This window comes from Anabrus simplex, chromosome 2, assembly GCF_040414725.1.
Source record: "Anabrus simplex isolate iqAnaSimp1 chromosome 2, ASM4041472v1, whole genome shotgun sequence".
Taxonomy (NCBI): domain Eukaryota; kingdom Metazoa; phylum Arthropoda; class Insecta; order Orthoptera; family Tettigoniidae; genus Anabrus; species Anabrus simplex.
Window position 1 is genome coordinate 700,246,439 of NC_090266.1, and position 498,824 is coordinate 700,745,262.

At 40.4% G+C, this 498,824-nt stretch overlaps 1 protein-coding gene across 2 annotated transcripts; it reads right to left on the reverse strand.

Annotated features, from left to right (window-relative positions):
• Nucleotides 1-1,032: 1,032 nt before the first annotated feature.
• On the reverse strand, nucleotides 1,033-364,690 carry LOC136863044 (rho GTPase-activating protein 45). 2 transcript variants are annotated; one of them, XM_067139364.2, is made up of 19 exons: nucleotides 364,520-364,690; nucleotides 319,262-319,310; nucleotides 235,294-235,457; nucleotides 203,060-203,203; nucleotides 201,097-201,178; nucleotides 199,803-199,860; nucleotides 172,984-173,241; nucleotides 170,422-170,532; nucleotides 167,102-167,278; nucleotides 118,560-118,754; nucleotides 117,742-117,943; nucleotides 103,585-103,728; nucleotides 91,058-91,203; nucleotides 81,140-81,328; nucleotides 78,629-78,813; nucleotides 67,228-67,700; nucleotides 57,433-57,563; nucleotides 52,836-53,421; nucleotides 1,033-1,423 (listed from the first exon to the last, which is right to left on the reverse strand). In XM_067139364.2, exons 3-19 carry the CDS (start codon nucleotides 235,427-235,429, stop codon nucleotides 1,299-1,301), a joined length of 3,342 nt encoding a protein of 1,113 aa, XP_066995465.1. In that variant the 5' UTR covers nucleotides 235,430-235,457; nucleotides 319,262-319,310; nucleotides 364,520-364,690; the 3' UTR covers nucleotides 1,033-1,298. The 2 variants fall into 2 exon arrangements, with proteins under 2 accessions (XP_066995465.1, XP_066995467.1); XM_067139366.2 differs by lacking the exon at nucleotides 103,585-103,728.
• Nucleotides 364,691-498,824: the final 134,134 nt, after the last annotated feature.

The window sequence follows — 498,824 nt, forward strand, 5'->3', positions numbered from 1 at the left end:
CAGCTCCGTACAATAACTAGGCCGTGAACACGAGGTCCACAGTGGAATGAAATAATTCACCAAAATTACAAGTGCCGATGAGAGACATAATTTAAATATATGTCGCATAGACAGTTAATTGTCAAAGTATATGGCACAACTAGCGTATTTGTTAAATAACGCTACAGGCGCAGCGCGTTGGCCTCTCACCGCTGGGTTCCGTGGTTCAAATCTCGGTCATTCCATGTGAGATTTGTGCTGGACAAAGCGGAGGCGGGACAGGTTTTTCTCCGGATACACCGGTTTTCCCTGTCTTCTTTCATTCCAGCAACACTCTCCAATATCATTTCATTTCATCTGTCAGTCATTAATCACATGAGTATATCAGGCCTCGGCAGCCGGCATAATTCCGATCCTCGCCGCAAGATGGGGTCTTCATTCATTTCATCCCTGACTCGGTCAATGACTAGAAAACATGTAGGTTTTCATTTCCATTACTTCCATTAATTGAGGACAAGAGGTCAGTCTGAGGTCAGATTTTCGGCTTTATGGTCTCAAGGCTCTTTATATATCACTATTCTTCCATACCAGTGTCAAGGGTCGCAACCACAAGCAGAAACAATAGTATACCTGAGTGAAAGTCAATAAAAGTCATTATTTAGAATTTATCAGCAAAATTATCCGCACTGCCGTACAGTTTGTATCCGCCAAGACAATAACTTCGCGGATATTCGCTGATAAATCCGCGGATATCCGCATCCGTGCACGGCTCTAGTTATAGGAAGGGAATATGTTACTTCACGTTGGCTGTCAGTGAAGCATATTAGTGGAAAGGGCTTGAAGGAAGGACCATAAATAAAATTATAACATTGATGATATTATTGGAATTGGCGAACGAGCGAGCAAGGATTAACTTCCCTGACAATACTCAACTTTGTACTCCCGTTCCGTCCTTGAAGCTCCACTGAACATGTACTGTACAAAACTAATGGTACTGATCAGGAAGGACTATATACATATCATTAATCTTAAATGTTTATTAGATTATGTTGCATAAAATATGAAAATAAGTTAATAATAAAAACACATTTCATTTTCTAAATAATTGCTTAATTATGCTTTATTATACACAGGTACTATCTTCCTAACTGTTATTTGATTCCTTGAACTCTCAGGACATACCACAAACATTTTTTTCTACTTTGATACAGCTATTTCATTTTCTTGTTGTAAACCTTCTGTAATTATGTTTCGGTTGAGTTTTTATATTATATATTTTGATTCTCGCAGTTAAATAATATATATACACATGTTTGCTCCTAGCTTGAAGAACTACTAGGCCTATTGCTTTCAAGACGATGTCCTGATGCACTTGAATCGGTTGGACGACATGGTTCATGAACATGTTCTGGTCTGGTAAAAGATGGAATGTTGTCTCCTTGATCTGGAAAGAGAAGAAACACTCAGGTTTGTAAACAAATGGTAGAATGTATACGAGCATAAACATATTAATGTACAAAATTGCCTATTTCATCGTATAATTATTACATATGCCATTTATGACAACAAGGCCTAATGATGGTGGCGGTAATTATTGTTTTAAGGGAAGTGGCTACTTTCATTTGAAAAGTGTTGAGTAACATGAGCTCACGATGAAGTACCCCGCCGCCTGTAGATTTTACATTGTAATATCGTCAAAATAATGGAATAATTTAAAAATGGTCAAATGGAGATATGTTCTAAACAATATTTAATGTTAAAAAAGAACCCCACTGCCACACTGAAGCAAAACGTTGCTAATTTCACGGTTGAAATAGTCTAAGAGCTTGAATACTTTAAAATATTCCTAATCGATGTCATTAAATTAGGTTTTCTTCTGGGAAATTAAGCCAAAGGCAGGAATTTATAGAAGTAGCGGTACATATCTCCCCCAGTGCTACGTTGCTGTAATGAAGTACAGAAGAGGTTTGCAATGGTGTCTCTAGCGTCTTTCATCGATCTCACAGCAATCGGACGTCTCCGAACTCCACAGAATCTCCTTCTATTTTTGATCGACCGGGTGGCTCCTCTACTCTACATCAAGCTCCCTGCCAAACTTAACTAACCAAGCGGCCGACACCACAATTGGAAGTCAGCCTCCCCAGTCTCCATTCCTCTTTCCATCATGACCACTACCACCACCACCACAACCATGACCTCCGCCCTCACCCCCTCCTACTATCCCATCACTACTCTCGCATACTCTAATACTTCACCGGTAATGTCTTCATCCCTCCTTATGCCACCCACCTATGAACGCCCCAGTCTTCTATATAACCGACCCGCTATTTTCAGCACCAGCAACCCAACGACGCATCTGTCCCCCCTACAGGAGCAGCCGCACTGCCAACATCGTCACCACCACCACCTCCGCCTCGCCACGAAATGTTCAGTTGAGTCATCCGCGGCGTTGACCCCATCATCACTGAACGAGAAGTCCTACATCCCAGCCCGACGGGCGTTCCGAATCATGAACTCCTCTGGTGCGACCTCATTAGTAGGCCTCCATCTATCGACAGAAGTAGCCGTAAATCACCTCATCACCTGCGGAGCGTACATCCATCGACTCCTTCTCAAAGTGGAACCTTGCTACTCCCCTCCCCAACCATCTCCTCGATATTTCCCCACCGCTACACGTCGTCGCACCCGGCCAGCCCCTGCTCTATATCACCCTCGTCACAACGTCCGTCTACCCCTTCGCCCAACTCGTTCCTTCTTCCAATCACCCCCGCATTCAGATCTCCTCCGACTTCTTACCACTTCTCTATGTCACACCGCAGCAGCCACCCAACTCCTCACCATTCACCTCAACCCTGGCACTCTCGTATAAACTACACTCCTTCTACACACCCTCCCTCCTTCACATCTGCCTAGCCAAGAGGCCCCGTCATTCCTCCTCCATAAATTACTTACGTCGTTTTTCCCTTCTTCCTCATCTATCGCCGCTCATTGATCTCTCCACTTCTCCCGGCCCAAGAGAGAGCGTTACTCTTCTGGGGGCCCCTGTAACGAGTCCTCAAATACTGCACATAGGAGCCGGTCATAAACAATCCTGAAATATCAACACCCATCAGTAGCCCTATGTCCGATGGATTCTTCCCCATATCAGAGATAATTTTTTCTCCCTAAGCTTTGGATACAGGCCTTAACTATCCATCCTAGGCACATAACCACAATTGTTCGCCTTATCCGGAACACTTATAGATCCTTGAAATTCACCATCCATTCTTCGGACAGTTACAGTGGCCACAGAAAGTATTCGTACACCTATGGAACATCATTATGGCATACGAGCTGAAGTCAAATTTATAAACGGCATAACGACATACATCATATACACGCTGAACATACAGATCGTTTGAAAATGTAACATGATCGACACGGTACTGTATACAAACTGCAGATCGTACCACCAACAAAGTATTCGTACAGTGCGGACGTACTGTATTTGTGATTGGTTAAATCAGTTGTTGCACAGGTTTACGCCGCTGTGCCTGCAGGAGGGGTTGTCATCGCTGTGCTGTCGTTGCCGCAAGGTTATTTAGTGTGGAGAGAAAGAAGACGGAACTTTCAGTGAGTCAACGAGAGAATATAGTGTTACTGTATAAACAAGGTAAAGGTTATCGTCAAATTGGAAAACTGCTCGACATTAGCTATACTTCGGTGAGTTCAATAGTTAATAAATATAAGCACAGCGGACAAAGAGAAATGAAACCCAGATATGGTCGTCGAAAAGTGCTGAGAGTACGGAAGCGACGTATTATTGTACATTCGGCACGAAAGGAACCGTTCCGAAGTGCTGAATCCATCGCAACAGAACTCGCTTCAAGGTTCAACAAAAAGGTGAGTGTGCAAACTATAATGAATGTATTCCATGGTGCGAACCTGCGTAGTAGATGTCCACGAAAGAAGCCACTTATAAGTGAAAGAAATAGGCAGAAGCGCCTACAGTTCGAGAAAAGGTATTGTGAAAAGACAATGGACTTTTGGAACACCGTTATTTTTATGATGAAGCGAAGTTTACACAGTTTGGAACTGGTAGGAGCAGCAAGGTATGGCGGAAGCCAAACACCGAACTTGAATCTCAACACGTAATCCCCACGATAAAACAAGGTGGAACGAGTGTGATGGTGTGCGGCTGCATGGAGTGGGAAACCTGGCATTTATTGATGGTATTATGGATGCGAGGAAGTACGTACATGCGCTGCGCCATAATTTAAGCAGCAGTGCACACAAGCTTCATCTGGAAGGAGTCTTCCACTTCAAACAGGACAATGATCCTAAGCATTGTGCCATGATAACCCATGAATGGTTGTTGTACAATACCCCAAGAAGACTTCTCACTCCACCGCAGAGTTCAGATATCAATCCCATAGAGAACCTGTGGGATCATCTAGGCAAAGAAGTGCAAAAACGCCATCCTACCAGTAAAGTACATCTTAAAGAGATACTCTCAGATGCATATCTGAAGAGTACACTAAACGTTTAGTTAGCTCAATGCCAAGACGTCTGAAACAAGTCATCAAAGCCAAAGGCATGCATACAAAATATTATGACTGTGTTTGAACAAAGACTTCGACAAGTTTTGAATTATCTGTTAATGTACGAATACGTTTTTGTGTTAAAAGATGAGTTTATTTGTTTATTATGTTGAGAACTGCAAATCTCATAGCAATTGTACAGCAAGGTGTTGTCTTTTCTTTACACATATGTCACACTGGATGTGCTTATATTAGTTCATGGTGCTTAATATACAAAGTATACGTTAAAATGTCTGTGTAGGAATACTTTCTGTGGCCACTGAATATCAGACATATTCTGCTGTGATTGATTGGTTTCATCTCCCACAAAGAGACTGGCATAACATCTCCTTCCCAGATGGCTTCATATCGAGCTGTCCCACAATATATTTGAAAGTACAGGACCTTTGTGCTCCACTGTCGAAAAGGGCACGTACTTCCTTAACTTTACCGTTGTGCACAATTTTAACCATCACTGTCTGTAAAATGGTGACACCAGGTTTCTGAGCTAAGAGTGCTTGAGGCTACTCTTTTCTTTAACAGGTTCAACACTTTGGGGTTTGGACTGCTTTGATATTACTGGGCACATGATAGTTAAATGCTGCGTAAGACAAATAAATCATTTAACATAATTCCTACATCACTTGGAACTGTGACCAGATTTTAAGTATATGAAACAGTTTTTGTTCTTAATTCAAACCTTTGTCTAATCATATAATATATCTCTAGCTTTAAAACAGTCTGCCGTAGCATGTGAAGTCTTGTCGCAACACAAAAATTTAACACCATGCAGCTTAGAATCACCAGAAAAATACATACTGCTACTAGGTACTTTTTATCTTTAACATTCTCAGTCCTAACACTGATACAGTCATTGCCAGAAGTACCACTGCGAGCTAACTGCAGGTGCCCTTCGCTCTCAGCTTCAAGCTCCAAGAACTGTACTAAGTTCGGTAAGCAATCACTAGATCACAAATTTCAGCTCTAGTGACAGTTCGTGCTTTTTCCCATGCTCTCAGAATGTCCTTGGGTAAGGCTGATTCTACCAACGGACATAGCATGGTAGCATATTTATCTCTTGTTACTCCTAATGTTTCTAAAGCTCTGAGTTGGGTCTCTAACCTGTCACATAAATGGCCTAAATTCATAGTTTCCTTATCTGCAGCTAGAATCATTACTAAACCAAGCAATTTGCATACATGTTTCTAATAACAGTTAATCACGGGCGAACCTTGCCTTTAGCTGTTCGATGGCCTTACTATAGTTAGGTCCTGAAGGAGGAAAACTTTCTATAAAATCTCTAGCACTTGATACTGAAGCCACTTCATCAGTGGTCCCGAGGGACCAATGATGCTTTTAGCCCTTCGACCAGTTGAAGGCCTTGAGTGCTATTTCTTAGTGGGATGGTAATTGACATAATGGTAGTGTGGAGTGTGGAGTTTTGTGGGGGATCGAGCTGACCAGAATATGGCCTGGGGGGGTGCCCTGATAGGGCGGGGGTTGGGGGGTGGCGTTGGTTCTCTAGTTAATAGAGGCCAACGAAAAGGGTGGAGCAGCATCGAGTGAGTGGTCACCCATCCAATAGTTGACCACGCTCAATGTTGCTGTCATAAAATAATATTGGGAATTAACCTAATTATAGGGAAGAAGGCTAGGGCAGTCTGAGTGGGTGATGGTGTAACATGGGGTGAGGAGTTAAACATCTGGGTGCTGGGTATTGCTTGAACAGGGGGGGGGGGGGGGATTAGTTGATGATTAGCTGGCGACTTGGCATGGTCTGGTTAAGGGACGTGAGTAGTTGGATGAGGAGAAGGTTGAGCAGGGTAGGGTTATCGAGACTTGGCGGGGCGGAGGTGTGGGTGGGTGCTGGGTTTGAGGTGTTAGTTGTACGGAGGAGAGGCTGGGGGACTCAGGAGGGGTGTATGCGTAGGTGTTGTGCATGTTTGTAGTGCGCCTTGATTGCCTGCTTTAAGTAGGGGCAGCCAGGATAGGAGGCTGCATGACTGCCTTCGCAGTTAGCGCACCTCGCCTGGGCTTTAGGTATTGTGCAAACAGTGTGGCGGTGATCGCCGCCACATCTGTTACACCTCGTAGCCTCTGTGCATGAAGCAGCAGAGTGGCCCAATAGCAGGCAATTGTAGCACTGTGTAATGAGTGTGGAGGGGGGGGTGACGTGTGGGTGTCCTGTGAGTGTTGGGTGTTGGTGGGGGTTTTAACCGGGAGGCAGGTTTGTTACGCCTGCTCCCAGTTTGAGTGTGTTTGTTAAGTGTAGCCTTGTCCGGTTGTGAGATTAATGGGGTCTCACTTCCGGATTCGGTAGATGGTGGGGAGTCGGTAACCTTGGCCGGTTGTGAGGCTAATGGGACCTCACTTCCGGGTTCGGTACCAGACTCAGAGGATGGTGAGGAGTCAGTGACCTTGACCGGTTGTGAGGCTAATGGGACCTCACTTCCGGGCTCGGTAGATGACGGAGTGTGTGTGAGTAGGGGTGTGTGTGAAGGTGGTAAAGTGTCGGGAGGGATCGTAATGTTGGACTGGGTGTATCTGGAAATTTTGGGAGGAAGCCTAGAAAGGAGTGTTTGGTTAGCTGTGTTGGAGACGGTAGGAGAGGCCTGGACCGCTGCATCGACAATCTCGGCCATTTCCCTGCAGACAAAGTAGTGAACATTTTCGTTCTCCAGGTAAACGGTGATATCAAAGTAGCTGTCAGGGTCAATGGCAAAGATGACGATGAAGCCGTTCAGGAGTTCTTGAAGGAGCTGGATTTGGTGTAGGATGGGTGCAAAGACTTTGTTCATACGGTGACGGTAGGTTAAAAGAGCAGGTTTGTCGTTGGGAGAGAGGGAGATAGGTGGGGGAATAATGATAGGAGAGTACATTTTCTCAAACTTCTTGGTACTATGGCGTAGGCGGGTGAGAGGTGTGGGTTGAGAAACGGAAGTCATGATGGTGTTGACGGGGTCCCAGCTACTCAATCCACCGGGATTGACCCGACAGGGGGGGGGGGTTAGGTTAGGGAGGGTGAGGAGGGAACAGCACGAAAAGGGGTCAAACTCCGAAGAGGACCAGTTTAAGGCGCACTCAGTGGGCACCAGTCGTGTCAGGTGTAGTTAACGGATCTCGCCGGGACAAGACACGAACAGGTGATTCACTGAGCACTGGACAAATTTGCTATGTGCTCAGGGCTTCCCTGGTCTTGGAGTGGGCTGGCAGGACCAGTTGCTGCACGAAGAGCCGGTGGAAAAATGGCAGACAGCGGAAAGACTGGACCCAGAGTATATCTGGGAAGTCGGACCGCGCTGAGAACTTGGCAGGCTCGACGTTGATTGGCTGCCCGTGAGTGCGGGCAAAGGCTCGTGGCGAAGGCGAGAGCGAGTGGGCTGGGCTGGGTCTTGACGGGCGACGACGGCGAGCTGGTGCTTTACCTAAAATTAAATACTGGAACTTATCCTCATCAACTGTGGAAGTATCACCATTTATCTTACGAAACTGTTCCCAGAATCCTAAACAATTTTGAATCTTGCCATCAAATGATTTTATCTCCAGTTTAGGTAGTCGTAAGCTTCTTATTGTAGAGCATGAGAAAACACTAGCTGCGCCATTTTTGGGTACGATATTTAATGATTCAATAAACACACTCTCACACCCGCTCTTTGCTGCTATCCGTTCCTCTTCTCACATACTACCTGCTCATCGATATCTTCAGCTGCAAATAATACATCTTGAATCTTTTCTTCTATTACGAGGAGACGCGATGCTTTATCATCGAGTACCTTAAATACTGTAGTAACATCGTCCTTTCGAGCGGATCTGCTTCCAAATTCTGTTTTAAATTGTTAAGTGACCGTGTGAATTAACGACATAATAATGTTCGCTCGCTCTTTAATTTCTCCATAATGTTATCGTAAGTGCTGTCGCGGTCGCCAGCTGGAGGAGATTCAAAAATTATAGAGCAAACAAACCGAAACTTTTCAACAAGTCACACAGTAGACAGCCATTTATTTTACACACACAGAAACAAACAACAGAACAGGCCATCTTGACAAAGAAACCAAAGAAATTAAACAAAGGGTAAATAGAATAGTATTTTCTGGTCCATACCAACGTTACCACATCTACAACAGATGCGGTGTACTGCGATCAGCTCATATATTACAATGCCGAACGAGCGTTTTGACTGTTTAAGTAAGTCAAGCTATAGGCCTGTTACTAGTAGAAAATTAAAACAGGTAATTACAACTTTCAACAAGAAATTACTGATGGATTACAGGTATTATGATTTCTAACATACAATATTTGTCTCTGTATATATTTATTCCATCGCAATTCTATAGTTGCCCGAGATACAGAGGTCTACTTTATTTCTAAATTAGAGTATGCAACCTACTTACGTTGGAGGCTACTGTATGTATGTATGTATGTATGTATGTATGTATGTATGTATGTATGTATGTATGTATGTATGTATGTATGTATGTATGTATGTATGTATGTATGTATGTATGTATGCATTGGGCCCTTATATAGAACTCATATTAATTAATATATTCATTTAATGGAGACATCATGAATATATTTTGTGGAAGCCTTTGTAATTTTATGCCACTCCGTGTGGACATGTCTAAATACGAGCTGAAACGTACTGCGCCAGGTGTCTGGAAGGCTAGAGCAAACAAAATTATTGTCTCTGAGAAAGAGAAAGGCACGATGTCCGTTGACCGATGATTAGCTGACCTCGGCAGAGTCGCATTTGGAGACAAGGAGAAACCCAGTAAAACAATGCCAGGACCAGTGGTTGTCATTTCGAAAGCCTGGTGCGAGGCTTCAAGCAGCGTCTATCAAAATGATTGGTCGAAATATCGGCGGTTAATATTTTGAAGAAGTTGAAAGGGACGCGTAGGTGTGAGTAAGGTGTGTGCCTCGCACGAGCTTAATGAAAGGAAGAACGGACGAAATAATAAGGTATACGAGAGAGCAGAGGAGAGCGTCATTCGTCTTGATGTATGTATGTATGTATGTATGTATGTATGTATGTATGTATGTATGTATGTATGTATGTATGTATGTATGCATGTATGTATGTATGTATGTATGTATGTATGTATGCATTGAGCCCTTATTCATAGCTCATATTAATTAATATATTCATTTAATGGAAACATCATGAATATATTTTTTGCGAGCCTTCATAATTTTATTCGTGTAAAAAGTTGTGAGAAGTAATTGGTCATCCATGGTCAGTCAGTCATAAGTTATTGCCTAGTAAGTAAAGTTGAACTTTATAATATTTCATAGGCGTGGGTCCTATACGAACAAGCTTTTGTACTTTTATTCGTGTAAAGAGCTGTGAGAAATAATTCGTAATCCATGGTCAGCCAGTCGTAAGTTATTGCCTAATGAGTAAAGTTGAACTTTGTAATATTTTATAGGCGTGGGTCCTATAAGGACACTAAATGCACTTAGAAATGGGACTGTTGCGTGAAAAATGTTTTAGGGGTGCTAGAAATTCTCAAATTAATGTAGTGAGAGACTGCTGAATTATATTTGACAAAAACATTAGTACGAGAGTCCGTGTTTAGACAGCGAAGTCCACTTTGTGTAGTAGGGTGCAGTAAGAGATAGACATTTCGCATTCTTGGGGCACAAGTGCAGTCAGAAATGCGAAGTAGTTTGAAATCTATGAATTGAACTTGTATGAATATTGGGAAATCGCGAGCAATTTAGGTAGAGAGAGAAGGCAGATACACATGAGGTTGAACTGGTAGAGAAAGAAGGTAGTCGGACAAGAGTTATATAAGCAGTGGCCGCGCTTGTGAGGCGATCGTAAACTGGTTTCTCTTGGTCTAGCGCGGCGGTACGCCACTGTTTGTATATCGCTAGTCGTAATACCAGTGTTAGCACTCACAGCGAATAAAACTTTGTGTTCTACTAGTGGTGAATGCTCAAGAGAGAAGACGTCGATTTTAAAATGTGGAATGCTGAGATGGTGACTTGCAGGGGTTTCCATTGCTAATTTCACTGTGATCATGGATGATTACTAAAGAAATGGGGCCAGCCTGGCTCAGGCGGATGCGATGAATCAACGAAAGATGAGTACAAGATTTGGATGAATTTCTAAAGTGTAAAATGTTGTCTAATTTAACTGATGGGCTAGGTCAATTTTGATATGTTAGTTTGTTAGGATAACATTTCACAGGACGAAGTACGATTTGAATGTCTTTGAGAGGCAGGATCGATTTCCTGGTAAATTGTAAATATTGTAAGTAAATGTTGACTAGTTCATGGAGTCATAGTTTTCCTTTTATTTCTTTTCTTAGCTGAGTGGTAGCGTAAGTCATAATTTATATCATTCTTTCATTGGTGTTACCTGCCACATTATGCTTTTTTAAATTGTATTGAGATGCATTGTACATCTCGGTATAAAGTGCAAATTTAAGGTAAGCAAGATTAAAATCATTAAATGGTCAATGTTAGTCAGATTAATGGGATTTGAAGTGCGAAAGACATGCGGCAGTACTTCCCTATGCATGTGTGTGCCGGCGTGAGTGATGGTGAATATTTGTGGAGTTGTGATCCACACCATTGATAGTGTCATCGCCTTATTTTCCAAGTGTAAATATGGATTGTGTTACATCGTGATCATATCGTCAGATTTTATAACGGGACTATTGTTTGTTAACTAGTAGATTTGCAGCTTCATGTTCGAGGATCGTATTGTGCTGGTAGTTCAGACATCTTTGGATTATTATTATTATTATTATTATTATTATTATTATTATTATTATTATTTTCTCATGGGGAATGTAATACGAGACAGTTCAGTAACTTACAGGATAATTAGTAAAATTTGAGCAAATTGTGGATTCATTTTAGTTTTCAACTAGTATTGAAGCAGTGTCGATCATTTGTTTAAATTTATTTAATTAACGTGTGTGCATGTGTGATTTTGAGATGGTTCGATGGAACTTGTATAGAGTATGGGATGATAATCATGTATTATATGTCAGTTTAAGCAGTCTTAGGGCCTGGGACTATTTTATTGTTGAATTTATGGGAATGTGCTCCTCAGTAAAGGCTAGCGTTATTGGATTTAGTTATGTAACTTGCCTTGAGTAGATATTATTAGCAGCGAGTGTTATGAGGTAGGAGCTCGAGGCCAGCGTATTATGTTTATTTGGGTGTTTGGTGACAATGTCACTCGGCTATCAAACTCCAACGAAATGAATTCAAACCTCTTTCTACTGCTACACTCCTGTGTAGAATTGATGAGAGAAAAATAACGGTAACAATTTGTAAGTTAAGTTGTGTGTTTCGGTTTGGAAATATGCGAGGAGAGATGATTAGTTTGTCATAGAGTGTTTTAGGTAACGACATAATGGGTCAGCCAAGAGGGATATTCCATATTATTGCCGTGTAGAGAATTTGTGATAGCGAAGATGGGAAGGAATGTGGATCAGGTTGTTGAAATCTTCTAACGTTGAAGATACATTATGCCGGGAATTTCATTGCAGGGAACCCGAGGATTCATTTTTGTGCAATTTAATGATATGGGAATAGGGTTCTCCATTGTTAGGATTCCACGTGAAACCGCAGGACCGTAATGGATAAGAATATCTCAAGAGTCAGCAGCCAATACGGGCTTGAAATAAACACCGCAAAGACAAAACTCATGGTTATAAGTAAGGAAAATATTTCCGGAATAAATTTGGTTATAAATCAAAAGAGTATAGAAAGGGTAAACCAATATTCATACCTTGGAACCATAATAAATGAAGACTGGGATTGCTCACAAGAAGTCAAGGTACGCATTGGAAAAGCAAGAAGTGTGTTCTAGAAAATGAGTAATGTGTTTAAAAGCCACAATCTAACTTTAGGGACTAAATCAGACTTCTGCACTGTTATGTATTTTCTGTTCTTTTATATGGTGTAGAGACATGGACCTTAAATAAAAACACAGAGAAGAAGCTGGAGGCATTTGAAACATGGCTTTATAGGCGGATCCTGAGAATATCTTGGACCCAGAGAATTACAAACGTGGAAGTAATGAGAAGGATGAACACAACACCTCAGTTGATCAAGATAGTGAAATGCCGAAAGCTGCAGTATCTGGGACATATAATGCGCAACACAGATAGATACAACCTACTCCAAAAAATACTCCAGGGGAAAATCAACAGCAAAAGAGGTCCTGGAAGAAGAAGAATATCTTGGCTTGACAATCTTAGAGGCTGGTGCAATATGTCATCAGTTGAACTGTTCCGCGCTGCCACAAACAAGACGAAAATAGCCATCATGATCGCCAACATCCGAAAAGGATAGGCACCGAAAGAAGAAGAAGACGTTTTAAATTAAATCTTTTTGCATATTCTGTGTTGGTCAAGAATTATATTTCATGCGAATTGCCAGCGAGGCGAAGTTTTCATTTGAAGCAGGTTAAGAAAACATGTGTTTTTTTAAGAGATAGTGAGGAAGGGTCGTGTTCCCGTTATTAAGCCAGCTGTTGAGCGCTCGAGCCAGCTTATTGTTGGAAAGAAACTGTAACTGAGATTTTTCATTTGTAGTAAATGTTTGGAATTAGATTTCATTATTTTAGAAGAGATTCGTTTTAGTGGAGACTTGAATTCATTATCGAAGCGACGGAAATGACACGATGGTACGTTATGTTGGAAATAACCATTTTCAGGGATGTTAAAATTTGAGAATCGTTAGTGATGTTTGGTGTTGTTGAGAGTTGTACAAAGTTTTGCGATTGTTTTATTTGAATGTCACGACAGCTGTCAATCCATAGAGTTCGTGATGGATGATTATATCGTGTTGTTGGTGGTTTCCAAAGCACAAATGTAGGTTCATATGATATGAGATCATGCTTGTGGAGTACATGGGTGCAGTAGTCCATACACCCTACATTTGGGTGAGATGCGTTACGGCACTTGAGTCTCATCGACCTGAAATCATATCGAAGGAGGTGCCGGGATAAATCCAAGGGATAACCGTAGGCGTTATAAGCGATTTGACATGGGTTGTTTTATTTTGCGTTGTATGTACCGTATATTTATGCAGATTATAGGGTGTAAGGTTAGGGCTAACCAAGCTAGTTTCTTAATGATTATTAGTGTTATAATGTAAACTTGTTGAGTGACGTCATGGAAGAAATAAATAGTACTGGTAATTATGACAATGTATTCCGCCTTTTAGCTGGGGTGAAGAAAACTTAGAGCATAAACAATATTAGATACATATTTTCGTCAAAGGGATGTTTCTGGTAAACAGGTCCGAATGATAACAATATGCCATTAAACAGTTAGGGAGTTTAAAGAAACCAGTCCGAGATAGATAAAATTTGTTGTTAATTAGGAGTATGAGTTTACTTCATTTATTAATTTATTGAATTCAGTGGAATCGTATTTTGAGAGCTTAAAACCAAGTGACTAACTTAAAAAATGTATTCTGGAAATCTTAGTTTTATTTGCTGGGAAATTTCAACTATTAACTTAGCGATTAAGTGGACATGTCCGATGGCAAGGGACTTTACTGCCACAAGGGTTGTGAGCGTTTGTTTCTGTTGTTCTTATTTTGATTTTTGATTTGTTGAGCATCAGATGTGCTGGGGATGTATTAATTTTGATACCTTGGTCATCAACTACTGTAACTTAATTGTGTTCAGCCTTCAGCTTAGAAGTTTGGATGGTCATGGGTCATCAACCTCAGTGACATATATAAGGGCCATCTGCCATTATAGCATCATTTTCCTTGCGATCATCACCCACAATTACTTTAACGTAAATCACAAAGTTAAATAGATGTCTGTCTATGGCATAGTCGCAGGTCACATCGATTCAATGAAGGGTTCATGCCGTACAACCACTGTGTGACACGTACCGATTGGACTGCCTTAATTATACCAATAGTCCAGAGCTCGTGTTACAGGGGCTGGACCATCACGAATCATTATGGTGGTACATGCATTCTCACATGGAAACTGATCTTAGGGATCTACAGTCTTTCTTTATTTCATTCTTAAAATAAGACGGTGGTTTATAGTAAGGATTCCCTCATGCAGTTGAATTAAATTCTCCAAAGCCAGCGTCTCATCATTGTTATTATTGTTATTATTGTTTTAACGGACAAGGCAGAGTTCGCTGTTTAGAGACGGTAAAATGTCACAAGTTTCTTTGACGTCATCGTCAATGGTCAATAAAACATCCATTTTTTGACTCCACTCCTCTCATTGTAGACATTAGTTTAAAATTACTGAAACCCGCCTCTTACTTAAGCAAGTGACGAAGAACCCGTCAACGACCCAACATAAAGATCTCATGCCGATGTGCTGATGGGAAAGGATGGTAGGTATCTGACGAAGGACCTAAAAGGGTTCAGTAACCACATGGGACTAGAATTATATTTTGATAATAATTAAAACTTTGATAAAATATTACATGCGAGGAACGTACAATATCATGCACTCATTCCTTCTTTCGCGACTATACCATTGTAGTTCCACAATGTCGAAAATCCTCAGGAAATATGTAATACAGTACTAATAATAATTTCATTTGTCCATTTCTAGCCCGGTGTTGCCCTTCTAAAGCAGATCCTTCGACGAGGGTGTGTGGCATCTGCCGTGTATGGGAAATGCGTGTTTTCGTGGCGGAGGATTGTGTTGTGTGTGGTGTGTGAGTTGCAGGGATGTTGGGGACAGTACACACACCTAGTCTCCGAGCCAACGGAATTAACTATTTAAGGCTAAAATCTCCGACCCAGCCTGGAATCGAACCCGGAGCCATCTGAACCGAAAAGCAATACTCTTACCAGTCATACAATGAGCTGGACATAGCAATAATGATGATAATAATAGTCAACATTATTATAACAGGTAAAATATTCTTCTTCCCTGGTTGGCAGGAATTCAAATCCCGACTCTGCCACGAATTTAGGACTGTTCTGAAGATCTTTTCAGTGAACAGAATTGAAATATAGAAGTGGATTTTTTCCTACGCATGGCTATTCTAGAAGTGTTTTCCAGTTGTCTTTGACACCAGGCAAATGTCGAAATCATACATGTCGTGTAGGCCACGCCCATTTTCTCCCCAACCCCCAGCCTCTATTAATAACGAATACACATATCAATACAAACACTACAGATGCACAAGTTATCTGAATGACTTTACGAGCATCAAGTTCACGGGGTATGTCCCAAGCACGATAAATGTTGCAAGAGCAATAATAATAATAATAATAATAATAATAATAATAATAATAATAATAATAATAATAATAATAATAATAATAATAATAATAATAATAATAATGATAATAATAATAATAATAATAATAATAATAATAATAATAATAATAATAATAATAATAATAATAATAATAATAATAATAATAATAATTGTACCGGAGGTACATCAACTCCGTACATTGAAAACGGGCGCCTTTTAGAAGGCCAACTCTAATACGAACTGTGAAACATCTAGTGGAAGGAATTTGAATGTTTATCGTCAGATGTCTCTACTGTCAACTTCTACGCTCATTCTGGTGAGAAGATGGATAATTAGCTTTCAAGAGAAATTTTGTAGTCACTAGTTGGTAAAACTGAATTGTTTGTTGATTGTTTTTAGGGTTCTAAGGCTATCAGCACTTCTATCTCTTCCCGCCGGCCATAAAAAATAACCAATAATGATTTTTTGAAATTTATTTAATCAACCAATCAAATTTATGGGTGTGCTCAGGGTTTCGGCTCAGATAATTCTGGAACCTTCCTCTCTGCTATAAAAGCTGGGACCTTTGGGCCATGTCGTCTTTTGATGGCTCCAGTCCAGTAGTAGAGTGTGTTCGTAGAGGAGGCAGGGGGAGCTTACCTCGTCCATCTCCAGAAGGTCCACCAGCTCAAAGTAATGGCAGACATCTTTTAATCATGTATTAGTCTCAGAAAGCTAACTCGAGGGGAAAGTTTCAAAATCCTATTTTAATGTAATCTTTACATGTAACCTTCCAACAAGTCTAAAGACTTAGGGAATAAAGAGTGGGAACCCAATTTTATTCCCCTTCAACTTGGTTTTGAGGTGACTACGATTTCGTAAATTTTAAAATTTATCTCTTTCTTTTGCGTAGTATAGGCTTAGCATCTGTAACGTCAGGCCATAAGCCCACACAGGGTTTTTAATTATGTTCCTGTGAATTTCGAAGGAGTGCAAGTGTCCGTGTCCTAACATTTTGATTTACGGCCAATAACTTCAACCTTTTCTTTTTACTAAGGCCATGTAGAATAGGCACTTATTACCTCTGTTGAAGTTAACCTCCCGTATTTAATTTCTGATGTAAATGTAACCCGGACTGTTGAGCGGATAAGGCAGTGACTAGTGTTATTTTTAAATGTAGATTGTGCGTGTAAGAGGCCTAGTCCTTGTAAATTTTGTAGAATAGTCTCCTAGAGAATAATTGTGTGGAGCAAAGATGCTCTTTCTAATGTTGTATGTTTTGGAGCCCCGCCTCCTTTCTTGTAATTAATTGGAATATTTGTGCTCATGGGAATGGTGCAACATTTGAGCTATCTATCCCAACTCTTGCTGTACCTGATTTCAAATACCGATTGTTTCTAGAGCTCTAGAGCTCCCTTTATGTATTTCCAACTATTACGTGTTATTGTTTAACAAAGTTTAAGATCTGAAAAGAAACAAATACCTAGGAATGGAATAACATTTCTGATGTTAGAATTTTAAATTAAAATTTGGTCTTTTCTCTATCCACCCATTCATGCCCGCACCTTCTTACACTTCTGCGTTCCACTGAATCCCCTGAACAAGTGTCAACAGAGCGTTGTTGAATGGGTCTGAATAAAGCTCCTTTTGACGGCTGCACATAGAATTTGAAACTGAACTCTTACAATTTCTCCGTTTCTGGAATTTTCTAAATTTTATCCGTTTCTCTTTCACTATGTCTGGTCTTAGGGAAGTAGATGCACCGTGGTATTTGCGCAAGGAGGAATTAATTTACGAACTTTTAGTTAGAAAGGTCCAGTCTGGTTGCACGGTTGCTACAGGCACTGCTAAACTTAAATAACCTTTAGAACTTCCCATCTGTATCCCGGTATATGAGGAGAAGGAAACTGATAAGGCTCTGTCCACCATCAGCAACAGTACTACTGACCTAGCCTCTGTTTTAAGTTCTTTCAAGTAGCTGAACCTTCTGGAAATCAGCCCAAGCGTGTTCAAGCTAGATTGTTCCATTTTTACAATAATGCTTGGAAACTATTGCTTCTGAAAGGACGAGCATGCCAGTGAAGCTAATACCCTAGTTGAACACCTTTCCGAGATGTCAAATAAGGTTAACCAATTGTCGTCAGGAGCCGCTAGCACTAAGAGTGACTATCTTCCAACTTAACAACGGAAGAAGACCCGAATAAATCTGCTGAGAGTAGGAAATCTGTTGTCCCCCAACATGCTTCTGCCCATTTGAACAAGTAGCTGATCATCATCAACAACTTCCAACTTTCATCATCAGTAATGCCGCTTTTGAAACCCTTCAGACTCCAATGCCGTCTCCGATTATTTCACCAGGTTTCGGTAGTTTGCCTCACTCCTTAGCCATGTTACTTACGGGCATTTCAAAATTTTCTATAAATTCGACTAACGATGTGATCACCTTCCTAAGGCTTCTGGTAGAATTTCAGAATCATGTTTTAGTGTTTTCTCTGTCTCATTCCCAAATTCTCCAAATCGTTTACCCATACTTTGTTGGCGTCCTGTCGGAGAAAATTGTAAAGAAAATAGCTGAGAGAAGTTCTATAGAAAATTTTCATGCACATCTTTTAGCGAATTTAATTCCTGCAAGAGCTATGTCCTCTTTGGTACACAAATACTATTTCCAAATCCAAAGGATGGACGAGAATTTAGCTCACTTCATTGAAGACATAACGTTTTAAGCAAGGGTATTGTTAAACAAGAAATTTCAAAATAACAAACTAAATAGTTTAAACAATATTATAATCAGAATTCTGGTTCTAACTGAAGATGTTGAGTCGAGAAACTGGCTGATGGTGCCCTAAATGACGGCAAAACATGTCCCAACAACTGAATCGATGTTAATGTGAAGATTCTATTTGTAAAGAAGAATAAATTGTATTGAAAAGGTGGACACCTTCAAAGACTGTTTTGAATAAATATTATGGTGAGTTTCTTCAGTAAGTTTATTCCCAACTTTGCAAATAGGGTGGCTCTCTTAAACCTATTCCGTAAGAAAGGTGTCAAGTTCGAATGGGGGCCATCGCAGCAAGCTGCGTTCGAAGATCTGAAGTTAGATCTCTGTAACGTCCCAGTCTTAGCTATTCCAGATTTCTCTAAGAAATTCATCGTTCAAACAGTTGCTGCTGTCCTTATTCAAGAAACTGAACTCGGAAGACGACCTATTGCCTATCCGTCTAGGACCTTATAGGCTCAAGAAGCCAAGTACTCCATTTATGAGTTAGAAGGACTTGCAGTCCTGTTTACCTTGGCGAAGTGGAACATATTAAGTTTGAGTTAGAAACCGACAATCAGATTCTAAGTTGAGTCTTGGCGAGGCCACGTCATACAGGGCGTATCGCCCGTTGGGCTATCCGTATTTCGTCTTTTCAATTTGACGTGCGACACATTCGGGGATCAGAGAATTTGGTCGCAGATTGGTTAAGCCCCATGTTTTCTGGTGACGTTGATGCCACTGAGCCGGAGGAAAGTTCTTCTCCTTCTATTTCCATACCTCCTTGTGTTGGTACTATTTTGACTGATGCCCCTATGTTATTCCGTGACATCGAAAAATATCAACGGGAAGATCCAGTGCTGGCTTCTTTATTCTGATGAACATGCTGTCCCTTATGTTTTGAGGAATGGGGTTCTGTGTTGCTCTTCGAGGCATGATCAAAAGATGAAACTTGTAGTTCCAGCTGTTCTTGTGCCCATGATCTTCAAGTATTATCATGAAACCCCATTAGGGGGGACATTTATTCATCTTCAAAAATAGAGAAAAAATTAGAGAGATGTTCATCTGGAAGAGTATGGACGGCGAAATCAGGGAAATGGTTAAAGCCTGTGAAACTTGCTTGCTTGGTAAGCCCACCTTGTCCAGTCAGGTAGGGTTATTATCAACTCACCAAGCATATCGCCCTATGGAGCAATTATATATAGATTACGTCAGACACTTCCCTCAATATAAGGGGAACGGGAACAAATTCTTTCTTGTATGTGTAGATGATTTTTCTAGGTTTTCACGGCTATTTCCGACTAAGCTGGCCACCGCTCAGTCTACCATTTCTTGTCTTAGTACTATTTTTGCTTCTTTTGGTCCTTGTTAATACATAGTCTCTGATAATGCCAAGGCATTCACATCCAATTTATTCTGCAAATTTTGTTTTGACTTACACATCTCACATGTAACCACATCGGCCTATTACCCCAACAATTTTTCTTGCCGAGCGCGTTAACCCTAATCTTCGATCAGCTGTCCGGCTCCATGGCTAAATGGTTAGCGTGCTGGCCTTTGGCCACAGGGGTCCCGGGTTCGATTCCCGGCAGGGTCGGGAATTTTAACCTTAATTGGTTAATTTCGCTGGTACGGGAGCTGGGTGTATGTGTCGTCTTCATCATCATTTCATCCTCATCACGACGCGCAGGTCGCCTACGAGTGTCAAATCAAAAAAGACCTGCATCTGGCGAGCCGAACTTGTCCTCGGACACTTCCGGCACTAAAAGCCATACGCCATTTCATTTCATTTCGATCGGCTTTGATCGCTTTTCATCATGAAGACTATTCTAGGTGGGATACTTCACTGCACTGGTTATCTTTCGCGTTCAACTCGGCACTCGGCTGTTCACGAGTCACACACATTTACACCTGCATTTCTCATGTTCAAGTTTGTTCTTAACACGCCGTTGTCTAACCTATGGTCAATGAATGAGATTTTGCCAGAGACAATACATCCCGATAATATCAGGGATCTGTGGAGGAAGGCTAAAAGTAACCTTAAAATTTCTCATGAGAAAGTTAAGGAGAGATATGATCGTGGACGGAGACCCACCAATTTAAAGGTTGGTGATCAAGTCATGATGGAAAATTTTGTTCCCACAGGCAAGCTTTGCCCCAGATTTCATGGACCGTGCCTTATTCCGCATTTCCTAACGCCGATCATCCTCTTGGTGAGCAATGCAGCCACAGAGATGATTTTTAGGGTTCATCTGTCCCAAGTAAACCCCGTATGATATCTCTGTTTTTCAGTATAAGCCACCAAGTCATGGCATTTAGAATGTAATTATATTTCTTTCCTTAACAGCTTAGAATCTTATGTTTTCGTATGCAAGCTTGATAGAGGAGGCGTTCTGCCCCTGTTAACTGTAAAGTTCAAAATGAAAACTGTTTTGTGCTACCTTTTGTGAAAACTTTCCCTTCAGTAAAATTTGCATTTTTTCCTATTCCCATTTGACATTACCTTGCCCCTGCCTCCAAGCCTGCACCTGGATTCCACACACTCATCCTCAATGCCGCCCGCCTTAACAGCACCACCAACCAAAACAGTTCTAACAAACTCTCTCCATAAACACGGTCACTGTCGCCCAGGAAATTATTGTTTCAGCGCCCTAATGTTATCCGAGTCCGTGTCACAACACCTGGCAAGAGGTGTCGGCGCGGCGTAAGGGCCCACCTCGCTCTGGTCCAGTCTCCTTCTATACGACAAACTTGAGCACCATCCCTAGTGGCTAGGACAGAGATGCGGTGCCACAACCGCCTACTTCATCATTGGGCAGAACTTCTATATTTGGTCCGTGGCGACCCTCACCATGGCTGCCACTCTCAAGGTAGCGGGAGAGACGTATCTGAGGGTACCTGGGGGTCTGGGGCACCCCGCCCTGGCATCGGCAGTGGCGGCCACTCTTGCCGTCAACCTTGGACATAACTGACCGTCTTTATATAAATTATCAACCTTTCAAGACTAATCTGCTGCAAGATAACTTATAAATGAACTCTCCATCAAGAATTTTTTCTGACTTTGTTATCTGGAGTTCAAAATTTTCTAACATGTAAAATTTCAAAACTGTGTCAACCATGGAAAGACTTTAGGGGGTAGAGGTCTCTACCGGAGATACACCAACTTCGTACATTTAAAACGAGCGCCTTTTAGAGGGCCATCTCTAATTCGAAATGTGAAACTTCTAGTGGAAGAAATTCCAATGTTTTTTCGTCAGATGTCTCTACTGGCAGCTTATGTGCTCCCTCTGGTGAGAGGATGGATAATTAGTTTTCAACATAAATTTTGTAGTCATTAGTTTGTAAAACTGAATTGTTTGTAGATTGTTTTTAGGGTTCTAAATTTATCAGCACTTCTATCTCTTCCCGCCGGCCTTAAAAATGAGCAACTAAGGAATGTTTGAAGTTTATTTAATCAACCAATCAAATTTGTGGGTGTGTTCAGGTCTTCGGCCCAGATAATTCTGGAACCTTACTCTCCGCTATAAAAGCTGGGGCCTTTTGGGCCATGTTGTCTCTTGATCGCTCCAGTCCAGCAGTAGAGTGTGTTCGTAGAGGAGGCAGGGGACGGCATCCCTCGTTCATCTTCGGAAGGTTCACCAGCTCAAGGTAATGGTAGACATCTTTTAATCGTGTATTAGTCTCAGAAAGCCAACTCAAGAGGAAGGTTTCAAAAATCCTATTTTAATGTAATCTTTACATGTAACCTTTCAACACGTCTAAAGACTTAGGGAATAAAGAGTGGGAACCCAATTTTATTCCCCTTCAACTTGGTTTTGAGGTGTCTATGATTTCGTAAACTTTAACATTTATCTCTTTTTTTGTTAATTTAAATGTTCTCTCCGTCTAGTCACCTCCGTAGTATAGGCTTAGCATCTGTAACGTCAGGCCATCAGCCCACATAGAGTTTTTGATTATGTTCCTGTGAATTTCGAAAGAGTGCAAGTGTCCGTGTCCTAACATTTTGATTTACGGCCAATAACTTCAACCTTTTCTTTTTACTAAGGCCATGTAGAATAGGCACTTATTACCTCTGTTGAAGTTAACCTCCCGTATTTAATTTCTGATGTAAATGTAACTCGGACTGTTGAGCGGATAAGGCAGTGACTAGTGTTTTTTAAAATGTAGATTGTGCGTGTAAGAGGCCTAGTCCTTGTAAATTTTGGAGAATAGTCTCCTAGAGAATAATTGTGTGGAGCAAAGACGCTCTCCCCGTTTTGATGTACTCAAGTTAATAACAGCGCCACCAGCGGCCTTCAAACTCGTCAGCAGAGATCCCGAACGACCTTCTGTAGTTGCTATTAGCACCCATTTTATATCTAGCTACGTATTCGATTTATGGCACCTGAATTTCACTTCGCGTTTCAAGTGGTTGCAGCTTAATTGTTTGATAAAAGAGGAAATCAGTTCTTGTGTTTGAAGCATATCGGCCATAGTTTTGATTTCTGCATCGCTAGTAGATTTACAATACATATTACTGACGGACTGTAAAAGTAATTGCAATTTTGTGATAGTTAAGTCACGACGAATAGAAATAGTGTGATGACTGGTGCTGGTTGATAGGTTCCTTCACTAGAGTAGCTGCTTAGGTATCAGCTCACTGCGATCATGTGTTTCTGAATAGGATATGAAATGACTATTCGGAATTTATCCTTTATATAAATGGTTAGAACAATGTATTATGGTGTTTCAGGAATGTGCATTTTGTTAACTGACCGGTGACTGTGTTTGTGTGTGATATGTGTTTAATGCAAAATAATATAGTGTTCCTTCTTTTGAAATAAATCTGTGAAGAATGCGTACGAAATAATTTATAGTTAGTAAAGACTTTACGACATTATATCAGAAATTGTTTCGTCTGTAACATAATCTCTTGATATCTCAAACGTTTATGTGCCTAGTTTAGCTAAATGATATTTCAGTAATTCCCCACGAAACTGACTGCATATCACTCTCAGTTGCAATTAGCAGTTATAACCTTAAAAAAGATGTCAACTGCTTTAGTGTGCATGATAGACAATATATCATAATAAACATATCAAACCTCAGCTGGCTGCCACATGACAGTTATAAATACGTACCGGTATGTCATACACACGCAATTCCTACATAACTACTTAATTGTATGTTAATATGCTCAACTTAATTATGAATCTCACCGGCAGTTAACTGGGCACCTTTGACATTTTCTGGGTATGTTTTGCGGTCATACAATATTCCGAAAGAGAATCGGCATTTTATGTAGTGGAAAATTAATTTTGGAATCAAGTCCTGATCGTGTTTACTACAGCAACCTAGTCAATGAGAAAGAGTAGTTATAAGCAAACTATCGGGGCCTTAATGAAATATTTTTCTCCATAATGATCCTAGTACATTAAAATTTCTCACAACTTCCTTTACATGAGAAAATACCACGAAAAACTTATTTGATGGGTAAATGAGGTACTTACATGATTTGCTATATTCTTGTAGACTTGTTAGTGTTAAAAACGGATTGCCCTTTGCCTCCTCTGAACTGTTTTGTAGAGAATCGATGTATGCTGCACAGTTGGACACTTTGCTTGCATGTTTAACAATATATCCACGGAAGTTATGAATTAAATTGTTTTTGAATTGCTGAAAGAAGCTATTGGTTCATCTTCCCGACTAGATAATAGTGGCTGATCAAAGGTAAGCTTGCTGCGAATTTCTTTTTGAACTGTACTTATGATTTTTACATTCACTTTAACAACAGCTTTTGGCATGGCTCTAATCGGATTGAAAAAATGGTTTGAGGGGTATTTCAACTTCAGACTGGCAATTATCTCCTTTAGGTAGAGCATTCATTAAGGGGACGTACATTGATTGTAACATGTGCAGAAGCAAAAACTCAATTTTAGAAGGGAGATCATCACACCTTATAGTTCGTAGAGTACAAAAGAGCCTTTCCAAAGGGCCCTAGTTTAATTTGTTTGTAAGAATATAAGACAACCCACTGCTCAACAAATACTGTGTAAGCTCTATTGTGTCACAGGCAAGAATTCAACAGTTCCATCAGAAGCAAATTTATTATTTAGTGCTTTTAAAATCTCACTCATTTCACACAAACGATGAGATAAGGTTTCTCACGTTCAGGAAAACATTCTTCGTTAGGTGTTTTGGCATTCAGTACTTCGGAAACTTCACTTAGCTCCCTCGTTAAAATGTATGTGACCGGGCGAGTTGGACGTGCATGTAGAGGCGCGCGGCTGTGAGCTTGCACCCCGGAGATAGTAGGTTCGAATCCCACTATCGGCAGCCCTGAAAATGGTTTTCCGTGGTTTCCCATTTTCACACCAGGCAAATGCTGGGGCTGTACCTTAATTAAGGCCACGGCCGCTTCCTTCCAACTCCTAGGCCTCTCCTATCCCATCGTCGCCATAAGACCTATCTGTGTCGGTGCGACGTAAAGCCCCTAGCAAAAAAAAATGTATGTGGCTTTCATAACTTCAAAAGCATTGCTATCTCTTAAAATATATCGCAATTGGCATAGCCCTGCTGAATAACTGGACCACCGAACGAGCATTCATTTTCTGAAAACTGTTAGGACTGGTGTGCGATAAGTTTTTTCGGACATACCCAAAAGCCTGCAGAATCCCGGAGGGTGTCATTTTCATAAACTAGCCTGTAGTAGTCGAAGCTGATACTGACACTTAATAGGTAGAATTTTCCTTTGCAATAAATAGTTTATAATGGGTTTAAGTGCATGAAGTGCATCTGAAAATGCCCAAACCTTTCGGGAGGAGCTCACAGGATTCGAAATGCTTACACTGACGTTATTGAGTTTGTCAGTAACATTGATATTTTATCAAGCTTTTCTGCTTGTCTGAATAATTAATATTAATGATTTACGTCCCACTAACTACTTTTGACGGTTTTCGAAGTGTTTGTCTGAATCCAGTTGCATACAAATCTAACAATACAAATCCTTGCATTTTCTAATTTAACAATAACCTCCCATTATTATTTTTGACAGTATGTCACCAGGTGTGGAATTACGACTCGCATATATTGCAACAGCTTGTACCCAGTGCTTTAAGAGTGGTACATACATAAACACCAGGGCATTATTTGCAATATTTGCTTGTTGATTTTCTGGTGTGAGGACAGCAAAGTCGACATATCCGTCCATTTTTAAATAAGTGCCATTAAACTATTTATTCCTCTAGTTTCACTTCACTAACAAATAATATTCCTAACCTGTTGTCATCATTATCATAAGTTTTAAAGACTTGAGGAAATACAATGACTGAATTATGATAGATACCGTGTGAACATTTCAGGCATTTGAACAGACTGATAAGATGTGTTGGTATATAGCAGTGGCAGAAGGTAATGTAGTCAACATCTACAATGTCTGTGACCTTTCGGAGACTTAATTTTCATTAGGAGTGCTTCCAGTAGAAGTTCATCGTAATGCATGTCTTTTAAACTGTTAACATTGTTATTCCTCAGTGTGATATCAGTTATTATCTTCTCTTTCCTATTTAGTCTTTCTAGTTCAGCATGCTCTTCTTCTTTTAATCTACTTCTAACAAAAGTAGCTTTCTTCTGGATATGTTTCTTTTTTAAAAGAAGAATTATCTGTGATTATCAGCTCAAACTGTTTATTGACAAGCACTAGAACTTACAGAACTAATACTAGGGAAAACTAGTATGAATTAATCATTACCAGAAGGTACATCTGATCTGGTAGATTGGTGTTAATATGGAGAGTTTCTTACTACAAGGGTAATCCCAAAAATAAGGTCTCCTATATTTCATAAATACATAACTCTGTTCGTGGGGCTGTTGGTCACAATATTGTGAAGAGTGCTTGCCGCGCTCGAATATAAATATGCGCATGCCACGCTGAGGCACTGACAAGGATGAGCTGACTGTCGTAGTGAAAGGACGTACGTGCCTCTCGCTGCGCTTTCTCTCTCCTTGCCAGGCGCTCTGTACTTTTCAAGTATCAGCCAGGCACTTGTACTTATTAGTACATTTTCGAAGGAGCATTGTCTGAGCTGTAGCACTTCTCAGTGCTCGCTCTTTCTTTCCTTCTGTTACAGGAGGACCAGGATGGAGGAACTAATCGGCAAAGTGTTACCGGACAACTTCAACTACAAAGGAGCTGTTGAGGCAACACAAGCAGCGCTCAGATCAGAGACAGCCCCCGACGTCAGACTTCCGGCGCTGGTGGTGTTCAACCGGTGGGGGAGCCCGCCTACCAGGAGACGGTTTACCTGACCCTTACCATCGAGCGCATCGCTTCGTCCATCGGAGAGGAGTTCTACGAGACCATCAGCGATGTAATACCTGGCTGGGCGGTCATCCTCCGCCCCAGGGATGCAGCCTGCTTCCGGATCTACGAGGAGCAGGCGTCCCCGCAGTTCCAGGTTGCCCGGCTACCAGGACTAATGGAGCACCTGGACATCTCGGGCTACCAGGAGGCAGCCACGCAGACGGAGCCAAGGACCGAGGACGACGGCGGCGCCCCCGAGCGCCGCGACGGCGCGACCCCAGTTGGAAAGCTGTACTCTACGAAGTACACGCAGACCAACAAGGCAGCCAACCAGGATCGTCGACCACCTACCAAGGCGAAGTGGTCGCAGACGCAGGCCTACCAGGAGGGGCCTGTAACCCGGGCGCAAACCAGGAGAGCGCTCGTGATGGTGGATGGCAGCATGGCAGTGGACAAGGACGCCCCTTGGCGTGCTGAAGCCGCCGTCCAGGCCCTGCCAGCCAACATGTCGTTCGAGATGCAGACCTCGATGTGCGCCCCACAGGACCGGGAACGCAGTCGAGTGTTAGCACTGACCGACGCCGCCGCCGCCGCCAGCCGGGAGGAAGAAGAAGCAGATGGCAACGCAGAGGAGCCACCAGCCACCCCGGGGTCACCAGGCCGGGAGGAGGGCCACCTGGACGAGGCCTCCTCCCCAGCCGAGAAGCATCCCCATGGAAGAAGAAGAAGACGACGCCGCACCAGGAAGCAGAAGGCGACGCTGGCCCATCAGGAGAGGGCCGCCCAGCCGCAACCCAAGACTGCTCACAGGACAGCAGTCAACCGAGGAGCCAATCAGGAGAGGACCTCAGCGGGTAGCGGCAGTCAGGTGAGAGTAAAACGTCCCCCTCAGCAGCTCTTGCAGTGTTTCCGCTGTCTGAGGTGGGGCCACCGTCAGGTCAGTTGTGGGCTCGAGGTGAGGTGCAACCGCTGTGGTGGTGATCACCACTACACGGCCTGCGCAACACTTAGGGAGGCGCCGGTGTGCGCCAACTGCTCGGGGGGCCACCCGGCCTCCCATCGCAGTTGCCCTATCTATCGGGCCATGGCGCGGGCAGGGAGGAAGGAGGCCCGGCGCCATGACCCACCCCCTTCCAGTAGGCCCTCGCCTCGGCGGGCTTGGCCTCATTCTCCGGGATCGGAGACTGGGTACGAGGTACCCCAAGGAGGTGGAGCCGTGCGACAGGCCCTAGTGGTACTCGACGCACGGCTCCGCAGGCGGCAAGGACCGCGCTAGTCACAGCAGTGCCCAGACGGACTGATCCCCAACCTCTGGTCTTTTTCCAGCGCACATTCTTGCATGTGCTATCAAAAGATGTCAGGTTTTACATGTAGGCTCTTTCTTCTTTCTGCCTATGTGGTTTTTCCCTGACCCTTCAATAGATCGCCTCTCCATCATCCGAGAAACGATCTACACCGTTTTTATTACGGCTAGGGGACTCCACAACTCTACTATCGTGCCCTAGCCGTCCCAATAAAACAGAATCAGGCCAGGCACCAAGCAGGAAGCCGGCCTCCCCTATCATGCCAAACATCATCTTATCAGGTGTAGATCTCTCCTTCAGCGATGCAGCTCTACTGGCCTACCTCAAGAACGAAGGAGTTCCAGCAATTAATCTTTCAAGAATCCAAATAGACTTCACCCCCACTGACAGAGTGCTAATCAAGCTAGCCACAGAACGGGCAGTACACGCAGCCATCAGATATGGCATATATATCCACGGCAAACCACACCTTGCAGAGCCATGCCCACCGTACATGGCAAACGATCTCGGACCGGACCCGGGAACCCAGCCACCCCAGTCACCTCGAACGCCAACAAAGATACCTCCACCACCCTACACCCCCCCACCATACCTCCCACCACACCAACCGTCAACCCATCCTTTCACCACCCCAGTAACTACCATCACCACCACCCTTGCTACTACCCCCGCCCGAACCGCTCCCCTTACTCCTGTAACTACTACAACCATGGCCCATTCCACTCCCATCATGATGTCTCCCACCACATCAACCCTCCCCAGCCCTACCCGGCCACCAACAACAGAAGAAGAAGTCCGCAACAGCGCAATGGAAACAGAACGACCGCCACCAGCTCCCGAGTCCGAGTCCGGGCCTCACCGAACTACCCAGTCACCATCACCATCAACACAAGAAAGCACCAGCAGCTGCGTCATCCGAGGCATCAACCCAGCCATCCCACCGGAGCTCATCCTACAGGAAATCAGAAACACAGGACTCCAACCAAAGAAAGCCACCAGAATCCAGAATGCAGCCGGGCCGACCTACATGGTGCGACTACATCTCCAGCTTCCCGAAGAGACAGAGCGCCTCATCCAACACGGAATTCAGCTCTTCGGGAAGCAACACCGAGTGGAACCATCTCGCTCCCCACCCAAAACCCAAAACCGCCCAAACCCACCTCGCAACCAACCCCGTCCCCAACACCATCTCCCGAATCCACACCATAATACAAACCTCCTCCACCTTCTACTCACGTCCCTAGCAAATATCACCGCATTTTACCAACAAATCCTTCCCATCCTACTCACTAGCAAGTAAGAAACTAATGTACAACCTTTGTATTCTATTGTAATCACATGTAACCATTGTAAGAAATTCTTAATAAAAAGCACAAGGGCACATGCTGCACACTTAGCCAAGAGGTCAAACTCCCCCACTTCACTAAAACCTAACGCTCCCCCTTTCTAACTTCAAACCATTCCAAATCCCCAAACCCCGCCAAATCTCCTGGCCAGAGAGAAGGCGTTACCTTCTAGGTGGCCCGCCCCTCCCCTAGAGGGGAATGAAAACATCCCCCTTGGTCCTTGGTCCCTTCAATACCATACATCAACACCACCTTACCTAATACAAACTCTTGCCGTGGTAGCGAGTCTAACTCGGAAACCGTCAGATACTCCTTGTATCACTTCCCACTCCTCCCTGCTATCTCTTTCTTCTTCTTAGAAATAATAGCATGCCGGAGGCCATGTAGATTGAGTCGATGGTCACGCGGGGGGAGCGGGCTTCGCCCCCCCCCCCCCACTGAAAAAAAGCTGAGGCACTCAGTCTTGGCTTGGCAGCCGTTGAGGATGGAGCTCCTATTGGATGTTACCACCAAGTGCGAAGTGCGCGCAGTCATTTGGTTTTTGAACGCAAAAGGTACTGAACCGATCGAAATCCATCGCCAATTGACGGAAGTGTGTGGTGAGTCGTGCATGGATGTCAAAAATATAAATATATTCATAAGTGTAGAGAGTTTGCAGCCGGTCGGACTGAAATTCACGACGAACGAACAAATGAGCGGGAGACCGTTAATTTCTGTCGAGACATTCGTGAAGGTTGAGCAAACCACGCGTGAAAATTGGTGGATCACCCTGAATGAACTCTGCACTTTGGTTCCTGAGGTTTCCTGAAGCGCCGCTCACAACTTCATGAACAGCATGGCGGCGAGCTGGTATGACATGGGCATACAAAAACTGTCACAGTGTCTATAAGAATGCATCGACCAAAATGGTGGTTATGTAGAAAAGTAGCTAAACGTTCGAGCTGTAAAATGATGTAACCCATTGTAGAAATAAACAGGTCTATGTATTTATAAAAGTAGGAGACCTTATTTTTGGGATTACCTTCGTAGGGTGTTTCGTGATAAACATTTAGTAAGCTTTGGAAAAATGCGTGCGACTGCTGTGGGATCCAGTTTACATCTTACACCATTAATAACGAACTGTCAAATTTTTGGAAAAGTTCGGCCGTAAAATGCTGATCACCGATACTATTCTTATCACTCAAAGGCAGATCGTATCGTGGAATAGCCTTCGATTACTTGAAGAACAGATTGGAATCCTAAACCAAACCAAACCAAACCCCATGGCACTACAGCCCTTGAAGGGCCTTGGCCTACCAAGCGACCGCTGCTCAGCCCGAAGGCCTGCAGATTGCGAGGAGTCGTGTGGTCAGCACGACGAATCCTCTCGGCCGTTATTCTTGGCTTTCGAGACCGGGGCCGCTATCTCACAGTCAGATAGCTTCTCAATTCTAATCACGTAGGCTGAGTGGACCTCGAACCAGCCCTCAGGTCTAGGTAAAACTCCCTGACCTGGCCGGGAATCGAACCCGGGGCCTCTGGGTAAGAGGCAGGCATGCTACCCCTACACCACGGGGCCGGCTTTGGAATCCTATGGGGGTGTAAATAAGTGTCGTTTTTCATTCGACTGTTTATCGCTGCCCGGTTTGCAAGCCGGGATATTGCAAGCTGTTAGTATATTCACATTCAGTAGAAATATGAAGCATATGCTGAAGTATACGTCCTACTCGTACTTCTCAAATACTTAATATCTTTTCACTTCACAGTTCACAAACAGTTAGCGCCATATGTTTCACTCATTTACAACTACCGAAGAATATCGAAAAATATTTACACACCGTCGCCTTAAGCCGGCAGAATGCGCACCTACTTGCCTTTGTATCGACAGCAGAACATTCGAGCCGCGCCTGCCTGTTAACATGTGATTCAGAGAGAGTAGTCAGGTTGTAACGTTCCAGACGTTACAGTGTAATTATGTTAATTTTATTATGTGTAATTAATTCAGGAATTTAACGTCATGATATTTATTTTGGTATGTAATTGTATTATAATTCATGTTTAATCATTTGCTCACTATCATTTCATTACTTTGTAACTACGACTTGTAAACGAGGGCTGAATATCCTAATATTCACTTAGATTCTTGCGACATTAGTTTAAAATTAACTTGCAGTAGATTTCCTCTATCTTGCCACATCACCGAGGAAGAAGGAAGGACAAATTTAGACACCAAGTTCTGGGAAAAGCGAGCACGTGTTCACGCGTCCTAACGTAAGCTACCGTATTTCGACCAGAATTATTCAAACTGATCACCGCCTATATTTTCAAAGGAGCGTCATGTTGCCATGGATACTGAGTGAAAGGACTAATAGAAGAACAGTTGATATCAGGGTTAAGACCCGTCAACTCTAATATCTGGAGTGGGGAGAGACGTGTCATCTGATTGGACCACGTGTAGCGACCTGTAATTAGCGCGAGAGAAGGTTATAAAAGGGCGTGTTGGAGCTCTTGGCTTCATCTTCTACGGATCTTCTACGAGTCTTCTACGGATCTTCTACGAGACTTCTACGTGATTCTGATCGATATTATTCTACATTATTCTACTTGATTCTCTACTTGATTCTTCGTCTCGATACTTAGAAATTCTGAATGAGGGGTGTATAGCCACTCTCATCAGGAAGTACGTACAGCTCGGCTACGAGACCGGTTTGAACCAGTCTAAGTCAATAGGTAGTATTAAACCAGATAGAAATGAAACTTCAGAGCACATTTTCAGTAAAGTTGGAAGGATTCTTAATTGAGTATCCTCTCCATATAACCCAAGGTGGTTCTTCTAACTATGACTTAGGGTTTATCTCCAATATATGGGATAAAGCATAATAGGGAGTGTTAGTTTTGAAGTCATCTTCCAATTAGTGGTGGGTGCAATTTGCAAGGCAGGAATGGTACTTAGCTGCAGATGAAGAGATCTCAAAGACGACCGGTGATGTTCCAGCTACAAGGATGGAAGCTTTCCAAGGACCAGCAGAACAAGACTACATGGTGAGCAAGCGAGTTAAAGATATTGCAAGTTTTCGCGAAGTAGAGTCATTCAATTTTTTATTAAACTCATTTTCTATTTTAAATTCAGTTCTCGTTAAACCGTCGTCATTTATATTAAATATAATAAATAGTATTTTTCTAGTTCACTTTAATCAATCTGCCTTAATTAGCCTTTTGATTTCTAATTCTCCTGCTTAATGATTAGTGTACTATCACCCCACCCCTGTGATAAGAGTCCGTCCAAGCTTGATTATAAATTTTTATCTTTAAGTCCTCAACTTAAAGATTGGCGCCCTTAGCTTGAATGGTTGCATTTCTCGTTCGATGATTGTTCTCCGAGAGGGGAAGACACATAAATGCCGCTCCAACGTGTGGCGAGAAAATCATTAAGTACGGAGCAGTGAATGACAGTAACGATATCAGAATTCGTATTATGGGCAAAATTTGGATATCCACGTTGCATTAGGAGTGTTTGATTGTGGGAAGGGTCATGGCTGATCAGAAGAAAGAGGAGAGGATGTTGCGCAGTGGACGGGCGATAAAAGGCAATAATGTATTGAGTTCAGAGGAAGAGTTGTGTAGTCTAGTAGAGGAAATTGAAGATAGAAGTGTAAGTAGTATGGAGAGTGAAGGCAAGCAGAAAGAAGTCAGTATGGAGTCAGATGATAGTAGGATGGGGGGCGAAGCGGAAGTAAACACTAACAATGAAAGTAATAATAATGATCAGTTAATGGGAATGATGCAGTTAATGTTAAGTAAGATAGAGGACAGTAAAACTGAAATAAAAAGTGAATTAGAACAAACTAAATCTGAACTGAAAGAACAGTTAGAACAAACTAAAGCTGAATTAAGCAGGGAGATGAGGGAAAATAAGGAGGAAGCGAATCGGAGAATGGACGAACACAGTAGGCAGTTACGCGATCTGGTGGTAAAAAATGAACATTTTAATAAGCTATTAGAGGACCAGAAAAAAGGGAATATGTACGGCAAGGGAAAGAGGTAGAAGAAAAGTTTGCGGAGCAGAGAAGTGAATTCCTGGAATTAATGGGGAAGGAAAACAACTCTACTAGGGAGGAAGTAATGTGGCAGGTCACTAGTATTGATAAGAGAGTTGAGACTCAAAGAGGGGAAATACGGATATTCAAAGACCACGTCCAACAAGAGATTGACACGGTAAAGCTTAGAATAGAAGATGAGACCCGGGCAAGTGAAGAAAGGTTTGCGATAGCTGAAGAGAATAAGATTGAAATTAGGACATTGAAAGAGAAGCAGGTTAATTTGGAGAGAGAAATTGATAGGAGAGACAAAGATGTAGAATGCCGGATGGAGAAAGCAGAAAATCAGTTAAAACAGGTGGCAAAGGATAAACAGGTTTTCACGGGAAGGCAATGTCTAGGAAATAGCTACATTAGGGAAATTGAACTACCTAAATTTAATGGGAAACAAACGAACCCGCTAGATTTCCTTAAGATGATTGAAAAACGATTTGAAAAGCGTCTAGAGGAAGGGTCTATGGACTGGGAAGACGTTATGGAAAATATTGACCATGCTTTTGTAGGAGAAACTCGGTCTTGGTTCATGGTATATAGGCAGACCATGACGAACCTGAAAGAATTCAGAAATAAGTTTAGAGAGAAATTCTGGAATGAAGCGATACAAGCTCGGGAGAGAGAAAGGGTGGTATTTGGGAGGTACAAACAGCATGAAGGAGTTACTATGACCGAGTACTTCCTGGCACATGTCATGATTTGTCAGAACTTAGATGGTATAACCGAGGGGTCTGATGTTGTAAGACTACTTTTGAGACATTTTCTGGACAGGGTGAGAGAAGCGGCCTGCATGCAAAAAGTTGGAACTATTCAGGAGATGGAGAACCTACTAGGCAGTTTTGATGCGTTAGGTAACCTTAGGAGTAGAACGGAGAATATTCAGAACTTTAGTCATCACAACGGAATGAGACATAACGGTAGAATACAGAATCACGAAGCTCGCAATCAGTTCAGACCTCAGCAGAACAGCAGGAGCGGAGCACCTGAATATAGGACAGGAAATTCCCAACGGAGGCCAGAGCAATGTACTAATGAGTCCAACGTCAATACACAAAGGGAACCTTTAAACTAACTAGAGGCTGTAATGTTAGGTCAGAATTCCAGCCTAGTACGAAGGTAGCGAAGTGTCTTGCCATGAAAGTGTTACCATATGACCTAGATGTTAGAGACGATTTGTTGTATGAACCCGAGCAGAATAATGGAGATTCAAGTAATAAAGTAGTCAATCCCGTTGTTAAATTGAAAGTCTGGGGGGCGTGGGTTAAAGTTTTGATTGATTCTGGTAGTCAGATATCATGTATTATTTCTCAGTGGTATGAGTCATTAGTGAAACAGGGTATTCAGTTGGAGGAAATGCCTGTTAAGTCTACTTTCATCATTACGGCTGTTGGAAAGAGGTCTAAGCAAATTTGTAAACAAGTAGTTGTTCCGATCTGTATTAATAATTTTATTAGCGTTCAGATATGTTTGGTAATTCCGCATTTGATATTTGATCTTATCTTGGGATCTGACTGGTTAACGTTAAAATTGGCTCAGTTAAATTACAATGATCTAGTGCTAAATTTGAGGTGGAATAATGAGGATATCAAGGTCAAGTTTGAGGAGGAAATTCAGAGGAAAACGGAAGTTAGTACAGTGTGGAGAATGAGAGAGGTTTCTAAAGTTAATGAAGAGGCTAGTGAGGGCCTGAAGTTGTGTCAGTTGTGGATTAATGAGGATAAAATATGTGGCTTGAAAGAAGCCGTAAGTAGAAATGAGTTAAATGAAATCCAGAATGACAAGTTATTTGAAGTGTTATGTGAACACGTGGAGATTTTCTCCGAGAAACCTGGTGTTACCCATCTGTATGAACATTCTTTTTCTGTGCTGGATAAGACTCCATTCAGCGGACCGCGGTATCCGATACCACACAAATATGCCAAAGCCGTAGAGGATCAAATTCAAGCTATGTTAGCAGACGATGTGATCGAATTATCAAACAGTCAATATGTTAATCCCTTAATTGTCGTGCCTAAGTCTGATGGATCAATACGTTTGTGTATTGATGGCAGGGAGATGAACAGACGTATTGGTGCTGATCAGTTGAGATCACAAACCATTGAAGAGTTGATACAGAATTTTCAGGGTAAGAGTTGGTTTTCTACGTTAGATCTTAGGAGTAGTTTTTGGCAGATACCTTTAAGATCAGAAGACAGGCCTCTTACTGCTTTCAGCTATAAGCATAGTTTGTACCAATTTAGGCGTGTTCCTTTAGGGCCCGTACGAGTTCGGCAGCTCTAATTCGCGCACTAAGTATTGCCTTGGGAGATGATACTGGAGATTATGCTACTATTTATATCGATGATTTGGTTATAGGATCTAGTACCTTTGAAGAGCACTTGGACCACTTGGAGAGGGTTTTTTCTAAATTAGAGTATGCTGGTTTTACTCTGAAACTTGACAAATGTGTTTTCAGTAGACGAGAGGTGACTTTTTTGGGGCACCGTGTATCGGCAATGGGAGTGACGCCTGAGAGCACAAGAATTGAAAAAATATTGAATACTACGACACCTAGAAATATTAAGGAGCTCAGATCGTATATTGGTGTATGTAATTTTTTCAGACGATTTGTAGTGAGAGTGTTAGGTTTGCCTGAGGAACCACCTCGTAATGCTGAATTTTACGTCCGACTGGCACGGGAGAACCTGATTAAATCTGGAGATAAACGTAAAAGGCAGCAGAAACGTAAGGTACTTGATAACTTTGAGGTAGGTGATATGGTTTTGGTGAGAGTTCCCATGTTGTCAAATAGTGAGGATAAGGTAACAAAGAAATTTTTTCTTTTATATCAAGGCCCTTATAAAGTACATAGAAAACTAGGACCCTGTGCTTACAAGTTAGCGGATGGCGAGAGCGTAATGAATGGTTCATATAACATTAGTAGTTTACGGAGATACCTGTCGTGTGAGGTGGCTGAACCGGATTGTGAGATATAGGTCAGTAACTCGGGGAAGTTGCTACCTGTTATGTCAGACTACGAGCGGAATGAGTTTACGTCTCAATTGTGGTGGTATTTCCTAGTTGTGTTTGTAAACAAGGGAGGTGTTTGTGTGGCGGTAGATTTACGCTTGTTCATTTACGATAGATCATCTGTTTTCCGTATGTGAGGCCATGAAATTTTATATATTTGTTTTCTGAGATGTTACAGAAGGCTAATTAAAGCTGACGACGGCAAATAATTAATTTTCCCGTATGTGCAATTCTAACTTGCAATAATTTTACCGTGAGCTTAAATCACGTGGGTATTCGTGTGAAGTGTATTGCATCCTGCTTCAAGATAAGGTTGAAACATTCAAAAGAGTGATAAAAGTGTAAATTGTTTGTATCATTTGTTTTCCATGGTTTTAATATAAAAGATTGGAAGAGAACGTGTTACTGCTATCTAGCAAAGAATGTCGGAAAGATGGGGAGTAAAAGGACAAATAGACACTCGGCAGAGTTTGTAATCTGAATTGTATATATATTATGTTATATTTTCTAGGATAACCTTGTTTTTTACAAAAGTGAAAAGTTGCTCATGTTGGGCATAATTTAGCATCTAAACCTCAAGATGAACTGAAATAACAGACATTCGCAATGGTAAGCAGTCTAAGAGAGATATGGAAAGAGTGAGATATAATTAATTGTATGAAAATACTGTCGCTCGTAATGGGCAGGTAATAGAGGTATTTCAAGTCAATGTGGGAGTAAGTGTGTGAGTTCTCAACTCATGTGATATATGTTAAGAACTCATGGGGGCGTATGTAACGTTCCAGACGTTACAGTGTAATTATGTTAATTTTATTATGTGTAATTAATTCAGGAATTTAACGTCATGATATTTATTTTGGTATGTAATTGTATTATAATTCATGTTTAATCATTTGCTCACTATCATTTCATTACTTTGTAACTACGACTTGTAAACGAGGGCTGAATATCCTAATATTCACTTAGATTCTTGCGACATTAGTTTAAAATTAACTTGCAGTAGATTTCCTCTATCTTGCCACATCACCGAGGAAGAAGGAAGGACAAATTTAGACACCAAGTTCTGGGAAAAGCAAGCACGTGTTCACGCGTCCTAACGTAAGCTACCGTATTTCGACCAGAATTATTCAAACTGATCACCGCCTATATTTTCAAAGGAGCGTCATGTTGCCATGGATACTGAGTGAAAGGACTAATAGAAGAACAGTTGATATCAGGGTTAAGACCCGTCAACTCTAATATCTGGAGTGGGGAGAGACGTGTCATCTGATTGGACCACGTGTAGCGACCTGTAATTAGCGCGAGAGAAGGTTATAAAAGGGCGTGTTGGAGCTCTTGGCTTCATCTTCTACGGATCTTCTACGAGTCTTCTACGGATCTTCTACGAGACTTCTACGTGATTCTGATCGATATTATTCTACATTATTCTACTTGATTCTCTACTTGATTCTTCGTCTCGATACTTAGAAATTCTGAATGAGGGGTGTATAGCCACTCTCATCAGGAAGTACGTACAGCTCGGCTACGAGACCAGTTTGAACCAGTCTAAGTCAATAGGTAGTATTAAACCAGATAGAAATGAAACTTCAGAGCACATTTTCAGTAAAGTTGGAAGGATTCTTAATTGAGTATCCTCTCCATATAACCCAAGGTGGTTCTTCTAACTATGACTTAGGGCTTATCTCCAATATATGGGATAAAGCATAATAGGGAGTGTTAGTTTTGAAGTCATCTTCCAATTAGTGGTGGGTGCAATTTGCAAGGCAGGAATGGTACTTAGCTGCAGATGAAGAGATCTCAAAGACGACCGGTGATGTTCCAGCTACAAGGATGGAAGCTTTCCAAGGACCAGCAGAACAAGACTACATGGTGAGCAAGCGAGTTAAAGATATTGCAAGTTTTCGCGAAGTAGAGTCATTCAATTTTTTATTAAACTCATTTTCTATTTTAAATTCAGTTCTCGTTAAACCGTCGTCATTTATATTAAATATAATAAATAGTATTTTTCTAGTTCACTTTAATCAATCTGCCTTAATTAGCCTTTTGATTTCTAATTCTCCTGCTTAATGATTAGTGTACTATCACCCCACCCCTGTGATAAGAGTCCGTCCAAGCTTGATTATAAATTTTTATCTTTAAGTCCTCAACTTAAAGATTGGCGCCCTTAGCTTGAATGGTTGCATTTCCCGTTCGATGATTGTTCTCCGAGAGGGGAAGTCACAAGGTTAACGCGTTGACAGGATATACGTTAGCATGAATGTACAGGAATATGTACGAGACACTGATATATGTCCAGGATAGTTCTCAAACTACACAGTGGGAGATTTCATCAATCTCTTACAATTGGCTTTAAGTCGCACCGACACAGACAGGTCTTACGGCGACGATGGAATACGAAAGGGTTAAGAGTGGAAAGGAAGCGGCCGTGGCCTTAATTAAGATACAGCCCCAGCATTTGCCTGGTGTGAAGGAAACCACGGGAAACCATATTCAGGGCTGCCGACAGTGGGGTTCGAACCTACTATCACCCGAATGCAAGCTCACAGCTGCGCGCCTCTATCCGCATGGCAAACTCGCTCGGTTTTCATCAATCCACGGTAACTTTATTCAGTTTTTCGACCATGGAATCTAGAAAAGAATACCTGAAATTTAGATAGCTGAATGTCCCATTTGAAAGGAATTGCCGGGAATTCGGACGAGGGTCGCGTGCAACTATAGCAAATAGGGACTGAAGTGAGGCAACGAGGTGTGCGCGTTCAGAGGCTGCGCCAAATAATCACCGTACTCTTAGTTCATTTGACCTGTGTGCTTACACGTAATGATCGGCACAGTGCTGCAATACTATTGCTGGTGTGTTAATATAAGATTTTGTACTTGAAGTTTGAATTTCATTGTAGAGTTTGTTCATAACATCACTTTGAAAAGTGTGTATGTTAACCTTTGCGAAAAATCTAGTTTGTGAATTAGAAAGAATGTTTTTAACTAGTTGTTCTGTGGTGTTTATGCTTCGAATTAATTTTACATTAAAGCTTATATAATATAATAGTGAAAACAATCGAGAAATCTTGTTGAACTTCGCGCAATAACGTTAAAATATTTTTATTTTTAAAATGGTTCCCGTGTTTACATTGTGTGCTGTATTCGATGTATGGACACAATATGCGTCAACAAAGTGATTGGAAGCTTTAACGAACTACATAATGGAACAAACCGGGGTCGCAGAATTGACCACAAGTTCGCGAGCAAGAATAAGAACATGTGTTTATAATATACAGATTAAATGAAACAAAGCCCATCGGCACCGGCAGAAATTTTTAGACGACAACGTAACGTGGCTGGATAAGGACATCGACATCAACATTGTGTGTAATCCCCCGATAAATAATTCTGTTGAGAAATCAAGCGGTAGACCGAAGAAAGCGTTTGAAGAATGTCCCTCAAAATTCCAGACCAGAAAAATTAAATCACTTGTCGAATCAACAAGCAACAAGGAACTGTCGAAGGCCACTGAATTAAAACTACGGAAGGCAGGAAAACGCAACTCGGCAGCGATCGCGGGGGACCTTTGTTCTTCTTCCACCAGAAGGGTCACGAATGTCAGTTCTGCTTGGACCAGCGTGCGTGCAAGTCAGGGCAGCTAGAGAGCTCGTGAACTGAGTGTACGGTCTAACGAGTCTGTTATTACTTGTGTGTGACTACCTGATAAACGCTTGACAGTGGTGACAGATGAGGTTGTTCAAGATATCTATGTGGTTATATAGCTAAAGATCATCATGATAGTGGAAAGGAAGAACACGATTGTGATCAATTTCACCGAAAGAGACACGCCCCGACCAGCCCCATGCGAAGTGCATGACTGGGTTTTTGACACCTTGAACCTAGAAGAAAGAGACATCGAGATGATCCAGCTTAATAGTATATCGCGGCAAGTGTACATAAAATGCAAGAAGCATGAAACAACTGAAAAACTGCTACAGGATTATGCAGGTGAGCACTCCTTCTTACACAGTAATGGGTTCCGTAGCAAAGTGACTATTGATTCTGCGGGTCTTGGTACAAAGTTGGTGCGAATTTTTAATCTTCCGATGGAGGTACCACACAGAATAATTATCGAACATATTAGTAAATATAGGACCATTTTTTCGATTCAGGATGAAACATGCAGCTCAGGTTTCCGGTGCATGGTTTATAATGGTGTACGAGCAATTCGATTAATGTTAAAGCTACATATACCGTCTTACTTAGATATTGGTGGGCATAAAGCCCTGAGCAGTTACGAAAATCAGCCTACACCGTGTTCGTCTTGTAATGAAGTGGGGCACTTACGGGGTCAATGCGCACGACGTAAACAACCTGTCCAGCTAACCGAACAGCCTGCTAGTCCCACCTGGGCGACCTTGGCAAGTGAGAAACTGCCGACACAGCGCAGTCCGCTGCCAGCTATGCAGTTGACTTCTGAAAGAAACTCACACAGTTCGTCCCCTAGTGACATACATGAAGCTACACAGGCAACTCCAAATGAACACCAGAACACTATGCCGGCCACTTCTGTGACGCCCAGGGAGACAGAGTTGTTAGGTCAACAGGTGGGGGATCAGATAACTGAGAACTACAATTCTGATATTAATAATCAACTACCGCAACCGGAAAGGCTACCTACGGCTGAGTCGGATGCATTACTGCCAACACAGGTACCCCAAGAAATAAATCATAATCCGTTACAGCCTTCACTAAACCAGGATGTGAAAACAGAGGGCGGAAGTGTATTGACACCACCAACATCCCTCAAAGACGGTAACATGCAAAGTAGGGAAGAGCATAATATATCACCGACAGTCGAAAACGAGAGTCCTCCGTCGGTAGAAGAATGGAAATTACGGAAACAAAACTACCTCAAGTTAGCCACAGGGATCCTAGGTTAAAGCGGCCGGGTGATGACAATGGAAAAGAGAAAGGCACTAAAATTATCAAACATGTTCCGAATAAATAACTTCAGCACTCGTCTCCATTTCCAAACTCATCATTATGATTGACGCTGTGTTATTTTCCTTTAACATTCTACTTCTTCATTCTGTAGCATCACTTAAAGTCGCAGCAAACAGGTTCTATTACAAGAATTTATTAGAGATTATGATATCGATATCCTTTTCCTGCAAGAAGTTAATGTCTTTACTTTGCCTTAACTTGGGAACAATTACCAATATATTACCAATCCTGGGGAAGACTCGAGAGGTACTGCAATTATATACAGATCTGGTTTAAACATTAAAATTTGTGAAACACACCCTAGTGGAAGGATTACGTCAATATTAACTGAAGATAATAACACACTGTACATAAACGTTTACCTGCAGTCTGGAACACATCGCCGCCACGAGCGAGAGGAATTTCTGAAAACACAATTACCGTTCTATTTACGACATAACTACAAAGACGTAATTTTTGGTGGGGATTTTAATTGTATTTTACACGCAAAAGACCAGAGAAGAGAATTCAACCCCTCTCCAGCTCTTGAAAGGCTATGTCAGGCCTTAGAGCTTCGCGATGGATGGGAAAGTAAACACGGCAACTTCGTACAATTTACATTTTTCCGAGGAGCATCTGCATCTAGAATTGATAGATTTTATGTAGAGATCTAGCACCCAATGTACATGACATCAGTGTTAAAATAATACCATTCAGTGATCACCACGCTGTCCTACTGAAGATTCGTACCACCAGGACAATTCCTGTTATCGGGAAGGGATATTGGAAACCAAATAATGCGTTGCTAGATGACGAACAAGTGAAAGAGAACTTTCAACAGATGTGGTCAGATATGCTCAGTCGTCTCACCAAACAGGGACCTTTAACTGTACACAAATGGCTGTATAAGGTTAAACCGGCGATTCAAACCTTCTTTAGGAAACATGGAATAGAAAAAGCAAGTAACAGACGGAAAACTCTACACTCTTACTACACTATACTAACTGACCTTCTGGTGCTTCAACAGGCAGGTTACAACGTAAACAGTCACATAGCCGCAGTTAAACGAAGAATAACAGTCATACTGGAAAACATCCTACAGGGTTCCTTCGTTCGTTCGTGTTCTCATTCACCCTTAGCAGAAGAAAAAGCACAGCTTTAACATGTAGCCAATGAATAAAGGAACGAGAAGAGAAAAATCATATCTACTCTTCTTACCGATAACAACAGACGAATTTTCTCTTATTAAATACTGTCTAAATGAAACTGAAAAATACTTTAGGGAAACGTTCCGGGACTGTGAGAATTCCCCACTAGATCAAACGACCATTCTGACTTTCGTCGAATAACAACTCAATGATCATGACAGGCAGCAGCTCCTCCATCCGATTGAAGAAAGTGAACTATTCGAGGCCCTACGAACGGCCAATAACAGATCAGCTCCAGGCCTTGATGGTTTGACTTACTTTTTTCTACAAAAAGTACTGGAACATCATGAAATTAACCCTTTTAACACTGATGCAAATATTGTTCGCTAATCTACAAGATTGCACAGGCGTTAATGAAGGAATTATAATCCTTATACCCAACGTCCCCACACCAAGAACTGTATCAGATTTCCGCCGGTTAACACTCCTCAACACCGATTACAAACTCTTCATGAAAATACTGACGAAAAGAATACGATCCTACCTTATTAACATCATCAAAGTAGAGCAAACATGTGCTATTCCAGAAAGGAAAATAACCCACATCCTGCAGGCCTACACTTTGAAGCAGAACCAACTGAAATGGGCGCGATTCTAAACCTGGACTTCCGAAAAGCTTTCGACAGAGTGCATCATGGGTACTTGTTAGCAGTGCTGAAACGCATGGGTCTCCCAACCGCAATATGCAATCTTATTCGAACCCTTTATAGTTTGGCGCATTCTCGAATACTTCTTAATGGACACTTTTACAAACCAATTCCAATTAAAACATCAGTTCGACAAGGATGTCCCCTATCAATGACCCTTTTTGCTTTAAGTATAGAGCCCTTTATTCGGGCAGTCCACTTTGTAACGTGCACGATTCCCAACCCCCATAGCCTGTTCACGGTTGCAGCCTATGCTGATGACGTCACCATCTTACTGCAGACACCAACCGTTGCACCATAGTTGAAGGGCATAATAACAACTTACGAGAAAGCCTCTAATGCCCAAGTCAGTTATAAAAAATCCGAGACATTACCGCTTGGTCACGTGAGTCGACAACAGCATCAGTACCTATTAATGATAGAATTAAGATTTTGGGAATAGTGTTCACCCCTAATATGGCCCAAACTATTGACATGAACTGGACAACCATAGTTTCAAGGGTACGCGCCACATTGTCAATCAGTTTGAGTCGAAACCTGAGCATCATTCAAAAGGTGTGGCATACAAACTTGCTAGCCTTATCTAAATTGTGGTATGTTGCACAAATTCTACCCATGCCGGTAAAAATAAGCCAGCGAGTTGAACTATGTATTAGTTATTATTTATGGCGAGGATATGTTTCGTGTAGCAAGATCATAAGTGAAGAAATCGGTCGAGAAAGGAGGACTGGGTCTCATAGCAGTCGGTGAAAAATGCCAAGTGCCTTTAATGCGAGAGTTAATGACAGCAGTAGGAGCTCCTCAACAGAATTATTTTTGGAATATAAGTCAGCAAAATTCAAAGTATTTAGTGCCGACACGATGTTTTAGAAGAGCGCTGCGTGAGATAGATACGATATGAGTGACAGGACACAACGTACCTCCTATAAGAGTAATATACAATCATCTAGTAGAGAAGAACAAAACACAACCCCAGACCACGGAGAAGTACCCAAATAGGAAATGGAAAGAAATCTGGAGAAATTTCAAAGATCCTCATATACCAACTGACTGGAAAGTTGCAGCATATAAAGATATAAACGAAATTATTCCAACAGAAGATAAAAATTTCCGTCATAACATCACCCAATCCCTACTCTGTAGAAAATATCTGGAGGTGGACACACAGAAGCATAAACTTACGACTTGTGGAAGTGTCAAAATTGTCTGGAAATGGTTTTGTTCTGTGCTAAGACAGATGACAGGATCAGCTAATCCTAATGCAGCTTACAGAGCAGCTTTAGAGCTAGAGTTCGGTACGCAGCACTTGCAATTTGCGCAAACTTGGCTGGTCATGGGGTATCTATATTATGTCCAGAAAAACGAACAGTGCTCCCTGAACACATTTATCCGCCTTCTAAAAGATGCCAAACAACATTGAAACGTGTGCCACCGACAGAGAATCATCACGTTAAGGAACTCGAGAGTGTTTCATTGTAGCAGTCGAATGGTCGTGCAGCGAATAGTGCAGTGGTTTTCACGTAATGTGTTTTGTGCCAATGTTTTTTTGAAATGACAATGTTCTAGAACAATAGGATACGAGAGAAAACGAAAATTTTTTGTTTGTTTTGTTTTTCAAGGACAGAAGGACATGTGACAGGTGGACATTATACTGTACTAAAAGATGGAGTGGTTTGCTTGTTGTGTTACTCTTGTATGTTAATACTGTATCTTGCCATTTGAGAGAAATAAAATGATAACTAAAGAAGAGTCAAGAAATATCGAGTATTTTCGCTTAAATTTCCTGCTAAATTATCAGCAGATGAAGCTTTAGCTTTAACAGCTGATGCGAATCTTTCAAAAAACCAGTATAATATCGTGCATGATCAGGCAAGAAAAGCCAGCTGTGATAATGTTAGATATAACAATCACAGAAACATCCGCTTTAATACCTGTGCAGTCCCATCTTGATTATATTATATCAAGGCTTGGTAAAGACCAAGGAGATATTTTTCGAATATTGTCCAATATTAGTACCAATGACATTGTTGTTAAGCGGGCCTGTGGCGGTGTTCAACAAAGTATGTATCGCCAAACGTTTTTAGATGAGCATTCAACTGATGAAAATTTGTTTAGCGTCTCTATGGTACCTATTCAAATTTATAATGCCAATAACAATAATAAATATCTAATTTGACAAAATCCAGCTCCTTCCGTCGCCCTATAAAGTTTGTTTTCGCAAAAGAAACGGTATGTATGTAAAACGATGCACAAAAAGAAGAAGAACATATCGCCAATCTCACCCCTACCATAATAACTGCAGGTGGAATGGAATTTATCGTCAGGCCTAAGATGGTTGGTGGAAAAGTTTTTTAATTCTGTATCCTCATGCGCGTCTACGCAAAACATGTTATTTATGTGGAGCAAAACGGAGGGAGATGAATAATCTTGGTTTTCTCTCTCAGACTTTTGGACTCTCAAGCTTCATACTTGGATATATTTTTTGGAATGTATTTTCCACATTTCTTACAAACTAGATATTAAAGCATGGCGGGTACGCGCCAAAGGAAAATGGATCAAAATAGAAGGAAAAAAGAAACATGTCCCAGTAAAATTTCGTAGTGAATTCGAGCTATAGGTAGATATGACTAAACAACACGCAGGAAGCACCAATGACAGCAATACAGCCCGCAAGTTTTAGAAATGCTTAAACATCGTCAAAAATTACTAGAGTAAATGTAGAATATAAAAGAGATTTGAAATAATATTGGAATGCCCAAATTGTTGTTTCCCGGTCGATATAGACAAATTTGGTGAGTACGCTCGTTGCACACTGGAATTGTACTTGAAAGTGTATTCTTGGTACTACATGCTCGTAAGTATGCACAACGTATTATTTCACGAGATGTTATAACCGGGAGTATTCTACCAATTGGGTTGCTTTCAGAAGAAGCAAAGGAGGCCTGAAATAATGACGTCAGTAAATACAGGGAACTCTTTACACTAAAATCATCAAAGGTTAATACACACACGGATTTAATTCTCAGATTGCAGGTCACCTCTGATCCGTATATTGCTAGCAAACGCACTCCTGCCAAGACCAAACGTTCAGAAATAATTCCCAAGACTGTACGATTTACAAAATGGCCATGTATGAATGACTGGTGTGACCATTCCAATTACAGCAATGATACAGAATAATTAACATCTTTTCTCTTTTTTGCGTAAGTTTTGCGTAATCTCTGACAATGTTTTTATTAGACGGACTAACCAGTGTTATGTTGTAATTGTCACTAAAGGCTTATTTACATATAACTGGCTGCCTTAAAATCCGTTAAGAGAAGTCAGATTTATTTTTAGTTTCATTAATTCACTGCAAGACTGATCAATACAAATATGTGTTTAGGTTTATGGAAAACCTCATAATTGTTTTGTAAATACGTAATACAAATAAAACATTATTTTGCAAATAAATTTCTTGCAATCGAATGTAATGTCAAAACCTTTCACAGGCAGATATAAATAAAGTAATGTATAAAGTTCCACTAGATTGGTGAAATATCCCACTGTGTGGTGCTTGGAGCTCCGTATGGTAATAATAATAATATTATTTGCGTTACGTCCCACCAACTACTTTTTCGGTCTTCGGAGACGCCAGAGCTCCGTATGGGAGGGGCACGTGGAAACTCAACGAAACTAATTTAGATAATGAAGACCTAAGGGAACAGTTTCATACGGATTGGATACAGTAGAAGAGCAAGAAGCAGATAGCACGCTTTTAAAACACAATCGGCTGGTGGCTGAAGTATGCGAAACCCAGAAGCGTACTGATCTTGAAAAGATCGTGGTATGCCGACGTCAAATTAATCACACAATGGAATTCTGCTACAAATGCTTGTGACAGTTGTACAAATGAGATAAAAAAGTCCTTACCGTATCAATCCATTAAGAAAGTAAGAGTTCAACTCTGAAGGTTGCACCGGAAGAAATTAGAAGGGTTTAAAATCCGCGCCATATATGAACACAAAGGATCTACCGAAGCACCTTCTCTATATCATCCAATACGAGAACAAAGACGAGGTCGTCAGAAGAGCATTCAGAAACTCGTATTACCATCAAGAGAGGAGAGTTCCAGCCATCAGGAAATTAAAGATAATACTGAAAACTAATTTCAGTCACACTTTGAGTGGACCTCGCAGAAGGATGTAAACAATCAATATAAATTATTTGATGTCATCCGAGGAAGAGTAACAAATCGCCAACAAGGAAGTTTCAGTTCCCACCTGAGCATGGAAGAATTTTACGAATTTTACGAACTTTACATACGCAACAAATCACCAGGCCCCGATGGTCTTGGTAGAGTATTCTTGTTCAGTTTCTAGCCAATTATACAAGAAGAACCCGTCCGTGCTCCAAATAATGCACTTGAATGATGGATGATTGTACTGATACCAAAGAAACCTAGTTCTCTGAAGAGAGAAGCTTTCAGACCTATCTTTTTACTAAACTTTGATTACAAAATACTTTCCAAATGAATAAAACAAAGGCTAAGTACCTTCATGGGAGGCGTATATCAACACTCATTATGTGCAATCCTGGGTAGATCAATCATTAACACAGTGTGCGCCATTCGAGACAAAGTATGTGAATCCTCGATCGACAGGGAAAGAAAACAATCACTATAGACTTCAACTATGCCTTTGATCGAATGAATCATGCCTATGTAATTGAAGCACTTAAAGCCCTAGAGTTTGTAGAGAAATTCATCACTGTCATAAGAAATGTCTTGAAAGGAGCATCTTCAAGAGTCTGCTTCAACGGTTATTTTCTTTTTTCATAAGTTTATCTTAACCGACCTATAAACATTAATAAATGAATAAGACAAGTATGCCCACTCTTGGTGCTCCTGTTTGTTTTGTCTCTTGAGCCACAACTCAGTGGTCTCACTGCTACAGGCAACGCTTATGCCCTGAAGGTTTATGCGTATGTAGATTACGTCACCATCATTGCTGACTGTAGCCAGGATTCTGAATGGTTATTTAACGCAATCAACGAGTATGGTTGATAGTTTGACATAAGACTGAACACTAAAACGTCATATATGCTAGTACTAGGTGAAAAAAGTAGGAAATTCGTCCCACCAAACTGGCTTAACCTTGAGGAAGAAGTGAAAGTTGTAGGGAAAATGATACAGAAAAGGATACAGTGGAAATGGACACAGAAACTAAACTCACTCAGAGGTGTATTGCAACGGGAAAATAATAGATCGTTATCACTCCGACAGAGAATACAATGTCTCAACATGTTCGTCGTGAGCAAGGTATGTTACTTGAGCCAAATTCTTCCTACTCCCCGCATGACAAATACCGCGGTTACATCAGCAATAGGTTGGTTTCTCTGACAAGGCTCACTTTTAAGAATGGCACACAACTCTCTCACCTTACCTAAGCCACTTGGTGGTCTTGGTCTCATTAACGCTGGCACTCAAGTGAAATCCCTTTTCCTAAGTTGAAACATAATGACATCGAAAAACCCCCGAGCTCTTAAAAATTTCTACAACAATGTTGCCACCTGCAAGAAAATTGCAACCATCTAGCATACTATGATGTACATCATCTAGCTCCCCACGAACGAGTTCTAAAACCCGAACTTAGCTACTTCTCTCCTGATACACTAACCACTACGAAACTTCCAGAGATATCTGTACCTTCGTACAGCGTAATAATTACGTTGTATATGCCGCCACGATCATGAAGACTGCACTTGTAGTTAACTGGAATCGAATTTGCAGGAACGTTAATAATAAAGTCCTTCCGAACATAGTACGTGAATTCTGGTATATGGCAGTGCTTGAATTGATAACAACCAACTAAAAATTACATCGCATCCGTATGATAGACAATCCAAGTTGCACAGTTTGCAGGAAAGAAGACACCATAATTCACCGTTTAGCACACTACTCACAATTTCAACCAATGTGACGGAGGGTGAGATCCTTAATAAGGCAGCTGATTGGCCAACATAGTTTCCGAATGTATTAGAGACAACTTCAGTCTCTGTCCAGTACAAGTCCAGACTGCGGTGATGTTACTTATTGGTGTATACGTATGTGCATCCCGTTCACATAATGTCAAGATTGTGCACTTCCAGCCAGACGTGTACAAGTTCAACTGTATAAGATGTTTTTAAATGTATATGGTGACAAACTGAACAAACTTGTAAATGACTAAAATAGCGAAATGAATCAAATAGGGCGCCATCATGTTTCAATTGTAAATGTATGCACCATTATCATTAGATCTCGTAGTCCGGCTCCATGGCTAAATGGTTAGCGTGCTGTCCTTTGGTCACACGGATCCCGGGTTCGATTCCCGCCAGGGTCGGAAATTTTCACCATAATTGGTTAATTCCCCTGTTTCGGGGGCTGGATGTATGTGTCGTCTTCATCATCATTTCATCCTCAACACGACGCGCAGGTCGCCTACGGGAGTCAAATCGAAAGACCTGCATCTGGCGAGCCGAACTTGTCCTCGGACACTCCCGGCACTAAAAGCCATACGCCATTTCATTTCATTAGATCTCGTTATTGTTAATATTATCGTTTCATTACTGTTATTCAAGAACACCAGTAATTTCTATTTAACTTGGTCAAACCACTTTAACGTTCTATTCTCCACACCACCATCACCTTGTATACATGAAGCATATCGTCGAGGCGCCGGCAAACGTCGTATCCCACAATGCCTTTCCGATCCATTATTCTCCTTAAGACTGGTCACGCTTCCCAGCCACGTATGGATATGCAGTCCATCAGAACAATTTTCGTTGTGCTCGTTTTCGTACGCCAATGTGTAAAGGAAATTGAACATTACTGCACCGCGCTGTAAGAATGTATGTTTGCATGACGTATTTATGCACTCCTACAGTGTAATGCATTTAAGGTTCATTTTCGTTTACCCGCCAGAAAAGGAAAACGAAGACAACGAACATTGTTCTGATGGACTGCATATCTATACGTGGCTGGGAGGCGTGATCAGTCTTACTGTAAGAAGAATAATGGATAGAAGGGGCATTGTGGGATACGAGGTTTTGTCGGTGCAGCGACGATATGATTTAATAACGCAGGAAATTGGAATTTGACACGTATATTTTTATATACCGATATACTAAGTTTCTTCATAATTGCCGACATGTTCCATAAGGCGTAAAGAATTATATTGCAAATCACACACAATAACAATTTGATGGATTTTTAATAACATAAATGTAACTAGAGATATTCGTACGATTCTTTGGTCATGCTGTTCTTCATGAAATTCTCTGCTGTAACGGCTCTTAGTACTGTACTTAAAATGCTTGCAAGGGGGTCATTTTGAAATTCTGTACTTATTGGAATTTATGTATCTTTTCTCTTAAGAGTGTAATATTTTAGCAAATTTAGTGATGATTTAGTCAATACTACGTTAACTTGTCATTGGTTTCTGGCCTGTGAAAATGGAAATGTCACTGGCGTCAGAACGTTACCGAGAAAAAACCCAGCATTATTAATGGTAGTGAAAGAAACAGCAACATGTTGTACGGATATTGATTTGGATTTGTTATCATACTCAATTGTGATGTGATGTGCTGTGCCTTACTAGAATACTGTCTTCAAGATGTCTTTCAACAGATCATCGCTTGAAAAGATGAGCCCGTTTTATTCCCTAAACGAAGGATTCTTTTCCGAAAAACACAATATTTTGCAGTTCGGTTTTTCACAGTTACACCTTTCAGTGAAGTTCTGCATCCTAAGTCTTGGAGTGATTGACCAAATGCTGCATTTGAAGAACGCGAGAGCACATTGAACGAAACGAGCACTCAGAAATTATTATTGCTGTAGAACGTTTAAGATGAATCACAGTGGTGAAACAATGACATCCGTACAAACTGACAGTTCTGTCTAGAATTTCCCAGTGTGGGAGATATAGAACATTCCCTCCGCGTGGTATGTCGTCCGCAAATCCTTCTATGCTACGAAAGCAACAACAACAACAACAACAACAACAATGTGCCTTACAGGGACGTATTACACTCATTCATACGAACAATGTGGCGTCTTGAAACTAGGTCAACTGCACGGCTGGTTTAGTCGCTAACGTGGCATCATAACGGATTCCATGAGTTTACTGGTTAACAGACACTAACAGTTTGACCTAAATTCGTACCATATTTATCTGAGCGTATGCTACTTTACATTATCTAACATTACATTTTTGCATAGGCCTAAACTCATAAAGCCTGAAACCAATGATGAGCATGTGCTAATAAGTTTTTAGTTCTGCATAATTAGCTTATATGAAAATCAGAAGCGTATCACAAGTGTTTCATAACTTTTAGATTTGTATCAACATTAGCATATTCTTTCGAAAAAAATCCGTACATTTGTGTGTCCAGTCGCTATGTATGGAGATGAGTGCTGGCCAGTTACGAGACGAGTACAGCACCAACTTCACGTTATGGAGATGCGTATGTTGTGTTGGTCGATAGGAATCTCTCGCCTCGACCACATTACAAACGACGCTATTCGGAAGAAGAATGGCATCGCCCCAATAAATAAGAAAATGCCTCAGAGACGCCTCCAATGGTATGGCCACATCATGCGCGCAGCACTTCATACTGTCGCCAATACTGCCTACCACGTTAAAGTCAGCGGAATTCGACCAATTAGAAGGCCAAAACAACGATGCAGGATGCCATTAACGCCGGCATAAGAGCACTCCACCTACAGCGTAATGATGTTTTCGATCGTGGAATATGGCGTTTTTGAATTTGGGCGAAAAGCCTGTATTGCTCATCTTCTTCAATAAATACACAAAATACATAAAATACATAAATGCAAATATGGCGTTTCTTGATCCATGAAGCGGATCCTACAACAGTAGGATAAACGCTTAGAAGAAGAAGAAGATATTCCTTCCTTGAACGATGAATTTTTGCTGGAAAGAAACAGTTAATTAAATTTGAACCAAGTGTTAACAGGACTGATAAAATAACTTTAAAAATGTTCTACTAATATTTCAGACTTTTATCGTTTTTATCGGATTTATTGAGAATGTGGTGGAATTTCGGAAGCACACTGCAAATAGTTTTCATGTAATTCCTACAGTACGAAACAAGAATTTTCACAATCGTAAAATTACAAACATACGGTGTAACCGAGCCGTAAGTAATTAACCTCTCCGTGACACGGAATGAAGGACAATGTTTGAGCGAAGGAACGTGCTGGGACCCTCTCTGATCTCAAGGAATTCTAGCGGTAGAACGCCGTCACATTATTAAATCAACACTTCTATATCACTTTAAATTTCTGGTCCAAAATAAGAAACGATAGCAGTACGGAATATCACAATACGATGGTGAATGGCTTTGCTGATTGGAGAGGATGTGATAGGATGCTTCTGCGTAGCGAAAAAGAAGCGAGGAGGAAGACGAGAGACGAGCAGAGTGAGGGTAGAAAACTGAGATGAATTTGTAGAGATCTGATACTCACCCAAATTTGTACTAGCGCTCTGCGTTGCATTTCCATGAAAGGTGTGGACTGTAACTACACTTCTCCTAACTGAAACGTCTTCTACATCACTTCCTTGACTGTCATCTAAGGAGCGACTCAAGAGCGACACACCAGCGTCTCTGGATAGTAGCTCATGTCTCCCGTCTTTACACAGTCCCATTCTGCCATACTTCTTTCTCCAGAGTGCTGAAGGCTCTAGAAATAATTCAGTAGTATCTTCGAGGTCCCTGGCACTGCAGCTTTCTAAGGAAGTGCTTGCCTGTGTTTCAAAGCTGTAATCGGAATCCGTCGAACTCTCAACCCTCTGAACGTAAGACTTTTGTTTGCTTATATCTTCCATTTTCGCGGAAGATCTCCACTCTTTCGTAGTGATGACACCAACATTCTCACTCTCAGAGACCTCTCGGGAGAATTCCGCACTCTGGTTCACAGGTAACGTTCCACAGTATACCACATTCGATACTTTACTTTCGTGCACACTAGAAGTCATCACAGAAAGACTTCCTTTCATTTTATGCTCTACGTTGGCATTTCCTTCAATTGATCCGACCCCAAGAACTGGAAGCTGAAATAACAAAGCAACAAAATAAGATAAGGAGATCAATTGCTTCCTGATAACAGTGCTGTAATGACTAAATAAATGCTACATGTACAGCAATGATGGTCTTGTTTATTTCCTATAGTGTGTGAGAGATTATTGGTGTATGCATTATCTTGAACAGTAGTTAAGGTGTTACTGACTCATTTTAAATATCAAGATTTTTACCAGTTATAACCAGCGTTATAAAAATAAATCATTTTAAAGAGCAAAGTAAATCTTTGGTCATCGCTTCAATGGAAATAAGTTTGATAACCTAAAAATGGCATGTTGCTGAAGACTTAGATTTGTTGCCAGAATGGTGATATAAAATAGATTCTTATATTTACTTGGAGTGAATGCAAATGGCCACGCATATTTTAGGACAATATAGTTATATACTGAACAAATCAAAGATACAGAGAAAAACATGGTGATGTTTGTTGCTTAAAGGGGCCTAACATCTAGGCCATCAGTCCCAGAGACAAAGAGAATTGCACATCAAACGAGAAACCTTTATCTACAAATGTAACCTGACGCTCATCTTGGCAAATACGAGGTAAATAAATAAATAAATAAATAAATAAATAAATAAATAAATAAATAAATAAATAAATAAATAAATAAATAAATAAATAAATAAATAAATAAATAAATAAATAAATAAATAAATAAATAAATAAATAAATAAATAAATACATGTATTGGTTCTACGTCTCACTAACCACTATTACGGTTTTCAGAGGCGCCAAGGTGCTGACATTTTGTCCCGCAGGAGTTCTTTTGCGTGCCAGTAAACATACGGACACGAGGCGTACGTATTTGAGCCCCTTCAAATACCATCGGACTGAGCCAGGATCGAACCTGCCAAGTTGAACTCAGACAGTGCCGACAGTGGGGTTCTAAGCTGACAGGTACGTTACCCAAACCGCGCAGCTTGGCTCAGTCCGATGGTATTTGAAGGGGCTCAAATACGTACGCCTCGTGTCCGTATGTTTACTGGCACGCAAAAGAACTGCGGGACAAAATATCGTCGTAAGACCTATAGTATATGTGTCGGTGCGACGTGAAGCCAATTGTAAAAATAAAAAATAAAAATCAAGCTCTGACTGGGGAGTTGTTTGTATCGGACTAGAAAAATTGCAATGAAACTTTGTGCGATGTTCAATTAAGTATATTCTAAATTTAATGGTAATAATCATTTTACAGCACATTCCACTTAAAACTGCGGCAAAATTGTTCAATAATTTAATTACGTAAATACTACTTTATGCCAGAATGAGTGTTAACATTGAGTTTATTATAACTTAATTGATCACCCTACCAAGTTTCATTGCAATCTATCTAGTTTAACCCAAAGAGTTCCCTTATGATATGAGTAACTCAAACGGTAGAGCGCTGGCCTTCTGAGTTCAACTTGGCAGGATCGAACCTGCTCCTGTGTGTGGACTTACAAAAGGCAGAAGTATTCAGTCAGTGGTATGTAAAGGTAGTTGGGTATAAGGATAATGTTCAGGTAGAGCAGGCGACCAACACTGGCAAATTACTGACATTTATTTGTGATAATAAAGACATTTACAAAGGACACAGCCGGGCTGAGTGGCTCAGACGTTTACTATCAGTGATAAAAGAGGAAAGTCTATAAGTAAATAGGAAAGACGGTTAAAAGTAAAACGTCCACACAGGAGGTGAATTATATTTTGATAATAATTTCAATTCTGATCAAATAAGCATGCAAGTACATGCAGTGTCATCCACTCATTCTTTCATTGAATGACTTTACATTCTGTGTGAAGATACACATCTTTTTTCTTTATAATTGGCTTTACGTCGCACCGACACAGATAGGTATAGCGACGATGGGGTAGGAAAGGGCTACGAGTGAGAAGGAAGCGGCCGTTGCCTTAATTAAGGTTCATCCCCAGCATTTGTCTGGTGTGAAAATAGGAAACCACAGAAAACAAGCTTCAGGGCTGCCGAAAGTGGGGTACGAACCTACTATCTCCCGAATGCAAGATCACAGGACAAAAATCGAAGATTTTGGTTATCTCTAAGGAAATTATTTCGGTTTCATTCACAAAAGTACTTCGTTACGCTTCAGAGAGAAGAAGTACACACTTGATCAACATGAAACCGTACAAAATTTTTGTAACGCAAGAGCTGCTAGTGGCTGATCCTAAACCCGAACTCAAATTTTGTCAATAAGTTTGGAAAGATGTATCTAAAGGGTAAATTGACTCGCATCTCATTATCTTGTAGAAGAAGGTTGGATCTGTGTGCATGACATGTGAATTTACAAAATATTTGTTATTAAAACTAAGAAAAAGAAGCGCTTATTATGAAGATACCAAAAATGTACGGTGCCCCGTGAGTGGCAAGATAATCGTTGTACCATATGTTTAAAAAATTATCTGAGAGAACCACAAGTTTCTCCATTTTCGACTGGATTCTGCCACAGTTTTCGAACGGGAAGAGTCTATAACGTGTTAGGGACTGAGGTTTTGTTAAGCATTAGCTATGCCCTCAGCCTCTTGATCACGCGCACTGAGATTCTTCCTCTGAAATAAATGAAAGGAAGGAGTATGCAAAACAAACTTACATCCTTTGGAAAGGCTGAAACTAAATATCCTAGTGGAACGGGTGTCAGTGGGAAAATGCAACAGTCAAAATATATACATTTTTTCTGAAGATTCATTTATGTAATCTTGTTTAATGTTTGTGTGCATTCAAAATCTTGGTTTGATAAAAACTTTTGGGACATCCTATGATACACGCGCTGTATTCTAGAAGAGTTGCAACCAGTTTCATCACATTGAATTTTCGAGATCATTTTAATTTACCAAACAAGAACAATAGGAAATGATAATTTCTTCAAGAGGAACGAAACCTGTGAGAACAAGTTACGCTGGCAGATTCTGAATTTCCTTCCATAACATAGGTAAGAGCATTTTCACTATTTTTGCACCATGACTTGTTACGGGAGCTGGTCATACTTGGTTGCATCGCTGCTTCTTCGCAATACTGCACAGGGCCACGAAGACAGTGCTAATGAGAACACAAATACTGCGTGGGCTCATAGTTCAATGACATGCCCCTTACATTATCAGGTTGCTAACGTGAAATAATAAAAGCCATTGCTTTCCATTTTAAGAACTCGGTGTTTATACAAGTAGGAAAGATCACAATATGAAGATAAAGTTGGAATTCAAGAGGACAAACTGGGGCAAATATTCATTTATAGGAAGGGGAGTTAGGGATTGGAATAACTTACTAAGGGAGATGTTTAATAAATTTCCAGTTTCTTTGAAATCATTTAGGAAAAGGCTAGGAAAACAACAGAAAGGGAATCTGCCACCTAGGCGACTGCCCTAAATGCAGATCAGTATTGATTGATTGATTGATTGATTGATTGATTGATTGAAGAAGTGGACTAGTATGGAATTAAGACCCATTGCACTGACATAGATACTAAAAGGTGTTAAATACGCAGCCGTACTTGCCTGAGATTATGTACACACCAAGAAGTTAGTTTGTAGAGAGTACTCTTAAGTGACTATGAAATTTTATTAATTGAGAGTACAGTCAGTTGTAAGAAGTTACTTCTTTGAAGAATAAATGTCCAACACAATTTGATTGAATAATCTGCCCTTTATAGTGCTGCTTAAATAAATAAAGCGTATGAACACCATCAGGCACATTACTACGATGTTAAATTAGTGCAAGTACAGTCACTAAAAAATGAGCGCATAATATCGATTAAGTTCCTCGTAGATGCGCCTTTCTCTGAAACCAGTGAACCTATAGATGTAACGTTTGTTGTGGATAGGGGCTTATATGTAGGCCTACATGGGAGAAGAATTATATTTTGATAATACTTAAAATTAAGTCTGATAAAATATTACATGCGAGGAAAATACAAAACCATGCGGTCATTCTTTTTTGAGCGATTATACACAGTAATTAATTAAAAATAATGTTATGTTATAGATATATACTTACTCCTTCTAATCCTTGATAGTCTTTCAGCGAACCTTTGAATATTTTTGGCGTGGCTTGAGTAAAATGTGACTTCCTTCCGTTAAAGTCATGTGCTGAGAGGAAGCACGTTAGTTCATCTTCTAGCAGATTACCTTAAATAAAAGTAGATGTTTTACAATTCTTTTTACAACAGATAGACAGTTGTAAGAGAAATCAAACAGATAATAATTGATAATTATAGGCCTACTTGTTCAGCAATATAACGTTAGAATGAGACAAGACAAGAGAGAAGGGCCAATAGCATTTGCACTTTCTGGAGCACAATAGGGTACAATAGCTTCCAGCAGTGGAAAAACATTAAACTGCTTGACGTGTCCTTGTAAAACATCAATAAATTGTGGCTGGAAGAAGGACTCTTTATTGGTAAAAAAATAACATCTGAAAATGAAAAAATGATGTAGTTTTCCGCTATTAAAATGAAAAAATTAATACCACCTTTTAATAATAAACTGATAGCTTACACCCCTCTGCAAATCGGTGTTTGAGTGTCGAACTCTGGACCCCAAGACTGCGAGTTCAAACCAGACAGAGGTAGACGGATTTTTGAAGGGCAAAAGAGTCCTCCATGTTGTACGATGTCGACATGAAAAAGGTCACTCGGGGCACATCTGGTGTATACGACAAAATTAATTAAAACTCAGCAATAGGTGTTACCCAAACAAAACAAAAATAGAGTTTATGTTCCTCTGTCATCTAGTGGTGAAAAACAGAACATCGAGCTTGACACGCAGCCAGACTAAATGGTGTCAAATGCCTATGCCTGAACAGTCTCCATTGGGAATTGTAGTTCTCTCAAGGAATGCCCGCTTTCTAGTTTCATTTCTTGACATAAAACCTTCTACCACCTTCTCCAGAATTTGCAGTAACCATTGTTTCAGTAAACGTGTCCCACCAACACCAATAGCATACCACAAGCACAAAGATTTTATTCGCAATACAATTTTCACTCTTACTTATATCTTTTTCGGGAACTGGAAGGCCTGAAGTTCCATGCTGTCGAGGACTTATTAAGTCCTTTGGAAAACATCCAACGACGTATTTGGAATAAACGCAAAATAATAACCATTTCTTTGAAAATCAGGTAAAATCACATGTTGTTCAGCAGCCGCAGTTCAATTTGAGTGAACCTGGACCAAGTAGCATTGATAAGATAAAAACTCATTGTTCTCTCAATTTTGAAGTGTAGTATTAATTTCAGTGCTATGCTAGTTGTCATAGTTTGCACGTTGACCACAACTCATCAAAAGCCGATGACTTAAATGTTAGGCCCCTTTAAAGAACAAGCAAGCACAACTCCTCAGAGCAATGAACACCCAGCATAAAAATTAAAATATTGAGTGAAGGATACATTATTAAAAATGTAAAATGAATGGTTTACATTCCAGGATTTCTACGTACCGTGAATGTGTGTCGTATGTGACGAGGGTAACGAGTACGAGAAGTCACTGTAAACACGAACTGGTGTTTACACAATGGTACAGTGAAGTGCAAAAATTATATGTAGTGGACTGCACAAAATCGACTCATTTAAGTGCACGACACGATCAACTTAATGGAATTTAATGCCTGTCGTGTTTTGTTATCCAAGCGCTTAATTCCTCCATTCCTTTCCGAAATTACAGTTATTGGCCTTGTTGCTTCTGAAGCTTAGGTTTCTTGACATAGGCCTCTGAATGAGGATGAACAAATGTTCTTCAGCAAGGTAATACACTAGTGTTCTAACATGGAGAGTGAAAACGTGCCTCTTTACGACCGCACCATAATAATGAAAGGAACACTTCTTATATTCACTTTTGTATGAACATACTGTGTATATACGTATGTATTTACGGGTTTATAAGAAAAACTGTAATAATATAATGTTATTGAATTTGTATTATATCACTAATAATTTAAATAAATCAAGTAAAATATTATTTTTCGGTTCAGTATTTAATCTGCCGCACGCTACTGTACCCATTCTAAAAGTGCACGTTGCGCTGAAAACGTTATTACGTTATAAAACTCTACCCCAGTTAAGGTGTTAGTAGTGTTTCCTCATTTCAAATGCCTGTGTTTGTGTTTATCATGCACCCCCCCCCCGCAATAATTACCGGAAGTCTGAGCGCCTGCAAAGTATAAATTAACATCTTCGATCAGAACACATTAACCGTTATCCACTGAGACGACTTAATAATGTAATGTGTCTAACGCCCCTTCAATTGCTACCAATTTTAACAAATACGAAGTGCTAAAATTTTTTACCTTTTTAAATGCCAGTAAGTATTCTAACCTGGGTCTCCAGCATTTAAACAATCTCAAATATTAAACAACTGTGCGTAAAATCGATTTTACAATTTTGAGCTTGAAGGCAAGCGCTTGATCAAATGCTCTATGCTGCTGGTCACATTACCATCATCTGGACAATTGAATTCGTCTGACTGCTACACGAGCCACTTGACCAGCATATCCGCTGTGGTGGCTGCACGGAATATTTGAACTTCTTACCTCAGTATTGCTTGTACCGTGGGTTTCTATGAAGTGGCTCATTCTTTATGGACACTAAATAAATTTGGAAGCATTCTTATCTGGCAAGGGTGAATCCGAGGGAACTCAAGCACTCTGTCCCATAACCAGTCACGGTCGTAAATAGGCACGTTTTCACTCTCCATGTTAGAACAGTAGTGTATTACCTTGCTGAAGAACATTTGTTTATCCTCATTCAGAGGCATATGTCAAGAAACCTAAGCTTCAGAAGCAACAAGGCCAATAACTGTAATTTCGGAAAGGAATAGAGGAATTAAGCGCTTGGATAACAAAACACGACAGGCATTAAATTCCATTAAGTTGATCGTGTCGTGCACTTAAATGAGTCGATTTTGTGCAGTCCACTACATATAATTTTTGCACTTCACTGTACCATTGTGTAAACACCAGTTCGTGTTTACAGTGACTTCTCGTACTCGTTACCCTCGTCACATACGACACACATTCACGGTACGTAGAAATCCTGGAATGTAAACCATTCATTTTACATTTTTAATAATGTACCGTTCACTCAATATTTTAATTTTTATGCTGGGTGTTCATTGCTTTGAGGAGTTGTGCTTGCTTGTTCTTTAAAGGGGCCTAACATTTAAGTCATCGGCTTTTGATGAGTTGTGGTCAACGTGCAAACTATGACAACTAGCATAGCACTGAAATTAATACTACACTTCAAAATTGAGAGAACAATGAGTTTTTATCTTATCAATGCTACTTGGTCCAGGTTCACTCAAATTGAACTGCGGCTGCTGAACAACATGTGATTTTACCTGATTTTCAAAGAAATGGTTATTATTTTGCGTTTATTCCAAATACGTCGTTGGATGTTTTCCAAAGGACTTAATAAGTCCTCGACAGCATGGAACTTTAGGCCTTCCAGTTCCCGAAAAAGATATAAGTAAGAGTGAAAATTGTATTGCGAATAAAATCTTTGTACTTGTGGTATGCTATTGGTGTTGGTGGGACACGTTTACTGAAACAATGGTTACTGCAAATTCTCCTTTACTGACCCTCATTTTACCATTAATGAAGTACGCCCTCCGGAAATGTTAACGTTATTCTGTGAACAATTTCTGCAAGTCTTGCACTGCTATCTTCTTTTAAACCTGAATTTGCCCAACTGATAACTACTAGCAAAACGCTTAACCAGTCTATTGTTACCAAAAAAATACGATCACTCTTGCTGGGGATCTGTTCTAAGCGTTCGATCACACCATTTAAAGAAAGGTAAGCGATTATGCGAATTTCATCCCAATTAATCAGTTTGTAATAATTTGACTACGACGAATTGAAATTGAGATTCCCTATCTGCAGTGTTGATTATGGTGACATGGGAGCGCGCGACTCACACCGTGCAAACATGTGTCTATAAAGGATTCCGTCGAGATACCAACTATAGATAACGCTTCAAGACATTTTGTTTAACCTATCGATCATAGTCGGCAAGTATTTATACCCTCGAATATGATCAGTGGTCCAGCGATATCTGAGTAAGCGTAACCGTATCATGCATACGATACTGAAACTGATGAGGTATTTTCTGATCATAATGAATGACATTCATGATTCTCGAGTCATCTTAGGATCTATAGGGTACTGTATGGCGGAGTTTATTGACCAGATAAATGCTGGAAGCATAACACTGAAATTAATATTACACTTCAAATTATATCTTATTGAAGCAATCTCTCAAGCGAGAACATAATGCTGATATGGTTTGGCATTTGTTTAAAGACGAGAAAGGAAGTAGTGAATGGGATGTAGAAACCAATAATATTAATTGCTATACACATACACTCTAACGGCCACCGCTGTTTTATCCATCAAACTTCACTGTGACAACGTTACGTGAGTCATATTGTTGCAAAATGTTCTTCAACCATTCTTGAGCAACTGTCAAAGCGTAGCTCTTTATGTGTCAGCTTGGGAGAACATATCTATAAGGGAAAGGACTGTAGTGTACTATTAACTTTTCTGTCACTTTTTCAGTAATTATTTAATCTATTATCTTCTGCCTCCTTTAAATACATATATAGATGTTACTGTACATAAATATAATAGTATGCCTACTCTCCTGTCACTGACTAAACCAGTCAATGTTACTGTTGTAACACGAAGGAGAATTCAATATTTTCAGTCTGTAAAACACGCATCCTGCTTTAAAAACATGATGCCCTGGAGAAGTTGCAATAAGCATTTAAATTTCAGAGAATTCATTCATCAAGAAATACTAAATGATATGCATTTTACTAACATGTGTGCAATATGCACAGAATAAAACAATAAGCTGTATGTACTGTGACCTTATCGGTCATGTACATATTTATTTATTAATTATTTGGCAGTGAAAAACCTTTGTAAAGCTCCCTCGTACTTGTTACAAAAAGTTGCATTAGGTTGCACATGCTTACACAACCTTTGTAACTTGCTAAACACCACTCCGTCTTAACTAAAAGGATACACAGATAGAGAGAGAGGGAAGAAAATCTCAAGCCAGAAAAATCGATAATGATACCGTCACCCGTTGAAAAAATGGCCGAACACGATGTTGCCAGCTCGCGAATCGCATTATTTTGATGAGATTTCGAGACATGCATAATATTTAATATGAGAAACCTCGGGATGTTATATGATTTAATTATAGACATCTGTCAAAATTCTAATTCTTTATAATATATTAACGTATGGAAGAATACGCAATCGTTGCATTATATAACGCGCTAAGCGTCCCTTGTACGCAGCACCCTCATGGAAGACATTGTTGGGGCATTATTTTGATAATTAATTTTGAATAAATGGCCGAACATTTCAGGTTCCGCACATAACCAGACTACTTAAGAATCTGAGTCACACGTTTGAGAGTATTACCGATGTCATACGACACGTGGAACTATTAATTAAAAGAAAGTAGTGGGGACTATCCATTGTCTCTTGCATGGAAGGGGGAAAGTTTATAAAAGGAACCGCGATGATGACAACCCATCCACTTTACGCGAAGGATCCAAAGCAGAACCACGGTTTGATGGTGTTCTGATCTATTCAGTGTTTCAGACTGTAAATGTACAGTTTATATCTTCGAGAATATTGTAATTGTCTACAAACAACAGTATTTAAAAACAGGTTGAAATAATGTGATCGCAAGAACGGTATAATTGTAATTTTTTAAGTGATGCAACAAGTATTAATTTCATTATAGTGCTATTAATTGTATTGTGTGTGTTAAAGTGACGCAACAAGTCTTAATCTCATAAAACTGTTATAAGTGTAGAAGATAACCATTGGATTATGAACGTGCTCAGCGGGAGTAGCAACGGACATGAACCCGTGACCAACGTCAACACCATGGAAGCTTAGAAGATGAAGATGAGGGTCTTACCCGGGACCCGAACCTTGGATTGTTACGACATGATGATAAGTACTAAAATGAAATAATTTTTTTTTATAAATGCGCGGTTATTCATTATGCAGATCACGTAAATTAGGTTAGACATGTAAATTGCATGTATTTCTTTTTAATTAGAAAGTGAACTTGTGAGTGGTCTTCATATTTATTTATGTTCATTTCATGGAATTTATAGTCTATTCCATGGGCTTAAATATATATATAATTAACGTAATGCATGTATTTGACGTGATGATAAAATATTAGTTAGTCAGAGTGCTTAGATTAGGTAAATGTAATAGATAGTGGATTTGTTTTTGGCACTGAGCCGAGCCGTAATTTTGTATAATTTATTTACGTGATATCCAACCTTATTATCATAATGCATGGTGATTATGCTTGTAAAAATGGATTATCGACTGTTAACATTAGGATAGCAAGGCACTCTTATTTTCATGTAATTCACATGATGACATATATTTGTAGATGGCTGTATTAATTATATGCGTAACTTGTGACATGCCTAGACATCGAACAGACGCCTACCTATTGAGATTAGCGTTTTCCTTTAATGTCGAATAATTTCCCTTTCTAAATATGAGAATATCCTTATGGATATGTTTAAAATCCATATTTGATTTTATTGATTTGATTTTAAAATGTAGGAAAAACCTAGGCTGTATTCTGTAATCGGATGGAATCGAAGCTGGTCATTCTGAGTTAAGGGATGTGAATATGAGACAATGAACAGTGGATTGATATTGTATTATATAATTGTGGCAGGACAGTGAATTTATAAGCCAGTGGAGCTTTGGAAATATGATATGAGAATATATAATGAAATAAGATTATTTAACAAATATGTGTTCCAAGGGAAACGATTTGCTTTCACCTTGAGATGTTGAAAGGATATTTCTGCCACACCGAGCCATTATTAGCCGCGCTTTGACGTCCAGAAATTTACGATGAGGGGAGAGTGAAAAGGGTTTGGCTCTTGAAGAGGGTTACCGTATGTTGTGTTGTTCGAGCTATTCCGCTTAGAATGAAAGCTGTATGACACCGATTATTGTTTAAAGGGTTCTTTGACTTTTTCATGTATGATCTTATAATAATATTTAACTAACTGGAACGCCAGTATTTTCATTTATTTGTTGACCATATGATTAATTAAGAAAGGCAGTTTTATTAGTCCCGTTTGTCGACGTCATCTTCGATATCATTGGTTCGAGTTCAGGGGCAACTATGGATTTTTGTTGTCACATTTTTTTTATATATACAGCCAATTGCATGTATATATTGTTATTGTTTATTTTCATATTGTGTACATATTTTCCTTTTTATACATTCTTTTAGTCGTGTTTCACTCTTTATGTGGATGACAAATCGAGTTTATTTTTCGTAATTTTTGTCATTGGATCCATTGGGATGTGGGTTCGATTTCTGGACCCAACATCAGTCATTTTATTTTGATTAGGATTATAACGACTAGCATTCATTTATTCTTTGTTTATTTTTGTAATATAATTAATTTAGCTAGGTGACCACTTCAAGTTATCTTCAATTTATTTTGTTGTATAAATAATTGCTTCTGATAGTGAAGAAAGTTCGTAATGATAACCGTCGCATTTATAAGGATATTTTTAATTTCTTTTTATTTTGAAAAGTATGTTATACAAATTATGATGTAATATTTATCATCATGTCGGGAAGAAGAAAGAGGTAAAGGAGAAATAAATTTTTTTTGACACTTTACAATTTGTATTTAGTCCATTGGACATTGCATATTCAACATTGATATACTATAAATATTCAGGATCAACCTTTAATTAATTTGATTTATCAAGGCTCAATAAATAGGTATTTAAATTTTTGCCTGCCTGTCATTTTGCCGAATAACATTGTATCCCAGGTTTCCTTCCGTTCATTTATGCCTTTAAGCTAGCTATGTGTTATTTTCTTTGATCTTCTGCCGCGAACGTACCATGGCCTTGGGAGGTCGGTGGTTTGATTCTTTGGAACGGAAGGGTGCAGTAGACCCTTGCACGGTCGGAAGAGCATTTGCTCACCCATCATTCTGAATTTTTTTGTTCCTTCCTGATGAGGTGGCATTTGACTCTAGACTAAAAAGGTCCCTTTCCATCAGGCGCTTTGGCGTATGGTGCTATATGGCAGTATCCCGATTTTTTTTTAGGGATTATCATGCTGTCATTAGGTTCTATGCGGCAAATGGTGTGGGGTGGAAAGGTAGCAGTACATTCCCTGTAAATACAACCTGCTGTTAGTAGTCAATGGACATCGAATCAAATAATATTTTAATGACGTCCTGAAAATTGCCTTCCACGCATCAGTCACTTTTGTTCAAAAATAAGCATTATCGAAAAACTATTGTAAGTTTCACACGCCTTTTCATCATGACACATGGCTACACTCGCCGCGATGTAATGTGGTCACATCGCCCTAAATAGGCGGCCAAACTACCGTTCTATGAATTTCACTGGCGGGAAAAAGTATAGAAAAATGCAGATCTTCATGTACTGTAAGAGTTGAACGCATTAAGTATGAGTCGAGGATGGTATGACGTCTTGAACTTCAAACGTTCGTTTATTGTTCACTTGAATCCTTTTATACATCGATATTCACCGCTCCTTTACTGGTATTAATTGAAAGAGAATCAATCGGATAATTACATATACCAGACAGAGTCTAATGAACAAATATAGTATGTACAGTATGTATGTATGTATGTATGTATGTATGTATGTATGTATGTATGTATGTATGTATGTATGTATGTATGCATGCATGCTGAGTTCTTAACCCGAAAGCTGGTTGGATCTTAAACAGATCGACCATCATCCCTCACAGGTAGCTTAGGTGTCATTGAAAAGGCACGAGTCAAATGAGGAGTAAGATGGTTTCCCGCTGATTTCCTCACCGAGTCAGAAGGCGTTGTTATATATCACTCTAACAAGACCTCTGATAAGCGTAGGCTACACTAATCGGCCCTATGAGTGACATTTTCACACCATTCGTAACAGCGACTGGCTGCATTACGAATGGCATTACTAGTATCGCTCATACATCAGTCACTTTCAAATCCAAGGATGAGACTGAGGCAGCTCAATGGAAGTAACGAACTTGATCTAATCCAAACCAGGAGACAGAGTAGAGTCTGCACACACTATCTCATCAGAAATGGATCTGCGCGGACAATACTGACTCTTAATTATGGACTATGCATTATGACCGACAAGTGTCCTACTTGCAAACATCTATTTGAAATATTGGTCAGCATACTGGTATTGAATTACAACAGAAGTCCACTGTATTTTACGTTTAAATGGAGCAGAGTGCGTTTGTTACACGTTTATGTATATATTTGAAAAATATGTCATTGCAGCGGACTGCAGCAGATCGCGTGATCCAGTAAAAACCACGAAGTACACCTTGTTGATCCTAATATCTTATTTCTTACACTTTCATAACAATTTCCCCTCTCAGACCCCAGGTCTAAAACACCCTAGACATTACTTCAGAGTTCTCATGAACTTAGGGAACTAAGGGTTCCATCAACGTATAGTTAAGGGACAGGAACACATAGTGCTTGGCCACCTAAACTGGTTGATACGGTCGGTGAGCGAAAAACTATTAGGGACCTTAGATTGGAAATTGTTAGAACAGATTACAGCATTGGATATATAGGCATAGACATAGGCTATGGAGTAAAATGTTATAAGTGTGCAAAGGCCTGAGCACAAAGATAGTTAAGACCTGAATTGTCTCTAGCAGGATATCAAAAAACCACTGTAAAATTACTTTTGAGAAGCAATGGATGGTAAATATGTTCTTACTTGTACAGTCCAAAATCTCTGTTTCCTCCAGCATGGGACTTCTACAAGGATCTTCCTCCTTAGGTAGTTTCCCTTTGTCTGTTCCTGAGCTTGCACCAGAGATAAGACTCCTTTCCAGCTGCTCCAACTTAACACTGTTTTCTTTAGCTGTAATGATATCCTGAACATTGAAGATTTCTTCTGAATGCTCAATCATCAGTTCAATAGCACGTGTCTGATGAACAGTATCCACTAGTGAATTAAGAGATGCACTTCCTTCTGCAGTTCTTAAAAGTGTGGGACCAAACACAATCCCCAAATTACTAGGAGGCATGTTGTTTGAATGAGCATCACTTGCTACTCGTTGTAGATGGAGCATCAAGCGCGCAAGAGTCAGAAAATGATGGTGTGGTAGTTTCATCACTAACTGCTTTAATTCTTCAACTGCAGTTGTAACTTCACCTGGTGTGTTCGAAGGACAATCTTTGGCGATTCTAAAAGAGAAACATAAACATTATTTAGATATAGGCAACATTATCACTCCAAGGCGCCTGTACGTATTTGCGCTACCAGATAGATGCTTGAACAAGGTCAAAGTTTATAATTTTTGACATAGCTTATGATCTTCTTGGCAGTCATAAATATATTTCTATAAAGTTGTTAAATTTACTTGTTATTGACCATGTGTTAAAGGAGCTTTGTAACGTCACCCCACCGTGCTGTTGAGCTCCGCAGTTTTCATAAAATAAAAGAAGCAGGATAGAGCAAATACAGACCTTGTAGAGATGGTAGGCCAGCTGGCCATACATATACACTATGGCCCCACTCACGTTACCGTAGAGAATTTGGCATTATAATCCTTGAACGTAAACGATGAACTCACATTAATTTTTAATTATATTGATGAACATATTAATTTAGTAAATTAAATTATTTAAACCTATATTTAACAGAAATGAAGCATGTGTAATTTACTGATATATGAAAAATAATACTTTACAGCACTGGCATTTATGTTCTAACTTAAAGTATTCAATGTAGAATATTATTTTATCCATGTAGGTTACATTGAAAAATAATCTCGTTATGCTTGAGAAGAACACCCAGGCAAAACCTAACGTATACAAAAAATCAAACATTTAGGTGAGCATTGGTTTTGATACAATAGTATCGTCTGAATCTGTTTCTCAACTGAAATCCGTCCAAAATCGGACAGATCCTCCTAATATTGAAAGTACAAACATCTAGGCCTGAGCTAAAGTAGTTAAGTCTTTGAGATGGTCCCGAGTTAATGAGAAGATATCCGAACCATCAGTCACAGCCTGAGTATTTGTCACGTGACTTCCCCCCACCCTACTTACCTTACCTGTTTATTTTGTTTGTTAGTGTAGTTTCAACGTGTACAAAACGTTCTCGCGAGTGTTTTTGCCCGTATGTCGTACCCATTTATCATTTTAATCAGTCACTATCAGTCACTACTGATCTGCATTTAGAGCAGTCCCCCAGGTGGCAGATTCCCTAGCCATTTTTTAAATGATTGCAAAGAAATTGGAAGTTTATTGAAAATTTTCCTTGCTAAGTTATTCCAATCCCTAACTCCCCTGCCTATGAACGAATATTTGCCCCAATTTGTCCTATATAATTCCAAACTTTAATGAAAATGGGGCCCTATTACTGTTAAAAATGAGGCAGCGGGGCAAGACAAAAGGAAGAAAGTGGAGATAGCGAAAAGGAAAATCTACTACGATCCAGCCGGATCTAAAGTATTTTTAGGTTATAAGAACAATAACAAACCTTTTCATACTACGAAATTCGCCCATTCGACGCTGGTTTCTTCCGTGGAAAGCTGTTTCCCAGTGGAAGTAAAGTGACGTTGGACAGTAAGATAGCCGGATGGATATAATTTAAAGTCGTGAAGCGTCAAAGCAAATACAGCGTTCGAACAAGAATTGGAAAACTGTGGATGTCTGTCGAATGATTTTCAAGGCATTGACTTACATAAAATTTGGCAGACTCAGTACAATTCTTAAACGTACCCAGTCAGGTGACAACATTATCTAAAACCATGGAGACGATCATTTTAGACATAAATCGATCCTGAAGAAAGCTCAGGTTTGCTACGTTGTCAATAAAGTTTAAAATAAATCTCATATTTATTAAATTATATTATATTATATTTATTATATTTCATTTCGCAGCGAATGACACAAAGCAAGATCAGGTCAATTTACAATTCCTGAGCTTCTAGTGACTTTCTTTTTATCAAAAATTGATGTTTAAGCTCCGTATACAGAATTTAATATTGGTTTTAAAGCACCAGCATCTGTTGTGGGCTTATATTTAAGCAGAATTACAATGCAGTTTAAAAATGAAAAGGATCCTGATAGATGAATGCACTTGATGTTGGAGAAAAATATTCACAAAGTGAGAGTTGAAGAATTCTATTCACTTCTTCGTCACCCTGATAATGATGAAAGATTGACCTTTTGTTCTCATCTACAACAACTGGAAACCTTGCCCATAATGCCCATACAGTAGGCGTACTGTTCTCGCCAGATCAGTTTGCAATATTTGCCTTGTCATCCAGAATTCAAAGGAGCTATTCTTTTATATCTGGGCATAAGACCACGTCGGTAGAGGATCAGTGGAAATTTCCTTTGCTCTGCTTGATTTTTTTAGAAAATCATAATATAAAATATGGGATTCTTCTTTTTCTCAAGACGGTTTTGGGGGGCAGGATAACGAGAATATCGTGCTTCATGCTTCAGGGTACGCCTTGGGTAAAAAATGGACCTGCTCCCTGAGAACCATCACTGCGTATTTCCCGGTTCTAGGGCATAGTTTCCTCCCGGAAGGAGAAGGCAGGCATGTGTATTCTAAAGAATAATACCTCAATGTATACAGACATTTTGGGACAACTAGAGAGCTTGGGATGGATTAAATTTTTTTAAAAAATTAAAGTGATTTTCGCCAGTTTTCAAAGACTTGAATGGCATAAACATCAAACAGATCACTGTCACCAAGTTTAGAGGACATGCAAAATTCCTTGGCCAGATGTTTTATCGATTTGAAGAAGAAAATACACCAGTTGCACTTCTGAAGAGAGGATTATGGAACATACATTGAAGAACTTCACAACGGAAGATCGCTGTTGGGGAAGAAAATTTTAGTTCCGAATTCCGTGAACTCCTCTGGCATTCTAAACTCAGTCGTTTTATAGAATATCAAATATTATTTTTACATATTGATAGATTTAGTGCTTCTATTAAATATCATTTTAAAAATTTGTGTTTATGAAGCACCTTTAAACAGTCTGAGAAGAGAGGAACTATTCCTGCTAACATCTTAGTAACAACAGTAAGAACAGGTCCTGTTATCGTCTGAGCAAAAAGCAAGTCACATGCGGTTTGGGCAAAACCAAATACGTCCATTTTTACAAATGGATTTATTAATTGTTGTTGATTTTGGTGTTTGTATTAATAAAAATGCTTTGAAATTTGCCCATTCAAAATTTGCTATCCAGTTGCTAATTTACGTTTTTATCTCCTCCTAAAAATATGGATCTAACGGACGAAAAAGTGAAGCTCTCACAATCAGTAATTTATTACCCTGAATATTACTGAAGTCCGCCTCTGTGGTGTAGTGGTTAGCGTGATTAGCTGCCACCCGCGGAGGCCCGGGTTCGATTCCCGGCTCTGCCACAAATTTGAAAAGTGGTATGAGGGCTGGAACGGGGTCCACTCAGCCTCGGGAGGTCAACTGAGTAGAGGTGGGTTCGATTCCCACCTCAGCCATCCTGGAAGTGGTTTTCCGTGGTTTTCCACTTCTCCTCCAGGCGAATGCCGGGATGGTACCTAACATAAGGCCACGGCCGCTTCCTTCCCTCTTCCTTGCCTATCCCTTCCAATCTTCCCATCCCTCCACAAGGCCCCTCTTCAGCATAGCAGGTGAGGCCGCCTGGGCGAGGTACTGGTCATACTCCCCAGTTGTATCCCCCGACCAAGTGTCTGAAGCTCCAGGACACTGCCCTTGAGGCGGTAGAGGTGGGATCCCTCGCTAAGTCCGAGGGAAAAACCGAACCTGGAGGGTAAACAGATGATGATGATGATGATGATGATGAATATTACTGAAGTGTTTCGCCTTCGATGTATTGAATTTTAGGGGTAAGTTTGTTACACGCTGAAAAATAAGTATAAGGTGATATAAACTATTTTAAGTTATGAATATCAGTTAGACAGGTAAAGTAGGCTACATGGGAAGTAAAGAATATAAAACCAAACCCCATGGCACTACAGCCCTTGAAGGGCCTTGGCCTACCAAGCGACCACTGCTCAGCCCGAAAGCCTGCAGATTACGAGGTGTCGCGTGGTCAGCACGACGAATCTTCTCGGCCGTTATTCTTGGCTTTCTAGACCGGGGCAGCTATCTCACCGTCACATAGCTCCTCAATTCTAACCACGTAGGCTGAGTGGACCTCGAACAAGCCCTCAGATCCAGGTAAAAATCTCTGATCTGGCCGGGAATCGAACCCAGCGCCTCCGGGTAAGAGGCAGGCACGCTACCCCTACATCATCAGACAAGATACTATATATCATACAAATGAGGTCCTTTATTTTACTCAGATATTACAGGTAGAGCATGGTACCAAAAGAACACTTCAAAAAAAAAAAACGGACGAGAACACCACAACAACAGCCCACTAGAATGGCGTATGGTCTTGCCGGACGTCCAACAATGCTGCACACCTGTATGACATGACTCAATGAGATTGTCAATGAGCTCTTTCGGTAAAAATAACCATTCTTTCACAAGGACAATCGTCCTCTTCAGCCATTATTGGATACTTTAACAATACGATATGTTGAATGGTCTAGCTGAAAGAGCTCATCCACACAAGAGAAGTTAATAATCATTTATGGATGTACGTGATCTCCAAGCAGTGGCCGCTGGTGCATAAAATCAGTTGTGTGCTGTAACCCATTTTCACTCCCCTCCACCCCCCCCCGACCAAAATAAAAATATTTAGAAACATATAGAAAAAGTCACTCAGTGACGATAAATGAAGTCCATACGTCGCTCCTTCTTGCTACAGAATTTGTCGATCACCCTGGCGTTGAACCCCACCATGCTGGAGATCATTTCCTTCTCAGTGGAGAGCATTGCGAGGGCACTTAGTCTTTCTTGTAACATGGTGTTCCGCAGGAAGGTCTTGATCCTCTTCAATGATGAGAAACATCTCTCAGGGTCTGAAGTAGTCATGGGTGTTGTTACTAATATCTTCAGAAGCTTAGTTTGCTACGTGCTTTACGTCGCACCGACTCAGATAGGTCTTATGGCGACGATGGGAGAGGAAAGGCCTAGGAATGGAAGGAAGCGGCCGTGGCCTTAATTAAGGTACAGCCCCAGCATTTGCCTGGTGTGAAAATGGGAAACCACGGAAAACCATCTTCAGGGCTGCCGACAGTGGGATTCGAACCCACGATCTCCCGGATGCAAGCTCACAGCCGCACGCCTCTACGCGCACGGCCAACTTGCCCGGTCAGAAGCTTAGTTATTTGGCAGAATGTACCTTGCAGATTACGAGAAATTATGAACTGCAGATGTGGAACTGCCCCACCAATATTCTTAAAATCTCGCCTGCACATTGCTACAGAATTGACCGCAAAACTTAATGCAGTCTGAGTCTTTTCTTTTCCACCATGCTATAAGCCTGGACAGTCACATCAAGTTCTTTATCCGGGAACGTTTTAGAAAACCGTTGAAAGTTGGTGGACTCTAACAATTTTGATGCTTCCAGGTGATTCAAGGTTTGGAAGCGATCACGGGCCTAACATGTTATTCTATCGCACACTTCCCTGGCATCAGTACGCCGACATGATAGTTTTCTGCGCTTGTTTTCTGAAGCACACGTTCCTTCAGAAGTACTGGCAATGTTTTCTACCGATTCCCTTATGTTGTTTATCACTTGAATGAAATGTGGCACAGCATATTTTATTTTTAAAGCATCAGCTGTTCTTGACTGCAACTGGTTGTACGTAGTATCCACATGTGGCATCAGTTTATGAAAAAATGATAGCCAAAAGATGAATTCCTCGTATTCTAAGCTGTGACGAAGCCTTTTCGCTTCAAGGCAAGTTTCATAGGATGGGGTTTTCTCCAACATTAATAAACACTCTTTTATGGAATCACTTTGTTCGTACACCACATTTACGGTGCGCGACCTGAAATTCCATCTAGTCACTGGTCCTGTTGGAATTCTTCGAGCTGCCACTGCTTCTAAAGCAGACATCCGTTGCGGCGGCCTTGAAAAGGAAACAGGGAACGCTGAAAGGTGAGCGAAGAACACCCTAGCCGACTGATTCTGCGAAGCAGCATGTTCCTTTGTCAGATTCAGCTGGTGTGCATAGCAGTGGATGTAATGTGCGTTGGGATAGTAGGCTTTTATCTTTGCTTGCACTCCACCTTTACCACCATTCATTACTGATGCCCCGTCGTATGTCTGCGCAATAACTTTGTGCGGTGTACTTTTAAACATGTTGTTCATTTCACTTAAAATGTATGATGCAAGAGCATCCGCATCCTGACCTTCTGGTTTAAAGTAGCCCCAAAATCGTTCGTGTGGAATACCATCTTTTTCATACCGAAATACCAACACTAACTGCGTCTGCTCTGAAATATCGGTAGTTTCATAGGCCATTACACTCACAAAATCTGCTTGTTGTATTTCTTCTGCTATCACTTCTCTGCAGGTCTCAAGCATGCAGTCCAGCAGCTCGTTGTGGATGGTTTTTGAGGTCCCTTTGAAAAATCTATTAGATTCAATGTGCTCCTTTACTGCACTGTCTATGCTAGAAATTAAATCTACTAGGCCCAAGAAAACACCAGGATTGTCGGAACTATCACTTTCGTCGTGTCCCCTTAAAGCTAATTCATACGCACCGCAAAAATTAATGCAGTCTGCAATTCTTGATAGCACATACCTGTTCTTTTCCACTTGTTGATTGTGCTTTTCTTTTTTCTTCGTGATAAGCACGGCTTAAAAATGTTGCAATATTTACCATTCCTAAAGCACTTAAGTTTAAAGAATTATTAACGTGTTTCTCACTGGCATTATGCTTCTTAATTAAAGCGTTTAGATGTCCAAGAACTTTAACACCCACTGTTCCCCAAGAATCACTATTGCCAAGACACAAACACGGATAACAGAAAAGGGCATTTCTAATCTCGCATCCGCACACCCAATCGTTTTTATATACTTTTCTATTAGATTTTCTAGTGCATGGAGTTTTATTAGAGATGCCTTTACCGAGCTCGATAGCTGCAGTCGCTTAAGTGCGGCCAGTATCCAGTAATCGGGAGATAGTAGGTTCGAACCCCACTGTCGGCAGCCCTGAAAATGGTTTTCCGTGGTTTCCCATTTTCACACCAGGCAAATGCTGGGGCTGTACCTTAATTAAGGCCACGGCCGCTTCCTTCCCATTCCTAGCCCTTCCCTGTCCCATCGTCGCCATAAGACCTATCTGTGTCGGTGCGACGTAAAGCAACTAGCAAAAAAAAAAAAAAGAAAAGAGATGCCTTTCTAAGCAATATCTAAATCCGGGGTAGGTACCTAACTTCTTTACCTTAATTTTTCCTTCCAGATTTCTGGTTGAAAAGCCTCTTTTCAGGAGGCTCTCCACTGAGTTTTCCATTCTAAACTAACACTCAAATATCCTCAACACATATACACATTCTTCATACAAAACTAATTAAGCACACAGTAACACCTGCAATGACAAAACATTCACGAACTCAGAAACACTTTGTGCGAGCTCGCAAAAACAGAACTTCTCAGTGTTACCAAAAGCATTGAAATAAAACCAGAAACGCAGTAATGCAAAATACATGTTATGTTGCTATAGTGACATTTATGAACTAGGCATTTTGTAATTAAAGAAAATCAAAATATCGTGTCCTTATTTTGACAACATAAAATGTACAATTTTTATCGTTCATTGATTTACAAATGTGGCTATGGAGTAGGCAGTTGGGAGTATTAAAAGATCCCGTTTGTTTTGAGCGATTCTCTCTTAATACAATAACTGAATCCAGAGGGTGCCACCTGCCACGCTCTCATTTCGGTCGAAATGCAAGTGTGATCACTGATCAGTGCTGCCTCTCTTTGGTCGAACGAAGAATCGCTAGCAAGTGATGTCTTGGCTGGTCTTTCCACAGCATATCGGAAGAGTTGGCACGCAAGCTCAATAGGCAGGGTTCCTGCTTTCTGGCAAAAATCTTAACGAATTCTCGCTGAGCTGTATACGCACAGCCTCCGGAATGGGACGCACGACAACTCATCTGATTGTGAGGGGAGTTGAATGATTTCCTGTTCTTTGACTGACGTCTTTTTCAATGCACTGTATTTGATTGTACTAGATAACAGTATTAAAGTAATTTATTTTGAAATATACAATGTGCTGTAGCACCTCAGCACACAAGGTACGGCCGCGCCTGTCTCCAAGAATGAATTCGTAGCCTAATCGCACGAGAGTGCCTCCGTATGGATGGGTGGTCCCAGAGAAAGCCACGGAAACATTTCCCGCCACTAGTTTTTGTTGTTCTGGCAATGGTTGCAGGATTTCGCCTGATAAGCTAAATGGATGGATGGATGGATGGATGGATGGATGGATGGATGGATGGATGGATGGATGGATGGATGGATGGATGGATGGATGGATGGATGGATGGATGGATGGATGGATGGTCTTTCCACAGCATATCGGAAGAGTTGGCACGCAAGCTCAATAGGCAGGGTTCCTGCTTTCTGGCAAAAATCTTAACGAATTCTCGCTGAGCTGTATACGCACAGCCTCCGGAATGGGACGCACGACAACTCACCTGATTGTGATGGATGGATGGATGGATGGATGGATGGATGGATGGATGGATGGATGGATGGATGGATGGATGGATGGATGGATGGACGAGAGTGCCTCCGTATGGATGGGTGGTCCCAGAGAAAGCCACGGAAACATTTCCCGCCACTAGTTTTTGTTGTTCTGGCAATGGTTGCAGGATTTCGCCTGATAAGCTAAATGGATGGATGGATGGATGGATGGATGGATGGATGGATGGATGGATGGATGGATGGATGGATGGATGGATGGATGGATGGATGGACGGACGGACGGACGGACGGATGGATGGATGGATGGATGGATGGATGGATGGATGGATGGATGGATGGATGGATGGATGGATGGTCTTTCCACAGCACGTCCATCCATCCATCCATCCATCCATCCATCCATCCATCCATCCATCCATCCATCCATCCATCCATCCATCCATCCATCCATCCATCCATCCATCCGCAGAAAACGGGGCTCATCTGGAAGACAACCCTTAAACAATTAACGGAGGCCTAATTCCGTTACTGCCGCGTAAATTTAAGCTCTTCCGTGTATGCACCTTCGTTAGCACAGGTATACGATATAGAAGGCTAAGATATAGGCCTATCCGTTTAGTTCTGAGACTCATGCTCAGCAGGGATCGCTGAACTCTGGTTTTTGACGTGAACTGCTCCACTGTAGCGTGTCGGTAGACGAACATGCACTTTCAGAGGCTCTGTTCACCTCTCACACTAAAGGCATGCAGTGCTGCAGTTTCCACATCGCACGAGACGTACTTCATGGACCACGAACATCAAGTAGAAACTGGACTCGGCTATGCATATTCCTAATTGATAGCCTACGTCTTCCATTGACTTGGGTATGGCCCTCTGGGAGGCCTAGTGCAGGATTTTCGAGTTAGCGCACGTAGGATACGTGTCCGTCTATGGGGATGAAGTCCTATCTAGGATGAAAGTTAATGTTGCAGACGCTACATACACCCATCCCCCGAACCAGAGAAAGTAACTAATGAAGATTAAAATCCCCAATCCAGCCGGGAGTTGAACCCGAGAACCCCTGGGCCAAAGGCGAGCATGCTAACCATTTAGCCGCAGAGTCAGGTAGGGTTGAGAATAAAAATAATATTTCTTTCCGTATTTCCGTGTTACATTATCTTTAATAAGGGTTTGTGTCTTTAGTGACATCGGAATGGTCGTGCTCCAACCCCTTCTGTAACACGTTGCATGTCGATGTTTTACCCTATCACCCTCCACAGTTCAATAGACTAGAATGTTCAACAGGTAGTCACTCAGGTTTATCTGTAAATGATGTTATAAATACTTCACGTAATAGAGTGGTCGTTAACAATAGGCACTTAGATAACTGTAGGCAATCCATTTTGTCTTTGAAACAATAGTCATCACTACTATATCACTACCTCCTTCTTCAAATAAGAGTCTAGGCTATTAGATACTCGAGTCAAACGAGAAGTTGTGCATGCACACAACAGACTGTCCCGGCCTTTTATTTTAAAATTCATGAACTTTGCAGTATTACGCAAAACATTCGGCAATATTTACCAGTTTGGTACATGCTAACAGACGTGTAATCAAAACATTCCTTATTTTCACACTGCTGTATATTTGAAATACTCAAGGATTATAGGGTACATAATGGCAGTTTATCATAATGTGTTGGTGCTGTACATGTGGAAAAGCCAAACAAATGAACATTGCAAGATTTTCTGCACATTTGAAGATTTACTTAAGATGGAAGTGAAATCATCTGTATCCTAATTGCGTGATTTATATTTTATTATATTGAAGCTGGATTGAAATTACACAGGAATGGAGGAGAAACATCCAAGATAATATGAATAGAATCAAACACACACGTGTACATATAGCCTATTATTTCTTAGTTTCAATAAAATCGGATTCATTTGTAGCATTCCACGTCAAGTACATAATTCAGAAAACTGGTATTTTTCATCGTTTTCATTTTCTCATTTGTTTGTCCTCTTCATTTTAATATTCACTATATTATTGCAACAGTTTTCACTGCAAGAATGCTACGAAGTAGTGTATATTTAAGAAAATTTTCTTTGCAACTTATGTTTTCTTCTTCTTGCTTTCACAGGAAAACTTACAATAAAAATAATTGACATATAATTTTATTGGATCTTTCCAGAATTAAAACCATTTCTCTAAGGACTTGTATTGCATCTGATCATATGGCATCAAAGTTTTAAAAAGTAAAATAAATAAGTAGTTTCTTATTCGTACATTTTTGTAAATATATTTTAAGCATCACTCCAGATAATTTAGAATGTAAAGGGTGGAACGAATCATTTCTCTCCTCTTCATATCGTTTAATTGGTTTTTCCTTCTAATGTGACTTTTTCTTCAACACTATAATAAATAATAATTATCCTAATAATAAAATAATAATAATAATAATAATCACCGATTTGCATTGCTGGACACGAACGTCCAAAATCTAAAGCATAGTGAATTTCAAGAACTGATAGTAGTGCATAGCATTAGGCCTACCTGATAAAATCCGGATAGAGCTGGAAAGTAAGAAGTGGTTCTGGTAGCTGCCTTAGATACAGTTTCAAAACGTTAGCGATGACATTCGGATGAATGTCTGCCAGATCAACCAGTTCTGCTCCATTTTCGAAAGCCTGACACAGCTTCTCCACTTTTGATTTTACACCAGAAACACGGTATATACCCTGTAGAAAGAACATCAGTTATAACTGTCTGTGGATAATAAAGCTCTTATTAACTCCAAACATCTCAAAGAGCACGCAATCCTTCGTTGCTATATCAATGTGACAAGATAGGGATGAGTAAAACGTTTCAAGAGGTGAGTTGAACATTCCTTAGGAAGTTAATTTTTGGCTCTTGTACTAAAGGAATTTGAAATATGGGTCGGGAGAAGTATGTTGAAGAATAGATAGGTTGAAAATGGAACAAATGAAAGTATCCTAAAGGAAACCCGACGAAAGGGAGAATTGAGACTGTGTGGGAAAGGACGTTAAATTCATTGAACATACCTTGCGCTCTATAATATCCTAAAGATTAAGTTAATCAAAGGGAAAATTTTGAGAGAGGGTTCATGTGGTGGTTCGGAAGCGGGCATGGAAGGCTGAGGATAAGGAATCCTAAAGATTTGACGCAAGAGTTTCGGTATGCTACCTGTCAAGGAATGAAACTTGAAGCAGAGGATGGAGGGCAATGGTTGCCTGTGCCAGGCGTTGCATTTACCAACTGACTGACTGTACATATTTTACAGATTTATATAATAAAAGTGCCTGGTTTGGAGAGAGACGTAATTCAAAGTTACCCTGCTGTCTTTATCAGCTCTACAGTGCTCTTAAAGTAAAATGAAAGAGTGATAACTGCTGGAATAACTGTGCAAACTTTCGCATGATAATCATTCATTTGATGAATCCCTGACACGTGAAGCAGCAGTGAAAGGTCGACGACCAGTCATATGTGCTACCACAGTAAATATCCGCTGTTTATTATCCGTAACCACCACCATTATTATTTAAAAATAATGTATTGTTAAAAATACTTAAGTAGCAAAATTAATTGGTGAAATTCTTACTAGCTCCTGGGGAAAGCATACTGGGGCTAGCACGTCAGTAGAAGAAGCACAGTCCTGAATGAAATAACTAATCGAGGACTTGAACTCATTGTCCAAGGGAGTGATGGATGGTACAGAAAGAAGTGTTTTGAACATAGATAGGTCTGCGGTGATTAAATTCGGCGCTTCGCGCGCTTAAAGACCTCAGTTCGGCTGCCAACCTCCTTAGTGTTCGAGCGTAAACGTGACATAGTGTTTCATTTGCTTTTCATCTTAGCTGCAGACAATGAAAATGGTCAAACGTACAGTTTCTCAGAGCAGATGTTCGAAATGTCTTCCTCGTGTTCGAGCGTAAACGTGACACAATGCTTCATTTGGTTTTCATTTTTAGCTGCAGACAATGAAAATGGTCAAAGGTACAGTTCCTCAGAGCAGATATTCGAAAAGTCTTCCTCCAACTTGGTGGCACAATTTACATCGACGCAACAAGGTCGCGTATTCCTGGGAAAATTCTCGACGCTTCTCAGACGGGAGTGGTGACAGACAGATGGAAGGCCTCAAGGAAGACAGAAGGCAGGTCACGTAGACAGCGGCTCAACAAAAACAGTGTGACTCGTTAACGCTCAAGCGTCTTGGTGGTGGGCTGCCGAAACCAATCACCAGGGCTAGGCTAAATATGTACACACATATGGGCTAACACATTCAAAATATGGGGTGAAATATAGACAATTTCTTATTTTAAAAGGTTAAAAATAATGTGAACTGCCTGAAAAAACTTGAAGCACTCAGAATGGGAGGAGGAAACGAAATTAAACCGAAACCGACTTTCAACCTATATTCATTGACTTGGCCCTCAACCGGTGACTTCAACGCACTCTTCATTGTGATGGCAGTAGTGTCAGACCTGTAGTTTAGATCCTTTCCAACAGAACAAGGATGACCTAGGCCACCACAGCTCAATTGGTAGAGGAACCGACGCGAAATCGGGAGGTTGTAGGTTCGGATTCCACTGGTGTCCCGATGGCCATTTTTCTTCTGTACTTAACATCTCTTCAAGACATTACTAAATGTACGTAACACGACCTAATAGGTTGAAATCCCAGCCCTACTAATCACGGTAGACCTATAGTTTCTATGTTCATAATAACTGTGTTTGAACCTACTAAAACTCTTTTAATTTACGAAAACAAAGTTTATCTGCACCCTGTATACTTCAATCTGATGATTAGTAGATGTATTCTAGATTTACACAGAAATTCCAGTCCTACTAATCACCGTAGACCTATAGTTTCTATGTTCACAATAACTGTATTTCAACCTACTAACACTCCTTTAATTTACGAAAACAAAATTTGTCTGCACCCTGCATGTTTCAATCCGATAATTAGTAGATGTCTTTTATGCTTGATGAATAATATTTTTTGTACAAATTATTGAGTCTTGTTCTCTAAACCAGAATCTCATACCTTTATTAATCTGCCACGGCCATCAATTTCATCGATGCACTTGCAGACAATGTGAGGTACGACAGTGGTAGTCTCTGCAAGATGCTGCCCAAGGTCCACGCCGAAAGTTGTCATCTTCCGTTGCAGTCGCTTGTGGCCGCACTGGATGGCTAATGTCTCCAAACATTTCCGATGGCATGCTAATCCACACTTAAAAACCAATGTTTTTCTGGAATTACTCGTAATTATTTTTAAGGGAAATCATTGAGAAAAACAATAATGACCTATGCTGGAAAAGTTCCGTGATGTAGCAATGAAAAAGGAAACGTTGTATTCACCGACTACGACTGGCTCATTTCTTCAAAGCAGTAACCTCCGCTCTCTACTCACCACTATCAGTGTTTCTGAAGTTCTTGAAGTGGTTGAAATTTTTCGTATTTCATAGAAATTACCAGCATTCAGATTTGAATTATTTATGCTAATAAAACACATTTTAAATTGTTTTCTGGGAAGAAAAACTCTGACACCATAACATATGGATGATGTTTAAAATTAAAGGTTAAATTATGTAAATATATGTGAATTTTGCTCAAGTGAGCCAGTCATAGTCGGTGAATTCAATGTTTCCTTTTTAAATGTTACATGGGTCACTTCCTTTTCGTTTGGTGAAATGGCACCAGATTGCGTTTCTTCAGTTGAAGAAATAGAATAGAAGTCCCACCAAGATCTTGGATAGTTATAGTCTTACACATTTCTTTGAACAAATTTCCTGGGATATAATACACCGGGGTGTCATTGATTCCATCGCAAATGTTTAAATATTTCAGTGGCTATTTCTCGATATTTATCATAAAACATGGTATTTATTCTCTGTTACATTTGCACGTCCATAGACAGTAGACTATAATCCGTCTCTGAGTCACATACCGCATTTCCAGAACAATATGGAACTCACTTTCAAGAATGGTCGAGTAAAATCATATACAGTCTTCGATAATACGAAACGGAATAACAACCGTAGTTACAAACTTATCAGAAGCACGGAACTTTTCAAACATAGGTTGTACATTAACATTTTTACAAATGTTGGTTCTTAAAATGTTAATAAAATTTCACGTTTAAAATAACTTTATACATGTTAGATAGTACAATAATCCATTAATATCAAATTACATATAAAAGTTCAAAAAACGCAGTGCACTAAAGTAAGACAACATTTGAATAAAAGAGATCAAAACAATTATAAATTACGTTATCAGCATTTTTCATTCAACGTGTTTGTTCATTTTCACTCCATAATTTGAAGTTATTTAGGTAATTAACGAAGCTGCTTAACTACTTGACATTAACCCCATCATAAACAGTCAAAAAAGTATTATATTTACGAGTTATTTTATAACTAATATTAGAATTAATTTTGCTGGATATCAGGATGAATTCTTGACCAGCATAACATGCCATCTCCTCCCTTTTTAACATAATATTGTAGTGAATATTCTCTAATATAGTTTTCCTCTTCCAAGCGTTAATCTTACCTCTGACATTAATTGTACTTCTCAAATGATCTGTAAGCTTCATTTTATTTTTTCCCCCAACTACTCATCGTCTTTACTGTTTCTTTATTTTACAGTATTTCCATATAACGGGTTCTCTTTACTATTCATCAACTTGAAAATCCACCCAAATTAATTTGGACCGAACTCGATAGCTGCAGTCGCTTAAGTGCAGTCAGTATCCAGTATTCTGGAGATAGTGGGTTCGAACCTCACTATCAGCAGCCCTGAAGATGGTTTCCCGTAGTTTCCCATTTTCACATCAGACAAATTCTGGGGCTGTGCCTTAATTAAAGCCCCGGACGCTTTCTTCCGACTACTAACCTTTCTCTGTCCCACAGTCGCCATCAGACCTATCTGTGTCGGTGAGACGTAAAACAACTGTAAACAAATATTTGGAACTTTATCACTTGTAGATAACTGTTATTCTTTTAACACATTGAGGGGAATACTGTAAAATATGGCTTATAAACGCACTCATATAAGTACAATTAATTACCTCTGAAGTTATCAATCAATCAATCAATCAATCAATCAATCAATCAATCAATCAATCAATCAATCAATCAATCAATCAATCAATCAATCAATCAATCAATCAACCAACCAATCAATCAATCAATCAATCAATCAATCAATCAATCAATCAATCAATCAATCAATCAATGCTGATCTGCATTTAGGGCAGTCACCCAGATGTCAGATTTCCTATCTCTTGTTTTCCTAGTCTTTTCTTAAATGATTGCAAAGAAATTGGAAATTTGTTGAACATCTACCTTGGTTAGTTATTCCAATCCCTAACTTCCCTTCCTGTAAACGAATATTTGCCCCAATTTGTCCTCTTGAATTTCAGCTTTATCTTCATATGTGATCTTTCCTACTTTTAAAGACACCACTCAAAATTATTCGTCTACTGATGTCCTCCCACGCCATTTCTCCACTGACAGCTCGGAACATACCACTTAGTCGAGAAGCTCGTTTCATTTCTCCCAAGTCTTCGCAGCCCAAACTTTGCAAAATTTTTGTAACGCTACTCTTTTGTCGGAAATCACCCAGAACAAATCGAGCTGCTTTTCTTTGTTTTTTTCCAGTTCTTGAATCAAATAATCTTGGTGAGGGTCCCATACACTGGAGTCATACTCTAGTTGGGGTCTTACCAGAGACTTATATGCCCTCTCCTTTACATACTTACTACAACCCCTAAATACCCTCATAACCATGTCCTAAGATCTGCACCCTCTATTTACAATCATATTTATGCGATTACCCCAATTAAGATCTTTCCTTACATTAACATCTAGGTACTTACAATGATCCCCGAAAGGAACTTTCACCTCATAGAGGACTTTTCCCAAAATATGTCGATGTTGATGTTCATAAGAAAATATGTATCCATGAGTGAGACGTGTTTGTAAAAAATGGTCTCAATGTATATTCCTCTGACGAATAAGCTTGAAACAGACCGTACGGTAACCAAAATACTAAAAATGCCAGCGCAGTTTGCTTTAAAATTAGTTTTTATATATCATCTTTGCGTCTGCCAAAGCTGCTATGTAAAACACTTTATATTAGCTTAGAACTTTGGCAGGTAAGGGTTCAATGTTGTGGGAGCTATTTTAAAGAAACCTCGAAAGATATACAGAGTGTTTCCGGGCTGATAATACAAACTTTCAGGGATGGTGGAGAAGGGCAGATGTATTAATTTGTGGTAAAGAACCCTGGTCCGGGATCGACTGAGTTCAAAGTAATAAGCGAAAGTCATTGTTTTGTATTTATCTGTTTAACTTTCACAAGATGCTGCACTCACAACAGTTGCTTAAGTTGGCGTCCCTCAGCTTCGATGCAGGCACACGACATCGTTGCACAAATTTCTGTCGTACTTGTTGGACCAACCCCGGTGTCGTTCGAACTAAGTAGCAGGTAGCGAGAATTCTTGCCAGGAGTTGCGGGCCTATTAGGTAACCACTGACTATGCCCGCCCACAAGTTCACAGCAAATCTGTGTTCATTGCGCGTCACAGCTGCTTGCGTGGGGATTCTCAGCGGCCCATACATGACTATTGCGACAATTCATCACTCCGTTTCTGGTGAAACAGACTTCATCTGAAAAACGTACATATGCAGAAAAGTTAGAATCGTCCATACAACGCTACAGTAACCATTGGCTGAACACGCTGCGAGGTACAAAGTCAGCAGAAACCAAAGCTTGCATTTTCTGTCGATGGTATACGCCTACATGAGAGTTGCTCAGCTGGCCGCCTGTTGAGCCCAGTGCTGCTGGGCTCGCTTGTGTGAAATACTGGCAGCTTACGTACCAAGCGTACGTCACAGTCAAGCGAGAGAGCGAACACACTCGGAGCAGCAACGTTCGATGGTGACTTCAGAAGCTTTCTTCGTACCATTCAACGAAATGTTGATTAGAGTACAGTATTTAAAAAAAAATATTTTGAAAATATTCGGGTTTGATTTACACTGTTCTCGATATTAATATACATGGTTTTATTTTACTACATTTATACATTGAAAGGAAGCTGACACGTTACAAGTTTCTTGTTAGAATGTACAAATACACGGGGTTGAAGCATGCAAGTTACGATTTACAATTTCTTGGGTGTGAATGACATAATTTCCTCTAAGAAAAGTAAAATTCCTAATATTTATTCAGTAAAACGTAATATATACATATTTCAATAAAGTTAATGCTTGATTTTGCACCGTGTTGTAATGCTATGTCACTTCCTGTTCACTGAGTTTCTGAAATAGCATTTACATCTCTCATCGTCAGCTATCCTCCAATTAGCGAGTGAGTTCATCATTAGTGAAGACACATATATTTAATATCCAAGCACAACAACAACAATGACACAACAACACCACGTAAATAATCCAACTTATGTTATTCCCAATTGGATTGTTCATGAGTTTATCAGATCATTTAAACCCAAGCAACAACAAGCCACAGCTTATCCACTTTACTCCTTATTATATTAGGGACGATTCTAAAGCATACCCCTCTTAAAATATGATAGTGAACATTGTAATTCAGTAAGTAGGGCACCAAAATATTTTGAGGTACCGATAAACTCTTCTTTACTGTATCCGGTCAATATACGTAAGCAGAACAACAGTAACTTATTTCTTACAACGTACAGTAAGTTATACTGAAGGTGGCCTAGATTTCTGTCCACTGAAAATTAAAGAATAGTTCTATTCTCTTAATACTCAAATGAATGTTCACATTTCATTGACCTTGACGGCCTGTGACGTAACTATAACGTTGCAATCGCAAAGCGGCCACCTGCGCATTTATATGCTGTGTGCCCGCGGGACAAAAGCCCATCTCCTATATGTCAGTCGAGTTAGCAAGTACATGTAAATAAATTAATTGATTACATCGTTCAAACAACGATTCGTAGGTTCTCGTACTCCACTGTCACTTGGTATCCCATAACAAATTTGGCTTGTAACCTTCGACTCAGTCGTTTGCGGACCAGAGCTTTTTTTCTTATCTCACGTTGATACATTTGTCCTTCTCCATCGTTTTTGTAAGTTTGTAGTATCAGCTCGGAAATACCAAGTAGGTGTCACAGACCATTTTTTCTCCGACAACAAAGTTACGTAGTGGTTTTTGCAAGCACAATGACGATATAATATTCAACAGATCACTATGAACATTATTTGTCAGTTACTGAGAACTTAATTGACATCACATTAAGAGAATGATCAATAACACGTGATGTACAGCAAACGAATTACATTTCCCCTTACGGTAAATTCACAATTAGAGTCATGGATCTTTTTTTTGCTAGTTGTTTTACGTCACACCGGCACAAATAGGTCTTACGGCGACGATGGGACAGGAAAGGGCTAGGAGTGGGAAGGAAGCGGCCGTGGCCTTAATTAAGGTACAGCCCCAGCATTTTCCTGGTGTAAAAATGGGAAACCACGGAAAACCATTTTTAGGGCTGCCGACAGTGGGGTTCGAACCTACTATCTCCCGAATACTGGATACTGGCCGCACTTAAGCGACTGCAGCTATCGAGCTCGGTGAGTCATGGATCAAGAAATATTGTAAGAAAATGGGTGAGAATATTCACAACCTACTCAAACGGTGGAAACGAATCCTTCCGCACGATACACCTCAGAATAAAATTAGCCATGTGTTTGGAAAATATGTACGTCTACGCTTTTGACGGGAAATTATATTCCATTGAATGTATACATTGTGAAATGTAAAAAACGCGGTTTTTGTCACATCATCAGCACAATGAATTATGGCGTATGTGAGCGAGGAAATTAATTGACTCACGAAGACTTTTGCACCATAGACAAAATAAAACGCTTTCTTGCAAGCAGTAGTGGCCTTTCCTGCTATTGTCTGGGGTCGACACTGCTGTGGATTAAGCCTTATTTTACGGCCAGATGTCCTTCCTGACGCCATGTGTGTTTCTGTGATGCCTTGTAGTGTGATGTGCTGTGTGTAGTTGTGGATGTGTATTAATACGACACTCAGCCCTCGAGCTAGAGAAATTAACAAAACGTGGTCAAATTCCCCGCACCGGCGGTCAATATAGTGGGTTTTCCACTATATTGACCATAAAGACAAGGAGCTGGACCTGTGCTCTAGTCACCATAGTTATCGATAATTTGCTCCCATTAGTTTCCAGTGGAAGTATTCCAATTCTCCAAAACGTTGCAGGTTTTATCGGATGTACCATTCAGTGATGATCCTATAGAGTTTCGGGGAAGTGAGACAAGTTTCATAAGCTACGATACTGCGAGGGAGAAATTTCGAAACAGTAGGGCATGAGGGGTAACTTAGTAGGCTGCTACAGAAATGTACAAGCCGGTGTTGTTTTCGGGGAGAAATCTTCAGACTTAAATCTAGCAAACCACTTTCGACATGCTTGATCAGGAACAGAATCTTACTATTAAATTTCTATATGTTTGTGACGTACCTTTGCCCTTACAACAGTAACGTAACAAAAGATGCCCAAAACGATTTTTTGAGTATTTTTGCTGAGCAGATGTATTCTACGTCATTCACAACCATGTAAAGTACTCGAAGTCGACTTGTTGTATTCCCCTTATTTACTGGCACACCTGCCTTTCGTAACAGTTCATTTGGGATAGCTGTTCGTGCCAGAATGAACTTAGTTTACAAGCCCGAATACGTCAAAAGAACCGGTAACTATATCTTAACAGATTCTTCGCTTTGAACGGAGCATTTCTGGATTTTAAGGAATGCTTTACAATACTTTGTTATGCAGCTTTGATATAAGAAGCGTAGTGGGAACTCTATACATGGATATTTACTGTAGACTTTGCGGATTGGAGGACCAAATAATGGTAACAGTAACAACCAGATCATTATAGGCTGTAATCCAGAGGGTTCGAAGTTCCTGACAACAGTGGTCCCAAACTCAAAGTTTTTTGGGATTATTTGCTTCAGAAGATATCGCCGAAGCATGTTTAGTTTTCAACAAGCCTCCGTACTATAGGAGTGCCGGAATTCCATTTCTATTTGACAGTACGGTGATCCTTCAGGAAAGAAAATTATAAAATTCGTTTGGCTAGTAAACATGCTGGAATTAGACGGTTAGATATCAACGATGTTCGAGTAGAGGGAATATAGGAAGAGGATGGAAGAGATTGAGCGAGATGTGTACGTGCTGGAGGGTGTGTAACTGTAATTTGCGTTCAGGAAATGAAGGCTCGAACCCCACCATCGACGGACCTGAATACGCTTTTCCGCGGTTTCTCATTTTCACTCCAGGCGCTGGGGCTGCATCATAATTAAGGACACCCAATATCTTTTCACTCCTAGCCTTATACATTACAGTGTCACCGCTTCCTTCCACTCCTAGCCCTTTCCTATCCTATCGTCGGCATAAGACCTCTCTGTGTTGGTGCGACGTAAAGCCACTAGCAAAAAAAGGGTACGGGATTATAAAGTTTTCTTATCAAATACCAAAAGAATTAGAGCAGAGCACTGAGAAGGATTGTTCACGAAGGCAGCAGTTATATGCAACATAATATATGATGGTTCGGGAATGAAAAAGATATGGTAGAATTTAGATGCTTTACAATTGGCTCTACGTCGCACAGATACAGATAGGCGACCCTGGTACAGGGAAGGGCTAGGTGTGGTAAAGATGCAGCCTTGGCCTTATTAAGGTACAGCCCAAGCATTTGCCCGGTGTGAAAACTGGAAACCATGGAAAACCATCTTCAGGGCCACCGACAGTGGGTTTTCGAACAAACTTCCTCCCGAACACAAGTTCACAGCTGCGCGCCCATAACCACGCGGCAACTCGTTCGGTAGAATTTGGATAAAGCGAGATTGTATATACGATTGTATATGCAAATATGCAGATTTATGACGCAATGAGCAGTGTGGGTGTAAGGTTCAACAGTAAGACAAGGATTGGAAATATAGTAGAAGGATATGAGAATGCAGTGGAAAATTATGGAATAGGTATGAAATATATGGGAGGTAATAGGAATGGAAAAACGCTTACTTTTGTGCTGGTACTGGATTAGTTGTGGCGAACTCAATTTCTAACATCACTACACTTAGAAGTGTAGGGATACCAGATGTATAACCAGGCCCTGATTTCAAGTAGTTAGCGCCCTGGGCAAACAATATTTAGCCACCCCCACCCCCTGCTCGTTTTCCTGTTCCTCTAAAAGATAATTGTTTACAAATTAAATATTACAGTTTTCAAGATTATGAGTTTTAAAACAGCACATTATGCAAATACAGTTAATTCTCATAATTGAACTTATCAAGCCAAACAAAGGTAACAGCCAAATAAGAATCAGGCTGTTTTTATTTTTATTTAAAAAGCCGTTGGTTTGTGTGTAAGTAAATAATTATAGAAATAAGACACATTTCCTTCATAAAATTTAAATATATAGATTAAATTCAGGTTTTAAAGTTAGAATAGTTTAAAGTGTTTTATATAGGCTAATAAAATAATTGGAATAATCTGTGGAATGTAAAAGTAATTTGAGTTTAATGAATTTAGGACGTAATTCACGCAGGCCATAATTACTCGATCGGCCATAATTACTCGATCGGCCAGCCGCCGCCCCTCAAAAACTGGCGCCCTGGGCAAGTGCCCAGTCCGCCCATTTGTAAATCGGGGCCTGTGTATAACAGTGAATCTGAATTCAAGAAATATGAAAGAAATGTGTGGATATTCAAGTGTTTCGTGAACATGAAGATTCAGAAATCAGGGTCTGTCTCCAGAAGGGCAACGGTTGAAAAGCTTCCAGCAAACTCATTTAAAGTACCTACCGATGTAACACAATGCGTTATAGTAATGATGGCTAACTCTTATTTTACCCTCGTCCTCAAGTATCTTGTGACAATTAAACTGTGTTCTCTGGAAACCATAGCTATTACGATTGTTAGAAAAATGGTTTGGTCATAGTCAAAGTAAGAGAGAATTCGCAGACTAGAGAGAAATCACAGATTAGTTTCAGAAGGAAAAGTGACTATTGTAGGCTAGTTTTATTTTCACTTGCGAGTAAGGTACATGTTAATTACTCAAAATTAATTCAGAAGTCAGCTTAGAATGAAAAAAGTGTTCGTTCTCATGCCAAAAGAATGGAAATATTATTATTTTAAAAATATGCTGAAGGTATGGGTTTCACTCGAAGAACAACTCTCTCAGAAACAATAAAATATGTAGTCTAGTATTTTAAATAATCTTATTTTTAACAATTTCCACTCGTATATCAGGTATTCATAGTTCATTAAAATGTCTGACAAGGTAGAAAACTATTTAGTTCTGCAACTCTAGGTACTGATTTAAGCAAAGTAACCTTGATAAAAGGGGCAAAAGATCTACATGGGTCGACGCCTCGAACAAATAGCATTTTTAAACTAAACAAAACCTTGATAAATCTCTGAAAGTAGAAGAAGGATCAATGTGCTAATTCGTAGCATTGTCTAGCCAGTGAATGACAATGTTTGATATTAACTGTAACACAATCAACCAGCATGGAAAGTTGTGAATATTGGAGATTGGAAATCTACAGATGCTTGACTTTTCCAGCAGTCTTGTCAAGACTTCTCCTATAATTAATGCTAATTTTCGTGCATTGTTTTCCCAGGGATAGATCATTTCACGACTACAGACACTCACTACTCTAAAACCAACTCAGAACTGAGTTCATGTTTTAACCACCTGAGAGTGTGCAAACGCTTCATACTCTATCTAGCCACTCTAGAACATACAACCAAAAGGAAGCACATTCCACAGGCAGGTACTTGACTGGATCGCAAGCGGCTGATGCCCGATAGTGAATTATAATATTGAAATTAGTTTAATTGACGATAAGTAAAGTTAGAAGAGTAACAAATCAGAAATACCAACCTCGCCGCATTCTGCACCGTGGAAGTAAACGTAAGAATCGCATTCTCTGCATCTTGATGGTGTCTTCAGCTTCCGAAATGAGTGGGTTTCAGCTGCTTTTGACATGGAATGTCTGTGGTTTGGATGGATATGGAAGTAACCAGCCACTGGAAGAATAGAACAAATTACTGTGTTAAACATGTAAATTTAAACAAACTGATTGAAAAAATCTAAGGGGCTGCCTAGACGAAACAGTATAGGTGTTCTTAGTGCAACCGAAAGGATGGATTTGATTCGTCAGGAGGTCGAGAAATTTAGAATCAAGGTTTCCACTTCTGGAAAGGCACAAGGTTGGGAGATTCATTCAGCACACCACAGAAATGAGCACTAGGTTTATATTCTGGGAGCAAAAGTGACCGAGTATGGAGCTAATCACTCTCACTTAGTGATCCGGTCAACTTCCTTTCATCCAAGGGCAGATTTTCTTCTTCAGAAGAAATTCAATGTGTTTTTTATGCCTTGATTATGAGGAGTGGAGAAGGCTTCATCACCCCGTTAAAATAGTGTTTGTGGTTCACGTAAAATTTGTACAGTCGCTCAAAGAAAGAATGAGCGCATTTTCCTCTCATTCAATATTTTATCAGACATAACTTTAATTATTGGTCCGCCCCTGTGGTGTAGTGGTTATTGTGATTAGCTGCCACACCCAGAGGCCTGGGTTCGATCCCCGGCTGTGCCACGAAATTTGAAAAGTGGTACGAGGGCTGGAACGGGGTCCACTCAGCCTCGGGAGGTCAACTGAGTAGAGGTGGGTTCGATTCCCACCTCAGCCACCTTGGAAGTGGTTTTCCGTGGTTTCCCACTTCTCCTCCAGGCAAATGCCGGGATGGTACCTAACTTAAGGGCACGGCCGCTTCCTTCTCTCTTCCTTGCCTGTCCCTTCCAATCGTCCCATCCCTCACCAAGGCCCCTGTTCAGCATAGCAGGTGAGGCGGCCTGGGCGAGGTACTGGTCATACTTCCCAATGTCTCACGCTCCAGGACAGTGCTCTTGAGGCGGTAGAGGTGGGATCCCTCGCTGAGTCTGAGGAAACAACTAATTCTGGAGGGTAAGCAGATTAAGAAGAAGAAGAAGAAGAAGAAGAAGAAGAAGAAGAAGAAGAAGAAGAAGAAGAACTTTAATTATTATCAAAATATAATTCACCTTCAATGTAGAAACAAAGCTGTGGATGCCCAAATGAAATATTAAATGTACAGTAAGGTTCAATTGTTTCTGAGAAAAGTATACCTGTGAGAAACTTGTACAATACAATGCGCTCATTCTTGTTTAGGTTGGATGTAAACTACCGTGCGTTGAAACGCTTGGGCTCAAACACTCTTGGTGTGACCAAACCTCTATGTTGTTATACAGCATAACATTTTAAGTATTCAATAATCACGCACAATGGTATAATAACAACTGTTTTAATAATGAATAATGAAAGTGAGGTGACATCTCGTTATACCTGATGTACTACAGTTCCCTTCACCGAGCGAGTTGGGCGTGCGGTTAGGGGCGCGCAGCTGTGAGCTTGCATTTGGAAGATATCGGGTTTGAACCCTACTGTCGACCCTGGAGATGGTTTTCCGTGGTTTCCCATTTTCACAACGGGCAAATGCTAGAGTTGTAGTTTAATTAAGGCCAGGGCTGCTTCCTTCCCACTTCTAGCACTTCCCTTTACCATCGTCGCCATAAGACCTATCTGCGCCGGTGCGGCGTAAATCAACTTGAAAATACCCAGCAGGAATGCTCTGTGTTTTCATTTTCTGTATCCACTAAGTTCGTGTGGTAAAAAATGAAATGGCTTATGGCGTTTAGTGCCGGGAGTGCCGAGGACAAGTTCGGCTCGCAGGTCTTTTGATTTGACGCCCGTACGCGACCTGCGCGACGTGATGAGGATGAAATGATGATGAAAACGACACATACGCCCAACCCCGTGTCAGCGAAATCAACCAATTATGGTTAAAATTCTCGACCCTGCCGGGAATCGAACCCGGGACCCCTGTCACCAAAGGCCAGCACGCCATCCATTTAGCCATGCAGCCGGACAGTTCGTATGATTATTGTATCTATTTATCTATTTATTTTTTCTTTCTTTTTTCATTTTTCTTTCTTAAACCGCTTACATTCCAGGGTTGGTTTTTCCCTCGAACTGAGTGAGGGGTCCCACGTTTGCTGCCTCAAGGGCAGTGTCCTGGAGCGTGAGACTTTGCGTCGGGGATACAACTGGAGAGGAGGACGAGTACCTCGCTCAGGCGGCCTCATCTGCTATGGGGAACGGGGGCCTTGTGGGGGAATGGGAAGATCGGAAGGGATAGACAAGGAAGAGGGAAGGAAGCGGTCGTGGCCTCAAGTTACGTACCATCCCGGCATTTGTCTGGAGGAGAAGTGGAAGACCACTTCGGGGATGGCTGAGGTGGGAATAGAACCCCATTCTACTCAGTTGACCCCCCGAGGCTGAGTGGACCCCGTACCAGTCCTCGTACCACTTTTCAAATTTCGTGGCAGAGCCTGGAATCGAACCAGGGCCTCCGGGGGTGGCAGCTAATCACGCTAACAACTACACTACAGAGGCGGTTATTTATCTATTTATTTATTTATTTATTTATATAATTAATTAGTTTGGTAGTATTAACGGCATCAGGCCATCTCTTCAACTCTACCAGAAAAGTAATATTACCGAAAAAGTAATTAAGATTATGGCTATGTTGCCTGGCACATGCTTGATCCGTGACTGGATGCATATGTGGGCCTGAAAAAGGCCGTTTAATGACCGGGGCTGAACGAGGATAGAATGATCACGCGATCCGAAATCGGGTAATGAGCACCAGATTGCTAGCGAGGGAAGTGTTGGCAGGTGGTCTGTTTCATTAATGCGTATCTGATCACGCCGTTGAAATGACTTTCGGGCTCACTGGAGCATGAAAGGTGTTACAGATCTGCAAGATCTTCGGTCTGCTGAGCATACACGACTTGTTTCATATGGCCCCACAAATTAAATTTCAGTGGCGGTTACATCGCACATTCCTATCTACGAAATGTCACTGCAAAATTTGTCACAAATGGAACATAATAATTGCTTTTACTTAAATGAAGTGAAAAATCTGCGGTAAATTAAGAAATACCGTCGTTATTAGAGAAATATGAGTACATACTTAAGGCCTGTGTACAGGACACCTTTATGTCGTATTTCGCTGCTGGTGCCGTCTTTTGTTACTTTCTTGAGGTCCAAGGCTAGCACCGAGAAATGGAAGGGCTATGTCTGTGGACTCTCATTATCATTGTCCATATGACTAGAGCGGCCAGTTGAAACAGCAAAATGGAGATCAATAGCTTTCACGATAAGAAAAATAGCATGATCCCTGGACCGATAAATATTGTTTTGTTCGAACGAAAATAGATGATCCCTGGACCAATAAATCACTAGTCCACAGAATTCTTCTTATGTACATGAGCCATAGCTTTTTGTCGCCTATTAAATCTTGCATATCGCGATACAATTCAGGAAATGATGTCATTGACACCTGAAGCAATAAAACGAAAGCAAAGAACTTTAGTGAACACAGACATCACCCACGAAATTGTTGAAAGTGTAAGACAAACAAAAGACATACGTGTGTTACTGTGACCGTAGAGCCAAAAGTACTTGTAAAGTAGTAAAGTAGGTATACATAATATTCACCAAAAATAAAATATTTCTTAATTTACCGCAGATTTTAGACTTCAACTATGTAAGAGCAATTATTATGTTCCATTTGTGACAAATTTTACAGTGACATTTCGTAGATAGGAATGCGCGACGTAACCTTCAGTGGCGTTAAATCGGACAATCTTGCGGGCCAGGTGACATGTCTTCCCCTTTTCTATCCATAGTCCGGGGTGTGAAGCATTCAGGTGGTTGCGAACTACTAGTGACATGTACGGTGGAGCCCCGTCGTGTTGATACCACATGGTTACACCCTTGTCAAAGGGCACACACTGTAGCACAGCCTGTTCCAGTTCTACTCGACTGACTACAAGTACGCGCGCATACTGTTCGGAGTGTGATACCTAATACGTCACTGGGCGAAGGTCAGAGCACAAAACCTTGTGTTTCCTTCCAGTTTTGAGCTTGTGTTGTCGTTTCTCATAACTAGGAGGTGGATGTTGTTGAAATGTCATCTTTGTTTTCCCTTTGCATTAGGACGTTGTTCAGTTGTATTAAAATTCATGCTGTGATATGACAAACGATAATAACAAGTTTTAATTTTGCATTTTTGAATTTTTTCCGGATATGAGATGACCAGTCATTATTTTAACTTTCAAGAGGGTTTTAGGTCAATATATAACATTATGAAGAAGGTTTAGATCATTTAAAAACTTTTATAAATGCATGCATGCATTCTTCATTGCCAGACAGGTGACAACATAACCATTTTTTTCTTATATATGGTTAAATTTGCTAAATATCTTCCATGAACAAGCAAATTGATCAGCAGTTGTTGGTGACTAAGAAAGGTAAGGAGAGGATTTATACCTGTGAGTAACGTATTCTGTCCTTGAATGTGTCTGTTTAATATCTAACATACTCCCGATTCCTCGGTCTCAGCAATCCCTTTCAAATGTTTCTCATAACTGGTCAGTGGTCTCCGCAAGTATCTACCGGGCCGTGACAGCCTGCCCCAATGACGAGCTGTATTGCATGGTGCGAGTTGTGAGTACTCCGTTGCTCGCTGGTGAGTACTCAAGCTGGAACTGCCTGCTCTAGCAACAGTGGTTGTTGATCGCGGAGAAACTGCAGGTAGTGGGCTCCTGTTAAATGGCTCTCGAAAGATTGTGGACCAAGTAGGTGGACATCCAATATATAACTCTCCATCGTTACTTACCCAATGGTGAATGTGAACACTCCGGTAGTGCATGTCTTGACGGTGCACAGTCAATCGTTACTTGTCCAAAAACAAGATTTTCGACACCAACCCGCCAGCATTTCACACTTGGTTCAGTATCAATGCACAGAAAACAACTCGAACTTCGGAATGTCGTCCGTGTGAATCCTAGTACAGGCATGTCGAGGTCACGAGCTGACTAACAGTTGTGCGTGCATGAGAAACAGCCGTTACGGTCGCTAACCTCGGATGTTATCAGATAGCGCAAGCCTAGAGGGATGTACATTACACGTTCATATCTACGGCAGTCCGTACTAGTGAAGGGCAACGCCCCCTGCTCGAGACTCTCGAGAGTGACGTCACAGATCTCGAGACTCTCGCGAGAATCTAGAGACCGATTCTCCTGTGCTGCGATATGTGCGACGTTCAAGTAACTACGAGTGTGAGCTCGATAATACATCATCAGCATTTCTCACATGGAAACGTGTGTGACGATACATTTTGTCAAAAGCCTAGGAAAGCACTTCATGTTGAACTATGAGCTCCTGAATACCATTAACGAAAGTGAAAACAGAATGTTGGTGTCTTAAACTGTTCACGAGTTATTTAAGGTGGACATCTTAGCTAAATAACCCTGTGTAATTTGTAAATAACTCTAGGTAGGATGAACACCTACCTGGATACCTCACAATTGTTGTGGACAGGGTAGCTTCTTGGGATGCAGACCGGACCGCGATGGACACCTACCTGCCGAAAGAATTGGAGCAAACTCACGCATTTTACATTACACGTTTCACTCATGTGTAACGATGATTGCACATGCAGCAAGGCGCATCTTGCCACGTCTCGAGTTCGAATTATGCACGCCTCTAAATTAGAGGCTCTAATATCCCGGTGGGTGTACCTACAGTAGCCGTCAGTTTCTGTACTTAGCCTACTCATTCGTCTACTTACCACTGCATACTATGCCAGAATGTGTATCCTTTAAAATTATGTTATACTGCGTCAAAATAGACCTCGGTAGAAATCAAAGAAATGAAAGCCCTAGTCGCTTATTGACTGGTATTTACGGAATGTAGAAGGGCCGTGGTTGGTTATCCGCATGCACAACACAAACAACAGTCAACTCCGTCTACCTGTAGGCCTACGACACGCTGCTCGCTACACAATGCGGGGACAATGCTCTCGAGATCTCTCGAAATTTCTCGCGAGAAATAATGCCTGCGCTAGTCTCGAGAAATATCGAGAAATCTAGAGACCTCGTCTCAGACGACCCACCTCTACTCCGTGCAATACAAGTATACAACACGGCGTTTGCAAAAAATGTGCGAAACAATATGCTGGAGCCTGTCATCGGTAGGCGTACACAGCCCTGAGCCAGTAACGTGGAGAAGTACAAGCAGACTGAGGGGAAGAGACTTGCGCTCACGGCGCTCACGTGCACAGGCATTTCCAGCCTATGGGGGGCAGGGTTCGATACCCACAGATGAGGAGCATGTTGACGTAGTCGTCTGTTGAATACATAGAGAAAGTGGCAGGTGATAGGTTTGAAAGTAAATGGCATGCAAAATCCGTACGAAAGACGACTGGCTGGTGTTGGCCTGTTGTGCTACTGCTCAGGCACTCGTATAAGGATCAGTCACAATCATCACCAATTATCTGCATTTAGGGCAATTACCATTAAAAACAAGTGCTTGAAGTTTTATTTTATAACATATGGGACGTAAAATTAACTGCCAGTTTAAGTGCTAATCTTGTGGTTCGTGAGTGCATGATATTTTGGGAGAAAGCAAGAATTCCAACCAGAGCTAATTGGCATTGTTTAGAAAAAGACTTATTAACTAGTATTCGGAGTGGATAAATTTGCAGAAAATCGCTAAAATAATGTGAAGATACTTTTAAACATTGTGAAGAGGAGTTTAAAAATAATTTGGACAATCTGTTTGATATTGCACATGCGAATGCTCTAGAAATGATGAAGTTCGAAGAAGACAGGATGTTTTACTTCGGAAGAGGGAGCCACACGATTCTCCTGTGCTGCGATATGTGCGACGTCCCAGTAACTACAAGTGTAAGCTTGAATAATTGCTGTTACATTTGGGGATAGTGAGCAGCTCAGCGGACTTCCAAAATTACAGAATTCTTCTTGTAAATAGCAAGCTGACGCTGTTTAGAATACATTCACATAATCATATATAGAAGACAATGTACACATTCACTGCTGTGACACAGCTGCATTAAACACTGGACGGTTTAATGGAGCATGTGTCTTACTTGAATATATATGAACTTACTCTACGATGTGATTTGAGTGTAAAGTACATGATGTAACAAGCAGTGCTGAAAAACCACTTTTTAAACATTTTAGGGAAAGCTGGGGAAGTTTTAATTGCAATAGTTTTCAAAGTGCCAAATATAATGTGGAAATGTTTTTAGTGAGTCGGAAATTAAAGATATGTTAGATTTTTATGAAAGTGAATTACATAAACCAACACCGAGAGGTGATTGTCGTGAACTCATGGAGCTCTCTCTAATGGTTTTGGGAGGATACTCTGGAAAACACCTAAGAATAGGCCCTCCTGGGACGATGCATCAATCTCGACGGATAGCAAGAACTATTTATTGTTTAAGAAATATTTCTGCTCAGATCACAACTTAAAGTATCCAGTGTAAAGGAGAACTCCTGAAGAGATGTCTCTCTGTTTATTGTTGTTTTTCTTTTTTTTTTTGCTAGTTGCTTTACGTCGCACCGACACAGATAGGTCTTATGGCGACGATGGGACAGGAAAGGTCTAGGAGTGGGAAGGAAGCGGCCGTGGCCTTAATTAAGGTACAGCCCCAGCATTTGCCTGGTGTAAAAATTGGAAACCACGGAAAACCATTTTCAGGGCTGCCGACAGTGGGGTTCGAACCTACTATCTCCCGAATACTGGATACGGGCCGCACTTGAGCGACTGCAGCTATCGAGCTCGGTTCTGTTTATTGTAGCTGTTTATGTCAAGCCGTGGCTTCAGTACAGTGCAGCTGTAAACGCTCGTTATCAAGATCTCTTATTAAAAGTTCTAGAATCATATGAAAGGATGGATTCCACAATTTCAAAAGCAGCCATGTATCCTGTCCTGATTTCGGCCTAGCTCAGGGGCAGAAGCGCATGCTGCGTCCGCATGTGGGCAACACAAATATCTCATTAATAAAATACACCAAAGTAAATGGACAGATAATAAGTACACATAAATCTAGTGAATGAGAACGCAGGTAATTGGGTAAAATGGATTTATTAAACGAAAAATATGATCTGAAATCATTAAATACAAAAATATAAATCTGATAAACAACCGACCACTGGTTGTATTTAAAAAATAAAAGTTACACGCAAATTTACATTATTAAACAAAATGTTTAAAAATAAAAACAGGCAACGAACCTGAGAAATTAAAATTACATTTTTGTTACATGGAATATGTCTGAATTACATTTTTAGTTATGTTGTCTGCCTCGTAAAGTCCCTGGTTCTTTGCCCGTGGGGTCGAATTCTAACAGTTCATGATATGCGATAGTAATACCCGATACACTAGTAATTGGCCTAAATTACATGTATATATATTTCGATCACTAGGACACAAATATATAAAACACATGTTAAGGATGCGTCTGAATTACCCTTCCAAAATAACCACATAGTCTAATTATGTGGTTCCGAAACCATAATCACGGATAAGGGCAGAACCTTTCTTTTCAAAATAGCCATCGGGCTGTGTCTCCCCGTTACCAAACAAAAGACAACATCACAAAAAATATACTGGGCACAACAATACAAATCACAAGATAAATAAATTAACCACACCTGCAAAATAAAGCACACATAATATACACACTGAAGTTGATAGAGGTGTCGAGTCAAGTACCCAACATATCCGGCCACTGGACATCGCATAACTCTCATATAAAAAGGCTAGGAAAACAACAGATAGGTAATCTGCCACCTGGGCAACTGCCCTAGATGCAAATCATGATTGATTGATTGATTGATTGATGGATTGCTTGCTTGCTTGCTTGTTTGATTGATTGATTGATTGATTGATTGATTGATTGATTGATTGATTGATTGATTGATTGATTGATTGATTGATTGATTGATTGATTGATTGATTGATTGATTGATTGATTGATTGATTGATTGACACAGCATAGCAGTAGTATCTAATATGACAGAGAAATCAGCTGGCTGGCAACGTAACATCAACTAACTGGGCTCTGTGGTCAGGCACTTCACAAGGATAACGGGATCATTTGTAACAACTTTCACTTCTTATCTCTGCACTCAGCCTACAGATGACTGAAAAGGGCTTCTAGCTGGGTAAGAACTATAACACGTCGGCCCTCGCCACATTCTCAGTGCTTCAGAATGTCACGCAATTCAGACCAGCAAAATACAGCTCACAGCCTCACATAATCTCTTATGATACAGGCTGGTTCATTGACTCATCTATAACATGGCTCCAACTATAACATCATGGCTTTCACAGCCTATCGCTTGTCATCTCAGCCCCGTACATATCCATAGGCGATTCTCTAGGCTTATATATAAATAATCCACGGTTTGACGACCAGTCCGTTCATGAATTTGCCTGCCACCGCACTTAAAGTCCCTCTTTTACTTTCAACGTTGAAAGATCTGCCGTTGCGTCTCCTGAAATTCATGTATCATGCATCTAAACATCCTAGCATAGTGTCTCTGGTCTAATCCTCTTTTACATTACGACGCTGATGGCGTACAGCCCATTAGGATTTTCTCAAAAATCTGCCCATACAACTCTATCTAAAATCCACACACACTGGAATAAAATACAAATAGCTATAACACACACCTATATTTAACATATTATTTCCCTTATTCCCATCTAATTATATACACCACATAACTCGGGGACTTGGAATGAAAGCAGCCCTGAACGTATTTAACTTTACCAAAATGAGCAAAACAAATGCTACTCTGGCTTACATTTAAAGTTTAATTTACTTGTTTAAATCGGCCCTACACTAGTGCATCTAGATATCACTTCACATGCTTATAGAGCAAAAGGACTGAACTTGGCAGCAATCTCTCCATCAGCGACGACTCACATAACTGCTATGTCATGCGTGCTTAGCCCATGACTACCGTACGGAGCACAGGGATGAGGGTCCTCTTGTCGACTCCTGGATACTTCATGGTTGCTGTCTCCTTGATGTCGGTCGTTAGAACCATGTACTTATCCCCTTAGCGTGCTCTAATACACGATCGTAACCCTAGTGCTGGTTATTATTTGACTATAACCTCCGCAGAGATATGAGTCCGATCCACGCGGCACTAAATTAAGGGAACTGGGCCCGGTTGCAGTCTATCCTTGTCAGCGGTTATATTTTAAATGACCCGCACGTGTTAATTACACAGTTCACGTAAGCGTTAGATATGATTTATAAATGCATACCGTCGCTAGCTCTTGTGAGCACAGCAACGATACTACTTCAAGTTTAACAAAACATCAGAAAGAAATTGTCTTGTCGGGTCACGAATCACGACACGTCACGCTTGGCGTTCAAAAGCAGAAGGACAGACCTTCCCTTCTCCCCGCAGATTTTATAGTCTCTCGAGGTCGCCAGCTCCAAGGGTAACCACCGGCAAACAGATCCTTTTTCTTTGTGAGAGCTCGCCAGATGTTAACGGCTGCTCCCGTTAATACGCATATATCTCAGTTTAGCACAAGTAAATAGTTTCATCAGCCCATGTTACTGTAAAATTATAACCTTAATTACGTGTGGTGTCAGATCTGTGGAATTTAGCTTAGTGGCGGATTAATTGATTAAAATCCAGTTGATTCCAGTCCTGGGAAAGGGAAGCTTGTCAACCTGTGACAACTGTTCGGTACATCCCCTCGTTTAAATCTCACCCCCTCCATAGTTTGCTGTGCGCTTGGGTACACAGCTATTGGGGTCTATATGACTGAAGTCACAGCTTAGGGCTCAGGTCCACCAGAGGAATTCGTTCCTACCAGAGCGCTACGGGATTCTCACAACCTATGGCACGGCCATCCAGGGTTCCTTCCTTCACTCCCCGCGAATACATTGAGCGCTTGAATAAAATTATGCCACTGTGTTGTGATAAATACATTGAAGCATATTATGATATGGTTCAATATGTAGTATTTATCAGAAGAATTGTCTGCCCTATCACATTTTGATGATGAAGTAGACGTCTTTGTTTCTTTCTTCCCTAATCGGTTAACCCTCCAGGGTTGGTTTCTCCCTCGGACAAGGCGGACATGAAGGAGACGTACACAATCAAAAATCAAAATGGTAACAAGTTTAGCCAGAGAGAATCTACACATGGAAAAAAGATGTATTCCTCTTTGTGCAGAATTGGATGGATATTTATATGCTAAGTTTAAATTTTATATTTTTAATTCGTTAATATTGCCTACAGCTCGTAATTGAATATTATCTTCATTTCAGTGAAAATAATAGACGACTTTGTCTCAACCAAAAGCAGAGATCTGTTCTCTTGCCTGAAGTCTGGTTTAATTCAAGAATGTCCTTCGACATGGACGAGCAACATTTCGTATTTTGAAACTCAGAGGATAGTTACGGAGCTGAACGCTGTGAATGAATTTGATGAAAGGGATGTTAAAATAATGCAAGATTTTCGTGGACTAGTGACTGTAGATGAGGAGCAAAAGCAATTCGTGTTGTGTTGTGTTCATGAGCATCGTACACTGTTCCCAGATTGCATGAAAGAAGCAGTGAAAATAAAATATCTACAAAAATACTAAAAGCAAATATACAGTTTAAAGAGTGATATTATATTAAACTGTAGTATAAAATTCCGTAGATATTAAACATGTATCAATGCTTTTTCGACTGACAAAAAGAAACTACAAAAAATATAATTCCTAACATTCAAATTTCGTGCTCAAGTCGGCACGGGTTAATATTGGTCTATTGAGATGAAATTTTATTTTTGAGTAAATTCCATTGGTTTTTCTTACATACATACATACATTATCATTATAGACTGTTATGCCTTTCAGCGTTCAGTCTGCAAGCCTCTGTGAATTTACTAAACGTCGCCACAATCCTCGAATCTTTCGGAAGTTAATTCTGCCTAATCACTGTCACTGGTCTTACTGGAATATCAATTTTTCTCTTACCCTATTTCTATTTAGAAGTTCCAAAATATTCTCTTTTTTGATAAAGTAAGAAGTTAAAGTAAGTAGAAAGAATATTACGGTTATAAAAGTAAGAGGAATATATTGTAAACTCAAGACACAGCGTTCTGTGAATTAACTACAATTGTATCAAGCGATTGGCATGGATCCCATTTCATGATATTTCCAGAAACGGTCTACAGATGTTTAGAGATCAAGTTAATTTGTAGGCAATAGCTTTACGAAAAATGAAAGGACTGAGTCTTTTATCATGTTGAACATACTGTCAGTCCTACTCGACGTACGTAGCACGTCGAACTGGCTTAAAAATTTGTATTTGTCTGTGACCGTCAGACAACCTACCTGTGTTCTTTAATGAGTTTAGCTGTAAGCGAGCGTTAGATTTGCTACTTGTAATGACATAAAGTAGCTAAGAATTGTACTGTAAATGTGAGTATACCTGCGTCACTGGCAGCATCTAGCTCAGAGATGAAGTGATCAGGAGGTGAAAACTGACTGGCTGTGATGAACATATCAGCTTCATGGCTGCTGGCTACACTGGCTACACTGTCCGTGTCGCTGCTGGGGATATTGTCTCTCAGACCTGAAACGGAGCGATATGTTAAGTTAGCATTCTTCTTGCCTCCAGGAAAGCAAGACGTCGGGCGCTTCTCAGAAATGTACCTACATTTACAAAACACAAATTTAGATGCACATGGAATTGTAAATAAAATGGGAAACTTGTATATACTAATATTTCCTGCACTCAGAGGTTGTTGACAGCCGTAGCAACTACGAGGGTCTGGAGCGTAGATGTGAGGTGGGAGAGGGGGCATTAGGATATCTGTATTCCTCAGACTCGAACGCGTTACAGCAACAGCAATATTATTAACAGAAATAATAGAAATATATATTTAAAACACTAGGCAGAAATTTTTGACCGCGAATTTCAGAGAACGGCTGAACCGATTGGCATCGTAAAGTATTCTAACGAAAACTCTTGGCCTGGAAATTTGCAGGGTCTTGAAAAGCACACAAATTTCTTGCCGTATATTTTTAAATTATTAACGATAATGTAGGATTATGATACGCCAAAGCGCGCACCAGTACTGCTCGTCCACTGCCGGCCATGGGCGTGACGGGAATTCTAAAGGGCGCACGCTCGTGCGCCGTCTGGTATGACCTTTCCTCTGTGTAGTCTACATAACTGAGCGCTCAGTCGTGGGCTCGTGGTTTGTCGAGAGTAGACTACACAAACATTCATCATCATCATTTTCCAGCTCCAGTTCCCCGGGTGTCGTGTACAAGCGTTTCTAATAATCCACATCTTTCAGTTTCACATTTTCGTCTTCGTTTTGGTCTTTTCTCTCTCCCCTCTCTGTCACAAACATTGTCCACCCAATTTGCTGTCATGGAAACCCGAAGGATTGTAGCTATACTAGGAGATGGAAATTGCTTATATGGAGTATTTCGTACTATTTATATCTAAACTAAGAACTTCATCGTGAGCTGCGATTGCACACTGTTGCAAAAATTATTGTTGACTGGGATAATCATAAGGACGTTGTTATTGGAGAACAGTCTTATCGTCTCTCCCTCAAAAACCAACGTGAGTTTGAAAGTCTCATATCTCTGGACGGTGAATATGCTGATTATTATTATTATTATTATTATTATTATTATTATTATTATTATTATTATTATTATTATTATTATTATTATTAAATACACACAACTCATCACACTACTAACCACCACAGGAGCACGCAAAATTGAATACATCCCTCCACTTGGAGTTAGAAAAATATGTCGAAATATTTTAGTAATGTGTTAGTAATAATTATTATCTATATATTAATAAAATGTTTACTAAAACAGCTTTGTCCAGTCCGTCCGGCCGTTATACTGGACCGGAATTCTCTCCAGAACTTCCCACCGGTGAATCATCACGCTTTGATAGGTCTCTAGTTTCAGTCAACTTTGAGTAATCCTAAAATTAATCACTAAATGACCACTCCAAAGATTGCTGGCGAAGGATTGCCCTAGCACGGAATACATTTAATACTTAGCGGGTTTAAGACATCGCCGAACCTAAACGATTAAAAATTACAGGCGTCTATAGGCAAACCTGAAATTTAAATCGAACTTGGTACACAGCATGACTTACTATCTGGAGAAAAATACACCCTAGCACCCCTACGGTTGGGGACTGGGAAGGAGAGACATGAAAATAATAATCAGAAATGACCGTAATAATGTCGACTCCATACTTTTCGGTATATCTGATATGAGCAGCGACATTCCGGATGCCGTTTAAGTCTCCATCAGCATTGGGTGAACAGGGGTGAAGAAGAAACTGTCCAAAATGACCGAGAATGTGGATGTTTGTGTGAATGTATTGCACCTAACCATGGTTCCAGTGAATTTTTTATTATTATTCCAGTTCGCAAATGCGATGGCTGAATGGACTATCTTAGATGAGACCTTCGGAAACAACCCCGGCATCGAAGTCCCATCTCCCCTACTTCATAGTATCCACGACTGAGCTCGAGAGCAAACGGGTCGATGGTCTGTTCGCAATAAATGGGCACTAAATTAAATATCTACAAAGTAGGGGAATCTAAATATGAGAGGAATACGACTTCACTATTAAATGAGAAGAATGGTGTTCCATACTTTTAAAACACAATCTTTAATAAACTGAGAAAAACACATATTCAACTCTATACGAGAAGATATGCCACAAATTTTGTATAGAGGAAATATATATTAGTTTTATGGTTGGTGACTTAAATGTCTTTCATTCTCTGTCTGATATGCATTTTGCACTTCAAACCCTTACAATGTCGAAGAGGCGTCCCCTTCTAATTAATTAACACTCGCTAACACTCATTATTATTATTACGCATGGATTAATGAACAAGTAAACATAATCAAAAGGCACGTCTCGTAACTATTCATTATTCCTGTATCATGGTTTCATATTTTAAAAATGTATAGTTCATGATGCCATGATATCATTGTGATTGAGGCGTTAAACAAATCAATAATAAGCACACTTCCAAGACACGTGAAAGTCATATCACAACATTAGCCTATTAAATCCTATATGAATATATTTACAAATTACTAAAACTGTCGCATACGCTTATTTCACCAGGATATTAATAAACACCATTTGACAAGACAAATTCCAAACAACGTTGTTTCCTTTGGGACAACATATTCGACAAACAATACTAGAACACAATACACAACATGAACAATAACAGTCGTCGGAAAATAAATACAAGGAATACTACATTAATATACAAAGGCATATGGACGGTATGATCCATCCATGATCAACAACAGTGACTGTGGTCAATACTGCCGTATGGGATTGAACCCACTCTCCTCAGACATCCGGGGTGCAATTTCTGAAATTCCGTATATCGATTTAATTCAATAGAGAAAATATTGGGAGGAATGCTTTTATCTCGTGAAATATAGATTTCTATAAAGACGATGGTAATCTATGATCTTGCATGTGGATATTACATCGTGGCAAGTCAGTAAGAACAGCTCGCATAATGTCCCAAGCATTGGTAAGGCAAAATTCCTCCAGTCTCTCTCTCTTTCAGACAAGAGGCCATAAATCCTTCAAGTTGGTGGCCACTCTCACTCTCATCTCCCGAACACAAAGCGGCGGTCTCCATTATTCTTTATTATTATTATTATTATTATTATTATTATTATTATTATTATTATTATTATTACTCTCACAGAAGAATATCTCTTTTCTTTAATCATCCGGCTTCTATCCGCCTCAATATCATAATCCGGCTTTTATTCAGCATCATTACCATTATACCTGGTGCGGTCTAATACCTCGCACTTAACATAAATTTATTTGGGAGACTCACATTTCTATCCACAATTTAGCCTTCCGGACATTGACCTGCAAGCTAGGTTCCCGCTCTTATCCCGATATCTCAAACACATGCATATTTATATAGAAGACTCTATCAATCGGGAATTTAAATTAACTGTAACACTCCCGTTCTAAATCACTCATGGTTCGCACCCCGCTGTCGTGTCTCCATCATCCTGATCAGCAGTCTTAAAACTATATACTGGGGGAATTTCCTACGTTACATTACGCGAGAATCTAACATATCTGAGCTAATTTGAAGATTACAACGTTTAACCATCTATTCACCATCAAATATTAACGATGATATTACAATTTGTAAGATTCATCTAACTTACTGCACTAAGAAATGAGACTTATCTTTTTCTGTCAGCTCTACCGGGATTGAATTAGGTCCTCCAGGACATCTGTGGTTCGGGCTCGGCAGTTACATCCTCTCGCTGGTCATCAGGATGCTCTGGGATAGGTAAGGTTTCTTTGCCATCACCTCAGCTCAGCCTCCTCCGGACATCTCGCCATCGTCTTTTTAGAACGTCATGAGAGCCATGTATTGCGCAAATATAGTAGAAATAAACATATATGAAGTTAGTTGCGTCATAGTACAGATTTCATAGCCTTCTAACATTCTAGCTTCAATGAGACTTCTGTCGTTTTAACTTTAGTCTTAATAGCGTTTGTAGACTACCAAAATGTCTACCCATGTCTCAGATATCTGTTCAAAGTTTTTATTTTATGAGTTAATGTAGCTATTTCTTCGTATCCTCAATATTTTCTTCCTTGTAATCGTGTCAATGGTTATCCTTTGCCGTCTTGATGACCCAATGTGTGCACTCCTTTCTTATTTTCTTCTTGTTTCGCAGATTTATTTACGGTTTCCGTAATTATGCGTTCTCCATTAAGTATATATATTCTGACGATCTTCTTCCTTAAATGAATTTCTTTTTAGGTCTTGAAATATTATATGCGTTAGGTATCTCCAGATCAACACGATCGTTTCTCAAGCTTGCTCTTTCAATTTTCCATTTTTCAATTGTAGTGTCCTTACAATTCTGATTTCTTTCTTTGTCTCCGTCACTGCCACCTTGATCTTTTCTACTTCGATCTCGTAATATATTGCATCTCATTGATATAGATGACTGAGTTTATGCATCGTATTTAACTTAGATCTTGGCAATTGCGTCCATTTTGGCTCCATTAAATGATCACTTTACGACAGTGAAATGGCACACTACCAAGTTTTTACCCTCTCCCTTTCTACTGTCATATAACGTGTCATTTATTTCATCTTATTATCTTCCCTGGTGAGATTGTCGTCAGGAAGGGCATCCGGTGGCTGTCCGTAAAACTAGCCCCTCAAAACGGCGTCGGGAGGGGCATCTGACCGTACAACTGGGCTCAAAATGGCGACTGTGTAGTTAGGTCCCTCCAAAATGGCGACGGTAAAGGTATCTAACCGTAAAACTGAGCCCAGGATGGCGACTGTGTAGTTAGGCCCTTCCAAAATATGGCGACGGGAGGGGCAACTCACCGTAAACCTGGGCCCTGTGTAGTTAAACATCTCCATAAATGGCGTGGGGAAGGGCATCTGACCGTAAAAGTAGGCCCGAGATAGCGACGCTGTAGTTAGGCCCCTCCAAAATGGAGACAGGAAGGGCATCTGTCCGTAAAACTGGTCGCAAGATGGCGGCGGTGTAGTTAGCCCCTCCAAGATGGCGTCAGGAAGAGCATCTGGCCATAACACTAGGTCCTTGATGTCGGGAAGTGCATCTGGTCGTAAAACTAGGCCGTGTAAGGTTAGGCCCCTCCAAGTTGGCGTCGGGAAGGGGATCTGGGAAAATGGTGTCGGGACGGGCATCTAGTCATAAAACTATGCCCTATAAGGTTAGGCCCCTCCAAGATGGCGTCAGGAAATGCATCTGGAAATATTGCGTCGGGAAGGGCATCTGGCCGTACAAATCGGCACAAGATAGCGACGGTGTAGTTAGGCATCTCGAAAACGATGACGGGAAGGATATCTAACCGTAAAACTGGGCCCAAGATGGTGACTGTGTAGTTAGGCCCCTCCAAAATAGCGCCTGTTACTAGGGGGGAGACATCTAAATATACAAACTGCGCAGAAGATGACGACGGTGTAGTTAGGCCCCTCCAAGATAGCGACTGTGAGTTTAGGCTTGCTCCCTTATTCAAAATCCACGCCTCACACGTGCTCGTGTTGGTAAAAAAATGTACGTGGTCGTGTTGGTGAACAACAGCACGTGGAGTGAGGTTACGCCCCTCCAAGATGACGTCTGTGAGGTCAGGGTTGCTCTCTTATTCAAAATCCACGCCTCACACGTGCTCGTGTTGGTAAATAAAAGCACGGATCGTGTTGGTAAACAACAGCACGTGGAGTAAGGTTACGCCCCTCCAAGATGGCGTCTGTGAGGTTAGGCTTGCTCTCTTATTCAAAATCCGCGCCTCACATGTGCTTATGTTGGTAAACAAGAGCACGTAGTCTTGTTTGTAAATAAGAGCACGTGCTACTAGGGGTCAATGACCTTTCCAGGGGACAATGACCTCGTTGGAAAATGCTGACGCAGCGCTGACTCAGCACCCATTGTTTTAGATCTACCCACTGTGACGCAGATATCAACGGCCTGACCTTCTAACTTTGATATTTCTAGTGCTCAATTTAGGGCAGGGAGTGAGAGTCGGGAGACCTATATTTTCACGTTGCCTTCCCCTCTATGTCAACTCACGTTTAAATGTCCATGATTCTTCTTCTTCTTCTGTGAATCTGTCTTGAGACAGGTATCAACTGGACAGCCTCCATAATTCTCTGTCTTGAGCATCTTGCTTCAGAGCTTCTCCCTTGTTTGACATCTGTTAACATTCCAAACTTCTTCTTCCTCTTCCTTTTCTTCCATCTATTTTTCTCTATTATCAATAGCAAAAGATTCATAAACTATTAATAGGCCACGGGAGCCAAGTGAAGTGACTTCTCTCCAAACAGGCCGCTTTCGGATCCCGGTAAACATATTGGGAGCATTTGAAATTAAAAAACACGGTGTTCAATGTCACAGAAAAATAACAGCTTGTCTATTTTATCGGCATGCTAAAGGTATTCAGAATGTAAGAAAAATCATGTATTTTGACATGTGAGGGGACAAAGCTGACTGTGGCAGCGGACGGACATACGTACCTTCCGCGCAATCTCTCTGTTCGCCAGGGCTATTTGTCTGCGTGTGCCAACTACGCGGCGGGGCCACCCGGCCTCTCATCGCAGTTGTCCAGTACATAGAGCCATGGCTCGGGCGGAGATAAAGGAGGCCCATCATCATGTGCCAGCCCCCTCCAATAAGTCCCCGCCTAGGCGGTTGTAGCCAAATTTTCCGCGATCGGAGGCCAGGTACCAGGGAATCCAAAGATACCAGATTGTTTCACAGGTCCTAGTACTTTTCGCGACAACGCGGCAAGGAATGTAAGCGGCTGAAAGAAGACCTCGACAAATTTGTGATATTGACAGCAGACAACGGTATGATGGCAAAAGGGTTGAAGAGTCAGGTTGTAAGTTTCATAAAGAAGAGAAGACCTCTCAGTTTTAATTACTTTGCTGATGGGATGACAGTAATTCATGTGGATCACTGTAAGTAACTAGGTGTTAAATATGAGGAAATATCTTCTCCGGGGCAAGCATCATAATTGATAATATGAGACACTTATTATCAAATTGTATTTCTAAGTTGTCAAAATACAACTGTCATGTTTCCCGTGATACAGAAGCCTCTTGCTATTTTCAGCAAATGTTACTGTGAGCTCAGGATGATCTTTCATAAAACAGTGAAACCATTCCAAATCTGATCTATTTTTCTTTATATCGCTTCTCCACAATTCCTTTTTTTAAATCCAAATACTGCTGAAAACGAATTCGAAAATTCAACTGTGAAGTGGGAATCCCACCTTGCACAGAGAAGAAATGCTTCTTTTTCCTCATTCTAATTCAGAATATGTTACCTTCCATATTTCAGATGTTTATCACCTCTTTACTCGTAAATGTACTATATTAATAATATTATCTTAATACCCAAAAATACATCACCAAGGACCATGTCAGACTTCCGACCCATAACACTATTCAATACGGACTATAAAATCTTGATGAAAACCATAGCCAATAGAATGCCACCAGTCATGATTACATTAATCAAACAAGGTCAGACTTGTAGCGTCCCTAATCGAAAGATCATACACAACCTACAAGCAGTAGGAAATGCAATTCTAACATTTGAAATGAATGATGTTCAGCAGGGAGCAATAATCAGCTTAGATTTCGAAAAGGCCTTTGACAAAGCCAACCACTCATCTTTATTTGCAGTTCTTGGCAATATTGGTACCCCGGCAAGCATACAAAATGTCCTACTGATCCTTTGCAATTCTTCCCACTTGAGTATTATGATAGTAAACTCGTGTCCTCATCCAGAGGTTGTGCAGCTCTTTTGAGGCCCACCCCCATTGGAGGTGAGCTGCATGTACCATTTTATCCACGTACCTGCCCTCCTGCCATTCTGCCATTCTTAAATTTCTGGCAGTACCGGGAATCGAACCCGGAGGAGGCGGACGAGTATTATGATTAATGGATGGTTATCAAAGCCAATCCCAATCTGTAGGACTGTTCGTCAAGGTTGCTCGCTATCAGTGATCCTCCTTTAGTCCGTGCCGTTCATACACTGCTGAGCAGCATCCCGAATCCCCACAAATTCTTCACTATACGTGCCTTCGCTGATGACATCACGTACCTTCTATCAAGTCGTGAAGCAGGAAATGATTTAGTCACAGAAATACAAGCGTATGAAAAGGCATCTAATGCAAAAATGAACTATCAGAAATCCAATCTCCTACCCTTCGAAAGCTGGCCCACATCATTTTCAGCAGCCAATATTCCGGTGCGAGAGACCATTTCAGTACTCGGCCTGAAATTTGCGAAAAGTGCTCAACAGATGACTGAAATAAACTGAACCGCGATAATCAACAAAGTGGGACACAATTTATCGTCTAATTTAACAACGAATTTAAATCTTTTTCAGGAGGTCTGACACATTAACCTGTTTGCACTCCCAAAGATATGGTACACCCCACAAATATTACCGCTATCCGAAAAATTAGCCAAATGAGTAGAGCTTGGCATCAGCTACTACTTATGGCGAGGATACTTCTTCGGAATAGCAAGACAGCAACTTTGGAAACAACAAAAACAACGAGGACTAGGTCTAATAGCAGCGTCCGAAAATGTAAAGCCCTTCTTATCAATTATGTTGGCCAAGAAAGGATTAGGTGACAAACAAGGCACATTATTCTGGAATAATCTTCGCTATGGAAGAGGTTATCGCATCATTCCACAAGGTTTTAAACAAATATTAGGCTTAACAGACAAACAGATCCAGATTTCAGACCAACAGTCTCATCAAGCTACGAAAATCATCTATAGGAGACTATTGGGAAACAAGCCAAGCATACCCCATATAATGGTAAAGTTTCCAAATAGAAACTGGAATAACATTTGGAAGCAATTTAAGACACCATACATAGCCACGGAATGGAATGTAAGTGCCTATAAAGCAGTGAACGAAATAATTGCGGCAGAACAAAAGAAATTTCTTCATGTATATTCACTCCTTTGCAGAATATGTGGAAGAGTGGATACGCAACACCATAGATATACCACCTGGACAAACGTACGTGAAATCTGGAAATGGATGTGCAGCTCTACGCAGCGTGTAAATTGTTACAACAACCCAAACGACATCCGCAGATGCACCCTCGCCCTGGACATAAATAACAAGAAAAATTATTTTGTACAGACATGGCTGTCAAATAGTTTTCTCCACTATGTTCAGACTGACGAGAAACACTGCTTGGTGAGTTTTCGAAAAATGTTAAAAGATGAACAACGCCACCTGGAATCCTTTTGTCCTCCACAAGTTCTACTGTATATGAAACAAGTGAAGTTCATCCTATCGTAGAGGTAAGTAATGTAGTGTTGACCGGCTGACCACTTGCTCATGGCTATGTATTTTAGGTAGCTTAGTTACGCAAATATGAACTACTCCCATGTTCTTTATCCTTTCTCTTTAATATACTAAAAACAATTAATTCAGCATATTCATGCAAGTTCAGTTTACACTTCCTGCAACTTAAATTGTGTGACAATTGGGTGTGAACATAAGAGTGTTTCCACTTACTGATAATGATGACTGTGAAGTCAAGGGCAAAATGAACTGATATGTACTGCTATGTGCAGTGCCTCAAGATGTTTATAGGTGTTTGAAACATGGAGTGTCTAACATATTGCGATTCTCTCTCTTTATTTGTACCAGGGTTAAAAAAACCCGTATCATTGTGACTCATAGTGCGTTGTCGGTGACATAGTTACCTCATGAACACTATTCTGGCAACATAGACATTTTGATTGATATGTAACAGGAGATAGCTTGTATTATTTTTCCTGCTAATGAGACCGCATTGATGCGCTGCATTTGCCACTTAAGTGGGTTTCTTCTTGTGCTTTCGCAATCCATCGTAATGATTGATGTCACCGAAGCGACAGTTTTGTGTGAGAACAAGTCTCAGTTAGACCCCAAGGCATCGGACTCCCCATAGCTTGTATTATCCGGTGCCTTGGGGTCTACCTGAGACTTGTTCTCACACAAAACTGTTGCTTCGGTGACATCAATCATAGCTTGTATTATTCAAGTATATTCAGTATGTTGTGTGGACAGATATATTCCCGAGTTACGTGATTTGTTCTTCTGGGGGGGGGAGGGACTTCCAAGATGTGTACATTCTCTTTTTAATGTATATTTTAAATTATGGACTTAGACAAGAATCATAACGTATATTTTGTATATTAGCAGGATTATAAGTACATTTTGTAGGTTGTACCTTCCTAGGGGGCAAAATATCAAAAAAAATTTTTTTGCTCATAAACATTCCTTGGAGTGTACTTTACTAGATAAATATGTTTTTGAATGGCATTCTAGCCATTAAAGGCTTTAAATATTAATTTCCTTTAAGAGCAGCACAACTTGCCACGCCCCCTTTCGCCATCTGTCAACTTCTTGAACTTCAGATATTTAATTTTAGCGGCATGTTGATTTATGTGAAGATATTTCGTTTTCAGGGTTGGCTCCTCTGTTCACGCGGAACGACTTTCACTTGTTTCTTGTGTTTCCGGCGCGTTTTCTGGACATGTTTACATCCGAAAGTTTGTTTTTGTGACAACATGCCTCGAATTGGAAGAGTGTATAAGAAATGTAAAGGAGGGCCTGGAAGAAAGCCGAAAGCAAGTGTAGTTAGTGGTAATAATAGTGCAAATAATACGGATTTTGTCCGTGGGAGTGGTGCAGGCTGTTCTAGGTTAGATTCAACATGTGCTTCAACTTCATCAGTGATTGTGAGTGATAATTCTGGCAGTGAAAATATTAGTGCCAGTGCTTCCAGAAGAAAGCTGAATACTGATTCAAGTATAGGATCTTTTGTAAGTACTCAATCTAATAATGAAGAACATACAAGTGGCAATGTTATCATAGATATTGAATTGTTGTCATCTGCCATATCTTCATTTGCAGTCTGTAAAGCATGCCATGTTAGTGACAGTTTATTTTGTTGTGAAGATACCACTGCAAGATATGGACTTGCTAGTAAACTATTTCTGAAATGCAGGAACTGTAAAGCTCAGTATTCATTTCGTACCAGTAGGAAGGTTGACAGTGGGTATGAAACTAACATTAGGTTTGTGTATGGATTGCGTACTATAGGTAAAGGTGAATTAGCTGGTAAGACACTATGTGCAGTCATGAATCTCCCAAGTGGCCCAACAAGATTCCAGAAGTATACAGGTACATTATGTGAAGCTGCTAAGCATTGTGCTATTGCCTCTATGAAGGCTGCTGTCAGTGATGCAATTGAAATTAATGATAATTCTACAGATATTGCTGTGGCTGTTGATGGAACGTGGCAGCGTAGAGGGCATACTAGTCTGAATGGAGTAGTAACTGTAACAAGCATGGATAATGGCAAAGTGCTAGATGTAGAGGTACTGAGTAAGTACTGTCATAAGTGTAGATTTATAAAAGATAATGAAAAACTTAAATTACATAAAGAAAGTTCTGAATGTAGTGTAAATTTTGAAGGGTCCAGTGGGAATATGGAAGCTGCAGGTGCAGTAAACATTTTTTCCAGGTCAGTTGATATGTTTGGGGTAAGGTATGTAAAATATTTAGGGGATGGAGACAGTAAGAGCTTCAAAAGTGTGGTAGAAGCAAAGCCATATGGAGATGTCAGGGTGGAAAAGCTGGAATGTATTGGACATGTCCAGAAAAGGATGGGAACCCGCCTTCGCAAGTTGAGGAAAGATATGAAAGGCATAAAATTACCAGATGGAAAACCACTATCTGGGAAAGGTAGACTCACAGACAAGGAGATAGACAGTTTGCAGAACTATTATGGTATGGCTATTAGAAGGAACTGTGACAGTGAGATGAAAATGAAGCAGGATATCTGGGCAATTTATTTTCATAAACTATCAACTGACACGGAGTCTTGTCATGCCTTGTGCCCAAAAGGACCAACCTCATGGTGCAATTACAACCGTGCTATAGCAGCTGGTGAACAGTATAGTCATAGGCACTCATTGCCTGTTGAAGTGTGCAATGTAATAAAGCCAGTTTTTAGAAGTTTGACTGATCAAAACCTGTTGCGTAAATGTTTGCATGGTAAAACACAGAACCCAAATGAATCATTTAATAGTGTAATATGGTCTAGAATTCCTAAAACAGTATTTGTAGTTAAGGATACATTGAATTTGGGTGTATATGATGCAGTTGTGTCATTTAATGATGGTAATGTTGGTAGAGTTAGGCTGCTTCAAAGGTTAGGCATAAAACCTGGGGAAAATATGGTGAAGGCATGTTCCGAGTTGGATGCTGTCCGTGTCAAGAAAGCAGATTATGAAGTTACTATGATGGCTAGGAAGGCAAGAATGCACTCAAGGAATGCTAAAAGGGCCAGGGAGGATAAAGAAAATGCAGATGACCCAGGATATGGTGCAGGGATGTTCTAAAGTGAGTAACAAACTATGTTCAACTTTGAAACCTGTTTTCTGAGATTTTATATTTTTAATCTTTAAGTACATTTTTCTCAGGAACTAAACATCACAGAACAGTATAACTTAAATACCACACAGGTACTGGGATTAACATTATTGATGCATTTGTTGAAGAGTTTAAGTTTAATATTTCAGAAATTATGAATTAATAAAAGTGAAATATTTGGATATTTTGGAAATTCTTTTAATAACTTGCAAAAAATTCTGTAAAAATTACATGTTAAAAGGTACTTGCCTACACAAATAGGTCAAAGAAGAGAAACCCTTCCTCTACCAGCTATTAAAATTTTATAACATTATCATGAACAGTTCAGGAGAAAAATGTACCTAAAAGTGACCAATTTAACATTGTGGGTATACAAGGTACAACCTCCCCTTAAAGTATGACAGCAGCCTATGCTAATATCACGGTGTCCCCTCATTTCATTTGACGGTGGCGCGGCGCATAGTTTGCGAACAACATTTCTACGTGTACGTAATATAACAATAAACTGCTTTCTTAGTAAGCTATTTTTTCTAATATTTCTCCAGCGAGAATACAGGCGTAGTTTGTTTGTTAAAATGCAAATTATCAACGTTATTGATTTTACGACCGGCGACTCGAGTAAAAATTACACACTAATGTTCGAGATATACCTTTTATGTTGAAATACCTTCCTTTGTTTTGAGTAATAGTGGGAATGAGCAATTTAACATTATATTAGTATTCCACTTGTTTGCTGGCGTAGGAAACAGTACCAACGGAGTGAAGGTAAGATCCAAAAAATGGTGGGCGAGCATACCTACTCTTTAGAGAGCCTTAGGGCGAGGAGCGTCGCAGCAGTTGTTCCAAGTGATTTCAGTCGGCAGTCAGTAAAGTTTTCTAGGCCGAACGCAACATGATGCTCGTTCTCTAATAAACTTGATAAACTGTAAGTGACAAACAGTAGCACCGATATTGTGCTGGGCCATACTTCTTTATCCTCCTTACCATCGCCTTGCCGGCGGTTTGCCAGAGGGGAGCTACTCACTCTGTAGGATATACACTCGACAGACCTAAAAAGCTGAAAGTCATTTGAAGGAATCAAGTCGTTTAAATTTCTACCATGCCCCATGGTTCTTCGAACCTATTTGTAATTTTTAATTTAGGTACGTCTTTTTAAGAAGTCAATGTTAAATAGATAAATTTCCCTTAGAATTTATACTTAAATAATACTGGGATTTCAGTTCCTACTTGAAATAATCACTGAAGGTCTTTTCAGGAAGTAATAAAAATAGGTTTTCTTTTGTTCAGAATGCACTGTTACAGTATCCTATTTAAACGAAATATTTGTGACAAAATGGTTTAGTATAAAGCCAAACGGCAGACATTTCGTAGAGTTTGAGTTCTATTGAATGATGAGTTCATATAATTCAGAATGATTCTATGCTCTATATTTCCTTAACTCTGAATAATGGTAAAAGAAATTTCATGGGCTAGTACGATGGACTACTCTGTTCGCATATTATACATTTAAATGAACGACATGGCCTCTAACTTGAGCGTAAGTTCAATTTCAAGTGGTGACTTAAAATAAACGTACCTTGTAAAATGAAATCTTCTCCCTCTATGGATTCCATCGATTTTCTGCTATACTCCAGTAATCTTCTTGATCCTTCACAATACTCTTCAAACGAGAATGGTGGTTGCGTTGTGGACGTTACGTTGGGTGGTAGCTGTTTGACGGCCTCTAAATATTGTGAACCAGGTTCATACAGTTTACTGCTTTCACATAATGTCTGAAACTAATTACATACACAATGGTAATTAATATTCATATACCAAGTATTGGAATTTGATTATCAACTCATCATAAAAATAGGATAGAATATTTTCTTGAAATACAGCCCAGAGACGTGGTTAGCACATTGGTTTAGCTGCTGGATCTCAGTCCAGAAGGTGGAGGTTCGAATCTGGTAACATTTTCTCTAACATAACTGGTACAAAACAATAAATACAATTTCCATCAACTGTAAAACATAAGATTACATGACATTTTGTACACCACATAAAACTCAGGTAACTGCAGTCCTGATTTCTGAACCAAGATCCTGTTTTCTAAATTCTTCATTTGTGCTTCACTATTAGTGAAACTCTACATCATATTTTTTCTTTGTAGGTCAGCACCACTTAAGTTATACATAAGTACCAAGTAGCACAGGGTTTACAGTTCATGATACAACAGGCGTTCAATTCAAAATTTGTACAAATTTTAAACTGCAATGTTCAAACTAAATGTATTGTATATATTACATGTAGTTTCTAGAGACTAGTTGCATATGATTTTGAGTTACAGGGATATAAAATTTAGTAATGTTAACACTAATGACCTAGGGTAGGTGAAATCTCCATTGTACGTACCTGGACAGGTACTTGAGCACTCAGTGTATGCTGGAGTTGAAAATATGCCATGGTCACATTCTGCAGCACAGTATCGCTGTCAATGAGTAGCTGCCGAACCTTCTTAAGGATGTCAGTTTTTATTTTATAAAGGCGAGCATGGTTTTCATTCGCCTCTGCTACGCTGGCCTTGTATGCAGCTTCAGATTCAAGAGCCTGTAAAAGTAATATCGAATATTTGCAGTCGACATTTGAAGAAACGTGTTCTCTCAAATTTGTGGACGATGTTATAAAAATAATAGTTCTTTTAATGTCTGAACACACTGACTAGCTACCAAAATTAGTTCCAGATAAAGAGATCAATAACAGCTGGCGTCGGTGAAATTTGAGGATGTTTATATGCCAAATAATTCCTGCAGGACAAGATTCCAACGTTCAGACATCTGGTAAGAGCTTTAGTAGTTAGAACGGACGTTAAATTATTATTATTATTATTATTATTACCGGGCGAGTTGGCCGTGCGGTTAGGAGCGCGCAGCTGTGAGCTCGCATCCGAGAGATAGTGGGTTCGAACCCCACTGTCGGCAGCCCTGAAGATAGTTTTCCGCTGTTTCCTATTTTCACACCAGGCAAATGCTGGGGCTGTACCTTAATTAAGGCCATGGCCGCTTCCTTCCAGTTCCTAGGCCATTCCTGTCCCATCGTTGCCATAAGACCTATCTGTGTCGGTGCGACGTAAAGCAACTAGCAAAAATTATTATTATTATTATTATTATTATTATTATTATTATTATTATTATTATTATTATTATTGAGTTTATACAGGGTTATTCACCTAACATGTTACACGCAAATAACTTCTAAACCGTTAAAGATATCAGCATTCTGTTTTCATATTCGTAAATGGTACGCAGGGTCTTGTAAAATAACGTGCTACTTAGTTTCATTGGGGTGATTAACAACCAAGATATTGATACTAACTCCATATTTTTAAATGGAACGGCACAAATTTATACAGCTGATTTAAAAGTTCATCCGCGTACAAATTCAAATATGTAAGTATTTTCAAAATCGGACATTTACTTTTTGAGATATAAATAAGAACAGCATGAGCGGTTTTGCATGCCGCATCAGACGGCGTGAAGTCGGGCAGGGACATATTGAGGCCCAAGCTGCTTCCTGGCCTTGATTCCAGCCACAGAACGGATACCAGGCATGTACTGTAAACATAATGTGATGTACCGTAACATACCCTGCGTGTGCAACGTTATTGTATGACTGGCGAACACACAACGGGGAAGAGATATTAAAGTTGTATTGTTTTGTTTTGATATGTAATAGGCTGCGCTCTGTTTAGCGTTTTTTCTGACGGATGGGAATGGGAAGGATTTGGAAAGAAAGTCGGCCGTGGCCTATCACAAAGGTACCTATCCGGTATTTGCCTGGTGTTGAACATGGGACACCATGAAAATCAATGTTAGGTTGGGCGAGGCAAGACTCGAACCTACGCTCTCCCGAATGCACGCTACTACAGTCGCGCTGGAGCTCTGCGGAGATTAATGCGTGTAAAATAAAACATAAATAATAGTGTTGCTGCCATCTCACCACGATCAGCTCTGAACATTTGCTTTTCTAGAAGGAGCTTTTCCGGTGTTTTGTGTTATGTTTATTTCTCAACTCATAGAGTAGTATGAACTGTACACTAAAACCAGTAACAATTATAGCTTTTGTTATGTTCCTTTCAAGGCAAAGTACTTATTTTATTCCTTTTAAACACATCAACCCTTTCTGTCCTGTCATGTGTTCGCCTGTCATACACACTTTGCAAACCCATCACATGTGTACGAGGTGCTTACATGCCTGGCACCCATTCTGTGGCTGAACTCACTCCCAGGAAACTGCTTGCGCCTCAATATGTCCTTGCCCGACTTCACGGCGTCTGATGCGGCATGCAAAACAGCGCATGCTGTTCTTATTTATATCTCAAGAAGTAATTGTCCGATTTTGAAAATACTTACATATTTGAACTTGTACGCAGATTAACTTTTAAATCAGCTGTATAAATTTGTGCCGTTCCATTTAAAAATATGGAGTTAGTATCAATATCTCGGTTGTTAATCACCTAATGAGACTAAGTAGCACGTTATTTTACAAGACCCTGCGTACCATTTACGAATATGAAAACAGAATGTTGATATATTTAATGTTTTTTTGCTAGGGGCTTTACGTCGCGCCGACACAGATAGGTCTTATGGCGACGATGGGATAGGAAAGGCCTAGGAGTTGGAAGGAAGCGGCCGTGGCCTTAATTAAGGTACAGCCCCAGCATCTGCCTGGTGTGAAAATGGGAAACCAGGGAAAACCATTTTCAGGGCTGCCGATAGTGGGATTCGAACCTACTATCTCCCGGATGCAAGCTCACAGCCGCGTGCCTCTACGCGCACGGCCAACTCGCCCGGTATATTTAATGTTTTAGAAGTTATTTGCGTGTAACATGTTAGGTGAATAACCCTGTATATAGTAGGGTAGGGGGTATTTGAATAATCGGGTTATTCGGATCAAAATAAGCATTTTGTCCACTGCGCACTCAGGAAGCGCATGTCAGGAGTCATTGCAAGCCGGAAGTGTGTGGGTTTGTGTCTGACTTCAAGCACGATTTAACTATACCAATACATCTATCACTATATTCCACCAATAGCTAGCTTCAATAAGTTGAGGTAGGAGACAGTTGTTGGTAATTAATCTTGATGTATTATTTAAGACATTGTGTCCACTGTATTGAGAATAAGTTAGTGTCTGGTTTGTAGGCGTGGGAAGGGGGAGTAGCACGCCACCCACCATGACAACTAGCATATTCTATTAGCAACATTATGAACTTTTTAACATTTTAGTAAAATATTTTAGATGGGGATATTTGATTCACCTTCGCGGGCTACTTCAATCAGTATTTTTCAACGGGCATGGAAATAACGGTTTCTTTTCCTTTAGTCTTTGATAGTACGAAACACTAACAAGACTATTTCCCGCATAAAATGTTCTTAAGTGAGCTTAAATTAATGCATCTGTAAGTGTTTATCTGGAAAAGTCTTGGAAAACAGTAATTATGCTTATTACCCACCACTTATGTTTAGATAATATTCTTTAACACCGCCTGTACAAAGAACAATATATTAATTATTAGTACCTCTTATTGTTTCTCACATGGTGAGTACACCGTGATTTCAATGAGCTATCTGAATCAATAGGAAATTCAGGACCGTCAACCTCCCCTACTGATGAAGTCAGTACATCTACAAACAAAAATGCTCGCGTTGCAGGCTTCTCTGATGCACCGCGCCCCTCACAACGAGAAAGGTGTTCAGATAGTATTAGGTGTAACCCATTATTAAAATGTAGCGTGTGGGTTCTGTATGACACTGTACTTGGAGTCAGAATCATTCTAGATAGGTGACTGGATATGTTGTGAGAAGTGTGAAACTTATTACCGCGAGGCTGGTGTTGGAGCAGGTGAACGAAAGCAGTTTACTTGCGGAAAATTTGTTTAGTGATCTGTGAATGACAGGAAAATGCTTGTGTGAAGAAACTTATTTTTCAGCGTGTTTATGTTACTAGTAGTACGCACATTAAGTGCTAGAAACTGGGTGATCCAAGTAGCCCCAGGTGTGATACTATTTACCCCACAATATTGTAAAAGTGAGGTTTCGCAATAGGTGTATTGCTTGTAAATAAATCGAATTTCACGTTAATTATTGCATTATTTGTTGCCCGAAACCACAGAGTACTAGACTGTATTTTTTCATCATAGAAAATTTGTTTCTACATGCACTTCCGTCACTAAAGTCTGAAATGATTCAAATAGCTCCACGCTACCCTGCGTACTATCAGCGTAAATGTTTAGATGAAGGGAAAAATTCGTCGTTGTGCCTCTAAATACCGTTATGTGACAATGCTGAGGGGAGAAATACTGACCCGCAGTACATGTATCACTTGAAATGAAAATTTGTTGATACAGTTCATGCAATACTGAACCTTAGATGACAGAACCTTTCCGGTCAGCAATCTAAGCTGAAGGATTATCACATAGCGGTTTTTCTCGGCGCAACGACGGTACGTACATTCATTCCCCCTTCATCCATTTCTATTTCATACTCTTTGGCTTTTCTTTTCTCTCCCACAAACAACATACGTTACATAATAATAATAATAATAATAATAATAATAATAATAATAATAATAATAAGGCTGAATAGCTCAGATGGGGAGAACGCTGGCCTTCTATTCTCAGGTTGGCGAGTTCATTCCTGGTTCAGTCTAGTGGTATTTGAAGGTGTTCAAATAAGTCGACCTCATGTCAGTAGATTCATTGCCGCGTAAAAGAACTCCTTTGGTACAAAATTCAGGTAATCTGGCGTCTTCGGAAACCGTAAAAGTAATTAGTGAACCGTAAAATCAGTAACTTTTATCACTGTTAGCTTTATGAGGTTCAATTTCATTGGAAGCATTGCTATTAGTAATAATTCTTGTATTTTAACCACATTATAAGAATAATGTAATCAGCAAAATTATCCATTGTAAGCCGACATTATAAATTTCATTGTCTCGTTATGCTTCATCGATTGTGGCAACCTACAACCCAGGGATGTTCGGTATATAAGTAAATAAATAAATAAATAAATAAATAAATGAATCAATAAATAAACGAATGATATTAAGAAGAAGATGTGTAAGGGGGCTGCCTAGCAGAGGTGGTAATTGTGAACTCGGTTCGTTTCCTTGTCAGGGAGCTAAGAAAATTAGAAAAGAGACTTCTTTTACCGAAGAGGCATAGGCTTACGGCACGGAGGTGCACATAGCCTACACCAGAAATGAGTGCCAGTTTAATTCTGAGGAAAAGGTAATCAGGCATAAAGTTAACCACACTACCCCACTTAGTGCCGAGTTTACTTTTCATTATTATTATTATTATTATCATTATTATTATTATTATTATTATTATTATTATTATTGTACCGGGCGGTACACCTCCACGCCGCTAATTCAAATATTGCGCCAGTTGAAACTCCTCTACAGGAGAAAGCCTGAACTTTAACAAACTGTATTAACTCAACGGTTTCTCGGAAGATGTCACCCCTGTAAATTTTGTAATTTTGAAGTGTTCTGAACTGTGTCTATTTCTAATTGTGTTTGTTTTGCCCTGTATCAAGAAGTGTGGTCATTCTCTTCTAGATGTCTCTACAGAGAAAAGACTACGATTGTGCACTCTGGTGCGAAGTGATGGAACTGTTTTTTGAAGAAACCTTGTATCCATAAGTTTGTTCTTTGTTAAATTTCTTTCTTTCAGTTTTTGGGTTGGCAATATTGATCTCTGTTTCCGCCAGTTTTGAATTCAGCCAATCCCGAATTTTCTAAATTAATTTTCCTCCAATCCTAGGTTTCTTGTTCATGTTGTGTGTAACTTTTGATGTTAGCCAATAAAGGGAAGGGGTGTGGCGCTTTTATTTCATGAAAGGTCTCGAAGCTTCCTTGTGGGTATAAAACTGCTGAGGTTCATGGCTCGTCGCGACTCCATCGAAATCTTGCTTAGTGTGTGAATATGTAGCGGGGGGCGGGAAGCGCCTCTTTCTTCGGGCAGTACTTCATCAACAAGGTAATGGCCGTTTAATAACTTTATTTCTTGCTAGCTCAGCAGTTTAACTCTCGGGGAGGGTTCGAAACCTTTAGTATGTAACCTACCTTTTTAAAATGTAAATTCTTTTCTGTCTATGTAAAATCTATAAATTACTGTAAAGCGGGGATAGAGAGTGCTTCACCCTCTCGAACTCCCCTTCACTTTTGAAAAGGAGGTGACTACGTTTTCATAACCGTTCTTCTCTTCTTTAATGTAGTAAAGTTTTCTCATACGTGTCACCTCCCTAGCTTGGGATTAGCCCCTGTATGATCGGCCTAGCACCACATAGGTTTTAGACAAAAAAACCTTGGTGTAGGAGTGCAAGTTATCGCCTCCATTCAATTTTGTATTTTCGGCCATTTACTTAACCCGTTTTGTCTTCCTTCCTGCGAAGGCCCAGTAGATTGGGTATTATATACCCCTGTTTCACTGTATATGTGCCTTGAGGGCAGTTAATGTAAGGTCCTGTTATGGCCTCTTAAATAGGCTTGAAGACTTTGAGAGCGCATCTGCTCTTTCTTGTGTGTGAAACGTGCCTCTAGGAGGCTTAACATGGTAATTGGGAGCAAGTGCTCCTTGGCATGATTGGAGTTTTCTGCCCCTTTGTGTGAACTGGGTACAGTGGTAAAGTTGGGCTCATAGCTCAAGGATTGTTATTGTGGGGCTAGAAGCCCAGATTTTGTATTATCCCCTAACTCTTATAATTTCTTTGTACCTGATTGTGGCTTGTTGTTGACTTTTAAGTTTTCAAATTCTATGTCACCACTGTTAAGTTTTGAAAATATAACCTTTGTTAAAGTTTTAAATTAACTTTAATTTGGTAGTTGAGACCTATTCCAGCCCGCACCTTCTTTCACCTCTGCTGTTCCACAGATACCTCGGAACAAGTGGTAGCAGAGCGTGGTTGAATGGGTCTCAATTTAGCCCCTTTTGATGGCTAAACATTGTTTTCGATTCGAACTCTAACAATTTTCTCAGTTGCTGGAATTTTTTTTATTTTTCTAAAAATTTTCTGTCACCATGTCCGGCCCTCGCGACGTTCTCCATCCCGGCTATTTGCGCAAGGAGGAATTGATCTATGAATTAACGATTAGGAATGTTCAATCTGGAGGCACGGTTGCAATAGACACCAATAAGCTAAAATATTCCCTTGATTTGCCTATCACCATCCCGACTTTGGGAGAAAAAGAGATTGATGACGCTCTCTCCACGATCACTGATAATGCTACTGAGCTAGCATCTGTAGTTAGTTTTTTGATGGGGGTGATCCATCACCTAATCAACTTAAACGTGTACAAGCTAGATTGTACCATTTTTCCAATAGGGTTAGTGATCTGTTGTCTCTTAAATTGAATGATACTCAAGGGAAGGAGGCTAGTGCCGTCCTCGAAAACCTTTCCGATTTATTCAGTAAGGTTAGCCTATTGTTAACTGGGGCAGTACCTCCCAAAACTGATCAACCCGCTACGGTAAACATAGTTAGCGAGGAAGAGTCTTCTAAAGGAGAAGCAAATAGGAAAGCTGTTGGAGCTCAACAAACCTCTGCCCCATTAGACAACGAATCTGAGCGTCGTACCTCGCTGAAAAATGCACCTTCTGAACCAGCTACTCCGCCAATTAGGCCTCTACCTTCTATGTCATCTGGCTTCAGCAGTTTGCCCCATCCGTTAGCAATGCTGCTCAAGGGCATTTCTAAGTTTTCTGTTAATTCCACCAGTGATGTTATTGCCTTTCTAAGATTTTTTGTTGAGTTTCAGGATCATGCTCTTGTGTTTTCCCTTTCTCCATGTCAAATTTTGCAGATTTTTTATCCCTATTCCGTTGGTGTTCTCTCAGACAAGACAGTTAGGGCAATTGCTGAACAATCATCCATAGAAGACTTCCATGCCCATCTGTTAGCAAATTTCATTCCGGCCCGAGCTAGATCTACACTAATTCAAAAGTACTACTACCGAGTACAGCGTCTGGATGAGAAATTTGCCGACTTCATCCAAGATATTAAGTTCTTCACTAGGGTATTTGCTCTACATTTCCCTGAAGATCAAATTGTACAGGCTATTGTGGAAGGTATTTCTCCATCATACCGATCATACTTGTGTTTTGCGTCGCGTCCGCAAACTTTTGCCGAGTTAGAGGCTATGGCTGTCTCAGCCAAAGGAGTTAGATATGCCGACACACTACGTGTGGCGAGGGAGCCCCCTCCTTCTTTTAGTAATCCTCGGCCTATACCTCGCCGACCAGTCACTGCCCGTAAATGTTACGCTTGCGGGTCGCCTGACCATCTTCGGAACAAGTGCCCCTTGATTAAACCCAATGGGACCAGGAATGGAGCAGGGTCATCCCAAGGTTGTTTTAAATGCGGCGCTTTTTCCCATATTGCCAAGAACTGCCCTAATGCTAACAGCACCCCCTCCTGATCAACTTCGGTTGCAACTTCCCCCAACAGCCATAAGTGACTAGTGGCTTTGGCTGAGTCGACTAACTCTTCTTTGCGAGGCTCAGCCCCAAGTAAATCTGCCGAAAGCTCAGGGAAATTTTGTTCCTCTAATTCGTCTTTTGAAGTTCCCAAAGAATGTTTTAGGATCGCGGCGGATACCCCCGCACCTGTTCCATTTCTCAAAATTGAATTGAATAAGGAGCCCGTAACTGCTCTTTTAGATTCAGGCAGTGTTTGTTCCATTATTTCGGCTGAATGGTATTCCAAATTAAAATCTATTTGTAAACTTCCTGATTTCTGTTCGACTTCGGTTCAATATGTTTCGGCAAATTCCTCTCCATTAGAAATTTTAGGTTTTCTGTATGCCAAAATTCGTATATCTAAATTTACTTGGAAATTTAAACTGTTTGTGGCCAAGCACTTGTCTTGCCCCATTATATTGGGAGCTGATTTCATGTCTCACACCGGTCTAGTGCTCGACCTTCAGAGCAAGTTGTGCACTTTCAAATTTGATAGTAATTCCAAAATCCCTTTGTTAAAATGTAGTTCTGTAACATGTTCATCTATTTCGCCTACCCAGGATGAGATGTTGTTAGATCGTAGACATCTACCTGAGGAGCAGGCTGATAGTATTCGTAAGTTGTGTCAATCGTTTCCAGAGGTGTTCTCTGATACTCTTGGTGTTACTGACCTTATTGAATACAAGATTGAGGTTACGGATTCGATTCCAGTCCGGTTTCCGCCTTATAGGCTGTCTCCTCCAAAAATGAAAGCTTTGAAGGAAATCATAGATCAGATGTTGAAGGATGGTATTATTCGGCCCTCTAAGTCCGCGTATTCTTCGCCTATTTTTCTAGTCCCGAAACTCCAAGGGGGCTTCAGGCCTGTGATTGATTATAGGGCTTTCAATCGGAAGGTGGTGTTACAATCTGTGCACCTTCCAGACCTTCACTCTTGTTTTTCATGGTTTCGAAACGCTAAATTCTTCACCATCTTAGACCTTAATCAGGCTTATAATCAGATACCGCTAGCAGAGGAATCTAAACACTTGACAGCTTATGCCACAGATTGGAACTTGTACGAATACAACCGCGTGCCTTTCGTGCTCCCCACGGGAGCAGCTGTGCTTACGAGACTGCTAGATAGGGTCTTCTCCGACATCAAGTTTGAGTATTTATACCATTATCTTGATGATGTCGTCGTATTTTCTGAGACCTTTGAAGAACATCTTGATCATCTGAAAGAGGTCCTAAGTCACCTTCGTAAGGCAGGGTTAACGGTGAAGTTGTCCAAGGTTGCATTCGCTAAGCCCTCTATGTCATTTCTAGGGCATATTGTGTCGCCCGATGGTGTCGCAGTCGATCATTCTAGAACACAGGCATCCGTGATTTCAAACCTCCCAAGGACATCAAAGGTATTGCCAGGTTCATTGGTATGATGAATTTCTTCAGGAAATGTATTCCAAATTTCGCCAATAGAGCGGCGCCCTTGAACTTACTTCGTAGGAAAGGCGTCAAATTTGAGTGGGGACCTTCGCAACAAGCCGCTTTTGAAGATCTCAAATTAGCTCTGTGTAATGCCCCTGTTCTTGCCATGCCTGATTTCTCTAAGAAATTCATCGTCCAAGCCGACGCGACGTCGTCGGCGGTAGCTGCAGTCCTGCTTCAAGAGACTGAACTAGGGAGGAAACCCATTGCCTATGCCTCTACGACATTATCGGCCCAAGAATCCAAGTATTCCATCTACGAACTTGAAGGTTTAGCAGTTTTGTTTGCTCTAGAAAAGTTCCGCCTTTATCTGGAACATGTCAAGTTCGGCTTGGAGACAGACAACCAATCCTGAAGTTGGGTCTTAGGTAGGCCGCGTCACACTGGTCGTATAGCCCGGTGGGCCATCCGAATTTCTGCCTTCCAATTTGACGTTAGGCATTTAGAGGTACTGAAAATGTTGTGGCAGACGGACTAAGCCGTATGTTTTCTAATGATGTAGAGACCCCTGAACAGGTTGATAGTTCTTCACCTCCCGAGTCCATACTACCTGAGGTTAATGCCATTCTAACAGATGCTCCCATGTTGTTTATGGATATTGAGAAATATCAACGTGAAGATCCGACGCTGTCTCCGATAATGGAAACCCTTTCTTCTGGGGAACACGTCGTCCCTTATGTACTGAGGAATGGTGTTTTATGTTGCCCTTCGAGGCATGATAAGACGATGAAAGTTGTAGTTCCAACTGTTCTTGTACCTATGATCTTCAAGTACTACCATGAGACCCCACTAGGGGGCATTTAGGTATCTTCAAAACCCGTGAAAAGATCCGTGAAATGTTTATCTGGAAGGGTATGGACGGAAAAATCCGTGAATTGGTAAAATCTTGTAAATCTTGTTGGCTTAGTAAACCGGCCATGTCCACTAACCAAGGGCTTTTGTCTTCTCATCAAGCGTCGCACCCCATGGAACGTCTTTACATCGACTACGTAGGACCCTTCCCCCAGTCAAAGGGGAATGCCAACAAGTTCATCCTTGTGTATGTAGATGGCTTTACAAGATTTTCTTGGCTATTTCCGACTAAGCTGGCTATCGCTCAGTCCACTATTTCTTGTTTAAATTCTATTTTTGCTTCTTTTGGTCCGTGTCAATATATTGTGTCTGATAATGCTAAAGCTTTCACATCCAATCTCTTTCGTAAATTCTGTTTTGATTTGTCCATCTCTCATGTGACTACTTCTGCTTATTATCCTCAACCATCTTTGGCTGAACGGGTCAATCGTAATCTCCGATCGGCGCTAATTGCCTATCATCACGACGATCCTTCTAGGTGGGACACATTCCTTCATTGGATAGCCTTCGCTTTGAATTCGGCGGTTCATGAATCTCATAACTTTACGCCAGCTTCTTTGATGTTCAAGTTCGTACCCAACACGCCGCTCGCTAACCTTTGGTCTCTTAGTGATATTCTACCAGAGGCAATAGATCCAGATAATATTAGAGATCTTTGGAAGAAGGCCAAGGCCAATCTGAAAAATTCTCATGAAAAGGTTAGGGAAAGATATGAGCGTGGACGGAGACCCACCAATCTGAAGGTAGGCGGCCAGGTTATGGTAAAGAATTTTGTTCCCGCGGGCAAGTTTGCCCTCAGATTTCATGGGCCGTGCATCATTTTAGATTTCCTTACCCTGGTGACGTTGTTACTAAGCAATCCAGCCACCGAGAGGATATTTAGGGTTCACCTGTCGCAGGTGAAACCTGTATAATTTCCATGCTAACTTTGTCCTTATAATTTTGTAAGAATCCTGAAGGTTATATTTTTAGTTTCATTTTAAGGCCTTCTGCCTCTTATATTTTTACATTTGGTTGAATCTGCTTTGCATAAATTTTGTAAAAACCCCTCCGAGGGTACTCTGCTGTCCTCTCCATTCGGCCATTACCACGCTCCCGTCTCCTGCTAAAACACACCTGTGGCAAAATTATATAAAAGTTTCCACGCCGCTGGCCCCTTAGCCTCAACTCCTAGACAGTACCCTAAAAACATTATATTTCAAACAAAATTCTGCCGCCGAGATCTTACTGTTTCAGTGCCCCCGCAGCCGTGCGGCGCCGTACCGCCACTGAGGTGGGGTACGGGCCCACTCCACTCCAGTGAGGACAGAGGACAACCTGTGTACGGCGCGCCGGAGCCCTCCTTCCGACCAAGGCTGATGTGCGGCGCACCACCCGCAAGCTATTTGTGGACTGTAAACAAACGTCGCATTTGCGGCGTGCAGCACGACTACCCCTCTCATAGTGCGTGAGAGCGGTATCTCAGGGTACTTAAGGGGTCCGAGCGGCCTCCTCTGGACACAGGCAGCGGCGGCAGGTCTTGCCGTCAAAAGTAATCGGCAACTATGTACTCCTTCTGCTACATGGACTCTCTATTCGGCAATTAAATACTCCTTCAAATCAACATTCGGTGGACTTAGAAAAATTTTTCCTTTCAAAAATTAAAGTTTTTGTCTTAATTCAACTACTACAAACATAGAGACCTTTCATCAAAATATACTACAAATGGTTTACAACTGCACTAAATCTAGTCGCACCCACCTATATCAAACAACTTCTGAGACCTCAAACTACTGAAAAGTTATATTTTTCTCTTCTGAAAATGAAAACCTACAACCTGTTTTCCAGTCATTGACCGGGTCAGGGATGTAATGAATGAATCATATATAGGCTGTTAGTACGATGGGGTCGCCACTCCCAAAGTGATATACAGTATTAATGAGTGATAAATGCCATGAAATGAGAATGGAGAGTGTTGCTGGAATGAAAGATGACAGGGAAAACCGGAGTACCCGGAGAAAAACCGGTCCCGCCCCCGCTTTGTCCAGCACAAATCTCACATGGAGTGACCGGGATTTGAACCACGGTATCCAGCGGTGAGAGGCCGAAGCGCTGCCGTCTGAGTCACGGAGGCTTTTTATTTTTCTCTTCTAAATTCTTCAATTCATCAGCAAAAAGAAAAAACTTGGACTTTGTTTTAAAACAAAATTTTGTTTTCTTCGGTGTCACCCCTTGGAAGGACTTTTGGGGGGGGGGATCTGTACCGGGCGGTACACCTCCACGCCGCTAATTCAAATATTGCGCCAGTTGAAACTCCTCTACAGGAGAAAGCCTGAACTTTAACAAACTGAATTAACTCAACGGTTTCTCGGAAGATGTCACCCCTGTAAATTTTGTAATTTTGAAGTGTTCTGAACTGTGTCTATTTCTAATTGTGTTTGTTTTGCCCCGTATCAAGAAGTGTGGACATTCTCTTCTAGATGTCTCTACAAAGAAAAGACTACGATTGTGCACTCTGGTGCGAAGTGATGGAACTGTTTTTTGAAGAAACCTTGTATCCATAAGTTTGTTCTTTGTTAAATTTCTTTCTTTCAGTTTTTGGGTTGGCAATATTGATCTCTGTTTCCGCCAGTTTTGAATTCAGCCAATCCCGAATTTTCTAAATTAATTTTCCTCCAATCCTAGGTTTCTTGTTCATGTTGTGTGTAACTTTTGATGTTAGCCAATAAAGGGAAGGGGTGTGGCGCTTTTATTTCATGAAAGGTCTCGAAGCTTCCTTGTGGGTATAAAACTGCTGAGGTTCATGGCTCGTCGCGACTCTATCGACATCTTGCTTAGTGTGTGAATATGTAGCGGGGGGGCGGGAAGCGCCTCTTTCTTCGGGCAGTACTTCATCAACAAGGTAATGGCCGTGTAATAACTTTATTTCTTGCTAGCTCAGCAGTTTAACTCTCGGGGAGGGTTCGAAACCTTTAGTATGTAACCTACCTTTTTAAAATGTAAATTCTTTTCTGTCTATGTAAAATCTATAAATTACTGTAAAGCGGGGATAGAGAGTGCTTCACCCTCTCGAACTCCCCTTCACTTTTGAAAAGGAGGTGACTACGTTTTCATAACCGTTCTTCTCTTCTTTAATGTAGTAAAGTTTTCTCATACGTGTCACCTCCCTAGCTTGGGATTAGCCCCTGTATGATCGGCCTAGCGCCACATAGGTTTTAGACAAAAAAACCTTGGTGTAGGAGTGCAAGTTATCGCCTCCATTCAATTTTGTATTTTCGGCCATTTACTTAACCCGTTTTGTTTTCCTTCCTGCGAAGGCCCAGTAGATTTGGTATTATATACCCCTGTTTCACTGTATGTGTGCCTTGAGGGCAGTTAATGTAAGGTCCTGTTATGGCCTCTTAAATAGGCTTGAAGACCTTGAGAGCGCATCTGCTCTTTCTTGTGTGTGAAACGTGCCTCTAGGAGGCTTAACATGGTAATTGGGAGCAAGTGCTCCTTGGCATGATTGGGGTTTTCTGCCCCTTTGTGTGAACTGGGTACAGTGGTAAAGTTGGGCTCATAGCTCAAGGATTGTTATTGTGGGGCTAGAAGCCCAGATTTTGTATTATCCCCTAACTCTTATAATTTCTTTGTACCTGATTGTGGCTTGTTGTTGACTTGTAAAATTTTCAAATTCTATGTCACCACTGTTAAGTTTTGAAAATATAACCTTTGTTAAAGTTTTAAATTAACTTTAATTTGGTAGTTGAGACCTATTCCAGCCCGCACCTTCTTTCACCTCTGCTGTTGCACAGATACCTCGGAACAACTATTATTATTATTATTATTATTATTATTATTATTATTATTATTATTATTATTATTATTATTATTATCATTATTATTTATATATAATGTTACGTAGGATATTGGAGACAAAGTATTATACAGTATTTACATTGCAAATGGTTCAACGTCGCACTAACACATGGAAGGCTTTTAGCGACACAAAGATGGGAAAGGGCTAAGATTGGGAAGGAAGTGGCCGTGGCCTTAATTAGGGTACAGTCTCCAGACTTTACCTGGTGTGAAAATGGGAAACCACGGAAAACCATCTTCAGGATTGCCGACGGTGGGATTCGAAAGCACCATCTACCTAATGCAAGTTAACAGCTACGCCCCCCAACCTCACGACCAACTCGCTCGGCAGTGCCGAGTTTACCGAAGGTAGAAGTCCTCCCACTCTTCCAAAGGCCTTCATGACCTTTCTTTGTTGAGAGTAAACATATACTGTATTTCCAAAGTTAGAAGATTGATAGCCAAGCAGTCAAGCTCGGAACTGCAGTGTGATATTGCTGTCCGACTCGTTGGCTGAACGGTCGGCGTACTGGCCATCAGTTCAGAGGGTCCTGGGTTCGATTCCGGCCGGGTCGGGGATTTTAACCTTAATTGGTTAATTCCAATTGCACGGGGGCTGGGTGTATGTGCTGTCTTCATCATCATTTCATCCTTATCACGACGCGCAGGTCGCCTACGGGAGTCAAATAGAAAGACCTGCACCTGTCGAGCCGAACCCATCCTGGGATATTCCGGCACTAAAAGCCATACGACATTTCATTTCATTGCAAATAGAAGTTATCACGTGGTTAAGTAAAGTCGGAACTTCACTAAAAATACATATTTCAAGATTTATGCACTACTTTCGTAACTCAGAGGAGATCAGTATTAAAGTAGAAACGAGATACTTAGTTGTACTAAAATATACAAATATGTTAATGAGGGGTTGTAAATAATACTTAAGGGTAATCAATGGGAAAGGTACCAACCGGGGTTATGATGGCCATCTTATTCATGATATATTTAAAAGCTCAGCATCCGGGCTGAGTGGATCAGGCGGTAGAGCGCTGGTCCTCTGGGCCCTACTTGGCAGGTTCGATCCACAGTGCTCACATACGTCAGTCTCGTGTCGGTAGATTTATTGGCTAACAAAATAATTCCTGCAGGACTAAATTTCGGCACCACAGGGCCTTCGAAAACGATAAAAATTTAGTTAGCGGGACGTAAAACAAATAGCATTATGAAAGCTGAGAACAAAGTAAGAAACATGCATGCCATCTGACGTCACATACTACCAGTACAAATCTATTTGCGTTGATCGCGCCATCATCTGGAGCTCAATCAGGGTTTCCGTAGTTAGCACCTTCGTACTAGGTCTAGTATTGTTTTACAGTACTTTTTATGATAATCTAGTACCTCAGTTTGATTAATGATAAAATAGTAAATGCGAGGAACAACCAGTACCGTGCGCTCATTATTTTCTTTGAACGGCTATACACAAATAATGTTACACAGAGGTGTAATGATGTGCATTTTATGAGCACGACCAAACATCGTTCCAGTCTAGTGTGGGTGTTTATAAAGGAGGCGGGAAACCTCGTCCATCGCAGAGTAATCCATCAGCTCAAGGTAATGGCAGTCCTATTGAAGTGATAATCTTTGAAAGCTAGCTCGAGGGGAAGGTTTGCAAACGTTACTGATGTAACTTTAGAAATAAACAAACGCTCAACTACTTCCGAGAATAAAATATCTAAGCCAAAAGTAATAGTACAGAAGTAAATATGTTATAATGAAGAAAAACTGAAAATAACAAAGAAAGCAAAACCTGAATTGTAGTTGACAAGCGTACATTGCGATTATCAAGGAAACGAATGGACGTAATTACGACATTGGGATGCAGTGTTTCTAATACTGACAATATGGTCGCTCTTACCATCGTAACAGACCTTCCGTGATATCAGTTGTATTATGACAGAGGCACCATTACTGATTTCTGTCTTTCGAAAGTAGCACTATTGTATTAATGATGTCCGGTTCCTTCGCCGAATGGTCAGCGTACTGGGCTTCGATTCAGAGGGTCCCGCATACCCGACGTACAAAACTATCCTCCACCACAATAACACACTGTTTCCTACACACGACAGGGTTTACCTCACAAGGGCTGCACGCCAGACTAGCGATAGCCACACGATATAATAATAATAATAATAATAATAATAATAATAATAATAATAATAATAATAATAATAATAATAATAATAATTGCGCTTAGGGGCGCGCGGCCGTGAGCTTGCATCCGGGAGATAGTGGGTTCGAATCGCACTGTCGGCAGCCCTGAAGATGTTTTTTCGTGGTTTCCCATTTTCTCACCAGGCAAATGCTGGGGGTGTACATTAATTAAGGCCACGGCCGCTTCCTTACGACTCCTAGGTCCTTCCTATCCCATCGTCGCCGTACGAAATAATAATAATAATAATAATAATAATAATAATAATAATAATAATAATAATAATAATAATTGCTCTAAACCGCAAAGCCCCATTGGAACCAAGGAACCCTTACTCAGGTACCCAGATTCCAGTCCACCCGACAGAGATGAAATCAAGCGCCACATTGCCCGTCTCAAAAATAACAAAGCGCCGGGGGAAGACTCAGTAGTAGCAGAACTATGGAAATATGCCCCAGAGGAATCACTTGATATCTTGCAAAAGCAAATAGAAGAAATTTGGAACAAGGAGACCCTACCCGAAGATTGGAAAATAGCTTTGATCCATCCATTACACAAAAAAGGCAGCATGAAGAGCATCAACAACTACAGAGGAATATCTTTGCTACCCGTGACTTACAAAATTCTATCACTTGCCATCCTGGAGCGTTTTTAAGCACAAGTCGAACATCAAATAGGTGAATACCAAGGAGGGTTCAGAAAAGGTCGCTCAACAGCCAAACAGATCCAAAATCTCAAAACGATCATCAGATATTGTACACTAAGGTCCAAGCAGTATGTGTCTGTCTTTGTGGACTTTAAGAAAGCGTACAACTCCATTGACCGGGAAGTCCTGCTAAACATCTTAAATGAATTTGGAGTTGATTTGAAACTGCTGGCATTAATTAGAGCCACCCTGACTGATACAAAATCCAAGGTGAAGTTGCATGGATGTCTCTCGCATTCCTTTGACATCAAAACAGGAGTTCGACAAGGTGATGGGCTATCCCCGATACTCTTCAACTGTGTTCTTGAAAAGATCATCAGAACCTGGCGGGTGAGATTACAGGAAACCAACTACAGTCCATTGAGAATAGGAACCAAATCTAAGGGGATCGCAATATACTGCTTAGCATTTGCCGACGATATTGCTGTTCTCTCAAACGACATAGAAACCGCTAGAGCTCAAGTTCAAATTTTAAAGGAAATTGCCGAACAAACTGGTTTGCAGATATCGTTTGAGAAAACAGAAGTAATGACTAACATCAAAGAGGCTCCACAAAAACTCCATATAAAATACGGGGACATCACCCGAGTAGACAAATTCAAATACCTGGGTGAGATCATCATGAAAAATGGACTGGACAAAGAAGCACTTCAGGAGCGAGTACGCAAACTGGAAATAGCCTACCAAACATCCCGCACAATCTACAACAAAAAATGCCTTTCCCAAAACACCAAGATACGTCACTATGAAACAGTTCTGAAGCCAGTAGTTCTATATGCAGCCGAAACCCTGTCTCTAAATGCCAACAAAGGACTCCTTGAAGAACTGGAGAAAAAAGAACGCAAAATTGTGAGAGGAATCTTGGGATCAAAGTACAGAAATGGAATCCATCAAAAGAGATCCAACGAGGAATTCTACAGTAAAATAGAGAAAATTACCGACACAATCAGAAAAAGACGGGCACGATTTTACGGTCATCTGAAAAGAATGGACGGAAGAAAGTTAACTAAAGAAATATTTCACTTTTTTGATTCAAACCCCAAGACCACAATTCCCTGGTTTAGAAATACCAAAGAAGACCTTCAAATGCTACATATCTCAGCTGAAGACTCCCTTAACAGAGATATTGACGAACGGGCTAAACCGAGGACAGAGGAGCGTAAGCAGGCCCACTCACAAAGAATGAGGGAAATTTGGGCTCTAAAGAAGGCCAAGTTCAGTGTCAAATGCAACAAGACTTAACGTGGTCCTTGATGGCCCCAGCGAATTATATATATATAATAATAATATAATATTAATTCATGGATTAGGTCATTCAGCCTGTTCTGGCATCGTATTTAGCCATCGTTTACGTCCAAAATCCTTTTCCTCTGGGTTGACATTGAAAAGCACATTTTGTATTCTCCATATGTTCAATTCTTTTCTGTTTCTTGTATTTTCTGGATCCTTGACATTTGTCTCATATCCTCACTTCGAATCCTGTCTAGGAATGAACAACCTATGGCAACTATGAAACTTCATTCCTGTTGTTTCAATTTTGCGTTCACCCCGCTTTGTTGTCATCCAGGTTTACTTCCATAAAGCGGGGTTGGTCTAGCTGTTACTTAAAATCTTATCTGGGTTTCTTTCCCAGCGTTCTTAAATTGTCTTATTAAACCACGCATTGCCTGGAATCTATTTATTTTATTTTCTAAATTCCGCATTTATTATTCTTTCATGGAGCGAGTTGGCCGTGCGTTTAGGGTCGCGTAGCTGTGAGCTTGCATTCGGGACATAGTGGGTTCGAATCCCACCATCGGCAGCTCTGAAGAAGGTTATACATGGTTTCACATTTTCACACCAGGCAAATGATTGGGCTGTACCTTTACGTTAATTAAGGCCACGGACGTTACATTCCCATCCTTGCGTGGTCGAAAACCTTCAATGTATTAGTGCGACGTTAAATCACTAGGAAAGAGAAAGAAATATTCTCAACCCAAGTACACGGGCCATATAGGTGTACTCTGCTCTGAATGCCATAACTTTTGTTGTGTGCATGGAATTTTTAGAATTATGATTTTACATAGCTGGTAAATGAAATGGCATATGGCTTTTAGTGCCGGGAGGTCCAAGGACATGTTCGGCTCGCCTGGTGCAGGTCTTTGGATATGATGCCCGTAGGCGACCAGTGCGTCGTGATGAGGATGAAATGCTGATGAAGACAACACACACAACCCAGCCCCCGTGCCAGCGAAATTAACCAATGATGGTTACAATTCCATACCCTGCCGGGAATCGAACTCGGGACCCGTGTGACAAAGGCCAGCACGCTAACCATTCAGCCACCCGACCCGGACTACGTAGCTGGTGAAATAAATACACAGACCGTTGAAGATTCTCTTCAGAGTCTTGTTTAATTATCTGATCATCTTCAAACAGAAGCATATTAACAATATTATCACTAAGGTCTATTTTGCAATACTATGTAAATTTCTACTTCTGATATATTATACTTTTACATTTTATTTAATGCTGCTCGCAATTTTACCCCCAAGAATGTATACCTGTATTCGCAATAGTATTTTTAGACGAACTTTCTGTTATTTCATGTTGAATTGTAATTTAGATTCACTTAAGTGAAGAAAACGTACTTACGTTTTTCCAATGTATGGTAGTTATAAATATTCTAAGCTAAATAGCGGCAACTACACCAAAAATAAACGTGTTCCATTAAAACTATAAAGTTTGATTAAAATTATGAAATTTAATTAAAAATCTAAAAAGTAGTAACTAAACCAAATGTAATCATGTTCCAATAAAACTACAAAGTCTTATTCAAATGATGAATGATAATAAAAACTGACTTATTACAGCATTAAGAAACAAACTACACTGAGTCATTTCCAGCACTTTGTCATTTTATATGATGCACAACCAGTTAAACGTACATTTGCAGAAACCTTGTTAATGTTCTGCTCATCTTCACGATCAATATCTTCGCCTGTCCCACTGGCCAAGTCTCTCCAGAATTCTACATTGTTTTTCCGGAAAAACAGCACTATCACTTCCAATAAGTTTTGAGATAATATCATCACGCCTTTTGACAGAATCAGTTCGTACTGTTTTACGTTTTACTCTAGGATGCTTATACAAGACAGAACAAAGTCTTTCTGCATATTATTGCTTAAATCCCAGAATTGTTTGTTAAGGTGTACCCTACTGTCTTCATCAATAACTTGACTACACTTTTTCTTACAATTTTTTACGCAGTCTGGTTTGATTGAATGACCATATTTTCGCTTCTTAAATTTCAATTCCTCCCTTTCCGCACGGCTGTACTTAAATTTTTGTCTCTTCCTTTTTCCACCTTTTCTTGGTTATGTCACACAAAACTTTTTTACATATTTCAGTTCAATATCTTCAGATTTATCTCTTGTATTGTCTGTGGAGCTAACTTCAACCTCGAGTAAATTTTCTTCTTTGGTGGTACTGGTTGCTGGTACTTCATTGACAAATTCCGTAATATTTTCTTCTTCTGCTTCAATATTGCTGTGATTATCTGTGTTAAATTTCTGGATTACGGATTAAATCACCCTATTCTTCATGTACTTCTGTCTGCAAGTTTTCATGAGGTGCGTTGTTAACTTGCGATTCCTCTTCATTAGAAGAGAGAAAGATCTAAAATCTTCTGTCCCTACTCATTCTGAAATAATCAGAATGAAACTGTGCTGTAAATAAAAACCCTGCGTTCCTCAATGCAATACCAGAAGCAATAAAGCTAAGGTTACTTGTTTAGTATTGCTTACATACTTGTAGAGATTCCCACGAATTGTAAAAAACGTCCTTCAAAATATTCACAAGAACCGACTTGTTTGTATAGTTAACACTCACTGTCGCTCATAAACTGATCAACAATATTAACTGAACTTGGCAGTAAATGTTGCATTATTAAGTCAGAAAAGCAGTAAATGTACAATCCTAATCCATTTTTACTGTATGTATTGCACATACCACCATGTTGGCTAAGGATTTAATGCTAAACCCCAGCATGCTTAGTTACGGATATCACATCCATAGATACCTCGGGATTTATATTACAAATTAAACCATTTGGAATCCTGATACGACTTCTATACGTTAGCATTAGATGAAAATTGATAGTAGGGATCACTAAGCGGCCCTATTCTTAAAAAATTGCATTTACCCCATTTGTGCTTAATAGTGCAGTATTACTCCGTTTCCAGTTCAAGCAAAGACGCAAAGCACTGTTTACACGTCGGCGCAGACCGAGAGACTGACATGTGCTGTAGTCGACTGTTATCCATAAAACGGCATACAAAATACGAAGATCTGTCGTCCCAACGAATGCTACATTGATCACATCTGGTCGAAAGTGATCAAAATAACATCCAGTCTGGGTGGGAGACACTGGCATAAGGATGCACGTACACTTTGCACCGGATGTCCAGTCGACTCAGTGGTAGCATGCTCACAACTGACACCCGAGGTCGAAGGTTTATACCTCGCCGTGACAGTGTTTATTGTTTATTATTCTCTTTCACGTAACATTTCACTTACAATGATTCTATTTCGCTATTACTGACATGAAATTCCTTACTCTTCTGGCGTGTATTTGGATACGAGTTACGATGATGATGTTGATTATGATCATAGGCTAATAGTAATAATTTGGCCTCAGCGACAGTGTATACTGTAGGCATTTCGATTTTATGCCATCTAGTATGTCTGCGCGTCAATTTCGACGTTCCATTTTACTCTAGGCCTACCAGATGGCAGAGCAGACCGAATCTCTCTTGGGCGGGAATTCAATTGTGTGGAAATATAGTGCACCCATAAGGCGAATAGGCTCACTGATAAATTATTCAATTAATCAGATTGGGATATGTGAATACTGCATACAGTGAATTTAGTTCGGGCGTCTCACTGGACGGCCGCAGAGAGAACTTCCATTGCCCAAGCATATCCCCTGCATTTGGTTAGAGTCACGTTTCGGTAAGACACTAAAACCATAAACGCCTCCAATAAAATTTAATGAGCCGACTGTGGACAACTCCAACTGAAATCTTGAAACGTGAAAGCGGAAGTCGGAACAAAGGAGCCACACCTAGAAGAAAGAAGAGGAAGGAATATATCAGAACAGGACAGAGAGACACCCTACACCTCTTGATAAAGTGGTTTGGTTCTAGGGCCATAGACATTATTCAACCAATCATAACATCGAAAATATTCTACCGCCCTACGGAAGTAATAAGCTCAGTTAGTTCGTTTTCGCTACTGAGAGGTGAATTAAGGACGAAATATAGTGCTCTTGTCATTATATAATTAGGAATATATTTTGTGATAAGTTAAGGGCTAAACTATAACATGGATAATTAATTATGTCCAACTACGTCGTAAAATTTGTGAAGTGGATGCGTCCAAGGGAAGGCGCCGGATGGCGGTAAGTCGTTACAAATCTACTAGGAGAAATAACACTAGCGACGCTTATCAGTTTATTTAAATGTGCACGAATTATTTTTATAAATTTTGGAGCAGTGCAATGGCACAAATTTTTGGAGTCATAGACAATATTTAGTTGATTAATTAAGCTACAAACATTAGAGATATCAACGTGAATTAACCGTATCATTCCGCCATCCCCTCTCCAAAAATTAGTTCCGGGGCGTGGTTTGAGAATTTTACAAAATAAGCCGACGACGCCATGAAACAACGAGTCTGCGTCAGTCAGTCAACCAGTCTACAGTCCACCAACCAGTCTAAGTCAGTCTACGACTAGTCAGTTGTAAGTTGTACACCCGTTCTTACGTATTGCAGGCAGTGTGTTTACAGTCTTGCAGTTAGTAAACAGTGTGATTCATTCATTCCAACGTCTTATAGTCAGTTAGCATTCAGCTATGATTTTTTTCTATCAGCGGGATTTGCCTCTTATTTTGTATCAGTCGCTTCGCAGCGATATTAACTTCGTGTAGGAAGAGAGTTGGAAATATGCCAAGATTTCTGCAGAGCAGTGCCTTTCGATGGGTCCGACTCGACGAACAATTGTTAATGGTAATTTAATCATACTTGGATTTTTGGAAAAGTAATGCGGGATGAAGTCATATAATTAAATTAACAAACTCAAAAAAACTGAACAATGAAGGTAGCTTGTTGTCAAAGACACGGCCACAACAATCTATCGATTGATAAAATTAAATAAAGAAGGAAGCAGCTGAAAGACAGTACGTGTAAACTCATTAATGTAACAGTTTGTACAAGATAAGAATAGCCGGTAGCCAACTATTCACATAGCGCTAAGCGAAGACGGTCAAGGACACATTCCAAACTAGAGTCCAGTTCGAGAGAAATGGGTAATGACCACTAACTTCTATTTACAAACAAATAACATAAGCCGGAATCTGTAGAAGGTTGAAGAAGTATCAACAGGTGATCGGTAAAGGATAATTTCGGTTAGGTGAATCGTTTTATTCCAGATACAAACTTGGGTTTCAATATGATTGTATAAATTTGCATTTGTGTAAGTAAGTGTATACCATAGAATAAGTGTCAAGAATAGCGTGTAAAAAGATCATTGCGTGTGATGAGTGAATTAAAAGAATGCATCCCATCGGTGTATTATACTGGGCATATGCCATGATAACGACCGTCGTCATGGAATAACTTCGCCATGGAACGAGGACCGACAGAATGCAGTAGCAACCAATGATCCAGTAATAAGGTAAAGAAAATGTTGAAATTACCATTTTTGTAATTAATATGATGGTGACCAAAGCGTTGTCCATGTAAGTTAGAATGCTATTAGAATCCCCACGGGGAGGATTACGTGATTAGTTATAGATGTAAAAGTTGAATTTATGTACCTAAATATAATAAAATTCATAATAATATGATTATAGTCGATTTGAGAGATTGGAGCAGTCAGGTTTTACGATCGGGATTTGAATGTTTTAATCTCGCATCGTGGATGAGAAAATTTTTAGTATATCGGTGCCCATTTTTATGTTTGTGCTCATAATCTGAGATATCCGACATCTGTCAGAATCAATATAACAGTCATTTGTTCGAAAGAGAGTTACCACAACAATAATAGTAATAATAATAAGGAGAAGAAAATGTCAGTCCAAGTGTGTCAAAATATACGAAATCTTTGTAGTTAGCATGTACTTTGTAATAATTAGTTACTGTGATAATTTGTCCATTATAAATGAATAACCGACTAGGTGTGCGAAATAAAAAAATAAGCAAAATTTTTGAACGTATAATGAATTCAGCTGAGGTAGCGTATGATCGTCAAGTAGTAAAGTATATAACTGTGTATTTGAGTATAATGATATATAATAATAATAATAAACCTATATCTGAATTTAAAAGGATAGATTTGTAATTTATCCGCGAGTTTGAGTTGTATAACCAAAAATCTATTCTGTAGGCAATCATATTTTGAGTAGAGAAATAGTAATGCCGTATTGTTAAATATGAACTCCATTGCTAACTTGCAGAATATGATAATAATTGATGTGTATACGATTAAGAGGTCCAAGTGAGACATGGAAAATACGATCACGAGCAAAAGATAATATCCCTAGTGTAATTAATAGGTGAAATGAGAAAACAGAGGCTGGAACGGCCACGTCGTGAAGAAAATAAGTGATAATCGTCTTTAAGGGACACTGGGACTGAGTTTTAGGCATATTTTGTCAAATAATTCGATTTTTCGATTTACGTGTATTATTGAACCCCTGACCATTGCGGATCAAGTAGTGGTATGATTTTTCCATGTTCCGCCATTTTTAAAGGCACAGCGAGAGATTTAAATGCCTGTTGCACAGCCATTTAAACGCCCCTTTCTCTTGGTTCCTTACAGAGCATTATACTGCACAGGAATTTACGCATTTTTCATCGGATAATTTTGAATCTTGCACTTGAAATGCCCGCTGTGCTAATGACTCTGCATTGTGCTTCTATCTGGCGTTGAATATCGACACTATTACTACGTAAACTATACAAATACTTCAAGTGTTTGAAAATAAATAAATACTGCCCAATGTGTGTCATGACCTCTGCTGAGCTTGATTCAGGGTCTCCAGAATTTAATGTGTGGCATGTGAATAACAAGAAGAGTGGGGAATGTCAGAAAATTTATGAGGGTAGTTCTGTAGCAATAGAAATGTTTGCTGCCGGAATTTTATGGGATCGTTCCTTTACAGACTGTCAGACGTGCTACACAGCTATCCTCTCTGATGGTGACTCTAAAACTTTCAGCCATTTGGTCAGCAAAAATGTGTATGGCACCAAAAAAGTACTGAAGAAGGAGGAATGTGTGAACCACATTTCTAAAAGAATGGGATCAGGTTTGTGACAGATGGTACAGACTTGGAAAATAATGAGTGTGCAGTTAGGTGGTAGTTCAGGTGGGCTTACTAATGCTAATATTACCAAGCCTACCAGCTATTATAGGAATGCTATTGTACAAAACACACCTAATGTTGCCAATATGAAAAATGCTATCTATGCTACTCTCTGCCACTACATGTCAACTAAGAAATGCCCGTAAGGCTTAGATTCTTGGTGCTTCTACAACAAAAGCATAGCGGAAGGTAAGTGCCTCAGAGTCATGACAAAATGGCTGTCAAGCTTTCTGAGCCATTAGTGTGCAAAATTATGCCTGTATATCAGAGGCTGGCCTCTGATGAAGTACAATACCAATGAGTCCGTGGCGCCATGCAGAATCAGAATGAATGTCTGCATTCTAGCATCTGGAAAAAGTGTCCAAAAGAAACTTTTGTATCAAGAAAGAGACTTGGAATTTGTGTATGTAGGCTAATGCTGTGGCAGAGTTCAATATGGGATGCAGTGCAACAATAGACCTGAAACTGGACATCAAAAAAACCTCAGTTGCTCATGTGACAGAACAGGCAGTCCTTAGTATTGATGCTCGCAGGAAGTATGAAAGTCAGCGATCGTCCTCTGAGAAGAAAAAAAGCAATTCGACGGAAGATGAAGGTCACAAAGATGAACAAGGCGACTGCAAAACGGAAGAAGGATGGTGTGACTTATGCTGCAGGACAGTTTTAATGAGTAAGTTGAAGTGGAAATATTAAAAAATGCCCATGTTTTTAGAAAAATGCAATTTTCTCAGTTTCACATTTTCAGATGTGTAAAATCTACTACACATTACAGATCTGATGCTATTATCTTGTAAATTCTCATACTTGTTCCTTAGTACTTTGTCCACAAACGTGTGCATTACTTTTACGATTGCAGCTCAGGTTTGCCTGTAAAAAAAAATCAAACCTTAAAATTTCAAGAATTTTACAAAAAAATTAAGGTCGAAGTGGGAAAAAATTATATCTTGATAGTGAACAATACAACATCAAAAACGATGCACAGTTTCATTTGTATAATAATAAGGCAGTAGATAATTATAAAAAATGTGGAATCTGGCTCGGTTTGTTATGCTTGACATTTAGAAAATTTCAATAATTTGCGTATAAATATTAGAAAATAATTAATATCTATGAAACTAGTAAAGCTATATTCATAAAATTTGGTACAGATATTTATACTATGACATACTTTGAGCACATAAAATATTAAGATGCTAACTTCATATTTACAGGAATTAGAAATTTCAGTCCCAGTGTCCCGTAGTAATAATAATAAAGAGAAGAACATGTCAGTCCAAGTGTGTCAAAATATACGAACTTTGTAGTAACTTTGTAATAATTAGTTACTGTGATAATTTGTCCATTATAAATGAATAACCGACTAGGTGTGCGAAATAAAAAAATAGCAAAATTTTTGAACGTATAATGAATTCAGCTGAGGTAGCGTATGATCGTCAAGTAGTAAAGTATATAACTGTGTATTTGAGTATAATGATATATAATAATAATAAACCTATATCTGAATTTAAAAGGATAGATTTGTAATTTATCCGCGAGTTTGAGTTGTATAACCAAAAATCTATTCTGTAGGCAATCATATTTTGAGTAGAGAAATAGTAATGCCGTATTGTTAAATATGAACTCCATTGCTAACTTGCAGGATATGATAATAATTGATGTGTATACGATTAAGAGGTCCAAGTGAGAGATGGAAAATAGATCACGAGCAAAAGATAATATCCCTAGTGTAATTAATAGGTGAAATGAGAAAACAGAGGCTGGAACGGCGACGTCGAGAAGAAAATAAGTGATAATCGTCTTTGAGGGACACTGGGACTGAGTTTTAGGCATATTTTGTCAAATAATTCGATTTTTCGATTTACGTGTAATATTGAACCCCTGACCATTGCGGATCAAGTAGTGGTATGATTTTCCATGTTCCGCCATTTTTAAAGGCACAGCGAGAGATTTAAATGCCTGTTGCACAGCCATTTAAACGCCCCTTTCTCTTGGTTCCTTACAGAGCATTATACTGCACAGGAATTTACGCATTTTTCATCGGATAATTTTGAATCTTGCACTTGAAATGCCCGCTGTGCTAATGACTCTGCATTGTGCTTCTATCTGGCGTTGAATATCGACACTATTACTACGTAAACTATACAAATACTTCAAGTGTTTGAAAATAAATAAATACTGCCCAATGTGTGTCATGACCTCTGCTGAGCTTGATTCAGGGTCTCCAGAATTTAATGTGTGGCATGTGAATAACAAGAAGAGTGGGGAATGTCAGAAAAATTATGAGGGTAGTTCTGTAGCAATAGAAATGTTTGCTGCCGGAATTTTATGGGATCGTTCCTTTACAGACTGTCAGACGTGCTACACAGCTATCCTCTCTGATGGTGACTCTAAAACTTTCAGCCATTTGGTCAGCAAAAATGTGTATGGCACCAAAAAAGTACTGAAGAAGGAGGAATGTGTGAACCACATTTCTAAAAGAATGGGATCAGGTTTGTGACAGATGGTACAGACTTGGAAAATAATGAGTGTGCAGTTAGGTGGTAGTTCAGGTGGGCTTACTAATGCTAATATTACCAAGCCTACCAGCTATTATAGGAATGCTATTGTACAAAACACACCTAATGTTGCCAATATGAAAAATGCTATCTATGCTACTCTCTGCCACTACATGTCAACTAAGAAATGCCCGTAAGGCTTAGATTCTTGGTGCTTCTACAACAAAAGCATAGCGGAAGGTAAGTGCCTCAGAGTCATGACAAAATGGCTGTCAAGCTTTCTGAGCCATTAGTGTGCAAAATTATGCCTGTATATCAGAGGCTGGCCTCTGATGAAGTACAATACCAATGAGTCCGTGGCGCCATGCAGAATCAGAATGAATGTCTGCATTCTAGCATCTGGAAAAAGTGTCCAAAAGAAACTTTTGTATCAAGAAAGAGACTTGGAATTTGTGTATGTAGGCTAATGCTGTGGCAGAGTTCAATATGGGATGCAGTGCAACAATAGACCTGAAACTGGACATCAAAAAAACCTCAGTTGCTCATGTGACAGAACAGGCAGTCCTTAGTATTGATGCTCGCAGGAAGTATGAAAGTCAGCGATCGTCCTCTGAGAAGAAAAAAAGCAATTCGACGGAAGATGAAGGTCACAAAGATGAACAAGGCGACTGCAAAACGGAAGAAGGATGGTGTGACTTATGCTGCAGGACAGTTTTAATGAGTAAGTTGAAGTGGAAATATTAAAAAATGCCCATGTTTTTAGAAAAATGCAATTTTCTCAGTTTCACATTTTCAGATGTGTAAAATCTACTACACATTACAGATCTGATGCTATTATCTTGTAAATTCTCATACTTGTTCCTTAGTACTTTGTCCACAAACGTGTGCATTACTTTTACGATTGCAGCTCAGGTTTGCCTGTAAAAAAAAATCAAACCTTAAAATTTCAAGAATTTTACAAAAAAATTAAGGTCGAAGTGGGAAAAAATTATATCTTGATAGTGAACAATACAACATCAAAAACGATGCACAGTTTCATTTGTATAATAATAAGGCAGTAGATAATTATAAAAAATGTGGAATCTGGCTCGGTTTGTTATGCTTGACATTTAGAAAATTTCAATAATTTGCGTATAAATATTAGAAAATAATTAATATCTATGAAACTAGTAAAGCTATATTCATAAAATTTGGTACAGATATTTATACTATGACATACTTTGAGCACATAAAATATTAAGATGCTAACTTCATATTTACAGGAATTAGAAATTTCAGTCCCAGTGTCCCGTAGTAATAATAATAAAGAGAAGAACATGTCAGTCCAAGTGTGTCAAAATATACGAACTTTGTAGTAACTTTGTAATAATTAGTTACTGTGATAATTTGTCCATTATAAATGAATAACCGACTAGGTGTGCGAAATAAAAAAATAGCAAAATTTTTGAACGTATAATGAATTCAGCTGAGGTAGCGTATGATCGTCAAGTAGTAAAGTATATAACTGTGTATTTGAGTATAATGATATATAATAATAATAAACCTATATCTGAATTTAAAAGGATAGATTTGTAATTTATCCGCGAGTTTGAGTTGTATAACCAAAAATCTATTCTGTAGGCAATCATATTTTGAGTAGAGAAATAGTAATGCCGTATTGTTAAATATGAACTCCATTGCTAACTTGCAGGATATGATAATAATTGATGTGTATACGATTAAGAGGTCCAAGTGAGAGATGGAAAATAGATCACGAGCAAAAGATAATATCCCTAGTGTAATTAATAGGTGAAATGAGAAAACAGAGGCTGGAACGGCGACGTCGAGAAGAAAATAAGTGATAATCGTCTTTGAGGGACACTGGGACTGAGTTTTAGGCATATTTTGTCAAATAATTCGATTTTTCGATTTACGTGTAATATTGAACCCCTGACCATTGCGGATCAAGTAGTGGTATGATTTTCCATGTTCCGCCATTTTTAAAGGCACAGCGAGAGATTTAAATGCCTGTTGCACAGCCATTTAAACGCCCCTTTCTCTTGGTTCCTTACAGAGCATTATACTGCACAGGAATTTACGCATTTTTCATCGGATAATTTTGAATCTTGCACTTGAAATGCCCGCTGTGCTAATGACTCTGCATTGTGCTTCTATCTGGCGTTGAATATCGACACTATTACTACGTAAACTATACAAATACTTCAAGTGTTTGAAAATAAATAAATACTGCCCAATGTGTGTCATGACCTCTGCTGAGCTTGATTCAGGGTCTCCAGAATTTAATGTGTGGCATGTGAATAACAAGAAGAGTGGGGAATGTCAGAAAAATTATGAGGGTAGTTCTGTAGCAATAGAAATGTTTGCTGCCGGAATTTTATGGGATCGTTCCTTTACAGACTGTCAGACGTGCTACACAGCTATCCTCTCTGATGGTGACTCTAAAACTTTCAGCCATTTGGTCAGCAAAAATGTGTATGGCACCAAAAAAGTACTGAAGAAGGAGGAATGTGTGAACCACATTTCTAAAAGAATGGGATCAGGTTTGTGACAGATGGTACAGACTTGGAAAATAATGAGTGTGCAGTTAGGTGGTAGTTCAGGTGGGCTTACTAATGCTAATATTACCAAGCCTACCAGCTATTATAGGAATGCTATTGTACAAAACACACCTAATGTTGCCAATATGAAAAATGCTATCTATGCTACTCTCTGCCACTACATGTCAACTAAGAAATGCCCGTAAGGCTTAGATTCTTGGTGCTTCTACAACAAAAGCATAGCGGAAGGTAAGTGCCTCAGAGTCATGACAAAATGGCTGTCAAGCTTTCTGAGCCATTAGTGTGCAAAATTATGCCTGTATATCAGAGGCTGGCCTCTGATGAAGTACAATACCAATGAGTCCGTGGCGCCATGCAGAATCAGAATGAATGTCTGCATTCTAGCATCTGGAAAAAGTGTCCAAAAGAAACTTTTGTATCAAGAAAGAGACTTGGAATTTGTGTATGTAGGCTAATGCTGTGGCAGAGTTCAATATGGGATGCAGTGCAACAATAGACCTGAAACTGGACATCAAAAAAACCTCAGTTGCTCATGTGACAGAACAGGCAGTCCTTAGTATTGATGCTCGCAGGAAGTATGAAAGTCAGCGATCGTCCTCTGAGAAGAAAAAAAGCAATTCGACGGAAGATGAAGGTCACAAAGATGAACAAGGCGACTGCAAAACGGAAGAAGGATGGTGTGACTTATGCTGCAGGACAGTTTTAATGAGTAAGTTGAAGTGGAAATATTAAAAAATGCCCATGTTTTTAGAAAAATGCAATTTTCTCAGTTTCACATTTTCAGATGTGTAAAATCTACTACACATTACAGATCTGATGCTATTATCTTGTAAATTCTCATACTTGTTCCTTAGTACTTTGTCCACAAACGTGTGCATTACTTTTACGATTGCAGCTCAGGTTTGCCTGTAAAAAAAAATCAAACCTTAAAATTTCAAGAATTTTACAAAAAAATTAAGGTCGAAGTGGGAAAAAATTATATCTTGATAGTGAACAATACAACATCAAAAACGATGCACAGTTTCATTTGTATAATAATAAGGCAGTAGATAATTATAAAAAATGTGGAATCTGGCTCGGTTTGTTATGCTTGACATTTAGAAAATTTCAATAATTTGCGTATAAATATTAGAAAATAATTAATATCTATGAAACTAGTAAAGCTATATTCATAAAATTTGGTACAGATATTTATACTATGACATACTTTGAGCACATAAAATATTAAGATGCTAACTTCATATTTACAGGAATTAGAAATTTCAGTCCCAGTGTCCCGTAGTAATAATAATAAAGAGAAGAACATGTCAGTCCAAGTGTGTCAAAATATACGAACTTTGTAGTAACTTTGTAATAATTAGTTACTGTGATAATTTGTCCATTATAAATGAATAACCGACTAGGTGTGCGAAATAAAAAAATAGCAAAATTTTTGAACGTATAATGAATTCAGCTGAGGTAGCGTATGATCGTCAAGTAGTAAAGTATATAACTGTGTATTTGAGTATAATGATATATAATAATAATAAACCTATATCTGAATTTAAAAGGATAGATTTGTAATTTATCCGCGAGTTTGAGTTGTATAACCAAAAATCTATTCTGTAGGCAATCATATTTTGAGTAGAGAAATAGTAATGCCGTATTGTTAAATATGAACTCCATTGCTAACTTGCAGGATATGATAATAATTGATGTGTATACGATTAAGAGGTCCAAGTGAGAGATGGAAAATAGATCACGAGCAAAAGATAATATCCCTAGTGTAATTAATAGGTGAAATGAGAAAACAGAGGCTGGAACGGCGACGTCGAGAAGAAAATAAGTGATAATCGTCTTTGAGGGACACTGGGACTGAGTTTTAGGCATATTTTGTCAAATAATTCGATTTTTCGATTTACGTGTAATATTGAACCCCTGACCATTGCGGATCAAGTAGTGGTATGATTTTCCATGTTCCGCCATTTTTAAAGGCACAGCGAGAGATTTAAATGCCTGTTGCACAGCCATTTAAACGCCCCTTTCTCTTGGTTCCTTACAGAGCATTATACTGCACAGGAATTTACGCATTTTTCATCGGATAATTTTGAATCTTGCACTTGAAATGCCCGCTGTGCTAATGACTCTGCATTGTGCTTCTATCTGGCGTTGAATATCGACACTATTACTACGTAAACTATACAAATACTTCAAGTGTTTGAAAATAAATAAATACTGCCCAATGTGTGTCATGACCTCTGCTGAGCTTGATTCAGGGTCTCCAGAATTTAATGTGTGGCATGTGAATAACAAGAAGAGTGGGGAATGTCAGAAAAATTATGAGGGTAGTTCTGTAGCAATAGAAATGTTTGCTGCCGGAATTTTATGGGATCGTTCCTTTACAGACTGTCAGACGTGCTACACAGCTATCCTCTCTGATGGTGACTCTAAAACTTTCAGCCATTTGGTCAGCAAAAATGTGTATGGCACCAAAAAAGTACTGAAGAAGGAGGAATGTGTGAACCACATTTCTAAAAGAATGGGATCAGGTTTGTGACAGATGGTACAGACTTGGAAAATAATGAGTGTGCAGTTAGGTGGTAGTTCAGGTGGGCTTACTAATGCTAATATTACCAAGCCTACCAGCTATTATAGGAATGCTATTGTACAAAACACACCTAATGTTGCCAATATGAAAAATGCTATCTATGCTACTCTCTGCCACTACATGTCAACTAAGAAATGCCCGTAAGGCTTAGATTCTTGGTGCTTCTACAACAAAAGCATAGCGGAAGGTAAGTGCCTCAGAGTCATGACAAAATGGCTGTCAAGCTTTCTGAGCCATTAGTGTGCAAAATTATGCCTGTATATCAGAGGCTGGCCTCTGATGAAGTACAATACCAATGAGTCCGTGGCGCCATGCAGAATCAGAATGAATGTCTGCATTCTAGCATCTGGAAAAAGTGTCCAAAAGGAACTTTTGTATCAAGAAAGAGACTTGGAATTTGTGTATGTAGGCTAATGCTGTGGCAGAGTTCAATATGGGATGCAGTGCAACAATAGACCTGAAACTGGACATCAAAAAAACTTCAGTTGCTCATGTGACAGAACAGGCAGTCCTTAGTATTGATGCTCGCAGGAAGTATGAAAGTCAGCGATCGTCCTCTGAGAAGAAAAAAAGCAATTCGACGGAAGATGAAGGTCACAAAGATGAACAAGGCGACTGCAAAACGGAAGAAGGATGGTGTGACTTATGCTGCAGGACAGTTTTAATGAGTAAGTTGAAGTGGAAATATTAAAAAATGCCCATGTTTTTAGAAAAATGCAATTTTCTCAGTTTCACATTTTCAGATGTGTAAAATCTACTACACATTACAGATCTGATGCTATTATCTTGTAAATTCTCATACTTGTTCCTTAGTACTTTGTCCACAAACGTGTGCATTACTTTTACGATTGCAGCTCAGGTTTGCCTGTAAAAAAATCAAACCTTAAAATTTCAAGAATTTTACAAAAATTTAAGGTCGAAGTGGGAAAAAATTATATCTTGATAGTGAACAATACAATATCAAAAACGATGCACAGTTTCATTTGTATAATAATAAGGCAGTAGATAATTATAAAAAATGTGGAATCTGGCTCGGTTTGTTATGCTTGACATTTAGAAAATTTCAATAATTTGCGTATAAATATTAGAAAATAATTAATATCTATGAAACTAGTAAAGCTATATTCATAAAATTTGGTACAGATATTTATACTATGACATACTTTGAGCACATAAAATATTAAGATGCTAACTTCATATTTACAGGAATTAGAAATTTCAGTCCCAGTGTCCCGTAGTAATAATAATAAAGAGAAGAACATGTCAGTCCAAGTGTGTCAAAATATACGAACTTTGTAGTAACTTTGTAATAATTAGTTACTGTGATAATTTGTCCATTATAAATGAACAACCGACTAGGTGTGCGAAATAAAAAAATAGCAAAATTTTTGAACGTATAATGAATTCAGCTGAGGTAGCGTATGATCGTCAAGTAGTAAAGTATATAACTGTGTATTTGAGTATAATGATATATAATAATAATAAACGTATATCTGAATTTAAAAGGATAGATTTGTAATTTATCCGCGAGTTTGAGTTGTATAACCAAAAATCTATTCTGTAGGCAATCATATTTTGAGTAGAGAAATAGTAATGCCGTATTGTTAAATATGAACTCCATTGCTAACTTGCAGGATATGATAATAATTGATGTGTATACGATTAAGAGGTCCAAGTGAGAGATGGAAAATAGATCACGAGCAAAAGATAATATCCCTAGTGTAATTAATAGGTGAAATGAGAAAACAGAGGCTGGAACGGCGACGTCGAGAAGAAAATAAGTGATAATCGTCTTTGAGGGACACTGGGACTGAGTTTTAGGCATATTTTGTCAAATAATTCGATTTTTCGATTTACGTGTAATATTGAACCCCTGACCATTGCGGATCAAGTAGTGGTATGATTTTCCATGTTCCGCCATTTTTAAAGGCACAGCGAGAGATTTAAATGCCTGTTGCACAGCCATTTAAACGCCCCTTTCTCTTGGTTCCTTACAGAGCATTATACTGCACAGGAATTTACGCATTTTTCATCGGATAATTTTGAATCTTGCACTTGAAATGCCCGCTGTGCTAATGACTCTGCATTGTGCTTCTATCTGGCGTTGAATATCGACACTATTACTACGTAAACTATACAAATACTTCAAGTGTTTGAAAATAAATAAATACTGCCCAATGTGTGTCATGACCTCTGCTGAGCTTGATTCAGGGTCTCCAGAATTTAATGTGTGGCATGTGAATAACAAGAAGAGTGGGGAATGTCAGAAAAATTATGAGGGTAGTTCTGTAGCAATAGAAATGTTTGCTGCCGGAATTTTATGGGATCGTTCCTTTACAGACTGTCAGACGTGCTACACAGCTATCCTCTCTGATGGTGACTCTAAAACTTTCAGCCATTTGGTCAGCAAAAATGTGTATGGCACCAAAAAAGTACTGAAGAAGGAGGAATGTGTGAACCACATTTCTAAAAGAATGGGATCAGGTTTGTGACAGATGGTACAGACTTGGAAAATAATGAGTGTGCAGTTAGGTGGTAGTTCAGGTGGGCTTACTAATGCTAATATTACCAAGCCTACCAGCTATTATAGGAATGCTATTGTACAAAACACACCTAATGTTGCCAATATGAAAAATGCTATCTATGCTACTCTCTGCCACTACATGTCAACTAAGAAATGCCCGTAAGGCTTAGATTCTTGGTGCTTCTACAACAAAAGCATAGCGGAAGGTAAGTGCCTCAGAGTCATGACAAAATGGCTGTCAAGCTTTCTGAGCCATTAGTGTGCAAAATTATGCCTGTATATCAGAGGCTGGCCTCTGATGAAGTACAATACCAATGAGTCCGTGGCGCCATGCAGAATCAGAATGAATGTCTGCATTCTAGCATCTGGAAAAAGTGTCCAAAAGAAACTTTTGTATCAAGAAAGAGACTTGGAATTTGTGTATGTAGGCTAATGCTGTGGCAGAGTTCAATATGGGATGCAGTGCAACAATAGACCTGAAACTGGACATCAAAAAAACCTCAGTTGCTCATGTGACAGAACAGGCAGTCCTTAGTATTGATGCTCGCAGGAAGTATGAAAGTCAGCGATCGTCCTCTGAGAAGAAAAAAAGCAATTCGACGGAAGATGAAGGTCACAAAGATGAACAAGGCGACTGCAAAACGGAAGAAGGATGGTGTGACTTATGCTGCAGGACAGTTTTAATGAGTAAGTTGAAGTGGAAATATTAAAAAATGCCCATGTTTTTAGAAAAATGCAATTTTCTCAGTTTCACATTTTCAGATGTGTAAAATCTACTACACATTACAGATCTGATGCTATTATCTTGTAAATTCTCATACTTGTTCCTTAGTACTTTGTCCACAAACGTGTGCATTACTTTTACGATTGCAGCTCAGGTTTGCCTGTAAAAAAAAATCAAACCTTAAAATTTCAAGAATTTTACAAAAAAATTAAGGTCGAAGTGGGAAAAAATTATATCTTGATAGTGAACAATACAACATCAAAAACGATGCACAGTTTCATTTGTATAATAATAAGGCAGTAGATAATTATAAAAAATGTGGAATCTGGCTCGGTTTGTTATGCTTGACATTTAGAAAATTTCAATAATTTGCGTATAAATATTAGAAAATAATTAATATCTATGAAACTAGTAAAGCTATATTCATAAAATTTGGTACAGATATTTATACTATGACATACTTTGAGCACATAAAATATTAAGATGCTAACTTCATATTTACAGGAATTAGAAATTTCAGTCCCAGTGTCCCGTAGTAATAATAATAAAGAGAAGAACATGTCAGTCCAAGTGTGTCAAAATATACGAACTTTGTAGTAACTTTGTAATAATTAGTTACTGTGATAATTTGTCCATTATAAATGAATAACCGACTAGGTGTGCGAAATAAAAAAATAGCAAAATTTTTGAACGTATAATGAATTCAGCTGAGGTAGCGTATGATCGTCAAGTAGTAAAGTATATAACTGTGTATTTGAGTATAATGATATATAATAATAATAAACCTATATCTGAATTTAAAAGGATAGATTTGTAATTTATCCGCGAGTTTGAGTTGTATAACCAAAAATCTATTCTGTAGGCAATCATATTTTGAGTAGAGAAATAGTAATGCCGTATTGTTAAATATGAACTCCATTGCTAACTTGCAGGATATGATAATAATTGATGTGTATACGATTAAGAGGTCCAAGTGAGAGATGGAAAATAGATCACGAGCAAAAGATAATATCCCTAGTGTAATTAATAGGTGAAATGAGAAAACAGAGGCTGGAACGGCGACGTCGAGAAGAAAATAAGTGATAATCGTCTTTGAGGGACACTGGGACTGAGTTTTAGGCATATTTTGTCAAATAATTCGATTTTTCGATTTACGTGTAATATTGAACCCCTGACCATTGCGGATCAAGTAGTGGTATGATTTTCCATGTTCCGCCATTTTTAAAGGCACAGCGAGAGATTTAAATGCCTGTTGCACAGCCATTTAAACGCCCCTTTCTCTTGGTTCCTTACAGAGCATTATACTGCACAGGAATTTACGCATTTTTCATCGGATAATTTTGAATCTTGCACTTGAAATGCCCGCTGTGCTAATGACTCTGCATTGTGCTTCTATCTGGCGTTGAATATCGACACTATTACTACGTAAACTATACAAATACTTCAAGTGTTTGAAAATAAATAAATACTGCCCAATGTGTGTCATGACCTCTGCTGAGCTTGATTCAGGGTCTCCAGAATTTAATGTGTGGCATGTGAATAACAAGAAGAGTGGGGAATGTCAGAAAAATTATGAGGGTAGTTCTGTAGCAATAGAAATGTTTGCTGCCGGAATTTTATGGGATCGTTCCTTTACAGACTGTCAGACGTGCTACACAGCTATCCTCTCTGATGGTGACTCTAAAACTTTCAGCCATTTGGTCAGCAAAAATGTGTATGGCACCAAAAAAGTACTGAAGAAGGAGGAATGTGTGAACCACATTTCTAAAAGAATGGGATCAGGTTTGTGACAGATGGTACAGACTTGGAAAATAATGAGTGTGCAGTTAGGTGGTAGTTCAGGTGGGCTTACTAATGCTAATATTACCAAGCCTACCAGCTATTATAGGAATGCTATTGTACAAAACACACCTAATGTTGCCAATATGAAAAATGCTATCTATGCTACTCTCTGCCACTACATGTCAACTAAGAAATGCCCGTAAGGCTTAGATTCTTGGTGCTTCTACAACAAAAGCATAGCGGAAGGTAAGTGCCTCAGAGTCATGACAAAATGGCTGTCAAGCTTTCTGAGCCATTAGTGTGCAAAATTATGCCTGTATATCAGAGGCTGGCCTCTGATGAAGTACAATACCAATGAGTCCGTGGCGCCATGCAGAATCAGAATGAATGTCTGCATTCTAGCATCTGGAAAAAGTGTCCAAAAGAAACTTTTGTATCAAGAAAGAGACTTGGAATTTGTGTATGTAGGCTAATGCTGTGGCAGAGTTCAATATGGGATGCAGTGCAACAATAGACCTGAAACTGGACATCAAAAAAACCTCAGTTGCTCATGTGACAGAACAGGCAGTCCTTAGTATTGATGCTCGCAGGAAGTATGAAAGTCAGCGATCGTCCTCTGAGAAGAAAAAAAGCAATTCGACGGAAGATGAAGGTCACAAAGATGAACAAGGCGACTGCAAAACGGAAGAAGGATGGTGTGACTTATGCTGCAGGACAGTTTTAATGAGTAAGTTGAAGTGGAAATATTAAAAAATGCCCATGTTTTTAGAAAAATGCAATTTTCTCAGTTTCACATTTTCAGATGTGTAAAATCTACTACACATTACAGATCTGATGCTATTATCTTGTAAATTCTCATACTTGTTCCTTAGTACTTTGTCCACAAACGTGTGCATTACTTTTACGATTGCAGCTCAGGTTTGCCTGTAAAAAAAAATCAAACCTTAAAATTTCAAGAATTTTACAAAAAAATTAAGGTCGAAGTGGGAAAAAATTATATCTTGATAGTGAACAATACAACATCAAAAACGATGCACAGTTTCATTTGTATAATAATAAGGCAGTAGATAATTATAAAAAATGTGGAATCTGGCTCGGTTTGTTATGCTTGACATTTAGAAAATTTCAATAATTTGCGTATAAATATTAGAAAATAATTAATATCTATGAAACTAGTAAAGCTATATTCATAAAATTTGGTACAGATATTTATACTATGACATACTTTGAGCACATAAAATATTAAGATGCTAACTTCATATTTACAGGAATTAGAAATTTCAGTCCCAGTGTCCCGTAGTAATAATAATAAAGAGAAGAACATGTCAGTCCAAGTGTGTCAAAATATACGAACTTTGTAGTAACTTTGTAATAATTAGTTACTGTGATAATTTGTCCATTATAAATGAATAACCGACTAGGTGTGCGAAATAAAAAAATAGCAAAATTTTTGAACGTATAATGAATTCAGCTGAGGTAGCGTATGATCGTCAAGTAGTAAAGTATATAACTGTGTATTTGAGTATAATGATATATAATAATAATAAACCTATATCTGAATTTAAAAGGATAGATTTGTAATTTATCCGCGAGTTTGAGTTGTATAACCAAAAATCTATTCTGTAGGCAATCATATTTTGAGTAGAGAAATAGTAATGCCGTATTGTTAAATATGAACTCCATTGCTAACTTGCAGGATATGATAATAATTGATGTGTATACGATTAAGAGGTCCAAGTGAGAGATGGAAAATAGATCACGAGCAAAAGATAATATCCCTAGTGTAATTAATAGGTGAAATGAGAAAACAGAGGCTGGAACGGCGACGTCGAAAAGAAAATAAGTGATAATCGTCTTTGAGGGACACTGGGACTGAGTTTTAGGCATATTTTGTCAAATAATTCGATTTTTCGATTTACGTGTAATATTGAACCCCTGACCATTGCGGATCAAGTAGTGGTATGATTTTCCATGTTCCGCCATTTTTAAAGGCACAGCGAGAGATTTAAATGCCTGTTGCACAGCCATTTAAACGCCCCTTTCTCTTGGTTCCTTACAGAGCATTATACTGCACAGGAATTTACGCATTTTTCATCGGATAATTTTGAATCTTGCACTTGAAATGCCCGCTGTGCTAATGACTCTGCATTGTGCTTCTATCTGGCGTTGAATATCGACACTATTACTACGTAAACTATACAAATACTTCAAGTGTTTGAAAATAAATAAATACTGCCCAATGTGTGTCATGACCTCTGCTGAGCTTGATTCAGGGTCTCCAGAATTTAATGTGTGGCATGTGAATAACAAGAAGAGTGGGGAATGTCAGAAAAATTATGAGGGTAGTTCTGTAGCAATAGAAATGTTTGCTGCCGGAATTTTATGGGATCGTTCCTTTACAGACTGTCAGACGTGCTACACAGCTATCCTCTCTGATGGTGACTCTAAAACTTTCAGCCATTTGGTCAGCAAAAATGTGTATGGCACCAAAAAAGTACTGAAGAAGGAGGAATGTGTGAACCACATTTCTAAAAGAATGGGATCAGGTTTGTGACAGATGGTACAGACTTGGAAAATAATGAGTGTGCAGTTAGGTGGTAGTTCAGGTGGGCTTACTAATGCTAATATTACCAAGCCTACCAGCTATTATAGGAATGCTATTGTACAAAACACACCTAATGTTGCCAATATGAAAAATGCTATCTATGCTACTCTCTGCCACTACATGTCAACTAAGAAATGCCCGTAAGGCTTAGATTCTTGGTGCTTCTACAACAAAAGCATAGCGGAAGGTAAGTGCCTCAGAGTCATGACAAAATGGCTGTCAAGCTTTCTGAGCCATTAGTGTGCAAAATTATGCCTGTATATCAGAGGCTGGCCTCTGATGAAGTACAATACCAATGAGTCCGTGGCGCCATGCAGAATCAGAATGAATGTCTGCATTCTAGCATCTGGAAAAAGTGTCCAAAAGAAACTTTTGTATCAAGAAAGAGACTTGGAATTTGTGTATGTAGGCTAATGCTGTGGCAGAGTTCAATATGGGATGCAGTGCAACAATAGACCTGAAACTGGACATCAAAAAAACCTCAGTTGCTCATGTGACAGAACAGGCAGTCCTTAGTATTGATGCTCGCAGGAAGTATGAAAGTCAGCGATCGTCCTCTGAGAAGAAAAAAAGCAATTCGACGGAAGATGAAGGTCACAAAGATGAACAAGGCGACTGCAAAACGGAAGAAGGATGGTGTGACTTATGCTGCAGGACAGTTTTAATGAGTAAGTTGAAGTGGAAATATTAAAAAATGCCCATGTTTTTAGAAAAATGCAATTTTCTCAGTTTCACATTTTCAGATGTGTAAAATCTACTACACATTACAGATCTGATGCTATTATCTTGTAAATTCTCATACTTGTTCCTTAGTACTTTGTCCACAAACGTGTGCATTACTTTTACGATTGCAGCTCAGGTTTGCCTGTAAAAAAAAATCAAACCTTAAAATTTCAAGAATTTTACAAAAAAATTAAGGTCGAAGTGGGAAAAAATTATATCTTGATAGTGAACAATACAACATCAAAAACGATGCACAGTTTCATTTGTATAATAATAAGGCAGTAGATAATTATAAAAAATGTGGAATCTGGCTCGGTTTGTTATGCTTGACATTTAGAAAATTTCAATAATTTGCGTATAAATATTAGAAAATAATATCTATGAAACTAGTAAAGCTATATTCATAAAATTTGGTACAGATATTTATACTATGACATACTTTGAGCACATAAAATATTAAGATGCTAACTTCATATTTACAGGAATTAGAAATTTCAGTCCCAGTGTCCCGTAGTAATAATAATAAAGAGAAGAACATGTCAGTCCAAGTGTGTCAAAATATACGAACTTTGTAGTAACTTTGTAATAATTAGTTACTGTGATAATTTGTCCATTATAAATGAATAACCGACTAGGTGTGCGAAATAAAAAAATAGCAAAATTTTTGAACGTATAATGAATTCAGCTGAGGTAGCGTATGATCGTCAAGTAGTAAAGTATATAACTGTGTATTTGAGTATAATGATATATAATAATAATAAACCTATATCTGAATTTAAAAGGATAGATTTGTAATTTATCCGCGAGTTTGAGTTGTATAACCAAAAATCTATTCTGTAGGCAATCATATTTTGAGTAGAGAAATAGTAATGCCGTATTGTTAAATATGAACTCCATTGCTAACTTGCAGGATATGATAATAATTGATGTGTATACGATTAAGAGGTCCAAGTGAGAGATGGAAAATAGATCACGAGCAAAAGATAATATCCCTAGTGTAATTAATAGGTGAAATGAGAAAACAGAGGCTGGAACGGCGACGTCGAGAAGAAAATAAGTGATAATCGTCTTTGAGGGACACTGGGACTGAGTTTTAGGCATATTTTGTCAAATAATTCGATTTTTCGATTTACGTGTAATATTGAACCCCTGACCATTGCGGATCAAGTAGTGGTATGATTTTCCATGTTCCGCCATTTTTAAAGGCACAGCGAGAGATTTAAATGCCTGTTGCACAGCCATTTAAACGCCCCTTTCTCTTGGTTCCTTACAGAGCATTATACTGCACAGGAATTTACGCATTTTTCATCGGATAATTTTGAATCTTGCACTTGAAATGCCCGCTGTGCTAATGACTCTGCATTGTGCTTCTATCTGGCGTTGAATATCGACACTATTACTACGTAAACTATACAAATACTTCAAGTGTTTGAAAATAAATAAATACTGCCCAATGTGTGTCATGACCTCTGCTGAGCTTGATTCAGGGTCTCCAGAATTTAATGTGTGGCATGTGAATAACAAGAAGAGTGGGGAATGTCAGAAAAATTATGAGGGTAGTTCTGTAGCAATAGAAATGTTTGCTGCCGGAATTTTATGGGATCGTTCCTTTACAGACTGTCAGACGTGCTACACAGCTATCCTCTCTGATGGTGACTCTAAAACTTTCAGCCATTTGGTCAGCAAAAATGTGTATGGCACCAAAAAAGTACTGAAGAAGGAGGAATGTGTGAACCACATTTCTAAAAGAATGGGATCAGGTTTGTGACAGATGGTACAGACTTGGAAAATAATGAGTGTGCAGTTAGGTGGTAGTTCAGGTGGGCTTACTAATGCTAATATTACCAAGCCTACCAGCTATTATAGGAATGCTATTGTACAAAACACACCTAATGTTGCCAATATGAAAAATGCTATCTATGCTACTCTCTGCCACTACATGTCAACTAAGAAATGCCCGTAAGGCTTAGATTCTTGGTGCTTCTACAACAAAAGCATAGCGGAAGGTAAGTGCCTCAGAGTCATGACAAAATGGCTGTCAAGCTTTCTGAGCCATTAGTGTGCAAAATTATGCCTGTATATCAGAGGCTGGCCTCTGATGAAGTACAATACCAATGAGTCCGTGGCGCCATGCAGAATCAGAATGAATGTCTGCATTCTAGCATCTGGAAAAAGTGTCCAAAAGAAACTTTTGTATCAAGAAAGAGACTTGGAATTTGTGTATGTAGGCTAATGCTGTGGCAGAGTTCAATATGGGATGCAGTGCAACAATAGACCTGAAACTGGACATCAAAAAAACCTCAGTTGCTCATGTGACAGAACAGGCAGTCCTTAGTATTGATGCTCGCAGGAAGTATGAAAGTCAGCGATCGTCCTCTGAGAAGAAAAAAAGCAATTCGACGGAAGATGAAGGTCACAAAGATGAACAAGGCGACTGCAAAACGGAAGAAGGATGGTGTGACTTATGCTGCAGGACAGTTTTAATGAGTAAGTTGAAGTGGAAATATTAAAAAATGCCCATGTTTTTAGAAAAATGCAATTTTCTCAGTTTCACATTTTCAGATGTGTAAAATCTACTACACATTACAGATCTGATGCTATTATCTTGTAAATTCTCATACTTGTTCCTTAGTACTTTGTCCACAAACGTGTGCATTACTTTTACGATTGCAGCTCAGGTTTGCCTGTAAAAAAATCAAACCTTAAAATTTCAAGAATTTTACAAAAATTTAAGGTCGAAGTGGGAAAAAATTATATCTTGATAGTGAACAATACAATATCAAAAACGATGCACAGTTTCATTTGTATAATAATAAGGCAGTAGATAATTATAAAAAATGTGGAATCTGGCTCGGTTTGTTATGCTTGACATTTAGAAAATTTCAATAATTTGCGTATAAATATTAGAAAATAATTAATATCTATGAAACTAGTAAAGCTATATTCATAAAATTTGGTACAGATATTTATACTATGACATACTTTGAGCACATAAAATATTAAGATGCTAACTTCATATTTACAGGAATTAGAAATTTCAGTCCCAGTGTCCCGTAGTAATAATAATAAAGAGAAGAACATGTCAGTCCAAGTGTGTCAAAATATACGAACTTTGTAGTAACTTTGTAATAATTAGTTACTGTGATAATTTGTCCATTATAAATGAACAACCGACTAGGTGTGCGAAATAAAAAAATAGCAAAATTTTTGAACGTATAATGAATTCAGCTGAGGTAGCGTATGATCGTCAAGTAGTAAAGTATATAACTGTGTATTTGAGTATAATGATATATAATAATAATAAACCTATATCTGAATTTAAAAGGATAGATTTGTAATTTATCCGCGAGTTTGAGTTGTATAACCAAAAATCTATTCTGTAGGCAATCATATTTTGAGTAGAGAAATAGTAATGCCGTATTGTTAAATATGAACTCCATTGCTAACTTGCAGGATATGATAATAATTGATGTGTATACGATTAAGAGGTCCAAGTGAGAGATGGAAAATAGATCACGAGCAAAAGATAATATCCCTAGTGTAATTAATAGGTGAAATGAGAAAACAGAGGCTGGAACGGCGACGTCGAGAAGAAAATAAGTGATAATCGTCTTTAAGGTATAGAAGACGAAATGTTAATATAATATAATTAGCTCGATGAATTGGAGCTCAAATCTACGTGGATAAATATGAAATGAAAATAATAAGAGGTGTTGAATACGCCAGTAATTAGCAGGGATAACAAGGTATTAGATGAAAGAATGAAAGATTAAGTCATTATTTCGGAAACGAATGTGCTCGTATATATTATAATGCAAACAAAAATGGACAATGAAGATACGAGATCAATAAGTAAGTAGTAATGAGATGGGAATTATGTGATGTTGATTAACTGATTAAATTATGAGATGAATATAGTAAAATGGTAGGAGTATAATAATTCGTGGATTGATTGCCGACCGTAGAACCTCAGCGTCTATAAATATGTAATAGTAATGTTGTAACAGTGTGAGAGATCTATTATTAACAGTGATCTAATTTGTGTTGTATTCTACGTGGTAACTTGTGCAATATATAATTTTCCCATAAAGTAAAGATTTAAGTAAGCTACCTGGATTAACATACTCATATGTAGAAAGGTGCGAGTATGTCAAATTATGTTATAATAATTTAATTGTAGTTCGTAGTTCGGGATTATGCTATATTTTTAATGAACACTATGTTGACAGTGTTGTGTATATTTCTATATCAAATGTCAAGGGCGTTTTGATGCCTCAAATTTTAGTAATGTCAGGGAAGAACAGCCCGGTGGTCATCGTCAATAAATTGCAACATGAATATAACAAAAGGATTCATGCCATATCATTAAACCGACCTTAATAAGTTAACTCAGTGTAAAAATAAATGCAGCAAAGTGTTGATTCAGCGTGCAGAAACCTACCTCCACTGTAGATAATGTAATATGTTGTATATTAGTAGGATTGCTAAAAGTGGTCAGCGGAATAATTTCCATATGTGTAGAAAGGTGAGTTCAATTGATCAATGGCAGAACAAAATGTATTTCATAACGTCAAAGTGTCCAATGACTGTCACAGTGAGTGATTTTATAATGTTTCATGGCTGACAAATGGTTTTTACTTTCCATTGTATTAAATTTAAATTTAAAGGCAAAAACCAGCCATTTGTTTATAATAGCAACAAAATAAATTATGTTTTAAAGATAAGAGTGTGTGTTCATGGGCGAATTGATTTCACACGTTTAACTGTTTGCAACGCTAGGTTACATAACTGTTTCGTATTATTGGTTTATCACTGTAATGATCTCATTTTATTGATCATGTTGGTCTTGCGTCAATTCTCTTAACAGTTGAATTATTCTTATTAGCATTTTCTTTGAATGTGATTAATTATTTAATTTAATATGATGTTGAGTCATTTTTGAGTACAGTTAAGTGAACTTTTTGTTGTTGTTGTTGTTGTTGTTGTTGTTGTTTGAGTTTGAGCTAGATTTCGGTATAATGTCATTATTCTGTTGCATTTGCGCTCTTTTGGGTGGCAGAAAATTCATTCAAATTTCCTAATTTAAGTTAACTTTAAAATTTTGTTTGATTTCATATTTTTATTTTTAATAAATGTTATTATTTGGTTTTAAATCAGTCTGGGCTACGTTATTGTTGATTAGCTTGACCCATTGCAGTTGTTTGTATCCCCATCGGGCTCAAGTTAGAGGAAATATGGACGGTCCAGACATGAGATAAGTTTCTGCGTGTGCGGTGAGTATTTTTCTTTTCAGCAGTCGAGGGAAATAGTAACAAGAGTATCGCCGCCACACATGCCATCACAAGGGCAAAGTAGTAAGCTGCTTGGTGTATACAAGCGAGGTGGTCTTAATAGATGAGTGTGCTGAAAGCCTGCCCTCTTATATTTTGGAACCTGAAGAGGGATGATAGGAATATTAGCATTTCCGAGACGAGGGTGATGCCATTAGGGAAGAAAACTGAGAGGACTGAGTGTCAGGTAGAGAATGCAAAACTGGACCAGGCGGAACATTTCAAGTACTTAGGATGTTTATCCTAGCAGGATTGTAGTATACTAGGTATAATTGTATCCAGGTAGAGCGAAGCTAATTCAGTGATTTCGCGGTTGTGATCAAAGGTATTCTGTAAGAAAAAAGTGGGTTCTCAGACGAAGCTATCTTTACGTCGGCGTGTTTTCAGATTGACTTTACTGTACGGGAGTGAAATCTGGTGGGCATATGATATCTCATTCCTGATATTGAAGTAGGCCTGACTGATATGAGAGCTGCGAGAATAATTGCTGGTACAAATAGATGGGAACGATGACAGGATAGTACTTGGAATGTAGAGATTAAGGCTAAGATATGAATGAACTCGATGGATGAAGCTGTACGTTTAAACCGACTTCGGTGTTGGGGTCGTGTGAGGCAAATGGAGGAAGATAACCTACGAGAATAATGGACTCGGTCATAGAACACAGAGAAGTAGGGGAGACCAAGTTGACGACGTTTAGAATCAGTTTGTAATGATTTAATAATGAGAGATGTGGAACCAAACGAAGCCATATAGTTAGCTGTAAACAGAGAATTTTAGTTATTTCACATAGGCTTGCAGACCGAACGCTGAAAAGTATAACAGTCCATAACGAAAACAGATATATGTATAAAATATTGTCCTCTTATACCTTTGAAGATAAAGATGAAACTTTGACAGGCGTGAAACGAAAGCACCCATGCTCAATCCAACCTGCTACTCATTGAATCTTTGTTACTACTGACGACTTTTCCCTTTACAAAGAATATACTCTGAATCTAAGACAGAAGCTGGTATAAAATTATTTCTTCACATGAAGGATTTAAGTACCTATGGCCAAAATTTGTATGTATCGTATAATGTCACTACAATGACAATTGATATCTTAAAAATGCGTAGACTACTGTACTACATAACATTTCTTCTTCAGACGATCAGCTATTTTCCAAAATAAGAATAAGTACAGTAATGCTGATATTGCGAATAAAATAAAATTACGACTTGCCTAATGAGGACTAAACTTCTGTCGACCTTAAGAGCCGCTGGAGGATCAGAATTTTGTCTTGAACAGGAGCTCCCTTCCGTATTAGAAAGCCTAATAGCATGCAGCTCTTGTATTGGTGAACTTCTAAATAGGCTAGTTGTCAAAAGTATTGTGAAAAGTATTGAACACTTTGAACTTTTTGGTACTTCTCATATAGTACTGTTTTCGATTCATTAAGTGTGCAGGAAGTAAATAGCTGTTAAAAAATTCAACATGTTCCTTAAATCTGGGTGTTCTTAAACTCGAAAACCGATATCTAATGTGTATAAATTCCTGCAGAAGTAACTGTATTATTGATTTATTTTAGTTTCTTGATTTTGTTATCAATATTTTAAACATCGAATGTTCACTAGGTAGAAACATAATTAAAACTTTTACATACTTACAGTACCTTGTTCATGGAATCTTCGTCCGATTTGTGATTCCTCTCCTGCCATCGCTGCATGTAGACAGAACGAGAGTGGCGCATTCGAAGTATTGAATCGTGCATGCTTGTAATTTCCTGAAACCACTGTTCTTTCAGTTGTCGCCTGATCCTCTCGTGTTCAGCTCGTCGAATGCTGAGTGGCTAGAAAGAAGACAGTATTAGTATAAATATAATTATGCATATAAATGCGAAATACCATTCACACACTCATCACGACATCCCAAGAACACTAAAATGATGAGAGTGATATTTGGCACAGAGGTTTCTGACTGTGAGATCAAAATGTAGCTTTGCTCCACCTGGATTAAATTATACCTAGTAGGCCTATACTACCATGCAGCTAGAAAACACATCCTCAGTACCTGAAATGATCTACCTGGTCCAATTTTGCATTGTCGACCTGACATTCAGTCCTCTTAGCTTTCTTACCTAATGGCATCACTTTGGTCTTCGAAATGCTCATTTTCATATCATACTCACTGCATCCCCGTTTTTCTTGAACAATTCAACCGCCATGGGCCAAACATAACGGGGTAAAAGCACCAAAAAAGGGCGATGTTTTAGAACGATAGATCGCAGGATGCTACTACAGTTAATTTTATAACGCTTGCGTTGACAGTTCGCGAGCTTGTATAATAGGTAATTTCTATGCCACTGAGGAACCTCACGATTCCCTATAATATATATTGTGAATTTCCTCGCGCCAGCGGTTAGCACCACTGGAGGGAGCTATTACTCTTATATCAACATTTCTCTCAATATCGTGAGCAGCCTCGTGATTAATGGCAAACGCCGAATACCTGGTAACCTCCAGACTCCGAAACGCAGTGATCACCACGCGGGGGGCACAAGATTCCGGGCCACACCGGGCGGTGGTCGCTGAGTAGCGGGCCTAGTTTACTAATTTAAACATTTTTGTTTATTTTAACTGTATACTGGTTTGGTTCTTATAACGTAGCCGCCACTGTAATTGGGACAGTAAGTCCTGTAGTGTGCAATAAATAAATAAATAATTTATATGGCACTTGATGGCAAATGAAGTAAAAGAAAACTCCAAAAGAGAAGGAAATCATGAAAGAGAAACAAAATTACTAACATAAATTCCCCGTGAGAATAACGGGTGATTTCACTTGTATAATACAATATAAAGCATTAAAATAAAATAGTACTGAAATTACAAACATGTTCTGAAGGTCAAGATACGTTATTATAGCACGCAAGGTGATTACAGCAACACGTATCTAACTACGTCGGTTTAGTATGTGTTCAAAATGTGCACCCTCACGCCTCACGCACTGTTCACAACGGTCCTGTAGACTGACCAACATATTGTTGAGCCACAAGGACACAGAAAATTATTGTATTTTTGTCGTAATTCGTGAGCAATCCTAGGTGGTCATCTGACCGGAAAACGGATTAGGCCTATTTCAGCATGACCTATATGCAGCCAGATCCGGGGAGTGGGAAATGTAAGGGATCTCTAAGGTGGTGTTGGAGAAGGGCAAGTGACTTCCTCGTGGTGTGCGCTGTAGCTCCAACTTGCTGCGTCCACTGTCGTTGCAGTAGCAGGCTTTTGCGACATTCAGTACTGTTTGATGTTCAGACAGTAGTGTAGCCGATGGTGGGATTATAGTTACAAAATCATGATAGAAAATAGTGAAGGAGCTTGTGCGTGTGTGGTGCGCGCAGCATGAGTGTCACTGACGGAAGTGAATTATGTTGATGTTCAGATTGCAGTACACTACAAAATCTTACATTAAAATACAGAACAAGAACAATATGAACAAGGTCAACAGTTTTACAGTGAATGGTATTTCAGATTACAATCTAGAATCCAAATTTCGAGACTTCTTAGAAAATACAATCAAGAGATCTGTTGGTTTTACAATATTATGTTTCTGTGAATGTTCAAAACTGCCACCCTATTGAGTCGACTTTCACTTGTTTATTGCCAGTTTCTGTTTATTTTACTTTGGAAGAATTTCAATATTTGGGGGGCGGTCCTAACCTCCAGTAACCCCCCTTGGCTACGTTCCTGTAGTTCAGAGCATATTTGTAGTTTCAGTACTACTATTTTTGAACTCTATTAGGAACTTAATTTGGACTATAAACTGTCTCAGTGCCTCCTGTTATTACGCACGTATATTCTTGTGAAGCATGTTCAGATCTCAAGAGAGATTATATTACTTTATGATAGCTGTGCACTGACTAAGGCATGGTACTACTGCAAAGGCAACTATAAGAAGACCACCGACGTTAGCGAAAAAAAGAGGTGAACTTCAGTATGGCAGGTCTGAGGACAAGAGGTAGCCCGTTTGTATGGAAAAAGAAAAAATGAAATCAAGGGAAAGTAAATCTGCTCATTGCAGAAGAGATTTAATATGAGTACATACTGCAGAGCCCTACGTAAATACTATACTTAAGCCGGAGATTCTTAAATACTAAATACATGCACAATAAAACTTTATCAAGATAACACAATAATACACAAGACGGAATTATAGCAGCGGAGTTTTAAAAATATGACATTTATGTGTGATATTGACAATTGAGTTGTTCGTCACGGATGAGCTCAAAATATGTTTTAAATCTCCTTAACTTAATACGGTATTGGTATCAATAGAATACCCTGCTTGGTCTGTCTACTAGGTCACCAGCCTGAGGGCTGGTTGTATCCTCGAATAGCAGCGCAGAACGTTATGCTGTTGTAGGGAAATCGCAAAAACCTATGGCGGCACCGAAATGAGGCCTATAAGGCAAGATGGGATGGGAAGTGAGGTAATTTGACATTGCTTTTGGCCAGAAAGTACTATAGCATAACGACTGATCGTATGAGTATTTCATAATACTGAGATGCACTAGTAGTGCTCCAAGCGTCACTATTCAGCACCACACATATCTGGGCAGTTTACATACTGCCACAGCCATAAATGAGACTGGAACTTCAGTGAAAGCTGCATTCTTATCTGACCTTTATAGGAAGATAGATGAGAAAGTATTGCATCCATCAAGAAATTGCAACAGACGGACCCAGCTTGATAGGAAGTTACTATTCCAGTTCCACAATAGTAATTTCAATCACATGATTTATCGTAATAGCAACATTTCACTCCATGAAATAAGTTATGATGATTAAAATTCACCTTGAAATTATCTTCCAGAATTATGTTTACAGTCCTGCATCTAAGGCTAAGTGACTATTCCTTGAAGCTGAGCAGTCGTTCCATTCAGCATATTACATTTCTACTCTAAACTGAATCATGAGGAACAGAAATATTTCTTACCTCAAGAAACTTACTCCCTAACAGAAGTCGACATGTCACTTGGCTAGAATTGCTATTGTCCATATCTTGATCAAGAGCTGTGCAGTAAATGGACTGGAATGGCAAATTGCTCTGGAAAGATAAATATTAACTTTGAACATATGTTATCACAAAAGAACTGTAAACTCAGAAATGAAGACTTATTTTACAAAACAAGGAAAATATTATATCTGTAATTTCAATACGTTTCATAAGTAGAACTACATAGAACACTTATTTATCGCAGGCCCGCTGTCATTAAATGTACTCTTTCAATAATAACACGTAGGAATAGGTTTCTCTTCTCAAATTGAGCTCTTTAGGATGACTACAGATTCTCTGAAGTAATACACCTATAGCAGAAACAAAGCAAAATTATCTCCGTACAGACCTTGGATGAATGGAATGTAAAGGCTTCCTTTCGCGAACTCGGCACTAAGAGCGGCGAACAGGTTGCTCTATGCTCTCATCAAACCAAATCCCATGGCGCAACAGCACCGAAGGCCTTTGGCCTACCAAGCGACCGCTGCTCACCCCGAAGGCCAGCAGATCACGAGGTGTCGTGTGGTCGGTACGATGAATCCTCTTGGCCGTTACCCTTGGCTTTGTAGACCGGGACCGCAATCTCAAAGTCATATAGCTCCTCAATTTTAATCACGTGGGCTGAGTGGATCTGGAACCAGCCCTCAGATTCGGGTAAAAAAAAACCCTCACCTGACCGGGAATCGTACCCGGGGCCTCCTGGTAAGAGGCAAGTACGCTGCGCCTGCACCGTGGGTCCGGCTGCTCTCTGTTCTTGCGACGAGACATTAACCTGGTACTCATTTCTGGTATACAGTAAAATGAACCTCAGAACCTCCTTCCTGTCTCTCCAGAAATTAAAGTCTCGTTCCTAAATTTATCAACTTCCTCTCAGGAAATCGAATTCACATCCTTCAAAATGAACCTAGTTCATAGGTCACTAGTTATGATGATTTCGTAGAACTAAGAAACCTCCAGGATGCCAGGAAAATCCAATATTCAATTTGGACCCACCATAGCAGCCGAGTGGATTAAATTACTCTTCTTGATAGGTCTGTGAAGATCCGAAATTAAAATCCTGGGGCTGAAAGTGGCTATTGTACGCGAGGTTTTACTATTCCCATCCACAAAAGTACCAGGTTAGTACGTGCGTCTCAATTAAACATTTTTAGTCTTCAGTGCAAAGATTGACATAAATCCTTTCATCAATCAAATTGCAGTTTTATTCTTTTAGAGAAGAATGATTAATATGAAATCGGTTCATTGGAGTTCGTACTTGAAGATGCCTTGTTTCACCGTATGCATCCTCTGAACTCTACTTTACGCCGAAAGTGGATGCTGATGCAATCTTTAGAGTATGCATTCTTATCAGAGCTTAAAGTGATTAAATCATATTCCCAAGGAGGCATTCTTCACCTTTACGTCTCCGTGACACAGATAGGTCTTATGGCGACGATGGGATGGGAAACGGCTAGGAGTGGGAAGGAAGCGGCCGGGCCTTAATTAAGGTACAGCCCGATTTGCCTGGTGTGAAAATGGCAAATCACGAAAAATATCTTCAGGACTGCCGACAGTGGCTATGAGCTGTAAGTGTCCATATTTAACTATGGATTTAACTCGTGTAGGCCTAACTTGATGCATATCCACGAAGGAGGGTACTAAGAGTAAAAAAGGAATTCGCAGACCATCTAGCTCATTACAGGCTCTGAGTTCACTAACAAAATATTGCTGCCCATCAATAAGACCTGCAGATATTGGAGTGCTCGTAATCAGCATGACGAATTCCTCAGCCGTATTACGATATTTTTATGACCGGATTCCTTTCCTTTCATATCAGAAAACTCCTCAGTTGGCCTCACGAGGCTGAGTAAACACCAAATCCAGCTCTCAGGTGAAGATTAACAAACCTTGGATAAGACTAGAATCAAGTTATTATCAGCTAATAATCAGTATATTGACATATGGAGGAGTAGAAGAAGCTTGCGCTGAAGGTCACTGGGTAGAAGTTGGATGACTAGGCATAGCTGTACATCTTTGATTTCTTCAGGATACCGTACATGATGTTCGAAGACCTAAATGATCCCTTTCGTCACACTGAAAGCAGAGGAACGTACTCCTAACAGTAAGATTTACTGAACTGTAACAATAGAACTGCAGTAGTCAAGGGACCAGAGGGAATGGTAGGTTAATGCTAATACTAAGAGTTCTCGATTCAAACTAATCTATCCTCTATACAGCTATCACTATCAATTAATGCAGAACAGAAGAATGATATTTGCAAGCTGTGATCGAATTGTTATAAATACTTGACCTTTGTGCTTGTGTGTAAATTTGTTCAGTTTGAATACAAAATAATAATAATAATAGTAATAATAATAATAATAATAATAATAATTGTTTGACATCCCAATAACTACATTTTTATGGTTTTGGGAGACTTCATTACAAAACGTACATCTTATCTCCTACTAAGATATTTGTGATATGAACAGTAATGGGCTGTGGATGACTTAAGCCACTTACCTCCTCATTTATTAATGGCCGGATAGTCAGGGCCAGTTTGTTTAAACTTCTCATGTACTCCATTTCCAAGTGTATACGCTTCTCCACATACATCATTATATCCTTGGCATACTTGCTCCATGCTTTTGCTCTGTTCAGTGCAAACTCCACCCCTTGCTCAAGATGAAGTAACACCATATCGAGATGCAGCAGAGAAGAAGTCGGCTCTTCTTTCGCCAAATCCAAGCTCTCTTCATCTGGATCGAGGTTTTCACAGGACTGTAAATGAGAGATTTTACGTGAACAAAAACTCTGACTCTGGCTTCTGAGAACACACTAGTGTTGTATCAATTATCAGACCGCCAATCATTAAGTTTTAAGAAGGGAACCAGAATATAATTTCACCGATTGCGAATAGTACATCGTCAAGAATTGGAAATATTCAAGTTCTTTAGACTTTTTTCAATGGTGAAATTAGCAGCGCTTCGCCCCAGTGTGGCAGCGGGCTCATCGGTTGGAATTACACACGTCTCCAAGACGCTAGTGGATAGTGCACGCTTCGGCAAGACTCCGATGAATCATGTGCAGTGACAGAGCATTGGGGGAGATTTCTATCTCCACATGCTATCAATGCCTACCTTTGGCTTTCACTGCTTGATGATAGAATCAATATACTGTGCAATACCATATCTGTACGAAAGAGGCTAAGTGGGAGTTTTTAACTGATAAATGCAAAATGAGAATATTGCTAGTTGCTTTACGTCGCACCGACACAGATAGGTCTTATGGCGACGATGGGACAAGGAAGGGCTAGGAGAGGGAAGGAAGCGGCCGTGGCCTTGATTAAAGTACAGCCCCAGCATTTGCCTGGTGTGAAAATGGGAAACCACGGAAAACCGTTTTCAGGGCTGCCGACAGTGGGGTTCGAACCTACTATCTCCCAAATACTGGATACTGGCCGCACTTAAGCGACTGCAGCTATCGAGCTCGGTGCAAAATGAGAATAAACGGGCAAATTGCGTATATGGTTAAAAAATCACCTGTTAAGTACGGAAAAGATAAGGCAAGAATTACAAGTACACAAGATTAGTTATATAGGCCTAATTGTATGTAAAGAAATATATGAGTATATACCGGTACTCGTGTAACAAATACTTCAAAAGTAATTTCCTTGAAGTAAATCATGTCTTCGCACGCCAATCACAGACAACTATAGGGTAGAAATACACTGAGTGGCCAAAAGTTACGGGAAGGGGTGTTCCATTAGAAAATGTGCATTGTATAACCACTGAGCGTTGTGGCTAGCAGCGGTGTGGCTGAGCAGTCTGTCACAGACACCAGAGTCGTGAAGATGGCAACGCGCCGCGAGCTAAACGACTTTGAACGTGGGATGATCATCGGCGCACGGCGCATGGGTCATAGCATTGCGGAGGTTACACGCAAATTCGGATTTCCGAGGTCAACAGTGTCGAGGGTGGATCTTCAATATCGCAGAGAGAATGTTACCACCACTCTGTGGTGGCAGGCAGGTGGTTGGAGGACCACTCCAGTGAAGTTACGACCAGAGATTGGCCCCCCAGATCCCCCGATCTTAATCCAGTCGAGCATTTACGGGATGCAGTCGATGATGGTGTACGCTCCATGAACCCCGCACCAACTGTGGGTAGCAGTGCAAGAAGCGTTGGTCCAGATCCCTCCAGAACGATTTCAACACCTTGTAGTGTCAATGCCTCGCCGTATTGTTGCCATTTTGAGGGCTCGCGGAGGAGCAACTCGTTATTAACATCGCATTCAGTGACTTCCCATGACTTTTAGCCACTCAGTGTAGTACTACAAAACAATATTATAATTTACTTCTTCTTCTTCTTCTTCTTCTTCTTCTTTATCTGTTTACCCTCCAGCGTCAGCTTTTCCCTCGGACTCAGCGGGGGATCCCACCTCTACCTTCTCAAGGGCAGTGTCCTGGAGCTTCAGACTCTGGGTCGGGGGTTACAACTGGGGAGGATGACCAGTACCTCGTCCAGGCAGCCTCACCTGCTATGCTGAACAGGGGCCTTGGTGGCGGATGGGAAGATTGGAAGGGATAAACAAGGAGGAGGGAAAGAATCGGCCGTGGCATTAAGTTAGGTACCATATCGGCATTTGCCTGGAGGAGAAGTGGGAAACCACGCAAAACCACTTCCAGGATGGCTGAGGTGGGAATCGAACCCACCTCTACTCAGTTAAACTCCCGGGGCTGAGTGGACCCCTTTCCAGCCCTCTTACCACTTTTAAAATTTCGTGGCAGAGCTGGGAATCGAACCCGGGCCTCCGCGGGTGGCAGCTAATCTCGCTAACCACTATTCCAGAGAGGTGGACAGTTTCATCACACATCAATATTGATTTGTTTTAAAACGTGATTCTTTTCAAATTATTGTATGAAAGATGGCACATAAATGGTATACACCAGACGGGATAGCACGTTTCATAAATTACTACTTTTTGGGGCGTTCAGTAAAAGTTCTTCTCATCGGGAATGGTTACCACTATCTGGGCTTAAGAAGGGCATGATTCAACTAACTGTTGGCTTTCACTGCTTGATGATAGAATCAATATACTGTGAAATAACATATCTGTACGAAAGAGGCTAAGTGGGGGTTTTTAACGGATAAATGCAAAATGAGAATAAACGGGCAAATAGCGTATATGGTGAAAAAACCCTGTAAAGTACGGAAAAGATAAGGCAAGAATTACAAATACTTGTTCTAATGGAACACCCCTCCCGTAACTTTTGGCCACTCAGTGTATTTCTCCCCTATAGTTGTCTGTGATTGGCGTGCAAAGACATGATTTACTTCAAGGAAATTACTTTTAAAGTATTTGTTACACGAGTACCGGTATATACTCATATATTTCTTTACATACAATTAGGCCTATATAACCTGTCTACACATTCCAGTCATCGCGCCATAGTTCTCGTAAGTTATTCAGGTGATCAGTACGTGAAAATGAGAAGCACGACGCTCGTACCAAAAACGATTTCATGGACGAAGATTCCAGCATCATTTGTGTGGCTCATGGTACAAGTACAGTAGATATAAGGAAACCTATAAACATCATGAACTTCCTGAAGGAGCAATGGTTCTTAAAAGTCAGTCATCTTACCCACCCTGATTTGCTGGAAACGTGCTTGCATGGGAAAACTTAAAATGTTAATGGAACTCTGATTAGTGCTATTTGGAACCATGTGCCTATGGTGTTCTTGTGGGGTATAAAACTCTAAAATTGGGATACCATGATACTCTCATAACATTTAGTATGAAAAATCACTTGAGCACCTATGGATCCGACCAGGGCGCAATTCAGTCGGTGCTGGATATATTTAATAGGAAAATAAAAAGTGTTTACGGAAGAAGCTAATGCAAAAAAAGATAAGCAAAACAGCTAAAATAAGTCTAGAGGACAGGGGGACGAGTAATAACTTATGCAACAGGGGGATTTTTAAGTTTTTTTCAGGTAAGACTTACATCAAGGAAAAATTAAAATTATTTTCTCAGCTTTTGAATTAATTTAGCTTTTAGGTGTGCTCAGTTAAAATAATATCAAGGTAAAAAGTTGACTTAATTACATCTAGTACCGAGCAAGTGGCTGCGCGGTATGGGTCACGTAACTATCAGCTTGCATTTGGCAGATAGTGGGTTCAAACCCCACTCCTGGCAGCCCTGGAAATAGTTTTCCATGGTTTCCCGTTTCCACACAAGGCAAATGCTGAGGATGTACCTTAATTAATGCCACGGTCAGTTACTTCCCGCTCTTAGCCATTTCCTATCCCATTGTCGCCATAAGACCTATGTGTGTCGGTGCGACATAAAGCAAACTGAAAAAGAAATGTAGTTCTCCTAAACATGCTGTATCTTGAGCTTCCCAGTTTGTTTCATTATATCAAAATATGCCATCAGGAAAAAGATATGCGTAAACTGCATGCTTACATGTTTACAACTGTAAACAAAATTCATTATTATTACTTCGAAGAATCTCAAAATCAAATGCAGCAGGTAATTAATAGCGAAATGTTTATTCCTCAATGTAGCAAAGTTTCAAATCTGTAGGTTCAAGTGCTTCGAATCTGAGCGTATCTAAGAATGAGGAAATTAACATGTCAGAATAGACAGTACCTGATCCACTCAAAGGCTATCTAACACAGCAGAGTGATTTGAATGTGATATGTAGTCGTAATGACTATTGGACTTCATTACTGCAGCTCAGATGGGATAGAAATACTGTAAATACATAAAAATATTTTGCCAGCATGATGCTTGAACCGCAGTACATTCTTAAGCACCGCGGCTGCAGAAAAAGTATTTTAGGTATGCTTATATCGTAACATTCTAGTATCAACCCAGTATCTGATCAACACAGAGCGATCCTTTTATACCCATAGCATATTTCTCCACGTTCATTCGTTATTGCCATCTTATTGCTGGTTTGGCAGCAAAGCTTTCCTTCCTTCCTTCCTTCCTTCCTTCCTTCCTTCCTTCCTTCCTTCCTTCCTTCCTACCTTCCTTCCTTTCTTTCTTTCTTTCTTTCTTTCTAATCTGTTTACCCTCCAGGGTTGGTTTGTCCCTCGGACTCTAACGCCTCGAGGGAAGTGTCCTGGTGCGTGAGACTTTGGGTCGGAGGGGTACAATTTGGGAGAAGGACTAGTACATCGCCCAGGCGGCCTCACCTGCTATGCTGAACAGGGGCCTTGTGCGAGGATGGGAAGATTGGAAGGGATAGATAAGGAAGAGAGAAGGAAGCGGCCGTGGAATTCAGTTAGGTAACATCCCGGCATTTGCCTGGAGGAGAAGTGCGAAACCACGGTAAACCATTTCCGGGATGGCTATGGAGGGTATTGAACCTCCGTCTATTTAGTTGACCTTTCGAGGCTGAGTGGACCCGGTTCCAGCCCTCGTACAACTTTTCAAATTTCGTGACAGAGCCGGGAACCGAACCCGGACCTCCGGAGGTGGCAGCAAATCATGTTAACCACTATACCACAGAGGCGGGTGTAAACAAATAATACTAGTATTTCAAGCCATTTACCTACACAAGGACCTATCGTATGACTACAGGGGAGATGATTTCTTGTTAGCTGCGGGTTGCATAAATACGACGACTCATCCGGCATATTTTCAGAAAGTAGTCGGGCAAGGCATGTTCTTAAAACAATGGGTGCCGTATCAGCATTTTCCCACGAGGTCATTGACCCTTAGTGGCGGGAAATTTGAATTTTTGCTGAGTGAGCATTTTTGGTGCGGTCAGTGACGTCAGGCCAATGACGTCATTGTGATGTCAATATGTGAACAGGCCTAACACCACGTAGGTAACGTTATGAAGTCACAAAGACGTCTTAACCTAACCTGCAACCTCGGACGCTAACTTAACCCCATTGGGTTAGGTTAGGGACCGAGGTTTTGGTTTTGGGAGGATGGAGAGGGTCCTCTCCTCCCTCCCTGGGGGCTACCTCCCAGGCCCCTACCAAAACAGAGGAAAGGTGAGTGAGAGATTGCTCCCTCCCTCTCTCTCTCTCTTTCTCAAAGAGGACCGCATCCTTGGTCCTCGAACAAAAATATTGCCTGCTTCTAAGCCAGGCATGGCTGTCTTCCCTCGCAGGAAGACTGGCAGCCCGATCGCTCTCTGCAGTGCCTTTTTTCCATGGTCGTGAGGGTGGGGATGTGGGTGGAGCATGGGCGAATGGTAATGTGGCTGTGCACAAGGTCTGTCTAGGGAGGTCTGGTCACGCTAACACAATCCTTTGCGGTGGCGGCCATATTGGGTCTCAAATATCGTTGTTATGTGGGCGTTCACGATGTAATGATGTGAGTTATTACTTGTATTTTGAAAGAAAATGGGATACTGTGCCGCTCCAAAATTGTCAAAATAAAACAACTGACGGAGTTAGAGTGTTTCGCTTCCCGAAAGTTAAGCAAAGGAGAGCTCAGTGGATACAAAACTGCAGGCATGACAAATGGTAATATACAGATAATTCCGTCTTGTGCGCGGTTTTGTGAACTTATACACTCGTATTATTCCTGAATAATACAGTAATATGTTTGTATGAACGATGTTTTATATTTATAGGTCTTATTATGCATTTTCTTCTAGCGTAATTTTGAAGAATCGCTATTTGAACGAAAGGGGGCAGATGGATGGAAACTACTCAAGTGGAATTCCATCCCAACAATTTTCAACGTCCCTAATCCACCCAAGTCTTTGACATATGATAGGAAACCTCCCAAAAAAAGGGAACTGTCTTTCAAAACAAGCAAGGAAAGTAACAGGAAATGTGTAATAGTAGTATTGTTGTTTATGAAAATTTCCTTTTCATGCGTCCGGCTCCATGGCTAAATGATTAGCGTGCTTGCCTTTTGGTCACAGCGGCCCCGGGTTCGATTCCCGACAAGGTCAGGAATTTTAACCGTAATTGGTTAATTTCGCTGGCCTATCTCTTCAAACTAACAATTTGTGTCCGGCTTGTCATCATTACAACAATAATTGTTAATAGCAGTCTTTTACGGTACTGTAGTTATAATTTACAGCTATATTTCATTCACCTTAAATGCTCTATGGAGTACATTATCTGGCTGGACAAATACTTAAAGATCACAACACTCGCACTAACCAACTACTGTAATTTAACGTACCGTAGCCTAACATAATATTCTAATGTAATCCCTAAAATAGCTTAACCTAGGTTAACTCAACTTAATAGTGACTGAATTTCTATTTCTTAAGGAATCGTGTCTACCAATGGCTGTAATTTTCTTAACCACTATTATTATTTTATTATTATGATATGCATGAACGTTAGGACTCAGTTGAGAGCCCCGTGGTCGCCAACCCACGCCCTAGTTAGGAGCTCCTGACGCCCCTTTCAGTCACCTCTTATGACGGGCAGGGGATACCGTGGGTGTTATTCTATTGCCCCCGCCCACAGGGGGAAATCAATCTGGGTTGTGACTACGAGGCCCTTAGCTGAGTCTTGAAATTGCTTTCACTTGTGTTTGGCTCTCACCTATTCTATCCCATCCGACTTCCCCTGGTCAACACTTGTTCTTTTCCGACCGCGACGGCATTAGCGCATTCGAGGCCTAGGAAGTTTTTCATTTCCACGCACTTTGTGGCCTTCATCTTTCTTTTGCCGATACCTTCATTTATCGAAGTGTTGGACCCCTTCCATTTGTTTTCTTATGTTTAGTGTTTATAGACGATGGTTGTCCAGTTGTACTTCCTCTTAAAACAACAATCACCACCACCACTTGGTACTATATAAGCTGCATGGGTTATCAATAAACTAGTTAAGAGTAGCTAAGAACGTCACTCTTGTTGCACATGTGCAGATTATTTTTGCCTTAGAACCCAAAGAAATACCACATGAATGGATAACAACAGTTACCATACATCATTTAATGCACTCAACTCAAAAGGCATTCGGTGTTCGTCAATATACTGGGGTAACCCCTTAGAAACGCAGTATCGGTAATTACTTTCTTTATAAAGAAAACGCTGAAGGTAATTTATTACAACTGTCTCTTAGTACTTTAAGTATAGTACTTCAAGTTCAGTATTTCATGTACCGTTAATAAAAATAATAATGACACAGGTACTGTACAGATTTCAATGTTTCTGTCAATAAGATTACGTATTTGACAAATAATATTAATAGGAAACACAGTAAGACCAAGTTGTAAGGAAGTAAAAGAGTAGGACATGAGCTTTCCTGTTGATTCTTGTTTCTAAAAAAAAATTCAGGCTCTGCTAATTATCTTCCTATTCAAATAGCTGTGAATGTATTAATATCATTTAAGTGTTATACAGTTATATATACATGAACAGTACATGCCCAGTTAAATTATTTACGAAAAATAGTTGTTGTTCTGTTTTTATTTCAATGTACGGCACCGAAATCCTCTAAATTCAAATGCACTTGCCTTTGGTTACGCTCGCTTAAAGACCCAATATGGCGGCTCCATAAGAAGCATTCGTGACTTGACCTCCCTAGACAGACCTTGGCTGTGCACTAACACCTCTCCTCTCTCTCGCGGCGACTTGGTGAGTTACTGTGTGGAGGGAAGGGGATACATATAAGTGCGCACCCATGCGGCTAAGAAAAAAGCAGGGTTTACGCTGCTTAGCAGCTAGTTCCGCACTAGCAGATAGTTCATTGTTTTTCCGCTTGTTAGTGCATGCACACAAGATGACTGGCACACGCTTTTTGTAAGTGATTTAATCCCATGCATTCCCTGATCTTATGTTAACTTGTTCATAGGAGAAGAGAGGTGTGCGTGGAGGGGGAACAGACAGCATGCATCCTATACCAAGTAGCGGAAGCGAACAAGGTGGCGTCACGCCTACCAATTTTAAATGGATACAACCTATATTTTATGATTAGAACATACATTGTCGGTTGTTATCTTACCATGCTAATACATTTCAAATCTACATGTATTTTGTAATGAACAGTAAAGATTTGAATAGTCAGCATACATTCTCTTGTGCTCTGAACAGAAAAGAACATCTACTTGTTTACTTTCGGTGAATGAAAGAACCTTACCAGTTTGATACTTCACCTTCATTATAGAACTAAGACTAAAAGGGAAAGGAGGAGAAGAAGACTGCCATTCGCAACTAGGTTTATCAGATCTCACTGGAGACATAACAAGGGAATAGCTTGTGTGCATGTGCGAGAGGGTGAATACATCAGCTTGCAAAGAAAGACGTGTTGAAGTACACTATGACAGCAAGTTTGTGAATTACTGTAAAAACAAATGGCAAAATAAGAACGGATGACACAGTTTATCCTTTCTACATGTGATGTCCCGTCTACAACGGTAGGTGCAATTAGCTCGTCGTTGTAACTCATATGCGTCTTTACTTTGAAGGGCTATTAAGCAATAAAACTCCTACGACGTAATTCTTCCTCTATTTCTCGAATCTCTCATTCATACTCTGTGTAACCAGCATCTTGATAAGCTCTTAAGAGTTATAAACGATCAACGACTAAGTTGAGGTCATTCTTACATCTGCATAGGGTAACAGAATATTGCTGTTGACATTGAGAATACGTGTAGACAGTTGATGCGTAGGAAATGGAAGAACATGTTCTGATGTAGTACAGGGTATGTGCTTCTGCAATGTCACATGTAGTTAAAAACTTAACACGGTTTGATAATGAAGATGCGCTGAAATCTTCTTAATTTTCTTTATGCTTCTCTTCTTGTGATGTTTGCATAGCGAGAGAACGTGTAGTCGGGTTAGAAAATAAAGTAGAGTGAATAAGTTCCGATGGTAAAGAAACTTTGAGTTCTTCTTCCTCTTCCACCTTATGCATCTCCTCTTCTTGCTTCTCTTCATCTGGTGGTGTGAGGTAAGTAACAGAACTTGCTGTAGGCTGAGACGATGTCGTATCGTTCGGATCACGCTTCTTTATATTACCCTGTCGACATTTAGTCAAAGTTTCTAAGCGTTCTCCTGGTAGATTACTTAAACAAATGTGTATAGAATTCACATGTCGTGTGAGATTATCACGCTTGTTGAATGTAGCAGTACATTGTTTGCATGCAATATTCCGAAGTTAAGATTTACAGCTTTATGTCGTTGATAATTGTCTCGTCTTGAAAAATCACACTACAAAGATCACGCATAACCACAATAGATGTTTTAATATTAACGTGCACACCTAGGTAGATATGATGCATAGGTTTACACTGCAACCGACAATAACAACAACTGTCCATCTGTTATAAGTAGAACTGATTGTTCTGTGAATATAAGTAATAACACATTTCCTTTTCTTATAGAACTACAAATTCTTTAACTGGAGGAGTGAACAGCGTTGTGGTCTTCGGTTTAGAGGGTCCCTGGTTGGAATCCAAGCCGTGTCGAGAGCTATAACCGTCAGAGCGACTCACCCTAGTTATTATTATTTTCTACGGTGAAATGGTCAGCGTTGTGGCTTTAGAGGATCTAGGGGTTCGACAAAAGTTGCAACCGTTAGAGCTGCAACCGACAATAACAACAACTGACGGTCTGTTCTGTTATAAGTAGAACTGATTGTCATGTGAATATGAGTGTTAACGCAAATCCTTTGAAATCTATCTTTCTTATGCAAGGTATACCATGTTACAGGTAACCTTTGTACTTACTGCTCTTTATACTATTTTCTTGTACATTCTTATCTTATCTATCTAAATATCCGCCTCCTAACAGAAAGTTCTATCCTCAATATAGAACTAGTAGCTTATAATTACTTCCTCATCCTCCACATAGACTCAGACTTCCCCCTCCTTGCTCATTATAGAACTACAAAGTCTATAAGGGGAAGAGAAGGAGATTGGGGAGGTAGCCTATAAGAAGGAATAGGTTCTCAAACGCTACTAGGCTTATTAGGAGGAGGCGGCGGAGGTAACAGATCCCCGCTTGTGACATACCAGTCTACTGAGGAGGGGAGGAGGATAAGGAGGAGGAAGTCTAAAGTCTATTAGGAGGGTGAAGAGGTTGATATTACCTATTAGTTCAATAAGGAGGATAGACTTAGACTTCCTCTTTATCTTCCTCTTCCTCATTCTAATTAACCTAGTAGTGTATGATAACCTATTCCTTCTTATAGACTTTCAACTCATCCTCCTTCCCTTCTCCTTATGGACATAGTAGTTCCATAAGGAAGAGGGAGGAGAAAGTTTAAGTCTATGTGGAGGAAGACGAGGTAGTTATAAGCTACTACTTCTTTAAGGACGATAAAACTCTAGATAGCGAGATGAAAAGTTAGAAACATTGTTATTATTATTATTATTATTATTATTATTATTATTATTATTATTATTATTATTATTATTATTACTATTATTATTATCATCATCATGGTAGAAGACAGTAGCGTTCGACTGTCACCAACGCAATATAGATTAAGGGCCGTTAATAATAATAATAATAATAATAATAATAATAATAATAATAATAATAATAATAATAATAATAATAATAATAATAATACTCTATATATTAAAATAGTTTTCGAAAAACAGCTTTGGTAAATGCGTCAGTCCGTTCTACTGGACCGATTTGCTTCATTTTGGTTTTATTCTCTTCGGAATTACCTGCCGGTGAAACATGAAACATTATTAGGTCTCTAAGTTCAGCCAAGTTTGAGTAATCATAAATCAAATTATTAAATGATCACAATAATTGCAGGCGCAGTCATTGCATACAGCCATGTTTCATTATTACCTGTCATACACTTCCTCTGATCACGGAAGAATACTACGGTATTCCCTGCCAAATACTCTTTGATTGTCTATCCTCGGCTTCCTGATACATTCAACAGATGGCAGTGCGTTCCTAATAGTTTACATACTGCTAAAGGTAAAACGTCTACGTACAAACAGAACAAACAGACCCCATCCTGACATCATCTAGGAACACACATCGAAGGATAACGGAATAACCTAGCTATACTAAAAAGAGTGAAGGCCATGTATCTTAATAAAGTTCTCTTCTCGACAAAAAGAAATGCTCCTTCGAGACTAACCTATGAGCTTACAAGACAACCGTTCTATATAGAAGAATGCGATTAAATATGCCATTGCCATCCACGACACAATACCAACCATAATATCAAGAGCTGCAGGATAAACAAGCGAACAAATACTTAGCAGTTTACCAAACAGACGGTATGATGACTTCAGAATGGATAATAATAATAACAATAATAATAATAATAATAATAATGTAGTGGTTAGCGTGATTAGCTGCCACCCCCGGAGGTCCGGGTTCGATTCCCGGCTCTGCCACGAAATTTGAAAAGTGGTACGAGGGCTGGAACGGGGTCCACTCAGCCTCAGGAGGTCAACTGAGTAGAGGTGGGTTCGATTCCCACCTCAGCCATCCTGGAAGTGGTTTTCCGTGGTTTCCCACTTATCCTCCAGGCGAATGCCGGGATGGTACCTAACTTAAGGCCACGGCCGCTTCCTTCCCTCTTCCTTGCCTATCCCTTCCAGTCTTCCCATCCCTCCACAATGCCCCTGTTCAGCATAGCAGGTGAGGTCGCCTGGGCGAGGTACTGGTCATACTCCCCAGTTGTATCCCCCGACCAAGAGTCTGAAGCTCCAGAACACTGCCCTTGAGGCGGTAGAGGTGGGATCCCTCGCTATGTCCGAGGGAAAAACCGAACCTGGAGGGTAAACAGATGATGATGATGATGATAATAATAATAATAATAATAATAATGCTATTTGCTTTACGTCCCACTAGCTACTTTTACGGTTTTCAGAGACGCCGATGTGCCATAATTTTGTTCCGCAGGAGTCAGTAAATCTACCGACACGAGTCTGTCGTATTTGAGGACCTTCAAATACCATCGGACTGAGTCAGGATCGAACCTGCCATGTTGGGATCAGAAGGCCAGCTCCTCAACCGTCTCCTCAACCACTCAGCCCGGCGCCAGAATAGATGAATTCTGACTATGAACTGCGGCATACCATAACGCGCTTCTTATTAAATGTTCATAAAACCATTGAAAAGGGCAGGTAAAACAATATGACTACGCCAGCCATATCAAGACGAGTTATCTGACCTGTTTATGACGAATGCTGCAGAGATGCACGGGTCCTCTAGCAATAATGATACGGATTTCCTACACTTGTGGTGTCCCGGGTGCGATCTAATATATACATATGATTTGCGCCTGTTTTGAGCCGGATGATCTTCCTGATAAAATCTCCACTTTGTTCACCACAAATCTCACATAGAGTGACCGGGATTTGAACCGCGGAACTCAGGGAAAGAGACCGATGCGCTGATCGCCTGAGCCACGGAGGAGAGAAAGGGCATCCGCCCATAAAACTGAGTCAAATCCACACGTGCTACACGTAACACTCATGTATGGAAAAGGTAGTAAAATTATTATTATTATTATTATTATTATTATTATTATTATTATTATTATTATTATTATTATTATTATTATTATTATTATTATTGCCCGCCTCTGTGGTGTAGTGGTTGTTGTGATTAGCTGCCACACCCGGACGCCCGGGTTCGATTCCAGACACGAGGCCAGATCAGCCGCTACGAGAGGAGCTTTTCTGTTTACTTTCAGATCACCCGACTACCAGGATGGAGAAGCTGCCCTGCCGGCATCGGCAGCCATGAGGCAGCCACCCAGACATCACAGGGGACGTCTACAGTCGGAACGCAGACAGCCAGGAAGCAGAGGCGCAAGCAGATGGGAACGGACCCACGCTTCCTGGATCCTCTGGAGCCTAGGACCGAGGACGACGGCGGCGCTCCTGAGCGCCGCGATGGTGCGACCCAAGTTGATTTGCTGTATTTCACGAAGTACCCTCAGACAGACAAGGCTGCCAACCAGGAACGACCACCATCTGCCCGGGCCACCCAAGGAAGTTCCACCAACCGGGCGCAGACCAGAAAGGTGACCCGGACGGCGGAGTGCGGCATGGACACGGACGGCCCCGGGCGTTCAGAGGCTGCTACCCAGGACCGGCCTGCTAGCACCTCGTTCACGATGCAGACATCCATGTGCGCTCTACAGGACAGAGAATTCACAGAGATGCCAGCAACGAGCGACGCAGCCGCCACTGCCAGCCAGGAGGGAGAAGATGGCACTGCAGAGGGACCACCCGCCACACCACGGTCACCAGGCTGGGAGGAGGGCTACCAGGACGCGGCCTCTTCCCCTGCCGAGAAGAGACCGCCTCCCCTGCCGAGAAGAGACCGCCCCCGGACCAGAAGGGAGAAGTAGAAGAAGAAGAAGACAACGACGTCGGTCCACCAGGCGAGGGCCACCCAGCCACAACACAGGACTGCTCCCAATAAGGCAGTCGAACGAGGAGCCAATCAGTAGAGGAGCAATAGGGTTCCCACTCCATAGCGTCAGCATTTTTCTGCTGAGTCAGCACCCGATGTCATTGACCACAGCGATTGACCCCGCTCACGTAACCGTGACGTCACGGCCACGTGCTTGGCCACGTGTTTTTCTGACAGCTGTTAAGCTCACATCTGCCATCTTTAACCACGTGGGTGCGGAAATGTAAACAACAGAGCATCGCTAACCTCAGTGCTGCTATCTTGACGGGGCTAAACCTCACTGTTGCCACCTTATGCATGTGGTGGCACAGAATTTGAAATCCACGTGCTTTTTTGACATATGTCAAGATGACAGCTGCCATCTTTAACCACGTGGATTTGAACATGTTAACGTGGGCTAACTTCAGTGCTGCCATCTTGACATCACCGTTGCTACCTTATGCACGTGGTGGAGGGCAATTTAAAAACCACATGCTTTTTGACATCTGTTAAGATAACTTAACTACGTGGGCGCGGGATTTTAAACAAGAAAACATGGCTTACTTCAGTGCTGCTATCTTGAGGGAGCTAAACCTTATTGCTGTCACCTTATGCACGTGGTGGCGTGGAATTTAAATAGATCTTGACGGGACTTAGCCACGCTGCGGAATTTGAGGACATAGCCAGGGGGTCTAATTACATGCAAGCTGCCCTTCTTGACGTACAACCATCTTATGGCAAGCTGTCCTTCTCGACATACTTATTATCTTATAGCAAGCTGCACTTGTCGACATACTACCATCTTAAGGGAACCAGGGACACATTTTTTTATTTTCCACAATTTTTTAGCAATCACAATGGAATTGTTATGTCATACATAGGGCTATCATGGAAAGAACATATCTTAATTTTAGCTTAATGTCCTTATTAGTTTATGAGATATGATGTAGTTTGTGTTCATGACACTCGCGAAACAGGCAACTTTCAAAAAGTTCCCTGCAGGATAGACTTTAACCTGAGAGTTTGAAAACTTGTGAAATGATTCTTTCTTATAACATAAAAAACTCAAGAATGGAATTTTTGATTCACCCTATGTTGCTCAATTAACTCCTGTTTTAATTTTTTAATTTTATTTCATGTAATTTTCCACTAATTTTCTGTATATTTTGCTTCATAAAATGAGTATATTGAAGAAGAATGCAAAATCCATTGTATAGTTTCTTTGTTAGGTCACATAGAAGCTACATACCAACTTTGGTAAATTGGTAAATATAGGTTTAGATTTGATCCGCATGGAACCCTTCATGTTTCCAAATAGGGTGTTTTGAGTTAAATCAATTTTAGTTCTAAAACCACTAAAAATTTTCATTATGGCCTTTCCAAATCTCTTAAAATTCACCAGCACTATAACTCCTACCCTCCTGCTTCTTGTTGGCTTCCTCCCTGTGTACCTTGAGAATTTTCAGTTTTTTCCTGGCTGTTTTCTTTTGTTGGGTGACTGACTGCTGACTGTCAAATTTTCTTCTTTCATCTCTTTGTGTGGGAAGTTTGGTGGATACTGGTGAAAGTTTATAATTCCTTATAGCCATTTTCATTCCTTGTGTTGCACTACATCCCATGTTGTATTCTGCAACTGCATTAGAAACAGCTATTCCAAGTCTTTCTGAGGACATAAAGATCTCTCTTGGGCACTCTTTCCATATACATGCATGAAGACTTTCATTGGCATTTTGAGTTGGCCCTCTACATTATATAGACAGAAATTCTGTTGATGCCAGCCTTTGGTATACAGGCACAATTTTCAGCAGCATTGCAGTTGTGAACTGAACTGACATTTTTTGTGGGTTTGAGGGGTTTGTCCAGTTGCGATACTCTTGTAGTAGAAGCACCATGATTCAGGTCCTTGGGGACATTTTTTATGTTTAGGATCTTCATCTGTGGAGGAGTAATGGTATAGTGTGGCATATATTGCAGATTTCATATTATCTACTGAGGGAATATTTGCACATATTGCCTGCCTATAATAATTTGTGAGCTTCACAATAGTTGCTCTTTCAAACTTCCAGGCCCCCTTCCACCAAGTGTCATTCCTGTTACTTTCCACTCTTCACTTCACACACACTTAACTTTATTCTTATTCATTCCTTGTTTCGGTTTCCTCCAACTCCTGCAAATTCTATCCATTTTGATATAATATTCACTAACAATTTCTCACAACTTTGCTTGCAATTCACGAAACTGACCAAAACAAACCCAATAGTAAACAAGGAAGTGTATAGGCCGATGTCAGGCTGTCCACTAACGTATTAAATACATGCATTTCATTACAACTGTCAAGCATATTAAAATACTACTTCTAAAAACATATAGAATTTTTTCAAGTCATACATGTTCATTAGACTGGATATAAACATGTTCTAAAATATAAAGTTTTATGTTGACTAAATTGTAGGTTCAAGTAGTTCATAACATAGCCAACAGATGGCAGTATACATTGCAATATTTAAAAATAGTGTCATCTCAATGCTACTGTAAAGAGGGAATTAATGGTAACAGAAGGGACAAGGATAGCCGAGCATACAGAGGAAAGGGGGCGGGGTGGAGAATTAAATGACCGTACAGAGCCATTTAAAATCGGCCGTAACTACGTCAAAAATAGTCACAGAGACACAAAATCACTTTTGTTACGTAGAGGAAGGTTAATATAATTCATTTATGCCAGAATTCAAATTTCGACAATTTCATCCATTTACCGAAAAAATGTGTCCCAGGTCCCCTTAAAGCAAGCTGAACTTCTCGACATACTTACCGTCTTATAGCACCTTAAAGAATATAGTTTTAAAGCAAGCTGCCCTTCTCAACACTCTCAGACCCTAACGTTACTGCTGTTATCTTAACTACGTTTTTCATAGAATTTGAAAGTGTGACAGCCTCCTCCTCCTCTTCCTGGGAGAGGGGCAAAAGGGCTCCTCTTCCTAGCAAAAGGGCTCCTCTTCCTAGCAAAAGGGCAAAAAGGCACCTCTTCCTGGCAAAAGGGCTTCTCCCCTCCTAGCAAAAGGACTAAAGTGTCCTCCTTACAGTTACTGAGGTTAGCTCAATCCTTCCTCCTACGGACTGATGCCTTCCTGCGCAAATAGAATTGAACTTCACATCACAAAAAATATACTTACGTTATGTAATGTTGTCCTCGTCGCATAAGTTTTTCGACTGAGGAGGGAGCGGTAGGAGGAGGAGGCGGTAAGGAGAAGATAATACTTTTTCTATTACAATTAGCATGCAAAATAGTGTAGGATAAGCAAATGCTGTATCGGACAAGATAAAACAGGTTCAATCTAGTTACAGAATGCAATTAGCAAAAATATACAATTGACATGCTAATGCTGTATGTCTTCATCCGACAGGACAAAACATGTTGACTATTAAACAGAAAGACTTTTAACGCTACTGTGCTGTATGTCTCTATTCGACAAGACAAGTTACAATTAGCACATTCTAGAATTGATTGTATAACAAGACAAAACATGTTGGCTATTAGTATTCAGAACAGAAAAACTTATAACGCAAAACATTATGAGATGAATCTCTTTCTGATTATACAAACGCACTTCTATGCAATCAGCGCGCACACACATAGAATTGCAAATGTTGTATACCTCTATCCGACGTACTTCTTAATCACTGCAGATAAAATGATTACTGCTTAGCAGGGGTATCTTTGTCCTAAGGAGATGGATTTTGCGGGATTCGAAAACATGCAGCATCTGTATACAGTAGTGATTTAGTTACCAAAACAGAATAAAAAATCATACTACTGTGCAGATAAAATAATTTTACTACTTAGCAGGGGATACCTTTGTCCTACATCATATTGTGATAAGGAAAAAAATTATGGATTCAAACCGCGTCCTAACAATAAAAATCACGGGATTCAAACATTGTTTAAAAAGGAGGGGAATAGATGTGTACTTCCTCTTAAATCAATAATTACTAGTGTTATGCTGATAAAATATTCTGTGAGAGGGATCGGAAAGGTATATTGTTAACATACCTTGATTTTAGGGACGGGTACTTACGCGACACTCTTTTTTAGTCGGCAGGTGTTTTAAACTGATGTAACCTCGAAGGATTTACTTCTACGAATCGAACCCTCAGCCTCATAAACTAGGACTGAATGCCGACACTTACAAGAGGTGTTTTGTGTTTGGAACACTGAATGTCTGATTGAAACATTTTGTGAGTATAGATTTAAAAAGTAGAGTGATTTTATTACCTGCTGTAATGTTTACATGACTAGAATTGAACAAGAGATAACCACATGCCCGGACCGCTCAGACAATTCTTTCGGTGTTGCAATAGCAACGCTACTTTACAAAATATTATGGGGCTAATATACATCTTCCATCATTTGCCTGGCGCGAAAATAAGAAACTACGGAAACACATATTGCCCTAGCCGCGCAGCCAATTCGCTCAGTGATGCAGTTACATTACAAAATATCATTACAACTAAGATACAACTTCCATCACTTGCCTGGTGTGAAAATAAGAAACCGCGGAAACACATGCCCAAACCGCTCAGCCCATACGCTCGGTGATGCAGCTACATTACAAAATATTATTACAGCTAAGATACAACTTGTATTATTTGCCTGGTGCGAAAATCAGAAACTACGTAAACACATATTGCCCTAACCGCGCAACTAATTCGCTCGGTGATCGCTACTTTACAAAAATGAATATATCTAAGATACAACTTCTATTATTTGCCTGGTGCGAAAATCAGAAACCACGGAAGGATATTCTGCCTTATCCGCGCAGCTAATTCGCTCGGTGATCGCTACTTTACAATATATGAATATAGCTGAGATACGACTTATATTATTTGCCTGGTGGGAAAATCAGAAACCACGGACACACATATTGCCCTAGCCGCGCAGCTAATTCGCTCGGTGATCGCTACTTTACAAAAATGAATATATCTAAGATACAACTTCTATTATTTGCCTGGTGCGAAAATCAGAAACCACGGAAGGATATTCTGCCTTATCCGCGCAGCTAATTCGCTCGGTAATCGCTACTTTACAATATATGAATATAGCTGAGATACGACTTATATTATTTGCCTGGTGGGAAAATCAGAAACCACGGACACACATATTGCCCTAGCCGCGCAGCTAATTCGCTCGGTGATCGCTACTTTACAAAATATGAATATAGCTAAGATACAACTTCTATTATTTGCCTGCTGTAAAAATAAGAAACCGCGGAAACACATGCCCAAACCGCACAGCCCATACGCTCGGTGATGCAGCTACATTACAAAATATTATTACAGCTAAGATACAACTTCTATTATTTGCCTGGTGCGAAAATCAGAAACTACGTAAACACATATTGCCTTAACCGCGCAGCTAATTCGCTCGGTGTTCGCTACTTTACAAAAAAATGTATATAGATAAGATACAACTTCTATTATTTGCCTGGTGCGAAAATCAGAAACTATGCTGATGCATAGAAGGGCGTTTTGTATCAACAGAAAGAGATTAATCTCATAATGTTTTGCGATATAATTTTTTCTGAACACTAATAGCCAACATGTTTTGTCTTGTTCTACAATGAATTCTAGTGTGTGCTAATTGTAACTTGTCTTGTCGAATAGAGACATACAGCACAGTAGCGTTGAAAGTCTTTCTGTTTAATAGTCAAAATGTCCTGTTTTGTCGGATGAAGACATACAGCATTACCTAGTAACAGGATTGAACTTGTCTTGTCGAATCGAAACATACGGCACAGTAGCGTTAAAAGTTTTTCAGTTTAATAGTCAACATATTTTGTCCTGTCGGATGAAGACATACAGCATTAGCATGTCAATTGTATATTTTTGCCTATTGCATTCTGTAAGTAGATTGAACCTGTTTTGTCTTGTCGGATACAGCATTTGCTTATCCTACAATATTTGTGCATGCTAATTGCAATCGAAAAAGTATTACGTTCTCCTTACCGCCTCCGCCTCTTACGGCTCCCTCCTCAGTCGAAAAACTTATGCGACGAGGACAACATTACATAACGTAAGTATATTTTTTGTGATGTGAAGTTCAATTCTATTTGCGCAGGAAGGCATCTATCAGTAGGAGGAGGGATTGAGCTAACCTCAGTAACTGTAAGGAGGAGCCCTTTTGCCCTTTTGCAAGGAGGGGGAGGAGCCCTTTTGCCAGGAAGACATGTCCTTTTACCCCTTTGCTAGGAGAAGGAGGAGGAGGAGTCCTTTTTCTCTTTTGCCAGGAAGAGGTGCCCTTTTGCCCTTTTGCTAGGAAGAGGAGCCCCCTTTTACCCTTTTGCCAGCAGGAGGAGGAGGCTGTTATATTTTCAAATTCCATGGATAACGTAGTTAAGATAACACCAGTAAGATTAGAGTCTGAGAGTGTTGAGGAGGGCAGCTTGCTTTAAAACTATGTTCTCTAAGATAGTGGTACGTCGAGAAGGGTAGCTTGCAATAAGATGGTAAGTATGTTGAGAAGGGCAGATTGCTATAAGGTGCTAAGTATGTCGAGAAGGGCAGCTTGCTTTAAGATGGTAGAATGTCGAGAAGGGCAGCTTGTTATAAGATGATAAGTATGCCGAGAAGGGCAGCTTGCCATATGATGTTCGTATGTTGAGGAGGGCAGCTTGCCATATGATGTTCGTATGTTGAGGAGGGCAGCTTGCCTTAAGATAGTAAGTATGTCGAGAAGTGCAGCTTGTCATAAGATGGTTGTATGTCGAGAAGGGCAGCTTGCCTGTAGTTAGACCCCTGGCTATGTCCTCAAATTCCGCGGCGTGGCTAAATCCCGTCAAGATCATTTTAAATTCCGCGCCACTACGTGCATAAGGTGACAGCAATAAGGTTTAGCTCCCTCAAGATAGCAGCACTGAAGTAAGCCATGTTTGCTTGTTTAAAATCCCGCGCCCACGTAGTTAAAGATAGCGGCTGTTATCTTAACAGATGTCAAAAAAGCATGTAGTTTTTAAATTGCCCGCCACCACGTGCTTAAGGTAGCAACAGTGAGGTCAAGATGGCAGCACTGAGGTTAGCCCACGTTCACATGTTTAAAATCCACGTGGTTAAAGATGGCAGCTGTCATCTTGACAGATGTCAAAAGCACGTTGATTTCAAATTCCGCGCCACCACGTGCATAAGGTGGCAACAGTGAGGTTTAGCCCCGTCAAGATAGCAGCACTGAGGTTAGCGATGCTCTATTGTTTACAATTCCACGCCACGTGGTTAAAGATGGCAGCTGTCAGCTTAACAGCTGTCAAAAAGCACGTGGCCAAGCGCGTTTCTTTGTTTACAAACAAGAGCACGTTGTCGTGACGTCACAGTCCCGTGACCGGGGGTCAATCACCGGGGTCAATGACCTCGGGTCTGACTCAGCAGAAAAAATGCTGACGCTATGGAGTGGGAACGCTATTGCTCCTCTACTGACCTCAACGTGTAGCGTTAGACAGGTGAGAACAGAACGTCCCACTCAGCAGCTCTTGCAGTGCTTCCGCTGTTTGAGGTGGAGCCACCGTCAGGTTAGCTGTGGGCTCCAAGTGAGGTGCAACCGCTGTGATGGTGATCATAATTACACGGCCTGCGCTACACTTAGGGAGGCGCTGGTGTGCGCCAACTGCGCTAGGGGTCACGCGGCCTCTTATCGCAGTTGCCCTGTATACCGGGCCATGGCGCGGGCAGAGAAGACGAAGGCCCGGCGCCATGTTTCGCATCCAACCAGCAGGCCTCTGCCTCGGTGGACTTGGCCTCATTCTTCAGGATCCGAGACTGGATAGGAGGGACCTCAAGGGAGTTGGGCGGTGCGACGGGCCGTAGTGGCTATTACCGCATGGCTCGGCAACCGGCAAGGCCGTGCAAGCCACAGCTGTGCCCATACGGACTGATCTCTTGAATGACTGGACTGGTGAGGAATAGGCTTATGACTTGTGCATGATACCTCTTCCCAACTAACGCAATTACCTGGACCTCTCCAGAATCACATCCTTGCATGTGCTACTTACAAAATGTCAGGCTTTACATGTAGGCATCTTTCTATTTCCGCCTATGTGGTTTTGTCCTGACCCTTATTACCCGATTACACCGCTATTGAAACCCATCACCACATCTGGCCTGGTAACATGCTGAGCATTGGGATGGGCCGATACTCCTATAGTATCACAATCCTACTGCTCCCTGCTATCCTTTTCTTCTTAGAACTAATAGCATGTGTCGGAGGCAATGTAGAAAAGTGTCGATTGCCACGCTGGGGAGCGGACTACGCCCCCCCCCCCATGAATAAAAAGGATCGTGCTGCCAGTCTTGCCGCGAGGGAAGATGCCATGCCTGATCTCTCACTTACCCTTCCCCTATTTCGGTAGGGGGTTGGGAGGTAGCCCCCAGGGAGGGAGGAGAGGACCCTCTCCACCCTCTCCACCCTCCCAAAAATCCAAAACCTCGGTCCCTAACCTAACCCAAGGGGGTTAGGTTAACGGCCGAAGTTGCAGGTTAGGTTAAGACGTCATTGTAACGTCATAACCTTACCTACGTGAGGTTAGGCCTGCTCACGTACGTAAGGTTTGGCATCACAATGACGTCATTGGCCTGACGTCATTACTAGGTGTCAATGACCGCACCAAAAATGCTGACTCAGCAAAAATTCAAATTTCCCGCCACTAGGGGTCAATGACCTCGTGGGAAAATGCTGACTCAGCACCAATTGTTTTAGAACATACCTTGCCCTACTACTTCAGAAGGTAAACACTTTTAGTTAAAGATTTCAATTGCTTGGGTCGGTAATTGTACACATTTAGTAAAGGAAAAAATTAAAGGGAGTAAAGTAAGGTACATAACCAATAAAGCAAATCAAGAACGTCGAAAGAAACACACTAAACTAAAGAACATACCCAAGAAAAACATTTCACATGCATTGGACATACACACTACAAATATTATATTAATGAGACGAGTAATTAACTGGTGAACATTCTGCAAAATGACTTCCTAACGAGTAGTCAAGTCTCGCACATGTATATACATAATAAACCTGTGACACAACAACCTATTAAGTCCTTGGCCTACCAAGACTATTACTGCCCAGCCAGGTGATCTGCAGACACTGGAGTATCATGCGATCAGCACCCTCAGCCGTATTTCCTGGCATCCACGACCAGGTCCGTTACGTTTTGAATCGGACAGTTCTTCTGTTAGTATCATGGGGCTTAGTGGGCCCCTTTCCAACTCGCTGTCCAGAATTAAAGTCCCTGGACGAGCTGAGAATCGAACTCGAGGCCAGCAGGTAAGAGGCAGGTACGCTACCTTTACACCACGTCTACACATAGTCAGCAGCCACATTAAAACATCTATTACCAGTAGGTTTCCAAAGTTAAAGCACATGGGCATTATCAATCCTTGAAAAGATGATCGAATCCTGTTCGTTAGAGGAACAACGGAAACAAACTGAGTACTGTACATTATATGAACATGGAAGGACACGTCCATTGAATCCTTCGCTTTGCTACGTCACGCGAAAGTGTTCAGTACTGACAGTAAGTAGAAATGTAAGAGTGAGATTTTTATGTATGATCAAGAATGGCGTATTACGGTGAATATTTCCTAATTAATAATAATAATAATAATAATAATAATAATAATAATAATAATGCTATTTGTTTTACGTCCCACTAACTACTCTTTTACGGTTTTCGGAGACGCCAATATTTCCTAATTTACCGAACTACTGTAACTGTACTTACTATATTAAGTTATTGCCTTACTGAGGATCAGGAATTTGCCGTACAAAATCTACTTACTGGTGTTCAGTAGATTAGAATATCTCTTCTAGATTTGTCATTTTGAAGTACAGTATTCACATGACTGTTGTGTGAAAATGTTAACTTATAATAATAATAATAATAATAATAATAATAATAATAATAATAATAATAATAATAATAATAATAATGTTATTGCTTTTACGTCCCACTAACTACTTTTGACGGTATATCGGAGAGTTTTACTTCTACTTACAAGCAGGGTACTGAGCTGAGCTCCCTTTGGGTATAACATTAATGTGTCACTAACTACTATCCTTGTCTGCCACTCCATTTCTGTCATCGCACACAAGTCACTTAGGGTTCCTGATCTAAGGTCTGAATACATTGCCACTTATCCAGCTTTAACATTTCAATTAAAGAAAACAGAGTCTATTAAGTCACTATGGTAAAACCATCTAATTCCCATGATCGAGCCTCAGCCTTATTATTGCTGTTCGTGGTTATTAATGAAGAAAACCATAGTTACATGGTCATGCGACTGTGAGCCCTGTTGTAGCCCTTTTCGGTATTTCCTGGAAGGAATGAGTGGGTCAGGCCGGAGACCTCCCAGGCAGCCTGAGGGCACGAGACTGCCTCTCCATCTATGTGCTTTTCGTCTGCTGTCTTCGTGGATTTTCGGGAAGGTGAAACAAAACGTTCATATTCCGGCCGCACCCAGAAGACACTACTACTTCATCTCCAGGGTTATAAAAGCAGACTCGCCACGAACAAAGGGGTTTTGAGTGTTGGAGTGTTGCTGGAGGAGTGATGGAGAGTAGGGTACCGCAATTGACCGTGCATGAAGTATTTCTTAAATATAATACGCCATAAGGTACCGTATGTATAAAGTATTAGCGAGTGTATTTTCCGCGCTTATACTAACCAACTTTCGCAGGAGCAAGTAGTCAACCCGCACAACGTTACTTCCGCCAACACTCAGCCAGCGCGGTGTCAAGGACAGATTGCGTCATACGGTCTGGAAACATCCATCTAAGGAATTTTTCAATATCCTAAACCAATTGAGGTATCGATTCAGAAACAACGGCATCTTATAGAGTACATTTCAAACGTCTCCTCGTGTTAATTCCTCCAAAATCCACACAGGAATTATGGAGATATTTAAGATGTTATAAAAGATTACGTCAGAGCTAGATCTATACAGGCCATCACTCTTGGTCCTGTCACGGCAGTTCACACCGGCAACACGACCATGTTGGTTCGTCGCATGATACGGAGTCAGTCTGCAGGGCGAGATTATGCCTAAGTGACGTGCGAGTTGTGGAACGTAGAATAATTCCGGCGTTGCGGTACACATAAACTTTCAGTAAGTTGAACCTCGCTAAGGGACGTAAATAAATATTGTAGAAGGTGATTCTAAGACTTGTATAACTAATATTTACGTGTGTGCTAGAAGCCATAATAGTGATTTTTCCAAGTGAACTCGACTTAAACTTTAACATTACGATGTGAATAACAGAATACTCAGAGACTTTTCTTTTCGTATAACAAGTGTTTAACCATTCACTTAGACATTATATCAAATGCGGTAGTGAAAGTGATATGTTGTTTTTCTTCGAACAGACTTTTCATAATAATAATAATTATTGCTTCGCATAGAATGCAGTAGTTAGGAATGATAGTGATTTTTCCTAGTGATTTACACGACATAGACACAAGCGCACTCACAGACATTCATGTAATGCAAGTGAAATTTCCAAGTGATCTGTGCTTCTGGTAGGTGGCTACAAACATTCAGTTTCTTTAGAATTATAATTCTACGAGTACAGTTATTTCATCAGACGTTCTTTTCCTCGACTTGAATAGGAATAAACTTTGTTGTGATGATTTCCAATGGGCAGTACAAATACGGTATTAATTTGGCATAAAGACTCTATGCAAGTGATAGAAGTCAAACTTTATTTATTTATTTCCGGTGGAAAGCCACCACAAGTTTCCCAATGCAACTTATTTTTTTAATTTGACGTTTGGGTTCTAAGTTAGAACCGAGTTAACAATTACCATTCACAAAGTACTGTGGTTTATGCAAATCATTCCGATACTCGGGGGACAGTTAAATGTGGACACTCGCGTAACATAATCAGTAAGTGATTACCCGCGCTGGAACCTTCAAGAATAAACGACGACCCATTGCTCTCTACAAGGGATCGTGGCTCCATGGCTTGGTCGCTGCTTACAAAGGATCGTGGTTCCTTGGTTTGGTTCCTGCACACGAGGAATCGTGTTTCCATGGTTGGGTCGTGGCCCATCAAGGAGGATCTATGGAACCAACTTCACTGTAAACAGCACAATTATAAAGTGAATCATATGTGAATAAATTGTGTTTAAAGAATTTGGAACTCATTGTAGTTAGAACCTCTCTCTATACCCAGCACACCAAGTGTGCCCTGTGATTAAGATATCTTATTTCTCCGAAATATCTAGTCGTGGCTCATTATCAAATAATTCTCTGGTACAGTAGTGTTGGTAGCAGTGATGGAGCACTGTGGTTTTGTCGTCGTTTAGTGGTTGGGTTTGAGTTGTGTTGTGTAATTGCCTTGCCGAATTATATGTGTGTTGAATAGTTCAGTGTGTCGATCAGTAACGTGAGTTGATTGTGCAAGTTATCGGTCTTGTCTGAAGTCGAGCCAAGAGGTGTGTTGTGACAGTGAACAAAGTGTATTCGAACCCAACTAAGGGGTCTGCTGGATGGAGTGACTGGTGTGTGCGAAGCGAAGTGAAAGATGAGATCTGACAAACAAAATTACGGAGGGATCGTACATTCCAGGGAAATACCAACAAGCCAGAGACTAGCTGTGAGGACAACAGACTTCTGTAAATAGCGACCAATTAGTGAAGTGTTGTCATTCATCGTCAAGTATAATCGTGTGAATGAGGGTGTGTACTAATTGCGTCGTCGTGTATTAAATTAGTCCAATAAAATAGTCAATATTTTATTCGTAACGATATCGACCTAAACCACAATTTATATCAGACAGAAATAATATAGTATGTCAGTTCCTTTCTATTGCAGATAACCTCAAATGTCTACATCTTCCTTGAAATACTTCATTTTTCTGCAATAGAACAACAGGGGATAAAACTATTCATTAACCAATGTTTTCACTACAACACTCATAACCTATCAGCTACTGAACCACTATTCCGTTTCCTAGAATCCTTAAGTTGTATTACCTTGGTTTTGCTGGACACAGAGCTGGTGTCTAAATCTCCCATCAAGTATTCCGATACCCTGGTAACAAGAAAAGTGAAGGTCAAAATTCAATTACTTTAGATAAATAGGAGAAAGTAAACACACATTTAAAACAAGATTCATCTTAAACAATAATATTGATGTATCTGAAGAGAAAAAGACCCTACGCGCTTCATAAACAGTTACTTGATGACATTTAATTAATATTTTCCTGGCTTTAATAGCTCGTATGGTTTAAATAACAAAAGATGTATATAAGGTTGTTGTGGATCCGAGCAATTACTTACATGAGGATGCAACGCGGTTTATGTGATAAGGAAAGAGGTAGTTCTTATTTAAAGTACGCTACACTGTTATATTTATTTAGTCCATATCTCCGGAATTTTGAAATTCCGTTCGCTTATAACCAGACTGGATTATTGTAAAGAAGCTACCAAATAGTTTTGGCAGCGTTCAAAACATGATAACATAAAGCTTTCCAGGCGTTCGAACGCAATTTACAGACGTAAATAAACACACAGAAACTGATAAAACATGATAAATTATTAATCACGGAATGATTTGCTTTTTTAATTAAAAGTGGACATAAAAACACTCTTCAATATTCAATAGATGCATATACTTTTTTGTTTTACAATTTGTTTTCCGTCTCGCCGACACAGATAGGTCTCCTGACGGCGATGGGATAGAAAATGGTTGTTAGGAGTGGAAAGAAGCGACCGTAGCCATGATCAAGGCACAGCCTTTGTCTGGTTGGAAATGGGAAAACACGGGAAACCGTCTTCAGGGCTTTCGACAATCGGATTCGAACCCACCACTCCCGAACGCAAGCTGACAGTAGCGTGACCCAAACCGGGCAGCTACTCGGTCGGTCCACTAGATATAGAGCGAAAACTTCTTAGAATAAATATTCTATAAATTACTTTGAAATGATTGATTCGCTAACAGTACTCTATATGAAGATTATAGTTTACCAATAAATAACATGCATCATTTCAAACGTCGTGTAAGAACATTACGAAACACAACCTTTGGAAAAAATTGTACTAAGCGATTTGCACATTTTGACCAAAATAAAGTACTCGTCATCGATCACTTGCGTCACATAAGATACTCATCCCTTTACCGATTTCTCAGAGTGGGAGAATAGTCTTATATACACAAGAGAAAATACAATAGTTCTTTAATTTCTTCATGCATATAAAGTATGGTGTGGGTGACAATTTTGACGTCACAGTCTTAGATAATTCCTTTATGGGCGGGATGTTACCTTACCTGCTGCTGAAAGCCAGTGCCAGCTGATCGATTAACTCAAATATCTCCTTATGGTCTCCTTCATCGGGTTCCTGGTTATAACCTGGAAACAAATTCTATTATTATCACTCCACGTTAATTAAGAAAACTGCAATATATTTTGGCACAATTTAAAATAAACGAATGGCTTCTAACGAGAAACTAGAAAAAAATTAGTATATGTCTTTGAAACACATATAAGTTTTCGAAATTCGCTGCATGCTAAAATAAAATAACTGAATTTCGACAAAAAATAACGTGCATCCTCCCGTCAGACACATGCAACAGAAACATACAGAACATTCAAATTCCTGAACTATTCAAGTCATGCAATTTTTAAGTTACGTACAAAACTAAATAAAGATTGAAAGAAAGTGAAGATCTATGTCCTGGCATTCCTTAATTAATGATACAAGAAATACGTTGTTGTCAAGAAATACGTTGTTGTTGATTACTTTTATGAATTTCTTTGCGTTGACTGAGGGGAAACTAAGGGAAAGCTATTCAGGTTATCCACCGAAATTCTTGATGATCCTCAATCAATGAACTCAAATCTGAATTTCCATTTCTTTGGTGAAGAATGGTTTTGTGAACTCGCTACGAAGCTAGACAAAATGAACAATAACAATGTATAGGCAATATATTCCTCATGATAAAACACATGTCCAAAAAGTGACTGAAGTCAGAAATATTGACGATATACGTATATACGATACGATAAATATGATAGCTTGATCTGGGAAAGAGAACTGGTAAATAGCCATAATAAGTTACTTTAGTGCATATGAGGTGGCTATGAAGGTGGATGATTCCACAAGAAAAGCATAAGTACCAAGTCCCGAGGACTTCCACTTTCCAGACTTATCTACAAATCAACAGTATGGACCTTGCAGAGAGATGAATACTGTGTTGCTTCGTTAAGGAGATTGGACGAAGAATCCACCAATCTCTGTGAATAATGCACAAATGTTCGTGTTATTCGATATGGGTGTATGTGTGCGTACGTGTAATTATCTATGTACGAAAGATAGCCAAAATAATATGAAACTTGAAACATTGTGTTCGGTTCGGTGGATAGAGGAAAAGTGAGGATCATAATGAGGGTGGCTGATCGTTTAGGTGCGGAAGCACCCACTCTTACCTTATCATGAAGCGTTTATTACTACAATCAAGCTTGTATTTTTTCGTAATTGATCATAACACGGGCTTCCATTTTTAAGTGAAATCCGAACCATGATGAGGAGGATTTTTCATTTTAAAAATCCTACATATATTGCCCTGGATTCGAACCGTGTCATCCTAATGAGAAGTCAGTTGCGATGCCATTCTCTTATCATCACTCTCTCCCCCCACCCCATCATCCACCACCGCCCCATTGTCAGTGCACTTTGGAACTACAGGTACATACTACGAATGGAATCACCCTCTCATATCGTGGTTCATTTGAAATTAAAGGTTAACGCTTAGAATGGTTTACGCGATTTCCGACGTCAGCTCCAGGGAGAACACCAAAATACAGGCTACTGTAGGTCTTAGGTGATTCCTTCCCAATCCTACACTCAATTAAATATAAATGCTCTCTCATGTACAAAGGCTACACCCAGATAATTTTGCTCCAGATATCCAAAAGTTCAGAACAATTGGCAGCTGCTTTGTAATTGACTAAGTGGTGAAGTCAGCTCACTCCTGTCTGCGCGGTGCTTCAATGAGCGAAACTTTACATCCCAAAACAGGTGCTAAATGTACGACTAGGCACCAAATTTTGATATGACTGAACAAAGCATTCTTACAGCAGTCACTGTACCAAATTTTAATCAGATCAGATATTTACAGTTGGGTTTTCTTGTTAGTATCATATAACGTACAATATTTCACTCTTTCAAGTAAAGTGGTAATGAAATTTGAGAATTTCTTCTACTCCTAGTAGTAAAAAAGAGGGTGTGACCTTTTATATGCTGAATGAGTGTGCCAGCAGTGACCAGTAGCTCAGAAGACTGCAGAGCTGGATACTTCTCCAAAACATTGCGGAGTATCCGAAGAACATCCCCCAGGCGCTCGTGGGCCGCGACTCCAAGTGTCTCCTGTCTGTCTGTAAAATAAATATATATTTCAGTATGAGGTGTTACGAACATCGTAATACGAATCAAAGTACAAATAAGTTAATAATACATTTACAGATATTTTACATATTTCAATACATTCACTTTGCCATCGGAAACAATCACGACTAAATTATTAACACCACAGTGTTGGGCTAAAGGTCACGATTATGCACACGCTGTAGAAGAACGCTCATTTTTCGTTAGGTGTTTTCCTTCAAGTGCCTTTCATTTCTTCTCTTCTCTTCTCTTCTCTTCTCTTCTCTTCTCTTCTCTTCTCTTCTCTACACTTCTCTTGTCTTGTCTAGTCTTGTCTTGTCTTGTGGTACCAATTACAATCAGTCTTCGAAGGGCAGGACACCTTTACTCTTAATTCATTAGCCTGATGACATTGATATTTACCTTTCTTACGGAACCTCGGTCTCCCATTCTGGTGCAACGCGGCTAAATGGTTAACTGCTCAATAGATAAAGGCTCATAACCAACTTTCTAGTGAGCAGTAAGGGTACTTCTACGTCGTGACCTTACAAACTGTAGAATTAATATTGTGTGCCAGGAATATAAACTTCAAAATTATTATAAATTTGAGACTAAAATTAATTAATTCAATCAATCAATCAATCAATACTGATCTGCATTTAGGGCAGTCGCCCAGGTGGCAGATTCCCTATCTGTTGCTTTCCTAGCCTTTTCCGAAATGATTTCAAAGAAATTGGAAATTTATTGAACATCTCCCTTGGTAAGTTATTCCAATCCCTAACTCCCCTTCCTATAAATGAATATTTGCCCCAGTTTGTCCTCTTGAATTCCAACTTTATTGCGGCAGGTCGTGTCAGATGAATCAGGATACAACTACCTCTCTCACACCTGAAAACGTGCTTTTGGGGATAGGAAAATTCGTAAATGAACAAATAAGGATAATGGAAATATGTAATCCATGCTTTATACAACAAATAACATTAAATATACTATTCACCGGATAATATTAAGTAATATGCCACTAGGATAATTGAATAACCTTTCCGCACTATTAACCGTGAATGAAAAATAGCCTGATTATTCAACGCGCGCACGCGTGTGTGGGTGAGTTGGCGGGAGGGTATTCGCATAGCCTCCGCAATTCTAGGACGTAATCTTCACAGTAATTTTATTTAATTTCAAGAGGACATCAACTAAATTGTCAAGTGCATTAGCGAAATCACTTAAACAGAACAATGAACAAACCTCCTGATACAGCTCAAGTTTTGAAAGTGACCTTACAGATTTGTTACGACGACCCACAACTTCTTCTTCTTCTTTTCCTACCGCTTTTCCCACACATGTGGGTTCGCGGGTGCGAACTGCGGCGCACATGTGGATTTGGCCCTGTATAACGGCCGGACGCCCTTCCTGCCGCCAACCCTATATGGAGGGATGTAATCACTATTGCGTGTTTCTGTGGTGGTTGGTAGTGTAGTGTGTTGCGTGAATACGAACAGAAGAGTGTTGGTACAGACACAAACACCCAGTCCCCGAGCCAGAAGAATTAACCAGAAGCGATTAAAATCCCCGACCCGGCCGGGAATCGAACCCGGGACCCTCTGAATTGAAGGCCAGTATGCTGACCATTCAGCCAACAAAACGACGACGCACAACTATATCCCACGAATATTCAAACACCAATTAAATGCTATCAGCATGAGCAGCAAGAAAAACAGCAGCATTAACAGGAACAACTCCCATTTGGCAATTTGACGGCCCAGGCACCTCATCCAGCAGGAGTATGCGGAACAGGTTTGAGTATACAAATACCTCCATCTCAACAACTCACGCCTAATTCAGGCATGGACTGCAAATCTGACATCAATAGGTAATTGAAGCCTCAATCAAAACGACTCTGTGTAAGTGACTGGGATAACGAGAGAGAAAGTAATCTAACTATGGTTATAGATTCTCCATCTACATGTGATGTCTCATATTTGTCAGAGAGTACTGTCAGTTCAAATCTGAATGGTATGCCCAATAGGGTAGAACCGACTGCTACCAGTTAGTTAACAACCTCGTCGTAATAATAGATAGCCAAATCAATCGCTACGGCCGTGAAAATAATAGACCTTATAATATTATATCAGAAAGCCTTATTTATTTATTTATTTATTTATTTATTTATTTATTTATTTATTTATTTATTTATTTATTGCTAGTTGCTTTACATCGCCCCGACACAGATAGGTCTTATGGCGACGATAGGAGAGGAAAGGAAGCGGCCGTGGCCTTGATTAAAGTACAGCCCTAGGATTTGCCTGGTGTGAAAATGGGAAACCACGGAAAACCATCTTCAGGGCTGCCGACAGTGGGATTCGAACCCACGATTTCCCGGATGCGAGCTCACAGCTGCGTGCTCCTAAACGCACGGCCAACTCGCCCGGTATATTTATTTATTTACTTATTTATTTATTTATTTATGTATTTATTTATTTATTTATTTATTTATTTATTTATTTATTTATTTATTTATTTATTTATTTATGAATCTGGCACCTGGATGACTACCCTAAATGCTGATAAGTGGTGATTGATTATGTAACCGTACAACAGGGTTACAGATTCCATTCAGTATTTATTATTATTATTATTATTATTATTATTATTATTATTATTATTATTATTATTAACCCGATTCATTAGATTTTATATTCTGTTTCTCATCATTTAGACTGTAATAAAATGGCGTATGGCTTTTAGTGCCGGGATATCCCAGGACGGGTTCGGCTCGCCAGGTGCAGGTCTTTCTATTTGACTCCCGTAGGCAACCTGCGTGCCGTGATGAGGATGAAATGGTGATGAAGACAACACATACACCCAGCCCCCGTGCCATTGGAATTAACCAATTAAGGTTAAAATCCCCGACCCGGCCGGGAATCGAACCCGGGACCCTCTGAACCGAAGGCCAGTACGCTGACCGTTCAGCCAACGAGTAGGACAAACTCGTGTCCTCAACTCGAGGTGCTACAGCTCTTTTCAGGCACACCCCCGTTGGAGGTGAGCTGCATGTACCATTTCAACCACTTACCAGCCCTCCTGCCATTCTTAAATTTGTGGCAGTACCGGGAATCGAACCCGGGTCCCCGAGGACGGCAGCTAATAACACTAACCGTTACGCTACGGAGGCGGACTAGACTGTAATAATTAGGTATCACGCATATTATTGTATTTAATCATAGGTTAAGTGAATATGTTTGTAATTATGCTGTATATTAGTGAGATTTGTTGGTTTGATATAGTCATTCTGTGGCTTGTATCTCTGGCCAGATGTGTTGGCAGAGTATTTTGCAATCGAGGCTATGTTTAACTGAGAATGTTATGTGCAAGTAGGTTTTCCGATGACTCATGCAGCATAGTCAACTGTAATCCGCTTGGGTACGCTTATACGACACATGACTGATGACATCAGTGCGTAGGCACGTGATTGCGACCAAGTGTCAGTATTCGCCAGCTACTATATGTTGAGGTGGAAGGGATGAACAGAGAGTAGGGAGATGAGTCGTCATCGCGAGGTTATAAAAGTCGATGCAACGGTGGTGAGAGGTGTCAGATCATATGTATCAGTCAGATGTATCAAATGGAAGAAGTGGTCTTAGAGTGATGGTCAGAGCTAAGAGTTGTGTTTGAAGAAGTCTTGTAATAATCGAGGTCTACAAGTGGTAGTTGTATCCGAGCAGAGACGTGTACTATGCTGATAAAGAAATATCATCTTCTTGTGAGGATGGACTTCACAAGATGTTTCAATAATATTTTCCAATTTCTTATAATGTATTGAGTGGACGTAATTACATTGGAGCTACCTACACGCGTACATGGTATGTAGGCCAACTCCTTGTTATATAAGAAGATAACAGCAGACGGCTTCCGACTTCAGCTCATAGGTTTTCTCAAGAATTTCAAGTTCAACAGCGGTGTATGCAGACATCAGGTAATTAAAGCATCAGACATGTTATGCATTCATAACATGAAGAAAAATGTAATCAGCAGCGATATCACATCTCACTTCAAGTTCATGCCAATAGTTTTTTTTTGTTTAGATTAAATTTTCTTTTTAATATTACCGCAAATCTCACTATATATATTTTTTTGTTAAATTAAAAGACGTCAATGCTTATTCATTGTGACGTAAATTATAGTTATAAACTCAGTTTTATTTTAATTACAATAAGTGATTCCAGTTCCATGTACAATCCTCAATTGTGGAAATACAACCGTAATCTTATATTGTCCTGATGCATATCCCTGTACATTGCCAGATATGTGAGTTTATCACCTCACGCCTTGAGATAATTGATATAAGAGGTATGCTCTACCAAATTTTGTTGTTTTTATTTAAAAAGCAACTGGCGCTCAAACAAATGTTACGTATATTGTGTGAAGGAGATGAAGGTATAAGAGTAGTGGTTGGAGTATCCACAATTGATTGATTGATTGATTGATTGATTGATTGATTGATTGATTGATTGATTGATTGATTGATTGATTGATTGATTGATTGATTGATTGATTGATTGATTGATTGATTGATTGATTGATCATTCAACCTAGATCAAATATGAGTACCAGGTTAATTCCTGGGGACAAAGAGGGTCGGACAAAGAGCTAACCACTGTGTTTCCACTTAAGGCCGAAGTTACGGATACTGGAAGCCTTTAACTTCCACCGGTTCAAGATCCTTCAGGACCTCTACAGAGATGGCTTTGCTTGTTATATTAAATACGAGTATCCTTGTATGAGGAAGCTCTGAGAGGGAAATTGACAAAGGATGCGTGTAGGTAAAACATTGGAATAGTATACAATCGCTCATGAAAAGAATGAGCGTATGCTGTGGTATGTCCCTCGCAAGTAATATTTTATCAGATTTAATTTTAGTTATTAACAATAATGTAATTCTCCTCGCATGGAGATATAAGCCCTGAGGATATGTCACAACAAACATTATACCTATAGGTTCACTTGTTTCTGAGAAAATTGCACCTTCTAAAAATTTATACTATATAATGCGCTATTCTTTATTTCAGCGACTGTACATGCCTTAAATCTAAGATATCTAAAATTGGCTTAGGATGTTTGCGTTCTGCACCATGGAATTGCTATACGCCTTCTGCTTCATCAGGATTAGCCGCAGAGGTTGGTAATTGTAGCGTTCTGATTTTGCACGAGTAGCCTGAGTAACAACCATGTCCTAGTCTCGTTCTAATTGTGGATGTAACACGTCGTCTAGTGGTAGACATCTTGCTATCCCAACGATTTCTGTGGGTGTGTGGGCTCTAATTTTTCAACCATTCTCTGTGTATGAGTGTTCTGTTACATATACGGGAACGGACATCTATGATCGGAAACAAGTCTGACACGACAAGCGATGGTTCCAAGTTGTTCAGAAATAACCGAAAGATCGGTTTCTTTGTAAGTATATTTGATTTATAATTTAAATTTATTTCATTTGTCATAATACAAAATTAATTTACTTTGGAAAGTTCAATCAGATTTATTTAATTTGAAAACACATCATTGCATTCAAAATGCATCATTACTGAATGAAGAAACTAAAACTCAAACAAGTTATTAAGTTCAAGTTGCGCCGGCCGATGAGCACAACATACAGCACTAATAAAAGCCATTACTAACTCATGAAATAAAATAACGAGAGCTGGAGGCACAGATCGTCGCTTAAGAAACAACACCGCGTATCTGACAATGCTTTTCCCATCCACCATTTTCGTTAAGAGTGGTCACATACCACAGCCACATATGGGTATGCAGTCGATCAGAGGAAATTTCAATTTTTACAATTTGCTTTACGTCGCACCGACACAGATAGGTCTTATGGCGATGATGGGACAGGAAAGGGCTGGTAGTGGAAAGGAAACGGCCGTAGCCTTAATAGGAAACCACGGAAAACCATCTTCAGGGCTGCCGTCAGCGAGGTTCGAATCCACTATATCCCAATGCAAGCTCAAAGTTGCGCGTTCCTAACCCCGCGGCCAACTCAATAGATGGAGTAATTTTCGTTGTGTTCATTTTCCTATGCTAATGAGTAAAGGAAAATGGTCCTTAAATACATTATCACGGCCGGATTTTGATGGCATGCCATCTGTTAACTGGTGCATCATACGCATTGCTAACCTATACACAAATCTTTATCATGGTCCCCTGACTGCAGAAATACGTATTTGTTCATCTTTTATGCCTTTTTACTTTTGTCTTTTTCAGTTTTTTACGTCATTATTTTCGTTACATTACATCTTGCTTTTAAGACGTTTGCTTTGTTATGCGTGATTATTTAGTCATTTATATGCATTTACGTTGAGTAATCAACGTATCTGAATATTATCTGAGCTTTCCACAAACTAGAATACTGAAACATCAAAAGGTTCGGTTCTCAGTTCAAAAACTGTGGCCCCGATGTCGGCAGCCTGAAGATAGTTTTCCGTGGTTTCCCATGTTCACACCAGGCAAATGCCGGGGCTGTACCTTAATTAAGGCCACGGCCGCTTCCTTCCACTTCCTAGGCCTTTCCTGTCCTATCGTCGCCATAAGACATATATGTGTCGGCGCGACGTAAAGCGGATAGCAAAAACTGAAATAATGTTATAATGCCGAAATAATGCCGTTGATATTGTTATTTTAACTGACTCTGCAAAAGATCTGGAGAAATTGCTGAATGGTATGGACAGAGTCTTGGGGAAGGAACACAAGATGAAAATAAATGAGTCCAAAACAAAAGTAATGGAGTGCAGTCGAACAAAGGCAGGTGATGCAGGAAATATTCGATTAGTAAATGAAGTCTTAAAGGAAGTAGATGAATATTGGGTAGTAAAATAATTAATGATGGCAGAAGTAAAGAGGATACAAAATATAAACTAGCACAAGCAAAGAAATGTGTTCACCTCGAACATTCATATAAGAATTAGAAATATGTTTTTGGAGAATTTCGTCTGGAGCGTGGCATTGTATGGAAGTAAAATATGAACGATAACTAGCTGAGAAAGAATGAGAATCACTATCGGCAGCGCTGAAGATGGCTTTCCATGGTTTCCCATTTTCACACCAGGCAAATGCTGGAGCTGTACCTTAATTCAGGCCACGACCGCTTCCTTCCAACTCCTAGGCCTTTCCTATACAATCGTCGCCGTAAGACCTATCTGTGTCGGTGCGACGTAAAGCCATTAGAAAGAAAAAAGAAAGATAATGGAAGCTCTTGAAATGTGGTGTTACAGATGAATGGTGAAGGTGAGATGGATAGAAAAATCACGAATGAAGAGATACTGAATCGAATTGCTGAGAGGAGATCGATTTGGATAAATTTGACCAGAAAATGAGATAGAATGATGGGGCACATCTTAAGACACCCAGGACTTGCACAGTTAGTTTTTGAGGGAAGTGTAGGTGGTATGAACGGTAGGGGTAATTCAAGGTACGAATATGACAAGCAAATTAGAGCAGATATAGGATGTAGTAGTTTTGTAGAAATGAAAAGTTTAGCACAGGATAGGGTGATATGGACAGCTGTATCAAACCAGACTATAGACTGATGACTCAAACAACAACAACACAATTTATCTTCAACAACCCATATCTGAACTGTTGGAAAATCTACATCCCTAGAGAGAGTGACAGGACGTTGCTTCGAATCTGGATGGACTTGCGGTGTGAGTGTGAGTGATCATGCTCTTGAAGTGTCTGAGTATACGTGCATGATAGTTTCTTTTTACATAGCGCGAGCTTTAGATATTCGTGTGTAATTCACATCAAGTGTTAGAATTCCAAAGACAAAGCTTTAGCTGTTCATTGAAGAGAAATTATGTCTCAATTTGGTCCGTTCTACAGATGGTTAGAATTCAGAGGCGTACGCAGAACTTATTTTCGTGGTGGGGGACATGTAAAATATTAACATTTAGGACCTTCTATAAAATAATGTTGGATGAAAATTGTGAAATTATAAACACTAAATTAAAAGTTTCGAGGTAATACAATTATTTAATTAAGACACATTTGTATTTATATTGATGACTAGCTTTTACCTGCGGCTTCGCTCGGGAGAATTACGTAATTTGATCAAATTAATCGTTCCTCGGTACTGCACTAGGATATCATCTGAAAATCCCTAAAGTACTTATAAAAACTCACCGCAAAATTGCGATTCATTTGTCCTAGAATCTCTTTGTAAACTACGTTTGTGGTATTGCCTTTCAGGGCTAAGACGACCAGGCTACTGGCAGAGTTAATTCTCGAAGATACCAGGTGTATGCATAAGTTTTGGCCGGTTTTTGTGCTAAAGAAAACACGTAATTTTAAAGAGAAATTCATTTTTTTGTTTCTAAAAAATATTGGCCATCGGCTCCTACAAACTTCGCCCATCATTCAAGTAAGTTATGAATACCATGCCAGAAACTCTGCTTTACTTTTGCGGATAACCATTCGTCGAACCATTTCCAACTTCGTCGAAATTGGTGAAGTGCTGCTCTGCAAGCGCATGCCCCATTGGTGCGGAAAGGTGATAGTCAGATGGCGCCAGGTCGGGATAGTACGGCGGGTGCGGAAGGATGTCTCATCCGAGCGATTTCAAGGTGTCTTTCACTGGTTTTGTTGTGTGAGATGGCGCGTTGTAGTGTAACAAAATCACTTTACCATGTCTTCTGGCCCATTCCGGTAGTTTTTCGATAAATGCGTGATTTAAATTAATCATTTAACGGCGATGGAATTGTGCATTAATGGTTTCGCCGGGCTTAAAGAGTTCATATTACACAATACCGTTCTGGTCCCACCAGACACAAAGCATGGTCTTCTTGCCGAAACGATTTGTCGAAACCATGTTTCACATGTTCTAATCGACGGAGCGTGTTCAGCATATGTTTCTACCAGCAAACGATGACTTACCATAGCCTTTTCCTTTTGATTAAATAAGAAAAACTATGCGTACCGTACCGCAAATGTTCTTTTTCAGGCATAAACGTCGACATGATCACTGAACGATACAACACAGACGCTAGTGTTTGGCGGACTCAACTTGTATATGATGGTAGGTTAACGTCAGACGAACAAACTGACGTATGTGTCAAATTCATACGACGCGTACTGTTCGCTGGCACCATCTCCTAGAGAAACCGGAAAAGACCTATGCATACACCTGGTAGGCCTACGAGATGGAAATCTATGTGAAAAACAGCCCTTTCTCAAGTCAAAGAAAAGTGTTCCTTTATTTTCAGAGGAGATTCGAAATGCTAATTTTCACGTCCATAACATCTTCAGGTTTTGACATATTGCACGCGAAATGCCTTTGTCGATATAATGGAATATTTAATTCATTGATTTCTGAATAGAAACGAAGTAGCATTCGAGTATTCTAGCAAGGACTGCGGAGTTGTCACAGCCCACCGACGTAGAAGATCTAAACCACCTTCGGAGAGGTAGAGCACGTTCTGTTGGTGGTTGTTAAGCAATTATGGCATAAATGCACTTAGCAGGAAGCTACACCCAGGCTATTACATAGAAACGTTCGTTTGCCGCACCTTGGGAACCAAAAGTACCTGAATTTTCCATCCATGTGTGTTAGACAAAGAAACCTGAGATATGCGAAAAGGACAGAGGATAGCTGAAATCCTTGGAACTAGACGAGTAGGTCCCATAGAAAAATGGTTCAGCCAATCAAATTGCTCCATTCTTAACCGCCTAAATTTCCTGCTGAGCGTATTTTAGTCTAGTTCGGGAGTTTGTGTAAGACTGCACATCAACTGGGCTTCTAATGACTGTATCGGTGTGAATATAATTTTTGATGGACCCAGTTAAATTAATTACAACATGAGTGAAATGCAATCTTTGTGCGCGACTGATCACGTGTTGATGGCGTGATGACAAGCGGAAGTGAAAATGGTGGCGCCATCAAACAAATGCTCGACGTTAGTTTAATCGAACCCACGCCAAGTGAATTATACAAAACGGTACGATCGTACTTGTACTTTCAGCTCCGTACCGTGGTACAAAAAAATAAGGAACAACGGACACCTGTTAATGACTTAGCGAAGCCACTGGATTAATTTGTGACTCTCCGTGATATCACCGGAAGTTGAGTTAGTCAGTCTACTTCAGTCCTTGTACGATCAGCCGTGTGCGTGTCCAACCGACTTCGAGTGAACGCCAAGTGACTGACTATTCAGAGCTTGCCTCAATTCATAAATGTAAGTGAATATTCATCAATTATATTTAGTCACTACCCGTGGAGGAAATAGGCTCTAAGCAGGTGACTTTCTTAGCGTAATAACTTGCTATTGCCTAGGGCAATGTACGATTGTATGAGACATGGGGCAAGTACAACGTCGAGATAAAAGTAGCCGGTTTGTTTTAGAAACAGTGGGGGAGGACAGGCTAGATTCAGCAGAGAATAACGGAACATTTTGAGCAGGTAGAAAAGAAGAAGAAGAGTGTTACGTGTGTGCATAAAATAAGGCGTGTGTTAGCAGTGTATAAAAAGTTTGCCAATTTGAATATACACCAATCTTCACCATAAAAACGCTAATATTTAACATGGCCTAACTCCAAGTAATTGCCGAGGGTGGCATGGGGGAGCCCGACGAACGCAGCTTGGGTGATGTAAGTACCAGATCATTGAAATGTTGTTTTAATTAATATTTAAATAATGTACTATATCCATGACCACGCTGTCATCGGATGGATATAATTATGCCAACTTTTCTTTATCTTGTGTTTTAGAAAGGACAGTTAATCTCACTTTAAATGTAAAATAGTAGGTCACATACCATAAATTACGGGCATGTCGTGAATTAATGTTGAGGGCCCGACATTAAATCATTATCTGCTTAACGTGTATGATTTCATTACGTTCAAGATTTTGGGATATCTATTGTGTCGTTTAATTATCTAAAATTATATCTACGGTGTCCCTAATTTCTAAGTCATGTAATAATAATAATAATAATAATAATAATAATAATAATAATAATAATAATAATAATAATAATAATAATACGTTGTGTTGCGAAAGATAATTTCATAGTGATGGGTCGCAACGATAATAATAATTACCATGGTGTTTTGACGACATGATTAACAATAACTATTTATGAAAATTTGTTAAATCAGATAGTAGGAATAAAAATAATACTGTCACGATTTGCATGACTCTAATTGACTCTAATTCATGAATTTCACGAGGTTTTCAACATAACGTCAGAATAGGTGCATATGTATATCCATGGAATGATCTGTCACTGATTAGCCATACAGCAATAAAATAATTGGGAACTTATAAGAAATAAATGATAAATGTTTTGCGTTGTTAACGTATACAGTACTCACTGGATGTGTAGAAGTGAGTTAAAGTCTGATATAGATGAAGATATCGAGCAACAAGCAAAATGAGAAGGAAATAAATTCCCGCAAGGGGAGCAAAATGTTACGTTGAGGTAACAGTGAAAATGATCCTGGATTAACAAGTGACGAGCTAGAGAGCAAATGTCTGCGAGTAAGGATGGAAGGAATATTAATAACACTCCGATGAAATAATAAGACTGAAATAAGGATCTTCGTTGAAAATAAGAAATGAAGAGGGACTAGCATCTTTGTAATAGAGAAAAGCATGTGTCTGCTTATAAATGTTCGAACACAGGATATAAAGACCGCCATGAGTACAACATCCAGACGAACTGGAAATATTTAATTGATATTGAGTTGATTCCAGATTGTGTCCTCTATATGAAGCACAGTTAAATTGATACCTAATTATTTTTTGCTTTAAAATTACACCTGTGAATAATAATAATAATAATAATAATAATAATAATAATAATAATAATAATAATAATAATAATAATAATAAACTTATAGATACCTGACACGATAACATTTTGTTACGGAGATTGAATAATATTATTTATGTCCATGACTTTTGCTTGACTTTTCATTCCTGATTTTGTCATGGAAGGATAATTATTGGATAGTGTACGAGGATCATACAGCCGGATGTATTTTCATGCCTATTGTTTTGATCTAACTCTTTCGATGTTAAAATAAAGCGACATTTCAGAATTTTTAAATTTTTATACTGACCACTATATGAGATAATTGGACATGGTCACACCACGCACTGTCCACTGTGAGACATTACCATAGCCACTGTGACGAGTGAAATCATTAGAACATTCGGTGATATTCAGTCATTTGAATGACAGGTGCTGTCAGCTCCTGAGAAGTAAATAACAGTCAAATTGGTACGTGTTTTTATTGCTCTGTGTAAATACTATAGGTTAGATACGATAGAGTGTATTCTCTTTCAGGAGTGTATTTTGATGGTATAATTAGGATAACTGAGGCTTAGCTTATTCTTTCTCTTGTCATTTAGTTTGTTTTATGGTCAACGTGTGAGGATTCGCCCACGCTGTAATGTAATACTGTATGTGGTCAGTAACCTTAGGGAAGGAAGGCAGCATGGTTACCTCTTTTAAAACAACATTTCGCTTACAGTGTCCAAGCAAATTGCAACTGAATAATTAAATCACTGAACAGGCCTCTGTAAACATGTAAATTCATAGGACTGTAAGCGTAAAGCTGTAGACTTTAAGACACTCCTTTAATAACCGGGTAAAATATACGCGAATCATGCAGACCCGGTCAGATTAAACACTTGAATGTGTAATGCTGATATATAAATGTCAGGCAGGTCTGTCGAGCTGATTTATTTATACATTTTTTAACTCAGCGAATCCATGTTGACAACACAGTGATCATGAAATGCTCATGGATAAATTTTGTTTGAGTATCCACCCGATACAATTTCATGAAAGGTAATTTGAGACCATATCTAATGCTATGCTAATTTAGGTAATAGTAATATAACAGGGAGCAGTAAACTCCCAAACTGAGGGGTGTTCTCAGGAAACTTCTGTCATTTATTGGAGCAGTGGCAATTCACATAATTCAATGTAGTGTTTTGATGATTTTTATTTTGGTAACTGCCAACTAACTAAATATAACTTTAACATTGCTCAGAATTACCTTATGCAACAAATATCATATTTGACATTTTAGAAGAAATGTAGCTAAGGTTACGTCAGTTATTTAATCAATATTGCACACCTGTTGGGTCAGCAATTAATTTCAATTTAATTAATCACTTACGGAGAATTGTTGCTTATGGCGTAACCTAACTATTGATTGCTATTTTACAGTTTGAGTGAATTTAATAGTTTTATTGCCGACTTAAAATTGTTGGAATTTAATTAATTTCGATTGGAATAAATTAATTAGTAAAAATTTAATCTGGTCCATTCTCATTCAGTAGCGATAGTACCCGTAGTATTTAATTCCCTTATGTACCAGCTTTTGAAAAAGAATGCCGAACCGATCGCGCCCCAAGCAGATGAGAGTCTCCGAGCGGTAAGTATATTTTATTACAGAGCGCCGTGGCAGAATCAAAGAGCAGATTACCGCCGATTCGACGTTTCAAAAGGTACAATATAAGTAACCTTATAAAAATAATTCAACTCCTTCTTCACTACTTTCCACCCCTGCCCCTTAAGTGGACCTTCCGAAAACAAAAAGTACGTGTTTTTTTATTTTGAAAGGAGATTCCAAATACCGAATTCCACGTTTCAAGGGATTCAATCCCATTTTCAGTCCTGTCCCCATTTAAGTGGATTTTCTGAAAACGAAAAAATGCTTGTTTCGTTATTTTTAAAGGAGATTCGAAATTCAAATTTTAACAGCTGTAACATGTTAAGTTTTATAGATATACTCATTTAAAAATTCACCCACTTTTCACTTCTTTGAACCACCTTAAGTGGATTTACTGAAAACAAAAAATATGTGTTTCCTGATTTTTAAAGGAGATTATATGTACCAAATTTTACACCTGTAACATGTTAGGTTTACGAGATATACTCATTTTAAAAATCTACCTCATTGTTTGCTCCTTTTACCCCTTAAGTTAATTTTCCAAAAAAAATGTTTCCCTTTATTTTTAAAGGAGATTCCATGCAGCAATTTTCACGCCTGTAACATCTTCAGTTTGAGATATAAGCATCTTCATATAAAGGATTCAACCCCCTTCTCACTTATTTTTGCCCCCTTAAATGAATTTTACAACAAAAGAATACGAGTTTCTTTATTTTCAAACGAGATTCCAAATAGCATTTTTTACACCTGTAACATATTAAGTTTTTGATATACATTTATTTTAAAAATTTAAACCATTTCACTCCTTTTAACTCCCTTAAGGGGATTTTCCGATAATTTAAAAATTGATGATTCTTCGTATTTAAAGGTGATTCCATGTACCAACTTTTACCCTTGTAACATGTTAAATGAGATATAATCATTTAAAAAATTCACCCCCTTTTTCGCCCTTAAGTGGATCTCCCAAAAACAAAAAACACATTTTCCTTTATTTCCAAAGGAGATCCCATGTACCAGTTTTAACGCCTGTAACATCTTCAGTTTTTGAGATATAAACATCCTCATATACAGGATTGTACCCACTTTTCACTTGTTTTTTTTCCCGCTTATGTGAATTTTCAGAAAAAAATTTAATACTTGTTTCTTTATTTTTAGAAGAGATTCCAAATACCTCATTCCACGTCTGTGACATCTTCAGTTTTTGAGATATGAGTATCCCCATAAAACAAATTCAACTTCTTTATCAGTCTCTCCCCCACACCCCACCAAGTGAATATTCCAAAAAAGGTACATGTTTCTTTATTTTTAAAGAATACTTCAAATACCAATTTTCATGGCTGTAACGTCTTTAGTTTTTGAGATATAAGTATCCTCATAAAAGGTATTCACCGGGCGAGTTGGCCGTGTGGTTAGAGGAGCGCGGCTGTGAGCTTGCATCCGGGAGATAGTGGGTTCGAGTCCTACTGTCAGCAGCCCTGAAGATGGTTTTCCGTGGTTTCCCATTTTCACACCAGGCAAATGCTGTGGCTGTACCTTAATTAAGGGTACGGCCGATTCCTTCCAACCCCTAGGCTTATTATATCCCATCGTCGCCATAAGACCTATCTGTGCCGGTGCGACGTAAAGACACTAGCAAAAAGATGGTATTCAATCCCCTTTTCACCTTTTTACATTCCCGTTAAGGGGATTCTCCAAAAACAAAAAATACGTGTTTATTTTTAAAGGAGATTCTAAATACCACTGTTCTTTTTTTATCCATTGTTCTTTTCTTTCTTCTAAATCCTCCTTGTAAATCAGACAATACTTCATTCTTTCCTGCCCATTCACACAACCTGTTCACCAACACCTCTGTGTAAATTTTGCTTAAGGAATCTAACAGAGATATTCCTCTATAATTTTTCGAACTGTTTTTATTACCCTTCCCCTTATATATTGGACATACAATTCCTGTTTCCCATTCGTTCGGGTACTTCCCCTGATCAAAGATCTTATTAAATAGTTTCACTATGCCCTCTATCATTGTCTCATTTTTGCTAATTTATTTCCAAAACTTATTACTGATCCCATTACAGCCCCCTGCCGACCTGCCCCTGATTCTTTTTATCAAAGGTTTCCTCCCTCGTAATTTCCTTGTCCAGATCGTAATATACCACTCTTCTATTTCTCCAAATTACTTCATCCCCCGTCTTCCTCCAGCATTCTTCCTCCTTACCCCCGAATAATTCACCAAAGTAGCTCACCCACTGTACATCTTTAATGCTCTTTACCTCGAGACTCCTTCCACCCTTTATTATTCTGTTAATCCTTTCCCAAACTTTTTCAATGTTGTTAGTCTTACATTCTTTATTTATGGCTTCAGTTTGTTCCTCTAACCATTGCACCCGCCCACCTCCTGAGTCCCAGACTAGCGCTTATCTCAGGGGTGATCAGTTCGAAAACGATAAAAAAAATTATATAAAGAAAATCAAAAATATATATATCGGCGCATCAAATGAACACAGGGATGAACGGGGCATGCAAATTTAAGGTTACGGGGGACGACTCATTCATGGATACAAATTTTTGACTCCACAATAGGACTGGGAAGTGACAACTTAAATTCCATGGGCATACTGGACTAACTACAATGAAAAGATATGGAAACTGTTTCCTATTGAAATTGCAATGAAGAGCAATTTATTCACTTATTTTGCATACTACACATGATGACAAATTTACATTGTGACACTTTAATCCTGAAAAATAAATGACATAATACTTGGATTTTACCTCACTACTCTGGTAGTGTAAAACATCTGGTGAATTCGTCCCAATTGGTTACTGGGGATCGAATTCACATCCGTATGATTGGACGTTTCACCGCTGGAGATCTTCTTTCGGCGACGAAGGCACGACAGTAACTTTTTACTGTCGTCTCCTCGTTCCGTTTGGACATGAGACACTTCCGGTATGTACATTCTGGTGAGCCGGGCACCCACCGTAGAAAATGTTATCGCCTCGAAAAAACGGGAATTTATAATACGGACAAACTCTAGCCTATTATTTCCAGATTCACAAACGCACCAGGTAGAGTTCATTAACTCAAAAGCTACTTTAATATTTACACTTGTCAATACGACAAGACGTACGGAAAGGTTCATTACTATGCTCTGACCCTGCAAACATGTGCCGTCCGTGGGTTATTTACGTATCTACCGCTATCTCCCCGTGAAAACCCAACATCTGGTTCAGAGCAGTTCGACACAGGATGACTGTCCATAGCATATCCTCCTATTATTATTAGATAATCTCATTACCATTCTTTATCTGATCATTAGCATATACTTTGACTACCATCAATTAATTTTATTATTATCATTAATTTCAATTATAATCCGGTATTTGATTATTATCATTTGTCATCCGGGATGATTATATGCCAACCCTTGCCGACGTTTCAAACGAAGGTTAGTTCTTCCTCCTAAATTATCCGCACAATATAATGATCAGCTTCCTCATAAATATTATTATTATTATTATTATTATTATTATTATTATTATTATTATTAATAGTGGAAATCGTGATTATCGTAACCCGTAATCATCCTTGCTATAATACTCCAACTTCTCGCTCTTATTAATTTCATCAAAAAAATAAAATTAAAAAAAAAGTACCTTCATTGGTTATTCTTCTTCTCCTTCTTCAAATATTTTATTTATTATTATTGTTAGTTAAAAATCTCAAATCTTTCATTTCATCTCCCAACATCATTATTATGTCCAAAATATAAAAAAATTTTATTTCTTCAAAAAAAAGTAGCTTAGTTTTTATTATTATTATTATTATTATTATTATTATTATTTAAAAAAAACTTAATTTCGCCTGTTACACGGTAGTTCACTCTTAATATGTTTAACGCATAACCCCTTTTACGATTCCGATTTATCTTGGCACTAAGCACTTGATTTAAGACAAGATTCACTTGGAGTATGATTATTTTTATTATTATTATTAAAATGATAAGATGATATTTTAATTTCCACTCTTTAGAATTTAGTCACATATGTTAAATCCCGTTATGAACCACTAAGATCTGCTTTATATTGGTCGGGACAACACGGTATTCGGGACCGTACCTTCAACTTCGTACTGCCGTTAATTTTATATGGGGACACCTGTCCTCCCAAGACACATCTCACAACCTATGGCACATCGCGGCTGGGCAAATACCTCCAATGCCGGCGATTGCTAAACTATTCCTTCAAATTTGAAGTCCATTTCCTTTCATCGGAACTCTTCAAACATTTAATTCATAAAATAATCCTCGGTGCGTGGATTCTACCACTAATAACACCGGCATATGCATTTATATCATCTTAGGCCTTGAGATTCATCTATTTCATCATTACAAACAATACGGCTCAATTTATTTCACGCCGGATATTCGTCCCTCATGACTTCCAACTCTAAATATGGGCTCAAATCATTCTGGGCTTTTAACATATCGTGACCATTCTAATTCACGTGCCTATATCGCTTTTAAACAAAATTTTAATGGTTAAATTAAAGTCCAAAAACGTAAAATCAAAAATTTACGTAAAATCAAACTGACTACGCGAATGAAAGTCTTTAACGCTACATGTCATCTCCACTTTGATTATTATATTTGCACTGGCTAACTCGCGAAGCACTGTCATTATTATTATTATACTTTAACTTGCACACGCCCAAATATTATTATATTTATTATTTTACTTTCCTTTGTCGACTCACAAACATGATTATTATTAGTATTTTAATGACCTTCCGTACGCAACACAAATCTTCCATACTCTGGCTCTTTCATAATCTGGCTGTCTAATAGAAATTATTCCTAATTAAAATACAAATGATCACCGCAGTGAATGAAATTCAAATAAATGGGTCAGCACAAAAAAAGACTTTAACACTTGAACTGAACTTGAGTCAAAGTATTATAAACAGCATGCATTAATTGAAAGAAATATATCCCATATTTACATTATATACAACAAACAAATACTCAAATTAATTAACCTAACCCATTATTACGTTAATATAAATTAGTTCGTCCGTCTAACAAAAAAATAAAATCATGGACTCGGGAAGCGGACCATGTTAAGTAACCATAATTAATTTACACTGAACCCCGTTTAGTCGCGATAACATTCCCCAATATCAAAATTGTGTACTCATTCCTAGGTAGAATTCCATTGTCTCGTAGCGGATGAGATATAGGCCTTACGGCCCCATGGTGATTTACCCGTCCATCATGTCGCACAATACAAATTTAACATAATAAAACACTTCTGGGTGACTACCCATGATTAATACCTTATTACACTATTTTACACAAAAATATTAATAACAAAGAAAAACACTTATAGGTGCTCCTAGACCCCTGACACTCGCACAATATACTCTTCATATACGCCCGAAACACACGTCGTGACACATTACGACGAAATATCGTTCATTTGAACCGGCGCGTATCGCGTCTTCAACCGGCACTTCCTGGTTTATTTTCAAGCCGTCTTGATCATCGCCTAGCTCCTATAATTCCCTGCTCGGATAGTTATTCACCGTCTATCTTGAGGTGTTTACTTCAGGCTCCGCACACTGCCTTCCAAAAGTACTATCGGCGTTCCGTTAGTTATTTATTATTTAAACACATGACATTCATTAAATTCAACATACAATTGTACTGATTATACACACTCGGTACTATGGATAATTTCACTGTTCGTATTCATTCTCCTAATAATTCACGTACTTTCAGCTCTAATTGACTTCGAATACGTCCCGAGGTACTGACTTACAGAGTCAACGTGTCAGAGTCTCAACTACTCCATTACGACTGACACGACTGGTGACCGATAACGACTGGTGACTGGTAAGGACTGAGTGATGTGAGGCCCCACTACTGGACTTTTATGGACGATCTGGTTTCCTGCCGGGGTCATCCGCGGTCATTTCCTGGAGAGGGGGGTTGGTTTCCTAAATCGGCATATGCAGGTGGATTTGGATCTCCTGCTTTATCCCACTTAATACACTGGCGATACACATTCATGTGTCTTATTCTGAACTCCTATCGTTCGGTGATCATGGAAATATCACTTAATTTCTGTCCTCCACCTTTCGCGCGCTAACTCGGCGTCCCTGATGGCGTGCTCATCTCGACCAATGGCGAGATAGCGTGGGTCATTTCCACGAATTCATAACTTAATTTATTACGATTACCATTATTCAACATGGGAACGATATCACAAAAATCCCCTCTATTCAATTATGTGGTTGGAAGAATTTAATTATTGTTATCGGAGAAGCTAACTGGAGTTCACTCTGAGTTTTTCTTATGTTGGTTTATCTGCGGGCCTGTGATATATTTTCTCATTGGTCAACACCGTTTCGGTTAGTTTGAAATCTCTCCCTTGAAACGTAACCACACCAAACGCCTCGGGCGTGGAAAAACTGCCACGTCACATTCTCGGTATTGGTGATGCATCTGCTCGGCCTTGGTCCGAAATATATACTCTTCTACTTCCTGGTAGTCATTATTCTGTTGTTGTGAGCTCTAGATTTAATCCTCTTATCTTCTGACCAGGAAACCTTTTCCCCCTAATGACAAGCTTATTGTGGCGCCGGACAGTCGCGATCACGGCTGGCTTATGTCGAAATTTTTCCCGTCCACACAAAACTGCCACTGTATTCATTTAATATTCCTATATATCTGTATTTCTCATATCAAAATCAAATCATGAAACTAGGGCCTATCTCATCAGGGTACACCATGCCTTTTTTACCTCACAAATTTTCTTTTTATACCCCTTCCTCAACTTACAGCAAACCTCCCTTTCTGCATCCCCACCTTTCTTTCTATACTCTTGCAACGCACCCAGCACCCTCCTCCGCATTCCTTCACACTCTCTGTTAAACCATTCTTCACCCTCTTTCTTTTTCTTCCTTCTACATTTTACCTTCTGTGCTATCATCAATTCCAAGGCTTTATCAATATTATTCTCCTCTAACGCACCTTCCCAACCATATTTCAGAAATTGTAATTCCTCTATTACTACCCTATCCCAATCCCGTCCCACTTTCTCTGTCCATTTGTACTTGTTATATTCACTCCCTAATTTAGCCTTCATCTAAACCTTCTTTATATGCGTCTGTTCCCCCCTTTTCAACATGACCCACACTGGGAAATGGTGTGTTTCCATCCTTACAATATCCTCCAACACTCCTTCCGAGCTTAAAACCATATCTATCACACTACCTCCCTTTTCAGTAACATAGGTCAATTTCCCCGTACTGTCACCCTCCATCCATCCATTCAGAATATACAAATTTCCCGCAGCGCACATCTCTAGGAGTTTCTCCCCATAGCTACTTCTTCCTTTGCTCATAACTGCTTTACCTTCCTATCGATCAGTCTTCTCATGTCCTTTCTTGCTCACTAAACCACTGTACTCTGCTCTCACCGTTTTTATCCTCAATACTTCTACTTTTCAACATACACCTTCCATCATCCCTACTATATACTGGGCTCTGTTCCCCTATTCTAGCGTTCCAGTCTCCGAATAACAACATATCCTCTTCTCCTGCAAACTTCTCTCTTATCATACTAATATCCATCAATAAATCTTAAAAAAGGTACTTATTTGCATATGGTGAACTACTAGGATGGCAATATACGAACGCTAGATTTATTTTCTTCTCCCTTCTCTCTACCCCACCCATATTCAATCTAAACCATATGGTTTCTTTCATATCTGTCTCTATATCCTCCACCAGTTCACTGATTTCTTCCCTAATTAATACTATCATCCCTCCTGGTGCGCGTCCCTTAGTCCTCTCCTTTCTTCTATATTTATATTTAATCACAAACCCCTTCCATGAGATCTCCCTCCCTGTTTCTAGCCAGGTCTCCAAGAGTGCCACAACATCGAAACTTTCTATTACTTCCCGAACTTTCTTATTTCCTAATTGGTTCATTAGTCCCTCAATACTCACACATCCTATTTTCCAATATAGTTATAACTTTCCCTCCCTCCCTTCTAAGTTTCCTCCTCTAATCTTACTCCTTGTAGTTATCGACCCCTCATCCCTTGTCTTCATTCCTCCTTTCTTTACCAACCTATTCCGTTCCAAGCCCTCCGTATCCTCCATCCCTTTACATACTTTACCCCAGAGGTCTTTTAAACTCCTACTTCTTCCTTTGCTCATAACTGCTTTACCTTCCTATCGATCAGTCTTCTCATGTCCTTTCTTGCTCACTAAACCACTGCACTCTGCTCTCACCGTTTCTAGCTGCTCATCCTCACTCACCCCTTCACTGTTCTGATCTTCTGTGTCCACACTGCACTGTCCGTTCCCACCTGAGTTGATCTCCTCTCCTTCCTCGTCTCCACTCCTCTTTGTTACTTCTTTCTTCCTTCCATCTTGCCTTGCCATCTCTCCTCCGTCGGAACTATCGCATTCGTCCATCTCCTTTAGCTTCGCCACTGAGTGCTCCCTAACCCATCGTCCGTTTGTCACCACCAACCTCTGACCTCTTATTTGGGCCTTTAGCCCTTGATTTCTCGCTCTCCATAGGTGTCTGTTCAAGATCTTCATATTTTCCCTCCCTTCCTTTCCCATGTCTCTTTTCACCTCTACTTTCTGGCCCTGTAAATTATTACTGTTTCGTATCACAATTTCTGCCATTAGGGTTGAGAAACTTTCTTCTCTAATTGGCCTTCGTCCTTTAGTTTTTCCCACTCTCTCCACATCGTCTATGTCCACTTCACCGAAGTTTATCTTCATCCTATCCCGTATGACCTCTACCACCTTGGATATCAGGTCAATCTTGCCTTCCCTCTCACCTTCCTCCACACCATATATAAGTATGGCTCCCTTCATTCTCTCCTGCGTGTACCCCTCCGCTTCTCTCTTCATCATCATCACCTCCTCTTCCAGATGTTTCATTTTCCCTCTTAATAACTCTATTTCCTTATTATTGTCCACTCTCCTGTTCGATTCCTCCGTCTTCGTTTCTAGCCATTTCTTCATGTTCCCTATCTCCTTTCTCTGCTCCTCCATCATGTCCTTTATTTCCTGTACCTCATCCCATTGACACTTTTCCTGTATTACCTCACTCACTACCACCTTGAGTGCTACCAAGTCCTCCATGCTAAATTTTCCGCTGGTATTTGGGCCTGGGTTTAATTCCACCCCCCTAATAACCAGTAGCACCGCTATCACTGTCACTACCAGCACCGCTTCACCTATTTTTACTCCTTCTTTTCTTAACACCCGTGCATTCTTGGTCTCCTTCTTCTGCTTCACCTGCCATTTCCCAATCGCGGCCCGGTACTGCTCAATACCGACCATGTTCTCGGCACGTACTGCACCACGCGACATGAGATTCTAAATACCAATTTTTACGTCTGTAAACTTTTACGTTTTTGAGATATAAATATGCTCACTCAAAAAATTCACCCCCCTTTTCACCCCCTTAGCGATAGAATATCTACAAAACCTCCCTTAGTGAGCACCTACACTCTAATATAAATGTATTCCCAAAATTACATTTCTATGTGTGCAGTAGATTTGGCTCGGCGATGATGAGTCAGTCAGTCAGTCAGTCAGTCAGTCAAGCGCTATCTGCATATATCGGAAAAGCAGTCCTCTCTCAAGTCAAAAAATTTGTTTCTTTATTTTCAAAGGAGATCCCAAATACCAATTTTCACGTCTGTAACATCTTCAGGTTTTGAGTATAAGTATCCTCATGAAAAGAATTCAACTCCTTCTTCACTTATTTCCGAAAACAAAAGTACGTGTTTGTTTATATTGAAAAAATATTCCAAATACCAATTTTCACGTTTCAAAGGATTCAACCCCATTTTCGGTCCTTTTCCTGCCCGCCTTTAAGTGGATTTTCCGAAAACAAGAATATACATGTTTCCTTATTTTTGAAGTAGATTATATGTACCAATTTTTACACACGTAACATGTTAAGTTTATGAGCTATACTCATTTTAAAAATCCACCACTGTTCTCACACCCTTAAATGGATTTTTCAAAAATAAAAATTACGTGTGCCTTTATTTTTAAAGGAGATTCCGTGTACTAATTATCACGTCTGTAACATTTTCAGTTTGAGATTAAGCATCTTCATATAAAGGACTCAAACCTCTTTTCACTTAATTTTGCCCCTTAACTTAATTTTACGAAAACAAAATATACGTGTTTTCTTACTTTTAAAGGAGATTACAAACACCAATTTTTACGTCTGTAACAATTTAAGTTGTTGAGATATACTCATTTTAAAAATTCACACGATTTTCACTTCTTTTAACCCCCCTTGATTTACCCAAAACAAAAAATTCTTTCTTCTTTACTTCCAAAAGTATATTCCAAATACCAATTTTTACACCTGTAACATATTAAGTTTTTGAGATATATTCATTTTTGAAATTTACCCATTCATTTTTAAAATGTACCCCTTTTCACTTCTCTAACCCCGTTAAGTGGACTTTCCAAAACCGAAAAGTACCTGTTTCTTTATTTTTAAAGGAGATTCCATGTACCAATTACCACGTCTGTAACTTCTTCAGTTTGAGATATAAGCATGTTCATATAAAGGATTCAACCCCCTATGCACTTATTTTTGCCCCTTAAGTGAATTTCCCGAAAAATATGTGTTTCTTTATTTTTAAAGGAGATTCCAAATACCAGTTTTTTACTTCTGTAACAAGTTAAGTTTTTGAGATATACTTATTTCCAAAATTCAACCCATTTTCACTTCTTTTAACCCTCCCTAAGTGGATTTACTGAAAACAAAAAAACGTTTTTTTCTTATTCTTAAAGGAGATACCAAATACCAATTTTTACACCTGTAATATGTTAAGTTTTGAGATATATTCATTTTACAATTCACTCAATTTTCAATTCTTTTAACCCCCTTAAGTGGATTTTCCGAAAAAGAAATAAATATCTATTTATCTTTAAGGGAGATGCCATGTACAAATTTTCACGTTTGTAACCTCTTCAGTTTGAGATATCAGCATCTTCATATAAAGAATTCAAAACCCTTTTCACTTACTTTTTCCCCTTAAGTGAATTTTCCGAAAACAAAAAATACCTGTTTCCTTATTCCTAAAGGAGATTCCAAAAACCAATTTTTACACCTGTAATGTATTAAGTTTTCGAGTCATATTCATTTTTTAAATTCACCCCATTTTCACTTCTTTTAACCACCTTAAGTGGATTTTCCGAAAACAGAAAATACCTGTTTCCTTATTTTTAAAGGGGATTCCATGTACCAAATTTTACGTCTGCAACATCTTCAGTTTGAGATATAAGCATCTTCATATAAAGGATTCAAACACCTTTTCATTTTCTTTTGCCCCTTAAGTGAATTTTCCGAAAACAAAAAATACGTGTGTATATTTTAAAGGAGATTCAAAATACCATTTTTTTATGTCTGTAACATGTTAAGTTTTGATGATATTCCCGTTTTAAAAATTCACCACATTTTCACTTCTTTTAAACCCCTTTAAGTGGACTTTCCGAAAAAAAATTCTTTTACTTTTAAAGTAGATTCCAAATACCAATTTCTACACCTGTAACATATTAAGTTTTGAGATATATTCATTTTAAAAATTCACCACATTTTCACTCCTTTTAACCCCCTTAAGTGGATTTTCCGGAAACAACAAAATACCTGTTTCTTTATTTTTAAAGGAAGTTCCATGTACCAATTTTTACACCTGTATCATGTTAAGTTTATGAAATATACTCATTTTAAAAATCCACCCCTTTTCACTCCCTTACCGAGCTCGATAGCTGCAGTCGCTTAAGTGCGGCCAGTATCCAGTAATCGGGAGATAGTGGGTTCGAGCCCCACTGTCGGCAGCCCTGAAGATGGTTTTCCGTGGTTTCCCATTTTCACACCAGGCAAATGCTGGGGCTGTACCTTAATTAAGGCCACGGTCGCTTCCTTCCCATTCCTAGGCCTTTCCTATCACATAGTCGCCATAAGACATATCTGTGTCGGTGCGACGTAAAGCAAAATAACAAAAAAAAATCACTCCCTTAAGTGGAGTTTAAAAAAAACGTGTTTCGTTGTTTTTAAAATATATTCCATGCACCAGTTTTCACGTCTGTAACATCGTCAGCTTTTGAGATATAAACATCCTCATATACCAATTCCAAATACCAATTTTCACATCTGTAAACTATTCCATTTTTAAGACCTAGATGTACTAATTTTAAATATTTATCTCCCCATTTAACTCCCTTAGCGAAGGAATATTCAAAATTCCTTTCTTAGTGAGCACCTACACTCTAATATAAATGTAGCCCTAAATTTCATTTCTTTATGTCCAGTAGTTTTGGCTGGACGATGATGAATCAGTCAGTCAGTCAGCCAGCCAGGACATGTTATTTTATATATATAGGTGTTATATTACGACCTTTTGTCCTTACAGTCCACGGCCAAATCTACTCTCCCTTACCTCTTTGCGCATACTCCGCACAATACAATTGGGTTTATTTACACTCGAGGGACTTACTAATTTGGGCCAAGTAGTATTGTGGTGTTACCTCTTTTTTTCTTCGTCACCGAGTATTTTGGCTCTCAATGATTATTTCTATAACGGACTTCGTAACAACCTCTCTTCTAAGGGAGTAAATGGGTAGCTGATAAAGTTATAACCAATCCGTTGTCACAAGCATTAAATGCGAACAGTGTACAATTTGAAGGTAGTGCAAGGAATTTAGGCCCGGATGCCCCGGGTTCGATTCCTGGCCAGGTCAGGGATTTTTACCTGGACCTGAGGGCTAGATCGAGGTCCACTCAGACTACGCGATTAGAAGTGAACAGCTATCTGACGGTGAGATAGCGGCCCCGGTCTAGAAAGCCAAGAATAACGGCCGACAGGAGTCTTCGTGCTGACCACACGACACCTCGTAATCTGCAGGCTTTGGGCATGAGCAGCGGTCGCTTGGTAGGCCAAGGCCCTTCATGGGCTGTAGTGCCATGGGGTTTGGTTTGGTTCGGCAGGAAATTCAGTACGAGTTATTGTGGCAAACCGTTTACCAGTATTGAACATGAATGTGGATATTTCTGAAACTAAAAAGTACTAGACTCAACTTCATCTTCAGTGCTGTGCAATGAAAATGACACTTCAGTTAACTTTTAACTCCACGGAAAGGAAGAAAGACCATCGGAATAACAATACCTTCGATTCTAGCGACCCACGAAATTGGCCAGAAGTTTTAGACAAAAATATTAGAATAAAGTTAGTCAAGGCCTCATAGATATCTGTGCTAAGAATGTGATATTTCCTACAGACAAAAAGCTAGACGTTGTGTTTGTGTATACCACTGCTTTCACCGGCGTCCAAATTATGAAAGGGTAAAGCGTAATTAGCTCAAATACTTACAAGGGAAATATGTAGTTCTTGAAACTAAGTTAGCGGCAGCAGATTATGTAATAATTTGAACATCCATTACTGTGAATAGTTTCGATTAGATTGACCTGAGGTAAGCAAAGGAGGGACAAGATAATGCCTTTCAGGGGGCCACAAAGTTTCTTCAACCGGCCCTGCAGCAACATGTTGGTCGTGTCAAACTCGTGGCATCCAGAATATCAGTGGAATCCAGGTATTTCATACTCCCTAACCCCATGGCGCAAGAGCGCCAAAGGGCCATGGACTACCAAGTGACCGCTGCTCAGCCTGAAGACCTGCAGATTACGAGGTGTCGTGTGGTCAGCACGAGGAATTCTTTCATCCGTTGTTCTCTGGTCTGTAGACCGGGGCAGGGATTGCATAATATCCTAATAACAACGGCATACCGGGTGGTTTACTAGCCCCTTGAGATTTTGTTTTATGCATCCCGCCGCTTTTTCTACAGTTTTGAAATACCTCGGTCCCTCTCCCTAAACCGTGGTAATATAACGAGATGCGAGGTTACGGGCTAAAAACCAGCAGAAATCATGAGCGCCAGTATTAATTCATTGTGAACACCCAGGCGGAACCCGTAAAACGAGCACAGATGCGAAGAATATGTACCTAACAGCAGGAGATGCACACACACAGACAAGCAAAGACCAGGAACAGTTATTCCATAGGGTGGGAACTGCCCGCTGCAAGTGGAACCTCACAACAGCTCACTTGGCAGGGCTGTGTTGCTCGAAGATTCGAATCCCACGCAACTGTGTTTTTTACAACCATTTGTGTGGGATGTGGCAAGGTTGCACATTTACGAGTTTTCGCAGACTGGTTTGTTTATTTGGTCCTGAAAAGGGCCATTGGTATGGTGGCATATGGTATGGAACTTGGTTGGAAGAGGCTAGGAAACGCGAGACAGAATTTCAGTTACCTACGTCTTTTAACGCAGCACCTGCTCGGACTGACGACCTCCGTGGTTGATACAGAGCTGCGCGCGATGTTGTAATGACCGTCTGGCACGTTGCAACATCTCCGGCGTAAGGGATCGGCATGCCTCGTTGATGAACTGTCTAAGGTGACCAGTATTGTTCGGCTCCTGTGCGTACACCAGTCGTTCTACATACTCCCACAGAAAAATATCCAGGGGCGCAAGATGGGGCGATCTGACGGGCTAGGAGAGACGTCCTCCCCTTCCTATCCATTTATCAGGACGCGTCGCATGGAGTTGGTTCCGGATGACCACCGCCGCGTGCAGTGGAGCTTCGTGATGTTCAGTCTACAACCTGCAGCACATGTTCCAAGAACGATGGTAGGTCACCTTGCAGAAACTACAGATAGTGTTCTTCAATCAGAGGTCCCTCAAAGAACTGGGGACCGATGAGGTGATCACGCACGATGCTACACCATATGTTCACGCACCACTCTACCTAAAAAGCTGCTTGCCGTTCCTAATGCATATTATATCGATTAACGCTTCCACTGTTGTGGAACCGCGCTTCGTCCGTAAATAAGATGGTCACAGGATCAGTGCCCACATGCTTTAGGGTCCATTGGCAGAATGGACCACAAAGCTTATTCACTGCCCCGTGATGTATTCCAGCGAAGAGTACGTGGATATTTTACGCCGGTCCGTCTGATAGTGTGAGGGTTGTGCCGGACAGCATCTAACACAACCTCATCATTGTGAGCAGACGTCAAGGGATGATCTCAAAGAGGCCGTGTCCTTCCCAGGGACGCAATAGCATGCAGACGTCTTTCCACATACCAAAATACGTATCATGCCTGTCTGTGCTTCGAAATCATGATCATGGAGCTGCTGGTGTAAGTACAGGTGAAAACGCTGAGTATGCAGTATCCGCTTAACAGATGCCCGGCTGATGTTCGTTTCCAGAGCAAAGGCCCGTGTGCTAGTGTGAGGGTTGTGCCGGACAGCGTCTAACACAACCTCTTCATTGTGAGCAGATGTCAAGGGATGATCTCAAAGTCGCCGTGTCCTTCCCAGGGACGCAATAGCCCGCAGATTTCTTTCCACACTCCGAAATACGTATCATGCCTGTCTGTTGTCGTTTATCCGGACAGCGTTCGTTACACAGGCGTTATGCTTGGTATGCATTCTGTCTAGTTTCTCCATAGATGCTCTTCGCTGGAATATACCACGAGGCAGTGAATAAGCTTTGTGGTGTGTTGTGTCGTGTTATGACGTGCGTCAAAGCAGGAGAGTTCGCGCAGCTACATACCTACCTACCATTGCATGTTGCTTTCGTTCCAATAGGGCACACTTCGCCCTACCTGTGGTCTACGAAGATTGGAACTCGTACGACGCAGCCAATCGGCTCCTGTGTCCTAGCCACAGACCATCACCTCCTCGTCCTCTTCGAACCCAGCTCAATACCTTATGCCACGATTTATACTGCCCATTACAGGGCCAAATAAGCAAATAAGTCTGTGTAAGCTATCAAGTATGCATCCTTACCACATCCCACTCAATTGGTGGCAAAATAAAAATAAAATACTTGCGTGCGATTCAAAACTTCTAGCACCGTCCACCATCACAAATCTCACCGCACCCCTTGCCAAGTGCGCTATTGCGAGACTTGACATGCAGTTTCCATCTTATACAATACCTGCTCCTGGTCTGTGTGTGCACCACCTGTTCTTAGTATCTGTGCTTGTTTTACGCTCTCATTCGAAGTACCCATGGAATTAACAGTGGTGCTCTCGATTCCTGCTATCTTCTAAACACACATCTCGTTATGTTACCCCGGTTTAGGGAGAGGGACCAATGTATTTCAGAATTGTAGTAAAACGGTGTCCTCTGTAGTATAGTGGTTAGTGTGATAAGCTGCAACCCCCGGGGGCTCGGGTTCGACTCCCGGCTCTGCCACGAAATTTGAAAAGTGGTACGAGGGACGGAACGGAGTCCACTCAGCCTCGGGACATCAACTGGGTAGAGGAGGGTTCGATTCCCCCTAAGCCACCCCTGAAGTGGTTTTCCGTGGCTTCCCACTTCTCTTCCAGGCAAATGCCGGGATGGTACCTAACTTAAGGCCACGACGGCTCCCTTCTCTTTTCCTTGTCTATCCCTTCCGATCTTCCAATCCCCCCACAAGGCCCCTCTTCAGCATAGCAGGTGAGGCCGCCTGGGCAACGTACTGGTCCTCCTTCCCCGTTACACCCCGACATAATGTCTGACGCTCCAGGACACTGCCCTTGAGGCGGTAGAGGTGGGATCACTCTCTGAGTCCGAGGGAAAAACGAACCCTGGAGGGTAAACAGATTAAGCAAGAAAAACTGCTTTTCAAAAAGCGGACTGAAATATTATAATCTCAGTTGTTCCTGTGTTTGATTTTTGTGCTTATTATTATTATTATTATTATTATTATTATTATTATTATTATTATTATTATTATTATTATTATTATTATTATTATTATTATTAGTATTAGTATTATTATTTTATGACAGTTAAGTTTATTATTCACTCCATTACGACTTAAAGGTAATGCGGATGATGTACATATTTTCTCTTTTGGCTATATTCCTTCTTATATCTGGGTCATTATCTCGTTCAGTGTTAAGTCATTTTTTAGGATTTTAGGTAATTCCATAGATCATATTTGTGCACGATAACGTCATCAAATCCGGGTCACGTAAACTCTAGGAGTGCGAAAGTATAACATGCATACCTGCAGTGCGGTAAGGTTTCGTTTTCCTTTACACATTAGCATAGGAAAAGGAACACAACGAAATGTGTGATTGGAAGGCGTGATTAGATTTAAGTATAGTCATGGACAGGAAAAGCTTTGTCAGGTACGCGGTATTGTTTGTTGAGCGACGATATACACCCTTAGACGGTATTTCAGTATACAATAGTTTGGAGTTTAAGGCTATTCACTTCAGGTCTAAATGAGCGGACACAGTGAGAAGAACGTCAGATAAGTTGCAGATGTCGAGAAGTAGCAAAATGTTCCATAAATAATAATAATAATAATAATAATAATAATAATAATAATAATAATAATAATAATAATAATAATAATAATAATACGTCCACCTCTGTGTTGTGGTGATTAGTATGATTAGCTGCCATTTGAAAAGTGGCACGAGGGCTGCAACGGGGTTCGCTCAGCCTCGAGAGGTCAACTGTGTAGAGGTGGGTTCGATTCCCACCTCAGCCATCTCCGAAGTGGTTTTTCCGTAGTTTTCCACTTCTCCTCCAGGCAAATGCCAGGATGGTACCTAATTTAAGGCCACGGCCGTTTCCTTCCCTTTTCCTTGTGTATCCCTTCCGATCTTCCCAACCCCCCACAAGGCCCCTTTATAACAAAGCAGGTGAGGCCGCCTGGGCGAGGTACTGGTCCTCCTCCACAGTTGTATCCCCTGAACCAAAGTCTCACGCTCCAGGACACTGCCCTTGAGGCGATAGAGGTGGGATCCGTAGCTGAGTCCGAGGGAAAAACCAATCCTGGAGGGTAAATGGGTTAAGAAAGAAAGTAATAATAATAATAATAATAATAATAATAATAATAATAATAATAATAATAATAATAATAATAATAATAATAATAATAATAATAATAATCCATAGTTGAATGGGCAGCACCTTGACATTCCGCCCATGGTTTCCCGGGTCGATTCCCGGCTGATTGAGGACTTAAACTATGTCTAATTAATTCCTCTACCTCGCGCGCTGGGTGTTTGTATCCGTTTTAATGCACATATATAGTTACATACAACTCACATTAAGACTATCACAGAAACACGCAATAGTAAATACATCCTTCCACATAGGGATGATGTCAGAAAAGGCATCCGGTCGGAATACTGGGCTAAATCTATACAACAACAAAAAAGCTCCCCCAGGAAAGTGGGTGAAGGCCAGGAAGAAGAATGGGAGGAACTAAATGATGGAAAAAAACACCTAAGATGTTCATTTTTAGGATCATTCACTATTTGTTTTATTTTAAGGTGCATTGTGAAGATCGATACCAGCACGTCGTCGCCATAAGACCTACCTGTGTCGGTGCGACGTAAAGCAAATAGCAAAAAAAAAAACAGATACAAGCACGAGGGTTTACTGGAGGATCTGCTCACTCCACCCCTGTCCTCCTCCCTTAGAGCTGGCAATGATGCACCGAGGAGCGAGATACTTCTTTCGAACTGCAAACATTTAAAACACATTCACAATGGCATTTTCAGGCCCTGTTACCTTGATCACGATTGAGAGTCCTGCGTAATTTCCCCAGAGCTTCTTTGAAATTCCTCACATCGTGGGTGAGAACGGCGATGTCTTCTTGCTCCATCAACGGGCTCTCAGCACTGCCTTCAGAGCTGACACTGGCCATCGCGCGCACAGATCCTCAATGCATGGTTCTGAAACACACAATAATGTACGTCAGTCAGCGACCTATATTGTACTACATAAACTGGCTGGACGAGCCCGTACAACGCTCCCACCTGAGAAAAGTTGCACGTCCGCCATTTTAAAAGAACTCGTCAACTGTTAGTTGCAAGCAAGCAAAGATGCCTAATTCATGTTCTCCGTACAATTGCACGATTATAGAGCGGATAAAACAAAAAAATCACATTATAAGTCAGTAGAATTGTTCTCTATTCCAAATAAAATTATTCCATAACTGTTTAAAATGGTAACTATGTATAGTCGAGCCGCTGGCTGTTCGGCTCTGACAGATTGTGATGTAAAGAAGAGAGAGAGGAGAGAACAGTATTGCCACACTGTGGTGATTCGAATCTATAGATATAACCTTGAAAACGTATTATGAATTACATTGTGCCGTATGATTTTAATATTAAATCACTGAAACCAACATCTTTCGTCAATTTGGTTATATTGTTTTAATTAAGTTATTTTACCACAAGAAATACTGAGAGTTCTGCTAGTGGTAGAATAATTGTTACGGTTTGCAATGCCTGGCGTCACTGGAGCGCCAGATTTAAGATTTAACAGCAAGCACCAATCACTGTTCATGTCACTATGGGTCCCGTCTACTGCTGGCGCGGTGATGCCACTTGTTTGAAGAGAAACACACGGCCTCAGTTTCCTTCTTGCCTGCATGAAGTGCATGTGTTCATGGTGTGTGCAAGCCATTTGTTTTTGTTATTCTGACATGGCCAATGGATCATCGGAAACGATTAAGAAAAAATAAATTGTTATAAGAGCCAAAGCCGTGAATTTGTATACCGGCTACGTGAATATTTTGAGAAAGAGCGTGATAACGGTGGGCCACTTCTTCCCGTTACAAAAGTGGTGGATCGAGTTTATGACTCACTGAAGATAGGTAGGACGACTTTGAAAAGTGTAGCGAAATAAAAGTGTCCAGTGGATCCTAATAAACCTTCTGAAGTGCATCGTACACCTGAAAAATGAAGACCAAGACATCACTAGATGCATTTCAAAATGATGCGATAATGCGACATATTTATAGTTATTACGTCAGGAGGGAATTTCCCACGCGAGAGAAACTACTTTCCTCTTTGGAAGGGTCTCATTTATTCAGTGGAGGAAAGACCAGTGTAAGTAAAGTACTGAGTGAACTTGGCTTTCGTTGGAAGAAATTTTCAGCCAGAAAAGCTTTGATGGAGAAGAGTGAAATTGTAGTATGGCGAGGCAGACTTTTGAGGGAAATTCTGAAGGCTAGTCCTGATAGAGTGATGTGGTTAGATGAAACGTGGGTAAATGCCGGACATTCTAAAATGGTGGCCTGGACAGATGAAATTGTAGCAGGGACTTTCAAAGCACCCACTGGGAAGGAAAGTAGGCTTATTTTACTTCATGCAGGAGGCATTTATGGATTTGTTTCGCTGGCTATGCTCCTTTTCAGATCAAAGAGCACTCGTGATTATCACGAAGAAATTATTGGGATTACTCTCACAATGTGGTTTAAAAATACTTTGCTACCAAACAAAAGACCGAATTCTGTAATTGTTATGGACAATGCCGCTTATCACTCTGTGCAACTAAATAAAGCACCGACAATGAAAGACAGAAAAGATATAATTCTTCAGTGGTTGTTGGGAAATAATGTTCCTCCTTACCACTACTACTTCAATGTAATCGAGCTAATGTGGGCACAAGTGGAAGGATACGCTGCCGAAAATAACATGTCTCAACCATAACAACTCATTGTAAACTTTTCCTCCAGGTTTCCTTTACGAGATAAGATAGGCAGATGCAGTTGTTTCGGCCGTACTGGTGGCCAGGACTGGACCGTGGCTCTACAGCTCTGATTCGATCGGCCAACCGAGCAGAGTAGGCTGAAAGCTCTTTTTCTTTAATTACGGAATATGGCATCCTGGGATGATACTGCAAGGTGAGAATCTGTTTTTAAAAATCCACAGGAAGATTTTAGTTATAATGGCTTATACACACTAAAGGACGTCATGAAGACAACTGTTTAAGAATCTAGAAATTTAACTTTCCATCTCAGCATCTGTATGACGTAATTACGTATTGTACCAGGAAGGCATAGGCCCTGGCACATATGTGTTGTAAAATCTTTATTCATGAGAGAACGGCTAAGTTATGATGTACGAACAGCTGTACAAGAGAACGTTCTCGTCTATACTGCACTGCGTGAGGAAGACAGCATGAGTGGGGCAAGGTCGAGTGACGTCAGTACCGCTTGCATCTTACCTCCCCGCAGAAACGTCTGGAAACAGTTTTTGTACTTCTCAACGACTTGACGAATAAATATGAGACTAACACCAAAATGTAGCTTACATTTTAAAAGTACAACGTTGCAAATTTGAGAATAATCCGCCTAGTGGTTTCAAAGATATAACGAGTTGAAGTTTGGAAAGTATTACCACCCCTCTGTCGGCCGGCCCAGAGAGCAGCTGCCAGCCGGATATAAATAGGTCGACGACCCAGGGGTATAGTCAGTGTATCTTAAACTCTACGACTCGTGACTAGACGTCACTATGCTCCGTCGCGCTTCGCGAGAGATATAAAAGTTATACTCTAGAACTTGGAAAGTGTGCGAGGTCGTCGCAAGTGAAGTTTTAACCGCGTCGTGACGTGTGAAATGTTATAAAATTTTCTCAGACTGAATCGTCATTGTATAAGATTTACGAGTGTTTTAACCAAGTGAATTTACGATAGAGACTGTGCATTGAATTATAATTGAGAAGTCAAGTGTTTAATTTACCAGTTGACGGTATTGTGGGCTTTGTCAATCTCTGTTAATTTTGAACTTTGTCATTGACAGTGACAGCATACTAGGACATTGTGCGTGATAAACTGAACTTTCAATTTATGACAGTTTAATTAATTCTGAGACGCATTTCTCGTATACTATTACGATTGTGAACTGTGTGAAATACCAATCCACTAGAATATTCAATAATTGACAGGACTAAATGTGATTATTTTTCCACATATTTTCTCGAACATTCGATTGTCACCACGAGAAAAGAACTAAATGTTAAGGACATTTAATGGCAATATTAGGTCATACAAACTCGTGTGATGCAAATTCAGTCATAAAAGCCTCTTAATCTATGAACATTAATATTCAAGAGACTGTTCTAGGAGCGATATTAATTGCATTTTTTCGAGTGTTTCATGAACTGTGATGATTACCCTACGAGTGACTTTAAGACATAATCAGTGACTGTTATGAACTGTAACAGTGTTCAATTCATGTTTTATAAACTGTGAGTGAGAGAAGGTGCTTTCCATTTTGAAAACGACTGTAGGTCATTACTGCATTGACTTGACTTATGGATCACACTGTAGCATAGACTGTGATATTCTGAGTCACGCATTTAACATCGTAAAACAAATGTGAGAATACAAACTGTGCATTCATTTTCATGTCAGTATATAATACAATTTTTTAAGGATAATTAAGAGCTCTACAACCCATTATATTGTACCAATTGAACTTTCCGTGTCTCAACATTTCTCTTTAATAATGCTACTTGCTTTACGTCCCACTAACTACTTTTACGGTCTTCGGAGACGCCGAGGTGCCGGAATTTTGTCCCGCAGGAGTTCTTTTACGTGCCAGTAAATCTACCGACACGAGGCTGACATATTTGAGCACCTTCAAATATCACCGGACTGAGCCAGGATCGAACCTGCCAAGTTGGGGTCAGAAGGCCAGCGCCTCAACCGTCTGAGCCACTCAGCCCGGCTACATTTCTCTTTAAAAGAACATCGGAAATCTTGGTAAAGTGTCATGATATTACACTGCGTAGACCGTTATCTCCAGCGTGAGATTATTCATGGTGTCTTCGAGCATGGTTTCGACGAGGCATTGATCGTGACTTCGACGAGGGATGATAACGTGGTGTCTTCATTGGATGAAACTTGTCACGCTGCTGGTGTCGAGTTCGAGTCTTAGCTGCATGCTGCAGAAAGTTCCAGTCACCAAGCCGCAGGACAGGTCTTCATTAATCCTTATAAACAAATTACAGGTGATGTAAATGTTTTTCATAAATTTTTGAGTGAGTAATTCCACTTAGACACTAACTGACTTTTAACAAAGCACTCAATCATTCATAGCGCTACATTCGTCAAAAGAAAAGTGCTTCGTGTGGATTCTCTTCCTAATAATTTTAGGAGGTTATTCAAGAAAACTTCAGGTCTTATTTTGAACTATAGATTCATTAAAATTCGTGTAAATTGAAGTCATGTCACTTAGATGAACTATAAGGCTTGTCATAAAACAAGTGCACTATTTTCTTTTCTTATAAAATTGGTTTATATGAACTGTAGGATTTTACAGCAAGTGATTGAAAACATTTACTTGAACTATCAAATTATTAATGGAAGAGTGTGTTAATATTGTGTTTAAAAATCCTAGAAAAACTGTAGGTTTGCATCACGAGTGATGGACTTAATTTCTACGCAATCTAGAAGTTTGGTTAACTGAAGTTCTATGTACAAAGTGTTATTTTGGAATTTAAATCGATATAAGAGATCCTAGATGAACTGTAGGGTGTTTAAGATCTCGGAAAATTGATATTCATTTTGGTATACATGTTTTAACATCAAGTGGATGTCTCAGAATATAGCATTGCCTATATTTCATTTTTGCATTCTGGCGAGATTGATTGAAAACTTAATCTTGATTAATAAACCGCAGGGTGATTTACGAGAAAGTATCAATAAATATTGTCAAAAATTTTAGTTACCATCTATTATTCGCCCTGCGAAAATATCCTTCTCTGTACCTGCTCCAATAAGTAACCGCACACTACCTGAGATCCTTCCCATGCTCTCGCCCCATAATATTTTCCTGGTACAGTATGTAGGCCTATGTCTACGACAATCGTTATAGCTATGCCGGGAGCCAGACTGATCACAGCTATAATACAAGGAATAAGAATACTTTAAAATATAATATGTACACATTCTCGCTGTATAAACAGTGTCCCTTGGAACCACGAAAGATCCACCATCAGCTGCCATAAGTATCCTACGTGGCGTTTAAGTGATATACAAGGGAAATGAGGAGTGAGGTAGTTTCCCGTTGCTTTCCTTGCCGAACTAGAAGGTGCAGCCAGTCTGCCAAGCCCACTGAAATGTATACAGCAACCAACCAACACTTTCACACCATTCATCACAGGAACTGGCTGTATAAGGAGTGTTATTGCTAGTATCACTCATACATCAGTCACTTTCATATCGTCAAAGCCAAGGATGAGACTGAGACAGAAAAATGAAATCCGGGCTGATTGGCTCAGACAGTTAAGGCACTGGCCTTCTGACCCCAACTTCGCAGGTTCAATCCTGGCTCAGTCCAGTGGTATTTGAAGGTGCTCAAATACGTCAGACACTTGTCGATTGACTTACTAGCACGTAAAGGAACTCGCGCTGGACGAAAGTCCAGCAACTCGGCGTCTCTGAAAACCATAAAAGTAGTTAGTGGGACGTGAAAACAATAATATTACCATTATTAGAAAATGAAGGCAATTTCTTCTAGCCCATGCCATGAGATATAGCACAGCCTACACACTGTCTCTCACTAGAGATAGAGCTGGATTGCCAATACAATATGAAAGTGTTAATAACAGGCAGTTGTATGTATTGTGCCTTTTTCCAAACAGCATGAGACTCGTAGACTCCTGCCTCGGCTGCTGAAAAAGAATAATACTTATCGCACATGTGGATTCTCACCTCAGGGCTGGACCGTCCATTGTTTCCGCGTATGTAGGGCTGCTGGGGGTGTAATTAAATAACTACCAAATAACGTACCACAGGACTGGTTTAAACTCAAATGAATAAAATGTATTAATCAAAAAGGAAGTTACGCAAACGTAAAAAATTGAATTTAAATCATAAAAGAAAACTGAAATACCTTAAATTGTCAATCAAAAGACGCAACTGTAAATAGAATAACAATAACTAGAAATCTAGGCTACATTTAAATACCAAAAAATCTATGTAGTCAACTGACTGAATTCAAAAATGATGATTGAAAAGCACGTACAGTTTAATGAATTAATTAACATAAAATAGAAAAGTGTTGATAAAACAACTCAGTACTCAAACGTACTTGTCACATTGAAACTCTGACTCCACCATGGTCTAATCACTGAACTTATTACAATATAACAGACGTGTGACCTCAGTTTATAAACACCATGGACACACACGCTTTTCCAACAAAACATTACTTCTTTTCTTGTTATATTTAACACACTCTATTCTCAAAAGGCTCAATGATGCCTATCATGATTGCCTTTACACTCGACACACATTTAGCGTTACAGACAAATTTATCAGCCAGGATGGAATAGAACTATACACTGTGAGACGTATTGGACGATCTTTATCTCTCAAAATACATTTGTTCTCTCAGCGGTCAACTGAAACCTTCTTTGTACACCTGAGAATGATTACTGCCGCTTGTCACATTTAACAATCCTATTTATTATGCAACACTTTGCGTCAATTACACTGGCTATAGGTTCCGTCCTCATTCGCTGTGTTTGCGGCATTTATTTACACTGATTCACTTCATCAAGGTCGGTTTGTTGACATGACTTAAGCTTAAATTACAATCGTTTTATTGTGATATCTATTTTCTATGGTTGCGGTGCCTTTCCTTATTGTGACCACCGGGCTGTCCTTTCTAACTAACATGTATATGATCAATATGCCCTTTAAAATTGATATTTACAAAGATACAAAACACTGTCAACTTAGTGTTCCACAAAACAAAGCAACATAACATTAAATCTTATTTTACACCTACACTGAATTTTAATACCATGGTTTGAAATTCGCGACTTTCCTATCTGAATTTATTAATCAGGAACCGTCGATTAAAATATTATGTTTACGTAACACAAGTTCCTGCATGAAATTACGTTAACCAAGATCAGTTAATTAAATCATATTTTTAAATGACATGAGTTACCTGAGTTACCACGATAAATCAACAACAAATCACCATCACAGTTCATGGTTCATGCGTTCGTGAACGTACCATTTGATGATAATTTTCGCTGTTTTCGGTACCTTTCATATTTCTCTAAATTTAAGTTACATGCTGTTCTTACCTTAATTACTTTTTTCGATCTGGCTACTTTTCGTTGATTGCTTACAAGTTTCCTTCGACGTGCACTCATGTTACCGGTTAAACGAACTCTCTGCACATATTTTCCTTCACTTTGCCCTGCCCTACGTCGTTCCTTCTTGGTTTCTGATTGGTTGCAGCACCTTAACATGACTGCTTACGTCACTGGCAACTTTTCTCTTGATTGGTACCGAAAGTGTATCCTTCCGCGCTTTCTTGTTCTTTTATTGGTTCTTTTCATTATTTGCATTTAGTATTTATTATATTTATTAATTGTAAATTTTAAGGATATTCTTTCTGGGTTCCCCTTTTCTTATTGTTTGGTTATTTTTTATTAAGATTTCCATGCACAGTTTGTAAATTACTTTTGTTAGTTTTCCAGTACTATGTTGCGTCGCATCTGGAATCTTCCTTTGTGCTATTTAAGCGACATGCCTGCCTGTATGCTTCGCCTTATCATTCCGGATTTGGCCGGAATCACCGCCTGGTGTTCCGCAGCAGTTACTATGCTGTACCTTCTTGAGAAACATATTCGCTGCACGCATATGTAATATCAACTTCTCTTCAGCGTGCGTCCTTGTTACAGTCAACTCGAGGTTGTTTACCTCGCCTTCATCGCTCAGATCTGGTTTGCTCTAAGCATGTTAGCCAGCCAGCTGCACCGACGTGGCCTTGTCGGCCTCGTACTTTACATTTGAACATGATAACAACACTGGCTTAGGCTTGGTCTTCGCACCAGTATCTATTGAATTATTTTTAATGACTGGTTTTACCTAATTTGTGTCTATGGACATGTTTTAGCCAGATGTCGGCTGGATCGTCTGCAAACTCATTTACTACAGTTCTTAAACGAATAATGAAGATACTGGACAAAAGGTCCCCTTTTTCTTGAACTTATTACTCCCCGGTGGAGACTTGTGTGTTAAGACTCAATTTCAGTACTGTTGTGCTACAGTGTAAATTTTTTCAAAATTCCTATCTTTAACCTTGTTATTTCGATAGCTTTACTTTTCAAGTATTTATAATTATTCCACTTATTCGGTCTGGTTTTTTAACCATCCTTCAACGTAAATTAATTATTTGGAGATTGTAATCTCATTTCACAGCTATCGTAAGACACAGTCTTACCTATTTGTTCTCGTTCGCACAGCCTGTGGCAACTTTTTAGCTCAAGGCCAAGTGCTGAAATATAACATGTTAATCATTGTTAGAATTTTCCTAAATTTTCTTGTTATTTCTACATTATTTATTTAATACACATTGTAACTGCTGATTTCCTTTATTATTTCCCGAGAAACCCTGGAAACACCCCTCCGGCTTTCCACTGTTTTCTCCAGTTCATAAGGTAGTCACATACGGTTACAAGATTTATTGTTATTATTTTATAGACGCTGAGTTTCTATTTTCTGCAATCATTCCACACTTGCTAAACTTTTATCATATATCAGATTCATCTCACAATTAAACATTTCATCAACAACACATAATAATTCTCATTTTTTTCATGCTCTGTAGTTTCGTCTCCTTATTGGTCCACTATTTCTTCCCTACAGTGTCTACGAGCACATTACTTCAATCAATCCCTCATTTACCCTGTTCATTATTGGTGTATTCACCACCTCTATTTCTCTCATGTTTATCACAGTAGACTTGCTCCAATTTATTGAGCTATTAGCATCATTACTCGTTAGTCGTCTTCTTGCTTCAAAGACGAATTGCATTTATTCTTCGCGACGCGTATGACCATTCATAGGCTCTATTTTCCGATTTCACTTATTTATTATCATTATTCATTATTCTCAGGGATACCATTTTTGCATTCGTGATCACCTTTTCTAGCTTTATATTCGGACCTCTTATTTGTATTAATTTCAATTATATTTATTTTCTGCAAGTTAACGAGTCCTCTAATACACAATGTAGCACGACTATTTATAATTAAACATGATTATCTACATAAGAGGTTTTTCTGCTCTCCAACTCAAATTCGCGTGCACTGATGAAGATTATCCGTTTTATTTCTGATATCATATTATAATATTATAATATAGCATTATAGTTCACTACCTGACGATTATACGTTACCTCAGCTGAAATTACCTACGTTCCAAAACACAATAACATTATTATCATCTCATGTTGACTATTGATTGCTATAGACTTATATTATCACTGCGACCATTATTTATCAAACACACGCTAATTATCAAGAATGACTTGACAAAAATATTGAACTGACGTTTCTTTCTTTCATTATTATTTTCATTATTATTATAACAATTTGTCATTATGGTTATTGTCCGGCTCCATGGCTAAATGGTTAGTGAGCTGGCCTTTGGTCACAGGGGTCCCGGGTTCGATTCCCGACAGGGTCGGGAATTTTAACCATCATTGGTTAATTTCGCTGGCACGGGGGCTGGGTGTATGTGTTGTCTTCATCATCATATCATCCTCATCACGACGCGCAGGTCGCCTACGGAAGTCAAATTGAAAGACCTGCAACCGGCGAACCGAACATGTCCTCGGACACTTCGGGCACTAAAACCCATACGCCATTTCATTTCATTATGATCATTATTATTATTACGGTAACTCCTTTGCGAAACAAATATAATTATTATGGTTCTGAATATACGTCGGATCTTGCATTTTATACACACACAATGAAAACTGACATTGACATCCATATTGACATTATTATTATTATTATTATTATTATTATTATTATTATTATTATTATTATTATTATTATTATTATTATTATTATTATTATTATTATTATTATTCACAACGAGAGTTTACAACAATCAGATTCGGATCGTAAATCTCATAGCTCTGCTCTCTAAAGTGGGATATTATTAATACAAATGTATCTCATAATTATTATTATTAGGTGCGTGAAATCAACATTACAACTACGCTATATTATTCTAATCTACCCGGACAACGCGTTGTTCAACGGCATTAATTTATATAGATAATAAACTCATCATTTCTTTACCTTATACGTTGGCTGTTCTGCATCCTGCCGGTCCCCGTTACATGACGGTTTACTCCATACTGGACCTCATGATTGCGTTATAACATGCGTAACACACGCTAATTGAATACATGATATTACGAAGCACACGCATTAATTCTTGCACATGAATTCTTGAGGTTTTACACTATAATACAGCTCATACAACTAATACTATTTTATATATTCAAATTCTTGAACCTAGTTTGTATTTGGAATGACCTCATTCCGCTATCAGACATTCGTTTTGCCTCGATCAGTTGGTCAACTATCCTCTTCCGGCTACAGCTCCTACCCTCATGATATGTTTGTCCACAAGCTTACCGGTCAACTACCTGCCTCTCTTCAACAATGGAATTCGTCCTTGGCACTCGACGTTAGCCCCTGACGGGACGTACTCGGGCTCCACCTGGATACCACGGCCGAACCCTTACGGAACACGCCGAAGATTTCCGAACGGCGCACTGGCTTTGAGTTGACAGTGCAAAAGAACGAACTGTCGGAGATCTGCTGAACGAACGAACGAACGAACGAACTAACTAACTATAGTAGTGTTTATAAGGTAGGCTACACTACGAATAGATACGAAGAGAACCGGGCAGTGACGATTTCGTGTTGACAGCAGGAAAGTGTATTTATTGTACGAGTGGTTTGAGAATAAAATTACGTGTGTATATTTTCGAATATCTACGTGTGCATAGTGTTCGTTACTGTACCTGTGGGATTAGTGTATTTCGTTTGGTGTGCCCAGCTATAGTGTGTATTTAGTTACGTGCCGCGTGTTTATTTAGTTTTTCTTCAGTTTAGGTAGGCCTACTTACATAGCGTTATAATGAGCAACGTTGAGCAATACTCGTGTTCTGAATGTGGTAAAAGCAATGAGTATAATATAAACCTTAGGAAACATGTTTCTAAGACCCATCCAGAGAAACTAGATGAAATTGCGCATTCTTTAAAGGGCGGACATCTCTTCCGCACCACTGTAAATTTTGTGATAAACAGTTCACGGACAGTTATAATTTAAAACGGCACGAGCGTCAGTGCCACACAAACTTAATTGGAGGACCTGAGACAGAGGATAAAAAATTTCCTTCTTTCTCAAGCTTCCTAGAGTGGAAACAGCACATTGAAAGCGAAACATATTCACAGTATGTAAAGAAAAGGGGTTCTTACACTGCAGCAGTTAACATGAAGAAACATTACTGTGTGTGTCATCGATCAGGCTTTTTTTTGTATCTGAAAGTAAAGGCATCAGGCACTTGAAGCTTCAGGGAAGCAACAAAGTTGATGAGATCTGTCCAGCAAGTATTTGACTAATTGAACATGAAAATGGAATGTGTGAAGTAAACATTAGCCAAACAGGAAAACATTAGCAACAGATATTGCCAACCAGATTCCCTTTCAAGCTATTCTGGACAAAATTTGCGAATCTGTGACAGACTCAAAGCTTGAAAGAATTCATTTAATCACAAAACAGGATTTGTATAATATTGAGTGTAGTTTTAACTTGAGCTCTAAATCTGTCAGACATCAGGAGGATGGTACAAGTGTTGAGGCCTGGGTCAGTGAAGTTAATTCAGGTGACAGTCCCTGTGTATTATTTTATAAACCTCAGGGGACCACCAGTGAAAAGCATCCAAACCTCATTAGTGATGACTTTATTTTAATTATTATGAACAGTGCTCAAAGTGAAATATTAAAGAAATATGGTAGTGACTGTATATGCACTGATGGAATGCATGGGCTTAATAGCTATGGGTTTGAGTTAATAACGCTTTTAGTTCTGGATGACTTGAGACAGGGCTTTCCTTGTGCATTTCTGATTTCCAATAGAAGTGACCAGGAAATATTGTCTCTATTTTTCACCTACATTAACAATGAGGTTGGTTGTGTATCCCCAAAGGTCTTCATGTCCAATTTGGCAGAAGCCTTCTACAATGCTTGGAATGCAGTCATGGGACCTGCAACCATGAGATTATTTTGCTCATGGCATGTTGACAGAGCATGGAGGAAGAATATTCAGACCAAAGTAAATGGGAAGGAAAAACAAGGAAATGTTTATAAAATTCTGAGAACAATAATGCAACAATATTTAGATTTTTGTGAATTAAATAGGGGTGGTCTTGCACACCTAGTAGCTATGTCAGTGAGTGTATAGTATCATGCAACATTTGATTTAAAGCGACTATGAACATTGTGCTTTGAGTGTTTCAGATCAAAAGCAGTTGTTATTTCAGTTAGTAATGAGTAGTTTGGAATGTTGTGATATGATGATGATGATGCTTGTTTAAAGGGCCCTAACATCTAGGTCATCAGCCCAAAATGTTGTGATATCAGTGTTAGATGAGATATGTGTTTGTGGCCTGTTGTAAAGAAAAGGGTTTAGAATGTTTTGAAATATACAATCAGTATGTAGGTAAATAATACACAGAATTAATCAATCACTGTTTTCAGGATTTTAATGCAAAAAGTAGCAAGTTATGAGCATCACTGTAAAACTCTTGTTTGTAACATTGATAATTAATCCTATATGGACTACACACACACAAAAAGAAAAGAAAGAAAAAAAGGAACATGTGATACAGATTTGAGGTCCTTTATTTAATCATGAATAAACATATTTAGGCATATACAAACTACTATTTATTTCTTCCTGAATTGAAATCCTCAGAAGTACTGTTCTGAAGGATCACTAGACATTATGATGGAGGTTGTGCATAACTTGGTGGGTACCGTATAATTATTTTTAATTTACTTGCTTTATAGTTGACCTTTCATAGGGCAGAAGGTTGTGAGTTGAAAAAGAGGTAAAGCTTTTTTGTGAGATCTACATAAGATATTACATTTGAAAATTTAATGTGATTGGACCTTTTACAATAGACTCGTGGGCTGTATCACTGTCTGTTTAGAGCAAGAGATTATCTTCAGGGTGCTGTAGTACAGTACTGTACCACCTTCCTCTACCAAAGTCTTTCTCATCGAAATCAACTGCAATATATCCTATTATGAATACATAAGTAATTTAGAATAGGTATGCTAGTTAAGAAAAATATAAGTGATGTTTACATTTGTTGAAAGAATCATACAAGGAACAGTATCAAAGTCATGATGGAGGAAATTCAGGAGACAGAACACTTTAAGCCACTTAATAAACAACAGCAGTCATACTTGGCAGAGGAAGGAAAAACTTATCAGCAGCTCACTGTTGGACCTGTGTCTGGAAGTGGGTGAAAAATGTGTACAAAACTCAAGGCTGCCACTCAGTATTGATATACTAATTTTTTTCTAAAATAAAACAAAAAGAAACACATTGCATATCTTCTTCACAAAACAATCTTTACATCACCTCTTACAGCAATCTGTCATTTGCCCTTAATTTCTAATTTTTATCAGAATACTACCATAATACAATAAAAAAAGAAGTGCTATAATATGAATATTAGATCAATAACTAAAAAGGTTTGCTATGAACCATTAAATTACTATTTTTTCTGGAAAATGTTTGTTATAAGATAAGACATCCATCTAAGTTCTTCTGCATGCATTCTTCTTCTTTATATACAAGCTTTCTCTTGTTTTAAAGTTATCATTCCATGAAATTCATTCCCTGAGTAAACTTTATATTGCCAAGACCATTTATTACACAGCTTTCTTTAACTTCAATTTTACTTGTTCAAAAAGCTTGTCACTAGTTGCCATTTCTTCACTTTTATTCCTTAAGTTTCTTGAAATCTTCAAATTCTTCAGTATTTAAGTTGCATTTCTTATTTACTTTTCCAGTTTTGATGTACTTTTCTTCCTCTCTATAAAGTTCATTTGGTGCTCATTCTTTCCTTTCTGGATGAGCAGTGTAGCAAGAGTGAGCAGATCTTGTCATTGTCAGTTGCTTCGTTGTGACCAGATCAGTTGTGGTTTGTTTTACTGCAGTAATTTTTAAAAGCATCCTGAATATTTATTCTTGTATTTAATATTCCTGGTGACATGGGCGATGCTTTGTCATTGGTCAAATCTTGGCTCATCTGAGAGAAAGCTCTCTACATCTGCACTCCTATAGGATAGAGTGAAACATATCTTAATTGTATCTGCTACTTCAGGATATTTCCCTTTCCCACATGGAAGTTTTAGATTGATATGAGGTTTCTGGTTCTTTTAACTTACAGATTTTTAATTTGCCTTAACTTTCTCAAACTTAAATATCTTCCATTCATCTTGAAGGATAATACTATCCATGGAGGAAGACTGTAGGATTGATTTAATTGGAGACGGCGAACAAATTTGTTATCATGGAACTACCTTCAGGGATACTCTAGTGTTTGACGAGACTGCTGTAATGAAAAACCTTCACAATAAGCTCCAACTTCTAACATCATCGCCACTGCTTAAGGAAGACCAAAAACTCATAGTACTGAATTCTTCAATCTGTCCCACCTTGGTGTACCCTTTCCTGACATGCAGTTTCAAGAAAATCGCACAGAAATTCTTATCCGATAGCGATAAAATGATTAAAAGTGCAACAAAGGAGATATTGCAGTTACCGACGGATACTCCAGATGGCATACTGTACACCGAAAAGAAATACAAAGGACTCGCTCTTTTTAAAACCTCGTGGAAAGTTTACCTTCAATGTATTAACGCCTGTAACATCTTGCTTAAGACTAAATACCCACTCAGCGTCACTTCAAGGGATTCTCATGCGGAGAGTCGGGAATGCGTAGAACGCCTAAAACTAACAAACGCTGATATCCAGAAAATAAGCACCAAGAACGGCTTGTACGATACTAAGAAGATCCGGCAAGAGCTACGAGAACGTGAATTCACCTCCTGGTGTTCACTGCCGCAAAGAAGGACTCTGAGTACAACTATACAAAGAGTACACCAGCAAACTCGTGGGTGCGAGATCATACCGGACTGTCTTGTAACGAGTGGAGAGAGGCTATAAAGATGACTGCTAATGTATCTGCGGTGCGCTCGGTGCCAGGCAGATCCCTGGACAACAACCTCTGTCGGCATTGCCACGGAGAGAAAGAAACTCTTGGTTATGTCCTGGGATTCTGCACACGCGGCACCACCAGATCAGATCTCTCATTGCCGAAGAACTAAGAAAGAAGGGATTCAATGTACATGAAGAGATACACGGACTGGCCATAAACAGTAGTTTGCAGAGAATTGACATCATAGCCTTTAAAGACAGCAGCTCTCAAGGATTCATATTAGATCCAACTGTCAGATTCGAGAACCATAGCTGTCAGCCAGAGGAAGTTAATCTTGAAAAGATTAACAAATACAAATCCACTATCCCTTACTACAAATCTAAATACCACCTTCAGGAAATGGAAATAATGGTCGAGTTCGCGGTACCGTACCTCGTCATTTCGTCGCCATATGGAAGCGCTTCCAATGAAGCTCATCCCTGAAATTGCGACCCTCGTCCTCAGAGGCTCCATCAAAATCCTGAGACACCACCTCTACAGCTACGGCTCTGGAATGCCACTCTAATTATACTGTTCCTTTATAATTTAGAGTTTTCTTCAATTAATAGATCTGTACAGAAATTTGGTTTGTTTTATCTTGTCCTTAGTGGCAGCCTGTAAATACAGGACATTGTTCCTAAATAAATGGAAATATTATTATTGTGAAGAATATAAGTTGAAATATCAATGGGAAGAACCTTTGCAACTTTCACCATATCTACACAGCAGTGATGTGAATTTTTCTCCTTAGGTTGTAAAAAACAGGTATGTATTAGAAAATATGCAGAAGTAGATTCTCCCCCCCCTCCCCCACAAGATGTTTGCAACTGGTGATTTAGTGTTCCTGTACACTTTTCAGAAGAAAAAATGGCTTCTTTTTCTGGCAAGTCTTTCACAAAGTAGTAAAAAATATTACTTAGCATTAAAGAAGGTTGCATAACTGAAATATCTCCTCCTTAATCCATGCTGTATTCAGCCTCCATAAGACATCAGTCTTGCAAACCTACAAATGATATACCGGGTAGTAGCCAAGATTCTTCAGCTCATCATACAGAAACTTGAATAAACATTATCTTTTTTTTTGGAAAGTCTCAGAGAATAATCTAAACACCAAGCTTGATACCTGCAGTCGCTTAAGTGCGGCCAGTATTCAGGAGATATTGGGTTCGAACCCCACTGTCGGCAGCCCTGAAGATGGTTTTCTATGGTTTCCCATTTTCATACCAGGCAAATACTGGGGCTAAGGCCACAGCCGCTTCCTTCCCATTCCTAATCCTTTCCCGTCACTTCATCGCTGTAAGACCTATCTGTGTCGGTGCAGCGTAAAGCAACTTGTAAAAAAAAAAACTAAACAAAGCTGCACTAGGCATAAAACTCAATTCACCCTTGTATGTTACATTTAAAAAAAAATAAAGTATCGATTAATTTGTAGTTACGGATCTACAAACTGTACTGGTATGTTTGTGGTAAAACTCTCAAAATATTTCTGAAGAGCGAGACTTAGTTCTCTCTGTTAGAACATAGTAGAAATTATTCAGTTCTCATGATGCTGTATGCATTTTTTATAATTTTTGAGTTAGTAGTTACCAAAGTTCAAAAGCAAAATAATTTTCAGAAAATTTCAGCACTTACACTTCCCATTGAATGTGGCTGTTGACAATTCCAGCGAAAACTTACCTTATTTAAAGTCCACCATTAATGGTACCACATTCAAGTGAAAAATATGTGGCTTAATTAATGGGAAGTTTGTGTATGTACAGGAGAGTACAGTCTACACTGGAGGTGTGCTCAATGGGTTTGCTTAAATTATCAGCAGCAGCAAAAACTGTTGTGGCATCTTTAGTGCCTCTTTATTTATTTCACTTTTTTTTTTGTATCTGTCTCTTGGCACAGGCCAGAGCAAAGTGTAGCTTCTACCGAAGTCCCAATCTCATCCATGGCTGTGACAATATGGAAGCTGCTGGGGTATGGGTCGTGCTGAGTAATGACATTTGGAGCACAACTAGCGTTTGAGTGTTATGAAAGGTGTTGCTCATAGGATCAATCGTGCTACAGTAGCACCTTCTGGTCCAGTGAGGAAAGCAATGGCAAACTACCTCACTCCTCGTCTTGCCTAGTATGCCTCATTTGGGCTCTGCCATTATTTTTTGCAGTTTCCATATAACTGCATAGCCTTTGGTGGTCCTAATTGAGGATCCAACCAGCCTCTGGGCTGATGACCTAACAGACCGAAACAAACTTTATCCCTTACTCCTGTAAATATCACAGGTAAGGACCTAACATCCTATGCAAGTGAAGCCTGTTGTAACATGAGGGCTTAAAATTTGTGTGATAATAGCAGACAATAACAGAGTGAACCATGTAATGTTTAAGGACTTGTCAATATCTGCAAGTTATGAGTGTCATCTCTCAAACAATTTCAAAACTTTCATTTTTGACAGTGTGTATATTTTAAAAATTATCATAATCAGCTGAGCTTAACCAAACAGACTTTGCAAAAAGCTTTAATATTTCCATCATTTTATTACCATGACAATTAACAGCTGCCAAGTTCTCAGATATCAGAAACGTGTACCCAAAGAAAGTGGCTGTTAGCTGAGAATGGCTCCCAAACTAAACTTCAGAATAGTTTTTCCACATAGGTACTCTTGAACAACTCTTGTGCAGTTAATAACTTCTATAAAACTACATTTCCTGTGATCAAACAAGAGTGTAGAACGGAGTAAAGAATTGCACATTTTCTGCAAACTGTGTCTCGGTAATGGAAAATAATGAATATTTAAAAAAGTTATTGCATTTCCCTCTGGGAAAATCAAATGGGCATAAATGCCTTTCAATAAAATGTGTGATGCTATGTTGCCTAGCAACCGTGCAGGCTGTAATCTGAAATATTGATGGAGAATGGACCATGACATTAAGATCCATGGTTTGTGCAGCTCTCAAGGTAATGTCACACATTTTGTTACATAACAGTATTACATTACACAAATGTTTGAATAACCCTCAACTGTTAAGTTCAAATGTGTGGTTTATGGTGAGTGTTACTGTAGACATAACCTAGTGTGTGAACCATGGGCAACGGCTGAGTGGCAAAGTTAATCGTCCTCAGAGTCGGGATACCCATTGCTATGGAATTGGGGTGGACATTTTTGACATGTTCCAAGCCAGGACCTTCCTGTTGTTCTGGCAGCTAGAACTATACAATCAACCGGTGGTCCCTGCCTCCTATAGGAGAGATTCTCACTGTGAGTATGTGTAAGTAAGGCAGCATCCTGCTTCACAGAATGTACCAAGCTCAGAATATTTTAAACACGCCTTTTAAACTTACGTACTTAGTTATGTCCTTTTACTCTTTTGGAGAGCATAGGGCTTTGACGACGGAGCGCCAAAGTATCCTATTTTGAGCTAGGGTCTTCAGTTCTCCAAAGGTCTTCCCTTCTTGTTTTGCCTCCTCCATCACACTGTCTCTCCATGACTTTCTGGGTCTACCTCTCTTCCGTTATCCTTGGGGGTTCCAAAACAGAGCCTTTCTCTCCACTGCATCCTGCTGCTTCTGCACTATGTGGCCGAACCATTTCAATTTCCTCCGCTTTATTTGTATGCCAATGGGCTCTTCTTCTGTTTGTTTCCAGAGATCTTCCTTTGAAATTATTTTTGGCCAAAAATGCATTTAATTCTCCTTTAGCATCTATTTATAAATACCTGTAGTTAATGAGTGATCTCTGAGGTAACTTTCCCGGTTTCGCAACCATTTAACAGTACTGTTTTTACATTTGTTCGAAAAATGCGAAGTTTGGTTTTCATTGAGATTTCTCTGGCCCTCCATATCGGAGAGAGTTGTATGAATGCCACATTTGCTTTGTGGATTCTCATTTTGACATTAGCAGCTGCTCCTCCATCCTGCGTAACCATACTGCCAAGATATGTAAACTCTTCGACTTCTTGAATGTCTTCATCACTGACAATGAATTTCTGTTTGCTCTTCACATTGATATTCATTGCTTTTGTTTTCTGGGCATTTACCTTGGAAACGGCAAATAAAATGGAATTCAATGCGGATCCATCACTATCAATGAGGCTTATGCAAGAAAGAAAGTAGAACTGGCAGAGTCAGCAAAGAGTCTGCATCCGGGTGTGCTAGGAGTTAAAGATATTCAGGTAAGTGGAGATAATGAGGAAGAGATAGATTAGAAAGTGTTCTTAACAGGTGTTAAAATGGGAAGGACTGTTAATCAGGAGTTCTATTGCACATAACATCATTTTGATTAGGCTCGTAAATGAGGAGATGACTTGGGTAGATTTAGCCGTTGGAGGAATTAGGATGAGAACTGTCTGCGTGAACCGTGGCAGCTAATCACACTAACCACTACACCACAGAGGTGGTCGATTCAATACTATACCATACAATAAAACTTTCACCAAAGGAACAATATTACGCATTTAGTACAGTTAAATAAAGTACGGTGTGATTATACAAATAAAATCATTTAGTATTTGACTACACACTAAGAAACTAACAGATACTAAAGAGACTGCCAGACTGAAGAATGCATGCGGCAAGCAGGTGAACCATACCTCAGTGCCCATGACCTTGGCAAAAAATGTACCCTTGCTACCCTTCCTCATAGCACATGCAGTGTACACTACTTGCTGTGGCGGTATACAAATCGGTTATGCGGGATGAACAACATTCTGTGTGTATTTCCTCTAATAATTTTGTTAATAATTAAATAAGATGAGGGAAAAATTAGCCGATAAGACAACAGGGCTTGTACAAATTACTTTGTTTAAAAATAATTTCTATAATTCCTAGTTTCATCTGGATAAAAATGGAATAAAAATGTAATCTTTTATCCACAAAGTGAGGGGGCAACTGCTCCCCCCCCCCACTATCGCCGCTACTGCCCTGTATAAAAAGGAAGATGGGAAGAAATGCAGAAATTATAGGGGCATCACTCAACTTTCTCAATCAAACTTTTGGAGATCATTTGAAAATGAATTAGGAATATAGTTGAACCGTTATTGGAGGAGGAGCAATGCGGGTTCAGGAACAACTGAAGCACTACAAACCTGATATTTGCCATCAGAATGATAACGGAGAAGCACTGGGAATAGGCTATGTTAAGAACTTAGTGATGGTTGGTATGGACATCGAGAAGGCCTACGACAGTGTGCCTAGAGAGATAATCTGGGAATACCTAGAAGGTATAGGTCTGCCAGACATCCAGATTGATAAAGTAAAGATGCTCTATCTCTGGTAGCCCATATAAAAAAATATTTTTCTTTCGGGTTTCCTCTTGTCTTTTTTTCTCCTGCCATTCCAACTCTTTTATCTCTTCGTCCATTCTCCTCACCTTATCCCTCAAACTTGATATTTCTTTATTATTTTGGACCGCCCTTTCTGTCACTTTTCCTATCTCCTCTTTCACCATTTCTCGTAGATCGCTAGATTGCTCTCGTAATAGCTCTCTCATTTGTTCAGTTTGGGCCTTACTAAATTCCCTTATCGTCTCCATGTCTTCCCAACCAACCACATTCTCATGATCAGGTCCAGGGTTCATCTCGACCCCTCCAATAACTAACAACACTGCCATCACTGATGCAGCCATCAAAATTGAAACCAAACTCACCTGCTGTCTGGTTCTGCCACTCATATTGCGCCTCGTATTCCTGCCTCTACCGTGCCAACGACCTATCGTCGCCCGGTACAATTCTATTGAAATCCCCATGTCAGCACTCACACACTCAACAACCTTCCTCTTCGCTTGCACGATTACAACTGAAGATGCTCTATCAAAAGTGCTTAACCTGTGTCCAAATATTGGAACAGCAATTTAAAGAATATGGACTAAAAATCAATAAAACAAAAGCTCTTTAAATGACTATCAACAGTAAAGGTACATATTCAAACAATTTCCTGGAGGGAAGTCTATTGCAGTCTGGTTCTAACTTCAAATAGGCTACCTTGGAAGAATCACTTCAAAAGATAACACATTAAAAGAAATACTTAACAGGACTCAGAAATTTTCTCAATTTCATTTTCAAGTGAGAAACCTCCTCTGGGATGATAAAATACTCCAGAAAGCAAAACTGACCATGTTTCATACCTACTTCATTCCATTTCTCACATATGGACTTGAAACATGTACCCTGCATAACAAGGCAAATAGTAAATCCAGTCAACAGAAATGAAATTCACCAGAACAATGAACCAAAAGACCAGGAAGGACAAGATTAGAAATGAAGCAAATAGAAAGGAGGCTGGCATCAAAATGCCTGTTACCGAGCTTTTAGGAAGAGGCAGGCTGCAATGGTTTGGACATGTTATGACAATGGACAGAACGAGAACAGCAAGGAATCATTTTGACAGAGAAGTGAAAGGGGGAGGCCGAGGAATTTATGGATGGAGACAGTGAAATTGGAGGTCAGCAAGAGGAATGCCAAGTGGGAAGATATAGAGGAACAGAAACTAAACTTTAACAGGATGAAGTAGTAAGCGCTTGTACTCCACACCTGGGAAACTGGAGCTTGAAGATGATGATGTATGGTTGTAAGAAATTTGTAAAATTTACTTTGCACTGGAATCCTCTGGAAGCAAATTTCAGTTATACAAATGACACCTCGCTTTTCTTTCAAATTTCTGATCATGGCTTAACAGTTGCAGAACTCTGAATTTGAGCCACTAATGACTGACACTTTCAGCAGTACTACCATGTACCAACAGGGAAGCTGCAAATCAACAATCTTGAGAGCAGATTTAGCTGTTACCTGCAGCTTTCAGGAAGGTAATTATCATATATCAGTCACACAGTTCATGGAGTGTGATAAAAAAATCATACCATAGTACATCATGCTTGAAAATTTCATGTGATTTGACCTTTTTTTACAATAGAAACAGGAGTGTACCACTGACCCTTTAGGATGAGAGATTATCTTTAGTGCTGTCGCCCAGGTGGCAGATTATACTTTCACTAGAAATACTGTTATAAGTCTCAGTTAATACAGTATATGGTATTGATAACATTAGCCAAAAGATTAATTAATTATAATACAAGGTAGTGGAACTGAGGCTGTACTTGTATTTTGGTATTGTTGATCTTGAAGGATAGCCTATATCCATTACGGTAGTGGTTGGTGAATTTGCTTGAATCTTATTATCTCATGCTTGGCAGAAAAAAAAGAATACCCTTCAATATCAGCTCACTGTCAGTTCTGCCTATGGAATTACATAACCTCTTTTATAACCTAGAGGTACTGAGTTTGATGGGATTATATTCAACCTTCTCATTGTCACTTTCTTCTGACTTTCCGATACAGATTCAAGCAAATTCACCAACCACTGATGGTTATACCCATCAAGATCAGCAATACTGGAATAAAAGCAGAGCCTTAGTTTCACTACCTTGTACTATAATTAATTATCTTTTGGCTAATTTTATCAATCCCGTAGGTCTATACTGTATTAGTTGAGACTTAAAGTGAAAGTACAATCTGCCACCTGGGCAACAGCACCTAATGCAGATCACTGATTATTAGTGCAATTCTTATTGATTAATCAAACTGTATATCGGTATCTGAGGTAAAGTAGGTAAAATAGGGCATTCATTCCAATATATGAGATTATAATACTCGATGCAATATTGAGCTGAAATATACAATATAAACGTCAAATATAATATTAAAAAATACACAAATATTTTTTACACATTTATTTATATAAAGTCTGTACATTTTAAAAGACTGGGCTTGCTTTAAACGGGTTGTAGATCACATGTACCACTCGGATATATCAGAACAGTGACAATCATTGAGCTCCAGAGACCGAAAGCATTATCCAATATCTTCTCACAAGCAACGGGCAGTAGATCACATGTACCACTCGGAGATATAACAACAAACAGTAAAAATCATTGAGCTCCAGAGACGGAAAGCACTATCCAATATCTTCTCACAAGACATTCTCAACACACGAGTCACGTTTATATACACATATGCTAATACTCTGAGCATAAAATAATAGAAACAGTGCTGACCATGTGAAGCTGCAGTAGGTGAAAATAAACATACAGCAATGTTCTTCAGAATAGTTCAGTTCAGATCAGTTAGTTAAGTTATCTGAACTAGTGATGGGACTATCGAATGAAAACTACCGAATTATTCGATAGTCGTCAACTACCGTTACAACCGATTGTTTCCGTTTGCATTCGGTTTTTCATTCGGATCGCAAATTCCAATTGTTTGCACTAGTCAGCGCTGAAATCGCCACCTCCTTCGTCACGGAGTGGCCAGTTATTTGTTATAAAAATGGCCGCGGTAGTTTTCAACATTTAAGTGTACGCGCCAATTCACTCCGCTTCTGTGTATTTCAAGATGGTAATCAACCAAGTCTCTAATGAAAATAAAATGCAATTACCAGTATATAGGCCTACTTATATGAAGGTTTGTGAGAAAATTAATGAGAACTTACTTTGAGCAACACCGATAGCGCAACGGGTAAATCAACGAACTGCAAACAGCGAGGTTCGAATCTTCCTTTTGGTGACTGTTTTTAACATAGGAATATTGTTTTATCAAGGAGAATTATCACCGTTGTTTTATATTTCGTTAGTGAGTTATGCAGCAGTTGAAAGGAATTATTTATTCCGTACAACTAGTGAAACAGGCTAGGCGAAAGCAATACCTGTCCTTCCCTCATTATGACCAGCACGCATGCGTAGTTAGCAATCTTTTGGTGCTAAACACGGCTTTATGCCAACTTTCAAAGTATCGTATCGTAATCTGTTTACCCTCCAGGGTCGGTTTTTTCCTCGGACTCAGCGAACGAACCCACTTCTACCACTTCAAGGGCAGTGTCCTGGAGCCTCAGACTCTGGGTCGGGGGATACAACTGGGGAGGATGACCAGTACGTCGCCCAGGCGACCTCACCTGCTATGCTGAAGAGGGGCCTTGTGGTGGGATGGGAAGATTGGAAGGGATAGACAAGGAAGTGGGAAGGAAGCGGCCGTGGCCTTAACTTGGGTACCATCCCGGCATTTGCCTGGAGAAGAAGTGAGAAACCACGGAAAACCACTTCGCTATAGGCAGTCTTTTGCCAAATGCTCATCAAAATCCTGAATTTTTGCAGTTTTACTTTGTTGGTGAAGATGAAAGAGAAGCACTAATCTGATTCAAAGTTGTATAATGGCAAATGCAATTTTAATATTGTGCACTTTATCAATAGATAATCATGTTATAGTTTATGTAAATACTTTCGTTATACGAACCATGAACCTCTAATGATTGAACATTAACCTTACATGAATGGAATTATTTTAAAATTATTATGTTCACTATATTTGATCCTAGGAAAATATGTTGTCTCTTCATTTAGTTTAGTTTGCTGTATTCAGATTACTTTAATATGTGGTGTCATTACAATGAGGACATAACCTTCGTCTGAAATTACCTAACACTTGTTATTTTATGAACAGACGATCTTACATTCATTAACTTGTGATTAGGGGCACAAAAATGCATTTTATTTAAAATGGAACATAATGACCACAATTACTTTAATCGGGACATTTTATCTTATTTTATAGACCACTTCACTCGAACATTGTGTAACGTTGGTTACTGGTCGTAGTCTCTATATTTCCGCTTATATTAACAAAACAAACATGCTATGCAAATCGGTAGTATAATACAATAATCCACATTTCGGTAGTTACTAGCAAATGACTTATTACTAGTTACTAGTACTACCGCAGTACAAAACGTATAGGCTATTACTACCGATTTCAAACCGAATGAAAACTATCGAATGTTTTCATTCGATAGTCAAGCCTCACAATCGGCAGTCAACCGATAGTTTAAAACATTCGATATTGCCATCACTAATCTGAACTACTCGATTCATGATGGCGGCGTACGCCATTCGGAAAGCTTCGGCTTGCTCCGTAATGCTTCGGCAAAGCTTCAGAGTGGAGCCGTAGTACGTCCCGTCAGGGGCTAACGTCGAGTGTCCTTGGCTATCTGCACTTTCCGTTATCTGCTCTCTGCGGTCAGTTACACTTTCATCTCGGACAAACTGTTGTGTTACTCATTTAGTCTTTTACTGCTAATGTCTTTATGAAATGTTAGCAATCACTATATATTGCGGCGGCTTTCCTTACGATAAACTCCCTGCATACAACTCCCGTTGATAAATTAAACCTCTCAGATTTCTAGTTTACAGTAAAGATGTAAATATAAGTGTCAGAACGTTTGCTAATTTAATACTGCAAAGTTCATCAAAGTGCCGTAGACTATTTAAAAACTGATTGCAGAATGGTGAGAAAGCAACATTTTCGCTCAGATACATAGACTGTTCGTGGCGATTTTCATAGACTGTACGAATCACACTCATCGATCAAACATTGTTAACAATTCCTCAAAACAAGACTGAACACTGAATACTGAATACCGAAGATTGCATAATTAAGTCAGAGTCTGACTGAATACTGAAGACTGTCATTGTTTGAGACTAACACTCACCTCGACTGACATTGACACACACTGATAACAACTGAAGACTGCATACCGAGGACTGAGACTGAATAGTTTCACGGCTTCTTCGCCTCATTTTGTATATTTCCTACGCCACGTCCCGGAACTACCCTCGAGAAAGGATGGTGGAATGATATTTATTAACTCTCGTTGAATTGTATTGATATCCGTCATTTAATTTAACATTAAATAATAGGCTATGATTCCATAAACTGGTGCAGTGCCACTGTTTCAAAGGATTATGGAAACCGATCGTACATTTTCACATAAATTCACAAGCGTCACTGTTGTTATTTAGCTAGGTTGATCTTCTATGATTTGGCGCCATGCGGGTTTTCACTTCGGATGAGTCCATTCCAATTACACTTATGCCGTAGTTGTCGATAATTAATTAATTACGAAATAATTTGTCACTAAAATCACCACAAAATTTCTCCTTAATTAGTTAAAGATGAGAGCACAGTATTCCTTCTTTAATTCACTTCACAATCTCGAAAATAACTAACATTTTTAGTTCGGCAGGGCGGTTATATTTTTCAATTTTTGTGATTGGTTGCATTCTGTCCAAGGCTCAAATGACGTCTTCCAACGAGGACTAAACCATTTCTCTCGAGGGGTGCAAGGTATCGTTCAATCTCGTACTGTCATCCGTTTTCTCCGTCTTAATTCGGGGTGCGGCCCCTGTTATTCCCAATATCCGCTTTCCCGTTAGAAAGTCCCCGTTAAGTTTTATTTGAGACTTCTACGATTTTCGGGTGTTCCGACGCGTGATTTTAAGCAAGTACTGGGGATTTGCTCTGGTCTCTAGAATGTCTCTTTGTTGCAAAACCTGGGAAGTATCTTCAGTGAATTTTCTGTACGTAGTTTTACATATTAAAACTGATAAATTAATTAATTATCCATTAGGCTATTCGCTTTATGGGTGCAGTATATCTACCCCAAAGTCCGTTTTCCTGATGCGGGGTCGGGGATGAGGTGTGATGTATTTATGTGGCTTTTTTGGCTAGATGCGTTTTCAAATGCCAACTTCAGTTGAGAAGCTAATGAAAATGCAATGAACGATGGTGAATGAAACTGGCTAAGGAGGTGGAAGGAATCGGCTGTGGCTTATGAATAGGAACTGCCCCGGCATTTGACCGGAAGTGGAAATGGAAAACCCCCAATCTCAAAACAGCCGACGGTGGGGCTCGAACCCACTCCCGCACAGCTTGGGCCCATAGCCATAGCGCGTTAACATGCGCTGCCACCCCCCTCGGTGTTACAACTAACAGTTATTTAAGACTAAAACCTCCTTGTCCGGAGAGGCCTAGTGCAGTATTCCTATTGGTGATCTGCCCCTGGCAGCTAATGACACTAACCACTACACCACAGAGACGGACAATAATAATAATAATAATAATAATAATAATAATAATAATAATAATAATAATAATAATAATAATAATAATCTATGTCCTCAGCTATCGTGTGCAGGTATTTTGGAATGACACCGTCAAGGCTGCCTGCATGATAAATTTCGACTTAACTGTACTGATGCCACTGGACCTACACTACACTACCTACACTACATATATGGTACCATCTCAGTATTTCTCAGGAGTTATACATACATACATACATACATACATACATACATACATACATACATACATACACAGTGTGATTCTAGCTATTTGCTTAACGTCGCACCGACACAGGTAGGTTTCATGGCGACGATGGGATAGCGAAGGCCTAGGAATGGGAAGGAAGGGGCAGTGGCCTTAATTAAGGTACAGCCCCAGCATTTGCCTGGTGTGAAAATGGGAAACCACGGAAAATCATCTTCAGGGCTGCCGACAGTGGGATTCGTACCCACTATCTCCCAGACGCAAGCTCACAGCTGCGCGACTCTAACCGCACGGCCAACTCGCCGGTACCGTGTGATTCAGCAGCCCCTTCCAATATTGCTTACTGCAGCCCAATTAACGTGCACATTGTTATAGGGGTACTATTCCCCTGCAGCGTACTGTATGGTACTAATGTTAAGTGAGCACATTTTGCACACGATTCTGAACCCTAGCGAAATGTAATATCACCCGTTAGCAAAACATGACGCGTTGAAATCATGTAGCAACGTCCTTTTACCATGTAACTATGTTAACGTGTCGTGCCTTGTGACCAGGTGTAACGAAGAGGGGAATCAATGCATAAAACTCGGTAACAGTGCAGTAATTAATGTCTTAACCACCGAACCGGATGGCGTATATACCCTGGTCTCGTCGTACTATCACGCTGTTTCCACCAGTGTAGCGTAGCGGATGTGGTTAGGCGTTCGCCCAGCAATCGACGAAACGTGCTACTGGCGGTCCAAATCCTGCATTGTTCGAATATTTTCGCACCGGTATGATGTTTGAATATGTAAACACAGGCCCGCGTTTGCCACTTTCAAACAGTAGAATGAAGCTGTTATTTATCTTGTGCCCTGCGCTTACTCCGCTGGTTAGGGCCTGAATGTACTGTAATCTCTGCTGTCATTCGGCATGTTTTCCACAGAGGAATACGTTGACAAGCTCCTCATTTATGGGAAAGCAAGACAAAACGAGTGCGACGTACTACGTCCTTACCAGAAACGGTATCCCGACAGGCGACACCCGGCTGCTACGACATTCCGCCGTGTTGAAAGACGCCTAAGGACAACAAGCGTGATTTCCAACCAGCCACCAGTCCGCGATAGCCCGTTATATCGGGTGAAACAGAAGAGGTCGTTCTGCAGGCAGCTCGTAACAATCCAAACATCAGTACAAGGGCGATTGCACGACAGGTGAACACCAGCCAGCCGTCCGTCTGGCGAATACAGCATGAGCATAAATTTCACCCATAACGTCTTGAGCTACACTAAGAGCTGCATGGGCGGAATTTCGAAGCTCGAATGGAGTTCTGTCGGTGGCTATTAGGCAAGCTGGAAAATGATGCAGCATTCTTATCGCATATATTGTTCTCGGACGAATCGCACTTCCACAATAATGGGAACGTCAATCGCCACAACATACACTATTGGAGCCCGGACAATCCTCACTGGGTGCAACAGGCGGACCCTCAAGTACGATGGGGAGTGAATGTTTGGTGTGGAATCTTGGAGAATCGCCTGATTGGACCTTATTTCTATGAGGGCCATTGGACGGGCCCACACTAACTGCACTGCTGCGGGAGGATGTGCCTTTGCACTATCGTTTGACGATGTGGTTGCAACACGATAGAGCTCAATTACTTTTTTTTTTGCTATTTGCTTTACGTCGCACCGACACAGATATGTCTTATGGCGACGATAGGATAGGAAAGGCCTGGTAATTGGAAGGAAGCGGCCGTGGCCTTAATTAAGGTACAGCCTGGTGTGAAAATGGGAAAGCACGGAAAACCATCTTCAGAGCTGCCGACAATGGGGCTCGAACCCATTATCTCCCGATTACTGGATACTGGCCGCACTTAAGCGACTGCAGCTATCGAGCTCGGTTCAATTACATTCGACTTTGGCCGTCCGTAACTACCTGAACGAGGAATTGCCAGGGAAATTGATAGGAAGAGGAGGCCCTGTATCTTGGCCCGCCAGATCACCGGATTTAACGCCATAAGACTTCTTCATGTGGGGACATTTGAAGATCGTCGTTTACACTCAAGCGCCTGAAAACCCCGACCAGCTCCGGACACTCATCACGGACGCCTGTCGAGCAATTACATCTGGAATGATTTAGCGTGCAAGACGATCTATTGAACATCGGGCCCGAACGTGCATAAACCAAAACGGTCGTAACATCGAGCATTTGCTGCAATAAAACATCATCAGGGCAGTTGTGTTCCTATTGTTTCCGGTCTGTATGTGTCCGGCCTCCTAATTAACCGGCCCTCCTTCGGGCCACAAACATATTCATTCACACACAATTTGCATGAAAGCGGGTATTGAACTTACAGTGCGTGCGGTACGTATTAAACAAATATTTCCAAAATCTGTCATCTTCACCCCGGACTAGAACCTCCCACCTGACACGCAAGCCCTCTCCACCACGCCTTTACCAACTACACTACGGATCCGCACGGCACACTGGGCATCTTATGGCAAGTATTAGGTTTACTGCGGTCACAATATCAATTTAGTGTTTCGCCGGCGTATCAGGTTTATATGATCTAGAAGGCACACGCATGTCTTCCAGTGTTTAATATGAGTAAAAAATTCCGGCGTCCTATCATGGTGAGACGGTAAATACCAAGATATCCGGTTGTGTTGTCTGAGCATACCGGCAGGGCAGATGTTTTTAGGACGGAAGATATATTGTGGGTTGCATAAAACTACGTTGGAAGGGGTGGCTGAATCACTCTGTAAACATACATACATACATACATGCATACGCCCTTCGGCGTTCAGTCTGCAAGCCTCTGTGAATTCACTAAAAGCCGCCACAATACTCTATTTGTAACTAGCTCTGTGGACTCTTAAAAAGCCATACCTCTTATCTTGAAATCATTAGAAACTGGGGCTAAACATCATCGCCTTGGTTTCCCTCCACATTTCTTACCCTCCATGACGGAGTCCGTTATTCTAGGTAAACTGTCCGCCTCGATTCACCTCACATAACCCCACCACGAAAGCCGCTTTATGCGCACAGCTTCATCAATCGAGCTCATTCTTAATTTAGCTTTAATCTCCTCATTCCGAAGTACTCTCCTGTCATTGTTCCCACCTTTTTGTACCAGTAATCATTCTCGATATTTTAATGCCTGTTATTACTCCTAACTTATGAATATGATATACTTAGTCTACCCAGCATTCACACCCATAAGGCAAAGTTGGGATAGAAACAGACCGGTGTAACTCACGGCATTAGCTTTGCTGCACCTTGATTCAATCTCACAACATTACCATCCTGGGAGAATACACATCCTAAACACTTGAAAGTATCTACCTGTTCCAGCTTTGTATCCCCAACCTGACATGTAATTCTACCTATGGCATCACTTTAGTCTTGGAAAGACTAATTTTCATATCATACTCATTACACATATTTTTAAGTTGAGCACAATCTGCCATGAAGACCAAGTCGTCGGCATAGGTCAAACTGCTTACTATAATTCCATCTAACTGAATCCCTTCTTGCTACTTTATGTCTTTCAGTAGATGATTCATATGAACTATGAATAACAAAGGTGAAAGATTACAGCCTTGTCTTTCGAATCCTACTATCGGCAGCCCTGAAGATGGTTTTCCGTGGTTTCCCATTTTCACACCAGGCAAATGCTAGGGCTGTACCTTAATTAAGGCCACGGCCGCTTCCTTCCAACTCCTAGGCCTTTCCTATCCCATCGTCGCCATAAGTCCTATCTGTGTCGGTGCGACGTAAAGCCCCTAGCAAAAAAAAAAAAAAACAGCCTTGTCTAACCCCTGTAAGTACCATGAAACAAGAACACATTCTACCATCTGTTCTCACCGCACTCTACACTTAATCCCATAGTACCCTAACATGGCGAACATCTTTTCTCTCGGTACTCTGTCATATGCCTTCTCTAGATCTACGAAACATAAACATAACTGCCCATTCCTCTCGTAGCATTTTTCAATTACCTGGCGAATACTAAGAGTCTGATCCTGACAACCCCTCTGTGGTCTGAAACCACACTGGATTTCATCCATCTTACCCTCAACCACCGATCACACCTTCCTTGATCAATGAAGAACCTAGATAGTTGTTACAATTATTCTCTTGCTTGTAGATAAGTGCAATTACTGCATTCCTCAAATCAAAAGGTACCTTCCTAACATTCCAGGCTAGTCGTATTACTCTATGGAGCTATTTCATCCCTGCCTTCCCATTAAATTTCATTATTTCAGGTCCAATCTCATCTATTCCAGCATCTTTATGACAATGAAGTTTTATTTACAATCCCTCAATGTTGCCAGGTCTCCCGAAATTTCAGGAGATCTCCTGATTTTTTGCAACACACCAGAAAACCCGCAAAATCAAATATCTCCAGAAATGTTTTCTAATTCAGATTTAAGGAAAGTGAATAATAATGATATAATAATAATAATAATAATAATAATAATAATAATAATAATAATAAATTTGTGCCGAAAAACTCTTGTTTCGACTCACTGCGTGACGTTTTATCGATAACAGCACTCGTTAGATACACTATACTTCACAATTTCAGGTCTAATTTTATCTATTCCTGCAGCTTTATGGCAATGGAGTTTATTTACCACTCTATCCACTTCCTCAAGCGTAATTTCACCAACATCATTTTCCTCCTCCCCATGAGCTCCGTTGTTCGCGACACCACCATGAAAATTTCCTTTTACGTTGAGAAAATTTTCAAAATATCCCCTCCATCTGTCCAGTGATTCCCTGGGATCGATTATGAGTTCACCTGAATTACCCAAAACTCTGTCCATTTCCTTTTTCCCTCCGTTCCTAAGATTCTTTATTACTCTCCAGAAATGTTTCCCTGCTGCTTGCCCTAGCCTTTCCAGGTTACTGCCAAAATCTTCCCATGACTTCTTTTTGGATTCAACAACTATTTGTTTCACTTTGTTTCTTCCATCTACGTACAATTCCCTGTCTGCATCAGCCCTTGTTTGGAGCCATTTCTGATAAGCCTTCTTTTTAATAATAATGTTATTTGCTTTATGTCCCACTAACTACTGTTACGGTTTTCAGAGGCGCCAAGGTGCCGGAATTTAGTCCCGCAGGAGTTACTTTATATGCCAGTAAATCTACCGACACGAGGCTGACATATTTGGGCACCTTCAAATATAATCGGACTGAGCCAGGATTGAACTTGCCATGTTGGGTTCAGAAGGCCAGCGCCTCAACCGTCTGAGCCACTCAGCCCGGCAGTCTTCTTTTTACGTTTACAAGCTGCTCTCACTTCATCATTCCACCAAGTTTTTCGCTTTTTTAATCTGTACACATAGTTGTTCCTAGGCATTCCCTTACTGTTTCTACTACCGCATGCCTGTATGTCACCCATTCTCTTTATATATCCTGAACCTGCTTACTGTCCACTTTGCGGAAATTCTCACTAATTATATCCATGCACTTCTGTCTAATTTCCTCGTCGTGGAGATTTTCTACCCTAATTCGTTTGCAGACAGATTTCACTTTCCTGGGCATAGAGATACTTAGTTCACTACAGATCTGTTTCATCAGTTTCTGTTTCATTGGGAATTCCTAACAGATTTCCTGAATTCGAAGTCGGTTAAGGTATAGTCTATTATGGATCTGGTACCCCTACCCTCCCATGTGTAGCGGTGAATAGCCGAATGTATTCGTAACTGCTAAACCCATTCTAGCACAGAAGTCCAGCAAACGCTTTCCATTCCCATTAGCTTCCACATCTTCCCCACATTTACCAATCACCCTTTCGTATCCTTCAGTTCTATTCCCAACTCTTGCACTGAAATCGCCCATTAGAACTATCCTATTCTTGCTGTTGACCCTGACTACGATGTCACTCAATGCTTCATAAAATTTGTCAATTTCATCCTCGTCTGCATCCTCACATGGTGAATACACCGTGACAATTCTCGTCCTAATTCGTCCAACTGCCAAATATACGCACATTATTCGCTCGTTTACATGCCTAATAGGAACTATGGTGCATGCAATAGGAATCCTGATGAACAGTCCTACCCCAGACTCTGCCCTTCCCTTTTTAACACCCATGAAGTACACTTTAAAATCTTCTACCTCTTGCTCGTTATCTCTCCTTACCCGAATATCACTTATTCCTAGCACACCCAGACGCATCCTCTTTGCTGACTGGGTCATTTATACCTTATTTCTTCCATAAGCCCCATTAATATTGATAGCTCCCCATCGAATTCCATTTCGTTCGCCAAGTTGTTTCCAAGGAGTCCCTCGTCTGACAAATAGGAGTGGGATTCCGTTACTCTCATAGGTCCGAGCCTTGCTTAATATGTTCTATAATAATAATAATAATAATAATAATAATAATAATAATAATAATAATAATAATAATAATAATGGGGTGTGACCGCCGGAGAGGCCTGGTGAAGGTCTTTTGAGATGACGCCGGGGGCTGAACGATTTATAATCGTTAATAATGTTATTAATAATAACAGTTTGAAGATTTCAAGAACGTTCTTTTAAGAACCTGAGGGGTAATGAATAAGAAGGATCCAAGATCATTTCCTTTCGGTGTTATTGTATGACACTGGTGCCAATAAGGGAAAACGAATAAGGGAAAATGATCGGGACTTATAAACTGCATTTTTGTAAACGTCTGTGATGATGAGGCCCTACCTAAGATGAAATCTAATGCTGAAGACGTCCTTTTACTGAATTAAGAACAGATATATTACTTTTCTTAGTAGAAATTCTATCATCACCATCCAAGAAATTATAAATCGTAGCTTGCATGCTTAAACCACGCATCTTTTTACCTTTGAACACGAAAATTGTAACGTATCAGTTTTCTTGGAAGGTGTAAATAAAGGAAAATGAAACCATGCCTCTAAATATCGAGAGCAGTATAATTCAAACATGAATATTTTAAAAAGATAGTTTTTTGTTATTATAGTGTCTTTTTTTATACTGTACTCCAAGCAACATGTTGTAAATGGTGCAAGGAATGATTCGTAGTCACATTCGAACGTCACTGGTCCTGTGTGGTGTACCGTGTGTGTAGGCTGTCTCGTTTGACTTAGACTTACGCTTTGCACGTTAACTACCCGAATTTCAGTCAAGTCCGCCTGCCTTAGCCTTGTCTCAATGGGCGCCCAGATGCGCTACTCTGATTTACTTACATTTTTTACTTTTGCAGGCGTTTGCACTTTTCCGTATTTGTCTGTTCTCAGATGCCACTTCTGCCAGTATTCTTCAGATAGAACCCTATCGACATCATCTCCCTGGCGGAGACAAGTTGAACAAACACTGTGGCCATACGTCGGACATGCCCATACCATCTCAGTGCTCGAGCATCAATCCTATGCGTGACCGGTTTTTCCGCGTTCATATCTGTTCATTCCTCGGCTAATCTCAGTGGATAGCTCACATGCTCCACCGTAGCAAATCCATTTACTCAGGTTCAATCCTACCCTTTTGTCTCTCATTGAGTATCCAACACTCTGAGCTATATTTTATTTATTTATTTACTGTCTTGTTTTATATGGCGGGACTCAGGCTATGAAGCCTGCTATTCTGTCCGACCATACATATACCTACATGAAGAGTTAAATATACACTAAATAATTTGTCTACAATTGAATATCTTAAGGTATCACTTAAATGTTTTAATTAATCTAATAACTTGGCTATGATCTAATCCTACGTACGTTATGAATAATTATCTATTAACCAGGTTTGACAGAGTTTCTTAAAGCAGAGGTGGTTTGACACGCACCTAATTTCAGCAGGTAGGGAATTCCAAATTCGACTGGCGGCGACTACAAATGACCTACTGTAACCAGTTAAGCAGTGAATGGGAATGCTTAGTAATGAGGTGGAATAATAGAAGGTGATGCTAGGTACTGGAATTGTGTGGCAAGGTATTCAGGAGTGTTAAGGTTCAGCAAACGATGTAACAGAAAAACAGTGTGTAAATTTCGTCGCTCTCTTAAGTGAAGCCATGAAAGTCTACCAAATGCAGGAGAAATATGGTTTAACATTGGTATATCTGAAATAAATCGAACACATGCGTTATGTGCCTTTTGGAGCTTGATGAAAAGTGAGGCGTTCAGGTTACTGTATACTACGTCACAGTAGTCGAATATTGGCATTACCATACTTTGGATAAGCAGTTTTCTTATATTTTGGGGGAGTAAATCTCTTAAAAGAATGTAAGGAATAAAACACTCTCTGACATATACCTATTACATGATCGTTCCAGCTAAGGTTTTTGTCCATTATCATCCCTAAGTTTTTGACTGTGTCTTTGAATTGTAACTGAGTGCCTCTTAATGCTACTGGTTGAGTATGAACGTCTGTGAGGCGTGCGTGTGTTTTTTGAGTAGCTAAAAGAACACACTGCGATTTTTGGGCCTTGATTTTTAGTGCATGTTCATCGGTCCACTTACATATTCTTTCTAGGTCGTCATTCTATTATTTATTGCAGTCGGTAAGTCACGAGTGTGTGCATGTGTATATATTTGTAGGTCATCTGCGTACACATGATATTGACAATGTTTAATTACTTGTGTTAGTCCTGAAATGAAGATCGAAAATAGGAGTGGCGTTAGCACTGACCCCTGTTGTATTCCAGTCTCCATAGATTGCCATGAATAGAAATTTTCACCTGCTGATGTACACTGCCGGCGTTCAGAGAGATAGGAATACATCCAGGATAGTGTGTTTTGTGAGAAGTTAAGAGCAGGTAATTTTGCCATCAGTATGTCCGTGTCAACGCAGTCGAAGGCCTTACTAAGGTCTAGAAGAGTTAGAACAGTAACTTCTCCCTTATCCATAGCTACTCCTATGTCATTTGTAACTTCAAGTAGTGCAGTAGTTGTGCTATGATTGCTTCTAAAACCAGACTGATATTTGTCAAGAAGTAAATTGTTATTTAAATATGAGATTATTTGTCTGTTTTCTCCAAAATTTTGGACAGAAATGGTAAAATACAAATGGATCGAAAGTCTTTGGGTTCCACGGGATTGTTAGTCTTTGGGAGTGGGCGAACAATTGCACATTTCCAAAGGGAAGGGAATATGCCGGTTATCAGTGAGGTATTAATGATGTGGTTTAGAGTTGGTAGGATTACGTCTAGAGCTTTTACAGTAACTGTGGAACAATCTCGTTACATCCTGTCGCAGTTGTCTTTATTGATCGTGCAATTTGTCTCACTTCTGCGGGAGTTACGAGTGAAAAATATAACTGGTCTCCTCCTTTGTTACTGTTGTCATTGAGTAGAAATTTATTAATTGTCTGTTCTTTTGTTGTCTCGTCAATGTTAACGGGTCTTGTAGTAAAGTATTGGTTCAAATCATCCAGTGGTAGTTTAATGTTAGCAGCATGTATATTTTTTCCACCTATTGTCATTTTTTAACGGTTTTCCAGATTGTTGTCGTATTTCGGGTTAGCAAAATGTTCTGTGAGTGTCTTATTTTAGCATTCCTTACGGCCTGTGTGGTCCTGTTACGAAGGGTCTTGTACAGATCAAAATCGTTTGGTACTTGGCTAGTTTTAGATTTTCTGAAAGCTTTGTCTCTCTCTGTCATTAAGTCTCGTATTTCCTGAGTCATCCATGGACCCGCAGGGTGTGTTACGCGGGCGGTGCGTTTTGGCGCGTGTTTATTGAGAAGATTTAGCATTTGTTTGTTTAAGAATTCCAGTTTATCATCTATACTATCTAAAATATGGACATTATGCCAAGGTATGCTTGCAGCGTCTTCTAATAAGGCTTCGTCATTTATATTTTTTAGGTCTCGGAATGTAATTAATTTAGGCCTGTACTTGGGGCATTTAAGTGAATAAGTTAAATAAATTAAGTCGTGATTGGCAGTCCGCAAGCAGATATTTGCCCATGGGTCAGTACCCTGTCAGGGTTATTCGTCACAATTAAGTCCAGTAATGTATGTGACGTGGCTGTGTGATGTGATGCGTTAAGTGGCAAAATCTTCATGTTACAAGATGTAAATATATTGATTATTTGCTTAGTCTCAGTCATTTTGTCGGTCAGTATTGAAGTCACCTAGCAATAAAACATGCTCATACCTGGGTAAGAGGTCCAGTAGGATGCCCTCAAGGTCGGTGATGTACATGTCAGAATGCTTTCAACCACAACACGCAGCACAACTTACTTTGTTCGTCTGGATGTGTGCCGACTCCGAAAGATGCCAGTTACAGTGTGTAAAACAGAGATCCCTAACAACCTTCGGTTATCTCTCGCTTCCTTGCGTTCAAAACAAGATCATCTCTGAGTGAAAATGAAGTACGTGCTCCATACGAAGAAAGACCGCAAGTATTAACCAAAAGAATGTCTGGCTCCGTGGCAAAATAGTTAGTGTACTGGCCTTTGATCTAGAAGGTCCCGGGTCGGAGATTTTAACCTAACTTAAATGCGATGGTCCGGGGGCTGGCTGTGTGTGCCGCCTTCATCATCAGAAAGCACCATAGGTAGGGCCCACAGACGCGCAGGTCACCTATAAGGCATCAGCTCGAAAGACCTGGACCAGGCCTCTTCGGATGCTACACACTATTAATATTATTCAAGAGAAGGTCTTTGCATTTCTTACAAGTGAACATATTTTGTATGTGTTACAGGAATTTGAGCTCAACATTCGTGACTTCAGCGTATAAACCCCTATTCTGTATGGTGGTGAGCAATAATCACTTGGATTTCCAAGAGCTAGCCTAGATATAAAACAGGATTAGAACATAATTAGAAGGCAATCTTCCTAAATAGTCAAGTGTGTTAATAGTCAGACCGCAAGATCTAACAGAATAGATTTACGAACTGATGAACAAAAGTATCACAAACTTTATTTGAAACCCAAAAGACATTTTGTAGAATTTCGTCCCATGAAGTGCGTCAGAATTTCCCCAATAAATTGGTTTATATTTTATTTATAAAACTCGTTCTAGAAGCAAGTTTTTTTATGTTCATTGAGTTACTGTTAGCTTAAAATTACTCCAACTTTCACATGCGTCTCTCTAAATTTCCACGCTTTCGATACCAAGTAACAGAGAAGGGTGTTCCCACTAATTTGTAATAATAATATTTCTTTCTTTTATAATCTGTTTACCCTCCAGGGTTGGTTTTTCCCTCGGACTAAGCGAGGGATCCCGACACAAACCGCCTCAAGGTCCGTGTCCTGGAGCGTGAGACTTTGGATCGGGGGATAAAACTGGGAAGGAGGACCAGTACTTCGCCCAGTGGGCCTCACCTGCTATGTTTAACAGGGGCCTTGTGGGGGGATAGGAAGTTTGGAAGGGATAGACGAAGAAGAGGGAAGGAAGCGACCGTGGCCTTAAGTCAGGTACCATCCCGGCATATTTGCCTGGAGAAGAAGTGGGAAACGAAGCAAAACCACTTCCAGGATGGCTGAGGTGAGAATCGATCCCTCCCTATACTCACTTGACCTCCCGAGGCTGAGTAGACACCGTTCCAGCCCTCGTACCACTTTTAAAATTTCGTAGCAGAGCCGGGAATCGCACCCGGACCTCCGAGGGTGGCAGCTAATCATGCTAACCACTACACCACAGAGATGGACCAATAATTTACAATAAAACAGATTTAAATTTTAGAACATATCCTGATGTAAACAAAGAGGTGTGCACCGAATGTACGCTCATCTGCTGACTCCGCGAACGTTGGCATGCACGAATATACATCGACTGTATGCTCATTTGCCTTGTATGTGCATGCCCATGTCGCCTACTTGCTGTTGAGTTCGGGAAGCGGGAAGGTGGGGCCGTTAAGTAGAGTATGTGAAACATATCAAAGAGAAGTATTTAACGAGATGTTAGAAAGTTATTAACGTCGTAATTTCATAGTGTTATTCATATTTCTTACATAATTAGTAAACTATTTCTAAAACTGTGCTTTCAGGGTGAAGAGTTTAGCGAGCTTGGACAGCTCGCAGTGCTACGTGGTTAGGGAGTAGCGCCGCACCTTCTCCAATCAGAGATTTATATGAGGACCTATTCAAAAGATGAAAGGAACCACAAGTTGCTTCATTGCTTATGACGGCAGCATTGCCAGAGAATTTAGCTACCTAGAGTGAAGAGCTCCTTTTGTAATTTCGCGCTTCATTGCGTCAGTAAAACTCACTGCATTACTTTGAAACTTACAACAAATGCCAGAAACCGACCTAAATATTTCAAAATTATAGCTAAGAAGATTTTAGTGTTGCTGTTGTAGTTGTCAATGTTGTTGTATCGGTCATTAGTCCAGCCCTCCATACCAGCCTATCCTGTGCTAACCTTTTCATTTCTGCGTAACGATTATATTTTTCATCTACTCTCATCTGCTTGTGATATTCATGTCTTGATTTACCCCTACCGTTCTTACCGCCTACACTTCCCTTAAAAACCAACTGAACGAGTCCTGGGTATGTTAGGATATGTCCTATCATTCTGTATCTTCTTCTTGTCAATTTTTTCCAAATCGTTCTCATCTCAACAATTCGATTCAGTATCACTTCATTCGTGACTCGATCTATCCATCTCACTTTCAGCATTCTTCTGTAACAACACTTTAAAGCTTCTATTCTCTTTCGTTCTGAACTACAATTATCCATGTATCACTTCAACACAATGTCACGCTCCAGACGAAAGTCTGCAGAAATTAACTCTATAATTCCTTTATCAATGTTCGAAGTGAGAAAATTTCTTTTCTTGAGAAAGGCCTTCCTTGCTTGCGCTAGTCTACGTTTTGCGTCCTCCTTACTTCTGCCATCGCTAGTTATTCTACTACCCAAGTAACAATATTCATCTACTTCCTTTAAGAAACATTTCCTAGTCTACTATTTTCTGCATCACCGGACTTCGTTCGACTGCACTTCATTACTTCTATTCTGTAATAATTTATTTTCATCTTGTGCTCTATCTCCAAGATTCTCTTCATACCATTCAGTAATTTATCCAGATATTCTGCAGACTCAGATAAAATAATATCATTGACAAATCTCAGAGTTTTAATTTGAATATGAATATAGACACTACGATATCTAGAATATAAGTCTACTTAGAATATCATTTTGTGCAAGGGCGCATATAACAACTCCACCCCCAAACACGGACAACCACCAACCAGGGGGCGAGCCTCCTATCTCCCCCCGCCACGGATTTCCGGCAGCTGAGGAGAACACGCAACTGCTATATTAGCTAAGAGCGTCCATGCACGCACAATAGCCTACTCACCCAGCTATGGATTACCGCCAGCTGTGGGCACATCCCTGTCTCTGTTAGTGCTTGAGTAATTTATCAATTAGTATTAAAATCTCCCTCCTTCCTTCCATTACTATAACTACTCCTTTCCTGTAACTTTCGTATACACATATTTCTAACTACAGCTAAATACTTGCTTACATTCCATTCATTCTTCATCCATCTCATAATTTTATCTTCGTTTACCATCCATTCCTTATTTACCGCTCTTTTTTCACCCTTCTTACATATCAACACCTTCATTTTACCAATGTTAATTTTCAATTACAAGTTTTCAGAGAATTCTACCCCTACATATATACTTTTTCTCGTGCCTCCGGCCGTTAGTGTCATCAGAACATCGTCCGCAAAAATCAAGCCTGGAATTTCTAGGTTTCCTAACACTGCACAAGCCCACTTCTCTCCACCATGAGCCCGTGGTATATGATTTATAAACCAAAATAGTATCGGTGATAACATACACCCCTGTTTCAATTCCATATTTGACTCTATCAGTCCACATACTACCCCATCATCTAATCTGCAATATACCCTTTCATATACAGCCTCTATCGTTCTTCTCATCTTGCTCGAAACCCCTAACCGGCCCAACTTCTCGAACAATGCCCCACTGCAGACTGTGTCGAAGGCCTTCTCAAAGTCAACTGCGGCAATATATAATTTACCTCCTTTCCTTTTTAAATATGTATTGTGCCCATTGCATTTTCAGACGTATTACAAAATGGCGTCAAGTAAATGTCTGGACCATACAGGCCAAAATTGTATACAAGAGAATCTCAAGATATAAGTATATTAGGAGGCCATGACTAACTTGGGACGTATACTTTCAAAAGGCTGTGAATAACAGAGAAATATCAGATGAATTGTTTAAAAAAACAAGTAAAATATTATGTAATATTAATATAGGCCAACTCACTTACAAAATTGAGCTGAAGACGATAGGAAGCAAGTCGTTACTACTACATCGGGAAAGAGGAATAGTTACGATTATATCGGAATTTCAGAAGTATTACTGCTTCTAAATAAGAAAATACGGCAAGATACTTGTTATAGTACAGTAAAAAGTATAAGGACGGCGTAAAATACGAGTATTTTATTTAAATACGTTCGCTAGTAGAGCCGATACGCAATATAGCAACACAATCGGAGCTCATTATCTAGAAGTGTTGAAAGAAGAGAAAGATACGCAAAAATCATTCCTTGAGAAAAAGAATTAAGGAATAATTAAGTTTTCAGAAGATAAATAATTTAAAATAAGGAGATACATCGAAGACAAGACCGTAGATACGAAGCAGATATAGATAACTGATTGACCATAGCACAAAGAAAAATAATAGAATACTTTAGAGGATATTATTACTTTAAGAAATCTTCAAAAATGAACGGTTACTTGTCGAATTTGTTTGATGATATTGACAGCTGCAGTATGAAGAAGATGTCTTGCTAAACTCGAGATGGACCGACCTGGAGGGAGATATGATCCAGCCAGTAGACCAGACCTGATGTGAGAGGAGGACTCCAGCCAAACCGCAGACCGTGGCCAGTTGTGACCAGCGATGTGACGGAGAAAGAGAGCTACAGTCGGCTTACTTGATGAATGATGAGCTAAGTCTTACTACAAACACATTAGTTCTTAATTTAACTAGGCATATGCATATAATATAGATTACTATAAGTGTGAGATACTTAGAAGTGCAAGTGATACAGTGAAGTGATATGTGAATACATATAGTTTGTTGATATTATATTAAGTTAGCATGTAACTAGATCGATATCTCGAAGGAAATGGCTATGCATAAATCAAGTGGATAATCATAGTAATTAAGATTAGGAGAAGGAAGGTAGACTATCGAATAGCTTAATATGAGTACTTGCGTATGTTAAATATTACTTACGGATATCGTGAAGCCATTCAGGTTAAGATTACGACAAATATTAAGGTTAAGCATCGATATAAAAGAAGAGAATTGATCCATATATGGAAGTATTAATGCAAAAGAGGAACAAAACGTCTTAATAAATGTATTTATGTAGGAAGAGGTTATGAGATATGAAATATGGTATTGATAATGATGATATTAAATTGATGGAAGAAGTTACGTGAAATCATTTGAGAAAGGTAATGTGAATTTAGGTGGTAATAAGACGTAAATATAGTCGGTAAATGTTGAGATATTCATAGAAGGATCAAATAAGCGATGCAAGCACAATGAAGGATACACGTCGTGGGGATAATATAATGCAAGGTACGAATGGTGGATATATGTGTTTAGTTAAGAATAAAGGGTTACCATAATGTCAAATACAGCTGTTGATGTTAGAACATTTGTAAAATATGACATATTCTCGTAATATGTATGCAGTGAAAGATATATTAAGTCGATATGGCCATCATGAAGAACGTAGATAAAATATATAAGGATATCATGATGAAAATATTTGCTGAGTCACTTGGACAAGCTTGATATAATAAAAAAATATGAGCCTAGTGAGTGAGTGTATGCATATTGAGCCAGACAGTAGCGAATTAAGAATTATTTAGTAAGAAATGTGTTGTAAGTTATTTCTATATTCTTGAGTGGAGATTAATAATTTACTTAATGTTTTAGATGAGAGGCTAGGATGTTAGGAGCCTAGATTTTGGTAGGCAATAGGGATAGTAATCTTAGCCCGTCAATCATCAAAAAACATTTCTACGCCAGTGAATGAATTAAATAACAAATTCAGATTGCATATATTCAAAATTTATCAATTTTTAAGGAAATATTTGAGTTTTAACTTCAATGTTATTGTGTTATTGATATGAATCATGAATCTTCTTTCAAGTCAACTATTTATTTACACGGCAATTGAATAACTGAATTAATTCTCAGACATGATGAAATGTTAGAAGACACAAGTTCATTTCAGAACCAATGAATATATTTTATTACTTTTTATTAAGCCAGCGGTGACTTATATAAGATATTGTGAATAGTGATTGATTTCAAACGTCGATGATGGAATTTATAATAATTCGAGTTCTCTATTCTTTCATTCATGATCGACTTAATAAATGTTTTCCTTTTATATTTATTTAATTAAGTGAGTTATAATTTGTAGGGTTTGGTTGTAGATAGACTTAGTTGATGAGATATTTTCATACGATTTTCTTCGAATTTTGCGGTGAATGAATGATTTATTCAAGAATGCGATAGGATGGAGACGTTCATCGATAATTGTCGCGTGCAGTCCCTATCTTCTTCTTGGAGCTCACGTTATCTAAGCCTAAAAAGAAAAATTATATATGTTTCTTCTAAGAAGAAATGCCCTGAGATTACATCTGACTGTCGGGAAATTCTACTGAGTCGTACCTGGACGCGGGAAGGGCGCAGTATCTATTATTGTTTTGACAATCCGTTGTTTTTCTCCCCTTTCTGAATGCACTCTGGAATATTGCGAGGATGGTAAACTCTTCTGCCCACATCACCAATCTATTTGCCAAGATTCCTGTGTATACTTTGGTGATGGAATCTAATGGTGCCATGCCGCTTTAATTACTAAGAATGCCTCTATCCCCAACTTTTTTTTATAAATTGGACAGATTATATCCCTCCGCCAGTCCTTCGGAAATTCTGCAAGCTCAAATATCTTATCACATACTTTCACTAAAGTCCCCAGCATTTGTTTAACCACCCTGCTTTCCTACACTTGGCTTTGCCTATCACCTCTAGTACCTCATACTCTGTTATCTCGTCATATAAGTAAGGTATACTTATCTCAACACCCCTCACAACATCCAGACACCTCGTATTACTTTTCCGCACCTCTTTCCATCTTAATAATTTCTGTAAATAATCAGCCCACTCTTCCTTATTACCAGGTGTATACTTAAGATTTTGCCGTTTTTTAATACAGAAAACAATTACTTTTCAAGGGAAATTCATTTTTTTTAAAAATATTGACCGTCGGCTTCTACACACTTCGCCCATCTTTCAGGTAAGTTATGAATACCATGTCAGAAAAACTGCTTGTCTTTTGCGGCAAACCATTTGTCGAGCCATTTTCCGACTTCTTCGAAATTTCTGAACTGCTGCTCTGCAAGCGCGAGCCCCATCGATGCGAAGAGGTGATAGCCAGATGGCGGCAAGTCGGGGTAGTACGGTGGGTGCGGAAGGATGTCCCATCCAAGCGATTTCAAGGTGTCTTTCATTGGTTTGGCTGTGTGAGACGGCGCATCGTCGTGTAACAAAATCACTTTGCCATGTCTTCTGGCCCATTCCGGTCGTCTTTCGATCAGTGCGTGATTTAAATTAATCATTTGTTGGCAAAAGCGTTGTGCATTAACGGTTTCGCCGGTCTTCAAGATTTCATCATACAAAATACCGCTTTGGTCCCACCAGACACCAGCATGGTCTTCTTGCCTAAGCGATTTGGCCTTGGTGTTGAAGGACCGGCTTCGCCAGGTGACAGCCACGATTTTCTCCGCTTCGGGCTTTCAAAACAAATCAATCTTTCGTCACTCACCTCAATTCGGCACAAATATGATTTTCTTTCGTGGCGTTGAAGCAACATTCCACAAGTGACTTTGCGATTTTCTGCTTGCCGTTCATTCAAAACGTGTGAGACCCATTTACCGAGTTTATTGATTTTCCCCATTGCTCGTAAACGTCTGCTGATGGTTTCTTGTGACACATTTAATGCTTGTGCACAATGCTGTTGAATTTGTGTCCAGAGCGCGCACTGTTTTTCACACTGAAATCACCACGTTTAAATTGTCGAAACCATGGCTCACATGTTTTAATCGATGGAGCGTCTTCACCATTTGTTTCTACCTGGAAACGATGACTTTCTACAGCTTTTCCGTTTGATTAAATAAGAAAAGCAATGCGTGCCGCAAATGTTCTTTTTCAGGCACAAACGTCGATTCGTTATATGGGATACTGAAGGAGTTGTTAGGATTTATTTTGTTTTTGTGTCATTATGCATGTTAATTAGCTTAGAATTATTCCAATATTCTTGTATCACAGACGTTGGTGTTTGGCGGACTCAACTTGTGTGTGTTGGTAGGTTAATGTCAGACGAGCAAACTGACATAAATGTGTCTTATAAATTTTACGTGTGCTTGTTCTGTCAGATTAATGTTGGCTTAGTTCACAGCTAACAAGGGTTTATTCGGCACGTGCAAATGGAGCGGTGAAGAGGCATTTAACTGAAGTCTTCTGTGTTGCAGTGTACAGGAACTTTCTTCAAGAAGATGGCACCTCCCATAGAAGAAAGAAGATTGTTTCCATGTGTTAAAGCTGTGGTGAACATGGAGTAACAGAATACCAGGGCAAGGATGTGAGCCGTTGCCAATGTCCCGGGAGTTGTCAAAGATAAGACGCATGTTTTTAAATTAAATGGCATGTTATATGAACTATGTTTAAATACTAGTGAAGTTTAGTGTAGGGATTTTTCTTTAACGTAATTTTTGCCGGATGGGATGTTTTTATTTTACATTTGTGATGCTGTAGATACGGATAGGAGGAGAATGCATGATTTTTATATTTTTATTTTACTTCACGATTAGTTATATGGGATACTGAAGGAGTTGTTAGGATTTTTTTTGTTTTTGTGTCATTATGCATGTTAATTAGCTTAGAATTATTCCAATATTCTTGTATGTTAGAGATAGGAGGATTAGATTGACATGATCATCCACTTTTCGAGTTAAACACTTTGGTGCGTTGAGAGTAAATTCAATTTAATACTAATTTAGAAAGTTAGTAACAGATTGCATGAAGCATGTTATTTCAGGAGTTGTAACACGTGTGGAGCTGTATCGCAACATTGAATGAGAGAGGGTTCTTCCAATGTGGGTTGGAAACTGTTTCTTACAATGATTTGAGTGAAAATCGAACCTGGATTTATAATGAGAAAGGCTGATGAGATTGTAAGAAATATAAGAGGATTTAATGCATGCTGATTTACGAAGTTGATTATGCAGGCCGATTGCATGCCTGATGAAGTGATAAGAATGATGTGCAGTGAGAATAGTCTTGCAATTGTATTCTAAGAGATTATTGAGAATCAGAATTGACGGGAAATTAATGTCAGGCCAGTAAGTCTGATATGTGTGTTAGATTATTATAGCAAGCTAACAAGAAGCACGATTGTATGTGAATTTCCGAGCATTTGAGAAAACACGATCTCGCCTTACAGGTTTACTTATCGGCTATGTTTACGTAGACAGTGTGAAATGAGATGTCATTACCGTAATACAATATTGTCGAACAGCAACCAAGCCCTCAGTGCAGTATTGAGTTCTAACATATCTTTTCAGCCTACAGCACAGCAGGAAGTAGGTGACAGATGGACGCACTTTCTGGTGCGCAAATGCAGCAGAGGAACGCAATGTTGTCCATTGCTTTCCACGTGTTTAATAAAGTATAATATATGTTTTCTCTTACAGGATGGTGTTTTGTGCAATTTCAGGTGGTTTTGATATGTTGTCTTGTTGTTTAATGGGGAACAGCCCGAGTCCTGAGTGAATGTTGGTGGTCAATCTAGTTCTCACTAGATCTTTTTGGTGAACCGCGTTTCACGTCGAGTCAGTGTAGTATGTAAGTTTACCCTTTCCTAATCCGATGTAAATATTTGAGAGACTTTGCTTATATTGTGATCATTGTAAAAATAGCGTAGGTAAATACCAGTAGTATTTTTCATAATTCATATCATGTACCATTGCGTCTTAATTTTCTTTTTATGTTAACTTTTGCGACAACTCTCCGGAATTTAAATCCGTATCATTGTGATACTTAACATCGTGTTACTCCATACGAATCAAATACGTATATGCATACGCATACGAATACAATTATGAACATTAACATTGGACAATGATGAGAAATCGTTTGAAGTTCACAAGTATATAATGTTATGTTTGAACTTTCCTTTTGCATTTAATTATTTGAATAATTAACGTTTTGATTTCCATATCCTTTTAAATTTTATTTCTGAGATATTATAATCTTTTTCTATTTTGAATTTCATTTGTGTTAGTATGATTCGGGGTTATTTTATGGAATAAACTCATCCTACCCCATATTATTGTTTCTCATTCGAGTTAAACCTCAATTTCCTGTCATATATTTATAATTATGTGATAAACTTCGACTTTTAGACTTGCTTATCAATAACCAACCCACTTCTCTGCCCAAACCTGAGTTAGACAGATGTTTGATCAGGAATGGAGAAATCGTCCTAGAGGGTCATTACCCCTGCGTACGGTACAATACGACTTATTGCGGTATTCAAACAGGCAGAGCTTCAAGAATGGAAGAGACTGATATAAATAACACAAAATCGACAATTATTTGTTGTCGCACTTTTTGAACCCGACGATCAATATACGTACTCTGTCGACTGTACTTTGGTTTGATCATGACCGAATGAAGCTTACTTTCAGTGCCACTGAAGGTGCTAAGTGTGACTTTTACAGTCTTGAATTCTTTTTCCCTTAAGTCCTGAGGGAAGGTGACACATAACATGAGCAAGAAAGCGATAGAGAACACCACTGCAGATTTCCTAAATACTCCTGGCTAGCATATAGCACATAAGGCGGGAATTGATACAATAGCTAAGAGCTTCGAGTTCTTGCTGACCATTTTCGTGGCTCTAGACTTCCCGCTGAGAGGTGAGAAAGTAACGACATCAACGAAAATTCAAATCAGAAGTGTTCAGAACGTATTCCTTCTAGAAATATGTCAGCATGAAGCAAGTACAAGAGGGAAGAATTACGAAACCGGTGTCCTATCGTGGAGCAGCAAAATATAAGGAAGACACTGGTTTCATATTCAAGCCTGATCTCACAGCTGAATGGTCAGCGTAGTGGCCTTCGGTTTAGAGGTCCCCGTGTTCGATTCCTGGCCGGGCCGGGGATGTTAGCCGGGTCTGGTTAGTTCCCCTGGCTCGGGCACAGGGTGTTTGAATTCGTCTTAATACACACCTTCTCATTTGTACACAACACATTACAGTATCAACCTCCACATAAACATGCGGTTGTGAATTAATCTGTCCGCATAGGGTTAGCGTCAGGAAGTATATCGGGCCGTAAAACCGGATCAAATTTCACAAATAGTACCGAACCCCTTGCCACAACAACTGGGAAAAGGCCTAGAAGAAAACATCAATTTCACTTTCAATTACTAAAAGTCATTAGCTAGGAAGATGTAAATTGCGAGAAAGTCCCACTGTTGAAAGGGGCCATGCCCATCTTAGTTCTGAGGCGATGTTCCGTGAGTAGCACTGAATATGGACCAGATGGCTTACGCTAAACCCACAAGAACGATCAGGTTCCGAATCGGCCATGATAGTGGGTCTGGACAAATATGGATGTCCAACTTTGCTCGATTCGTGAGATCACGTGAGTACCGGCAATTTTCCCAGATCGCATTAACATTCACGATTTCCTGCTTAATTGACTCGGGTTCGATTCTTGGTCCGAATTCCAATTAATTTAAAACTGATTTAAAAAGCGAGATGCAATCAGCGTTAGGCAACATCATTGTGGGGAAAGGGGAGTCAAATTCCACTCTCAGCTATCCTGAATATAAATTTTCATTGTTTCCCACTTCAGCTTCAGTCTAATGCAAAGACTGTGGCTGACATAATGGCCACGGGCAATTCTGTTCCACCGAGCGAGCTGGCTGTCTGGCACGAACTATATAGCATACAAGCGTGCATTCTGGGGATGGTGGGTTCAAACCCGACCATCCGCAGCTCAGAAGATCGTTTTCGTGGTTTCTCCGTTTTCACGCCAGTCAAATTCGAGGGCTGTATTTTAATTAAGGCGTATGGCACTTCCTTCTCAGTTCTCTCTCCTATCCCAGAGTAAGTGACCACGTGGTATGGTTCACGTAACATTCAAATTGCATTCGGAGATAGTGGATTCAAACCCCACTGTCGGCAGCCCTGAAGATGGTTTTCCGTGGTTTCCCAGTTTCACACCAGCCAAATGCTGAGGCTGTGCCTTAATTAAGGCCAAGGCCGCTTCTTTCCCATTCCTAACCCTTTCCTATTCCATCGTCGCCGTAAGACCTATCTGTGTCGTGCGACGTACTGTAAAATATAGTAGTCTCCTATTCCATCATTGCCGAAAACCCATTTGAGCGAGAACGACATAAAACAACTAGCAGCAATAAACAACAATATCAACATTGGCTTATTTCCCTTGTCAAACCCCAATTTACTCACCAGTGCAGACTCCAGATCGACACCGGTCATCAGACAGAATCCACATACACGAAATTCACGCCTGTTGTCGACAAGGCAAAGAACCTTGAGGGACCTCACAATGATCTCCGGGTCACAGAAACGCATGTTTCGAGTAGTGAAATGAATGCATTTTTGGTAACATAACATTTCTCTATGATAACACGGAAAGTTTTTCGGACATTTTATCGAAATTGATTTTATTATCATAGGGCATTTTAAGGTACTTATGTTATTTTGAAGAACATACCTATGTAAGGTCTTTTCCTTTTGCTATTTATTCGGGGCGTCGACCTAAGAAGATCGTTTGCCCCTATTTTGCACCATATCTTGTGAACCTGCGTGTATTTGGAAATGGCGGAACTGTAAATGTTGAATGTGAGGAAAGGAACATTAAGGACGACTCAAATACCCAAGCCAGGGATACTAATCATTTACAACTAAAAACCACTGACCCGGCCGGAAGTCGAACCTGGCGCCGCCGGGTGACAGGTGAACGCGTTGCCCCCTACACCACGCGGCCGGACTATGTAAGGTCTTACACAGGTCCTTTTTACTGACACGGGGATCCATCGTATTTCGCCACCACCATCACTTTCCCTCGGGACCTAGCAACGGGTGTAACGTAAAAGGCAACGCCAGGCCCTGAGCAGAGTCTGGCATTACTTCAACTTACTTGTGCCTGGCTACTCCTAAATGCCCTCCCTTGGTTAACTGAACCACGGTAAGTAATTTCAAGAATGGCCGACAGCATAATTCGAAGTTGAGTGTCTCGCGGATCCATAGATAGTGGTAACCGTGGGCGTGTCAGACAATCAAGTCACGATACACAAACGCTTTTGAATACTGGAAGCGAACAAACCAACAGCTGTGCAGAAAGCGTCCGTCACTGGCAACACGAAGAAAGGAGATAAAGTTCCGTTTTTTCAGTTCGCTTTACGTCGCACCGTCACAGATAGGTCTTACGAAAACGATGGGATAGGAAAGGCCTACGAGTGGGAAGGAAGCGGCCGAGGCCTTAATTAAGGTACAACCCCAGCTTTTGCCTGGTGTGAAAATGTAAAACAATCTTCAGGGCTGCCGACAGTGGGGTTCGAACCCACAATCTGCTGATGCAAGCTCACAGCTGCGCGCCCCTAACCGCAAGGACAACTCGCCCTGTGGGAAAAAAAGAGCTGTTTTAACAGGTGATGTGCTTCAATCCGGAGATGTTGAATTGAATTCTATTTCCAGCAAATTGTGAAGAGGAATTGAAGGGAAGAATTTGCATTTCTGATTGTAGTTCGTAAGCCGGCCCCACTGCCCTTTCACCCGAAGGCCCTGGGCTCAATTCCCGGTCAGAAAAAGGGATCTGAAAGATGGCTGGTGGTCCAGTCAGCCTACGTGAGAACACTTGAGAAGATATCTGACGGTGAGATAGTGGCCCCAGTCCAGAAAGCCAAGAATAACGACCCAGATGATTCGTCGCACTGACCTTACGTGACCTCTTTGGGCTGAACAGCGGTCACTTTGCACGGCCAAGCCTGTAGTTCATCTTTCCATTCTGAATTTTCAAAGTGAATACTGTATATTGAAATGCATGTGTCAGTTATGCAGTTGGTGATGAATAGAAGCGGGTTGATAATTTTCCGTGATGTCTATTGTTGTACAGTAAGTATACTTCTCTGTAGCTTAATCCTATGATACCCTGTGTGAAATATTTGACGTACACATTGCTAGATGCTAAAGGAAGTAAAAATCATGAACTTTTCACTTAATATTTATTTATGGAGACACCTTATTCGTAAAATCATATTCAGACTCTGCTGAAAAATGTACAACTCAACTCTCGGTAAATTCTCGCTAGTTTCCTGATGTTAACGTTTTCGTATGAAAAATGTCGGTTATTTCACTGGTGGAGTAAAACCTGGATTAGCTGCCACCCCTGTATGCCCGGGTTTGATTCCCGGCTCTGCCACGAAATTTGAAAAGTGGTATGATGTATGTAACGGGGTCCACTCAACCTCGGGAGGTCAACTGAGTAGAGGTCGGTTCGATTCCCACCTCAGCCATCCTGGGAGCAATAACATTATTTATTATGGCTTCTGTTTTAGTTCTTGCACAGGTCACTTTCTGTGCTACTTTAGAACCTAAGAACATACTCTTATTCAATTTAGCTGTGCAGTCCATTGATTTGTACGACTGGTGATGGAAAACTGTACGAAATGACATTGTAGCTTCTGCAGCTTGAACTTTTTTATCATCTGGTGAATATTTGGGAGTGTCCGCCTCTGTGGTGTAGTGGTTAGCGTGATTAGCTGCCACCCCCGGAGGCCCGGGTTCGATTCCCGGCTCTGCCACGAAATTTGAAAAGTGGTACGAGGGCTGGAACGGGGTCCACTCAGCCTCGGGAGGTCAACTGAGTAGAGGTGGGTTCGATTCCCACCTCAGCCATCCTGGAAGTGGTTTTCCGTGGTTTCCCACTTCTCCTCCAGGCGAATGCCGGGATGGTACCTAACCTAAGGCCACGGCCGCTTCCTTCCCTCTTCCTTGCCTATCCCTTCCAATCTTCCCATCCCTCCACAAGGCCCCTGTTCAGCATAGCAGGTGAGGCCGCCTGGGCGAGGTACTGGTCATACTCCCCAGTTGTATCCCCCGACCAAGAGTCTGAAGCTCCAGGACACTGCCCTTGAGGCGGTAGAGGTGGGATCCCTCGCTAAGTCCGAGGGAAGAACCGAACCTGGAGGGTAAACAGATGATGATGATGATGATGATGAATATTTGGGAGTGACGAATGATAACATTGAACATGATATTGACCTAGTTCTCACCGTCTTTTTGTGTTTTTCACTGTTAATGTGTCTTTCCAAGTCACCAACACCTTTTTATCCGACATTAACATAACTATCACACACTGCACATTTCGCTTCACTTTCACTGCGTCCGTGAGTAAAGCAAGGATACTTATGTTTTAGTTTATCCGAAAATTTACACTGTTTTTTTTTAGATTCACTCCTTTCAGGTTGCAAAGATGACATACCGGTACGTAATAGGATGCAATGAGATTAATATTTCACTCCACTCGCTGCATACTCGCACTATAATTAACGGCGACAACCAGATAACCAAACACGGTAGCTGCAAATCATACGGCAAGCACATGTAAACTGTAGCTCTCGACACTTCCGGTTTCTCTCAACATAAATGTGGAAATGAAGCGCGTTGATTGGTTGATCGATGCCTGGACTTCGAGTTCAATATATCGAATATTAGTATTACTTATTTCCACCCTCGAAAGTAGCGCCCTGAGCACATGGAGTTGATGTACGATACAATAACATGCTGTCTTCAGCCTAAAACCTAAGTGAGCAATCTTGTAACGAAAAATGCCGGACAATGTCGATAAATTAGAAATGCCGGCCGGATATAACCAAAATGATTGAAAAGCAGGACATGTCCGGCAAAAGCCGGACGGTTGGTAACCCTAATCCCGGTACACAAGTCAAATATGTTCCAATAAATAGGGTGTCACTTTTTCACGTTACAATTATTATTATTATTATTATTATTATTATTATTATTATTATTATTATTATTATTATTAGTCGTAGTAGTAGTAGTAGTAGTATTTATTATAATAATTGAATTATTTTATATGGCATGGCTCGAGCTATGAAGCTTGCTGTTATGACAAACCATCTTACACAGATTGTCCTTAAAATACGTTCCAATATTAACCGAGGAGGCAGCGCGCAACAAACGAAGGATGAAAGGTCCTATTATCATTGGTCGCGAAATCAGAATCATCGGAGTTATGGTCCGCTACCACTACTATCAATGATCACCATGTTTTTGTTCTACTCTTCACAACATGTGCTAGATGTGATCGCCATCCGTTGGAATCCAGCCTTCCACTCTACGTCACACGAAATAACGCATTCATTGGAAACCCCTGGCCGCTGCCGAATTGCATCAGAGGCATTGAATACGCGTTCTCGTAGTATATCCAAATCCTTTTTGGGGATTGCATACACCATGGTGTATACATGTCTCCTAAGCTTAAAGTGTAAAGGGTATGGTAAAAATGAAATGGCGTATGGCTTTTAGTGCCGGGAGTGTCCGAAGACAAGTTCGGCTCGCCAGGTACAGGTCTTTCTATTCGACACCCTTAGGTGACCTGCGCGTCGTGATGAGGATGAAATGATGATGAAGACAGCACATACACCCAGCCCCCGTGCCATTGGAATTAACCAATTAAGGTTAAAATCCCCAACCCGGCCGGGAATCGAACCCGGGACCCTCTGAACTGAAGGCCAGTACGCTGACCGTTCAGCCAACGAGTCGGACAAGGGTATGGTGAAACGAATGGGCATGCCTTTCCCGACCAATCCATCGCTCATGGGAGAGCCGTGCTCAAAGATGAGCATTGGCTGATGCCCTACCATAATAAGACCATAACGCAGCACGCTACTAGGTTTACGACCAATGTTTTAGGTAGGAACGTATTTCCGTCTTTTGTTGCAATACGACCCGCCATAAATTATTGGAACATCGTTACCCATTTTCCTACGTTTGTTGTGTGTTGCCTCTGTACATATTGGAACCTTTTTCAAGGGCATCTATATATATCATCATTGCGCCTAGAGAAACCCGGTGTGATTTATTTCTGCATTGACCATGTTCTGTGATCTAAGGTTCAGTATTGCATGAACTGTATCAACGAATTTTCGTTCTAAGTGATACATTTGCTGCGAGTCAGTATCTCTCCGATAACATTGTCACATAATGGTATTTCGAGGCATAACGACAGTATGCTACATTGTACAAACTACAGAGTCTTAAAGTTCCTAATTAAAAACCAAACCCCATGGCGCAACAGCCCCGAAGGACCATGGTCCACCAAGCGACCGCTGCTCAGCCCGAAAGCCTGCAGATTACAAGGTGTCGTGTTGTCAGCACGAAGGATCCTCTCAGCCATTATTCTTGGCTTTCGAGACAGGGGCCGCTATCTCATCGTCAATAGCTCTTCAATTGTAATCACGACCGGGCGAGTTGGCCGTGCGAGTAGAGGCGTGCGGCTGTGAGCTTGCATGCGGGAGATAGTAGGTTCGAATCCCACTATCGGCAGCCCTGAAAATGGTTTTCCGTGGTTTCCCATTTTCACACCAGGCAAATTCTGGGGCTGTACCTTAATTAAGGCCACGGCCGCTTCCTTCCAACTCCTAGGCCTTTCCTATCCCATCGTCGCCATAAGACCTATCTGTGTCGGTGCGACGCAAAGCCCCTAGCAAAGAAAATTGTAATCACGTAGGCTGAGTGGACTTCAAACCAGCCCTCAGATGCAGGTAAAAATCCCTGACCTGGCCGGGAATCGAGCCCGGGGCCTCCAGGTAAGAGGCAGGCACGCTACCCCTACACCGCGGGGCTAGCTCTGCTAATTACAGTATGTATTGTACCAGGAAGGCATAGGCGTTGGCACATATGTGTTATAAAATCCTTTATTAATGAAAAAACCGCTGAGTTACGATGTCCAAACAGCTGTGCGAGAGTACGTTCTCGTATCTACTGCACTGTGTGAGGAAGACAGCATGAGAGGGGGCAAGTTCGAGTGACGTCATCACCAAATGTATCTCACCTCCACGTAGAAACGTCTCGAAATCATTTTTATACTTCTCAACGACTTGACCGATAAATATGAGACTAACACCAACTTGTAGCTCACATTTTAAATATACGATGTTGCAAATTTGAGATTAATCCACCTAGTGGTTTGAAAGATATGACGAATTGAAGTTTGGAATGTATTAACACCCGTCTGTCGCCTGACTCAGAGAGCTTGCTTCCAGCCGGATATAAAGAGGTCGACGACCCGAGGGTATAGTCAGAGTGTGTCTTGAACTCTACAACTCGATCATGACTAGACGTCATTACGCTCCGTCGCGCTTCGCGAGAGATATGAAAGTTATATTCTAGAACTTCGAATTTGTGCGAGATCGTAGTAAGTGAAGTTTCAACCGCGTCGTGGCGTGCGAGATGTTGTAAAGTTTTCTCAAACTGAGTTTTCGTATTATACGTTTTACGAGTATCTTAACTAAGTGATTTTACGATAGAGACTGTGCATTGAAGTATAATTGAGAATACCAGTGTTTAATTTACCATTCGACGGTATTGTGTACTTCGTTAATCTCTCATATTTTTGAACATTGTCGTGATCATTGACAGTGACAGCATACTAGGAAATTGTGCGTGATAAAATGAACTTTCAATTTATGACAACATTAATATTGAGACGCATTTTTCGTATACAATTACGATTGTGAACTGTTCGAAATACCACTCCATTTGAATATTCAATAATTAATAGGACTAAATATGACTATTTTTCACGTATTTTGTCGAACTTTCGATTATTACCATAAGAAATGAACTGAACGTTAAAGACATTTTATGGCAAAATTAGGTCATACGAACTCGTGTCATACAAACTCATTCATAAAAACCTCTTAAGCTGTGAACATTAGTATTCAAGAGACTCTTATAGGAGTGATATTAATTGCATTTTCTTGGGTGTTTCACGGACCGTAATAGTTATTCTACGATTGAATTTAAGACATAATCAGTGATTATTATGAACTGTGATAGTGTCCAATTCATGTTTTATAAACTGCGAGTGAAAGACTGTGCTTTCCATTTTGAAAAGACCTCAGGTCATTACTGCATTAACTTGACTTATGGTTCAAACTGTAGCATAGATTGTGATATTCTGAGTCACGTATTTAATATCGTAGAACAAAAGTGCGAGTACAAACTGTGCATTAAGACTTATGTCAGTGTAAAATACAACTCATTAATGACAATTAAGAGTCCTACAGCTCGTTATATTGTTCCAATTGAACTTTCCGTGTTTCAACATTTCTCTTTAAAAGAACATCGGAAATCTCGGCGAAGTGTCGTGATTTTACACTACGTAGAACGTCATCTTCAGCGTGGGATTAATTGTGGTTTCTTCGTGGGATATTCGTGGTATCCAGCGAGGGATTGACCGTGTTTTCTACGAGGGTTGATAACGTGGTGTCTTTACGGGATGGAATGTGTTACGCTGCTAATGCCGAGTTCGAGTTCGGGCAGCACGCTGCAGAAAGTTCCAGTCACCAAACCGCAGGACAGACTTCATCAATCCTTATGAGCAGATTACAGGTGATATAAGTGTATTTCATATATTTTTGAGTGAGTAATTGCACCTAAACACTAACTGACTTTTTAATAAAGCACTCATTCAATCACAGTGCTACATTCGTCAAAGGAAAAGTGCTTCGTGTGGATTCTAATCCTACTGTTTATAATAATTGTAGGAGGTTATTCAAGAAGACTTCAGGTCTTACTTTGAACAGTAGGTTTTTCTTCAAAGTTTGTGTAAATTGAAGTCACTTCACTTAGATGAACTATAGGGCTTGCCATAAAACAAGTGCACTATTTTACCGTCTTATATAATTGGTTTAGATGGACTGTAGGAGTTTTCAGTAAGTGATTGAAAATATTTATTTGATCTATCAGATTGTTAAAGGAAGTGCGAGTTAATATTATGTTTAATAATCTTAGAAAACTTCAGGTTCGCATCACAAGTGATGGACTTAATTTCTATACAATCTAGTAATTTGGTAAATCAACAAGTGGTTAAATGAAGTTCTATGTACGAAGTGTTATTTTGAATTGGAGTCTTTATAAGAGATCCTAGATGAACTGTAGGGTGTTTGAGATCACAGAAAATTGGTATTAATTTTGGACATTATTAACATCAAGTGGATGTCTCAGAATATATACGTAACAGCGCATATATTTCATTTTGGCATTCTGAAAAGATCGATTGGAAATTTAATTTTGATAAATCAACAGCAGAGTGATTTACTTAAGAATATCAATAAATATTGTCAAAAATTTTAGTTACCATCTATTATTCGCCCTGCGAAATTATCCTCCTCTGTACCTGCTCCAATAGTAACCGCACACAACCTGAGATCTTTGCCATGCTCTGGCCCCATAATCAATTCCCGGCACAGTATCTAATTAATTATGAAATGTAACATAAATAATAGCTATAAACGAAATATAAATTTCTGACTGTTAAGGATATGTTACATAACATACTAACTTCTTACGTACATGTACCCTGGCAACATCTCTATCTAAATACCTCTTTACTAGGCATGTCTTTAATTAAAACCAGAAGGGAATTCCAGGAGCGTGCGGTTGCGGGTAGGAATGGATTATGTACTGCGCAGGCAAACACATAACACAGAACACACCCGTACCTCAGGGATGGTTTTCAATTGTTTTTACTATGAATCCCCCACCGGGCACGGTTGAGATGGATATCATAGGGTATATGAGGTGCCTATCATGTACAAATGACGTTAATCATACCAATATTTATATTTGTTCTTATCAAAATTATTATATTACTAGCAATTACCCGCAGCTTCACTCGCGTGGATTTCGTAAGTTGATCAAAGTAATCGTTCCTCGGCACTGTACTAAGACATTACCTGAAAATTCCTAAAGTATAAAAACTCACCCAAAAATTGAGTTTCATTTACCGCAGAAATTGTTTGTAAACCACGTTTGTGGTATTACCTATTGGGGCTAACACGACCATGCGACATAGAACTGTACATATGAGAAACAGTCTTCTCTCAAGTCGAAAAAATAAATACATGTTCCTTTATTTTTAAAGGAGATTACAAATACCTATTCCCACATCTGTAACAACTTCAGTTTTTGAGATATACATAAGTATCTCCATAAAAAGAATTCAACCCCTTGATCAGTGCTTCCCCCACCCCACCCCCATCTAAGTCTATTTTCCGAAAACAAAATTACATATTTATTTATTTTTGAGGGAGTTCCAAATACTAGTTTTCACGTCTGTTACATCTTCAGTTTTTAAGATGTAAGTATCCTCATAAAAATAATTAAACTTCTTTTCACTTCTTTTCACCCCCCGTTAAGTGCCTTCTCCGAAAACAAAAAAAGGTAGGCCCTACATGTTCCTGTATTTTTAAAGGACTTCCCAAATTTCAAGTTTGTTCTCTCTAACGTGATAAGTTTTTGACATGTAATGTAGATATACTGGTACTCATTTAAAAAATTCACCCACTTTCCTAATTCTTTTCAGCCCCTTAACTGGATTTTCCGAAAACAATAAAAAAGTGTTTCATTATTTCTAAAGGAGATTCCAAATACCAGTTTTCATGTCGGTACGTCTGTAACACCGTCAGTTTTTAGATAAATGTATACTCATAAGAATAATTCAACTTCTTCTTCTTCTTCTTCTTGACTTCTTTTCACCCCTCTCCGCCTTAAGTGGACTTTCCGAAAACAAAAAAGACGTGTTTCTTTATTTTGAAAGGGAATTCAAAATACCAACTTTCGCGTCTCTAACAGCTTCAGTTTGCTCATACCTATGTAAACATAGTTCAACTCCTTACTTACTTACTTATTTTCAACCCCACACCCCTTCGTAAATTTTCAGAAAAAAAAGTGAGTGTTTCTTTATTTTTAAAGGAGACTCCAAATACTAATTTTCACGTATGTAACATCTTCAGTTTTTGAGATATAAGTATCCTCATAAAAGTAATTCAACTCCTTTTTCACCCACCTTCCTACCCGTTAAGTTGATTCACCCCTCCCCAAAAGTGCGTGTTTTTTATTTTTAAAGGAGATTCCAAATACCAATTTTCACGTATTTAACATCTTTATTTTTGAGATATAAGTATCCTCTCACAAAGATTCAACTAATTTTTCAATTCAATCACCCCCTTAAGTGGATTTTCCGAAGACAAAAGAACACGTGTTTCTTTTCTTTGAAAGAAGATTCCAAATACAAATGTTCATGTCTCTAACATCTTCAGTTTTTGAGATATAAGAATCCTAATAAAAAGAATTCAACTACTTTTTCACCCCAGCCCGTTAAGTTGATTCTCCCTCCAAAAAATGTGTGTTTCTTTATTTTTTAAGGTGATACCAAATACAAATTTTCACGTGTGTAATCTTAAGTTTTTGAGATATAAGTTTCTCCATAAAAAGAATTAACTTTTCTCACTTCCTTTCACCCTCCCCGATAAGTGAATTTTCCGAAAACCAAAAAGACTTGTTTCTTTATTTATAATGGAGCTTCCAAATGCCCATTATCACGACTGTAACATCTTCAGTTTTGAGATATAGGTATCCTCATAAAAAGGAATTAAACTCCATTTTCACCGCCCCCGCCCCTAAGTTAATCCCCCCCAAACCAAAATGCGTGTTTATTTATTTTTAAAGGAGATTCCAAATACTAATTTTTACGTCTGTAATTTCTTTAGTTTTTGAGATATAAGTATCCTCATGCAAAGTATTCAACTAATTTTTAAATTAATTCACCCCCCTTAAGAGGATTTTCCAAATACAAAAGATTACGTGTTTCTTTACTTTGAAAGGAAATTCCAAATACAAATTTGCATGTCTGTAACATCTTCAGTTTTTGAGATATAAGTATCCTCATGAAAGGAATTCAACTCCTTTTTCACTCCACCTCCGCCCTTTAAGTTGATTTCCCCCCACCCATCTAAGTGTATTTTCCGAAAACAAAATTACATGTTTCTTTATTTTTAAAGGAGATTGCAAATACCAGTTTCCACGTCTGTAACCTTCAGTTTTGAGGTATAACTTTCTCTAGAAAAAAATTCGTTTTTTTTACTTCCTTTCACACTCCCCACTCAAGTGAATTTTCCAAAAACAAACTCTACCAGTTTCTTTAAAAGAGCTTTCAAATACCAATTATCACAACTGTAACATCTTCAGTTTTTGAGATATATGTATCCTCGTAAAAGGAATTCATCTCCGTTTTCATCCCCCCCCCCTTCCAAGTTGATTTTCCCCTATATGCGTGTTCCTTTTTTAAGGAGATTCCAAATACTAGTTTTCACGTTTGTAACATCCTTAGATTTTTTGGTGTATATATATATATATACATACATTCTCATACATATAATTCAACTAAATTTTCAATTCTTTCACCCCACCCCGTTAAGGGTTTTTTCCGAAAACCAAGGAATACGTGTTTCCTTGTTTTAAAGGAGATCCCAAATACCAATTTTCACGTCTGCAACATGTTAAGTTTTTGAGATATATTGTAGATACCCTAATTTTCACAACTCACCAACTTTTTTAGTTCCCCTTAGGTGCATTTTCCGAAAAAAGTTATGTTTCTTTTATTTTACAGTAAATTCTAAATACCAGTTTTCAAATCTGTAATATGTTACATGTCTGAGATAAAATTGCAGATATAGTCTTTTTAAAATTTCACCCCGTTTGTCACTCCTGTTCACCCCTTATTCATCGGATTATCCAAAAAGCAATAATACGTATTTCTTTATTTTCAAAGGAGATTCCAAATACCAATTTTCAGGTCTGTAACATCTTCAGCTTTTGAGATATATGTCTCCTCACAATAGGTGTTCAATACCTTTTCCCCCTTTTTCATCCCCCCTAATGAGATTTTCCGAAAACAAGGAATACGTATTTCTTTATTTTTAAAGGGGATTCCAAATACCAATTTTTACGTCTGTAAACATTTAAGTTTTTGAGATATAGATAACCTCATTTTAAAAATTCACCCCCCCCCTTTTCACCCCTTTAGCGACGGAATATCCAAAAATCCTTCCTTAGCGGGCACCTACATGTTAATATGAATGTATCCCCAAAATGTCATTTCTTTATGTCCAGTAGTTTTGGCTCGGCGATGATGAATCAGTCAGTCAGTCAGTCAGTCAGGACAAGTTATTTTATATATATAGATGAACAATAACTGTACCATGAAAATTACATACTTCATTTTGAACTCTGTAAGCATTAGCGGATGTTTGTATTGATGTCCCACACGTCCCGTATATTCTGTGGAATTTTTGTAGCTCAGTTTTCTCACATAGGGACTTGAGCACTTCCTACGCGTTCAAGCCGATACCCCCCTCAGGATACCGATAGCGGTCTATAAATTGGCAAGAATATTTCTCTAATGAAGGGATAACGACTGATTTAGGACTTGTTTGATTTGACTCATGGGCAGTTTTCACTATCTTACCCGGCTACAGACTTTGAGGGAGGGATTGTAGTAATAAGAGACTGGAATGCAAGAACATTCAACTACAAGGCAAATTGCCTAGAGATAAATGTATAACGTAATAAATTGTGGTAATGAACCTAGTAGTTCTCTAAATGAGTTATACTCGCTGGATTTCTACAGTCGTATTTTAAATCTGTGAAACATTTTGACGTGTCGAAACAAGGAGAAATGTGCTACACAGCCCAAATGCTCTCTGCCGTGTACAATGACCCACAAAATATATTTTATCCTTATTTGAAACCAAATTTGGTGGAAATTCAGAAAACCAATAAAGCCTTTGAGGGAGAGAGTATTGGCCCATTTAAGTTACTAAATGACCTAAATACCGGACGAGTTGGACGTGCAGTTAGGGGCGCGCAGCTGTGAGCTTACATCCGGGAGATAGTGGGTTCGAACCCCACTGTCGGCAGCCCTGAAGATGGTTTTCCTTGGTTTTCCATTTTCAAACCAGGCAAATGCTGGGGCTGTACCTTAATTAAGTCCACGGCTGCTTCCTTCCCATTCCTAAACCTTTCCTATCCCATCGTCGCCATAAGACCTATCTGTGTCGGTGCGACATAAAGCAAATAGCAAAAACAAAAGACCTAACTCAATTAGTAGAGACATTAAGTAGGTGTGTCTTGATTCTTACAGAAAGAACCGACCCATTATTCACCTCAGTTGAAGGTAAATTAAACTCGTGTCCTCATCCCGAGGTGGTCTATCTCTTTTCAAGCATACCTCCAACTGAGGTGACCTGCAGTACCATTTGAACCACATACCAGCCCTCCCGCCAATCTCAAATTTCTGGCAGTACCTGGAATCGAACCCACGCCCCGAGAACGGTTGATAATAATGCTAACCGTTAAACAACGGAGATTGATAGCTGAAGGTTATTTGGACCCAAAACCATACCTTGGTTTAGATTTCGAGTCGGCTGTAAATGAACACAGGCATAGCATCACAACTGACACTGACTTTAACATTCGCGAAAGATGTACACATTTTACCATAAAATTGCCCGATGAACTGCGGTCACGCCTTCCACACAATTTAAATACTATGAAAATTAGAAGCATGCTTCTGTTGGAGAAACCCTGCAAGTACTGAAACCATCAATTGTTGATATCGCTCTTGATCTTGGTGTAGGTTATGATAACATGGACTTCTTGGTAACCCAGTAGAAAATATTGCTTACACTAAATGGTAATAATAATAATAATAATAATAATAATAATAATAATAATAATAATAATAATAATAATAATAATAATGGTATTTGCTTTACGTCCCACTAACTACTTCTAAACGGTTTTCGGAGAGGCCGAGGTACCGGAATTTAGTCCTGCAGGGGTTCTTTTACGTGCAGGTAAATCTACCGACACGAGGCTGACGTATTTCAGCACCTTCAAATACCACTGGACTGAGTCAGGATCGAACCTGCTAAGTTTGGGTCAGAAGAGCAGCGCCTCAACCGTCTGAGCCACTCAGCCCGGCTACACCAAATGGGAAAACATTTCTAATAGAATAGAGTTATGGGATGAGAGAGATAAATACAGGAATGCTAGTGCAGAAAATCCCTCTCAAGAACTTGTACCCTTGGCATTTAAGACTACCATATTCAAATGCTGATGTAGAACGTGTCTTCAGTCAAGTTTATATTGTAAAATGAAAATCAAGAAACAGAATGATGATACAAACATTGGATGTCATTCTGGTTATACGTTTTGGCCTCAGAAGGACCAATAGCTGCTAACATTCACATAAACTTCCCACAAGTGTGCTTAAAATAATTGGCACCGCAGCAGCACACTCTTCCGCAGGGGCTTCTAATTTTGCTGGTGTATCTTTTGCTACCTCTACCGGTGCAGTTGCAGACGAAGAGCAGGGTGAGGAGACTACATTTTTCAATAATTATGTGAGTTCATCTAGCCTTTCAATAAGCTATTTTAGTCTAATTTTAGCCGTTTTAGGTATATTTTCAATTCATTGTAGCTACTTTTTGTGTTCATGAGTTGGTATCACTGGCTGCAAGTCTGGAGTGTGGTAGTTTTGCGTCACGTGTTGGTTACGTAAGATGTGCGTGATCGGTGCTGTAGTTAACTTAAAGAATGCCACGTACAGAAATCTTTCAATCAGTATCGTACTGTATACTGTAACAGCAATTTGTAGTAAATTTTGCTGACGGGACCTATAGTTTTACATAGAATCAGAGCCACAACAACTTTAATGAAAAGCTAGAGATTAAGTCACACCGGATTCAAGCACTCTACCGTGCACATCACCAGATGTACGGTATTTAACTTGTAAACTGTTAAAATGGAAATTCTAGTTCCCATGGAGGGAATTAGATATTTTTCCACCAATAGAGCATATCAAAAATCTGATCAAAAATGATTTGATTAATTTTTGATCAGATTTTTGATATGCTCTATTGGTGGAAAAATATCTACTTCCCTCCATGGAAACTTAGAATTTCCATTTGGAATTGCTAGGCGGGCATTCATTCCTTTGTGGAGTTTTATCTCCCGTATGCAGTTATCAGACTGTGCCTCTTAAATAGGCTTCAGATAAGTTCACCTGCATACACCCAGCGTCAGTGGGTATGGTCTGACACATCCCACTCTGACGAGTCTAGTGTCAGACCTAAGACGAAACGTTGGTTAATAGAGCAAACGCCTGAAAAGCCAACATCTAATTTTTGTAAACTGTTATGATATGACACAGAATAGCAAGATTATTGTCCAACCTTAAAAACTCTACTTTGCATCCGGGAGATAGTAGGTTCGAATCCCGCTATCGGCAGCCCTGAAGATGGTTTTCCGTGGTTTCCCATTTTCACACCAGGCAAATGCTGGGGCTGTACCTTAATTCAGGCCACGGCCGCTTCCTTCCAACTCCTAGGCCTTTCCTATCCCATCGTCGCCATAAGACCTATCTGTGTCGGCGCGACGTAAAACCCCTAGAAAAAAAACTCTACTTGGAATCGAACCCGTCATGAGTCCTCTGATTCACTGAATTAGTTCATGAAGTAAATAAAGATTTGCTTAAAAGTCAGAACCACAAACAAAGGAACTATCCAAAATGAGGAAGCAGGTTGCCAAATAAGTCTAGTCACGTCTGCTATGTATTATATGTTGAGTCCTCAACCCAAAGGCTGGTTGGATCCCCAATAGCTCCAACATCAACTGCCACAGACAGCCTAGGTGTAACTGAAAAGGCATACTAAGAAAATGAGGAGTGCGGTGATTTCCTGTTACCTTCCTCACTGAGCCAGAAGCTACTATTTCATATCAGTCTGCCATGCCCACGGAAAGGCACACACAAACTGACCTCATGGAGTGACATCTTCACATCATCCTTAACAGGAATTGCGTGTATAAGAAATGGAGTTACTAGCATGGTTTATACCTCAATCACTTTCATACTGACCGAGCGAGTTGGCCATACGGTTAGGGCGCGCAGCTGTGAGCTTGCATTCGGGAGATAGTTGGGTTCGAACCCTACTGTCGGCAGCCCTGAAGATGTTTCTCCGTGGTTTCCCATTTTCACACCAGGCAAATGCTGAGGCTGTTCCTTAACTAAGGCCACGGCTGCTTCTTTTCCATTCCTAGCACTTTCCTATCCCATCGTCGCCATAAGACGTATATGTGTCGGTGTGACGTCAAGCAACACGTAAAAATAAAATTTTTCATACTGTCAAAGCCAAGTATGAGATTCAGACAGGTCAACGAAAGTCATAAACTTGCTCTAGCCCATAGGCCTACCAGAAGACATACTAAACACTATGTCTCACCAGAGATGGATTCCGTCTATACAAAATCATAACCTAAGGCGTAGATGTTCACGACCACTAAATGCCATTATAATACTTAATTTTAAGGATATTAGGTAGTGTAATGCTTATCAATTGCTGACGAGTTTCGAACCTGCGGCCAGGATCGTCTTCAGAGCAATAACAAAGATTTTATTGGCAGCTGTCCTTCATAGTATTATAATAAAAGTAGCAAGATACCCGTGCTCCGCTACGGTATTATATTGAAGTTTATAATTGAATGCTTAACTTTTTTATATAATCCACCGAAATTCGCGATCTGACTCGTTTTCTGAGTGATTATGGCAAAGTTCCTCCCATTTCTCAATCTTTGTTTGCAGCAATCGATTTCGTACTTCCCGGGCTAGGTCCAGGTACTCCGCCCGGTCAGTTGGGTCCCTAAATCTTTGCCATATTTTCCTATAAGCATTTTAAATATGGATCAAATCCTTGAGGAGATCCGGCGTGGTGTCGTCTTGGGTGTCTTGGCGGTACTAAACCCGCGGCCGGACTGCATTCGTGGTCATTACCCGGCCAGGACCCGTTTCCAGCTCGGTCCGCACATTTTGACGACGGTCCAGAACATTATTATTATTATTATTATTATTATTATTATTATTATTATTATTATTATTATTATTATTATTATTATTATTATTATTATTATTATTGTTCTGGACCCCTCTGCAAGATGCAAGACCGCTACTTGGCGGTAAATTACATCTGCTGCCATTGTCATTGCTGACAATGTGACCAGCACCATTCTCGCGCTTAGGCAAGTGCGCAGGATTTCTGGCGATACGAAGGACATACTTCCGTGCATTATTGACCTTATTATAGAGGTGAACATTTGCACAGTCAATATCATTCCTATAGTTTATTTCAAATGTGTATAAATTTTTATTTATATGCCAGGAGAATCTACTGTATTCTAACTCTAAGTTCTCCGATGGAAAAGATGACTCTTGAAACCGAACCCAGGAAAGATTAAAAATGATCGGTTTATGATCAGAATCAAGTACATTATGAACAGTAAAATCAATTGGTCTCAACTCCTTTTTCACCCCACCGCCGTTAAGTTGATTTACCCCCCACCCCCCATCTAAAAATGAAAGTGTGTTTCTTTATGTTTAAAGAATATTCCAAATACCAATGTTCACGTCTGTTACATTCAGTTTCGAGATATAAGTGTCCCCACAAAATGAATTCACTTTTTTCACTTCCTTTCACACTACCCTCCGTTAAGTAAATTTTCCGGGGGAAAATACTTGTTTCTTTATTAGTAAGGGATCTCCTAAATACCAATTACCACGACTGGAACATCTTCAGTTTTTGAGATATGTGTCCTCATAAAAGGAATTGAACTCCTTTTCACCCCTGCCCCCAAGATGATTTTCACCCCAAAAATGCTTTTTTCTTTGTTTTTAAAGGAGACCTAAATGCCAATTTTCACGTCTGTAACAACTTTAGTTATTATTAGATGAATGTATCCTCATAAATTCATTTAATTAATTTTTCAATTCTTTCACCAACCTGCCACCCCCCCCCCCTTCATTGGTTTTCCGAAATCGAAGGAATACGTGGTTTTTTTGCTTTTAAAGCAGTTTCCAAAAAACAATTTTCAGGTCTGCAACATCATTCGTTTTTGAGATAATAGTACCTTCATACAAATAATTCAACTAATTTTTCTATTTTCTCTTCCCCCTTTAAGTGGATTTCCGAAAACAAAAAATACGTATTTCTTTATTTTTAAAGAAGATTCCAAATACCAACTTTCACATCTAACATCTTCAGTTTTTGAGATATCAGTATCCAAATATAAAAGAATTCAACCCCATTTTCAGTAATTTTTACCCCCCCAACCCAAGTGGTTTTTCCAAAAACTAAAAATAAGTGTTTTTTAATTTTTAATAGAGATTAAAAATACCATTTTTCACTTCTGTAACATGTTAAGTTTTTGAGATATACTGTAGACATGCTCATTTTAAAATTTCACCCCCCATTTTAGTTCCGCTTAAATGGAATTTCCGAAAACAAATCACCTGTGTTTCTTTACTTTTACAGGAGATTCCAAATGCAGTACTAATTTTTACATCTGTAACATTTTACGTTTCTGAGATATACCGTACTGTGGATATAGTGTTTCTAAAAATTCACTCCATTTGTCACTCCTGTTTAACCCCCATTAATTGGATTTTCCAAAAACAAAAAATACGAGCTTGTTTCTTTTTAAGAGAGATTCCAAATACGAATTTGCATGTCTGTAATATCTTCATTTTCTGAGATATAAATGTCCTAATTAAAGGCATTCAACCCCTTTTTCACCTCTCTTAGTGGGATTTTCCGAAAACAAAAATTCGTGTTTCTTTATTTTTAAAGGAGATTCTAAATACAAATTTTTACATCTGAAAACTTTTAAAGTTTTGAGATATAGATACACTCATTTTAAGAATTCACCCCCCTTTTCACCCCCTTAGCGAAGGAACATCCAAAAAATTCTCCCTTAGCGAGCACCTACATTGTAATATATATGTATCCTCAAAATTTCATTTCTTTACGTCCAGTAGTTTTGGCTCGGCGGTGATGAGTCAGTCAGTCAGTCAGGACATGTTCTTTTATATGTATAGATTATAACTGCTCATCGCAAGGAGAGCTGTGGAAGACGGAAGATGGTTGTGATTAGCGAAGCTGTTCCCGATGTAAGATGGTCAAATGACTGTAAGGGAGTGTTTGCTTGTTGTTAGTAGTAGAAGCAAGAGTTCATAGTGGACAACATAGTCACTGAGCGGAGGAGTTATTATTAGGAAGTCTATACCAACGAGAGCAAGGATACTGCAAACGAGACGATTTACTGCCAGTCCCAAGTTAGTTTATCGTACGTGTATTTGTTGTCGTGCCGTTATTAGTTCGTGACTTCATACAGTAGCAGTCCTACAAATGACCGCAATGTGTTTGAACGTATCAGGGCATTAGACGTGGTGACTGAGCGAGTATGCTACTCTGTCCTCTCGTGCAGCTTTAAGCTTTCATTGGGAAGATGACGGGTTAGAACCCCACCGTCTGCAAACAGCGTTCGGTGGCTTCCCATTTTCACACCAGGCCAGTACCCGGAATGTAACTAAATTAGCGCCAAGGCTCGCTACATTCCCTATTCTAGCCCGTTTCTCTCCAACCAACACCGAAAAATTATCTGAATGAATGCATCGTTAAGGGAAGTTAAGCCGACCCCACAGTCTAGAGATAGCGCGCCTGCAGGATCCGGGTTTGATTCCCGGGCAGGTCAGCGACATTTACCTGGATCCGAGGGCTGGTTTAATGTCCACTCATCCCACGTGAGAACAACAGAAGAACTAACTGGCGATGAGATACTGGACCCTTGCTAGAAATCCAAGAATAGCGGCCGAGAGGGTTCGTCGCGCTGACCATGCGTCACCTCATATTCTGTAGACCCTCCGGCTGAACAGCGGTCGCTTGGTAAGTCAAAGTCCACCAGGGCTGTATCCCATTGGATATAGTTTGGGCTTTCAGGGTAGTTGCATGTCCTATCTCACCAATATTAAAACTGCTCAGCGTCGAGGCCTTCGGTTCAGAGGGTCCTGGGTACGATTCCCACCCCGGTGGGGATTTCAATCGCTTCTGGTTGATTCCTCTGACCCGGGAACTGGGTGTTCGTCTTTGTCACATAAAGAGAGATCGTATCACCGAGGTTGTAAAAAAAGTTACAGTTCTCCTCATATGGTTACGAGAGTATTGTGGTGGTAGTAGTAAAGTTGGAAAGGAGAGGGCGTATAAGTCACTGGTAAGACCCCAGTTAGAGTATGGTTTCAGTGTATGGGACCCTCTCCAGGATTACTTGATTCGAAAACAGGAAAAGATCCAAAGGAAAGCAGCATAATTTGTTACGAGTGATTTCCGACAAAAGAGTAGTGTTACAAAAAGATGTTGTAAACTTTGGGCTGGTAAGACTTATGAGTAAGGAGAAGAGGTGCTTGACTAAGATGTATGTTTCGAGCTGTCACTGGAGAGACGGCGTGGATTGATATTAACAGACGCATAAGCTTGAATGGAAGTAGGAAGGATCATAATACGAAGACAAATTTGGAATTCAAGAGGACAAGTTAGGACAAATACTCATTTATAGGAAGAGGAATTAGAAGTTGGAATATTTTTTCTAGGGAGATATTCGATAGATTTCCAACTTCCTTGAAAACATTTTAAAACAAAATTAAGTAAATAATTCTTAGAGAATCTACCACCTGGGCGGCAGCCCTAAATGCAGATAAGTTTTGATTGATTGATTGATTGATTGATTGATTGATTGATTGATTGATTGATTGATTGATTGATTGATTGATTGATTGATTGATTGATTGATTGATTGATTGATTGATTGATTGATCGATCGATCCAGCAAACTGCTCTTTACATACATAAAACACTACGCAACCAACCACCACAGAAATAAGCAATAATGAATACTGTACCGGAGGTACACCCGTCCCGTGCATTTAAAACTAGGGCCTTGTAGAAGGCCATCTAGATCAGGAAATCTGAAACTCATTTTGGAAATAGTTTGAATATTTCTCAACGGATGTCGCTTCTAACAACATATGTGCTGCCCTCTGGGGTGAAGATGAACTATTAATTTTCAGAGCAATTTTGTATGTGAAGTTTTCTAAACCGAATTGTTTATCGATTACTTTTAATGTTCAAAAGTTATCAACCCTTCTATCTCTTCCCGCCAACTTAAGATGTTGGCCAATGAAAACATTTGTATATTTATTTAAGCAACGAATCACGGTTTTAGATATTTATTTGAGTGTCCAATGAAAATTGGGGTTGTGCCAGGGTTCGGACCCAGAACCTTCCTCTCCGCTATAAAAGCTGGCACATCTTGGGCCATGTTGTCCTTGTGATCGCTCCAGTCTACAGTGCATTCGTAACAGTGATGGGGCTGCCTCGTCCATCTTCGGAAAGTCCATCAACTCAAGTAAAGGCAGATTCTGATTAACAATGTGGTAGTCATTGAAAGCTAGCTCGAGGGGAATGTTTCAAATCTTTTGTAATGTAACTTTTATTTTCTCATATGTAAAGTTCAAACTTTAAATGTACATTTCAAACAAGTCTAAAGAACTCAACCGAATTTACTGAATAAATAGCGAGGAACCCTCTCGTATTCCCTTTCAACTTGATATTGATGTAACTATGATTTTGTAACCTTTAAAATCTATCCCTAACTGTGGATCGAATTCCACGTAAAACGTGAGATCCATGGCTGTAAATACACTCATGTTCATAAAAACCAGAACACCTTGAAATACTAGAGATAGGAATTTCATATTCACAGGACGTGTGCACTAGTATGTTCTGAAGAAATGATTAGCATTTGAAATATGTCGGCCCTTAGGTTCAAGGTCCACATCGATATCTCGGCGCACCAGCGCCGACTGGTAACATGTGCCTGCGGCTCTCGTTGTCACTATAAACCAAACGTAATGGATCAGAATGACTTGAGCAGACGTGCAAGATGCCTCGCACACGCATGCGAGAACCGTACCGTCCAATGAGTGAGTTTGAAAGAGGGCGCATTATAGGCAAGAGAGAACTTGATGCATCCATCCGGGAAATTGCTGCTCGTGTGGGACGAACTGTGTCAGCAGTGCAACGGGTGTGTACAGAATGGTTCACAGAAGGCCGTAGAACACGACGAGATGGGTCTGGTCGCACCACCCAGACCACCTCCCGAGAAGATCGACACCTCATCCGAACGGCATTGCAGGACAGATCTGCGTCCTCCTCGGCTCTGGGAAAGTGGAACAGTGGAAGATTGTAACACATCGTACACTATAAGGAGTGACGGTCCGTCACCGTTTATTACGGTCTGGGTTACCGGTACGTCGTCTACTTCTCCGCCTACCTTTGACTAATGTGCATAAACATGCTAGACTGCAATGGTGTATGGAACGACGTCACTGGGGATAGGAATGGTAGCAGATAGTGTTTTCAGACGAACCCAGGTTCTGTTTGTATGAAAATGATGGCCGCATTTTGGTTCCCCGCAGACAGGGGGAGAGGCATCACATTGATTGCATTCGCACAAGACATACAGCGCCAACTCAAGGCATTATGGTGTGGGCTGTTATTGGATACAACAAAAAATCACCGTTGGTGCGTGTCCAGAGCACTGTAACCAGTTTGACCTACGTGAATGCCATCCTGCGACCCGTAGCCATACCCATTCTGCACGACAACCCAGACGCCATATTTCAGCAGGACAATGGGCGACCACATGTTGCTGCACGAACACGTGCCTTCTTGTTGTCATGGGACGTCAGACTGTTGCCCTGGCCCGCCCGATCACCGGACTTGTCGTCAATCGAAAATATGTGGGATATGGTGAAATGGTGGGTGCGGCGCTGTGACACAATACCAACCACCAAAGATGAACTGTAGAACCAGGTGAATGCAGCATAGATGGCTATACCCCAGGACGTCACTCGCGCCTTATATGCGTCGATGTCATCACGCATGGAACAAGTTATCAGTGCCCATGGAGGACCCAGTGCCTACTAGGCAACAGGACACATGCTGAACCTAGGTGACTGAAATGCTAATCGTTTCTGCAGAACACACTGATGCACATGTCCTGTGAATACGAATTCCCTATCTCTAGTCTTTCAAGGTGTTCTGTTTTTATGAACATAAGTGTACAACTTAAGCAGTCACGTAAAACTATAAGCTAGATTGCCAGTCATTTTCTCGATGCAAGCTACGATCGAAGCCAAATAATTTGTGAACGACGTTCAAACTTTTAAAAATAAAAATAAATAGAGAAGTGCTACAGTCCACGAACTATCAAGAGAATCAGTTTATTAATCCCAGTATTTTCACTTCCATCAAAGCCTGATACACAACGTTCTTCTTCTTCTTCTTCTTCTTCCACTGCTTTTCCCAGACCCTGATGGGGTTTTAATTTTAATTTTGTGTGACTATTTCTAGCCGGGTGCAGCCCTTGTAAGGCAGACCCTCCGATCAGGATGGGCGGCATCTGCTATGTGTAAGAAACTGCGTGTTATTTTGGTGGAGGATAGTGTTTTTATGGTGTGTGAGTTGGAGGGATGTTGGGGGCAGCACAAACACCCGGCCCCCGAGCCATTAGAATTAACCAATGAAGGTTAAAATCCCCTACCCGGCCGGGAAACGAACCCGGGACCCTCTGAACCGAAGGCCAGTATGCTGACCATTCAGCCAACGAGTCGGACACCCTGATGGGGTAATGGATGCGAACTGTGAATCACATGTTGACTTGAGCCTATTTTACAGCTGGGTGCCCTTGCTGATACCAACCCTATGTGGAAGGATGTATTCGCTATTGCACGTTTCTGTGGTAGCTGGTATTGTGTTAAGTATGTGTAGATATGTACTGAGACAAACACAAACACCCAGTCTCTAAGCCAATAGAATTAACCAGACGCGACTATGAACCCTGACCCAGCCAGAAATCGAACTCTGGACCCTCTGAACCGAAGGCTGCGACGCTCTCCATTCAGCCAAGGGAATGGACAACCGTCGTCTTAAATACATTTCATAAATTGGTATATATTTTTGTATATTTAATATGCTACAAATTTTGTCCTAATATTAGTACAGTAGTAACGCACAGGGCCTCTTTTTTGTGTGTGTTAATTTTTCAGAAATTTCTTGGAAAATATATAAAATATCGTGTTGATATTTCGTGAAAATTCTGTGATAATTTTTAATGCCATACATTTATCACTATTTTATTAAATCAATTAATGATGTTTACAAGACACGACATTTGCAACATTTATGGCAAGATAACGGTTACAAATAGTAAATAAATTGTACCTTCTGAAAAATCAACATTACTCGGTTATATTTGTATATTAAAAATGTGGAGCGTAAAACAATGTCGTACACAAAACAATCCGTCTCCCATTAATGTTCATTCATCGAACATCAGCATGCTACAGTTTGCTCCTCCATACTTCTTGTAATATCTGACACTACAAGATTGCACTTTGAAAAGAAAACCGTTCACTGTCTGCATTTGAAACACTTAACTGCATACACTTATCAACAAAACTCTTTAAACGCATCACTTTTTGATTTTAATGTTTCCAGTATGTCAAATACATTGAGCGAAGTTTTATCATTATCAGCGAATACACTCATAGCTAACCTACATAGCTCTACATACCCTAAAAACGAATCACATTGCTCATCAACAATTGCAAACTCCGGTAATTTACTGAGTATTGCTTTAAGTCCATCAAAATAACTCACCTCGACCTAGGAAAACAATGCTGTTAGTTCAAAAATGTAATCTACTACTTTAAATATTTAAATATTACGTTCATCATTCAATAGCATGGCTTCTAGTATTTTAAGTGTTAATTCAGCACATACTTGTAATGAATTCTGGACTGCAGCTCTATTCTTAAAATCAACATCTTCAATTAATTTATTAATTTTATAATCAAATTGGCCACACTGTGTTAGTTCACATTTGTTTTTTAGAAATTCATTTAGTGAAATTAATAAATGTACTACAGCTTCCTCGTGGTCTGAAATTCAGTATAGGTTTTGTTATCCCCTTCCAATTCAAAGCAACGAAGGAAGCCTTCATTTTCAGAATTGTACAAAATATTCCTCAACTAAGGTTTCATGAGGTGTTAGTGGATTGTACTGGATGAAAAATTCTACAATTGCTTCAAAATATTCACACAGATATTCCACGGAATTAAACAAACTTGGCTATCTTGTCATAACAGGAATTGTAAACAATCTTGGTGTGAGGTCATGATAGATTTCCGTAACAAATCTTTTATACTTTGATTTGATTTTCCTTGCATTTCTAAAAACAATGCTTAGACCTGAAATAACATAATTAAGATCTTTCAGATTTCCCTGTCGTATTTCTCCTAAGAGATTAAATTTATGACACCATCATGTGAAACCGATCAAATGATCTCTTATTAGTACTTCAAGAGTTTTAACACATTTCAACATGTAAGCGGTACAGTCTGTACAAATTGAATAATTGATCATTAAATAATTAATGTTTACCCGGCGAGTTGGCCGTGTGGTTAGGGGCACTTAGCTGTGATCTTGCATCCGGGAGATAGTGAGTTCGGAACCCCATTGTCGGCAGCCCTGAAGATGGATTTCCGTGGTTTCCCATTTTCACACCAGGAAAATGCTGGGGCTGTACCTTAATTAAGGCCACAGCCGCTTCCTTCCCATTCCTAGGCCTTTCCTAACCCAACGTCGCCATAAGACATATCTGTGTCGGTGCGACACTGTTAAATAGCATTTTCGTTGTGCCCATAACGAACTCGTATTTTTCTTCTTTCACTTTTCCTGTGCCTGAAGACTTTCTTCAGTATTGCACTGTCTTTTTGGAGCAGAATCCTATGGACTCGTTAGATGAACACGGTTTAAACGCCCTTTACTTTGAATATGTTTTTCAGATGAATCGCGCCTTTTCCACTCAACTCTTAGTATTACCACGTTTACACAATAATATATGAGTACCACTTGCCACGAAACATTGGTTCTTGAATTCATTTGCCCGAAAGGTAACACTAACTTCACGATTTCTTCCCATCTCACTCAGAAAGACGGGAGCAAACTGATCTAATATTTCGACCAAGTAGGCCTACCTGAAGTAGTTCTCACCTTCTAAGAAATGTAGAAATACACCTCCATTAGCTTTTTTTTTGTAAATTTCTGTTATCAGTGGCGGTGGGCTCTCAGGAGCACAGGAGCACATGAACATCCAATTCTAATGCATATTCACGCATTCATGGATGATTTAAAAAATCGATCTGATTTCATCAATCGATTACAAGCATTCGACTTATATCGAAGCTCCGTTACACTTGACAGTTATTCGTTACGACTGACAATGCAGGAAGCACTCTGGAGGTTGTGCCACGAGCCTGAAGACTATACGCATGCGCATGCAGATGACGTCATGCTTTATGCACAGATAACTCCATGAGCGAGGAGCACGGTAAGGTATGTGCCCTCAAACCACATACAGTACTACAGTTGACCACAAGAGTCCGCCACTTCCCCTGTTACTGCTGGCCACAGGTCCGAGAAGTTACTGTTGCATAACATCGCCGGAAGATTTCGCCAGTAGGTAATTCTGAACAGGGTTACATCGCGCATTCCTATCTATGAAATGTCACTGTAAAATTTGTCACAAATGGAACATAATAATTGCTTTTATTTAAATGAAGTGAAAAATCTGCGGGTAAATTAAGAAATACCGTCGTTATTAGAGAAATATGAATACATACTTTAGGCTTGTATACAGGACTCCTTTATGCCGTATTTCGCTGCTGGTGCCGTTTTTGTTAATTTCTTAAGGTCCAGGGCTAGCACCGAGAAATGGGAGTGCTATGTCTGTGGACTCTTATTATCTTTGTCCATATGACTAGAGCGGCCAGTTGAAACAGCAAAATGGAGGTCAATAGCATTCACGGTAAGAAAAATAGCATAATCCCTGGACCAATAAATATTTTTTTTGTTCGGACAAAAATAGCATGATCCCTGGACCAATAAATCGCAAGTCCACAGAATTCTTCTTATGTACATTGGCCATAGCTTTTTGACGTCTATTAAATCTAGCAGATCGCGATACAATTCAGGAAATGATGTAATTGACACCTGAAGCAATAAAACGCTTCAGTGAACACAGACATCACACGCGAAATTGTTGAAAGTGTAAGACAAACAAAAGACATAGTATGTTACTGTGAGCGTAGCACCAAAAGTACTTGTAAAGTAGTAAAGTAGGTATACATAATATTCACCAAAACTAAAATATTTCTTAATTTACCGCAGATTTTAGACTTCAACTGTGTAAGAGCAATTATTATGTTCCATTTGTGACAAATTTTACAGTGACATTTCGTAGATAGGAATGCGCGACGTATATACATTTTAAAAACGCAATTTTTCGTTTTTATCGTAAAAATGAACATTTCCGCAGAAACGGTCAATGTTTGCGAGAATTCACGATAAAATTAGAGCCATGAATTAATAACGTTTATAATAAATCGTGTAAATGTGTCTTGCTGCATCTTTCCGTTACATTTCGCGTTTATCGCTAGTAACAAGAAAACCTGGCCATGGCTAACACATCCCCCCAACTTTGAAAGGACATTTTGTATACATCCTATATTATATGATCATTCTTTCTCGGCCATTCGATTCCTCACTCAGAATGATTACCTTATACATGTCGTTCAGTGGCGCCGACTTTTGGGGTCGTTTTCTGCCCCCCCCCCAAAAAAAATCGTAGGGGGCAAAGTGTCATTTTGCCCCCACCCAAAGAAATTCTCCACCTAGATGTAAAGTCCGTTTACAATGAAACGTGGAGTTCGGCATACCCACAAGGAGGATGCTAAGGCGTTAGATCTGGAGAAGGTGGCAGATGATTTTATATCAAGAATTGAGATTAGAAAGCAGACATTCCTTCCTCATTAATGGAGACTGTTACATCTGGTGGTAGAGCTTTTCACATGTCATCTCATAAAATGAACAATATACAGTCATAGGACATTTATTCAGACAATATATTTGTGAAGCAAGTTCTGCTTTTCTATTTACATGTGGTCATTTTTTATAACACCGTACATAAGATTCGTTCAGAAAATTTATTGAGAAAGAATTTCTATTATTGTTCTGTTTTACTGTTCGATTGTGAATATTGTTAATATCTAGGAATGTTTGCATTAGGCTAGTCGTTGTTCATCATTACACACACCCTTCTTCATGTTAATCATGTCGCCCTCCCCCCCCCCCCCAATAATTACCTTATGCGTAGAATACATGTCGTTCAGTGCCGCCGACTTTGGGGGGAAAAGGCGTCATCTGACTCCACCCCCCACCAAAAAAAGACTGTCAAAATAAAAGGGTTTATTTCTCGAGGAGATTAGGAGTACAGCTTCCATGTTTAGATCAGGAAAAGTATAATAGGGTCGTTGAGCAGTAAAGGACTCAGAGATATATTCTGGAAGGAAGAAAAAATGGTGAGGACGATCTACAAATCGGCAAAATTCCCAAATGTCAGCTTTAAGACCCAGAACAATATATTTAACTCCGTGGTGCAGTATTGCACCCCGGTGGGGGTGTGATAAGCGTCATGCAATTGTAATTATGATGAATTATTGAGGAGTATATATTTCATTTTCAGAATAAATAGTATCTTGCTGTCAAGTACAGTAAGAACAGGCCAGGCCGAGATGGCAGGTTTCACCATACCACAGAATGTTGTCTCCAGTGAGATTAACAAACACAATGAGGGACAGAATTAGGTTTCTCAGAAAATGTGACAACCAGGAAAGAGAGAGGGTAACTTGTTGCCAAAGTTTTCCTAGCCCCGGGCAGTCTTGGTAGTAGCAACAGCGCAGGGAGCCGGGTGCAAATTTCTGAGAAATGATGGCGAGGTATCTCCATGTAACTAGCGGGAGTGGAACACGGGGTTGGCACTGGAAGAAAAAAATATGAGCCTTCCCGGTCACGTGGTTAAGGTGGACCAATGGAAAAATTCACTTGACCAAAGCAAGGCGACAACTTCGTATTGTAAGAAGCACTAGCGAGGCTAACTCCGTGGATTAAACTGATAGAAAGAAGTGAAATATCGATTCAGAATAAAGTGGAATTTAGGAGCCTTACTATACCATAAAACTCATATAAAGTTAATAATTGCGGGAGATTGCATGGTGAAATTCTGAGAATTCATGGACGCTATTCGTTGATTGGCTGAAGGCAAAGGACGCCACAATAGAGCGCGAAATCCCGAGCCGGGATACGGCAGCTAAATTCGCGAATATATCCATTACCAGCGAACGATAATAGTTGAGAATTGGTATAGAGTATTTGAGAACATAATTACATCATTGGATCATATATTTAAGCCACGGGCCAAACCGCAAACTGTCGTATGAAGATATCGGGACTGTGCGTTCCAAGATGACCTCCGTTGAACTCGGAAGAGAGGAGATACAAGTATAAATATGAGGTCGTATACTAGGACTCGAAAGTACTTCTGATATTGTGTTCGAGCCGTGACTACGCCAGGGGTGCGAGTGTGTACTTACTCGTGGAGTAGGATTCGAAGTATTATATTGTTACATAGTACAGTGATTCATGACGTGATGTAGCTCATATTACAGTCTTGAGCAGTCTACTAGTATGAAGTGTTTCAAATAGACAGGACTCAGTAAAGCATAACTTACGGAGTGTGAGATTCTACCAACAGATTAGGAAGTGCGTTACATGAGAACGGTCACGAGTGTTTATGTCACCTAGTAAACAGTCCATTCTAAACTGATACCTGGTCAGCTACACGAACGTGAGACGGGAAATTCAAGTGCGCGCACGGGCCGTTGAAAAGGGAATCCCGAGGTATCCCATGTTCCTAGTGTCCGGGAAAGGAATGAAGAATGTATATTTACATTAAGTGGGCTAGATACAAGGCCGAGAGTGTAAAATTTGTGAATAGAATTTAGGGTGGAAATTATTCCAAAGTGCAACAGCTAATTTATTTGTTTTTATTCAAAATGTGTAAAGTTGAAAAGGGTCAAGGATTAATTCTTCAAGCTGGCATGAATACCAGTGGAATGCATTGCTAAAAACCGGAGGGGCTATGGCTTCTCGTCCGGTTTTAGCAGACTACAATGGCAGAGTTGAGTACCTTTTAACATATTTATAGAGTGCTATCGTTAGGGGGAGGAAATCATATTTTATCATGGTAACTTGATTGTGAAACGAGCCGTCTACGGCTCGTATAAATTCAAAGATAGATAGACAAAGGGACAAATTAATATGTAGATTAGATCGAGCACTCATCATAATTTTGATTATTAAATAGAGTATAGTAGGGTTGAGTTGTTCATTCAAGTGCTTGAGTTGTTTGATATGATATGGAGCACGTTTCGCGTAAAGATAATGTAAATATTCATTTAGGAGTGCTTCCAAAGTGTTTTTCCGTTATCGGAATTTTTATAGATATTAAGGCATGTTGTTAAGATAATCCAGAGGTAGGATTGCCAAGTGATTTAAATTGTTGTGGGACGGAATGAAGTCCATTGATTTGTTTGTAAATATCGCGAAGTTCGCCAGTGGACAAAATAATAATAATATGTACAAGTGTCGAAGTAATACATTAAAATTTGGTAATGTGTAAAGGCGTGTTTAATAATAATCTTTGAGAATAAAGGCACGGGCTTAGTTGGATAGTATGATTGCAAATTAAGTAATTTAAATGTGGAGATCACATGTGCCGTGAATAATTATAATTTGTGCAGTGAATCCGGTTTTAACACCAATTTTTGATTTAACGTTTTTGGACTCCATAATAATCATAAATAAATATGGTAGAAACGAGATAGGCACTTTTATAATATGGTCACGCTATGTTTGAGATCCAGAGGGATTTGAGCCAAAAGTTGAGATTTGGAGTTTTGTGGGACAGAAATCCGGCCCGAAATGAAAGTGAATTGTACTGATGTTGATGAAGAAATAGATGGATCTTAAGGACCACATAGAGGTTGTATTTATATACCGGTGTATTGAGTGGCAGAATAGAGTCCACACACCGAGGGTTAATTTGTGAAAATGTTTTGAAGAGTTCCAATGGATAAATGGACTTCAAAATGGAAAAGGAAGGAATAATTTAACACTTGCAGAGATTGGAGGTATTTGCCCAACTGCGAGGTGTTATGGGATTTGAGAATTGTCTTAGGAGCATATGGTCTCCATGAATTAACGGCAGTACGAAGATAAGGTTGCGGGTTCGAAAACTATTATGTCCCGACCGATGTGAATTCGGATCTTGGTGATTTCTGTTTGGGAGAGAACGTATGTGACCAAATTATAAAGATGGGGAATAAAATTAAAGATTCTCGAAAGAAGTAATAATAATAATAATATTCCAAGTAAATCATAGCTGGATTGATTAGTGCCAAAATAAATCGGAATTGTAAAAGGGGTTATACGTTAAACATATTAAGAGTGGACTACCGTGTAACAGGCGAAATAAATTTTTTAAAAAATTAATAATAATAATAATAAATATTAAAAAAATACTTTTTTTAGAAGAAGAATTTACTTTTTTTATATTTTGGACATAATAATGATGTTGGGAGTTGAAATGAAAAATTTGAGATTTTAACTAATAATAATAATAATAATAATAATAATAATAATAATAATAATAATAATAATAATAATGAGAATATTTGAAGAAGGAGAAGAAGAATAATCAAAGAAGGTACTTTTATTTATTTCAGATGAAAATAAAAAAAATTGCGAAAAGTTGAAATATTAGTCCGAGGATGATTACGGGTTACGATAATCGTGATCTACACGAAACATAATGATAATAATAATAATAATAATAATAATAATAATAATAATAATAATAATAATAATAATAATAATAATAATAATATTTAATAAAATATTTTTTTTATTTTTCTTATTATTTCGGATGATGATGATGGATGATACTAGGGAAGTCAGCTGGCGAATTAACGTAATGATGTCAATTGGTTGTAAATAATAAGTTAAGTTAATATGTGTAAAATGAAGGCAAATCCCTACATCTGGACCATTAGGTTAGAGTCCCTTTGTCGTATTCCTTCAACTAACGATAGCATATCTTGGTTAGGAACCCGGGGAGAGTTTGTAGTTTCCCGAGTTGGTCTCATCTCAATCAAAGTGGAGGCGATAACATGGTCCATGTGATCGCGCCTACTTAGCTAACAGGTATTTGGTCCATGATCAAATATGGTCATGGTGTTAACGAAGGTAAATCTGATACCTTCAGATATCAACGGTTCCACCACCCAAATGGAAGGGTGGTCAAAAGTGATAAATATTATGTAATCATTTTTCAGGAATAATTTGCCAAATTACCGGCAAATCAAGGGTCAACAGATTTTGATTGTGTGTAAAGTTTAATTTGTTTACTTAAATAAAATGCTCCCTTAGCATTTGCAAGGAAACAGTTCCAGGTTCTTGTTCTTGTAGAATAGTAAACCCTTGGTGACCGTTTAAATATCCGTCCCCATTCCTAGGACGGAGCCTTCATGATTTCCCTTTGATCTGAATATATATAATTTGTGTGTTTTATGATGAGTCTTAAAGATAAAGATTAGAGTGTCCCGTTCAACCCTGTAGTACTGATTGGATGGCGCCCTTACATTTAGTTTGAGATCTTATATCTCAAAATATTTTTTTATTGAGTATTAGTTGCGATGGATTCGGACCGTAACACTCCCTGAGATAAATGCTGGTTGGGACTCAGGTTTTGAACGGGTACAGTATGGAGGAGGATTAAAGGAAAGGGTACGGCTCAGAGAGAAATGTCAAGGTTACATCAGATAGTAAGTGAAAGCAAAGCCACCTTCGTACAGGCCACGAAGGCCCTTGGAGGTGTGGTAATTTAAAGCTTCCAATATTCATATCATCGGCACAAAGTAGCCCAATGACCGGTCGGAATGACACATTACACACTCGAATGCCCACGATACAACCTCTTTCAAAATCACTAAGTCGACAGTTGAAAAATGCAAAGCTATATCCTTTTAGGCCATGAAGGCCCTTGGAGGAGTGGAAGGTAACTTTAACCTCTGCATTAAGTGGGATATAGTGGTTATCCCTATGCCTGGGCACCTCGTCCTCAACCTGGTACTGATTTTTATGCAAGCTGAGTGAACCTTAGGGCCATTTACCTCTCCAGAATTAGAAAACTTATTTCTAAATATTTAGACTTCCTGACGGGGAATCGATCCCGCGTCCTTCTAGCTGAACCGAGCACATCTTCACCTGGACTATGTAGCACCGACTAAGTCGATTATACGCTTCTTCTGGCCTCATGCAGCACATTCAATGGCTCTAACAGTCCACTAGAAAACAAACACTGACAGACTGATACAACACCGCGATGTATTTAACCGATTTATCATCCACTTTACGTCATGTGACCATGCGCTGTCTGAATGGCCCAGAGTTTCTGTATCTGAACCAATAAGAATGCAATGGATTACCATAACCAAACGCCAAACCTCATAGGGCAACCGCTCCGAAGGGCCATGGCATACCAAGCGACCGTTGCTCAGCCGAAGGCCTGCAGATTACGAGGTGTCGTGTGATCAGCACGAAGGATCCTCTCGGCCGATATTCTTTGCTTTCTAGACCGGGGCCGCTATCTCACCGTCAGATAGCTCCTCAATTATAATCACGTAGACAGAATGGACCTCGAACCAGCCCTCAGATGCAGGTAAAAATCCTTGACCTGGCCGGGAATCGAACACGGGGCCTCCGGGTAACAGGGAGGCACCCTACCCCTACATCGCGGGACAAGGGATTACCACACTAATATTTAATTTATTTTATATAAAGGTAAGGCAGTGGAATCTTCATCATTTCTTCAGTACTGTATAAATAACAAATTCTACTACTACTACTACTACTACTACTACTACTACTAAAGGTTTTTATTCCTCCCCTGAAGGGGGAGGCGGGCCTCTTAGACGGTGACGCCGTCTCTCAGGCCGGGAGATTTGTTACGGTGAAGGAGATGTGCGGAGAAGGTGAGGGGGTGGGCGGCCTTGGCCTATACTACGAACTGTCCCAGCATTCGCCTTAGTGCAGGAGAATGGAAAACCACGGAAAACCATTCTCAGGACAGCCGACGGGTGGGGCCAGGCGTGAAGTCCGGCTCTGTGCCCCAGGCCCGTCTCCCGAATGCAGAGGCGTAGAGCCACGGTAGAGCCGTGGCCAACTTTCCTCTGCTCGGTTGGCCGGTCAGAGTACAGAGCTGTTGGACAACGGGCAAGCCGTGGCCTCTTAAGGGACGAAACCCACTCTGCATCTACCGACCAAATAACAAATTCTTTGAAAATCAGACGACTGTCACGTTTGCTTGGTTATTTATGAGCATTAGTAACTAAACAAAAATGAAATAGCAAAGAAAGGAATAATAGTTGATTATTTGGAAGGAAAAAATAAAATTCCTTACCTTTAAAATAGCCTTCAGTACATTTCTTCACACAGCAAAAATTGAATTTCTGAAAGAAAATTGAGATATGTATTAGATTGTTAGAAATATCATTCTTGAAAATGGACGCTCTCCATGTTGCTAGAGACAGTTGTTCCAGGAAATGACGCCCAGTGCTTGGGTAGTGTGGTAATTTCGGGTCCAGCTAACCCGGATTCATGGATTCATTTTCTCGCTCAAATTCCTGCGAATGCAAAATTAGTTTAAGAAATAGAACGGAGTACACCCAGTCTAAGGTGGCCAAACTGATAAGGGAAGTGATCTAATATCACACTTCCAGTTATCCTAAAAGTTGATTTTTTTTCACTCAACTACAAGTGATGTTGAGAAGGTAGCACACGTACAAATCGTAGTCGCTTCAATCCCAATCCTAGTTCCCATTAATTAAAAATACACAAAGGCCACAAAAATTCTCACAATATTTCATATTCACTAAATATTTTGAGCTGCTATGTCCCAATTGTAGACCTAGAGTAACAATTCTAAAGGGTCTAAGTGCCAGTTTTTCAGATTTGATTTTATTGGGCCTATTGGTGATACATCCATATGTGCATGAAAATGAAAACCTGCAATCTGTTTTCCGGTCTATAACCGGGTCAGGGATGTAATGAAAGAATCATATATATAGGCTAATAGTATGATGGGGTCACCACTCCCAAAGTGATTTTATTAATGACTGATACATGCTATGAAATGATAATGGACAGTGTTGCTGGAATGAAAGATGACAGGGAAAACCGGAGTACCCGGAGAAAACCCTGTCCCGCCTCCGCTTTATCCAGCACAAATCTCACATGGAGTGACCGCGATTTGAACCACGGGATCCAGCGGTGAGAGTCCGACGCGCTGACGTCTGAGCCACGGAGGCTACTCAATATGTGCATATCATACTAAAAGGGCTCCGTCGTAAATCAACTGTAAGTTACTCGTTCATATGCCGACAGATGGTGTTTGAGGTATATCACACGTACCCTCGTTTTATGGGAGCCATGTGAGGTCTAGACACGTTCTCGTTTCCTCACATGTATCTACGTTCGACTACCTTACAGTGTGTTTTACGTCGCTCCGACACAGATAGGTCTTATGGCGACGATAGGATAGGAAAGGGCTAGGAGTGGAAAGGAAGCGTCCATAGCCTTAATTGAGGTACAGCCCCCGCATTTGCCTGATATGAAAATGAGAAACCACGCAAAACCATCTTCAGGGCTGCAAACAGTGGGTTTCGAACCCACTTTTTCCCGAACGCAAGTTCACAGCTACATGACCCAAATCCCGTAACCACCCGCTCGGTCGACTGCTTTAATCTATAGAAATACTGAAGGGTAATAGTGCAGGGAAAGCTGTCGGTGAACATCCATCTAAGAAGATTGTATGTTTTGTCCTCAGCCTTAAGGCTGGTTGGGTCCTAAACAGCTCCGTCATCAGCTGTCATAGATGGCCTAGGCACCACTGAAAAGGCGTACTAGGGAAATGAGGAATGAGGTAGTTTCCCGTTGCTTTTCTCACCGAGCCAGACTTTGCTAATACATATCAGTCTGCCGAGCCCACCGAAATACATGCGTCAACCGACCCCATGAGCAATATTTCCGCACCATTCATAGCAGGGACTGGTTACATAAGGAACGGTATTACTAGCATCACTCATACCTCGGTCACTTTCATACTGTCAAAGCCAAGAATAAGACTGAGGCAGGTCAATGAAAGTAACAATTAAACGTCATAATAACAAAGTGAAAGGTTTAACATTCACAACGTGTTCCGGCAAAAAAGTCCTTGCTAAAATTGACCTGTATTTAGTGGCATACAGCTGTGTTGAATGTACTCAGCATACGAGGGCTGTAAATATAGTTGTGGCAACGTAGTCCAGACACTCGCGGGAGATCGGGCATGCGAAAGTAGGATATGGGAGAGGTCAGGTGGCGCTGTGTAATGCGTATTTGACGGGCATCCAGTTGGAAGTGTTGTTGCTGTGTGGCGAAGTGAAGAGTGTTGATTTCACCGCTCCAAAGCAGTTTTTCAAAATATGATCAGTGTTCGTGGAGTAAAATCGTGGTTCCCCGTGGGAAAAATGCATCAGAATATTATCGAGGATTACGTGAAGCCTGCGGCGAGAATGCATTACCGTATAGAAAGGTTGCACGATGGGCTTCGTGTGGATCGGAATGAGACTGCGGATTTGCACCGCACAGGTCGACATCGTGAGTGGAGTCGTCTCCGTAGACCATTGACGGATTATCCGGGAATTTTCCATAGATTTTTATCTCAGTCATCAAATGGTGTGGCACATACTGACGAAATGTCTTTAGTAGAAGGCCAAAGTATGTTCCAAAATAATGGGCGCTGCGTCAGCATTTTCCACACGCTTTTTTCGAGTAGGTGGACTATTTGGATACTAGGTCATTGACGTAGTGGTATGCCTATGAGGTCTCTTGGCCAGATTCGATGAGCGCTAGGCGAGGTTAAGGCGTGGAATATCGTCATAACATAACGTACGAGAGCAATCCTAACCTCACAGGCTGCATTAGAGGAAATCAATCGGTCGGGAATGACCTGGGTGTTTTTGACCCTTATGAGAGGTTATGACGTCATACCCTTAAGTACGAGGGCAAGGCTAACCTCGCTGGCCAGCGTGGGTAGTTTTGACCGTAGGTGAGGTTATGACGTCATACCCTTACGTATGAGGGCAATGCTAACCTCACGGGCTGCTTAGGAAAAGCCTAATCGGACTCCCCCTTGGAGGAGCTGGATCAGACAGGTCACGGACCCGAATCGGTCGAGCCAAATTGGTTAGGTAACCTGCAAATGAAGTAAAGACGTCAATATGACGTATTAACCTAACCTTGCGCATGGACGTTAATCAAACTTTACACAGGCATTTTACCGGCTCCTCTTGGAGGCGTCCAGTCAGTTAGGTGACTTGTAGTTGAGGTCATGACGCCATGATGACATGTTAACCTAACCTCAGTCAGGCAATTTACGGGCTCCCGTTGGATGAGCCGAACTAGTGAGGTGACTTATAGGTGTGGTTAATACGTGTGTGAACCTAACCTTGCCCGCGAAAGGTAACCTAACCTCACACAGGCTCTTTGCCATCTCCCCTTGGAGTGACGAAGCTGTGACATCACAGACCGGGCGACTTGAAATGCGGGCTGCTGGCTAAGGATGCATGACGTTATAACCTAACGTGTGCAGGTGTAGCCTTGCAGGCCCTGCGTTCTATCCCTTTCTCAGGCTTAACTGTACAAAGGCGTTAACCTTACAGACCTCATACTTGATATCCAAGTGTGAAGATAACCTAACAGTCTTAACTAGACAAGATAGCGACTCTATAGGAGGCACTTCAAGGTCTCGGACCCGACCGACTGTTGCGTTAAATACACTAGCGTTTGAGCTGATGCATAACAGTCTGTATTTTAGTGTTTGGAACAATCAATCTTAGATTTTTGTTCACTAACAGGCTCTCCTTCTGTTGGCTCTCTAGACTACCTTGTGCAGGTTTTTCTATCGTGTTTCAAGAAATAAGATATTCGCTTTTTGAGTTCGGGATTCAAATCTTATACAGGGTGCATGATGTAACTAATTACTGCTTCATATCCACTTGAGCCCTAGAGGCGAACAACAGATACAGTAGGTGATGAACCGAGGACTAGAAGTTCTTTAGCCTACATTTTCTTAACAATAAAGCGCCTAGGAAACTTTGTGATAGGTGAGAGGAGGCGAACAACGAATAGGTGATGAAGAGAGGACTAAAAGTTCTTCAGCCTACATTTTCTTAACAATAAAGCACCTAGGAAACCTTGTGATAGGGGAGTGGAGGCGAACAATGGATAGGTGATGAAGAGAGGACTAGAAGTTGTTCAGCCAAAATTTTCTTAAAAATAAAGTGCCGACGACTAGGAAATCTTGTGATAGGTGAGAGGAGGAGAAGGGAATGAAATAAGTACAACATTTTGAATTTAATGAAATACTTATTGTGAAATTAATTACAAAATTATATAAACTATTACCGGTTTTACTACAATCCTTGTAATGCTGTCGAAGAGGTTGCTATAAACCTTAACATCTTACTGTGAAGAGGTAGCATGCTTGAAAAATTGTGAAACCCCTGCAATATATACATTTTTTAAATTATTCTTTACGAAATTAAGTTTTCAAAATATACTATGCATGTTATGCTTTGCAAAGAAGTTGTTGCTGTTCTTACCTTGATGATATCCATTTGTTTAATTCCTTTTAGAATCATCATCAGCTACTGTAAAGAAGGGCGAAACTTCACGCATACACTGTCTACAGTTTACAGTCTTCGGATTAGGTCCATCCCAATCGATACGATTTTCACTTCGGTACTTGTCATATCGTCGACGGAGTCTGCATGAAGCTACATGATTCACATCTTATTGTGGAGGGGTAGCATGTCACAAAAAGCATCTACGAAAGGCGCAGCGTACGTAGATAAAAAGCCTCCTGGTAAACTGAAACATATGTTTCGCCATCTGATATAATGTTCTGTATTTATAGAACATCTTAATAGCCTCACTTAATTGAGAGAGGTATGTAAGATGCAGCTTATTAGTTTTGCTTCTAGGCAAACAGGTTGCGTATTAACAGTTTTGTTCGTTATCAAGACGATTGTCTGTAACCTTGCAGTCATTTTCTTCTTTTTGCTCCATCGTGTTCAGTGTAGAAGCACACACTGATGATAATGATATAGGCCTATCCTTATTTATAGTCTTGTAACGATATTGGATACTGGATGTTAAGTGACATCAGCCATGTGAATATTAAGACAAGAATATTTTCAGATGTTTCAAATTCTAAACGAATATCGACAGGAAATTATTTTATAGATTCTTCATGATAAGAGCAGCTTATAAATACAATCGTTGCTTCATTTTTAAATTCATGAGAAGAAAACAGCGAACGATATTCTTTCTGGTAATACGATGATAATTTACAAAACATGTCCTAGAACAACCTAAATTTATTTTTCTAAAAATAAATGTCCATGTTTTATAGAGATAAGCAATTCCGTTGAGATATAGTCTAATAATTCTTAATTTGCATTGATCAAATTCAGAGCTATCTTTTTCGTGGCTGAATTTACGATAAGTTCGAAATCCAAAATAATATACAAAGGCTATTCAGTAAAACGTGAAGTTTTAAGAAGTCCAGCTATGCCTGTCTGTAGGCGGTAACACAGGATACCGATGCAGCTCCCAACTTCGAAAAAGGTATACGTAATGTCGTATCATTTTCTACAAACTTGAGCAATCGAAGTTTCCCTTGGTCAGATAATGTTATAAGTGGAATCCTCCACAATATACGTTGAAGAGTAATTTTCGAGTCTAGTGATGATTCTGCTGCCTTAAGAGAAAGGTAATCACTTCCATCACGAATCAAAACTAGCTCTTGTTTTGGGTCGGTTATAATACGTCTTAAGTCATCAGCAAAGCCGAGAATATGTTTTAATGATAACATACCTGAAAAAGTACCGTCCTGATTAATCTTCCAGTTGTTATTAGTTTTTGGACACCATCCTGCCATCTATAAAATATTACTTTCTTCATCATTATTAGACGGGTGGAGTTTCGCTGCACTTGTAATACCAACATTCTTCGTCTATCTATTTCTACATTATTTAAGTCATAACGCGCTTCAGAAAAGAGGAAAGCTAGACCATGGTTGTTTAGTTGCGATGTGCTTGGTCCACTTCCATCTTCCTTATCTATGCGTCCTACAATATAGAGGTAGCTTTCGTGTGGAAGGTTGTATATATCTTGCCGATTGATGATAATGCGAATTTCATCATTATTATTGAGTTCAAACTTAAAAGGTTGATAAGAATAAAACTCACTTAGTACTATACCTTCATGAGTTTCTACTCTGCTCACTTCGTCTAGCATTTTTTCCATATTGTTGTAGTAGCGTATAACCTAAATCTTGGAGAATCTGTTTATGAGCATCTGTAAACTCGATGACCCTTTGCAAATATGTAGTATGTCTCCTCAAAGTACACTGCATTTTATATATTGATTACATACTGGTTTAAGATGAAGTTTGTAAGCTACGTACGTGTGCCGATCTAAATTAATGAGCTGATTATGTTTATTCACAAGCCTAAGAGAGATGTTACTAACGTGTTTTACAGTCACAGGATGATAAATAACTACTGACTGTTTCTCACGAATGCCATAACCAGTTTTTCTGTAATGCTTAAGTCGCGCAAGAGGTGCAAAGGTTGTTAATTACTATACAAGACTGTATTGATATTACAAGTGATGTTTATATAATGATCATCGAAGTGTGTTATAGTGTGATTAGACTCATGACATACGTTAGGTATGAGTTCTCTTGATGAAAATCCAAGCAATGGTCCAATCGAATAAGGTTGTGATTTAAAGTCAATCTTAAATGAATAATCAATGACACATTTATGCGTGGTGTTGCTCACAGTAGCCAGCCCTGTGGTGTAGGGGTAGCGTGCTTGCCTCTTACCCGGAGGCCCCGGGTTCGATTCCCGGCCAGGTCAGGGATTTTTACCTGAACCTGAGGGCTGGTTCGAGGTCCACGCAGCCTATGTGATTAGAATTGAGGAGCTATCTGACGGTGAGATAGCGGCCCCGGTCTAGAAAGCCAAGAATAACGGCAGAGAGGATTCGTCGTGCTGACCACCCGACACCTCGTAATATGCAGGCCTTCGGGCTGAGCAGCGGTCGCTTGGTAGGCCAAGGCCCTTCAAGGGCTGTAGTGCCATGGGGTTTGGTTTGGTTTGGTTTGGTTTGGTTTGGTTTGGTTGCTCACAGTAATTGAGAACTTCATTTTCACTAAAACTCTCACCACTAAACTGTTCAATTCATGTAGTCATGAATATCGTCTACTGAATAAGTGCCTGACGGTAGCGTTACACATACTCATCGTAATAGAACTTGTTTATGCCATCACGCACTTTACAGATAGTATTGTAGCTTTCAAAGGTACCAGTCCAAGACTATGCGGCTGATGACCGAGTTCGATCGGCGGATTAAAGTAGACGGTTGTTTCAGGTCCTTCTCCGCGTACGGTGAACGTTCTTGCACCGTTGGTCATCACGTGTACACAGATGATCTTTGTCTACTGTCTGGGTTTGATAGAAGAACATTAGACACAATCGCCCACACATCTCTATTCAATTTTTGCACGCGGTTTTTAATGTATACAATGCCTGCACTGCTTCCGAAATAACGTATGAACTCAAATGGTGGGGTTTAGTCCCCATAACTATCGGAATACCATACTTTACATTCAAAGTTTACGTAAGCAACGTAATGAGTTTCAGGTCCACGACTATTTCTAAGTTAATTACAGCGCTCTTACGTACACGTGGGCATTTTGGTAGTTGATAACGCATATATACACCGCGAAAAAGTGAATCTCTAGTTATTTAGCAAACGTAACAAATTCTTTGTGTGTTACAGCTCGATGTGGCAGTGCATTTAGTAGACTTTTTTGTAATATGGAGATACCAAGCCCTTTTATGTATGGCGCTGGCTTCATGTGTATGTCTTTGCCTCGCAATGCAATTGCCTCCATTGTATTTTCATGGCGTTCACACTCAACTGTTGCTTCGCTTTTTGTTAAGCCTTAACAGTTCTTGCTACAGCACTAGCGCCACCCAGCAAAGATCCTAAAGCTGCTAGTCCAGCAAACAGCACTGGAATAAATCCACCTCGTTTTGGTACAGGAATAATTCGAGCACGTTTGCAAAACATTGCTCTACTCTTAGAAGAAATTCTTGCTCATGCTGCGCGTAGTGCCTTAGTGATGGCTATTCGCAGATTGTATTCCCCACGATTAGCTTTCTGTTCAGCCTTTACAACTTCTTTCCATCCGCGGTTTTAGTTTTCTTCTTCATAACGTTAAGATATCGTTGCTTTCCATTCAGTGCAGGACTTCACTTGTCAAGAGCGATTTACGAACTGACAGTTACTTATTGTATCATTTGTTATATGTTATTATGTGCTACTTCATTATTCAGTCAGCATGAAGATTATAAAGCAGCAAGACACACTACCTGTTAGTGACAAAGTGTCACTTATCTTACCTAGTTCTGTTACAACTACACAAAGACGTCATGGAGCATTGTTTCCTTCTTTATTCGATGTATTATTACAGAGCCATCGGGATGCGGCAAGAAATATATATTACCCACACTCATTACCTCATTAAATGGCATGGGCTTTCAGATACCCTGGCCTGGGGACTGGGTATTTGTGTCGTCCTTAACGTTCCTTTCCTCACATGCAACACTCTACACTTCCTCCATTCCAAATACACGCAGGTTCATATCACATGGTGTAAGTAGGGGCAAAAGATCTCTATAGGTCGACGCCCCGAACAAATAGTATTTAAAAAACCTTAGGAATAAGAAAACCCACTTATATTTAATGATGGGATATTCAAAGTATTAGGTTTTCCAAAATTAACGTGACCTTTTATTGTGAAATGAAGCATAGTCTTCCGTTAACAATATCCAGAACTGGTCAAGGAATGTCTCCACGAAGTTCATCATTAAATTAAAAGTTATTCTGCGGGCCTGACGATCATTTTCCTATTTCAGTTCAGTTATTCCGATTTGTGTAACATCTCAGAAAATTAATTTACAACACTCTCATGTAACACCTGTGTTCTTCATCTTCTTCTTTCTCTGTTAACCCTCCAGGGTCGGTTTTCCCTCGGACTCAGCGAGGGATCCCACCTCTACCGTCTCAAGGGCAGTGTCCTGGAGCTTCAGACTCTGGGTCGGGGGATACAACTGGGGAGTATGACCAGTACCTTGCCCCGGCGTCCTCACCTGCTATGCTGAACAGGGGCCTTGCGGGGGATGGGAATATTGGAAGGGATAGACAAGGAAGAGGGAAGGAAGCGGCCGTGGTCTTAAGTTAGGCATTTGCCTAGAAGAGAAGTGGGAAACCACGGAAAACCACTTCCAGGATGGCTGAGGTGGGAATCGAACACACCTCTACTCATTTGACCTCCCGAGACTGAGTGGACCCAGTTCCAGTCCTCGTACCACTTTTCAAATTTCGTAGCATAGCCAGGAATCGAACCCGGGCCTCCGGGGGTGGCAGCTAATCACCCTAACCACTACACCACAGAGGTGTGTCCATAAAGTGGAAATACTCGTAACGCGGTACTTAGAGACCCGCAAATCATTATAAGTACACTTGTTCTATTTCATTAATTTGAGTTTCCACCCCCCAAAAATACAAGAAATGTGTGCTTTACCTATACATAAAATGTGCGCAGAGAAGTACCAACTGAGTATGTTAACTGACTTAATCATCCATCGTCTTCAAAGTATATAGAAAGACGTACTGAAATTGAAATATTATTTCAACCTTTGCGTCAATTGGATGCCTTAAGTTAGAACGGTGAAAAGTGCCAAAATCGCAAAAAAACGCCGTTTTACCTACGAAGGTGTTATATACCATGGAGTACGATGTATGAATGGCGCTAGGTTCACTTGCGTTTTTTGTGTGGAAAGCACTAGGAATATCAAGTGGTAGCAGTGGTAACCCTCCATGTTCTTGTTTAAACGGGTGCCAAACGCTTCCATTCCCGGTGACATGTTTAATATCGAGAAGACATTAACGTTCGGAAACCATTGAAAGTAGTTCGATTGAATGTGTGATATTTGGTCAATATCCTAGAAGTTACTTGGCCAGCTGATTACCATTAAGAAACGTGAATATCCCTTAAGCATGTTGAACTCACTGGTATGTCAGTAATGCAGGCAGTGTTACTGTGAAACAGGCATGTAATGAAACTTCGTCGTCTTCTTCTTCCACTACCGCTTTTCCCACGCCTGTGGAGTCGTGGGTGCTAACTGTGTCACACATGTGGATTTGGCGCTGTTTTATGGCCGGATGCTCTTCTTGACGTCAACCCTATGTGGAGGGATGTAATCACTATTGCGTGCTTTTGTGCTGGTTGGTTGTGTTGTATGTTGTGTGAATATGAAGAGGAGAGTGTTGGGACAAACATAAACATCCAGTCCCAGAGCCACAATAATTAATCAGACGCAATTGAAATCCCCGATCCGGCCGGAAATTGAACCCAGGACCCTCTGAACCGAAGGTCTCAACGCTGACCATTCAGTCAATGCGTCGGGCAGGCATATAGTGACACTGAAACATGAAATTATTTATAGTGGTCAAAAAAGGTCGAGCAATGGACGATAACAGCTCGTATACACCAGTTATTCGTTAATAATAGGGGTATATAGAGAGGATTTTTAAAGACACTTTTATACAGCACAATTTGTGAAAAGGAGTATGTCACGGGGATTGTTACAGTTCAATGGTGCCAAGTCCATTATGTACGCCCTGCATAGTTGGAAGTAAAAACACTCATTTAAATAGTAATCAGGTAGGGGAAAATTTGTTGAATACCTTGCATGAGGATACTGCATTAGCGGCCTAGTGCCAAGTAGGTTTTAAACAAATGTATTAGGAGTGCAGATCACCTCCTCTCAAATTGGTATTTTAGAGGCCATGTAATTAACCTTTTCTCATTTAATAGGCCTCAGTAGGTTGGGTATTTTACCCCTGTGTTCATGTCCTTAGAGGACAGCTTGAAGGTGGAATTTGGTGTGGCCTTTGACAGGCTTAAATTTTGAGAGCGAGTTGCTCTTTCTTGAAAATTTTGTTTTCTGCGCGCCTCAAGGAGGCTTTACTGTGTAATTTGGAGCAAGTGCTCCTGGGCATGAATGGGGTTTTCTGCCCCTCTGTTGAAACTTGTTTTGGGGTAAAGCTGGGCTAATTGCTCAAGAATTGTGAGTTCGTGGCTCGAAGCCCAAATCCCGTAAATACTGTAATTGTACATTTGTTGCCTTGCTACTCTGTACCTGCCATGCTTGTTAATTCTTGATTTTGAAAAGAAAATATAACCTTGTTAAATTTTATCTTAACTTTAATTTCGTATTTTGAGGCCCGTTCACCCCCGCACCTTCTTTCACCTCTGCTGTTCCACAGATACCTCGGAACAAGTGGTAGCAGAGCGTGGTTGAATGGGTCTCAATTTAGCCCCTTTTGACGGCTAAACATTGTTTTGATCCAAACTCTAACAATTTTCTCTGTTGCTGGAAATTTTTGATTTTTCTTTTTCAAAATTGTTCTGTCATCATGCCCGGCCCTCGCGATGTTCTCCATCTTAACTATTTGCGCAAGGAGGAGTTGATCTATGAATTAACTATCAGAAATGTGCAATCTGGAGGCACGGTTGCGGTAGACACAAACAAGCTTAGAGAGTCCCTTGATTTGCCCATTTCCATCCCCACTTTGGGAGAGAAAGAAATTGACGACTCTCTTTCCACGATCACCGACAATACTACTGAGCTAGCATCTGTAGTTAGTTTTTTTGAAGAAAATGATCCTTCTCCTAATCAAATTAAGCGTGTGCAAGCCAGGCTATTTCAGTTTTCAAATAGAGTTAACGATCTGTTGTCTCTGAAGTTGAATGACGTTCAGAGGAAGGAAGCTAGTATGGTTTTTGAAAATCTTTCTGAATTCTCCAGTAAGGTTACCCAGTTGTTAACTGGGAATGTTCCTCCCAAAACTGATCAACTCGCCACGGTGAATGTAGGTAGCGAGAAAGAGCATCCTAAGAGAGAAGTCAATAGGAAAACTGTTGCAGCTCAAGCAACCTCTGCCCCATTGGACAACGAGTCTGAACGCCGAACCTCGTTGAATAATGTACGTTCTGAATTGACATCTTTGCCACTTAAACCTTTACCTACTATGTTGCCTGGGTTCAGCAGCTTGCCTCATCCATTAGCAATGTTGCTCAGAGGTATCTCTAAGTTTTCTGTTAACACTACCAGTGAAGTTATTTCTTTCTTAAGGTTTTTATTTGAATTTCAGGATCATGCCCTTGTTTTTTCTCTTTCTCCATGTCAGATTTTGCAAATCATCTATCCCTATGCAATTGGTATTCTCTCAGACAAAATAGTAAGAGCCATTACCGAGCAATCATCTATTGAAGACTTCCACACCCACTTGCTAGCTAACTTCATCCCGGCTAGGGCAAGGTCCTCCCTTATTCAGAAGTACTATTATCGTGTACAGCGCTTGGATGAAAACTTGGCAGATTTCATCCAAGATATTAAGTTCTATACTAGGGTGTTTGCTCTTCACTTCCCTGAGGATCAGATTGTACAAGCTATTGTGGAAGGTATCTCACCATCCTATAGGTCATATTTGTGTTTCGCGGCGTGCCCGCAAACCTTCTCTGAACTTGAAGCATTGGCCGTCTCAGCGGAAGGAGTTAGATACGCCGATTCCTTGCGTGTCGCGAAAGAACCCCCTCCTTCTTTTAGTAATCCTCGGCCTCCACCTCGCCGACCAGTCACACCTCGTAAATGTTATGCTTGCGGGTCGCCTGACCATCTTCGGAACAAGTGCCCATTGATCAAATCAAGTAGGACAAATAATCGAGCTGGCTCATCACAAGGCTGTTTTAAATGTGGGGCTTTTTCACATATTGCCAAGAATTGCCCAAATTCGAATAGCACCCCCTCCTGCTCAACTTCTGATGCAAATTCCACCAATGCCAATAATATAAAGTGACTAGTGGCTTCGGCTGAGTCGACTAATCCATCTTCCCGAGGCTCAGCCCCTGGTAAACAGGTCGAAAATTCAGGGAAAATTCAGTCCTCAAATTCATCTTTTGAACACCCCAAAGAATGTCTTAGGATTGCGGCGGATACCCCCGCACCCGTACCTTTTCTCAAAATTGAGTTAAATAATGAGCCTATAACAGCTCTATTAGATTCAGGCAGTGTTTGTTCTATTATTTCGGCTGAATGTCATTCAAAATTGAAATCTGTTTGTAAGCTTCCTGACTATTGTTCGTCTTCGGTCCAATATGTTTCGGCTAATTCATCTCCATTAGAAATTCTAGGTTCTGTAAATGTCAAAATTCGTATTTTTAAATTTACTTGGAAAATTAAATTGTTTGTGGCCAAGCACTTGTCTTGCCCCATTATATTGGGAGCTGACTTCATTTCTCACACTGCTCTTGTGCTCGATCATCAGAGTAGGTCGTGCACTTTCAAATTTGCGTCTAATTGTAAAATCCCATTATTGAAATGTAATTCTGCATCATGCTCATCTATTTCGCCTACCCAGGATGAGATGTTGTTAGACCTTAGACATCTACCTGAGGAGCAGGCTGATAGTATTCGTAAGTTGTGTCAGTCGTTTCCAGAGGTGTTCTCTGATACTCTTGGTGTTACTGACCTTATCGAATACAAAATTGAGGTCACGGATTCGATGCCTGTCCGTTTTCCACCATATAGGCTGTCTCCACCTAAAATGAAGGCTCTGAAGGAAATCATTTATCAAATGTTGAAGGATGGTATTATTCGGCCCTCTAAGTCGGCGTATTCTTCACCTATTTTTCTAGTCCCGAAACCCCAAGGGGGCTTCAGGCCTGTCATTGATTATAGGGCTCTCAATCGGAAGGTGGTGTTACAATCTGTGCCCCTTCCCGACCTTCATTCTTGCTTTTCATGGTTTCGTAAGTCCAAGTTCTTTACTATCTTGGACCTGAATCAGGCCTACAATCAAATTCCCTTAGCCGAAGATTCTAAACATCTTACAGCGTTTGCCACGGATTGGAATTTGTATGAATACAACCGCGTGCCTTTTGGGCTCCCCACGGGAGCAGCTGTACTCACTAGACTGCTAGATAGGGTCTTCTCCGACATCAAATTTGAGTACTTGTATCACTATCTGGATGATGTCGTCGTATTTTCGGAGACTTTCGAAGAACATCTAGATCATCTGCGAGAAGTTCTCAATCGCCTTCGCAAGGCTGGGTTAACTGTCAAGTTGTCCAAGGTTGCCTTTGCTAAGCCCTCTATGTCATTCCTAGGGCATATTGTGTCACCTGATGGTGTTGCAGTCGATCATTCTAGAACACAGGCCATCCGTGATTTTAAACCTCCCAAGGACATCAAAGGTATCGCCAGGTTCATTGGTATGGTGAATTTCTTCAGGAAGTTTATTCCTAACTTCGCTTAGAGCGGCGCCCTTAAACCTTCTTCGTAGGAAAGGCATCAAATTTGAGTGGGGTCCTTCTCAACAAGCCGCTTTTGAAGATCTTAAATTAGCTCTCTGTAATGCCCCTGTCCTTGCTATGCCTGATTTCTCGAAGAAATTCATCGTCCAAACCGACGCGTCGTCGTCGGCGGTAGCTGCAGTCCTTCTTCAAGAGACTGAACTAGGGAGGCGACCCATCGCCTATGCATTTAGGACTCTATCGGCTCAAGAAGCCAAGTATTCTATCTATGAGCTCGAAGGTTTGGCAGTCTTATTTGCCTTAGAAAAGTTCCGTCTCTATCTGGAACATGTCAAGTTCGACCTGGAGATGGATAATCAAGCCTTAAGCTGGGTCTTAGGTAGGCCGCGTCGTAGTGGTCGTATAGCCCGTTGGGCCATCCGTATTTCTGCCTTCCAATTCGATGTCAGGCATATCAGAGGTACCGAAAATGTTGTTGCTGATGGACTCAGCCGTATGTTTTCCAACGACGTCGAGACCCATGAACCGGTCGACAGTTCATCACCTCCCGAGTCCATACTATCTGATGTTAATGCCATCTTAACAGATGCCCCCATGCTCTTTAGGGATATCGAGAAATACCAACGTGAAGATCCGACGCTGGCTCCGATTATGGAAACTCTTTCTTCTGGGGAACATGTTGTCCCTTACGTACTGAGGAATGGTGTTTTATGTTGCCCTTCGAGGCATGATAAGATGATGAAAGTTGTCGTTCCAGCTGTTCTTGTACCTATGATCTTCAAGTACTATCATGAGACCCCATTAGGGGGGCATCTAGGCATCTTTAAAACTCGTGAAAAGATTCGTGAAAGGTTCATCTGGAAAGGTATGGACGGTGAAATCCGTGAACTAGTAAGGGCTTGTAAATCCTGTTTGCTTAGTAAACCAACCATGTCCACCAAGGTAGGCTTTTTGTCTTCTCATCAAGCGTCGCGCCCTATGGAACGTCTGTATATTGATTATGTAGGACCCTTCCCCCAGTCGAAGGGAAATGCCAACAAGTTCATCTTTGTATGTGTAGATGGTTTTACAAGATTTTCCTGGTTATTTCCGACTAAGCTGGCTACCGCTCAGTCCACCATTACTTGCGTAAATTCTATTTTTGCTTCTTTTGGTCCGTGTCAATATATTGTGTCTGATAATGCTAAGGCTTTTACATCTAATCTATTTCGTAAATTCTGCTTTGACCTGTCCATCTCTCATGTGACAACTTCTGCTTATTACCCTCAACCATCTCTGGCTGAACGGGTTAATCGTAATCTCAGGTCCGCGCTTATTGCCTATCATCATGAAGATCATTCCAGGTGGGACACGTCCCTGCATTGGTTAGCTTTTGCTTTGAACTCGGCGGTTCATGAATCTCATAAGTTTACGCCAGCTTCGCTGATGTTCAAGTTTGTTCCCAACACGCCGCTCTCTAACCTCTGGTCTCTGAGTGACATTCTACCTGAGACAATAGACCCAGATAACATTAAAGATCTTTGGAAGAAGGCTAAAGCCAACCTTAAAGTGTCTCATGAAAAGGTTAGGGAAAGATATGATCGTGGACGGAGACCCACCCATTTGAAGGTAGGGGACCAGGTGATGGTCAAGAATTTTGTTCCTGCGGGCAAGCTTGCCCCCAGATTTCATGGGCCGTGTACTATTCTAGATTTCCTTACGCCGGTTACGTTGTTTTTAAGTAATCCAGCCACCGAGAGGATATTTAGGGCTCACCTGTCACAGGTGAAACCGGTGTAATTTCTGTGTTAACTTGCTTCATATAATTTGGAAAGAAATATGAAGGTTATATTTTGTTTGAGTGGTTTCACTTTTAAGGCCTTCTGCCCTTGGAATCTGTTTCCTTTGTGTGTAATTATTTTTTGTAAACCTCCCCCGATCAGTTAAACTGCCATCCTGTCCTTACCATGGCCATTACCACGCTCCCGTCTCCTGCTAACATAACACACAGTGGCTTATATATGCCAGGAATATCTTCACGCCGTTGGCCCCTCAAACTCTCCACAATGCCTGTGCCCTCAAAAACTGATGATGGTCCAACAAAATTCTGCCGCCGAGCTTTAATGTTTCAGTGCCCCCGCAGCAGCGCGGCGCAGTACCGCTCCTGAGGCAGGGTACGGGCCCGCCCTTCCCCAGTGAGGCCAACCTGTGTACGGCGAGCCGGAGTCCTCCTCCCGGCCAAGGCTGATGTGCGACGCAAAACCTGTAACTGTCCCGCGACCTGCATGTTCGCCGCGGGCGCGGCGTGCTTCAACTCCACTACTCCTCTCATAGTGCGGGCGAGCGGTATGTCAGGGTACTTGAGGGGTCCGAGCGGCCTCCTCTGAACTCAAGCAGCGGCGGCTAGTCTGGCCGTCAAACTGATCAACGTTTAAAGTACATATCCAGCTATATGGACATTCCAGTTCAACATTACTACCTTTTTTTGGAGTTTACTGCAATATCTGGGGGACTTAGAAAATTTTTCCTCAACTTTAAAAACTAAAAGTTTCCTTCTGAATTCAACTTCTACAAACATAAAGACATTACTTCAACAGTTCCTACGAGAATTTTGAAACTGGATCCAATCATTTTAAGAAAATTTGTTGGTAAATACTTCTGCAATTAATCTCCATATCAACATCATAACTTGGACCTTGTTTTCAAACAAATTTCATGTGTCACCCCTGGAGGGACTTTTGGGGGGGGGGGAGGTCTGTACCGGGCGGTACACCTCCACGCCGCTAATTCAAACTTTGCGCCAGTTGAAACTCCCCTACTGGAGGAAGTCTGAACCTTATCTAATGTGTTAATTTTCAAGTTTCTCAGAAGATGTCACTACTTGGAAATTTTGAAGTTTCTGAACTGGGTCGTTTTCGATGTATTTTTTGTTTTACCTGTAGTAAGAAGTGTGAACATTCTCTTCTAGAGGACACTACTGAAGAACTACAATGGTGCACCCTAGTGCGAAGTGAAAGAACTGTTTTTTTGAGAAATTTTTATTTCAAAAGTTTGTTCCTTGTTAAATTTCTTTCTGTTATTGTTTAAGTTGGCTGTATAACCCTTTCTTTCCCCTTGTTTTGAATTTAGCCAATCCCGAATTTCTTTAATTAATTTATGACCAATCAGGTGTATCTTCCTCAACGGGGATATGTTGCTTAACCCTAGCCAATAAAATTCTTGTGGGAGGGTGTTCTCATTCCTGAAACGCCTCGAACTTTCCGCGAGAGTATATAAACTGCTGATTTTCGGGTCTCCGCGCCACTTCAGTAACATCTTTCAGTGTGTAAAGTACGTAGCAGGGGGCGGGAAGCGCCTCTTTCTTCGGGCAGCAGTTCATCCACAAGGTAATGGCCGTTTTATAACTTCTTTTCTTGCTAGCTCAGCAGTTTAACTCTCGGGGCAGGTCCGAAGCCTTTTACCATGTAACTTTCCCTTAAAATGTAAAGACACTCGGTATCTATTCTATCTGTTTAACTATAAATTGGGATAGAGAGTGCTTAACCCTCTCGAGCTCCCACTCATATTGCATTGAGGTGAACTTATTTTCTCAACCGTTTCGTCCTTAACGTAATGTAAATTGTTCCTTCTATAAGTCACCTCTTTAGTATGGGATTAGCCCTTGCATTAGCGGCCTAGTGCCAAGTAGGTTTTAAACAAATGTATTAGGAGTGCAGATCGCCTCCTCTCAAATTGGTATTTTAGAGGCCATGTAATTAACCTTTTCTCATTTAATAGGCCTCAGTAGGTTGGGTATTTTACCCCTGTGTTTATGTCCTTAGAGGACAGCTTGAAGGTGGAATTTGGTGTGGCCTTTGACAGGCTTAAATTTTGAGAGCGAGTTGCTCTTTCTTGAAAATTTTGTTTTCTGCGTGCCTCAAGGAGGCTTTACTGTGTAATTTGGAGCAAGTGCTCCTGGGCATGAATGGGGTTTTCTGCCCCTTTGTTGAAACGTGTTTTGGGGTAAAGCTGGGCTAATTGCTCAAGAATTGTGAGTTCGTGGCTCGAAGCCCAAATCCCGTAAATACTGTAATTGTACTTTTGTTGCCTTGCTACTCTGTACCTGCCATGCTTGTTATTTCTTGATTTTGAAAAGAAAATATAACCTTGTTAAATTTTATCTTAACTTTAATTTCGTATTTTGAGGCCCGTTCACCCCCGCACTTTCTTTCACCTCTGCTGTTCCACAGATACCTCGGAACAGTTATTATTATTATTATTATTATTATTATTATTATTATTATTATTATTATTATTATTATTATCTGTTTACCCCCCAGGATCGGTTTTTCCCTCGGACTCGGTGAGGGATACCACCTCCACCGCCTTCAGGGCAGTGTCCTGGAGCTTCAGACCCTGGGTCGTGGATACAACTGGGGAGGATGACCAGTACATCGCCCAGGTGGCCTCACCTGCTATGCTGAACAGGGGTCTTGCTGGGGGATGGAAAGATTGGAAGGGATAGACAAGGAAGAGAGAAGGGAGCGGCCGTGTCCTTAAGTTAGGTACCATCCCGGCATTTGCCTGGAGGAAAAGTGGGAAACCACGGAAAACCATTACCAGGATCGCTGAGGTGGGAATCGAACCCACCTCTACTCAGTTGACCTCCCGAGGCTGAGTGGACCCTATTCCTCGTACCACTTTTCAAATTTCATGGCAGAGCCGGGAATCGAACCATGGCCTCCGGGGGTGGCAGCTAATCACACTAACCACTACACCACAGAGGTGGACACTGAAACATAAACACTGTTATAAATTGTATGAATATTTTTAATATTCTTCAGTCGCAGTATAACATCGATTTTCACAATTCTACTAAGGGAAAAAATTGGTAAATAATGGGTTAACATAATATACGGTAATGTTCTTGGTTTTACATCCCATTAAACACTTTACAGCTTTGGAGACATCGAGGTGCCGCAATTTTGTCTCGCATGAATTATCTTACGTATTGGTAGATCTATCGACACGAAGCTGGTGCATTTAATCACTTTCAAGTACCAGTACCAATGGACTAAGAAGGTATCGAATCTCCCAACTTGAGCTCAGAAGGCCAGCGCTTCTTCGGTCTCAGCCACGTATCCCAACTAATCAATATACTGTATATTGTCGATGTGCTTGAAAAGACCGCTACGTAACGATGTATTAGGAGAAATATTTACCTGCCGGACTTATAAAGAACGAGAATATTTTTATATATAACTTGTACAATATTGAACTTTAGGCAACATAAAATTTATGGCAAGTGTTCTAAGCTGAAATATTTCACATAGCGGTTTTCTGGGCGCGACGACGATGTACTTCGTTTTATTCTTTCCAAATTACTTCCTTCATAACTGTAATTGATATTCCTTGATATTACAGGTGGATGTGAAATATGAATCCCAGATGACACCGTACCTTCTGTTCCTAAGTGGATTCTGTCGTGGCTGAGTTCGATGGTACTTAACGGTGTTTAAATTTGACAGCTTCATTTCGTTGGCTTCTGGCATTTTAAAGAACATCTACATGACAAAATTCCAAATTTTTTAAAAATCTACAGCAGTCGAAAGGACGTAAAACTATGATTATTATTTTATTATTATTATTATTATTATTATTATTATTATTATTATTATTATTATTATTATTGTTTAATTAATAATAATAATAATAATTGATTTACGTCCCACTAACTACTTTTGTGGCTTTCGCAGACGTCGAGGTCCCGGAAATTTGTCCCGCAACAGTTCTTTTACGTGCCAGTAAATCTACTGTCATGAGGCTGACGTATTTGAGCACCGTCAAATACCATTGGACTGAGCCAGGATCGAACCTGACAAGTTGGGGTCAGAAGGCCAGCGCCTCAACCGTCTGAGCCATTCAACCCGGCAAAATTATTATTATTATTATTATTATTATTATTATTATTATTATTATTATTATTATTATTATTATTAAGAGAAGGAGGCTCCGTCCCCTTCGCCCTCCCCCCCCCCCCACCTACATTAGCTTCGCTCGTTACGGCTACCGCTCCTTCGTAACTATAAGGTGGGATTAAAATCGATTTTCCAAAATATTTAATTACGAAATATATTCAAGATGGAGACCTTACTTCATGATACACCATTTTTATCGTTAGGCACCGATTTACAGATGGCGGAACAAATTTGATTATCTCTAACTTATCGATTTTCTCAAACTACAATTGTTTCAGCTGTTGCAAATCCTCTGGTTTCTAAGAAGGATATTCATCTTTCACGATACCTCAAAGTGAAAAATCACATGGTATTAGATCGGACGACCTGGTTGACCATTCTGTCGTCCCGCGACGGACAATACGATCATGGAATTGCTGGTTCAAGAAGTCCCTTTCCCCTACTCCAAAGTGAGGAGATGCTCCATCCCGATGTCATATCAACTGCATTTCGGTAGAACGAGTGAAGTTTCAAGTTCTGGAATAACAACCTCGTGTAACATCTCAAGATATCGGTTGCTGATAACCGTTCCCTCAATGAAGAGTGGGAGTATGACATTTCCACCTCAAACAGTTACACGAGCGTAGTAAACACGATTATGCTGGTTTACTCGACCGTTCAACTTAAATGAGGTTCCGTCGGCCCATCGAACAGTTTTCTAAAAGACGGAATCAGCTTCATGTCGAATGAAAAACCATTCGCAGAGCTCCAAAGGACGGCCCGAATGATCTTCCTATAGTTTTTGCAAAGGCTTTCGTTGATATGATCTTTATCTCGGATAGTAGAACAGGCTACTAAAGAACAACGATTCCCAGTTAGAGGGAGAATTTTTGAGGAGAGCTATTTTTATCTCACTCTGTATACTGACGTCAATCCGCTTAATGGACATGTCATTAACAACGAAGACTATATGGATTTTTCATTCAACATTCGAGAAATTAAAACCTAATGCAATATTTCCAAACTTAGTTTTGTCAGCAATATGTCTATAAATATAGTAAGACAATGCTTTTGCTGGCAGGACCTAGTGCACTATGTCTTCTGGTATGGGCTAGAGCAATTTTGTTACTTTCATTGATCTGTCTCTGTCATATCTTTGGCTTTGACAATATGAAAGTGACTGAGGTATGAGCGATGCTAGTAATGCGATTCCTTGTGCAGCCAGTCCCTGCTATGAATGGTGTGAATCCGTTGCTCCTAGGTCGGTTGGTGCATGCATTTCAGTGGGCTTGGCAGACTGATATGTAAAAGCAACTTCTGGCTCGGTGAGGAAAGCAACGGAAAACTACCTCACTCCTCATTTCCCTAGTACGCCTCTTCAGTGATGCCTAGGCCATCTATGACAGCTGATGGCAGACCTGTTGAGGATCCCACCAGCATTAAGGCTGAAGACTGAGCATACACACATAGTAAGATAATGTCTTAAATAAATAATTGCAGGAATCTGTTGTTGTATTTACTAGAGAAGAAGAGGGCTTTTCACGTTCCTAACTTAAGGCCAAGGCCTCTTCCTTCCCTCTTCCTTGTCTATCCCTTCCCATCTTCCCACCCCCTCCCAAGGCTCCTGTTCAGCACACCAGGTGAGGCCACCTGGGCGAGGTACTGGTCCTCCTCTCCAGTTTTATCCCCGACCCAAAGTCTCACGCTTCAGGACACTGCCCTTGAGGCGGTACAGGTGGGATCTCGCCGAGTCGAAGGGAAAAACCAACCCTGGAGGGTAAAAAGATTAAGAAAAAAAAGAATAGCTCATTTTAAAGTCACCGAGCTCGATAGCTGCAGTCGCTTAAGTGCGGCCAGTATCCAGTATTCGGGTTCGAGCCCCACTGTCGGCAGCCCTGAAGATGGTTTTCCGTGGTTTCCCATTTTCACAACAGGCAAATGCCGGGGCTGTACCTTAATTAAGGCCACGGCCGCTTCCTTCCACTTTCTAGGCCTTTCCCATCCAATCGTCGCCATAAGACATATCTGTGTCGGTGCGACGTAAAGCAAATAGCAAAAAAATAGCATTTTAAAGTCCGACTCCTTGAGTGAATGGTCGCGTAGTGGCCTTCGGTTCGGAGAGTCGTAGGTAAAATTCCAGGCTGAGTCGAGGATTTTAACTTTGTGTAATTAATTCCTGAAGCTCAGGGGCTGAGCTTTTGCGTTCGTCCTAGTACGCACCTCTATTTGCATGCAACACACCTCACTACAGACCACGATTGAAACACACAGGAGTCAATACATATTTCCACAGAGGGTTAGTTTTGGGAAGAGCATCCGGGAATAAAAATGGGCTAAATTCATACAAAGTACTGACCTCAGATTTGGTTAAAGACCAGGAAGAAGAATTATCTTTAAAATAATTCAAATTATACAATATGTTTCCATGTGTAATCTTACAAGGAACACGCCTTTCAAGAAGAAAACAAGGATGATGAACATAATTTCAGTGTTATGTAGCTTTGTTGCTGAGCATTTTAATTAACGGCATCATGGAAATTGAATTGGTAAAAATGAAATTAATTTCTTTCCCATATCAAACCTCACGCCAAAAGTGATATGGTACCTAATGAAAATAAACTGTTCTAAAATACACTGCCGGAAGAAGCATGTAACATCCTCAAGGACTGTGTTCAGTTAAATTTAACTTCGTGTGGCTATTTCTAGCCGAGTGCAGCCCTTGTAAGGCAGACCCTCCGATAAGGGTGGGCGGCATCTGCCATGAGTAGGTAACTGCGTGTTATTGTGGTGGAGGATAGTGTTATGTGTGATGTATGAGTTGCAGGGATGTTGGGGACAGCACAAACACCCAGCCCCCGGGCCATTGGAATTAAAGATTGAAGGTTAAAATCCCCGACCTGGCCGGGAATCGAACCCGGTACCCTTTGAGCCAAAGGCTAGTGCGCTGACCATTCAGCCAACGAATCGGACTGTGTTCAGTGGCACCAGTGTATAATATGTGTATACTGAGGGGTTGTTGTGTTAATGATTCATTTATCACTGACACCGGCGATCAGATGGCGCACAGGAGGCCTGTCTGTGCGCACTCTGTTTTGACTTTGCAGGCAGTAACTGTGCTGAGGTTAGAAGTGTTTGCAACATTCATTTTAAGGTACAACTATGCCCCGCCGACGATTACGTGCTCCTGTTGAACAACTGCAGCCTTTTGAACGGAGTCGCATTCTGGGCCTGCGGGAAGCTGGATGGACGTATCGACGGATTGCTGCACATGTTGGTCACAATGTATCGGTGGTGTGACGTTGCTTTCAGCAGTGGCCTGTGGAACATTCCCACACCCGTAGAGCAGGTGCCTAACGTGTGCGTAATACAGACGCGCGTCAAGATTGACGCATTGTGCGAGCAGCGGTGGCCGACCAAACATCATCCAGGAACGAAATCCTGTCACATGTTGCACCTGCTGTGTCATCAAGGACCATTGGGAACCGTCTGCTTGCAGCAGGATTATGATCACGTGTGCCTCTGGTCACGCTACTACTCACACCACGACACCGCCAAGCACGGCTACTCTGGTGTCGTGAATGAGTTTGCAGGAGAGGGGAATGGCGCTCTGTTGTCTTCAGTGACGAGGGGAGGTTCTGTTTGTATGCAACTGGTGGACGTACACGTGTACGGCGTAGACCTGGTGAGTGGCCTATTCCAGAGTGCGTTCGCCCACGACACCCAGGTCCCATCCCAGGCTTGACGGTGTGGGTGGCCATCAGTTACAACTCGTCGTCACAGTTGGTGTTTCTGCTAGGTAACATAAGAAGTGCCCGCTACATTGCACAGGTTGTTGTCCCCGTGCTACTGCCATCTCTTCAACAGGAAGGCATGTGCGTTTTCTGAAGGACGATGCACGTCTACTCACAGGTGCTGGGACGCAACGTACTCTACGTGGTGTTCAACAACTGTCCTGACCAGCAAGATCACCGGATCTCTCGCCAATTGAACACGTATGGGACATGATGAAGAGGGAACTTAAGCATTATCCAGAGTATGCAAGAACCAATGCCGAATTGCATCAAGAGGTGCAAGATGCTTGGGACTATCTATCGCAGGATGCCATTCAGCACCTTCATGATCGTCTGCATGCGCGAATACACGCCTGCATTGCCACCAGAGGGAGTACACTGCGTATTGATGTCACACTTCATTGTGACGTGTGTACCAAAACGGTCTGAATTTGTAATCATACACTCCTGCAATAATGAACTACCTGTCACATCGCTTGTGAATAAAATGGCGTTGTCCTGAGGATGTCGCATGTTTCCTTCTTTTCTTCGCTAGTGCAGTATATTACTGAAAGAGCAACAGTGAAAAATTAAATAAGGCACATTGATTCATATGGTATAATTATTTGCAAAAATGGAGTATGACGTAAAATCGATAAATGCACAAAATACACAACAAATCACCGCAAATAAATGAACATCATACTGTAATGAAATAGGATGACATTTCAGCTCCAGCGTTAGTAAACTGTATGTGTAAAATATAGTCCATTAGAACAGAAGATAGCCTAAATATTTATGGACCGAGCTCGATAGCTGCAGTCGCTTAAGTGCGGCCAGTATCCAGTAATCGGGAAATAGTGGGTTCGAACCCCACTGTCGGCAGCCCTGAAGATGGTTTTCCGTTGTTTCACATTTTCACACCAGGCAAATGCTGGGGCTGTACCTCAATTAAGGCCACGGCCGCTTCCTTCCCATTCCTAAGCCTTTCCTATCCCATCGTCGCCATAAGACGTATCTGTGTCGGTGCGACGAAAAGCAAATAGCAGAAAAAAATATTGATGGACCTCAGGAAGAACACAGCGAGCCTCAGTGAGAATTAAGAACATATATTTCAGATGATTTAATGGCTGGTTTCTTGGATGAATGATCAACGTCGCGGCCTTCAGTTTGGCGGGTCCCGGGCTCTATTCCATGGCGGGTCGGAGATTTTAGCCGCGTACGGTTACTTCTTCCATCTCAATGCACATCTCGTCATAGAGACACAGCATATCAAACCACCAACCGTCACAGGAACATGCAATAGTAAATACATTCCTCCAAACATGATTGTCACCAGGAAGGGCACCCGACCGTAAAAGGGAACAAGTCCGCATGTGCTACACAGTTCATATCCGCTATTCCATCAGGGTGTGGCGAATGAGTGAAAGAAGAAAGAAAGAAGAAGAATAAGGAGCATTTGTTTGTTTCGGGTATTCTCGGGTTTCTTGCCTTCATATTCAGCACTAACAGTTCTTCTACGTTGCTATCTAACTGTAAACTCATGCTGATTGTTGTGAGCCTCATCACCTTAGCAGCACGGGCAGTGCTCCGCCACAATGCGACCCGATTTGCTTGATCGTTGATGCGAATAGCTAAAAACACTTAATTTTACATACCATTATCTCCTTTTTTTCTAGTTGCTTTACGTCGCACCGACACAGATTGGTCTTATGGCGACGACGGGACAGGAAAGGGCTAGGAGTGGAAAAGAAGCGGCCGTGGCCTTAATTAAGGTACAGCCCCAGCATTCGCCTGGTGAGAAAATGGGAAACCACGGAATACTATTTTCAGGGCTGCCGACAGTGGGGTTCGAACCTACTATCTCAGCAATACTGATCTCCACCTTTGGGTATCAGCCACTAGCATTCAGTATGCGTACTCAAGACGAATAGTCGAACGTGTCTGCACAGTTTCAACTGAACCGGCGGTTTGCATGTATACGTTTTCTCCTGTTAGTACCGAGTTTCCACCTCTGTGGTGTAGTAGTAAGTGTGATTAGCTGCCACACCCAGATGCCCGGGTTCAGTTCCCGACTCTGCCACGAAATTTGAAAAGTGGTACGAGGGCTGGAACTCAGCCACGGGAGGTCATCTGAGTAGAGGGGGTTCGATTCCCACCTCAGCCATCCTCGAAGTGGTCTTCCGTGGTTTCCCACTTCTCCTCCAGGCAAATGTCGGGATGATACATAACAAAAGGTCACGAGCGCTTCAATCCCTCTTCCTTGTCTATCCCTTCCGATCTTCCCACCCCCCACAAAGCCCCTGTCTCGTATAGCAGGTGAGGCCGCCTGGGCGAGGAACTTGTCCTCCTCCCCAGTTGTACCCCCGACCCAAAATCACACGCTCCAGGACACGGCCCTTGATGTGGTAGAGGTGGGGTCCCTCGCTGAGTCCGTAGGGAAAACCCAACCCTGGAGGGCAAACGAATTAAGAAAGAAAGAATGATAGACCGAGTTTACAGAGTGGAAGTCTTTTCTCCCAAGGGGTCTGTGTGAGAGAGAGAAGATTCCTTTGCTTGTAGTCAGGATCGAACCTGTCAAATTGGGGTCAGAAGGCCAGCGCCACAACTGTCTGAGCCACTCAGCGCGGCGATCAAAGTTTTCTGAAGGGGCCGAAAGATGAGGAAGTAAGCCGGGTGCAATATCCTGCATATACGACTTCGGTTCTTGAACCTGCGTGAATTTAGCAATAGCCTGTACGGGGATGACTTTGCTTTTACTACAATATTTATTTCATTAGTATGTACACACATTTGCCAGAGTGCTTGCCAAGAAACATAATTAAAAGCAATCTTGCAGTTTTTGGCTTTTGATGTGATGATAGCCGCGATACCTCCTGTTTTACGTGGACTCCGAACTTCAGTATCATGACTTCAACACCCCCCCACCGCAATGGCCGGGAAGCGAAAAGCGGCCCCCTTGATTAGAAGCCAGTGGCAGTGTCACATGGTTATCACGCCGCCCAGAAAACACAATTGGGAGGAAGAGTAGGTCGAAACTTGGGAGCATCTGTGGCTCAGGCGGCAGCGCGTCGGCCTCTCCCCGCTGGGTTCCGTGGTTCAAATCCCGGTCACTCCATGTGAGATTTGTGCCAGCCAAAGCGGAGGCGGGACAGGTTTTTCTCCGGGTACTCCGGTTTTCCCTGTCATCTTTCATTCCAGCAACACTCTCCATTATCATTTCATTTCATCTGACAGTCATTAATCATTGCCCCAGAGGAGTGGGATAGGCCTCGGTACCCGGCACAATTTCCATCCTTGCCGCAAGATGGGGGCTCATTCATTCCATCCCTGACCCGGCCATGGACTGGAAAACAGGTTGTAGGTTTTCATTCATTTTCAGGAGGTTGAAACTTCACTCTCGGTGCCAGCAGAAGTGATTATTCATGGTTAATCTCCCCAACTTCAGGGAATGTCGAGACTCTAAAAAACAAACAAACCCTTATTTTTTTGCTATTTGCTTTACGTCGCACCGACACAGATAGGTCTTATGGCGACGATGGGATAGGGAAGGCCTAGGAATTGGAAGGAAGCGGCCGTGGCCTTAATTAAGGTACAGCCCCGGCATTTGCCTGGTGTGAAAATGGGAAACCACGAAAAACCATCTTCAGGGCTGCCGACAGTGGGGCTCGAACCCTCTATCTCCCGATTACTGGATACTGGCCGCACTTTAGCGACTGCAGCTATCGAGCTCGGTCAAACAAACCCCCTGGCGCAACAGCCCCGAGGGCCTTGGCCTACCAATCGACCGCTGCTCAGCCCGAAGGCCTGCGGAATATGAGGTGTGTTGTCAGTACGGCAAATCCTCTCGGCCGTTATTCTTGGCTTCCTAGACAGGGGCCGGCATCTTACCGTCAGATAGGCTGGCTGGACCTCGAATCAGTCCTCAGATCCAGGTAAAAGTCCCTGACCTGGACTGGAATCGAACCCGAGGCCTCCGGGTAAGAGGAAGGCACTTCCTTTCCAATCCTAGTCCCAGTTATTTGCAAATATGCATACAGGTGTATATACCAAAATCACGTATGTCAGGAAACATGTTCCACACGCTTGAAGTATATGAAGATATTTTCCACCACATTCCAGCAACAGTTACCATTGGTTTTCTCTGACAGGTTGTGTGAAACACAAACACAAATTGTAGTTATAGTGTATATTTAGTCTCTTGTTTCCTGGGTTGAAATTGCCAGCTATATTTCAGTTTTAGTAAAGTAAACTCGTGTTTTCTTCCCGCGGTAGTGCAGCTCTTTTCACGCACACCCCCAGTGGTGGCGAACTGCATGTACCATTTCAACTACATACCAGCCCTCCTGTCATTCTCAAATTTCTGGCAGTACCGGGAATCGAACCCGGTCCCCCGAGGACGACAGCTAATAGCACTGGCCGTTACGCTACGGAGATGGACTCAGTTTTAGTAGGAATGTAGTTAATTACTGAACAATAATAGAGTCTCTTGTTATTTCCGTAAGCTATAAAAATGTGACACTGAAAATTTTGGTGCAACACTCAGCTTCAGATACCACCAGCCGCCACTGATCTGTAGACTGTTTCTGTGACTTTCAGAGCCAAGTGATAAACATGATACCAGTATCCCTGACGTAGACAACACTTCAGCTGCTTCACCATCACGTGGAGAAATGTTAGTAAAGACAACAGTGCTCGTGATATACCAGGGGCGAGGTTCAATTCCAGACTCCACTGCAATCAAGGAACCTGTTGAGTATTTCACACTTCTTTGATAGTCGTCTTCTCTGAACATATAACATAACAGTCAAACTTTTCTCCTCTTCAGAAAAATCCAGCCAAAGCTCTCCAACTGACTGTCAGTGAATTGGAACAATTTATTGGAACAGTGCTTTATATGTCACTTATTAGTGTACCACGTACTAGATTATATTGGCCTACTTTATTTGGTATTTCTTGTGTATCAGATGTGATGAGTCGAGACAGGTGGGAAGATATAAAGTCCAATCTCCACTTCAATGACAACACAGCAATGCCTGATTTAGAAGGTGCTAACAGAGATATTTTCAAACTAGGGCCACTGATAAACAATCTTCTTGGAAAATTCAACGAGCTACCTATTGATAGGATGCTTTGTATTGATGAACAGGTGGTGCCTTTCAAATGTATGTCTACCTTGAAGCAATACATGCCAAAAAAACCATACAAATGGGAGTACAAAATATATGTCTTATGTGATTCAAAAGGAATTGTGTACAATTTTGAAGTGTACTGCGGCAAAAGTGACCCTTTGCCAGGAATGCAAGATTTAGGGGCTAATGCAAATGTTGTTTTGTACCTTTGACAGGTCATTCCTAAACAATTGAACCACTTATTGTACTTTGACAATTGGTTTTACGACAATTCCACTCCTTTCGGGGCTTGCACGCAAAAAGATTTGTTTGGATACCGTTGAAGCCAACAGATTGTCAGGATGTACGTTGGTGACTGACAAAGATTTGAAAAAAAGGGGAGGGGTTCCTATGAAGAACGGGAGGCAGATATTGATGATCAAAGTGTGCGAGTTGTCAAATGGTTTGACAACAGATCCGTAGATTTGAATCTACATTTTCTGCTGCACAACCACTGAGTAAGGTGAAACGATGGGATAAAAAAATCAAAAGAAAGGGTTGATGTTGACTGTCCATCAATGATTCTTCTCTACAACAAATGGAGGAGTGGATATTTTAGATTCACGTATTGCCTTGTACAGAATTAACATCAGATCGAAGAAGTACTACCATCGGTTATTTTTTCACTTCCTTGATATGGTGATCGTAACTGCTTGGCTCCAAAGTAAGCAGATCCCACTCTGTCGGTTCAAGGCTGAAATAGCTGATGCTCTGTGCAAAATGAACAAGGACGTAAATGGGAGAAAGAGGGGAAGACCTTCAAGTGTGATTTATCAATATGCAAAGAAGAAGAAAACAGGGCATGCATCTAAGCCAATTCCCCAAAAGACTGTCCGTCAGGATAATGTTGAACATTGACTAATAATGTCTGAGAAGAGAGGCAGATGCAAAACGCCAAATTGCAAAGGAAGTCCCTCAATTGTGTGTCAGAAGTGTAATGTTCATTTGTCCATCGAGAAGAAAAGGAACTGTTTTCTGGGCTTTCACAAAGAATAAGAACTAGGCAGATGCAAAATGCTGAACTGTAAGGGAATTCCCTCAATTATCTGTGAGAAATATGTTCATTTGTGCATCGGAAAAGAAAGGAATTGTTTTCTGGACTTTCACAAAGAATAAGAACTGTACAGGTCAAAAATTCCCATTAATACATTTTCATTTTTATATAAGAAAATGATATAATTATTCACAGACCAACATTTAATTCGTCTGTGCCCTTAAATGCCTACTGTGACAAATATGTAACACTACAAAATATATTATATAAACATGACTTACATGATTTCTTATCAAAATATGTTTATTGTGGCCCTTAAGGTACACAAATATAGCACAATATTTTTTTGTCTTTATCGATTCATAATTCTGTCCATAGAATTGAGCTTCCGTCCTCAAGCTCAGGAAATTTCTCATATCCTTGCGTCCAAGTATAAAGAGCTTCAAGAAAGCCATAAATGTAATGAAGGTCTGATAAACTCGTGCCCGCAATTATTGAAAAGACGGAAGAAAGGTTCAGAAAAATAACCACTCGACATGTTTGTAGTTGCGACAAGGGCAAATCCCTCATAAATCTCTCACTCGAGGGGGGGGGGGTAGCGACGGAGCCAAATTTAGCGGGATTTTTATTCTGCACAACAGGACATCTTCCTTATGATTCACTTTATTGCAGTGCCATAAACTACGTACCATAACAGAGTTTCACCAGGACGAAAATGGGACACCCAATCAGCCTACAAAGTAACTTTAATCCCAACAAAGCTGTACCGCGACCCATGAACGAACGATTTGTAACAATCTTGCAAATGTAATGTTCCAAGTTTCTAACTTTCAGGCGAACATTCAGTATTACTTGTGAGATTATGGAATACGCTTTGAGTGCCTTGTGTTTTGATAAGTCATCGACGGCGATGGACATATTGTACCTTCAACATGTTTTATGTGCTTTCATCATTACTGTCTGTTAGGTCATCAGCCCAGAAGCTGGTTGGATCCTCAAATAGCACCACCAAAGGTTATGCGGTTAAAAGGAAACCCCACAAACCAATGGCAGCACCAAAATGAGGCGTACTAGGCAAGATGAGGAGTGAGGTAGTTTGCCATTGCTTTCCTCACTGGGTCAGAAAGTACTATTGCAGCACGACTGACCCTATGAGCAGCACCTTTCATAACACTCAGAAGCACTAGTCGTGCTCTGAATGTCATTACTCAGCACTACCCATACCCCAGCAGCTTCCATATTGTTACAGCCATGGATGTTGATTGGGACTTCGGTGGAAGCTACACTTTACTCTGGCCTGTGCCAAGAGATGGATGCAAAAGTACTGTATCCATCAAGAAATGACAGCAGGCAGATCATTATTGTATAAACTTTAAATTATTCAGTTATTAATCTGCTACAGTTAACCACTAATCTTTTTAATGTGGATAAAAGGCAAAGAAATTATAACTTTAAAAGTGAATGGGAGGATCAGCATTGCTTTACTTACAACAAAGGAAAATCTGTGTGAGTAATGTAGAGCGGCATGTTTTGGCTAATCACAAAAACTATAAGTGACTTTCCTGTAAATTCTAGACTAAGAAGAAACAAAGCGAGAGACCTACAGTAAAATCTAAATTATCATTGCTAGAATATACGTTTAAGAGGCCAGTCCAACAAACGCGCAACGTGACAACAGCCTCCTACAAAGTTTGTTACGTTCTAGCTAAAAGAAGAAAAGCTTTCCCACCAACAGCAAAATGTGTTTATTACAGCTCTACTTCATGCTAAGCAACAGTTACCAACCTGTGTAAATACACTACTGGCGACCAAAAACAAAAAAGTGTATACTATTATTGGGAACTATTTAAAAACAACTTGTCTACAAATTTGATTGATTTTCTATGGAAATGTATATGATTTTAATGTAATGATGTGCAACATCTATGTCTTTTATATGTATATATATTTTACACTGTGACAATGACTTGTAATGTATTGTAAAGTTCAAACTAGCGTACTGTAATATCCAGGTGGCTGTTTGGTCTGTAGCTGATCTAAAGCCAAATACATTTTTTTAAAAAAGCTTTCAGTAATGGGGAAGTAGTAAAAGAAGCGATGTTAAATGCCGCTGAATCCCTGTTTGATTCTCATTGTGCTAAACATGCACTTAAATATTCAATCAAAGGACTTCAGTTGTCTCACCAAACTGTTGCTAAGCGGGTTAAACAGATTTCTGATAATATGGAACGACAATTGCATCAGAATTTGCAAACGTCTGAATATTTTTCACTCCAGTTTGATGGAAGTGCTAATATATCTGACATTGCTGAGTTGTGTGTATTTGCTAGAATGGTCTTTAGTGATTTTACAGTAAAGGAAGAGTTTGTTAAACTATTGCCACTTCTTGGACGTACTAGGGAAGAAGACACATTTAAAGCGTTCCTTAAATTTGTCAAAGACAGTAATTTGTCACCTGCAAAGCTTGTTGCTAAACTAACAGATGGGGCGCCGTATATGACTGGTAGAAATAATGGATTTCTTTCTCTTTGTTCTAAAGATGAATCATTTCCAAAACGTATTTCTTATCATTGCATTATCCATCAATAAGCTTTATGCGAAACCGAGATCGTCTTCTACTCGTCATCGATTGTTCAGAAACATGTTAAGTATATCAGATTCTGAGTGTTGTGACGTTATTCTTCATGCAAACGTAAGGTGGCTTAGTAGGGTGAAAACACTCGAACGGTTCTGCTGACTGTTCGATGAGATACAAGACTTTATGAAATCATCTCCTGGGCAACATTATCACGAACTTGATGATATATCATGGGAAATGGATTTAGTTTTCTTGGCAGATATCATCCCAAAATTAAGGGAGTTAAATCTCGAATTGCAAGGAAAAGATCATAATATTTTAGGTATGATAAGTATTGTTAATGCATTTGAAAAGAAACTAAAGTTGTGGATTGTCCATATAAATATAAATTCCCTTTCACATTTTCCAAATCTGAAATGTATTGCAGAAACACTAAATAGCGGCAAGCGCGAGTTTACATCTCTTACCAAATATCCTGAAACTCCTGGGTCCTAATTTGGTAGTAGATTTAGCCAGTTTTCAATGCCTAAGCCAGTGATCACGTTTGTTAATAATCCCTTCGCTTCTGTTGACGTTTGTGAGTTTGGAGGTAAGGTGTATGAAATCTTCAAAAATAATAATCCTGAAGAATTATAAATGGAGATTTTAATTCTTCAGACAGACCTTTCTTTGAAATCCTCTACGCAACATGTGGAAATTTCTGGACTCTGGTGGACGGTAAAATATATCCCATTGTGCGCAGTGTTGCTCTGAAAATGTACTCTTGTTTTGTTCAACATATCTTTGTGAAGTTGCGTTTTCGACTACGAACATAATACAAACAAATACCGATTCTGCCTGACACTCACACCTGGATGACGCGTTAAGAGCAGCCTGTTCCATTTACCCACCAGATTTTCCCCAACTTGCCACGAGCATGCAGTGCCAAATTTCACAATAATTATGCAAGTAAATACTGTGTAATTTAATTTATTTATTATTAATATTATTATTATTATTATTATTATTATTATTATTATTATTATTATTATTATTATTATTATTATTATTATTATTATTATTCGTTGTAGTACCTATAGCAGTATTGTTGAATTAATGGAATCGTAACCTGGCGCCCGCGTACCCTAGGTTATCGTGTGAATGTGCCCGAGCAAAAACGAACGTTGGACAGCCCTGATATTGTATGCGATCGCTGGAGGAATCACTGTGACCGTCACCATGCAATGTACTGTCAGCTCAGAGGTGAATCTTTAAAACGAAACTCTGTTGTGACGAGTAATAAACTGCACTGTGATGTCGTATATCATTTATTTATTCTGTGTATACTATGGCCATTGGCAACAATAAATGTTTCATTTATTAGATATTATCACAAAATTTTAGTTTTAGACTCATCCTATCTTCTGAACGAATGAGATTGTCAACTCTTCAGCAGCCACAGGTCTGGATTAGTGCCTGGCACTTTAAAACTGACTCCGGTGTGAGTCTTGGTTTATTGTCTTTAATACATACTACGTTTATCTGATCATGTCTAGAAGTAACACTAAGAAACAACAGTAAACTTTAAGGTTGGCGAAATGGCCAGCTAAATGTAACACCTAAATTTCCAATAAAATATTAAAAGATTTTATATTCCTTTCAGACGTACATTCAATTATAGTACATAACTGTCTCATATGGACAGTAAAAATCCCACCAGTCGTGCCAAGAATTTTATTACGAATATCCATCAATCTGGAGGATTTAGAAACTCTAAGTTTTAAAATTCGTACAATACAATGAACATACAGAGTCATAGTACAGTTTTCTCTTATATGAACATGTGCACCTTGTGAATAATATATACAGTAAATAAATAAATGCCCACCCGATAATAAGCTTATCCGGTGAAAAAATGGCGTATGGCTTTTAGTGCCGGGAGTGTTCGAGGACAAGTTCGGGTCGCCGGATGCAGGTCTTTTGATCTGACTCCCGTTGGCGACCTGCGCGTCGTGATGAGGACGAAATGATGGAGGCGACACATACACCCAGCCCCCGTGCCAGCGAAATTAACCAATTAAGGTTAAATTTCCCGACCCTGCCTGGAATCGAACCCGGAACCCCTACGACCAAAGACCAGCACGCTAACCATTTAGCCATGGAGCTGGACGCTTATCTGGTGATACGTTCTCTTTCGACCGCATTTCAGGCTTTCAGTAATAGTGTGAATTCACCTACTGGTACGCCGTATATTCAAGAAATGTTTTCTCGTATATGTTATGTATTTATTAATATATATAATACAGAGAGCTATCTCATATTTCCTTTACACAGAACACATCACATAACACTACAAAATTACCGCAGAAATACGTAGCAGTGATTACATCCCTACATGTAGGGTTGGCGTCAAGAAAGGCATCCACCGTAAAACCGAGCTTAATTCACATACAGTGCCGACTCCAAGTAATCGGGGGGGGGGGGGGGTGGAGGAATCTAGGGATCAGAGGAGGAGGAAGAAGAAGAATGCAGAGTGGTATTACAATTGCTACGTCGGTAAAATAGGAAAATACGCAACTTTCCATTTTTCTTTAGGGGTGATTCATTTCTTAATACTTAAAACAACTTTATAAGAATTCGTTCTGAATGTAGATGATGACTTCACAGTCTTGCATCTCCAAAATTCACAGAAAACCGGCGAAGTACCAAAAGAAACGTACAGTAGTTTGTGGAGTCGTTCTTCCGCAGTACATTCTCTGAACACTTCAGGTCTCAGTCCACTTTCCTGAAGTCTACTGTATTCACGGTAGACTTAGCTTTGTACAGCTTAGTGCGTGCTCGCCTACTTCTGCACGTTCAGCGTTGCGGGATTAAATCCATGTGCTATCAATCGGTGTTTAAGAGAACTTAATGGCGAGAGATTCACGTCATTAGATTTACCAGCACCGAAGAAACTTCTTTCCAAGACAAAATTCCAGTAACCCGGAGTCTTTTAAAATCTATAGTAATTGAGGTAATGTTAAGCATTTATTATTATTATTATTATTATTATTATTATTATTATTATTATTATTATTATTATTATTATTATTATTATTATTATTATTATTATAAGACTCAAAATCCTCACAATCCTCGGCTACACCACACAAACTGACCCTGTGTTACGGTCGAAAGCCCTTCCTGACGCCAACCCTATGGGGTCGAATATATTCACTATTGCGTGATTCTGTGATGGTTGGTAACGTGGCATGTTGAGCGAAGATGAAGAGAAGTGTATTAAGACGAACACTAACATCCATTCCTCGAGCTAAAGGAATCTAACCCGGTGCCTCCTATACCGACGGCCATTACTCTGACCATTCAGGTAAAGAGCTAGACCATCAGGAAGATACTTTTAAAATGTTAACTCATTTATTATGAATAGCAATAATAATAGTTTTATACCCCAGTCGGAGAAGCCGAGTTGTCGGAAGTTGTCCCGCAGGAGTTCTTTTACGTACCGGTATATCTATCGATATGTGACTGGCATATTTGAGCACTTTTTAACACTGCCGGACTGAACCTGCTCTACTGTCTGCCTTCTGTTTACTGTTCGAGTGTTTCACGATTGTCTATAAGAAATTGGAACACTTCTTCGCCCTGCAATACATTAGAGATATTATGAATACAAGCAGAATAAATAATTGAATGTAACCTATAAAATCTGTGCCACCTTTAAATGTTTCTCTATGAATATAGTTTAAAAAATACTGAAGTCATAAATGGAAATGTTAATTTTGGTGAGATATACGGACTATTTGTTCTTAATATATTTTCTCCGTCATTCAATTATTTTCACTCCATACCAAGTTATTCATTATAAAAGATTTTCCTTGGACATTTTATTAGCGTCGTTCAAATACAGAAAACGGAAAACGAAGTCAATTGTCTTAATGTTATTAGAAAGGAACAAATCAGTGTCCAATTCTAAGTCATGTAACAAGAAGGAACATACAGTTGGAAGGACTTAATGGCAGGTCAGTATAAGAGGGAGCAACAAAAAGAGGGCACGAGGACAAACGTGAAAACATGTTCCTATTTATGTGAACATGGATTGTCTTAATACGTAATATGTCTGTTAGGTCATCAGCCCAGAGGCTGATTGGATCCTCAAATAGCACCACCAAAGGTTATGCGGTTGTAAGGAAACCGCAAAAACCAATGGCAGCACCGAAATGAGGCGTACTAGGCAAGACGAGGAGTGAGGTAGTTTGCCATTGCTTTTCTCACTGGGTCAGAAAGTGCTATTGCAGCACGACTGACCCTATGATCAACACCTTTCATAACACTCAGATACACTAGTTGTGCTTTGAATGTCAATACTCAGCACCACCCATACCCCAGCAGCTTCCATATTGTCACAGCCATGGATGAGACTGGGACTTCGGTGAAAGCTACACTTTACTCTGGACTGTGCCAAGAGATGGATACAAAAGTAATGTATCCATCAAGAAATGGCGGCAGGCAATAGCCTAGTTATAAAATTAAGTAGTTACAAGCCTACATTTCTTTAAATAATGTTTTTCTTCAGTTTTCGACGCATTTGTTATCAGTTCATGTGGTTCATGTTTCAGGTACACTTAAGAGATTCCTCTGTTTCCTGACCGTTTCTCCAGCTATCTCGAGTCAGCGCTGATGTGGATTAAGCCCCGGTTTACGGTAGAATATTCATCGTAATACCAACTCTATGTAGAGATGTCCACCTTAGTTAAGGAGCTAATGAAGATGAAGTGAATGATGGTGAATGAAATTGGATGAGAAATTGAAAAGACTGGGCTCTGGTTTATGAATAGGAACTGCCTGGAAATGAAGATGGGAATCCATAGAAAACCAATCAGGACAGCCGACTGAGGGTTTAAACTCATTCGTTTTCCCAATGCAGAGCTGGGCTCCAAGGCTGTATCGTGTTAACACGTGGAGTCATTCCGCTCGGTGTCCGGCTCCATGGGTAAATGGTTAGCGTGCTAGCCTTTGGTCAAAGGGGACCCGAGTTCGATTCCCGGCAGGGCCGGGAATTTTAATCACCCTTGGTTAATTTCCCTGGCACGGGGGCTGGGTGTATGTGTTGTCTTCATCATCATTTCATCCTCATTACGACGCGCAGGTCGCCTACGGGAGTCAAATCAAAAGACCTGCACCTGGCGAGCCGAACCCGTCCTGGGATCTCCCGGTACTAAAAGCCACACGCCATTTCATTTCATTCCGCTCGGTATACATTGATCGTGATCTCATGAGTTACTTATTCTAACATCACTAACACACCCGTAAATTTTATGAAAATGATATTATACCTTAATAGTACTTAATTAAATGTATAAACATCGAGCTCGATAGCTGCAGTCGCTGAAGTGCGGCCAGTATCCAGGAATCGGCAGACAGTGGGTTCGAGCCCCACTGTCGGCAGCCCTGAATATGCTTTTCCGTGGTTTCCAATTTTCATACCAGGCAAATGCCGGGGCTGTACCTTAATTATGGCCACGGCCGTTTCCTTCCAATTCCTAGGCCTATCCTATCCCATCGTCGCCATAAGACCTATCTGTCGGCGCGACGTAAAGCAAATAGCAAAAAAAAAAAAAATTAAATGTATTTTGACTATAAGCAACCTCGCAAAATTAAAAATGTTATAAAAAATTTGGAATCTGTGAGTTAATAACTGAAATTGATTTCTCGAGGGACTCAAAACACCTAAAAGGAAAGGAATGCAAGTCACCTAATCTGAAGCTGAAGTACAATAGGCATCGACCCGGAAGCCCTGTATGCCATGGAGTATCTATCACTAAAAATAAAAGGCCTGATTGAGAACCTGGAAATCATAATCTAAGAGTTCTTGGAATGTTCCGAGGCTGAAAGATGGGGAATATTGGAGACGTCAAAATTCAGAGCTCTACTCCGTGATAGAGAGGCTCCCTGACTATGCCAGGAAAACAGGGTAGTTTCCTGAGATCATGTGGCAAGACCTTCTCCCAATAGACTGATCAGCAACCTATTCACCTTCTGGCAAAATAAGAAAGCTCGTACTATACTGCTAAGGGGGATAGAGAAGGATATAAAAGAACCGGGGCTAACAGACTTACAAAACAGACAGGCTGTGAAGCAGATCCTTAAAAAAGTCCGTGGTTTTCAAGGAAAACCTATGCATTTCAGAGGAAAGAAGGTAAGTGCACTCGAAAAGGATGCGACAATACTGGGCAAAGATTCAAGCCCAATGATTGAACAAGAGTGGTCCCAAGTATTGTTCTATTCGAAAGAAGTAGAATAAAAGGAACTTTTATGCAGTGTTTAATGAGTCTTACTCTATAAATGTAAGTTATATATTAATTAAATTCGTGTATAATATATACACAAGAACTTCTTCTTCTTCTTCTTCTTCTTCTTCTTCTTTATATGTTTAGCCTCCAGGGTCGGTTTTTCCCTCGGACTCAGCGAGGGATCCCACCTCTACCGCCTCAAGGGCAGTGTCCTGAAGCTTCAGACTCTAGGTCCGGGATACAACTGGGGAGGGTGACCAGTGCCTCGCCCAGGTGGCTTAACCTGCTATGCTAAACAGGGGCCTTGCGGGGGGATGGGAAGATTGGAAGGGATAGACAAGGAAGAGGGAAGGACGCGACCGTGGCCTTAAGTTAGGTACCCACCCGGCATTTGCCTGGAGAAGAAGTGGGAAACCACGTAAAACCACTTCCAGGATGGCTGAGATAGGAATCGAACCCATCTCTACTCAGTTGACCTCCCGAGGCTAAGTAGACCCCGTTCCAGCCCTCGTACCTCTTTTCAAATTTCGTGGCAGAGTCGGGAATCGAACCCGGGCCTCCGGGGATGGCAGCTAATCACACTAACGACTACACCACAGAGGCGGATATACACAAAAACCAACTATTAAATATGATACTTAGATGGCAATTTTTTAAATGTAAATATTAATCAATTTAAGTAAACATACAGAAATATTTTCATGTTATCGAGCCGCTAGAGGATTTTTAAAATATTAATCACACCTCTAAACATTTGAATACTTACAGTGAAACATACTGTTGCCTCCATTTCTAACAAATGACAGAAATCTTTGTCTCGGACAGCGCGCGCCTATTAAGGAGTGCACTGCCCACCAAACTGCTATGAATTTACCTTTCCACTTAACCCGCTGAGTTGTAAGAGGTACTACTATAAAACTATTTCAAACTTTTCTTTCTGTAAAATGTATTGAAAGTAGAAATATTTGTTACAAAAGGTTTTTTTTTCGGACACCCCCCATCCCTACCAAATCCTAAACTCCGAAAATAACCCTGGGTCAGCTGTGATGAAGGACAGTACGAATAAACCTCCGTGTTGCACGTGTGAAATTGCTGCCACAAACAAGATAACTAAATGTGCAAATCCGGGAGATAGTGGGTTCGAACCTCTACTGTCGGCAGCCCTGAAGATGGTTTTCCGTGGTTTCCTATTTTCATACCAGGCAAATGTTGGCGCTGTACTTAAACTGAAACCACGGCCGCTTCCTTCCCTCTCCTAGACCTATCCTATCCCATCATCGCCATAAGACCTATCTGTGTCGGTGCGACAAATTCTAACAAAAAGAAAATGTTCAAATATGCAAAAGATGTTTAAAAGCTTTCGCAACAATATGTGAAAACGTGTTAACAGGGTATATTATAAACATTAGCCCTAAGTAATGCAGCACTGCGGAACAAGAATATAATGATCTAATTGAATCAGACTAAAGGCGATAACAACTGCAATATGTAGAATCCTAACCATTTTGCATTTGTCATCTTTATGTCGTTTAAATCAGTCTTTTGTCTGTATTACCTTTAACATGGAAATACAAATTAATTGTGTGTGTATACATGCGTATGCAAATATGTACAAGACTTCCACATTTGCAATGATTAACGGGCCAGTTTTCTTATTTGGAAAGTAAAATGAGAGGGAAACGGGTTTTATGGTTTTATTTTCAAATAATTAACAAATAAATTCCATTTTAGCATGATTAAACACTGCGCTGGAAATATTCGGGTCAAGAAACACTCAGTTAAATTCTTCATCCTAAAACGTGGCTATGTACACAATATTCCCGATAGTTTCCCTACATTTTGGGTGAACAATTTGATTTGATATTCATGTACATTAATTTCGAAGTTTTGATTTTAATTTCTCCTGTAAAATGTTACATTTTGGACTTGACCTGTTTTTGCATCGACGTCTAAAACTGTGTACTTCGACGCCTTTGTGCAAAATAAACACTTTGTTATAGCTTAGAAATAGTACATTATTTAAGCGGTGCTCCGTGAATGAGCACAGGATACGCTGGTGCTGAGCCCGTGCTGTAGATGCGGTTTTTATTTATTTCGCTATGACGCACCCGCCGGAGAGGATTGCGATCGATGCCAGCGTTTATGAAGTTTACAAAATGGTTCTAATGTTTCTCTAACGAAGGGCTAACGACTGGTATATGACTTGTCTGATTTGACTCAAGGGCAATTTTCACTGTTCTACCCGGCTACAGCGTTTATACACATTTCCTTCTTGTTAACCTCCGAAAGTTCTCAGAACTTTCTAGACAACTAGACACAATGGAAAAATGACAAAGTATTGAATAACAATATTCTTAAATATCTCAATGTAGTGATAACATTTTACTAGGATAAGAAAGTGGTACATGTTTCCTGCTCTAGAAATTCAATTTAAAATTTGATAGTAAGTGAGTAACAAAGATGTGCGTACCGTTCCTCACGGGTTTACTTATATGAAGTTCGCGAGTGTGATATTCTTGCATGCTGCAGTAAACCGTAGCACTCAAGGCAGTTGGTCATTCTGAATAAGCATGTTGACTTCCTTCCCTGCACTTAGAATGATTGTTCTTGTTTTAAGAGACCAAACATCGAGTTCACCCCATTGGTAAGTGAGACAGCGACAACAGCTGTGTTGGCGGCATCGGTAATCGTGACCAAGGGTCATTTTCGGTTGAAGTTCCAATTGAAGGCGGGGCTCGAAACTGAGTGTATTCTATTCTGCGGAGAGCCAATTTGGTAAAACCCTAATATTCATAACACAAGACTAATACAGAGAGCAGACTTCCATGTAGTAATAGGATATATTGCAAATGATTGGTCCTCAAGCCCGCAATTACTGTTTTTGGGGAGAACTGCTATGAATACGAGGGGTTAAAAAGTGTAGTGGCCCTAAAATGTAATGTTATAATGGCCTGGACGCCCCTTGCTATTCGTCGAAATCTAATCAATCACTGGCTAAAGAAATCCACACCCTATTAGTGGTACGTAAAGCCAATAACATTATTATTTTAGTGTATTATCACAAGAATTATGAAATAAAAATAACGTTTCATTTTTCACCAATTTGCTTTTGTCTTTGGTATAATTTTAGAGATAAGTTGTCAGTACTTGAATATGCTTGCAAATGCTCATTTTCCTCGCATTATTCTATAATAGTTCCCTTACTGTTTTGGCTGGTAACTGTAGATAATATTTTCTATAACTGATGATGTTGCTGGCCTTTGGTCCACAAGGCCACGGGTTCGATTCCCGGTCAAGTCGGGGATTTTAAACTGCATTGGTTAATTCCGATGGCTCGGGGCCTGGGTGTGTGAGCCGTCCTCAATATTAGAATTCATCATAGTAGGGTTCCATCTTCACAGACGCGCAGGTCGCCTATAAGGCGTCAACTCGAAAGACCTGCACCATTATTAGAATCACAGTTATAATTGAAATACTCCACTGAACAGCTTAAAAAGAAAATACAATTTGGGAAGGAAAATTAAGATATCGGAAGATGCATCACCATGCGCGGTTGTAAAATAGCTGCGATTAAAATTTCGTTAAAACTCTATCGTTAGTTGTAAGTAATGGATGTCTTCGTGCCTATCATTGTTTATACATTGGTAAATTAACGTAAAACATCTGAAAATCTCTCCAAATAAGGTGCGCGGATGATCACTGAATATTACGGTGAAATACGGTAGGGTTAGCAAGCCTGCTTGTATTATATGTGTTAGCCTTTCTAAAGGAAATTCAAATTACAGAGTGTAGAAATTGTCTATCCCAATGACGTATCCTAAGGAAACGAAAGTACCTATTGATAAATGAGACAGCAACAACAGTTGTGATGGCGGCTGCGGTAATCGTGGCCAAGGGTCATTTTCGGTTGAAGTTCCAATTGGGGGGCGGGGCTCGAATCTGAACGTATTTGTCAGTATTAAGGAGCTTAACAGCTACGTGATAATTGTTTGTTGCCTCGTGTAAGGGGTTTGGACATCCTGATCATCAGCTTCGTGCCTGAATGCATTTTGATGTTATTTACAGATTAGGATGGTTATCCTGAAGTTATAGGATATTTTGGGATTGACTGGGGTATTCCATTAGTGTTTACCGGAAACATTCTCCTAGCTGTCCAAATCAAACCAAACCGAAGCCCATGGCGCAACAGCTCCGAAGGGCCTTGGCCTACCAAGTGTTCGCTGCTCAGCCTGAAGGCCTGCAGATTATGAGGTGTCGTGTGGTCAGCACGACGAATCCTCTCGGCCATTATTCTTGGCTTTCTAGGCCGGGGCCGCCATCTCACCGTCAGATAGCTCCTGAATTGTAATCACGTAGGCTGAGTGGACTTAGGACCAGCCCTCACATCCAGGTAAAATTCCCTGACCTGGCCGGCAATCGAACCCGGCGTCTCTGGATAAGAGGCAGGCACGCTACCCCTACACTTCGGGGTCGGCTCCTAGGTGTCCAAAGCTGCCTAATTTACTTCCCTTTCCTAGCCTTGACTTCAACAGTATATAAAGGCAACCTACCATTAGAGTATCCGGCTCCATGGTTAAATGGTTTGCGTGCTGGCCTTTGGCCACAGCGGTCCCGGGTTCGATTCCCGGCAGATTCGGGAATCTTAACCATCATTGGTTAATTTCGCTGGCACAGGGACTGGGTGTATGTGTCGTCTTCATCACCAATTTCATTCTCATCACGACGCGCAGGTCGCCTACGGGTGTCAAATCAAAAGACCTGCACTTGGCGAGCCGAACATATCCTCAGACACTCCCGGCACTAAAAGCCATACGTCATTTCATTTACCATTAGAGTAGCTGATATTGGCATAAGAAGTTCTTAGTCTCTTTAAGTTTTCAACTTCCACCTCTGTGGTGTAGTGGTTAGTGTGATTAGCTGCCACCCCCGGAGGCCCGGGTTCGATTCCCGGCTCTGCCACGAAATTTGAAAAGTGGCACGAGGGCTGGAACGGGTCCACTCAGCCTCGGGAGGTCAACTGAGTAGAGGTGGGTTCGATTCCCACCTCAGCCATCCTCGAAGTGGTTTTCCGTCGTTTCCCACTTCTCCTCCAGGCAAATGCGGAGATGGTACCTAACTTAAGGCCACGGCCGCTTCCTTTCCTCTTCCTTGTCTATCCCTTCCAATCGTCCCATTCCCCACTAAGGCCAGTGTTCAGCATAGCAGGTGAGGCCGCCTGGGCGAGGTACTGGTCATCTTCCCCAGTTGTATCCTCCGAACCAATGTCTCACGCACCAGGACACTGCCCTTGAGGCGGTAAAGGTGGGATCCCTCGCTGAGTCCGAGGGAAAAACCAACCCTGGAGGGTAAACAGATTAAGAAAGAAAGAAGTTTTTAACTTACTTCTGAAGCAAAAACTAGGTTAAAAAGATCCAGAACCAATTTCACTCGTCCCCAGTTACCCAACGGACCCTTGGTTTCATTCATCACTGATTTCTGAGTTTTACATCTCCTAGAAGTTCGAAGTTTGACTTCTCCTATATTTCTACCATTGTCGCATTTTATTTTTCCAGTATTATTTTTAATTTCCACTTTTTTAAAAAACCGTCTCAAAGGTAAAACACATCACTGACGCGCGCGCGTGTGTTTGTGTGTGTGTGCTTGATAGAGAGAATATCCCATATATATGCTCCAAATGTTTGGACACACTACCATTTCGAAATTATCCAGGAACGAAGAAAGGTTTTTTCCGAAGGTTGAAGAGAGGACTCGAACTAATGACCATCTACAGTGCAGTAACGGATATTCTTATCAGCTGAGCCATGTTAACGGTTATCTGTCTGGAGTAGTCTATGTGATGTATAAAAAGACTCACACAGGCTACTGTACCAATATGGGGAGAGCATCATGTTTGCCGCTTCTAAATTATTCTTAATTTTAAATGATTTATGTCTAATACTAGACCTATTATTTTGTGTATCGTTTTTGAGACAGCACGACTCTACCAAACCATGTCTAAGTGAAACTCTAAAATTACATTTTCTTCCTACGTTCCATATGTTGTTGATATTATCAGTGTCCTATTACATTCAAGTCAGAAAGCTCTATTTTAACAAAGACTAAGTCCCATGTATATGTGGTGCACCTCTATATGCATGGACCTCTGGAAGGTAGCCCAAATAAGAGCGGTTGCATCCTCTGTCTCAGTATTATTTTTGTAAAAATGTATGTATATTGTTATCAGATAAAAGTGCGCGCTAAAGCCTCTGGTATTATTTTTAATTACGATCAGGTTAGAGGACAAGCTCCGTTGAAATTCCTCAGAAATTGGAAGACCGAATAAAAATTAAGGCATTATATAAACAGTCGTATTCCATTTGCCACATCATGCCGCAAGTCTTAATCTGCACTATAAATAAAAGTGTTCACATCTTTATCTAAACCTAAAAACTGTTCTCTGATGATAGAACAAATATACGTACATGTCTCATCCGTTTCGATCCCAAGAGTACTGATATCAGTCTAAACTCGTATGGTTACACTCGCTTTCTTCACAACACTTATTTGCTTCCACGAGCACCACCACATTTCCTAATCCAACTGTCTTGGGTTCACCCAATGAATATTAGACTTACCGGCTGGCAGCCATCTCCCCTCCCCCTTGCGCTCAACGCGGCTATCTTTAGATACAGGGTCATGCGAAGATGCATGGAGGGGTAGCATCAGGACGTTACTGACGAGCAACTGGAATACAGCAGGGTCAAGGCTAGGAATTAAAAGTTCTGATCACAGACTGCATAAATTCAACACCTCTGTTTGGTCCAGAGGTGTTTTCAACCCAAGCGGAGGTTGGATCAGAAAGATAAAAGGCAGATAATAATGGAAAGAAAGATAATAATTTATTTAGTGCCCCTTTCACTGCTATAGATTTTTAACAGACGCTGGGTTGTACTTTTGTCCCGCACGAGTTCTTTAATGTGCTGAAAGCCAGTGACTCGGAGTTGTATTTAAGGCTGTTCATAATCACGGACATAAACTGCTATTGTATTCAATGAAAACTGTTTGTTGTCTTTCTTGCCCACGTTCCAGATGCTCACTGAACAGGCACAGAGACACTATACCTGTAATGTGTAGGTATGTTGAGTCCTCGGCCCGAAGGCAGATCCACCATCTGCTGCCAAAGACAGCCTAGACATCAGTGAAAATGCGTACTACGAAAATGCATCTTTTTTTACAAGTTGCTTTACGTCGCACCGACACAGATAGGTCTTATGGCGACGATGGGACAGGAAAGGGCTTGGAGTGGAAGGAAGCAGCCGTGGCCTTAGCTAAGATACAGCCCAGCATATTCCTGGTGTGAAAATGGGAAACCACGGAAAACCATCTTCAGGGCTGCCGACGATGGGGCTCGAATCCACTATCTCCCGAATACTGGATACTGGCCACACTTAAGCGACTGCAGCTATCGAGCTCGGTACTACGAAAATGAAGAGTGAGATAGTTTCCCATTGTTTTCCTCACAGAGCCAGTCCGTTACAGACACAGTAGTATCAGACTCCCAAGACTATTGAAATTACATACACCAACCAATCTCATGAGCAACACTTTCACACCATTCATTACAGGGACTGGCTGCATAAAGAATGGTGTTACTAGTAATACTCATACATCAGTCAGTTTCATATCATCAAATCAAGGAGAAGAGACAGATAAATGAAAGTAACAAACTTGATGTAGTCCATACAAAGAGGCCCAGCGCGTTCTGCACACTGTAGGGCTATCTCACCAGAGATGGATCTGGACAGAATATCTGTAATGCATAACCCAACAGGTTTATGTGTCATTTACGTGAACATCTGAAGAATATTATTACTATTATTATCATATGTACAAAGGTAAAAGTGGAGTAGGATCAGGATATTTAATAATAATAATAATAATAATAATAATAATAATAATAATAATAATAATCTGAGCTGAGTGGCTCAGACGATTGAGGCGCTGGCCTTATGACCCCAACTTGGTAGGTTTGATCCTGGGTTAGTCCGGTGGTATTTGAAGGTGCTCAAATACGTCGGCCTCGTGCCGGTAGATTTACTGGCATGCGGTACCTCGGCGTCTCCGAAAACCGTAAAAGTAGTTAGTGGGACGTAAAATAAATAAAATTATTGTTATTAATGATAACTACGTTTACGGTTTTCAGAGACACCGACGTTGCGGAATTTTGTCCCACTTTTTTTGACGTGTCAATAAATCTACCGACACGAGACTGAACACTTTCAAATACCGCCGTACTGAGCCAGGATCAAACCTGCCAACGTGAGCTTAGAAGGACAGCGCTCTACCATCTCAGCCCGACCCAGGATACCTTATTCATAAGCAGGAAGTAACAAACATGAAAGTTGCGGGAATGTGTTCTAGTACAAGAAGGCGCAGGCACTTGCAGGAGGAAGCTCACAATAATAGTTCCTTTTCTCAACTTCTTTCACGCGTCATGAACGCTGACAGGTCTAATGGCGACGATGGGATAGGACAGGGAAAGGACTGCAGAGAAAGCAACCGTGGCCTTTAATTAGTGTACAACCATATCTTTAATGCGTGTATTGTGTGCATGTAAATTACTGGTGTGAAAATGGGAAAACACGAAAAATCATCTTCAGGGCTGCCGACAGCGGGGTTCGAACCCACCGTCTACCGAATGTATGTGCACACCTACGTGACCCAAACCGCGAAGTCAACTCGCTTGGTGATCGCAATTAGGGGAAAACGGTTAGGTTATGAATGAATTCAATAGATGAAGCAGCGCGTATGAACTGACTTCCGTGGTGCGGTTATGTGAGGCGAATGAATAAGATGGATTACCTAGGATAATAATGGAGGGTAAGACAAACAGATGGAGACTAAGGCAGTGATAGTTAGAATCAGTTTTTAATTATTTTAATGTAAGATGTGTAGAACTATACGAGGCCATAGTGTTAGCTGCGAACTGAGTATTGTGGAGGAGGTTAGTTCATTCACAGAGGCACGCTGATAATATTATTAGAGCTCGGATTTTTATGCATAGGTTAGAATGCAAACTTACTAAAGCGAGTACCAAGAATAGTCTACCTTCATAACGATTATGCTATGAGGTTTGCATAAACGTTAGGAGTAAGCCCCCCACCCCTCCAGCCCATAAGAACCCCAGTTGCGCCCGAGGCAGACCAGTTTCAACTTGCAGTAGAACATAATGTATGTTACTCTCGCTACATTATGCAAAAGCGGGTGGCCGAACTTTCTTATAACCACATTCGTTTGCAATCTAACCTGTTATTGCATAAACATCCGAGCTTTACTGATAATGCAGATGTGTGTACGTATGTATGTATGTACAGTAAAATAATACACTAGCCCAAGCAAGGACAGATTTTTCAAAAGGAGAGAAATTAATGAAATTACAAAGACAATGACTAGAAGGAGGGAAGCACTGACAAATAGAGATGAAATGCTCGTGAGAATAGCATCAGTCTTGGTAGTTCAGTGTGTTAAGCTGTCGGTCAAGAGGGGGCAGGGGGTAGTGGGTTTTCAAAACGCCTCGAAATAAACTTGACAAGTTTAAGCAGTAAATACGGGTTTTCTAAAATTCAACCCATTAAACTGAAACTATTACGAAATCGAGAATTTGAAAACAATTGAATTTAATGTATAAAACGGTATGAGTAAACAAATTTACTGAAAAACTGAATACTTAATTTTGGTGTGATTTGTTTAATTTTAATTTTTGTAAATAGATTTTGTACTATCACTTAGTTACTTACACCACAGACCAAGTTATTCTCTCCTAAAATGTTTTGCTTTGGTCTTTAATTAGTGATATATATGATACAGAAGACGGAACACATAAAGGATATTGTCTTAATATTATTGTAAGTTCTTCCTCCATCTAAAGGATGCCCGAAGGCAAGTAAAACACAATACAGTGAATATTTATTAAAAAAGAAATAGTTTGTAAAGATCTGCAAAAATTAAAAGCTATTGTGAAGTTACAACTACAAATTTAAACAATTCTAAAACACTATTAGTAAAGTTAAAAGCTAAAAAGCAATCAAAACATTTAAAAAATTATCAGAAAACTTGAAAAATAATTCCTAATTTACGTGTTGAAATACCTACACGTTACTGTATATTTGAATGGGTGCAAGCCTATAACGTATGATGCAGTTTGTTTTCAGTTTTGACACTTACGTTACCATTCGATATGGGTCATGCTTCAGATATACTTAGGAGATGCTCCTACTTTCCTTCCCTTTTTACCTGTTATCTGGGATCAGCTCTAATGTAGATTAATCCCTATTTAACGGATGCCGGATGTCCTTCCTAATGCCAACCCTGTGTGGGGAGTTGTATTCACTGCTGTGTACTTCTGTGGTGGTTAGTAGTGTGATGTATTTTGTGTAGGTGAAAACGTGTATTAGGAGGATCAAAAGTACCCAGTCTCCGAGCTAGAAGAAGTAACACAACGTGGTTAATATCCCCGGTCCGTCCTTGAAATTAATCCGGAGCCATACACCCGTACGCTGACCATTCATCATGGGATCCGGACTTCCAGATATACATAAGGATCTGATATAAACATTCTTACGAGAATTTTCGATACCTTATAACAAGTAATTCAAGTAACCTATTCGTTTTCGTTAACAGAATATTCAGATTTTAGTCTCTAACATTTCAGAGTCCTATAAGACCTTGTCCTCAGTAACTGTCACCATTCATGCTTATTGTACCGGGAGGTACACCCCAACGTCGCGCATTTAAATCTAGCACCTAAAAGAACTCCTCTACTGGTGAAACAGTGAAATTGAAACTATACCTAGATAAAACATTACTCAGAAGATGTCACCACAGAAATCTGATGTAATTTTGCTATTGTGAAGTTTCCTGAACTGTGTGCATCTCAACTTGTTTTGTTTGCCATTCATCAAGAAGTTTGGACATTCTTCCGTAGATGTCACTGCTAAAAACTATGATCATGCACCCTGGTGTGAAGTGAAAGAACTTTTGATTTAAAGAAGTTTTGTATTCATAAGTTTTTTTTTACTAATTGATGTTCATTTATTTTTGGGTTGGCAATATTTATCTTTTCTTTCCGCCAGTTTTGAATCCAGCCAATCCATAATTTCTGTAATTAATTTTCTACCAATTACAGTCTTCTTCTTCTATTTTGAGTGTAACTTTTAAGTTAACCAATAAAATTGTGAGCGTGTGGCTAGTTTTATCTGGAATGGTCTCGAACTTTCCCCGAGGGTTAATAAACTGCGGATTTTCACGTTTCTTGGCCAATTGATCGTCAGCTTACTAAGTGTGTGTGTCAAATCAGGAGGCGGGAGGTCTCTTTCATCAGGCAGCAGTACATCGACAAGGTAATGGCCACATAACATCTTTATTTCTTGCTAGCTCCGCAGTTTAACCTGAGGGAAAGGTCCGAATCATTAACTATGTAACCTAGTTTTCCTAAAAATATAACTTTCAGCCGGCTAATGTAAAAACTTCATAAAACTTTAACTGTAAATCGGGGATAGAGAGTGATGTACCCTCTCGAGCTCCCCTTCATCTTGGTTTGAGGTGCCACGTTTTTGTAACCTTTCGTTTCTGCAATGTATTAAAGTTATTTCCATTCGTGCTACCTCAATAGGTTGGGAATAGCCCCTGTTTCGTCGGCCAAGCGCCCTATAGGTTTTAAAAATTTGGGGGGGGGGGGAAGCGCAGTCTTCGACTCCATTCAAATTGTACTCGGGCCGCTTATTTAACCTGTTCTTTTTCACTAAGGCCCTGTAGGTTGGGTACTAGCTACCTCTGTGTAATGTGATTTCTATTTGTAAAGAGTGCCTTGTAAGGCCAGAGATTTTTATATTTTCATGCAATGTTGCCTTGAGTAGGCTTGGAAAACTGGGAGCCTGTTAGCTCTTCTTTCAATTTTGTGATTGTAACGAGTGCCTCTGGAAGGCTAGATATTGTATTATGGGAGCAAGTGCTCCATGAATTAGTGGGATTTCTGCCCTTGAGTAAGTGTGTGATTTTTGTAAACTTGAGCGTGTAACACAGGAAAAGTAAAGCTAGGAGCTTAAAGCCCAAGGTGTTAAGATTCTGAATCTTGGATTTTTTACCAACCTTATTTAACATTTGCTACTTGTAAACATTGCCAATTTTGATGTCTGAAGATATAACCTTCACTTTAAGTTTTAAATTCCATTCTTGACATTGTAGTTAGACCCATTCACCCCAGCACCATCTTTCACCTCTGCGTCCACGGGAAACCCCGGAACAAGTGGTAGCAGAGCGTGGTTGAATGGGTCTTAATTAAGCCCCTTTTGACGGCTAATCATTGTATCCGTTTCGAACTCTAAGTATTTTCTCAGTCGCTGTTTTTTTTCTCTTTTCTAGATTTGTAAACTTCTGTCGTCATGTCCGGCCCTCGCGAAGTCTTCCATCCCGGCTACTTGCGCAAGGAGGAATTGATTTACGAATTACTTATTAGAAGTGTTCAATCTGGAGGCACGACAGATACAACCAAACTGAAGGAGTCCCTAGAATTGCCTATTAGTATCCCAACTTTGGGAGAGAAGGATATTGATGAGGCTCTATCCACTATCACTGACAACACCACCGAGCTAGCTTCTGTAGTAAGTTTTTTTGAAGTGAGTGATCCATCTCCTAACCAACTTAAAAGAGTACAGGCAAGATTGTTTCACTTATACAATAGAATTAGGGACCTATTGTCTCTCAAGTTAAAAGAAGACCATGCTAAGGAAGCTAGTAACCTGGTTGAACGCCTTTCTGAAATGTCAAATAAAGTTCTTCAATTGTTGACTGGGGCAGCTGCTCCCAAAACCGACCAACCCCCTGTGGTAAATATCGTAACTGAGGAAGATCCTTCCAAGGGCGAAGAAAGCTGAAAATCTTTAGCAGCGCAACAAACTTCTGTCCCATTAGGAAATGAGTCTGATCGTCGTACATCCACTCCACCATTCTTTTGAAATGCTGTCTCTGAAGCTTCTTTACCCCCTAGGCCGTTACCTACTATGTCACCTGTGTTCAGTAGTTTGCCTTACCCTTTGACTATGTTGCTTAGGGGAATCTCTAAGTTTTCTATTATTTCCACTAACGATGTCATTTCTTTTTTGAGATTCTTAGTTGAATTTAAGGATCACGCTCAAGTGTTTTCCCTTTCTCACTCTCAAATTCTTCAAATAATTTACCCTTACTCCATCGGCGTCCTCTCGGACAAAATAGTCAAAGCAATAGCTGAGCAATAGCTGAGCAATCTTCTATAGAAGACTTCCACGCCCATCTCTTAGCTAACTTCATTCCGGCTCGGGCAATGTCATCATTAATTCAAAGGTACTATTTCAGAGTACAGCGACTGGATGAAAACCTGGCAGATTTCATCCAAGATATTAAGTTTTACACAAGGGTATTTGCTCTTCATTTCCCAGAAGATCAAATTGTGCAGACGATTATTGAAGGCATATCCCCGCCCTATCGGTCATATCTGTGTTTCGCGTCGCGTCCTCAAACCTTTGTAGAATTAGAGGCTATGGCGGTCTCAGCCGAAGGAGTTAGGTATGCCGACACCTTACGAGTCGCTAAGGAGCCCCCATCCGTCTTCGAGTAACTTTCGGCCTCAAATGTTATGCTTGTGTGTCGGCTGGGGCTGTACCGTAATTAAAGCCACGGCCGCTTCCTTCCCATTCCTAGGCCTTTCCTGTACCAACGTCGTATATTATGGCATACAACCAGTTTATAACTATAACGTCTATAACTACGGACGTCCATATTTACTCCTTCATAGCTTCCATGTAGACTGCTTTGATGACCACGTCCGAACTGGAACTGCTAGGATGAAACTCCATAATCCTTGACACTGGAATCTCCTCAGTTACTACGGCACAAAACACACACAGTTAGGCCCGTTACGTACGGCTGTTTCAAACGCGCACTTTACGGCCCGATTCTTGATCCAAGGTCCCGGGATCAGAAATACTAACACAAGGTTATCAATTAAACGCCCACATTTAGTTTAGTAGTTATGTCTTAGTGTCAAACTCTGTGTCTCTAATCACTATAACTATTATTATGATGGTTCCAATCGTCCCTTCTTTGTTTTAAGTGATGACGGTACTGAAAATAATAATCTCAGTTCAAGTTCGTGCTCTGAATTACGACCAAATAACCCGAACGCGCATTATCATATATCACCGATATCACTCCTCATGCATCAATTGTTTAGGACATTACCACCTTCTTTAAAATAAAAGTTCACATACAAAGGAAACTGTTACTCGGAACTGTTTCTCACGAGACAAAAACGCAGACTGCCCAGCAGTGACGCTTGCCACACCTTAATATTAGCTGAGAAATTTCCCCCCTCTCAAATTTCCCGCACACCGTATTCTTGGTGTATTCGAGGCGCAAAAGTGCAACTATCAGGTGACCAGTGACCTTATAATATGTTTAAGACTCGCCGGGACGAAATCTTATCGCAGAATCCCCAGTATTCACAGAGGTAAACTTTTTAGCATCGTAATTTAGGAACCATCTTTAAAAAAGCTTGGCCAACTTCGTTTTCTATATCAAAGGAATTAACGATTTCAATAATACTGCAGCTCATTCACGGGATTCCCCCTGTCAAGTGGGTGTCAAGACATTTAACACATGGCCTCTGTAACTTTCCATTGTTATATAATCATATATTCCTTCTTTTAACGAGATATTATCACCATAAAAGACGCCACATACTCTAAATAAATTCACAGATGACGAACAGTTCTTTTGAATCCTTGTACAGTGCAGTATTATTAAAATCGTTAATTCCTTTGATATAGAAAACGAAGTTGGCCAAGCTGTTATAAAGATGGTTCCTAAATTACGATGCTAAAAAGTTTACTCTCCCGCTCACCACCGACTTGTGGTGGGGAAAACTTCTCCCTTCTTTCCATCCAGGGATTCCCTAGCTTTGCTTGTAGGAAATACTTCCTACGCTCGCCCTTGGCGTTCCACGCTTCGAGATCACGCGAACTCGCTCCCAGACAAAGAAATTCGCGTCCACTTGATCCCTAGTCCTTGGTTCATGTCCTCGTCGGGTACAGTATAAATTCCAAGTCCTGCCGTAGTGGTAACTGGTAATATTCTAACACCAAAATAATGACTTCCAAGGCGTATCGCAATGACGAACAATAATGTTTCTAACACCAAAAGAATAGCTTTCAAGTCCCATGGCAGTGATGAAGAATAACTTCAAAATTATACTGTAGTAGTGAGAACAATGTTCTAATTCCAAAAGAATGTACATTTCCAACCCGCATCGACTAAGCACATGTACACCGAATGTTCTAACTTTCTAATAATTAATTAATGTTATTTGTTTTACGTCCCACTAACTACTCTTTTTAAGGTTTTCGGAGACGCCGAGGTGCCGGAATTTAGTCCCGCAGGAGTTCTTTTACGTGCCAGTAAATCTACCGACACGAGGCTGACGTATTTGAGCACCTTCAAATACCACCGGACTGAGCCAGGATCGAACCTGTCAAGTTGGGGCCAGAAGGCCAGCGCCTTAACCGTCTGAGCCACTCAGCCCGGCTTTCTAACTTTCTGCCAAATCTGTCTTATCGTTCCCAAACAAACACTTCCAACTATCCAAGATATTCTCAAATGAAATAATAAATTGACATTATGTTACCGTGAACAAATTCCAGTGTGACGTTCAAAATTAAATCTTCTTTCTTACTTTCAATACTTCCAAACTTGAGGCCTAAGTAAATATACATTTGATATTCAATACTCGAAATCATGGGACGACTAAACCCGCATGGATCTACGGTTATACTTAATATCCGAACCAAATTATTTCAACTAGCACTGCTTCATAAATCATTCTTAAAGCAACTCTCCAAAATCTACAGGTGACACTTATGGCTCTTTCTGAATATATTTGAATATCACAATTCACAAAATCCACAGGGTCTCAGAGTTATCCATGGACAATATCTCAACTTCACATACAGTAATACGCAGCGGTTCATCTCCAGATACACCCTGCTACGCAGTTTGTATTCAACATCAATTAAAACACTGCCTGAATAAATTTCTGTTCGACAGTATCATCACTTCAGTCCTAAATGATACCTGCAGCTTCTGACATTCCACACTTAAATTGGGACTTAATATTATCCGATAATTTACACCAACTAATTTGTTAATACACTCAAACTTCCACACTCCACATTTTAATAGGTTGAAATTTACAATTAAAATTTGTTATTATTATTATTATTATTATTATTATTATTATTATTATTATTATTATTATTATTATTATTATTATTATTATTCGTGCTGATTACTATTTTTAAACACATTTTAAAAGATTTAAAATTCATTATAAACTATAATATTATTATGTTGATAGCTCAGTCTGAAGTTAACATATGGCGTAACACTGTAGACAAATATTTTATATCTACCCCCCTCCCACTACATCCTTTGGACCCGGGTACTTTTTGTTATCTATACATTTATGTGTCCCGCCCCCCTTCTAATCCCCAATCGCCGCTACTGCGTAGAATACCACGAGACTGAATTGTGTAAGTCCTTTGAAATGTTCACAGGAATATACAATTTCGTGTCCTAATTTTTGAAGAAATAGGGTTCCGACACTTCGAAGCTTGTAACATGTCTTTCAATAACTCCTCATTAAATAATTTGAGTCCAAATTTCCTATCGAAATCTTGCTAAAATATGTAGGCTATAGTCCTCACTACCGGACTTGCACAAATTTATCGCGGCCCGTATATCGCTCCCAAAATTCACCATGGAGCCTGCTCCAATCTATCGGAGAAAATGACGCAAATTCTACCCAACTCCCTGGTTTTACAGGCACGCTACCCTATGTTGAGATATGGTGCAATACCAACGCCTCTGGACTATCATCTTCTAAATTTATGGGGATCTTCCAAAATTTACAATCGAAATAATCCAGAAATTCAAGCCGTCATGTCTTCACTTCCAGAATAAATTACAAATAAGTTTAAATGCCTCACATGCCCTCGGCCTCACCTGGGCTATTTTCTTCAACTAGGCCACGTAGCTTGCATTGTGGCGTCCCGGTTACGTCATTGGATGGTCACCTGTTCCCAAAAACTTTGACTTTGCTTCCATATTCTTATATGTGACACTTGACAGATATTTCACAGGGAGAAGTCCTTGTACATTTCATGCATTTCAGTAGTAGTCCTATACCGCGGCGACTTACCCAGAGCGGGTTCTAACTCACAATATGGTGGCCAAGATGGTGGCGCGACGAAGCGGTGTGGACAGGACGGCTGCGATCGCCGCGACACCTTGCGGTCAACTTTTTCATCTTCAGCTGTGTAATGGCGGTAAGGGACGTGTCTTTGAACAGATATTTTCTCGCCGCGTGCTTATAAAACTCACCGTGATAAAGACGAGTAATCACATATTTCCTTGATTTATACAACAAAATTGGTCTAAATTATGTACGGCAATCAAATTTTATAAAAAACCGTGTTCGGAACACTTGATTGTACAAAATATATTGTTTATAGCTTCTTCTTAATTAGTGCACGCATTTTGTGTGAGGGGAGGAGATTAGGATAAATGGGATATAACTAATGTTTGTTTCTTTGTACCAATAGAGTATTAGTAACATTCATTGAAGCTCGATTGTAAGCTAGATGCACAATATTTAATAATATATTCCATAATAGAATTCATTGAAATAAATAAATAAATAAATAAATAAATAAATAAATAAATAAATAAATAAATAAATAAATAAATAAATAAATAAATAAATAAATAAATAAATAAATAAATAAATAAATAGCGTATGGCCTCCGGAGAGGTGCAGGTCTTTCGATTTGATGCCTGATAGGCGACCTGCTCGTCTATGAGAATGGAGCCCTACCTATCATGAATTCTAATGCTCACACACCCAGACCCCGAACCATTGGAATTAACCGATGAAGGTTAAACCGCCAACCCGACCGGGAATTGACCCCAGGACCCCTTGAACAAAAGGCCAGCACGCTAACCATGGAGCCAGACATTCATTGAATCAGGCTTGTTGTTTAAAGCGGTCTAACATTTAGGTCATTGGCCCCATTCATGAAATCAGCACACTGCACAGAAACCTGCCAATTTAAGCTAGACTAGCTGATCTACCCGTGCTTCGCCACAGGATTCTACATTGTATACAGAATTATAGGTCAGGTAGTGTACACGTTGTGAGTAAGATTGTATTAAATTCCATAGCTTTTAACGTTACCCTAGAAACGCGATGGGGAAGTCACCAAACGTATTTTCTTACGTGAAGACTGGGTTAGGGAATTTTCATTGTAATGATAGGCCCTCTTGTCTACCATCAGTCACAATCGAGTTGCTGAGTTTTCATTATAATGGCAGACACTCACTCTCCACATTCCTTTTTACATCCTCAGGAAAATTGTCTTAGTAGTTTTCCCAACTGAAATCAACATAGGTTCTTACAATGACGCCAGTAGGAATGTCGCGATTAAAAGCAATGCTATCATATGAAATACTCCATCAAATGAAAAACCACACATTTTCTCACTTTTAACGAACAGTACTACGCATCCGATCTAACAGCCCAAAGTTCCAGAACTGGATGACCAGGCCGCAGACAGCCGTGAACACTCTTTCATTTCTGAAGGGGGAGGGGGTGAATACTGTAGAGTCCTAAGGCTAATACTGTGCCCTTTTACTCATCTGTTTAATAGGAGTACCCGATGAGTCGGAAAATCTCAATTCACTACACTGGCGGGGGAAAAACTATCGAACTTGGAGGCAAATTTTTCTTCCAAGCCAAAGGAGAAACCTCCTCTTCGCTGCTAATTTAGAATGAAATGAATGTAGAATTTAATAAAACTGAAGAGAAAGAAGCTTTTCTTAAGAAACGGCTCTTTTCAGGGTTGAATTCTGAGTTATTTACTGAATTGCGGTGCTATAATTTGGGAGAGGCCGAAATTGCAATTATAGACCAGGTCCTCTGCTATTATTCCGCTAACTATGCACACTAATTATTCCAATCAGCGCGTCAGAGTAGGGATCGAATAGCTGGAATACTATGGTAAACCAGTGTGTTCCGTACCCGCAGTAACAGAAAATGTATGAATAGCATGCTAAAGTTATCCTACTTCTCAGCTATTTCCCGCCAATATTCAGGCTGGCTGTTATACTCGGTACGCAGCAGTAATCCCATCTATCGAAGATGAGTGGCAGCATAAGAGACAAAGAATATCACAACAAACAATGGTCAAGGTAATGTTATTATTGATCAATTTTATGAGCTTTCCATATTGTAGGTCTTCACATCTAGTTTTCTTCCGACTCTGAAATACCCTCTTATCATAGTCGGTACGGTAAAACTGAATAAAACATAAATGATCGAAAATTGTATTCTCTATAACTTCTGTTATGTAGTACTTTTCGATAGGACCAATAACATGGGTATTTAAAAATTAAATTTTAGGCGCCTTCCCCTAAACTACGATTTCTTCTAGGGTGAATACAATTGTTTATAGCTTCGACTGTAGTTCCTTATTCCTCGACTTTATATACCGATTTTCACTAAATTCTGTTTACCCATTTTCTCGTGGCTCGGCGTTGATATGGACTTAGTAACAAAGATACAAATCCATGAATATCTCTGGTATCATAGGCGGTACGGTAAAATGTATAAGACATAAATGATCGAAAATTTAATTCTATGTACTGTAACTTTAGTTATGTAGTATTTATCGATAGGACTACTAATAACATAAATATTTTAGAATTAAATTTTAGGCCTTCCCCTAAACTACCAGCGGAAATGAATTATTTATAGCCTAGATTGTAGTGACTCATTTCCCGACTTTACATACCGATTTTCATTAAATTCTCTTCAGCCGTTTCCTAGTGATGCGCGTACATACAGACTTTTTGGAAAATAAAAAGTGCACTTCCTTGTTGCTGTGGTCATGAACGATACGGAAATATTTTTTAAAATTCTGAGCAATGTACAGACAAAACTCGTATTTTATATAATTATATAGATGTACAGTATTTAATAACATTCACTGAAATAATCACACTGTGCAGATAAATACCCTCTGTGAGTGGGGATGGTAGAATTAACACCCACAGTATCTGCTGCTAGTCGTAAGAGGCCACTAAACGGAGCACCAGTGTCTCATAACTTGGGAGCCTGGGTTGGTGACCACGGGCCCCTAGCCGAATCCCGGCATTGCTTCCACCCACTTGTGATAGATTACATTGACAATTTCCTGTACAGTGCGGTGATTTCAATTAATGTGTTGACTTTTTAGTACAATGTACTGATTTCAATGAAAGTTATTCAATATTGTACGTACAGCCTACATAGACATTTACCTGCACAGGTGCTGGTTGTGATTATTGTTTCAGGATGAAGTACAACTAGGCAATTATCCTCTATTAAAACTAATCAGAGGGAAAATGGAAGGGATCCGAAACTTCGATAAATGAAGGTATCAGCCAAAGAAAGACAAGGACCATGAAGAGCGTGAACATGCCTTTGATCGCAGGGGTCCCGGGTTCGATTCCCAGCAGGGTCGGGAATATTAACCATAATTGGTTAATTCCTCTGGCACGGGGACTGGGTGTATATGTCGTCTTTATCATCATTTCATACTCATCACGATGTGCAGGTCGCCTACAGGTGTCAAATCAAAAGACCTGCATCTGGAGAGCCGAACGTGTCCTCGGACACTCCCAGCACTAAAAGCCATACGCCATTTCATCACAGGCTAGCTGTTCAAAGACATGTGTCTTACCGCCATTGCAGAGCTGAAGAATGTGAAGATAAAAATGTTGACCGCAAGATGTCGCGGCGATCTCAGCCGTCCTGTCCACACCGCTTCGTGGTGGCGCGGTGCTGCCAATGTGACGAGATGAAAATTCCCTCGCATGGAAATAACATTTCCCTGCCAAGTTGGCGATGGTGCTGGCACGTAGCAGCATGGTGCGGCACCAATGCAGTGCGGGTTCTAAACCACAAGATAGTGACAGTCGTACCCCCTACCCCTCGGGGCATGACCCTTTTCTCTTTCTCTTACAAGTAGCTTTACGTCGCACGGACAAAGATAGGTCTCGGCGACGATGGGACGGAAAAGGAGTAGGAGTGGGAAGAAAGCGACCGTGGCCTTAATTAATGTACAGGCCCAGCATTTGCCTGGTGTGAAAATTGAAAACCATCCTCAGGGTTGCCGAGAGTGGGGTGCGAACCCATTATCTGCCAAATACTGGATACTGGCCACACTTAGCGACTGCAGCTATCGAGCTCGGTGCACCCCCCCCCCTACTCCTCTCACCTAACCCTCTCCTCATGGTAAACGTGCTATGCTCCGAGGTGGATGAAACACAGTTTTACGGCTAACTGCCCTTCTCTATTTGTATGATGCCTAATTTTACGCCTGAATGCCATCTCTGCTTGAGTTCGTTGAATTGAATACAGCTGATTGCCCTTACCTGTTTGGGTTCAATGATGACGCCAAGTTATATAATGGGATGCCCTTCCCTATTTGATTTCATGGTTGATCTTTAGTTGTACAGTGGGCTGCCCTTCCCTGTTTGATTTTAAGAACGAAGTCTAACTATGTGGTCTGCTGCCCTTCCCTTTTTTTCAAATCATGTAAGCTGCTTAGTTTGACGGTTGCTGCACTTCTCTGTTTGGATTCATGGATGCTGAGCACTTTGATGGTTGGCTGCCGTTCTCTGTTTGGGTTCATGAAAAATAATTCTGTACAGAGAGGCGACAAAAAGCCCCAGAACATATGAGTCGGTTAGTTCCAAAACTCAACACGTCGATGTTAAAGTGAATTGTGAAAAAATGAAGAAACTGTTATCAATGTTAATATCGGGATTAAACCGCTGGGAATGTATAATGTGATAAAGGCAATTGTTATGATTGAAATAAAGTAGGATTTCACAAGAGTTAAATAGTAATGAAAGTTGTTTGGACATATTGAGTTTCGGAAAGTACACGTGGGCATGTTCAGTTTTCGAAGAAACAAAAATGGACACAATGTGTTTTGAAATATTTTCTGAGGGAAGATACAGACTTAATACAACTAAACATTTGTGTTTTCACGTTAAGTTTTATATATTTATTATTTGATGACAATGATATATTTTACGATGGGAAAATTTTTCTTTTTCAAAGATTACTTCAATATTAAGAGTAAATCGTAATCTATAAGTTTCATTCCGCATTGATATTGTACACAAATGCAATGAGAGGAAGGCTTCCACCTAATCAATACTTATTATTATTAAAGTAAAATTAGGACCAGTTTCGACCTTTCTAGGCCATCATCAGCTGGTTATATGTGTTATATGTGTTATATGTGATTGTGTGACCAGCTGATGATGACCTAGAAAGGTCGAAACCGGTCCTAATTTTAATTTAATAATAATAATAAGTATTGATTAGATGGAAGCCTTCTTATCATTGCATTAAGAGTAAATTCTTGGAGGCGCGCGGCTGTGAGCTTGCATCCGGGAGATAGTAGGTTCGAATCCCACTATCGGCAGCCCTGAAGATGGTTTTCCGTGGTTTCCCATTTTCACACCAGGCAAATGCTGGGGCTGTACCTTAATTAAGGCCACGGCCGCTTCCTTCCAACTCCTAGGCCTTTCCTATCCCATCGTCGCCATAAGACCTCTCTGTGTCGGTGCGACGTAAAGCCCCTGGCAAAAAAAAAATTCTTGGAGAACGCTTTCAAATAGCATCGCTGTCAATCATTGGCGCATCTTCCTCCTGTTCTTCTTCCTGCACTTGCAAGTTCAGTTGTCTAGAATTTGCCAGCCCGTTGTAGAAGCTGACATGTGGATTAAATTCCCATTCACCTCCATAATGCGTTTTGAGTAGATTTAGAACGTTATTGATTTTTGTAACTCAATATACAACACCAAGCTGTGTTGGTTCATTAAATATTTGGTTAATGTTCTTGCCACTTCTGCAAACACCTCTAGACTCCCTACAGATTTGTGAAATATGTAGCTTCGCCCCGAATAGTTAATGTGGTCTTGTTCCTTTGTATGATGAATCATTTCTTTCTTTCTTTCTTTCTTTCTTTCTTTCTTTCTTTCTTTCTTAAACTGTTTACCCTTCAGGGTTGGTTTTCCCTCGGAATCAGCGAGGGATCCAACCTCTACCGCCTCAAGGGTAGTGTCCTGGAGCGTGATACTTTGGGTCGAGGGATACAACTGGGGAGTGTGACCAGTACCTCGCCCAGGAGGCCTCACCTGCTCTGCTGAATAGGGGCATTGTCGGGGGATGGGAAGATTGGAAAGGATAGGCAAGTATGAGGGAAGGAATCGGCCGTGGCCTTAAGTTAGGTACCATCCCGGCATTTGCCTGGAGGAGAAGTGGGAAACCACGGAAAACCACTTCGAGTGTGGCTCAGGAGGGAATCGAACCCTCTACTCATTTGACCTCCCGAGGCTGAGTGGACCCCGTTCCAGCCCTCGGACAACTTTGCAAATTTCGTAGCAGAACCGGGAATCGAACCCGGGCTTCCGGGGTGGCAGCTAGTCACACTAACCACTACACTACAGAGGCGGACATGAATCGTTTCAGGGGAGCAAATTTGAAATGCCAATTAGCAGGTAGTTTCAAAACTTCACCAACTGCTTTATTCCAATTTAAAAATTATCGGGACAGATTACATTTCCAAATTTCAGAAAGTCTCTTAAACCCCTTGGCTTTAGAATGATTTCCTTTCTTCGGATTTATTTTTAAATTCAGGGCCGGTTCTACCACCTACGGGCAAAGTAGCACGTAACTTGTCCTCCGCGTAAAAGTATATTTCCGTTAGACCACGCCCGCGTAGCGCTATCGGCAGCATAAATCATAGTTACCCGGCGCCTAGTTTATCGGCCACCTCGAGGGTCCGATAAAACTTCACCTGCCGGGCAAGTTTTGAGAGCTGAATATTATTAGCTGTACTTTTGGTCACATACAGCTTAAATTAGTTTTGTTGCATCAGGCTTTGCTGTCAATACTGTCAGCCATTTTGCTGGCAGTGTCACATGCTGGACAAAAGAAAAAAAAAAACAGTGGAAGCGAGTAATGGCCGCTATGTTTTTGTAAAGTGATATGAGCTGTATAAAGAAATGTTTTTTAACATTAAATTCAGTGCAAACCAATTGTAAGACTTCCTTAAATGTGTTCCTGCGTGTAATGTTATTACACAACATTTAGTGGCGACCGTGACAGGACATTTACGACTTGAAGAAGGAAGAATCATCGTACCCACGAGGAACATGGAGCGCGGAAGCCTCGATAAATTACTGAAGCATAGGAGAGCGACAAGGACTTCGTTTACGAAAATTGCTAAACAGGTTAGTGATTTGACTGAACAGGAAAATGTTAATATTACGGAACTTCAATCATTATCCACCTTCTTAGAAAGTAAGATAGCGATTTTGAACGAACTAGATTCGAAAGTGCTCGATTTGTTATTAGACGATGACGAGGCTGATATTGACAAGGAAATGGAAGAGGCTGATGAGTATCAGAAAAAGGATCTGGACCTTAAATTGCGTATTTCGGGAATACAGGTTCAACAAACCGAATATGAAGCAGGTAGTGTTGCTAGTAAGTCTAGCAATCAACAAACGAAGAAATTCAAGTTGCCGAAGTTAGAATTCCGCACTTTTGGAGGGGATTTAAAGGAGTGGTTGCCATTCTGGAGTCAGTTCTCAAAAATAGATGAAGATCCCGAAATAGCTGTGGAGGATAAATTCCAATATTTAATACAGGCAACAGTAAAAGGATCACGTGCTAGGCAGGTGGTCGAGAGCTTGCCCCCAACACGAATAAATTACAGCAAAGCAATAGAAAGCCTAAAATCTCGTTTTGGCCAAGAAGATCTTCTTGTGGAGGTTTATGTACGTGAACTGTTGAGGTTAGTTTTACACAAGGCCTCGCAATCCAAATCCAGAATTGCATTGTCTCAACTTTATGATCAGTTGGAAACACAGTTGAGGTCACTAGAATCCCTTGGTGTCACAACGGACAACTGTGCCTCTATGTTATTTCCCCTTGTTGAATCGTGTCTCCCCGAAGACTTATTAAGAATTTGGCAACGCAGTATTCCATTCACCTCCGCTACAAATGCGAAAGACCGTCTGGAGGGGTTAATGAAATTCCTGAAGTCGGAGGTGGAGGGTGAACAGAGAATAAACCTTGCTACATCTGGGTTTGACTTAAAGTGTGAAGGGGCAAAAGAAAAACTGAAGCACAAGGGGAAGGATTCAGACGACAACATTCCTACAGCTATGGGGTTATTAACATCAAATCAACGTAAGGATGACAAATGTGTGTTTTGTGAGGGTCATCATACCAGTGCAGATTGCTTTTCCGCTAGAAAAATGTCAATGGAAAGTAAACAGAAACTGTTAAGGGAAAAGGGGTGTTGTTATATGTGTCTGAAGTCAGGGCATATGGTAAAGAATTGCAAGGCAAAAAACATAAAATGCATAATATGTGGTGGGAAGCATGTTGTTTTAATGTGCAGACAGTTGTTAGAAAAACATGTCATCAAAGCAGTTAGCAACAGTGAAGAAAATGCAACTCAGGAAATCACATTGGCAAATGTTTCCGCTTCGCCCAAGGTGTTGTTACAAGCTCTTCGTGTAAATGTAAGATCTGATAAAAAGACTGAATGTGTTCGTGCTTTGATGGATACAGGCTCCCAGAAGTCATATATTTTGCGAAAGACGGCTTTAAAGATGGGTTACACTTCACTACGAAAGGAGATCATCTCACATTCTCTTTTTGGTGGTGTAACAACGCAACGGAATGAGCATGAAGTTTACAGGGTGCGTGCAGGAGACCTGAGCGATGAATTTCGGTGTAATTTTGAGGCTTTAGACCAAGAAGTGATCTGTGGAGACATTTCACATGTTACGGAAGGGGAATGGATGAACGAGCTAAAGAAATTGAAGATAGATATCACCGATAATGAGGAAAGTTTGGGGCCTATAGAAATACTTATTGGGGCGGACGTGGCTGGCAAACTTTTAACAGGAAGAAGAGAAGTGCTGTCGTGTGGTTTAGTTGCAGTAGAGACATTGTTAGGCTGGACTTTGATGGGAAAGATTCCTAATACCAAGAGAAGTGTAGAAAATGAAGGCTTGCTTGTAACTTCCATGTTTATTAAAGAGGCAAGTATTACTGATTTGTGGAGGTTGGATGTAATAGGCATTTCGGACCCTGTCGAGAAAGTTACGAAGAAGGAACGAGAAATTGCAGTGAAAGATCATTTCCTCCAAAGTGTTCATCGCACAGAAGAAGGCCGATACCAAGTTCGACTACCTTGGACTGAGGGGCATCCCGCCTTGCCATCAAACCTGAATCTTGCTGAAAGAAGACTGGGTTCGATGAGGAAGAAATTATCTGAAGACCTTTTTGGAGATTACAATGAAGTGTTCGGAGATTGGTTGGCTGAGGGAATTATAGGAGAAGTGCCTGAATCTGAACGTGTTCATTGTTATCACTACTTACCGCATAGACCAGTTGTAAAGGAAAATAGTGCAACTACCAGAATCAGACCTGTTTTTGATGCTTCAGCAAAACTAGGCAGTTCTCCATCTTTAAATCAATGTCTTGAAACTGGTCCGAATCTGATTGAACTCATCCCAAATGTTCTGTTAAGATTTAGAGAAAAGAAGATAGGAGTGGTTGCTAATATTAAACGTGCATTTTTACAGATTGGTATCCACCCTGAAGATAGGAACTTTCTATGTTTTTTATGGTGGAACTGTTATGAAAAACTGGAGGTTAGGATATTCCGGCACGCAAGAGTGGTTTTTGGTGTAAAGTGTAGTCCTTTCCTCTTAGGATCTGTAATCGAACACCACTTATTGAGAGAAGAGGATTCAAATCATTCTCTTAAAGAAAAGTTACTGCACAGTTTTTATGTTGATAATGTTGTTTCTAGTGTGGACACTGAAGCTGAGCTCAATGCATTTATGTCAGAATCGGTCAAAGTCATGTCAAAGGCCAAATTCGAGCTTTGGGGTTGGGAATGGACAAGTGACAAGTGTCAGAGTGCTCATGATAACTCTTATTCTGCAGTGCTGGGTTTGTTGTGGAATCGAGAAAGTGATGAACTCAAAGTTAACATGAGTTGGATTAGAGATTTTCTTTTTGACACCATTACCAAGAGAACAATCCTGTCGATCTCTCACAAAGTGTTTGACCCTATAGGTTTTAGTTGCCCTGTTATGTTGTGTCCTAAATTGCTCCTGCAGAAAATGTGGAAGACGGAATTTGATTGGGATACAGAAGTTGACGATGCTATCAAGAAAGAATTTCTGTCATGGTATGAAGAACTCCCTCAATTAGAAGAAATTGGCATCCCCGATGGGTACAGAAACCTGTGAATATAGAGGAATACACTTTACACACCTTTTGTGATGCCAGTCAAAAGGCATATGCTGCAGTAGTTTTCCTCAGGGTAGAGACAAGCGACAACGTTCAGCTTCATCTGTTGGCGGCCAAGACACGAGTCTCACCTATAAAGAAGATTTCTATGCCTCGTTTGGAGCTTATGGCTGCAACTATAGGAGCAAGGCTTGCGAAGTCTGTTCTGGACGGATTGGGATGGAAAAATGTGAAGACTTTGTTTTGGAGTGATTCTACTACAGTAATTGCATGGATTACCAGGGGAGACAAATGGGCAGTCTTTGTCAGAAATCGAGTTGATGAAATAAGGAAAATCACTTGCTCTGAATCTTGGAAGTATGTCCCAGGGGAACTTAACCCTGCAGATTTACCTTCCAGGGGCTGCAAAGCTAAACAATTAGTTGCTTCTAGATGGTGGGAGGGACCTGCATGGTTGAAGGAATCACCAGGAAAGTGATTTGCTTGCAATGATGATCCCAAAGAAGATGAGATCAACATGGAAAAGGTTAGATTCCCAGCTGTTGTGAATGTTAACTGTTTGGTTTCACAGGAGCAAAAGGACTGGTATTTCAAATACTTCTCTAATTTTACAAGAATTGTCCGCATGTTGGGGTGGTTGCTAAGGTTTATATGCATTAGCCGCTTACCTACAGATCTGCGTCAGAGAAGTGAATTAACTGTGGAAGAGTATGCCACTGCAGAAAGAAGAGTTGTTCGGTTTATTCAAGAGGACTCCTTTTCTGGGTTAAGGGACGGCAGACTGCGAACGCTCAGAGTGTTTCAAGACCATGAAGGAATAATTCGGCTGAAAACTAAGATCACCTACCGAGATGACCATGAAGACTTTCGTCAGCCTGCAGTACTTCCATCACAACACGAGGTAGTGAAGAGGTTAATCATGACGGAACACAAGATTCAAGGACATGTAGGATTGCAAATGCTGCTAAATAACCTCAGGGAACGCTATTGGATTTTAAACGGTCGGAAAGCTATCAGGTCGGTTTTGTCCAAGTGCGTCATATGCAAGAGACACAGTGAAAGACATCTTGAAGTTATTTCACCTCCACTTCCATCCAGTCGAGTACGGGATGCTGCCGTGTTCGAGATTGTTGGACTGGATTTAACCGGGCCCTTATATCTACAAGGTGGGATTAAAATGTGGGTGTGCCTCTTTACTTGCGCAGTGTTTAGAGCTGTCCATCTGGAATTGGTATCATCAGTCTCGACAGAAGCATTCTTGCAAGCACTCCGTCGATTTGTGGCTCGCAGAGGAAGATGTTCTGTTATCTACAGTGACAATGGGACGAACTTCACTGGGGCTTCTAATTTGCTTCAAACTCTGAACTGGGAGGATATATCTAAGTACAGCACTGCTAGGTGTATTGAATGGCGTTTTAATCCCCCCATTGCACCTTGCTGGGGTGGATGGTGGGAGCGCTTGATACGCCTCCTCAAAGATTTATTGAAGAGGATATTGGGTAGGTCATGTCTTACTTACGAGGAGATGATGACTACATTATGTGATTGTGAGAGTTTGATGAATACTCGACCTTTGACTTATATCATGGAAGAAGGTTCTGAGCTAGTGCCTCTCTCCCCTTCTTTATTCCTGCAAGATATAAGGGAGATTGGTGTTCCTGATCTCGATACGATAGACACTCAGAGCCTCAAAAGGAGGTATAGGTATCGACAAACTTTGAAAAGGGATTTGAGGAAAAGATTCAGAAGTGAATATTTGGGGCAGTTGGTGTTACATCGTGAAAAAGAGGGCACCTGTACTGTAGCAGTGGGGGACGTTGTGTTGATTGGGTGTGACAATCTCAAGCGTATAGACTGGCCATTGGGATACATAGTTGAAGTTATACCAGGTAAGGATGGTGTCATCCGAACAGTGAAGCTCAGAACTGGTCAGGGCGAGTTATTACGTCCAATACAAAGGATTTATCCCTTGGAAGTGTCTGCTGATGACCCTATTGTACTCTCTAGAAACGGTGATTCTTCAGGTGTACCAAAGGATGACAACAGTGGTGATCCAGTTGTTACTCGAAGTGGTCGAGCGGTGAGAGTTCCTGACAGACTTGATTTGTAAGCAGCAGGTTTGTATTTGTTGGTATTGTTGAGTAGCCTTCTGCTACTCAAGGTGGGAGTATGTTGCATCAGGCTTTGCTGTCAATACTGTCAGCCATTTTGCTGGCAGTGTCACATGCTGGACAAACGAAGAAAAAAAAACAGTGGAAGCGAGTAATGGCCGCTATGATTTTGTAAAGTGATGTGAGCTGTATAAAGAAATGTTTTTTAACATTAAATTCAGTGCAAACCAATTGTAAGACTTCCTTAAATGTGTTCCTGCGTGTAATGGTATTACACAACAAGTTTAGTACGTTCATAAATGCAGTGATTGGCAATGTATGGCAGAATTTTGAACATAAATGCTTCCCGTGAGTTGCAACTGTCATACCCGCCTCCCGCATCTACAGCGTCGGAGACACATTATATGCCAAGCTTTCGCGAAGAAAATTTACTTCTTCTTCTTCTTCTTCTTTATCTGATTACCCTCCAGGGTTGGTTTTTCCCTCGGACTCAGCGAGGGATCCCATCTCCACCACCTCAAGGGCAGTGTCCTGGAGCTTCAGACTCTGGGTCGGGGAAACAACTGGGGAGGATGACCAGTACCTCGCCCAGGCGGCCTCACCTTCTATGCTGAACAGGGGCCTTGCCGGGGGATGGGAAGATTGGAGGGGATTGACAAGGAAGAGGGAAGGTAGCGGCCGCGGCCTTAAGTTAGATACCATCTGGGCATTTGCCTGAAGGAGAAGTAGGAAACCACAGAAAACCACTTCCAGGATGGCTGAGGTGGGAATCGAACCTACCTCTACTCAGTTGACCTCCCGAGGCTAAGTGGACCCCGTTTCAGCCCTCTTACCACTTTTCAAAATTCGCGGCAGAGCCGGGAATCGAACCCGGGCCTCCGGGGGTGGCAGCTAATCACACTAACCACTACACCACAGAGGCGAACGAAGAAAATTTACAAGGATACAAAATCAAAACCTATTTGGAAATCATCTCATTTGGGCTTTAATTTTCCAAATTTAACTTTTCAGTTTTCATACACCAGGTATAAGTTATTATATTGCACCCATCAGCCGATCTCCACAGGGCGCAATATATATCGGAGTCACTCCAAGCGCTCCCGTAGCGTAGTGTCTAAAGTGCTCGCTTCAGAATACGAGATACGTACTTTCGAGTTCTCATTATGCCGACATTTTATTTTCATAATTTGCTGTTGTTTTTATCTGCATGCTTCTCTTCATACGCTCTTTTGTTAATAATATATTTCATTGAAATGTTTAATCACAATATTATGTCTACTAGGATTTTTTTTTATATGTGTGCAACTTATATAAAGTGATAGTATGATTAATTCCATTCATGACTGATCTGCATCCCTATCAGTTGTTTACTACTCTTCTCGTAAATGATTTCCAAGAACTTGGAAATATTTCGAGCTATTGGTAAACTATTGATAAACTATCCATTCCCGAATTCCTATTCCTATAAATGGATATTTACCCCAATTTGTCCCTTATTTTCCAACTTTATCTTCAAAAACTTAAACATTAGAATGAAACGCATTATCAGTAAAAGGAAGCATGTGGAACTGAACGAGGTCACAAGTAGAGGATCTGGATATCCTTAATTAATTCACAGAAGCCTGCAATAAGTCCATAGAAGCACGTAAAAGGGTGTTAGGAGCAACAGCAGGGAACGAAAATAAATTTGAATTGAAATTAAAAAGACAAAGAGAATCTGCATACCTTATATTTCAGAGCGACCGCCTTGACCATTCTACTACGAGAATACTTGCTGCCTTACAAGACAGAATATAACTGGCGTAAGAAAATGTAAATATTAAAATCTCGACATTTAAGCCCAATTAGGTATTCATTTTGAACCTCAGACTAACCTCACGAAAGCTTGATATAAACCTTTGTCCATAACTCTACAGATTCCCCTTATTAGGCTTGTTGGTGACAGCAGATGCGAGCACAGGAAATAAGACAATCGAAATGAGCTTCATACACCTAACGATAGATAGTACCTCAGTCGAAAGCGACAAGTTGCTGAAAATCAGTCTAGCCAACCCAATATATAGCGGTGCCTAGCTCCGGGTAGCTACATCATCAGCTATATGATCCCTGCCTGGGCGATCATCATTCGCCCTAACGACGCAACTAGCTTCAAGGTCTACGAGCAGCGCGCGTCCCAGCAGTTCCAGGTTGCCCGGCTACCAGGACTCAGGGAGCACCTGGACGTCTCAGGCTACCAGGAGACTGCCACACAGACGGATCCGAGGACCGAGGACGACGGCGGCGCTCCCGAGCGCCGCGACGGCGCGACCCCAGTTGGAAAGCTGCACTTTACGAAGTACACGCAGACCAACAAGACCGCCAACCAGGATCGTCGACCACCTGCCAGGACAAAGTGGACGCAGATGCAGGCCTACCAGGAGGGGCCTGTAACCCGGGCGCAAACCAGGAAAGCGCCCGCGATAGTGGATGGCAGCACGGCAGTGGAGAAGGACGCCCCCTGGCGTGCTGAAGCCGCTGTCCAGACTCTGCCTGCCAGCATGTCTATCGAGATGCAGACCTCGATGTGCGCCCCACAGGACAGGGAACGCAGTCGATTGCTGGTACCGACCGACGCCGCCGCCGCCGCCAGCCAAGGGAAGGAAGAAGACGGCGACGCAGCGGAGCCACCAGCTACCCCGGGGTCACCAGGCCGGGAGGAGGACCACCAGGACGAGGCCTCTTCCCCTGCCGAGAAGAAACCCCCGGGAAGAAGACGACGCCGGACCAGGAAGCAGAAGGCGACGCCGGCCCACCAGGAGAGGGCCGCCCAGCCGCAACCCAGGACTGCTCCAAGGACAGCAGCCGAGCGAGGAGCCAATCAGGAGAGGACTTCAACGGGTAGCGGCAGTCAGGTGAGAGTAAAACGTCCCCTTCAGCAGCTCTTGCATTGTTTCCGATGTCTGAGGTGGGGCCACCGGCGGGAGAGGTGAGGGCTCCAAGTAAGGTGCAACCGTTGTGGGGGTGATTACCATTACACGGTCTGCGCAATGCTTAAGGATGCGCCGGTGTGCGCCAACTGCGCAGGGGGCCACCCAGCCTCCTATCGCAGTTGCCCAGTCTACCGGGCCATGGCGCGGGCAGAGTGGAAGGAGGCCCGGCGTCATAACCCACCCCCTTCCAGGAAGCCCCCGCCTCGGCGGGCTTGGCCTCATTCTCCGGGATCGGAGACTGGGTACGAGGGACCCCAAGGAGGTGGTGCTGTGCGGCGGGCCCTAGTGGTACTCGACGCATGGCTCCGCAGCCGGCAAGGCCCGCGCTAGTCACGGCAGTGCCCAGACGGACTGATCCCCTGGCAGAAGGAACGGCGAGACAATGGATCATAGCTGGTGCATGATACCTCTTCTCAACTAACACTACCACTGGACCTTTCCAGCCCACATCCTTGCACGTGCTATCACAAGATGTCAGGTTTTACATGTAGGCTCTTTCTCTTTCTGCCTATGTGGTTTTTCCCTGACCCTTCAATACCACACCTTAAAACTATCCAGCCAATACAAACTTTGCCGTGGTAGCGAGTCTGACTCGGAAACCGGCAGATACTCCTTGTATCACTTCCCACTCTTTCCCTGCTATCTCTTTCTCCTTAGAAATTAATAGCATGTCGGAGGCCATGTACATTGAGTCGATGGTCGCGCGGGAAGAGCGGGCTTCGCCCCTCCCCCCCCCCCCCCCGAAAAAACCCGGGTAGTTACCTAACGCTTAAGCGGAGGTGGTAGCACGCAAGCAAAAGTACCAGCTGATTTACACACCGGGTATTTTGCCTCCCGCTTAGCTGCCATCTAGTTTACCAGCAGATGGTTGAACCGGCCCTCAACCAAATGCTCTTTCTGGGGTATAAAATAATGTCCTCGCACCGAATAAACTACAAGTGCTGTTTTTATGTTATTTGGAGAGTCCATTTTCAAACCCTTGCATGCCCATCATAATTTGATCTTGTTTGCCGTCAGCCAGTTACATCTACGCTGATGTACAGACATCTCTTGATCTGTTCTTACAACGCCCTGGCTCGGTAACTATAATGCTGTTTTCACAGACTCTAAATCTCTTTTTCACCATCCATTTCACTAGTTATAAAAGCTACGTGATTGTGCACACTGGCTTCTCTATAATGAAAGAAGTCACTGTCAATATATTGAGCTGTGGATTACTATAGAGCATCCAGAGTTAAGAAAAGACTACAGGCCTTATGGGCCTGCTGCTTTCCACTGTTGCCATACTCGCTCCCTCACCACGGCTCGGACACTGCTTGTGAAATACAGTGATGACATAAAATTATACATCGCTTGGTACAGCTGTTGCAAGACTACTAATAATATAAATGCCAGATTGTCTCCGGTCATTAATGAAATTACAGTCATGAAATTTCGTTTTGCCATAACGTTTCTAAGGATAATAGCCCACTGACTGTAACATTCGAAATAGAGTAAGATTTTGAACATGCAGGGATGCGAACTAAATAATAATAATAATAATAATAATAATAATAATAATAATAATAATAATAATAATAATAATAATAATAATAATAATAATAATAATAACATGCATGTCCAAAAACAGAAATGATTGTCTTGTTTCTTATATCTGAGAAAGTTTCATGATCGTTGTTGCTTTAAAGGAGCGCAGTGCTGAGTCTATTAGCCCCCAGAAACATTTCATTATTAAGGCAAATACTGTGTGGTTACAACACAGGAAGCTGACGGCGAGATATCTCTATCTCGGTGATGTATCCTTCAGCTCATTTCAGATCAATTTACTCGTAAGTGACAACAGATGCAAGGGCTTCATGTTTATCACAAAATACGATAACTTAAATATTCTTCCGCAACATAAAATACAGAATCCTGAATGACCTATTCGTATGATTTCTTAAAATCAGGTAGTTCGGGGTTGCTGTATACGGAAGTGAGGATTGTGTTCAGAGTTGGCGGTTCATCTCTAAAATAGAATTCATGAACAATGCGCCGTATTCCACTTCTGACAAAATCATCGTATTTAATGAGTCTGGAATTACTGCGAATTAACTTTTTCCTTTCCTGCTTCTTGCTGGGACTCTGAAGTGGCCCTTCGCTGGCTTCCTTCCTTATTTTGAAGACGGAAGACCTCGAAATTCCTAAAAACTTCGCGGCTTTATCTACTACCCAGTTTACACTTCGTCCTGGATGCTTTGTTTCCAAATATGAAAATGAATTAAGCACCATTTGCCGTTCCTTTCTTCTGACAACTTCACTACTTCTCCTTTTCACATGTTCAGCTATAATTTAAATGTATTACTCGCTGATCGATTATATAAAATACTAAACAGACAAAAACAATACACGATACACACAACCAAAAGCAATGCAATACACGAAAAATGAAACACAGTATACTGTATTTATAACAAAATACTATGTGCCCCAGGAAGACGATCACTTCACTCTGCCGAATATCTCCCTTACATAAGCAATCACTGTAATGAGTGACACACACAGAAAGGGAAACATGCCGCACTGACCTCACCAATGGTGATTCGCAGTGGTTAAGCTGAGTTATTACACGTGTTGACTACTGTACACACTTCCGCACTACACGCTGAAATGTGGCGCGCAATGCGACAAGCATGGCCGGCTCTTCCGTGTACTGAACCGCATATACGATATTTAAAAGGATAAACTCAAAGATATCAAAACGATTTTACGTCTTCTTTAGTATTGTATGGCACAACCAATGCTTGCTTCATAAGAAAAATTATACATTTTTGATAGGAATTCATTATAATGTTTATGTACATGTAGAACTAAAGTGGGTAACACCAATAGAAGTAAAAGCCCATAAGGGCTGTAGTCTTTTCTTAGCGCTGGATGCTCTATAACAACAATCCTTTCTTACAATAATAAGTTTCCTTCAGTCACCAGGTTACTTGGGACATGTTAAGTCATGGAACAAAACATGTTGTTGACATACTCAGTTTTGGAACAGAACTGAAAATTTAAGGTTTAATGTCAAAGGAATAAGAAGAGTTATGAAAAAACATCACATATCAAAAGGAGAGCCCCAAAGATTATGATAGATAAAATATCTCACGTTTTAATTTGTGGACATGTTGAGTTTTGGAACTAACCGACTCATATTATTTCCGATATATCTATCGTTTGTACATATGTATAACGCTTAAACCGCTTAACGTACGAACATGTTTCTTTCACCTAAAATTAAGTCTCAAGGAGCCCTTTCAGATGAAGAAGTGTGAGGGGTACGAGGGGGTAAAACCACTCATTTTGAAAAATTACATCAAAGCGTTAGAATATGTATGCTTAAGCATTTTGTTTAGAATCAAAATTTGATGATTTTTAGCGATAGTATATTTTTCCACCCTTACACAAAAATAACCATAGCTCTTAAATCGATTAACGTAAGAACACGATTCTTTTACCTATAATTAAGTCTCGAGGAGTTGTTTCAAATGAGGGGTGAGAGGGGGTGAAAACAGCTTATTCTCAAAAATGACATCAAAACGTAAGAATTGGTATGTTTAAGCATTAAAATCTTATTGAGAACCAAAATTTCAGTCAATTGGAGGCCTGAAAGCGAAGCAGACGCTTGTGCGGGAGTGCTGAGTTCTAAGGGCCGGTATTATAATAGAGGTTTAAACTGTTGGTTCAGTTTAAACTTCGGTTTATCTGTTAGTCGTGTATTATAAAACTTAATCTTAAGTTTTACTAGAGATTAATTTTACTGTCAATCATCTACCGTTTAAACTGAAGATTAAGAATACATAACGTTACAACATGGCAGAACGAATGGATGTCGAAGATATTTTTGAGGTGTTTGAAGAAGTAGGCCTACTAAGCCATGACGACGAAGTGGTTCAAATTATTGAACGACCACGGGCACTGCGAGTTTTCCGAGCAAGGGGACGTCACTTTCATATATGCAGTGAAAAATAGTTTTAAATAGGTTTAGGCTTACAAAACAGACTGTCATAACCCTATTTCAGCAAACTGGTGCTAGAATAAGACATGCAACGAAAAGGTAAGAATGTAAACATGACTTATTGATCTGTTTGAATGTCATAAGTATACATTTTAGAATAAAGTAGCTTCCTTCTGTTTCAGAAATCATGCTGTAGAACCCCTCAATCAGCTACTAATATATAACAATGGATTGGTCTGTATACGATACATCCCAATGGTTAACTATGTTGTTTTAAATTTAATTATTGAACATTCGCATGTTTTCCAGACCCCGGATGCTAGATACATGTCAGTAGCCAGCAGCGGTCAAAATGACCGCCTGCGGCCTTTATAGGTATGAGGAAAGTTCGGCCGTTCTAGTGTTAAACCCTCATTATAATACCGGCCCTAAGTTGTGCAAGCGAAATGAGGAGAGGCATAGAACTCTACCGAGCGGTCATCGGCTGATGGAATAACCGCATAAAGTACCAGGTATGCGGAGTAAAAACGGTATTAATTACTTTCAAACGGTGTTGGCAGCGACAGTGATCACGGTGCTTTTGGTAACTGGAGGAGTGGAAAGCAATCCTGGACCGTTGAGTTGGGATGATACTGAAAAAATTAAGGAAATGGTAAAAGAGGTCAGCCAAACAGACACAATCACGGAACAGAATAAGGATATTCGGGACTTGAAATATAGCCTGGGAGGTGATATGACAGGTATAAGAGAATGCCTAAATAAATATCAGGAGGAAGTGAAAATTTCAAACGAACATCGCATGGTGTTGGAACAGCGCACACGAGAGCTGGATATGCCGGTCCGGAGATCAACACTTGCCCAACGTAGCAGATGTCTGACAATATATATAATTAAAGAGAATAGGGGCGAGAGTAAATTCGCATTATTATCTTCTGTGTTAGAAGTGTTTACGACAGGAGTGAAAGTGAATTGCGCGAAATCCGATGCGGATGACGTGCAGAGAATAGGAAGGACTGAAGGGAATAGGCCGATTAAGGTGCAAATGGTATCCGGGATGAAAGCCTATAAAATTCTCCGGAATGATAAGAATTTTAAAAAGGCGGAAGTTTGGATCCAGAGAGAATTGGTAATTGAAGATAGAAATGAGATGGGAATTCTTCGGTTTCACCTGGGAAAAGCAAGAAGAGAGGGCCTTACAGCGTTCCCCACGGTGTTATTTAGTTAGGCATACCATTTTCTTTTACTTTGTATAAGTTACATGTATCATCTATACAAATGCTTCTCAGACCAACTCAGTTCACGCGTATTCTGAGTTACTAGAAATCTACAACCTGCAGGTATGAGATAGACGTCTGAAGAAGAAATGAGAAAGCTCACGATGATGTGCGAAGAAAGAGGTAAACATTTCGTGCCTACAGAGCTTCAGCCGAGGTAACCGGACTACAATTGACGAGAGCTCGCTTCAGACCACGCAAACCGGGTACAATACCCTTAGGAGAATGTCAACAAGACCATGTGCCCATTTCCAAGAAACACCAAAAATACATTATGAATGTTAGTCTAAAAATGAATCTCTGACACCGACCACCTCCTATCTCTTATCGAACTAAAGTTTCAACTGAGCAAGCACAAACGCAAACAATCAGAAACCCACGAATCGACCGGAATGTCTTCAACAAAACTCAGACGCTTTCCTTGAAAATACTCCCCAACGATTCTCCTTCCAACTGGCTACAACTGAAAGAGACATACTTAAAAGCTTCCAAAAACATCAACATAACCAAACCCCTTCCCCTCCATCAAGGGAACGTTAACACAGGTGTTGCCGAACTCGAGAGCTGCAGTCGCTTAATTTCTGCCAGTATCCAGTATTCGGAAGATAGGGTTCGAACCCCACTGTCGGCAACCCTGAAGATGGTTTTCCGTGGTTTCCAATTTTCACACCAGGCAAATGCTGGGGATGTACCTAATTAAGGCCACGGCCGCTTCCTTCCTACTCCTAGTCCTTCCCTGTCCGATCGTCGCCATAAGACCTGTCTATGTCGGTGCGACGTAAACCAACTTGCAAAAAAATAGCACAGGTGTTGTAGTGACAACCGTTTCAAGGCCACAGAACATAGAATTATGGCTGTCAAAATTGGAATTCCCATATAACAGAACAAAATCAGCACGATTTCATCAAAATCCAGAAACAAGCTTCAACTTTCATCAGATCCGAAAAAGAAAATATGATCACAACAGACTGGCAGAAATCGAACAAGATTTTAAGAAAAAACAACACGTGGAACTTTTACAGAACATTCAGCAAATAATTCCCAAATTACCACGCATATACTGTAGTCTGGAAACAAATAATAAGGAAACATTGTTAACTCACAGGAAATTATTTTAAAGACCTTTTAAACTGTGAATGCCTGAGAGAATAACTCACATATCAAAAACCGACACTAGATCCAGACTCAGAAACAGCCCCCCCCCCCCACATTGGAAGAAGTGAAACACATAATCAGCGAACTAAAATACAACAAAGCACCAGGAAAATATGGAATAACTGCCAAAATGTTGAAGATAGACAGTGACAAAGTAGCCCATATGATTCAATAAATCTAACAGGACATGTGGCATACTGAGGAAATTCCCAAGGATTGGAAATGTTCATTAATTCACACACTTTATAAGAAAGGGTACAAATCAGATATTAATAACTACCGTATAGAGAAATTCCTTTTCTCTCAGTCATCTATAAAATCTTCTCTAAAGCCCACTAAATACATTAGAAAACAAAGAGACCATCTAATTTTAGATTAATAGGCAGAATTCCGAAAAGGAAGATCCCATATAGAACAAATCGTAAACCTAAAAACCATCCTACAAATTCGCAAAACCAAACAGACAGTAATACTTTTTGTTGACTTAAAAAAGGCGTATGACTCCATAGATAGACGGGCACTGTTCAACACACTAGAGAAATTCCAAAATGACAGGATAACAAGGGAATTAATCAAACAAACTCTAACCAACACAATATCAAAAGTTGCATTTCTGGGGGAACTTTCTGAACCGCTCGAAATCAGAACCGGTGTCCGACAAGGAGATGGATTATCCAACTACAATTCAATCTCTTTTTGGAAAAAGTTATTCTTGAATGGGGAAAGAAAGAAATTAAAGTGATAAATATTGGCAGACTTCTTAAAAACAAAAATTCTCCTTAATGGCTTAGCTTTTGCAGATGACCTTGTAATCCTTTCCAGCAAGAGATAAGAAGCAATCCATAGAAAAACTTCATGAAACAGCGTCAAAAATCGAACTCCAAATTTCGCTTGAAAATACGAAGTATATAGAAGGAACTTAATCAAGATTTGAAAATCATCCATTAATCATCAAATTCGTAAAAAAATCCTCCAAGTAGATAAATTCAAGTATATAGGTGAAATTATTTAACCAACGGGGATAAATCAGGGAGCAAATAATGAAAGATGCGCTAAACTCTAAAATCACCTGGAAGAGATACAACGATAAATATATATTAAAAATGCAAAATTACGACGCTACATTAAATCAGAGGCACTTTATGCATTCGAAACTGTGATAACTGGCAGCAGGTCACAAACTGAAAAGCATTGACAAGCAAGAGAAGACAATTCTCAGAAAAATCCTAGGACCAAAATACGAAAATGGAATTTGGATGAAAAACACAAGAAATTTATCAAGTCACAGAAAATATCACAGATACAATTAGAAACAGTGGATTAAAATTATACGGGCAGCTACACAGAATGGATAATAACAGGCTGACAAAGAAACTAATAAACCTAGCACGGTCCCTGAAAAACCGCAACAATTGGTTAGTAGAAATAAATGGAGATCTACAAGAAATTGGTACTATTGAGGAACCGTTCAAAGCATAACAAATTTTATAAGTTTACTAAGCAAACGTAAATTTTCAGAGAGATCAAGTTCGACGTAGTCAGGACGAGAGGCCTTATACCGTACCGATTTATATAGCGGTCCCTTGGCTGAATCGTCAGCGTACTGTTTCCATTTAAAGGGGCACGGGTTCGATTACCCTTTGACTGAATTGTCAACGCATTGTTTTTATTTAAGAACCCACGGGTTCGATTACTGTCCCGGTCATATGTTTTAACTGCGTATTGTTAATTCCTCTAATTCTCTTCATCTACACTACCTCAGAAACACGCAATAGTCATTACAAGCCTCCACAAATGGGTTGGCGTAAGGGAGGACATCCGGTCGTAAAACTGGGCCAAATCCACACACGTGACCGAGAGAAACTTATGAAAAAGGAGAAAGAATAAGAATTAAAAGGAGAAGAAGAAATGATCGCAGACTCTAATACACCGCCCGTTTGGGCGATAGAGGAATGATATTTTGCTCAGCACGAGGGTGAAACCACATTGCAAGATAAACTGAAACCAAGTATATCCAATTTTCGAAAATGGCTTAAATTAGTTCTCATACGTCAGTATGTGTATATGCATGTATGTGTGTGTGTGTGTGTGTGTGTGTGTGTGTGTGTGTGTGTTTAAACCTATTTCAAGCCGGGGAATCGCAAACGTTTGATATCTTAAAGAACTGAAACCTGTTCAAGCCCTACTTTCGCAATTTTTGGAAGCATGTATGGAACAAAGCGAAAACACAGCACACCCCAGTTACGGAGCACGCAATTCTAAATCTGGACAGATCATTTAAATGTGCAATTCGTACGAATTCTGCCGGCGTCTTGCAAACGTCGTGAGCCATAGTACGTGCAGCATGAATCGTCAGCTGTTGGAGCCCTGCCTAGCTTGAATATTTTTACTCAGCTGTTACTGTTTATACGTTGACAGCGGACCACGAATAGAGTCGAAATGCGCCGAACGTCCCTATTATACGACACACCTTACGATGCTACACGAAAGAACTCCTACGGATGATGTCCTATTACACACAAGCTCATAGAGAAAGTGAGCACACGCTCAGGTCCAGTGTGTGTGTGTGTGTGTGTGTGTGTGTGGGAGGGAGGGGGGAGGTTTACAGTCGTGAAGCAGCAGTCGTATACAATGTTCAACCTCACGGCTCCCAAACTGTGGCGAGAGCAAGAGACATGGGGACATATTTAAAAAGAATACTTACTTCTCAGTAAGGCAGTTTGGAAATTAGGTTAGTACAGCTGAGAAAAAATACCTTCTTCAAATCAGTAACTCTAAAGGATGCTGCCAGTTTTCCAGGCTCAGCAGCGGTGAGGCACACTAGGCAAAGAAAAGATATTGCTTTTCTCACTACGCCAGAAAGAGCTACTACACTTTTCACTGCATTTTAGTTTGTAACTGTTAGGTTTTTCACTCTATCGAAACTAAGAGCTAAGTAAATGAATTTAGAAATACCTGAAAAAGAAAACCTTGTTTGTACTATTTGTTTTACGTCGCACCGACACAGATAGTTCTTACAGGGATGATGGGATATGAAAGGGCTAAGACTGGGTAGGAAGTGACCATGGCCTTAAGTAAGGCACAGCCCCAGCACCAATCAATCAATCAATCAATCAATCAATCAATCAATCAATCAATCAATCAATCAATCAATCAATCAATCAATCAATCAATACTGAACTGCATTTAGGGCAGTCGCCCGGGTGGCAGATTCCCTATCTGCTGTTTTCCTAGCACTTTCTTAACTGATTCCAAAGAAACTGGAAAATTATTGAACATCTCCCTCGGTAAGTTATTCCAATCCCTAACTCCCCTTCCCATAAACGAATATTTGCACCAATTCCAACTATATCTCCATATTGTGATGTTTCCTACTTTTAAAGACACCACTCAAACTTATTCGCCTACTAATGTCATTCGACACCATCTCTCCGCTGACAGCTCGGAACATACCACATAGTCGAACTGCTAGTCTTCTTTCACCCAAGTCTTCCCAGCCCAAACTTTACAACATTTTTGTAACGCTACTCTTTTGTCGGAAATCACCCAGAACAAATCGAGCTGCTTTTCTTTGGATTTTTTCCAATTCTTGAATCAAGTCATACTGGTGAGGGTCCCATACACTAGAACCATACTCTAGTTGGGGTCTTACCAGAGACTTACAGTCGCTCGCATAAGTATTTGTCCACGTGTCCTTTTCATATACTGAACTCGAAAACTGCATTACAAGGCTTCGGATACGTTCAGAAACAAATATGCAGTGAATATGCGTTATATATATATGTACTATAATACCGGCAGAATATACCTCTTGCACGTCAGTACTCTTTAATAATAAAGAATGAGTGTGGTTGGGCTAGGAAATGGCAACGCAAAAGTATTCGTCAGCATTGTGCATTATCTTGTGTAACGATCACCAAGCTCAGTCCATCAGTGATACGGATAGTGTCGGTGAGACAACATCTAGTGCATGACCCGAATACGATGGGAAAGATAAGGAAACGAACTGTTGTTGAACGCCAACGAATTATCCAACTCCACATACTTGGTAATTCGTGAAGGGTAATTGCTGAAAAACAGGAATACCGCGAACTACAGTCTCAAGTATCATTCAACGATACAAGACCAGTGTAACTTAATCAACAGAGCAAGAACTGGGCGGTCGAGGAAGCTGACAACACGCGAAGAGCGAAGCATAATACGTACCGTCCAGAAAAATCCCCATGTGTCTGGACCTGTGCTTCGAACAGAAGTACAACCTCCACTGGGAAGAACATCAGCACCGACACCGTACGACGTGTGTTATACAGAGCTGTTTTGCAGGGGCGTACAAGCCGGAAGAAGCCCTGGATAAGTGAGGTGAACCATAAGAAGAGGCTGGCGTTCGCCAAACAGTACGTTATGAAGTCACCAGCATTATGGAAACGCTTGTTTTTTGCGGACGAGAGCAAATTCTGTTTATTCATTTGCTCTGGAAAGCGACGTGTATGGAGAAAGAAGAACGCCGAGCTCCAAAGACAAAATCTGCAACCAACCGCAAAATATAGAGGAGGTTCAATAATGGTATGCAGGTGTATGTCGGCGGCTGGGGTAGCCAACTGCCATATAATAACTGAACGGATAGATAAGATGGTATATTTGAGTATATTAAAACAACACTTAACACCCAGCGTGGCAAAATTAGGTCACAGTTGTGGGTACTTCTTCCAGCAAGATACCCACTGCTCGTGTTGTTAGGGAATGGCTACTCTACAATTCACCTCTTGTGCTCCAGGCACCCACCACTCCCCAGACTTAAACCCCAGATATCATTTATGGGCGGAATTAAAATGTACACTTAGCAAGCAGCGTATGCCAAATAAGAAAGCTCTGAAGCAATACTTCATGGAAGAATGGCACGAAATAGGCCCGGAATGACAGAAAAACTGGTGACATCCATGCCGAAACACCTTCAACCCGTGATTGGTTCCAAAGGACGTTCGACACACTAATGATACTTAGGAAACGACTGAACATTCCTGGACTTCTTATTGTAGACGAATACTTTTGCAACGTGACTTTTCTGCAAGCAGTGTGATTGTTTTTTATTTGTTCCAAATGCCAGTGCTTAGGGTGCTATAAATTATGTCCTCAGATGTTCAGATGGCAAATAAAACATGAGATTACTTGTTTTCAATTAACTTCTTTATTATATTGGTGCTATGGGCTATTGTCCTCACATGAAGAGCGCGGACGAATAATTTTGCGAGCGGCTGTATATGCCCTCTCCTTCACATCCTTACTACAACTCCTAAATACCCTCATTACCATGTGCAGAGATCTGTACCCTTTATTTACAATCCCATTTATGTGATTACTCCAATGAAGATCTCTCGTTATATTAACACCTAAATACTTAGTGTTCCCCATAAGGAACTTTCACCCCATCAACGCAGTAAGTAAAACTGAGAGGACTTTTCCTATTTGTGAAACCCACAACCTGACTTTTGACCCCGTTTATCATCATAAAATTGCTTGCTGTCCATCTCACAACATTATCGAGGTCATTTTGTAGTTGCTCACAATCTTGTAACTTATGTATTACACTATACAAAATAACATCATCTGCAAAAAGCCTTATCTCTGATTCCACTTCTTTACACATATCATTGACATATATGAGAAAACATAAAGGTCCAATAATACTGCCTTGAGGAATTCCCCACTTAATTGCTACAGGTTCAGATAAAGGTTCGCCTACTCTAATTCTCTGACATCTATTTTCTATAAATATAGCAACACATTCAGTCACTCTTTTTTCTAGTCCATTTTCACTCACATTTGCCGGTAGTCTCTCCTGATCCACCGTGTCAAATGCATTAGACAGGTCAATCGCGATACAGTTCATTTGACCTCCTGAATCCAAGATATCTGCTGTATCTTGCTGGAATCCTACAAGTTGAGCTTCAGTAGAATAACCTTTTCTAAACCCGAACTGCCTTCTATCGAACCAGTTATAGATTTCGCAAACATGTCTAATATAATCAGAAAGGATGCCTTCCCAAAGCTTACATGCAATGCATGTCAAACTTACTGGTTTGTAATTTCAGCTTTATGTCTATCACAGTTTCCCTTATACACAGGGACTACTATAGCAACTCTCCATCCATTTGGTACAGCTCCTTCATGCAAATAATAATCATATAATGAACCCTTTGGTCCATATTGAGGGATACCTACCTTCCTTACCTATCAGCAAAGTTCATGAGATCTGTCTCTTGGGTCGTTTCGGGTTCTTCGTCACTTGCTGAGGTAAAGGTAGGGTTCAGTAATTCTAATCTATCTACTGGAATGAAAGGTCTGTTTAAAAGATTCCTATTTATTCAGGAAATTCTGAAGTAATTTACGATGTCAACGTTGTCATAGTCAATTGTGTCCACTGGACACCACAATCATTTTTACATAAATGTCAGAACACTGGTGTGAGACTTTAACGTAACTGCCTGATGGGCATTCTTACTAGAAACCATTATCTCAATTATTAATCATTTAAGAAAGGAAAGTCTGGAAATCCTTAAATTCGGCTTCCATGTGAGACCACATGTACCATCATAGTGATTCGTTATGGTCCAGCCCTCGTAACACGAACTCTGGACTCTGGGAATAATTAAGGCCGTCCAATCGGTGTGTGCCACACAATGGTCCTACGGCATGGATCCTTAATTGAATCGATGTGACCTGCGTCTATGTCATGGACCGACATCTACTCTTCTAAGTTACTTTAAAGTCATTGTGGATGATGACCGCAAGGAAATGATGCTACAATGGCATATGGCCCTAATCTAAGTCACTGAGGTTGATGACCCCCTGACCACCCAAGTTTATAGGCTGAAGGCTAAACACAATTAAGTTACATCGGTTGATGACCAAAGTTCCACTTTACTATCCCCAGCATATTCACTGCTCAATCAATCAAAGTTCAATAATTACAACAATAGCAATGCTCACAAACTTTGTGGCAGTAAAATCCATTTCCTTCGGTTATGTCCCCTTAATCGTTACTTTACATGTTAATATTCCCCAGAAAACAAACTAAAATTTCCAGAATGCATCTCCAAGTTATTCGCTTGATTAAAGTTATTTCAAAATGCGGTTTCACTGAATTTAATAATTAAATAAATTTAAATGATTTAACGAAATGTTAAAGATCAGTAAATTTTATCTCCGCGGACTCTGGTTTCTTCACAAATTCCTACGCAGCTGTGATGAAAATTCAATATTGCGATGTTTATCTGGCTGGAAAAGAATTTGTTACATCATTCATGTCCAGCTATATATATCCTGTCTCGTGATATCACGCTTAAAAATCTAATCTAGTCCTAACCGTTATCAACACTTGGATATCCTAATAATCTACGTACAAACCAAACAACTCGCCATATAATTACGATGTCATATCTCGTCATACCATTATGAATTTTGCACACCCCTCACAGACAAACCGATCATCACGACCATCGCTCTATATTTTGGACAACCCTGAAATGGGGTTACTCTGTTCCTTATACTCAAAGTTCGTGATTTCAAATGTTCATTACGTCCCCAATTACAGTATTTCACAATACTTAGATCATTACCGGCTATGAATTTCAACTAAATCCAGCATTTTAACGTTTTCCCTGGCCGAGAATTACAATCTCAATTCCACACGGGTCCCGTTATATCCCCGCTGTCAGCTGAGGCCTCTCATCCCCCCAAGCTCGCTTGGCAGTTACAGGAAACACCTGGTTTATTCACAGTTGACTGGCTTCTCAAAATGCTCTCTTTAAACTCTGCCGACATAATTAAACAAATACGATATTCTAACCAACAAAATGCACAGATTATGCTTCAAGATGCCCACACTAATTATACGCGTCGCCAATTGATACCGCTATGGATTTCTATGAATTTCTTTCCATTCCAAACATTATAAAATATTCCTCGGGCTATCATGTCCCGGCTTCAATGACAGGACTCTAACCTGATTCGCACATCTCATCTCAACAAATATAAAACATTCCTCGGGCTTCCGTGTCCCGGCTTCAATGACAGGTCCAACCTGATTCACAAAACTAACCTCTGTTTCCCAGCTCCACAATTATCATCGACAAAGAACTGGAATAAAATCCTCACTAGAAATCCCGACGTCTAATATCGCACAATGCATTAATCATGAATAACTTCGCATAAATGATATCGTATTTAATAACTTGATTTTTACGAGAAATGACTGAAGCATTCTACTAGATTTTCTATTGTCAGTCAGACACAGTTTAAAATGGGCATTAAAAAAATGTTTCTCTGCGTGACCAAATTCATCACCCTAGGTTCTCACCCGACAGCGCGCTTCCACTCGATTGAAAATGAGTGACCATGGATTATTATTATTAACGTCAAATTGCAGACAGAAGAATTTTACGTCGAATGAACATCTTAATTTGACATCACAAAATATAGGCAGTACACTCACACGGATGACGATCTACATTGGACGTGATATCACTTCGGAACCCTATTCAATAACTTTTTACAACATTATACGGCACTCGCAAGACTTCAAACTTTTATCCAAGTGGAAAATAAAACAAATGACTCTTTTAGTCGTACTCTCACATTTACAAAACTTAGTAGGGGTGACCACTGCGTCGTATATCCCCATTCAAATACAAGAAATCACGAGACAAGATATAAGAGGTAGTAAGATGGAAAGTCACCTACCTCATGTCGTCACGCCATTATTCGTCATAGGGCTCACCTGTGACCCTGGCATTTTATTTAGCCATTTTTACATTCATGGCTTCACAGTTCATTATTAATTTTCTTCAGGTTTCCTGGAATAAAGCATAAAAAAAAGCAAATACCCTTGTTTGTTGAGTGCACACGATGGACTATAGTTATTTACGCACACGAATTACTTAATCACATTAGAATTTATTCAGTACTTTGACCGTCCTATCTGGTACAATTATTTCACTCAAGAAAACTATCTCCTCATGGAGTCAAGACTTAGCCGCAATGGCTAAAATCTGCAGTTGAACTCAGTCTACTTTCGTTGGTTTGATTTCGCAGAGCAGCTCAACAATTTTTCGTCCGCTTTGTATCACAAATGCCGGAGAAGGAGACTTCGTCATGGCGTCCCTTCATATTTATAGCAGTTACCCCCTCTCCTCGGATCACTCCCTTTGCCGCCAAGAAAATTTCTATAAATTTTCTGACTTACCTAAACTGCAATTTCAAGAGTTTTGAAAGTGACTACATGCTTGCTACATTTCTGGCGGTAGTGTTCATGGACATTTAAAATTTTTACGGGTTCGATTTGTGAGATGATTGACCTCCTTTGATAGGCACTATATTTTTTGGACTTGGCGTGGTCACGCCATGTACACGCGCTTTGAAATAGTTCATAAAAATGACTTGAGATTCTTCCGCCGTCGACACGTGTGGTTGACGTCACGTACCCCAGAGCGTGGGACCGAAGGTAATCACCCCCTCGTCACGTGTCAAATCCATGCTATCAAGAATCCAACTTTTAGTTTAATTGTTACATTATGCATAATGTTCTTAGGGCACAAAGGTCATGGGTTCAATAAGTACTTTAGATATGGTACTATATCCCAATCCATTGTCTTTAGTATATCCCTAGAAATCTTATCAATTCCAGCCATTTTTCTAGTTTTCAACTTTTGTATCTTATTGTAAATGTCATTGTCATCACACGTAAATTTTAATACTTCTTTAGTATTAGTCACCTCCTCTATCTGGACATTATACTTATAACCTACAATCTTTACGTACTGCTGACTGAATACTTCTGCCTTTTGAAGATCCTCACATACACACTCCCCTTGTTCATTAATGATTCCTTGAATGTCCTCCTTCGAACCTGTTTCTGCCTTAAAGTACCTATACATACCCATCCATTTTTACTAAAATGTGTATGATTGCCAATTATGCTTGACATCTGGTTATCCTTAGCTGACTTCCTTGCTAGATTCAATTTCCTGGTAATTTCCTTCCGTTTCTCCTTATTTACAGAGCCATTCCTATCTCTGTTTGTTTCCAGCCTGCATCTCCTTCTTAGTCCCTTTATCTCATGCCTGGTTTATCAGCCATACGGTACTTACTAATAGTCCTACTTTTAGGACCTTTCTTTCTATCACATTTATTTTTAACTACGACAAAAACAGCATCATGAACACTAATACCATCTATTACTTCGGTTTCTCTATAGAGCTCATCTGGTTATAAGAGCACCACGTCTAGGATATTCTTCCCTCTAGTGGGTTCCATCATGTTCTGAATCAGCTGTCCTTCCCATATTAACTTATTTGCTATTTGTTGGTCATGCTTCCTGTCGTTCGCATTACCTTCCCAATTGCACTTCTACCGGGCGAGTTGGCCGTGCGCGTAGAGCCGCGCGGCTGTGAGCTTGCATCCGGGAGATAGTGGGTTCGAATCCCACTGTCGGCAGCCCTAAAAATGGTTTTCCGTATTTTCCCATTTTCACACTAGGCAAATGCTGGGGCTGTACCTTAATTAAGGCCACGGCCGCTTCCTTCCAAATCCCAGGCCTTTCCTATCCCATCGTCGCCATAAGACCTTTCTGTGTCTGTGCGACGTAAAGCCCCTAGCAAAAAATTGCACTTCTTTATCATTCTACACCTTCGCCTTCCCTCCTCCTTCTCCCGCTACAATCACATTCCATTCCATGTCGTTTCTCACATAGCGGATTATCTTATCAAATAATTCTGAATCAGCGTCAGTGCTACCCTTTCCCGGTCTGTACGCTGCAAGGATATCAAGTTGCCTATTATCTTTAGAAATGAGCCTTACACCAATAATTTCATGTTTGATATCTTTAATTTTTCGTAGCTTACAAATTCTTCCTTCACCAGAATGAATACTCCCCCTCCCACCCATTCCTATCCTATCTCTACGATACACACTCCGGTTCCGTAAGAAAATTTCTGTATTCATTATATCATTTCTCAGCCATGATTCAACTCCTATTACAATATCTGGTAAGTATGTATCTATTAAAATACTTAGTTCTATTCCTTTCCATATAATACCCCTACAGTTCAACACTAACATTTTTGTCTCCTCTGCTTGACTTCCAGATCCCTGTACCTCTATCACCGCTCCCTAGACCAGCCCGTTTCCCTTAATGAACCTCCCTATAACCCTTCCAAACAAATTTCCTAACTTATACGTACCACTGCGGTTTAAGTGAAGGCCATCTGAGCGCATATCTCCATCTCCTACCCACCCATTAACATCTAGAAATCTCACTCCCACTTTCCCACATACCCACTCCATAGTCTCATTTAAATCCGCAATCACCTTCCAGTCAGAATCCTTCCTACAGAGTATTCCATTGATAACAATCTCCGCTTCCTTAAACTTCACCCGTGCTGCATTTACCAGATCCCACACATCCCCAACTATGTTGGTACTTATACCTGCTTGCCTTACATTGTTGGTACCAATGTGAAACACTACCATTTTCTCCTTCCCCTCCTCCTTCTCTTCTACTTTACTCAACATCTGGCTCAGCTTAATTCCTGGATAACTCTACCCTGTTACCCTTCCGTCCACACACTTTCCTCGCATGTCTAACAATGGAATCCCCCATGACTAGATCCTCAACCCTACTCACCTCATTTGATCCCCTTCCCTCCTTGTCAGCCCTTTCCTGACAGCCGCAGAAGCTACTTCCTCCTCCCATTTCTCTCTCCAATTACCATGTTCCCATTGTCTTTCCTATCCTATACTCTAAATTCCCCTTTCCTACCCTTTTCCCTTCCTCCTACTTCCACACTTCTCAGCAAAAGTTTCCTGGTCCTAATCTTCCCTCTGGTGTTCTACCTGCAGTGACTCGTACCGATTTCTCACAGACACCTGTCCTGAATTCTGATCCTGAATAAAGCCCTTAGCCTACCATCTCCTTCCCTTTAGAACATTAGACCACCTGTCTTCTACAATTCCTCCCTTTCCTTCCCATCCCTCTTTTACACCTACTGTACCCTGTACATTGTTTGCGGGAGGCCTACCTTCCTTCCTGTCTCCTGAGAAAATCCGAATTATCTCCCTCAAACTCCCCAACTTCTCCCTCATATTCCTTAATGTTTGGCCACATCCACAGTTCTTACACTTGCACTCCTTAGCCTTCCTTTACAGAAAAAAATGAAATGTGAAGAAAATTATAATAACTTATTATGTGCAAAAATGTACCTGTTTGAAAATGGGAGACCACGGAATACCATCTTCAGGGCTGCCGACAGTGGGAATCGAACCCACTACTTCTCGAATGCAAGCTGACAGCAACGTGACCCAAACCACGCAGCAGAATTATACCTCACAAAGAAGTTTCTAAGTGTATTTATTCATAAATAAGTTTCAACTGACTGAAGAACCTAACAGTTTTAAATTAACTAAGTCGAAAGTGAAAAGAAATGGCTTCAAATATCACAAACGTTTCACTGCATCTATACGTATACGCATTCGGCATTTATCTGTCTATCTATTTTGCCAAATTATAAATGGTAGGCCTGTATACACTTGGCATGTCAAAAGTCATGGGACATGGGTCTAATATCGTGTAGGTCCTACTGTAGCTCGTCCAAGTGCAGCAGCTTGTCGTGGTACCTATTCCAGAAGCGGAAGAAGCACATGTGGTGATATTCCAACCCATGCCGTTTGTGTAGTAACCCCCAGCTTCCCACAGCTTTCTGATATTTGTAAGTGTAAGGTCCCGGGTGTGAATGGACCTCACCACCGCGTCCCATAATGAAATGAGAAGAAAATTAAAATAACTCATTATGTGCCAAAATTACCTGTTTGAAAATGGGAGACCACGGAAAACCATCCTAAAGGCTGCCGACAGTGGGATTCAAGCCCACTATCTACCGGATGCGAGCTCACAGCTGCGTGCCCCTAACCGCACGGCCAACTCGCCAGATTGAAAGAGTTGTGGGCGGGGATTGAAGGTCGCATTTCCTTCCTTACACCATGGGATTTCCCAGCAACACCCGAAAATCAAAACCCGGTCGCCGGTATGACAGGCAAGCAGCCAAACCGCTACACTACCCTGTTCCCCAATAATAGCAATAATGTATTGTATACAATAGTCCCTGGGCAAGGGAAACCTCGTAACTCCTTCGGAGCAAAGTTTACAGAAGAAGCCCAGCACTGAGCGGTCAGCAATGGCCAGAGTAAAGTTTACAGAAGAAGCCCAGCCCTGAGCGGTCAGCAATGGCCGGAGTAAAGTTTACAGAAGAAGTCCAGTACTGAGCGGTCAGCAATGGCCGGAGTAAAGTTTACAGAAGAAGCCCAGCACTTAGCGGTCAGCAATGGCCAGAGTAAAGTTTACAGAAGCCCAGCACTGAGCGGTCGGCAATGGCATGTTCATTTCTTAACGATAGCCCATTATTCGACCATTGAGTCTTCTGTTCCCTTCTCAGGCAACGCGGCAAGCCTTCACATTGCAGATGGAGAAACGTAGATGAGATTACGAGATTTTCATTGCCTAACAACGATATGAGTATTATGAATGCAACTATTACTGGTGTACTCTGAAAAATTGAAGTGAATGGGTGTATTTCAAAAGAAAAGATTAAAACAAGAGTTTACCGGACGAGTTGGCCATGCGGTTAGGAGCACGCGGCTGTGAGCTTGCATCTGGCAGATAGTGGGTTCGAATCCCACCACTGTCGGCAGCCCTGAAGATGCTTTTCCGTGTTTCTCACTTTCACACCAGGCAAATGCTGAGGCTGTACCTTAATTAAGGCCACGGCCGCTTCCTTCCAACTCCTAGGCCTTTCCTATCCCATCGTCGCCATAAGACCTGTCTGTGTCAGTGGGACGTAAAGCCACTAACAAAAAATAAACAAGAGCAAGGGAGCATAAGTAAGCATTTTTACGTACCTAGTCAATGGGAGGTACAAACTGACACATATTTTAGAACTAGCAAGATACCCGTGCTTCGCTACGGTATTATACTGAAATTCATAATTGAATGTTTATTATTTTACATATATAATCCGCCAAAATTCGCGATCTGACTCGTTTTCTGCGAGAATCCGCCAACATTCGCGATCTGACTCGTTTTCTAATAGATTACGGCAAGTTTCCTCCCAGTTTTCAATCATTCTTTCCAGCAATTGATTTCGTACTTCCCGGGCTAGGTCCAGGTATTCCACTCGGTCAGTTGGGTCACTAAATCTTTGCCATCTTTTCTTATAGGCATTTTAATATGGATCAAATCCTTCAGGAGATACGGCGTGGTGTCGTCTTGGGTGCCTTGGCGGTAATGAACCCGCGGCCGGACTGCATTCTTAGTCATTACCCGTCCAGGACCCGTTTCCAGCGCGGTCCGCACATTTGACGACGGTCCAGAACATTATTATTATTATTATTATTATTATTCTTATTATTGTTATTATTATTGTTATTATTATTATTATTATTATTATTATTATTATTATTATTATTATTATTATTATTATTATTATTATTATTATTATTATTATTATTATTATTGTTATAGATGTTTGGGACCCCGTAGCAAGATGCAAGACCGCTACTTGGCGGTAAATTACATCTGCTGCCATTGTCATTGTTGACAATGTGACCAGCACCATTGTCGCGCATAGGCAAGTGTGCGGGATTTCTGGCGATACGAATGACATACTTCCGTGCATTATTTACCTTATTATAGAGGTGAACAATTTGACGGTCAATCTCATTCCTATCGTTTATTTCAAATGTGTTTAAATTTTTATTTATATGCCAGGAAGAATCTAAGAACATTCTCCGAAGGAAAAGATGGTTGTTGAAAACGAACCCAGGAAAGATTGAAAATGATCGGTTTGTGATCAGAATAAGTACATCGAAAATCTGCAGTCTGTTTCCAGTCATTCGATAGGGTCAGGAATGGAATGAATAAAGCCCCATCTGGCCGACAGTGCTGTTGGAATAGGAATTGTGCCGGCTGCCGAAGCACTCCTCTGGGGCAGTGATCGATGAATGACAAATGAAATGAAATATTGGTCAGTGTTGCTGGAATGAATGATGACAGGGAAAATCGGAGCATCCGGAGAAAAGTCTGTCCCGCCTCCGTTTTGTCCAGCACGAATGTCACATGGAGTGACCGGGATTTGAACCACGGAACCAAGCTGTGAGAGGCCGGCGCGCTGCCACCTGAGCAACGGAGGCTCCTTATAATTACATTATGAACAGTAAAATCAATTGGTCTCACCTCCTTTTACACCCCACCGCCGTTAAGTTTATTTACCCCCCCCCCCAAAAAAAAATTAAAAGGCGTGTTTCTTTATGTTTAAAGGAGATTCCAAACACCAATGTTCACGTCTATTACCTTCAGTTTTCAGATATAAGTATCCCCATAAAAATAATTAACTTTTTTTCAGTTCCTTTCACACCCCCCCCCCCCCCCAGTGAATTTTCCAGCAAATAATTCTTGTTTCTTCAAGAGTAAAGGACCTTCTAAATACGAATTATCACGACTCTAACTTCTTAAGTTTTTGATTTATGTGTCCTCATGAAAGGAATTCAACTCCTTTTCACTCCCGCCCCCCCCCCCAAGATGGTTTCCCCCCAAAACGCGCTTTTCTTTGTTTTAAAAGGAGATCAAAATACCAATTTTCACGTCTGTTTTTAAGTCAATACTTTTTCAATTCTTTCAACCCCCCCCCCCCCCCACTCCTTCATGGATATTCCGAGAATACGTGTTTCTTTACTTTTAAAGTAGATTCTAAATATCAAATTTCACGTCTGTAACATCTTCATTTTTGAGATGTTAGTAGCCTAATTAAAATAATTCAACACCATTTTCGACCCAAGTGGTATATCCGAAAACTAAAACTACACCTTTCTTTATTTTTAATAGAGATAAAAAATACCATTTTTCACTTCTGTAACATGTTAAGTTTTTGAGATATACTGTAGAAATTCTCATTTTAAAATTTCACCCCATTTTAGTTCCCTTTAAGTGGGGTTTCCAAAAACAAATCACCTATGTTTCTTTACATTTACAGAAGATTCCAAATACCCACTTTTTACGTCTGTAACATTTTACGTTTCTCAGATATTCTGTAGATATAGTCTTTCAAAAAATTCACCCCAATTAGTCACTCCTATTTAACCGCTGACCATTCATCCAATGAGTCGGACCACTTCTGGGATTGAAGAAGATATTGTTACCAGATCACTAGCAAAATTTCCTGTCTAAAATTTCAGAAGGATGACTTGAGGAGATGCGCTCAAATCGAAAACGATTCCATGACATCGTCACAGCGGGACAGAAAATAGTGAATTAACACAATGCATTTAGGCTTACATGCCAGAATCAGGCAACCAAAATTATTTCATTAATAGATTCGTGATAGGCAGATGTTACCACACCAGTTGGATATCATTTATGCGTGAAAATTTCCGAGAGAGCAAACTGTCCCGTTGCCATTTTTTACATCGACAGAAAAGCCTAGAGAGGGTATCCGAACCCATACAACTAGGAAGGCTATGCTGAATTGAGAAGTGTTCCAAAATATTTTCAGCACACGGAGAAAAAGGGCGATTTTTCAGGCAGAGTCCGATTTGGGACTTAGATTGAACGAGGTAGCCGGTAAAATGGACATAGCCGCAGGACGCCTTGAGACTAGTTTTAGACTGTTGAGACAATGTAAGACTCTAACTCTACGAAGTTTCGTCGCCATAAGACCTATTTGTGTCGGTGCGACGTAAAGCCACTAGCAAAAAAAAAAAACTCTACGAAGTTATCAGTAACATAAAATGTGTACCTTGAAATAAAAGCAGTTTAGCTACGAATGTTTCTACACAGAGAATAGCTGCATCTAACGTTGACTTTACAACACTTTGAAGTCCATTTTTCTCGACTCAATGCATCATCTTAGATAGAGAAGACCATTGAAAGATTTCGCTGTTAGTCAAAAAGACTTCGTTTATTTCATTTAATGCTTTAACACTCCGGTGGATAACTAGAGCAAAGACAAGCCTAGTAGGCGCTTTTGTAGGCGGGACCCGCAGAACACAGGAGGCATTCTGTATCAGGTTACAGTGTTACGAGTGAGTACTTCAAGAAAGAACAATATCCCGTGTGAATATTTTTGTCGCTATTTTCACGTTGCTGAAAGTTTGTCAAAGCAAGAAATATTATCAAAGATGAATAATGTATTTACATTATTGTACGGTTGTCAAGATGACAGTCTAAACTAAAGGAGGACGCCAACGGATCACGATGGATGAAGGAATATCAACACTTACCATCATAACGTAGTATGTTGGAGTATTCCTTTTACACTGACTGACAGAGCAAATGCAACACCAAGAAGGAGTGGTTCGAAAGGGATGAAAGTTGGGGAAAAAACAGAGACGGCACGGACGAATAATTGATGTTTATTTCAAACCGATATGCAGGTTACACAATGCGCACGGCATCGACTCAGTAGGATGTAGGACCACCGCGAGCGGCGATGCACGCAGAAACACGTCGAGGTACAGAGTCAATAAGAGTGCGGATGGTGTCCTGAGGGATGGTTCTCCATTCTCTGTCAACCATTTGCCACAGTTGGTCGTCCGTACGAGGCTGGGGCAGAGTTTGCAAACGGCGTCCAATGAGATCCCACACGTGTTCGATTGGTGAGAGATCCGGAGAGTACGCTGGCCACGGAAGCATCTGTACACCTCGTAGAGCCTGTTGGGAGATGCGAGCAGTGTGTGGGCGGGCATTATCCTGCTGAAACAGAGCATTGGGCAGCCCCTGAAGGTACGGGAGTGCCACCGGCCGCAGCACATGCTGCACGTAGCGGTGGGCATTTAACGTGCCTTGAATACGCACTAGAGGTGACGTGGAATCATACGCAATAGCGCCCCAAACCATGATGCCGCGTTGTCTAGCGGTAGGGCGCTCCACAGTTACTGCCGGATTTGACCTTTCTCCACGCCGACGCCACACTCGTCTGCCGTGACTATCACTGACAGAACAGAAGCGTGACTCATCGGAGAACACGACGTTCCGCCATCCCTCATCCAAGTCGCTCTAGCCCGGCACCATGCCAGGCGTGCACGTCTATGCTGTGGAGTCAATGGTAGTTTTCTGAGCGGACGCCGGGAGTGCAGGCCTCCTTCAACCAATCGACGGGAAATTGTTCTGGTCGATATTGGAACAGCCAGGGTGTCTTGCACATGCTGAAGAATGGCGGTTGACGTGGCGTGCGGGGCTGCCACCGCTTGGCGGCGGATGCGCCGATCCTCGCGTGCTGACGTCACTCGGGCTGCTCCTGGACCCCTCGCACGTGCCACATGTCCCTGCGCCAACCATCTTCGCCACAGGCGCTGCACCGTGGACACATCCCTATGGGTATCGGCTGCGATTTGACGAAGCGACCAACCTGCCCTTCTCAGCCCGATCACCATACCCCTCGTAAAGTCGTCTGTCTGCTGGAAATGCCTCCGTTGACGGTGGCCTGGCATTCTTAGCTATACACGTGTCCTGTGGCACACGACAACACGTTCTACAATGACTGTCGGCTGAGAAATCACGGTACGAAGTGGGCCATTCGCCAACGCCGTGTCCCATTTATCGTTCGCTACGTGCGCAGCACAGCGGCGCATTTCACATCATGAGCATACCTCAGTGACGTCAGTCTACCCTGCAATTGGCATAAAGTTCTGACCACTCCTTCTTGGTGTTGCATTTGCTCTGTCAGTCAGTGTATATTTGTACTCAGGCACTTCAACAAACTGACTTGTAATGAATTGAATTGAATTGAATTGAATTGAATTGAATTGAATTGAATTGAATTGAATTGAATTGAATTGAATTGAATTGAATTTATTGATCATGATTTACATGCCACTGAGACTGAAAAGTCCCTTTATGCAGCGTCTTCTTATAATACAATGCAGATTTATGAAAACAGTAACTACATTTTTATAATATTAAAGTATTAAACTAAACAAGAAACTTTTAAAAAAATGAAAATACAGATACCAAAACCAGTAAGGTTAAGTAAGAAAGTAAATCATTAAGCCCTTCTATAAGCTTTGGTGCAGACTGAAAAAGAGCAAAACGCCTAATATTTTAAATGCAGGCTAAGAAAGGGAGCACCATTTTGATTACGCCCGAATTGCCAGGGGAAAAGTTTACTTGTGGACCAGGTGTAAAATCGGAAGTCAATAGTTCTTTTCCCGGGAGAGTTTGTTTCTGAAATTAAATTCGCTACATTTTGATACCTTATTTGTGTAGAGTCATTTCCAGGCCCCGATTTCAAGTAGTTAGCGCCCTGGGCAAACAATATTTAGGCGCCCCCCCCCCCCAACCACCACCAACTGTTCGTTTTTCTGTTCATCTAAAAATAATTGTTTACAAATTAAAGATTACAGTTTTCAAGGTTATGAGTTTTAAAACAGTACATTATTCAAATAAAGTTAATTCTCATAATTACATTTATCAAGCCAAATAATGGTAGCAGCCAAATAAGAATTAAGCTGTTTTTATTTTTATTTAAAAAACCGTTGGTTCAGTTTGATAGTTTGTGTGTAAGTATATAATTTTAGAAATACGACACACATAAATTATCGTTAATTTATTGTAATTTATTTCCATCACATTTAAAAATACTAGTTTACATAAAAGATTTTTTCCTTGACTTTTTCCTAGCAAACTCTTCAACAATTTCATCAAAGTTGGTTTTCAAAGTTAAATCTTTTTCATTGCACATAAGGACTAATGAGCTTAACTTTTCATTAAGAAGAGTTGCCCTCTTAGCATTTTTTACTCTGCTTAAAACTGAAGAATCCCTTTCTGCAGTACAGTTGGTGATAGGTAAGGTCAAAAACATCCTAATTGCAATTTCAAGGTTGGGAAAAGTACTTGACAAATTGTTTTGCTTAATGTAAGAATACACTTTAGGCAAGTTTTGGAATCTCTCGAGTTCAACATACATTTGAAAGTGTACACACTCATTTACAAAATCTTGACTGATGTCTTCAGGGTACAGTGAACAAGTTTCAAAGCAGCATTCTTCACTTCTGATGATTCGGATGAGCAAGTCAACAGTAGAGGTAACACTTGAAATCTGGAATCTACGACTTCATATGCTTCTTTCCTTCTTGCTAAGTTTCCGATAAGTGTATCCATTATTTCAAGGAACACATTATTTTTTAGATTTGTTCTTGCATCTAGGTCTCCTTCAATCCCATGTGTTTCATCTGCAAATATTTTCCATTTTCTTACTCTTGAGTAGCTTGGAACATCACATCCACCTATTTCCAAACCAGATTGCTCATGTATGTCAAATTCATCCCTTTTCGCTTTGATTAATCCTTCCAGGGTTTTCAAATGTTTTACTCCTCCCTCAAGATTAAGATTTTCATACTGCAAGTTTTTAGAACATTTGTCAACTCTTTCCAAAATGTCATTCCACACAACTAACAGAAAAGTGGTCTCGAAATTCTGAAATTTAGTTTCAAGGTTTTGTGCCTCAAGTTTACAAGCAGGTTTTACACTGGAGTCTTCAAATAGCTGCCTCCGACAGCTTCTGCTCTTGCAGACCATTTGGTTTCTGATAAAGATTTTACCACTGCCATACCGTTTTTTGCCAAGAATTGCTTCAAAATATTCCACCTGTATGTTGACACAGAAAAGTAATTATACAACTCCTGGATGAAGCCTAAGAAAACTACTGTGGTAGTGCAGCATTCTGCGGTAGCCGAGCCGACAAGATTTAATGAATGTGCTGCACACGGTATGTATTCGGCAAGGGGGCTTTGCTGCTTTATTCGGACCTGAGGACCTGAGTAAGCTGCTGACATATTGGAAGCATTATCATAACTTTGGCCCCTACAATTCTTGATGTTGATTTCGAAACTCTCAAGACAGTCAACTACAGCTTTTTCTAGTCCAGCAAATGTATGTGATATTCCAGGCAGAAGCTTAATGAGTCGTTCTATAGGCTTTGGCTCTGTTTGAGGCACATATCGTAAAACAATAGCCAACTGGTCAGTGTGAGAGCAATCAGGCATCGAATCTACAATGAGAGAGTAGTATCTAGCTTCTTTTACTTCATCAACTACACCTTTAAGCACACAATTCTCCATAACTTCAATAAATTCATTACACGTTTGAGAAGACAGGTATGAGGTGTGCCCTTGACCTTTATTATCATATTTTCCGATGTGCTGGGCAAGGAAAGGGTCATATTCACTGATTAACTTGAGGCATCCAAAATATAAACCATTTGAAGTTGATCCAAAACCCTCATTGTCTCCTTGGAAAGATAAACCCCTACTACCAAAAATCATACTACAGAAATTATTCTTGAGATTATACTTCGCCAGTAGTTTACCTCTTCTTAATACTGTGTAAACAGTTTTATCAACCTGCATTAACTGTTTTTGTCTGGTGATGTACGTAAGAACATTACGCTTGTGGTCATGAGAATGTTCATGATGTTTCAGTAGTTCGTAGCTGTGCTTCCAGTCACTAAAACCGGTAGAAAAATGTGTCTTTGCATTGTCTGGTTGAAATAAACAGCACTGAATACAAAATACTTCCCCAGTTGACTATAAATACACTAACCAATCTCTTAAAACAACGTCACCATTAGGAAGAGTAATCTTAAACATGTTTTGAGACAATGTTCTTTTACAATCATTGTAAGTTCGCAGAGATTTAGAAAAATCCACCATTATGTTTTGTTTTGGACAGTGTTTAATAACGTTCTCAACTACTGAATTTAACTTGACATTCCAAGTAGCAGAATCATCTATAGAAAATGAATTAGGTAAGGTTACCTCAGGTTGTGATTGTGAAATAGTTCCAAAGGGCTCCTGGACAACTTCAGGCTCATCGTTCAATTTAATACTAATACAGGGCTGATCAGCCTGTAAATCCAGGCCTTCTAAGTCTTCTTGTGTAAAGTTAAATGGGACCGATGATGAAGTCGAGGTTTTGTTAAGTCATCTTGGCATTCCGATTCCGAGGTTGGAGTTGAACGAGTCAAAGTAAAGAACTTTTCCATTTTAGGCACTTCTTAAGTAGTTCAAGTTCATCACTCCGCTTTTTAGCAGCGTGTTTTTTTGTATTCAGCACCACTTAACTTTTTACTCACGGTTAAATACTGAAAAACATGTAAGAATCATACGAGACAATGAGTTGGCTAGGTGAGGTTATCAGGTTGATGGTCAGCAGATGTAAACAACAATACGCACACGAACCATCACGAGCCAATGACAGACAGGGCAGTGGCTGTCTAGACTAACAGGGTTGCCAAGCCACCAACTACAATTGCCCACCCAACACCGGCACGAGTTAAATAATACCTCTCTTATTGTTTGCAGTTATTTAATTTTCTTCATAAAATTTAAATATATAGATTAAATTCAGGTTTTAAAGTTAGAATAGTTTAATGTGTTTTATATAGACTAATAAAATAATTGGAATAATTTGTGGAAAGTAAAAGTAATTTGAGTGTAATGAATTTAAGACGTGATTCACGCGGGCCATAATTACTCTATCTGCCGCCGTCGCCCGTCAAAAACTGTCGACCTGGGCAAATACCCAGTTCGCCAATTTGTAAATCGGGGCCTGGTCATTTCCTACGTCTGTATTTGTGAAATTCTGTAATATTAAATGCCTCAGAGAACATGGTTGTTTTGCATAGCGCCCTGTGCTTTGTTTTCTCGTATGTTCAAGTGTTCTGAAGACGTGAAAGAAGGTTTTGATGTTTCTTTCTGTAAAACATAATGTTATAGCGTATTATCATCGCATATTAAATGATGCAGCCTAATTTGGTAGTGTCAGAATTGTTGGTTAATGATGTACAATAGAAATTCATGTCAAGGGAGTGCTAGATCCAGGATTCGATTCGTCACTCAGATCGAGAGTATGAGGGATATTCTTTTGATAGTGAGGAGACTTGGCAAGTTAGGCTCAGGCAGCTATGCCCTGTAAGCTTATTGGTAGTATTTGTTTTCGAGGTGGTGAATCTTGAAGTTGTCGTTGTAGTAGTGTTGCCGGGGTCTTGTTTTAAAAGACCCGATGATTTTGTGTCGAACAGTATTGGGACAATTTCTCGTGAGGTAGTTGTAATTCGGATTCCACGTGAGACTATAGGTCATGTTGTCAAATTCATGGCAGTAATTCCTTTTAATAGTTCGAAGTGAAGCGTTTTTTATATCTGATAATACGATAGATCTCATTATCATATGTTGTAACTATGGCAAGAATCGCAGTTGATATATTTAAAAAATGATGGTGTGTCTAAATTTGCATTCAGAAAGACAGAGGTAATGGGAGGAAAGTGTCTCAAGCAGAGAAACATCTGTCAGCCGATAGTGCATTTATTACCGCTGAGAGATTTAGAGGTAATTTGTCGACTCCACAATATGTATTGTATTTCAAGGGAAACATGATTTGTGATCACTTCTAAATATTTCATTCATAAAGTGGTAGGTAGTTTGTTAATATTTCACGGGAGTTCGTAGAATTCAACGGTCCAATGTTCGTTCTTTCGGTGGTGCTGGGGGGATAAAAGCAGTGACGATTTGTCGAGTCTATGACGTTTTCGTAGGCCTATAATTAGATGGATGTCCAAGTATGATATTTATGTTCAATTTTGTCTTAGAGATTTAATCTATTCTTTTGTGAGCTTAGTGGTGTAGGTGTTTGTCAGTTGTTACGGCAGTAGACTAGTTGTTAGATAGGGGCACGAATGTTTGGTTCCGGTAGTAGATACGTCATGGCAGGGCAGAAGAATGATGCAGCCGGTACGCTCACCCTACATTTGTGGAGGGTTATCTGGCATGCTTAAGTGACTTGATCGGCCTACATGGACTGAGGGTGCCATACGCTAGTCTAAGGGAGCACCGAGGCGATTGTACATAGAGTGGCTCACAGAATTGAGCGTACACTGGGAAGTAAACAGTAATATCAAAGATAACGACCAAGCTTGACAAGTGGGCTATTACTGACGTACCAGGAAATCGAGTAGGAGGCTCTGCCGTACTATCTGTCTCAACATAAATCCCATTCCTCTGTCCATGTCCCATCCTGCATATGAACATCGCTGCCCCACACACCACAAAATTGAACGTATACGACAGACTGCTTTCCAACTATATCCAGTTATACAGAAGCAAGGAACGTGTTGGACGCTACAGATACTCCTCAGTGTTCGTTGAGTCAACATCAGGTGATAATGGGTCGGAGAAAAGAAACGTCTGTACAAGAACGGCACCTAATAGTGAAATGGACGAAGGAGGGTATATCTTTAGCCGAAATCGCGCATACAATAGGAAGACCGCGATCAACAATCCAAGGTATTGTCGACAGATATAAACGCGTAGGAAGGGTACACAATAAAGTAGGAAGAGGACGGAAACTAGTGTTACAGGACAGAGACAAGCGTATCATCATCCGACAAATCCGCAAAGACCCAATTCCAAGTATCGCCAAATTGACGTCTGAGGTGGTGTCCACGATTCATCGATCGGTGTCATGTGAAACCGTTAGAAGGACACTAAGATCGGCAAACTTCCATGGACGAGTGTCAAGGAAGAATCCATGGATTAGTGAGACGAACCGGCGGAAAAGACTAAGGTTCACCAAAGAATACAGAAATTGTTCAAGTGGCTTCTGGAACTCTGTGATTTTTAGCGATAAGAATAAATTTAACATCTTCGGATCAGATGGCCGTCGGTACGTCTGGCGGCAACCTAATACAGCCTATGAATAAGGCAAGGTAGGCCTACGTCCGACGGTGAAACATGGGTAATGGTATGGGGCTGCATGTCTGCCTCTCGAGTGGGTAATCTGCACTTTATTGACACGAAAATGGACCAGTGTGTGTACATATCCATACTGAACAAGAACGTCAAACAAAGTGCAGCCAAACTGGGACTGGGAGCCCCCTATTATTTCCAACAGGATAACGACACCAAGCACACCGCTCACAATGTGCGGTTATGGTTGTTATATACACTGACTGAACAAATGTCATGGGATAGCGGAGCACTGATGCGCAGGTGTGTTGTCTGCGCACCACACGCCCCCTGTGCCAGCGGCAGTTGTACAGGAGACCTTGTGAGCAGTGGCTGTGCATGTTACAGGTGAAACATGGAACGTCGTCGTGAGCTGACACCGTTCGAATGGGGTATGGTGGTCGGTGCCTGACGGATGGGAAGTGCGATTTCGGAAGTGGTGCGGGAATTCGGCTTCACACGATCAACCGTGTCCAGGGTGTATCGCGAATGGTTGAATGCGGGTGTCACCGTCCACAATAGACTAACGACCGGTCGTCCAACCACCCTCGATGACCGTGACTGGCGACATCTGAGACGGATTGTCAATAATGACAGACGGGCAACCATGCAACAAATCACGGGTCGATTCAACATAGGCCGTGCTAGACACGTCTCCCAGTGGACAATCCGTAGGAACATGGGTTCTATGGTGCCCCCATTATTTCCTAGCTAAGCCCAGCCTGTGAGCGAGAGATCCCGAGGTGGACCGTTCGTTCATGGCTATCGTTTTCTAGAGGCATTTAAGGGTAAAGGGGTTGATGACCAGGCAAATAAAATTTTTAAAACAACACACTGACATTTATTGACATAAGCATATCACAACAAAAAAAATATCCTTGATGGTTTTTGTTTTACAATGAACTCCAGCCTTACTGTTCTGGAATGAAAATCAAAGAAAAATTAGGCCTTTACTACCTTTAAAATGAAAATATTTAGCTGAAAGAGTTCAAAGATTTTAACAAAAGTTTCACAAAATTATTAGACAGCTGTCTCGCTTATGGTTCCACAATAAAAGTTGCTAAAGGTTCCATTAATTTACAGTAGTCTCAACACGTGGTTTAAGCTGAATTTTGATAAATCTCAACATTTAAAGTGTATAATATTTATCAATTACACCAGTAGAAGCTTTAGTAAAAATCAAAATTAATTTCAAATTTTCATAATGAATTATTATTATTAGCAATAATCTCTAGCCTTGTTTGTGTAACATGTTCCTTATCATCACACGACTGAATTATCCACATGGCAATTATAATTCACGCTTTAAATAATTATTCTTCAATTAATTACTATGACTCATTATTACTAGAATTCAAGTTAATTATGCCGTTTGTGAACATTTAATTCTGACATTTGCATAGCATTCATATTTTCAGATTAATTTAAAATATTTCGAAATTTAAATATAAATGTGTTGGAAATTTTCTTATCCACGTGTGAGCTAATTAAATGATAATTTACAAATCGCTTGCCTTTGCGAAACTAACGAGATGATCTTTCCTTTAAATCATATTAATCAACAAAATAAAATCCTATTCTAGTCTTCCTCGACATAAAACTCATTAAATTTTCCTCAAGGTGTGCAAAAATAACTTCTCAAGGTGGCATACAACGATGAACATAATCTGTGTCGCCATAGACGCACGACCAGATTAAATCAAATGGAACAATCAAAAGACATGGAAAATACTCATATTTACACACACACACATCACATTCATACAAGGAAACACGTACTTTTATATACATTATTTACAGCGAATCCCGCCCTTATAAGTTTATTCTTTAATTTTAAGCATGGTCACGTCAACATTCAGTAAAAGATAAATTCGTGTACGGAAAATACTCTTTCGTCAATAGTGGCTAGTGATCGAAATTAGGGATATCACTTGAGTTGAAATATTCTTCTCACAACGATGGAGATTCATCTAAATTTCGGATATATAATTGAAGATTCCAATAAAATCCATAATCACCACCATCACGTGGGTTACAAGTCGCAACTATCGCGTTCGTGAGCCTCAACTGCATAATTATTATTCCCTATCCGTGAAATACACACACAACATGTGCTCACTTACGGTAAGTTCCACTGTGCTCCCAAAGACACAAGAACAAGTCAATCATCACAAATAAATCTCCAATTACTCAATTACATAATTAACATCCCGCAGGATTTGCCGTATTCCAGGCACTCCATGAACAGAGCACAATAAATCTCACATATAAGGAATCTAAGATAAATTATAGCTCACGACCGTTTAATTCCAATTTTACCCGATCTTTATTTTATTTTATTACTACTCAAGTGATTATTAAATCTTTCATTCCTCATGAAATATCGTAAAATTAGATGACTCGATCCTAAAGAATGCAAGTGATCTAAAAATGACACTAGGTTCGACCCTATCTCACAAATTGTACACGTACATTCAAGTCCGATTAATTTCAATATCACAGGCAAATAAATAAAGTTTATCGCGTGGTCAGTGATTATTAGATATCTCTAACTCATATGCATGGGAACTCACTCAAAGACAGACTACTCATCTACTCTAATAGGTTCCAAATTTCAGTCACACACATGACACTCGTCTACCATGACACGTCAAGAATTGGAAAAATGAAATGCTTGTATCTACAACAAAACTAATAGATCTACGATTTAAAGAAGAAAGACCTCTAGTTTTACAAAGATGAGAAATAAATAAATATTTAAATGGTACTCAAGTTTTAGATGAGGTTCGATCCCAGGTTGTAGTCAATCATTCCAACATTTTCCCGGTCAGTCAAATCCTCTTGACCAGATACGCCTCACATTTTAGAAACTCGTGGAGACACGGCAGTAGACGTCCCACGATGAAGCTGAGGTGTAGATTGTCGAAGAATTATTCATCTTGATATACTGCGATCTCCGGGAAGACTTATGTCGCGTTCAGACGTGTAGGCTGTAACTGAGACGATAAATGTTAAGATATGCACACACACACGCAGAATTACTGAATGTTCTCCTGGATAGTTACACTTAACTTGGTTTCTCTAAGTTGAATTTTACTCCATAAGAGTTAGGAAATAATTTCCACTAAATTTGGCAGAACGGGCGTCTGCAAATACGACAAAGTTCTCTCCCACGTGGTCACGATGAACACCAAAGTGACGTAGATCAGCGTCAAGTAGCGTAGAGTAGCGCAGCATAGAGAGTGATTTGCTCGGAACATGGCTTTTTATATCCTTGGCTTGGGAGGCGTGTACTTTTCGAAGACGATAATTGGCTACCGAGGTCTCTCATAATTGGCTCTGACTGTTCGAGGAGCTGGCTGGCAGTCAGGTCGCTTGCGCGTGGCAGGATAGCGCACGGGCTCGTCACGTGATTTACCTTACCCTTGGTCGAAGTTGGATCAATACATCGCCCCTCTGAATGAAGAAAACCCGTTCGGAGCTCGCCGACCGCTTTCCAAATGACAAATTACAGCTCCCAGCAGACAATAAAACTTTTAATATTAACTTGTTGCAAATATTCTCAAGATCACCAAATTTGAAGGGGACAATGGGGTATGGGAGCCGGCGCCGCACACGGGTGCCACTGTTAACCCAACGTCATCGAGCACAACGACGCGCATTTGTCGCCAGTCACCAGGGATGGACACTGGAATAATGGCGTAACGTGATATGGTCAGACGAATCACGATTTCAACTGCACAATGCCGATGGGAGGCACCGTGTATGGCGCAGACCACATGAAGCGATGGATCTCGCCTGCCTCGAAGGTGTGGTCCAGGGCGCTGGTGTTTCTGTTATGGTCTGGGGTGCATTTTCTTGATATGGAATGGGCCCCCTAATTGTTCTGGAAGAGACTTTGAATGGTACGCGGTATGTTGAGCTGCTCGGAGACCATCTCCACCCATTTTTTGCCTTCCAGCGCCCAGGCGGTTCTGCAGTGTTTCAAGATGATAATGCACCACCACATCGCTCCCACGTCACCCGGAAATGGTTCCAGGAACATGCAGCGGAGGTCCAACGACTGCCATGGCCACCCAGGAGCCCCGATATGAACCCTATCGAGCATATCTGGGATGTCCTGGAACGCAGGCTTCCTGCCATAGATCTTGCGGCCGCTCTGCAAACGATTTGGTGTCAGCTGCGTCCAGAGGACTACCAGGGACTTGTCGACTCACTTCCACGGCGTCTCACTGCAGTTCGCAGGGCCAGAGGAGGCCCCACACGCTATTAGGTGACTACCCCATAACATTTACTAAGTCAGTGTAAAGTACCGAAAAGACTGGAAAAACCCCTACAATCCCCGGACCTCAATACAATTGAGAATTTGAAGTGGCACTTCGAGCAAAAAGTGCAAGCACATAATGTGACCAGCAAGGAACAACTCAAGAGGGTCCTACAGGAAGAAAGGATCAAGATTTAACCGTCGTTTACGAATAAAATCGTGGACTCTATGCCAAACAGACTGAAGGCAGTGCTGCGATGTAAAGGAAGTGTATCCAAGTATTGAATATATGGACATCTGCTGAAATTATATCATTATACACTCTATGTTTGGGTACGTTCAATTTTGTGTGACCGATAGAAAACATTCTCGTTTGTTTTTGTATAGCCAGGGAGTACATGAGTTGAACAGTTATTATATTTTGTACCCCGATGGTCATGCAATGTATTTATTTTTCACGATACATAATGGGGAAGAAGTATATATTTTGCGTTAATACACTGACTGACAGAGCAAATGCAACACCAAGAAGGAGTGGTTCGAAAGGGATGAAAGTTGGGGAAAAAACAGAGACGGCACGGACGAATAATTGATGTTTATTTCAAACCGATATGCAGGTTACACAATGCGCACGGCATCGACTCAGTAGGATGTAGGACCACCGCGAGCGGCGATGCACGCAGAAACACGTCGAGGTACAGAGTCAATAAGAGTGCGGATGGTGTCCTGAGGGATGGTTCTCCATTCTCTGTCAACCATTTGCCACAGTTGGTCGTCCGTACGAGGCTGGGGCAGAGTTTGCAAACGGCGTCCAATGAGATCCCACACGTGTTCGATTGGTGAGAGATCCGGAGAGTACGCTGGCCACGGAAGCATCTGTACACCTCGTAGAGCCTGTTGGGAGATGCGAGCAGTGTGTGGGCGGGCATTATCCTGCTGAAACAGAGCATTGGGCAGCCCCTGAAGGTACGGGAGTGCCACCGGCCGCAGCACATGCTGCACGTAGCGGTGGGCATTTAACGTGCCTTGAATACACACTAGAGGTGACGTGGAATCATACGCAATAGCGCTCCAAACCATGATGCCGCGTTGTCTAGCGGTAGGGCGCTCCACAGTTACTGCCGGATTTGACCTTTCTCAACGCCGACGCCACACTCGTCTGCGGTGACTATCACTGACAAAACAGAAGCGTGACTCATCGGAGAACACGACGTTCCGCCATTCCCTCATCCAAGTCGCTCTAGCCCGGCACCATGCCAGGCGTGCACGTCTATGCTGTGGAGTCAATGGTAGTCTTCTGAGCGGACGCCGGGAGTGCAGGCCTCCTTCAACCAATCGACGGAAAATTGTTCTGGTCGATATTGGAACAGCCAGGGTGTCTTGCACATGCTGAAGAATGGCGGTTGACGTGGCGTGCGGGGCTGCCACCGCTTGGCGGCGGATGCACCCGCCGATCCTCGCGTGCTGACGTCACTCGGGCTGCGCCTGGACCCCTCGCACGTGCCACATGTCCCTGCGCCAACCATCTTCGCCACAGGCGCTGCACCGTGGACACATCCCGATGGGTATCGGCTGCGATTTGACGAAGCGACCAACCTGCCCTTCTCAGCCCGATCACCATACCCCTCGTAAAGTCGTCTGTCTGCTGGAAATGCCTCCGTTGACGGCGACCTGGCATTCTTAGCTATACACGTGTCCTGTGGCACACGACAACACGTTCTACAATGACTGTCGGCTGAGAAATCACGGTACGAAGTGGGCCATTCGCCAACGCCGTGTCCCATTTATCGTTCGCTACGTGCGCAGCACAGCGGCGCATTTCACATCATGAGCATACCTTAGTGACGTCAGTCTACCCTGCAATTGGCATAAAGTTCTGACCACTCCTTCTTGGTGTTGCATTTGCTCTGTCAGTCAGTGTATATCCCTACCCGATTCGTGTACGTTCAATTATGTGAGCCACTGTATTTTAATGTGGAGTTAGACTATTAGCTTATTATGGTTTTAATTCTACATAAAGCGATTTCATGAAAATTTGAGTTAGAGGTTACCCAAAACGACGCTTCATTTTATAATTTGTTTAGTGTTGTTGCTTAGATTTAATATGTGAACAGTGACGTAGCAAAGATAGTACCTGGTAGTCATGCACAGAAGTTGTTTTCTTACAGGTACTTCAAGAACCATACAATCGTTCTTATGATTGAAACCAATTTAATAAGAAATGTGGTAATAAATATTTTTAAAGTTAATAAAGAGTGAGATAACTAGATTAATGGAAAAACCATTTCTCCTATATATAATATTTGTTTTAATCTACGTGTAATAGATGCAGGTAGTTTTAAATATTTCAATTAATTAGATAAATCGCGATTTGATTGATAAATCGGATCTTGAGTATTAACCTGCAAGTTTTAGATTTTGCTATTGTGGGGAATTAAATTCAGTAATTTAAAGTAAAAGGGATTGTTCCATTTGAACATAATTTGCAAAATGTAATGTTGAACATTTGTTTCAATGTTGATATTTGATTTTGTAAGCCCAGGAGTTGCGGGGACTTATTAAAAGATCTTCAAAAGGCAGAAGTATTCAGTCAGCAGTATGTAAAGATTGTTGGTTTCAAGGATAATGTCGAGATAGAGGAGGAGACTAAGGCCAAAGAAGTAATAAAATTTACATATGATAACAATGACATTTACAATAAGATACAAAAGTTGAAAACTAGAAAAGCGGCTGGAATTGATCAGATTTCTGGTGATATACTAAAGACAATGGGTTGGGATATAGTACCATATCTGAAGTACTTATTTGATTATTGTTTGGTCGGAGGAGCTATACCAGATGACTGGAGAGTTGCTATAGTAGCCCCTGTGTATAAAGGAAAGGGTGATAGACATAAAGCTGAAAATTACAGGCCAGTAAGTTTGACATGCATTGTATGTAAGCTTTGGGAAGGCATTCTTTCTGATTATATTAGACATGTTTGTGAAATTAATAACTGGTTCGATAGAAGGCAATTCGGTTTTAGGAAAGATTATTCCACTGAAGCTCAACTTGTAGGATTCCAGCAAGATATAGCAGATATCTTGGATTCTGGAGGCCAAATGGACTGTATCGCGATTGACATGTCTAAAGCATTTGATAGGGTGGATCATGGGAGACTACTGGCAAAAATGAGTGCAATTGGACTAGACAAAAGAGTGACTTAATGGGTTGCTATATTTCTAGAAAATAGATCTCAGAGAGTTAGAGTAGGTGAAGTTTTGTCTGACCCTGTAATAGTTGAGAGGGGAGTTCCTCAGGGCAGTGTTATCGGACCTTTATGTTTTCTTATATATATAAATGATATAAGTAAAGGAGTGGAATCGGAGGTAAGGCTTTTTGCGGATGATGTTATTCTCTATAGAGTGATAAATAAGTTACAAGATTGTGAGCAACTGCAACGTGATCTCGAAAATATTGTGAGATGGACAGCAGGCAATGGTATGTTGATAAACGGGGTTAAAAGTCAGGTTGTGAGTTTCACAAATAGGAAAAGTCCTCTCAGTTTTAATTACTGCGTTGATGGGGTGAAAGTTCCTTTTGGGGATCATTGTACGTATCTAGGTGTTAATATAAGGAAAGATCTTCATTGGGGTAATCACATAAAAAGGGATTGTAAATAAAGGGTACCGATCTCTGCACATGGTTATGAGGGTGTTTAGGGGTTGTAGTAAGGATGTAAAGGAGAGGGCATATAAGTCTCTGGTAAGACCCCAACTAGAGTATGGTTCCAGTGTATGGGACCCTCACCAGGATTACCTGAATCAAGAAATGGAAAAAATCCAAAGAAAAGCAGCTCGATTTGTTCTGGGTGATTTCCGACAAAAGAGTAGCGTTACAAAAATGTTGCAATGTTTGGGTTGGGAAGAATTGAGAGAAAGAAGAAGAGCTGCTCGACTAAGTGGTATGTTCCGAGCTGTCAGCGGAGAGATGGCGTGGAATGACATTAGTAGACGAATAAGTTTGAATGGCGTTTATAAAAGTAGGAAAGATCACAATATGAAGATAAAGTTGGAATTCAAGGGGACAAACTGGGGCAAATATTCATTTATAGGAAGGGGAGTTAGGTATTGGAATAACTTACCAAGGGAGATGTTCAATAAATTTCCAATTTCTTTGAAATCATTTCGGAAAAGGCTAGGAAAGCAACAGATAGGGAATCTGCCACCTGGGCGACTGCCCTAAATGCAGATCAGTATTGATTGATTGATTGATTGATTGATTGATTGATTGATTGATTGATTGATTGATTGATTGATTGATTGATACATATGGGCCAATTTTTATGTCACCGGGAAGGGCATCCGGTCATAAAAATTAACCAAATCCACGCAAGCGCCGACTCCAGAAAATTGAGGGAACGTCCAGGAAGACGAAGAACTCGACCAATTTTCAAAAAAAATCTGTCGAATAATTGCAGAGATATTGATTATTTTCTGAAATGTACGTTTTCTAGTGTGTGAAGTTCCTTAGGTGATGACAGTAGAGATATAAACCGACGAGGGAACGGTACGAAGTCGGACGGTGAATTTCGATTTGATTTCTACATATTCGTGAAGGACTTTTTAAGCTGAAACACGTAGTGGAAGTATAATTTTTCGCTGGTCTTCTTTAAGGGGGCATTTGGTTACTCAAAGTTGGCGGTGCGCGTCCAGAATGGTACCTACAGTACATGCTGGCACACGTCAGCGCTCACGGCCAGCGGCTGCCCTGCCTCGCCTTCCCTCTCCACTCCTTCGGTTCTCTTCTGTCCCCCACCACATACGGCTGCCAACAGTTGTGTATATGAGACGGCGAGTCCTATTCTATTCGTTCAAGTTCTGATGGCTATTCCACATACAGGAGATCGCATTGGATTCTTTACTTTGTCATGGCCGCTTGCAACATTATTTCAGCTCTTATTAATGCCTGCGGCGTTAATATTCAGGAAGCTACAGAGCTTTCTGATGAAGAGCAAATCATGTACACACAAATAAAGACAACATTTGATGCAATTTTAGAGGGAAAATTCGAATTTATTCAGGGGGAAGAAGCCGTTTCCGTTGATTCAGAAGACGAAGATGGCGTTGAGGAGGGGACAACAACACCGAAAAAACGCAAACACGGAGATGTGTTTAACGAAGATAACAGGTCTTGTGATGGCCGAGGAAGACCCTGTAAGTCAGTGGAAGATTATGATTCCGAATCATTGTTGGAAATGTATCAAAAAATAAAGGAACGAGGACCTATGTACGTTGTACGGAAGTATACGAAGACTTGGAGACAAATTTATGGAATCGTCAACCACGTTGAACACAATGGAGAAATTAGGAAATGTGCAATAGTTCGAGCTTATGTGAAAGAAGAGTTCACCAAGGCAAGGATGCGTTATTTGTATGTCACAAAATTGGACATTGAGCGTTGGATTGGTGAGGGTAGGGAGTTGTATTGCCCCAAACACTCTCTCCAAAGCGCCTCATACATGACAAAATTAAAAGGCGTTTGAAAATTCGGTTCCGAAAAGTAACCAAACTAGTCAGTAAAACGTTTAAAACAGACGAAGAAGTACGACACGAAGTGGCTAAAAGTTAGTAACATTCATTAATGAATTACAAGAAAATAAAGAGATCCCGGATGCCAATATCTGGAATTCGGACCAGTCCCGATTTGAGTACGAAATGGCAACACAGAGAAGTTATGATTTTCGTGGTGTGAAAGACGTTCTTGCTACGCTTATTTGTCGAAATGGTTGTACGCACTCCCACACAATGCAATATCACATTTCTAAAGCCGGAGATATGGGACAGTTGTTCTTGATCGTTTTCAAATTAATGGAAAGTTTGGACCTAGAGTACAAGAAAGTATCAAAGCCTACATGGATGCCTTTAAATATGTCGTAATTGATTGTTCATCTTCCGGGAAAATGGGGAAAGGGCATGTACGTGACTGGTTTCAAAACGTTTTCTATCCGCAATTACAGGAAGACGGAAGAAATCTTCTTCTCATAGATTCATTCAGTGGCCACGGTAAAAACGCACAACTTGAATCCCTGACGAACAAACATGTACACATTGAATACATACCGAAACAAACTATGTATCTTTTCCAGCCATGTGATTTTGGACTCTTTCGAAAACTAAAATGTTTAGTCCGTCGAATGGAAAACATTTACCGGTAAGGAATTTACACGGCCAATCAAAATTAAAACCCCAAAACATTATAACTAGTCAAATACTAGCTCATAACCAATTACAAGCTGATCGTTTTGTACCAATGCTGAAATATGGTTGGAAAGCGGGTAGTTATTCCATTAATGACAATATACTACAATTTCATATTGTCTCGCAAACGAATTTTCGTGATTTAACTGATAGAAAGTGTGCTGGAAATGATTGTACCAATTTTTCGTTCATAAGGTGTGCACATTGTTGTCTTGTGTTTTGTTATTCACATTTTGTGTTAGATTTTCACTATCATGCCATGAACAATGGACCAATGCCAGACTGTGTTAGAATAAAGTCATTTCTTGAACACTTTGAATGTCATGATGATGCAGATGATATTTGATTATGTATTATTTGTATGTTAAGTAGTGATTTGTAAACAATTTTCATTGTTTATTTATCATCATCATCATCATCTGTTAACCCTCCAGGGTCGGTTTTTCCCTCGGACTCAGCGAGGGATCCCACCTCTACCGCCTCAAGGGCAGTGCCCTGGAGCTTCAGACGCTCGGTCGGGGGATACAACTGGGGAGAATGACCAGTACCTCGCCCAGGCGGCCTCACCTGCTATGCTGAACAGGGGCCTTGTGGAGGGATGGGAAGATTGGAAGGGATAGGCAAGGAAGAGGGAAGGAAGCGGCCGTGGCCTGAAGTGAGGTACCATCCCGGCATTCGCCTGGAGGAGAAGTGGGAAACCACGGAAAACCACTTCCAGGATGGATGAGGTGGGAATCGAACCCACCTCTACTCAGTTGACCTCCCGAGGCTGAGTGGACCCCGTTCCAGCCCTCGTACCACTTTTCAAATTTCGTGGCAGAGCCGGGAATCGAACCCGGACCTCCGGGGGTGGCAGCTAATCACGCTAACCACTACACCACAGAGGCGGACATTGTTTATTTATTCCATAATAAATTCATCTTTGTAAATAAAATGTCCCAACTAACGTCAGTATTCACCCGCAATCTCGTGTACACAAATGTAGGCAGCCTTATGTGGTGGGGGACAGAGGAGAACCGAAGGAGTGGAGAGGGAAGGCGAAGCAAGACAGCCGCGGGCTGTGAGAGCTGACGTGTGCCGGCATGTGCTATACAATTCATTGCGCGCACCGCCAGCTTTGAGCTCCCAAATGGCCCCTTTAAAAGGACATTCACGAATGTGTAAAAATCAAATAGCAATTCGTCGTCCGACTTTGTACCGTTCCCTCGATATACGTGTAGGATACTGAAGATTCAGAAACGTGTAAAATGAATGTACAGTGAAAGGGGCCAGACACTTTGTACTTCGTACTTCCTATTCAGACATTATATCCGGTGATCCACCAGCCACTTGCGTATCGGTGCAGGTGGCCAGGTACCCTCGAAGTCTGCTACTGGAAAGAGAGTAATTTTTCATGCTCGAAGAAGCTTCCATATCGGAACTTGGAGTGTGAGAGGATTCCTCCATATTCTGGAAGGAGAGATAATGAGAGAGAAGGTTGGCATATGTGGCATTGCTGAAACCCACTGGAAGGACCTAGAGCATTTCACCACAGATAATCTCACGGTGTACATCTTAGGCAAAAGGCTGGCATAAGTAGAGTAGCGATCTCAGTCAAGAAGAAAATCGTAAAATCTTATCCCATGAGCCCATAAATTACAGGCTGACCATGAGAACCAAACCAGAGAACTTCCACATACTGCAGGTATATACTGTATGTCCACTAAGAATGCATCAGACGAAGAGACAGAAGAGTTATATAAGGTAGGGCCGGGCTGAGTGGCTCAGACTGTTAAGGCGCTGGCCTTCTGACCCCAGCTTGGCAGGTTCGATCCTGGCTTAGTCTGGTGGTATTTGAAGGTGCTCAAATACGTCAGCCTTGTGTCAGTATATTTACTGGCACGTAAGAGATCTCCTACGGGACAAAATTCCGGCATTTCAGCGTCTCCAAAAACCGTCAAAAAGGTAGTTAGCGGGACGTATTATTATTATTATTATTGTACCGGGCGGTACACCTCCACTCCGCTAATTTAAAATGTGCGCCTGTTGAAACTCCTCTGCTGGAGGAAGTCTGAACTTTATTGACAGTATAAATTTTCTACCGTCTCAGAAGATGTCACCACGTGGAAAATTTTGAGTTTTTGAACTGTGTCATTTTTGATGTGTTTTTGTTTCGCTTGAAGTAAGAAGTGTGAACTTTCTCTTCTAGAGGACACTACTGAAGATCTACAATAGTGCAACCTAGTGCGGAGTCAAAGAACTATTTTTTTGGAGAAAATTTAATTTCAAGAGTTTGTTCTTTGTTAAATTTCTTTCTATCATTGTTTAAGTTGGCAATATTTACCCCTTTCTTCCCCTTGTGTTGAACCTAACCAATCCCGAATTTCTTAAATTAATTTCTATCCAATCAGATGTATCTTCCCCCAACTTTAATCTGTTGCGGGGTCCTATCCAATAAAGAGTTTGTGGGAGGGTGTTTTCTTTCCCCTAACGCCTAGAAACTTCCGCGAGAGTATTTAAACTGCTGATTTTTGGGTCTCTAGGCCACTTCTGTTCCATCTTTCAGTGTGTTAAGTACATAGCAGGGGGCGGGAAGCGCCTCTTTCTTCTCCAGCCGTTCAACACAAGGTAATGGCCGATTAATAACTTCTTTCTTCGCTAGCTCAGCAGTTTAACTTTCGGGGCGGGTTCTAAGCGTTCAGCCATGTAACCTTTTCCTAAAATGTAACTACTCCTTTCATATATTCTCTTTTAAAACGACATATTGGGATAGAGAGTGCTAACCCTCTCGAGCTCCCACTCACATTGTCTTGAGGTGAACTTATTTTCTCAACCTATTCTTCGTTAATGTAAAACAATTTGTTCTTTTCTTAAGTCACCTCTTTAGCATGGGATTAGCCCTTGTATTAACGGCCTAGTGCCAAGTAGGTCTTAATCAAAGTGTATTAGGAGTGCAAGTTCGCCTCCTCTCAAATTGTTATTTTAGAGGTCATTTAATTAACCTGCTTTTCTTTTAATAGACCTCAGTAGATTGGGTATTTTACCCCTGTGTTTATGTCCGTTGAGGACAACTTGAAGGTGGAGTTTGGTGTGGCCTGGGAGAGGCTTAAATTTTGAGAGCGTGTGGCTCTTTTGAAAATTCTGGGTTGTATGCCTCATGGAGGTTTTTCAGTGTAATTTGGAGCAAGGGCTCCTAGGTATAAATGGGGTTTTCTCCCCCTCTGTTAAAACTTGTGTTTGAGGTAAAACTGAGCTGATTGCCCAAGCATTGTGAAGTCAGGGCGCGAAGCCCAAATTCTGTAAATATTGTAACTAACCCCTTTTGAATTGCTACTTTGTACCTGCCATGCTTGTTATTTCTTTGTTTTCGAAAAGAAAATATAGCCTTGTTAACTTTTAAATTAATTTTACATTGCACTATAATTTCGTAGCTTGAAACCCATTCACACCCGCACCTTCTTTCACCTCTACCTACCACGGAAAACACGGTAACAAGTGGTAGCAGAGCGTGGTTGAATGGGTCTCAATTTAGCCCCTTTTGACGCCTAAATATTGTTTGTTCCGAACTCTAACTATTTTCCCAGTTGCTGGAATTTTTTGAGTTTTTCAAAATTGGTCTGTCATCATGCCCGGCCCTCGCGATGTTCTCCTTCTTAACTATTTGCGCAAGGAGGAGTTGATCTATGAATTAACTATCAGAAATGTGCAATCTGGAGGCACGGTTGCAATAGACACTAACAAACTTAGAGAGTCCCTTGATTTGCCCATTTCCATCCCCAATTTGGGAGAGAAAGAAATTGACGACTCTCTTTCCACGATCACGGAGAATATTACTGGGCTAGCTTCTGTAGTTAGTTTTTTTGATGAAAATGATCCGTCTCCTAATCAAATTAAGCGTGTGCAAGGCAGGCTATATCATTTTTCGAATAGGGTTAACGATCTGTTGTCTCTAAAACTGAATGATGTTCAGAGGAAGGAAGCTAGTACGCTCCTGGAAAATATTTCCGAATTATCTAGTAAGGTCACTCAATTGTTAACTGGGGAAGTTCCTCCCAAATCTGATCAACCCACCATAGTAAATGCAGGTAGTGAGGAAGCGCCTCCCAAGGGAGAAGTTAATAGAATAACCGTTGCTGCTCAAACTATCCCTGCCCCATTGGACAACGAGTCGGAACGCCGTGCATCGCTGAGTAACATCCGTTCTGAATTAACTTCCTTACCATTGAAACCTTTACCTACTATGTCACCCGGGTTTAGTAGCTTGCCTCATCCATTGGCAATGTTGCTCAGAGGTATATCTAAGTTTTCCGTTAATACCACCAGTGACGTAATTTCATTTTTAAGATTTCTAGTGGAATTTCAGGATCATGCCCTTTTTTTTTCTCTTTCTCCATGTCAAATCTTGCAAATTATCTATCCGTATGCTATTGGTATTCTCTCTGATAAAATCGTAAGAGCCATTGCCGAGCAATCATCTATTGAGGATTTCCATGCCCATTTGCTAGCTAACTTCATCCCTGCTAGGGCCAGGTCCTCCCTTATTCAGAAGTACTATTATCGTGTACAGCGCTTGGATGAAAACTTGGCTGATTTCATACAGGACATTAAGTTTTATACTAGGGTGTTTGCCCTTCATTTTCCTGAAGATCAGATTGTACAGGCTATTGTAGAGGGAATTTCACCTCCCTATAGGTCATATTTGTGTTTCGCGGCGTGCCCGCAAACTTTCTCGGAACTTGAAGCATTGGCCGTCTCAGCGGAAGGAGTTAGATACGCCGATTCTTTGCGTGTCGCGAAAGAACCCCCGCCTTCCATTAGTAATACTCGGCCTCCACCTCGCCGATCAGTCACCCCCCGTAAATGTTATGCTTGCGGGTCGCCTGACCATCTGCGCAATAAGTGTCCTCTGATCAAAACTAGTAGGGCAAATAATGGAGCTGGTTCATCACAAGGCTGTTTTAAATGTGGGGCTTTCTCACATATCGCAAAGAATTGTCCCAATTCGAATAGCACCCCCTCCTGCTCAACTTCTGGTGTAACTTCCAACAACAATCAAAAGTGACTAGTGGCTGCGGCTGAGTCAACTAATTCAGCTTCCCAAGGCTCAGCCCCTGGCAAAAAGGTCGAGAATTCAGGGAACGATAAGTCTTCGAATACATCTCTTGAATGCCCCAAAGAGTGCCTTAGGATCGCGGCGGATACCCCCGCACCTGTTCCTTTTCTTAAGATTGAGTTAAATAACGAGCCTATAACAGCTCTCTTAGATTCAGGCAGTGTTTGTTCGATTATTTCGGCTGAATGGTATTCTAAATTGAAAGCTGTTTGTAAACTACCTGACTACGTCTCATCTTCTATTCAATATGTTTCGGCTAATTCATCTCCATTAGAAATTCTAGGTTCCGTACTGGTCAAAATTCGTATTTTTAAGTTTACTTGGAAAATTAAATTGTTTGTGGCTAAGCAATTGTCTTGCCCCATTATATTGGGAGCTGACTTTATTTCTCACACTGGTCTTGTGCTCGATCTTCAGAGTAAGTCGTGCACATTCAAATTTGTGTCCAATTGTAAAATTCCCTTGTTAAAGTGTAATTCTGTGTCGTGTTCATCTATTTCGCCTACCCAGGATGAGATGTTGTTAGACCTTAGACATCTACCTGAGGAGCAGGCTGATAGTATTCGTAAATTATGTCAGTCATTTCCAGAGGTGTTCTCTGATACTCTTGGTGTTACTGACCTTATTGAATACAAAATTGAGGTCACGGATTCGATTCCTGTCCGTTTTCCACCTTATAGGCTATCTCCACCTAAAATGAAGGCTCTGAAAGAAATTATCGATCAGATGTTGAAGGATGGTATTATTAGGCCCTCTAAGTCGGCGTATTCATCGCCTATTTTTCTAGTCCCGAAACCCCAAGGAGGCTTCAGGCCTGTCATTGATTACAGGGCTCTCAATCGGAAGGTGGTGTTGCAATCTGTGCCCCTTCCTGACCTTCATTCTTGTTTTTCATGGTTTCGTAAGGCCAAGTTCTTCACTATCTTGGACTTGAATCAGGCCTATAATCAAATTCCCCTTGCCGAAGAGTCTAAACACCTTACAGCGTTTGCCACGGACTGGAATTTATATGAATACAACCGCGTGCCTTTCGTGCTCCCCACGGGGGCAGCTGTGCTCACTAGGCTACTAGATAGGGTCTTCTCCGACATCAAATTCGAGTACTTATATCACTATTTAGATGATGTCGTCGTATTTTCAGAGACTTTTGAAGAACATCTAGATCATCTGCGAGAAGTTCTCGATCGCCTTCGTAAGGCTGGGTTAACTGTTAAGTTGTCCAAGGTTGCCTTTGCTAAGCCCTCTATGTCATTCCTAGGGCATATTGTGTCACCCGATGGTGTAGCAGTCGATCATTCTAGAACACAGGCCATCCGTGATTTTAAACCTCCCAAGGACATTAAAGGTATCGCCAGGTTCATTGGTATGGTGAATTTCTTCAGGAAGTTCATTCCTAACTTTGCTAATAGAGCGGCGCCCTTAAACCTTCTTCGTAGGAAAGGCATCAAATTCGAGTGGGGACCTTCTCAACAAGCCGCTTTTGAAGACCTTAAATTAGCACTTTGTAATGCCCCTGTACTTGCTATGCCTGATTTCTCGAAGAAATTCATCGTCCAAACCGACGCGTCGTCGTCAGCAGTAGCTGCAGTCCTTCTTCAAGAGACTGAACTAGGGAGGCGACCTATCGCCTATGCCTCTAGGACCTTGTCGGCTCAAGAAGCCAAGTATTCCATCTATGAGCTCGAAGGTTTGGCAGTCTTATTCGCCGTAGGAAAGTTCCGTCTCTATCTGGAACACGTCAAATTCGACCTGGAGACAGATAATCAAGCATTAAGCTGGGTCTTAGGTAGGCCGCGTCGTACTGGTCGTATAGCCCGCTGGGCTATTCGTATTTCCGCCTTCCAGTTTGATGTTAGACATATCAGAGGTACCGAAAATGTTGTTGCTGATGGACTCAGCCGTATGTTTCATAACGACGTCGAGACCCACGAACCGGTCGACAGTTCATCACCTCCCGAGTCCATACTATCTGGTGTTAATGCCATCTTAACAGATGCTCCCATGCTTTTTAGGGATATTGAGAAATACCAACGTGAAGATCCGACGCTGGCTCCGATAATGGAAACCCTTTCTTCTGGGGAACATGTTGTCCCTTATGTTCTGAGGAATGGTGTTTTATGTTGCCCTTCGAGGCATGACAAGATGATGAAAGTTGTCGTTCCAGCTGTTCTGGTACCTATGATCTTCAAGTATTATCATGAGACCCCACTAGGAGGGCATCTGGGTATCTTTAAAACTCGTGAAAAGATTCGTGAAATGTTCATCTGGAAAGGTATGGACGGTGAAATCCGTGAACTTGTAAAAGCTTGTAAATCTTGTTTGCTCAGTAAACCCACCATGTCCACCAAGGTAGGCCTTTTGTCTTCGCATCAAGCGTCGCGCCCCATGGAACGTCTGTATATCGATTATGTAGGACCCTTCCCCCAGTCAAAGGGTAATGCTAACAAGTTCATCTTTGTGTGCGTAGATGGTTTTACCAGATTTTCTTGGTTATTTCCGACTAAGCTAGCTACTGCTCAGTCTACCATTACCTGCTTAAATTCTATTTTTGCTTCTTTTGGTCCGTGTCAATATATTGTATCTGATAATGCTAAGGCTTTTACATCTAATTTATTTCGTAAATTCTGTTTTGACTTATCAATCTCTCATGTAACTACTTCTGCTTATTATCCTCAACCATCTCTGGCTGAAAGGGTTAACCGTAATCTCAGGTCAGCACTTATTGCCTATCATCATGAAGATCATTCCAAGTGGGACACGTCCCTGCATTGGATAGCTTTTGCTTTGAATTCGGCGGTTCATGAATCTCACAAGTTTACTCCAGCTTCTTTGATGTTCAAGTTTGTTCCCAACTCGCCGCTCTCTAACCTCTGGTCTCTGAATGACATTCTACCCGAGACAATAGATCCGGATAACATTAAAGATCTTTGGAAGAAGGCTAAAGCCAATCTTAAAGTGTCTCATGAAAAGGTTAGGGAAAGGTATGATCGTGGACGGAGACCCACCCCTTTGAAGGTAGGTGACCAGGTTATGGTCAAGAATTTTGTTCCCGCGGGCAAGCTTGCCCCCAGATTTCATGGGCCTTGTATAATTCTCGATTTCCTCACCCCGGTTACCTTGTTAGTAAGCAATCCAGCCACCGAGAGGATATTTAGGGTTCACCTGTCACAGGTGAAACCAGTGTAAATTTTGTGTCAACTTGCTTCATATAATTTGATAGGAATATGAAGGTTATATTTTTTTTTGAGTTCCACTCTTAAGGCATTCTGCTCCTTCTATTTTATTTTATATGTAAGCATTTCTTGTAAACCTCCCCGATTGTTAAACTGCCTTCCTGTCCTTACCTCGGCCATTACCACGCTCCCGTCTCCTGCTTCCATACACACTGTGGCTTGATTTGAGTAAATGCCATGGATATCCGCACGCCGCTGGCCCCTCAACCTCTCCACAAGCCTGTACCCTCAAAAAAGATGATGGTCCAACACAATTCTGCCGCCAAGCTTTAATGTTTCAGTGCCCCCGCAGCCGCGCGGCGCCGTGCAGCAACTGGAGCTGAGGACGGGCCCCCTCGGCCCCAGCGAGGACGACGTGTGCACGGCGAGCCGGAGCTCTCCTCCCGGCCAAGGCTGATGTGCGGCGCACGACCTGCTACTTGCCCGCAGCCTATATATGTTCACCGCGGGGGCGGCGTGCTTCAACACCTCTGCTCCCCTCATAGTGCGGGCGAGCGGTATCTCAGGGTACTTGAGGGGTCCGAGCGGCCTCCTTTGGACGCAAGCCGCAACGGCCGGTCTGGCAATCCCACTTCATCACCATCTACTACATGAACAGATACCATAAGTAATGACTACACTTGGGAATTCAACTGCAATATTTGGTGGACCTTGAAATTTTTTTTTCTTCACTTTCAAGCATAAAAAGTTATCTTCAGAAATTCAACTTCTACAAATATAAAGACTTTACTTCATCTGCAACAACAAATTTTGAAACCAAATCAACCCCAAATTAAGAAAACCTTATAAATTTTTTGGCAATCAATTTTCATACCCACAGCATAACTTGGACCTTGTTTCAAACTGATTTCATGTGTCATCCCTGGAGGAACTTTTGGGGGGGGGGAGGTCTGTACCGGGCGGTACACCTCCACTCCGCTAATTTAAAATGTGCGCCTGTTGAAACTCCTCTGCTGGAGGAAGTCTGAACTTTATTGACAGTATAAATTTTCTACCGTCTCAGAAGATGTCACCACGTGGAAAATTTTGAGTTTTTGAACTGTGTCATTGTTGATGTGTTTTTGTTTCGCTTGAAGTAAGAAGTGTGAACTTTCTCTTCTAGAGGACACTACTGAAGATCTACAATAGTGCAACCTAGTGCGGAGTCAAAGAACTATTTTTTTGGAGAAAATTTAATTTCAAGAGTTTGTTCTTTGTTAAATTTCTTTCTATCATTGTTTAAGTTGGCAATATTTACCCCTTTCTTCCCCTTGTGTTGAACCTAACCAATCCCGAATTTCTTAAATTAATTTCTATCCAATCAGATGTATCTTCCCCCAACTTTAATCTGTTGCGGGGTCCTATCCAATAAAGAGTTTGTGGGAGGGTGTTTTCTTTCCCCTAACGCCTAGAAACTTCCGCGAGAGTATTTAAACTGCTGATTTTTGGGTCTCTAGGCCACTTCTGTTCCATCTTTCAGTGTGTTAAGTACATAGCAGGGGGCGGGAAGCGCCTCTTTCTTCTCCAGCCGTTCAACACAAGGTAATGGCCGATTAATAACTTCTTTCTTCGCTAGCTCAGCAGTTTAACTTTCGGGGCGGGTTCTAAGCGTTCAGCCATGTAACCTTTTCCTAAAATGTAACTACTCCTTTCATATATTCTCTTTTAAAACGACATATTGGGATAGAGAGTGCTAACCCTCTCGAGCTCCCACTCACATTGTCTTGAGGTGAACTTATTTTCTCAACCTATTCTTCGTTAATGTAAAACAATTTGTTCTTTTCTTAAGTCACCTCTTTAGCATGGGATTAGCCCTTGTATTAACGGCCTAGTGCCAAGTAGGTCTTAATCAAAGTGTATTAGGAGTGCAAGTTCGCCTCCTCTCAAATTGTTATTTTAGAGGTCATTTAATTAACCTGCTTTTCTTTTAATAGACCTCAGTAGATTGGGTATTTTACCCCTGTGTTTATGTCCGTTGAGGACAACTTGAAGGTGGAGTTTGGTGTGGCCTGGGAGAGGCTTAAATTTTGAGAGCGTGTGGCTCTTTTGAAAATTCTGGGTTGTATGCCTCATGGAGGTTTTTCAGTGTAATTTGGAGCAAGGGCTCCTAGGTATAAATGGGGTTTTCTCCCCCTCTGTTAAAACTTGTGTTTGAGGTAAAACTGAGCTGATTGCCCAAGCATTGTGAAGTCAGGGCGCGAAGCCCAAATTCTGTAAATATTGTAACTAACCCCTTTTGAATTGCTACTTTGTACCTGCCATGCTTGTTATTTCTTTGTTTTCGAAAAGAAAATATAACCTTGTTAACTTTTAAATTAATTTTACATTGCACTATAATTTCGTAGCTTGAAACCCATTCACACCCGCACCTTCTTTCACCTCTACCTACCACGGAAAACACGGTAACAATTATTATTATTATTATTATTATTATTATTATTATTATTATTATTATTATTATTATTATTATTATTATTATTATTATTATTATTATTATTATTATAAGATACGAGAACAACTCGACAAAATCTTGCAGAAGGCAACGCTACAGTTGGATGCACCGCAGGTGACTTACACCTGAGAGACATGGCCCGTTCGATTGGAGAGGAGAACGTTTGCTGCAGTTTACCGTAGACCACATCCCGGTGATTACAAGCACCCTGTTACAGCTCGACCCGCCCCGACTGTCAATCCCGATAAGTCGCAACAACTTGTATAAAGAATAAAATTGGCTTCGTACTCGTGAAAAGAAGATGGCAAACATCTGTGAGCAATGTAAAGTCGAAGCCAGGAGCTGACTGCGTCTCAGATCACAAGATGCTCAAAGGCAACTGTGCACTTGAACTACATTCCATCGGGGGGAGAGAGAGCGGAGACCACGGATATGCATTACGTATTCCATAAAGCTGCAACACATCTTGCAGGAAGAAGTCAGACCACAGACGATACACGACACTAATGAAACATTGATAGTAATTAAGAGCTGGATTGAAAGGGCATTCAATAAATGCACTGGTTAAAGTATAAAGAATAAGCACTAGATGGCAGATGCCACGTTGGCCTTAGTTGAAGAGAGGAGAGCTGAGGATAGTGAAGACAACAAGGAAAGGCTGAGGGCAGTGACTAAGGCGATGAAAACAGAGTCTGAGAGGGATAAGAATGCACAATTTAAAAACATCTACTTAGAATTGGAACGACATGCAGAACACCGTAACTCCCGAGAGCTTTTCAGCAAATTCAAGTACGGTACCTAGCAAGGGAATTCACAGTCAAGAAGCAAGTAGTCTGCAACCAAAATAGGGAGAATAAAACCGCTGCGGAAGTGTGAAAGTGCTATTGTGAAACAGTATTCAAGGGAGATCCAGCATGAAACTCTCCAAACCATGACGATTCTATGGAAGAAAATGAACATGGAGTATTAAAGTCAGAAGTAAAGGGAGGCATCAGACACCTGCGGAGATACAGAGAATTGGCCGGATTAATTGTGCGACTCCATATTCATGCCTATCTAAAAGAAAGGAGATCCCACCAACTTCGGCAACTAGAGGACTGTGGGCCTAGTACCTCATGCTAGTAAGGTCCCTTTTCACATCAAGGCTGAAGACCGCCCTACTGTGGAAAATATATGAACAACCGAGCCGGTTCGCGCAAGAGAAAGGCACATCGGGGCAGATTATTACCGTTCGACAGACTGTAGAAAAGGCTTTCGAGTTCAATATACCGATGAACGTGTCAACGAACTCTTTCAGGCAACTTCAAGAACGGGGCGGAAGTCAGAGATGGATGTATCTAGTCACAAATGCTATTCAGCATCTAATCCGAGCACATAGTGAGGAAGGTCCTGGATGATTAGGAAGGTGGCAAGACCACAGAGGCGTAGTTTGGCTGGGAGGGGGGTGGGTACTGGGGATTAGAACCCCACCCCATGGAATTTTTGCTCAAAAAGAACAGAAACTGATAATATTACAAATAAACATGAAGATGCATAATTGCAGAACTAACAGATCTGTTAAATTGATTTCCTAAGAAGCCTCGAAAATTGGATTTTAGATTGTTGTAAACCGAACATACCATTCGCTGTGAAACTTTTGACATTGATCGAATATCTTGGACGGAATATCGGATCAACAAATCGGTTCTCGATGGGCTTGGAATGAAGGATAGCTTATAAAGATCAATCGAGCCTTCCTGAGATACTTCGGCCACATTTCAAGAAGAACGAAAGCCATGGAGACGCTGGTAGTAGAAGCAAAGGTGCAAGGAAAAGGACCCCAAAGACAAACATCCGCAAGATGGATGCTTGCTGGGAAATCCATGTACGAGTCTTCACAACTGGCGGACAATCACTCCTGACATATTACGACACACTACCGACGGTATAAAGGGAAGTGAGAGAGCGAGGGGAAAAGAGAGAGAGAGAGAGGTTAGGATTTCCTTTAATCTATATAGGGCCCTACATAAAATGACATGTCCTGACTGACTGATTCATCATCGCTGAGCCAAAACTACCGGATATAAAGAAATTAAATTTTGGGGGTACATTTATATTTGAGTGTAGGAGCTCATTAAGGGAGGATTTGTTGGATATTTCTTTGCTAATGGGGTGAAAAGGGGGGTGAATTTTTAAATTATATCTATATCTCAAAAACTTAAAAGTTAACAGACGTAAAATTTGGCATTTGGAATCCCTTTAAAAATAAAGAAACACATTTTTTTCGGAAAATCCCCTTAAGTGGGGTGAGAAAAGGGTGAAAAGGGGGTGAGATACCTTTTAGAGAATACTTATATCTCAAAAACTGAAGATGTTACAGACATGAAAATTGGTGTTACGAATCTCCTTTAAAGATAACGAACCACGAATTTCTTGTTACTGGGGGGTATAATAATTTCGTGTGGCTATTTCTAGCCGAGTGCAGCCCTTGTAAGGCAGACCCTCCGATGAGGGTGGGCGGCATCTGCCATGTGTAGGTAACTGCGTGTTATTGTGGTGGAGGATAGTGTTATGTGTGGTGTGTGAGTTGCAGGGATGTTGGGGACAGCACAAACACCCAACCCCCGGGCCACTGGAATTAACCAATGAAGGTTAAAATCTACTGGGGGGTGAAAAGGAGTGACAAATGGGGTTAATTTTTAAGGACTATATCTACAGTATATAACAGAACGTATCATGTTACAGACGAGAAAATTGGTATTTAGAATATCCCTTAAAGTAAAGAAACATAGATAATTTGTTTTCGGAAAATCCACTTAAGGGGAATTGAAAAAGGGAGTGAATTTGTAAAATGATATTTTCTACAGTACATGTCAAAAACTTAACATGTTAGAAACGTGAAAATTGGTATTTGTAATCTCATTCAAGAATAAAGAAACATGCATTTTTGTTGTTAGAAAATCCATTAAAGGGAGGGAGGGGGTAAAAAGGACTAAAAAGGGGGTTGAAATATTTTGATTATGATACTGATATCTCAAAAACTGAAGATGTCACACACGTAAACATTGGTATTTGGAGTCTCCTTTAAAAATAAAGAGTTAGGTATTTTTTGTTTTCGGAATATCCGCTTAAAAGGGGGGGGGGTGAAGGAATTGAAAAATTAGTTGAATTATTTGTATAAGGATACTTGTATCTTAAAAAATCTAAAGTTTTACAGACGTGAAAATTGGTATTTGGAATCTCCTTTGAAAAGAAAGAGAAACGTATTCTTTTGTTTTCGGTAATTCACTTAAGGGGGTGAAAGAATTGAGAAATTAGTAGAATTATTTGTATGAGGACACTTACATCTAAAAAATATAAAGATGTTACAGACGTGAAGGTTGGTATTTTGAATCTCCTTTCACAATAAAGAAACACTGTATTTTTGTTTTCGGGATGTCCACTTAAAGGGAGAGGGGGTGGAAAGAAGTTGAATTATATTTATGAGGATACGTATATATCAAAAGCCTCCGCGGCCCAGGCGGCAGAGCGCCGGCTTCACACCGCTGGGTTACGTGGTTCAAATCCCGGTCACTCGATGTGAGATTTGTGCTGGACATGAAAATTGGTATTATGAATCTCCTTTAAAGAGAAGGAACCACTAATTTTTGTTACTAGAAAATCCAATTAATGGGGGGTGAAAAAGAGTGACAAATGGGGTTAATTTTTAAGGACTATATCTACAGTATATAACAGAACGTATCATGTCACAGACGTGAAAATTGGTATTTAGAATATCCCTTAAAGGTAAAGAAACATAGATAATTTGTTTTCGGGACAGGTTTTTCTCCAGGTACTCCGGTTTTCCCTGTCATATTTTATTCCAGCAAAACTCTCCAATATAATTTATTTTCATCTGCCATTCATTAATCATTGCCCCAGAGGAGTGCGACAGGCTTCGGCAGTCGGCACAATTCATATCCTCGCCGCTATATGGGGGCTTCATTCATTCCATTCCTGTCCCGGTCGAATGACTGGAAACAGGCTGTGGATTTTCATTTTCACGTATATCTCAAAAACTGAAGATGTTACAGACGTGAAAACTGGTATTTGGAATCTCCTTTAAAAATAAAGAAACACTTTTTTTTTCGAAAATCCACTTAAGGGGGTAGAAACAATTGAAAAAGCGGGTGAATTTTTCAAATGAGTACTGGTATATCTACAGTATATGTAAAAGAATTAACATGTTACGGACGTGAAACTTGGTATTTAAAAAGTCCTTTAAAATTACAGGAAAATGTATTCTTTTTTGTTTCGTAAAAGACACTTAACGGGGAAGGGGAAGTAAGAAGTGAAAAATGAGTTAAATTATTTTTTATGAGGAAACTTATATCTCAGTATCCGAAGATGTTACACACATGAAAATTGGTATTTGGAATCTCCTTAAAAAATAAAGAAACAAGTATTTTTTGTTTTCGGAAAATCCACTTAGGTGGGGGTGGCGTGGGGGAAAGTCTGATAAAGGGGATGAGTTCTTTCTATGGGGATACTTTTTTGTCAAGAACTGAAGATGTTACAGACGTAGAAATAGGTATTTTGAATCTCCTGTAAAAATAAAGAAACAAGTGCTTTTTGTTTTTGACTTGATAGAAGAGTAGTTCTCGCATGTACAGTTAGATCTATGTCGCATTGCCATCTTAGTCCTAAAAAGGCAATACCACAAACGTGGTTCACAAAGAGTTTCTGGAGTAAATGAAACTCCATATTTCGGTGAGTTTTTATACTTTATGGATTTTCAGATAATGTCTTAGTACAGTACCGAGGGACCGCGGGTACCTGCTGGTATCCTCATATACTAACACATCATTCAAGTGTTTTGAAATATTCTGAAGAATAACGTAACTACTACTCGTGGTACTGCACCCTATGCCCCCCTTTTCGGTGCTCCGGCATTTCATCAGTGGTTTGCGGTTTAAAGAGCAATATAAAATTAATTAAACACGAAGGGGAGGGAACAGGGAACACAAAACACTACGAATAAGAAGTGAACAACTAAGCCTGGTAAAAAGGGCCTTTATTGTACGCCTTTCGGATGCTAAAATGGTAAAATCAAAATTATATTTACAATTCTCATATTTTACATAGTTATGCCTCAGAGTCGACCCCCTGAACAGTAAATTAAGATCTCAATATATTTTGACGTTCATATTTTGTGGGTCGTTTAAGTTTCGATTAAGACACTCCCCTTTAAACATTCGCGAAGACGATATTAACAGCATGATATTCTATGCAGACACTTTAACATGAGAAATAGTTGCCTCTGTCGATCAGTGGTAGAGTGTCGGCCTCCGGATCCCAAGATAGCGGGTTCAAACCCGGCAGAGGTAGTCGGACTTTTCAAGGACGGAAGAAAGTGCATTCGACACTCCATGTCGTACGATGTCGGCATCTAAAAGATCTCGGATGACACATTTGGAGTTTAACTGACAAAATTAATTAAATCTCAGCCATAGACGCCCAAGTAAAACGGAATGTAGAAATTGACGAGCAGACAGCCAGATGGCGTCAAATTGAAATGTCTGTACACGGTAGCTGAGGCCATACGATTATTATTATTATTATTATTATTATTATTATTAATTATAATTATTAATGAACAAGGGGAGTGTGTATGTGATGATCTTCAAAAGGCAGAAGTTTTCAGTCAGCAGTATGTAAAGATCGTTGGTTACAAGGATGATGTCGAGATAGAGGAGGAGACTAAGGCCAAAGAAGTAATAAAATTTACATATGATAACAATGACATTTACAATAAGATACAAAAGTTGAAAACTAGAAAAGCGGCTGGAATTGATCAGATTTCTGGTGATATACTAAAGACAATGGGTTGGGATATAGTACCATATCTGAAGTACTTATTTGATTATTGTTTGGTCGGAAGAGCTATACCAGATGAATGGAGAGTTGCTATAGTAGCCCCGGTGTATAAAGGAAAGGGTGATAGACATAAAGCTGAAAATTACAGGCCAGTAAGTTTGACATGCATTGTATGTAAGCTTTGGGAAGGCATTCTTTCTGATTATATTAGACATGTTTGTGAAATTAATAACTGGTTCGATAGAAGGCAATTCGGTTTTAGGAAGGGTTATTCCACTGAAGCTCAACTTGTAGGATTCCAGCAAGATATAGCAGATATCTTGGATTCTGGAGGTCAAATGGACTGTATCGCGATTGACCTGTCTAAAGCATTTGATAGGGTGGATCATGGGAGACTACTGGCAAAAATGAGTGCAATTGGACTAGACAAAAGAGTGACTTAATGGGTTGCTATATTTCTAGAAAATAGATCTCAGAGAATTAGAGTAGGCAAAGCTTTATCTGACCCTGTAATAATTAAGAAGGGAATTCCTCAAGGCAGTATTATTGGACCTTTATGTTTTCTTATATATATAAATGATATGAGTAAAGGAGTGGAATCGGAGGTAAGGCTTTTTACGGATGATGTTATTCTCTATAGAGTGATAAATAAGTTACAAGATTGTGAGCAACTGCAACGTGACCTCGAAAATATTGTGAGATGGACAGCAGGCAATGGTATGTTGATAAACGGGGTTAAAAGTCAGGTTGTGAGTTTCACAAATAGGAAAAGTCCTCTCAGTTTTAATTACTGCGTTGATGGGGTGAAAGTTCCTTTTGGGGATCATTGTAAGTATCTAGGTGTTAATATAAGGAGAGATCTTCATTGGGGTAATCACATAAATGAGATTGTAAATAAAGGGTACAGATCTCTGCACATAATTATGAGGGTGTTTAGGGGTTGTAGTAAGGATGTAAAGGAGAGTGCATATAAGTCTCTGGTAAGACCCCAACTAGAGTATGGTTCCAGTGTATGGGACCCTCACCAGGATTACCTGATTCAAGAACTGGAGAAAATCCAAAGAAAAGCAGCTCGATTTGTTCTGGGTGATTTCCGACAAAAGAGTAGCGTTACAAAAATGTTGCAATGTTTGGGTTGGGAAGAACTGAGAGAAAGAAGAAGAGCTGCTCGACTAAGTGGTATGTTCCGAGCTGTCAGCGGAGAGATGGCGTGGAATGACATTAGTAGACGAATAAGTTTGAATGGCGTTTATAAAAGTAGGAAAGATCACAATATGAAGATAAAGTTGGAATTCAAGAGGACAAACTGGGGCAAATATTCATTTATAGGAAGGGGAGTAAGGGATTGGAATAACTTACCAAGGGAGATGTTCAATAAATTTCCAATTTCTTTGAAATCATTTAGGAAAAGGCTAGGAAAGCAACAGATAGGGAATCTGCCACCTGGGCGACTGCCCTAAATGCAGATCAGTATTGATTGATTGATTGATTGATTGATTGATTGATTGATTGATTGATTGATTGATTGATTGATTGATTGATTGATTGATTGATTGATTGGATTGATTATTATTAACATGAAAAATTCCGACAACAGTGGGATTAGAAAACAATGGGAAATAATATACGCCCGAATTGATTAGAAAGAACTTTCCAGTGTTCAACGACACACAGAAGTTCAAACAAAGCGAAAATACAACCATGACATAAATCTGAAACCCAATAAAGACTGTACAACCCTTGAAGAAATCACCACACACCTTCCTGGGAGCGTGAATTCACAGCCGACGCTTATACACAGGCGAGACTCTCAAAACGTGACCTCCTAATCGCTAATCGCTGAAATCCCTGACTACTGGTTAATTCCCTTTCTACCCTGATAAGGGTCTCATTAACATTCCACTTATTTAGATTTTACACTGGACATCTCTAGTGGCAATCGCTTGCTAGTTAACGTAATCTCGTATTTTTGAACCCTCTGTTTTCTTGTATCTCATTTAAAAGGGACATCGCACTGGCCCACTTTCTTCCTTTCACCAGAGGCCTAAAATTGACTGCCCGTCAACTGACACACCATGTATAAAGAGCGTTCCTTCACAGCCTTTTCTGTCACCAGCTGTCTTTGCTTCTTTCAATTCTTATAATACACGGCAAAATTCCGTACCTATTCTGCATAATTATCAGTCACTTTATCTCTATACTCACTTACTGCATAGTTCGACAGCAATATCTCGGTTCTTAAAAGCACTCATTTTAACACTTGATTCCCTTAAAAGGGCTAAAGTCTTGAGGATTTCTAGTCATCTGGGGAAACTGCCTAGCTCTCACAAAGAATACCTATTGTCTGGTGGGCATGGCTTCGAATCTCGTCGGCTGATCTTCATACAACTCGGATGCAATAATGACTGCCTTAAACTTAGGTCATGCATAAAGGAAACTACGTTAATTAATAGCAAGTGTCGCCTTAATCAGCCTATCACAATATTAGCCCTGGGCACTCAGGTAAGAAATGAGAAGATTCTACCATTTCATCCATGAAAAATCTTCATACATAGGCCTACCCCCAAAATTAAACCTTTGGTACCGTTCGAAAATCTCTTTCGCACCTGCGACACTCCTTAAACTAGCAAGTCTACTTGAATTACCTCATCCCTTAGATAAAAATACACATATATTGAAATTCCAAAAGAAATTACTTATTATTCAAGCATTTTAATATCTACTTGAAGGTTATTTTCTAATCAATTCGTGAACGTACCTGCATTTGACCTGCGCCCAGCTCATCTTGGATTCTAATATTATTTCGGTGATCATAAATAGAATATCTATAATTTAAGTGAGTAGGCCAACTTAACTTATCATGGCGGGTCAAAACATTCGGGGGCCGATGACCTTCGATGTTAGGCCCTTTAAAACAACAAGCATCATCAAACCATTTGGAGTCAATCAATCACCACCGATCTGCATTTAGTGCAATCGCGCAGGTGGCAGATTCCCTATCACTTCTTTAACTAGTCTTTTCTTAAATAATTTCATCGAATTTGGAAATTTACCAAACATCTCCCTCGGTAAATTATTCTAATCCCTAACTCCTCTTCCTATAAACAAATATTTGCCCCAGTTTGTCCTCTGAAATTCCAACTGTATCTTCATATTATGAACTTTCCTATTTTTTTAAAGTTCCTCTCAACCTTATTCGTCTAGTAATGCCAATCCACGCCATCTCTCCACTGACAACTCGAAATATACTGCCCATTTGAGCAGCTCATCTCCTTTCTCCCAAGTCATCCAAACCTTTGCAACATTTTCGTAATGTTATTCCTTTGTCTTTTCTTTGGATATTTTCCAATTCTCGAATCAAGTAATCCAGGTGACGGTTCCATATAGTGGAACCATACTCTAATTGCAAGTCTTACCTGAGACTTAGATGCCCTAAGCTTTAGGCCTACATCCTTATTACAACCCCTAAACACAACAGAACCATGTAAAGAGCAGTGGCGAAGCTAGCTATATTACTTGGGGAGTCTAAGAATATTGTTCAAGCTTACCTTAAATTCTTTTATACAGCAAGTGTATGCGGCGCTCCTTTCTCTCTGCAAATGCATCAATGACACGGTCCCTGAAGCTCTGATTATTTGACAGTTCGTGCAATAGAGATTTCTCTATCGCAAGTGTACTTAAATTACATAGTCTACTGTTTGTCATTGAATTCCTCAGGATGGCTTTTGCGCGTTTTAGCGCACTCATACTTCTTTCACTCGAACATGTTGTCACTGGAAATGTGGGAACTAAACGAGCCAAACGTGTTGTTTGTTCGTAAACCTTGTCCATACCATTATCCAACATATATTTTAGCAGTATTTGTGGGGGTAGATGTTTAGCTTCATCAGAGTACACATTCACAAGTTCATTTGTCAGTTGTTCACTTTCGAAAAAAGGGTATATCCTCGGGAGTTGTTTCATTTTCATTGAGGGAAAACTTGTGTTGTAAGCCTTAAATTGATCCTCATCCAATAATTCTGCAAAATGAAAGTTTTCGAAGTCACAGAACCGTATTTCCATCTGTACCACGGTGGTATCAATTATTTCATATGCTAATGCTGTGAGGGTTGGCACTACAAATGATTCTGTTGCCATTGCGGTATTGAGAGCTTTGCTGGTATCTATGCATTCATTCACTGTTTCTTCATTTTTCAGATTTTTTAAGTTATTTGTGGTTTGCTTTATAGCATGGTTGCAGATATTTACATTAGATGTGCATTTTGCTTGCAGCACCTTGAATAAATGATCCGTGTAGCAAAATATCTTGTTGAAGACGCACAACAGGAAGAGGAAATTAGGGTCATCTAATCTCTTAACCAGTCCCATAGCACCATTAACAGATTCGCCATCCCATTCTTCATCTTTATCAACAATGTGTGTAAGAGCTTCTTTCAAGTCCTTGAAATGGGATGCTATTGTTAGTGTTGCTCTGGAGTGGAAGTTTCAACGTGTCGTACATGCCTGGGGAAGTTTAAAGCCTTTATCTCTTAGGACTTGAGTTCTATTTGATGACTTGCTGAAATATGTATGGAAGGCAGTCAAATCATAAGTAAAGAGACGCACTTTCTTTATAGCTTTTGCTCCATACAAGAGTACCAAATTAAGCTTATGTGCATAGCAATGTATAAACATTGCATGTGGGCAAACTTGCTTTACGATAGTTTGAACACCCCCTGTAGAACCCGTCATTACGGAAGCCCCGTCGTAAGTCTGACATATTAACTTCTTTTCTACGCCCCATTTTCGTAAGACATCCAATATTACGGCTGACAGTCCAGTGGCACTTTTATCTTTTGAGACGTCGTAGAACCCCACAAACCTCTCGTGAACGTTATAACCAACACAATACCGAAATATAATGTTCATATGATTCTGACAAGATATATCTAATGTTTCATCCACCTGAACTGATACAAATTCACAAATAGAAATTTCTTTCTGAATCTCTTCATTCATCACTTGAGTTACACAGTCAATAAGTTCATTCTGAATGTCACTCGAAGTTCCTTTAAATCCTGAAGTTGCTACCAGATGCTCTCTCATGAACTGTTCTTCTTGTGCTAGCAATTCCAAGGTCTCGAGGTAGTTACCTTTATTTACGGAGTCACTACTCTCGTCATGCCCACGGAATGGAAGTTCTTGTTTTCCGAGAAAAAACACCACTTGAACTAACCTGCCAAGAACCCGTCTATTATGATTTACTAACTCATTATGCTTTAGAGCTGCAAGACGAGCCGCTTCTGATATCGCATGATCTATTCTACTCCTGCCGAGAAGAAGAAAACGCTCACTGTTCTGAATATGTATTTTTGAAATCTGGTGTTTACGTGCTCTTCTATGAATTTTTTTAGGGTACTGATGCCACCCTCATTCCATTCACTATCACCTCCAAATAATATGCCAATGTAACAATAAAACTTACAATCTGTCACAGTTGCTGTAAGCCATGTATAATCCTTATACCATTGGGACTGGAAAGTTCTTATTTGGTTTCCATCCTTTTGCATAATTTTCAATAATGGCTGTGGCCGCTTGTCTTTCAGGGCACATTTTTCATGGAGTTCGAAGCAAGTATGTAATAAGATCATTATTTTCATTCATTATACACGGATTTAAAAAATACTGGCAACTCTTCACAAAACACAGACCACTAACAATAAGTTGTAAACTTCACAGATCAACAGATCAGAACGTAAACATTAACTCGTAACTCGAGACTTGGAGACTAGACTCCCAGCTAGGTTTCAAAGCGAGCACTTACCGCTGCATGACGTCATACGTTGTCATAGCAACCAGTACAAGCCCCGCCCGCTAGCAGAAAGGTACGAGTCTGGCTTCAGCCAGACTCAACGGCTAGGCTCAGTGCTCTGCGAGTAGCGCGGCAGATCGGAGAGCCGTGAAGTCTATTAAGTTTATTAGACATAATTTTCGTGCCTTATATCAATAATTTATTATTCGTATTTCGTCTGGGGAATCTGAGACTCTTAGATTCCCCCCAAGCTTCGCCACTGGCTAAAGAGATCTGTAAACTTTATTTACAATCCCGTTTAAGTGATCACCCCAATAAAAAAAAAAAAAAAACTGCCCTTATATTAACACCTAGGTACTTACAGTGATGCACATCAAGAACTTTCACCCTATCAAATCAGTAATTAAAGCTGAGAGGAATTTTTCTTTGCAAAACTCACAACCTGACTATGGCTTTAGCACGTCAGTCTCAGGGGTGCTGGGTCCTGATTAGTTCTGGCGACAGCTACTTTCATTCTCCTCCTGGACGAGTCCTTGATTGACGACTGCACAGAGACAAAAACGGTTAGCGTGTCAAAGAAAAACATATAATCGCACACTGGTCTAGATTGGGGCCATTAACTACCGAACCCGGGCACTCGCAACTCAGCGTATTTTTAATCCCGATTCTCGATTTAAATGTATACTTCACACCTTTAATACTAGCGGCTTAGCATATATTAGCCACAGTAGTATAAGTTACGGGTTCGGCGGCCTCCACCTCCACAGGCCCTCCGCAGAGGCCTCCTCCACACTGACTGCGCTGGCTAAGACTGCATGCTTAACCTCACATCCGCCATCTTGGATGGGCTTAACCTAACTGTTGACGCGTAAGAGTGCAAGCCTAACCTAATGGAGGAGCCTAACCTCCGTTTTACGGCCGGATGCCCTACCTGACACCTAAGAGAGCTAGTTTAACCTTACAGACGCTACCTTGGAGGGGCTTAACCTAACTTTTAAGCGAAAGACAGCAAGCCTAACCTCAGAGCCGCTATCGTGGAAGGGCCTAACCTCAGTTGTACGGCTGGATGGCCTTCCCGACGCTATATTGAGTAGTAGGGAAATGGGTATTCTCGAGACGATATTTGAGTAGTAGGGTAATGGAGATTAGTATAAGAGAGTACACCTAACCTCATGGAGAACCACAGTTTTACGGCCGGATACCCTTCCCGACGCTAATTGCACAAGATGGCGGCTATACACAGCTCCTTATGAGACGGCTTAAGGGCGCTTGCGCAAGATGGTGGCTATCTAATTGCACACGATGGCAGCTATATGTAGGCTCTTATGAGACACCCTAGGGACGCTTGCGCAAGATGGCGGCTATCTAATTCTACAAGATGAGGGCTATGCACAGCTCCTTATGAGACGGCCTAGGGGTGCTTGCTTGCCCAAGACGGCCGCTATACATAAGCTTTTATGAGACCCCTAGGGACGCTTGCGCAAGATGGCGGATATACACGGCTTCTTATAGAGTATGATGACGGCTATAGTCGCTTGTGCAAGATGGCTGCTAACATTAGAAAGCTAACTACTAACGTAATTATAGTTAAGAGTGCTGGGTTAACCCACGCATTTGTCGCTAAAGGGCGTTACAGTCTCAAGTTTTTTAGGTTCAACCTAACTAGACATGATCCAGGGACTTTGGTGCTGCGAGATTGACTCTGAACTACTGCGGTGCTAAATTTATGACGTACACAGAGATTACATCGGGTCTCGTTAGGGGCACTTGTCAAGTTGTAACAGGAAAAGTGTGGAGACATGAAATAGTGAGTAAATTGTTGTTTTTACCTAGCATGCGAAGACTGCACAGGTCAGTTGGAAGAATTTTGCTGACACAAGGAATACAAAGTTCATTGTTCGTACAAGTTTGCGACTTCAGTACATACATGCAGGAACTTATCTTCATACCGAATACCTAATGTGGTGCTGGAATTTTAGCTCTTTACGTTCGATACTCCTGCAGGCCTAACGTTGCGCTGACTACGCATTAACCTCCCAGGACTTGCTCAGCTGGATTTCGCGTATTATCAGAATTCCCCGAATACGGAATAAAATCCCTCCTACACTTCACTACACAGGCCTAACGTTGCGCTGAACACGCATTAACCTCCCAGGACATGACATGGTACTAGGAAGGTGGTGTAATGCGTAAAGGTGTACAAGATGGCGGCTATACACAGGCTCTTATGAAGAAAGCTAGCTTAGAGGCTTCTGCACAAGATGGCGGCTGCTCTTATGAGACGGCTTAAGGGCACTTGCGCAAGATGGCGGCTATACACAGGCTCTCATGAGACAGCAAAGAGCGCTTGCGCAAGATGGTGGCTATACACAGACTTATATGGAGAAAGCTAGCTTAGAGGCTACTGCGCAAGATGGCGGCTATACACAGGCTCTTATGAGGCTAACTCCTAGAACGTGGGTCAGAACAAGATCGGGGCTATATTAGGCTCTTATGGAGAAACCTGCCACAGTGGTAACATAGGAATTAAGGTGACGGCCTAAGGCTGATTGCGCAAGATGTCGGCCGCGTACAACTTCCTAGTGCTAGGGACCCCGAAGCAAGATCCTCGCTATACATTGGTTATATGGGACTAATTTTGGACTAGGAGCTAATAGCGATACATTGTTTTTATAGGCCTAACTCTACAGAGCTGCCTCAGAGGCTCATAACTTGTAACTTATGACCTATTAGTTTAATCAGCTTAACATTCGAGAAATGAGACAAGGGCTACTATGCAAGATGACTGCTATACTGTATTCGTATAGGCCTTAACTAGAGGGCTGCCTCAGCCTATGACCTATTAGTTTTACAGCCTAACTTTCGAGGGACTGAGGTAAGGATTACTATCCAAGATAACTGCTATACTCTGTTCGTACAGACCTTAACTAGAGGGTCGCCTCAGGGGCTCACAACCTTGTAACTTATAACATATTAGTTTGATCAGTCTGAAATTCGAGAAATGAGGCAAGGAATATTATGCAAGATAACAGCTATACTCTATTCATATAGACCAGATGGCAACTGATCTGATGGAGAAAGCTGGCTGAAGAGGTCTACTGCACAAGATGGTGGCTATACACAGGCTCTTTTGAAGAAAGGTAGCTTAGAGGCTACTGCACAAGATGGCGGCTATACAAAGGCTATTATGACTTCCTCTTCCTCCTCTGTCAAGGCATATGTCTATCAAATAAGTTTAAACATGCATTCTACTGCGCAAGATGGCAGTTATACACAGGCTCTTATGAAGAAACCTAGCTTAGAAGCTACAGCACAAGATAGCGCTACACATAAGCTGTTATGACTTTCTCCTCTTCCTCCTTTATCAAGGCATAGCTTTATATCTCTATCGAACAAGTTTAAACATGCATCGCGAAGGCTAGAGTGAGCACGTGCTATTAACCAGCGATGACGTCATCATAGTTATACATGTTTAGCCTCGTTCGTTTTCTCAAGCCTTATTAGATTGAATGAGTAGGTGTAAGGAGGCAAACGAATGCAATAAGTACAACATTTTGAATGCAATAAAATATTTATTTACAATGTACTACAACAGTTTTCGTTTTGCTGCTGAAAAGGTTGCTATCCATCTTAACAGCTTTCTGCGAAGAGGTAGCATGCTTCCAAAATTGTAATACCGCTTGAAACTTTGATTTATCAAGACAAGTTACAAATTGCACACACTAGAATTGATTGTAGAACAAAACGAAACATGTTGGCTATCAGCGTTCAGAACAGAAAAACTTAAAACGCAAAACATTATAAGATTAATCTCTCTGTTGATACAATCGCACTCTTATGCAATCAACGCGCACACATAGAATTGCAAATGTTGCATATATCCATCCGACATACTTCTTACTAATCACGCCAGATAAAATGATTTTACTACTTTGCAGGGGGATACAGTTGTCTTAAGGAGATAAATTTTGCGGTATTCGAACTCATGCATTAGAAAAAATCTGTATAGATTTCGAAATCTGATTTAGTTACAATAGAAAAAAACATAGATTCAAACCCTGTTCTCTTACCGCAAACACGGAAAGTGAAATTGAACAGAACTCTAGTGCTATAAGAAATACACTGCTTACCTTTAAGCCCCTAGCAGTCGAACAAGTTATCGCATAAACATGTAACATGAAATATCGGTTCGGAAACATATTATTTCAATCTGTTGGCATGGGTTGCAAGCATTTAGCTCATGCGGAAAGTGAAATTAAACAGAACACGTAGTGCTATAAGAAATACACTGCTTACATTTAAGTCCCTAGCAGTAGAACAAATTATCGGATAAACATGTAACTTGAAATTTTAGTTCGGAAACATATTTCAATCTGTTGGTATGGGTTACAAGCATGTAGCTTGTGCAGTAGAGGGCTACTATGCAAGATGATTGTAAAATGCTGAACCGAAAAATAATCGTTCTACGCACATGATAGGGAATGGAACCCAGGGGTCACGTCTTATCAGAAGGGCAAAAGGATGAAAGGACTCTTCCTCCTAAGGATAAAGGGCTAATAGGCTAATGGGCTAAAGGGCTAATGGGCAAAAGGGCTAATGGGCTAAAGGGCTTCTTCTCCTCTACCTTACCGCGACCTCCTCCTCCCAGAAGGAGATAGCTGAAGTTGGTACATTTTTGACAGCACCAACACGCTCATCGATTGTTATCTGCAAGAACGCTTCTACTTTGTTCGATGTAGCAAATTAATCTATATTAGTAAATTGTTTGTCTCTTCTAACATTATATTCGCGACGATGTGTAACTTCTATTGTTTATTATTAATGACTGTTTACAATGTATCTTACAGTAATATAATCTATTCGTGTTGTTTATATCTGTGGTTATTCTTCAATAAACAACTGCATTGAATGATCTATCAGACTTATGGTTTGTTACAGTCCTTCTACTATGAGTAGTTACAAGTTAAACTGCTGAACATTTGTATTATTCTTACTACAAGTTCGCGGAAAACTGATATTACTGTCTCATCTTAAAGAAAAAAATGTTACCGTGCTAATGATCATGAGTTAAAACTTTGTGTTCAGAACCGAAGAAGTTCATGCTACACATAACAGGGAATGGAACCTACGGGTCACGTCTTATTAGAATTGCCTTATAAAGAATGAAATCCCCGACCTATTAGTAGTGCAGTGAGTTGCGTTTTTCTAACAGAAATCAGTCCCTGCTTGATAGTTTTTTAGTGTTCGGAACACTGAACTTTTCAAGGTGGCAGCAGTGAGGTTAGCTATGTTCTGTTGTTGTTGGATTTTAAATTCCGCGCTATGATGTGCTTATGAGGTTTAGCGCCGTGAAGATGAGAGCAGTGAGGTTAGCGATGCTCTATTGTCCTTAAAAGTGAAGTTAGGATTCGTCAGGATGACACCTGTCAAAAAGCACGTGGCTTTGTTTACAAACAAGAGCACGTGGTCGTGACGTCATGGTCATGCGGTATGCTACACCAGCACGCGAAGTTCAAAATCCATGCTCACGTGTTTAGAACTCGTCTAAAAGCACGTTGATTTTAAATTTCGCGCCTACGTCGTTAAGTTAGTGCACATAAGCCATGCTAAGATAGCAGCACATACACACATGCTAACGTTGTACATTCTAGCGGAATAAGTTTAGTACGATAGCCGATGCATGCGTGGTCAGCGCAACGTTAAGCCTGTGTAGTGAAGTGTAGGAGGGATTTTATTCCGTATTCGGGGAATTCTGATAATACGCGAAATCCAGCTGAGCAAGTCCTGGGAGGTTAATGCGTAGTCAGCGCAACGTTAGGCCTGCAGGAGAATCGCACGTAAAGAGCTAAAATTCCAGCACCACATTAGGTATTCGGTATGAAGATAAGTTCCTGCATGTATGTACTCATGTCGCAAACTTGTACGAACAGTGAACTTTGTATTCCTTGTGTCAGCAAAATACTTCCAAATGACCTGTGCAGTCTTAGCATGCTAGGTAAAAACAACAATTTACTCGCAATTTCATGTCTCCACATTTTTCCTGTTACAACTTGACAAGTGCCCCCATCGAGACCCGATGTAATCTCTGTGTACGTCCTAAATTTAGCACCGCAGTAGTTCAGACTCAATCTCCAAGCACCAAAGTCCCTTGATCGTGTCTAGTTAGGTTGAACCTAAAAAACTTGAGACTGTAACGCCCTTTAGCGACAAATGCGTGGGTTAACCCAGCACTCTTAACTATAATCACGTTAGTAGTTCACTTTCTAATGTTACCAGCCATCTTGCACGAGCGCCTATAGCCGTCATCATTCTCTATAAGAAGCCGTGTATAGCCGCCATCTTGCGCAAGCGTCCCTAGGGAGTCTCATAAAAGCTTATGTATAGCGGCCGTCTTGGGCAAGCAAGCACCCCTAGGCCGTCTCATAAGGAGCTGTGTATAGCCCTCATCCTGTAGAATTAGGTAGCCGCTATCTTGCGCAAGCGTCCCTAGGGCGTCACATAAGAGCCTTTGTATAGCAGCCATCTTGTGCAATTAGATAGCCACCATCTTGCGCAAGCGCCCTTAAGTCGTCTCATAAGGAGCTGTGTATAGCCGCCATCTTGTGCAATTGGCATCGGGAAGGGCATCCTGCCGTAAAACTGAGGTTAGGCCCTTCCATGAGGTTAGGCTTGCACTCTTACGCGTCAAACGTTAGGTTAAGCCCATCCAAGATGGCGGATGTGAGGTTAAGCATGCAGTCTTAGCCAGCGCAGTCAGTGTCGAGGAGGCTTTTGCGGAGGGCCTGTGGAGGTGGAGGCCGCCGAACCCGTAACTTATACTACTAGCCACGTTCGCATCTTTCTGTGTCCCAAAGTTTATATCACAGACAATGTAAATATCTCGCGCAGCACAACGTGCTGACAGCCTCATGTCTATGAGAAGATTGAACCTGGAGTTGGGTATCACTGCTTCTTTTATCAGCTTCAGTTCAATATGGCTGGCCGGATACCGTATAGTTTCGACCAGTTCATTCCACTGATATCACGAAGATCAGTGAAACAGTACGGTTCAGAGGTAGCTAGATTTATTTGATGAATTTTAATTGTACGCGGAAGCGAATCCGATAATTGGTTCAGAATTATTTCTGTATATCAGGCAAGTGAGCGAATCCCCTGGTGAGCCATCTGGCTGCCAGACGTTCCAGTCAAGTTTGCTTTGTAGACCGAGACCCTTACTGCGTAACTGTTATAAATCGGAAATAGCACATGTTTTTCGGTCAATTTTTCTTCTAAATTGTACACATGCCTAAAGTGGTTGTATTTTTCTAACTAAAATGGAGACCTAGGAACTCATTTAATTTATTTAAGCCTGGAAATGTATTGCCCGGGATATTGTGTCACTGCGTCCATGCCTCTCGCGACAAAGTCACGTGGCCCATCTACGACTCTGTTATTTTCTATCTCACTCACTCATTCAGTGGAACTCTCCATCCCATCTGGTTTCACGAGTCCTTTCATTACAGCGCGCGCCAAAAACCAAATGTATTAAATTAAATACGAAATGTATGTGCTGGGTCACTGGTTCGTGCCTTTGAAACGGCACAGTATGTTATCTAAGCACACCCTCACAGATTTTCCGAGAAATGGAAATCTTATTTTCAGCTGTGCAAAATATAATTCAAATATAAGCTTTTTTAAGCGTATGTTAAATTGAAGTGCCTTTCTGCATCGTTGCAGGGAGTTTTGAAATAGTAGTTAACCATGGTGAAAATACATGGCTTAAATCACCCAGTACACATGATGCATCATTGTTTCTGTAAATTAATTCCCTTGCATGACTTCTCCAAATTCTTGGATCGTGGAACTGCGTAGCTACTCCGTGTGAATACTTTTGAATTGTTCTTCTGCGTCGCGGCGTTTTACCCGCTGTTCCAACTTGTCCCAAAATATTTGCAATGGGTTCAAGTCAGGTGATTTTGCAGCCCAATCGAGATGTAATAGGGTGGAGTTTTCATAAAACCAATCACATATGAGTCCAGCCCGTTGAACTTTGCTGTTGTCATCTTGAACAATCGGGGTATCAATGATATTGAGTAATAGTCTGGAACTGAACCTGAGCCCCATAAGCCAAAGAGAACAAACAAATGAGGCATTAGGTCAATAACATCAACAATAATTAAAATTAAATAAATGGTTTATTAATAATCATAGAAATAAAATGAATTTATGACCCTCGTAAGAAAAACTAAATGGAAATTAATGGAGATTACTCACAGCAATTTCCACGCAAACAGCTCTGTAGACCTCTAGCCAAAACCGAACAACCATACTGGTTTAAATGCATATGTAACACGTTACATGATATGTTTTAGGTTCGTGGAAATTTAGTTTATAAGGGATGTTTGACAGGTTTGAACCAAAAACCGCGGACCTTTTCCTGTCCTATAGACTTGACACTTAGTCAAAGAGAAATATCTCCTTTCTTATCTTTTCCAAAAAACACGGAAGAACGTTATTTTCTTGCTAACAATCCCCCAGGAAATCTCCAGGAACTATAGAATTAATCACATAGCTGATGTAAAGGTATGACCTAAAAACTCAAAAAAGTAAGCATGCGCAGAATGCGGAGAAAATGGAAGTCTTACTAGGATAAACAAGCACGTTGCCATAGTTTCCTGAAGTAAAGAAGAATTAAAGGAAAAGAATAAATAAATCTAAGAGCAAACCAATAAAATGGCGATATGTGCCAGCAATAAGAATTAACGTAACTTTCAAATAAAATCTAGGGGATCCAAACAGCGGTATACGTCTTTGTAAAACCGCGATCACACACGCACACGCTTTCACAGACCCAAAATTGAAAAACCGTAAGAGGAGCAATATCTCGGTGACTACACATCACCTACAATTACCAGTAGTAGAGAGACACCGGTTCTAATCCAGTTTCAGGTGGGGATGGTGGGGAGTGGGGTGGTCGGGGACGTGGTTTGTGCTCTGATTGTGGAGGGCGGGGTGTGTAGGGGATGTGGTCTGTGCTCGGATTGGTGGGGAGGCGTGGTCACGTGGGGGACTGGGAGGTGTGGTCGAGGTTCGGATTGGCTAGCGCGTGCGTGGGGGTGGAGCGGGGAGTTCTGACCACGTGCGCGTGCGTTGGGGAGAGCACGGTGGGAAGGTAGGGTGGGGCGAGCGACACGTACTGCTCTCTCGCGGATGGCGTTGACCCCTGGCAGGTACGCTCGTGGCGGGTGACACTTGCGCTCTCTGCGTGAGGCCTTGCAGGTACACGTGTGGCGTGTGACCACCTTTGAGCTCTCTCGCTGGTGGCCTTGAACCCCCTCAGGTGCGCTCGTGGTGGGTGGCGTTGACTCCTCGCAGGTGCACTCGTGGTAGGTGACACGTGTGCGCACTCGGCATGAGAACTTGCAGGTGCGCTCTCCCGCTGCGTACCCAGCTACTGGAGTACACGTGTGCTCTCCCGCTGCGATGAGTTTGGTATACAAGATGTTAGGAGTATACGTGCAGATACACTGACTGACAGTGACAATGCAACACCAAGGAGGAGTGGTTCGAAAGGGATGAAAGTTGGGGGAAAAACAGAGACGGCACGGATGAATAATTGATGTTTATTTCAAACCGATATGCAGGTTACACAATGCGCACGGCATCGACTCAGTAGGATATAGGACCACCGCGAGCGGCGATGCACGCAGAAACACGTCGAGGTACAGAGTCAATAAGAGTGCGGATGGTGTCCTGAGGGATGGTTCTCCATTCTCTGTCAACCATTTGCCACAGTTGGTCGTCCGTACGAGGCTGGGGCAGAGTTTGCAAACGGCGTCCAATGAGATCCCACACGTGTTCGATTGGTGAGAGATCCGGAGAGTACGCTGGCCACGGAAGCATCTGTACACCTCGTAGAGCCTGTTGGGAGATGCGAGCAGTGTGTGGGCGGGCATTATCCTGCTGAAACAGAGCATTGGGCAGCCCCTGAAGGTACGGGAGTGCCACCGGCCGCAGCACATGCTGCACGTAGCGGTGGGCATTTAACGTGCCTTGAATACGCACTAGAGGTGACGTGGAATCATACGCAATAGCGCCCCAAACCATGATGCCGCGTTGTCTAGCGGTAGGGCGCTCCACAATTACTGCCGGATTTGACCTTTCTCCACGCCGACGCCACACTCGTCTGCGGTGACTATCACTGACAGAACAGAAGCGTGACTCATCGGAGAACACGACGTTCCGCCATTCCCTCATCCAAGTCGCTCTAGCCCGGCACCATGCCAGGCGTGCACGTCTATGCTGTGGAGTCAATGGTAGTCTTCTGAGCGGACGCCGGGAGTGCAATCCTCCTTCAACCAATCGACGGGAAATTGTTCTGGTCGATATTGGAACAGCCAGGGTGTCTTGCACATGCTGAAGAATGGCGGTTGACGTGGCGTGCGGGGCTGCCACCGCTTGGCGGCGGATGTGCCGATCCTCGCGTGCTGACGTCACTCGGGCTGCGCCTGGACCCCTCGCACGTGCCACATGTCCCTGCGCCAACCATCTTCGCCACAGGCGCTGCACCGTGGACACATCCCTATGGGTATCGGCTGCGATTTGACGAAGCGACCAACCTGCCCTTCTCAGCCCGATCACCATACCCCTCGTAAAGTCGTCTGTCTGCTGGAAATGCCTCCGTTGACGGCGGCCTGGCATTCTTAGCTATACACGTGTCCTGTGGCACACGACAATACGTTCTACAATGACTGTCGGCTGAGAAAGCACGGTACGAAGTGGGCCATTCGCCAACGCCGTGTCCCATTTATCGTTCGCTACGTGCGCAGCACAGCGGCGCATTTCACATCATGAGCATACCTCAGTGACGTCAGTCTACCCTGCAATTGGCATAAAGTTCTGACCACTCCTTCTTGGTGTTGCATTTGCTCTGTCAGTCAGTGTATGTTGCTAGTCGGCAAAGAAAAATACATTTCACAATATATGCTATATACGTTTTATCTTGTCCTATTAGTTTTACCATAACTAAGCGAAATATTTCAGCACTTAATGTGTTTTGGACGGCCGTAGCAGGATACGCCGGTTATGTCATTCTGTCCTCGTGTAGTGGAAGTACAGCAGCAGAGTATAGGGATTGTTGAAACTGTTTCTTCTCGCAGGCCAACACATGTTGTGCACTTCCCCTAAAGGCGTGGCAAATAGGGGAGGTTGACTCAGTTGCCAGGCCACTTGCTGTGCTCGAAAACCGGTCTAGGGTACTCTGTGTGAAAAGTACACAGAATCCTTACAGTGACGTCGAAGATCCGTACCAGCACATACATGCGAATCAAGTGTTGTGTCATTGTGTGTAATTTATAAGACGTCAATGGCATTACTCAGTGATCCAAGCTGACAAAATGAAAGGAAATAGTTAATGAGTAAATGAAAATGGGTGCAACATTTCTGTGCTGTTATTGCGACAGTATACGATGAATTTCCGACAATAGACAATGCGAGTAGTCTATGCTTATTCATAAAATTTTCAGGTCAATGAAAGGACGGTAGACACCGAAAGTATTCAGTGAAATTGTTACTAATGAGACAAATTTCAAAAACCGTAGTTGCATCCATGCGTGAACATCGCTCGAAGGAAAAAGAGCTACTGTGGAATTGCCGCCGTGTATTTGTAATAGAAGTCTTATTACTGGACAGTAAGTGCCGATAGGTGAAATGATGACTGTAATTGACTCGTTTAATAGAACTTCCGTAATAATAATGTTACTACTGCTACTACCACCACTACTACTACTACTACTACTGCTACTACTACTAATAATAATAATAATGTCTTTACGTTCCACTAACTAATTTTCACGGTTTTCGGAGACGTTGAGGTACCAGAATTTTGTACCGCAGTATTTTTAATGCAAGTAAATCTACAGACACGAGACTGGCGTATTTGAGCACCTTCAAATACCGCCGAACTGAGCCGCCATCGAATCTGCTAAGGTGGGATCAGAAGACCAGAGCTCTATCGTCCGAGCTACTCAGCCCGGCATTAGAGTTTAGAGTAAGTTGTTCGTGCGGTTAGGAGCACGCAGCTGTGAGACTGAATTCTGAAGATAGTGGGTTCGAACTCCACTGTCGGCAGCCGGCAAGATGGTTTTCCGTGGTGTCCCATTTTCACACCAGGGAAATGCTGGGACTGTACCTTTGTTAAGGCCTCGAACGCTTCCTTCCCAGTTACATCCTTTTTCTCTCCCATCGTCGCCGTAAGACCTATTTGTGTCGGTGCGACGTAAAACAATTTGTAAGTACGTGTTTCAGTAATTTCGGAGACATATTCACAATTATAAGATTAATAATAATTCGGACTTGTTGACAGTTCACTATTTTCTTTAGTGTTTTCTGGCAGATTACGAGCTACGAAGTCTGAGTGGGGCGATTAACTTTTGTTTTCATAATAGTTAGTAATAATAGACTAACACAGTTATAATAATAATAATAATAATAATAATAATAATAATAATAATAATAATAATAATTGTACCGGGAGGTACACCTCAACTTCGCTCATTCAAAATAAGCGCCTTAATGAACTCCTCTATCGACCAAAAAGTGCAACTGATACTACATGAACTTGGAACTTTAATCAGAAGATGTCACTACTGAAATATTAAGTAATTGTGTTATTGTAAAGTTTCCTAAACATTGAATTTCGCCTTGTTTTGTTTCGCGATACATCAAGAAATTTGGACATTTTTCCACAGATGACACTACCAAAAACTCTGATCATGCACTCTGGTGCAAGGTGCAAGAACTTATATAACTTAAAGAAGTTTCGTATTTCTAGGTTTTCATAACTGAATCTATGTTCAATAATTTTTGGGTTGGCAACACTTCTTTTTCATTCCGCCAGTTTTGAATCTGGCCAATCATGAATTTTTGTAATTAATTTTCAACCAATACCGCATTTCTTGTTCACTTTGAATTTACCAATAAAAACTGGGAGGGTGTGTTTGGATTAGTCCTGAATTCTCTCGGACCTTCCCTGAGGGTATATAAACTGCGCCTTTTTCTGGCTACCTTTGCAATTGATCGGCCGGCAGAATATCGACCAGCTAACGGCCATGTAAACTCTATCTTTCTTGCTGCCTCCGCAAATTTATCCGAGGGGAAGGTCCGAATTTTTAACTATGTAACAACCATTTCTAAAATACTGCTGAGAGAACAATTTGCAGGGTCACATCACTTACATACTATTCATGGTTACTTAAGCTAAGAAATTTTCTCTCACTTTCTGGCATCAACATCTTTTTTATGATGACATATGTAAATCGAGGGCTTGAAGCCCAAACTTGTTAAATTCCCTATTCTTGGGGTGTTCCACCTCCTAGATAACAAGGCCTCGCAACAGCGCTGTGACGTCACACTAAGGAAGCGATCGCAATCCAAACAAACGCAAAGCATGGTCACACACAAACATGATTTTAATACTTTTAGCTTGTAGAATAACTTATTTACCAAGAAATAAAGTTTAAATTTTAAAGGACATTGAATTATATTGCCGTTATTACCGTATCTTAGAGACCCTGTCATTAAAGATAAACAACACACTGTTTTAAATCACGGCAGCATTTTACAATGATAACTTACTCCAGGCTGACTTGCTAACACACAGAACTGAAATTCACAAACATGTTTCAATTTAAATAGGCACTGAATAGACAGTGAATGATTTTAAAAGAAAAAGAGAATGCATAAAATTAGTTTAAGCCTAACATGTAGACTGTACTACAAAAATATGACACACTAACTTAACATTTATTTACAGACTTTCATTTTGTGAAAATAACAAATTTTCTTAACTTGTATCGTCTTTGTGCATGCAATAACTATTTTTATTTTGAATTAAAGTAAGTTTATAATAGTAGTAAATTTAGAAAGACACTGAGTTAATAATATTAAGGAAGAGGAGCATAACATTCACCTGGTCTGTAGGTAGGCCTAGGTCCAAATTATAACACATTGGCATTAAAGTTAATAAGATATACATCATCATAACTAATATCAAGCATGCTAGTAATGCAAACAGACTTCAATACTTTTGCCTATTACATGAGTATTGTACATACCTATTTTGAGAAAATTACTGACTTTCTTGAATTTGTACAATGTTTTATGGATTCATTAGTTTTGTTCCTGCAGTACGGTAGTTATTTATTAGAATAGTTGTACACTTCCAAATAATGTAATACAAATATTCTGAAGTGTGCTCCCTACATTTATTCCTGTGGTCTATACATTAATCTGCTGAGAGAACAATTTGCAGGGTCACATCACTTACATACTTCTTATGGTTACTTAAGCTAAGAAATTTTCTCTCACTTTCTGGCCTCAACATCCTTTTTATGATGACATATCTGTATGTCACTAAGTGTACAGCTGTTTTTCTGCAGGATATTTCAAATTGCCCCTATTGAGGCTGTCAATAACATTATGATGACTATTTCTTACAGTAACATCTTTCAAAACTAAGAAATCTGGACAGTAACTACAATTAATTTCTTGAGAAGAGAATGACAGCCGCCTCTGTGGTGTAGTGGTTAGTGTGATTAGCTGCCACCCCTGGAGGCCCGGGTTCGATTCCCGGCTCTGCCACGAAATTTGAAAAAGTGGTACGAGGGCTGGAACGAGGTCCATTCAGCCTCGGGAGGTCAACTGAGTAGAGGCAGGTTCGATTCCCAACTCAGCCATCCTGGAAGTGGTTTTCCGTGGTTTCCTATTTCTCCTCCAGGCAAATGCCGGGATGGTACCTAATTCAAGGCCACGGCCGCTTCCTTCCCTCTTCCTTGTCTATCCCTTCCAATCTTCCCATCCCCCCGCAAGGCCCCTGTTCAGCATAGCAGGTGAGGCCGCCTGGGCGAGGCGTTGGTCATCCTCCCCAGTTGTATCCCCTACCCAGAGTCTGAAGCTCCAGGACACTGCCCTTGAGGCGGTAGAGGTGGGATCGCTTGCCGAGTTCGAGGGAAAAGCCGAACCTGGAGGATAACCAGATTAAGAAGAAGAAGAAGAAGAAGAAGAAGAAGAAGAAGAAGAGAATGACAACAATAACCTGCTATGTATGTTAAAACACTTGCAACACCAGATGCGCTGTCAAGATCTGAGTCTGTTACATTCAGCTCACCGGTAAATGTTTGAAATGAGGAAACTGCACAATAATCATGATCTAAACAGTATAATTTAAGACAATATAATTTAAGACAATTTTCCTACCACTAGAAATGGGCAGCTCAATTGAATTCAAGATTCTGATTTCTTTTCTCAATTTCAAACACCTGTCTAACAGAAACATGGTATTGGCCACCTGCAACTTGCCTGTATTCACCAAATCGTGGTTTCCAATGCATCTGTCTGACACTTTCCAGGAAGAAAATATGACCATTTCAGTACTTCAGAACAAAACTCTGTTAGCTGTATAAGGCAGCGAGTTGTTTGAGTAAGAGCCCTATGCGTTTGACTAGACAATTTGCCACATTTCCGACCTAGATTATCCCAGTGATCTAACCACTGTACAAACTTCATTAAAAAACCCTTCCGTTCATCACCAGGTTTGTTGGCGAGAGGCTGTTAAAATTTATCATTAAGTCTTACACCTTTGAAAGGGGTCTTTACATTAACAATATGCCACCAGGTAGTGATTACTTTTACAAATTCAGCTGCGCCCTCATATGATGTTAAATTGTGCTTTTCTCCTACAACTAGTAAAGCATTTACTATATGGTCATTAAACAACTGACACACATATTTCACATTTTGTCTTTCAAAACTTGAAGGCCATAGAGCTTTGACAGTCAAACCATACCCATGCTTTACAAGGTCATTCCCTTCAGCCTCAAACAAGTTCCTTATAGCTTTGAAAGATGTAACTTTAGAAAAATCATCAAAGTCAGGATACACAAATTCCAAACCATTAGTCTTCTGGTTGAGCCAATTATTTCTGATGCATTTAAATAAATGCACAGTGTCAATGAGATAAAAATGATGATGATGCTTGTTGTTTAACGGGGCCTAACATCGAGGTCATCGGCCCCTAATGGTACGAAATGAGACGAAATGGAATGACAAATTAAAAGCCCAAAGTTCTCAACTGACCAGAATTCAAAACATGAGGACGGAGAATGAATGGATGGATATGAATTTAAAACAATCAGTGGATGCCACCCGCAATACCTTACATTCATAGCAACTGAAGGAAAAACAATAGGATTACTGACCAAGGGACTGCTGCTAGAGCATAATACTGAATCGAGAATGCTTGCAGTCTAAGGTAGGTAGGTAAGGGTTATTCTGCCCGAAGGCAGGTCCGAACCTCCGCAGAGGTGTTCCTGAGCCGGAGTATACGTGCGGTAGGGTGGCCAGTTCCTTTCCTCTCCTCCATTCCCTTACCTCCCACCAACAGCGCGTGGCAACCCATCCAACTCCTGACCACGCCCAATGTTGCATAACTTCGGAGATCTCACGGGATCCGATGTTTCAACACGGCTACGGCCGTTGGCTTGCAGTCTAAAGGGGGTCCAAAATCCAAGTTATCGGCCCCTCATAACGGTACTTATCGCTATGTTGCGGTACTAATCAAAAGTAGCAGAGACTCGCGGTATTCCACACATTTTGGTACTACACACAGGTTATGAAATTCGACATATAATATAGACCTATGGTTTTTCTCACATTGCGGCGCCATTTACAGGCAACGCAACCCTATGGTGTTTATCACATGAGTACTAACCACAGGGACCTTCCGCTATCCCGTGGTGTTCCTCATATAGTGGGTACTAATCATAAGCAAGGCAGAACCATGGTAGCTATCATCCCATGGTGCTGCTCATATGGTGGTACTAATCACAGGTACTGCAAAAGCCGACCGCACGGTGCTCCTGTGTGCTACTAATCACAAACCTATTTCGTACCTAATATAGTGGTACTACGCACAAGTAAAAGATCCTTGGTGTTCTCCGCGTGGTGGTACTGATCACAAGTAGTTTCATAGTTCTAATACAATCATCCCTTGGTCGCCCCTTTTAGTCGCCTCTCACGACAGGCAGGGGATATCGTGGGTGTATTATTCGTCTGCCTCCCCCACCCACAGGGGGTAGTGTGTTTGGTCCGCGAGAGGTATTTTATTTCCCTCAAGTCCGCCGGCAAGCCGGTTAGGACCCCCCTATCCACCACCTAGGACGCGCCACGTGGGAGTATCACCTCTCCCCCTGCTACGCCAGCGTAGTAGGTTCGTGGAATGAGATAAAAAAAAAGAGACTTGTTAGGATTTCCAGGATTACAATACTCAGTTTTAAGTTGAGGTGGATTTGAAAATTTTGACACTGCTTTGGTGTTGAGAGCATTATTATCAGTCACAACAGCCAGAACATTAAATCCCATAGATTCCAAACCAACAATAGGCTAACCTTTGACATGATACTGTGTAAATCATCACCTGTTAACTTGGACACAGGGAGAATATGAACTACCGTACTTCCTTCTTTGATGATAAAATGCTCTGGATCATAAATACATGGGCTGATGTAGCAACATTGGTAGTGTTAGCACATGAGCCTACAATGTTCCCTCCCTTGAAGTCCATGTATGGTTTAATGTGAATTTCCTCTACCATCAATGTTACAAATTTGTCATTCTGTTGAAAACCTTGAACTTTTTGTTTTATGTATTCCAGAAAATATGTAGGGTCCTGTTGTAATATTGGGCTACCATTCAGACTGGAACATACTCTTTTCAAAGTATTAACATGTGGCAAAATTAAATTACTTCTATGTCTCATAAATTTTTAAGCATGGGGAGAAATCAGTTGCAAGATTGAACAAATAACTAGAAAATCATTATCATACTCCCTTTTGTGTTTAGGAACTAAGGAAAGTTTTAACTGTGATTTTATTAAATTAAACGTGGGGTCATCTTCCTCAGTGATCAATTCACCCACTAGGCCTAGAATCAACTTATTCGTTGTATCTTTCTGCACACTGTTACACTCATTCCCTGTAATGTAGCTAAGGCATTTTGTAACTAAAGAATGAACTTCATTTGTGTTGGTAATTTTGTCTACATTAGACAATTTACACTGCAATAAAACCCATTTAGAATACACTTTTGAGGTAATGTCCTCTTCAATTATTATATATGCTATGCAATGTGGTTGCTTTAATGTATCCATGTACAGAAAAATTACTTGCATTTCCTTCACCACAGTAAACCAACCATCAGGTAACATCAACATGTTTATTTTACTTTTCAGTTGTGTTAAGATTGCGGACTGAAATTCTGTCTGTGTATGAGGCATGACTGTTGATACTATCTTCAATTGCTCTGTTTATTGATTCCCTCTCTATTCTACTTCTCTTTTTGTCCGGTTCTTCTCTTGAACTGGCAGAATGTGAAGATAAATATGATGGACAGTTGGGAAAGATATAGGGGACTGCATTCTCTGACAGTCGTGGTCTTGGAAGAGGAGCAGTTAAAGTTTTTCCTGTCTTTGAATCAGTAGCAGTTACTTCCCACAAAACATCACTGGCTTTGAAATGTCTGTGGCGTACCTATAAAATAAGATACCACTGTGAGCCAACTTCATGCATTTACAGAGTGAATAGGCCTACACATGTAGGCATGTAGTTTAATGTGTATAATAAATCTAATTCGAGTAATAATAATAATAATGCATCCCTTGATTGTAAGCTAACATAACCTCATATCTTACGAGAGTAAACATACTATCTGCGCACTTTTTAGCGATAGATTTACACCCTAGTGCTGAAGCAGTCGACCTCGGCAATCTTTGAGATTCGTACTGGCAACTTTTGAAACACAAAACTGTTAATCGCTTATGCACAGAGCCATCTACAGTTAAAGCCGGAAGGTACGTTTGGCAACGCTGTATCTATCTGTCAAGTGGAGGCCGAGAGTAAAGGGGGCGTGTCCAATTTTGAATGACTTCACCCATATTCATTACATTTAGACCAACACGATGATTGTGATAAATGCACACTCTTCGTACAATGGTACTAAGAAACACACGCATCAGCAAATGCACTCACTGAAGTTAGAAATACACATTTTACATGAATAAAAACAAAACACTTTAAGAACAGTACTCGCAAGCTCGATTCTTGTGGAGCGTTGACAGCTTCCTCCGCTAAGAGTTTTTATCCTCACTGCTGACATAACTCGTATTCTTCATCTGCTTTCAGCACTTATTTAATACGACAATGGAAAATGAAGACAATAAACAATCTATCGCACCATTATTGTCACGCCCATAATGACGACAATCAAACCAGAACTGTTGATTGTCATCTCTTCCTAAAGCAGCTCAGGATAGAGAAAACAGAAATTCTTTATAATTTTCACACCCAGATGGTCTACCGTATACCATTGTTCCGCAGACACACACAATACAACGTGATGGGACCCCTAACCCCCCTTTCTGAAGTTCTTCAAAATAGGGATCACCTTTTCATTACTCTGCAGGAGACCTAAACAAGTGTCATAGCTTATCCTTGATATCGTCCCCACTATGGCAAACTAGCGAAAGTGACAAATACGGGAACCTGTAGTTCTAACATTTTGATCTATATTTTATTACTTATATAATCCACCTTCTGGCAAAATCTCACACGTGCTACTCATTCTGTATGGCTAACACATTAAACCAATCATTAAATATAAAAATTGATTTGACATGTGTAATCACAACTTCTTTCAGCTCTCCTAATTTTTGACAATTTGCAGATTCGTTAGTTTGACAGAGGAGGGGCGATATTGTCCTGATTGTATACCCAGAAATGTATAGCATATTACCCCTGACATCTCAAAATGCCCACCAGAAAGTTCACATGATAAATGTGAGTCTAACTTGTTTATTATTTCCATATTGAGCCCAATAACAGATGGAATCAGACATTTCTAATTGGCTACAGCCAACCCTCACTTTTCCATACCATCACCACCACGACCGCAACCCTAGAACACACTTCATCATAATTTTCATCTCACTTTCTAGGACTTGAAGTGCAGTGACATTGTAGTTACAACCAATAAGCTATACTAAACCTTTTTTCTAAGTTATCACTTTAAAAGTTTCTTGAAAGTAAATAATTTGCTTTCACAGTTCCAAACTTAACTCTTTGAGTAGGGCCTAACTCCTTTCCTTTTAGTGCAAATAATAATAATAATAATAATAATAATAATAATAATAATAATAATAATAATATTAATAATAATAATAATAATAATAATAATGTTATTTTCTTTACGTCCCACTAACTACATTTACGGTTTATGGAGACGCCAAGGTGCCGGAAGTTAGCCCCTCAGGAGTTTTTACGCGCCAGTAAAATCTACCGACACGAGACTGACGTATTTGAGCACCTTCAAATACTACCGGACTGAGCTAGGATCGAACCTGCCACGTTGGGGTCAGAAGCCTAGCACCTTAACCGTCTGAGCCACTCAGCCCGGCCCTTTAAGTGCAAAGTTCGAATTGTTCTCTTAAACATATGAGGCAAGACTGCTTACCTCACGATACTCTATGAGATTGTGAAGCATTTTAATAGATTTATTTGTACACATATAACACTAACACTATAAGAAGTGGTTCCTATATAATTTAATAAATATGCATTTAGTTGAGATCACTTTGATATTTTACCATTTGCTAAACATGTCATTTCTGATAACTTAACATATACAGTTACATTCATATCTTGGAGAATTTTGAGTAAATGGGTTACATTTGGCATATTATCCATCTTCTTGTTTACCCTACTCTACATTTCCAGGCTCCTACTTTCAGGATCTTTTCTTTTAACACTTTTCGATGATAAATATTTTGGCAAATTTGGGAAAATAATTGGGCATGCATCGGGGAGAAGCTCATTAGGTTTAGGTGGTAGTACAGTTACGTTGACTTTACTATCACAAATTTTATCCCCTGTTGAAAACTTTCGTGTGTGACATGTTTTATGCATACGACTGAATCCTTCCCAGGTTCCCAATTATCCCGTTTAAAATGACAAATCTTTTTTATTTTAATTCCTCGTTTGAAGGAAAACTAAACGAGGTAACAAAAACACTTTCTAATGATATAGTTGTTACGATACATGGGAACACAACATTTTCTGGGCATTTGGAAATACACGAAACATTTTATTAATAAGCCAAATTCAGTCCGCACCATCACAAATAATAACGTTTTTGATTTAACGTCCCACTAACTACTTTAACGGTTTTTGGGAGACGCCGAGATGCCGGAATTTTGTACCGAAGGAGTTCTTTAACGTGCCAGTAAATCTACCGACACGAGGCTGACGTATTTGAGCACCTTCAAATACCACCGGACTGAACTGGGCTTAGAAAGCCAGCTCTACAGTCCAAGCTATTCAGCCCTGGTTAGCGTTCACATTATTTCGATAACAGGCTCTATGTATGCTTACTTTATCACTTATCTTTTTTATATATAGGTACTCCGAACATATTCGTGAAAAATTAAACGAAATTCGAGACGAAGTTCACTAGACATTAACATACACGGATAGATCCGGCGCTTTCACTTTGGCCTCCACTGCCAAACATACATGACTCCGGCTTGTAACTGTAGTCGGTTATGCTTATGCATCGCTGTGCGACGTCTGGTGTACACTTTACGTACTAGTACTGTTGTCATTTACACAGCAAAGCCAAACTATAGAATTCACTCTAGGAATAAGATTCGCATCGAGAAATGTTATATAATGTGTGTGCGACACAGTTGTTGGCTTACAATAACAAAGATTTAGAAAATTCATATCGATCGATCATATTATCGATTCATACCAGATTTAATTTCCCTTCAGTTGGCAGTACTAACGGAACCGGAAGCGCTTCCTCCTTACTCCTCAAGCCAGTACACAAATCTATCGCTAAAAACTGCGCAGATAGTACCTACATATCACCAGTTGTTGCGTGTAATTCAATACCTAATAGGCCTATGTGCATTATGATTACGTGAGAATGTGAAAGTAACAGTTACTCACCACTGAGTAATTAGAAACTCGGTAATCTTGTCTTGAATTGCACGTAACCATCTCTGCTGCATAACCTCATCTTCGGGAACTTAAACACATGCACTTTGTTATCATTATCGTAATTTCCCTTGCAGTTGGGCACACAACACTTTAGTACCATTGTACACAACGAATCGCAACTGGTACAGTTAAAATAATTAAAACACTTCTACATAATTGCACCGACACATGGCCACACTCATTGTTTTTTTAACACTGAGAAGGTTCAAGCTTGCCTCCCGGTGCTGACGTCACGGTAGACATCCGGAACAGTAGTGAGGCCTTATTATCTAGGTGTTAGTTCCACCCTTATTTGGCATTGTACCTGATGTATTATTGCTATCCAAGTGAAAATTTATTAAGTGAAAAATTCTAAAGTTTATTAAGCTTATTGTTTTTGAAGAAATACAACCTTCAGTTCAAGTTGTAAATTGATTTTGATATTGTAGATAGGCCCATTCAACCCAGCACCTTCTTTAACCTCTTTCTGCTCCACGGGTATCCCCGTAATAATAATAATAATATTAATAATAATAATAATGTTCACGTCCCAATGAAGACGCGTAGTGTCAGAATTTTGCCCACAGATATTCCTTAACGTGCCTGTAAATCTACCGATCAGAAACGGACGTATTTGAGCACCTTCAAATACCACCGGACTGACGCAGGATCGAGCCTGCTAAGTTCATGAAACCAGTGCTTGAACCGTCGGAGCCACTCAGCCTGGCAATGTTTATTTTGATACTTTTAATAGGCACTGCAAAAGCAGCAGTAAGCTAGAATGCTTTAATTTACCATCAATTATATTCTTTACGTTTGCAAGCACGAAAGGAAGGTACGCTTAATTTATTTATTTTTACATGTCCCTTATTGGTATGAAGCAAAACGTTCGATGTGCTTTGACAATTCAATTCCGATACTACTTATCTGGACATCCTATCCCATGCATTCTTTCGTTGACGTAAGAAACTCTATTTACGTACGCGTCAACACGCTGTTGCCTAGCAGACTAACCGGACATCCTATAGGTTTTGTGCTTCAAGTCCAGGGTGTTTCTGCATACGGCGAGTTGGTCTCCCAAAAATCCATGATAATGAAATCACACTGTGGGAGAATATTCAACGTAGGCAGTTCGATAAAAGCACTAGACGTGTCACGAGCTGATTCGGTTGTCTGCTGTTCCTAGCGTCGGGGATATGGTTGGACGTGTTCCCACCCCGTACATAAAACCGGACTAGAGGTATGAGCTGCCTGTCTGACTTTCACCTGAATAACAGCCGTCAGAGAGGCGAATTATCGTCCGTGCTAGTACGCGAGTTACTTAGTAGTAGTAGTAGTAGTAGTAGTAGTAGTAGTAGTAGTAGTAGTAGTAGTAGTAGTATTTATCAGTTTATTTAATACATACATACATTTATTGAACATAACAGGCGACTTCGCCCCCATACATGTTCACATGCAAAGTAAAATAAATAATAAAGAATAATAATAATAATAATAATAATAATAATAATAATAAGGATAATAATAATAAGGATAATAATAATAAGAATAATATCTAGCAGTCATTAGCTGCAGCAGTCCCTCACTCAATGTTCAAACATATTCATCCAGTGTCCTTATTGTGCTCTGTACTTGCGTCACATTATTGTTCCTGACCTACACCTAATCAATAAATCAAACAACACCACTCAGCATTTCAGCACTTGCATTCCAGCTAACTTTAAAACAAACAGACCATGCAATCCTGTATCATTACCCAACTCCACATAACTAAGTACTCTATCCCTATAGTCCCTAATCCATTAGAATTTTATCATACTATCCCCTTCCCTTATATACATAACTATTCCACCCCCCTATTCCCCTGCCTACCCTCTAACTCACTCTCCTTCATTTTGCTCTCGCATGCCTTTTTTGTCGCACATAAATACCTGTTCAATTCACCCCCTTTTTCCCATTGTTTAATAATCCATCTCAGGATTGCGTTCTCATCCCCTCTACCCAATATTTCCCGATGCTCGGCACTCAATAATCCATGTCTTAGCCCCCTCGTTACCTCACAGTCTCTTAGCAAGTGAAAATCATCATTCACATCTCCGCAAAGTACACATCTTGTCTTATCCCTCCCCTGTATCCACCCTGTAATCCTTTGCAAACCTAAAAGCCACCACATCATCCCATACCGTTTTGACCTATCGACGTATCTAAAATTCAACCCTGCTATCTCCTCTATTTTCGTCAAAACCGTCAGCGAATTTCTTAGTCTGCTTTCCCCCAATAATTTCTGCCTATGGATATCTCTAATTCTCCTTTCCAGTATATTCATCCCTCTCACTTCTGTCTTCGACCAAACCTCCTCCCACAGGTGTCCTAATCCTATCCTCTCCAAATATCCCTTTATTTTTTCTAACCATCCACCCTTATACATGCTCTTAAATTGCTGTGCATACGCTGCTGTAATACTCTCCCACCTTCCTGTCTTTTTAAATTCATCCAGTATCTAACTATTCTTTTCACACCCTCTGATTCCAAATCCTCCCCACACATTAATTCCACCCCTACATTTGCTGTACACCTCGGTAAGCCCATTACTAACTTAGCAAAACTACTAACAATCCTTCTTAGTTCCTCTCTTTTCTCATCCAGCCCCCAAACTTCTGAGCCGTATAATACCCTCCCAACGATTACCGACCTGAACACAAGTCTCAGTGTTTTATAACTGATCCCCGGGTACTTGACTAGCAAATTTCTGACTGAGGCTAAGGCTGCCAATCCTCTATATTTCACCCTTTTGATCTGGTCACTCCAAGTTCCTTTATCATTAAAAATAACTCCTAGATATTCCAACTTCCTTACCTGTTCCAATCTTTCTCCCTGAATTACCCAATTACCTTCTATCTTTCTTCTTTTGTCCACCTGTACTACTAATATTTTAGACTTATTTCCATTAATTCTCAATCCCCATTTCCTCGCAAATAGCGTCACTGACTTTAAGGCCCTATTCATCGCCCCTGAGGTTAGCGTCATCAATAACACATCATCCGCAAATATCAGTCCTGGTACTTCAAAACCATTAATTACTGGTACAGCCCAATTTTCTGCCCCAAACCCCTCTAAAATATCGTTGATAAATAAAATAAACAGTATTGGCGATAACTTGCATCCTTGTTTTAAACCCACCTTGGACTCTAATGGTCCACTCAGTCTCCCTTCTCCCAATTTTACACAAAACCTGACAACCCTATATATTCCTTCCACTGCCCTCAACATCTTCTCCGAAATCCCTAGCCTGCCTAATTTCTCTAACAGGGCCTCTCTATTCACCTTGTCAAAAGCTTTCTCAAAATCTATTGCTGCTACATAAACCGTACTTCTAGCCATATTCTTATACTTTTCTAAAATAGTCTTTACTATCATTATATTATCCACTGTTCTTTTCTTTTTCCTAAATCCTCCTTGGTAATCTGTCAAAATTTCATTTTCTTCCGCCCACCCGCTTATTCTGTTCGCTAACACACCAGTATATATTTTACTCAAAGAATCCAACAGAGATATACCTCTATAACTGTTCACATTGTTCCTACTACCCTTCCCCTTGTATATAGGGCATATAATTCCTGTTTCCCATTCCTTAGGGTAATTACCTCCCTCAAAAATCCTATTGAATAGTTTAACCATGCCCTCTATCATTATCTCATTTTTACTAATTTCCTTCCAAAAGTTGTTATTTATACCATTACACCCCCCGGCCGACTTCGCTCTGGCTCTGCTTATCACTCTCAGGATTTCCTCTCTTGTGATTTCTTTATCCAGGTCATAAATTGCCACTCTCCTATTCCTCCAAATTACTTCTTCTCCCGAACCTCTCCATCTTTCATCCCCCTTTTTCCCTAGTAATTCATCAAAGTGCTTGACCCATTGCACTTCCTCAATACTCGTTCTCTCTATATTCCTTCCACCCTTAATAATTTTATTAATCTTATCCCAAACTCTCTCAAAATTATTTGTCTTGCAGTCATTATTTATGGCTTCCATTTGTTCCTCTAACCACGTCTTTTTTGTCTCACAAATTTTCTTTTTATACTCCTTCCTCAATCTACAGAAAAACTCCCTTTCTTGGCTCCCACCTTTCCTTCTATATTCTCCTAACGCGTCCATCACCTTCCTCCGCATTCCTTCACACTCCCTATTAAACCATTCTTCTCCCTCTTTCTTATTTCCCTTTCTAGCTTTCGCCTTCTGCGCTATCATCTTTATTGGATGTAGCAACAATTCCAAGGCTTTATCAGTATTATTCTCTTCTAACGCCCCTTCCCACCCATATTTCAGAAGATGTAACTCCTCTTTTACTACCCTATTCCAATCCCGGCCCACCTTCTCTGTCCATTTATACTTATTATAACCACTCCCTCGTTTATCATTTGTCTCATCTTCCTTCATTGTACACTTCTCTTCCTCCCTTTTCAGCATAACCCTCACCGGGAAATGGTGTGATTCAATCCAGTCTCTTATTTCCATTCTTACAACTTCCTCAATCATCCCTTCCGAACTTAAAACCATATCTATCACACTACCACCCTTCTCAGTAACATATGTCAATTTCCCCGTCCTGTCACCCTCTATCCACCCATTCAGAATATACAAATTTCCCACAGCACACATCTCTAGGAGCTTCTCTCCATAACTATTTGTAATTTTGTCCTCATTCCTTCTACTTTCCACCAAACACATTCCATCCTCCCTACTATAAACTGGGCTCTGTTCCCCTATTCTCGCGTTCCAATCCCCAAATAACAGCATATCCTCCTCACCTGGATACATTCCCCTTATCCTACCAATATCCACCAATAACTCTTCAAAAAATATTTATTTGCATATGCTGAATTACTAGGGTGGCAGTAAACAAAAGCTAGATTTATTTTCTTCCTCCTTCCCTCACCCCTCCCAAATTCAATCTCAGCCATATGGTTCCCATCATATCGGTCTCTATATCCTCTACTCTTTCACTAATTTCTTCCCTAATTAGAACTATCATCCCTCCTGGTGCCCGTCCCTTATTCCTCTCTTTTCTTCTATATTTATATTTTATCTCAAACCCCTTCCATGAAATCTCCCTCCCTGTTTCCAACCACGTCTCCAAGAGTGCCACAACATCAATACTTTCAATTACTTCCCGAACTTTCTTGTTTCCTAATTTGTTCCTTAGTCCCTCAATATTCACACATCCTATTTTCCAATATAGTTATAACTTTCCCTCCCTCCCTTCTAGGTCTCCCCCTCTATTCTTACTTCTAGTAGTTATCGACCTCTCGTCCTCTGTATCCTCCATCCCTTTACGTACTTTTCCCCATATGTCTTTTAAGCTCTTACTTCTGACTTTACTCATAATTTTTTTTACCTTCCTGTCGATCTGTCTCCTCTTGACCTTTCTTGTTCACTACACCACTGCACCCTGCTCTCACCGCTTCTTGCTGCTCACCCCCACTCACCCCCTCACTATTTTGGACTTCTGAATCCACCTTCCCTTGTCCTTTCTTGCTCACTGCAACACTACACTCTACTCTCCCAGTTTCTTGCTGCTCACTCTCACCGTCCACTTCACTATCTTGATCTTCTGTCTCCCGGCTGCACTGCCCATTCTCTTGTGAGATGCTCTCCTCTCCTGCCACGTCCCTCCTCCTCTTCTTTTCTTCTTTCTTCTTCCCATCTTGCCTTGTCCTCTCACCACCCTCAACCCTCTCGTTTTCGTCCATCTCCTTTAGCTTCGTCACTGAATGTACTCTAACCCATCGCCCGTTTGTCACCTCCAACCTCAGACCTCTTATTCGGGCCTTTAGCCCCTGGTTCCTCGCTCTCCATAGGTGCCTATTCAAGATCTTCATATTTTCACTTCCTTCTCTTCCCATGTCTCTTTTCACCCTTATTTTCTGTCCCTGTAAATTCTTACTGTTACCTACCACAATTTCTGCCATTAGGGTAGATAAAAAAATTTACCCTAATTGGCCTCCTACCTTTAGTCTTACCAATTCTCTCTACATCGTCTATGTCCATCTGACTAAAGTTTATCTTCATTGAATCACGTATAACTTCCACCACCTTATATATCAGTTCAATCTTACTCTCCCTCGCCCCTTCCTCAACTCCATATATAAATATGGCTTTCTCCAATCTCTCCTGCCTGTACCCCTCCGCTTCTTTCTTCATCTTCATCACCTCCTCTTTCAGATGTTTCACTTCCCCTCTCAATAACTCGATTTCTTTCTCATTATTGTCCACTCTCCTGCTCGATTCCTCTGTCTTCGTTTCAAGCCATTTCTTCATGTTCCCTATCTCCTTTCTCTGCTCCTCCATCATGTCCTTTATTTCCTGCACCTTATCCCATTGACACTTTTCCTGCATAACTTCACTTACAACCACCCTGAGTGCGGCCAAATCCTCCGTACTAAATTTTCCACTGGTATTTGGGCCTGGGTTTACTTCCACCCCCCCCCCCCCCAAATAACCAGTAGCACCGCTATCACTGTCACTACCAGCACCGCTTCACTAATTTTTAATCCGTCCGTACTTATCACCAATCCATTCCTGGTCTCCTTCTTCTGTCTTGCCTGCCATTTCCCAATAGCGGCCCGGTACTGTTCAATGCCGACCATGTTTACAGCACGCACTTCACTACGCAACCTCTCTCCTCGACCGCTCGAGCTAGACTGAGTAGTAGTAGTATTTGAATAATGCTAGTGTATGAAAACCACGAATACCATGATATGCTGCTAGTGTATCGTGAGGCAGAACAGAATACGGGTCGCACTCCATGAATCTATCGGGAAAGGCTTCCCAACAGGCGGGTGCCAAATCCAGCAACGCTACTTGCTGTACTGCAGCGTATTCGCGATACAGGTTGTGTTACATTACGCTATGAAAATGGAGGGCCTGAACGGCCACGTGTAATTCTAGACGCGGAAGAAGACATCCTGACAATAGTAAACGATGATCCCGGGCGCCGTACGTGTAGTATAACACGTGCCGTTGGTGTACCAACTTGGACCATATGTAGAACACTGCATGAAGAGCGAATGCATCCTGACTACATTCAACGGGTGCAGTGTCTTTCACCAGCTGATTACCATTTTTTTATAAGTTGATGTACGTCCCCACGACACTGATAGGTCTTACGGCGACGACGGGACAGGAAAGTGCTAGGATCGGGAAGACGCAACCGTGGCCTTAATTAAGGTACCGCCCCAGCATTTGCCTGGTGTGAACATGGCAAACCACGGAAAAACATCTTTAGGGCTGCCGACGGAGGGGTTCGAACCCACTATATCCCACTCATAGACAGTGGAACATCCCCATTCACTAGAACAAGCACATTTCCAGCACCGGTTCTGAATTAATACCTGGATGGGTGTAGTAGGTCGGTTACGTGGACTAATCATTTTTTATATTAATGTTACCTTGCTCCTGTAGATACAGTATGTTACTGGAGCTTTCAGAGGATGTGTCGCTTCGACTACGCAGAACCACGTGGATTTTACACGATGGTGCGGACATTTCCTCAACGGTGGACAGGACGATGTGAAACTATCAATTGGCCAGCCAGATCTCCAGACCTTATTCCAATGGATTTTTATGTCTGGGGAACATGAAAACAAAGTATATCGAACTGAAGTAACGACTTCGGATGACCTCCGTGAACGTATTTTTAAGCAGCAGAAGATATTCTGAACAATCCTGGTGTCTTGGCTCGAATGCGTCGCAACTGGGTTCGGAGAAGTGAAGCCTGCAGAGAAGCCCAGGGTGATCACTTTGAACAATTGCTACGAGTTTTACTTTGGTATGTCAGATGTTACGCCATTTCTGCAGCGTAATGACTTGGGAGTACAGTACAGAATCGATATCGTATTTCGAGGCTCGATAGTTCGATACTTCCACATATAAAATCCTCCCTATCACAAACCCCTCACTTTTCCACAGACGCCGCATTCATAGACCTTCGCAGCATTAATTCAAACCACCATATCCACAGCAACCAACACTCATATCCCCACCACTTCCTACAGCCCATCCAAACCACGATTACCACCCAGGTTCCTCCAACTCCAAAAGCTCTCCCAGTCCTACCTATGGGAATATTCCCGAACGAGGGACAAATACTTCCTTCGATTAAACCAACAGACGATACGAACAGTGCAGAATTACTTGAAGGCCTACCAGAGATGCTCATGAACCACAACCTGTACGACCCTGAACTCCCTTCACGCCACCCCATCCCAATTTTGGAGGCGTCTATCATAATTAATGGGTCAGACACACACACCTAAGCATCCCATTCCCCATCTCGGAAAATATCCAAGCAAAACCACGGAGAAGGTGGAAATATCAGCTGATCATTACGAGAGACGATTTATGATTAACTGTGACCAAGACTTCGACTAACCGAGCTCGATAGCTGCAGTCGCTTAAGTGCGGCCAGTATCCAGTAATCGGGAGATAGTGGGTTCGAGTCCCACTGTCGGCAGCCTTGAAGACGGTTTTCCGTGGTTTCCCATTTTCACACCAGGCAAATGCCGGGGCTGTACTATAATTAAGGCCACGGCCACTTCCTTCCAACTCCTAGCCTTTCCTATCCCATCGTCGCCATAAGACCTATCTGTGTCAGTACGACGTAAAGCAAAAAAAAAAAAGACCGACTATACTGACACTGAACTATTCCATACACTATGAAATTCACCAACACTCATTCCCTACCCCACCCACACTCTCACTACCCACGCCCTAGGTAACCCTATCACTGACAAAGACATTACACACGCTCTTCACAAGACACGAGCCACAGCTCCCGGCCCTGACAAAATCAAATTTAGACACCTGAAGGAAGCCCAACCTGTCCTACTTCACCTAAGAGCCAGACTGTTCACCTTTATCCTTACCTCAGGATACTACCCCGCATCCTGGAAGAAAAGCATAATGCTCCTCCTTCCCAAACCTGGCAAGAACCCCGCAGATCTGGATTCCTACCGTCCGGTTTCCCTCATTTCAGTCATTGACAAATTCCTCGTCCACCACCCCTACCCTTACCTACTCTCCAACCATCTAATCCCTTCATCCCAAAGTGGTTTCCGCCCTGGCTTTTCCACTCAACACCAGCTCTTCTGTCTCATTCTAATCTCTACTGCCAACTTCAACCTGGGCCGCCCTACCATCCTCGTCACCTTCGATTTTAATCAAGCATTTGGCTCCGATTGGCACCCTGCCCTCGTGTTCAACCTGCACCAATTCACCCTCCCCTCGTCCAGCAACCGACACTTCTCATCCTACCTCACCAACCGATTCGCCCAGATCTCCATCCAAGGCCTTCTATCCAGACCCTTCTTCATGACCTTCGGTGCTCCCGAAGGCTCCCCAATTTCCCCCTGCTAATTATCCTACTTGTAGCCGACATTCCCCAACCACCCGCTCCTGTCCAATTGTTACAATATGCTGATGATACCGCCATTGTAGCCCCTTTCCCTTCTGTTCAAAGCATGAATAAAAAAAAATTACAACCCTTCCTTGACTTCTTTGTCAACTGTTGCGATCGCTGTCATCTCAAAATGAACCCGTCAAAAACAAAATCCATTCTAATTCGACCTCGCAAAGGTCACTTCATTTCCTCCAGTGATCCTGACCAGCTCCACCTCTCCATTCGACAAACAATCATTCAACCTAATCCCACCTTGAAGTATCTAGAGGTGACCAATGATCAACAACTCACTTTCATACCACACTTCCTCAACCTTAAATCCCGTGCGAACCAAAGATCCCAGCTGCTCCGCTGGCTCGCTGGAACCAGCTGGGGTCTCAACTCCCGACTCCTCATCACATCCAAATAATTAATTTGCGCAGCAATTACCTATGGTTACCCCGCCTGGTCCGCTGCAGCTAGCTCCAACCCTCACCTCTTCCAACACCTACTTCCATTAGAATGCAGACTAGTCCGTACAGCCCTCCGCCTATCTCCCACACACCATACCAAAGACCTTTACGAAATATTTCCCTTCCCGAAATTAGACACCTATTCCTCCATCCTATTACAACGTTTTGTCGACAGTGGAAAACCCCCTCATTACCCAACTCTTCCAGACTCAACTCAAGAAACCCCTGTAGTACATCCTCACCCCAATCCACTACTTCAAAAGCCTCACTCAACCCACAGATCGGCCACCCCCGTAAACAAAGCTCTGTTGGGGCAGATCTCTCAGTCCCTATTTAGTAGTCCCCAAAATCCTTCTAGACTCCAGAACCCACACAAACACAGCAGTATTGTGAAACATTCAACAGTCGGTATACTCCTACCGCATTAGAATAATTCAATGCAATCTAATAGGACAGTGCTGAGCATATGGGGTTTGCAACCCTACTTCTGTTATCTAACGTAAAACTTATCAAGGTATGCAAATTCAATAAGATTAAAAACAGCTAATCCTTGAACAATAACAGGACAAAGAAATGAGCCTTAGTCTCAACAAAAAGAGAGAACAATTATAATGGCTAATAGCAATATTAGTTGAGAACTTGTTCATTTTAATTGGAGAAACTTGCTTATAAATAGAGCTTAAAATGTATTTAAATTCCTTCTTCTACATGTCTAACAAAGAAACCTGTTTCACTTTCCTTGATGCCATGTCGTAACATTGCAACTTAGCAACACAAACTGTAATTTGTATTGAAAGGGTGGATCAGGATAACCAGCAAATTGTTAGTATATCATAAGTGGTATGTTCCGAGCTGTCAGTGGAGAGATGGCGTGGGAGGACATCAGTAGACGAATAAGTTTGGATGGTGTCTTTAAAAGTAGGAAAGATCACAATATGAAGATAAAGTTGGAATTCAAGAGGACAAATTGGGGCAAATATTCGTTTATAGGAAGGGGAGTTAGGGATTGGAATAACTTACCAAGGGAGATGTTCAATAAATTTCCAATTTCTTTGCAATCATTTAAGAAAATGCTAGGAAAACAACAGATAGGGAATCTGCCACCTGGGCGACTGCCCTAAATGCAGATTAGTAGTGATTGATTGATGTCTTTCTCAATGGAGTCTTTAGTGCTGTACAGTAGCTCAAGAAGTCACAGTGAATTTGACTTGACAACAAATTTCATAATGTCCCTGACACACTTAATAGCTTGTTCATGAGTGCGTATGTTTTCCTGACATTCTCTTTCCTCCTCCTCCTCTTCCTGCTCTTAGTCCCTCGAATTATCATCTTCTTCATTCTCTGTACACGGACCTTCAGAAGCTGTATAGCAGACTGGAAACTGTAGAAAGTAGCAAGCTGGTTGTCGCTGCAAATTTATTCATCTACATTACATGCAAAATTCTGTTGTTGGCTCAGCGCAGATATCAGTGCAGCATTATCAGTCACTTCCTCAGGCGTGCCGATGTCATCATTTTCTGCAAATTCCACTTTTGCAAAACACTTTACAACTGTTTGAGGTTTGATCTGCTTCATAGCCAAACTGATCCAGTTGACAGCATCCAATATGGAAATTGAACATGCAAGGGAGTAGATGTTGTCAGTGACGGCATCAATAAATGCCTGCAGTGAGATTTAAAAGTGTAAATAATGCCTTGGTCCATAGGTTGAACAACGCTGGTTGTGTTAGGTGGAAACCAGGCTAGCTTGACATTGGAAAGCAACACATGTGGGTCCAATAATGGACCGTTTATATTGGAATACAAGTGGCACTGTCGAGAAAAAGAATAACTTTGCGATTTTCCTTCTTCATCCTACAGTTAATTCGTTCAGCCATTCTTCCATTAGAGCACTGGTCATCCAGACTTCCCAACTGCTTACAAGTTATCAGAAGCTTGCACAAGTCCAAGTTTTTAAAACACCTTGGTTTTGCTGATTTCCCAATTATCTGGGACTTTTCCATTTCCCCCTCCATGTTACTGCACAACAATACTGTAAGTCTTTCTTTCAACATTTTACCCCCACCACAAAGCGCAAGTGACTTTGAAGGCAAGGCTCGAGAAAACAATCCTGTTTCATCGGCGTTGAAAATATCTTTACGTTCATAGCCAGAAATTAAATTTTGCTTCAATTTCCACTCAGCTACTACATTTCCATCCACGTCTTTGGACTCACCACAGACTTCATTCCATACGATAATGTGTCTTGTTTTGAAACACTCCAGCCACCCAGTTGATGCTATAAAGGCGGTGTTGCTAAGTGATTTAGCAACGGCAAGAGCCTCATTCTGTAGCATAGGTCCACTAACCGGAAAATTTCTTGAACCGGCACTGGCGAACCATTCCCGCACTAACTCATTGAATTCTTCATTGCCTGTTACCTTAGATTTCCTCTTCATTTGTCCATTCCCCTCTATCCAAATCTTGGCTGAGAGCCTGAGATGGTGGTTCAGACAAACAACCATCTTGCTATTCTGCACAACCACCAACAACAAGAATGATCACAAACATCTGATGACAAATACAGCACTACAAGAAGATGAAGCAGCCCATATTTTCCCAACGAAATTTGCAACTGTGTCAGTCTTAACAAGTTCACATTTCCAGACTGTGAATGGTATTCAAGTGCTTCATATCAATGACAGGTCAATAACTTCTTTGTTCCTCCTGGCTATAGCACATTTTCAGTCATTCCTCATCATCGCACCTGAGCCGGCAGGCTGCTGTTTTTGTGTAGCACTAGGAGACAGATACACTACCTTCGCAGATTTTACACCATGAACAAGGAACTGAACAGCAACATACTTTTCCATTTTAAAATAATAATAATAATAATAATGGTGTGCAGCCTCCAGAGAGGCACTGGTGCAGGTCTTTCAAGCAGACTCCCATTAAGCAACCTGCACGTCTATGAGGATGGGCTCCTACCTAGGATGAAATCTAATGGTGAAGATGGCACAAACAAGAATTCCCCAAGCCAGCGGAATTAACCGATGAAGGTTTAAGTCACCAATCCGGGATTCCTTGGACCAAATACCAGCATGCTAACTATTTAGCCATGGAGCCAGAATATTTTTCTGAAGAAACTTGCAGTGAAGAATATCACAGCTTGCAACCGTTGTCCTTATCAAAATCAAAAATAGTTTCAAACAGTGATATATAAAAATACTCTAGCAGAAACTTAAAAGAACTATCAGAATGTAACTTACACTTATAAATAGTGATCAATGTTTCCTTTTATTAACAATATTTTTCACACATAAAAATGATTGTCAGAATTATGTTATGGGAACCATGTTGTTTCAGCGTTCAGACTAAAGTCACTGTGAATTCACTAAGCATCTAAGCATCTCCGATAACCTCCATTTGCAAGGTTTGTGGCATCATTTCATTCCACACCTCTTATCATTACATCACTAAATACTGACAAGGGCAGTCATACAGGCGTTGCACTCCGATCTTGTTCATGGTGCGTGGCTGAGCTAGTGTACATTCCGGAAGTGAAAACTGTATGTGCCCGGATTAATATTTAATGTTCTTAATTTTTAATTTTGAATGTGGTGAAAATACATGCGAAGCAGCCAAGGTAAGGTTCACAATTACACCCACCTCAATCAGTGAACTCCAACAGACGATTTATACATTCATCCTGAATAGATAACTTACACATTGTGTACATTAAAAGCCAAATTCCTTTCAATAGTTGTGATAGGTCTTTCCTTCGAGACACTTTCTAGGAAATAGTGTTGTAAACAGAGAACAACGTTTCATGGATTTAACAGTCACCTCCTGGAATGCCATGTCTGCAAGGAATAAACACATGCTGTTACAAATATAAAACTTCTAGTTTTATACTAATACATATTCACACATGGTCATGCAATAATGCCAGCCATTATGTGTTGCTCATTGGGGAATGCTCTTCTTGTGATCAAATCCAGCCAACAATCCCACTGTATGACCTTGACTCAAGCCTTACCTTGCCCGCACTACTCCATGGCACATCTCGGCACATATTTTCACCACTTTCAGGGCAGATTGTATAAACATCACTAACTGGAGATCAGTTTTAATCAAAGTTCAGAAAATGATCTAAGATCAGACCGGTGTCGTGTTGTATAGCACTGATCTAAGATCAACTAATCGAAGTTCAATTTTGATCCCAGTTCATATATGAGCACTTGGCAACAGCGCAGAAACAGCTGAGTATTGCGAGTCGCGTTGAGCAGTGTGAATCTCTTTTCCTTCGTATTCCGTGTGCCGAGCGAAAGAAAGAAAGAAAAAAAGAAAGAAAGAAAGAATAAATGACTGAAATGAAGCAGAAAAAGGACCATTCTAATTTTTCCAAGGAGAACAAGGATGCCATAGTTGAAATCGTACTGGACGAGTTGGCCGTGCGGTTAGGGGCGCGCAGATGTGAGCTTGAATCTGGGAGATAGTGGGTTCGAGCCCCAATGTTGACAGCCCAGAAGGTGGTTTTCTGTTGTTTCCCATTTTCACAACAGGCAAATGCTGGTGCTGTACCTTAATTAAGGCCATTGCTGCTTCCTTCCCACTCCTAGGCCTTTCCTATCCCTTCGTCGGCATAAGGCCTATCCGTGTCAGTGCGAAGTAAAGCCAATTCTAAAAAAAACACGAGGTAATTTAACTCTTAGCCCCATACTGAGACAAGGGAACTGTCTTTACACATCCCCAAATGTTCTTTCTATTGCTGACCTGGTTGCTTTATGGGCTCGATTATAAGCTCGCTCTGCAGCTGTTTCGGCATGAAGTAAGGTCAGATGTAAGGCTTTTCAGGCGTTTGCTCTATTAACCAGCCTTTCGTCTTAGGTCTGACACTAGACTCATCAGAGTAGGATGCGTCAGGCGGGCAATAATTCCATTGTGGAGACTTATCTCCCGTACACAGTTATCAGACTGTGCCTCTTATATAGGGCTTCTGATAAGTTCACCTGCCTACACCCCAGCGTCATTGGGTAGGGTCTGACACATCCCACTCTGACGAGTCTAGTGTCAGACCTAAGACGAAACGCTGGTTAATAGGGCAAACGCCTGAAAAGCCTTACATCTGATCTGTTTTATGACATGCTCTATTGGTGGAAAAATATCTAATTCCATCCTTGGGAACTTAGAATTTCCATGAAGTAAGGTAACGACAACACTGATAGCCATTGTCTCCCAGGAGTAGGCCTATGCCTTCTGGAATGTCTCCTCTTTCGAAATGAGCATGCACTCGTAAATTAATGAAGATATTGCTATAGTGAGCAGATCCTAGCCATCTTGCTACGATATTTAGGGACCTCAGCCGAGCATCACAAATAACTTTAACATTTAACGAAAACCACCCATGACAATTCCTATAAACTTCCGTGTTATCGCCCCCAGGAGATATTACAGGTATATGGGTACAATGAATAGCACCTAGAACACCAGGGAAATATTGTACATTTAAAAAAAAAATCATGCATGATTTTCCTCATTTTATTATTTATAAGTTTCATATTCCGTATTGATTGGATTCAATGTAATAGACAAGAAAAATGTTCCACCGATCAATACATTTATTGTGAATGAATTATTGCACTAGTACCGGTTTCGGCCTATCTTGGCCATCATCAGCTAGCACACAAATTTGCAGTCATTAGACAAAATTACAAAGCTGTTACGTAAGAGCATCTGGATGTCTAATGAAAAAATGGAAGTAAAATATATTGCAGTATGTTGCGTTAAAATATCTCTGATTAAAAGTGGTGATGGTTGGAATAAACTAAAACCTATTGATTGAGCGTGGACATGAGTACATAAACACATTAAAATATATATGCCACATCATAAGACATTAAAAATATAGCACAGTAAACACATTAAAACATGGTATATTTTAAAAACGTCTATTAAAATTTGAGTTCATGTTGCGTTGCATTCATTCTTCAATCCTCTTGTAGTTCTTGTGTTGATTAAGTTGTATTAGGTGAATATCGAGAATGTTCTAGGCTGATATACTTTGTATTAGTATATTATAAGAACTCTTGTCATTAAAATTTGAAAATTGAGTACTGTGCAATTCAACTGTTGATGTAGTCAGGTAAGATTTATATATACAGCAAGATAGGGTTTAATTTTAGAGCAGTTGGTGGTGACACTTCTCTTGTTTATGCACGTTATATGGTTGTTATCTGTAAAGAAAAGCTAATATGAGTATAGCGTATGTATGAAGGAATGCCTGGATGTATGTGTGAAATGAAAAGAGTACTTACTGTTGTTGCTGTGGAGGTTGTGTACCGATATGTTTGGAGATTTGTTGTGTTCTGCTACGAGTACATCAGGGGCTCATGTTAGCTGTGTGGAGGGTTGTTGTTGGAGGGGATGGAGGAGTGGCTATTGTGAAGGTAGGGGCGGAGTTAGGTTTGTGATTCGTCGGTTTGTTATGACATGTGTTTACTAATTTGAGATAGTCATTTTTTATTGCAGGAATGACTTTGTCAAAGATGATACTGGTTTTCTCTGTAATATCCTTTATGTTATGATTGGGGTTAGCGTATTGATCCAAAGAAATATAGAAATCTGTGTATATAAATCTTACCTGACTACATCAACAGTTGAATTGCACAGTACTCAATTTTCAAATTTTAATGACAAACATAACTGGGGTAATGCATCATCCTATCAGAATATTATAACTGCCGTCACCGAAACAGAACTCTCTTTACAGAAAATTCTGTACGATATACGAGACGAAGTTAGACACGAAATCAGTAGAAAGATCCCGCAATATATCAATAATGTTCACAATAATAACCTAAACATGAATACCACCAATAAATCAAACCTAAACAAACTCAAAAACAAAATAAAACAGAACAATCTACTAATAACAAATGCCGACAAAGGCAACACTACGGTCATTATGGATAAGAATGAATACATAACAAAGACTAAAGAATGTTTCCAGGACAACACTTTTTCAATTAAACGCCGAGATCCAACCAATAATATACAAAGGAATTTAAAAAACCTACTCAAGAACACACACTTTATTCTCACCGAAACAGAATCTGCTAAACTTATAACTATGAACCCCCAATTACCATCCGCAAGGGCCTACCCTAAAATACACAAAGAAAATGTACCCATGAGACCGATTATAAACTATAAAGCCAGTCCAACCTATAAGTTATCACAATTCATTCAGAAATTTTTGAAAAAGCATTATTCATTTTTAGCAAACAAAACAATACAAAACTCAATAGATTTTTGCAACAGAACCAAAGAACTAAAGATCGATAAACATCATACCCTTACTTCATTTGATATAACAAACATGTACCCTAACATTCCTATTAAACAAACAGTCAAAATAATTGAATCTAACCTAAAAAACCATAGTAACTTGGGCACCTTAGAAATAGAAGAATTCATGATTCTGCTTAAATTCGCCTTAAACAATAACTACTTCAAATTTCATGATACCATATATCAGCAACAAGGATTACCTATGGGATCTCCTGCTTCCGGAATATTAGCAGAAATATATATCGACCACCTAGAACACATGTCAATTAATAAAATAGATAATATATATTTTTGGTGTAGATTTGTCGACGATATCTTCGTAATTATAGATAATAGATTCACTGATGCGGATACTATACTAGACAAACTTAACAATTTAGACCCCCAAATTAAATTCACTAAAGAAACAGAAAATAACCGTACCTTAAATTACTTGGACTTAACAATAACCAGGCATGACACTCACTTATCTTACAAGATCTATAGGAAACCCACACACACTTTAAATACCATAAAAAATGACTCCGTTCATCCTAACACACATAAAAGAGCAGCCTATTATAGTATGATACATAGAGCTTTCAATATCCCAATGACAATAGAAGATCGATATAATGAATTAAAATTAATCCACGACATAGCCAAATACAATGGATACAGCAAAGAAATGGTCAACAAAATCATCCACAAAATAAAATCCCAACCTAAAACTAAATTAATCAAAACAGCCAAACTGAAAAAAGATTATGTCCTATTTACCTTCAACAACACCAATATATATACTATAACTAATATCTTTAAGAAGCACAACCTGAAAATAGCATTCAAAACCACACACAACAGCACCAACACTATACACAACACCAAAACAGTCAATAACAATAATAATAAATACAACCAATCAGGTGTCTACCGCATCAAATGTAACAACTGTGACACAAGCTACATTGGACGTACAGGCAGAAACTTCACCGTCCGTTATAATGAACATATAAATGCAGTAAAGCACAACCATTTCTCATCAATAGGCCAACATGTAGAAGAATCTAAGCACAACTTCACAGACATCAATAATGACATGATGATATTAAACATAAACTCTAAGGGCCCCCTGCTCAACATAACTGAAGATTTCTATATTTCTTTGGATCAATACGCTAACCCCAATCATAACATTAACGATATTACAGAGAAAACCATTATCATCTTTGACAGTCATTCCTGCAATAAAAAATGACTATCTCAAATTAGTAAACACACGTCATAACAAACCGACGAATCACAAACCTAACCCCGCCCCTACCTTCACAATAGCCACTCCTCCATCCCCTCCACCAACAACCCTCCACACAGCTAACATGAGCCCCAGACGTACTCGTAGCAGAACACAACAAATCTCCAAACATATCGGTACACAACCTCCACAGCAACAACAGTAAGTACTCTTTTCATTTCACACATACATCCAGGCATTCCTTCATACATACGCTATACTCACATTAGCTTTTCTTTACAGATAACAACCATATAACGTGCATAGACGAGAGAAGTGTCACCACCAACTGCTCTAAAATTAAACCCTATCTTGCTGTATATATAAATCTTACCTGACTACATCAACAGTTGAATTGCACAGTACTCAATTTTCAAATTTTAATGACAAGAGTTCTTATAACATACTAATACAAAGTATATCAGCCTAGAACATTCTCGATATTCACCTAATACAACTTAATCAACACAAGAACTACAAGAGGATTGAAGAATGAATGCAACACAACATGAACTCAAATTTTAATAGACGTTTTTAAAATATACCATGTTTTAATGTGTTTAATGTCTTATGATGTGGCATATATATTTTAATGTGTTTATGTACTCATGTCCATGCTCAATCAATAGGTTTTAGTTTATTCCAACCATCACCACTTTTAATCAGAGATATTTTAACGCAACATACTGCAATATATTTTACTTCCATTTTTTCATTAGACATCCAGATGCTCTTACGTAACAGCTTTGTAATTTTGTCTAATGACTGTAAATTTGTGTGCTAGCTGATGATGGCCAAGATAGGCCGAAACCGGTACTAGTGCAATAATTCATTCACAATAAATGTATTGATCGGTGGAACATTTTTCTTGTCTATTACATTGATTTTCCTCATGTCGATTTGTTCGGAAGGCATTTTGATAAACTCGTGTTTCAGTGCAGCAATAAGATTAGATACACGATGATTGGCTCCGCAGACTGTCGCTGCATCTACATGCAGTAAATCACCAACGACTAACAGAACACTTCCCATGGCTAAGATTCTCAAAGTTAGTAATAACATGTGCATTGGAGACAAAGGTTTGTTTCTCTTGGTTGGTTTAACTAGAATATCACGCAACCTGAGTTCTAGCTGTTCCATGGTATCTTTTCCCAAGCGATCCCTCAGTTTAAACTTCTTATCATTCAATTCTCTCTTTCACAGAACACACGGGGAGCCCGACAAAATTAATCATTTTCATCATCAGAAGATATATCCGAGAAATCAGACATCTGTATAATACGAACGAGATAAGATAATAACGTAAGCAATTCATCAAGGTTATGTTATAGAATTATTACATTACACTGCAGCAAGAGAAGCGTAATACTGCCTATATACGGACAACAACTATACCTAGCAATGTATGAGGTTAGACTTCAGTAATTTTTTTTTTTTTACCATTTATCATAACACAGGTAATATTTTATTAACAATCAGCTGTTCTTGTATCTCAAGTAGAAAACAACTCCTTGCACTAAGATCAAAGAGTTTGATCGGATAAATTTCTCCAGTCAAAGTTGATCTTAGTTCAGTGCGAATTGATCTCAGATTAACATTTATACAATACAAATGTCCGAGTTTTGCGTGAACCAAGATCAATTTCGTCTCTGATCTAAGATCAAACAGTTTATACAATCGGCCCTCAAAGTTAGACAACATTAAATACAGTATTAATCCGGGCACATACAGATTTTACTTTTGTAGTGTACACTAGCTCGGCTACCAGCTTGCAAACTTTGAACGGAACTGGAGTGTAACACTTCTCTTGTGAGTCTAACCATCATCACCTTGGTCTGCTTCTACTTCTCTTACCCTCCATGGAAGAGTCAATAACTCTTTTTGCTAGTGGTTTAACGCCAAACCAACACATTGAAGGTTTTCGGTGACAAGGATGGTAAAGTGCTAGGATTGGGAAGGTAGCAGCTACGCCCTTAATTAAGGTACAACCCAAGTATTTGTCTGGTGTGACAATGAGAAACAATAGAAAAAATTTCCAGAGCCACTCAGCCCGGCACTGAGACAAAACTGTCAACATAAATGCTTTTGATTGCCTGTAATTAACTACCCCTAATCTCAGAATCCCTCTCTATGGCTAACATCTTTTCCCATGGTGCTCTGTCATACACTTTCTCTAGCTCAAGAAAAAATAAACATAACTGTCTATTCCTCTCATAGCATTTTTTAAATTACTTGACACATACTGAATATCTGGTCCTGAAAGTCCCTTTGTGACCTGAAACCAACTTACTCTCCATCACTGATCGTACCCTCTTTTATAAAATGCCAGAGAACACCCTGCATGGTATACTGATCAATTTTCATAGTTGTAGCTATCTTTTCCGTTCTCTTGCTTATAAATACAAGCAATTACTGCTTTCTTCTACAAAAAGCATCTTACATTCCATGCTAATCCTATTACTTAATGAAGCTATTTCATCCCTGGCTTCCTACTACATTTCACCAGTTTTGATCCAATTTAATCTATTTCAGCTGATTTATGACAATCCTTTCTACTTTCCTAAGGGTAATTTCACTGTCATCATTGTTCTCCTCTCCTATGAACTCCACTGTTCGAGACTTCAACAGAAAGATTTTGACCTTTAATGCTGAGAAGATTTTAAAAAAAATTCCTTCCATTTGCCCAGTAATTCCCATTGTATAATGTATTTTAAAAAGTTTTAAAAACTCAATTTTTCACAATTTACTATTAATTTTTCCTACTAATTTCATGGCGCATTGAACTGGATAGGTCTGATGGGGACAACGGGATGGGACAGGGCTAGGACTTGGAAGGAAGCAAGACCGTGATCTTAATAAAGGTACACGCCAGCATTTGCCTGGCGTGAAAAATGGGAAACCATCTTCAGCATTGACGACAGTGAGGTTTAAACCCATCACCTTCCGAATGCAAGCTAGCAGCTACATGGCTTGAACTACACAGCCTACACACTATGTATCTTGTACTCTTGTGCTAAAACTCCCTCAAACTGGAAGCTTTAATTTGTTTGATTCTTTTCTAATGCATACTTTGTTGCATATTGACTATATTTTGATAGTGCATGCAAATCACGATTCTCATTAAAAACCCAGTGAGAAAGATATATATTTTCAGATAATAAATTACCGTGCAGACTACCTGGATGCATTTCTTCAAGATACTATAGCTCTTTGCACTTATCTTTTCAGCATTAACAAAGAGACACATGATACAGCAGTTCCTTACATTAATACAATAAGTACCTCTTTTTATCATTTTGTTCTCAAGGTTCTAGATTTTCTTGCCTCACAAGTTCCTGTAATAATATCCTTGGGATGCAGCTAATTATTTGACAGTATGTTCTTAATTAAACAAATTCCTAACAATAAATGATTTTTTAATTTGTCTATAATTTCCAGGTTTATGCCAAGGATATTTTCCATCAACAAATTTGTAATGGTATATAAAACATCCTTTTAAATATTAAAGGAAGCAAT

What these genes read in the sequence shown, in the direction of transcription:
- LOC136863044 (XM_067139364.2), bottom strand. Translation starts at nt 235,429, where the DNA reads ATGGCCAGTGTCAGCTCTGAAGGCAGTGCTGAGAGCCCGTTGATGGAG. An exon ending in CTGTGTCCAGCAAAACCAAG is followed by an intron (nt 173,242 to 199,802) that starts GTAATACAACTT and finishes TCTCATTTACAG; the next exon opens with TCCTGTGAAAACCTCGATCC. An exon ending in ACGAAGATTCCATGAACAAG is followed by an intron (nt 118,755 to 167,101) that starts GTACTGTAAGTA and finishes TTACTTTTACAG; the next exon opens with GCTCTTGAATCTGAAGCTGC.